This window comes from Crotalus tigris, unplaced genomic scaffold, assembly GCF_016545835.1.
Source record: "Crotalus tigris isolate CLP2741 ecotype Arizona unplaced genomic scaffold, ASM1654583v1 scf7180000017731.4096049, whole genome shotgun sequence".
Taxonomy (NCBI): domain Eukaryota; kingdom Metazoa; phylum Chordata; class Lepidosauria; order Squamata; family Viperidae; genus Crotalus; species Crotalus tigris.
Window position 1 is genome coordinate 3161304 of NW_024096599.1, and position 576716 is coordinate 3738019.

Consider the following 576716-nt stretch of genomic DNA (forward strand, 5'->3'; position numbering starts at 1 on the left):
TTTATTAAATCAGCTATAGAGGTATCAGCAGATTTCCCACAATCTTCCTGCTGAGATACTATTTTCAGCTGCACCCAATCTGCTACTTATGGCATTAACAGTAGTTTGCATTTTCACCCCTCATCTCTAAGAATAGACGTTATATTCTTCTCAGTCTCTGTATGTTCCCTTGGAGGGGCGGATGGTGGCAGGACTTTCTTGGGTGCCACCCAAGCAATTAAAAACAGACCTCTGATATCAAACCACATGATAACCAACTATTTCTGCTTTGAGTAGTAGCACTAAATAGTTTGTTGGGATAATGACATTTCAGGGACCGAGGGAATGATCCGATCTCTGTCTGACTGCAACAGCAACTCAGCCAGGTGTCCCCCAAGTAAATCTGAAGGATTTAGGTGCAGTGGAGAACGCTGGCTTCAATATAGGGAACAGAGAGGAGAGTATTAGACCACCCTGCCAAGGGCTGCTACCTCTATGCAGCTGTTTGAGAATCTGCTTCTTAGTATGAGATTAAAACTAAGAGCCACAAAAAGAGCCATTGTAAGTGTGTTCAAGTTTGTACTCTGGTAGAAACCATAATCTTATTTTTTTAGATCAGGAGTCCTCAACCTTGGCAACTTTAGACTTGTGGACTTCAAGTTTAGATGTTTTTAAAAGCAGTAAAATGTGGGCAAGGATTTTATATTTTCAGAGGTAAAGTTAAGCTTATAATCAGATATAGTAAGCCCAGTTGAATTTAGTGAATTTTATTTCTGAGAGGCTTACCGAAGATCGTTCTGCAAATAAATTTTTATCCTTGGTGGGCAACCTTGGAGTACCTCCAGATGCTTGGGCTCATGCCTTCATAATACCCATCTCTGCATTGTGTTATAAGAGATCACCAGTAATATAAACTCCAAAACAGTAGTATATAGCTGTGATTCCTATTTTTCTTCTTCTTTCCCAGTCCATAATGTGAGTATGAGGTAGTTATATAACTCTAATTTTTTTCCTCTTCAACAAAGAGCTTGTGTGGATTTTAGCTGCACTAATACATTGGAAATCTCCTTTGTTCCTCGTGGAAACTTGAAAGTTCTCTGGCAAAGACTCTATGAAGTTGGAAGGAGCTCTCCGGAACATACTTGGGAATCAAGTCTTCAAACTCTTTGTGTTAATTTGTATGATTTCCAAATGGGAATGCTGAGGGCCATATTGAGTCTTTAATAAACAGTAAGTTCATTAGGTAAGTAATTGTAAGAAAATAGTCCTTTGTAATGAAATAAAATCAGCAAGAGGGTTACTAGGCTACTTCCTTTCTTACCTTTCACATGTCCTATAGGGTAGCGGTAGGTAATACTCATTTTGCATTGAATTCTGTCTCTTTGTGAACATTCTGTCACCAGTCAAAGCTGTCCAGTATGTCAGTCATGAAGTATTGTGGTTGTGTCAGAGAAATAAACAAGAGATTAGAAGGCTACAAAGAACTGAGAATAGGGGAGTAAATAGTGTTTGGGAGGAGAAAAAAGTTAAATAAACTTATCAAAAGGTCTGTTACAGCTGGAACAAGATATTTTGAAAGAGATTGTTGGGTGTTCTCTGTAACTTAGTTAAAACTCACTAGAAATATTCATATGCTTATTTTGCATTGTAGGTACTAGATAGCTCATTCACAATATAATACAATCCTTTCAGAACATGTAAGATCTATGCCAGGAAATGTTAGGGACAGTTTTATAACACCCACAAGGGATATTTGTACTAAATGGTCCCTAAAATGCATTTTCACAAAAGTTTCCTTGGAAAAGCTATCCAAGCCTTTAATAAGAAGTATCTATTTTTTTTTTTTTTGGTTCAGATTTTTTTTTCTTCCTCCTGAATATGATTTTCTCTTGTTTGTGGGCTATGGATATTGCATAGACAGAACAAAATGATTAGAGCCTGGGCATAGAGTACAGTTCTTTTGTAGTTCAGCAGTTATCATTTACCAGAAGGAAATGCCTATTTGCTTATAGGCATTTAAAGAATGCAATCTCTCATCTTACATATTTAAATGAAAGGCAACTTAAATAAACTTTCCAATGAAAAATTCCCACAGATGTAATTAATAAAGCATTACAAAGTACTTATGCATCATTCAGATAAATTTAAACTATTTTCTCTTGGTGTGTCAATAAAAGAAACAGATTACATATTCCTTCCATACTTGCAGGAAATAATTTCCTCAGTACTCTTACTAAAATCTCTAAAGTGCATTTGAAAGATTATTTTCCGCTAAGTGGGAGCCACCTGTACCTGAATGGAGCCCAGTTGTGGAGTACTGGTAAATATTGAAGTGCAAGATGTTGCCATAACAATATACAAACCAGCAGTGCATAGCAACACTCATAAATTACTTGGATCATCCAGATCATAACCTAATATACGTACTGTAGTTATCTAGACTACACTGAAATCAGTGGGAATGCACATTCCACTTCAAATAAGAGGATATTGGATTATATTGGTATGTTTCTCCCCCAACGTCTATGGCAGTGGTTCTCAACCTGTGGGTCGGGACCCCATTTGGGGTCAAACGACCATTTCACGGGAGTCGCCAAACAACGCAGTCTGCCATTTTTTTCCCCGTTTCCTTAGCTGTGCTACTCCCTTTTATTCTATTGGCTTTTGAAAGCCAATAGAATAGACTCTTGAATAGAGTCTAATTCTATTGGCTTTCAAAAGCCAATAGGAATGGTCCAGGCTGTCTCTGCCCTGCTGAGCCCGTCAAAAGTCCCATTCTGCAAACAGTGCTGCACCAGTTGAGTAGTCCTCGACTTAACGACCGGTTGAGTAGTCCTCGACTTATGACCGGTTGGGGGTCGCGGCATTAAAAAGGTTGAGAACCACTGGTCTATGGGATATATTTACATTGAAGTAGTTCTCATACTGCTAAAATAATATTTAAATAATATACAAACTGGAATAAGATGAATCTTAATATGTGAATAAAAAATAAAATTCTATTTTTGGTAGTATGCTGACTGGGGAACTCTAGGAGTTAAAGTGCACATGTCTTAAAGTTGTCAAGTTTGAAAAATACTGAGGTAGTCCTTTGCAGCAATTTAATGTTAATTAATCTTGATTTATTTTCTCAAATTATACCTACTTCTCTGAAAGCTTTGCAAAATATGGAAGTTGAGCAGACAGACTACAGGCACTTCTCATATGTAATACTACATTTACTATATTCTGTCCAAATTACCTTCATTCTGAGTCAAACCTGTCCACAAATGGCATTTGCCAAATTTCAGTTTCATATATTTTCAGTGCAAAAGCTTCCTTTTAAAAAGTGCCTCTTGTTATTTCAAATTGTTTTATTTTATTATTACTTTTTTAGCTCCTGGTGACAAGCACCATTTGAACTTTAGAACCACCCACGCTTTCAATGCAGTAGTGTGAATAGGCTTCCAAATTCCTTTAGGTTTTCCAAGCTTTTGTACTCTGATATGGTTTAGACAAAAGACTACAGGAGTTCCATTTATCCACCTAATAGTTAAGAGACAAGGGGGGGGGGAGAGCTGGGTGGGAGACTTAAAACTGAAGTGCCCTCTTACAAGTGTATTAAAACCTATTTTGTTTACTCTCAACTTCCAAAATGCCTCAGGCAGCTTATCATGCAATCTTAGTAAATTACTCATGTTGGGCACAAGCCCTGCTCCGAAAACAATACTCTACACAAAATCTGACATTTTAATCACTCAAATCACATGTAGATAAATTATCTGTACTCTTTAGCATGTATAATGGCCTGTCAAAGCATAGCTGGTGAATATTTATCAGTGCTTTGGTGAAAGAATCTCATGATTTGAAATAGTGAACTGATTTGGGAACTAGCTGTTACTGCCTGCAATCTAATTAGAAATTCAGACAGTAATAAAAATGTTGTTGCTACTTCTGTTTTCTAGTTGATTATAAGGATAGCAATTTCAGTTTTTTTAAAGTATACTATTCAACTATCTTTTTGTAATTATTGTCTTACTTGCAGTCTATTCGGTACAAGAATAGGTTATAGTATAGTAACTATTTAAAAAAACAGTGCAGGTTATTTGGTATAACAATGTAATAAGATAAAAGACAATAAATTAGATAAGTTCATTGCACTTATAATTAACATTCCTTTGGTGTTTTTATTCTATTAATATTAAAGTTGTGTCAACATTTAACATCACCTTGATTGTGCTCACTCATTCACAGAACCTTTCTATACTCTGCTAGACTGAAAAATGATTGCATCTTCCAATTAATTGCCACATGAAAATGAGGATATAACTGCTTTTATTAAACTAAAAGCAGTAAACACATGGGACCCATCTGTCTCCCTATGTCATCTGATATGGGGAGAATCTTATTAGTGAGGAGCAGTCTTATAAGTCGAGGGGGGATTTGAAATGTGTATTATACCCCACCATGTATATAATTTTAATAGCATACCCATAGTATGCTCTTAACATTCCAAATGTTCATAACATCCTGAAAAGTTGTGTCGTTCATTTAGAAGTGCTGTACATGTAACCATTGTTTGAGTAATCGTTCTGGGAAGAATAAATTATTTATTCAATGATTTTTTTTAATCATGTAGTATAAATGGAGGATTGTGTCAATAATTAACTACAAGATATTTCCTTTATTCCTGGTGGTGAGCATTTTTATAAGAGCTCATTGAATGCAGCCAAGTTCCCAAATTCTGACCTGAGGCAGGACAATTCAAAGTTGTTTGATCTGAATCAGTCCTGAGCATCAACAAAGCCCCAGTCCTGATTGTGGAGCTCTGGGGCACTACAATAGCTAGCACCATCATAGTACCAGCGAAAAACTCAAACTTTGCAACTAATTTCTTCATATTATATTGAGGTAGAATATAACAGACATTTTTCCAATTCTTCTTCTGGATCTGAGCATCCCTATGTAATGGCACCAGTTCAAGACATTCTGACTGGACTTCCAACTAGATCAAATAATCCCTGCATGTTCCTAGCTCTGTTTGTACCTCCCAAAGCTGAAAACATTAATAACAGTTCTTAGACTGCATTTAACATATTAGGAGGATTTGTAGGATTTTTTGTTGTTGTGTGTATTATACAATGTTTTGGTAATCAGTAACCTTTCTAGCATTCAAAAAACAATGACAAGTAGAAAATAACTTAAGTCTTTTTTTTTTACGTACCGAAGAAGAGTTTTCTTAATAAAATTCAAATTCTTTATCACAGGTCAGCAACCCAGCCTAAATAAAGCTTATTAAGAACTTCGTCTACCAAGCTAAAGTCTTTGATGTCTCTACATTTCTTTAGTATAATTTACTACGAGCTGGTTTCAGTATAACCCCCGGTCTGATCACTGGATTGTGGCATGCCAGTAACTGGGCTGCACAATAGGCGAAGCCCCATCCATGGGATGCAGACAGCACATGAAACCATGCCCCCTCAGGTCCATAGAAAACCCTCTCTCCATGGAACCTGGTGCCCAAAAGATTTCGGGGCCACTGCAGTAGAGGGCAGCATCTGGCTGGTCTCAGAGACTAACCTAAGTCTGGTTAGTAAGTGAATGGATGACTTCCAGGATTTTCCAGTAGTTGACTGGAAAGTTAAACAGCATCCTAGAAGAAGGCAGTGGCAAACCATTTCTCTATTATGCATCTCATTCCTAAGAAGACTTCATTTTATTCAAGGTTGGTATCACTAATGTGTTTGGTGCTGCAATTCCTACAATGTCTGAGCAGCATAGCCAAAGGGTATGCTTGGAGGACTAATCTAAATGACAGCAATACAGGAATTCTGTAATTAGCGATATGAAGTAGAAGCCCACCTTTGAATGATTTTTTTAAAAACCTGGTTTTTCCCCTTAGCCTTAAGATGCTAGATCAGTGGTTCTCAACCTTTTTAATGCCGTGACCCCCAACTGGTCGTAAGTCGAGGACTACTCAACCGGTCGTAAGTCAAGGACTACTCAACTGGTACAGCACGTTTGCAGAATAGGACTTTTGGCGGGCTCAGCAGGGCAGAGACAGCCTGGACAATTCCTATTGGCTTTTGAAAGCCAATAGAATTAGACTCTATTCAAGAGAGTCTATTCTATTGGCTTTCAAAAGCCAATAGAATAAAAGGGAGTAGCACAGCTAAGGAAAAGGGGGAAAAAATGGCGGACTGCGTTGTTTGGCGACCCCCGTGAAATGGTCTTTCGACCCCAAATGGGGTCCCGACCCACAGGTTGAGAACCACTGTGCTAGATGGATCCGCTTTGGGTTGGAAATTATGTTGTCCCTCATTTTTTGGTGTGTTTATTGCTGATTTTTTTACCTTGCGAAGAGACCCAAAATTCTGGTCTAGGGCACATGAAGTGATGGGATTCAGCCAGTTTGCACCACTTTGGGAGAACTGGTAGCTAATTTTTTGTTGCCGAGGCCCAGAATGGACTTCCAGAAGTGGCATCCCCACAGAGAACCGGTTGTTCACATATTTGAATCCCACCACTGGGCAAATGCAATAGATTTTTTTCAGTTGCCTCCCATAAAAATGTGAGCATCAGTGGAAATAATGTTAGTTTTATTTAATAGGTAACAAATGCCGATAAGGAAGAACATTCTAAATATAGTTTATTATTTTCTAAACTAGGTGGTTTTAGTTCAAGAAGGTGAAATTAGTTTGCTGGCTTGAACAACAATTTGAAATGTACTGTTTATGGTTGTGCCAGCTGGAGATTGTGTGAACTGAAATCAAAATACACCTGAAGGATTCAGGTATGGAACATGCCTTTGTAGAAAGTTATTCTCAATGAGAGTCATCCTTAACTCTAGAAATATGCATTTGACCGGTTTATTTTGGAGCTACAAAACCTTTTTGTCTTGCGGGATGGGCAAAATCCTAAGGAGTGCCTTATTTGGTGATGTGCTATATGAGCAATTGGATGATATTCTCCATACGGTCCTTTTTTAAAATACAGCGAGGTAGGCTGGAAGCGCCGAGGGCAGCGTTCGCCAAGGAGGAGTTACCCGCACTATCGCCTCCCCAAAGTGCTCCACGGATTTTCGCGCCTTAAGCAAGAAGGTCGAAACTGAAGCGAGGCATCTCCCAGCTTTCCGTGAAGGCACTTAAAGCCGCCTCTAACGCGGAAGCTTGAAAGCTGATTTCTTCAACAAATTCCCCCCCCCCCATGTAAGAAATTCTAAACTTCCAGCCGTAGAGACTTTGAACCTGGATCCCCACCCGTGTCTTCGCTTCTGCCTCGGCTGATGCTGAGACAAACTTAAAGTGGGTTAATGATCCACGGTCAAGTCACTGTCTTCCCTTTTGACGGGATTTTTTTTTCCGGGGAGAGGAAGGAGGGCGGGGGGTGCAGCCCTAGACATTTGGAGCAAAGCTTCCCGAATAGAACAGGTCTGCAGGCTCGGTAAGCGTGCAGAGGATGTCGCACCAGGCTGGTAGAGCAGCGGGTTGCCCTCTGTCGAAAGGGGTTGCGCCGGAATGTGACCAAAGAGGGGGTCCTGCAACCGCGGAAAAACCCAGACAAGCCCCTCCGCGGGAGAAGACTTTTCTTCCCTGGCCGCTGGGCCAGTTGGTGCGCAGAGGCCGGGCCGGCTGTTTGCACATCCGACCCTGCAGGTGTCAGTAGAGGCTGCGAATAGGCGCGCGAGGGGCTGGGCAGGAAGCTCATCCTCCCTTCCCCCCCTTCCCGCAGCTCCGCTCCTTTCTTCCCGCGGCTCCGGGTGCTCGCCTGCTGTCACGAAGAGCCAGACTAGTTGCAGCCGGGCAGCAGCCGGGGAGGGAGCGGAGGAGCCGGGAGCAGCAGACGCAGCCTCCCGCGCAGGAGACAGACTGAAGGGAGGAGGAGGCGGAGGAGGTGGCGGCGGCGGCTGAGGCTGAAAGGGTCTTCAGCTGCTCTGCGAAAGGAAGCCCCCCGCCCCGGGGCGAATGGGATGGAGGGGCTTTCTGAGGGAAGGTGAGTGTCGACAGCCCGGCGGGCTTTTTTCCTCCTTCTGCAACCTTTGCCTGGCGGGATGCGGGTGTCGCTCTCCGCGAAGGGAGACAGGACTTGCTGCTCCGGTACAGACCTAGACAGCTAGCAACTAAGTGTCGGGCAAAGAGGGGGGAGGCCCAAGTTAAGGTCGGCGGCTCTTAAAGGGACCAGGCGCTGCTGGGCTTGCTCTGGGGGAAGGCATTTCCCCTTCTCCTTTGCGCCTTTGGTTGCTGCCAAGCTCCTGGCTGGGCAGGCAAAATGCGCGCGGAGCCGAGGGGATGCGCGGATGCTTGGCAGGCAGGTCTCCCGCAGCGAAAGATGCGATCGGAAAACGCCGGTTAGATCAAGGGCACTGATGTTGAGACTCTTGACAGCGGGCGTACTTCTCCAAACTGCATATGCCCGGGAAAGTTGGCCAGATTTGGACTCCTCATCTATCTTTCAGGAGACAAAACGAGGGCAGGAAGTCTAGAACGGAGTAACCCTGGGGCTTCCTTACCCGCTCGTGTCCCCGTTACCTTTTGGAGGCATGTAGCTTACAAGAAGTTAGCCCCGCGCTCTTGCTCTTTTATTTAGTTAAAATGGGTTTTTTTTTCGCTTTTGACAAGGGCTTTTGGTTTCTCCGTGCGTGACATCTGCACGCTCTTGATAAATACTGTTTTGTTGTCTCATCCTTATATGGTAAATAAAGCTAGAAAGACGAAAGGCAGAGGTTTGAATTTGTAACATGGATGGGCTGTTCTGGAGATCTAGGGGTCGTTTTAGCGTCGTGAGAGAATGGGAGCTGCATCTCGTGTAGTCTACAAGTAACTCTTTATGGCATGGGGCCGTTTCATGAGAATGAAATGCACTACAGAAAAGGCAGAATTGACAAATTATTTTTCAGATCAGTTTTTAAAGTATATGTGAATATTCTTCTCATTATTCGGAATAGTTAAGTTTTAAATCCCCCGACAGTAAAAAAGCATATCCACTTGACCGTGTATTCCAAAATGGTCTGAAGAAACTATCACAAAGAGGTCTGTGTGCTGTAAACTTATATTATGGAATCATGTATGCACCTTTCATAGGAGAGGTGACAAGTGTCCACTTAAGGCTGAATTAATGGGAAATCAATACTGGTAGCAATGTTTTTTTTATTTTTCGTACATATCTTTCTGTTTATATATGCTTACACTTTTCTTTAATTTTTCTTTAAAAATTCAGTTTTGTTATAAATGATGACAAAATTATACTATAAATTTATACATGTTTATTTTATCTTACATATGTATAATTTTGCTTCCTTAATTGTCAGAATACTTTAATGTCAAGGGTGTTTTTAAAAAGTTGTAATGAACATAGAACCAATCAGATTCCTATTTTGACCTTTTTTTTTTTTTCAAAGAAAAGCCCAGAAACTGTCTTACATAGCTTAAGTTAGGATGACAGATATGATGCCTTTAAAGTTTGGCCATGTAATTCTGCCTGAAAGATTTATATATGCATATGTATATATACATACATATATATATATGAATATATATATGTATCTAGTCATGTTTACTTAGATGTAAACCCCAGTCCGTGTAAAGAGGATATTGACTTTTAGCAAATGATTCTTAATAGCTTCTTGTTTCTAATTGTTCTTGATTAGCATTTTGAATGTCCTTGCATTTCAAAGTTACTCTTGAAGCACAAATTTATATTTGTCTAATCTGATATAAATCTTGTTTAATGAAAATTTTATGTTTAGTATTCTTCACAACTCTTTGCAGGTGATACAGTTATTCTGGAGCTACTAGGAAGCATGTAAATATTATGGCTTCCCTATTACTGGAAATAAATGAGATATGTTACTGGTAAAGACATTATGAAGGATGGCATAATTAAAACTGGTGAATGTCCCAACTTCATTGCCAGCTGAAATAGTGACAAAATGTTCTGCATATCTGTGTCTGTAAAGAACAGATATTAAGTTACTGACTTTGAATGAGCTACAAATTTGTATAGTGAAAGATCTTAACTGCAAAACATCCTATATCCTTATATATGTGTTGTTCTTTGACATATACAGCTAGTCCTTGACTTATGACCACAATTGAGCCCAGAATTTATGTTGCTAAGTGAGAAATTTGTTTAGTGAGTTTTGCCCCATTGTACATCTTTTCTTGCCACATTTTTTAAAACCTGTTTTTCCCCCTTAGCCTTAAGTTAAGATGCTAGATGTCTGCTGTTCTTAAATTAGTAACACGGTTGTTAAGTGACTCTGGTTTCCCCATTGATTTTGCTTGTCATATGACCCCGGGACACTGCAACTGTCATAAATGTGAAACAGTTGTCAAGCATCACCATGGGGATGCTGCAACCATCATAAATGTGAAAAACGGTCACAAGTCACTTTTTTCAGTGCCGTTTGTAACTTCAAACAGTCACTAAATAAACTGTTGTAAGTCAAGAACTACTTGTACTTAACCCTACCATACGCCTTACATAATTATTTCTACATATGCACAGGTGATAGACATTTCTGTTATTAAATATTAACAATGTAATGGGACAGGAGAGGAGGAATACAAAGCAGTAACTTTGAATACCAACTGACTTATTTTTATCATAATGATAATTTTTTCTAAATATTGTTTTCTTCATCCCCAATTGTGCATTGAGTCTACAGATCTTTTTCTCCACTTAAGAATGTGAGCAAAATCTGGCATGAAACTCCTTTTAGTGTACTTTTTCCACTCTCCCATTTTAATGGCAGCAGTAGCTATGTGGCTGTACTTATGAATGGAAACATTTAGTGATACAAAGATTGGGGCTATGCTGCTCTCTTGATCTGCTGAAGAAACAGTTTGGTCAAAGGTGTGAGCACCTGTGCCTTGTCCTTGTGGACAACATGTATCTTTTTTTTTCTGCGTTCCCTAAACTTTCTTTAATTAAATGTTGATAAGAGTGCAACTTATATTGTGAGACGAGCACATGAAAATGATGTGTGAGTTCTAATAGAGGCATAACACAGTTTAAGGGAAAAAAAAATCCCTAAAAGAATCCTAAGCTGTTCCACTTTCTCTGAATCATCACCTTTTTAGTGCAGCTCTGATTCCTTATGGGCATCAAAACATTGCCATATTTAAATCAATGCTCTGGTTTATATACGGTCCTAAAACATTGTTTGCTTGGACATGAAGAAAACACTATTGGTTGAGCATATTCACTCAGTAGGCCAAAAACCATAGTTTACAAACTTTCTCTGCCAAAGTCAAATGAAACACATTATAGCTTATTTAAACCCAAACAGTTTCTAAGATATATCCCCTGATAGGATCTCAGATTCTTATAGTTGTCAAGTCAAAATTATAATAATTGATAATTCATTACTAGGAAGAATAAATGAATACTTTAGTATGATCTTAGACCACTAGGCAGCTAAAATATATTCAGTATAAAATACATATTAATGGATATAAAGTAAAATATATAGTAAATATAAGGTAAGATATATAGTAAAATAATTAGAAATCAAGATATTTAAGTTTTTTTAAAAAATGGCTTAAAATTCCACATAACCTTTTCAAACCTTGAGGTATCTTGTGTGTGTTGAGTTCTCCAAATAAAATAAAATGTTGCAACTGAGTACAGTATATACCTTTAGAACATCTATCTGCCAATAGACATTGAATAGAAAATTTATCAGGATAGCCTGGGACATTTTAAAAATAAGGCTAATTTATTTTTAGAAGAGTCGGAATAAAATTTACCATATAGAACATTGTTTCAGTGTCTCTTGGTTTACCTGGACAAAGCCTCTAGAACAGGGTTCTCCAACTTTGGCAACTTTAAGACTTGTGGACTTCAACTGCCAGAATTCCTCAGCCAACGTGGCTGGTTGAGGAATTCTGGGAGTTGAAGTCCCCAAGTCCTACAGTTGCCAAGGTACAGGACTGGAATATTATGGTATCTACTCTCTAAAAATGCCAAAGAGAATGTTAATAAATATCTGTGAATAGTTGGCATAGGCAGGTGAAAATAATGGAGAATATCTCTGGATTCCCAGTGTACAGATTTTAAAAATTCAGTTTAGGTTGTTCTGTTAATCTGTCCCAGGTCTGCTGTTCCTTTTTTTGGCTATCTAGACCTACCACTAATATAATTGCTTAGGCACAGGACTGTAGGAAATAATAACCTTAGACATATAGTTGTTTGTGATGCTAGAGGGAACAGCCCATTTGGAGCCAAGTTGACCCTTACCCAAACAAATAAAATATAGTATCTAGTCAGATTTTGGCTTCATTTCTAAACAGCTTGGTTTCTAATCTCTGTGCCCCACATTAGGGATACATCTGGGGGGCAGGAAAAAGAATATTAAAAATACTGATTTTATTTTTTCAAGAGACCTGAAGTTAAAAAATAAAGGCTTAATCATAGAATAACTGTGCAACAAATTTTACCATTAATAGTTTTATGTCAGTTTGAATAAAATTCCATCTCTGCATCCAAAGAAATTTTAATATTGTTATGACACTTTTTTGGAGGCATAATTGATGGGAAGTTTTCATTCTGGAGGCTTGAAAAACTCCTAGATATTAAAGATATGTTATCTGCTCTATACCATGATCATCTAACCATCACTTGTGAATTTCAAAAAAGATCATGACTTTTGTTTCTTGATAACGAATAGCTAATTGTTCTTCTTTAGAGTGTTGGATAAGAATCTTGATTGTTCTGAGGCCAATCTGGGTTCATCACTAGAAAGAGATCCCTACTGTTTTCCATTACAACTTTTCTTCGTATGTTTTATCTTATAGTTTTCTGCTTTTTAATTTACGTTTCTCAATCTCTCATAAAGCTTTTATGAATTTAATTATTCAGTTCTTGATCTTGTGTATATACACAATGCTTACTTTAAACAGTGAGACAATTATGTTTTTTATTACCATCCACCATAATTTATTTCCTTCAAAGATTCTTGAATATTTGTGAATAAAGATCTCCTAAGTACTGTGTCCATTTATCAATGCTTTGTGGAATCCTAGTAGCACAGTTAGTTACTTGAGAGTTTTAACTATGCATTTATTATAATCATTTTTAAATAGTGTTTCAATTTCCAGGCTTATTTGCAGTTTCCTTAGCCAAATTAGCTTTCAAGACAAATGTCCAGGTTGTTTTGGAAATACTTGAGATATGTCTATATTTAGCAGAATTACCGTAAGTATTTGCATTTGTATGCCTTGAGTTGCATGCCTAATGTAGCAATACATAAACAAATTTAGAAACAACCTGGATTTCTTAGAAATACTATTATACTATTATAAATTCAGGAGACAATCATGTTTCAGAGGAAAGACATAGTTTTACTTATTGAATAATTTCTTCTTTAATAATTACCACTGAATGAATACGTCCTATACACGAACCTGCCTTTTACAATCTGTTTTGTTCCAGATGTCATAGATAACAGTTCTAATCATGTCTGTTACCACGTAGCGGTCATACTGGCTGCTAGTCATTTGAGTTACAGACCAACATATCTGGAATATCAGTCTGGAAGACAATACCTAGAAACTCAATCATTATTGGCAAAAATATTTATTTGAAAACTAATTTTGCCAGGGGCATCCATTTAGCTCAGCTTTTGTTAAAAATTTGGTACCAATATATATGGTACCATATTGCTTCCTAGTTACTGGTTCTGACATGTCATTTGATAATGAACTATGGAAATGATTGGATATAATTTACAAATGAAGATTGTTATTATGCTAGCTGTAAGAAGACATTGTTGTTTGAGACATATGAGTATATTAAACATAGCCAGAGTGAAAGAGATCTTATTTATAGTAGAAAAAAATCAAAAGGATTTTCTGTATCTTAAAGTATTTTCATCTTGATTTTTGATATTCCTTAATGATGTTCTGCTGTTCATATATGAGTAACATTTTAAAACGAAATATTTTTTAATTATAATTTTTATTAAGTAGAATTCAAATTTCATTTAAATAAATTGCGCATTGGGTAAACTGCATGGGTATATAGAAGAAACTGGTTTTGATGTACAAGTTTATTACTATGATAGATCTATTGTTTATTTGCACAAATATATTCATGAGAAATGTAATAATATTCACATGAAAACTCTACCTTTTTAGAATATAGTCATACTCATATCTCAGTTTCATTTCTTGTGAACCTATGGTATATATAATAACGTACAGTAGTTTTATTTGGAGATGTGATTTATATATGCAACTTTAGTTATACTGAATTGCTGCCCAGAGAGGATTTGAAATTATGAAGAAGTGAAGTAAAATTTCTCTGTAGAATCAATTTTTTAGATGAAATGTGATTGACTTTTCTAGAAGGAAAAAATTTTCAAAAAGTACATGAAAATTAATTTGGTGGTGTTCTTAGAATGCACTCAAACTTAGTGAGGACACAGAATGTTTGCCATATGTCTCCATAAACCCAAAATAATCATAAAAAGAGAGAATTTGTAAACTGCATATCAATAGCCAAAATTAACTTTTCATTGCTGTACTTTCCATTCGAGATGGGCAGATATCTTTTCAGTTTGATTGACTGATTATTGACTGTTATGTCCTCAATATGAGTGTGTTTTTCTTCATCTATCTTGCTTAATAATTTCTCTGTGAGGGAACAGAATTTGTGTTTATTTTGTAAGGCTGCAGTCATGCTGCATAATTTGACTTGTAGTTTTATACAATTTAACTTAATTTGGCTTACTTTTGAGAAGTCACATACAGAATTGCAAGATAAGAAAGTTAGAGATAAGTTGACTTTTAATATCCTGCCTAACTTTTTATCTATGAATGAGTGTAAAATTATGTTGCACCTGTGCCAGTTTATGTAATTTACATTATGATTACAAGATACAAAAGCCATATTTATGGAAACGGTTTTAGAAAAAAATGCTCACTTATATCACAAATTGCTTGGGAATTATGTATTATTAATGTCAGTTCTGGTTCTGCTTTCGGCTTTAAAGTAGGTCTTGGTAGTATAACTGCTTTCAATAGTTGCTTTATACAGCACTACTGTCTGTTTTTGACCTCTCATTTTTGTGTTCTGCTGTGATTCTAATTCTTGTCTGTGTTTGAGGCTTTGATATTTCTAGTCTTTTAAGGTTCCATTTTCTCTCCATTTTTATGAAACAATGGTTGTATCAACAATAGCGGCTAAAGAGAGCTTTGTGATGAAAATAAGAATAAAAATAAATGGCAGTAACTTGTTTGTTTCTTTGTCTACATACATCATTTTTTTGTTCATTTGATATAGTCTATGGGCTAAATGTCCTCCAATACTTAGCTACAGACTTAATTTATCAAGTACGATTCAAATGTGCAACTTTTCAGCCTTTCACATTACAAAAGTGAAGCCTTCCTTATTGGTGTGTTAATTGAGGGAGCAGCAGAAAGACAAACTTCCTTACTCTCTAATTTATAAAGTGGAAAAGGGGGCTTTAACAAAGAATCCAAAAAATAGTATAAAGATAATCCTCAGCTTACAACCAGAGTTTCCATTGCTAAGCAAGGCGGTTGTGAAGTTAGCCTCACCCAATTTTACAGCCTTTTTTGCTACAATTGTTAAGTGAATCACGTGGTTGTTAAGTGAATTCAGCTTTCCCCATTGATGTGCTTGTTGGGAGCCAGCTGCGAAAGTTGCAGAGGATGATCACGTGACTCTGCGGAATGCTACAACAGTAATTAGTGCAAGAAGTAGTTGTAAGTCACTTTTTTCAGTGCCATTGTAACTTTGAACAGTCGCTAAATGAATGTTGTAAGTTGAGAACTACCTATACCTAGAGTTGAAGAAATTAAACTACCTCTCCCTTTGATGTTTATGGTACTGTATGTGTAGTCTACAAAAAAACAGAAGCAGATTTTTCTCTTTGGGATTTGGAGGGGATCAGTCGAAATCTAGGTACAATGAAAGTTGGGCAGGCTAAAGCTTTATGAGGCTTCTGCCTGTCCATCTCTGATTTTAGATAGAAACTGTTAAAATGGGCATGTTATTAATTTATCATACCTCATTATATTCAGTGTTCAAAAATCATAATGACCTTAGAAAAGAAGCAGAAATGCTTTTATTGCTAGAGTGTTTTCAAGTCAGTATGAATTCTTGCTTTAAACAAAACATTTTGGTGATAGCAATAGTAAAACAGTGCTTGAAATGGATCATGTTAACCAGTGCTTTTTTTCTTTAAAAAAAAAAAAAGGTGCCAGAACTCACACACGTTATACAACCCGCCTTGCCTACCCTACAAGGTTCCATCCAAAAAAGGTGCCGGAACTCCATTCTGGGCATTCTATGAGAAAAAAAGCCCTGATGTTAACTAAAAGAGAGCATGGGATGTGTTTGCTGGGGAGAAAAGTGAAAGGATCTGGTTGAAGAAAGATTGAAGAAGCTGAGAGGGAATTTACTAGACTGGTAAAGAAATTTGAATTTAGTAGAGGGGAAAACACACATATACATTTTACAGATACCAGTACTTTTCTCAGTGGTCACTGTCAATGAACTTGGATTCTCCTGATGATAGGAACAATTACTGCTTTACAGGAAGGACATTCATATAATTACACCTATTCTGTTATTACTTATATAACGTTTCAATGACATTGTGTCCCACCTAGACTAGTTCTGAATTCTATTTGTGCTATGGCTACTCCAAGTTGAAAACAATGTTCTGTTCCATGACTAATGCTTTTGTCTAATCACAAATGTAAGTTACAAAGAATTTACTGAAATTTCTTTGGTTCACTAAAGCAGCAATGTGTTCAAGAAATGATAGATTTGTCAGACTGTTATGTGACAGTGCAAGTCTGTGCTTGCCAAAATCCAGACAGTCTGTCAACATTATATGTTGGAGATAAATAAATTACTGTGTCTTAAGACAGAAATGTCATTGCATTTGATGCAATTCTGTGATACATATGTATAGATTTCTGCAAATACTGTATATTCCAATGAGATCAGGTAACATGTTTGGCACCTGTTTGTTTATTTTGTTGACAATATGAACTTTTATAAAGTATCTTTGTTATTTGTGGACAGTATAAGCAGGCAGAACTGATTTTCTAAGATGACAATTTAACATGATAATCCACCACATATGTCCCTTCTTTAACATAACAATTACAATTTGGAAACTTCTTTTGGAAAGAATCAGGAGGACTGAAACTAATGGATTCTCAAGTTATGCATTTGGCAGTCAGAGTTCCCTTCTTGTCTGGACTGAAGTGATTTGAACTAGAATCCAAGAACTGGAATTAATAGTATTCTTTATTACAGGAAAAGTAAAAATTACAAGAATTCCAGCAAGTATTGTTTTCAAATGAGATCCCCATATATTATCTCTATATGTAGGCATATATCTATATATTACAGTTTTAAGGTACAAAACTCTTGTCCACTTTCTCCTCCTTTTTCTGTGCAGTGTTGGATGTCGTTGTCATTTTTTGAAATACTGGCAGTCTTCATCTGTTCTTTGTTGTGGTAACTGTCAATTTTCTTACTGTGTGAGAAGTAACTCTCACATCTGCTTGGGAATTGCTAGTGGCAGGCTGAAAATTATTGTAAATTATTTTTTGTTTTGAGTATTTTATCTGCCTATCAACTTGAATTCTTCAGCTGTATGCACAATTTTAGGCACCCCTGGTTAGACTGTAAATTTTAGTGAATCCGTAAGTGAACAAAAGCTGGATTACCAGACTGGGTGTTATACTATCAAGCCTATGTCTTAACATGGCTAAAAGAATGGATAATTCTCAGACATAAAGGACTGTTATATCTAGAACAGGGGTCCCCAACACCTGGTCTGTGGAACAGTACCAGGCCGCGGCATGCAAGCAACCGGTCTGCACAAACAAGAAAAGCCCCATCTGCAGGATGCAGGCAGCACACAAAACCACACCCTCTCCGGTCCGTGGAAAAACCTCTCTCCATGTAACCGGTCCCTGGTGCCCAAAAAGTTGGGGACCTCTGTTCTAGAAGGACATGGTCTGCAACTGAGATGGAATGCACTTCTATGAGAAGAATAAGACTCATAGATACTTTCAAAACCACTATGTAAGAAATTCACTACTTTCTGTGTGGGAAAATATAAAAGCTAAAATCTAATTGAAAATTCCAGGATGGCTTTCAACGATGGAAGCGTTTGTTCACCCAAACTTAGTGCAATATGAAAATTTTTTGACATATAAGGATATTTTGGCTACTGAAGGGACACTAACATCTAAACAAGAGCTTTTAGACCAGGGTATTGAATTATCATGGTGGTCTCAATTGCAAATGCAATCGAGATATAATAAAGATTCAAAAATATATGGCTTTTATAAAGAACAGACAATGTTAGATCAAATATTGTTGACCTCTGATGAAAAACTGATTAAGACACTATATAACTTTCTATTAAATTTGAAAATGGAAGATAAACAAGTGAAAAATACAGTGATACATTGGGCAAAAAACTTTGGATATAATATAGAATTAGAGAAATGGCAAAATCTTTGGGAAAGAAAATTATAAATTGACAATGGCAACTTCTTATAAAGAAAACTTATATAAAATGTTTTATAGATTGCACTTACCATCTGTTAGATTAGCAAAAATGTTTAAAAATATGTCTAGTAAATGTTGGAAATGTAACCAAAAATCTGGCACATATTATCATTTGTGGTTAAAGCAAAACAAATTTGGACAAAAATACACATTTGGTTAGAAAAGATGTTAGGAAAACATGTAGATTTTAAACCTGAACTTTTCTTACTAGGTATAATACCAGAAAAATCTGATAAGCAAAGTGTATATTTAACATTGCATGTCCTAACAGCAGCAAGGATTGTATTTGCTCAGCACTGGAAGAATGAAGAAACACCACTAGACAAAGAGATAATCAAGAAGATATTGGACTGTCCTGAAATGGACAGACTTACATTGAGGATCAAAGAGAAGGAAGATAAAGAATATTTTCTAACATGGAATTTATTTTATCAATGGTTGGAAAAAAGGGGTAGAGACTAAGAATGTAATTTGTATTATTAAGCAAACAAATTAACCCAGACAACACGATGTTTATTAAGCACTAATCAAATATAATAATAGAAAATTAATAAAAAAAATTGGAAAAAAAGCTGACACAATCTCTATATGGTAGAAAATGAAACATACTATTATAACATTGTACGATCCAATTTGAGTTGGCCACTGGGACCAAAGGTTTATTCTTCCAAGCTTTTGGGCTTGTTCTGGAGCCCATCATCCAGAACTTCTGTCTCTTCAGAATATGTGCAATGGGCTGTTCTGCACATTATATTTCTATGGATCCTGATTGTATGTAGCTTTTGGTTGTTAATTTGGATGTTGATGGCTAGCTATTAAGTCATTAATTGTTGTTTCCTTGTGCTGCAGTCCCCTCCACTCATAAGTGCCTCATAGGCTAGTAGTAAATCAGCACTCTGATTATCTGACAAGGGGCTTCAATAATTTCTCTGGCTATTTTTGTCCCTGCTCGGTCAACAATTGTAGTAGTTGCAAAATTGAACACATGTCATTGTTCATTACAGTGTGAAGCTACCAATCAGTTTGGCTCTCCTCGTTGAACTGCTCGCTCGTGTTGTCACAATCTGGTGGTTAGCTTCCTTCCCATCTGTCTCAAAAAGTGGACGGGCAATCCGTGCTGGGAATCTGATAAATTTAAATTAGACGTTTCTCTCAATCTTTGTAGTGAACTATTTAGGAGCCGAGGGAAGAACAGCAGAATGAAAAAACAATTAATGGCTTAACAGCTAACCATCAACATCCTAATTAACAACATTCAAGGGGTCAACCTTTGCCCTTTTGTGCCTATGCAAGGGCTCTAGACTAATTCCCCTCTTGATTTCTCTCCAGTCTCTCCCCAGTGCTCAGTGTTTTCTGGTTGCCCAAATACCTGTGTCATCTGTAGCTCACTTCATTCAGTTACCATCATTACTCTTTGTTTAAACTTTAGCCTTATTTTTGTAACAGAAATCCCACCTTGCCGAACTCCAAAAGATATTAGAATGTATACTCTATTTTTGGTTTCCCACCATGAAACTATTTGTGCTCTATTACCCATGGGGAAGCTCTGAAACTGAGAGACAGGAAAGCTGTTATAGAACATCTTTTGACACCTTCATTTTACCAGTGAGCCTGGACTGAAGTGTTGCAGAATGTGCATTAATTGAACAACAACAACAAATCCATTTTGACTTCTTAATGTGAGATGTTGAGAAGCTACTTAAGGTTTTCTGATACTCCAAGATTTGTATGAAGGCAGCACTTTTTATTTAAAATTCCCAATTGGAATATCTGTTTGATTAAAGAAAGTTATATCTTTTCCTAGTAATGATCCTCAAACATACAGGCTGCTCATAGTTGGAATTGAAATAATGAAATTTATAGTGGTGAATGCAAATACATTTTATTTTAAACCAAAAATAAATCATCATGTTCTGGAAGTTATGTTGAATTCTTTAAAAGCAGGCATAATTTGATAGAAACAAAACCTGGAACATTTTTATTATTCTGGATTTTGGTTGAAATAAAATAAGCTGTACAGAGAAAGGCTGATGCATATCATTCTCTTCCTTCTCTCAGCAACTCTCACTGACTTGCGTGCCTCTCTGATTTTTTTATAGTAATTCTAGACTATGACATATTTTTTTCATGTTCTTGCAAGATAGCTTTTCTCCAGGATCTGAGCAGTGAAAAGGTAATTTGCCTTTGAGCCAAACAGTTTTTTTATTTCACAGTTTAGTTAATTGCTGTTTCTGTTATTAAGTACTGTGGTTGTATGCACATTATATTTTAGGTTTTTTATCCTCTATTATCGGTAATCAAGATTTTTTGAAAGTTAAAAAGAGAGATCAAGGGCACATATTTTGTCTACCCAGTTGTTTCTCCTAAACTGAATTGAATATACACTTTGAAAGGCTGCTTCGTATGGTGGTAGTCCTTGTCCTTTTACTCAGAGAAAGAAAGGATCAACCTCATAAATTTTGTAAATGTCTCAGCACATTAACACAAACTCCATTGCTAAAAGGCTGAATAAAAAATATTAGTTAGCAATAACATCAATAGTTCTGAATGTCTAAATGTAGGGTATTTCAGTTGAAAATGCATACTTAAATGTAATTATTGGCAGCATGGGTCCTCTGAAACAATTAATTCACCCTGTAAAATGTTAAATTACCAGCCTACTTGCTGACAAAGCATACTTCTGGTTCTTTTAAAAAAAAAACAAAAACGTAATATGTTATAGGCCACACTAGTTTGCTGAACATTGGTTTTAGAGTCAAAACCTTAGGCTTCTGGATAAATAAATAATACTTTAATTGCCTATGTCTGTTTTCAGCAAGTATGTCGGAATATAAAATCAACAGATTAATTAAACTTCAATTAAAACAGCATTAGTGTATAAAGTGTAAAATTGCTGCAGTAAAAGTTTTATTCTTAGGTGGCACAAATGTATTCTTCTCATACTGTTAGACTTGTTAATAGCATGCATTCAATATGCATTTAATTGGATAGTTAATGGCACATATGGTGTTTATAAGAAATACACCTCTATATGGAGGAAAAATGGGCATACAGAGGTGTTTTTTTTAAAAGCATTGCTATGGGTCAAAGGAAAATTTTGATTGTGCAGTATATTTGAATGCTATTTAATAATAGTAATTTATTAAATTTATATGCTGCCTGACTTCCAGCGGCTCTGGGCAGTTTGCAAATTGTAAAAACATTTTAAAACGAAGAAAATTACAAAAACATAAACACAATTCAAAACAAAAGAACAGAAATGACAGAGAAAACAAATCTAAAGGTCATTCATACAAGTAGCCCACTCAAATAATTTTAGACACTGACCTTATATTTCTACCCTAGTGCTCTACTTGCCTGATTGTAAAGGAAAATGGATGATTCATAGTTGGGTTACTTACTTTTAGTTTAAAATATGGTTCGTATTTTGAGTATTGGGCTTCATTTTGATTATTGAATAGTGTCCTGCCTCAAAATCCTTTCATGATGCCATTCACTTTCATGATAAACCTAATGGGACTAGAATATTGCAGATGCAAATAGCAGGATTTATAACAGAATAACAGAGTTGAAAGGAACTTTGGAGGTCTTCTAGTCCAATCCCCTGCTCAAGCAGAAAACCACATACCATTTTAGATAAATGGTTGTCCAATCTCTTCATCACTTCATTATAAAGTGGTGGCTTGAAACATTATGAATGTGGTGGGAAATAAAACCAGTATAATCCTATCTACCTGACTGATGCTTAGCACTTTTTGAAGATGTTATATGTTATGTGAAGAAAAATGTACGGTGTATATGTGCTTTTACATTCCTATATAGAAGCTTTTCCCCCCCCTAGGCCTACTTTGAGGAACATACAGTAATTCTGAATGCTTCTGAATTTAGGAGTAAAATTGACAACTTAGGCAGTTGACTCTCCAACTTAGAAAATGCAATGCACTATTTTATTGACTTTGATTATGTTCTGTTCTGTTCTTGTTCCAAGCAAATATATTGATAATGGGGAAAGATTCTTAAAATAAAGTTGACTGTCATAAGAAATTAGTACAACTTAAATGAAAATGTCTGAATGGGAACAGTGACCTTTTAAATTCTAATTTGGGAATGAATTAACTACTGTGAAGTTTTATGAGTCACAGTGAATTATATGTATTAATTACTTGACAGTCTTACATACACTAAAAGCAGTGGTTATCCAAATGGGTCTTCAGCTGCCAGATCAAGCTGAATAATATTAAATTGCTTGATCAGGATGTCACATCTTAAATGTTGTTTCCTGCTCTATGATTGAAATATAGCATAGTTAAAACAAGAAGTGGACTATTTATTGTCTTCTTGATGGGCTGCAAAATAGGGAAAACTGCTGTTGGCAGACATTAAAATTCTGATACCTTGTAGCTAGATCCAGAAATTCTAAATTATATGTGCTTTTCATGGGTGCCTCATAGTATGAGTTTTATTATTAGAATGCAAGCACTTAGAACTCATAGAAGAACATCTATTATACACTGGTATTCTTTCTCACAATATGAACTTTGATCTAATTTCTTTAAAAATCTTCCATTTTTCATGTTCTTTGCAACTATATGCTACTGCTGTATATTGACAGCTCAAAAGGTGTTTAAAAACGAGGTGGTGCTTTTATTTTGTTTAGACTGGATTATTAACTAACCATAAAATAGATACTGAATTCGGGAACCAGCATTCTTTTATGCAAGATATAAAAATGTGTCTATGCAGATTCTCAGTCATCCAGGTCATGGTTGTCCCAAAGATGCTTTTTTCACGAGGTAACTGGACTTCTTTGTTTTTCTTTGAATATGTTTCTCTTCTCATCCAAGAAGCTTCTTCAGCTCAACATAGGAGAACAAACTCATCAGGACAAGATTCAGCAATCCATCTGCATTTAAAAGACAAAGGCCACTCTTTTGAAGATAGCAAGTCCACATTTTGGACAGAGAGGAGTCAAAGAGAAGTCAAAGAGTCCATCTATATCAAAACTGAACAGCCCTCTCTCAACAGAGAGGGAGAGATATGACATCATCTATCTCCAGTCTACATCACAGTCCTTTCAACAGTTCCAAGTCAGAGTTGAAGAAGCTTCTTGGATGAGAAGCAAACGTCTTCAAAGAAAAACAAGAAAGTCCAGTTGCCTCATGAAAAAAGCATCTTTGGAACATACAAAAATGTGGTTATCAGTTTTATTTCCCTGATCTAGAGTTCTGTTGACTTTAAGAATATCCCTAAAGGCCTGTGGGACAGGCCTCAATGCTAAGTAACTTTTCTGGCTGTGATGGAAATAAAGCCCTGCCATATTCCTCCATGGAGTTAAAATTGGACATGCTATCTCTCACCCAGGACTTAAGTGATCCAGTTTCCTTTTGTGCAGCATATAGATAAAGATTCTTCAATGCTTCAGCACCTTGAGCAATATTAAAGCCTGTTCTGCACTGGAATGTTTGCCTGCCAGACATACTCTAGGTTTTTAAATTAGGTATGTAATCATAACAAGAGCAATAATCTTCTTAAAAGTAAAAGCAACAACAATACAACCCGCCCTCCACAACTAACAGTACATTAAAGGAAGTCAGAGCACAATCAAATAATTGTTTAAAGAGAAATACCTTTGGGTGTAGCTGAGCACAGAATAGTTCCTTGAGATATAAAGTTTCATCTATAGGTTGCAAAGAAAGTCCACTGTTTCCACCAGTTTTCCTTAGAACAACATATGTTGATGTGGTGAGAAAGCAGGTATTATTTTACAACTTTAAAGATAAGGGCAGTTTTTCCTCCTAAAAATCAGTTTTGAGCATAATTTTCAATTTTATTGGAAGAAAAAAATGAAGTACAGATCATATGATTCCTTGTCAAGGAACGAACAGATTTCCAGTTTGAATCCTCACAGTGAGCATTATTATATCCTGGTACAAGCAGAGCTGTTCTCAGGCTATGTATCCTATTATCTATTATTGACTTTTCCCAATTTGTTTTATTAATTTCCATACTAGTCAGTAGCCCTTGGATTTATTAGTGATCTCCCATCCAAATACTTATCAGGCATAAACTTACTTAGTTTTTTAAAGATCAGTTAATATTTATCTAAACTTTAACACTGAAAAAATAAGGTGAAATTAGTGTTATAGCATAGCAACTTATTGACACTAATATCTTTTTGCTCCTTAATTCCCCCCTCCCCCCGCATTAGCACTTAACTTGCATTGCTGGGCAACATTGTCTGTCTGTCTTTAAACTCTCATGTCTATAGCCTTTAACCGGGTGAAGCAGTACATTCATGGGGCAAAACTTTTTCAAGAAAGGTACCTCAAATGGGCTAACTTCCAGAATGCATCCAAAATCCAGGACCCATGCCTCCCATGGAATTGAAATTTGACAAATTTTATGAAACATTTTATGATGTAAAGGTTATCTTAAAGCATTTTATGAAATAATACAAAATGTCATAAAACATTTCCTGTGGTCAACTGTTGATGTTTGACTGTGCTGTACAGTTCAACATGGGCTACTTAAAAGGCAGATTTATCTCTAAATATCTCCCTGAATTTTAAAGAACTTTTTCAGTGCATTAGAAACTCTTCCATAGTTAAAGGCACTAAGGCAGGCATGTCAAACTGCCGGCCCATGGTCCGCATGCATCATACTGAAACCGCGCTGACCCCATTGCCAGCAATGGGGAAAAAGTCGCAATATGTCACACGATATCACATTTACTGCAAGACGTTTTTTGTAACTTATTGGATGTAACTAAGTATTATTTGCTTGACAGACATGGTATAAAAATATAAATAGTTTGTGGAAACATGGGATTTTTCCTCCTTTTTCTTTGGGAATGAAACCTCAACCTACAACCTTTGTGTTGTAACACAAACGTATTCTGTAGTAAAAATATCAATTCTGTTCAGCAAAAGGGGGACTGAGCAGAGGGAGAATACAATGATTATACAATAACAAAAGCCAATTTGATGTTATGTGGAAAGAGCCATATATTTTAATCAGAAGTGAGTTGATAATTTCTCAAAAACTATGTGCTTTAAATATTTTTTCAAGGTGCCTGACTATGTCTTAATCCATCCCTGTTGTCTAAAGTTTTAAATGACTTCTGCTACTGTGTGACTCTGGAATATGCCTTGTTGCAAAAGAGAATCTAGTAGGTTTTTATATTTCAGTAGAACAAAAATGAACTAAGAGTATACTTTCTAACTCATCCCCAGTATACCCATTGGCCAGTGTTGTATTATGCATAGTTTGTTGCCACATTTTAGAATGAGCTTGGCAGCAGTTTTACTCAGAAATATAGCAAGTAGTAGCCAGGAAGACCAACTGGAATGCATTGCCTGATAGTATATTATTTTAGTTTAAGGTGGCTACAATGTGCTGCATGACATGCTTTATGAAATGACTTGATAAGAAAGCTTCCATTAATATTTTTATGTTATGAAAATGGAAGAATAGAATATTGTGAGTTGTTCGTCTTACAATATACTAATTAATTGATCTGGTATAAAAGTATTGTAAATTCAAATACAATGGATAGTTCTTCGAATTCAGAAGATGCCTACCTGAGTAAACTAGATCTTGTTGATTCAGTCAGCCATGCTTCCTTATACACATGTTATGATTACTCAGAAGAAAATTGCTTTCTATTCTTTGCCCAAATACAGAGAAAAAACTCTAAGCTCCACAATAATTCTTACTATGCAAGAAGATTATTAGCAACTTCAAAGGTAACCTCAAGCAGAGACTGTTTGATAAGAAGTCCTGGTTTGGTAAGAAATCCTCTATCTTGGGGGCACAGCATGGTAAATGTTTGACAGGAAATAATATGTAATATGGGGAAAAAAATAGACTATGGTGCCTGGAAAGGCAAAAGGAACATGCCTATTGTATGGATAGGTTATTGCCTAGTTCAAGCTAAGAAATTACTTCATAATGTCCCATCTGAAAGGAATGCTAGCTGCTCATAAACAAGAGCACAAAAATCAAATATGTAAGCCTAATTGAAAACATTCCTTTCCAGAATAATATCCACATTGAGAAAAAAGAACAGGCTAATAGAGGATAAGTACTTTTAGCCAGAAAACTGACTGGAAAAAAGGGAGGAGAAATTGCTAGAACCTCAAACAGAAGCACTCTAGATCATAGCATGTTTTTCCAGAGCTCCTCTTGTTCAGAGAACCTTTTGATTTTAAGCCAGTGAAATACACTATTGCTCATTTGTCTGCATAATTATTTAAGTGAACCGTTTATAATGACTTAATTATATTTTTTATAAAGCAGCATTTTGCTGAAGTAGGAAACGTCTTGATTACTAAAAGTTAGCTAAAAACAGAAACTAAAATTGAAAGACCAGTTTCCATAATTTAATATACATTTGTCCAGTCATGCTCTTCTCTTTAAAAACTGATTTTAACGACTTCCGTTGGATCTGCGCGCGCGATGGTGGCTACTTTGTAGCCATCCTCCTGGGTAAGTGTTTGAATCGCTATGAACAGCGGCCATCAGCTGTTCAGCGGTTCAAAATCCCCCTCCCGGGCAAAGGGGGGGGAGAGGGTTGTCTGAATAGTGGTAGAGCCACTCTCATGCATCCCCAAGGCTTTTTGGGGGGGGGGTGAGAGGAGTGCTCCCACGGAGTTCAGACTGTCTCCGCTTCCCAGCTGCTTTTGTCCCTAGGGACAAAACAAGCCGCTGCAACCACCTCCGCGATTAAAGTGATCTGGTGAGTTTTTTTTAGAGGCGGACAGAGCTGAGTAGAGGATTTAGCTTTTGCTTTCTTTGATTTTATTTGGATTTTAAGTTTAAAGATTTACTTTTACTTTTATATTCCTTCTTTTTATTTTTTTCCTTTTGTTGAAAGGGAAAGTAAAATGGCGATCGGCAAGCCTTTCGGTTTTTTTTTTTTTGGGAAGGTAGAATGGCGATCGGCAGGCTTTTTGGTGTTTTTTTAAATCCTTTTCCTTTTTTTTTTAATGATTGGAACGGAATGTGGATTTGATTTTGATGTTGGGTTTGGATTTTAGAAGCATTATTATTTTTGTTTAACTTCTTTGTTTTGCTTTTTGTACTTTTAAAAAAATGGAATGGATTTTTTCTATTTAATTATTTTTTTCTTCTTCCCTTTTCTTTTTTTAACTCCTTTCTTTTTATTATAATGATCTCCTTTTGAAGGATTTTTTGATTTTTTGGAGTTAATCTCTCTTTTTCTTTTGTTTAATTTTTGTAACTTTTAAGAAGGAGTAAAGATTTTTCTAAGATGGCTCCAAAGCGTTCAGTATTTTTTTGTTATAATGATCTCCTTTTGAAGGATTTTTTGAATTTTTTTGGACTTAATCTCTCTTTTTCTTTTGTTTAATTTTTCAAATTTTTAAGAAGGAGTAAAGATTTTTTTTAAGATGGCTCCAAAGCGTCCAGTAATTCCTACAGCTCCTAAGGTGGTTTCTTCTTCGGTGTTATCATCAGTGCAACAACCTAAATCAATAGCCTCACCCTCTTCCTTGGTACAGCCAATAATTGTGAAGGATTTGCCAGATATGATGGGAAATGTTATATCTCAAATTAGGGCAGAAATGAAAGAGATTTTAGAGGAAAATAATAAGATTTTGAGGCAAGAGATAGTTTTGGCTCTAAAAGGAGTTGCCTCTGTTCTTGAAAAGCTGAACTCTCGTGTAGAAGAGGTAGAAGAAAAAGTGGAATTGATGGAGGGAAAATTTGAAAGCATGGAAAAAGAAATGGAAAATGAGATTCTTATGCTTCAATATAGACAAATGGAATATGCCTTAAGAATCAGAGGTTTGGGAGAGTCTGTGCAAGGAGATCTGAGAGAGATGGTTGCAAAGGACTTTGCTGTGATTTTGAATAAAGAAAAAGAGGAAATACTTAGTGAAATTGAAAAATTATTTAGAGTTAACTCTGTGGTGGCAGTGCAAAAGAATTTGCCAAGAGATGTGGTAATTTACTTTGGGAAAAGATCCCTGCGCAACGAAATTATACAAGCTTTTTATAAGAAGAGATTTCAAATTGCTTCACAAGATGTTATAATTCTAAAGGAGATCCCATCTAAAATTTTAAGAAGAAGAAAGGAGTTTGCTTTTTTAGCAGATGAACTTAAAAAGAGACGAATCTTGTTCAGATGGGATGTTCCGATTGGAATGGTGGTGAATTACCTGGGGATATGTTATAGACTTAATACTGTTTCTCAAGCAAAAGACTTTTATACTTCGGTCCTGGGGGTATGTTCATCGCCATCTATTAAGTTTAAAGCTTTGGAAGAAAAGAAGGTAGAATTACAGTCTGAAGAGCCTATACTTATGAAAATTGGGAAACCAATTTGAGGGGCCTCAACAAGTTGAGATGGAGGAGCAGAGGATAACCTGTGCAACATATAACTGTAAAGAAAAGGAGCAACAGAAGAAGGTTAAGGAAGTCTCACAACTACCCACATTAAGAGAATTTATGGGGTTCTAGTTGAACTGGATTCAGAAACGGAACTAATTAAAGATTGTATGATTAGATGGGCGCAGAATTTTGGTGAGCCAGTTTCATTGGACACCTGGGAAACTATTTGGGTGAGAAATTTACGCAAGCACAGAACTTAAGGGAGAATTTTTACAAAATGTTTTATAGATGGCACCTTGATCCACAAAAAATGTCTCTTATGTACCCTGACTTAAAACCTAAATGTTGAAGATGTGGTTGTATGGAGGCTACTTATTATCATATTTGGTGGTCGTGTAGAGAGATAAAAGCATTCTGGATTAAGATATGGTGGAATATCCAGAGAATTTTTAAAAGGAGGGTAAAATTTACTCCGCAATTATTTTTGTTAGGTATAGTTACTGATTGTGATACAAAGGAGGTTATATTGATGTTAAATTTGATTACAGCTGCGAGGTTGTTAGTAGGACAATATTGGAAGAAGGAATCTTTGCCTACATTGCAGGAATGGTTTCTTAAAGTGTCTTATTTGGCGGAAATGGCAAAGATTTCGGCTTTCTTAAAGGGACAAACGCAAGAGAAATTTCTTGCTGTTTGGGATAAATGGATAAAATTTATACAATTTAAGTTGGATATAAAAAAATATTATATAGCCTTTTTATAATCTTTATTTTTATATACATATATATATCTTCTATTTTATATTTTCTTTTTCTTTATAAATATAATTTTTTAATCTTCTTTTAACTAAGCCTATATTCTGCTCTGGGAGGCTCAGGGGGGGGAAGGGGGGAGGGTGTGGGTAGGGCTTGGGGAAGGGGGGTTTTGTTGGGTAATGTTTGTTTTTTATTTGTATATGTTGTTTTTTGTTTTTGTCTGGTCTTGTATTTTCTGTAAAATTTATAAAACTTTTTAATAAAAAAAAAAAAGGAAGTCTCACAACTATTGGTTTCTGAATCTGTGGGAGAAGTAGGATTTATAAATTTTTTGGAGCAACCTTTAAGGGTAGAATTGCAGTCTGAAGAGCCTATATTAATGAAAAATGGGAAATCTCAGTTTGAGGGGCCTCAACAAGTCGAGATGAAGGAGCAGAGGACAACTCGTGCAACATATAATTGTAAAGAAAAAGAGCAACAGAAGAAGGAGTTTAAGGAAGCCTCACAAGTATTGGCTCCTGAGTCTGTGGGAGAAGCAGGATTTATAAACTTTTTGGAGCTACCTTTAAGGGCAGATTTCAAAGCACTTCTTTCGAGATTTATGGATAAGAGAGACTGACAAGGATGGAGATCGAATGAAAATTCTAGATAAGATGTTTAAGTTTAAGTACTTAGTTTAAGTATTCAAAAGAGTACTGAGTCTGTGGGAGAAGCAAGATTTACAAACTTTTTGGAGTTAGCTTTAAGGGAAGTTTTCAAAGCACTTCTTTTGAGGTTTATGGACAAGAGAGACTGATAAGGAATGTGTTTATTGTGGATGGAATTTGTTATTGGTAATGTTCAAATTTGTGTTTTGGAGGGATTTTATAAAGAATGATGGATAATAACATAAGTATGATATGAAAAGGTTCAGAGTATATTATAATGTGTTTAATGATTGGGTTTTTTAAATTATTATTATTATTATTATTATTATTATTATTATTATTAAGAGAAGATAACTTGTTTAATTAAATGTACCTAGATTTGTTTAGGATTTATATGTCTTTTAAGTTTTTTTTTGATAGGAGAGAAGATTATGGAGATTGAATGAAAATCTTAGATAAGAAGTTTAAGTTTAAGTTTAGTTTAAGTATTCAAAGAGTATTTAGTTTTAATGGTATAATGAAGGTTTATATGTTTATTTTTGTGTTCTAGGATAAAGAAAGAGGGAGAGATTAGATTTTATATTGTAGGTATAGATATTCAAAGAAAGTAATGTTTAAATTTGTGTTTTGGAGGGAGTTTATACAGAATGATGGATAATAATATAAGTATTATACTGGAAAATGTTTAGAGTATGTTATAATGTGTTTAATGATTGCAATTATTATTTTTTAGAAAAGATAACCTATTTAATTTAATGTATTTAGATTTGTTTAGGATTTATATGTGTTTTAAGTTTTTCTTTTCTTTTTCTGAAAAATTTTAATTAAGCCTGTACTCAGCTCTGGGAAGGTTGGGGGAGGGTTTGGGAGGTTTGGGGAGGTGGGGGAGGGTATGGGAGGGTGGGGGGGTTTGGGGAGGGGATTTGTTTTGTAAAATTTAAAAAACTTTCAATTAAAAAAAAAAGCTGACTTTAACAAAAAGCTCCTGTAGGTATCTGATTTCTAATTTCAAAGCAGAACTGATCAGAAGTGATACTTGCTTTCTCCAGCAGGATGGCTATAGAGTCCAATGAATGAATGGATGGATGGGTTCCATGACAGCCTTCCCACCCGACAGACTAAGTCAAAACTTTGGCCACACCCTTCCTTTGGGCGTGACTCCAGTTTTGACTTAGTCTCGAGCCTGTTAACAGCTAAAAATTCTAGCTCCTTAGACAGTCAAAAAATTGAGTCAAATCTTCCTCTCTCTGACCTCGTTAGCTGAGATACTCAGGAAGACGTTCTCTTCTTAAATTGAAGCTCCGAGCCATCCGTCAGACTCTCGAGCCCTGAAGGACTTTTCCATCTGTGTGATGAGCGTAGTGCATAGCGAGCCGATTCCTAAGTTGTTTGCGAAACTCGGAACCGTTGCAGGGCAGCAGCGGAGCTCCTTTCCCCTCAGCTGTAAAGCGCAAGCTTCCGCGGCTCCGGAACGGCCGGCAGATCCGTGGATCGCCGGTCACTAGGATACAGCGTTTTCTTTCTTTGCATAGAAGAGGCCGTTTTTTCCTTGTCAGCTGAAGCGCAAGAGCGCGGATCACCAAATAAGGGGATAGGCTGACGGCGCGATTAAGGGTAATTGCCCCTTCCCTGGGCTTCCCCACTGATTACCTCAGCCTACAATTTCAGCGTTAAGGCTGCAATCGCCATTTGAGTCTCAGGCCTTTCTAGAAACTGACGGTTGACAGTTAGGGGGCGTGGTCTCCCTCCTCAGCGCCATTTTGGGTGCACTGGCCACCTTTCTTCCATTAGGTGGATTAACTGCTGGAGGTTTCAGTCCTTCCTTTACTCCTTCTGTGAATGGTTTTGTTTTACATTTAAACAAATAGATAAATAAAATAAAATAAAAATAAAAATAATAGAATAGAGAGAGAGGAAAGAGAGAGATATATATCTTATCAGACACCCTCGGGTCTGTTTTTACAGCCCGGTTGCTGGGGGCCAACACATCTCTTCATATAATCATCCTTTATTTAACCTGATTATTGGCTGGAGGAGTGTGAGGAAATTTCCTTTTATTCCATCTGTTATCTAAGGTGATCCTTGTCACCGGCCCTACAGGACCTTTCCTATCAGAAAAGTACCTGTCCGTCCGGCCATTGTTGACTTCAGAGTCTGGCTTGCAGCCTACAAACTCTGCATCTGATCTGCGTATTTCTGGTGTCCCCCCACTCCAGGTATTGCCTACTCGGGGTACCTGGAAATAATGGCAGACAGTGTCTCGTATTCAGCTACACAGGGTCCCCAGTTACCCCCCCCCACAACAACAACAACAACAAAGGCGCAGATCCACAGAATCTGATGAGGGGAGGAAGAAGAAGGCCAAAACAAAGCACCTTACTCAAAGGGGACCCTCTAAAACAGCTGAGCGAGAGGCCTAGAGGAGACATTTGGCTCTAGAAAGACAATTCTCCAGGGACTAGAGTATCAGATCCAATGAGGCAAACATGGTTTCCCCTGCCCCATTGGTGGCCCCTATACCAGAACCTACTTCCCAGGAAGTCCTCAGATCTTGGTCTCCTCTGGGGGAAACCGAACAGATGGATTCCTCTCACTTCTCCTCACCAGCCCACTATACCTGCATCCAATGACAAAGCTCAGAAGGACATATGGTCCGCCCAATTTCAGACATTCATGCAGGATGCCTTTTCCCAGTTTATGGCCTCTAAAGGTCAGATAACCTTTCAACCATCCCTTAAGGGACGAAATAAGGCTGCGGCTACAAATATCTCTGAGACCTCCTCTCAAACAGGAGAGGGGGAAATCAATAGATCTGGACATGAATGACATGCCCCTCTCGGAGGATGAGGGGACCACTCAAATCACTCTTAATAAAGGCAGTCTCTACGGTCAATCTAACCTCAGTTCAGGAGGAAAATTCTTCCGCAAGCAAGGAGGCAAATCCCCTTTTTTGCCAAAAAAAGTAACACAGGATAAGTACATTCCTTGTCCAGAGGTTTTCCGCTCCTCTGTAGAGGAGCAATGGTTTTCCCTAGCAACTCCACCTACACCTAACAGCGTGGAGAGGAAGCTATTTAATGTGTCTCCTTCCTTTTCAGACATGCTAGAGGGTCCCACAGTAGATAGTCCTTTGATTTCATTATTCTCCACTTCTGCGATTCCAGGAGACATGGCGGAAGCCTTGAAACCAGAGGATAAGAAATTTGAGCATTCCCTCCGTCGCTTCCACATGGCCACAGCCTGGACGGCCAAGGCGGCAACTTCCTCGTCATTCTTCGCCAGGGCCTGTATTATGTGGCATCACGAGCTGCAAGCCACTGTAACTCCTGATCAGGTCAGAACTCACCAAACTTTGGCCAAAATACCGGCTGCCTCACAATTTATGGCTGACGCCTCACTTCACACAACCAAATATGCAGCAAGGTTAATTGCTGCCACGGTAGCCTCTCGCAGACTCCTGTGGCTCAAAAATTGGAAAACAGATCTAAAAGCCAAGTGGCGTCTATCAACCTCCACACACAGTGGGTCACTCTTGTTTGGATTCATCTTGGATCCACATGTAAGTGAAAGCAGGGACAAAGGAAGGACCCTAGTCCACCCATCAAAGAAGCTAGGAGGACTTCACAGGAATTCCGGAAACAAGATTTTCGTCCAGGAAACTCCGGGGACTGGAGACAGCCCTTTAGATCAGGGAAATCCTGGGACTGGTCCAGAGGCTCATGATCCTTCTATTCGAGACAGGATCGTTCCCGAGATCGCCCAAACATGGGAGCCAGAGGCCAATCCAATCCAGGTGTCCCTTCAGGGGATCGGGAGCCCGATCCTTTAAACGTTCCAAGTGACGCCAGGCAAGACACTCCCATAGGGGGTCGGTTAGGGAACTTCATCGAGGTCTGGGAACAGACCACCACCGATGCCTGGGTACTGGAAACAATCAGGCATGGCCTGACCTTAGAGTTTTACTCTCCCCCACTAAACCGATTCATCAGGTGTCCCATTTCCAGAAAGGCATCCAAGGCAAGGTTGGTAACCTCGGCCATTGCGCACCTTTTGTCAATTCAGGCCATAGAAAAGGTACCAAAGGAGGAGGAAAGGAAAGGATCCTACTCCATCCTCTTTGTGATCCCAAAGACATCAGGAGGGTGGAGGGTGGTACTGGACCTAAAGGGTCTGACTTATTATGTAACCTGCAAAGGTTCAAAATGCAGTCCCTAAAGGTCCATCTTGGCCAGTATCAGGAAGGGAGACCTCCGATCCTCAATAGATCTTATGGAGGCGTATTTGCATATCCCCATCCATCCCAAATACTGCAGGTTCCTCAGATTTGCCTACGCAAAGCGGCATTACCAGTACAGGGTTCTACCCTTTGGACTCTCCTCAGCTCCAAGGGTATTTACCAAGATTCTAGCAGTAATAGCGGCCATCTCAGGTTGATGCCGGTGCGCGTACAGTTTATCTGGACGACATTTTGATTCAATCCAGCTCACAAGAGCAAGCAAGATTAGACCTTCAGACCACAATCCGCATCCTGTAGGATCACGGATTCTCAGTCAATTTCAAAAAAAAAAAAGGCCATCTCACTCCCACAAGGAGACTTTAGCATCTGGGAGCGGTAATAGATTCATCCCAGTGCGGGGTATATCTTTCCCAGGAGAACCGAAACAACATCTCGAAGCTGGTTCGTATGCTTCAGAGAAGACAAGAGAGTGACTTTGATTCAGCTCTCGAAACTCCGGGGGAAAATGATATCTTGCATGGGCATTGTGCCATGGGCAAGACCACTCAAGGGAGTTGCAGTGGTTCCTCCTCCCTTATCAGAGAGGGAACCTCGGTACCTCCAACAGGAGGGTCTTGGTACCAAATCACTTACTGAGGCCCCTGAATTGGTGGATATCACCCATGATGCTCAGGGGAAACATATTCAGGGAGCCGACCCGGCTTACTCTCACGACAGATGCGAGTCTATTCGGATGGGGAGCCCATCTGGGAACTCAGATAGCTCAAGGCCAATGGAAACAATCGGACTCACTCACAGCATCAATTGGCTGGAGTTGAGGGCCATCTCCCTGGCTCTACATCAATCCTCTCACCTAGTAACGGGAAGACACATTCTCATTCTAAACGACAACGTGGCAGCAAAAGCCCATGTCAACAAGGAGGGAGGAACACGATCTGTGGAACTGATGCAGGAAGCATCAGCTCTAGCTCGGTGGGTGGAAGCAAATTTGAGTTCCATCAGAGCAGAACACATCTCAGAGGAGGCAAATCGCCAGGCAGACTCCCTGAGCAGAGCCAAGGTGGACCAATCGGAATGGCTTCTGGATCCGGCTCTGTTCGAGGAGATCTCCCGGAGGTTCGGGCGACCACACCGGGATCTGTTTGCCACTCCGAAGAACACGCAACTGCCCAGGTTCTTCTCCAGATTCCCGACTCAGGGATTGGAGGGAACGGACGTTCTCATGTATCGAGGACCGGCGCAACTCATGTACGCCTTTCCACCACTCCCATTAATACCGGCAACCATACGCAAGTTGATCCTGGAAGGTGCAGAAGTACTCTTGATTGCTCCACACTGGCCACGGCGTACGTGGCTTGCCAACCTTGTGGACTTATCGACATCACCCCAGTGGAAGAATTCCCCGGACCGAGTAATACATCAGTCAGGGCAAACCTTTACATCCAGTCCCTCAGTGGCTGCAACTAGTCGCTTAGCATTTGAGCGGCAAACTTTAGTCATACAATCCTATTCCTCAGGGGTGATATCGATCATTCAGGCATCAAGAAGACCTTCGGCAAACAGGATCTACGACGCTACATGGAAGGGGTTCTGCAGGTGGTACTCTCTACATCACCTAGATCCAATTTCGGTGACTATTCCCAATATCTTAGACTACCTGTTAGAAGGGCTTAATAAGGGCCTATCAGTCAACACCATTCGTAGACAGGTAGCGGCCTCTCAACTGTCCCTTCCTGTGACAATTCAACTTCTCTGTCGCGACATCCGGCGATTAGCGCCTTTTTAAGGGGAGCAGTCAATACTAAACCTCCTGTTATACACAGGTATCCTTCTTGGAACTTGCCTAAAGTGCTTCAAGCATTGACTTCAGCACCCTTTGAGCCTCTCGACTCATGCTCTCTCCATCACCTATCGTTAAAGGTAGACTTTCTAGTGGATGTCACTTCAGCGAGAAGAATCTCGGAACTAGCAGCATTGTCAGTTAGGAAGGATCTCTGTACCTTCTTCAAGGACAAGGTGGTCCTCAGACCGGACCCTGCATTCATTCTGAAGGTAAACAGTATCATCCACAGATCTCAGGAACTGATTCTTCCTGATTTCTGCCCGAATCCCAGACATAGGCTAGAACATAGATGGCACAAACTGGACGTGCGTAGAGCGCTGTGTTACTACGTAAAGCGCACTTCGTTTTTCTGTAAGACGGAAGCTCTATTTGTTTCCTTCCAACCATCAACTATGGGGAAGAAGGTTTCATCTTCTACCATAGGTAGGTGGGTCAGAGCTTGTATAGCCCAAGCCTAGGTCTCTCAGGCAATTCCAGTACCACCACATGTGACTACTCATTCAACGCGCAGTGCGGCCACATCAGCAGCGTGGTCCACACAAACTTCAGGGGAAGAGATTTGTAAGGCCGCAACTTGGTTTTCTCCCTCCATGTTTGTTAAGCATTACCGCTTAGACGCCTTTGCCGCAGCGGATGCTGCCTTCGGTAGAAGAGTGCTACAGCAGGTTGTTTCTGCTCAGGAGCCAGTAGCCTAGACACTCCCTCCCAGGGGGACATGAGGGCTTTGGTATGTCCCATCCATTGGACTCTACAGCCATCCTGCTGGAGAAGGGGCGTTGCCTTACCTGAAAGCCTTTTCTCAGCAGGATGATGTAGAGTCCAACCCCCCCCAGGTATTAGGTCTAGGCAGATATCGAACGAGGAGCTACTATAGAATTCAACGAACAACTCTCGTCTCAGTCAAAACTGGAGTCACGCCCAAAGGAAGGGTGTGGCCAAAGTTTTGACCTAGTCTGTCGGGCGGGAAGGCTGTCATGGAACCCATCCATTCATTCATTCATTGGACTCTACATCATCCTGCTGAGAAAAGGCGTTCAGGTAAGACAATGCCCCTTTTCATCTAACTAGGGAAGTACTTCATAAGACTGCTGCTGCTGTTGCATCAACATGACATGAGATTAAACCAGGTCTTTATGATATACCAGTTATAAGCATATATATTGGGTCATTGAATAATATAGGAAAACTCCAAAGATTTTTTTGGTATTATAGATACTATATAAAGCAGTGGTTCTCAACCTTTTTAATGCTGCGACCCCCAACTGGTCGTAAGTCGAGGACTACTCAACTGGTGCAGCATCGTTTGCAGAATGGGACTTTTGGCGGGCTCAGCAGGGCAGAGACAGCCTGGACAATTCCTATTGGCTTTTGAAAGCCAATAGAATTAGACTCTATTCAAGAGAGTCTATTCTATTGGCTTTCAAAAGCCAATAGAATAAAAGGGAGTAGCACAGCTAAGGAAAAGGGAAAAAAAATGGCGGACTGCTTTGTTTGGCGATCCCCGTGAAATGGTCGTTCGACCCCAAATGGGGTCCCGACCCACAGGTTGAGAACCACTGATATAAAGTGACAGTTCTCATGAAATTGTAGTAAACGTGAATATAATTATAAAAAAGTTTCCTGAGAAGCAATAATCTTTCCATAACTTTGAGATAATTTTGGAAGGCATCGTAATTCTTTTCCTATTATTTTTGTTATTATTTACAATTGCAACAATTAAGTTTCCTAGGTATATTAAAATAATTTGATTAAAAACTTACTCAGTGATGCGAATGAGGAATGTTTTTGCCTACACTGTGAGAAAAATTGATATTCAAGCAATTTAGAAAATCTCCATTGTGACCAGTATTGGAATGTTAAAGGAGAGAAAAAGAAGTCTCCATTTGAACATAAATAGGATTGTATATCCCTAGGCCAATTTGAATTCTGGGTGTAATTGGGTCTATTTAAGAATATTAAAAACTTGTGCAAGATAAATTTGGAAATAATAACAACAGCAGTGAGACAATATTGTAGCTATTCAATGCACTATAATAAAATCTTACTAAACACTGTGCAGGTGATTTGCCCCTTATTGAATCTCTTTACCAGAAATATTTGGTTTATGCTGTAATTATATTAAAACAATTCTTTCATGATCTAGCTGTAATCATTAATGAAAAATAAGTAATTCAATTTAGAATCGGCAGTATCATTTTCCTTTATGTGTTGCTTCTAAAAAGGTGAAATAAGATTATTGGATATGTGCAAATCTGATAAAGCTGACATATACCGTACTCAAGATAATAATAAAAAATTATTTCAGACTTGAATTCTTAAACCAAGCATAAGAAGGGTTTTGTCACAATATGCTGGTATCTTTAGCTACTTTTTTTTATTTTTGGAAAACAAGCTTGGTTTATCCTATGAAAGGCATAATAAGTGCCTCATCTTGTATAATCAGTACTATTCATGTGAAAAGAGAATTTTTATTCTTTTCATGTTTGTGATTCATATTTCATATATAAATCAGTATTTTTCTTCCTCATATAACTGGAAACTCCCTGTGTGTTCCATTTCCCTTAAATTTCATGAAACACAGAATGATGATGAGCTCATTCGTTACCTTTTCATTTCTGAAAAAAAAAGTTGTTTCATGTTTGTATCAGAGTCATGATTGTGCCAGATTCATTTTGAGATTTCTTCCCTTTCTTGCTCACACACGAGAGCTTATGAGATTTTGGTATTTTTCCATGAGATCATTGGGGGGGGGATTACAGAAAACCCAAAAACATTTTAGGAGATTCCTGCTTTTTTAATTTTGTGGGTTTTTGGCCCTGCTTTGGACCTGAAAAAAATTATTGGTCCAATTGGGTTCAGTGGAAACTTTTTTTTCTAAGCCTAATTACTATGAATATTCGAAAGATAGAGCTGTTGTGCTGGGTGACAACATATATTGGCATGTGTTATATTTCTGTTCATTTAATGAGGTACATTGTGACAGATGATGATGCATTCTAATCCAGCTGTTAATCTAGTTGTTTTGTACCTACAAAACAAACAACAGCTAAGCTTTATAAACAATAATTTTAAATAAAGAAGAACCAGTGATGATAAAGTATTGTGCTTCAAAAGATTAAAAGTCAAAAATGTTGTGGTCCTATAAAAACATAACTTTAGTAGAAGACCACATAACTTGTTTTAATAGGTCTTCTTGGAATTGACCTGTATATCTAGTAATTTCATGAGCTTGTTCATACATTTTTTTCTTTGGCAGCAGTATGAATAGCATCTACCACTGCCTTTTTTCAGGATGTGTTTTCAATTTCCACTCTGGCTTACAAGCCTGGAATTTCCTGGTATTCTCCATTTGTGCAACGACCAGCCCAGCCTTCCTTAATTTCTGAGTCTAGCTAAGAAAAGCCATGTGTCACTTGCTGAAACAAATTAGGCTTGTAAACTGGCTTAAAAGCCAGTAGAGATGGGCACTGACACATTTTTTTGTAAAGATTTTCCAGAGATATGGTTCAATAAAACAGGATCCTAGACTAAGTGACTAGACCATTAACTGTATTCAGTTAATTGTAATAATTTGAATACAATTGTCATTTGTCTTGGGACTTTCTGCCTAAATATATGAAAATTGGAGACTCAGATGTGAGCTTACATGCATATAAGCAGAGCAGACTGCTCATAGCAGCAATTTGAAAACAAACTAGTATCTTAAGACATTAGCTCTTTATAAAGAACATTTTAATCTATTGGCTAAAGGGCTTTGGTTATAGAATTTTGTAGGGTAAAGGATCCTGCCTAGAATAAGTAGGTTAACACTATACAAGAACCACCAAAAGCATTCTGGTCATTGGAGCTAGTTATGAAGAATAAATGATGATGATCTTGGAGGTAGGCAGGGTTGGTGGGGGTGGTCTTGCAGGTTCTTGGATTGGACTGTTTACTGTTGGCTTGTTTGGCAATTCCTCGATTGGGGTATTGTTTACTTGATTGTTGGTCTGATATTAATCTTGGAATTAATCTATGCTCATCTGGGTGCTGATTGCTGGTGGGGAAGCGTTTTGGGTTTTTTGTTCCCTTTTTGGTTGTTGATTATCTCTTTTACATATCTCAAAGGTGCAACTCAGTGGTGGGATTCAACCGGTTCGCACCATTTCGGCAGAACCGGTAGCTAATTTTTTGTTGCCCAGGCCAGAATGGACTTCCGGAAGTGGCATCCACACAGAGAACCGGTTGCTCACATATTTGAATCCTACAAGCAGTGCAATTGGACTGTTTTTTCCTTGAGGAAGATGTTTCGCTTCTCATCCAAGAAGCTTCCTCAGTTTGGACTGGATGGTGGGGTAGTAGCTTCCTGGATGAGAAGTTAAACATTTTCCTCAAGAAAAACATAGTCTAGTTGCCTTTTGAAAAAACATCTTTGAGACAACCGTAACCTGGATGATTGAGAATCTCCATGGACTCTTTTGCGTAGTATTTAGATATTGTTTATGTCTGTGTGGCTATTAATAGATACAGGTATTCCTTGACTTACGACCACAACTGAGCCCAAAATTTATGTCGCTAAGTAAAACATTTAAGTGAGTTTTGCCCCATTTTTTGACCTTTCTTGCCACAGTTGTTAAGTAATCACTGCAGTTGTTATGTTAATAACATGGTTAATAACATGAATATGGTTTCCCCATTGACTTTGCTTGTCAGAAGGTTGCAAAAGGGGATCACATGACCGCAGGACACTGCAACCGTCATAAAGATGAGTCAGTTGCCAAGCATCTGAATTTTGATTATGTGGCCAAGAGGATGCTACAGTATTTATAAGTGTCAAAAAATGGTCACAAGTCATTTTTTTAAGTGCCGTTGTAACTTTGAACGTTCACTAAATGAACTGCTGTAAGTTGAAGACTACCTATAATTTGTCAGAGTGCCAGGCTTCTAGAAATGCCCTAGCATTTTTGGACTTGGCTTGGTGTAGGATGGTCACAGTTTCCCAACTGAAACAATGGTTAAGTCTGTGTCATATGTTGTGAAATTAAAGAATATTCATCATGTCGTCTAACTGCCAGTTGGTGTTCATGGATGTGTTCTGCCAGTTTTCTGCCTGTTTGTCCTACATTGTGGCTGTTGCAGTCATCACAGTCAAAGACCACTCCCACCAACACCAACAGGACAAGCCACTAGAACATGGGTGTCAAACTCGCTGCGTCACATGATGTGTCATGACGTATCACAACTTTTTTCGCATTGCCAGGGCTTGGGTGGACGCGGCCTTCTCATGATACAACCAGCCTGTGGGCCGACAGTTTGACACATCTGCACTAGAATATAAACTAACAGCAAACCCCATTCCTTACTACGTAGTTTGGGTAATGAAATGTCTGCAAGAAAACCAAGCTCAGAGAGCACCAAGGATTCCTAAAAATCTGAGAGATATGCACTTTAAAAAAAACAAATAATGACATGAAGATAAAACTAATTTCTGTTTTGCTAGCATAGAAATTTTATGCTTGAGTCAAACTAGTGATTTTATAAATTCAGCTTTCATGAGATAATGTGAAAATATTAATTTCAGGACAGTGGACCGATAACCAAACTGATTCATATTGGATCTCCTTAGATGTATTGCAAGATGCATTCATCAGCACATAAGGATGTGAATAACCTTTTCATTCAAACAGTGTGTATGATGTACCAGTTCTGTCTGCTAACAACTTCTACATTTTTCTAGTCCTGTGAATAAATCAGGTTTATTTTTAGTCTTGTTTTGAACTACTTTACAAATACATGCCCCAGGCTTCCTTCATTCTTGATGCAATTTTATCCACTGGAGACATTCGTTATTCTTCCTTCACGTTATGAATATTGTTTTCAAGCTAATACATTCAGCAGTCTAACTTTCTTAAGAGCAAGCACGTGGTCTTCAATTCATGTGGAATTACATGACAAATTGTACAATGTTTATGTTCTGAGCTATATTCCCTTTGTGCTTGAATAGAATGCTACATAGGTACTTCTCTCTTTATCTGTATGCATTTCTGTACTTCTTTGCTGTTTCTGAGCTTCTCACTATTTTGTTCAGCACTTTGTACTTATAATACCCTAAAACAGAGGTCCCCAAACTTTTGGATACCAGGGACCGATTCAACGGAGAAACATTTTTCCATGGACTGGAGAGTGTGTGGTTTTGTGTGCTGCCTGCATCCCACAAATGGGACTTTGCTTGTTTGTGCGGACCGGTTGCTGGCATGGCGCGGACTGGGGGTTGGGGACCCCTGTCCTAAAATGAAGCACTTCAGTAGCTCATGTTGTTTTATGCTGGTATTAAATAACTGTCAATGAAGATTCTCAATCATTCAATAGAGTTGACTGATGGTTGAGTCATGGCAACTGGACTTCTTATTGATTCAAAATATTTCGCTGCTTAGAAGAAGCTACTTGGATAAACAACAAAACATTTCAAACTAATAAAAAAAGACCATTACTCAGCTTCCAGACATATTAAATAACTGGGTACTATTCATGTTACTTCGTAGTTTCCAGATATGTAGCCAAAAGAACAGGAAAAGAGATTATGGTAGAATGGAAGAGTATGCATTAAAAAGCACATATGTATAGCCCAGTGGGCTGTTGTATGGTGTTTTAAGTGAACCTTTTCAATCCTTTAAAATGAGAAGTCCCTTAAGCAGAAGCTTCTTTTATGTGGCCTTTCTCAGATCATTTTTGTAAACTTGGCTGATCTCTAAAAAAACTGAGTGTGTAATGATCATTCCAATTTGAGCTGCAATATATTTTGAATCAACTGCCTAGTTTTTTGTATGTTACCAAAAGCAATACATTGAAAAGACATGGCTCCCTATATTTTCTTCCTGACTTACTCAGACTATCACCAGTTTTTTATCAAGATTCATTCTAGCACACACCACCCCCTTAAGTGCTGTTGCAGAGTAGATAGTGCAAACTCCTCATGGCTCATCATTTCTACCCAAGGGATACAGGAGGTAGAGTTAATAAACCCTGTTAAATTGATAAATTTAATAAATAAATAAAAATAGTGCAAGTTTTATACCTAATTACATCAAGATGCTGTGGAAAGAAAAAATCTTCAGGTTCAGTCCAAGGCGGGAAAGAAAGTTGTTCTTTATTTAGTTGCCAGAAACTTCAATGCCACAATTATGTTTCTGGGGTGGCTGACAAAATGGGTGGGTTTTTATACCTTCTTTGCATTTTGTATTTGAGGTTTTTCCTGTTTCTCTGTAATGTACTTTGACCTGAGCTTGCGTGTGCCCTTTTGGTATTTTAGTGGTGGTGGGTAAATCCTATTACGTCCTAAATGTCATATTCCTGTCCTTGGAGTCTTTGTCTTTCTAATCCCATCAGCTCAAACCTACTCTGAGGCTATGGCTGAAGACATTTTGCTTATGAATAGGTGACCCCAAATCTGCATTTCTAAAAGCTGGCCTCTGCTTGGGGGAAGGAAACTGAGGGCTGGTTTCTGCCTAAGATTTTTCTCCATTATTCCTTTGAGGAAATATAATATTCTGCCTTTTTTAATATCCCCCCAAAATATTTCCTTCTCTAGGAGGGTGGATGGGTGCTGACTTCCAACAATACATAATATTGCACTGAAGCAATAAACTGGTGCTAATGTGCTAAGAGCAGTTTTTAAATTTCTTAAAATTTGTTTCTTAAAAATGACTTATTTTTAGTAGCTGGAAACTCATACAGTGAATCTACCGGTAGCTTTCTTTTCTTTGCCTTATAATATGGTGCTCTTTTTGATGCCTTTTGTGGTTCTACATGTTCCCACTTGGTCCTTTGTAGTGCACAAATCATTGTGTAATACTCAAATGATTTGAGGAATCCAAATTTAACATAAAGATTTGAGGAATATATATATATATGTAGGTCTTTGGTTATTCGGGTTTTCTCCCGCGTCAAATTGGGAGTGTCTTGGCGACGTTTCGACGAAGTCCCATTCGTCATCTTCAGGCTGGTGTTTTCGACAATCACAATGTAATTTTTTCTTAGTTATGAAGAAAAAATTGAGCTAACCTAACAAGATTATAATATGCTAAATATGATAATGTATATAAGGAGGTTATAGCCATCAGGAAATAAGTGTATGAATATGGTCTGAAGAATCTTTCCATTTTTTTCTCCTTGGTGATATCTACCTTTCTCCTCTTTTTCTTCTAATATAGTTCCTCTTTGTTATCATGTTTGGTTCTGCAAGTTTTCATTTTGTGTCCTTTATGGAGTATTTTTTAAAAACCTATCTAGAATCCTTTATCTAGAATGGAAGTTTCTATTGTTCTGTATTTAGTAGATTAAAGAAAAGCTGATTTCTCTATTTTCATTTGATAATATTTTTTTAAATTTACTATTAGTTCATAATGTAATTTCCCTAGATAGTTTAGAAGTAAAAATTAGACAATAAAAAGCATTAAATCAGAAATATATATGGAAAGTAGAAAGAATAATTTGGCATGACACTTTTAAAGTAAAATGTTAATAATAAATTATGCTATTAGAAAGGAGCTAATGAGAATCTCAGTGAATGCAAATAATTATTTGAATGGTGCTGTACATTATGCTCTCAGGTTTATGAAATGCTAAACCAGTATTTTTCAATACTGGCAATTTTAAGATGTGTGGACTTCAGCTTGAAGAATTCCCCAACTATCTTAAAGTTGCCAAGATTGAAAAACATTGTATTAGACCATAGGTTATTTCTAAACCCAATCTTATATTAGACCATAGATGATTTCTAAACCCAATCTTTCATATTACCTTTGCTGTGATTTGAAGCATGGTTTCTTCAGTGCTTTGAATTTTGCATATTTTGTTTTTACAAACTTCTCTCTCTCTCTCTCTCTCTCTCTCTCTCTCTCTCTCTCTATCCCTCTGAACGTTGAAGTCTATCATACATCATTTGTGAAGCTTGGGACACATTTCACATAGCTATGTTGTTCCTTCTGTATGCAAATGTCTACTCAAATGTTTCTCTATAGTCTACTCTAGTCTTTCAGTTTGGGATGTGCAAGAGCTACATGATTTCCAAGTTTGATTCTTTAGTTTTGTTCTCGACTGTACTTTGACCCTTTCAATTTTCATTTGCTAGTCCATTGTCCAAAGTTATTTTCTACCATAGCAGTATAGGTGGAATCCTCCCTCTACTTAGTTTGTTCTGAAGATCTTTTTATTATAGATAAATAGGTTTTCTAGTCTTGATCCTTGGGGTTTGGAAAATAGCAGGAACAGTTGTGACACTTTGGACAGATTGATTCTCTAACCAATTCCAAGACTGTGTTATTACACTAATTGGCAGTAGCAATAAGATACTTAAGCATACAATGTAGCAATTGTTTAGGAAGATCTAAATTCAAATGCCTATTTGATTGACCAGACTTTGTATTTCAGCCTAACTCGTCACATAGGAAGGAAGGTCCTATGAACTGATGTGACAATGCATCACTTTAAAATAGGGTCCTTAGAACAATTGTGACTGTATGTGTCACAGTATATGGAATTGTATTCATGTTCCAAGCATAGTAGAAAATAAGAGCCTATACTGGATTTCAACAGCTCAGATACATATCAGTTATTGTATATTGATGTTTAAAGAAAAGTGATTAGTATGAAGAATAAATTGGAGGGAAAGGATCAATATGTAAAAAGTACACACCAGAACTTCTTTCGGGGGTAATTGAAACTTATTCATAGCATCTGTTATGTGCAAATATTGGCATTATTACACTGAAATAGTAATCTCACTGAAGGTGCTATGTCCTGGATAACATGTATACACTTAAAGCTGTGACTTAACATCTGACTTAAGCAAAAGATTTCTCTGTCAGGATGATGGGAAAATTGTACATGTAGGAATTATCTCAATGAACATTTTCTGACAGTAGTGCGTGCAGAGTACTTTGCTAAACATATTGACATGCAAGTTTAGTTCTTTAAGAAATTGTGATAAAGAATATTTGGGATGATCTGAAGAGCAGCACTACTGGCTAATATAGAAGCTTATTTCAATGGGCAACCATGAAGTCATGACTAGAAGCTCATTGGAAGGTTTCAATTTTAGCTTTTTTAACATTGCACATTTTTGAGTGTATAATGAGCCTGTATAATGAGAGCATATATTCTCTAATAATGACAGGTGTTGGAAGGCACAAAGATTTAATGTACATTTCAATGAAGTTGAAACCTGTAAAGAATTTGGTTCATGCATTTGTAGTGTGGATTTTTTTATATAAATAGGTACTTTGAGAGTGTACCATTATTGCTTATTACTTTTAATGTTTACCTCTTTTGATTTTCTAAATTAGAGTAACATCTAGCAGCTGGAAGGTATGCTAGAGGTGTTTTGGTTACCATACTAGGCAATTCTTAATGGCAATGTCCTTAGAAGATGACCTATGATTACAACCCACAGTTTTGCTGTCATTTAGCTAGAGGGGACATGTGTTACTGTCGCAATCAATTGATGAGATTGGATGGATAACCGAATGATGAGAATGCGGGCTGGGTGTTTAGCCTGACATCTTGTCTGTGACAAGATAACATCATGGATGCTTGGGCAGTATTTCTTCCATCATCATCCTTATGCCTCAAGATAGAGTTATCTGTGTGCTTTGACATTCTATAATCCTAACTGAGATTAACAAAAGCCACATGTATAACCACATTTTCATATTAATAAAGGCAACACACGTTATAGTACATCTCATTTCTTGGGTACAGTTTTTCCTCTGTTCTGCTGTGACAAAAGTAAATATATTTGATGTGCTTTTTTGAAAATTCAAGAATGTATTTTGTCAATAAATGTTTAACAAGACATTTTCAAAATGATGGTAAACCAAATATTTCGGTTATAAAGCAATGATTGGTAGCCTCTTTGCCCTCAAATATCTGTTGAAACAAATAGCTCTGTCGAAAACTAATAAGAAGCTTGCCTAGTGCCTAGCAGTCAGGCGTTCCAAAGCAAAGGGTCTGCTTTAGACAAGCCATGCCTTCACATTCATTGACCTTTCATTGCCCATAGAAGTGTGATCCTAAAAAAAACCCTGCCCACATTGACTGGGAAGATTCCATCTGGAGGAGAAAATTAAATATAATCCAGAACTATATATATAAGGCTTAGTTTTCTACTTCCTTTCTTTTTGACGCATTCATTATTCCTTTAATCTTTTTATATGACCAACTGATCTCAGTGCACTACTTTTATACTGGTTATTCTTTTTATCCCATTAATTCAGCACTAATTAATTCTTGAGGTTAATTTTCTTTGTTTGTTGTATTGTTTCCACTCACTAAACTTTTTTATGTATCTCTTAACATATCCAATTCTTGCATCCTTATAAAAAAGGAGACAGAAGCATATTCTTACATGCAACCATTTCCACTTCTTTTGACAAACTTTTATTCTTCACAATTAATCTTATATTAGCTACATGTTTTTATGCCAGCATTCGCAAAACTTAAAATGTCTTCATTTTCCCATCACACACACAAACATATGTAAATCTATCAATCATATATGTATATGTATATGTGTATGTGTGTATAAATATAATATCTAACTCATATATATATATATATATATATATATATATATATATATATATATATATATATGTCTTTGGTTGTTCGGGTTTTCTCCCGCGTAAAATTGGAAGTGTCTTGGCGACGTTTCGACGAAGTCCCATTCGTCATCTTCAGGCTGGTGTTTTCAGCTTCGTGCTTCGAGCAGCAATGTGTGGTCTTAGCTGTTTCTTCCTTTTAACTGCCAGTGGGGGTATGAACTGATTGGGTGGGAGCTTGGCTGTGTTCTGATTGGGTGGAGGTGTGTTCTGAGCACAGCCAAGCCCCTAACCATTCAGAACACACCTCCACCCAATCAGAACACAGCCAAGCTCCCACCCAATCAGTTCATACCCCCACTGGCAGTTAAAAGGAAGAAACAGCTAAGACCACACATTGCTGCTCGAAGCACGAAGCTGAAAGCACCAGCCTGAAGATGACGAATGGGACTTCGTCGAAACGTCGCCAAGACACTTCCAATTTTACGCGGGAGAAAACCCGAACAACCAAAGACCTACATACAAATACCCGCGAAAACCTCAGAAAACAAATATATATATATATATATATACACATACACACACATTATTATATATATAAAATATATAAAATATATCTATCTAATCATTCACTACCATTGAAATTCACCTTGGTCTTTAACAGATCCATACTCTTCATTGCATCATAAAACCTAACACCAACTACAGATAATTCATGTTCTAAGGCAACAGCACTTTATCTATGTACAATAATATTTATCTCCAACCAACACAGTTCTAAGGATACTCTAAGCACTGATATAAGAGCTGGTTCCCAGACTGATAAAGATACAACAGCTATGATATAAAAAACCAGCTTCGAACTTCTTCACTATCAGCAAAGAGATCAGTTTTTTTTTACAAGTTCAGAAAAAGGCTTTGCGAAAGAAAACAGAGAAACTCCACCTAATGTGCATCATGATATTTTGGATTTAAATTGAAAATAACTCACTTGCTGAAATCCCTGTGTCCCTTTTCCTTTCATCTCAACAAATATTGCCAAACAGATCTTTGTGAATATTATATTTGGAAAAAAAATCATTTTTTGTTTAGGCAGCTGCCAAAGAGCTTGTCATTTCCTTCCTCGTGTATCCATCAAACAAGGATGGGGTTATCAGACATGCTTATCCTAATTCCTGTTCAATGTTGAAAATTTGCTAAGCATTCCATTTATTTTCACACAAGCTTTACTTCTAAATATATATCGCTATTACACATTCAGCAACCAACCTTCAATTCATGCAAAACACTCCATTAATTTAAGCTTATTCACTTTATCATATGCTTTTAGTATATCAACAAATATGTATTTTTTTTCTCACTTTCATACATTTCCCAATGGCTTGCTGACAAGCTAAAATGTAGCCTGCATGTCTCTTCCTAGCATAAAGCCATATTGTGGTTCCCCGATTTTGCTCATTGTCACCTGTTGTATTTTTTGATCAGAATTCTGCTAAATACCTTTCCAGGAACATTTAACAAACTAATATAGGTTTTTTCCCATTAATTCTATCTTTGCCTTTATACAGGGGAACAATCATGGCATTCTTCTAGTTGCTGGTATCAAATTAATTAACACTGTAATTAATTATGTGTTTAACTTAGTTTTTATATACAAGCACTCATAACCTGTCAACTAAAGAACAGAGCCCCTGGGTCATAGTCAAGATCACTCCTCCCCTCCCAGACCTTGATATTATGGATGCTATAGGATTTGAGACCTTAATCTCTAATAGGATAGTATCCGTTCCCACAGCTCAGCAGGTTTGGTAATGCATGCCAGATTGCTCAGTCACCTCTCACCAAGTCGTGGATAAATATGACTTTAATATAAATGGATTTGACCTTTACCGGCAATAGCTGGAGACCACTATCATGGATGGCTAGGCCACGGGGGTCAAACTCTCCACGTCATGTGACATGTTGCGACATATCGCAACTCTTTTTGCATTGTCGGCAATGGGGTGGGCGTGACTTCGGAATGATGAAACCGGTCTGCGGGCTGGCAGTTTGACACCCCTGGTCTAGGCTTTCAACCAAGCATGCAGCAAATTGTTCCTCCATTAAAGCCTTCCCTAAAGCCTCCTACAGTGCTTCTCTCATCTGGTCATGTCCAAAATAAATTGGTCCTTCCTCCCAATGTTAGGTATCTTATATGTCCAGCCCAACTTTTGGCTGCAAACCAGCAGGACCACAGTTGCCCTAGATCATCCCAGATTCAAATGCAATTAATTAGCAACCATGTTTACCATAAGAATAGAACTATGTTCTTTGAAACTCTTTCAGACAGTTCATATTCCATGGAAATAAAACATTTAAACCAAATAATCTACCAGTTTGTCTGGCTAAATTGTAAAATGTGATGTAAAATACTGATTCAGTAAGTTTGGGAAAGAGGTTGGAGAACATTTCACAAAGCTTCTAACTACTGTCATATGGAAGCAGTGTTCCTGCTTGTTGGAAAGATCAAAAGTTTAAACTGCTCTCCTGCACTGTAACATGTTGTATTAACAGCAGATTCATTTATTTCCTAATTAACAAAAAGTGTTCTTTTTATTTAAACCATCTGGCCACAGAGCATGTTGTTTAACTGCTTGCTGTTACAATTTGGAGCCACAGGGATGGTGGAGGGGGGGATGTTTTGGCTCTTATTTTGGCTAGCAACTAAATCAATGCTGTAGGTGTATTAACACACATGCTTGTCATTGCAGCATTTATTCCTTATTGATCATGCATATACACACAGAGACTAAGATTTCTTTTTACAGACAAAACACTTTTAACATTGACAGTTGGTTCATGCTACTCAGGCAGTTGCAACAGAGTGTTACCATTCTCTTTCCATATCAAGAATACTATCTACAGCAAATATTTTTCAATGACCTTTTGCTGTAGGTACTTGGGCACTTTACAGTAGCTCAATAATGCGCTTTTGGCATGTTTTCATTTGTGATGTGGTATAAAAAATTATACATACTTATTTAGTTATTTGCTAATTCTGAAAGATCTGCAGCTTTCTACGGATCCTCTTTTGATTGCTTGGTATATACAGCAGCTATGCTTACTTATCTTGCATTGCATTGATAAAAGGAATTCTGGCTGGCATCTGAATTTTAAACTACAGACATATCCCAGTCCTCAGCTTATGACCATAATGGAGCCTGGAATTTCTGTCATGGGACATGATGGTCATTATTCAAGGCACATATGTGACATTTTATGACCTGTTTTACAGCAGTTGTTAAGCAAATGATGTGGTTGTTAAGTACATGCATGTATCTCTATGGATGGTTTTTTTGCCAGAAACTGGCCCAAAAAGCTAAATACCAGAAAAAACTAGTAAACCACAGTTATATGACAGTTGAAATGCTTGAAATGCTGCTTGAAATGCTGTTTTGTGACCAGGGAAATGTGTGCAACTATTGGATATCCAGAGCTGGTTCATAAGTAGCTTTTGCAGAGGTTCATTGTAACTTATTGGTTTTAAGTCAAGGACTACATAAGTATGATTATGAGACTATAAATAATTATATTTTACAATTGATGTATTTTGCTTTCCTTAACTTTCCAAAGAGCCAATCTGTTGTGGTAGTTAAGACATCAGACTAGAAACTGGGGGGGGGGGGACTGTGAGTTCTAGTCACTGAGCAGTTGATAAACTATTCAGTCCGTAGCGTTAAAAGCTCAGATGTGATTTTATTGACTTCTTGTATTACTTAATCCTCTTTAAGCATATATTGCCTCAACAATTGTCTGGGTTCTGTAACCAGATTCCTGATTCCAAAATGATGAGCAGTTTTCCTAGGAAGCATTGAAAGCAAAATACCTGTTGCCTGTATAATATGCAAAGACTGAAGTGTTTGCCCATATAGATTTTCTCAGAAGCCCAACATTTTTCCATAACGTGACATCTACCTCAATAAGCTAGAAAACTGACATTATCTATTTACAGTGTTGCTGTTCATAGTTATCTTGCAGTTCCTGTTGAAATGCAGTGCCCATTGCATTTCTCTTATCTTCCATCTTTTTCCTCTTTGATTCTACATTTAGTAGCTATTGCATGTGCTCTGTTGCTTTGTTCTTCTGAAATAATTTTGATGAATGAGTCTATCCTATATTATTTTTATTGTAAGTCTTCTTTAGAAATATTTATAGAAAGTTGTCTGTGATTGTTGTTAATTGCGAAGTCGTGTCCAACCCATTGCGACCCCATGGACAATGTTCCTCCAGGTCTTCCTGTCCTCTACCATCTTCTGGAGTCCATTTAAATTCACACCTACTGCTTCAGTGACTCCATCCAGCCATCTCATTCTCTGTCGTCCCCTTCTTCTATTGCCCTCAATCTTTCCCAGCATTAGGCTCTTCTCCAGTGAATCCTTCCTTCTCATTAGGTGGCCAAAGTACTTGAGTTTCAACTTCAGGATCTGGCCTTCTAAAGAGCAGTCGGGGTTGATCTCTTCTAGGACTGACCGGTTTGAACGCCTTGCAGTCCAAGGGACTCGCAGGAGTCTTCTCCAGCACCATAGTTCAAAGGCCTCAATTCTTTTGCGCTCAGCCTTTCTTATGGTCCAACTTTCACAGCCATACATTGCAACTGGGAAAACCATGGCCTGGACTATACGCACTTTTGTTGGCAGGGTGATGTCTCTGCTTTTTAGAATGCTGTCTAGATTTGCCATAGCTTTCCTCCCCAGGAGCAAGCGTCTTTTAATTTCTTGGCTGCAGTCCCCATCTGAGGTGATCTTGGAGCCCAGAAAAATAAAATCTGTCACTACCTCCATTTCTTCCCCATCTATTTGCCAGGAATTGAGAGGGCCGGATGCCATGATTTTGGTTTTCTTAATGTTGAGTTTCAAGCCAACTTTTGCACTCTCCTTCTTCACCCGCATCAAGAGGCTCTTTAGTTCCTCTTCACTTTCTGCCATTAGAGTGGTATCATCTGCATATCTTAGGTTGTTGATATTTCTCCCGGCAATCTTAATTCCAACTTTTGATTCATCTAGCCCTGCCTTTCTCATGATGTGCTCTGTATATAAGTTAAATAGGCAGGGCGACAGTATACAGCCTTGCCGGACTCCTTTTCCAATTTTGAACCAATCAGTGGTTCCGTGTCCAGTTCTCACTGTTGCTTCTTGACCCGCATATAAGTTTCTCAAGAGACAAATGAGATGGTCTGGTACTCCATCTCTTTAAGAACTTGCCACAATTTGTTGTGATCCACACAATCAAAGGCTTTAGCATAGTCAATGAAGCAGAAGTAGATGTTTTTCTGGAACTCCCTAGCTTTCTCCATGATCCAGCGTATTTTGGCAATTTGATCTCTAGTTCCTCTGCCTCTTCGAAATCCTGCCTGTACTTCTGGTAGTTCTCGATCCACATACTGCTGGAGTCTAGCTTGTAGGATTTTAAGCATAACTTTACTAGAATGTGAAATGAGTGCAATGGTGCGATAGTTTGAACATTCTTTGGCATTGCCTTTCTTTGGAATTGGAATGTAAACTGACCTTTTCCAATCCTGTGGCCACTGTTGAGTTTTCCAAATTTGCTGGCAAATTGAGTGTACTGCATCGTCTTTTAAGATTTTGAATAGCTCAGCTGGAATACTGTCACCTCCACTAGCTTTGTTGTTGCTCAGATTTTCTAAGGCCCATTTCACTTCACATTCTAGGATGTCTGGTTCGAGGTCAGTGACCATCTCATTGTGGTTATCTGGGATGTTAAGCTCATTCTTGTATAGTTCTTCTGTGTAGTTTTGCCATCTCTTCTTAATCTCTTCTGCCTCTGTTAGGTCTCTGCCATTTTGGTCCTTTATCATGCCCATCTTTGCATGAAACGTTCCCTTCATATCTCCAATTTTCTTGAAGAGATCTCTGGTCCTCCCTATTCTGTTGTTTTCTTCTATTTCTTTGCACTGTTCATTTAAGAAGGTATTCTTATCTCTTCTAGCTATTCTCTGGAATTCTGCATTCAATTGGGTGTATCTTTCTCTTTCTCCTTTGCCTTTCGCTTCCCTTCTTTCCTCAGCTATTTGCAAAGCTTCCTCAGACAGCCATTTTGCTTTCTTGCATTTCTTTTTCTTTGGGATGGTTTTAGTTGCTACCTCTTGTACAATGTTGCGAACTTCCATCCATAGTTCTTCAGGCACTCTGTCTATCAGATCTAATTCCTTAAATCTATTTGTCACCTCTACTGTATATTCATCAGGAATATGATTTAGTTCATACCTGAGTGGCCTAGTGCTTTTCCCTACTTTTTTCAATTTAAGCCTAAATTTTGCAACGAGAAGCTCATGATCTGAGCCACAGTCAGCTCCTGGTCTTGTTTTTACTGACTGTATAGAGCTTCTCCATCTTTGGCTGCAGAGCACATAGTCAATCTGATTTCTATGTTGACCGTCTGGTGATGTCCATGTGTAGAGCCGTCTCTTGGGTTGTTGGAAAAGAGTGTTTGTTATGACCATCGTATTCTCTTGACAAAATTCTATTAGCCTGTGCCCTGCTTCATTTTGTACTCCAAGGCCAAACTTGCCTGTTATTCCGGTTATCTTTTGGCTTCCTACCTTAGCATTCCAATCCCCCATGATGATAAGGACATCATTTTTTGGTGTTAATTCTATAAGGTGCTGTAGGGCTTCATAGAACCGGTCAATTTCATCCTCTTCAGCACCAGTGGTTGGGGCATAGATTTGGACTACTGTGATATTGAATGGTTTGCCTTGGATTCGAATTGAGATCATTCTGTCGTTTTGGGGATTGTATCCCAGTATTGCTTTTCCTATTCTTTTATTGACTATGAAGGCTACTCCATTTCTTCTGAGGGATTCTTGCCCACAGTAGTATACCTGATGGTCATCTGAGTTAAATTCACCCATTCCTGTCCATTTTAGTTCGCTGATTCCTAAGATGTCGATGTTCAGTCTTGTCATCTCTTTTTTGACTACGTCTAGCTTGCCTTGATTCATGGATCTTACATTCCAGGTTCCTATGGAGAAAAAATCTTTACAGCATCGGACTTTCCTTTCACCACCAGATATATCCACAGCTGAGCGTCCTTTCGGCTTTGGCCCAGTCGCTTCATTCTTTCTGGCGCTACTAGTACTAGCCCTCTGCTCTTCCCCAGTAGCATATTGGACACCTTCCGACCTGAGGGGCTCATCTTCCAGCGTCATATCTTTTTTCCTTTTAGTACTGTCCATGGGGTTTTCATGGCAAAGATACTGGAGTGGTTTGCCATTTCCTTCTCCAGTGGATCACATTTTGTCAAAACTCTCTGCTATAACCTGTCCGTCTTGGGTGGCCCTGCACGGCATAGCTTATAGCTTCATTGAGTTACGCAAGCCCCTTTGCCACGACAAGGCAGTAATCCATAAAGGGGTGTCTGTGATTAGCATCATCTATTTTCCTTTTAAATGAACTTGGCATTTCCAAAATTTGGGAAATCATATACTTGAATTTTCCTGTTTGAAAAGATAAAACTAAAGCAGCAGGAGAGGAGAGCAAACATGATAGTGGTTTGGCTCTAGGCTGATTATTTTCTTTTGATCTAAAGGAATGGCATCATTCCTGCAGTCTAATGTGGAAGGAGCAATCAAAAAGTAGGAGTACCTTTGTTTAATTTGAAGGTCTGGCTTACAAATCCTAAATGGTTTGTCTTCACACTCTCTCTCCCCTTTAGTATAAATTTCCATGTAGTGTTGGTGTTTGAGTCATGGTATGTGGGTGTACTTTTAATGTACTATCATTTATACTAATTTTTCTGGTCTTTTCTGCCTTAGATAATTGAATTGCCAAACTATACAGTGAGTCTTATCTTATAATATAGTAAGAAACAGTTACATTCTATAAAGAACTTGCAATATATTCTCAGCAACAAGTGATCTAGTTTTCATCTGTAATTTAAAATTTGATCTGACCATGAAATATATAGTAGCAATTAAACAGTTATGAATGTTATCTCTCTCTGTGTTATATGATAAGGTCAATACACATAAACACACACACACCCCTGTCAATTAACTTTTGTGATATCTTGAAATAAGAAAACAAGAAGAGCCCTACTGGATAAGACTATAGTATAGATCCAACTAGATGCTAAAAACATTCTATCCATATTTACTGACTGAAAGCAATAACGAAGCAACCTGGCTTATATAATTTTAAATGTTTGGAGAAAAAATATTTCTAATTTGCTATGTAATAAAATTAATAAAGATTTACTGCATAGGAATCTTCTAGGTTTGTAAGGGCTTAAAATTGATTTGTATGATTTATGTTAATATGCTAGTTAGAATGAGAAATGTAGCAACCTGAACTAGATGAGATTTGTCTATAGTAGTTCATGCCTTTTAAAATGATAGACTTCTGTGAATTTTAGTTAGGAAATGGTATATAGAATGCCGTTTTTATTACATGACTTACCTCTAAAGTTCCTGGCACATGACAATAACAGGATATGACAAACACAGCCTAGAGAATTTCCTCTAGAATTCTAGAGAGGGTTTTCCAGTAGATTTGCTCATTTTTTTCTCAAATGTCTGGCTGATCACTTGAGGGTGACATATGGTAGAAACATGCTTTGAGGGACAAGCCTCCTGTATGGCAAACAGTACCATGCAAAACAGACAGATGGTGGCTTCTTCAACCTTGGAAAGTTGTTTAATCCTACATACTGGCAAAGCCTAAGTGTAGAGAGAGACAGAGAGAAAGCTATACAACCTTAATGGCATCTGAAGCAAAGATGCAATGAAACTGCTCAGATAGCTTTATACTTTCAATGTAACAATGTTGATCTGATATAATCAAATAGAACAATCCTGGTTGTTTCAATATATATATATATACAGTAAATAACAAATAGAATCTCTTTTTTGAAATTCATATAAAAAGAGTACGCTTGAAAAGATATTCATCTGAATTGTTCAATTGCTCAGGAGAGAGATACATTTTTTTAAAGTCTATTTTGAAGTTTATTTACATGTTTGTTAATTATATTTTTCCTGTCTCCCAATCTTCAGTATTTATTATATTTTTCTTTGTATGATTGATTGATTAATTATGTACTATCACATGTTAACTCTTAGCAACTGCATAGGTGGATTTTCTCCATGACAATTTGCCCCTAACTTGGTTTTTCCATCCTTAATGATACACCCATCACCATTGCAACAGAGTCCGTACTGATGGGCATCTTCTTCTCTTTTCTTCTATCTTTACCAGCATTATCACCTTTTTTAGAGAACTAGCTCTTTACATACAGGTAATCTTTAACTTACAACCACAATTCCTTATCTTCTTATGACTATAACTTTGTTATTTGTATCTTACGATTCATATTAATAGTTTTATTTAGTATCCTAAATGAAAGCCGTGGTGGCGCAGTGACACAGTGGTTAGAATGCAGTACTGCAGGCTATTTCTGCTGATCGCTGGCTGCCAGCAGTTCGGCAGTTCAATTCTCACCAGTTTAAGGTTGACTCAGCTTTCCATCCTTCCAAAGTTGGTAAAATAAGGACCCAGATTGTTGGGGGCAATATGCTGACTCTGTAAACCGCTTAGAGAGGGTTGTAAAGTGGTATATAAGTTTAAGTACTATTGCTATCCTAGTATGATTTATTTTGATTGCTTATTTAGTATCCTATGACCATCACTGAGTGTTGTATCTTACGATTTATCACTTGTTGCTTATATCTACACTGCGAGGTTATGCATTGGAAAGAAATTCCTTGTGTATCCAATCACACTTGGCCAATAAAGAATTCTAATTCTAATTCTAAAATTAGGACCAGAATACTAAGTGATATGATTGCTAAGGGAGTTACACCTGATTTTATGAGTTTGTTTTGCCACGGTCGTTAAGTGAATCCAGCGTTCCCCATCGACTTTGCTTGTTGGAAGCCCCCTGGGAAGATTGCAAATGGCAAATCTTGTGACCCTGAGACTTTGCAACCATAGTAAATACATGCCGGTTTGCCAAATGTCTGAATCACAGTCATGTGACCCGATGGGGATACTGTGACAATCATGAGTTGAAGGACTGGTTGTAAGTCTATAGAGATTCTCAGTCATCCAGGCCACGGTTGTCCCAAAGGTATTTTTTCAGGCAGCAACTGGACTTTCTTGTTTTTCTTTGAAGGCATTTCGCTTATCATCCAAGAAGCTTCTTCAGCTCTAACTGGATGGTGGAGAATGAAAGGATTTATATTGCAGACCAGCTGTCTGCAAGGAATATAAATCCTTCCATTCCCGCCATCAGTCAGAGCTGAAGAAGCTTCTTGGATGAGAAGAGAAATGCCTTCAAAGAAAAACAAGAAAGTCCAGTTGCCACCTGAAAAAGCACCCTTGGTACTGGTTGTAAGTAACTTTTTTCATTGCCATTGTAATTTCAAATAGTTATTAAGTGAATGGCTGTAAGTTGAAAACTGCTTGTAACACGTACAACGTAGGTTAATTTGAGCCTGTTCATTTGTACCTTGAGTGAGAATTCTAGATTAATTTACTCAATAATTAATTTGTTTGGTTTCTTGGCTGTCCATGGTATTCTCAGGAGTCTTCTCTAATGCCAAAGTTCAAAAGCATCAATATCCTTCCTATCCTGCCTCTTCATTCCTTGTATAATATGTAATAAGAAACTACTGTATGTAGAGTAGCATAAAAATTTGGAATGTATGTACAAACAGTAAAAAACACTAGTAAGATTGTTTAATTTTTTCTAATTATTTTTTAAATATTTAAAAATATGGGTAGTGAAAACAATTACTTCTTAGCAAGTATGACATAAGTATAATAAATGAGAATAATAATTAGTGAAATAGAGTCAAATAGATCTTTATTCTCCTGTGTAGAAAAACACATTATTTTTTCCTCTAAGCAGTTGATAATTTGTCTTGAAAGTCCATCTTTCAACTGAGATCACAACAGAGGTTCATCAAGGTCTTCCTGGAGAAGAAGTTTTGGAAATTTAAAACATTTTTTTGTCTGTTTTTCCCCACAGAATAACTGGTATTACTGGATGAACAGGACAATGGTTATAAACTAAATAGAATTCTAAGCTCCCTGAATCAATCTTGGTGAGTAACATGATTTGCATATTTTTTATATAATACTTCCTACTGGAAAAAAATTATACTTTTTATTGTAAGTGGCTGTATTACTGTCAATCACAGTTATCCCTCCATCATCAACAGTGTCTCTTCTCCTAAGCACTTCCAAATCATACATTAGAAATGCTGTGTTAAGATTTTAAAATATGGCTGTTTTAATGGAAATAATATGCAACTTTTCAATAGTTAAAATGAAAATTTTAATAATAAATATCTTATGTGTGTTTTGATAAAATCAGAATATATACTTGCAATAGATTTAAAGAAATGATAGCTAACCTGCTATAATTATCTGAATGAGTGTAAATGACTGAAATTAATAATTACCAATACAATATAGCAAAGATATAATAAAAACTGTTAATTGCTATAAGCTTGGCCTTGGTTTTTCATAGCTAAACTGAACTAGACAACTCATGATCCTTTGGGTCATTGTTTCAGAGATATTTCCTTATCAGATTCCTTATCTTTAGCAATGATAGACTTTCTAATGTTTTTGAAAAGTTTTTAAAAATTTAGGGAATATTCAGAGATATATCTACTTGAAAATAGCCCATATTGAACTATAGCTCAGTCAAACATCAGCACAGGAAGTGTTTTATCCCATTTTGTATTATGCTATAAACTGTCTTATGATTAATTTTATTCCATAATATATTTTATAACATATGGCAGATTGTGATTTTGGATATATTCTGGAGTTAGTCCCTTTGATGTACTTGGTTTAAAATATTTTTGCTCCACTTTCCCCAATTAAAGGTTACAGAAAAGAGAGTTTTAATAGTATATGGATCACTAAGTAGATGCAAGGTGTTATATGCTACCATCAGGTAATCAATTTTTTTAGATATAGAAATTATTAACTGGCTGTAGTTCAACTCCCCCCCCCCCAAAAAAAATCTTCATTTTCTGTGAAATCACCCTGCCTACAATGAAGACAGTATTACTTTCTCCATACCCTTAACAAAGAAACAAAAAATCTCCAATTATGAATAACATTACAAAATGCACTGAAAGTCAACGTAGTGTAGAAGTTAAGGTATTGGTTTACAAAGACTACAAAGACCTCCTCTTTGACCACAGATCTTACTGGTCACTTTTTAATCTCTTCTATATCCAGTGCATCCCACAGGACTATAATGCCAATGAGATAACTATATTGCATGATAAGATTAACATCAGACCACAACCATTCTCAGTTGGATACTAGTTAACTTTAAAAGATCTAGAAGATGCCCAAAGAAATGCTGGGGAGATGATATAATTCAAATACAGGATTAACTGAAAATGATTTGTGTATTGAACCAGTTGGAAACTAGCTGAAGTTGTCTTTATCCTGTGATAGATTGTTTTGGGCTGATTTTAATTTTATCTCTACAGTATTTACTGTATAGGTCAGTGATGGTGAACCTTTTAGAGACTAGTGCCCAAAAACTGGCCCTGCCCCACTCCCACTCTGCCCCCACCCTGCCTGCCTGCCTGGCCACTCACCGCCTCCAGGGCCTGCCGCAGATCGTCCAGGCAGCCCAACAGCAACATGGCGGCCATGCCCTCTGCCTGCGCCCTGCAGCATCAACTGTGCGCGATGGGGTGTGAGGGCAGAGTCTTGTCCATGCTGTCTGGCTGCCATGTCCTTGGCTGTGCTGCTCCACGTGGGCCACGCTCGGGGTGACTCTCCTCCAGGGGGGCTTCTGGAGAGGAAGGGGTCGCAGGGGAGGCGAGGCTGGGGCAACAGCACGTGTGCCCACAGAGAGGGCTTCGAGTGCCACCTCTGGCATGCATGCCATAGGTTCGCCACCACTGGTATAGCTATAGCTTATACTTTTTACTTATATTAAACTACCATAATAATAACAAGAGATTGAAATGTTGTGAGATCAATCATGAAAGTGATTTCAGTAATCTTACATAAGTAAGTTTAGTAATATTTTGTCCTTCAGGCCAACATGGAAAAATATGTAATCAAAGCTGAGTAGCATTTATTGCTACTGGCCCGTTTGGTGAATATGGCTCACCTTATTTAAACTTGATTTACTTTGTGGACTACTGCTGGTTTACTTATATCCAGTGTGTGTGTGTGTGTGTGTGTGTGTGCATGTGTGCATTTACGTACATACATTGGAATGATTGGCTGCTTTGTCATTCACATTTGCAAAGTGATCTGCTTAGTTTTTCACAATACCTATTCAAGATCAAAGTAACATTATTCAAATAAGGTTTTCAATTAGTTGCCCATAGTATATACTGTCAACTATTTTTAATTTGTCTGTGGCAAAAGCCAATGATACAAAACTCAAAACATTTCCTTTCCAGTTATAGTTTTAAATAAAACTAAATTAAGAAATGCGATTAAAAGATGGCATTGCAGCAACTTCCTAATTGCTTCGCCCAACCTTTTGTCTCTGAAGAGTTTGGGGACAAAATTAGGGCCTTCCACATTGCTGCAAATAGGGGAGGAACAATATAGAAGGAAACAAAACCACCAACTATGGAAAGTAGTGGAGCTCTGTCTCCAAGGAACATTTCAAGGCGTCATCTTCAGATGCAGACCTGGTAACTCTGTTATATTTCAAATTGCTTTTCAAGGAAACAAATATAACAAAAATGGAAACTTGTTTCTGGCTTGGTACCGAGTCTATAGGCTAGGCTGCCTCTTTCACTTTGTAGGCTATAAAAAAAATGTCCATCAAATTGATTTGCTGCACATGTTGGTGACCACAAACTTCTCTTAAACAGTTGATTCAAAATGACATATATTTCGATGTCTGCAGTCTACTAGATGAAATGTGTGACACATATAGCACTTAGGATACAAGCCCACTGTTTGTGAAAATAGCTTGTCTGCCTAAAAATAGACAAAAGGTTTCAAACTTTTTTTTCATCCCTTCAGTGTCAGAGAAAGACCATATGAACATAAATCAAAGCTGACAAATTGATTTGCAAATGTGTATATAGTTAATGTTCATACAGGTGCAGTACGTAATGCAGGTGAATATTTTAACTCTTCTATTGCCTGTATAAAATATTATCATACAATATCTTTTTTGTTGTTTTTGTCCTATATTTAATGCAGTATAATGTCTTATGGCTGATTTCTCACTTGATCAGTTGTCAAAAAGTAGATCAAAAGAGTTGATTGAGATTTATATCAATTAAGAGTCAACAATAAATAAAGTTTTCCTGATATCTGGGAATTTCTTCTTCACTTTGGAATCTGATAGGAACTGCATTGCTTGCTTAAATATTGCTTTTTATTCACTTTATTTATTTGCTTTTTTTATTCTGCTTGCTCTGTGAGTAGAACAAATATTTTAACTATGAGAGAGCTAATGCACTATTATTTGTGTATATACCATATCTGGTATTAGACATATCATTAAGAAACCTGAGAAAGAAAGAATCACCAAAGAAGACAGAAGACTAAAATAATGTAATTCAGGTTGTGTGCCATATTGTTGATTACCAGTAGAAACAATAAATGACACATTGCTACTCTAGTACTTCCATACTTAATTTCAATACTAACTCTTGATAGTTTAGGGAAAGAAATGCTTGGAACAAAGCCACAAAAATTTTCTGGCATGTTAATGCTATTATTGGCTGGAATTCTAAGCAATAATCTAATCAGGCAAAGGAAGCAATTTCTATCACTTCAGATTTTAACTTTTCTCACAGGATTCAATTTTGTTCCCAGATTCCTCAAATCTGTAATACTACTGTATGTTTTCAGGTGCAAGGGGAAGAGAGGCTCCATTCCATGGTAATAAAAATTATTCTGACTGGAAAAGAAACCAGGATCCAAATAATGGTGTAATTGAAAATTATTTGGGAGAGGACAATCCAATAGTGTTTGTCATCCAAACTGTATTATACACAGAGGTTTAGAATGGGTAGTACTGTATATGCTGAAAGATATTAAGAAAGAGGAGGATGGACCCAAGCTAAAACTGCTTTTGACAGAGCTCACAATTGAGTTAAACCATATTGTGATGTCTTTGATTTTGACTTGACATCGTGTGCAAATCCAATCTTTATGGATGAGAATCATGCTTTATGTGTGAATCCAGGTTTTGAAACTTGTTTAAATATACAGTTAACACAGTAATAGCAAGATTTTGGGGATTTCAGTTTGCTGGGAAAATAGTTACCTCTGGCCTAATTAGTAACGTTAAGATATACTTTTTCTTTTAGAGTTTTCTTAAATTTCCAATGTCCCAAAAACCTTTTAGTAAAAATTTTCTATATCTGGTTGCTCTGATGAAGTAGCCTGCAAAGAGACCATCCTCCCCCCCCCAAAAAAAAAAAATTGAAGGGAATTTTAAAGAATTCAAACTGTCATTTCTGGAAAATGTAGTTTATGCCTTTTTGTTGTTACTTGGTGTTTAATGCAGGTTACATTCTGCTTCAGTATTTTCCTCTCAATATTAAGAGAAACAGAAAAATGATGGCTTTAAAAAGAAATTGTAAATAATATCTGCATCTTTTCCACTTAATCCTATTCTGATAAAGGTAGAAAAACACAGTAATCATGGGTAGTCAAGAGACATTACGTAGTTCCCATCTTGATTACACTATTTTTATCAGCTTGGAAAGAGTTTTGCTATACACTAAGAGTACAAGTAATGATACGAGGTTGGAAGGAAGACAGTTTCATAGGTTAGAGCTTCTTAAAGTGTGGTCCTAGGTCAATGGTTCTCAACCTTTTTAATGCCGCGACCCCCAACCGGTCGTAAGTCGAAGACTACTCAACCGGTCGTAAGTCAAGGACTACTCAACTGGTGCAGCACCGTTTGCAGAATGGGACTTTTGGCGGGCTCAGCAGGGCAGAGACAGCCTGGACAATTCCTATTGGCTTTTGAAAGCCAATAGAATTAGACTCTATTCAAGAGAGTCTATTCTATTGGCTTTCAAAAGCCAATAGAATAAAAGGGAGTAGCACAGCTAAGGAAAAGGGGAAAAAAATGGCGGACTGTTTGGCGACCCCCATGAAATGGTCGTTCGACCCCAAATGGGGTCCTGACCCACAGGTTGAGAACCACTGTCCTGGATCTCCTGGGACACCTCAAACTCAGAAGTATTTGGCAGATATTTATAAAAATTTTAAACAACCCATTCTCACTATTTTCTCATTTGTTAAAAATAAAGTTTTTTTCATGAAAGATATTTATGTTATATTGAATGGGTTTTGATTATGTTATACATGATTTATTTAATAATAATATTTAATGAATTCATCAGTTTAATGTGTGGCAAATATTGATAAATGTAACCCACATACATAAAAGCTCTTTTGGTGTCCTCCATGATTTTGAGAGCAAAGGTTTAAGAAACACTGTCATTTGAAACAGTGCTCTAAGGGAGCTTTTAGTGGTAAGAATCTTTGTATTTCACTATGAATGAATCCAACAATTGCATCAACATTTTATAAGCACTATTTAATAATAATGATTATATTATAACTTTCTAAGCCTAACCAAACTGTATAAACATATTTTAAAGTTAGGAAATATATCTTTAAGTTATATGGTGTAAAAAGCCCCATTGTCTGAGGTAAAAAGTAAATTCTGCTGGAGGTAAGCAGGGATGTCATTAATGGAAGTTCCTTTTCCAGTGGCCTCTAACTTCTCAGAAAGGGGTTAAGAGTCCCTTTCCCTTGCATTTGGCACCATGGAAGTAATTTTTTAAAATGGCAAAACTCCTTCAATTTTCTCTCTCTGTATGTGCCTTTGAATCGGTGTTGATTCCTGGCAACCGCTTTGAAATTTGCTCCTGCAAATTTCTTGGCAAGATTTTTCAGAAGTGTTTTGCCATTGCCTTCTTCCTAGGACTGAGAGAGTGGATGGCCCAAGGTCATTCAGCTGGCTTTGTGCCTAAGGCAGGACTGGAACTCACAGTCTTCTAGCCTGATGCTTTAATCACAACACCAAACTGGTTTGATTCAATTATAGATATTTAATGATTATAAATATGTTTATTTTAAAATAATAACAGCCTCCTATGGACACGTTGAGTCCAATAAGAAACGTTCCAAAAGTTAACTGGCCTTTTTCACATGTTTCTTGAGAATGTATATATTATCTCCTCTTGCTTCTTAAATCCAAAATACATTCTAAAAGCCTGGGCATTTTATCCTTTCAGGCAGCTCCTCCTAGAGACTACTCTGTTGCACTTAGTTTTCTTAGCAAATCCTGTCTTTATTACAGGCTTGGTTCTGAAGCTGCCTTGCCTATAATTCTTTTTGAAGTTCAAACAGCTTCCAACATGGAGTGGACTGCAGACTTTGCCTCTGTGTGTTTTGGTTATGTAATAGATTAGATCATCAGGAGAACTGTGAAATGATCTCAGCTGAGTGGAAATGAGAAACTTGAGCAGGAAAGAGGGAGAAAATTTTTAGGTATATATAAAAAGTAGTTGTTACTTCCATAGCAGATATCTTGGAATACCAAGGAAGTACAGTAGAATGGTACTATGTTTTGTTTCCCCTTCCAATTGGCAAATCATAGATGAAGGATCAGTCAAAGCAACTACTGTAGTCACATTCCTAGATTGTCTTTGATTAGCACTTCATTTTCTCACATACCTTTGATTCTTCATGCAATTTGGATGCAAGTGTATAGTATAAAACAAGCATCCTCAGAATGGTTTACTGTGAGATTTTAGTTGAAGTAGTACATGATCTGTTTTGTAGAAATGTGACTAATTTTCTTATTGATAGGCTTATTGGCAGCCTCATATGTTAAAGCAGTGTTTCCCAAACTTGACAATTTTAAGTCCACATGCCTTAAAATTGTCAAGTTTGGGAAACACTGTGTTAAAGCTGCTGAATATCTCAGTAGATGGCAGCATCTGCCTGACCTTGTTTGAACTGGATGGGGGCTCAAGTCTCTGTATTTGGATGAGAGACCACAAGGGAATACTAGACTATAGGTTAGATCAGAAAATCAGAACACGGAAGAAGGCAATGATAATTCACTTCCAAAAGGTTTCAAAGAAAACTGCACATATGTGTTGATAAAATCACTGCAAATTGACCGCAAGTCAAAGTGGCCTTGACCTTGATCTTTACTGAGAGGGTCATAACGGCCTAGTTATACCAAACACTAAGCCGTTGGCACACCATACTTAATTAAAACTATGAGTTAATAAGTTTAATAAGCTGCAAACATACATAACAAGCCAGGTTGTAGAATATGTGTCTTTATCCTGTCTTCTTGTTTCACCAGTATGAATGTATAGGAGAGCTTGAATACATAAAACAGCATACACATTTTAAATGTTATAATTATCATTTTTATACATGGTCTAAAAACGTTGTGGTGTTTCGTATGCAGTAAGAGGTTATAATGATAGTCGTATTATCTTTGTAACATATTTATACCCCATCTACAGATACTATTTTGTAGTTTAGAAAAAAAATCTTTTATGAATGGCTTGTTTCTTCTAAATTACAGTTAAAATTAATTATAGTTTTGGATTCAAACATATCAGTACATTTCAGTAAATTAAAGATAGAAGGAATTCTATAATAAATATGCTTCTAAATCTTCTCTTGGTTCTACAGGAAGAGAGAAAAAATGCAGAAGCTGAAGCCATAGCATACTCTAAATCTGAATTGGATCTCACTGTGACCTGAAATTAAATATAAGACTAATCAATTGATTATGTTGCATCAGTTATTAAAATCTGAGTTTATACTACATGCTGTGCCAGAATAAGGAGTTGGAAAGCATAGGCAGTACATTAAAGTGACCTACATATCTGAACACAGTTTAGAACAGGATTGCACTATATTTCTTGGCAGCTACAACTGTGCTGGCATAGACATCTCAGCAATTTATTCCTTGTAGCTGCTTTTGCCTTGGCTCTTTCTCAGAGGAACTTCATTTCCAGTTATAAGAAGCAAACTTTTGGGTGCATAATAATTGAGAAGTCAGATAAATGAAACTGAAAAATGACAGCATGCCATGCATATGTGGGACAAGCAATTCACTTTCTAACCTTTGATAATGTTCAAATGAATGTTCAAATGAAATATCAATTTTCATGATATATTAATGAAAACTGAAGTGTTGCCTTATTGCAGATGAGTGAGCCGTTCTTCAAGTCATGAAAAGAAAAAGGAAAAATAATAATTAGAAATCATGCTTGAAAGAACTATCTGTTGTGTTTTTAATGGCAGGTTGGCATTTTTCTCCCACCCCTCAAATCATGCTAGAAGAAAATTACCAGTGAGTCATGATATGCTGTAAGTGCTCCGGCAAGGAGCATTTAAGAGTATGATTCATAAATAACTGCTTTAGGAGATTAAAAAAAAATACCTTACAAAAGCGTCATTTACAGGATGAGTGTAATCAGTTTAAGTTTGTAACATGTATTAATTCTAGGGTTTTTTAAAAAGCAATTTACTGGAAATTCACTATTAGTCTCACCCTCTACAATTTTCTTGGGTAAAATGATAGGTCTCAGATGTTTTAGGAATACACCACACTAGCTTATTTCTGGAGTTTATCATGGACAACTAGATCTAGATAGTAATAGGCACATTTTCTTAATGATATCTATGTTGAGTGTTAAACATTTATTTCTAGCATAATTATAGCAAATCTGTATTCAAAAGAAATTTATTTTTAAACAATCTTGTCTTCGAATTCTTGTGTGTGAAAAAGGACCTGGATAAATAATGGGATCTTGGTTGATCATATGATTGAAATACGTTGAAAAATTTTAAAAACTCAATGGGATGTATTTATTTCTTCACATGACCAGATATATGTAGACTATTTGGTTATTAATTTAGCACAGTGGTTCTCAACCTGTGGGTCGGGACCCCATTTGGGGTCGAACGACCATTTCATGGGGGTCGCCAAACAAGGCTGTCCGCCATTTTTTCCCCCTTTTCTTTGGCCACGCCCCTGGCACCCGGTGATGTATAAGTGGTTGGGGGTCACCACAACATGGGGAACTGTATTATGGGGTCGCGGCATTAGAAAGGTTGAGAACCACTGATTTAGCATAACACGTACCTTTTGTGTTATCTGCAGTTTCTATGCAGGAAGGACACTTCTTATATACCAACTGGAAACTTGTTAAGTAGACATATTTCAAGTTGTGATATAGCTACAACAAGTGTGCTGTAATTCAACAGCATTGCAGAAAACCTAGTATCAGTGGCTGTAACCTACTAGATGTCCTCTAAAGAAACACCAAAGTGACTTTGTGGACTGCTGAGACTCAGTCTGTTGCAATTGGCATCAGTTGCTCCAGGCAAGTAATCACAAGAAACTGACCTTGGCAAAAAGCACATTTTACACTTCAGTGCTATTCAATTGTCTGTGAGAGAGAGAGAGAAAAAAAAACAAGCAAGCAATAGGGAAAGAGCTGGCACTGTCCACACGTCTAAAAATTAAACTTTCTGAGATGAAGTATTAAAAGTACTGTATATGAACAACTTTGGAAATACTGTATTTCTGAAAATGATATTTTATATCCCCCTTCCCTCTCCTCAAATAAAATGACAAAAGCAGCTATTAGAAAAATATCTTTGTTCCAATGTGCATAACTCTCAATTATAAACTATTTTAGTTCCTAGTGTTGCTAAACATACTATATTTCAAAGTAAAATTTGTTTGAAAATTACATAATTTCCAGTTTGGTTTGCACTGACTCCACTCTGAGTCAATGCAACTCATTGCAGATAGCAAAAATAAATATGGCTTGATGCTTATTTATTGAACCTCAGCAAACATCAGAGCAGTTAACTGACAGAAACAGGATAAAGGCAGACAAAAATAGACAGAACCCCCCCCCCCAAAACAAGCATGAATTTAGATGATCAGTGTATTTGTATTAGCATATATATCAGAAGAACACAAAATTATTCTGCACAGTTGAAAACAAAATTGTTGGTAGTTAGCATGAATAATCCCAAAGAGAATAGTCTGGTTATTCCAGTTTTAATTCTTTAATGTATATAACAGCAGAATAGAGATGAAAAACAAGGCACCGGGTGATCCTCTATTGCATTAAAGGCACAGTTTGGTGGATGGGGATAATTATCAAATAAAATTTAGGATTTCTTTTTAAAGCACTTTTAGAATTATTGGAAAATCAAGCCTTAACATGAGTTGTGACTACAGGTCGAGCTTTTTGCAAATATGCTGTAATTGCTGGATACGTCTTCAAGTTACAATTTTGCTGTTGAAATGTACCATTAGGAACAGAATGCTGGGCTAAAGTTCTGCAGTTCAGGGCATGTTCAGTGTAATGTGCATCTTGGGGAAGAAACTTGCAGTCTTGCACTCTCTCTCATTTTATTCTCTTTCCACCCTTTCCCACTTACCTGCATAGCTTCCATTACAAAGCCCTGCCACCTTTGCTTTCTTTACTTTTTAAAATTATTTTTGTGGTCTGCAGTGTGAAGGTACAACTCTATGTGGCATTCGGAGAGCCTTTATGTGATCTCACTTGATCCCACTTGGAGAAACAAATATGCTAATTGCAAGTGATAGTGAGTTCACTCTGCAGCACAGCCAGATTCTTTAGAAGTGAAATGTAGCCAAGTGTAAGTAGGTATTTTAAAACTTTCTCGGGCTATGGAACCTGTTTAAAAAACTCCAGGACCTCTGATCAAGTGAGCAAAGCCTCAAGTGATAGAAAATTTGCTATTAGCCTTTCATGGAAGCCCATCGAATTGTCTTACAATCCTAAGTTGTGCAGAACACAGTTTGAAATACCCCTGCGCATAGTATCTAGGTCAGAAGAAGTCATTGATAACATCTCAAGTTATTGTGCCCAGTTCTGGATATCAAATTTTAAGATGATTATTGTTCTTTGGTGGTCATCCTTCAGATTGTCAATCAAAATGATAAGGAGCCTGGAAGGAAAAACTTGCAAGGAATGGTTTGAGGTGATGAAAATGTTTACTTTTGAGAAAATTGTGGGGATATATGTTAGCTATTTTTAGGTATTTGACAGATTATTTTGCAAAAGATAATGGGTCAGGATTGATTAGCTTTGATCCAGGAAACAGAACAAGAAACAATTGGTTTAAATAACTTATACTTTGTTCACAAAACCTGTCCAGAGTGGAACCTGAGTAACTTGGATGGATGGATGGATGGATGGATGGATGGATGGACGGAGGAAGGAAGGAAGGAAGGAAGGAAGGAAGGAAGGAAGGAAGGAAGGAAGGAAGGAAGGAAGGAAGGAAGGAAACATGCCCTACTGGTAGAAGCTGTTCAAAGAAATTTCTTTCTTTGGAGATACTTAAACTGAACTTGCTCAGTCATCTGTCAGGGATGTATAATTGTAGACTGCTGCAGAGTGTTGGATTAGAATTAGATTATCTCCAAGATCCGTTTCAACCCTTACATCCTATGACTTTCTAAAAAAAATACAGAGAAAAAAAAAGAATATGTGATAGCAGTGGGAAAAGACTAAAACACTGAGAAAGTTCTAAGAAGGGATGGAGAGCAGAATGTTAAAATGTATAACCAAAATTGAATGAAGTAGGGAGAAAGCCCAGAATTACATTACTATAGTTGTAAAAAATTATAACATATAATGCATATTATAGTACATAACATGGAAGTAATCTTCCAGTTTGGAGCCCCGGAATGCATAAGAACCAAGTTTTATTTAAAGAAGTCCCCAAGAAGTCTTATTTAAGATTAGATTTAGATTTTATTCTGCAATGTCACAGTTGAAGGTTCAGGGTACCATACAAATTGCTGATTATATATTTTTACTTGTGTGTTTATGTGTACATGATGCAATATATGAGAGTGTGTGTATGTCTTTGTCTCTAGTATAAGGAATTTATAAACTTGCATAGAATATTTAAACAAATAGGGTTTTTTATGAAGATGACAGTATACCATTTGTAAAATTGACTTATTAGTTTTTTGACAGAATCTGTCTTTACACAAAGGGAAAAAACAGACCAACCTATCAAAAATAGTGCCATAAAAAACAAAACAGAAACACAAGTTAAGATAGGCAAGAAAATGGTTAGGGAGCACCTGTCCAGCCTAGATGAGTTCAAATCACCAGGACCAGATGGATTACACCCCAGAGTTCTCAAGGAACTGGCAGATGTGATATCGGAGCCACTGAACTATATTTTTCAAAGATCCTGGAACACAGGGGAACTACCAGAGGACTGGAAAAGAGCTGATGTAGTTCCCATCCTCAAAAAAGGAAAAAAAATGGATCCAGGAAATTACAGACCTATCAGCCTGACCTCAATACCTGGGAAGATCCTGGAAAAGATAATCAAACAACGAATCAACGAACACCTAGAGGCAAACAAAGTCATTACTAAAAGCCAACATGGGTTTGTCAAAAATAGATCATGCCAGACAAATCTTATTGCATTCTTTGACCAAGTGACAAAATTAGTGGATCAGAGGAATGCTGTGGACATAATTTACTTGGACTTCAGTAAGGCATTTGATAAAGTAGATCACAACCTACTACTTGACAAGATAGAAAAATGTGGGGTAGACAGAACCACCACCAGATGGATCCGTAGCTGGCTGACCGGCCGTACTCAGCGAGTGGTCCTCAATGGAACTGCATCTATATGGAGGGAAGTGTGTAGTGGGGTGCCCCAGGGCTCTGTTCTGGGCCCAGTACTCTTCAACATCTTCATCAACGATTTGGATGAAGGGATAGATGGGGAACTCATCAAATTTGCAGATGACACCAAGCTGGCAGGAATAGCCAACACTCCAGAAGACAGGCTTCAGGTACAGAAGGATCTGGACAGACTTGAACACTGGGCACTAACTAACAAAATGAAATTCAATGGTGAAAAAAGCAAGGTTCTACATTTAGGCAAGAAAAACCAAATGCACAAGTACAGCATAGGTGGCACCATGCTCAATAGTAGTAACTGTGAGAGGGACCTCGGAGTCCTAGTAGACAATCAGTTAAATATGAGCCAGCAGTGTGCGGCAGCTGCCAAAAAGGCCAACACAGTACTAGGCTGCATTAACAGAGGGATAGAATCAAGATCACGCGAAGTATTAATACCACTCTTCAATGCCTTGGTAAGGCCACACTTGGAATACTGCATCCAGTTTTGGTCACCACGATGTAAAAAAGATGTTGAGACTCTAGAAAGAGTACAGAGAAGAGCAACAAAGATGATTAGGGGACTGGAGGCTAAAACATATAAGGAACGGTTGCTAGAATTGGGTATGTCTAGTTTAACGAAGAGAAGGACAAGGGGGGACATGATAGCAGTATTCCAATATCTCAGGGGCTGCCATAAAGAAGAGGGAATTAAGCTATTTTCCAAAGCACCTGAAGGCAGGACAAGAAGCAACGGGTGGAAACTAATCAAGGAGAGAAGCAACCTAGAACTAAGGAGAAACTTCCTGACAGTGAGAACAATTAATCAGTGGAACAGCTTGCCTCCAGAAGCAGTAAATGCTCCAACACTGGAAGTTTTTAAGAAGAGACTGGACAGCCATTTGTCCGAAATGGTGTAGGGTTTCCTGCCCGAGCAGGGGGTTGGACTAGATGACCTCCAAGGTCCCTTCCAACTTTACTACTATTATTATTATTATTATTATTATTATTATTATTATTATTATTATTATTATTATTATTATTATTATTATTAAATCTCATTCTCTTTCTAAATACCCTGATCAGAAAAATACAGATCAGGATGGTATTTTGAGAACCCTAAAGTTGAATGGATGGTTTTTCTTAAAAAAATTAGAAAAATGTCTGAAATTTCAAAAGACTTCTTTGTACTTTGTAGGGTTTGTGTGAGATCATGGAGTGGGAGTTTTGAAATCTAGTTGTATTTTGGACAATGGAAAAAAAACTTTTTGGTATAAGTTGCACAGTTGTGCTTAGTACCTGGAATGATGCTTCTAGCTGTCTCCTGATGCAACTTGATGCCCAGCCTCTTAAGATCTTAAGAAATCTCTAGTTGAAAATAAAAGATTGCAAATCGATCTTTTGTTTAATCTAAAAATACCCAAATGTCAACAGGCAAATCCAAACCAATACAAAAAAAGTAGATAAGAAGTTGAAGTAGTGACAGACTTCTTTTTAGTCTCAGAAAGTTCACAAATATGATGATGGTAGCTATGATATAAAGTGAAGTGTCAGTTTCATTGACAACAAAGGTATGTGTTTTCAAGCCCAAGGTTTGATATATGGCTGTGAAAGCTGGGCTGTCTGGAAGACTGCACACAATAAATTGGTACCTTTGAACTGTGTTGTAAAAATTGTTGAGAATATTTTGAATTGCAACAAGAACAATTGACAGAATACAATTAGACTGCTCACTGGAAATTTAATAATGAAACGAAAGTGTAAATATTTTGGACATATAATGCGAAGTCAAGAGTCACTGGAAAAGAAACCTGATACTTGGAAAAATGTAAGGCCATTGAAAAAGAAGCTGACAGAAGACAGGTGGCTCAGTATTATCACTGACGACAGAAGCTTGAGCTTGTAAGAATTCAAAGAGGCAGTTGTTGACAGATAGTCTTGACAAAGAGATGTCCCTAGGGTCACGAAGAGTTAGAAGTGATGGAATAACTAATACCATCGCTGCTGCCTCCACCTAAAATTGCGTACTGAAACCAATAACAACATGCTTTTGTAGAACTTATAGAACATGCAAGTGTCCCATATTAGTTGTTGGAATTGTAAAGAAAAATGAATTTTAGATTTTTAATGAAACAACCAAAGTTGTTATAGTATTTTGGGAATTGAGAATTATTGTTAGCAACATGGTTTAATAATGAATAATTTTTCAAAACATCCTTAAGTTTGATTTGTAATTAACATTTCCTGCCTAGTATTCTTGGTTTTTGTTTTCTTTTTTAAAAAATATTTAGTGGCTTATTTAAGTTAATGATGTTATCAGAGTTGCTACAAGGACAAATTTTAATTAGTGTTTTATAAAGCACTGGTTTATATAAATGAGATTTTCAGAACAATTGTAATGTATTGAATTGACTGTTTGCAGAAAAATAAAATAGGAACAAATGATGATACCTAGCTGTAAATTTGAACAAATTGGAGTAGCACAATTGACCATTGAGACAATTGAACAGACTTGGTTATTTCAACAAGTCAGGAGAGGGGCACTCTAAATTAGGGGGGCTATAATATATATAATATAAATTCTTCCACTGTATTGCATTATTGATTGAAAGAAATGGAAATAATGGCTTGGATATGTAACTATTATTCTTTTGTTTAGACTGCTTATCACTTAAATTCCTGAATGATATATCAGTGACAAAAATAATAATTTCATACATATAAAATTGTGAAATCTTATATTAAAATAGAATCAAATCAAATTGATGAAAGATTTAAAAAATCAAAACAATTAAAGATTGAAAAGTGTTTTTTAGCTGGCCAAAAACTGGCTAAAATAAAGGCAGTCCCACTATTATGTTCAGAAGTAAGTTCTGCAGAGTAGCACAACTGGCTAATGTTTAATTAATTTTCTTAACTTCAGATTTCTGGTAAGAGTAGTAGTTTTTAATTTCCAAAATGCAATGAACTTAATTTCACGGGGCTAATGTTTAGAAGGCCATTATTTTACTCATATATTATACAATAGAGTTCATTATATACTACTTTTCTACATGATTATTATGATAGTCCAATGTAATGAGCATGAGGAAACTTCATGAAAAATATTGGATTAGATTTAAAAAGATAAAGTGTTTTCTTAAAGCGTGTGGTCCAGTGCCAAATCATACAATCATTGTCTCATGTATTTTCAAAGTAGTGTACCATATATCACCATTGTGAAGGTCTGCTATTTTAGAAACATAGTTTCGGAGTTTCTTTAGCCATAATGAAATATCTTTTTTTGGTTCTGGGTCTATGAAACTGGTGCATGGACTGAATTACATGCAACATATATATTCTATATATTCCTCTATATACAGTAGCCCAAATGCATTCCAACAGTTAATTTGTGAATGAGAATTCCTGCAAGTTGTTCCAGTATGTTTCTGCTAGGTCATTTTAATAGGTATCGGGGATATTTTTTATACGTTTGCCTTTCATCAAATTGTATAGGTAACACATCAGGACAACATATTTTCATTTGTGTGGGCTCCAGGTAATAGTTCCAAAAGCTAGCCTCCAGATGCAATATGTTTCATTGGATCTGAACCATATACGCTTTAACTGGGCATGGAGACAGATAGTATAGATGGGTTGACTTCTGTGTTTGATATTTATTCTGATTTTGAAAAATATTGGAAGATGCTGGGAAAATTAGGTGACGTATTCATAATTTATAGTTACAGACACTAGTAATATTATAATTTTGTTAATATTGAACTATTCAATCCATTGATTCCATTTTTACTTTCATGGACATTTAACATAATGCTGCGCAAATGAAGTAAACCAAAATAAAGCTGCTACATTCAGCTATTCCTGAACAATGCTCATAATTACGGTAATACCCCATTGGTAATTCCCTGCTGTTTCAAGCACCATGTTTTCTTCCTTATTCAAATGTAGAGTATTGGATGATGAAATTTATTTTATTTGGAAGTGTGGCTTTGTCAAAACCTGCAAAATGTCACTGTGAGATTAATCAGACTCCCAGAAAAAGTTCAACAGACCTGGTATTTCTTTTGCAATTGTTGGTATTATTTGCTTCTTGGAGCAGGACTTGATGTTTAATGATGCTTCATTTACAAGAGGGGCATGATAGAGCTGGAGCAATTGATATGACATTGGGAAGAAGATGATTGGGAAGCAAAATTATTGTTTCATTAAATGATCTTGCTCTTTTCTGAATCATTTCTAGCTTTAGTTTCTCTTTTTTGCATCTGTTATCAGATGTTCCAGTTAATAAATTTGCTTCCGGAAGTTAGTTTTTTTATAAAACAAACAAACAAACAAATAATCCTAGTGGCATTTCTGTTAGCTGCAAGTATTTCCTCTTTGTTATAAGGGACTGAAAGTATTGTGAGGCAAATATGTAGATTTCCATGTTCTAAACTAGGGGTGTCAAACTGCTGGCCTGCGGGCCAGATGCATCATGTGGAAGCAACAGACCTGGTATTTCTTTTGCAATTGTTGGTATTATTTGCTTCTTGGAGCAGGACTTGATGGCAATGGCAAAACCAGCCCGATACATTGCACGATGTCATGTGACATCGTGAGTTTGACATGCCTGTTCTAGACCATCATTCATTCATTGAGCTATTCAAAATGGAAATTGCTTTTAATCCCAGTTTATGACTTCTAGTAAATAAACTATTTTTTTCATTAGATATTATGAATGTGTGGAGCTTCAATTTGAAGAAGGTTTGTACAACACAATTTTTTGGGTTTGCTTTCCAAACAAAATAGTCCCTTCTTAAGAGTGAAGCAAAGTGCTATGTTGCTTTGCCTTCCATTTATTCTAGAGTTTGCACTATGTGAGAAGTGTTCCAAAGTGCTGGCTGAAATGCTTCCAGTTGGGCAGCTTTGGGAAATGATGCTGATTGCCTTCAATCTACACCCAATCTTCACTGGATGATCCTAAGCATTAATTTACTAGCATGTGAAATTAAGGATATTGTTTGCACACTCTGTTATGTCTCCTTTCTTTAATATTGGTGTATAGATTGATACCTCTATCAATCAGTTGGTCACTGTGTTGTTTTTCATATTTGCTTGCATTGTTTGATTAGAACCTTTACAGATTTTTTTATTGCTTAACCTATTTCTGTAAATATTCCATTAATTCCTGTAGTTTTCCAACCAGGAATATCCAGAGTGCTGATCTGACTTCATCTTCCAGGGTTCTTAGAAGCCCCTGTAAATAGAACTAAATTTTACGATATCTTAGATATTGCCAGCTCTACAATGCAGAATTTCAGGATACTCCTCTCATCTTTGTATGATCTTCTTTGAATCAGTTATTCTCTGTCCATTAGTATTCCTTAGCATACCAATTCAAAATTGGAACATCCTTCCAAGTTAAGAAATCTTTTGGAAGATTTTCCTTGTTTTTCTATGTCTATTTCCATTTTTAATGTCTGTACAGATGTTGTTGTATATTGTTTCTTGTTTCTTTTAACAGCTGTCTGAAATGCTTTGTTAAATTCCTTCCTGAGATCTTTGTCTTTCTTGGCTTTGGTTTCTCTTCTCTTCTTGGCAATTTTCACTGTCTGTACTGACATCCAATTTAATTTCTTCTGTTCCTTGGTCTTTGGCAGTCTCTTTTCACAGTCATCCTTAACAATTTCTTTTATTTCAGTCCACAATTCCTCTGGTTTCCTATCATGAGACTCAGAATCACAAAGCAATTTTTTATATACTCCTTGAAAACATTAAGATCACATCAAGAAACCAGTTGGCTTTGTTTGTTTTTTTCCTGCTTTAGCTTAACTTGGAACCTAATCTCTTCCATAATCAGTCATCTCTTTTCTGTTATAACTGACCCCTGCCCACCATAGAACAGAGATTGGAGAGGAAGGGATTTCAAGAGAGGGGGCATTGTCTTACCTGAACGCCTTTTCTCAGCATGATGATGGAGAATTCACTTAGACTTAGTCTTATTGGAGCAGGAAGATTAAGACAACCCATTCGTGGATTCTCCATCCAATCATGCTGGAGAATAATCTGTTCTACACATCAAAAACAGTGTTGTCACACTGGGGTCAGGCAAAGAGGAGATCAGTCGAATAAGAGATTGCTTACAGAAATCCCTTGTTTTTTCCCCAAGGTATTTGTGTAGGGTTCCCACAGCTACCAGCCTCAGGCTGCTGGTGTGATTTTATTGCTTCAAATGTGTAGAAAAACAAAAAGCTTATCCTCTTGCAATTCCTTCCTCTCCAACTGCTCAGATCTGTGGGAGGAGTAATGCAGAAAGTCAGTCTAAGGCAGTGGTTCTCAACCTTTTTAATGCCGTGACCCCAACCGTTCGTAAGTTGAGGACTACTCAACCGGTCGTAAGTCGAGGACTATTCAACTGGTGCAGCACCGTTTGCAGAATGGGACTTTTGGCGGGCTCAGCAGGGCAGAGACAGCCTGGACAATTCCTATTGGCTTTTGAAAGCCAATAGAATTAGACTCTGTTCAAGAGAGTCTATTCTATTGGCTTTCAAAAGCGAATAGAATAAAAGGGAGTAGCACAGCTAAGGAAAAGGGGAAAAAAATGGCGGACTGCGTTGTTTGGCGACCCCCGTGAAATGATTGTTTGACCCCAAATGGGGTCCCGACCCACAGGTTGAGAACCACTGGTCTAAGGAAAGATTGCCTACAGAAATCACTTGCTTTTTTTACCTGTCTCCTCTTCGCCTGCAGAGCCCAGAGATTGAAAAGAAAGGGATTTCAAGAGAGTAAGCTGTTTGTGTAACATACCCCCAGCCTCAAGTTGTCAGCATGTTCACATTGCTTTTCATGTATACAAGACAGTAAGCAGGCACTTGCACATTCTGTGGTTCTGCAGAGAGTGGTTAGGAGACAAGAAAAAACCCCAAAGGTGTGAAACTGAGTAGTCTTGTTTCTTTCCAGCTGGAAAGCAGTCTCAGTTATTTGATTTAAAACTTAGTGACTATTTGGATTAGTGACAGAGTTGCTGGTCCCAGTTAGGGTTGCTATGTAAGCAGTGCTTGTAGTCAATTTGATTTCTGTTCATTCTTTCTGGTATTGTTCATGTACAGAGATGTCATTTTGGTTTTTTTGAAAAATGTTTTGGCAATGAAGAAATCAGTGGATTGACTGAAACTGATGAGTTGTTCTCCTGTTTTATTTCTGTTTTCTGGGCCATACAGTTCAACCGCTGTATGTTTTTTTTCCTTACTATTTTAATTTTGGCATTGCACTTTCTAATCAATTGCAGCATATGTTTTGCCAAATTCAGATTCAGCTTGACTATAACACGTATCAATCTCCTTCACTTCTGTATCAATGAGTAGAGCACAAACTTTGGTAACCGTCACGTTAAAGGGTTGTCTATGAAGTTTAACTAGTATTTTTCAATTTTTGACTACACTGTACCTTATCTTATATTCCCATATTGTTCCTAACAATGAATGCAACACCATTCCTTCTTTTTTTTTCATGATTGATAGCAATCAGTTCCAATCCAGTTTCATTTCTGATACCTAAGATGTCAAACTGTATTTGATTCATTTAATCTTTCACTATGCTTCTAATGTTCCATGATTCTTATTGCCATTTTTTTTCTTTTCAATTTTGAATTAGTATCTTCAGCAGCTAGACACCCAGCAGGCCATAACTCCATTAATACTCCAAGCAATCCTCTGCTGCTCATCAGTAGCAGGTTATTTGAAGAACCACCTACATTGATCCCGGCAGGAGGGGCATATTACAGGCTTTGTCTACTAAGGACAGATGGACCCAGAAAATGAGCCTTTCCGGCCATAGCACCCGCCATTTGGAACATCATTCTCCCCGAGATGAAACTAGCTCCAATCCTACTGACCCTCTGGAACCCTTAAAACAGAATTTTCTCAGCAGGCTTGGGGACTCCGTAGTAATGTGGATCCTCTGAGATGGTTGCATTTTAAGTTCACTTTCCAGTGATCTTATTTATGTTTAATTGTTTTATTACTTATTTAAGATTTGTTTTTAATTGTTTAACACAATTTAAATACCGCCCAGAGTCATATTAATGAGAAGGGTGATTATATAAATTTGATATTAAAATTAAACAAACAAACAACAATAAATACATTTTGAGTACTATACAATCTGGGGGATCCAGTTCTTCTGCGATTATCAGACATTCTATTTTGTCCATTCATGTAGTTTTCTTAGTAAAATAATACAGGATTGGTTTACACTCTCCTCTCCCACACAATGTATGATGGTGCATTTGCCATTGTTGCTAATGTAATCATCCACTTACAGCATCGTCCTATAGTACTGTTGTCTGATATACATGCCTACTAGCTTTGTCTGAACAGCTGTGATGACCTTCATACATTGGATGACCCTGCTGGGAGAATATGTACTTGAGATACATGCCAGCATTCTCTGCTCCACCCTCTCAGGAACAACTTCCCATATCAATGAGTCAGTGAAGAGGGCAGAAAGTGGATCCAAATAATCAGAGTTCCCAATCATAGCCCAACACCCTAGTCAATATAACAAAACAATTTATTATACCAGAGTAATGTGGTTGTTGTTTTGAAGTCAACAGAGGATATAGAGTACAGTAGTCCTTGGTTAATGATTACCTATTCAGTGACTCTCTGAAGTTATGAACAGTTCCTTGAAACCCCCTTGGTCATGTAATCATGATCTGGATGTTTGGCAACTAGTGCACACTTATGATGGTTGCAGCATCCTATGGTCACATGATTATAATTTGCCAGTTTCCATAAGCAAAATTACTCCAGTAGCCACTCTTGCACAACCTCAGTGACCCTTATTGCGTTTGTGCCATGCCTGTCTGGACACTTACATACCCTCCCTCAGCTGGCAGCCACTATCCTGAGGCCCTCCATGCTTGTGCTGTGCTTTTCCTGCCACCCACCCAGTCTCCCCGAGCATCACTGTGCTAAACCATGCCTACTCTGATACTCATGCACTCTTCTTAGCCACTTGTGCTCTATGGCACTTGTATACCACTGAGCTTCTGCTGTACTGGTCACTTGTGCATCCTTCCTGGCTCTTCATATACCCTCTGTAAGCATTGTTGAGCACACATTACACCTCCCTGGCCAGTCATGCATCCTCCCTTATCTGGCAGCAGCCACCCCTTCCCTCTTGTGCTATTCTTCTTTATCCACCCCTGCATCTCTTCATGCCTCCCTGGCCACTCAATGCACCCTTCCCAGCTGCTTAGGCATTTCCTCCGGCAGCCGCAATCTCAAGCCCCTTTGTGGCCACCTACGCATTCTTCACTCCCTCCCCCACCCAGCACCAGCCACTTACCTGCCCACTTGCCTGCTTGTGAGACACCTGGGACTTGCAACTTCCTGCCAGCTTCCTACCACTGATTTTGTTGGAAGCTGGCAGGAAGTTGAACTTACGGTCTCACAATGACAGCAATGATGACTGCAGGAATTGCGGTCACTAAATGATGTGATCACATAACATTGCGCTTTACCTAGCAATGGAAATTGTAGTCCCAGTTGCTATCATATCTTGAGGACTACCTGTATATCCTTAACAGCATGAGATGTTGTGTTTAGAAATAAAGCATTTTGAGTGTATTTTATTTTAAAGTGAAGATCAATAATGTTCTACAATAATTCACATATTTTAGAAATTTATTGTTTAGCTATTTTGTTCAATTGTAATATTCCAATATTCCATTTTGCATCTAGTGACTTCCGATTTGTACAATAGAATATATAAAATTACATAACTTGGTTATGTAAAGTTTTCATGTAAGCTGTAATGTGTCCAGACATCAGTAGAAGAAGCCCTAATACGGGTACTGTTGTAAGTATTATGATAGTTAGAGTTTGTTTATACATTGTGCACTGTCTGGGGTCCAAAATGATCTCTAATGCCGTTTTGCAGTGAAATTAAAATTTAAATATCTTTCACACAACTTGCTACTTTATTCTTTTAGCTGGAGCTGCCGGCAACAAAATTGCACCATTTGATATGTTTGTGTACCTATATAGATTTTTTTTGTGGTAACAGAGGCATATGCTATGCAGCTTTATTTCTCTGCTTCATTACACTGTGCATGACCAAATTACGTACAATATATGAGTGGGGAAGAATAGCAGCCTGTGTTCACTATTTAGAACTCTGAAGATAGCATCAAACAAGATATAAATTGCATAGTACGAATAGCAGACTACAAAATCTGTATCCTATGATGGCGAGGATTTCTTTATTCCTGATTCTTGTAGTCTATATTGTGAGGATTCCCCTCACAATTATATGTTCATCCTTTCTGCTTCTGCATTTATTGTATTCCATTTTTTAAACTAAACAAACTCCAGATAATTTAGAAACGGAGAAAATAAAGTTGTGTGTTTGTTTAACAGTGATCTGATCTTGAATTGTGAGTTGGTAAGAAATATTCATGAATATCTGGCACAACTCGTTCTCCTTCTACTTTAAGGTCACTTCAACATTCAAAACCTCTTCTAGTCTGGAGCATTCTTTCTCTAGATATATGCTAATGCACTGTGAAAGTGTTCATCATGCCTGGATGGACCCTGCTGATAAACTACTGCCTGGAGATCTTTCCAAGTGCTAATGTGTCAAAGTGCCTCCAAGCACAGAATGAACATTATTAGTGCTTTCTAAAGGTCGTATCTGCTGAAGTTAGCTTGCACAGTCTGGGGTAGAGAATGATATTCTTTTTGAAGGATTTGGAGAGGATTTTTGGAACCAGGCATTAATGAAAGAAAATCTGAATTGTGTGTGTGTTTGGGGGAGAGGTTGTAAAAGTTGCTTAATTGGTAATATATTTTTTAAGAAGTAGCATTATTAATTTATTTTAAGATTTGATGTTCTTGGATCTTTTGAAATTTTGCAAAGTTGAATTATTCTTAAAGCTGTTTAGATGATAATGATATAAAAATATAACAGGTGAGATCCAAGTTCTAGTATTAGTAAAATTATAGTGCTATAATTGGCAAAACTAAATCCAAGCCATTTTTTTTAAAAAGATAGTGGAATGGAGTATGTTACTGTGAAAAGAATTAAGATTTAGACTTTACACTGATCAGAAAAGCAACCTCTTCTGGGTTAGCATTGGATGAGGAGATTAAATGTTATTAAATAAAATGGAAAACTGATCTGATAGCAACATGAGCAGTTACATCAATGAATAATAACTAATGTACTGAGATGAAAATTAGCTAAAATAATCAAACACAATGAACAGCCATCTTGGCAAATGAATCCAATATTTCATTTTGGAAATACAAAGCAAAACATTACGTGACAGTTTTGAATCTAGAAATAAATGTCCATATGCCATCTGTAAAACATTTTATATAAGTTTTCTTTATATGCCACTGCTTTAGTTAATTTTACAAAAATGTTTCAAAATACTTCAAACAAGTGTTGGAAATGCAAACAAAGATCAGGTACTTACTATCATATCTGATGGACATGCCCCAAAGCAAAAAGATTTTGGGTAAAAATACATTTATGGTTGGAGAAAATGACTAAAGAACAAATAGACTTTAAACCAGAATTATTTTTGTTAGGAATAATAGGAGCAAGTTATGAGAAAGATTGTATATATTTAATTTTCCATGTACTAACTGCAGCAAGAATTGTATTTGCCAAACATTGCAAAAATAAAAATTTACCAAGTGAAGAAGTATTAATTAAGAAAATTTTAGAGTGTGCAGAAATGGACAGATTGACTTTAAAGATAAAAGAAAAAGAAGACTCACTGTATTTTAGAACATGGGATAATTTCTATCAATGGCTAGAAACCCGAGTTAGAGAGAAAGGAATATGATATGTAACGTTAAATATATATTAGTAAGAAGAAGACTATCGAGCGATTAATTAACATATTGTTTATGATAATTAACTATTATCTATTCTTTCTTGTTAAATACAAGAACCCAGACATTATGCTGTTTGCTAAACATTGAGAATGTTATTTGGAAAAACCCTAACACCAATCCCAACCCTAATCCTAACCCAAACCCAAATCCCAATCCCGATCCCACCTCATCCCTAACCCTATAAAAATTAATAAAATTTATACAAAAATATATAAAAAATAAACTACATTTATGGGTTAACAATCTTTCTTTCGTGTTTTCCTATTAATTGATAAATATCAATCAAGTTTTTAACAGTATTGTAACCTTATGATTTTAAAGTACAGGATTCCAAAGGATTGCAGTGTCTAATCTGTTATCTAAATTTACCATATAGCAGTGGTGGCGACCCTATGGTGCAGGTGCCAGAGGCGGCACTCGGAGTCCTATCTGTGGGCACACGTGCTGTTGCCCCAATCTTGCCTCCCCCCGCAACCCCCTCCTCACCAGCAACCCCCCTGGAGGAGAGTCACCCCCGAGCGTGGCCCACGCAGAGCAGTGCAGCCATGGATATGGCAATCAGGCAGCATAGACAAGACTCTGCCCTCATGCCCCATCACGCACAGTTGATACTGCGGGGTGCGGGCAGAGGGCGTGGCCACTATGGCACTGCTGGGCGATCTGCAATGGGCCCCGGAGGTGGTGAGTGGCCCTGTGGGCAGGTGGGGGGCAGGGGATGGAGCAGGGGCAAGACCAACTTTTGGGCACTCGGTCTCTAAAAGGTTCGCCATCACTGCTATATAGTTTAATACAAGTGATGAATTTTTTATAGCAATATTAATTATTTTATAGCATTTTATATGTTTAATGTTCTTTTCCATTTAATCAGCATACTTAGTACTCTTACACTGATTTTATCATCCTGCATTTTTACATTAATTTTGTTCTTATGTTTTATTTTCTAGTTTACTAAAAATGAAATGTATTTATTTAGTCCTCCAAGAAAGTGAATAGTTACTCAATCTTTGATGCGTGTTTTCTTGTTCCTTTTTTCAGACAACGGTAATATAACTACTTCTGTTATTACAAATACTGTGCTTTAGTAATTTTATGTGCTAGATATTGTAGCAGTAAGATATAATAATTTTGAATATATATTGTATCTTCACTGGTAAGAAATCTAGGTATATTAAATTATTTTGCTTTCTATGCTAAAACAATTTTAACAGTATCCTATTTTTCTACTAAGCACTTTGTTCATTTTTAAACATATATTTCATTTTAAAACTTTAGCTAAAATCACCTTTTCATTTTTAAAATTAATTTAATTTGTAAAAGTTTGTTTTAACTGTAGTTATTCTGAAAATGCAATCTTATTAAATAATACAATCTAATAAAGGCAATATAAAATAAATAGATGTCTAGTAATAAGTCATAGGTCTTCCTGTAATTTCTTTGACTCTCTTCATTTACCTTATATATTATCTTCTTCTTACTTCTCTTAGCCTTAATTAAAGCATTATTAATTTTTGAAAATATCCACTTTATTTTTAAAAAGAATTATGTCTTAATATTTGTGTAATATAAATAAGAAAAAGGAAATAAAGTAGATATTTTATTTACTCCCCAAAGTTATAAATACAACAGAACAGTGGTAGATTTCATTTATGCTAGAAATAGATTTAAATTTAAGGATTTTTTTTTTTGCTATTTTATACTTATTAAAAAGACTGATACAATTGGGCTATTTGATCTAGATATAGGAGATTTGTTCAATATGAAGGTTTTGGATGTTAAGAGTAACTTACCTTATCCAATTAATACTTTTAAAAAATAGGATACCACTTATAGGGAACTTCTAAAACAAAAAGTCACTCGAAATGATTGGGTTTTTTTTTCTAAAAAAAGAAAGGTGCAAGCCTCTTAATAAGTGAGAACAAAGACACACACACACACACACACAAACACACACACAAACACACAAAGTTGGAGAATGAAAGTGCATCTAGGCATAACAATCCAGAAAGTGTAATCATTTTACCTCAGGTAGCTGGAAAGTTAAAAAAAAAAAAAAGGTGTATTCCTGGACTTGCTTAAAAAAAGAGGGGGGGGGGGTAATTACCTCAGGGAAAGGAAATAGTAATTTAAAAAGTTCTGCCAGAATCTATTTTAAGGCAAGAATAATATCAATTGTGTTATTGCAGAATTTTAAGGGAGCATGGAGGACACTGGCTCTGTTGAAGGATCATTCCCTCTTCTGCAAAGAAGTCAATGAACTCCTGGAATTAGCCTGCAACAAACATTTGGACAGGACAGGAGTGAAAAGTGGATTTCAGAAATGGAGCAGAAAAATACTTCCAGTAATGATTGCCTGACAGTTCTGGTAGTGGGACCACTGGGTAGCACAGCTTAATGCAGTCTGGGTCTGTATCACTTATTCATTGCTGCCTTAAATACAGATAAAGATTGGGATATTTTCACTTCTCTGTTTCTGGAATGCTTTGAAATTGTAACCAGCCAGGCAAATTCTCAGATTACTTCATGGAATTATTTCCAGGTTAAGGTTTCATAGTAATCTTGCCCACTGGGTGAAATTTTAAAGTACAGTTTCTGCCACTGTTTTGTATGCTTCAGCAGAATTTGGAAATATAAAGCTTGTTTTTATCATCTGTTTGTTTAGTTTGTAAAGATAAGGCTTCAGAGGAAATGAACTGATCAGTTTGAAACGTGATGTTACTACCATTTCATGGAGTGTATTGATTAGTTCTAGAGAACATAAGAGATTGGCTTCCCTTCTTTTATGCTTATATTTTTTATTAGATTCAATATAATTTCTTGTTGCATTTCAAACATTTTTTTGCAAAGGCATTTCAGTTAATGCCTTTGAAAAACTACATTACGGCATTTATCTTGGCACTCTATTATGAAAGTGATGTGAAAGAAATTCACATTATTAGTAGTTTAATGATGAAAATGTGTTGTGCCTTCAAGCTGATACAAAGACACATTGGTTCTCATTTTTTAAATATATATTGAACACTGCAAAGCTTTTACATTTTATAGCTAGGGTGTGTAATAGTACTAGTCAATAATAATATGTAATCAGTAGTATAAAGAAATACTTTTTTTTAAAGTGAAGCAAGCTCAGGGTTAGATCTGGATCTTGTTACAAAAGTCTTAAAAAGAAAAGTCTTTTAATGTTACAGGTAAGCAGGGGTGGGATTGATGTTCAAGAGGAAAGGGAATTTGAATGGCAGCGCCCTTAGTTTCTGTTTGTGAGATTAACTAAAACTGGGTTTCTTTATTGGCTTCTGAATGTAGCTGGCAATATGAAAATGTGATAGGGTGATATTTACCTGAATATAATATATTCCTGAATTTAAGAAGACTCTACTCCCTGTATATACTTTATCAACCTAAGTGTGCAATATTTGGATCCAAAACACACCAAAATGGCTTATTGCCTATATCAGTGTTTTTCAAACTTTGCAATTTTAAGATGTGTAGACTTTAATTTCCAGAATTCCCCTACCAGTATGACCCATATCTTTGCTGTACTTGTTGAAAGGAATGTAAAGGAATTGTGTCCTTTTTTGGACTCACATGATAGCAGATTGAACTAACAAAATGCCTGTTCAAATTAAGAAGGCCTTGAGATCTGTGGTTGTACGCCATATTACTGTTTCTGGTATGCCCTCTGAAGTTCTGGGATTTTCCAGAGCCCCTATAGCTACTGTGAGAGCTTCGGAAAAGGTATACAGCTCCTTTAAAGGGTTGCCACAAGTACAGCAAGGGTACCCATGAAATACATGAAGCATCTTTCCTGCTTCAAATTCAAATCCTGCACATCTCTATTTCCTAGGTTTGTTGACTGTAACTTAAACTAATTCTGGAGATTACATGTTCCTTTTCTTATATATGGTAACAATTTTGCTAATATCCTGCAAAGTGGCCAGCATTTGTTGTTAGTTATTATTGCTTCCCTTTGCTGAATAAATTAAACTGGTATGATTTATTAACACCCCCCACCTCTTTATTCCCTCTTTGTTGTTAGTTCCTTTTATTCCCATGAGTAGAAATAAAATGAAGCCTGTTACCAATTTACAGATTATTTAGGAGGAAGAAACCTTATCTCTCTGATGGGTAAATATGGCATTATTTTTAGATTTGTTATTGGAGTTCTTAATTTATAAGATCTAGTCTTCTTGACCATTTAATATACTTGAATGCCAGTGTAGATGATTGACAGCTGAAGAGCTATATTTAAAATCCACTCCATATATACTTTATATTCATTGTCCCACTAAAGAGATTTGGTATGAAGCTGTAATTGGTTTTGTATTCTCATTTGCATTGCATACCTGCATGGTGAGAAATCTGTCTGAAGCTATGAGATTTCTTCATTAGACATTAATCATTCCAATCAGTATCAGACCTCTACATACTTTTGAGTATGTAAGTATGGAAGAAATTTTTTATGCTACAGAACTAGTGTGACAGGGAGTTAGTCCTAGATCCAAAATGTATTAAACATCAAAACTAATGAAGCTTACTGTTCTTAGGGAAATATATTTAACAAAAGTTTTTTTAACTTTAGTGGCATAATATGTGAATGGGGAGAGTTATTGCAATGTTGCTGTACAATTAATACTGCAGCCACAGAAAGAGTCCATAATTCCATTCAAGCAGGGTCACTAGTATGAATGTCCAAAGGTTGACATTATTGAATGGATTTTATTGGCCAGTTTCTTATATTTATTTTTCTATTGATGTTTGCCTACTATTATGAATGACAAGATGTAGAAATACTGTACACAAGTGTGTATTTAATTTTATTTTGACGTTAAAGCACCATGTTTGTTGGACTTTGACTGGTTTTTTTTTTTTTTTTTTTTGTCCCAATGCGTCCAAGAACAAAATACAGGGATTGCTTCAGGTTTTCAGATGTTTGTATGTTTTGTTTAGCTTTTCACTAACTTCCTGATAGCAAATTGTAGTTAAAGTTCAAAGCCTTGGGGAGATGATTGCAGCTACAAGGGATATAGAAAATACTGTTTGAATTCACAGAAAAAACACATTGCTTAACTTTTAAATGATAGAACCTGATTATTATTTATGAACTTGAGACTTGGTATTTTAATGATGAGTTGTTAGTTGAGGGAAGGTTGACAGAGATCTGATTAATTGGTCTGCTACTTCTGCTCTTCTGGCTTTCAGAAATTATGGTGTTTTTCTCATTGTCAGCTCTCTTTTGTATTCACTGCCAAAATAAAGTGATTTTATTTCTTTAAGTTGGTAGCACTAGTGGAATTGAATTAACCTCCTATGAGGTAAAAAGAGACTTCACAGAGCTTTTGTTGATTGGTGAGCTGATAACAATTGGTATTTATTACTCTTATTGGTTTATACTTTTCTGCCTACATTAGTTATTGGTTTATTTTATCTTTTCTTCACCATACCCTGAAAGTTGTGTGCAATAATATTATTGTATATAGATACTGCAGCTTTAAAGATTCTGCCTTTTAAAGGAAGGAAGTAATTATAATGTGTATAATTAAAAAACTCTCGACTACAGATCCCTCATGGCTACAGGTTTGATTATCAAGAACTCTTGTATACTTTCCATTTCCTTTTTCACTCTTTCCAAGTCAGTGCAATATTGGAAAGAAATTATATATAGGGTGCCAGATTCTTTCTATGTGTGAGGAAGAAAACCGAACAGAACAACTGCATTGTTCAGTTACTAGCAATAGCACTTAAACTTATATACCGCTTCATAGTGCTTTACAGCACTCTCTAAGCAGTTTACTGAATGAGCATATCGCCTCCAACAATCTGGGTCCTCATTTTACCAACCTCAGAAGGATGGAAGGCTCAGTCAACCTTGAGCCAGTGAGAATTGAACTGATGACAGTCACCAGATTTAGCCTGCAATACTGCATTCTAACCACTGTGCCACCATAATAGTGTGATAGGAGAAACTGAATTTGAAAAAGGCGAAAAATTGGTCAATACTTCTAGTGTATTTTTATGGAAAAACAGAGGGCAGGAGTCCAAGTGGTAGAACTGCCACTATAGAGGGATCCTTTTTACATCTAGAATACTCGTACTATAAACTCAAAATAAGATAAGACAAGGGCTCAGGCCAGCTGGAGTTCAGTTTCTCTGAAATCTAAATGCTTTTATCTGCTAAATGCTGAGAAAATTAATTATAGTGACTTCTCAGATAGGCTTGGCAAGCATTGTTTTTTACTACAGGTACACAAAAAAGTGTATTGATTCATGGATGAGGACATATATGCTCCTTTTCATATCTACCTGGATTCTTCTGGCTTAGTTGATTAAAAAAAGTCTACCTATTAGTGCTGCATCATGTCTTGTTACATGCTACTTGCTTTGAACTTCTATTAGATTCTATCCCTCCAAAATTTTTGATTTGTGTCATAACTAATGAGGGATGAAATGAGGGATGAAAACAAATCTAAAGTCCCCTTGGCTCATGGAAGTAATTACATAGTTCTTTCAATCTATGGATTTTTTCTTCTTTGGGTGTGCTATTCCTGATGTTGATTGGATGCAAAAAGAAAGAAAACAGCAGAACAATACCTGTGTCATGGTTCCGACAGACAGAGACGAATAAAGAAGAACTCTGAGGCTTGCAAATTCCTCAAAGAACATGTTTATTAGTTACAAAGTATCGGCACAGTCAAGAGTGAAACCAAGTCTAGATACACAAGTAACAATTTTCCAATACAGAGTTGAAAGTCCCACCCATAAAACTATGCAAGCAACTATGTTCCCCAATATGATTATTTGGCAGGCTTTTTATGCAATGCCCAGTGCTTAGTCTCAAGAGCAGTGGATGATCTTGGTTCCCATGGGGCAAAAGGTTATTTTGACTAACAAAGCACCTGGACAACCCCCCCTCCCTCCGATCTATGTGGCAACCTAGAATGAGAAGGAAAATGGCTGCAGCCATATGCTCATCTGTAGAGTTCACAGCTTGTTGATTTCTGAGTTGTGCTGTATAAAGACATCTTAGTTTTCTTGCCTCATTTTGTCTCAACTATGTACAAAATAAAATTCATGAAAGGGTCTTCAGGAAAGTTTATTAGGCATTCTGACACGAATGATTCAGTGAAGTCCTTTTCCATGGAGAGAAATGTACTCCTTGTACTTCAAATGCCAAAAGATTTGTGATAGCCTTGACTCTAGACCCTTACTGTGACTATTTGAAAAATGTAACCCCTGCCAGAGTTTGATAAGACTTGTTATCTAATTCACTAAACTTTGCTAAATACTATAATAATAATAATAATAGTAAAGTTGGAAGGGACCTTGGAGGTCATCTAGTCCAACCCCCTGCTCGGGCAGGAAACCCTACACCATTTCGGACAAATGGCTGTCCAGTCTCTTCTTAAAAACTTCCAGTGTTGGAGCATTTACTGCTTCTGGAGGCAAGCTGTTCCACTGATTAATTGTTCTCACTGTCAGGAAGTTTCTCCTTAGTTCTAGGTTGCTTCTCTCCTTGATTAGTTTCCACCCGTTGCTTCTTGTCCTGCCTTCAGGTGCTTTGGAAAATAGCTTAATTCCCTCTTCTTTATGGCAGCCCCTGAGATATTGGAATACTGCTATCATGTCCCCCCTTGTCCTTCTCTTCGTTAAACTAGACATACCCAATTCTCGCAACCGTTCCTTATATGTTTTAGCCTCCAGTCCCCTAATCATCTTTGTTGCTCTTCTCTGTACTCTTTCTAGAGTCTCAACATCTTTTTTACATCGTGGTGACCAAAACTGGATGCAGTATTCCAAGTGTGGCCTTACCAAGGCATTGAAGAGTGGTATTAATACTTCACGTGATCTTGATTCTATCCCTCTGTTAATGCAGCCTAGCACTGTGTTGGCCTTTTTGGCAGCTGCAGCACACTGCTGGCTCATATTTAGGTGATTGTCTACTAGGACTCCGAGGTCCCTCTCACAGTTACTACTATTGAGCATGGTGCCACCTATGCTGTATTTGTGCATTTGGTTTTTCTTGCCTAAATGTAGAACCTTGCTTTTTTCACCATTGAATTTCATTTTGTTAGTTAGTGCCCAGTGTTCAAGTCTGTCCAGATCCTTCTGTATGAAGCCTGTCTTCTGGAGTGTTGGCTATTCCTGCCAGCTTGGTGTCATCTGCAAATTTGATGAGTTCCCCATCTATCCCTTCATCCAAATCGTTGATGAAGATGTTGAAGAGTACTGGGCCCAGAACAGAGCCCTGGGGCACCCCACTACACACTTCCCTCCATATAGATGCAGTTCCATTGAGGACCACTCGCTGAGTACGGCCGGTCAGCCAGCTACGGATCCATCTGGTGGTGGTTCTGTCTACCCCACATTTTTCTATCTTGTCAAGTAGTAGGTTGTGATCTACTTTATCAAATGCCTTACTGAAGTCCAAGTAAATTATGTCCACAGCATTCCTCTGATCCACTAATTTTGTCACTTGGTCAAAGAATGCAATAAGATTTGTCTGGCATGATCTATTTTTGACAAACCCATGTTGGCTTTTAGTAATGACTTTGTTTGCCTCTAGGTGTTCGTTGATTCGTTGTTTGATTATCTTTTCCAGGATCTTCCCAGGTATTGAGGTCAGGCTGATAGGTCTGTAATTTCCTGGATCCATTTTTTTTCCTTTTTTGAGGATGGGAACTACATCAGCTCTTTTCCAGTCCTCTGGTAGTTCCCCTTTGTGCCTTGAATATTTTTCTGATCTTGATCATGATTTTTTTTTTCAATCAGTCCTGCTGCAAATACCAGAGACCTCTGTTTAGAAAATCTGACAATGCCAATTGTACTGCTGTATGAGACATGGGACTGGTCTTCATTAAATGAGAAATTTAGACAAACTATAAGGTTTTATGTCTATGTGTGTACACACACACCCACACCCACACACAAAATGTATTTGTTTGAAAGATATGTTTTGGTTTTAATCTACTGTTGTCCTCTTTAGAATAGAGCAGAGCTGGAAGGGACCTTGGAGGTCTTCTAGTCCAGCCCCCTGCTCAAGCAGGAGAATCTATACCATCCCAGACAAGCGACTTCTAGTCTCTTCTTAAAAGTCTCCACTGATGGAGCCCCCACGATTTCTGGAGACAAGCTGTTCCACTGGTTAATTGACTTCACTGTCAGGAAGTTTCTCCTTAATTTCAGGTTGCTTGTCTCTTTGATCAGTTTCCAACCATTGTTTCTCATTCTTCCCTCCGCAGCCGCTCTTCATATGTTTTAGTCTCCAGGCCTTTGATCATCTTGGTTGCTCTTCTCTGAATTTTTTCCAAACTCTCAACATCTTTTTTGTGATATGGTGACCAAAATTGGCTGTAGTATTCCAGGTGGGGTCTTACCAGGGTTTTATGAAGCGGTACTAATACTTCGCATGATCTTGATTTAATAGAAAGTGAAAGAAAAATACAGATTTAAGAAACTAAATTATATAATTGAAGAGCAACAGACGGTGAAAACTGTCTGGAACCTAGTTTTTTTTTTTTCATTTCTGAATTTGCAAAGTTCGATGAAAAAAACTAAAAAATGATGTATGCCTGTTATGCATGTGTATTTAAACCTTTAAAGAAAGTGGAAAATGTACTCCATTATTTCTCTCTCTACCATGTTAAGCACCCATTTCATCAATGTAGGAATCTAAATTAAAATATTCCTGATAGTTTACCTCTGGCCCCTGGTTAAACACATGCAACCAAGTGAGTTCGCCTACTCTCCAGATAATTGTTATCACAATTATGCAGATTTCTTTTAATATTGTTTTCTTCACATTGACATTAAATCTGTCTTTCTGCAGCATAAATCCTGAACTTTTGAGAGAAAAACATTGTCCCATGATATCCTGTCAGCTTTACCAGGTAGACTAAACAGGAAACATGACTCGATAACTAATTCTACTTTAACAGACTATTAACAGACTATTTCAAGTCCGAAAATCCAATTCTCCCACTTTATGGTCTGAGAAACTAAGGAGAGACCCGTTTAAACCTCTTATCCTGCCTACTATTCAGCTGCAGCTATGATGTCTCTTATCTAAGCATTCCCATCTCTTTGTCCCACAAAGCTTTATACATTTTTTTCAAATACTTGGAAGAATGCTGTCATACACAACCTCACTCCCAGTTCTTTCAGTCTCTCTTCGTTAGATTTAAATTTAAATTTCCAATTTCTTGATCTATTTCTCCAAACCTTGCCCAGAACTAAACATAATACTGAATGTTGGTCTGACCAATGCAGAATAAAATGGAACAATTACTCCCTTTCATTATAAACTATGTTTCTGTCATGTAGCCTAAAACTGTCTTTACCTTTATTGATAGACACTGAGCATAGAAACTGAGGGCTGGATAGCAAGACTGCTTTCAAGTAGCAGGTCTGGCATCCCTGAGGTCAGCTCACCCTTGAATTTCTGCCATATCTCCCTCTGGAGTCCTGAGTGCTCTCCGAGTTTGGTTGTTCGCTTGCAAACATTTCATTACCCAATAAGTTAACATCAATGCAAGTGAGTGTAGGATTTGTTTCCTGTTTCCTGTATATACAATAGTTTGTCCTGCCAATGTTGCTGGGGATATGGCTTTGTCCTTGGTAATTCCTTGATTAGGATGTTGTTTTCTACGTGATTGTTTGTCTGGTATTAATCCCTGCTTAAGGACTGCTAAAGAGGATGTGTTTTATTTGTTACATAAATATGGTTTATTTATGTGTCAGTTGGTGGCTGATTTGTCTCAACGCAAAGCTTCCAGGAATTACCTAATATTTTTTTATTTAGCTTAGTGTAGGATGCTCACAATTTCCCAGTTGAAACTATGATTGAAGACAATCTGTATTGATCTTTCCAAATGTATAGGTTATTCATTCTTTCTTCATTTTTAAATTTGTATATAATTTTATGCTATCCAAAACCCCTAGTGCAGTAACTTTGTTTCAAGCAAAATGCATATTTTGGAATTCTAATTTATACTTTATTACTATATAAATGGAATGAATAAAGCGCATTCACTAGGAGAGTTTAAAGTTAAAATACTTTAATTAAAGTATTTTACTATATTAAAAGGTTGCTAAGCTTTCGTTGGGAAAACTCCCCAACATCTTCAGGGCTGAGAGACTGTTTCTAACAAGGTGGTTTAAACGGGTTCCATAGACGTCTGCGCTTGGTTCCTAGACCGTGCCAGCATTCCCCGCTGAACAGCTGATAGGTGGGAGGGGGAATCGGAGTAAAGATTTCTTCCGTTGTTCTCTCGAGCACTTGTGTTCACATCTCCGTCGATCTCAGGGGGTACGAAGCTGAAAGCACCAGCCTGAAGATGACGAATGGGACTTCATCGAAACGCCACAAGACACTTCCAATTTTACGCGGGAGAAAACCCGAACAACCAAAGACATATATATATGTCTTGACAGCTATCCAAAACAAATATAACCCCCCCAAACACATCTTAGATCTGACCAACCACTGCCTATCCAACACATACTTCATCTATAATGGACAAAAATACAAACAGAAGGAGCACCCATGGGATCACCCCTCTCACCTGTCATTGCCAACCTCTACATGGAACACTTTGAAACCCAAGCTCTAGAAAAATCTGATCACAAACCCAAACTCTGGCTCAGATACGTAGACGACACCTTCATAATCTGGCCACATGGGAAAGAAAAACTGGACAACTTCCTCACACACCTCAACAGCCTACACCCCAAAATACAGTTCACCATGGAAACAGAAACTAACAACCAACTTCCCTTCCTGGATGTCTTAGTCTACAAGAAATCCAATGGCTCCCTAGGACACACCATCTACCAGAAGAAAACACACACAAACCGCTATCTGCACGCTCTCTCACACCACCACCCAGCACAGATCAACTCTGTAGCCAAGACACTCATCTCCAGAACAAAACGCTTAGCTGACGAACAACACCTAAAACCCGAACTACACACTCTCACCAATGTACTAACATCCAATGGATTCCATAGAAATAAGATTACAAACCTAATCCAAAAAGAAACCCCCACTAAAATCCAAGACAAAGAACAAGAAAACGGCAAAGCCCTCCTCCCATACATAAAAGGCACCACAGACAGAATCAGTAAGATCCTCCATAAACACAACATCAAAACAGCATTCTGCACAAACAGAAAAATATCCACCATCCTTAGAAACCCCAAAGATAAAATTGAATTAGAAAATCAAGGAGTATACGAAATCCCATGCACCACTTGTCCCACCACATACATCGGACAAACCAACAGAAGAATAAGTGCACGCATTGAAGAACATAAGAACTCAGTCAAAAAAGAGGAACCAACATCTTCCCTGGTCCAACACCTTAAAGCCACAGGACATGAAATTGACTTTAAAAATACCAGAACCATTGCCAAAAGTGAACATTTTAATAACAGAATAATCAGAGAAGCCATTGAGATAGAAAAACGCCCACACAGCATGAACAAGCGAGATGATACCTCCCGCCTACCAGCCATTTGGAAACCCGCCCTCATTGACAAACGACTCCCTAACACAAAAAATGATACCAGACCCACACTCACAAAAACCACACAGGATGTCACCACCAAACATCCACGCAAAAAACAAACCCAAAGCCACCACACTGACTATGAGGCACGACCACAAACCAGAAGCCAGACCACAGCTGCATCATTAGCCACTTTAAACCCCCCCAATCCATACATGAAGCAAACTGACACCCTCCATGAAGAGGAAGCACGACCACGAACACTAAGCCAAGGAATGGCAGGGCAGCCCAAAATCTTGAATCCCTCTGCAACTCAGACTAACCTGAGCACAACCAAACAGAACACTCCCCCAGCCAATCAGAGCACAGCCAACCCCCCAGCCAATCAGAGCACAGCCAACCCCCCAGCCAATCAGAGCACAGCCAAGCCCCTAACCAATCAGAACACACCTCCACCCAATCAGAACACAGCCAAGCTCCCACCCAATCAGTTCATACCTCCACTGGCAGTTAAAGGAAGAAACAGCCAAGACCACACACTGCTGCTCGAGGCACGAAGCTGAAAGCACCAGCCTGAAGATGACGAATGGGACTTCGTCGAAACGTCGCCAAGACACTTCCAATTTTACGTGGGAGAAAACCCGAACAACCAAAGACCTACATACAGATACCCGCGAAAACCTCAGAAAACATATATATATATATATATATATATATATATATATATATATATATATATATATATATATAAATAAATATATATATATATATACAACCAAAGACCTATATATATGTGTGTGTGTGTGTGTGTGTGTGTGTGTGTGTGACATTTAATATATGTGTGATTAATTTAATTTAACAACTCTATATTATAGATGAGTGTCTTATTCTGTAATATGATTTAACCTGGGGAGGTAATTGAAACTAGATTTCTTTGTGAAAAAACAACAACAGGAATACAGTTCATTCAGTCACTATTATTCATTTGAATGATTATTGATTTTCTTTTAAGAACATTATAGTGGCATTGTACAGTGTGTCAGGATTTTTGGAGTAGGACTTGATTCTTTCATTGTGAGGATTTGTTGTGTGAGGTATTTGCCAAAATGAAGTAATATATGTACGTGTGAGTGTGTGTGTGTGTGTGTATACACATATATCAGTAGATATAGACAATGGCTAAAATGATGATGATGATGATATACTCATACTCAGTATGTGTGTGTGTGTGTGTGTGTGTGTGTGTGTAGAAAGCTGAACTTAAGGTATCTTTTATGTTTAACAGAAAATATTTCCTGTTGCAGTCTAACAACCACAAATGTATTATTTGACTTTCTTTGCAGGGGAAGTTATCAGATTAGTAATTCTGCCAAACATGTTTGGGGAATGTTCCTTTGTCAGAATGCATAAAGTAGCAAATCAAGACATTTTATTGAAACATGACTTTCCTTGATCCTAATAAAAAGTTGCTAGAAGTAATGGATGACTACTATAGATAATCCTCACTTACTTATGACAGTTGGCAGCTGGCGCTCCATGGTTAAGTGATGCAGTGGCAAGGTGTGATGTCACGTGACTGTGCCAATTTATGACAGCAGTTTGGTAATCCCAGTTGTTGTTGTTAAGCAAATCCCATGTGGCTGCAGTGTCATGGCTTTGCCATTCCCCTGCAGAGTTCCCCATAGATTTTGCTGGTCAGAAGCTGGCAGTAAAGTTCCCCATAGATTTTGCTGGTCAGAAGCTGGCAGTAAAGTTTCCAAAAGGCAATCATATGACCGTGGAACGCTGCAGTGTCATAATTGTGAACTGGTTGACACGTGCATGAATTGTGATCATGTGACTGTGGGAATACTGCAACAACTTAAAGAAGTCACTGAACAAGTGGTCATTAAATGAGGATTAGTTGTATATTTAGCACGCTTAAAGAACATCTAAAGTACCTAATAAAATATTTTTTGCCTTTAAGAAGTCGTGAGATACGTGGTTCTAGCTGTCTTGATCTAATTCAGCAGTTTATTTATAAATGACGTCATCCAAACATAGACATATTCAGTTTAAAATTATATAAAACTCTAGTGTGCAGTGATAGGTAAGTGAAACCATTTTCAAAAACATATTAGTTATCTCTTTTCTTCAGATATGGAAAATTGCTAAGAATGAGAGCACTGTTTTATAATTAAATTTCAGTAGGAGCACAGTGGATCGCATGGTTAGGATGCTGGGTTGGAGATTAGCAAGCCTGCATTCGAGACCCCGTGTGCTGCCATGGGGTGAACTCTCGTCCTTTGCTCCAGCTCCTGACAGGAACATGAAAGGACATGGCAGACAGCTCCGCTCTGTGCATCGAAGGGAAAATGGGCTGGAGAAAAGACACTTCTTTTCGACAGCTCCGTGTTGCAGTTCCCCTCCCTTCCATGGGCAGAAAGGAACTCCCTCCTCAACTGCTGGTAGGATTTTGGCATGGAATATTTGCAGCATTGAGCATTTGGAAACTAGCAGAAAACCTCTTGCTTCTTGGGGCTGGCTGCAAATGCCCCATCCTGCAAATGGCCTGGGCCAGTATCCTGCTTGGATTTTGGGACTGACTTTTTCATCCAGCCTCCTTGAAAATGAATGCATGCTTTGGCAGAAAAACTCTATCCTGCGGAATGAAGTCAACCCAACAAGCAGTGCTTTTGCTCTCAAGGAGGCTGGATGAAAATGTCCTTTCCTTTTTAACAAAGTCTTCTTGGGAGCAAAAACACTTCTTAATAGATTGATCTGTTAAGTGGTGGGATTTCTGTGCTAAACAGTGTTTTTTCCCTCAAGGAAGCTGAGTGAAAAAGTTCCTTCCAAAACCCAAGTAGGATTTCCTGTTTGGTTTTCATGATGGACTTTTTTCAACTAGCTTCCAGGGAGTCATCTGGGCAGGCAGCAGCTACCTTCCCTGCCAACTTCCCCATTGACTTTTTGGGGAAGCTGGCAGAGAAGATTGCATATGGTGATCACATACAATGGTTGTAAATTTGGGCACCAGTTATAAATTCCTTTGTCCAGTGCTGTCATAATTTCAACAGTTGCTGAACAAATAATCTTTAAGTGATAATTACCTGTAGACAGATTCTCCTTTCTTACATCAGGGGTAGCAAATAATGAGGTTGAGGAAAGGATAGCTGTAGTAAGAAGAGAAAACAAAAGAGCAAGAGTGATAAAGATGAAAGGCAAAAATAAATGAGGAGCAATGTTTGATAAAGTTTAAGGAAAGAAAAAAGAAAAAAAAACATTGTTTTTGAAAAATTAAACCTTTCTTTTGTTGCAGAATTCATTCATTCAAAATTTTATTTTATTTATTTTTTTATCCCAGTGCACTAGGGTTGTGTACAGGAAAAACTGCAAGCAGACTGAGAAGTGTTCTCATTCCTACCTGACAACCCTTCATATCAGCTATTGAAAAAAGTATTTTCCGATGACAAAATGTTACTTTAAAAAGTGACACAATCCCAAATCTTCCCATTACAACTATTCAGTATCTTTTTTCATCTTAAGGGGTCAAAAAAAGTATTTTGTTATAGAAAAATACAGTTTTGTAACTGTTCTCAGTCAGCAGCTCCAAGAGCATTGCCAAAAACAAACAAACCTCTTTGCAGAAACTATTTGACCTTCTGTGAGAGCAAATAGGAACAAAACATGCTGTTGAGACCATTGATTTGGGTTATCTGAGGCAACAAAATCATTTTTTGACCAATCATAGGTCAACCTACCATACAAGACATATTTCATAAAATATGAATTTATTTTTGTTTTGATATTATCATCTATTCTTCCACCTTCCATCTTCTCTGAGAGCACTTCTTCAATAAAAAATAAATATGAAAAAAATCTGAGAAGAGCAATAGAAATAAACAATTAATTCACATTGAAAAGAAATGATTGAAGAGGAAGGTTTTTCATGCAGGAAGAACACAGGAAAGTACAACTCCTGAGGAAGTCTTTTACATTGGCTTTAATATCCAGACATTAGAAGCTTCTTTAGGAGAGCTTCTCCTATTGCTTTTAATGTCTGGTCATGGTCATATGAAGTCTCTCTCAGCCAGGACTCAAGCTTTTTAAGCCCTTAATGCTCACAATCAATATCTTAAACTATGCTTGAAAAATAATTCTCTATCAGTGAGGGTCTTTCAGCACAGAAGTAATATAGACCTAATGTTGTACGTTAGTAAGCAGCCTCTTTGCTGCATTTTATATAATTAAACATTCCAGACATTTATTCTGGACAGCCCACATAGAGTCTATTGCAGTAGTTAAGTAACATAGATAATTTTATAAATCTTGACCATTTGTGGAATGATTGCAGCTGATGCACAAATCATAATTATGCAAATTGCTTATGTGCTGCTATTGCCAACTGTGAATCTATGAATTACTCTGAATCTAGGGAACCGTGAAACAACCTTCATTTCTTTTTCTGCAATGGTGTCTGTCCTTTGAGGTAGTCCTGAAAAGAAGCAACAGCCATGAGTTTTAACACTACTTTTATTGTAATGTTACGATACCAGAATATTACAAATCTGAGCTCCCTCCTCCCTTACTTTTATTCTTCTGAAAACTAGGGACTTTTTGAGACACCTTTTCCAATTCAACCCCTCCTTGGACTTAGGTTTTGTTTATCAGACCGTTGTCTAGGCTATGACTGTTCCTCCTATCTCCTAAGATCATTCCCACATGCTGCTACATCTGGCTATGGAAGTTTTGAGCCATACTGATAATTTTCTCAGTGACCCTTCCCAAGACGTTGCCTGTCTTCCTAGATCCATTGTTCAACAGCAGGGCCTTCCTTTTCCCTAAGGAAAGTTGACCTCTTCTCTGTGCACATTTTACATTTTTCTCTAATAATTTAGCGTGAGTAAATTTATATGGATTGGGAAAGACCCAGAGTTAAATTTAATGTTTTTACAAAATTTTAAGTTTTCTAAATATCAATGTCAATGCTGTATAAATACTAGTGCACCCAAATAATATAACATACTATTTGGGTTTTATGGTGATCAAATAAAGAAATATTTTAAAAAGATGGTGTTATGGTAACTATGCCCCTCCCCCCCAACAGACAAAGTTTATTGGTTTCAAGACAACAGTGATCCAGTGATTAGATTAGTAGAAATAGCCCTGACTCAGATTGGGAAGCTCAAGTATTGAAAATTAATGAACAGTCAAGGATTCCAGGATCTGATCTACTTTAATGAAAAGGCATCCAGTAGGCAAATGACTGACTCACTGGCTCACCCATCAAATTTTCATCTAAGCAAGTGACAACCTTCTCTTTCTGAGACTGCTGCAAACTGTTGCTAGCTGAACACATTTTATTTTGAGGGGTCCTTGCTACTCTGGCAGCAATGATGTTATCTAGTTTGGGTAATGAAATGTCTGCACAAAAACCACCAAGCCCAGAGAGCACCGAGGACCCCTCATTTCAACCTTGAGTTACAAATATTCTCCTCTATTGGTACACTTTATTTTGAATTGTGTCTGAGTTAATAATAATAGAATTAGTGTGGACATGCATTGTAGGGTAGCAAATAAATGTTATAAATGCTTGTTGCGTTTAGAACGTGAAAGATGCACATATCTGTACCATTTTACTAAGAGTATGTGGACTTTGGAAATATTACAAACTAGAACATAATTTCAGCCATTCTCAACAAACGTAATTGATTTATTACTTCCTTTGTTTAACTTCATATGTTGCATATATTATTACCACAATGACTGAAAAGTTACTTTCAGCTCTCAGTATGGTAACTATTTGGTAGTATAAGATTAGTGCATTTTTTGATCTGTGTTATACAATTGAGTAAAATGGAGGGAGCACAGAATTATCTGGGGAGCTGGTAGAAATGTACAGTATGTATACTCTACAGTTTTTGTTCTTAAAATATTATTTCTATACACAGTGTCACATGCAGATATAACCTATGGTAATATATTCCATGTTAATTTCTTTTGACAAGTATCTGAATTGTTTATATTTTTAATGCCTGTTTTCTTATAATTCACAGCATCTTGGAGGGAAAGATAAAAATCTTTCAGAATTTTGTGTTCTTCAGGAGATTTGGAGTTAAGATAAATATGGGCCAAGCTGAGGCTAATTTTCCAGTTACCAGTGTACAGTATTAGTTTTAATGAAATGCATATATTATTAAAATTGAACAGTTACTATCATTTTTCTTTTATCAGATAAATATAGCATGTGATTGGACATGAAGAGTCTTCATGTATCAATTTTGTTCCTCAAAGCTGCCAATACTCAGTTATTAAAGGAAAAAGAAAGTATAATCTAGCTCAGTTTTGTAAACATTAGTGTTATGAGCACCCTGCAGCTGATTGTGTCTACAGTTTTTTAAGACACTGTTTGCTTGTCTGGGTAATGTTTCATGTGCACTTCTTTATTTAGCAGCCAGACAGAAGATGTTGACTAGTAAAACATTGTAAATAAATCAGACTCATTTGTGCTGCATGGTTTGGTTTAGATAAGCAGACCGTTCTACTTTTCCTAGTAACATATATAAGAGTCTTGGGGTTTGTTTGTTTGGGTTTTTTTCCTCTATATTCGACTCTTGAATAGCTTATGATTATGGCATGGACAGACACAATTTGAACATTACTGACTGATTCATTTTTCCAAGGTGACAGATTTCTACAGGATTTTTTTTTAAAAAAAAGTGGGACCAATATCAATTCCAAAGATCACCAGTTTCTGTAGTAAAACTACCTTTACCAAATTAGGTAGTTAATTCATCTATTGAATATTTCCTGCCCCACCTTGGAAATATCAAACATTGAAATTGGAACTTGTTGCAAATGAAGTTTATGATTAAAATAGGTAAAAAGGATGTCTACGCGTACCACCTGTGGTACTTTGCCACGTGGCAGGTGGGATGCAATCGTCCTAGACGAGTGTAGCAGGGAAGGGGAATGAGCACAAGCGAGCCAAGCCTGAAGGAGATGCAGCTGCAGGACTGTCTGGGCTTGGCAGAAGCCCCAGGAGCCAGCAGGGCTCCAGCTGATTGGCTCCAGCTGATTGGAGCTTCCAGAAGCAGTGCAGAGCTGGAGGTGAACTTAAGAAAAAGGTGGGGAGGAAGAGGAGAGGTTATAAAAGGAAGTGGTTTGGGCAGGAAAGGGGAAAAAAGACAACAGGGAAAGGTTTAATCCCTTTAAACAAATGTAATTAGTTTGACCCCTTTAATTGAGTCTGTCTATGGCTTTTAGAAAGTTTTCTTTGAAGGTAAACAGGCTTAATTTAAAGTTAAAGCTTTTCGCAATTGCATTTTAGTTCGAGTTGCAACATTGTGACACGTGACACGCCTGAGGCATCTTAAAGGAAAAAAAAACCAGGAGTTTATATGTTTCTTTATTTTGTGAGCCTTTCTTGCTTTGCACTTGATTCCTGTGTCTTTAAGGGTACAGGGAAGGGATTGGGGGGAGGTGCATTCTTACTACACTGTGGAAAGAACTCAGAAGGGAGAAAGGAAGAAAGGCTGACCAGCTAGCTCAGGGGTTTACAAACTTTAAAGCTGTGGATTTCAACTCCCAGAATTCCTCAACCAGCCATGATGACTGAGGAATTTTGGGCGTTTAAGTCCACAAGTCTTAAAATTGCCAAGTTTGAAGACCCCTGAGCTAGCTGGTAGTGGTGCATATTAATAAACGTGGATAAATTCATCATACATTTGTCAGTGCAAAGGGAAAGTGATTCAGCAAAGGAACAGCCACCAAAGAAACTAAAACTGGTACTTTTCTCCTTTTTTTCTACAGTTTGTAATATTTTATTAGATTATAGAATAAAATACAAAAATGCAAAAGCAAATAGTAGGACACAGTGGGGAGGAAAAGGGGGGAAAAGTGAGGGGGAGAAGGGAAAAAGAACAGACTTCCTCTATTGCAATAGAAGGAAGCATTAACATTGAACCTCAACTTTTTACTTTTTCATAATATTATAAACTAGCCATTTCTATAACAACAAATGAATCTAATCAGTGAAACCCAAAATCCCCCTTTATTTAGTCATCAAGTTTTTGACACCTTGCTAAGCACTGGTGGTACTCGAATATTGTAATGTCCTAAAAGTGATACAATCTGTGAAAAAGTTGAAAAGCCCTGGTCTACGCATATGCTTTCTCTCTCTCTCTCTCTCTTACACCACACACACACACACACACACACACACACACCCCTAAGGCTTCTCTAGCCCCTGGTTTCAAGGTTTGAATGCTATTTTGTTTTCAGACAAACAGCCTTCCCAATTGTGTTCAAATGATACAGCCATCCTTCTCCAACCCTCATATAATAAAACAGTAGTTTTACTGAATCTTTACATGTGGGCTGGTAGCGACAGAAATTAGTGTAATTGTGTGTTTGGGATTTCTCTGACAGTTTATCATCAATAAATGTTTTAAATATCAAGGGCCTTTAATCTTTTTCTGTCTGTCTGTCTGTCTGTGTCTTCTTCCTGCCTCAGCCTGGAATGAGGATCTGCTTTGCATTTTTCTGTGTTCTGAATTTAGCAAATTCATTATAGTTGAGCCCCTGGGGATTAAAATATTGTTTTACCTGCTATTAAAATGTTACAGAACCTCATACTGTATAAAGTTCAATTTCTCCAGCAGGAAACAAAATTTTGTACTTTACTTTTCTCTCAACACTTTCAAGTTAAGATTCTGACTGAAGTCAGAATCTGAAGAAAAGGCTGGAGGAAAATTACTTGTTTACACTTGGTTTCAGGCTAAAGATGGTTAGAAGAGAAGAGGCAGAATCTTTCTCTTTCAACAATCAGCAATTTTTGCTAGGTTGGATCACATAGTGGCATATCAGCATTCTTGAATATGGGCAGTGTTTGTTGTTTTTGATAGTGACACTGTTTCAGTCTAGAGGTTCTTTTGACTCTGTCAGTTTTTTTTTTAAATAAAAGGCATTCCTGGGTGTTGTTGGCTGAGGATTACTTATATCTTGGTCAGTGTTTATAAAACCAAAGACTGCTTCCAAGCTTTGATTCCTAAAATGTTCTAAAGCATCTTGGCAGTACATCTGCAAATCAATACACTTTGCACAGCAGTTATAATAGCAAGTGAATTTACTGTTGAGAGGAAGACTTTTATTTTCTCACATTCAAGCCATTATGTTTATAAGTGCTGAGGAAATGTGATATACTTACAATAAAAATAGTAGCTCAGGAGAAAAATTGCATGTCACATGGAACGTACGCTTATATTTACTGTGTAGATTGTCCAGAAAAACATCAAAATATTCAGAGCTGTCCAAAAAATTGATCTTCTCAAGCCAGGTTAGGAATTCTGAGAATGTTAGACCTTAGATACCACCAGTGCAGAAGTTTGGGGAAACTTAGATAACCACCACTGTTTTACCGGTCATATGAAATAGAGCTATGCAAATCCTTATGTTTTGGAATGTACAAAGTGTGCACAGTGGATCTTTTCTCTAGACAGACATGATTACAGCTACTTCTGTTTCGTTGCAATTGTGATGCCTGGCCACTTTATTTCATTTTTCCTTTATTTTGCTCTTGCCCATTGCTCTTGCTTTCTGTGTTGAATCCAGACAGGTTTGACCAAACGATTCACCACATATATTGCTTGTTTATTGTTATTGGATATTAGTAACCTAGTTATAACATTATATAATTTAAAAAAATAATATTTAACTTGTTTAATTTAGGCATAGCCTGACTCCAACCGAGTTTGGGTAGTGCACAATAAAACCAACAACAAAAAACCAGGAAATAATAACTATGAAAGAGTAAAAGAATATACCGGTACAACAAAAATCAATAGCGTAACTGGTTAACCGCACCCATGCACAACCTAGCAAGGACCCCAGCTACCGCAATCCATAGCTTAAGAACAGTCAGGTCTTTTAAGGTTTTCTGAAATGTCAGAAAGGTGAAAGTGGTATATATTTTGGGGAAATCTCATTCCATATGACAGGGCTGTTACAGAGAAGACATGCTTTTGGGGTTCCGATAGGTGACGATATATGAAAGAGTGGCATCTTTCTTGGATTGAACCAATTGGGCTGCAATGGTGTATGGCAGTGTTTCCCAAACTTGACCATTTTAAGGCATGAGGACTTCAACTCCCAGAATTCCACAGCCAGCAATGCTGGCTGTGGAATTCTGGGAGTTGAAGTCCACATGCCTTAAAATGGTCAAGTTTGGGAAACACTGGTATATGGTAATGAACTTGGGAGACAAGGGGAACAGTCAAGAGGCAGCTTAGCCCTCAGAAGGAATGTGAGTGTGGCAAACGTCTCAGAAGGAATCCTTCCTGGTTTCTTGGGCTGTAAAGGCGATGGGGGAGAAATGTACTTTCACATTTATTCTGTTAATATAATCTTATAATAAAGTATAATTAGTTCACCTGGACCTGCAACCTGTCTGGACTACCTCTCAGTACTAAGGGGCTATTACAAAGAAGAGGTTATTCTCCAAAGCACCTGAGGGCAGGAGAAGAAGCAATGGATAGAAATTAATCAAGAAGACAACCAGCCTAGAACTAAGGAGAAATTTCCTGACACTTAGAATGATTAATCAGTGGAATGCCTCCAGAAGTTATTAATGCTCCAATACTGGAGGTTTTTAAGAAGAGATTGGATAATAATAATAATAATAATAATAATAATAATAATAATAATAATAATAATAATAGTAAAGTTGGAAGGGACCTTGGAGGTCATCTAGTCCAACCCCCTGCTCAGGCAAGAAACCCTATACCATTTCAGACAAATGGCTGCCCAGTCTCTTCTTGAAAACTTCCAACACTGGAAGATAAAGTGTCCCTCCAATGAACAGGCACAATGCCTTGCAAAGGTGTCCTATAGGACTACCAAGATATGCCCATCATTGTCCATGCCATTAAATTCTGGAGCAGTTGAAGCTTTTGAGTGTTCTTGAAGGACAGCCCATATAGAGTACATTGCAGTTTAAGCTGAGATGTACTATAAAATAGTAAATATTATTATAGCACAAGATGATGATGATGATGATGCTATCCGTTCTGTTGGGTTCTTAAAAAAATTGATTGGAAAAAAAATATTCATATCTTTACTAATATTGTTTTTAATAGTTGGCTTTGAATTGATTTTTTAGGAAAATATTTGAATTCTTAGCTATGTTATATGTGCATATTCTGAGGTTTTATCTCAAAAGATAAATGTTGAAAGCACAATGTCATATCCAACTTCCTGTTTTATAATGCTTTCATAAAGTAAGAATAAGATCTGATAAAATGATAATTACATCTTAGAACTGAGGGTCTTGATTTTTTTACTTTTTCCTATTAACTGCAATTTTGTTATTGTGCAGCTGCCCCATTTTACTAAATGCAGCTTTTGAAATGTAAATCATATCATGTTCTAAAATGCATTATTGACATCATTCAAGACTGTCTTTGCATTTCAAAGGCATATGCAATCATACTTAGATCTCAAAATTCTAACAAATCCCCTTTAATGTGTATAATCAGTTCCTACTAAATAGGGCTTTGTGTGTGTGCTTGTATGTGCATGCAAGTGCTTTTATTCCTTGAATGTTGTAGTTCTTACCATAAATCATCTTAAAACATCTTTCTTTTCAATTTCGTAGCCTGCACAAGCGAACGGTGAAGCTCAAAGTGATCACAGAAAAGGAGTGAAGAATACCTCTGGCTGACTCTAAGCAAAATGAGCACAGAAACAAGCGACAGAACCCTATGATGTTTTCCAAGCAGAGACTTAGACTAAATGTCGAACTTCTTTTTATGCATGGAATGGCTGCTATCTTCTTCACAAATACAATGGCTATAATTCTTTGTCAGGACGGTTGAGGCACTTCACCTGAACTGGCCATCTGAATTTGAGACACATCCCATTTTCCCTAGGTCTTAAAGGACCTGAGAACAAGTTGGAACTAAGGGATGTTAAATGCTGGATTGGGATGAAAAAATGGACACTCAGAAGTGAAGATGGAAGTAACTTGATCCCTACTACTGCATAAACTGCCTCTGGAAAGGAAAGGTTAAGATTGGAGTCACAAGCTTTAGTGGGAGAGCAGTATGCAGGAAGCTGGTTTTCAGGCTACAAATGCTTTCACAGGTAAGGATTTTGTTGCACTGAACTATAATCTTCTATTGCTTTTTTGCATCAGATGTAAGGATTTGAGATATGCAAATCAAAGCCTTGCACTCTTAAGGTTTATTACAGTTGTGTATCAACAGCTGCTTTTATTGAAATCCTTCTGATGAGGAAAGTCAGATTAATATCCAACTGGAGAAGTATTATTAAATATTTCAGTTAGTTTTCACTCAATGCTAGGCATGAAGCATGATAAAGGATACAAAGTTTTATATATATTTCCAGAATATTACGTGGTAAATCTGTTTTTCAAATATCATATGCTAGATGACTTTGTATGTAAAATATATTATACGTATGTAAAATATATAATTCATAAACTTTATATTGATCTTGTTAAATTCAATATGCCTGCTATTGAAAAACTGGAATAATGCAGTTTCATCAAGGAGCTTCTCAAACTTTGTCAGTTAAAGCTTTTAAGCTTTGTATTTTGGATTTGGTCAGAAAAGCCTGGGAAATCATGAGCAACAGTAAGTGGTGACTCTTTGGACTCCAACAGAGGTTATTTGGAAAAACATAGTGGTCATGCAATGTAACTCTAGTCAGACAGTTTTTTTTCATATGTGGGTGAACTTGGCAATTTAAATCAGCAAGAGATGCTGGATGTGGTTTGTTTCTATTTTTTCAGTTCAAGGTTCTTGGGAACCCTACAATAAAATGAAATAAATATCAGGGTTACATTCATTTTTTTCACAGCTTGATTTAGTGAAATTCTAGTAGATACCATAATAAACTATCAAAGGAAATTTAGACACATTCTTCTAGCACTGTTATATATTTTAATGGTTTAGTTGTTTCTGTTGGCAGAGATTAGAGATAGTGAGGTGGGTTGATTTTGTCATCTTGCAGAGTTAACTGACTGATCTGATTTTCTAAGAGTCCAATCCAGACTATTGGATTACTGTGTTAAATTCCACTGAAGCTGATGAGACACTGATTTCAATACAGACTAGAGCTACTTACACGAATCTGAATCGTAGCAATTAAAAATAAAGAAGTGGATATAATCCAACTTATTCTAAACTGCCCACTGAAATTTTGGAATGTCTGTCATAATGCTCATGTCAAGAATTGTTTATAAGAAGATCTCAGCTGCAAATGTCTTCTCTATAATAGGACTTTGTCCTAAGACATTTCCAATCTTTATATGCTTCCTTCAAGGCTGCAATCTGTTTCTGACCTAGGTGATTAGGAAAAGAAAACCTTCTGAAATGTGTACAGAGAGCTATATAGAACAGAACAGAACAGAACAGAACAATAACTTTATTGTCACTCTGAATGTACACTAATCGGCATACATTAAAATGAAATTTCGTTGCATTCAGCTCTCAAAGGTCACCACCATATAGAGCTTATATATGGCATATATGTGTATGCCGGTAATTTGCAACAAGTCAACATTATCAATGGAAGTTGATATAGCTAAAATTATACCATGTCAGATAAAAACCATGTGAAATGGTTCTTAAAGAAAATTGCTGAATAGATCAAAATACTTTTTTTCCATATTCATAATCTGTAAAGCGATGTGTATTATCAGAGACACTGGTGACTGTTAAGCAAAAATATATATTCCCCAAAGTCTAGTTTCAATTTATTGTGGCATAGATAGTCCTTGACTTACGACCACAATTGAACCCAAAACGTTGATTGCCAAACAAGACAGTTAAGTGAGTTTTGCCACTTTTTCCAAATTTTCTTGCCACAGTTGTTAAGTGAATGACTGCAGTTATTAAGTGACTTGGTTGTTAAGTGAACCTGGCTTCCCCATTGACTCTGCTTGTTAGAAGGTCGCCAAAGGTGACAACATAACCCTGGGACACTGCAGCCGCCATAAATATGAGCCAGTTGCAAATTGTCTGAGTTTTGTTCACGTGACCGTGGGGATGCTGCAACGGTTGTAAGTGTAAAAAGTGGTGATGTCAATTTTTCAGTGCCATTGTAACTTTGAATGGTGGCCAAAAAATACTTCTAAGTTGAGGACTAGCTCTACTGTCCTTCTTACGAAAAATAAAACAGCCTAGAAATGGAATGACAAATGAGTTGGAACATGTACGAAGATAGAAGATAAAGATGTCCTTGAGTCAAGTTCTTGAAAAAATGCAGTTGAAACCACATCCAGGAAGTTTCCTTGGCAGGGCTAAGGAAGTGATTTGCCATTGACCTTTCAGCCTAGCCAGCTGTCTTAGAATTTTTAAGCAGTCCCACTTTCCATGTACTATCTGTATTCATGTCAGAAGCACCTCCAAAGCTAACTGAAGGGTGCTTCTCAATTGAAAGGATTAGCCGGTGACAACACCGTTGCCCAGGAGACCCCTGACTACCAAAAGTAATGCAATCTTTGGGGAGGCTCCTTTCATATCCCCCTTTCCAGGTACTAAACCCAATTGACCCTGCTTAGCTTCGAAAAATAAGTCAAGGTCAGTTAGATGAGGCCATGTTAAGAAGCAATATAATGTAATTTGCTTTTATATGCTTCGTGGATATACTGTAGGATGATATTATAATTAGGATGATTCTTAAGCTCTGTAAATTGTAATGATGTCTCTTTAAAACAAGTAAAATTATAGCCTTTGTTATGTCATACATTAAAATTATTTCTGCCATAAGTTACTTCTATTTTGTGTAACATAAGGTTATGTAATGTTTTGTGCTGAAAGTTATTACTAGATATTCTGAACTTCATTTCATACACATAGAGAAAATTTCAAAATAAATAGAATTACAAATATAACCCTTTAACTAGTGAAGTTGTGGTCTTCAGAAGTATATTTTAAAACTACATTAGAGTATTTTTATGAACTTTAATATTGCTTGACTATGAAGACTGCTACAATAGTTTGTGTTCTTATTTTAGATGCACAATATTTTTAAAGCTTTATTTAGAAGGCCAAACAGAAAGAATAATGAAATAATTGGTCACCCTGATCTAAATAGCTTGCGGGAGGTAGCATAATGCTCACCAGGCAGTTTGGATTGTAACTCTAACCAGCTCTATCCAGCATGGCTAATGATCAGAAATAACAGGTGTTGTAAATAAAAAAGGTCTATTGCAGTTTTGCATGGTTTAATTTTCAAAAAAGATTAATAAATGATTGATCACTGACAATGTTTAATTATAGTAGAATATTTAAATAGTCTTTTTATATTAGACTATATGTAAAGTGTATGTAAGTTTATGAATATTACATGATTAATTCAAAATCAGTTTTCTGTATGTATCCCAACATGGAAAATTACAAAGAAAGATTATAATACGAGTAAGCTTTCCCACAATTGTTTCTCAACATACTGTGTGATTCTGTTGGAAAGTTTATGGTTAAAAAGCAGAGTCCCTGGGTTCTTGATACCTGGATACTTTCAGTTAAACCTTGTTCAAGTATCCCGTTCATTAATTAACAGAGATGGCTAAACTTTAGAATTACAAGCAGTTCTCACTTAAATTGCAAAGAGTTGAGAATTTTGTGACATTTGATAGAAGATCAGTATTCTTTCCCAAAAGAAATTTCATTGTTCACAAATTGTGACAATACAAGTTCTACACAGAAAAGAGATTGTATCTCAGTGGTAGTTCATGCTTTGTATGTCAAAGGTCCCAAGTTTAATCTTTAACATCTTCTGGTTAGTCTAGAAATGTTTCCTGCCTGAGTGGGGGAAAGCTACTGTTTGTCAGTACTGACAATACTAAGCTAGGCAGACTGACGGTATGACTCAATAGATTGGAACATCCTGTGTTCCTTTCACAACTTTGTATAAGTGCAAATCCAGCTGGCAATGCTTTAAAGCATCCAAAGATACTGTTGAGGGAACTATAATTATGAGGAGGCAATGACAGAGTGAAAAAAAATGGCAGCAAATGATATAGCATAGTCTGCAAATCCCCAAAAGCTCTGCTATTATGGACCAGTCTAAATAAGGAAAGAGAGAGAGAGAGAGAGAGAGAGAGAGAACAGATTGGCTGTTTGTGAATAAAAGAGCGATAGATTGCTAGAAAATTTCCAAATGTTTATGAGTTAACAGGGTAATTGTTTCAAACTGTCTGCTTTTGGTATCTTTTATAAACTCATTCAGTTTCAGTTCCTGTCAGATGCAAAATGACAGTTCAAGTGTCAGCTCCTCTGCTGATCACTGAACAAAATGTTGTGAAAGTTTCCTTTTGCTTACGATAAATCCTACTGGCTTTGGATGACTTACAAAAATATGCTCAGATAATATAATAATGAAACTCTAGAAGCTCTGTCAGAAAACTCTGATATAGAGGGTGCTTACTTCAATTCCAGAAGCTGTTTGTTCCTTAATGTTGGCTCAGCTTGTATAATTGACAATAATTGCTGATTCAGACAACTTTAAATTTCTTAGAATAATTTTTCCAGAGTGTATTTCCTAAACCGGTGCTCTCCAGATGTGTCTATTGGCTGATGAGAGTTGCTAGTCCTAAACAAATTTGAGACAATTGTTCTGGAACTTCAGAAGGCTTAGGATATTATGTTCAGATGTTAAAAAGTCCTTAAACTATTATTTAAAAGCACACGTATCTGCTTTTAAATGATATTGCTTAAATGTGTGGTCTCAAAGACACAAAGCTAAACTTTCTGAGATAACTTATGAAGAAACTGCTGATAGAAATTCTATCACATTTTGTGGCAAACATTTTGGAATATTTTTTTCCACCACAAAAGAAAATTTTAACTGCTCATATTTCCCAATGTAAGTTTTTCTCATAAGAAATACATGAGCATCATGACATCATCATCATCATTATTATTATTATTATTATTATTATTTACTCCACAGTATTCTTGAGTTTTCTGTTTACTCTGATTGTCAAATTAATTTCATTAGAGATTTGAAAAACATAATGTTTGAAACTGACATTCTCAGAAAAGTTTGTACGCAAATTTAACAGAATTATTAAAATGTAATATCATGATGTGCAGATCTAGTAATTGTATTGATATGTTATGGTTTATGCTTTAATGTAATATATGAGTGAAACCAATGTTGGTTTATCAAACTAACTGTAGTATAATAAAATGTGACCCTACATAGTGTATGAATCCAGAAAAAAATATGCCTTCCAGAGAAGCTCTCAATTCTGGTTTATTTGACATTAAGCCATACTGAGCTTGGTAAAAAAAAATTATGAATAAACATTTATGAAAACCTGAAGCGACTGTAAAAGGATCCCTTTCTTGGCAGAGAGATGGACATGTTAAACTCTTTTATACTATTAAAAACAGGCACTACTTTTTAATAAAAGAAAATGGCAACAATAATTCGCTGGGTCTGGATTTATGTGAACAGATGGTATACAGGAAAGAACAGAGAAACTCCAGGGAAGTGTGAGCTGTCCACTGAGCCTTTTCTGGTGTTCTGGTTCTGACACTGTCCCAATGCTGCATTATCTAATTCTGCAGTATTATGAGTTTTTTTTTAAAAAAAAACACCTAAGAGATGGCCAATTTTCTGGTTGCTCTAACATTTGTTTTCTCTCTCAAGTTCCTCCCATGTGATTTAAGGAGCATTCATATAAGGAATTAGCTAGCATAAATGCAGAACTCAGTATTACCTTTCATTTAAAAAGATGAGCATAGCCACAAAAAATCTGTCTTTGCAATAAACATCTGTGCACAACTGGTGCTTCTGAGATTGACATTGGTAAAACTGCTTAGAACACAGTCAGTGGAACCCGGATACACTGTTTGTTAGTTATGCGAGGGGGACATGGAACTTTGTAAACAGGGTAGATAGGGACTCAGAAAAGCATGAAATATTTGTTTAGGATATGAGCGATTCAGAAATTGTATGTTTATCCTGGAAGCTTAGACTATACAAACCCGTAATTTATATTGGCGGAAGATGAATATGCAGCCTGGATGTGTATTCAATCAGTGCAGAGTTAAATGGAAAAACTTGAAATTGCAAATGACGCACTGTTTCCCCCCTTCTGCATCTTATTATATTTGAGTTGTTTATCTTGAAAGAAATGCTCTGTATATTTTGTTAAAAATATTGTTTCAGTTGTCCCAGGCAAGACATTGGACAGACATGGGACCGGCCAGTAAAATTTAAAAAAAAAAAAAAAGTTCGGTGCAATCTCTACTGCAGCTTATTTTAAAGAATCAGTTCTGTCAAACAATGAATATTTTCCTTGTTAAAGAAAACTATTTTCTCATACACACACACACAATTAATTAATTAATTAATTTTTATAAAATAACATTATTATTTAGCAAACAGCATGTTGTCTAGATTCATGTGTTTTAAAAAAATCAATAATAATTAGTTTCTATGTTTTCATAATCAATATGTTAGTTAATAATATGTTTCTTACATCTTCACTTCAGCTGATGATCTTCTTCTTACTAATATCTATTTAATATTACATAGTATATATCACTTTCCTTTCTCTCTAACATGTTTTTCTAGCCATTGATAGAAATTGTCCCATGTTCTAAAGTATACTGAATCTTCTTTCTCCTTTATCTTCAATGTCATAAAGTATACTGAATCTTCTTTCTCCTTTATCTTCAATGTCAATCTGTCCATTTCTGCACAATGTAAGGTTTTCATTTTCCCAATATTGAGCATATACTATTCTTGCTGCAGTTAATACATGTAAAATTAAGTATATACATTCTTTCTCATAATTCTCTACTATTATGTCTAACAAAAACAATTCTGGCTTAAAGTCTATATGTTTATTAATCATTTTCTCTAATCATATAATAGTAGTAGTAGTAGTAGTAGTAGTAAAGTTGGAAGGGACCTTGGAGGTCATCTAGTCCAACCCCCTGCTCAGGCAGGAAACCCTATACCAGTGATGGTGAACCTTTTAGAGACTGAGTGCCCAAACTGCAACCCAAAACCCACTTATGCATCGTCGAGCGCCGGGTGGGTGTGGCCCATTGGGTGGGTATGGCCCATTGGGTGGGTGTGGCCATTGGGTGGGCATGGCTGCAGTGGTAACGGCAGACTGGGTGGGACTAAAAAGTTCAATCAATCAATTCCAACTTTGCAAGATCTTTTTTTTCCCATGAGAAGTTGAAATTGACTGATTGAACCTTTTTTTTTTTTTTTTACACACAGCGGCAGAAGCCTAAAGTGAAAAGGTTTTATAAAACCCAGGTGAAAGACTGGGGTGACGGTGTGCGTACCCACAGAGAGGGCTCTGAGTGCCGCCTCTGGCACCCGTGCCATAGATTCGCCACCACTGCCCTATACCATTTCGGACAAATGGCTGTCCAGTCTCTTCTTAAAAACTTCCAGTTCCGTGCCCCTGAGCATTCACAGCTTCTGGAGGCAGGTTGTTCCACTGGTTGATTGTTCTAACTGTCAGGAAGTTTCTCTTTAGTTCTAGGTTGCTTATGTGTATTCTTGACCAAAATCTTTTAGCTTTAGGGCATGTCCACCAGATACGATAGTAAGTACCTCCATAGTAAGTATTTCCAACACTTATTAGATATATTTTTAAACATTTTTGCTAATCTCACCAGTGTTAAATGCCATCTATAAAACATTTTGTATAAGTTTTCTTTATACGTTGCCGCTTTCGTTGTTTTAGAGTTTCTTTCCCATAAGCTTTGCCAGTTTTCTAATTCTTTATTGTATCCAAAGTTCTTTGCCCGTATTATAATTGTTTCTTTTACTTGTTCCTCTTCCATCTTCAAGCTTAGCAAATATTTGTAAATTTTTTAATCAGTTTTTTCATCTGTTTTCAGCAGTATCTGGTCAAATTCTGTCAGTTCTTTGTAAAATCCTGTTGTTTTAACATCTTTTTCATATCTCCTTTGAATTTGCAAATATGGCCACCATGATAAATCAATATCCTGCTCTTCTAAATCTTGTCTATACTTCATTTTCCCTTCATTGTCCAAAATATCTTTATAGGTCACAACTTAATCAAGTTTGGGTAAGCAAACGCTTCCATTGTTGAAAGCCATCCAGGTATTTTAATATAAATTTTTGCTTTTATTTTTTCCCATTCTAAGAAAAGTGCATTTCTAATATAATGATTTTGAAAATATCGCTGTATTTTATTCTTTCCATACCACAGAAAGGCATGCCATCCCAATTGTAGGTCATGCCCCTCTAGGTATAGTAAACTTTTGTCTCTAAGCATTATCCACTCTTTTATCCATGTTAATATAGTTGCTCGGTAATATAACGTCCAGTCCGGCAGTCCAAGTCCTCCATTTTCTTTCGCTTCTTGTAGCATTTTCAGTCTAATTCTGGCTTTTTTTCCTTGCCAAATAAATTTCAATATGCTTGTGCTTAGTTCATCAAAAAAGGTTTTTCCCAATCTTATAGGTATTGTTTGAAATAAAAAAAGTATTTTTGGTAAGATATTCTTTTCTCTATTGCTATTCTTCCCAGCATCGAAAGTTGTAAATTTTTCTACTTTTCCAGATCTGATTTTATTTGTTTTAATACCTTACGTAGTTATCTTCTTTAATTGTTGCACATCTTGCTGTTATATGAATTCCCAATATTTAACTTTTTAAAACTATTTAGAGGTTTGGGTTTTTTGCTAGTTGATTTTTTTGTTTTTCTGTAAGATTTTTAGTTAACACTTTAGTCTTTTCTCTATTTTCAACCCCCATTTCTCCAAATTCTTCTATTTTCTCCATAAGCCGTTCTTCTAGTATAAAGACCAAGTCGTCTGTAAATGCTTGTAGTTTATATTTTTCATCTTTTATCTCCAGTCCTTTAATTTTTATATCTTGCCTGGCTGAGAAATTCTGGGAGTTGAAGTCCACAAGTCATAAAAGGGCCAAGTTTGAAGACCCCTGGTTTATAGAGATAGATTAAAATTGGGGTGACAGTTTAATTTTACAAAAGGCTCAGTCTTGTGCCTTAGCAGAGAATATGGAACACACTTGCAGCATATCTAACATTCTGGCACAAGAATGTCTGAATATACATAATTCATGTTCACAATGGAACAACAGTGAATTTGTGTAATAATGATAATAAGGAACCATCCTGTTTGAATTGGATGGCTATGTATACAGTATGTTCTAAATAAATAAATTCAGGTCAGTTAAGAATTTTAACCTGTTCAAGTAAATTAGTAATCTTTAAAGTTTTATTTTATTTTGTTTCTATCTTGTTCCTTAGGAGTTACTAATAAACATTTGAAACATTATGTAGTGCTCCTAATTATCTGTAGCATATTATTTATTTGTTTATAATTATTTGCAGCATATTGTAATCTGGATTCCTTTGGTAAATTTAACTGATTCTATTGTTATACAGTTCAATAAATTGTTAAAGCATAGGTGGTAGTTTTTCATATGGTAATATATTTGATGATCCTAGGATACTTTAAAGATTTTTTCCCAGTCTTTTAGTTCTATGTCTGAAAATGAAAAAGCTTCCATTAGATACTACCAAATTTTAACCTGCCATTTGACTACAAGCATCCTCTTATTTTCTATACCAAAGTTATCAAAGTAACCATGCTGCCATTACATATCGTTTAACCCTTAGAACCCATGAAATTGGCCTGGTCACTCAAGAATCATACTTAGAAATCAATATTTAGAATTAAAGCAGATAACCCATGACCCAATGAGTCTTTGTTTCAGAGATATTCCCTTACCTAAACAAAGACACAGAATGACCATGGATGAGAAAAAAAAAATAATCAGTGGATGCAGAAGTGTCTTCCCATGTCCATATAGGTCAAGGAAGAGATGTGAGGATGTAGCACAAGTTGGTGAGGGAATGATGTGGCACAGATTGGGAAGGGTGCATGGGAGTGCATGAGTGGCTGATGTGTCACAAGTGCAAAGAGGCTGGGGAGATTGCATGGGTGAGCAGATTTACCCAAGCAACTTGTGATTTTCCCTCTTGGTATCCCCATTGTTGTCATTCCCTGCAAGCTTCCCACAAACACAAGGGAGCATAGGCAGTCACGGTTGAGTTTTTACTTCCTGCTGGCTTCCCCATTTCCCTTTTATGTTTGGTCCCATGTGACAGTCTGATAAATGCCATTGTAGATTAGTATATGTGACATAAACATCATCATGCATTTTGGATATCTGGTTTGTAATGTCTTTATTCAAATTGTATGATAGTTAAATTGTTAAAATGTTATACTTTTCAACTTTACTTTTTGGATCTGTCTTATGACAGATGCTGTGAAAGTAAGGGGGTGGTATTTGATTATTATTGAAAAGATAGAAGGAGAATAAGATAAAATGAGGTACTGAGTACATTCAGAGAAATGAGAAGAGTGAACAAAAAATAGGAAAATATATTCTTAGGGGATGACATTTTCCCAGTACTTCTTGGAGTTGCTTGGAAACTAGAAATCATTAGGTTATGAATTGTATGATACTTATGTATTTCATTATAATATACCTTTTGAGAAAAAATTGTACAGTGTCTCTTTATATAGAAAGATAGAAAACTGCTCTCATTTGGTTAAAACTCATTTCAGGCTGCATATTATTTTTCTGTAATGATTACAAAGTTGTGGAAACTTGAGAGCAAAGGGTGCTAAGAGTGGCATGACACTAGTAAAAGGGTGCACAAGTACTTGAAATGGTTGATAGTAAGCAACATTAATATTGTATCATCAGGTGGGTTTCAAATAATTTAACACTTGGTTCTCTGCCTCGCTTTCCCTCCACCTTGGTTGGGGTGAGCTGCTCAGGGGGTTGGCTGGGATGGGGGTAGGAAGTCCCAGCAGGGGGGTAGGAGCTCTCAGTTATGGAATTGCTGGAGGTCCCAGCTGGGGAGGGCAGGAGGGTACAGTAGGAGGGGCTGCAGGAGTCTCAGAATGGGATGTGTGCAGGAGGGTGGGGGAGTCAGCAGGTCCCGGCTGGGGGAAGGTGAGGGGATCTGGCTAGGGAGGGCTGGAGGTCTGGGATGCCTCCACCAGGGAAAGCCATGCCCCCACTGGCTGAGCTTGTCATCCACACCATGGTCAGGTAGGATTGAATAGAAGGGGCACCAGAGCTGGAAAGCATTTCTCTGCCGCCACAGAGTTGGAGCTCTTGCCCTACCCATCACTGCCCAGATGCCCTCGCTTCCCAAACCATTTCTTTTCTAACCTTCTTTCCAGTTCCTCCTCTGCCAGCATATGCAATCCCAGAAACAAAAGTTTGTGGGACTAAAAAAAAAATTTCAATCAATCAAATCCAACTTATCGTGAAAAAAAAAATCTTGCGAAGTTGGAATTGATTGTTTGAACTTTTTTTTTAGTCCTATAAACTTCTTTTATTTGTGAGATTGCTCACAGTGGTGGAGGAAGTGATGGAGGACCACGTCGGAGCTGGAAAGAAGGTGTCGCATGGGTCTGAGGGGTGGCGTTTCTGCCACATGTCAACTGGTTCTCTGAACTCAAAAGAAATTAGCTACTGGTTCTACCGAACTGGTCCGAACCAGCTGAATCCCACCACTGTGTATCATAAAGCATTGGCTTAATCTGGAATCTAAGTCATACCTGACTGCCATTTTTTCTTTGCTCAGGGATGCTGAAATTTTGAGAGATTTCTGTTCTAGCTGTGCCACATCTGCTCATGATCAACAGCTGGAAGTAGTGGAAGAAGTAAAGTTCACAAGATTGGAGCCCAGCAACTGACACGAACAGGTGCACAGTTGTATGGGATATCCTGAAATTATTTTGGCTTAAAACAAATATAAGCATACCCAATATTTAATAAAATAGTGTTCTAATCATATAACTTGACGCTTAAAGTAAATACTAACTTTGTGTGCTGAAATGACTTGGACTTATGGAACGCTGAGCATATGATGAAAATAATTATAGTATGTTAAATATGTGGTTTGCTTTATAAACATATTCTTTGTGAAAATGTTGCTTTTCCATTTTTTAAATTATTTGGGACGCATTTAAAAGTTGAACTTTGATATTATCTGCTGATATGGAAGATACATAAACTGTACCAGCTGTTCATATAACATTATTTCATTGTAAAAAGGATGATGTCAGTCTTGTACCTTCATAACACACGCACACATGAACATGTAAAGTTTGCCTTCTCTATATCCCCTATTTAATAAATGCTAAAGAAACATCTGTCTTAAAATGATGATAAAACTTTTTTTAGTTCCTGACAAAATGTTAATTTAATTCCAGTATTTTGTTGCCAATAAATGTTATACCACAGAGATCTTACGTGGAAATTCTGGTACAATATTTCAGTAAAAACCTAATGATAATGTAAAAGGAGGGTTCTTGTTTGTCTTTAAAATTTTCTTGAGAGAATCTCATAAAAATAAAAGAGAGTTTTGGTGACACAGGACAGAAGAGAAGCAAAGGGAAAATTGAGTATAAAAAAGGGGAAGTCTGGATATCCCCAGCTATCTTTGCCTCATTCTCCACTAATCACTTAGTGGAGAATGATAAGGTGACCAACTTTTTTACAATGAAAAGGAGGACACAAATAAATTGAAGAAAAAAATATTGTAAATAAAATAAACATTTTATTCATTGCAACAATAATACAGACAACTTGCATGTGCAAAGTTTGCCAGCTGGGTGTTTTGGTGCGCTCAGCAGCAATTCCTATTGGCTTTCGAAAGCCAATAGTGGGAGTAGCACAGCTCATGTAAAAGTTGAAAAAAAAACCCATCAAAAAAAGGTGCCAGAAAGCCGTTCTGAGCGTTCTATGAGGGGGAAAAAAGGCCTGCAGATTAGTCTTCAAATATCAAAAAGAAGGACATGAAGGAGGACACTTTTTGAGGGAGGACAGAACTTACAAAAGGAGGACTGTCCTCCTTAAAGGAGGACGGTTGGTCACCTTAAGAATGAGGCAAAGCTGCTTGATTTAGCCCCACCTTTTTAATTAATTATTGAGAAAACGTGGTCCTCAAAGCAGAAATATTTATTATTTCTACTATGAAGAGACACAATGCAGGCTCTTCAAGTTGAAAATTCTTAATGTTACACCCGTGACATATTTGGGAAAATGGGAAATGTTTTGGGTAAGATGATGCTAAGTTGTTTTGGCATGAGTTTTAAATATTACAACTATTTCCTTGCTGTTTGAAGAATGCTGATAAATCAAGAAAAGACCATTCTTTCTCATTTACCCCTTCGGTGACAATTTACCATCATTAAGGATTTTGTTTACTGGGGAAGATGCTCTTTTTCAAGATTCAATTTGCAAGCTCAGTAAATCCAATATAGGCTTAATGATCATACTCATGTTCTGGACTGGAGACCTGAAGAGAGGCACCTGGATCCTTCACGCTCCACAAACATCTCTGAAATTTATTGTGGTCCTTGGAACCAGGCCACTCTCTCCACTTCCTGTACTTAAAGGTTTAATTGGAATTCTGGGAATATTAGAGGGAGCAGGACTCCACTAGTAACAGCAGCAGTGCTTAAATATATAGTGGATCACTTTCTAATGTGAACTGACCCTGAACAAATATTGTTAATGGAGTGTTGGGAACTGATGGCAGAAAGCTGAGAGAAAGTGGATTTGAACCTTTGCCCTTTTGATGCAATAGAGGAAATTGGTAATGCAATAAAATGACCGTTCATTTATTAATGACAGCTTAAGCTGACCTACTGTAATCCACTGCCCTCTTTCCTCTCCTAAATTCTCTCAAATTTATCTTTGTTCATAGACATGGCCTAGAAAAATAAATAAAAGGCAGTCTTTGAAAGCAAATCCTTTTGCTTGTTAATGTATTTTATTAATGATATTCTGAAAGTTTGTAGAAGATGGCCATTGTTTGAATGTATAAGGATATGAGCATTTTTTTTGATCAGTAAAACATGTTTGAAATAAAATTATTTTATTTCCATGTGTCTTTACACGGATAGCAATTTTATTATCCATGTAAATGTTTGCAAAGTGTAAGATAGGAAATGCAGCAAGACTTGGAGGAATTTTGACACTGAAGAAAATATTTTATAGTTGATTAACATTAATAAGTCTGAAATTTTATTTTCCTGAACGTTTTAATTTTTTGTTCATTTATTCTAACCTTGCTTAATCCAGATTTGAGTTAAATTCAGTTTTTTAATATAGATGAGCCAGTTCTTTAATTCTAAAATCAAAATCCCTTTTGAAAGTAGATAGCAGTTGCAGTTAGACAGTCTTCCAATGCTTACCAGTTTTCTCCTCCACCTGGTTTAATTTTTTTCATTATTCTAAGGAAGAATAGTTTGCTCTTACTTTCTAGCTGTCAAGCTGCCGTTTGATTATGTCACCTCTTCATGGTAGGTTATGTCAGGAAATAACTACTGCAAGGATTACAGTATAGGAATGCCATACTTGTAGGATATAATAAAAGAATCTTCAAAGCCTGCCTCAATTTGCTACATCTAAAAGCGAATAGAGTCCTTTGGGATTGGGCGGCATATAAATATTTGAAAATAAATAATAAATAAATAAGGTGGGGATATTCTGAGGTTTTTTTTGCCCCTCAAGTTTTCTGGTTTCTGCTTTTTCCTTCTTAGGATTAACCTGTTTTTGCTCCCTTAGTGGCTTTTAAATTCGTTCATCAAATTATCTTCACATTCCTCTATGCATTAAGAAAATATACACTCTGAGGGGAGAAGAAAAGGAGGTACCTGTTTATATATTTTCAAATATATCAGGGAATTGACTGAATTAAGACATTGTATGATAGAGATGTGCAACGTTTTGTATTATTGCTCTTTCGTATTGGCAACAATTTTTTGCGAGCTTAAAATATACTTTTACTGCAGTGCAGGAAAATAGCCAGTGCAGGATGCACTGGCACAGAGTTTTTGATGCCCTATGATTTTCTCATGATACATCATTGTTCTATGAGCTGTACTGGCTTCCAATTACATGTACAATTCATGGTACTGTTCACCATATTTAAAAATCCGAATGGCATGGGAATAGTTTATTTGCACCTAGACAGTGCACCTTCTCAGTACCAAATCCAGCCTTTTGGAACATTCTTCCCCATGAAATCTAAATGGTCCCCAACCTCCTGGCCTTCTAAAAAACCTTGAAGAACTGGCTTTTCTCATACGTGTTGGGGAAGAATGGGGCTGAATCCCAAGAAAGTTGTCTGTTGGATGAGAGGGGTGTATGGTGTGGAGGAGGTGCTGGGAATCATTTATGTTGGTTTTATGCTTTTATTATTGTTGTAATTGGAGTAAAGGTAGTTCTAGACTTATGAACACAATTGAGCCCAAAATTTCTGTTGCTAAGCAAAACAAGTGTGTTTTGCTCCATTTTATAACCTTTCTTACCACAGTTGTTAAGTGACTCATTGCAGTAATATAGTTGTTAATGAATCTGGCTTCCCCATTGACTTTGCTTGTCAGAAGGTTGCAAAAAGTGATCACATGACCTTGGGACACTGCAACTGTCATAAATATGAGTCAGTTACTAAGTGTCTGAACTTTGATCACATGATGATGGTGGGGATGCTACAACGATTGTTAAGTTAGAAAAATGATCATAAATCACTCATAAGTTACAATGCTATTGTAACTTCGATGGTCACTAAATAAATGGCTGTAAGTCAAGGACTACTTGTATCTCCAAGATCATGAGTGTCAAATCCGTCATGTCATGTGATGTGTCGCAACGTATCACGACTCTTTTTGCATTGCCGGCAATGGGGTGGGCGCAGCTTCGGTATGATGAAACTGGCCTGTGGGCTGGCAGTTTGACACCCCTGTCCAAGATTATGATACATAAGATGGATTGCTATATAAATAGAACAGAATATTTGTAGCTCAGGGCTGAATCCCAAAGCTATATAAATCCATTTATATTTAAATACATACATGTATGCATACATACATACTTTCACAGTGATTGAAACGAGTGTTTTGAATGCAATACTTGTTATGTCCCGAGCCTTGCAAACGGCTCGGGCGTTTGCAGGCAGTCCCGGGCAGGTGCAAAGCTGCCCGGGACCAGACAGGCTGTCGCCAGCGCCGTGCGCATGCGCGGGTGCTGGCGCGGGAAAAGTAACCCATTTACCCGGGAGTTGCCTATATAAGAGGCTGCGAGGCGTTTGGGCGAGGCTGAAGCCATCTTCCTGTAAGCTGAACGCTGAATAAATGAAACTGAGAACTCCAGCTGCTTCTCGTGTCTGTTTTCCCGCCACGGACTCAACACTGGCGACGAAGGTGGGATGCCTTGCACTACCTGGAAAGGAAGAAGTGTAAGCTTACCCAAGGAGTCCTGAGCGGCGAAAGAGGAACGGCGTCGACTCGGCAGCTGCCCGCCAATCCGGTGCGCATTCGGGGGTAGGCTGGCTGATAGACCCGTCTCCTGAAGATCCGAAGATGGCGAAAATCGGAAGGCTTTCGGAATTCGACGTCTCACATCCAGAGCGGTGGGAGTCCTACGTATCCAGAATGGAGAACTACTTCAAGGCAAACCAAGTGAGGGAAGATAGCTTGAAGGCGGCCACCCTGCTTTGCGTTTGCGGCCAAGACGCCTTCGAAATCGCAGAAAACCTTGCAGCACCTGTCCCAGTAGAGTCTGTAAGCTACGCAGACCTGAAGAAGCTGCTGAAGGAGCACTTCCACCCCAAGGTGTCCGTTATCTCATGGCGCCACACCTTCGAACAAAGGGATCAACGGTCCGGTGAGTCAGCCAAGGAATACATCGCCGCGTTACGGAAGGCCGCCAAGCCCTGCGAGTTCAAGGACCTCGAGGAACGACTGAGGGACCGATTCGTGTGCGGGTTAAGGCATCGCGAGCTACAACAGAGACTTTTCGCAAAGGAAGAATTATCCTTCCAAGACGCCTTAAGGGAAGTCACCGCAGAAGAAGCAGCAGGCGGCGCCGTCAAAAACATGCGGCCGATCAGAAACAGTGCAGAGGGTGCGTCCGTGCACCAGGAAGACGTCCGACGAAACTCCGAGGAGGATCCGGACGAGGAAGTCGACCGTCTACACCCCGCGAAGGAAGAGAACCAGAAGGGAAGCTCTTCGGCTCCGCTCAAGTGCATCGGCTGTGGAGGTCGCCACAGGAGAACCGACTGCAAGTTCCGCTCCGCTACCTGCCGGGCATGCGGTAAACAAGGGCACATTGCAGCTGTGTGCCTGGGCCAACGAAAGGCACAACCCCAAGAAGAACGCCTGAAGGGTACCAGATTCCCCAGCCAGAATAGGGTAGGTTTTTGCGCTTCGCGAAGAAGCATCTGTAGAACAGGCACACACAAGCCCATGAAGAAAAAGCTGTCACTCAACGTGAAGCTACAAGGGGTTCCATTATCTATGGAACTAGACACAGGGTCTGCCCTGTCCATCATTTCATTGCATACATTTAGGAAGATTTGTTCCAGAAGTGGGTCTAAGGCCAAGTTAAGGCCTTCTGATATTGTATTAACAGATTTTCAGAACTCAAGAGTGTGTGTTAAGGGGGAGGCCACCCTTAACGTGCAATACAAGAGTTTTGAAGGTCCACTAGACTTATTAGTAGTAGGGGGTGAACGAACGAGTCTCATAGGACTCGATTGGTTTGAGGCCCTGGGGATACACGTCACAGGACTCAATAGCTTACAAACACTCGACCTACAGGAAGTCTGCAAAGAATTTGCAGATGTTTTCAGCCCCCAGCTGGGCACATTCAAAGGACCACCTGTGTCCTTAAAGCTAGACCCCACTGTCACTCCCATTAGGATTAAAGCAAGAAGGGTCCCTTTTGCTTTAAAAAGTAAGATTGACACTGAACTAGACAAACTAATCCAACAGGGAATCCTAGAACCTGTTGATTCCAGCCCGTGGGAGACCCCCATTGTCACGCCTCTAAAGGCAAATGGGGACATTCGCATTTGTGCTGATTACAAATGCACACTCAATAAGGCATTGCAGCAACATGCCTATCCTGTTCCTGTGGTCAGTCACATCCTGGCCTCTCTCAAGGGGGGGCGTGTTTTTGCAAAGCTTGACCTAGCTCAAGCATATCAACAGCTGCCTGTTGATGATGATGCTGCCATAGCTCAGACCATTGTGACCCAGAGGGGAGCCTTTAAGGTAAAAAGGCTACAGTTTGGAGTGAATGTCGCTCCTGGGATTTTCCAAAGCGTTATGGAAAACACACTACGAGGTATACCAGGGGTCTGCCCCTACTTTGACGATGTCTTGATTGCAGGAGACTCCACACACATTCTAGCTGAAAGGCTTAGGGCTGTCCTGTTAAGATTCAGGAAATCAGGCCTCAAGCTCAGAAAAGACAAATGCCAGATTGGGGTGCCTTCTACTGAATTTCTGGGATTCAAAATTGATGCTGCTGGGATTCATCCTGCTGAATCCAAACTAACTGCTATTTTAGATGCACCCAGGCCAAAGTCTAAGGCCGAACTTCAGGCCTTCCTAGGCCTCCTGAATTTCTACAATTCTTTTCTTCCACATAAAGCTAGTGTAGCTGAGCCTCTTCACAGGCTACTAGACAAACAGGCTGTGTGGCTGTGGTCACAAGCGCATGAGGCTTGCTTTAAAGAAGTCAAGGCCTTGCTCACTTCTAACAGTGTTCTTGCACATTTCAACGAGTCTCTCCCTGTGTGCATCGCTTGTGATGCGTCCCCCTACGGGGTTGGAGCTGTCCTGAGTCACCTCAGGTCTGATGGAACTCAGGTTCCTATTGCATACTACTCCAGAACACTGTCTTCTGCCGAGCGCAACTACGCTCAGATAGACAGGGAGGCTCTGGCTGTTGTTGCTGGAATTAAAAAATTCCACGATTTTCTATATGGCAGGCATTTCACGGTCTTCACTGACCATAAGCCTCTGCTGGGACTGTTTACCACACGTAAGCAGACTCCCCACATCATTTCCCCTAGAATGCTTAGGTGGTCTATTTTTTGTCTGCATATGATTTTTCATTACTCCACAAGCCTGGGAAAGAAATGGGCCATGCTGATGGCCTCAGTAGATTGCCTCTGCCAGTAGTAGAAGCTGACCCCGCGCCAGCTGTCAACATTCTATCAATCCAAGCCTTGCCCGAGCTCCCTCTTAGTGCCAGGGATGTTACCGCTGAAACAGGTACAGATCACACACTTTCACGTGTCCGCTCCTGGGTCCTGTCCGGGTGGCCTGAGCACTGCCCTAGTCCTGAGTTTCAGAGTTTCTGGTCCAAAAGAAACGAACTGTCCCTTTCTCAGGGTTGTCTGCTTTGGGGAAACAGAGTTGTCATTCCCACCTCAATGAGGACTAGGGTCTTAGAATCCCTCCACGAGGGTCATCCTGGCATTGTTCGTATGAAGGCTCTTGCACGCAGCCACTTGTGGTGGCCTGCTTTAGATAAAGATATTGAGGCTAAGGTACACGCATGCCACCTGTGCCAACGATCTCGCCCAGAGATGCCCCAAGCTCCTGTGCATAGATGGGAGGAAACACAGTCCCCATGGTCTAGGGTGCACATTGACTACGCTGGGCCCTTTCAGGGCCAGTTCTTCTTGGTCCTTGTTGACAGCCATTCAAAATGGCTTGAGGTTGTGCCTGTCTCATCCACCACCACTGCAAAGACTATTCAGGTACTGAGGGGGATTTTTGCTGCACACGGGCTGCCAGATGTCATTGTGTCCGACAACGGCCCTCAATTCACCTCCTCCGAATTCCAAGCTTTCTTACAGGCAAACCTGATTCGTCATGCCACGTCTGCGCCTTTTCACCCGTCCACCAACGGTATGGCTGAACGCATGGTGCGCATCGCAAAGGACGCCTTGAAGAGACTCACCTACGGGGACTGGCATCACAGGTTGGCTGACTTTCTCCTTTCTTATCGCACCACACCGTCCACTTCTACAGGGAGAAGTCCAGCTGAACTTCGTTGGGGGCGCCAACTTACTACTAGACTTGACCGGTTGCATCCGGACAGACTGCCTTCATCTACCTCACATCCTAGGGCACCTAGACAACTACTTGTGGGTGCCCCGGTTTGGGCTCGCAATTACGGGCCTGGTCATACATGGGTCCCCGCTTCTGTGTCCAGGATCACAGGTCCTCTCTCCTACGAGGTTGCCCTGGACAACGGTCGTGTCCTGCGTCGGCACATCGACCAACTTCGCTCTAGGCAAGACTTTTCTGCTGAGACTCCTGGGTCTTTTCCAGGGGGGGAGGGGGACCCTTTGGAGCAAAGGGAAGGGCAAGAGCTACTGCCCATCTCCACTGAGGGAGCCACAAACGGCTCGTCCCAAGGTTCTGCAATTGCTCCGAAAAGAAAGTCATGGAGCTTACCCACACAACAGGCACTCACGCCTACTCCAGCCAGGGAGTCACCCCGGGGGCATACTCATTTCCACACACATCACACAGCACTCCAGCAACGGAGGATACCCGGGGGCATCCCAACAAATCATTCCCCGCAAGAGAGCTGGCACACAATTCCCAAGGTTGGCCTGACCTTACCCCAAATCCTACAGGGGGTCAAACATACACAGAGTAGTCGAGGAACCAAGTCCCGACTACAACAACCCTAGCACAAATCAGGGAACACCTGAGTTTTGGGAAAGTACAGAAACCCACACGAGCCCGAGCACAGAATGGGGTTCAGGGAATGGACAGCCTCCTGACAGGTCTTGGACTGACCTAGGAGGTTCTACAGAGACGCCCAGCAGCGGCTATCACTTCAAGGGGCCTGAGGGTCTACAGCTAGGTAGGTCAACCAGGTCACAAAGCAACAGAAGCCCTGGCCTGACGAGCCCGGTGGGCAAGCAAGCAGGCCAGGCATCGGGGCACAGTCCTTGGAAGACACCAGGGCACAATAGAGAGAACAGGCTCACGCCTCCCTCCAGTCAGGGGACTTATGCCAGTAACCCAGAGCTAAGAAGGTCACAGAGAGCAAAGAAATCTCCTAAGTATCTAGAAGATTACATAACACTGCTGGCAAGGCAAAAGCCAGTAATCAGTGGGAGCACTGGGGAGCAAAATGTCATATAAAATAAATGTTATATGTTGGTAGTAGTTTTAGCCCGGGGGAAAGGGGTGTTATGTCCCGAGCCTTGCAAACGGCTCGGGCGTTTGCAGGCAGTCCCGGGCAGGTGCAAAGCTGCCCGGGACCAGACAGGCTGTCGCCAGCGCCGTGCGCATGCGCGGGTGCTGGCGCGGGAAAAGTAACCCATTTACCCGGAAGTTGCCTATATAAGAGGCTGCGAGGCGTTTGGGCGAGGCTGAAGCCATCTTCCTGTAAGCTGAACGCTGAATAAATGAAACTGAGAACTCCAGCTGCTTCTCGTGTCTGTTTTCCCGCCACAGACTCAACAATACTTTTTCTCAGATTTAAAATTGAAACATTTTTGTAATATCGGTTTTGCAATTTTTCCATCCTACTCTATGTATTCTACTCTATAGAAAGAGAGCAAATGGGAGCTGATGCAGATGGCAGAACATTTAATTTGTAAGCATTTGGCTAATGAGGAATATAGACTAGGGCTAGCGTCTCTCACAGTAATGATTTTACAATGAGTGATGTGCCTTTGCAAATTATTTTTTAAAAATAAATGCAAGCTGTGTGTGCAAGCTGGACTATAACTATGGCATGAAAAAGTTTTGTTTGAAATTCTTCTCCCTGGGCCCACTTGGCTCTTGCTTTGTGCAAAAGGTGGACATCTCCCAGGGATGCTAATGAGGCTTTTTTTTTTTTAGCTATTACAAATATTAAACACGGGGAGACAGCAGTTGTGATTGAGACTGTTGTATAGCTAAAGAATTTTTCTTAGCTTTCCTTTAGTTACCCCTCTAATTATATTAGAGTGATAGTTCAACATGCCTCCTCCATTTATCTTATTTTTTTCTTTTAAATAGTCCCTTCCAAAGTTTATCTTGAAACAATGACTATACATAATTTACTACTCTGTAATGTGAAAGTGTTCACTAAACACACATACAGCCCCCCCCCCATTATTACTGGTAATGTTATTGTTGCTATTGTTAGTTTTGGGGAGGTACTGAAAGTACTTTTTGTACTTAAACTATAAAACATAAAGTACTCCATATCCTCATAGTAAATAGCGGGAAAGGGTTGGTTTGTGTGGTTTAGGTCAAGGCTTTTCAAACTGTTAAAAAAATGTCCTGGAACTCTTAATAAAGAGACAAAGCTCTAGTGATAGAAAATCCGTATATTCAAGTGAACTTTTTTTTTTTTTTTTTGGCTATTAGTGTCATGGAACTCCATCAAGTTCTTGAGGAACTGTAGTAATCTGGAATGGAATTTGAGAACTCTGGTTTAGGTAATAGCAGGAAGTTTATCACCATTTTTTTGGCAGATTGCTATCAGATTTCAATTCATTTATGTCATTTTTGTTGCCTTCCTCTGAATTTCTAGATAGGATTTAACAGTAGTCAAAAAACCTTATGTTTGGTATTTTTTTAAAGGGGAGATATTAAAAATATGGCACAGGAGATATATGTTAAGAATCTCTCCTCACATTGCACAGTGCTGACCTTACCTGGTGGCACCTATGAAGCGAAGTTGTAAAGTGGTGGCATTTTGTGTAGTCCCACAATAGCTGGCATGCCATGCTCTTCGCCCTCACTCCTTCCCTGTCCTTATAATGGTGAATCAGTGGTGTCATGGTGGCTATGCTGATACCTTATAACAAAGAAATGAAGAGAGAATTGCCAAGCATCCAGTGTTACGGCTCAAATTGAAGTGTGGGTTTCCTCAAACAGGGAAGCTGCTGTTCTGCCAAGATCTGCCTGCAATATATATATATATATATATACACACACACATATATACACATACATACACACACACACACACACACACACACACACACTTCAGCTAAGGGATACTTGAAATGTGCTTGACTCAGTGTGGGTTTCAGTCAGTTCGCACCACTTCGGAAGAACCGGTAGCTAATTTTTTGTTGCCCAACCCCAGAATGGACTTCCGGAAGCAACATCCACACAGAGAACCAGTTGTTCCCATATTTGAATCCCACCACTGGCTTGACTCAACTTTTCCTCCCCAGCGTTTGGAAAATGATAATAAATTAAAGTTTTAATCCTGCTTGCTTGCTTGCTTATATGCCATCAAATCATTTTTGATCATAGAAACCACATAGATAGATTTTCTCCATGATGAACATTTTATATTTTCTGTCCATGTGTTTCTTTTGGTAAAAATTCAGGAGTTGTTTACCATTGCCTTTTCCTGCACAGCATGAATTGATATCTTTGCCATTGTCACTAAAATTATCATCTGTCTCTGGCATCTTCTTATATCAGTGCTGCCCAGTATAGATACCAGCTGGGATGATCTTCACACTTTAAGTGACCTGCTGGGAATATATGCTGTTGGCATACATTCCCAACATTCTTCACTCATGCCTCCCAGAACATTTCACTGCCACAATGAGGCAACACAGCAGGACTTGGGAGGGTTTAGTTCTGACCACATTATAAGCAATGACTTGTTGTTCAATCATTATTAACTTCTTCTGTAAGAAATGATGTTGACATCATTTGTATGCAATCAATACTGCAAAATCTGAGGTAAAATTTAAACCTATGGAGTAGCTCCATTCTAATTCAGTGATTGGGTTCATACATTTTGGTAATCGAAGATGTAGTTTGTTTGGTTTTAGATTAGTGCACTATGAGAATGCAGCTATTGTGATTTATTAAAAATGTGTTTATCTGTTTATTCAATTTCTATGGCCCCCAATCTCAATCAATCACTCTGGGCCTCTTGTAGTTTAGAATATATATTATCATTTAAAAAAATTAAAACAATAAAAACTATAAAGGCAGTAAAAATAATTAAAAATTTTAAAACATTTAGAACAATTAATCCAGTATCTGTAAATCATATAGGTCAGTGCTTCTCAACGTTTGTGTGACGGCGACCCCCGTCACACAAACGTGCCACGCATGCGTGGCACTGCCCCCATGCACGGTGGGCGCCACATGCATGCGCAGCGGTGCCCCCATGCATGGCGCGCATGCGCGGCAGCGCCCCCATGCGTGGTGCGCATGCGCGGCGCTGCCCCCCGAGGGGGGGAATGGCGGATCGCCTTGTTTGGCGACCTCTGAGAAATGGTCGATCGACCCCAAATGGGGTCGCGACCCATAGGTTGAGAACCGCTGATATAGATAAAGATTTTTGTAATGCTTACATCATTGCTTGTAATTTTGATTCCAAAGAATATGTGTGCATTGTGTGAATATTATTTTGTGAATTATGAACAAAATAGGATTTTTGAAATTCAGAAATTAAATTTTCTTCATTTTATAAATTGTAGGAGGATCCATATGGCTTTTCTCCTGTATGCTACCACATCACTATTTTTGAACAAGAATCTAATGCAACCTACAAAGTATTTTTTAAAGTTTTTGGCTGGTCCTGTCAATTCTTTGAAGATTTTGTTTTTATTTTTTTCCAAAGGAACTGTGGGGTTGCAATTCTATTTATAAATAGACCATGCTTTGTTTTTCTGTTAAATTTCAGAATCATGAGTTTCTTTCTCCAAGGTTGATTTTCTAACAAGTTCTCACTTGATAGACAAAATAACTAGGTGTCTTTTGCTTCCTATCCCTTTAACCCCCTTTCATGTTTCTCTGCTTCATTAGCATTTATAGAGACAGACATAGCAGCCTAATATGCGAGCAACTTAGAATTTACTCACTTATATTTGGACCTGTAAATTGCCACACAAGCACCTGCAGTTCCTGGTATCAGTATACATCATTTTATTTACTTCTTCCAGCATTATTCTTCCATCCAATACATACATACATACATACATACATACATACATACATAAACATCAAGAAAATTTGAGTTGGTTGGAGCACTAATAATATTAGTATGATTAGCTTCCAAATTCATAAGAAAATTTAAGGGAAAACATTTATTTATTAACTTGATATCCCAATCATCCTACTGTTATGTAATTCTGGGCATTCTACAGCAACAGAAAGCAATTATGTTAAAAAATATTAAAAACATTAGAAGTTAAAACTTAAAATATTAAAAGTTAACAAAAACTAAATAAAAAAGGGACCAGTATATAAATGGGGTGGCAGTGAGATCTTCTACTAATCACCTCTAGAGTGGGACGCCCCCATCAGGACACCAAGCCAGTAGGCAGAGCTAGATTTTCAAGTTCTTTTGGAAGGCCAAGAAGGTGGGGGCAGATATCCGGTCAAGAGGTACGATGTTCCAGAGGGCAGGAGCCACAGCAGAAAAGGCTCTTCTTCTGGACCCATCAGTCAAAATTCCTTTGCCAGTGGAGTCCACAGCATGTATATATGTGTGTGTGTATTTAATTTATATATACATAAATTTATATTATGACTTTGCACTTATCTAAATATTTTAATGTAAATTTTATGTCTTTTTGAAATCAGCTTCTTATATATAATGCAGTGGTTTACTTTTTCAGAAGGCTATTCATTGAAGAAATGCTAAGACAAAATATGCATGTTTTCTGAGAAAAGGTAATGGTGCCATTTTTAGCCTATAAAGTCTTGTTTGATTGTATTGCAATTTAGTATTAAATGAGACACCTAATTGCATTGAAGTCCAGTTGAATAAACTAACCTAACAATATAATTGTGACCTTGCCAACACTTCCCACCAAAGATAGCAACCTAATTTTGTAGCAGATTTGGTATTCTTTGTATTCTTAGAAGGCACATCAGAATTGATAAAAATTATGTTTTGCTTATATCAGGGATAGTGAAATTTGAAATCAGAACATTCTTCTTCATTGAGATTTAATCTGCTCAGAATTAAGGGTGATTTAAAGTGGTCCATAACTACGCATGAACATTGAGTGTACTCACACTTCAAAGGGGTTGATGGGCAAGTGGAGGTTGCAGATGGCTGCAGACAGGCTGATGCACACACCTCCCAAATCCCAACTGTGCATTGTGTGGAGGTGCACATCCCGCATGTTGATTGGTTGATTTTACTTCCTACAAAATCAAGCGCATTTAAGCGCCCCCCCCAGCCATAATGTTTAAATTTGGTAACATATAAAAAGAACAGCTGTGCAACTGTTTCCGAACAACAGCCATATATGTGCTGTTCTGTGCAGTGCAGCAGAAGTCTGCTCCAGCCTTTCCACAGCCAATTTTCCTCTAAATAAATATGGTTGATTCTTGGGGTAGAGTATTGAAGGTAGTGGTACTGGTAGTGGTGCAGGAACAGGGGTAAGATTTTAATCATTTAATATACAGGTTACTTAACTAGTTTGATATGAGTAGCATCTTCATTAATGAACTGTTATTTAAGGAAATGGATTAGAGGATTTTACATTTATGATGACCACCTACAATATCCTGAAACTAATCTCCTTCATCAACTAGACAAATTCTACTTATCACTATATCTATAGCTATCTATCTATCTATCTATCTATCTATCTATCTATCTATCTACCTATCTGTAGTGAGAATTACATGGTAATGATATGCAGTACATAACACACTGCGCTGAATTGGTGCAGTAGTTAGAATGCAGTACTCCAGGCTGATTCTGCCCATTGCTAGGAGTTCAATCCTGACTGGCTCAAGGTTGACTCAGCCTTCCATCCTTCTGAGGTCAGTAGAATGAGGACCCAGATTGTTGGGGGACAATATGCTGACTCTGTAAACCGCTGTTAAGCACAATGAAATGGTATATAAGTCTAAGTCCTATTGCTATTGCTAAATCAATTGAAACTTCAAGAAATGTGAAATAACTATGATCCCCATTCAAAATATCCCAAATTGATGGTAATATAATCATCATGATAAGACTGTTTTATAGTGGCTGGAAACCACCTTTATCCAAAGAATTAAATAAAAAAATTATTATGTTTCCCTTTGAGTTTCCTTTGTTCAGAAGTTAATTGACAAGAGTTGAAAAGTGTTTCATTTTTTTTCTAGATGCTTCCCTTCTAATATCAGGTTTGTGTACTGTTTTGCCTACAAACTGCCACAATTGTTCTATGTAAAGTAGATAGCATATCATGCCAGAAGTCTGACAAATGCAAGTGCTCCTTCTGCCATGACTGATGTGATCAGACCTTGTGATAGTCTTGATCAATGTGAAGACAGAGTTGGCCTCTGAGTTAATTGTAGCATCTATTTGTATATAAAATTACAAATGAAATAAGTGATTTTACAAAGGAACACATATAGAACAGTGGATAAAAGGGTATTGAATTACATTACATAAACTATACTGAATTAACTGATGTATAAAAGTACAACGAATGAATACAAAAATATTATTTACCCATAACTGATATAAATTCTTTTCTCTTCCCACCTCTTTATGAAAAATTCCACAAAAAGAGAGGAAGCCTTTAAAAAATCACTAGACATTTCAGCTTCAACTGCTAATGCTTTCTATCATCTGGGTTAGAGATTGTTCTGTAACTGACCACTGAGGATTATAATTATGGCTTGAAACTGAAGAAGGAAGAAAAATAGCTTTGAAAGTTATTTATAAACCACAGTCCTGCTGACTTATCTTTAAAAATGGAATCACTCAATTCTTCCCCCACCTTCTCCTGTCTAGACTAGCAGTGTAATAACTCAATTTATGAAGATCTCTCTGGTGTGTCATTAGGTTCAATTGCTAGTTAACTTTAGTTTCCTCGTCAGTGTAATTCAAGGTCACTGGCTGTTCCTGACAGCATTGTTAGCATACCAGATGATAGGATTGTTTCTATATCCTCAGGTATAATAGTCTGGACATGCTACTTTCAGCTGTTAATCTGGGTCTACATGCTGGACTTTTTGTATTTTAACTTTGTTTTTCTTCTCATTTATGACTGTATTTTCTTTAAAAAAACACATAAACCTTGCTCTCTGTTATGGTCCCCATCCTGACTGGAGTCCTCACAGCTGCAGTTTATATTGTTGGAAGTAATTCATTTGATGAGCAGGACAAAAAAGAAAATGATAATATATTTTCAGGACATTTACAGGTGCTCAATCATTCAAATATATCAAAAAAAAATCCATCTAAAACCATTATGGATAATAAGGCATGTATAAAAAAGGAAGAGGCAAATTTAAATGGGAAGAATTGCTTTGAATAAATTATTTCTCAGTGACTGCTTTAAGGATAAGCATTATTATAATTTGCTTTCTGCCAAATTGGAAAAAAATTCCTGAAATAACAATTCCCAATGGTTTAAAAAATGCATGCAAAAGAAAAATATTATACTGTATACAAAAGACACCTTTTAGCTTAATTTTGATATAAATTGCTGAAACATGACACACAAAGCAATATTTTTATTCATTCCCAAAGTCAGCACATATCCAGAATGATTTTTCCTAATGTTTAATAATTGTCTTCTTTAAAGACAATATAATGATAATTCAGTATATAATGATAGAATCCATATTTGGATATACAGTTAATATAATGTCTGTAGCCTTAAAGAATGATGGTTATAAACCAATATTTATTAAGAATTGGAACATCAATTAAAAATATCAGATTTTATGACAAGTATTTTTTCATCCAAATTCCACTTCCCACTGCTAAAAAGTCTCTTTGAAACTTATCTGTGGAATCTAAAAACAAGGAAAAGTTTATAATGAAATAATGAAAATGAGATTTGGAATATATAATCAATAATCCTGCTGAAGAAGTCGTCTTTCTTCAATCTACATGGACATGTCCCTATGTTTTCTTGGTAACATTTTGGAAGTAGTTTGCTATTCATAATTTCTGAGATTTTTTTTCTTTCAATGTCTCAATCTAGCTACATTGTAAGGTTTCCTAATTTCCCCCCCCCCATCCGTCTACCAATCAGATTCAGTCATACTTTTTCAAGATCAGCAATTCTGATTAAGTGCTGTCACCTGCTATGGCTAAATTATTGCACAGCATATTGCCTAATGTAGAGTTAGACTTAAAGAAGTATCTCTAGAATAAAATATTTTCTTAATTACTTTTTAAATATTTATTAAGATAAATAAAAATGGGTGATTTTTGGATTTTTTTTAAATTGGCTATTCCTTTGTTTTTATAGCATTTTTTTTTTAAAAAAATACAACATAAAATAATTTAAGGGATCTTTATTTTTGGAGGAATAAAACCACCATTTAATTGTTCGGCCATTACCTCTAGAACAGTGTTCTCAACCTGTGGGTCGGGACCCCATTTGGGGTCGAACGACCATTTCATGGGGGTCGCCAAGCAACGCAGTCTGCCATTTTTCCCCCTTTTCCTTAGTTGTGCTACTCCCTTTTATTCTATTGGCTTTTGAAAGCCAATAGAATAGACTCTCTTGAATAGAGTCTAATTCTATTGGCTTTCAAAAGCCAATAGGAATTGTCCAGGCTGTCTCTGCCCTGCTGAGCCCTCCAAAACTCCCATTCTGCAAACGGTGCTGCACCAGTTGAGTAATCCTCGACTTACAACCGGTTGAGTAGTCCTCGACTTATGACCGGTTGGGGGTTGTGACATTAAAAAGGTTGAGAACCACTGCTCTAGAAAATGTTAAATATGGAAAGCTAAACCTTCTAGATCAGTGCATCCATATGTTTTCTGTTGAATCGAAATCCCCTATTTGTATACAATATAGGAAGCTGTCTGCCCAGGAAGAGACATGCCTGCGAGGACAATGAACGAACCGTGGCCTTTCCTGGATTCTTGGACTGGATAGTAGTTTTTTTTGTTTGTTTTTTTAGTGCAGTGGGGAAAAAGGTTTTCAACTGTACAGACATTATTTTACAGTACTTATGAACTTTCAAGTTGCGAACTTTTGTCAATATGAACAAACTTGACTGCAACTTCAACTAAAGGGCTCTGGAAGTCAGGAGAAGGTGGGGAAGGATTAGAACTGACTTTATCTTGCATATTTTTTTATGCTTGTTTGCATTTGTGAATAAACTGGATTTACAAACAACCTCTCAGAATCTAACCTGTTTGTAAGTAGAGTATTGTCTGTATTGTGATTCCCCAGTTTATTGCCATCTGGCTTTTTAAAAAAGTGGGTAAATATACAGATTCATAGGCTTGGATAGATTATTGCAGATTACATATAAAAGTTGAAACATTTTGTGGCTTAAAAAAAAGATTAGCACAGCCACTAATAATTATATTTTTTCAAAGTGGGGTATGTTCCAAACAGATACACTAGACATGGCTTATGCTGGGTCAGTTCAAATATAATATACATTATATACTAGCATTTCTAACACAAAGCTTTCAAAATGATTTAAAAGCAGCCACATTTTTAAAAATTGAGGTTTGTTTTTATGTGCATTTACAGCATATATTTATGATGAACATTTTCTGTTCTAGATAAATTCTACCATTCATCTTTTGATTTTACTGTCTTTCAGGTGTGGAAAGAGTTATAATAAAGAAAAATCCTAAAACACAAATTTAATAATATTGAGAATGGTTAGCAGAAATTGTAAAACAATTGAGAACACCATATGAATGAGAAGCTTACTTACTAGGCATGGAATGAGAAGACCTTTGCATGCTTACTGAATTTCATATACTGTATGAAACAACAGAAGTTGTGGGGTCTGTCCATCATTTAAATTGGCTTTCCTTGAAAGCTCTTTCCATTGAGCCATAAAAAAAGGGTAGACACGAATAGGGAAATGATTCCTATTTGATCTTCTTCTGCAACTTCCAGTATCATTTCTCTGAAGTGCCTCCCCTAATTTATTTATTTTCCTAATTGATATTGCTGCCCCTCAGTGGTGGGATTCAAATATGTGAACAACTGGTTCTCCGTGTGGATGCCATTCTGGCCCTGGGCAACAAAAAATTAGCTATCAGTTCTGCAGAAGTGGTGCGAACTGGCTGAATCCCACCACTGCTGCCCATCTCTTGAGCAAGTGACTCTGGACGGTATACAATTAAGCCTTCAGTGCAAAAGGAACAGAAGAACAAGGGCGAAAAAAAAAGAATTGAAAATGTAGGTTCCTGTCTCCCTTCTTTCAGAGTGCAATTTTGTGAAGCCTGGATCTAAGCCTTTGTTTATAAATAGAGCACTTTTTTGGCCAGGAAAGAAATGGGAAACTATCTCATGAGCCCCTCCCGTTCTCTCCACAGGGAGCCCTGCTTTGACTGAAACTTGCTCTCAGTGCAAAGGAAATGGGTAGTTCTGGACACAGACTGTGAACTATAATTTTACCCATATGCTTGCAATTTCCTGTGAGAATGATAAACAAATATGTGTTTTGTAGTAATTGACAGCAAATACAAAACAAGCACCACAAATAGTCCTTGACGTATGACCACAACTGAGCTTGGAATTTTAGTGGTTAAGTTGTAATGGTTATTAAGTGAGGCACCTTGCTCAATGATCATGATCTTGGTGATGTCTTGCTCAATGATCACGATCTTGGATCTCCTAGCTGTGGTTGTTAAATGGAGCATTGGATGCCTCAGAGTGTGGTGGAGTGCCTGCGAAGTGTGGTGCAGGCCTGGCATGCACTCTATTTCAGGTCCAGGCCTGCACTAAACTCTCATGTAGCCTGCATTGGGCCTTGCAATATTGAATGGCTGCTGAATGAACAGTCCAAGGATTGCCTGTAATAAATGTGAGCAGGAGATTTAAACAAATCTTGAATGCGTTGGGAGAAGCTGACCAACAAGCCAGGAAAATAAGTGGTATTCCTGTATGGATATCAGACCATTGTTGACTGTAAATGTCTACGTTATTTGTGATGAATACGGTTCTGTTGACCTTCCTTCTGCCATTTAAATTATTATTAAATTGTATTGTAGTTTAACATTCATGTTCAAGGATCAAATGAGTAGAAAAGCCCTTTACTCTCATAACTTACATGTGTATTGAATATGTTGTATTACAGACTACCGATCTGATATATAATGAAACAGAAAATGGATTGTATTCATTTGTGGTTTTCTTTTATTGTGTACCTTTTCAGAGTGCAAATTCACCTGCACCAGTGGCAAATGCTTATATCGTGCCTCACTGCTCTGTAATGAACAGAATGATTGTGGGGATAATAGCGATGAAGAGAACTGCTTACTTGTAACTGAACATCCACCTCCAAGTATCTTTAGCTGTGAGTACTTGCCAATTATATAATTTGCTGTGAATTTTGTTATATTTCTTTTGTTATTGCTGGTGTTGTTGGGGGATGTTGGAATCGAAGTAGAAACTGGTCATTGTATGTAATTATCACAACAGAGAATAAAAAGTATAGCCATAGTTGTGATTTATCATTTTCCTTCTTTTCAGTTGGTATGCTTTACTAGTACAAGAAATTTTCAGCAAAAAAGAAGGCACTAGGAATTTAATTGCTTACAACTAATTTCTCACACTCACTGATAGAACTCCATACAGCATGCTAATATGCCCAATATCCGAAAAACAGAAGGCTCAAACTGTTTGTCAGTGATGGAGCTTTCAGGATTATCTAGGTTGAGTAGGAGTATCCATGTGGCATGCAGCCAAATATTAGCAGTCATTGACAGAGGGACCGAGTAAAACTAGATTGGTCTTCATATTGTCTGCCATTAGATATGTGTAGATTTCGACCTTTTAAAACAGAAAGCAATTTGTTTCAGACTCTTAAAGAAGGTCTTTTGGATTTTAATCAGTTTTAAATTTACTGAAAATCTAAGTATTTACAGGATGGCATATAGTATCTAAAACATGGTGTACATTTTAATGCTTTTTTCTGTCCAGTTCTGTCCAATTACTATTAAAAATTATTTTGATATAATTACAAACCATATTTTCACATTATGTTTTAAATGCAGAGAAATTCTAATATTGTGTATATTCCATGATAATATAGCCTTTCTGATAGCATCAAAGTAAGCTTTCCTTCATATTATTCAAAAAGATTATATAAGATAGTGACTTTCTTTTTAATTATGCTTTAAATAATCAAGGTTAATATTTTATAAGGCATTTAATAACAGGCAAACAAATAAGAGTAGACTATAACCCTGTTATATTCTAAATAGAATCTCTGTTTAGATTCTATTTAGAATATAACAGGGTTATAGTCTACTCTTATTTGTTTGCCTGTTATTAAATGCCTTATAAGAGTAGAATATAACCCTGTTGAATTCAGTAGCTGAATTGAAGAGAAATCATATGTTTTTGTTCAAGGATTCTGAAAAAGTTGTTCAGAATAATATACCATATATATTTTCAGATAAGGCAAAAAATTTAGGTGCAAAAACATACTCCCAAAATTGGGAAGATTATCTACAGAGAGGTTCATCAGTGAATATATGCAGCAACAAAGTACTTTTTAAATGTATCCACATATCCTGGAAATATTTGTGTATAAACCCATCCATTGCTAGGCTGACCTTCAAATTTTTAACCAAATTACAATGAAAAAATGTACCACCAACAGATAAACCAATTGTGAAAATTAAAACATGGAAATTTTGGGGGTTGATTTATTAGCAGGTGGTTCATTTTTCATGATATTTTGGTTAAAATTTCAAGGGTTGGCCTGTCCGCTGATAGGCTTATATATGAGTATGTATAATATGTTTAAAAATGAATTAATTGGCACATCTTAACAAGCTCTAGTGTCACAGCCATCACATTAACATTAAGAGCTGTGGTGGTGCAGTAGTTAGAATGCAGTATTGCAAGCTAATTCTGCTAACTGCCGAGTGCCAGCAGTTTGGCCGTTCAGGTCTCACCGGCTCAGACTTCCATCCTTCTGAGATCAGTAAAATGAGGACCCAGATTGTTGGGGGCAATATGCTGACTCTGTAAAACGCTCAGAGAGGACTGTAAAATACTGTGAAGTCTAAGTGCTATTGCTATTAACAATCAGAATTTGTTTATACATTGTCTGATCTACAAATTTTTCCTTTTGTTGTAAATTAAGTGTTTGGCTTTAATGTGATGACATTAGTGTGGAATCATGAGTTTCTATAATGTACCAGAGATGAGAAACGCCTAAAAGACTGGAAGGTAACTTAGAAAGCATGTGGTTTCCTTGAAGAAGAAACTTTGAATACATTTCTGAAGCACACAAGCTGTGATTGAGTTTTTACAAAATGAAAATGGCAAGTTTGAGTTTTTCACAGGATGCCAGTATTAGCTAAGAAGTTTTCTGAACACTGTGTTTATATGGTGGCTGAGAGAATTTCCAGATTCCATCACTGAAAAGTGGTTGAATCTGTCCCAATTAGTATTTGCTTGTTGCAAATCTGAATTTCTACAAATGGATTTTACCTTAGTGCATAGGTATCAAACTCACCACTTCACGTGACATATCGCGAGGTTTTTTACATTACTGGAGCTGGGGTGGGCGCGGTCTCCGTATAATGCAACTGGCCCAGGGCCGGCAGTTTGATACCCCTGCCTTAGTGTATCTGACTGCAAATGCTCTCTGATATATTTCCACTATCTTTGTGCTTCCTAATTTTTTTTATTCTAAGTTTTACAGTTACAGGAATCCTTTTAACAAACAGTTGCAATTGTCTTATGACCGAAACTGTAGATGTATCTAAAGCATTTAAAGATTTGAACACAGGTAGTTCTCAACTTACAACCACAATTGGGACTTGAAAATTTGTTTTGGTGGTTGTTAATTGGGGCATTACATGATTGCACCTAATTTTATTATCTTTTTTGTCATAATCATTAAGCAAATTAAACCATTGCCATTAAGCAAGACATCACATGTTTGTGATTTGTGATCTTTCCTGCTAGTTTCCTTTTTGACTTTGCTTGTTGGAAGTCCGCTAGGAAGGTTGCAAATGACAACTGCACAATTCTGGAATGCTGCAATAATTGTAAATACATACTGGTTACCAAGTGCTGAAATTGTGATCACATGACTACAGAGACACTATGATAGTCATAAGTGTGAGAAACAGACATCACTATTTCACTGCTGTCATAACTTTGAACAATTGCTAAACGAATGGTTGTAAATCAAGGACTCCCTATATCAGATTTGTAGAATCTCATGCATTGCATGAGAAAAGCACATCTTCCTTCCACTGTCCTTACCACTTTCTACAGAGGGACGATTGAGAGCATCCTGTCATATTGCATTACAGTCTGGTTTGGAAGCATTACTGCATCAGACAGGAAGGCAGTGCAGAGAGTGGTGAGGATGACAGAAAAGATTATTGGCAGTTCCCTCCCTTCTGTCCAGGACATAGCATATAAAGGTTGCTTGAGCAGCGTCCGCAAGATTATCTGGGACGCTACACATCCTCTTCATGATCTGTTGTTATCTTTTGGGAGGAGGCTTCTTGGTATCTGAAGCAGAACATCCAGATTCAGTCACAGTTTTGTTCCATACAGTATCAACCTTGTGAATTCTCAAGCTTTCTCTTTCCGCAATGTATTCAAGATGGACTGTGATTAATATTTATATGCATTTATATGTAATGGTGTAGATACATACATATGTATGTATATAGCAGTGATGGGGAAACTTTTAGAGACCGAGTGCCCAAACTGCAACCCAAAACCCACTTATGCATCGTTGGGTGCCAGGTGGGTGTGGCCTATTGGGTGGGTGTGCCCATTGGGTAGGTGTGGCTGTGGTGGTAACGGCAGACTGGGTGGGACTAAAAAGTTCAATTAATCAATTCCAGCTTTGCAAGATCTTTTTGAAATTGACTGATTGATTGAACCTGTTTTTTTTGTACACGGTGGTGGAGGCCTAAAGCGAAAAGGTTTTATAAAACCCAGCTGAGGGCCTAGGATTGGGGCGACGGTGCACGTGCCCACAGGGAGGGCTCTGAGTGCCGCCTCTGGCACCCGTGCCATAGGTTTGCCACCACTGGTATATAGCATATAGTATGTGTGTTATGTATGTGTACACTTTTGAAAGCAGGCAATTTCATTTTTAATGTGTGCCAGTGTGCCCACAGTAAAAAATGACAATAAAGGTTATTTTATCTTATCTAGAATACCTTTTAAATTCGAAGTGATTTCATTTGCCTCTAAATAAAATGTATATTAATAATTCTACTTTGTAAACTAATTTTTGTATACAGCTTTTTAAAACATTTTTACACAATAGCAGAATTCCTCAAATGGCTATAGATTCCTAGACACAGATTTAATTCTCCATTCTTATCCATTGCAAAGTGCAATTGGATGCATATAATTGAGTATTGGTTGCGTTTCCATCACCCAACCATTCTTATAGAGCTCTTCTTGAAAAGGCTTATCTTGCTGATCAGCTGTTGAGCAATGTGTTTCTTTGCTGCACCTCCTTTCCCACCAAACAGAACATTGTGAATTTTCAGCTTCTTTTCATGAAGGCTTTCTTGGCATGAAGCCAAATTGGGGAGGATGCTAGATTTTATGCATTAATAGATTCCAGATGTTTTTAAGCATTCCACATGTTGATAGCATTGGACCAGGTGCAGTGATAGAACAACTTGCCCAGCAGTTTAAAATTACTAGGGAGGTGAAATACTGCTCATTCAGCAGCACAATTAATTAATACATTGTTACAGTTACTTTAATTATAGCATTCTGTACTTTTGCATTAGATATATCCTTTGTGAGGAGTACTTAGCAACCAAATATACTGATGACAGAAGTGGTAAGGATTTATCATCATGGTTTTGGCCACATTTGGTGCTTTGTGCTTTAATGGTTGTAAAACTTGACATTTCAAAATGATTACCAAAATGATATTATTAAGGCCATAGAAAATTAGGGACAAAGAGATATAGTCAATATTCTTTGCAGCTTGGATGCAAGGAAAGCAAATATGTCAATATGGTTTTATAGCTTCTTTTCATATTGCCCACTGTAGGGGAATATAAATTTACTTTCTATTCTAGGTCAGAGCACGTAGACTCTGAGAATACTGAGGAATAGCTGTACAGAAGAAATGATTGAAGTGCAGATTTGTAAATTCAAAACATTGATTGATAATTCTGTCTTATTCAATTTACTGTCTAATTGCATGTTTTCTCTTCCATGCCCTTGCACCTTTATTGTATCGGCATTGTTCACTGTACAGAATTAATTTGTGTGCTTGGAGTAGAGGAACATCATCACTTCCTTGCTGATTTACAGAACAAATGCTTTGATGAGTAAGACTTCTCTTTATATGTCAATAAAAATTTGGCCATACTGTGTGTTGTATGACTTCATACTGAATACTTGTATTCTGCATCCAGTTGAAATAGTTTATATCAGTGGTGGCGAACCTATGGCACGGGTGCCAGAGGCAGCACTCAGAGCCCTCTCTGTGGGCACGCGCGCCGTTGCCCCAGTCCTAGGCCTTCAGATGGGTTTTATAAAACCTTTTCGCTTTAGGCCTCTGCCGCCGTGTACAAAAAAAAAAAAGGTTCAATCAATCAGTCAATTTCAATTTCTCACGGGGAAAAAAAAGATCATGCAAAGTTGGAATTGATTGATTGAACTTTTTAGTCCCATCCAGTCTGCCGTTATCACCGCAGCTACACACAGCCAATGGGCCAAGCCCAGCCAATAGGCCATGCCTGGCCAATGGGCCATACCCACCCGACACCCGACAATGCATAAGTGGGTTTTGGGTTGCAGTTTGGGCACTCTGTCTCTAAAAGTTTCGCCATCACTGGTTTATATTAATGTTTTATAAAACGCAAATGAATACGAAGTTACTTATTTCGACCAAGGATAAATGGGAAGTGGATAGATAGATTGTAGTGTATTTGGTCAAGCAAATAAAGAAATAGTAGATAATCAGATAATAATAATTTTTTTGCAAGGATTATCAAGTTTCAAGTGAAAGGGCAAACATTTAATGACAATGTTAAATAATTTAAAATAGTTTATTAATTTGCTAAACAGATTGGAGAAAAAGAAAAAATCTGGCCAAGAGATTTGTTATACTGTACTTATTAATAATGAAACCCTATATATTGTTAATAGTATTCTTGTAAAAACAGTGATGCTGTTATGCCAACATTATTTTCTTTTGCCTGTGTTTCACGACATTGCTCCAGGAGATACAATGGATTTCACAGATATGAGGTCTATAATTGTAACATGATTTCTTGCTAATAATTCATGGTTCAGAAATGTAGCCAAGATGTATAAATAGGAATGAAAATCTTAGATTATAAAATTATGGTTCCATTCAAATATTCAAATGTTAAACAGCAAGTGTAAAACAATCTTGTTGTTATTATCACTGTGTGGGATGTATTTGAAAACTATACCATATACCACTTCCTAAATTTTGTGAATCCTTTTCATTATGTCATATGTAGGCATTAATAGGGTTTTGTTGAAACGTGTGTGTGTTTTATAAATTTTGTGGGTTAAGCAACATTTAAACATTCCAGGTAAATATTCTTATAACACATTCCAAAGGATTTAGAACATGTTTATAATACAGTAAAGAGATTATCTGCATGTAATTCACACAGGGAGTTTTTGAAAGGTACTGTTTACCTACATCAGATAGATGGCTCCCCCTCCCTCCCTCCCTCCCTCCCTCCCTCCCTCCCTCCCTCTCTCTCTCTCTCTCTCTCTCTCTCTCTCTCTCTCTCTCTCTCTCTCTCTCTCCAGGAGTGCTGCATGAAGGGCTGACCCTCATCTGGGTTATTCTTCCATTTATTTAAATATGTAGCCGTCTGGTATAGATGTTAATGAAAGTCTGACACTGCCTTTTTAAGAACTGCAACAATGATAGTAATTTTTAGTGTCAGATTATGCTTCATAGAGAAAAAAAATATTGGGGGAGGAATGAGAGAGAAAGAGTGAAAAAAAAAATCCAGTTCTAATAGAGTTTGCCATCAGCCTAGCTGTGCCAGACAGATGGATCATGAATACTGTCTAGACACTCTCTGCCTGAGTGAAGCTGTGGTCTCTAAGGAGGAACAGTGAGATGCTGGTTTAAGTAATGGGGGGGGGGGGGGAAGCCAAACTGCATTCTCTTCTAATCAGATAACAATCAATGCAGATTACGCTTCATCAGGCCTGAGAAATGGCCCTCTGTTACTGATAGCAGGTCAAAACCCATTTCAGTTGAAACGTATCTATGACTAGATGTTAGGGAGAAAGAATAGGCAGTTATAAATCTTGATTTCAATGATTTGTTGCTGAAATATTCAGAATAATTGTAGGTTGGAATAATGGAGACCAGAAAAGCAATCTGATATTACTACAAAATGTGTCCACAGCACTTTTTGGTTACCTTTTTAACCTACACGTGATAAGTTAACTGAGAAATAATTTATTGAATTATTTTCTTCTTAGGAGACACTGGTATAATTAGACTCTACCATTCCTGATAGTCATTCTAGGTCATCTGCCTTTATTAATTGTTTACCTAACAGGTATCATGTTATGATAAATGTGTCTGGGAAGTCATAATAAAATGCTCGATAGATTTTGCTGGTTTTGCTGGTTTTGAGCATCCCCACTGCCTACCTGCCAAACAAGAAAAAAATTTAAACGCAAATATCTCAGACATGTAAGATTATATTATATTATATTATATTATCCCATGCCCCCAAAAGACAAATAAGGGATGGTTTTCTTCCCATCCCCCCCAAAAGACAAATAGGAGCTAGGAATGGGATGCAAGCATAATTGGAAAAAAAAATGGTCTTTAGTTTGGTTTGGTTTTAATCTCAGCTAATAGCTGCATTAGTTTTGCATTTATTTTATTATGAAGACTATTGATTGTATTTTTAGTATTTTATAATTTATATTTCTAATTTGACTGATAATGGAGTAGGAAATGTATACTCAGGAAAAAAATATACCAGAGTATTTGTAACATTAAAAGTGGAATAATAAAGTAGAAATCTTAATAATTCTTGTTCATTTACCTGTGCAATTAGATTTACCAGGAGCCATTTCTGTAGTTATTGCCTAGTTACACTGAGGCCAAAACAGGATTCTGCACGCTTTTGTACAAAGCAGATTGTACAAAAAATAAAATTAAGCCTTAGCTACTTACTACACTAACAAAATAACTACTTTATTTGCTAATGCTTCAGAAGTGGGAAGAAATAGGAAAAGTTCCATATATAGATTTTTGGCAATTTCTGCATACTTTTCTAGTTGTATTGATGTGGACTGGATCATAATATAAATTAATAGTGTTGAGTGTTCCTACTACTTCTTTGTCCTTACCAGAAATTCAAAATATGGCACACACCCCTTTGAATTTTTATGTATGTTGTAACAAGTGATGGAGGAAAGCATCATTTTGGAATTCCTGCTAGAAACTGAAAAGCAGTTTTGTTCTTGGTATAATAATGCTGTTAAAAGGCATTTTTTCTTCATTCTTTTTCCTCTTGCATGTTTAACTATATAGAGAACCTGAATTCTCTGATGCAAAATATGTTTCTCTGTTTATCCTTTGTCAGGGGTTTAACTAGCAAATTGTGTCATGAGAGGACCTCTGGGACTTGACCTAGATTCCTTGAAGAAGTATGTCTTGGAAGAGATTTGACAGAATCTGACTGAAAAAAAGATAGGACTGCAGGATATGGGTCTAGGACTGAGGCAACACTAGACTATACCTAGAAAAGAGTTAACTATGGTAAAGTTAGGAGAAATGAAGTATAAAATATCAGAATAAGAAGCAGATATGCACAGTATATCCACTGGGGAAATATATCTGCAATATCTTTTAATTATTGAGACAAATTCCTTGTGTGTCTAATAACATTTGGCCAAATAACTCTTCTCTAGTGCCCCCTTACTGAATACAATCGATACTCTAACCGCTGACTTTGGTTCTTCTTCCTTTTTATTATTAAGACCATCTTGGTAATGTGTCTTAACCTTGTACTCAAGAAATGGACACTGAACGTTGCCTGCATTTTTCTCCTGAAAATAAAATACTTTATTCATTAGCAATGATGTATGGCATTGTAATTTATGTAGGGCTGAAGTGCAGAAAAGAACAAGTTATGGTCTCCTTTTATTCCCAAACCTGTTTCGAGTCCTTTTTACTGAACCACCCAAAGTTTGTTGGACCACCCAAACTTGTAGTTACAGCTAAATGGAAAATCCCACTATTCAGAAACTGTGAAATATTAATAGCATCCCATTTTGAGAAAGAAAAAGACTGAGATAGCCTAGTGTCATGTACCACTGCAATTTTTAAAGAAAAGAACAGTGATCAGCCTGTTTTTTATTCTACATATATAACTTTAGGATTTTTAGGATTCTACAAATAATTGAACAAAAGAATATATAAAAATGTATAGTTCATCTTTTTAATGACTCGGTGATATCAGGCCAGGAGATAATACAACTCTCAAAAGTCTTTTAGACTTACATTGAACTTGGTGTATTACTTTCTTCAAAGAATGACTATTTTAAAAAATGTAGCAAGAAGCTGTAGGATATTAATACAGCATGTGATTTACATTGGGAAGAACAAGATAATCATTTTGCAGAAAGGAAACATATTGTGACCTTTTTAATGACGGCAAGTTGGCAAGTCGAGGGCAGTTATATGGTAATCACTTTGAGACTTGATTGGCCCTCTGAATCAGAACTAAGACTGGTGTTTAAAGAATTTCAAGACAAGATTGGGAGAAACTTGAAATTGTAGCACTTATTCAGAAGTCTATAAGTAGAGAAGAGTAGTCATTCATTACCTCTTTCCTGATCCCACAAAATTTTCTCTGTATCCTTTTTAGGGCTAGAACTCAAATAGGATACTTCCTTTTCCTAAGGACCACTCAAGGAAACATTGTTTTAAAATCACATAGCAGATGCTAGAACATAATGTGTTCTTGTGTTAAACATCTTTTTTTAAATGACATTTTGAAAGTGGGACATGCAGAAACAGGAAAGCTAGCAAAGTTGGTGTACTATGCATAACTTATCAAACAATTTTTTTCAGATTTTTCCATGTTCTTTATTTCAGATCAACACAAAATTGAAATATAAGATAAGCAAATATAATTCATTCTTCTAAATTTATTTTACTATTTATTTTTTATTTGTTAAATGCATATGCTTCCCATCTCATGTCATGCGACTCTGGATGGCTTAGAGGAAATTTCTGTTGGTGCCTCCCATTGAAAACATTAAGTAATATTATAATGAGCCACTTTAAATCCTGATGGGATGAAGATATTTTTATTGTGCTCTCTTCCAAGCGTTTCTTTTGCAGCCTCTTAGCTCTGCAGGTAGTCCTCAACGTACAGCCACAATCATGACTGGAATCTTCAGTTGTTGAGTAAAAACGTTGTTAAACAAGACATCATATGACTGATTTGCTCAATGACCACAGTCAGAAGTCACAATTCTTAGTTGTGGTCATTAAGCGATCTCCCAGCTTCTTAAGCTGATGGAGTGAAAGAGCTGCCTGCCATAGGGATTCTGTTCTGTGTGAGTCCAAATCTTCTAGGGGTAGTTCTTTTGCATTCAAAGAACTGCCCTATGGACTATGCCTCATGCAGGGTCAAAATCTTCTGACAGGCACCTCTTTCACCCTCAGAGCTGCCTACCAGAACAACTATGCCCCACATGGGGTTGAATGTCTTTGGTGGACAGCCCTTTTGCTCTCAAAGAGTATAACTGAAAAAGGGTTGTCATGAAATCCAGGCAGGATTTTGGTAGGGAGTGTTTGCAGCATAGGATAGAAATGAGAGATAGTCCTGTTGTCTCTGGGGGCTGGCTGGTAAATGCCCCAGGCTGCAAAAACTTTGTGCCAAAATCCTGTTTGGATTTCAAGACAAATCTTTTTCAGCCAGCCTCCAGAGACAACAGCAGGCAGAAGCAGCTTGTAACCTTCCTGCCAGCTCCCCCATTGACTTTCTGGGGAAGTCAGTAGGAAAGACTGTAAATGAAAATCACATGATCATAGAATGCTTGGCAACCAGTTGTGTTATGTACCATGGAGGTGTTGCAATGGACATAACTTCAAAGCATGTTTTATAAGTACATTCAGCACATCATAATTTCAAACAAATGGTCATTAAGTGAGGACTATCTATATTCGAACTGATGTATTGCATAATGAAATATATTTGTTATGATTCTAAAACAGAGTCATATTGGGCTTGAATATACATAAGTATTATAATTTTGTATTTTTGTCCCTTTTTTTCCATACCTTTTCTGTATCTCTTTTACTTTCTTTCCCACATTAAAACAAAAAAGTAAAATGAAGTTTAAGTAGGGGCTGGAATTGTTATTCCTTAAACTAGACTCAATAACTATCTAATTATCACTTTGTATTTGTTTTCCCAAATTACTTATAATGAATTGGCTGCTGATAGCCTAATTTAAGTTTATTTTACACAATATAACTGTGCATCAATAGGGCAGCCCAAGACATTTTGTTGTTCTCTCTAATTCTATTCCTTCAATCTAAATGAGATACCATATGAGCCAGTTGGGTATTGCGATTAAGGTATTGGCATAGAAACTAGGAAAGTGTGAATTTTAGGCATCTCTTAGACCCAAAGCTGGCTGAGTGATTTGGGGGCAGTTGCTATCTCTTAGCCCAACCCACCTTTCAAGGTTGCTGCTGTAGGAAAATAGGAGGCAAGATATTAATTGTTGGTGCATTCTGTTGACCACATATATAAATAAATTCCCTTATCCCCCCACCACCCATGAGTGGTATGGGCAACTTCTACCAGAAATCTGTTCAGTAACTTAGTTGTTCCTGGCACTACACTCTTCTAGATAGAGAGCTCTGATGTTGTTCTTGGGATCTGTTGGAGCCACTGTCCCAGCTTAGGGATCACAGTTCCCAAATATTCCTACCACCACTAGCCACTTGCACCGTCAGCAAGATTTTTAGACTGGATTTGGCATTTTTGTCTGCCTGTTGAGTCCTTTCCAAGGACCTGGAATAGGCAGACATGGATGTTTGCTGATGTTACGGATATCGTCACAGGATATGAGCTGTTCCAAATAAAAGTTCCTTTTGCAATTGACTAATAGTGAATTCGTCAATGTCGATGGTGTTCAAGTGGTGCTCCAGGTGTTTTGGGATTGCATCTATTATTATTGGTATTACCTTTGCTTTCTTTTGCCACAGTTGTTCTATTTCTGTTTACAGGTCTTTGTATTTTTCTTGCATTTTTTAAATGGTTGGTGAATAATTTCAAGGTATGCACATTCTATTTCTGTTCAGGAGTTACATAAATCATTCTTGGCCATTCCAGATGATCCCTTCTTTTCATGATATTACCTCCAATTTTATCAACCCCCAAGAGATATCTTAGCATTTAGCGGGAATGTCTGAAGCTTATGTTTCTTGGCTTCTACATGAATTAAAACTCAAGGCATATTAATATATGGTATGCTGATTTTGCTAGTTCTAGCATTATTATTTTTGCTTTCTTAAGTTTCTGAGGTCTACAATAGAAATTAGTTCCTCCTTTAAATTTATCCTACTTGACTGAGCTACCATAACTGCTTCTCCAGTTTTTTTTTCTACTTGCTATGCAGAGAATATAACACATGACTTTTGATTAGGTTAGGAATTAGAAAAAGAGGATGCAATAAATGGAAATAAGCATTCATGGTATATTAATTTGATGTCATGGAATTCTAAATAGACAGATACTGTTTGTCAAAAAATAAATACTTTCATAGATCCTCTGAAGAAATTAACTTATACATGTTTGTGTACTTCTAAGATACATCTACTTTTAAAGCTTATACAAAATCTTTGTTGCAAAATCTTCTGTAACATGAACGAATAGCTAATTTGGAAAACTTGATTAATCTCAGTATTCATTTTGGACATGACAAAGAATTTTAGGAACAGGAAAAATGGAACACTTTCTTTTCCCTCACATATGTTATATGTTTGAAGATCCTCTTAATATCAGGTGGAGGTATATTTTTCGATTCACCCTTCCCTTTTGATCTTGTCAAATACAGAATAGAAGGACACAGGATAGTATTAGTAAAGTTTGTGAATACAGAGTCTGACACCTAGTAACACCTTGATGGAAATAGAAAGCTGTGAAGACAGTATTAAAATATGCTAACAAGCTGCAGGAACTAATGGACTGAATTTTACACTGCAGATGTTCATTTCGGCACTTGTGCTGAGAATGCGGTAACAAATGTGTAGGGTGGCTGTCAGCAATATTCTTGGCATTACCAGTTTCTGAAATATTCACTTTTTGCTACAGTTTATATAGAATGCTTTTCTGCAATAAATAGAAGACATCTAATAATACAACTCAAACAAACAAACAAAATTTGAAGCCAAAGAAAAAAGTCTGTCCTTTAGCTAGATTTAGTTCTTTGATGATTAAATCACATATATTGAATTGTAAGTAGTTTTGCTGAGATTAAACATGCATTAAATATAAAGTATATGATTTGAGTAGCTTGCTTGAGTCAGATGACTCTGCTGACAATTTTCTTTAATGGAAATATGTGCTGCAAGATGCTGCATAAAAAGATTTTATGTAGTACTTGGATGAGAAGATGGATGGATGTGTGTGTGTGTGTGTGTGTGTGTAAAGCCATATTCTTCTGCCTATATTCAATATATGTGTATTATAATTTTCTCTGAGTTTAAGAAAAGTTCCAAATGTAAAGAGAAAGACGAAGAGAAATCAATTAAAAATGTGGTGATATTTCTGAGTATATAGGAGACTTTGTGGAATTAAGCTTCAGGATGTTCCTGTTTGTTAAATTCAAAAATCCAATTTGGTTCTTCTTCCATTACAGTAAACGCTAACTTTTTGCCTGCTGTTTTATTGATTATTTATTTTTTTTTTTATTGAAAGTTTTATAAATTTTACAAAAAAGGAAAAATAATACAAAACAAGAGGCAACATATACAGAAAAATAAAACTAAACAATACATATATTAAATAAAAAAAAAAAAACCCCATCCCCCAACCCTCCCAAAAAAAAAAAAAAACCCTCCCTTCCCCCCCCCTGAGCTTCCCATATTATAGATAATTTTTTTATATATATAAATATAAAGTTTTTAATTTAATTTTTATTTTTATTTTTTAAGCCTATATTCTGCTCTGTTTTATTGATTATTATCCTTTTCCTAAATTTCTATGTCAGTATGATAGAATGAATAAAAACAAGAGAAAACAAAACAAAAAAACACTTTAAGCTATACCTCCTAAAGTTCTTATTTGTAATGCAAATTCTAAATATATGCTTCAGAACAAAGAGATGGTTTTGAAACCTGACCAGCTGCCATTACCTTTGTTCAACTTCCAAACCTGGAAGGAGAGGAGAAGAAAAAATATCAGATGAGAGAACTGGTACTCAGTTGTGCCAGAAATTCAGAAATTTATTGAATGAGCTTGGCTCGCATGCATCAAATTTCAGAGTCTGCCACTGATCAATTTCTTCATAATTTCATAATTTCATTTCAGAATTTTTGTTTGACAGCCATCACTACATAATTGGAACCTAAAAAATAGGCATATGTGGGAAAAGTGGTTAAGATATGAAATGCTTTTTGTCAGTTTGGTTGATACTAATATAAACAGCATTTATTTACAACACTCTATCCTAAACATCAAATCTGTCAAAGCAAATGTAAAGTAGATATAGATACTTAGTTTTCCATGGAGAGTAAATGCCCCCTTAGTATGCATTGGTCTAAATGCATTGAATAGTAAGATGATAGCAGATTCTTTGTACCTCTACTAAATAGTTGGTCCCATGTGGTGGATTACATCTATTGTTGACCATAATTGTGGAAGGACAGTGTACCTTGTCTCAGTTTGTAGTCTCAGGGTGGTGTAGTGATTGAGGTATGTTTTATGTTTTAGAAGGCCCAAATTTAAGTCCACCCTCAGTAATGAACCCTACTGGGTGATTTTGAACCAATAGTTCTAGTCCATCCTATTTCATTGATTTGGTGTAAGACTAGAAGAGACAGTGCTATGCTGCCTTGAGTTTTAAAATAATCAGGATAAAATCTAATGAATAAAGTAAGTCAATAAATAAATAAATGCTTTTCCTAATGGCATTAAACATAATCTTTATCAATTTCCCTGACAAACCCCATGATAGTCATCAAGTCAAATGATGTGTAGACAAAACCACATGTTTATGATTTGTCCTTTTCATTTAGCCTGGATATTGTTGACCAGCTCACAGAGAGCATGGCCTTGCTTTCAAGGTAGTTGTGTAAGTTTGCCACTCATTTTGATGTACCATGGTGGAAGCTAAATGGCAAACCTATCTGGGAACAATTGTATAGTTTGCATTTACCCATATTAGGTACTATTCTTCAAAGAAGATATTTCCTAGAAGATATAATTATGGAGTTCCTGAGCAATGACTGAATAAATTATAGTAACTGAGTTCACACAACATGTTTCTCTAAAAACGAATAAACCACATTATGGTTTAGCACAGTGCAAGAACCTAGCCAATATTAGAGGTAAATAAGTCACATCCCATAATTACTCTTTGTGCTATCTGTTCTGTTAATAAATTAGCATGCCTCATGCAGAACAACATTTTTGACAGTTTTATAGTTGAACAAAATTTCCAGGAAGGGTAACCACTTCCATGATTCTATCGACAATCTAGACTAGAGTTTCTCTGTATTAATAACAGCACTTCTCTCTGGTGTTCTTCAAACTGTTGAAACAATTTTGACTTGTTTCTAGCAGGCCCCAGCATTCCTTGCCAAATTTGCATCAGTGCCAGTGAAATATTTGCCAGATGCTTCTTGGAATAATTTTATCTTTACAGACTTTTATACTGATCCCACCTTTAACAATAAGTGCCTATGAACTGCAGAGTTTAGTATTTGCTTTTGTCATTCTTCATATCTTTTTTATACTGAACACCTGTTGTTTGCACTGAGATATCTGCAGTACTTTTGGTCAGTCAACTGCCTTTTGACGTTTATAGTAAACTGCTAGACAAAAATGCTATAATTTTATACAGTATATTCTTACTGTTAAAGAGAATAATAATGCATTTTATAAAATGCATTATTTCATACCCTGAACATTTGTTAGAAAATGAAAGCAGGGTAGGCATCTAAAATTCTGAACAGCAGACATAGTTTCTGAGTGAGAACATGGATGATGAACCTCAGATATTATTGATTTTTTTATTAAATTTATATGCTGCCCAACTCACTGTCAAACATCACTTTTTTTGGGGGGGACTGTCTATTTCTCATAGTTTTTGCCTATTTTATATGATCATACAGAGTTGGCAGGTCCCATTAATTAAACAATTTCACTTAAGAGGACCCAATGGGTTGCAGCACCTGCCCTCTAGAAAAATATATTCCAAACATCCATACAGTCCCTACCTTTGCCTCATTTAAATGTTTGTTAAAACAAAGGGTTTTATCCAGCCTTGAAGAAGGATGAGTGCTAAGGCTCTTACGGGACTATGTATTTTAGGATGAATGTTCTCATTTTCTTCCAGCTACATGCCATTCTTCTCTTTGATTTTTAATTTTTTTTATTGTAATAAGCTGCACAGTATCATTATAAAGCTTGGCAGCATCCTACAATTCAGTGTAATTTTTTATTGTTTGTGTTTTGATTGTTTTCCATCAATGGGCTGAAATCTAATCAATGCATTTAGGATTGCTCTTTAAAGAGTTCATAGTCTATGAAGGGTAGGCTTTTATCTTTTGTGCTGGGAGGAAGATAGTTGCAAAGAACTGAAATAATTTCTGTGAGAAATAGCTCCTAGTGCTATTGAAGAAAAAATAACTTTGAAATTATGCCAGTAGTTAATTTTACAGCCATGAAGGACTTTTTAAGTAAGCATGTTGGCTCAGTTTGAATATCCTGCACCTGGTCATGAAACAATAGTAGACAATAGCACTGGAACTATATATTGAAGTATGTTATAAATAACTTGCTTGCAAGCCAAATTGTGAGGATTAATGCATTTTCTCCATTAAAATCTTTCACAAAAAGTTTTCTGACTAGAAATGTTTCAGAAATGAAATAGTAGTTCACCACTCTTTAATAAAAGATGAAGTGATGTTTTATTACCAGGATCAAAAGACAAATGGGTATTAGTCTTTAAACAGTTTTATGTACAATTTAAAAACACTTTTAAATTCTTCCCTACTTTGTGATTATTTTAATGATGAAAAATGGATAAAATACGTTATAAATAATAAATAAACAAATATTCTGGCATAAATATTGGAGACAAAACGTGCACCCTTGCTGAGAAAGTATACTATTTAAAAAATAAAACAAAACCAGGTGTATGTATGCTAAGAGAAGAGGAAGTAGGTGTAATTGTATGCATATAGTAGATAGAATGATTTTTTCTCTCTCCTGATGACCCCCTGCAGTGTAGATTGATCTTGTTCCCTGATTGTAATTGAACTATTGACACAGATTCTTTTTCAAACATACAGCTTGTAATTTGCTGTTGTTGTTTCAAGTAATGTTTATCTATTGAGTGCTGCAATGGAGTTTCTGAAGGTTAGTTCTCATCTTTTGATGCTTTTGAGCCATATATAAGGAGATTATTTCAAGTGCCATGTAGGGTACTTATTTTAGAAATAAAACAGTTTGCTTCAAATATGAAACCAACACTCTCTCTCTCTTTTTCTTTCTTAGTGTGTGTTTGTGTGTGTGTGTGTGTATTCCAGTTTTTTTAAATATGTGTCAGCAGTGGTAGACATCTGCTTATTTAGATTATATTGAGGGATAAGAACACATTTACAGATATTATGGGGGGGTGTTGCATTAACATATGCATATTCAGACACAAAATACAGTTGCTGCATGGCAAATAGTGTACCAAAGTACTTTTAGCTCCATTTCTTATTATGCCACTCATGGTGAGTGCTTGCCACTCATGCACACTGTGAAAACATGCAGCATTAAAGTAATTTGTCTTCAGTTTCTGCTACTATTGTTTTTTAATATTTCTAAAGAAAATAGGAAATACATCACATAAAGAAATGTAAAACATAAAAAAAATCCATCTTTATTACATAATGTTATCAGATCTTCAGTGGAGGCCTCTGTTGATATCTACAGGCCAACTAAGCAAACAAAGTACACAAGAGTTCAATTCTTGTTTCCCTTATTTCTTAAATAAAGACATCCAGCATCCAATATATTTCTACCAGACAGTAATCATCCCCTACCTTTATGCCCTTTGGGGACTTGACCCTGCTTCAAATAAAAGGGAGATCAATTAGAAGTTTATCCTCTGAAATGCATGATACATGGCCACCTTAGTACTAGCCAGAATGCTTCTGTTTTCTGTTTCAGTGGAAAATATAACCTAGGAGAGCAAGAGTCACACACATGTTGTCATATATTATGGCATTCACAACAATTCAGCCATCTATTTCTGTAACATTGTGATTTTTCTGAAGACTTGGTTTTTCAAATAAGATGTCTTTCAGGATGCTTTGTATAGCAAAATGGCAAGGCACTTTTTCAGTGTAACAAACAATGAAATGTACACCTGAACCATCCTACTATACTTTGCTGAGTGCAAGGATTATAAACATTTCCATAAGGTCCCGATTCTATCCCCCAATCCCTTCAGATCATTTCAGTTGTATGTGGTGCTATTAATTACTGCAGGGACAAAAAGCAGAAAAAACCACTGGCCAATTAGCACGCTAACCAATAGGAGAGTACACAATGCTATTCATATAGTGATCTGCTCCACTCTATTGCAGATCCCAAATCAATAAAATCCTCTTGCCTTCATTACATGTAAATAAGAAATAAAATAAATTAGGAAATAAAATAAAATGAACTATCTCTGCCCTCTTTCTAAAACATAATAGTAATTGTCATAAAGGGGGAAAGTATGAAACTACTATCCTCCTTCTGCATTTATATTTCTATCTGTACTGCTGAAAGGATAGCTTGCTGGCAGTACTGCAACCAGGTTCTTTTCCCACTAGCTGTATTTATGGTTGCATGTTGCTGGGGGCGGATGGGAGGGAAAGTAAATTCTAAATAACCCCTTGATATAGGCATCATGTCTTTGTCTTTGGGGAAGAAAGAGAGAGAGACATGGTTGTGGAATAAAAAAAAAATTCTCTTATTCTATACCTCCCACAAAAAATGGGGGAAGAAAAAGCTTCCTCCCATTCACAAAGCAAATTTAAAAAAAAAAACCTTGTTTCCCTGAAAATAAGACCTAATCCAGAAAATAAGCCTTAGCATGATTTTTCAGGATGCTCCTAATATAAGCCCCACCCCCAAAATAAGCCCCAGTTAAGATCATCAGCTAGACCAGTGGTTCTCAACCTTTTTAATGCTGCGACCCCCAACCGAGGACTACTCAACTGGTTGTAAGTCGAGGACTACTCAACTGGTGCAGCACCGTTTGCAGAATGGGACTTTTGGCGGGCTCAGCAGGGCAGAGACAGCCTGGACAATTCCTATTGGCTTTTGAAAGCCAATAGAATTAGACTCTATTCAAGAGAGTCTATTCTATTGGCTTTCAAAAGCCAATAGAATAAAAGGGAGTAGCACAGCTAAGGAAAAGGGGAAAAAATGGCGGACTGCGTTGTTTGGCGACCCCCGGGAAATGGTCGTTCGACCCCAAATGGGGTCCCGACCCACAGGTTGAGAACCACTGAGCTAGACAGACACATTTAGTACTGTATTTCCCCGAAAATAAGAGCTAACCAGAAAATAAGCCCTAATGCATCTTTTGGAGCAAAAATTAATAAAGACTCGGTCTTATTTTAGGGAAAACACGTGTACTAGGGGAAGCAATCTAGTGTTTTACAACTAACAGGCCAGAAATAAGTAGGAAATCTAAAGATACTTGTCAGTTTCACCCCAGTTCCCTGGGCTTATTTGTGACTATCTGAAGAAGTCACAATCATTCCTGGCTGTACTTCACAGTGGAATCAGTTAAGACGGTGTATATTTGTCTGCATATATTAAAAAGGTAAGCAAATGCAAGGAAACAGAAATAGAGAATAGAAGCAGACTAGGGCTTGTGGATAGATCTACAAAGGATTAATGAAGATTAATTTGATTAATAATTAATGTATATCTGGGGTTGCTGCTCCTAAAATGTTTTGAAAAGCTCAGGAAGATAGCTTTTATACAAGGCCAGTTAAAAAGGAGATTCATTGTATTTTGAATTCAGCTCTTGGAAACAGCAAATACAACTTACTATTAAATTAGCTGTTTAGTGTGATGTGCCAAATGTAAAATTCCTTCAGCACTTACCTCCAATTTTAGTTTGAAAGTATGCTACATACTCCCATTAATCCCTGATTTGAGCTGTATGTTGGAGGACTATATTTTCCTGTGTCTGATGCACTACATAATGAAGATAGGTTTGACCATTTGTGATGTGATTTTCAAACCTCCTCATACTAATATTGGGATAAAGCTTAAGTGAAGTTGCTTTTCCCTATACTTCATTCAGATAACATAGCAGGAGTTACATAGTAATTTAGCATAAAAATGAAATATTGATGCATTGGTTTCACCTTATAAGAAGAAAAAAAATAGTAAAATTTTTGCATACATAGCATACTTTATTATATGATACAGTATCATATCTTCATGTTATACATGTCTCTCAGGTCAATTATGTGTACATTGTTTCCATTTATGTTGAAAGTTGGGGAAGTAAATAGAATAGAATATATTTGTAAGCCTTCCAGAATTATTTTGAGCTAAGATGGGCAGCCTATAAATTTTATAAATGTATAAATAAAAGTAGACTTGGCAAGAATTAAAGGCCCACTACTTATAATTCCAAGATTTAAGTTGAAATATATGTAGACATACCCAACTTTGCTTGATATGAATATAAAAAAACACTTTCCCCCCTATTCTATCGTATACAACTCTGTGTACAGTATTGTGAAACTTTCTTCCTCCAATAGCTTTCTTTTTCACTTCTGATCTTTTAGATCAGATGAGCTGTGCACACGGATGTAATGGAAAGAATAGCTATTTGAGCTGGGCACTACAAGCCTTTCTTAAATAATGGGAAAGACAGGGTAGGACATTCCAGTTATTTCTGGAAAACCATCCAAGCTTATACATCTGGCATTAGAGATTAACATATATAAAACATCATTAGTCATTCAGTAAATAATGGCCTTGAAAATATAATGCAGTAATAATTGCACTTAGACTATCATAACAGAAATTTAACTACCGGTAATCCCCAAGTTACGAGCATTCATTTAACGCTTGTTCAAAGTTATGTGATGAGCGCCCCCTAGTGCTTATGAGCAACTCCCAAAGTTACAAGTATTGCAGCACCACAGCAGTCGTTTGTCCTTACGAGCGACTACAGTGGCTCTGCAACACTCACCTGGGTTATTCCCTCGCTCCCTGCCCCTGCCGCGGGTCTCCCTAAGCACTAGGCCTTCAGTACTCACCCTACGAAGATGAAGAATCTTCGCTTTCGTGGCTGCTCCAGGCCTTCGGTTTGTTTGCAGAGAATGGAAGCATAAAATAACATGACGCGAGATCAGTGGAGTGAGATCTCACACTACTGATCTTGCGTGATCTCATGGTTCTTTAGGCCTTTGTTCTCTGCAACAGAGAACTAAACCGAAGCTGGGGGACGCTTCGACGTGCCTGCAGAAGCTTGATCCGAGCTCCAGAGACCTGGAAAAGACCTCTGCTGCCTGGATCCATGGCAACGGAATGATTTTGTGCCCCCCGGCAGCCCAATCCAGGCTCCGGAGGCCTTTTCCAAGCCTCCGGAGCCCAGATCCATGGCTGCGGAGCTATTTTGCAGCCCTCAGTGGCCTGATCTGGGCTTCGGAGGCCTGGAAAAGACCTCCAGAGCCCGGATTTATGGCCATAGAGTGATTTTGCAGCCCCTGCAGCCCGATCTGGGCTCCAGAGGCCTTTTCCAAGCCTCTGAAGACTGGATCCATGGCCGTGGGGGGTGCTAAATCGCTCCGCGGCCATGGATCCGGGCTCCAGAGGTCTTTTCCAGGCCTCTGGAGCCCGGATCGTGCCGCGGGGGGTTGTGGACACATCCCCTGGCCTCAGATCGGAATGGGAGCAGGAACCACGGCAGAGAGGAGACAGACCTTTTCCAGGTGAGTCCACGCTGCAGGAAGGGAGGGAGAAGCATGAGGTACCTTAGTTCCATCACTAGGCCCTCCATGGCCTTCCCCACCCTGAGATACCTCATGTTTACTTAACGAGCCGCATGCATTTAATGAGGAAGAGAGTGATTTCGCTAAAGAAACAAGATTCACTCTATGAGTTTTTGATTTACAAGTGGAATGGGCAGACTCCATTACACTCGTAACTCGAGGACTACCTGTATAAAATATTCTGCATCCAAAAATCTGGAAAAAACATTCAGGAAAATAAAAGTGATATATTGATTGTACAATATATATACTTACTTAGTTCAGTAAGCCATGATATAATTTGCTTGTTTGTGCTTTTATGTAGATCTAGACACACATTTATTCAATGAAGGATGAGTATATAAGCACATCTTAGTGGAGTTTAGTAGTTTCCCCTTGATCAAAAGGTGGAATTTGCCTGCACACCCAATCAATTGTTCCTGTGTATTATCTACTGTATCTATTTAGAAGATGTATATAGCTGCCCAACTTGCATGATCATGACTTTCGGCAACATATGTCCCTTTTATGACTTTCTCTCATAAAATGGTGGGTGTGCAGGCATCTGAATAAACCGAAGTTAGGGCATTGTTCTTCTTTAACTGCAGAAAATACTTGTTAGAATATTTACTTTCTTTTGCTATTCTTTTACTTGTGGAATTCTGTAATAGATCACAGTTATACCATTTGGTTTCCATTTTGTACCATGAAATATACATTCTTCTGCTGTTATAGGCCTTATTTGGAGCTGTAGCAGCAGTATTGGGAACAGCTCAGTCTCTGTTATACGATCGCCAGTAAACCACCTGGAATTCATATTTGGGGCAAGTGTTTTCAGATGCATGTCTCCACATATTTCTGACCTAGTTCACAAAATACCCTGAGTGATATATAAGAATTTGATGGTTTTGAATTACAATGTTGTATGAATTATGTGTTGTGGAGTTTTCAGTAAATCATTTCATTAAATCATTTGTTAAATCATTTCATTAAATCATCTTTACACAAACCATAGTACAATGTAATTTACTGGAATGGTAAGCTTAGCAATAGGAGAGTCAGATGACAGAATTCAGTAGGCAGATACTGATTGCTGACAAATAGCTTAGGATAGCAAGTGCCAATAAGAACTGGACTGAAATAAAAAGGATCCCAGTATTTAATGAATATTATGAATGGTATTATTGTATAATTCTAATTTAGTATGCTATTCCAGTTTAATATATTATTCTACTTTGTCCTTCAGTTTTAGTTCTTCTGTTGCTTTTGTTTCCCAGCGCATCAGCTAGATCAGCTTTTCTTTATGTTTTCCCTTGATAATTCAATTCTACAAAGTTGGATTTTTGTCTTTTCGACTATACCCACGCGCGCGCGCGCGCGCACACACACACACACACACACACACAGTGTTAAAAAGAAATGATTTATGCTGCTGCATATCTGCTGGGTTAATTGTGCAAAGAAATAATAAAATTTGGACTTAAAACTGACCTGAAAGGTTGCTGATATTTTTTGGCAAACGTGTGGACAGTATACAGACAATAAAAGACAAGGAAGAGGAAGAAGTGTTTCAAAAAACACTGTATTGCTGATCATATCTTCCAAATCACAGCGAAATTGGGGCCCTTTACAATAATACTCTCCTGGCTTTGTAATAATGCATGTATATTGTTTCACAGCAATTGGTTTTCTTAAAGCAGTTGGGAAAGCTTTCAGAAAAGCAGTTTGCCATTTTCAGAGATTTTTGTTTGGTAACGTCAACCATTTAAGGCTTGTCTGGGCTGCTGCCAATATGCTCAGCAAACACTCCAAGGGTGAGACTGAAATGGATTTTTTTTTTAGAAGAAAAAGGAAAATTTAAATCATTTTCTTAATACATACTTCCAAGATCTGCTTCAGAATTGAAATTTAAGTTTTTCTTCCTATCTGGAATTATATTTTATTTTTAAAAAAAATACTTATATTCCAGTCAGAGGCCTTTCTTATTAAAAACACTGTTTTATTTTTTAAAAACCTACTGTTCCAGTATGCCCAGGGAGAAATTCAAGCCATAGTTTTGTGAAATTATATTTGGTTCCTCATATTCTGCAAAAAGCAAAGGATTTATAATCTCAAAAAAAGGAAAGAAAAATATACAGACTTCGTTAAAAGAAGAGGAATATAAGTATTGTCAAGCACAGAACAAATGCAGAGAACCAAGCAAAATAAGGGGAAAACGCCCTCCCTACCTTGGGTTCATATAGTAAGTAATAGAAGAATGAGCAACAACTAGGTTTTCAGTTTGGAGATTTGTGTAACTGCGGTACAATTTGTCATTTGGTTTGAAAGACAGATTCAGCAAACTGATTCACAAAATGCCTCTGAATGGAAAAACAGAGAGAGGGGGGGGGGATTTGAAAAGAGCAAATTAATAAATAAAATTTTGAACATGTAATATGTATGGTGCATTGATGAAAATATATCCTATTTCTGATCCACATGCTTTGCTTTAGAGTAAAGAAAAACATTAAAGAATAGAACTGATTACTTTCTTAGTATTACAGGTAGTTTGATATTTAATCATTTGTTTGAGAAGCAGTGCCTGCACATATGAGAAAGAAAGCATGTCCTTGAAGACTTTTTTCCCCTCTCTGCCACCTCCTCTGTGCTGCGACAGCAGATACCCAAACTAAAAATGCTTGTCATAAGTCAGAGTACTTTTGATCCGAGAATAGATGAGACTGAATGTGGCCTTCAGTATTCATAACATAAACAAAGTTATGATTATGTCATAGCAACAAGCCCTGTGATTACACGTAAAGTTTGATTGAGGACTCCAGGAGTGGAGAGCATCCCAAAATATCACAGGTACTTATGTCTTGGTGCAGATGCCCTAAATAATTTCAGAAATCGGAGAGGCCACTAATATTATAGTATATCATCATATGAGGCCTTCTTTGGTTTGTGGTCAAATTAGAGATTTCCTAGTTAGGTGAAAACAATTAATCACAAGGTTTTAAATCTTGACAACATAAATCATGTAGAGAAGACAAATTAATCAAGTGAATGCCTTCAAGAACCTCTTATATAATGTATAGTGATTGGGTGCGTATTGTGAGGTGTTGAACAGCAACCTTTAAAGTCATTGTTCATTTGCATAGACAACACTAAATTTTAAGTTTCATGAATACTATAATTGAGTTCCACAAATAATTTTCAAATAATTTAATATTATGTTGTTATTAATGCTTTTATCATTAAATGATACATTGGGTTAACTCATCTGTATAATTCAGCAAGATAGAATAATTGGGAAGTATAAAATGTTTAAGAAAGTGGCAGCTAAGATTTACAGGAAGTCTTTGGGTTATGACAGCAATTGAGATTGGGATTGCTATCACTAAGCAATGTGATCATAAAGTGTGACATCACACGACCACCTTGTTTATGGACAACAGTCTGAGTAGTTGCAATAGCTGTCGTAACCTGAAGACATTTGGGTCTTTAAATTGAAAGCGATAGAAGTCCCTGGTAAAGTTGCAGGGGGATGAGGGTGCTGCAGGACATGGGGGATGCCTGGGAAGGCTGGCAGAGGCTGGAAATGGCCTGAGGAGGCCTGGTGCAGGCTGTGTGTGAGTGTAGGAAGGCCAGAGGGTGGATGGTACAGCATGCTGTGAGTGCAGGCAGATGGGGTTGCATGGTACAGCACAAGCACAGGAAGGCCAGGATAATGAATGGTATAGCATAAGCTGATGAAGGCCAAGGGATAGACAGTGTGATGTGAGTGCAGGACATTCAGGGATGGATATAGGATGGATGGGGATAGACGGCATGGCAGGATGTGAGTGGAAGGGTGAGGAGTGAGGATGAAAGGTAAAGAGTAGGCAGCGTGGCACAAGTACAGAAAGGCTGGGTGGGGGGGGATTGACGGTGCAGCATAGCACAGGAAGGATGGACTGACTTATCAGACCTTCCCTGCTGGCTTCTCCTTTGGCTTTGTTTATGAGAATCCAGCAGAGAAGGTCGCAAATGGTGATCACATGACTGTGGAACTTTGAAAATTGTTCATAAATGCTACTGGTTGAGCACTGCATTTTCAAACCCACAGAAAACCCCCCACACAAAGGCTATCCCTTTTTTGAACAGGATGCATATATTCATCCTTTTTTGAAGAATTTCCCACAAACTGAAATGCTATTTGTATTCCTAGGAAATATTACTGTAATTCCTTCTTTTGCTCCTTTCCATATTTGTATACTGAATACCAAAAATCATGTTGTCAGATTATTATAGAATAGACATAAATAATGGTCCACAGAAAACTGAAATTTCTAACAGTCATTCCCTGGTGTTTTAGTGAAGAAGCAGTTTATTTGTTCAGTTCTGTTTGAGTATTCTGTTTTGATGGCAATCTGGTGTTCAGCTCCATGGAATGACATTCAGTTCTAGTGAACATGATTGGTATCAAACCATGGCTGGTATATGGATGAACTATTGTGCTGTATTTTTTTTTTAGAGGTGATGTTCTAATAGTTAAAAACTTTTGTTAACTTGAGAGGGAACAGATTCTGATCCCAATTGTGGTTGTAAGTCAAGAACTACCTATATGATATGGTGATAAAGAGTTCCAAAAATCTCAAGGGAGTGTTCTCACAGTCACTGATATATAGATATTGAAATTATTTTTAGACAGGAATGTGTAGCAGAGAAATTAGGGCTCTATGTTTCCCTTGGGCTCTCCAACTCTCTCTTTTCTCTGTCTGAAAAGGGGGTTCTGATGAACATTTAATTAAATCTTCCCAAGATTTGGGAGCTCTGCTGTAATTGAAGTTACCATCACATGAGGAAGTTTGTAAGTGTTAGGTGAGTGCACATAAGTCCTTTCTAAGACTTTCCATCCAAAGCAATGCAAAGACACAGAAAGAATGTCATCATAAACCTATCTCTACTGCACATCAACAAGAGATTGGTCTGTATTGCTGCCTGCACATAGCATAATATCGCAGCATCATTTCAGGGTATTGGTTGGTTGATTTCCTATTTTCCGTTCTCTTCCCACCCAATGGGAAGACCAACCAACTGTTCCTCTAAATGTGTATAGGGTGGGGTTAGCTGACAACTCTGCCTTTTGTTGGAATGGCTGTTTTTATTATTTATTGTCTGTTTCCTGTGCTGGTTGTTGCTGATTTACTGTTTTCTAATAAATACAAATATATGCTAGATAGTCGATCTATTTTTTTGTAAATCATTTTGCAAAGATCCAAATTCATATATCAGTTATAAACTTGCATTTTCATATCTCATAATGTTATCTATGTTTTGTAGGAGAGCTCCCTTGCAAATATTACCTAGCAACAAAAATAGTTTGGTTTATTTATGATTGAAAAATAGAGAGGAAAAGGCAAAATTTAAATATCAACATTTAGTATTCTTGTAGCTTTTACTTTATCTCAGGGGTGTCAAACTGTCGTCCCAGAGGCTGGATGCATCACGCGCAGACCACGGCCACCCCAGCTGTGCAAAGGCAAAAAACGTTGTGATATGTCACAATATGTCACGTGACGCGATCGAGTTTGACACCCGTGCTTTATCTGATCTAGAGTAAGGTCCTCGGTGAACTCAGGAAATAGTCATTGTCTTAAATTGCCTTTAAAAACCTGAAGATGGCAGATTGCCACAGATGACTGGCCTTTTCTGGGTTTGGGAGCTAATTAGATCTAAATAAATTAAGATATTGTCTCACCACTGTTAGAAACAGAAAGTCTAAGACACATATTCTTAGAGACCAGTTGATACACCAGTGCTAGTATATTATACCATTTTTTAAAACATTAGGTTTTTGTCTCGCAGGACTTTGGGCAGGGGGTAAGCTGTGTGTTGTCAAAAAAATCATGTTACACATAAAAAACAAATGGAGCTTCAACTGCACTATTGTGGCCACAATCTTGACTTTTTTTTCCCATCATGCCTGTAGATAGCTATGGCTTTGTAAATACAGATGTTTTCATTCAGTGACTGTTTGAAGTTACGATGGCACCAAGCCAGGGGATTCATGACTGTTCCTCCTAATTGTGGCCATTGCAGTGTCCTTGCAATCATGTGATAGCATATCCAGGACTTAGCAGCCATGACTGCACAGCCACGTCATTGTTATTTCTGACGTTTTGCACTGTCAGCTTCCAACAAGCAAAGTCAATGGGAAAGTCAGTAGATCACAAATAGTGGTCACATGACTACAGGATGTTGAACCATGTGGGGTTTGCCAAACAAACTGCCACAACTGCTGTGGTAAGATGGCATGGTCAGGTGACATTGCACTTTACAGTTGCGTTGTTTAGTGACAGAGTTGCTGGTCCCAATTACTATCATTAAACAAGGACCATTTGTAGATTAAGACTCTATCATAATCCTTTTACAGCTCAAATAATAAGTCTAAAGGGGGGGGGTGGGACAATTTTGATGTTTTTTATGGAACAATTGAACTACTGAGTTTGTTATCAAAAGGCTGTTTGATTATTCTTTGTCACTAGGTTCACAGAATGATGTGTATGAGTTTTCAACTAGAATTTGATTTACCGTACTCGGGTATATCTACATTTATCATACTACAAATTTGCTATTTTAGTTAGAATGTAGGAATATAGTCTGTAAGAATTGAGAGGGACTTTGGAAATTGTCAGATCTAACCAAACCTGGACTAAATTCTTTTGGCCTCAGTACAGAATAATATCCATTTCCTACCAGATTGATTATTTCACCTCCCTCCCAACATTGAATGTATACTCTTTTTTTTTTTTATTTTGGCCACTAGCCAAAAAATAGTTGGGTTTCTTTTCCTTTCTGCATAGACTGACTAATAACAACAGTTAATTTAGCCTTTGTCTTGCAAGAAAGAAAGGGGACACCAAATATGCAGCCCTTATTGAAAATATATTACCAGAGTCAGCAGAGGTCAGCAGCCTTAATGGCCCATTGAAAAACAGTCCCAGTTATCACAGGTACTCCTCAGTTCATTCAACAAACATTCGAAATTACTGCAATGTTGAAAAAATGGGCATAAGACCAGTCTTCAAAATTCTGGCTGTCACAACAGCTCCACAGTCGGGTGATTGGCATTGCAGCGAGCCACAGTCACATGACCAGAATTCATGACCTTCCCTGCTGGCTTCATCCAAGCAAAGTCAATGGGGAACCCAGTAAGGAAGATGGCAAATAGCTTTGGTAAGCCACACCTGCCCCTTTTTCTCCCCTGCAACACCCGTTTCCCTGAGGCCCTCACTGAGCCTGCCTGAGCCCACACAGCCTGCACTGGCCTTCTCAAGGCCTTCCTGACCAGTGCAGGCTTCCCCCCCCCCCCTCAGTGTAATGGAATGTCTGAATGACTTTGGGGAAAGAAGGGAAGAGATGCTGCCTAGGAAACAATGAGGCAAGAGTCTCCAATGGATTAACAGTCAGAGAAAGAGATTTAGGAAGGACCCGCCCACATGGATCAATTAAAAGGGAAGTTTGTGCCTTTAGACTTGAATGATTCTGTTAATGTAGCTTTACCATAAAGTAGAATTAGTCTATATTGTCATGTTTTCTGCCTGGGACGGCTGACATCAGTCTTGTAAGTCTGAAGGTGGGAACTTCCCGCTTCCATTTTTAACTGAGCCATTTAGACAGGTCCTTCTTAAGTTTCTTTCTCTGACCGTTAAGCGCTGGTGGGCTGCAGCACTCCCCCACCTTCCCGTGGCCCCACCCTGGTCCTTACCTGGACCTTTGGCCTCTTTCCACTTATCAAACTGGGTGTCCTGAGGTTATGATGGCAACCAGGACTGCTGCGATTGTGATTGCTATGTCACATGATGGTGCACTTTACAATTGCATCTCTTAGCAGTGGCGATCTTGGTCCCAATTCCTGTTGTAACCCGAGGATTACCTATTTTCATTACAGGATCCACACTACTCCTTTTTCTTGGGAAAACATTTAAACGAATATTCGCAACTTATAGTAAAACCATAAATAAGAAATTTAGGGGGAGCCCTTATGGTTTCTGGTAATATGCCATGTCTAATCTTTTTTCACTACTAATAAGAATAGGTGAATTTGTGATCCAAAATATGGATTACTCCTACTGATGTGACTCGGGCTGCTATTGTTTTCACAGTTATCTAAAAAAAATCCTATGGAGCATAAAGACACTTACCTCTGAATATTCATAGCTGGATTCCATTGCAGATGCAAACAGTTTAAAAAAGGTCAATCCTACTGAGTTCAAGGAGAAGTCTGTCTAAGATATTCAGATTTAGTGTGTGAGAATATTTTATAACAAAGGGCCCATGGATTAACACAATTGAGAAACTGCAGTTCGGCAACTATGTTTTAGAATTAAATGTTAATCATAACAACAGTGAGTTTAACTTGCTTGAAACATTATCTACGGTTTAGGATATTGGAAAGCAAGCCCATAGTTATCTGAACTGTGAGGAAAGCAGATATATATTTAACAGGTACTTTCCCTGCATTTGCAGTGATTTACAGCAGTTAAGAGTTGTGAAAAATATTTATTTGTATTTAGAACAGTGTAGTGAGAGACTATAATTTGACTCTCTTGCCTTCTTAAATTTAACATTCTTGGTAACACGTTTTCCCAATCTGAATTCCCTAGTGTGAGAAACAGGGGATGATAATGATAATGATAGCATGACCTAGCACTGGAAACAAAAATAGCCAGGGAATGTGTGAGAGAGGCTTGGGTTAAAAGATGTGGAGAAATTGAGGTGGTGTTTTGCTGTAATTACTTCACCATTAATAAGATAGATTCCTGAAAGTCAGTGATTTTTTGGCCCTTGTATCATAAACTATGTCTTTTTAAAGTTTCCCCATCACATCTGACTGACATCAGCCCATTTGCTTGTCTTAATTGTAAGTGTGGTTATTAGGAGTGCATTGCTCAATCATGTAGCAATCAAGTTGTCCCAGCTGCCTCAGTGCAGTTTATTTAATAAGCCTTGGTTTAATAAACCATGGTTTTATTATGGTACATTAAATTTCAACTTTAAATGGTAACTTTCCTTTCAGTTTGATAAACAACATTGTAGGACGGTGACTGTAAGCAGAGAATTAGTTTGCTTCTCTATTCCCTGCATGGCTGAATGAAGAACATGTGTTCATATATGCTATAGCACTCCATATGTCCTTGGAATTCTGGCTATGCCAGCAACTCTGCAGTCATGTGATTGCAATCTGGGTGCTTGACAACACATTTGCATTTACAACTGGTTGCCAAGAGCCTGTGATTACATGATCATCATTTGCAACTTTTCCTGCCAGCTTCCTCAGAAAACCAATGGAAAGCCATCAGGGAAGGTCTCAAGTCCTGGGATAAGCCTCCATCACCCACACACTCTCTCTCAGCCTCTCTGCCCTCATGCTGTGCTGGCCACTTGCTGCCCCTCACTATCCATGCTGCTCCTTGTGCATCTTCCCTGCCCCATGTGGTGCCTCTCATGTTCCCTTGCACACTCAACCCACAGCATGCCTCTTGCATACCCTCCCCAAGCTGTGCCATGCCTCTTGTGCACTCTTACATACCCTTCCCAATTGGGGCTGTGTCTCCCACTTAACCCATTGCACCCTCACTTATTCTCCTTGACTCTCCTCTGTTCCCCCCCCCAAACCCATTACTTTTTCCCCCACCTGGCAGCAGCCATACTTACCTGCAGGCCTGACACTTGCAATTTCTTGCTGGCTCCTCCGGTGACTTTGGTTGTGGGAAGCCAGCAGGAAGTTGCTTTGCCTAATGATCATGGGATTCAATTAAGGACAGACACCAAGATGTAGGTATTGCCGTTGCTAAGCAGTGTGGTCATGCTTAATGATTGCATCACTTAGCAATGGAAATTTAGGTCCTCTTTGCTAATGTAAGTTGAGGAGCATCTGCAGGTATAAACTATGCATATAAGTGGGCTGTTTGAGGGCCATTCCATATTATCTGAGCTTATGTCAGCAGCAGTTCACTTATCATCTGTGTAAACATGCTGTGGGCCCCAACAGCTAATGGTATACTGCTGGTGGGGTCCAGGAGAAAAGCCTACTCTGCTATTGCTCCTGCCCTTTGGAACATCTTGTCCCCCAGGGTGAGGTCAGCTCCTATTGTCCTGACCTTCTGCAAGAGCTTAAAGACCTGGCTCTGCCAGTTGGCTTGGGGCTGCAATAGGAGGGGTGTGTGTGAATATTGGGGTGAGTGATAGATTAATAATAGATCTCATCTCCCAACCCACTCAACCTACTCCTCCCTGCCTGTCTTTTAGTTAGCTTGAGTATTTATGTTTCATTTTTACAGTATTTTATTTGTATTGTTTATAGATGTATCTTTTTAATATTGTAAGAGTTACCTTGTGGTAAGATGGGTGACCAATAAGTTTAATAAACAAACAAATAAATAAAATACATGAACATGCAGAGATAATTTGAGGATACAACTGCAGAGTTTAAGCTGCAAATGATATTCAGGATCCTTTTATCTTCCAAGCCAACATATAATATAGATAAAAAATAGCTATTTATATGTATTGTGGCTGTGCCATACTTCTGATTCAATTCCTATGCTCAAATTATGAATATGCGAACATAACGCCTATCTGGAACTCTGTAAAGCAACTGTATCTTTTCCTGAGATTACAAAGCAGCTGCAGAAAGTAACTGAGCAATCCTGAGAAAGGATGCAGGTGCTCTAAAGAGTTGCAAAGTAGGTATAATGTTCACACTACCATGTGCTCTGAAGCACCATTTTCATTTTATTTCTGAAGACTGCATTGCATCTCTCACTATCTTCCAACAGGGGAGACTCTATATGCCTCGAATTTATTCAGTTAAATCTATTAAATATTTGAACTCAATCTTATCTCAGAGGCTTAGTGAATGCAAATTGGATGCTCCTACAGTCAAGAGTCTGATTTTTAATATCTGGTTTCTAGGAGATTCAATTGAAAATATATGCTACTTCATCATTTGAATTCATATTTTAGAAATAGATATCTGTTCAATACTGGGATCATTCCTGGTGAAAGAACAAAACATTTCTTCACCGTTTATTTTATCAATTCAAGTGAAACAAATAACTTAAACTTTTTCTTTAAAATCCTATTACAGATAAAAAATAACACATCCCTAGGTTGATAATCGAATGACAAAAATAGATCCTTACTGCAGTTTCCCTTTCTTGACACATTTAGATTCAGATATCCACCTTTTTTTTTCATTAAAGAAGGGTTGCAAGTGATATCTCCAATGAGTTAGCTTACCTGTACTTTGAGCACAAGATAAACCCATAGATATATGCATGTGTTCAAACTACATAGACATTTAAAGTTGAAATATCTGCTTTCACCCTGAAAAATAATGCTCATTTCCTGTCCTCTTTGTGTGTCAGGGAAAAACAGTACCTTACTGTCCTTCAGCCTTCAGCATTATTGGTTTTCAGAAAAATCTTTTTAAGTTAAATTGTATGTACAGAATTCTCAAACAGTACCAAGTTAAAAGAAAGCAGTTCTACATTGTAGGCTCCTGGATTCACTTCTATGAATGTATCCCTCCATTTGTACACTTGCTGCTGAAAAGTATTATTGACATTATAGGGCACTAATGTTTCTGTCTAGCAGTGGACAATCCAACTCTGCTCCTGTTGGATGTGACTTGATTGTCAAGAGTAGCTGCGGCTGAAAGTATTCTTATAAGCCACTATGCATGAAAAGGAGCTGTCATAGCTATCTCCCATTTGTCCTAATTAGCATAATTACTGAAATGCAATATTAGCTAGGAATTAAAGTCCAGGGCATCTAAAGGACACCAGGATAGCAAAAGCTGAAGATACTCTATGCTTCAGAGTTCCATAATTCTTAGATTACTGATAATCTTGAACTTAATTATTTGGAGTGTTGTTTTTATGTTTAATTACTATGCGGCAGAATGTGTTTAAAAGAAAACGGAGAAAAAAATAAATAAATATAATTCCTTATGAAAAATATACCAATAGTTTCTTTTCTTCTATGCTCAACAATATTTCTATTTGTTGCATTAAGATCACAGAAGGAAACAATGACTTTATTTTATTTAGTTATACTGAATTCTTAACTTGTTTGGTCTGTGTATCACCAAGGTATTTTATTTATTACACTTGGTGACTCATTAGTTTTTGGATCCTATATTTTATTCCTTGGGCCATTTTTATCAATTTCTTTTTGATCTCTAATAATGATCAGTATACTATTTTTAAAACTTAAAACTAGCCAAAGACTATTAGACATTTATTTGCAAGTAGGGTGGGGTGAACTTTTCCCTTTGTAAGTTATTTGTCAGAAAATATTTTCAGATGCAGATTTAATATACATTTACAGTGTTGCTTAAAAGTTTGTGAATGCTTTTGGATTTTCAACATTTCTGCATAAATGTGCCATAAAATATGATCTATTCTCCACACAAGTCCTAAAACTAAAGAGAACTCAGTTAAATAAATGAATCGAAGCATTATACTTACTCATTTATTTATACTTAGATAGACAACAAACACCTTGTTTAAACCAGCATTTTTATTTGATATTGTCTGAATCTATGTAGCTGGTATTTCAGAGGAATTGGTAAGAATAGTAAGTAGCATCCTCTATTGACTCTCCCCTTATTATCATGAAAAAGGACTTTAGACCAACCTTTCTTAACCTTGGGACATTTTCCATAGTCTCCAGATGCAATGGAATTGAAATTCTTAGATTTCCCTTGGCTGAGAACTTTTATGTTGCTATCCTAACGGATTTAGAGGGTGCCCGGATGAGAAAGGCTACTCTAATATTAAAGCCTTTACTTTTAGTCATCTAATAATTTCAACTATTCTTTGACATGATGCAATCTCCTAGAGCAGTGGTTCTCAACCTATGGCTCGTGGACCTCTGGGGGGCCGTGATGTTGTCACAGGGGGTCACAAAGTTTTGAAGAAATATTATGATTTAAATCTTGAGTTAATCTTGACGGTCCATGGTCACAAAAGGTATTTAAAAGGAGTCCGTGGTGAAGAAAAGGTCGAGAACCATTCTCCTAGAGGTATTGAATGTCTTCTCTATTCTTCACAACCAATGTTCAGTAAATGCATTTATTTCTTCCAATTATTAGCACTGCATGAAACTCAATATTGATTGATCATGTTCCATTAATTTGGTGCCATTTGTTGGCAATCGCATGGATAGATTCTCTCTACGATGGCCCCGGGTTCTAACTAACTCATAGTGATTGAATTTCTACCTTGATGCTGGTTGTCCACTTTTCTTTTCCAAGCATTATAGATTTTTTCAGAGAGCAAGATCTTTGCATAGTATGTCCAAAATATAATGATTTGAGCCTGGTCACTGGTGCTTCAAGTGAATTGATTTGTTCTATGATCAATTTGTTGGTTTTCTTGGCCGTCCATGGCATTCTCCAAAACCAGCATTCAAAGTCATCAATAATCTTTCTATTCTGCGTCTTCCAAATACAGTTTTCACTTCCATAGAATGTTACAGGTATAATCATGGTCTGCATAATTCTAATTTTTGTAGTTGTAGCAGAAGCTATCTATTCTTTCAATATTTTTATTATCATTTCTAAGCTGTTTTTTTAAAATCACATTACAATTGGCATTCCTGAAATATCCTTTCTGTGAAGGATCCTTTTGGATGCTGTTATGCCAAAAGCAGGCTATTGCCTGATGACTACTTAGTAAAAGTATTTAAATTACAGTAGATTGAAACAGAACATTTAGACTGAAACCAAACGGGTCCTTTAAATCTGTCTATTTGGTTAGGTGTATCTATTATAAACAAACTGCATTTGGTTTATGTGGGTAAAATGGTATAAATCAGTTCCTTTGGAATCGTCTACACTGTGGTTGCCATTTCTACATACAAAGTTGTATGAGTCATTATGTGCCCACTGGATATGTTGTCTTATCCTTTTTCCCTTTTTTATCTTTTTGCACGGAACAAAAGTGCAGTGTGGTTTATTATCAACATCTTATGATAGAGATTGCAAATAAGTGGATTAACAGAGATATTTACAAGTCATGAGTAAACACTACCAGGTGGAAAGAATTTTTTTTTTATGTCTGTACCAAACTGTTCTTGGCTGAACACAGTGTAACTAGTACTTTGCTTTTAATTAGCATGAAATTATCACAGAATTTTTAAAAAGGTAAAATGAAAATCTGGATGGTAAATAAGCATGCAGTAATATGTGTTGGTTTTCTTTCTAATCCTAGATCTAAGTAAAATAAATTAGACTGACTGAGAATAGTGAGAAAAAGATCATTGTTTTAGGTTTCAATTGTGCACATACTGATCTGGACTCTGGAGTAAGGTCCATTGAAGATTAGTGTGACATTTGAAATATGTTTCTCATTTTTTCTTCCTAAAGCTCCTGTCTTATGTACTAAAAGGAAGTTCAACAGGCAGAGTTTTTCACCCAACAGAAAAAAAAAGATTATTAATGAACTGTTACGTAACCAATTGCTAAATATATAGAACATCATCCTTGATAAAGCCTGTATGTGTGTATATATGTAATGTATGTGTGTATATGTATGTATATATACACACATACAGTATATACATCCACCCACATTACGTACATATACAGACACAGATGTGTATACATACAGATGTGCATACATACATGCATACATTCATACACACAACTATCTGGTTTTCTTTTGTATAATGTTGAGCCAAGTTAGGGTTATACAAGGTAGTCTCATTTAGTGACTATAATTACAACTGGAAATTTAGTCATTAAGCAAAGTGGTCTCCAAGTAAAACCACAACTGTGCTTATTATCTTACTTCATCTTTCTTTTGCTTTATGTTCTTCAAAGATCCTAAGTACAAGATTGGTTGCAATGTTATTTTTTCATCATTATTATAACTGCGAATGATTGTGGTACAAGGCAGTTGTCATGGTTCCGATAGATGAAACCAGTAAAAGAACTTCAAGCCAAGAATTCTTCCGTAAAGAACATTTTATTAGGAAACAAAGTATCGGCACTTACATAGTTGAATCCAAAACTGAGATTTCCTCCCCCCAGATACAAAGTAACAAGTTGCAATTCCCACCCCACAAACAGTGTCATAAATCACATTCCCCAATTAATGCAAGCTGCCGGCTTTTCTCACTGGCCCCTCAGCCCGGCCAAACCTTATCAGATCATGTCCTTGAGTTCCCACACTTTTACATTGTTATGGCTAGCTAAACCCTCAAGCATTTACCCCATCCCTAGAAAAGGCACATTAGAAGCAAAAGTAAAAATGGCTGCTGATTCTCAGTTGTCAAAGCGACGACATCCATTGTCACAGCATTGACAACAGTCTTTAAATGAGGACTACATGTAATTGCTTTGGAGTTGTGCATCTTGAGGAGAAGAATTGAACAGCAAGCATGCCTATGATAAGAAGATTAAATTGTTGTGGAAATAGTTTTTATGAAGATTTTTGAAGGAAGAATAGAAAACAGTAGGTAGATTATTTCTGTGGAAGGAGAGCAATCATATATGTATTTTTAGTTGTAATGTACTAGTGTTGGGTTTGGTATTCTATATTTTAAATGGTAAGGAGATATTAATCTGGATGAGATTTGTTGCTCTGTTAATCTGGTTTCTTAATTTAACATACATGGAAGATGGATATCTGCAAAGTTATGAGGAAATGTGCACAGTCAGATGCATTGTCTTCATTGTGATCATATGGCTTGAACTCATGGATTAAACCTTGTTTCCTTATTTATTGATGTATTCTAGTATTTTTCAGTTGTGATGTAGTATCTGTGCCCTCTATATCAAGAGGAGAAGACTGCAATAACAAAAACTTTTCACTATAAATTGGACTGTTGAAAAAATCTGTGAATCCAGTTCTGTTACTGGGGGAAAAAAATCCTGAGGTGATCAAGGAACTCTTTCTTTTATAGACAGATAGATAACCTTTATTGTCATTTTTTACTGTGGGCACAATGGCACAGATTAAAAATGAAATTTAGTTGCTTGCTCTCAAAATGTACACATACATAACACACATTTAAACATACTATATACAACATATGTATAGACCTACACCCTTACATATACAGTAAGTAACATATAAATATTAATCACTGTCCATTTTGAATACATAATGGAAGGAGGAAGCTTTAGAGTTCACAAGGTTAATACTATATAGAACAAAACCTCTTATATACCTCTTCCCATTTTATACCTGGCTCCAGCTGGTGGAGAGAGGGGGAAAAAACTGGTATACAATGTCCTTAATCCTGCTCTAAATACTGCTAATATATATGGAGGGTTTATATGGTGAACAGGCTTAGACTCAACCCTGACAAGATAGAGTGGCTCTGGGTCTTGCCTCCCAAAGGCCAATTGGATGGTCCATCTTTAGTCCTGGGGGGGGGGCAAATTTACCTCCCTCAGTGCAGGCACGCAACTTGGGTGTCCTCCTGGACTCACAGCTAAATTTGGAACAACATCTATTGGCTGTGGCCAGGGGGACCTTTGCACAGGTTCGCCTAGTGCACCAGTTGCGGCCTTATTTGGACCGGGAGGCTTTACTCACAGTCACTCATGCCCTTGTCACCTCAAGACTGGATTACTGTAACGCGCTCTACATGGGGCTACCCTTGAAGGGCGTTCGGAGGCTGCAGTTGGTTCAGAACGCAGCCGCAAGAGCGATTGTGGGCGCGCCAAGGTACGCCCACGTGTCACCTATCCTCCGCGAGCTGCACTGGCTTCCTGTGGGTCTCCGGACGCAATTCAAGGTGTTGGTTATCACCTTCAAAGCCCTTCATGGCATAGGGCCAGGTTACTTACAGGACCGCATTCTGCCGCACAGCTCCCAGAGACCGGTGAGGTCCCATAGATTGGGCCTCCTTCAGGTCCCGTCGGCCAGACAATGTCAGCTGGCGGGCCCTCGGGGAAGGGCCTTTTCTGTGGTGGCTCTGACCTGGTGGAATCAACTTCCCCCCGAGGTTCGAACTACTCCCACCCTGCCGGCCTTTAAGAAAGCCGTTAAAACTCTCCTGTTCCGGCAGGCCTGGGGCTGATGTCCCCGGGGGGCCGGGATATGATCGGACTCGCGGTATGACTGGATTATTTTATTGTTTTACGACTGTTTTTAACTTTGTACGCCGCCCTGAGTCCTTTGGGATTGGGCGGCATATAAATATTTGTAAATAAATAAATAAATAAAATATATATTGCATTAAGCCAAAATGTGATTTGTTAGTTTTTATTTATTTATGAATAAGATTTATATCCCACTTTTGTAGAGGAGCCCAAGGGGGCATACATGTTGCTTCCTTTTCCTATTTTTTCTCATAACAACCCTGCCAGGTAAATGGACTGAGAGACTATGACTAGCCCAAAGTCATCCAGTGAACTTCTGTGACTATTCATGTGAGGATACACTGCACCACACTGGTTGTATATGACCCAACCATTGTAGTTTTTAAGTCATGGTTTATGGTTCTGGACTTATGTAATTCAAGTGAACTGTGATTTATTCAATAAATCTGTTTAAACAACCAAACAAATTTTGCTCTGTGGAGATATGTGCTTTTATTTTTTCTTATGAAATGTCTGAGACTATTTTATTGGTCTCATCCTTGGTCTCCAGGCCTTGTTGCTGACTTCTGCTTCTAGCACACCCTCACACACAAACAATTGTATGTGGGAATGACCTTGAGGGAAAAGGGGAAGAGATGCTGTCTAGGGAATGATCAGATAAGAGAGGGAGAAGCCCGCAGTTCCTTAACTATCAAAGAAAAAAAAAATTAGGAAGAACATGCCCTAATTGATCAGGTTGTAATAAGAATTGGCAGGGATTTCTACTTACAAGATTCTGTTAATGTAGCCTTACAATAAAGTAGAATTGGTCTTGTTTCCTGTCTGGTTTACCCAGGCAGGCTGACACACACATAGAAAAATAGTCCCATATTTATCTGTAAAATGTTGGAATATGTGGATGTGATGTTCTGTGAGATAGCTGTTCTCTCCAGGAATGTATTTCCTTCAAAGCCATCTTTAACTCTCACCCTGAGCCCTATTAAACTGAACTACAGAAAATTGTCAGTTGTTAGAAGAAACATTGCCTTTCAAATTCCTAATAGCAGTTTGTATACTATACAGCAGATGTATAAAAAGCAGACCCTGGAAAAAAGTTGGCTGTTGTTAAGCTTTTATTTGGAGGGCGAAAAGCACTGCTTGTCACTAAAAATCTGTATATTTTCATGCAATATGGCTCAACAGCAATTTTACTTTTTGAAAACTTTCTATAGCTTCTTTCTCATATAAGAAACTTTAGCTTATATTTTTCTATTATATTCAATATTAAACATAGTCTTATGCTCTAGAACAGATTAAAAAAAAACTAAAGACAACTGAATGTAATTTACATGTAGCCCTCAACTTACAGCCGTAATTAAGCCCAGAATTGCTATCATAAGTCTTTGCAGTTATTAAGCGGGTCACCCATATGAACATGCCTGATTTTATTATCGTTTTTGCAATCATTAAGTGAATCCATTTTATCCAATTGGCATTCTTTGTCAGAAACTGAATGCAAACTGTCAAAAAATTATGGCCATATGATTGCAGGGCATATAAAGGTCAGCCTGTTGCCAAGTGTCCAAAATACGATCTTGTGACTGCAGAGTGTATGTGCTGCTATTGTAATTTTAAAATTGAATTTTAAAATCAGATCATAATCAACCTGCAGCAGCTTAAAACAATGTAATAGATTGACGTCTCCTATTTAAAAAACATCATGACATTATGCCAAGTCTGTTAATTTCTCTGTTAAGGTTTTCAGATTTTTTTTTCAAATAGGAAAGTCCATTTCATAATGACTATCATCGCAGAAGCAATAGCATATGGTATCAATACCTCTAGCTGATGGGCTGCCTGTTCTGAGATTGGTGGAGACCCTTGCACATTTTACCTCTTGTCGAAATGTGATCCAGTTAGGATGGGACAACAGAAAGTCTTGTCAAAGGCCCCGAATGCTGTGCATACTTTTCATGCCAGCGTAATGATAAAGAACGCCACCGTAGAGACCAGAGATGAGCAATTTAATTTTTTCTACTTGTTTTACAAGAGAGAAAGGATGTGTGTTTTATTGTGAAACACAGTGGGTGGGAGAAGGTTCTTGTTACTGTGTGGCAACCAAACAGTGATTGGCTGAGAGTTCTCTGTTTCCAACCACTGAGGAGCAAAGTCGAATGATACTTGCCTCCCAGTATTTAGTGAACTGTACCAATTCTCAAGCATGTACGGTATACACGGCCATTTGCATAGTATTCTCATGTCACAATACTTGTGAAATGAGTTAGGCAGTCTATGCAACCCTGGCTGTACTTAAATATGGAATGAGAGGAGTTTGATGAAAGAAAGGTTGACCGTCGGGAAGTGCTTGTGGTTTGGCAATAACTAGAGGTCCATAGGGTACCCATTCCTTATATAAGATTTAAAGTTATTGAAATGTAAAAATCATTTTCACACAGAGGAATGTATATTACGCTGGCCTTCGGTAAGCAAACCTTTAGCTTACTGGATCTCTTTTATTTGATGCAGGAGAGGTCAACTAATACTAAATTATATAATGCCTAAAATGAATGTTCTGTTGCCAAATTTGTTTGCAGGGCAGAGAAAGCCTAATCTAATCCCCTAGACTCTTTTCTGGGAAAAATTCAAATTCCTTTCTCCAACAACCCCCCCCCCCCTTTATATGTGAAACAGGATATCATCAACAACTCATTTAAAGAATTCTGAACCCGGGAATTTGTTTATGTTCCAAAAATGAGCTGAGTTCACCATCTTGCCACATATAAAGTAGTTTAAAACAGCAGAGAAACCATCCCATTGCTGCTATTATTAAACTACATTAAACTACTGATAATCAACTTCCTTGCTGATCTGCTGCAAATCATCCAGAGATTTACTAGCAGATCTCAATCTAACCCATAACACATGTGGCAATATGATAGCCTTCTACCTTCCGTGCCTTTGGCCTTTACAGATATACCGATTAAATATGATAACACTTCAGAAGGTATGCATTGTTATGTATTGATATTGATGACAGTCTAGCAATAATCAGATTGGTAGCAGAATCAAATTAATGTGGTCTCCCGCAGCAGAAATATTTACCCTGCCAGTTAGAAAGATTGGCATTAAAGCTAGACATTACCTCATTTTCCTGGGCAGACAGCCTATTTCTATGCTAAGCAAGTCTGCAGGAGTGAAGAACTGAATACCTGCCTGATTAGCTCTGCAGCGGCAGGTCTTGGTTGGAAGTGATTTCTCTTAGTGTGTTCCTTCTTTTGCTTGTTCTCCATCTCTGCGAGCTTTGTCACTATGCATTATCAAGCCACGTTTTTCATCTTGAAGGGTGCATTGCAGAGATTTGCCAGACAGGAAGGCAAGGATGAATACTGATCCAGATTGGAAAAGTCACCGTGAACAGAAGGAAGAAGAGTAAACGTGTCTCTGTGTTAGTGTGTGTGTATCAGGAGTGTGTGATTCACCCCCTCTCTCCACTTTCTGCTTACATATATCTGTGCCAGGTAGGAGAAAGTGGATTAAAGAAGAAAGTTAGATGAAAGGATTTTGCTTTAAAAAAAAAATTCTCTTCTGAGTGCGGGAGATAGTTTTAGTCTGGAGGTGAGTGGGACTTGGTTGACAGCAGTATCTTCTGAAAAAGTTATTTGGATGCAAATCCTTCTTTCTTGGAAATACAAATGCTTAAAATCTTTTCCACCTGGCAATTGCATTGTTGTCATTGTTTATGAATCTCAACATCCTTTACAGCCTCAGTAGTCTGGGATTTCCCTTGCTGTTCACCCAAGGAATCTTGTATCCTGGGTTTGGACACCACCCCAGCATCCTTTCCCAAAGTTCATGGCATACCTCTCTCTAATTGGCAGCCATAGATTTTTTTTTTTTAATCCTTACTGTGATTCATAAAAGGCAGTGACGTGGTATTAAACTGTACACAAGAACACCTTGGGTTAACAACTTTTGGGGAAAAGATGCATTTATAACAAGAATCCTTTCACTGAACTGTTTAAGTTCATTAGACCTGTATTGCTCTATGTCCTGTTTAAAAGCTGCTCTATATTGAAAAATATACAGTGAAATATTATTTGAAAACATATCATAGTATTACTACATTGGCTGGTTTATTAGTGTTTCCATACCAATAAAATGCTTCTGGTCCTAGAAGAAATAATGTTTCAAAGCTTCTAGAATTCTGGCAGGGCTTCAGTGGCTCTTCTTAGATCTTTTACGTTCTGGTGCTCTAGAAAAGAGTCAGAGTCACTTTTGCAACACAGGCAGCTTTCTTTGTCCTTTTGTGCATATTTGTGATCTTAGTGATATTTAGTATGTTCAGTTTAGTTACTCCATTTAATGGTAGTACTTAGACTGCTTTCCATAAGAGAATGTAACAGTACTCTACTCTCTAGAACAGTAAACAAATTCTAAAAGTACCAGGCACATGAATTATTTGATGATAAAGAGGGAAGGGTGCTTAATTTTATGAACAGTTGCAAACTTGTCACAAACTTACTAAAGAAAACCTTCAGACAATGTTCTCTCATTTAGTAAATATGTGCAGTGGGACCCACTTACTAATAAGCAGTTCTGTATAGATCCCTGTTTAAATGTCTCAATTATTCACTTACTACATGGATGGGTCTCATGAACATTGCAGCCCAATAGTTGCAGTTGAAAACCCCATAAAATTGGAGCAATCCTTATAATTTAGTTATTTAGCTGAAATTTTCAATTGGTTGATATCTGCTCACAAATAAATGGTTCTTTATAAATAAATGCCTGGTTGCTTCTAAAACTGAGGAAAGGAGAAAAGAAGCAGTTGGGATCTGATTGTTGGGTTTCACATAATTTATTTTTAACTGATTGATTTATTTGTAGAGTTTCTATCCTGCCTTCCTACAGAAGCTCAGGGTGGTATAGGTACAGTACAGGTAATTCTCGACTAATTACCACAAGTGACCCAAAATTTTCTTTAATAAACAAGAGAGTTGTTAAGTGACTTTTGCCTTATTTTAGCACCTTTCTTGCTACAGTTGTTAAGTTAATAGCATGGCTGTTAAGTGAACCTGGCTTCCCTTTGACTTTGCTTGTTAGAAGGTTGCAAAAAGTGAACCCATGAGCCCAGGACAATGCAACGGTCATAAATAGGAGTCAGTTGCCAAGTGTCCGAATTTTGAGCACATGACCATAGGGATGCTGCAATGATTGTAACAGTGAAAAACGGTCATAAGTCACTCTTGTAATTTTGAACAATCACTAAATGGTTGTAAGTCAAGTACTAGCTAGCAACTAAATATAATATGTCTGCCTAGGTAGGACCTTGCTAATTAAAGTTGCGTAGTGGTTTCAGACAGATTTGTTTCCTTTCTATACCATGCATAATTATATGCATCTTGTCATTTTTCTAAAAGCCAGATGCTCAATTTTTAAACTTTGGAGTTTTGTTCCAAAAGGTTCTGTATGTTTTTTATTTCTACAGTGTTCTTTTAGAGATTTGGCACCCTGGTTGCGGTTATACATTGCATACATTTTATGGAGTGGTTTGTTTGTTTGAATTTGTACTGATCTAGCACAAATTGTTGCAGAGTTTCTTTCCCCCCCATTTCTTCTTACCCCTGAAAATTTGATCCATCTCCCTCCTAGAGCAGTGAGCAAAGAAACTGCAAGACGAGTGAGAAGCTGTTTTTCACTGGTTGGAGAAGACTGATAGCAGAGTTCTATTTCTGGAAATTCAAGGTCTAATAATATATTATATCTACTATGTACCTCACAGCTGCCCTCCTAATTTTCTTTTAATCCAGGAAAATATTGCCCACCCCCCATCAGGTCCTATAGCCTCTCACTCTATCATCCACTTTGGTTTAGAATTCTCTCTAAATTGTTCTATTTTAATAATCAAAGTGGTCAGATAAAAAAATGCAGACAGAATGTGACTCCCTGACTTTAATTAATTTTCCGCAATCTTGTCTCAAAAAACCCAGTGAATTAATGAAGTTAGTGGGTAATAAACCTACATAGGATTGTTTGGTTAAATTTTAAAGTACATAAATAATTACAACTTTGCACGTGACACAGAATAGTTGGCTATCCTGAAAGAACATCCCTTTGAGCCTTGACTTCTACTTACTGGCTTATGACTGGAAGCAGCTCTTCCGTCTGATAAAAAAGATGCTCTTTGTTCCCACTAGTTCTCAGTGAACTAAGTAGCCAACTAGAAGATCTTTCATTCAGCTTTTAAGAAATGGTTTCTGTGTATGTTTCTTTCTTTCCATTCCTGCTTTATGTGTTTTAGAACAGAAGTTTCTAGATAAACACTTCCTGTTTTGTATAGATTTAAAAAAAAAAAATATTGGGGGAGCTTTTTCCCCCAACTGATAGGCAAGGTGTAAAATGGTTCAAATAAATAAAACAATAAGCAATTTACATAAATCTTATAATAGACTAATCAGAAGTGTGCTCCACTGAGCTTATCAGGGCTTTTCCTGGAGATTATTAAGTATAAGATTGCAGTTTTACAATCTGTTATGTCATGAGTAAAAAGCTCAAATGGCTTGATGGTGCAGAAAAATAATCTGTCTTTAAATGAAGGAAAATCAGACATTTCTGTTTCTCTAACACCTCTCCCCCCTCAAATTTAGGAACAATGTTCTCTTTGTTTTTAAAGATTAAAAAGATACTTGGGGGAGTATGGTATAATAATGTGAAATCAGCATAAGACTAAGAAAAAATATATTATTTTAATTCAAAAATTCTATTTATTTGTATAGAAGAAAGGGTATATTCAAATGGAAAGTCTGTATTTAAAAGGTGAACTGACCTCATATGTAAGTTGGAATACCCAATACAATCAAAATATTCCTTCCGATTATTTTTTTACAATACTTTTAAATCCACATTGGACTATTGAAGAAGGAATGGTTTTTAGAGGACATTTTAGTAACATGCTTCTTTAGCACAAAAATCTTTTTGGTTTATTACCCAGAATGTCTCAGTTTGGAATGTAAATATCCCAGCTGCCTGATGCATGGAAATTTATAAGCGTCCCATGATAAATTGTTTCCCTTTCCTCCAGAGGGCAATTAGAGCTGCTTAGAGAATGACCTGTTTTTAGTAACTTCAGAAATATTTGCAGAGACTGCTTTCGTGCAATTGGGTTCAAAAGGCCATGCACAAGTCAGAGAGACTTTGGCTATAAGTTACTCTGATCACTGGAAAATAATTACTTTGTGTTTAAAATAAATACATGAAAAGGCAGTTACTACTACATACAAACAAATTACTTTGCAAGTAAACAAAGTCTGAATTCATGCATTATATTAGATGGTGGCAGTACTTATAGGAAGCAATTTTATTTAATATTTTCTTATTTAAAGTAACAGAAGGAAGAATAAACAAAAGACATTTTTTCTCCCCTTCCATTCATCTCTGATTCTCGGAGAGAAGTCCCTGGAGTTTTCTCGGCAAGGCTTTTCAGAAGAAGTTTTGCCAACGCTTCCTTCCTAGGACTGAGAGAAAGCGACTGGCCCATGGGTCATCCAGCTGGCTTTGTGGAGAATTTCTGGTCTCTCAGTTTCTAGATATAACACAAATCATTTTAGGGTAAGGAACTTTCCTTCCTTTATATATGAAATGGACCCATGTAGTTACAGGGAAGCAGGACACGGATATGTTTTCCCATATACGCATATGCTTTTCCATGTGAGGATAGTGTATTTGGCTTTGATCCAGATATTTGAGTGGCACCTGAGAATGGATCCCCTAAACACAGTGAAGTGGAATTCCTGTGAGGGCAGTCATTTGCTAAAACAAAATAATTCTCTAATGTTAAAGCAAAATTTTCCAATAAACTGCATATTGTTACCTTTAGTTTCATTGGTATTATTTATAAAAGTCAGAAAGATACCTGCCACTGTTGCTGCTTCCTTCTTTTTCTCTTCTTTCTCTTCTTTCTCCTCTCTCTTCTCTTTCTCCCGTCTTCTTTTTCTTTTTTTCTTTCTTCTCTTTCTCTTCTTCCTTTGCATTGTGGCATTAGATTTATAACTGGTGCCCAAATATACAATTATTGTATGTGATCACAATTCATGCACTTGTCAACCAGTTTCCTCTCTCTGTTTCATAATCACAGCCGCTTTTTTTCAGTCCGCTACAAGTTAGCATTCAAATGGCAAGTACAATTATTCTAAAGGGTAAGATTTTTCTTTTCTGTTTTCAAGTTTTATATTAATGCTTTTCTGGGCATCCTTTATCAAGTACAAGAGAGTTGAGAAGGCAAACTGAAAGAATATTTTGCCCTAACATAAGGTCTAACGAAACCCAGGTTTCCTACATTAAGCAGTTGTAAAGTTTGACAGTAAGTATATATGCATTTTTAAATTCTCTTGTTTGTATAATCCCAAATTCAGAGAAGTTAAGTGTATCTTTACCTCCTTCATTTGATGTTTTTAAACTTAGATTTCCCTATATTTAGGATTTTTTTTCCTTGTATCTGACTGTATATTTCTGTCCATCATGAAAAGGTGCTCCTAGAAGTTTGAAAGATCTGGATACTTCCACAAGGTTGCAACATTAGGTGTTTTCTGAACCAGGAATATGAATAAATTGCAGACAAGTTGCTATTAGAAAGAAAGCCTCTATCAAATCGAAGCCTTTACGTCCATTTTTTTGTCTTTCCTCCATCCTATTTGTCTGATGTATTTGAAAATATTATAAAGCAATTGCAACTATTGTATTGTGAGATCCTATACTGGACTACACTGATCAGAGGAATGCTGTGGATATAATTTACTTGGACTTCAGTAAGGCATTTGATAAAGTAGATCACAACCTAGTACTCGATAAGATAGAAAAATGTGGGTTAGACAGCATCACCAACAGATGGATTCGTAGTTGGCTGACTGGCTGTACTCAGCGTGTGGTCCTCAATGGAACTGCATCTACATGGAAGGAAGTGTATCTTGGGATGCCTCAGGGCTCTGTTCTAGGCCCAGTGCTCTTCAACATCTTCATCAACAATTTGGACAAGGGGATAGATGGGGAACTCATCAAATCTGTGGATGACACCAAGCTGGCAGGAATAGCCAACACTCCAGAAGACAGGCTTAAGATACAGGAGGACCTGGACAGACTTGAACACTGGGCGCTATCTAGCAAAATGAAATTCAATGGTGAAAAAAATAAGGTTCTACATTTAGGCAAGAAAAACTAAATGTATAGGTATAGTATAGCGGGTACCTTGCTCAATAGTAGTAACTGTGAGAGGGATCTTGGAGTCCTAGTGGACAATCACTTAAATATGAGCCAGCAGTGTGCTGCAGCTGCCAAAAAAGCCAACACAGTACTGGGCTGCATTAATAGAGGGATAGAATCAAGATCATGTGAAGTATTAATACCACTTTACAATGCCTTGGTAAGGCCACACTTGGAATACTGCATCCAGTTTTGGTCACCACGATGTAAAAAAGATGCTGAGACTCTAGAAAGAGTACAGAGAAGAGCAACAAAGATGATTAGGGGACTGGAGGCTAAACATATAAGGAACGGTTGCTGGAATTGGGTATGTCTAGTTTAATGAAGAGAAGGATGAGGGGGGCATGATAGCAGTGTTCCAATATCTCAGGGGCTGCCACAAAAAAGAGGGAGTCAAGCTATTCTCCAGGGCACCTGAAGGCAGGACAAGAAGCAACTGATGGAAACTAATCAAGGAGAGAAGCAACCTAGAACTAAGGAGAAACTTCCTGACAGTTAGAACAATTAATCAGTGGAACAACCTGGCTCTAGAAGCTGTGAAAGCTCCAACACTGGAGGTTTTTAAGAAGAGACTGGACAGCCATTTGTCCGAAATGGTGTAGGATTTCCTGCCTGAGCAGGGGGTTGGACCCGATGACCTCCAAGGTCTCTTCCAACTTTATTATTATTATTATTATTATTATTATTATTATTATTATTATCGATCATCGCACAGTCAGCCAGATGTTCAGACTGGATTTGGCATTTTGTCTACCTATCGAGTCCTTACCCAGGACCTGGGATAGGCAGATGTGGATGTTTGATGGTATTACAGATATCGTCGCAGGATGGAAGCAGTTCCTAATAAGGCCGCCTTTTGCAATTGACTAATAGCGAATTTGTCAATGCCAATTGTGTTCAAGTGGTGCTCCAGTTGTTTTGGGATTGCACCCAAGGAGCCTATGACTATTGGTACTACCCTTGCTTGCTTTTGCCACAGTCTTTCTATTTCTATTTGTAGGTCTTTGTATTTTGTTATCTTCTCCAGTTCTTTCTCTTCTATTCTGCTGTCTCCAGGCACTGCCACGTCCACTATCCAGACTTTTTTGTCTTTCTTATCGACAATTGTTAAGTCTGGGGTGTTATGTTGCAGGTGCTTGTCTGTTTGAATTCTGAAGTCCCAGAGCAGTTTAATTTTATCATTTTCTATGACTTTCTCTATTTTATGATCCCACCAGTTTTTGCTTACAGGCAAATGATATTTTTTGCAGATCTTCCAATGCACCATTGTTGCTACTTTGTCATGCCGCTGCTTGTAATCAGTTTGTGCAATCTTCTTGCAACAGCTTACCAAGTGGTCCACTGTTTCTTCAGCTTCTTTGCATAGGCGGCACTTACTGTCTGTTGCTGTCTTCTCAATTTTGACTTTGTATGCATTTGTCCTTAAGGCTTGGTCTTGTGCAGCCAGAATTAGTCCCTCGGTCTCTTTCTTCAATTTTCCTGCTCTTAGCCATTGCCAGGTTTTATTATTATCTGCTTTCCCAGCTATTTTTTTCATGTATTGGCCATGTAGTGCTTTGTCTTCCCATGCCTCTATTCTGTTCTTCATTTGGTCTTTCTTGTAGGCCAGTTTGGTCTCTCCAGTAGTTAGTAAGCCTTCCTGATATACTAATTTCAGTGCATCTTCATCATTGTTCTTCAGATATTCTTCCAAAGCCATTTTTTCTTCTTCAACCATCTGATGTACTTGTAGCATTCCACGCCCACCTATTTGCCTTGGTAGATAAAGTCTATCAATGTCACTGCGTGGATGAAGGGCATGATTCATTGTCATTATTTTTCTGGTCTGCCTATCCATTGCTTTTAGTTCTGCTTGAGTCCAGTCCACTATTCCAGCTGTGTACCTAATGACTGGGATTGCCCAGGTGTTGATTGCCTTTATGGTATTTCCTCCATTGAGTTTGGACTTTAAGATCTTCTTCACTCTCTTGATGTATTCACCTCTAATCTTTTTCTTGACTTCAGTGTGCTTGATGTTGTCAGCTTGAAGGATACCCAAGTATTTGTAGTACTCTTCCTCATCCAGACTCTTAATGTTATTTTCGTGGGGCATCTTGATTCCTTCAGTTTTCATTATTTTTCCTTGTTTGATAGTAAGTGTGGCACATTTGTCCAAGCCAAACTCCATTACAATATCTTGGCTATATATACGGACAGTGTTGAGCAGCGATTCTATTTCAGATGATGTTTTTCCATACAGCTTCAGATCATCCATATAAAGGAGGTGGGATAGTCTGGCAGATGTTTTTGATGTTTGATAGCCATGTCCTGAGTTATTCAGTATTGTTGACAGAGGAAACAGTGCAATAACAAATAGTAATGGTGATAATGAATCTCCTTGAAATATTCCTCTCTTGATATTAACCTCTCCCAGCCTCTCACCATTGATCTGCAACTGTGTCTTCCATTGTGCCATCGATCTTTGCACAAATTTTCTGATGTTTCTACTATTATTATTATTATTATTATTATTATTATTATTATTATTATTGATCATCGCACAGTCAGCCAGATGTTCAGACTGGATTTGGCATTTTGTCTACCTGTCGAGTCCTTACCCAGGACCTGGGATGGGCAGATGTGGATGTTTGATGGTATTACAGATATCGTTGCAGGATGGAAGCAGTTCCTAGTAAGGCCGCCTTTTGCAATTGACTAATAGTGAATTTGTCAATGCCAATTGTGTTCAAGTGGTGCTCCAGTTGTTTTGGGATTGCACCCAAGGAGCTTATGACTATTGGTACTATCCTTGTTTGCTTTTGCCACAATCTTACTATTTCTATTTGTAGGTCTTTGTATTTTGTTATCTTCTCCAGTTCTTTCTCTTCTATTCTGCTATCTCCAGGCACTGCCACGTCCACTATCCAGACTTTTTTGTCTTTCTTATTGACAATTGTTAAGTCTGGAGTGTTATGTTGCAGGTGCTTGTCTGTTTGAATTCTGAAGTCTCAGAGCACTTTAATTTTATCATTTTCTATGACTTTCTCTATTTTATGATCCCACCAGTTTTTGCTTATAGGCAAATGATATTTTTTGCAGATCTTCCAATGCACCATTGTTGCTACTTTGTCATGCCGCTGCTTGTAGTCAGTCTGTGCAATCTTCTTGCAACAGCTTACCAGGTGGTCCACTGTTTCTTCAGCTTCTTTGCATAGGCGGCACTTACTCTCTGTTGCTGTCTTCTCAATTTTGACTTTATATGCATTTGTCCTTAAGGCTTGGTCTTGTGCAGCCAGAATTAGTCCCTCGGTCTCTTTCTTCAATTTTCCTGCTCTTAGCCATTGCCAGGTCTTGTTATTATCTGCTTTCCCAGCTATTTTTTTTAATGTATTGGCCATGTGGTGCTTTGTCTTCCCATGCCTCTATTCTGTTCTTCATTTGGTCTTTCTTGTAGGCCAGTTTGGTCTCTCCAGTAGATGATGATGATGATGATGATTAAAGTAATGATTTCTCAAAAGCAAATAACTTTAAGCATTTTTGAACTACTGTCAAAACCTGGCTTAAAAACAGTAATTGTGAGAGGGACCTTGGAGTCCTAGTGGACGATCACTTAACATGAGCCAGCAGTGTGCAGTAGCAACCAAAAAAGGTAATATAATCCTGGGTTGTATAAACAGAGACATAGAATTAAGTTGATGCGAAGCATTAGTACCATTTTATAAAACCCTAGTAAGACCACACCTTGAATACTGCAGCCAATTTTGGTCACCATACTACAAAAAAGATGTTGAGGGTTTGGTAAAATTCAGAGAAGAGCAACTAAGATGATCAAAGGCCTGGAGACTAAAACATATGAAGAATGGCTGCAGGACATGGGTTTGGCTAGTCTAAAGAAAAGAAGAAATAGGGGAGACATGATAGCAGTATTCCAGTATTTGAGGGGCTGCCACAAAGAAGAGGGGGTCATGATATTCACCAAAGTACCAGAGGGAAGGACGAGAAACAATGGTTGGGAACTAATCAAAGAGAGACACAACCTGGAATTAAGGAGAAACTTCCTGACAGTGAGGACAATTAACCAGTGGAACAGCTTGGGCACTCCATCACTGGAGCTTTTAAAGAAGAGACTAGACAGTCACTTGTCTGAGATGGTATAGGTTCTCCTGTTTGAGCAGTGGGCTGGACTAGAAGACCTCCAAGGTCCCTTCCTATTCTGTTCTGTTCTGTTCTAGTTCTGAGCCTGCTGCCTACACTGCCATGCTGGTGATCTGTCAGGAAAATTGCCTGCAATATTTCTTGTTCATATGCCGTACAAAATTCTGCTTTACCAAAACCGGATGAGTTTGCTGTTGATGATGTTTTTACTAATGATGAGTTAAAGCGTATCTGATTGTTATGTTATTTATAGTTTTAAGAGACTGTCCAATCAGATCATAAAAATGATACCACTGCACTTTGTAAAATTAAAAGTCTAAAGTACAAATTGGAGGGTACATATGCTTCCTATATATAAGATTCTATAAGAACTCTTGTAGAAACTAGATTTTTATCAAGCCATTATTTTATTTTATTATTTTATTTTATTAATTTTATTTTATTAGTAACTCAGTCAGCGAGCATACATCATACTCTCTCCTCTATTTTCCTGCTTTTTGAAGAACAATTCTGTTTATTAAATGTCCTAACTCAGGAAATGGATTTTAGAAATATAAATGCTCCTGAAATATAGGAGCATTCTTGGTAAGCTGCCCAAAGTCTTTTGATTGCAGTGTTATTTAATAAATAGAGTGAAAAGTTTCAGTTATTAGATAAATTGCAATTGGCTGGGATCTTTCACAGAACTAGAATTTCAAGTCATCCAACAAAATGGTTTAGGGAAGTCAAAAGAATGTACTTTGTACATTTGTGAAAATTAAAGAATATGTTGTTGCTACAGGGTGCCCTTTGGGAAGTTGGCTATGATGACTTTCAAAAGGTACTAACAACATAATAAAAACTATATTGGATCAGATCAAAGACCTGTCCAGTCCAGTATTCTATTCTTCCAGTAGTTAACTACAGGGCTATGTGGATCTCATCAAGAATGGGCATAATAACATTACTTCTGTACAAAAAGAATAGGCAAGTGCCGAGAATCATTATTCTTCTGTTCTAATTACAGCTGATTTTCACAAATTTTCTATTTGTGCATCTCTATTAGTCATGCACATGGGTACATATGTATTTATCTGCTGTAAATGGAGCATTTTGAAGCTCAACAGATATTCAGTATATCTCTTGTGGTGAATACATTTTTTATCCCATTTAATTTCTAAGACCAATCCTTGAAATCAGTAATGCTCTCCTGGCTATTTTTTTAAGAGATAAAAGAGAAGCAAATTGCTAACATCATAAAGCCATACATCTATTATTTTACTATTGGATGATAGTGTAATAGTAAAATTGTTGGGTTGTTAGTGCTTTTTGAACATAATAATAATAATAATGATGATGATGATGATGTTGGAAGGGATCATGGAGGTCATCTAATCCAACCCCCAGCTTGGGCAGGAAACCCTATACAAATGGCTGTCCAGTCTCTTCTTAAAAACTTCCAGTGTTGGAGCATTCACAGCTTCTGGAGGCAGGTTAATCCACAGGTTAATTGTTCTGTCAGGAAGTTTCTCCTTAGTTCTCGGTTGCTTCTCTCCTTGATTAATTTCCATCAATTGCTTCTTGTCCTGCCTTCAGGTGCCCTGGAGAATAGCTTGACTCCCTCTTCTTTGTGACAGCCCCTGAGATATTGGAACACTGCTATCATGTCACCCCTCGTCCTTCTCTTCATTAAATTAGACATACCCAATTCCAGCAACCATTTCTTATATGTTTTAGCCACCAGTCTCCTAATCATCTTTGTTGCTCTTCTCTGTACTCTTTCTAGCATCTCAACATCTTTTTTACATTGTGGTGACCAAAACTGGATGCAATATTCCAAGTGTGGCCTTACCAAGGCATTGTAAAGTGGTATTAATACTTCGCATGATCTTGATTCTATCCCTCCGTTAATGCAGCCCAGCACTGTGTTGGCTTTTTTGGCAGCTGCAGCACACTGCTGGCTCATATTTAAGTGATTGTCCACTAGGACTCCGAGGTCCCTCTCACAATTACTACATTGAGCAAGGTACCCGCTATACTATACCTGTACATTTGGTTTTTCTTGCCTAAATGTAGAACCTTTTTTCACCATTGAATTTCATTTTGTTAGATAGCGCCAGTGTTCAAGTCTGTCTAGATCCTCCTGGTTCTCTTCCTTCTGTTACCAGGCTAGATAATGTCTTCAGGGCATGAGGGATTGGAGTCTAATACTGTTTGCATATGGTAACTGGTCAAACTTATCTTGAACTAGGGTATTGTTCTTTATTTCTTCTGGGTGGGACATTGCTTTGTTCTTCTATTTCTGGTGCTTATTCCTGCTTGTCTGGGTACTGCAAATAAAGCTAGCATTGGGTCTGTGGGATTCAAAGTTGATTTCTTCTTTTGGTGGTGAAGCAGGTCATTGTTTCCAGTTGGGTACCAGTTTTATTTTTAGTAGAACAGTAGCAGCAGTTATATATTCTTGTGTGACACCAAGTAGAGAAAGGTACACCATTGGTAACACTCTATGGTTCAGGATAGGTGTTTTTCACAGCCTTTTTCCATAGTCCTTGCCTGTATTGTTTGGGATCTCTTGCCTGTGAAACATTTACTCTGTCATTACTCTCCTACTTTACTGCACATATGTGAATCCAATCTTTTATTTTGTTTCCAAGCTTAAAGCAATATTTTAAGAAATTCAGTAATTATCCTAAAATATGGCCACACAAAATTTGTCAGTTTAATATTAGTTACAGCTCTGGCAACTCTGGGTGTTTTTTTCAATCCAATGGTTAGAATGAGCTTTAGTAACATTGGAATCTCAGTGGTGTTGCACTTAAGAGTTTCTGTGTCATGAGGTTTTGTACATGCTTGATTTTAGTTTAAAGAAAATGGATATTGTTCTGTTTGATACCAGAGTCTTCTAAATGAGGTCTAAATCTGAAAGTTATAACTGTTATTGTGAAATTAATGGCCGCTTTAATAGCTGCTTTATACATTTACTATAGATGGTGAGGTTTGGTTTTTATGTTTCATGGAAAATGAATGACAGCCCTGACAGCTTTCTATTTTGTATGAAATCTGCTGTCTATTATTCATACTGAGAGGTCAATCAAGTATCAGTCATTAATTTTTCTTTGCTCATATTTCATTTCATACTGTGTTTAGCAAGATATTATTTAAATGTTTGAATGATTTGCATTTTTCCTTCCTACTCACCTCCCACTCTCAACACTTTAATTTCTTTAACCAAGCAAATCTTTATTCAGTGAGTTTGCAATACATAACTTCAAAAGAGAATTCACACAATTCATACAAAATGGCTTCCATTTCTCAAACTCAGACTTGCATGTAACTTACATTCTCTCTCTCTCTCTCCCTCCCTTCCTCCCTCCCTCCCCCCCTCTCTCTGCCTCCCTCCCTCCCTCTCTTGCTTTCTAACCAATTTCTGCTCTAGCATGTATCTAGTTGTTTTACCTGTGCTTGTTGGCGGTAATGAACTGCTATCAAGATAAATCTTACATTAATATTCTGTTCCTAAAGATGATTTCAAAACAAAGTTAAAAATGTCTATGTGCACATTTTAAAAAAAGATAGCTACCATTTTTTTCCAGGATCAGAACTATGGCGCATGGAGAGAGAGATTTTAAGTTTTTGTCTAGATATGGTTCAAGTGAAAGTTACCCAATCGAACTGCTGCTATTTTCATAAGGGAAAGCCCCATTGGAAATATTGGCTTTCCCAGTTGATTGGACATCTTGAAAAAATAGGAAGGTTGAAACATGCCACTGAAGTTTTTTTTTAAATACTGCATTATAATGAATCCAGACTTGAATAAATCTTCATATGTTATACAGCGGGCATGTCAATCTGCTGGCCTGTGGGCCGGATGTGTCATGCTGAAATTGCACCCACGCCATTGCGGCAATGGAGGAAAAAGTTGTGATACATCACATGACGTCACGAGTTTGACATGCTTGTTATACAGGAATAACTAGTGATAGATGACAAAACTGGGTCTATCTATCTAAGTTACATAAATTTGGACAACCAGTAGAGGGGAGCAAAGAGGAGGGGGTATTTATAACTCTGCCACTTAGCAGTTGCCAAGATTTTTTTCAGGTCATATGTGTAGGTCTAACAAAACCAACTTCAATTAAATTCTAGCTCAGTGATAGAATGCATAGGGATGGTTTTACTGCTTAGTGCTAGTCAAAACTTTAATTTAAGACTCTGGAAACTGCATGTAACAGAATAAATGGATGTTGGTTCTTGTCTGATCCAAGCACAAAGACAATACCGTGAAATCCAGTTGAATCCAATCCTTCATTTGCTAATAGACAGAATCTTGCCAAACTAAAGATATAATTCTCTATCCTAATAAATATATCAGGCAAGATGGGTGGCATATTAATTAATTAATTAATTAATTCTGAGATATTCTAGCATATGGATACTCTGAACCTCTTACCCCCTTCCCCATCTAGCTCGGGACTTTGCAGTCTCTTAATTTAGGTTTCTCTCTGAAATATATTGCCTCCTCCCTGAGTAAGTTCTGTGCTGCCAAGATTCCCCTCCACTGCTTCTCCAGGTGCACATTCCATCACAATTCTCCTTTCTCTGTGGTCTTGTTAGTGTTGACAGGGGAAAGATTGACCTCTCTGGGCTGGGAACGTTTCATCTTGTCTTCCATATGGGGTTAAATTTCTCTCTTTGTGACTGGTGTAATGTAGGGATCTTATCAATCTCTCCGCTCCTGGAAAAAGTACAAGTGGCAGCTGTAGCTAAGAAAGCCTTTACACAAATCTGTTTTGTGCCTCAACTGTACCCTTACTTGCACCCTTAAAGTTAGTCACTCTTTTGTCACCTTGACATTATTACTTTTATACACTCTATAGGGAACTGCTTTTAAAACTATTTGGATTAAGATTTACAATGTGTTAAAAATTAGCAGCTGGAAATATTCTAATGGAACAGAAAGTTACATATGAAAACATTAAGAGTAATTAAAAAATATCCAATCTCATGACTAAGAGGCAATTGCAATACTCCAGCCTTCCTATATTGAAGGATCAGCTGAGATTATCCAAACTTCCTAAAATGCAGAAGGAAAGGGCTGATTATACAATTTCCGTTTACATCAAAGAAGATTAGAAAAAGAAAGAAAATAAATGTTGCTATTCAGGAGAGAAGTATCAGTGTAGGAAACCTTGGTTCACTGCCTGACTTCTTAAATGTAAAGTAGATTGATTTAACAGAACAAAATGGAAATTATGAGTCATGTACATATACATTTCTTTGCACATAAAAATATCTCCTTTTTGGACCTGTGGTGCTAACAGATTGAAGAAATGTAGCAAACACATGCACATTAGTGTGGTATAATGGTTAAGATTCAGATGCAAGCTCATCTTTGGCCATGGAAGCTCACTGGGTGACTTGCCAGTCACTCTGTCCCAGCCCAGCCTACCTTGTATGTTTGATATTGTGGAGGAAAATGATAGGAGGCAGTTGTATGGAGACCTGAGTTGAGGTCCTGAAGGAAAATCGGGATATCAATGTTACAAGCAAGCAAGCAAACAAAGAAATAAAATACACTATGGGTGGTATTAACACGATCCCAAAGTGCCTAAGTATCTAAACATAGCAAACCAATCAGTACTGGATCCTTTCTCATTGCCCTCCCACTCAAGACCTATTTAACTGATTTAATTCCCAGCTATTGTGTATTAGTAGTGTTTTATTGGAGAGATTTTGTTTGGTGAACGTATCTTGTACTAAACTGGAAGGTGGGGGTAGTGAACACCCTGAGAAGAAAGGCTTAAAAAATACCCACAAACATAAAAAGGGCTCTGATGTACGTGTCTGTATCTCTAGTAAACAGCTGTCAGGGCCAGAACATCCACCCATCAATTAATTGGAAGAATTAATTCCCCCAAATTAGCAAGCAAACGCTTTTTGATGGGACATTTTAAAAAAAAAAAATCAGAAGGAGATTGATTTGAAAAGCAGGGGGTGGGTGGAATGAATGGTCTCTCTTTCGCTCTCTTTTTCTTTCCATTTAAACATAATTACTTCACTACACTAAATCAAAAGTCTAACTAAACCTCCCAAAAAATCTATTCTAAAATGGGAATCCAAGCTGTTACAGTTGCCTGAGATGCAGGTGGGCAAATAGTTACTTCCAGTCACCAACACTCTAGCAGAAGCACCTGCCCAGTGGGGAATCCAGTAGATTGCTCACCATGCCATCTGCTTCTTAAATGCCTGTTGTTTTGCTCCAAAATGCCACCAAACTAAGCCGGTAGTACTAGGGACATGACTGGTCTGTTTTGGCTTAGGTAGAAGACTTCCAGACATAACATCCCAATCTTTTGTTATGGGAGCAAGACAGCTTCCAATAACAGCACCTATAGTGGCATGGAACACCTCAAACAATTTCTACCAAAATAAATCCAAGCCAAAAGAACTGGAACATTCACATTTTGTATTATGTACAAGCTGCTCAAAACAGCTGTCCCATGAATGAGATGGTTGTGTCAGAACTATTTTGCACAGCTCTGCATCTACAATCCAGACCAAAGGAAGCAACTGTTTTAAAATTGAGTGTTTTCACGTTGGTTATAGTCATGCCAAATTTTATAGGATATTTATTTAAAAATAAATGAGCATAACATGAATCAGACCCACTAATCTTTTCTCTTAAAGAAAAATTAGTTAGTTAAGTGGTTTTATTTGAAGAAAACAAAATTGATATGTGATATCATGAAACAAAATTGATATGTGATATCATGAGCAACGCACCTATTTTTTCCCCCAGATGGAAGTAGGCAATCAAATGCATTTTCTGAATCCCCTTCCTCTCCTTTCTGACATAACTAACACATTTTCTGAAAGACATCAGTCCTAGTTGAAAGCTAGTTATGTTTATGCAGCAGGTTGCTAAATATATTTACAATCCTTTCCAGAAGTTCAATAGGGGATTCGAGTATGATAATTTATTAGCCTGCTTCGAAAAAGCTGCTGTTTGAAATTTAAGTAAATCATTCTGTGCTATTTGTAGAAATGCTAGAAATATTCTTACTTCAACGATAGAAAAGGAAATTTAATCTCTTGGACATACAGTGTCATTAGTGTAGTTTGTATAGTTTTAATGACATGTGAAGCAAGACTGGTCTGAAAGGAAAAATTATTTTGTTGATCTCTAAATTACTGAGACATTTAAGAACAGAGTCTCTTTAACTTTGATGAAACCTGTTTTTAAATAAAAATATTAAGACACATCTAAAATGCTAGATAAATTAATATCGATTAATCAGTTAATTGAACCTCCTTTTAAATATTGTTATTTAAAATTGAAAACCTGAAAGTAAGGGTGAGAACGGGAGTGTCAAGTGTTCTTATTCCTCCTGATAACCCACTCAGCCCCCCTCCTTTGATGTCACTACATCCCTGGGAAGCTTCTTCAACCGTTTCAGCACTTGTGGACTCCAGCCCTGAGAATGTTGCCAATTCCCATTTAAAGGATTCACATGAGAAATGAGGCAGATAGTAGGAAGCTTGTCCCTTTCAGCCTAATTTCAGAACTGAGTATTCGACTCTTTTCACACTTTCTCTTTAGAGTAAATATGCAATTTGTAGATATGCATCTGGGTTCATTTGACTAAATAAGGAGCTCACATTGGGAATAGCCTGAAATGAAATGTGGTGCATGGGAACAGCAGTTTTATTTCTGCTTTTCTCTGCATAGTTGGGATAACATCTATCTATACTTACAGTCATGACAATAATACTACTTCCTTCCAATTAAGCTGAAAGAAAATGAGAAGCATAAAACAAAATAAATGAAAGGCAAAAGATATGAAAAAGAAAAGGAAACCAAAATAGAATTAATCTAGTTTATACTGGTAGCATTAATTGTAGCTCTCCTTACTTTTCTATGCTTGAAAATCAATCTTAATTCTGTCATATAATACCATCAATTCATACCGTACATTTTTTCATGTTCTTTAAATTTCTCACTTCTCTCCTTTTGGGGATTGCTTCAATTCCCTCTAATCCCAACTTTTTTTGCTTCATTGGGAAGCTTCTTGGATGAGAAGCAAAACGGCTTTGAGAAAAAGTAAGTCCAGTTTCTTGCTGATTTTTCCCTTCCTCTGGAGTAATTTATTCTTCCTTCATATATTTATTATTTTTATTTGATCCTCATTTGGTCACTATATGACTAAACTATCTCAACATACTTTTTTGTAATGTTCCCTTATTTTTAAATTCAGTATACATTTGTTTACCTCCTGTCAATTCATTCCTGATTCTATTGCTTGAAGAGTATCTTGAATACCTCATGCAGCTTATTATTTTTTTCTAAAATACCCAACTCTCATTTCCATTAAACAAAGTGGGCAGAAGCACTTTATACACAGTTATTTTTGATACTTTTGACAAACAGTCAAACACAAAAGAATTAAGAGATATAAGACATCCTTGCACTGTACCCTGCTTAATCTAAAAACATCAACTCCATATTCATATAAAATGTTTCATAATTCAAACCTACTCAATTTGTCATGTTTTTTCCCTAAATCAATGCACTTCCTCATGTCCATATATTTCTCAGTGATCTGCCACAAAGCAAAAACCTGGTCTGCACATATTTGACCTAGCATAAGGATTCCCTAATGGGCATGTCCTAATTTGTTCATTATCACCTGTCAATCAGAACATCACAAAACACCTTCCCCAGGCATGTGAAACACCCTATAATTTTTACTTTTATTCTTGTAAAAGAAAACAATAACAGCATTCTTCTAATCATCAAGCATGTATGTACATTAAACAAGTCAGTCATTCCATAAACAATTCACATCAATATTTTAACATTTCTTCAGGTACACTATTTCCCCGTATTTATAGTCTTGCCATTTTTCAAAGTATTACTTCCGTTTCATCAGTTTTTTTTTCTTAGATACTAACATTTATAGCATACATTTCAATTCTACTCTTCAGCATATCACTTTTATGTTCATACCAATCTCCAAATTATGCCTTCCAGCATTCCCTCATTTTGATTTCATTTCAAATGATTGTATTGCTTTTATTCTTTATATAACTAACTCTGCTGGAGGCTCCTTTTCATCTGCTTCCAAAACTTTTTATTTTTTCATCAAAACTGTTCTATACAGTGGTACAAACCTTTCTATTTTCTGGGGGTTGGGAACAGGTTGTATTCAAGTAATATGTGTACAAAAGCCTTTCATGTAGCAGGTAAAAATACAAAAAAAAAAGGAAATGCAGTAATTTTTGGTTTAGTATGGAGCGTTATGGTTCTGACTGATCAAATGTAATCCAAATTATCTCAACTGCACCAAAAAGCATTGTTGAATTGGTGCTTATGGGAACCTGATGGCATTTGTGGCCCAGCTTGAGAGCTTGGCCCCATTTGGGGAACTTTGGGGAAGACAAGTTCAATTCCCCCCCCTCAAGTGACACCCTGATTTTCTTTGCCCTTTAATCTTAATTATTTCTTGTTCTTTTTGGCTACGTTCTTTCCAGTTGTCTTTTTCTCTCTGTATACATTATCCAATATCTTTGTCTTGTCTTCATTTTTTTTGCAGTATTTTCTGATATATATCTTTTCTCTCCATAACTTTTTTCAATTCATTATTTCATCAAGCACGTTTCCTTTAGTGAAATTCTGTAACACTTTATTAAAATAACTTTTTTCAAAGCTGCTTTCAAGCAATCTTTCCTTAAAATCACTCTTCATTTATGTTGTTGTGAGATGAATTTATTTTCTAATACCTTTTTTAAAAAATGATTGCTTAGGATTTTACTTTACTGCAGTCTTTCTTCTTTTACTCTTATTATCTTCATGTATTTTTCTTCTGTGTATAATATGATTTTTTCAAAATCCTTTGTTAACACTAATAAAAATGTTCCATATTTAGAATCTGTAATTATTGTTATATTTTTGCTATTTTTTATTTTTTCATCATAAACAATCCAGTTAATTATGTTTTTCTATTCATTCCTTTTCCATGTATATGCACAAATAGACTTATATTTAAACCATAAGACTATTATTAACTTTATTTGTTCTCAGGACTCTCAATAAGCCAGTCACTATTCATCTCTTTCCTATCCATCTGTTAATGTAATGGTTTTTTTAAAAAATCAGCATTCCCACTGATGCATGTAAGACACACACACACACACACACACACCCTATTTGTTTGAAAGGAATTTGAAACGGCGTATCTCCCCGCCCCACTTGTAGTTTATTTAGTGCTAGTGTTCTCTCCAGAAACATAAATAATAAACCATGTATGATCTTTCAAATAATTTTTACTTCTTTCTTGCAATTAAAAAACACAATAAATGAATAAATTAATTTATGATATGGTGTGGATGTCAGCTGACTTAAATTTAGAAGTAGAGGAGATTATGATTGATACAAATACCTGGGCTGATCACAATCCGATTAGAATTAAATGGAAGGGGCAAAAAAACACGAGGAGATGGACTCTAAAAAGGGCAATCTTAAATCATAAAGAATTCAAATCAAAATTAGAAGAACAATTGGATCTGTTTTTTAAGTCAAACAAAAAGGAGGATACAAACTGCCAAAATTTATGGGATACAACCAAAGCCTACATGAGAGGCGTTGTAATTTCTTATATGGCTAGGCAACACAAAATCAAAACACAACGCCAAAGACAACTGGAAGAAGAACTACGTAAAGTTGAGGATAACCTGCAAAATGAACCACAAAGATGTGATTTGAAACAACAGATTGATTTAATTAAACATAAGATGGATATTATTACGAAGGAAGATCTAGGACAGCAGATAAAACGTACTAAACAAAATTTCTTTGAAAATGCTAATAAACCAGGGAGATGGTTGGCTTATAAAATCAAAAAACACAATAATAAGCAGAGAGTTACCAACCTTTATAACGCCAAAGGTGATATGGTGTGCCAGAACGAAGGAAAAAAGCTAGTGGCATATGAGTTTTACAAGAATTTATATAAGGACGACGAAAAGAGAAATAACCATGACATAGTACAGTATTTACAACTAGTCGATTTACCCAAGGTGCCAGAAGAATTTAAAACTCTCCTAAATAAAGAGATAACACATTTAGAGCTCTCGGTTGCAATTAAGAAACAGAAAAATAATAAAACACCTGGACCAGATGGTATACCTGCAGAAATGTATAAAATTGCACAAGAATCTTTAAGCCCAATGCTGTTGGACTTATTTAACGAGGTTTTAACCCAAGCTAAAATACCAGCTTCATGGGAAGAAGCCTTCCTCACGTTGATTCCTAAAGAAAACACCAACCTGACACAAATTAAGAACTATAGACCCATTTCTCTTTTGAATTCAGATTACAAAATCTTCATGGCAATAATGGCACAAAGATTGGAAAGGTTCTTAGTGGATTTTATACATATTGATCAAAACGGCTTTCTATCTAAAAGATATATAAGAAACAATATTAGGACTGTTTTGGACATATTGGAATATTATGAAGTACATAATGAAAAGCAAATGTGTTTAATTTTTCTTGATGCCCAAAAAGCATTCGACAATGTAAAATGGGATTTTATGTTTAATCAATTATTGTATATGGACTTTGGGGAAAATTTCTTAAATATGTTTAAATCAGTTTACTCTAAGCAGGTGGCCAAAGTAATAATCAATGGAGAACTGACTGAGAGTTTCCAAATGCAAAAAGGCACAAGGCAAGGCTGCCCACTATCACCATTGTTATTTATATTATCTCTCGAGGTATTAACTAGAGCAATCCGGCAAGATGAACAGATCCAAGGTCTAGAAATCAAGAAAGAGACATTTAAAATACAAGCCTTTGCAGATGATTTAGTTTTTATTATTGAAGAACCACTACAATCAGGGATTAGGCTGATGGAAACATTGAATAGATACGGGGAAATAGCAGGTTTAAAAATAAATAAAGAAAAAACTAAAATGCTTGTCAAAAATATGACTAAAATACAGAAAAGTGAATTGGTTGATAGAATTGGTGTTCAAATTACAAATAAAATTAGACATTTAGGGATACAACTGACTGCCAAATGCGCTACGCTTAAAAGGGATAACTATGATAAGTTAATAGAACAGATTCAAAAAGACTTTGATATTTGGACTAACCTACAGCTCTCTCTTACGGGCAGAATCGCGGTGATTAAAATGAATGTGTTGCCAAAAATTTTATTTTTGTTCCAATGTATACCTATAAAATTAGACAAGAAATTTTTTCAAAATTTGAACAAAATGATGTGTAAATTCATCTGGCAAGGAAAAAGAGCAAGGATTAAATTAAAATTACTACAGGACTCAAAGGAAAGGGGGGGATTTGGTCTTCCAGACTTGGAGAAATATTACCAGGCCGCAGCATTAGTATGGGTAAGAGATTGGATATTACTAAAAAATAGGAGACTATTGTGTCTGGAGGGCCATGACCTACAAATAGGATGGCATGCCATATTATGGGATCATAAATATAAAGTACATAAATATTTTCGAAGTCACTATATTAGGCAAGCTCTTATTGATGTATGGACAAAAATTTGGCAACCAAATTATACCCAAGTACCTAGTTGGATCTCACCGTTAGAAATATATGTACACCCAAAATTTACTCAATTAGACAAGATCATAACATATAAAAATATTTTAGATGAAAGAGGGGAATTGAAATCCAGGAAAACCATCCACGATGAAGGGATAGAATTAGAATGGTGGGCATACCTGCAACTGCAGGCAAGATATCGGAAAGACAAAAAAGAGTTAGGTATTAAATTAGAACCAATAGAATTGGATAAAATAATTTTGGGGTCGGAGGATAAAATGATTAAAAAACTATACTATTATTTGCTAGATCAGGCAACGTACGAGGAACAAGTAAAAGTGACTATGTTGAATTGGAGTAAGGATTTTGTCTTAATTTTGATCTGCATATATGGCAAGAACTATGGGCAAGAAACAAGAAGCTTACTTTGGCCACCTCTTACAAAGAGAACCTTTACAAAATGTTTTATAGATGGCATCTCCCACCCACAAGATTGTCTAAAATGTATACCAATGTCTCCCCTAAATGTTGGAAATGCAATTTGAAAAGTGGAACTTACTATCATATGTGGTGGGAATGCACGCGAGCTCGTGATTTTTGGAACAGGATTAAAATTTGGTTGGAAGAAATATTAGAGCAAGCGGTAGAACCAAAACCAGAACTCTTTCTATTAGGTTTAACTACGCAAAAACATGACAAAGGCGTATTTTATTTAATGCTACACATTTTAACGGCCTCCAGGCTGGTTTTTGCTCAAAATTGGAGGAACAAGGAAACCCCAACGGAAGAAGAGATCCTGCATAAAATTTTAATATGTGCTGAGATGGACAGGCTTACAATGATTATGAAAGACAAAACGGAACACGAATACTTCGAAATCTGGGGCAAATTTTACCGCTGGTATGAATTAAGAACTGCTCGGACTTCAAACTAATGGTAGAACTAAAAGATATACATAACTGTACATATAATTGTATATATAATTGTATTGTATAAAAGATGAGGTTTATATAGAGGTTAAGAACAAAAAATTATAAAATTATAAAATTTTTGTACTATGATAGGAACTGATAGAAAAATTCACTCTGGAATGTCATGTTTGTCCATTGTTGTTTTAATTGTATTAATGAATAATAAAAAAAAAATGAATAAATTAATTTAAATAAACCTATGTATTATCATACATAAATATGATACTTAATTTTGCTCAAAATACAGATAATATTGCATTCTGTTTAATAACCTGGTGAGCACTTAATGCCAATTGTAGACTCAGGGAGAAAAAACAGGTTTATGTGGAAGTTTTCCCCATTCTTAGCCCCTCCTAGAATCTGAGTTGCATCTCACAAGATTTCCCAAACAGCATACCTATTGCTGAGCATTTGGAGTATTGAATCCCCACTTGAGAGAGGTTCAGATTGGGTGAGACTCAATATACAGTATGGTAATTAGTTAAGAACAGAAAAGACTGCTTCTACTCTTCTTTTTAGAAGCTGATGCTGAGCCTGAGTTTCTCTGCTACTTGTTTCCTGAATTATAAATTATAAAGGATATTTTGTTGTTACTTTAAAAATGGACCGCTTTCTTGTCCATCTTAATACATTTTTACATTATTTCCCATAAACTTGCTTTTGAAATATTTGGTGAATTTGAGATAAAGGTAGTGTAAAAATTATGCACTTTGTAAAAATCTTTCTGAAATTCTTTCTTTACGTCTGACAAAATGTTTATTATCAGGAATTTGACATTTTCTGGGGGGAAAAATCCTTTATATTTCAGGTTTTGTCTTGGCAGTGTTTATTAATATTTTTGTAAGTTGTTTCTTTCAATGAGCTAATAAATACAGATTTATAAAGACAAAACTTTTAGGATCTGTCATATACTATATGTTAAAATTTTCATTTAAAAATTAATCATTACTTACACATTTTGTTTGAATTTACACTGTTAGTGTCTATTAAAATGAAGGTGAATTCATAAGGGTGCTATATTCAATAGGCATTAATGTTTTATGAATCTATTAGTTTCCACTGTATTAAACCATTGGATCATGGGTTCAAACCCTATTCCATTAAATTTTTTATTCGATATTACATTGTAGTATCCTTATGATGCTGTTCTGCTGTCCAAATTGCCCTAAGAGCCCACAACAAATTGTTATTCACCACATTGAGCATTACAACTTTATAACCTTTGTCAGTATATTTATAGGAGGGGAAAAAAACTAAACCAAGTTGTAAATGATGGGCAATGATGGGCAAGAATGTACATTTTCACATAAGCTAGAAGTGTCAAGCCTTAAAGCTAAAATGGAACTGAAGGCACATTTCAAGCAAGGATGTCATATCTTTAGAGAAGTTTAAGTTAGGACTGAGCAATACAAAGGTGGATTAAACACATTAGAGGTGGAACTAATTACATTTCCAACAAATTCTTTGTATACAACAGAATCCTCAATAGTTATTGGGGAAAATATCAATAATTATTGGTTGAATTGTGAAACTTGCCATGTTAGTGAAACATTAAAAATTATACAGATCCTTATTAATAATGTTTGAACAATTTGGTAATTGTTCATGTTGTTTCTCATTTTATGAAAACATAGAGCAAATTCTGAGTTGGCTTATTTTAATTTATTTTGTTGGAAAGTAATAATCTAAATACAATTTTTCAGTTATTCTATGTTACTTGAGCTAATTACCTTTGTTTTTACTGGACTTTTTAATTTAAAAAAGCTATAATATAACAGAATGCCCATATGGTATAAAATGAGGTGTAAAATCCACATTGCGAATGTGTTTATTTTTTCCCACAGGAGCTCTAGAAAGTATAATTAGTACTCCTTATGAGATACAAAGTTATAAATAAATGTATCATGGTATTAGGTAAGAACAATTTGCTGTACTTGTTCAAATTTTTGTTATCTTTCTCTTCTATATAGCCTATTTGAAATTAAATGTAGTCCTTTAGACTGACTGATTTATAAATAATTTATAAACAATTAAGCTACACTTAATTCAAGTTATGGTTATCTAGTTTTCAACTATCACAAACTAGTTGCTATGATTTTGAATGGCCTAAATATCTAAAAATGTGGAATTTTATCTGATGGGAGCTTATATAACCAGTCTGTTCTTACCATTATTTTTTAAGCAATAGTATACATAAATAGGTGATTACAAATTAACAGTGAGATTCTGTTTTTTTCTTCTTTTTTGGCCTGGAATTATTTGTGATTGTCTTTAGGTATAAATTATAAAATCTCATTTAAAACATTGTTGCAGAATTTATCATGCTATATTAAAGACTTGCATAGATAAGCCTTACAGATTAGATTATTACTTTACAGGGATTCTCAACCTTGGCAACTTTAAGACTTGTGGACTTCAACTCCCAGAATTCCTCAGCCAGCAAAGCTGGGAGTTGAAGTCCACAAGTCTTAAAGTTGCCAAAGTTGAGAACCCCTGCTAGAAAAAGGCTTGAGAAGTAATGCTCAAACTTGAGGAAAAGGAGAGAGGTGTGCAAGCTGAGTGTAAACTGGTGGTGCCAAATCATCATTTAACAAGAAAACAGGCCACCCAAAGTTAATCAAAGCCTAGGGTTACATAAGAGGCATACATAGAAAGAAAGGGTTATTTTTTATTATTATTTTGTGATTATTATAGATAATAATATTTTGTTATTATGTACTTATTTGAAATGCCTGCTTTGGCATAAAATATAAGCAGTACTATAGGACAGCCATAGAAAAGCCATAATTTTATTTATTTTGTACAGGCAGAAACATTACACAGATGCAGTACAGATAAGGAAACCAAAACAACAGGTTTCGTTATTGAAACCCTGATATTTTCTAAAGTATAAGACTTTCTCTGCATTCCTAGTAAGTCTATAAGGTCATGTCTATCTATAAACTTATCATAAGATCTTTTGGTGCATCAGCACATTATTAGAACAGATTACTATCACTATGCAATACTGTTTTATACTAGCATTGCAGATGTGTTGTGGCAGCAACAGTATGATTGCATTATACTTAGATTTGATAGGTAAATATAAGCAGTCCAATTTTGTAAAACAGTTTGTATATATTAAGTTTCTGCAATATGACATATATATTCTTTCTAGAGATGGTGGATGTATCTTGCATGCAGTTATTTATTACTTGTATATATATATATGTGTGTGTGTATCTTGTGTTATTGCCACTGAAGAAAAGGGTGTATTTTGTTATCATATAGTATAAAATTTACCATTATATGCCTTGGGCTTTTCCAGTTGTTTCAGTTGCTTGTTAGGATGGGATTAACTATTGCAAAAATAAACTTTGTTTTGTTACAGTATATTGCCACCAGCAATATCATCCTGTATAGAGAGTAACATTTTTTCATTGGGCGAAAAGTTAAAAATGATGAATCTTTTAAAAATTGAAGGAATAAGAAAATATGAAATTGGCAGAGTTATAGCGAAAAGTCCTGAGATTATAGGAAACTCATGCATATATAATAATGCAATAGCTTTTAGACTTATATACTGCTCCATTTGTACTGCTCCATAGTACTTTACAGCACTCACTAAGCTATGCAATGTTAGTTTATATAACAATATAACAAACTCAGCTATATATAACAATGCCCATTTTTTTTTCTCCTATAGCAATAATCTTGTGAGCTACATTGGGCTGAAAGAGAATAATTGGCTCAAAGTTATTCAGTGACTTTCATGGCTGACAGTGATCTTGAATTCTAGATCCCCCTTAAACCTAATCCAAAGTTTCACCAATATCACAGTGGCTTTAAGTCTCACATTATTTTGTGGTCGGTTTACCCCAGTAGGGGGAGAACCTAACTAACCTTCAGCATTTAGAACAAGAACATTTCACATTTATTCTGGCACTATTCCTATTTTTAATAACTAAGCCACTGTTTTCACTGTGGTTCTTCTTTTCTTCAGTGCCATACTCCAGATAGAGGCAGTCCTCAATTAACAGTCATTTGCTCAGCAATTGTACGAAGTTATGATGGTGCTGAATGAATAAATTTAAGACCTGTGCACAAAGTTATGACCATTGCAGCACCCCCAAGATCACATGACTGTGATCTGGGTGTTTGGCAATCCATTCACACTTGGCAACCCATTCAGCCCAAGCCCTCCCCCTCAAGAAAGAAGTTTCCCTGTGCACAAAGAGCTAAGGAGCTGTCTACCCTCACTGTGGCAGGCAGCTTTTTGCTCCGTCCACTTAACAACCATTGCTGTCATTGAGTGAAGTAGTCACATGCGCATCTCCCTTAATAATTATAATGACTTGTGCCTAAAATTCCAGGCTCAGTTGTAGTTATTAGCTAGGGCAGGGGTAAGCAACCTTGGCTCTTTTATGACTCATGGACTTCAACTGCCAGAATTCCTGAGCCAGCCATGCTTGAGGGGAAAGGGAGAAGTTTCCATGCTGAGCCATGCTGGATCAGGAATTCTGGGAGTTGAAGTTCTCGAGTCATAAAAGAGCCAAGGTTGCCTACCCTGAGCTAGGGCTATCTGTTTTTGTAAATTTTTCATAAATATGCTCTGATATAAAGCTGAGTATGACATTTACATATGAAGCTTAGTACAATGATTTTTTCCCATAATTTCCCATTCACTTCAGCACTGGAAACTGTTTTGCTAGACACTGGCACTGCACAAGCTGAATTTTCATTGGTATGTGCTATATGAACTGACCTATTATAAACTACCTGATACATCAGAATTTTTTAGAACCTATATCCTTTCCTTTGCCGATACGATGATCAAATTGTTTCATCTTTTCAGGAAGTGTCTTAATGTTAATATTAATATTTTAAATAAAAATTGAGAACCAGCTTGAAGGCCCAGCTGGTCACAGGAATACTTTTATAGCAAATAACACAGATTTATATTGCTTGGGCAGCTGTTCCCTTGTCACAAGACAGGAGAGTTGTTGTCATATTTCTAGACATTTAAGACAATGCACAATGGTATTAATGTGACAGGCATGAACTGTAGAATACTCTATGTATCACAGTGAATTAGACGAACATGGACTGAATTAGGCTATAATTTGTTTCGTTTTATTTGCAATCACCGCCCTCTTGTTTTAAGCTTTGCAAATGGACTGTAGACTACAAGCAAAAGTATATCGTTTTAGAACAGCTTCATAATTGGACTTTTTAACGATCTCTCTGGCCATAACTGCAGAAGGATGTAATGTTGTACTTAGTGAAGTATGACTATCCCTGTGTCTTCCTGAGAACTGAGCAGTAACTGTACTTCCAGGATAGAAACCCTGCATTTCTGTGTATCTTAGGTATCTTCAAAGTGTTGTATATTTTATACAATGGATTATAATTGACAAATAGTTCCTGATTCTTAATTCGAACTACATTACATTGTAAAGTCCCATAAATATTAAATTGTTTTTTTATTGAATTATGATTGCATTTAGAACAACTTTTGGAATCCTCCTAAAAAAATCCCTGCTCCATCTGAAGTGTTAGAAGTAAAGTCTTCATCCTAGTTCATCCAAGCCGGGAATAAATAAGCAAACATGGCGACTGCTTTGGGAAGAAGGTTACAGTTTATTGAAGAAGCAGAAAGATGGTTCTTCAGGAAAGAACAGAGGAGAGAAGGGGAGAGCACATGGGGTAGTTGGTTTTTATACTCCCTCTAGCCTTTTGTTTGGAATAGTTTCCTGTTCCTGTGGCATGAACCTTGAGGCTGTTTCTGAGTGTTTGTCTAGGCCTTGATATCTGTAGTTTAATTCTATTATCATATCCTGCTTCCCAGGTGATGAGGCTGACTCCTAGAGTTTGGGTGGGGTATGCAGACCTTCTCTTTTGTCTTTTTGATTGCTCTGGCTCCAACTTTCTGATGGTTTTACATCTGCATTTGTATGGGGCTAAAGTCTTGCTTGGGGCAGAGAGATAGATTTGGGGCCAGGTTTGGTTTTAAAAAGTCCTTTTGAGAAAAAATATATTTTTCTGCCCTTTTTAATATTTCTTTCTCTGGGCTAACTTCCCTCAGAAGTAAATGAGATGGCATGAAGAATTGATTGGAAAAATAGCCCAAGACATCCTGGCTTATATTTGCAGTTTATCAAATTATTTTTCTAAACTCCCATAGCATCTTAATCTGCATATTTTCCACATAACATAAAGATCTTTGAATGTTCTCAGGCCTTTTAATATTTTGTAATTTTAATTCTGTTATTTATCTATTTAATTATCTATTTAATTATTTCGCTGCTTTTTATAAAGATACTATTCTATATATTATTATAAGCCAATCTGATAGACTTTAATTGAAGGATAGCATAAACATCTCTAAAATATCAGATAAATACAATAGTTATCTTAGGATCAACTCGTAAGTTAAAAATACAAAAGAAATAGCATTTTGAGTTGGTAGATCTGGATATGACTCCTACCTAGTACATGTTGGCTACAAAGCTACAAAACGTTCCCCCCCTCAGTTTGTTTATATTGGTATTGTAATAAATTATGATGTTAAATAGAAAAGACTGGATATTCCTCACTATTCTTCAACTCTTTGGCATTGTTTATGTGAAGGAGATGAGACAAATAAACAAATAAATAAATACAAAGACGTTCTGTTAGCAACTGACTGCATATCACTTAGCAACATCAATATTTTTGTGCACAAATAAATGTCTCCAGCTCCATGCAGGTTAGATGAGTGTATGCACTGTATGTCTATGTGATACTGACCTTGTATGCAGAAAGGTCAGCTTAACCAGTTGATTATTGGCTAGTTCTTAATTTGGTTGTCTAGACATTTTGTTCATTGAGAATGAAAGGCAGGCTTTTAAAGATATGAGGATGAAGATTAAGATAAACCAAGAACAGAAAATAACAAACTTGTACAATTTTTTTCTCTTTTAAAAAAACCACAGATGTTATCATGGTTACTGTGTGTGTGTGTGTGTGTGTGTGTGTGTGTGTGTGTGTGTGTAAAGAAATAAAAGTAAATATAAAATTTCAAATGAATTAAATTCTTTAAAATCAAAAGGGGTCTGGTAGCACCTTTTCCAGCTAACACATTTATTGAAAGGCATACATTTTTATGAGCTACAGCTCACTTCATCACATATAAAGTGGCTAAATTGAAGTAGGGTTTCAATTGGTATGAATTGTTTTTGTGTAGGAAGGAAGATAGGTTGGTTATGCAGATGCAAAGTTATATATGAGAACGCTTGAAAGTACCTAATCAATTAACAATTGAAATATATTAAAAACACAATGTGCTTGTTGAGATCTTGAGATAGTCTGAAACCTTTGGTTGTATGTAAATTCAACAATCTCTTGGTTAATCATGCTATTATAGCCTTTTTCTCCCAAAATGCTCACTTTCAGGTCTCCAGCTCTCTTGGGAAGTTGAAATGCTCTAATACTAATTAGTCCTTTTTTGAATCCAGAGGTCTAATGTATGTCCTTTATTTTTTTAGCTGAAAGTTTGTCTCCTTTGCTTGATGTAGAATTCAATAAGGCTCTGCTGGCAAATGGTAGCAGATATCACATTTAAGATATAAGATAAACATGTGAAAGCCCCTTTTATCTTATTTGTGTACGTACATGTAGGGGCCTGTGATGGTACATTTGTAGCAGGATCTGATTCCCATGTTAGTATTATTGTCCTGTTGTTTCCTGTTGCTTTTGAGAATCTGCTTCAGATGGCATGGTTGTCTGTAAATAAATATGGTCTTCCATTCAGTGCCTGAAAAGTGCACTGTCATTATCCACTATGCTCCATTGCTTATTAATAGTGGGATTGAGTGGTTTAATTTGTGAGCTGAAAGTGGCAACCAGTAGTATTTTCTTACTCTGTTTTTGTAGTCTGTCTTTTAATAAGTTCTCTTTGGGAATTGATTTGACTCTGTTGATTTGTTTACAGTATTGATCTAGTTGAGTAAATAGTTCAGTTTCATGAATACTTGGTTTAATTGCATCAGTTGAACATTTCTATTAAGGGGGTCAGAACAAATGACTACAAAGTCACCAGTCTGTGGCTATAGACAAGGTGTGTTTTGTTGGCATCAGTGATAATGTTTTTGATGGCTAGATGTATGTTTTTGGAGGACACTGTTGTATAGTGCTCCAGTATTCTTATTGGTTAAAATGGTGTTATTATGGAGATTGCCCATGAAGTTCAGTTGCCTTAGAAAATCTATGATATCTCTTATGTAACTGGGAGTGCTGGTACAAAACTGAATATGGAACCTGATATTCCAGGTTTATCTATTTCTAAATGTTATAAAACACAGCAGCATACATTTATCTGATATTTGCACATTTTAAAAATATATGTATGAACTGTCTTGCAGATATGCTCTATTTAAAATATTCTGTTGATTACAGTGGAAAGTAGAATTTTGAATTTATTTGATATTTATCTGTAGAATTTAATTCAAATTATTAAAGTATTCAAAAGATTCTCTTAAGGTGATCTAATTTTATTGTGAGATATGTTACTTTTGTCTATTTCCATTTTACAGCAACATCTTAATTACATTTGTCTTTTAAAACATCTTCCTATTATTTATTTTACAAGGATTATATTTTAGTAGTTCCTCATTTCTTCTGATTACTTCAAAGTTGTGTTTCCTTTTCAGCTTTTTGATAAGAATTTCTCTTCAATGAACTTAATGAAAGTTAGCCCAGAAGGAAATATTAAAAAGGGCAGAAAAGTATATTTTTCCTCAAAAGGACTTTTTAAAACCAAACTTGGTCCCAAATCTATCTCTCTGCCCCAAGCAAGACTTTAGCCCTATACAAATGCAAATGTAAAACCATCAGAAAGTTGGAGCTAGAGCAATCAAGAAGACAAAAGAGAAGATCTGCATACCCCCCCCAAACTCTAGGAGTCAGCCCCATCACCTGGGAAGCAGGATATGATAACAGAATTAAACCACAGATATCAAGGCCTAGACAAACACTCAGAAACAGCCTCAAGGTTCATGCCACAGGAACAGGAAACTATTCCAAACAAGGCTAGAGGGGGTATAAAAGCCTACTGCCCCATGTGCTCTCTCTCTGTGCTCTCTGCCCTTCTCTCTCCTCTGCACTTTCCTGAAGAACCATCTTTCTGCAATAAACTGTAACCTTCTTCCCAAAGCAATCACCATGTTTGCTTATTTATTCCCGGCTTGGATGAACCAGGATGAAGACTTTACTTCTAACAAACTCCAAAGAACAATTTATTTCTTTTTCTATTTGTTTTATTTCTTCTTTGTTTAGTTTTCCCAAACGTGCTATAATGAGGATTTGATTTCTAACTGAAACAATTCTTACATCTTTTCTTTCTACATCTCCATAGGGAAGTTTGGGGAGGATTAGCTGCAGACTGATCTAGACTTGATTTGGCATTTAATGAAAATGCAATTTTTGTTGGAATGATGTTGCCCATATGATATATATATATGTTTATTCACTCACTGAAGTACTATCCATTCAAAAAAAAAAAATCATGTTTTTTCCAGGAACTGAGTAAAGTGTTTTCAACACATAATAACAATTTTTATATTATGTTAGTATGTTAAATTATAAATTATGCTATATTAGAAACTTAAAACTGGAAGCTGAAACTTATGCAAATACAGATTTTAATTCCTGTATTTTCCCTCCTCACCAAGATTTCTCCAATCTGTACATATTCAAAGTTGGTAGCCTTTTACTCATCATAGGTTTCAGTTTATTATTATGGCAAAGATAACAGAGAAAATGGCTAGTTCTGCAAGGAGCAGGAAGTGGGCTTTTTTGTCCTTTCCAGGATACAGTGAAAAGTGACATTCTAGTATTAAGAGGGAGCTGGGTCTTTTCTCTTCATTTTTCAGAAAAATGACAAAAAAGATCTGGTTCAGATGGCAACTATAAATCCATATGTTGGCTTGTTAGTCTTGCATTTTCCCTTAAATGACAAAGGGATAGTCAGAATTATGAGGAGCCTATAAGCATGATCAAATCTCTTTGAATATTCACTCTCTTGGGGGATGGGGAAACTTCTGTTTGGGACTTTACCTGGATTAATCTCAGAAAGTTCACATAAAATTTGATTGATTTATATTTATTTTAGGGGTTCCAACATTTAGGATTTATTCCTTTTCTAGATGGCTCCTGTAGAAACATTTTTTTCAAATAACTAAACTAACTAAAACTGAATTGAATTTTATCTCAGTCTTTTAATCACAAAATATCTCAGTTACTGCAAAGCCCTATTTGCTTAACATTTTAGCCTTCCCTATCTCCCAAAGGCTAAAAATAAATGCCTGTCATTTATTATAATAAGCTTCTGAACTATAGCTGCCCCAAATAGTCTAACTCTAACCTGTTGGCCATCTATATATTGATTGCTGACATAATGTTGGTGCTGCGGATGTTATAAGTGGGTCTGTTGATTGTACTGTTTGTTCCTCTCTTAACAACCATTACTCAGTTTTGATACTGTTTCAAAAAGTTCCTATCTTTATTCAGACTAGATGTAAGTTTACAAAAAAAAAGAAACAGCATAAACAAGGACAATCCAGATTTTTTACTGCATGCCTCGTGTCATTGGATTTACATTTTCTTTCTCCATTAGGTATCATTATGGGGGAAACCTTCAGATACGATAAAGATTTAAAGAAGTTGGGTAATGTGATTAACTGCATGAAGGTCTAACACAGTGGTTCTCAACCTGTGGGTCGGGACCCCATTTGGGGTCGAACGACCATTTCATGGGGGTCGCCAAACAACGCAGTCCGCCAATTTTTTCTCCCTTTTCCTTAGCTGTGCTACTCCCTTTTATTCTATTGGCTTTTGAAAGCCAATAGAATAGACTCTCTTGAATAGAAGCTAATTCTATTGGCTTTCAAAAGCCAATAGGAATTGTCCAGGCTGTCTCTGCCCTGCTGAGCCCGCCAAAAGTCCCATTCTGCAAACGGTGCTGCACCAGTTGAGTAATCCTCAACTTACGACCGGTTGAGTAGTCCTTGACTTACGACCGGTTGGGGGTCGCGGCATTAAAAAGGTTGAGAACCACTGCTCTAACATATGGGTCATGGCGTATCTACTATCTTAGCTATTTTTCTGCCGGCCTATTTCTTTCACTTCACAATATGGGCCTAAGTGATAATAATGATTTAAAATTAATCTTTGTTGTTTCCCTAAAAGTTACAAGCTTTCCCGAAAGGCAGACTCTGCTATACAGTAATATAAAGACTTTCTCCTTGTAAGTATGTATTACAGATAAATTACAGTAAGAAAAGATAGAAATGTTGTCAGAATTGCAAGTAGTATTGCAGATCTACTGCATACAGCAAAGGCCATTCTATGGAAATGATATCTTTATTACATTTTATCCACACAATAACATTCCTGCAAGATGAGCTGTGAGAGATGGATAAGCTCAAAACTTTTCAATATGTATTAAACATTTTTCTTAATGAGGATTTTGTTTGTGAAGGGTTGATTATCTGCTGTGGAATAGATTCAATACATGTAATACATATTTACTTACAAGGAGAAAGATACAATTACAACTACACTCAGAGATCTAATTCCAATATTACTGTAAGAGTTAGATCTCTGAGTGTAATTGTAATTGTAAACTCATTTATTGTGTTTATATCCCATCTTTTCTCCACAAGTTCATCATAATGCTTCCTCCTCCTCTTGGCCCTAGTATTACTTCACCAATATTTCATTCTTCTTCTTCTTCTTCTTCTTCTTCTTCTTCTTCTTCTTCTTCTTCTTCTTCTTCTTCTTCTTCTTCTTCTTCTTCTTCTTCTTCTTCTTCTTCTTCTTCTTCTTCTTCTTCTTCTTCTTCTTCTTCTTCTTCTTATTCTTCTTCTTCTTCTTCTTCTTCTTCTTCTTCTTCTTCTTCTTCTTCTTCTTCTTCTTCTTCTTCTTCTTCTTCTTCTTCTCCTCCTCCTCCTCCTCCTCCTCCTCCTCCTCCTCCTCCTCCTCCTCCTCCTCCTCCTCCTCCTCCTCCTCTTCCCAAAATTATCTAGTGAAATTCATGACTGAATAGGGATTTGAAATAAGATATTTCAGGCCATAGAGCAATATTCTAGTTGGAATTTTTATTGTAATCATTCCACCTAAAGGGAGTTACTTAAACCTGGGCACATGAACCCATGAATTGTGTTTCAGGATGTACTACATTGATTCACAGATGCAAATGTTCATGTACAGTATGTACAATGTTGGGCCAGATACCACACCGACTTCATTAAAATATACGATTTAGATAGCAAAATAAAAAAAAGTTGCCTTTTTCTGAAAATATATTCTAATCTATAAATAATATATTCTCAAATATTCATATTCACAAACAATGAAGAATCTATTAGTTCAAATTAATTTTGCATTCACATTTCAGAAATTTATAATTTTCATTCTACAAATAAACAAATACAGAAAGACTATATGCTATAAAAGAGAAACATGATTTGGGTAGCCCACATTCCTGCCCATATTAATGTGAACAGACATGTTAATTCATTTTCCTAATTTAGAAATAGAAAAGGCAACAACATATGTATAATAGACCATACAAATTATGGAACAGGCAAAGAGACAAGAGTAATAATACAAGTAGTCCTTGACTTACAACCCAAATTGAGCCCAACATTTCTGTTGTTAAGTGAGATATTTGTTAAGTGAATTTTGCCCCATTTTATGACCTTTCTTGCCTCCGTTATTGAGTGAATCACTGCAGCTGATAAGTTAGTAACCTGGTTGTTAAGCGACTCAGGCTTCCCCACTGACTTTGCTTATTGGAAGATTGCAAAAGGTGATTATACAATTTTGGTATGAACCAGTTGCCAAACATCTGAATTTTAATCACATGATCATGGGGATGCTGCAATGATTGTAACTGTGAAAAACAGTCATAAGTCACGTTTTTCAGTGCCATTGTAATTTTGAATGGTCACTAAACAAACTGTTGTGAATTAAGGACTATCCTGTATTTACAAAATATGGAATAGGAGGTGGTAAAGAAATAATAAAGTAGGGATGTTAATAAACCTTGGAAAGAATCAAGATCATGTGAAGTGTTAATACCACTTTACAGTGCCTTGGTAAGGCCACACTTGGAATACTGCATACAGGTTTGGTCACTATGATATAAAAAAAAATGTTAAGATTCTAGAAGAGTATAGAGAAGAGCAACAAAGATGATTAGGGGACTGGAGGCTAAAACGGTTGCTGGAATTAGGTATGTCTAGTTTAATGAAGAGAAGGACTAGGGCAGGCATAGGCAACCTTGGCTCTTTTATGACTCATGGACTTCAACTCCCAGAATTCCTGAGCCAGGAGTTGAAGTCCACGAGTCATAAAAGAGCCAAGGCTGCCTACCCCTGGATTAGGGGGTGACATGATAGCAGTGTTCCAATATCTCAGGGGCTGCCACAAAGAAGAGTGAGTCAAGCTATTCTCCAAAGCACCTGAAGGCAGGACAAGAAGCAACGGGTGGAAACTAACCAAAGAGAGAAGCAACCTAGAACTAAGGAGAAACTTCCTGACAGTTAGAACAATTAATCAGTGGAACAACCTGCCTCCAGAAGTTGTGAATGCTCCAACACTGGAAGTTTTTAAGAAGAGACTGGACAATCATTTGTCCGAAATGGTATAGGGTTTGCTGCCTGAGCAGGGGATTGGACTAGATGACCTCCAAGGTCCCTTCCAACATCATAATCATCATCATCATCATTATTATTATTATTTAGGTAATAATGAACATGGATTAAAACTGGGCAATTTAGGGACTTAGCAGATATCATTTTTAGTCCTCCTCACCTACTGGCAAATTTTATGATGCAGAAACTTTTCCGGAAACAAGCCATTGTTTCTGTTAGAGGGAATTCTCACTGTGCTATGACCATAGAAGAGTTATCCCAATCATTGGTGGGGGGGGGCATAAAATACCTAGAAAGATTCTAGGTGACTTTATTGTTTTGAAATCTGGCTCCTGGAGATAAAAAAAGGTCACAATAATCATATTTTAATCTCACTATGAACTTCCTGACATGTTAGGAAGTCCCCCTCCCCAGACACACACTTAGGGATTCATATTGGTTAATTCAAACACTAAGAAGCAGGGTGCAGGCTTGTAATAAAACAGGCATGTAAGATACTTATCTCTCTTTGGGGAATCTAATAAACAGTGGAAACATGTGCCTCTCCTTAATTTAAAAGCAGAAGCACATGAACAGTAACAATTACAGCCTTTGTTCCTGGCGGTTCTACAAGCTTCCTATTTTGGCTGCCTTTTCCGGAACTGAAATGGAAACCTTGAGCCAAGGGGTCTGGCGAAAGTCTAACAAGCATTCAAAATACAGCAAACATGTGGAAAGAGAGCCAGCATATTTCAACTCCTTTGTAACAGGTGTTTCTCATAGTAACCCACAATAACCCATCAATTGTGGCTTATTTATGAATAAGTTCATTAAATTCAGCTCATGTTGATTTTTTTAAGATTCCAAACTGATTGTTCTTTTCTTTACATTTTAAAACGGACAACAGACCCATTAGAAGCAGTACTCAAACTTTTTCAATAGTAACAACATGCTATGGGTTATATGTTATATGCTTTTCCTTCCCTTGGGCTGCAGCTTAAATTTAAACATGTAATATTTGTCATATTGAAGAACATTTTGGCACCGGTTAGAAATCTCAGTAATGGTTTGAAAGAAAATGCTGCTACATCTGAAACTAATGTGTACTTTGCATGCCTGAACCCATCAAAATGGTAAAGTTTGTCTGTCATCCCTAAGGCAATATTTTTCAAGGAACTGGCTAAACAATATAGAAACTTTTCCAACTGCACAGTCAAGATGGATGGATGTTTGCAGCCATAGGAAGGTAAGTACAGGTAGTCCTCAATTTATGACAACTAAGACTGGAATTTTCATCATGAGTCAGTACGGTCATAAAATAAATCATCATGTGACTGGACTGAATTTTATGACTATTTTTACTGCAGTCATTGAGCAAGTTATGTGGTCATTAAGTAAATCCAGTTTCCCCAATTTATGTTTTTGTCAGAGACCAGTTTGGAAGGTTGCAAACTGTAATCACATGACAGTAAGACACTGCAACTGGTAAATGCAAGTCAGTTGTCAAATGCCTAGATTGGGATCATGTGACCATGGAGGTCATGATCATGTTAAACAGTTGTAAGTCAACAACTACCTGTAGTTGACTCCCTAGTAATTCCATGGACATTACTTCAAACTAGTAAGTCTTGGAGCAAAGAACATGGATATTCATATGCAAGTGAGATAAAGGAAATTGTTGAAGTAAGATTCAATTATACATGAGTGGGAGCAGTGTGTGTGTTTTTTAAATCTCAGACAGCAAAACAGCTAGGGCCAGCCATACATCTAAATGACAAACCATCCCAGTATTCTTCTCATTTTGCAATAGACTTGTTTAACAAAATATTTCCAAAGCAATATTTTGTCACTGGAGTCAGGGCTACAGCTAGATTCCTTACTCTTTTGGTAAGTGCTATGGGAGGACCTGCCTCAGTTTCACACATAACTGTAGGCTGAAAATTCTGCTGACTAATGTCTACCTTATGGAAATCTAGTCTGTTCTACGCAAGCAATATTCATCAGGAGTGGAAATGGATGGAACTATGATGTGTATAGTAAAAAATATTATTATCTACAATGTAACATAAAGAAAGCAAAAAGCTGGTCAAATACGGTATGCAATTGTTATTACTTCTGCATTGCTAGGGGCTTTACCTCAGAGTCCTCACTAGACATAGTCATTTTTACAGTTTTAAATATTTACAAATAGTTATTGGAATCAGGAACTTCCTTTACCAAAGAACTACTATTTTTAACTACTTGAGTATGTGGCTAGGGGAGGATATTGATGCAAGGGTGTTAATTCTTTGACTGGAATTAAAGTTTGAGGGCTAAGCATAAATTCACACAAAATACTTGTCCAAGGTTAACATTGGCTTACTCAAACCTGTTTTCTGAATTTACATGCTGCTCTAGACCAGGAGTGTCAAATTCTCAATGTCATGATGTGTCGCGATGTATCATGACTTTTTCCCCATTGCCAGAGCTGGGGTGGGCGTGGTTTCGGCATGACGCATCCGGTCCGCAGGCCAGCAGTTTGACACCCCTGCCCTAGACCATAAACTAGCCCTGTGGGTTGGGTTTGCATCTTAAGCAAATGATGTTAATTGAAGGTCAGTTGCATGTGTCTTGCATGTAGAGTTATGATCTTGTCATAAACATTTTCACGACAGCTTTACAATGTGACTGATTCTTAATGTACAAAAGTGTTAGTTTACCTTAACAAGTAGAAAGTAAGGTGATCTAGTGAAGATATTGCCCTTCTATTTAATACTTTTAATGGAAATAAGGTAGGTTCATCCCAATTCTTACATTGCCTCTGAAAAATTATGAAATAATCTTTGATCCTTCAAAATGATTATTACTATGAGTGTGTACCCTTAAGAACCATTTGAATTTGTGGAAGTGACAGGGGCGACTTTCAAAAATATTTGCTGCCAAGTTTCCTGTACTGTGATCTTAAAATAGAGCAGACTGGGAAAAGTAGGGAGGTTCTTTAAGCACTTGATGTTTGGGGTTTTTACTTGATCTATATCACTAGTCAAGTTCTTTGTAAGTAGAAAGGAACTCACCCCACCCGCTTCCTCTTTTCAGTCTATTTTGGGACTGCTGTGAAGTTCAGAGTGTACTTTCTCATCCAGAGTAGGACTTTTTTTTTATAATTGTAATCTTTTTCTGGTAAATTACATTTTAATCTTTGTGGGAGGCAACAATAAGAATATGATTAAACCTCTGCTATTGATGTGAGTTTAGCACTGCACTTGCAAATGATTTTTCTTGGGTGGTATATTTTTATTTACTATGTGCTGTTCTTAATATTCCAGCACTTGATAGATTTCAGCTGAGGTTTGGGCCAAGATTCACAGAGTGAGGAAGTCCAATTTAAAAAACTCAAGAAATAAATGTGAAAAGGACAAACTCAGCTGTGCCTTTCTTTAGATCAGATTCTGCATCACATTCACCCAGGTACAATATCATATGGTCCAATTGACACGCCAGCTCACTATTCTACAGGTGAGCAATGCTACATGGCAGGCTTGATAGTCTGTTAGTCTTTTTCAATCTAAAAGTTTAGAAGGGACTGGTGAGGCTAAAGTATCCTACTGATATGGGACTAGGATTCCCCCCTATGATTCCATTTCTCAAATAGGGTACTTAATTCTTGATGTTAAAAAGTAAGAATTGTCTGAGAAAATTCCCTCCGTACTGCACAGCTAGTCATTCTGTGTTTGACTAATCAAGTAGTAAGAGAAATAGGAATTTGGGAAAGGGGTATTATCCAAAAAGCCAAGATAGTTATTGTGATTACATAACAGAAGCCCTGTTCTTTTAGGTGCATGGGATGCATGAAAGGGGCATAGTCTCAAATGTGCAGTTGTAACCACCCTCTTTTTTACCTACCTGTGATGCCCCTGAGCAGATGCATGTCTGAGTTAATCCCAGCTTTGGTATCTGTTTTTTAACGTGTTAAAACATTTAATGAAACAAGCTATATGTTAGGTAGAAGCACAGGGGCCAAAAGAAAATGGTGGGAACAATTAACACTCTACTTTGTATCTTTAGCTTTTCATTCTCCAAAATTGTCTCTTCCCTCCCCCCTTTTAAAATAAATATGTAGTACAAGTGGCTCTTGATTCTTTGTTCTATTCTCTCAATCTTTCACTGCCCATGTTTGAATATTTCAAACACATGAGAATAGGTTGCAGCTGTAGTGCCTTGGAATCTCTCCTGATATCACATTCATCACATCTGTGTCCTTCTGGTACGTTTATCTAATCACTGCTCCCTCTCTTTCCAGTGCAGAGGCAGGCTGCCTAGAACATCTTATTACTTTCATCGGAGTGGCAGATCTCCAAATCTCTCTGCAGTCATCCTGAAACAGGAGGGGAAAGCTGACATAGCTCTGGTTTTCTTTTATAGTATCTTAGCTTGGTTTACCACATTGAATACAGTCCCTTCCCTTTAAAGAGAGTGGAGAGGTTAATGCAGGGGCTAAATTAAATGGTAGAGAGCCAAAAACCATGCTGATTGGCTGAAACTTCACATTCCCCTGTTTATCTTGATTATCTGAGCAGTGAAAATTTTGGAACAAAGTCAAAGAAATTGAGCTGTATTTAGCTAGCTTGAAAGAAAACATTACAGTTTTGATGCATGCCCTGAGGTTTTGTTCACCTTTCCAAAAGATAGCTAGATCTAATTTCCTATCTGGTTGCTATGTGGTATAAGTTCCTCCAGCATAGAAGAATCTAATTCAGCCACCTACGTTTTTGAAATTCTGGTAGGGCAAGGCAGTTTCCAAATCCACTGTCCCCAAAGAGCCCAATTATTATAAAATTGAATTTTCTGTCGCTGTGCCTGGTTCATTGTTGAGATCATTCTTGTCAGTCAGCCAGTGAGCATTGAAACCTCATTCAGTCAACAGGTTTGGGAAATTACCAAAAACACAAATCTGGAGGGGTTTCTTTTGTTTTTGTTTTTAAACAAACAAGGATGTTCAGCTTTTTTTTTCCCCCCGACTGGAAAGGCTCTTGAAGAAAGAATCATAAGGATTGGAGGAGGGAGAAGAACAAAGAAAGCTTCAACTACTTTCTTCTTGCTACAGATATTGTAGCTAAATGTTTGGGAGGCATTTAGTCCTGAAGCTTCATTTTAATGTCAACATGCCTCTATCCTGAAATGTAAGCCATTTAAACATGTACAAAATATATTTATTCATTCAATTTATATAGCCCCCCCATCCCAATCAAGTGACTCTGGGCAGCATACCATTCTAAAGCTATAAAACAGTAAAAACAATTCAAAAGAAATAAAACAGTAAAAACATCCAAAGAATAAATACATATAGGAGGCAAGATAGTTAACCAAATAACAGTTAAGCCAAGAAATGGGTAAAATTAGCACAGGGAGCTGAGGGTAAGGGTGATTTTATTCCAATAAAATGAAGTGTTGTAACCATTGAACAATAAATTCTTGGAAAGTTTAACTTAGTTAAGATCTTGGAAAAGATAATAAAAAAACAGATCTGTGAACAACTAGAAGCAAACAAAGTTATAACCAGTAGCCAGCATGGGTTTATCAAAAACAGATCATGCCAAACCAATCTTATTTCATTCTTTGATAAAGTGACTAAATTAGTAGACCAGCGAAACGCTGTGGACATAGTATACTTAGACTTCAGTAAGGCATTTGACAAAGTAGACCACAACCTGCTGCTTAGTAAGCTAGAAAAATGTGGAATAGACAACAACACCATCAGATGGATTGGTAGCTGGCTGACAAACCAAACCAGCGAATAGTCCTCAATGGTACTACATCCACATGGAGAGAAATAGTGGGGTGCCACAAAGCTCCATCTTAGGCTCAGTATTCTTCAATACCTTCATTAATGACTTAGATGAGGGAATATAAGGGGAACGCATCAGATTTGCGAATAATACCAAACTGGCAGGAATAGCCAACACTCCAGAAGACAAGCTCAGAATCCAAAAAGATCTTGACAAATTTGAACAATGGGCCCTATCCAACAAAATGAGCTTTAATGTGGAGAAAAGAAAAGTTTTACATTTAGGCAGGAAAAATCAAAGGTTCAAGTACAGATTAGGTGAGACTGGCTCAAAAACAGCAAGTGTGAGAGGCACCTTGGAGTTCTAGTGGATGATCACTTGACTATGAGCCAACAATGTGCAGCAGCAGCCAAAAAAGCTAATATAATCCTGGGTTGTATAAACAGAGGCATAGAATCAAGATCACACAAAGTATTAGTACCACTTTATAAAACCCTAGTAAGACCACACCTGGAATATTGCAACCAATTTTGGTCACCATACTACAAAAAAGATGTTGAGACCTTGGAAAAAGTTCAGAGAAGAGCAACTAAAATGATCAAAGGCCTGGAGACTAAAACATATGAAGAACGGCGGCAGGACTTGGTTTTGGCTAGTCTAAAGAAAAGAAGAAATAGGGGTGAAATGATAGCAGTATTCCAATATCTGAGGGGCTGCCACAAAGAAGAGGGGGTCAAATTATTCTCCAAAGCACCAGAGGGCAGGACAAGAAACAATGGTTGGAAACTGACCAAAACAAGAAGCAACCTGGAATTAAGGTGAAACTTCCTAACAGTGAGGACAATTAACCAGTGGAACAGCTTGCCTCCAGAAATCATGGGTGCTCCATCACTGGAGATTTTTAAGAAGAGACTGGACAGTCACTTGTCTGAAATGGTATAGGTTCTCCTGCTTGAGCAGGGGCTGGACTAGAAGACCTCCAAGGTCCCTTCCAACACTATTCTATTCTAGTAAGATAATATTTATTCAGCTATGTTTTAAAGTTAAGTTTGTAAAGTTGTGTTACACCTAAGATTGGTATAGTTTGTTAGAGCATTTGGTTTGGTTGTTTTGTTGTTAGCAGAAAATTATTGTGTGCTAGGAGACATCTGTGTTGTAAGTTAGGTTGGTATCAAAAATGTTACATCCCTGTGTTGGAAGTGGGAATATTTAACTGGGTACAGCAAAAAAAAATCTAGTTTGTCATAGGAAAGAGCTTTCCCTAAAATAAAACAAAAGATCCTGCAGGTTGAGCTTTGGCAAATTGCAAATACAAAAGATGTAAAGATTGCATGGAATAACAATGGCAGAGAGGGTGGAGGCGTGCACCCCATTTCAGTCTGGATTATGAAATATTTCAGATTATCTGAGGATCAGAAAACAGGACAATTCCATTGGTGTGAAACTTTTTCTTTCTCCAAATGCAGAAATGAACTAGAATTTGTTGACCATTTATTAAAGGAAGATGGAATGAAGTGGACGAGGAGGTCAATAGCAACTGTACTCCTGAAAGGAGAATGTATTTTTTTGTGAGTGGAATACATCAGCTGCAATGATCTCAGTCCCAGACAGTTCATCTCATGTGATGTCCTTTCTGAGAGAGGTTATTGTAAGCAGCTGAAGCTTAAACAGTCATAAATTCTAGGAGGCATCAGTCATTCGGCTTGTGCCAGCCTGAGAGCAGAACTCTTCTCATTCCTGGCCTTATCCAGGTGGTGCAGTGCAAAGACAGATTGCTCATTTGCTATCACAACAGCCTGTTGCTACAATTTTCTTGGTCCAGGGAAATAATTCCTTGCTTGTAATAGCTTGGTCATAAAGTTGGCACAGGGGCCTGAGGGTGGGGTGTTTTAATTTGCTTTGAGTTTGGCACACAGCTGGGCAACAAGCAGCCATGCCTGATATTGATCTCATAATACAGGTTGCCCTAACGACACTAAGACCTACCATTTCTATCTCATTAATAGAACCAAGTGGACTTGCAGCTTCTCTTCCTCTTTTTTAAATCCTTCTCTTCTCCCCTCACCCCAATCACATTAAACTAACTTCCAAGTATCAAAGTCTCTCAAGAAAAAAAAAAAGCCACATCCGCTTGCATTGTTCCCATTCCTAAAAGGGAGAAAAAAATATCAGTTCATAAGAAAAAACCCTAAAGAGTTCTTATTAAACACCTGCACTTGCCAAAACTGCACATTTCATGGTTCTCTAGGGAGGAGTGAAAAACAGTAACAGAGCCTTTCAATGTTTTCCATTTCAATTCCTCTCCCTGGCAAGAATCCTTTTGTGAATTGGGATCTTGAAAATTGAATGCTTTTCCACCGGGTATCATTTTGTTTTAGTTGGAAACATTGAAAATGTACGTATTAGAGAGGTCAGCAAATGGAATGTTATTACGTATTTGCCTTTGAAATTCCAGCATGGAAATGTCAGCAGTTCAGTTTTCTTTGAAATCTAAAATTTGCTGTAAATATGGAACATAGTTCCTGCATCATATACATTTTCTCATGTAATGATTTGCAAAGTTTGGAAGTTTTTTTTTGTTTTTTTTTTTGTTTTTTTTTTAGAAAACTACAGCTTCTGGTTAGTATGTTCTTAATTGATTACCAATTTGGTCTTTATCTGATTTCTTTACAATAGATTTTATTTTTATATCTGCATGGTTTAATTCTGTGAGAAACTCAACAGCATGTAAAAAAAATAACTGCAAAACAAAAATATTTTGAGTAAAGTTATACTAATGCTAGAAAATGGTTACAGAACAGAATAGAATGCATAATGATGTGCATTGTGATGGATAAGAATACATTTGAAAAAAAAATGTTCTAGAACACAGTTGCTATGATTTGTGCTGTACCCTATGTTGAAAAATGAATTAATATTTAATGATATTGCCACAAGCTTATAAATAAATTAGCAACACTTAATAACATCTGATATTAGTAAATTAATAATCCATATCATAAAGCCTATAATAATAAATTATACTACAATACATCAGTGCTTAGTTTATCTTGACCTTGCCACTGTTTGAGAAAACATTATCCAGAGTGTGGTAGACTTTTGAGTTTGTTATCTATTTTATACTGCATTTTGAATATATATTTTCCCCTCTCTGAAACTTTTATATTTTGTTTCAAATATTCAGCAGAACCTCAGCAGTTGTACGGGACTCTAGGTATTTTACCTACTATAGTAAAAACAAAAGCCATAGTTACAATTTTGTTTTTTTATGTGCAAAAAGCCATCAGTTTATGATGTAGTTAGCTGTCTCATGCTGTGAATGCTTGGTCATCTGGAATAATTAATATACGATTAATATTTTCTTTGCTATTGGTTATATTGCATATTAAATATCAACTTGTCAGATGAATAATATGGTTCCATTTCTTTTTCCATCTGGTTATTTCCTTTTTTGCGCTGATTACCAGTAAATTGAGATTCTTGTTATTGCTGCTTTACACTTACTCATTTAATAACATTGACTCTGTATTGACTGTTTGCTTTCATATTAATTTTAAAGATTTTCCAGTCACACAGAAGTTGATATATGTGCAAAGTATAATTCTTGACTGAGTTCACATTTCAAAGGTATTTGAAAAGGTGAGGAGCTTCATTCTTGGCTTTCTGCTATCTTATGTAAGGAAAATACCCAACCAAAACAAAAACACAGGGCACTTGCAGATAATTTATCTTTGTGTGTGTATTTAATCATTAATTATTCAATACCACTTATGGGCTACCTATCTCTCTGTGAGTCTAAATGGCTTACAATTTAAAGTAATAAATATTACTATTTATCTATAGTAACCTAAAATGGAATCACAGTCATTTGAAAATCGGCTTCCTGTTTCAGAGATGGATTTGTTTTACTCTTTACTCTTCAGATTAATAGGCTGCTTTGTTTTTTAAGGTTACCAATATAAAACATATATAATAAGCCATATATTGAAAGAAGTAATATCCCCACTCTCTGCCAGGCTCTTTGGCTGATTTGATTCAATACTGTAGTTAACTTGCAGCATTTTGTTAGCTGCACCATATACAAAAGATAATGATTGCTCCCTCCTCCTCCTCCATGTTGACTCCTACCTGGTCTAGTCCCTTAAGTTTTTTTGTGAGATTTTTTTTTTTTGGAAGTAGTTTGCAAGGGCTGAGAAAAAGTGACAGGCCCAAGGTCATCAACTGGCTTTGTTTCTGTGGTGGGACTAGGACTCACAGTTTCTTCTGATGTATTAACCACTATATCAAACTGACTTTCTACCTGAATCTAAATGGCAGATTTTTGATGTGTTGATTCAACATTATGTGCTACTGAAGAACATTATGAGCACCAATTTCATGCAGTGAGAGCACAGGGTTTGCAAACAGAAGATTACACAGACTGAAAAAAGCCCTCTGAGGTTTTTTTCCCCCCTCCTTGCTCATACTGCATCCATATACATGAATTCACACATGAGACACTAGGGAAAATACTGTAGAAAGTGTCTATATGAGTCATATATTTCCATCCAGATTCCATCAACAATAAGAGCACAAATAGTGCAGGTACAATTTTTTATATTTATATGGATTCTGTACTCCCATCCTATTGAGCATCATATTTGTGTGAATTAGGATAAATGTGGTTTATAAATCATGGTGTATGGCGTAGTATTTGTGGCAAGACTTCAAATGGATTCCTTATTTCCAGCAGTGTTTAAAATTGGGAGTTCTAAATGGTTTTGCATAGCCCATTAGAGCTTTTTTTCCAGCATTAGTCTATACTGAAACAAGTGTTTCAGAAGCAATGCTGACATTTTAAATTACCAACCAAGATTATCATTAATACAACCATTTTCTGTCTTCTTCTGAGGAAAAATATGGATTTGTGCAGAAAACATGACAAAACCCAGCCAATAACTTCTTTCTCTGCTCTTTCTTTGATATAATAGTATCATACTAATAATAATCTTTAGGTAGAATATATAAGCCACAAAATACCTTTCACCTTGTATAAAGTACAATGCAAACCGTGTTTCCATTTTACCGATATTTCAAATAAATCTCTTTTTAGTATCTCTAATAAATACTAATTTAAGTGTCATAAATCAAAATGTTAGTTTTTCTTTTTTGTCTGATTTACCTTTAAAATGTTTAGTACATTATGTATTCAGTGAAAGCTTATCTTGAAGACAAATCAGAGTATTTCTTTTCTTTTATCTAAACAGAATCTAAACAATTCCTAATCACTGGATTCATTCTCTGCTTCCTGAGATACCTGCTCTTTTGACTTGTATAATTTATATTGCAGACCTGAACTTAGTTCCTTTACTCCAGTTGTGTCCAAGGGTGGTTTCCAAAGAACCTTTGGATGATCCTTGCTGCCAGGATTATGACTATATTCCAGTACTTTAGATAAGATATGCTCCACTATATGTTACTGTTCCATGTATAAACCTGTATACTATCCTCTAGTACAGTGGTTCTCAACCTTTTTAATGCCGCGACCCCCAACCGGTCGTAAGTCGAGGACTACTCAACCGGTTGTAATCGAGGACTACTCAACTGGTGCAGCACCGTTTGCAGAATGGGACTTTTGGCGGGCTCAGCAGGGCAGAGACAGCCTGGACAATTCCTATTGGCTTTTGAAAGCCAATAGAATTAGACTCTATTCAAGAGAGTCTATTCTATTGGCTTTCAAAGCCAATAGAATAAAAGGGAGTAGCACAGCTAAGGAAAAGGGGGAAAAAATGGCGGACTGCGTTGTTTGGCGACCCCTGTGAAATGGTCGTTCGACCTCAAATGGGGTCCCGACCCACAGGTTGAGAACCACTGCTCTAGTACTAAATTATTGCATTTTGGCATCTAGCAGAAACAGCTGTACAGGCCAGAATAAGAGCTGGTGTGTTGACCATGGGGTCACAGGAAAAATGTTTATAACCATAAAAATGAAATGAAATGAAAAGACACCTGTAGAACAAAAATATAATCTGAATTCTTACACTGCAGTTCTTTCATTTGCAGTTCCTTATGTGTGTTAAATCTGAAATGGGAAGCTAGTGTGTGTAGGTAGACCAGTCAACTAATTTGTTCATTAATGCAAAAAAGAAAAGTAGCCTGGAGAACTATAAGTCTGGTTGATTTCACAGCCAAAGAAGGATTGTTGGGGTGGAGAGGGAGGATGAGAAAACTTCAGACCTAGATAGGGGGAGATGGCCTCACATGGTTTGGGACCAGTGGATAGGTCATCACAGCTCATGGCAAGACAAGGAGATGGTATGGAAATGACCATAGAAGCATGTGTTAAGGAGTTTCAGACCTCCTTTTTCTCCGTTCTCCATTAGTTGAGGTAGATTGTGAATTAATAAAAATAAAAGATAGGTAGGTAGGTAGGTAGGTAGGTAGACAGACAGACAGACAGATGAAATTTGATGCAATGTTCTCAATGGGCCACAAGATGGTGTTGGTGTTGGTCTATTATAATGAAAGGTATGATCTCTACTTCCAAATTAGATTTCAGCTCACACACAAGAAGCTACAGTAATAAACCAAAATAAATATTCCTTGCATCAGCCAGATATTATATAGAATGCCCTTCTTATGCAGAGATCAGGAGACAATAAGCAGCTCTCACTAATAAAAATCAAAATTCAGTGTGCTGGCTAAACTTGATTACCTCTTTTTTCCTAGTAGAATTCTCACCAAGCAATAGTCTTCTGCTTCTTGTCTCTGGAACTTCCCTGGCTTCTTAGGATAATTCCCACCATTTATCAGAGCTATCGGGGAGATAAAATAATTGTTTTTCTAGCTTAAGCACAGAAACTTGTTTCTCTGTTTTCCTGCATTTCTGCTTTTGGTTTTTAAAAGTACAAAGCTTTTTCCTATTTAGGAAAAGAGGGGTGAGGCATTTGGCTGTGAGAGAGGCATTATACTCTTCTGTACGACAAAGGACATTTTTCTCTGTTGAATATTGATTGAAACTAAGATGCTTTCTGACTGATGGAAGTCTGGCTGTCAGTGAATGTAAGGTGTGAGCTTACAATTTGCATATGCACTACGGTAACTTTTTTTAGAAGGACAATTTCTGCAAATACCTGGGTGTTCATATCATTTTCATTAAAGCACCTACCATCATGTAGCAGAAGACAGAAATAGAATAGTGTGTGTGTGTGTGTGTGTGTGTCTGTGTGTGTGTGTATACATATATATATATATATATATATATATATATATATATATATTTGTTTTCTGAGGTTTTCACGGGTATATATGTAGGTCTTTGGTTGTTCAGGTTTTCTCGGGTCTTTGGTTATTCGGGTTTTCTCCTGGGTAAAATTGGAAGTGTCTTGGCGACGTTTCGACAAAGTCCCATTCGTCATCTTCAGGCTGGTGTTTTCAGCTTTGTGCTTCGAGGAGCAATGTGGAATACGTATACATATACATATATATATATATATATATATATTGTCTTTAATCACATTAAAAATACGAATCCTGGGTGTGTGCATGTTAGAAAAACAAAGAAAGAATCGAACACCAGGATGAAAATACAAACAAGACCAGTGGTTCTCAACCTGTGAGTCGGGACCCCATTTGGGGTCGAACAACCATTTCACGGGGGTCGCCAAACAACGCACTCCACCATTTTTTCCCTTTTTCCTTAGCTGTGCTACTCCCTTTTATTCTATTGGCTTTTGAAAGCCAATAGAATAGACTCTCTTGAATAGAGTCTAATTCTATTGGCTTTCAAAAGCCAATAGGAATTGTCCAGGCTGTCTCTGCCCTGCTGAGCCCGCCAAAAGTCCCATTCTGCAAATGGTGCTGCACCAGTTGAGTAGTCCTCGACTTACGACCGGTTGAGTAGTCGACTTACGACCGGTTGGGGGTCGCGGCATTAAAAAGGTTGAGAACTACTGAACAAGACTGTTTAATATAAAAACCACTTAGCTTTCGTCGGCCAAACTGCCGATGTCGTCACAGTGAAAGTAGAAGATCCGGGAGTTTACTTATATAGCCAGCTGCTTCTGCGCCCTGCTCCTTGAGCGAGTCACCGGTCTCCTTGCTTCAATTGGCCGTAGTGCTCTTAGTTGTCCCGCATCTATCAGCATATTACCGGGTTCAAAAGCTGTTCCCCCGCTCACAGTCGCTACCCTGGCGCGTGTACAGATGCCCACAGGCTGGTTATCTGGTCGCTTTCACTCTTTGCCCCCTCCCCCCTCTCTTCTAGCCAAGCCTGAGCATCCATCTCAGAATTAAATTCAGGATGCGCTGCAGATTCATTGTCCTCCCTGGGGGTTGCGATTATTTCACCTACAGCCATGCCGTTCCGATCTTGCAAAGAGCAGGCTGGTTGCATTTGTCGTGAGTCACGGCGCTGTCCCTCCCACCCCCTAAGTGTCTGATAAGCAGGTAAGAGGTCTATATGACGATTGATCAAATTCTCGTTGGATAGCCAGGCCTCCTTGAGCAATCGGCCACCCTTGGTGACATCTTGGGATATCTCCTCAATGTTGGCAAGTTCAAACACATGGCCATAACTGGCCATATGAGCCCATACCTGTGAGCCCTGCTCTTGCCTTCTGATCGCCAACTCATGCTCATGGACCCTGGTCTTGAGCCTTTTGGTTGTTTCCCCAATGTAATTGAATGGGCAATTCTTGCACTTGATTCTGTATATGACAGAAGATCTTTCATCATTGGGGAGAGGATCTTTAGGGTGCATGATCATAGCACGCAGAGTCTGATCTGATCTATGGGCAACATTTACGTTAAAGGGAGCTAGCAGCCGTGCCATTGCCTCGGACACATCATTGATATACGGAAGGATCGTTCATGTGGTCAGTGTTGTTGTTATGTTGACATGTGGGCTGCCACGAGGTTCGTATAGCCTGCTATACCACCTAACAAACTCAACAGGATAGCCATTACGCCTACAGATATGGTAAAGGCGGTTCCTCTCCTCAAATTTGTCTCTAGCTGTATTGCAGTGCAAGCTGACACGCTTGAACAATGTCCTGATGCAACTGATCTTGTGCGCCATGGGATGGTTACTCCTGTAATGTAATGTTCTGTTGGTGTGGGTCGGCTTACGGTAAACAGTCGTATGCAGAGTGCAATTGGATTGACGGCTGACCAGTACATCTAAAAAAGCAAAAGTGCCTTGGGTCTCCTTTTGCACTGTGAAACGGATGTCAGGATACACTGAATTCAGCTCATCCATGAAACTAGCACTATCCTGTTTTTTAATGACTACAAACGTATTGTCCACATATCAAGCCCAGAACATGAGGCAGTACTTGGACATCACCACAGCCTCCAACTGTTGCAGGACTGCCTCCGCAATGACACCTGGGATGGGAGACCCCATCGGTGTCCCTTTAATTTGCTCATATATAACGCCCTGGAAGATAAAATACGTTTTGAGGCACAAGGTTACAAGTTGTACAAGATCTTCAGTATGGAGAGAGTCCTAGTATTGTCCTTGCTCCTCTTGTAGGTGGTTCCTTATCACAGCGACCACCAAATCTTGTGGGAGAGGTGAAGAATGAGGTAACATCAATGGTATCATGATGATAATGGTATCATATGATACTGAAGACACAAACTCCCCATTAGAAATATAGTTTATAATGAATGATATGTAATTAATTATCACTTATTTAAAAAAACAATTATTAACAACATTGGTAGATAGTTTTATTACTTATGAGAGAGACCCAGGAAAAAAGAATTAGTTGATAATATATTGTGTCTAAAAGGGACAACTCATATTCCACCAGTAAGCCTAGCTAAAGTTGCTTATGAAACAGATTGAAAAGTCATATGCAGAGACAGAAAAAAAGCAAAAATAACTTTATGTCCTTGGGAGCAATTGTGGGATCAGTGGTTTTCATGGGACCATAGCACATTATCCATTTACATTCCAGAATAGTGGACCTAGTCTAAAAAAATCTATTACATCCCATCTTTAATTATACAATCGAGGCACTGTACATAAGACTCCCTAATGTTTGTCAATTGACTGTGAGAAGTAAAATATCACACCAGAATGACATGGTAGGTATGTCATCTAAGAAATATGAGATGGGGTTATGGAATATTTCAGTCATCTTTTGACTCAGCTGCCTTACTTATAAGCCTAAATAATACTGTTAATTGCTGTATTGGCAAAGTTGTACAGCTTATGTTAGCCATATGCTATTATTTTTACTTAGCCACAGTCTTTGTTGCGTTTTATTTAAATAATATACTCCTTTCTATAATCCTCATGTGCTATCAGAACTTCTTGTCTTCTCAAGTTGATTTTAAAGTCATATAAATAGTTTAAATTGATTTCTGAATTAGAAAGATTATTTTGGGGCTGATCTTTAGCCTCTTTCTCTTCATATCTGCTGTTTCCACCTGTGCTTCATTTTAATGAGATTAGAGCAATTAACGTATTACGGTGTTTAGGGCATTAACTTCTAATGGGTCAGTTTAGTCTGTCTGAGTTGCTCACCTCCCATAAAGGTTAGAGGGTTTGAAAATGCCTGTCTTGCACAAGTGAAGTCTAGACATATCTGAGTAAGCTTTAATGTTTCAGGGTTTGCCTGATATTTGTCTATCAGCAGGAGAGTAATGATGAAGAAACATGATTGTAGAGGTGATCTGCACTTGTAACTAAATGTGAGACTAAAAAATACTTGGGTGCTTAAATTATGATACAAAAATATTATGATGTATTACCAATGAGTTATTTTTAATGTGTTTTGGGGGATTAATACATGTCTTTAAGGGAATCGTTAGAGGAATGACCTATTCTGAATGGTCGATTAAATCCCCCAAAATATAAAGTTTCAGAGAGTAGGCTCTAACATGACTTTGAGACACAGTTCATATGAGTAGTCCTTGACTTACAACCATTAATTTAGTGACTGAAGTTACAATGGCACTGAAAAAAAAATGACTATTTTTCACACTTATGACTGTTGTGGCATCTCCATGGCCATGTGATCAAAATTCAGGTGCTTGGCAACTGGTTCATATTTATGACAGTTGCAGGGTCCTGGGATCATGTGATCATCTTTTACAAACCTCTGACAAGCAAAGTCAATGGAAAAGACAGATTCACTTAACAACTGTATTACTATCTTAACCACTGCAGTGATTCACTTAACAACTGTGGCAAGAAAGGTCGTAAAATGAGCAAAACTCACTTAACAATTGTCTCACTTAACAACAGAAGTTTTCTTTACAATTGCGGTCATAATCTTTTACCTCATTTTCCTGTAAGCGGTACTTGAAGGGCTGTCATAAGGAACAGGTTGTGAATTTATTCTCCATATTGCATGAGGGTAAAATAATTAAAAATGTGATAACGAAAACCATTAAACTATTAAAAGTATAAAAACATAATTTGCATGAGAGTTTAATCAGTTTCTCTAATATCCACATTAAGATTCCATACCCATGTTACTAGGCCCTCAGGCCAGATTGCAAGGCCCTGTTTTCAAGCCTTTCCAGAAGGCCAATAAAGTAGGGTCAATCTGTTCTCAGAAGGAATGATTTTCAAAGGGCAGATGCCCTGGCGGAGAAGCTCTCCTCCTGTCTCCCATTGGATGACAGCCTTTTATGAACAGGACCTGCAATATGACCTTCCTGCTGGACCTAATGGGATGTAGATGTATTTCTTCAACTTGCCCCATGTAATGTAGGGCTTTTTAAAAAACCTGTTCTCCAATTCACAATTTTGAGTAAGAATTCTCTATTTGGAACTGAACTCCTGAATCATAAAATTTCTAAGGAATTAACCTTCTAGGATTCATTTAGTTTTATCTGAAAAATATACAAATGGCAGTTAATGTTTCCTTCATGACGTTGCTTAACTTGGAGTGTGCTTTCTTTTTTGTTAACGGTTTGTCACTGGGGTTATAATACTTCACCTTGTGTTCAAAGACACTGCAAACATTTTAATTAGTTATATTAAAAGAATCTTTTGTTTAAATGATTAACTGAACTATTTTTAATGAATACACATTCTAAGACTTTATTAGTCATATCCGGTGAATATTACCCATGCAAACACAATTAAATATTTCTGCAAGGAAGGTGAGCCAACCAATTAACTGTTGGGTCATAATCTTCTACTAATTAGTAAGTCAGACAAATGAAATGAAGGGAAAAAAGGTAACATGTTGTAATATTTGCCCTCCTTTTCCCATTGGTAAGAATTTCCATAGGTGTGCCTCTTACCCCATTTGGTTTCTCTTTGAAAGAAGGTCATAACATGAATTTATGTACAACTAAGAAGGCTAACTAATGCTTCCAACTAGGCTTAATCAATACAAGACCCACCAAATCCATATCTCCTACCCCTGTAGTCTTGGTTTACAGTTAAATTAAAATCAGTCTCTCTGTGTCTTCTCTCTCTCTCTCTCTCTCTCTCTCTCTCTCTCTCTCTGTAATTTTATTGAAGATTTTTACATAGATAAAAGAAAATATGCAAAGAAAGCTAGAAAGAAGAAAAAAGATGAGTGCAAACAGCAATACAGACAGGGAAAAAAGGAAAAAGATGATTAAAGAAGTGACCTCTGATCTTCTTTGCAGCAGCTAAAAACAAAATATTTATTCATCCTCCCTTTTTAAGGTTATGTTAAAGATTCCTTCTATCCCATAGTTAGCCCTTTCTTCAATCAGCAAATCCAGAAATCACCATTTACTTTTTTACACTTTCAGCAAAAAGTCCATGGAAAGTTACTAATCTTTTATAATTATTGTTTTATTCCAGACCAGACAAGTCATTTGCCATTTCTGCTCATTCTGCCATGTTTACAGTCCATTAGTCCATTGTCAGTATTTCAGTAGTTCTCCATTGTTGTGCATCTTGCTGCAGTTGCCTATCTTCTATCTTTTCTAACTTATTATGTCCTATAGAAATACTCTGATTTTATTTTAATATAATTTAACTTTGTTTGTATCATATGTATTTGATTCCTTTTGGATTTTTTGTTTTGTTTTTTTGTTTTTCTCAAGTTCCTAGTGTATGGTAAAATGTCCATGTTTCCCACATTTTCATGTGATATACTTGTATGTATCTTAGTTTCTCTTGTGTCATATACAGTACATCATTTTATAATTTTTTAAAATTATAACATAATGTGAATTGTGTTATACCCTTTTATGCACAGTCCTTCCCGCTGATCCATCTATAAGCTGTAACTCAAGTTCTTAGTCCATTTTATCATGCAAACTTTAATTTGTTCTTCTATTTCAAATCTCAACAAAAAGTTATACAGTCAGTTTGGCAAAGTTTTGCAGTCTCATATTTTCATTTGTACATAGTTCCATTTCAAATTCCATCTATTGTGCAATTCCAGTTTCTTTTTAAAACTTATATTAAATCTTTCTCTTCATTGTGCATAAGGAAACCATTAAAAACTATATCCTTTTGCAGTCAATTATTCCCTTGACTTCATTTTAAGTTCTCCACATTCTGTACTAACAGATCTTGAAACATTGCCATAGAACTAATCTCTTGTCTTCTTGAAACAGTGCATAAGTAAATCTCTTAGTACTTTTCTTAATTTTGCATATCTTGTATTCTGTACATTTGTCCATGTTTGCATCCATACGTTCATCCGATTCCAGTGTTTCCCAAACTTGACAATTTTAAGGCATGTGGACTTCAACTCCCAGAATTCCACAGCCAGCGTTGCTGGCTGTGGAATTCTGAGAGTTGAAGTCCTCATGCCTTAAAATTGTCAAGTTTGGGAAACACTGTAACCTATTCCAAAAACTTTGTTAGAGAATGAGCAACTCTGTCTCTCTGATATCTTCACCAAGTTCCTCTGGAACTGTTCTCAGTCTTAAATAAAATTATTTCTCTCTTAATTCCAGTAGTACACACTGTCTAATTTTTTTTTACATCTCTTGATTTATTATTTCTGCCTTATTTTCCAAAGTTGCATTTTTTTCTTGGATTTGTTTAACCTCTCCCGTCATCTGTATTACAGATTCTTCAAACCATCTTTCCTTTCTGTGTAGCCAAATCTCTTCTAACTGAATTAGGTTCTGGAAAAATGTACAAGTTAGAAAACAAAATATAGACTATTATGGTGCGAATGCTGTGATGGTGATGGTGATACATAAATACTATTACCTTTTCTACTATTAATATTTAGGTGTCTTCCCCACCAATCAAAACTTTATAAGATCCTTGATATTTAAGCTGTTATTGAATTAAGTTATTGATTCTATCTCTTTTATTTTGGAAAAATAGCATAAGCATAATTCAGTAATTTAGATGTCAAATCTGGGCTTTTGATTGCATTCATATCATTTCCTGAAGTTTCCTATATTTTGCTAATTCTTGGACTCTTTCACTGTTTTCTCCTGAAATGCACATTGATTCTAAATTGTGAAATTGCATTCTTTGGGTGAAACAGTTTGCAAGCTGAAAGCTATCACAATATATGGATATTGTATAGATTAGAGGAGAAAGGTTTGCAAGTCAGTGTACAACAGAATTCATAACATTCTGGGGAGATGGGTTTTTTATTATGTTTTTGTTTACATTATTTTTTATAATCCACAAGTTGCAACATGAATACATGTCCAAACATTATCAGTATTACTCATTGTTTTTCAACCTAATTATATTTGCAATAGACACAAATGGGCCAATACAATTGATTCAATGGCTTTGTTTAAGTTTGCCTATAGAAAACAAAGTAACTATGTAAGCCAGGCTTTATTTTTTAGCTGAAATATATTTAACTGCTTGGGATAGGGTTCGTTATATTTTTTTACTGCTTTGATTCACTTGCTTTTCATTGATAGGCAATTAAAAATGTAAAAGAGCAAAAATTTCATTTTGCTCTTTTTCATTTATAATTGAGTAGTACCTATGATCAGGTGGAGAATGCATGCAAAGCCCAAGTAAAAACTTTTACATATTTGTCTTCTGGTTTACTGTATAACTATTTGCTCTGATCTCTAGAAATTTTTCTTCCCTGAGTAATTGAACATTTTCCTTAGGAATGAACAAAATGTCTGCTGTGAACTTCTGTTCCAAGCATTTTGAGCTTTTATGCAGAGCTTGACAGCATTCAAGATTTTCTGCCCATATGGGTTATTAGGTGCTGCTTATCCTTTAGTTCTACTGCCTGGTAAAATATTAGATAACAGAGCAAGAGCTTATCAGAACGTATGTCTGAACTGACAAATATGGCAGCCTTTCACCAAAAAGGCTAATGCACACAAGGTCCCCTTTCATTCTTAGAATAAGAATGAGCTCCATGCACATCTTGTTCCATTGACAATGGTCAAATGCATACAGTGTGATTTCCATACTATCCAGACAGCCTCAGCACCTAATATGTACCTGTCTAGCCAGTTTTCCTGGAACAGAGAGCTGGAGATCGTTATTAAGACTAATTTCTAATACATTGCAAACACATCTTTTACTGACATGCTTTATCCTACAGCATACAATGTAAGCTGCATAAATTTGTTTACCTTTGGTGACAAATAACTGCCACCAACCTTTGTTTTGTATTTTAAATAAGACAGCCTTCTAAAATGCTTTTAAGATTAAATTTTAATTGCTTCAGACAGAAGAAAAAGGAATGCTGACTAGGCAGGTTTATAAGTTACTGACTGAACTCTACATTTTTTCTTTTTTTCCCCTCATTTCTTTTGCTGCCCATTACAATTAGAGGAGCTCAATTTTGATAGTAGGCAACATTTAGCTCAGCACAACTTGCATTGTTATTGATTGGGTGTTTTTTTTTTTAAATGAGCAAATCAGAATGGATGGCTAAATTCACCAACTATGGGATGAAACAGTTGATAAAGAGGGAATCTTATTAAAAAAATATTTGGAAAACCATATAGGTTAAGAACTTGATTACAGTATACTATATTTTAATCTGATGAAGTTATCTGAAATCTTAACAGTTTATGATGCTTGATTATGAATTGCCGAGTGCCCCCTGAAGTGTTAGGCTATAATTTCCTTATCCAATGGAAATGTCATTTTTAATTTAGGCATACCATATTTAGATAGCAATCTCTCCATTTACTAAATGGGAGCAAAATGATAGGCTTTTGGGTATAGTAATTGTCTGTAGTTTTGCAGCCCAAATATGGCATATCTTATGTAAACTATCACAAAACACATGGCTTTAGGATATCAAATGAATTGTCTCTGGTGGGATATGAATTTCTTTACCACATCATTTATATAAGGAATACATATTTATAATGTTATGAAGGAGAATTTTTCTGTTTAATAGGGATATTGTGTTGTTTGTTGCGGTTTTTCTCTTTAGCAGGGCAATACTTTAAAGCTATCTGTTTAGAACAAATCTTCAGTTTGTCTTGGATACACAAAATATGATGCAAATGACATATTTCCAGGCAGAAAAGCATACATAATGTTTATCATTGGCTTAATACTAGTATTGTACTACCAAGTGATGTATTGAAAACAGAAGTTATTGGGACCCATTTCTGTTTTTGAAATAAATAATAGTCTGTTAAATATAGTAGTAAAATAGTGTACTTGTGCCACAACAATTAAGAAACCGCTAACAATAAGGTTGACATTAACTATGTTAATACCTGAAAACTTTGCTCCTCATCAAATCCAAACAATTCATTCAATTCCTCTCAAACCAGATGCAGATTTAGGTGGATAGAAGCATTATCATCTCCGAGTTTGGGGAAGTCCGAGTTTTAAGACAGATTAATTTTTACTAGGAAACTTACTGAGGTGACATTAATTAAACTTTCTCTTTTTCATGTCATTAAATTGTTTAAACATTCAAGCTAAGTTTTCTTTTTCCAATGTATTAGGGAAAGGTTGAGGTGGAAGCCAGAGAAGGCAGGTATTTAAAACACTGCAAGGCCACACCAAGGACTTGCTAAGGAAAAGCAGATGATAGGAACAAGTTTAAAGCATGGCAGGCATAAGAGTCTGATGCCTCACCTCACTTTGGCAGTGGGGATTAGCTATTTTGTATGACTTCATTCATCTCTGCAGTAAAGATTGTACTGTAGGTATAGTGCATAGGTAGGCAACCTGTGGCTCTGGAGCTGCATGCGGCTCTTTGAGCCTTCTCCTGCAGCTCCCAGCCTCTTCTGCCATTTGCAGAGAGAGACAGAGACAGGCACTAGCGCTTCTCTCTCTCTCTCTCTCTCTCTCTCTCTCTCTCTCTCTCTCTCTCTCTCTCTCTCTCTCTCTCTCTCTCTGTGTGTGTGTGTGTGTGTCTGTGTCTGTGTGTCTGTGTATGTGTGTGTGTGTTTGTATGTAAAAAAGAGAGTGGCATCACCCTGTTCCACGAGCTGTCAAGCTTATTGGTCAGGGCTCCTCCCTTTGCTGCGTCTCTGCAGGAAGCAGGAAGGGCAGGAGAGAGCCAGCCTGTTGGAGAACAGCTTGAAGCCAGCTTGCCAGATTAGCAGAAGATCGGAGAGAGGGAAAGAGAGAGGGGGAAAGAAAGAGAGAGAGAGAGGGAGAGAAAGAGGGAGAGAAAGAGAGGGGGGGGAGAAGAAAGAGACAGACAGAAAGAGAGAGGGGGGAAAGAGAAAGAGAGAGGGGGGAGAGGAAAGAGAGAGGAAAGAGAGAGAGAAGGAGAGGAAAGAGAAAGAGAGAGGGGGGAGAGAGAGGAAAGAGAGAGAGAGAAAGAGATAGGGGGAAGTGCAAGTGCCTCTCTCTCTCTCTCTCTCTCTCTCTCTCACACACACACACACACACACACACTGAGTGGGGGAAGAGGACTGGCAGACCAAGGGCAGAAAGAGAGAGAGGGAGAGGGAGGGAGAGAGAGAGAGAGACACCCTTTTGACATCTAAAATGAAGATAACACTGCATATATCCTTTTTTACCTTTATGATATATATATCATATATGGTATACACACACACACACACACACACACACACACACACACACACACGTATAATAAAGGAAAAAAAGGATATATGCAGTGTTATCTTCATTTTAGATATCAAAAGGGTTTTGCGGCTCCCAGTGTTTTGTTGTCGGTGGGAAATGGGTGCAAGTGGCTCTTTAAGTGTTTTGGGTTGCCTACCCCTGATATAGTGCTATAGCTCAGGGATGGGCAACTATGGTGACTTTATGACCTGTGGACTTCGACTCCCAGAATTCCTGAGATAGACATGCTGGCTCAGAAATACTGGGAATTGAAGTCCACAGATCGTAAAGTTGCCATAGTTGCCCACCCCTGCTATTGATATAGATAGCTGAGCTATTATATATGAGGGAGGCTTCTGCCTAGTTCATCCAAGGAGGCTTCTGCCTAGTTCATCCAAGGAGCATCAATTAGCATTTAAAATTCCTATTTTTATATAAATAATATGTAGTTGAATATCACGCTGTCTGTCTGATTGCAATTAAAAGAATAGGAATCATCCCCACAATAAAAATGTTCAAGAAAATAATTTGCTATATTGCACAGGTTTCATTGAGAGTGATTTAGATTGGGCATTGTTTCATTTTTCTCATCATGCCATGTTTATAGTCTGATAGGAAAAACTTCTACAAGTAATGTCTGCTTCCCAAGGCAAATACCTTCAGGTTAATTTGCTGGCAGAAAATTTAGGCATACTATGCTTGAAGGTACAGTCAGAAGACCTATGCGAAAAATTGATTTAATTTTAATTTTAATTTAATTCATATAAGAAACAGATACATAGATATCAATATTGTAAAAAAAACTCACAAGGAACTTCATCTTCCCTTCCTCCCCTTTTTCAGAGTCTACAATATAATCAGGATATTCTAGAAATGTTTGCTGTTTTCTGCAAACCTATTGGTAAATTTTATCTTTTTAGCAAAAGTAGACAAAGGATCGGAACTGTGGGTGTCTAGTGTTCCATAGACAGTTTTTGTTAAAGAGGAATAGAGTGCTATTGTTGAATGTAGGGCGGGGGGTTTACCCTGTGCTGTGTTTGGCCTATGCCAACTGCTGAAATTAAGAACTTAAAACTTTTTTTCTTGAAGATTTATTAAACCTGGCACAAAATCCTTCTTCTTACTAAGGATTAGGAGCTCGCCAGGTTTAAATTCTTTTAACTTTAGTCATGTGATTAGAATAGATTGTTCTAAACAGGAGATGGAATTTTTATTCTTACCAGTAAGTGAAACCAGTGGAAAATGTTTCTCATAAAGTCTTCAGAAATATTTTTACATAGAAGCCAGATTTAAGTATACTCTTAAATGTTATGAGTGTTAAGAATAGGTTATTAATGAGATCTGATTCTAACCTTATCAAGTTGTTATTTCAGAAGGTTATTGGACTAATATTGCTCATTGAGTAGGCCCCAAAAGATCCAGAGCAACACTAGAAGAAGAATTTGTCATATCAAAGTTCCAGCTATCCAGTTTTAATAAACATATGCTTTCAATTCCCATCATATTTGGTGGAGGTTCAAAGAGGATTTTATTCTTGCTTTCGAAACACAGAATGGCAGTGTGTTATAGTGTTCTGGGGTTTCCTCTTTTTTAAAAACACAGATGTAGCTTGCCATCAACTGTAAGTGGCAACAAGATCTGGCCATTAATAGCTTATTTCTTCACCTTGGCTATTTACAACCTCCACAGTTCATCTTCTCCCTGCAGGCTTTCTGAAATGCAGACTGTTAACAGAGCATAGTCTTGCTTCAATCCTCTTTACATAGTCCTTGACTTACAACCATTCATCTAGCAACCATTTAAAGTTACAGTGCCATTGAAAAAAAAGTGACTTATGACCAGGTCTCACACTAATGACCCTTATAGCAGCCCCATGGTCACATGATTACAATCTGCGATCTTCCCAGCCAGCTTCTGATAAGTTAGTTGGATTCACTTAATTGTTCTATCCCAGCCTATTGCCGTCTTTGTTAAAGGCACAAGGACCAAACCCCTGTTGATACAATAGGCTGGAGACTTTAAAACAAAACAAACCCCTTTTAATATGGGTGACAAACCTGTCAAATAGTCCAAAACACAAACAACAAAACTCAAGTCCAAAGGAAGGAAATAATCCATAGGAAACACGATGCAAACAGAAGAGTAGTCACAAGGAAGACAAACAGACCAGGATTCCAAGAAGCACTTTGCAAACGGTTGCCTTCAGCAACCAGTACCGCCCACACCTCCTCTTTTTATACAGCAGTCCCAAGGCGTTGCCTCTCATTGCCTTCTCCTTTTACTCTGGAGTTGACGTATTGACTGCTGCTGATTTACTCTCGCTAATTGACGACGTGTGTGAGCATCAATTAGCAAGTCCATTAGGTGTGGGTCCTCCGAGTCTGACTCATTCTCCTCACACAGCTGAGCTTCATCAGGAACCCAACTGGAGGGCCAGGCTCTGCATCAAACCGTGAGTCCTGTCATTCATCAGAGCCTCCCTCTGCCCCCGATGGCCCTTCAGATGCCTCCTCCACCTCCTCCTCAGATTCCTCAGACTCAGCTGTTGGGAGCACAGGCTGGCACGGAATCACAACATTAACAATCTTGAGATTCACTTAACAACCATGGCAGAAAAGGTCATAAAATCAGACGTGACTCACTTGACAACCATCTTGTTGAATAACAGAAATTCTGCTCCCAGTTGTGATCGTAAGTTGAGGATTTATTTGTATTACAAGATCCAATTTATGCTTATTTTTATGTCTAGCTTTTCACTCATTGCAGATTTTTTTTTCTTCCTTGGGCAACTTACTTGTTTCTATCCTATGCTCAAGGCCATTTAATTTTATACTGTTTATATATATTCCAGTAATTAGGTTATTTCTATTTCATCCATCAAAAAATAATTCAGTTTTTCCCAATCTGTACATAAAGATGTAGAGAATTAACAAAACTTTCTGATGTCACAGGAATTTTAGAAAATATATTCTGCTAAATGAATAGCATATTTATCGCTTCTCATGCCCACATTTTCACTGAGATTTCAAGATTGCATATATGAAAATATTTCATAATATTTCATAACAACAACTCTATGAAGTAGGTTGGGATGAGGGACATTGTAAGTAACACAAAGTTACCCTCCATGAAAATTTGGGCATTCCTGATTCAAGTCTAAAACCAAGTTTAAAATCAATACAGTACTGGGCTGTATAAAGTAAATAATGACTGTAAATAAATAAACTTTATTTCAATTACTCTAAGCTGGGAAGGCTGTTTAATATTTGAGTAATATTTATGCATGCCATATTTAATTAATTACATTCATAATTTTTAATACTTTGAAGCTTTTGTTAACAGCAGTGGAACTGGCAGAAAAATGTTTGTCTCTCTCAGCCAGACACACTATGAAACCCAAAGCAAGATTATGAAGTATTGCACAGACAGACATATGTCATTCTTGCTTCTCCTTTGTGGTTGGAATCAACACTCAAGGGTGGCTCAGAGCTGTCTGCAATAACTGTGCATACTTTCTGCATCTGAGTGAGTCAGGAAGTGTCTGTTGTTGTGTGGTTTTAGCTGGCTCACGATACCATGAAATGTCTAGTTTCTAACTGTGGCAAAGTTCAGCAGAGTTTTAAAAACAGCAGGTGTTTTCCACTTTCCTATCAAGACAAGGTAGCTTCAATAGAAGGTGGTTTGAAATGAGTGAGTCAATTTGGTTTTTAAAAAAACAGTAATAAAAACCCTAAAAGCCCCTTTAACCCTGCCTTTAGAAGCAATGTTGACATAGTTAATATACTGAGTCTAGACACAAGGATCCTTCTAAAATACTTGTTTGTTGCAGTAAGTGGACTTGGCAAATCGTTGTTATGGAAGCAACTTCTGATCTAATAAATGTCACTGGTAAGAAAACTGATAGCACTGCATTACTATCTAGCGCAGAGATTTTTTGTTTTTAAATATTCAATTACTTAGATATAAAAGACACATGTGCAGCTAAGACCTGTTTTGGCCTTTTCTGAATTCTGTTTAAGGTTAAATTAGGGGATTTTTTTTTAACAAATAATGATGCGACAGAGAACATTAAAATTAATCATTTTATCATGAGCAAAGATAGGTGTTAGCATCAAATGACTACTGTTTGAGGAAAAATACAGAATCTGATATTCCGATCTTACAGTGTCATTATGATATTTCTATTTAGAACAAGTCATCTTAGAAGCACACACTATCTATAGTTCCTTAGTACTCTACATTCTGTTTCTCTTTCACCATCTCTGTCAGATGACTTGCTAACAATTCCGTTTAGGCAAATGAATATTTTACCTCTTATGAGCTACAGCACTAACCCCAAAGGGACTAATTTTAGAAGAAAAGTGAATACTCCTTTTGTAAGTAAAATGCTGTTAATGGTTTGTTTAGTGACATATATTTCAACAACATGGCTTTTAGTTTTTTTGAATAAAATACTTGCATTGCAGAGATGCTGGAATGGTGGCACCCCTGCCAATTCTGTCTTTGTTATTCATTTTTAGCTGTGATATTTCTATGGAAAGATAATAAATGAGGTGCTGTCTCAGATTTTTAATGCAGATCTCTAATACATCTTTTTGTTACTGCTTGAATGAAAAGAAAAGAATGAGGATGGAGTCTTCTTTTGGTTATTAATGGAAGTAAATCCTAAACCCTGTCATTTCTTAAATAGGAATAGAGGATTCATGCTTGATATTCAGTCATGATCAACTGTGCTGTACATCAAATAAAGTACAAAAATGCTTGCATAAAATACATTGCCAATATCTTGAAATGCTTCTTTACTAAGTCTAGTTTTTATTTAAATGGTAAAGTCTGTGTGCTGAATACGCAAATAAACATTGCTGATGGGTTTGTATGAATTAATATTTTTCTGTAAATTAAACGATAACACAGTGAAAACTGTGTCAGATTGAATGATATTATTAGAGTCCTTAAAAGTTGCTGCACAGACAACCACATGATCTATATACAGATATCACCAGGAAAATTCTGAAAGATAGAAGCATCATTTTGATAAATCTCAGCAGCCCTTGAGAATTCCAATGAAGTTTTGCAGAACTAATTACAACCACAGTGTTTTATAAAGATTGTCACCCTAGTAGAGTGTGAGTTATAATTCTCCTTTAAGCATGACTTTGGCCAGTCACTCTCTCTCACCTCCAAGGGCTGCTGTTTTGGAAGAAAACAGAGGCAGGACCATTATTGTACAAAATGAGGGTGAGCTATAAATCTTATTTTTATCTGTGTGACACATATAGTAAAATTGTGGGTTGGCATTTTCCCTCCTTCTTGTTCTTTGCATTATGGAATAGTTCAGAGTATCCTCTCACTTATATTTTAACGTGCTATAGTTCAGACATAGGCTTAATACTATAGAAGAACTGGCTAGAGATCAAAGAGCTATTATAAGGCACACCTGGCTGTTCAGTTCCTCTGTCTTAAGGCATGCTGCTCCACAAGTTGACACACATCCATACTCCAGATGAACCCACATCACAGAAATATAAAAAGGAGTGCTATGTACTAAAGGCACCTGCTCAATTAACAGTTTTATTTCCAGTCTTTTTTGTTGACTGGCTTGGCATGTGTGGTTTTTCCTATTACTTCATAAGGAAGTCTGGCATAGCCAAAGATATTAGCTCATCTCACCAAGTAGCCATAATGCAAAGAAATGTGATTCCTGTAAAAGGAGGAAATCATTTGGGCCATTCTGGTTAAGGATTATAAAGAAATCAAATGGATGACTGAATTAGCCAGTAATTGAACTGAATGAAAGTAACTCTAAATTAATGTTTAACATTACATTTGCCCACACAGAATTTTGATTCTTGCCCAATCTGGCATTTAGGGATTGTCTCACATGAAAAAATTTGAATCAATTATCACAAGCCAGGCTACACATTCCCTTTTTTTTCTCTACATTATGCTGTATTAATCTGCAATGATAAATGCCTTAGTCATATTTTAATCTGTTTATTACATTTCTGTCCCACCCTTCCTCTGAGGAAATCAAAAACATATGGAGAGGTGATCCCTAGTGTGAGAAACAATTACTGTACAAATCAACATGTCTCAGGCCTTAGGTACTATATTAAGGGCACTAAAATAAACGCAAAAGGCATTTATTTAAAATAAAAAGTATACATGTATTATTTTATATTCCAGAAATGGAGTATGAAACTATAACAAACTTTAAAACATAATACATTTACTATTATATATACCCATGGAATTGTCTGCATCCCATTACATCAGTCCTTCCTATCCAATCAGGCAGGGAAGTCATGTTATAGACCCCTTCAGCTAGCAGGGGTTCTCAACCTTGGCAACTTTAAGACTTGTGGACTTCAACTCCCAGAATTCCTCAGCCAGCAAAGCTGGGAGTTGAAGTCCACAAGTCTTAAAGTTGCCAAGGTTGAGAACCCCTTCAGCTAAAGGATTCTGACTGGAAGGGTCCAGGAAAAGAGCCTTCTCTACCCTTGTCTTCACCCTGTGGAACATTCACCCGCTGGAGGTGAGGTGGGCCCTCCACTCTCCTGGCCTTCTGGAAAAGTGTAAAAACTCTGCGGTCTTGCTCATAGAAACACAGAGCCATGGGGTGGTTAGCACCCTCTCCCTACTTTTTAAATCAGCTTTCCCTCTGATTGTTAATTCATCCTTGCCTTTTAAATTTTATATACTGTTTTTATGGTTTGATATTTTATCTGCCCAGAATCCCTCTGCCAGGGAGATAAACAGTTTTAAAATTTGAACAATAAATAAAATAAATCAAAGACAAGTTTTGTTTAAAGAAATAAGGTGATATTCTACACTTGTACAGGAAACATTTACAAAACACAATTCCCTAAACATGCCAACTTTAATCTTATTTGCCATCTAATCTTGATGGGAAAAGTCTACTTGTTTGGTGGGTGAAATATGTGCCTCTCACATATTTATTCTAGATAAATCTTGCTTATCAGAAACTTTGCTTTCTTTGAATTATACAGTATATAGCTTCCTTGACTTGTATTGCTTACATAAATCTAAACTGGGTTTCAGTTGTTTTAACTATGATGCCTGAAGGAGACTTTGGAATCTTGTTTTTGTATTTATTTATGCTCTTTTCTCATTTGTGGGGGGAAGAAAAGAAATCAAAAGGAAGAAAAAAAGAATTTATTTATTTTCTGTTAAAATGAAATCCTGATTGTAGTCATAAATTGAAGATTAAAAAGTTAATACTTCGTCAAATCAACTTTGAAAAAGTAGATCAGCTTGACTCTAATGATTGCATCCATGCAGTTTTTCTTGGTTGTATTATGGAAATGCTGTTTGCCATTGTCTTCTTCTGCTACCTTGTTTTAACTTCCCATCCATCCAGTAGCCCTAGAATTTCCCATCCAACTATTAACCAATCTTTCTATGTTTCTGAAATCAACCAAGTCCACTAAGTGCTATCCCTATGGAAGGCATCATAGGTAAAAGACAGATTGCTAAATTAATCACAAAAAGCAAAAAGACACTTTGATCCATGACATTAGGTTAATGGTAGGCATTTACCTTCCCATTTCAATTCTTGTGAATTAAGCTTCAGGGTCCATTTTATATTTTAAAAATAGGTCTCTCTCATTCCTCCTTTAGCTTGTTCTGCAGTCTAGAATTTAAGATCTGATATTTTTTCTAGGAAATAGCCCTCTAATGTTTGATATTGTGTAATTCTTCTTCTGTTCTTTCACTGATACTGTGTTTTCTTCATGAAAAATGTAGGTATGTATATGCAGTGATGTAGCATCTAAGGCCACACATTTGTCGTTGACTTTTTTCTGTTAAATTGATAATTTTTTAATTAATGAGGGTATAAAGAAATGTTTTTTTAAAATAATCACATATTGAGATTTTAGCTTCAAAATTGAATTTTTCCCATTATGAAGTAAGTAGGTGGCCCTTTGTTATCTTGGGGAGCACACAGAAGACTGACAAATGAACACTAGATTTATAGAGCAAGGGCTTTTCCACAAGAAAATATATTCTATGTTGCAGTCTTGTTTCAAAAGCACTGAAATCTCTATTTTTTTATTTGGAGAGTTGGATGTTTTGGCATGTTATCTAGGGAGATAGTTGTGTGGCAATTATCTAATACAGGGCTTTTCAACCTTTTCACCCATTGTACCGTTTTTAGGATATGGCAATATCCGAGTACCACCAGTTGCCTAGCAAGGTGTCAAAAACTTGATGACCTCCCCCCAAAAGGAAAAAAGTGATAAAGTACAGGTAGTCCTCAACTTACAACAGTTCACTTAGTGACTGTTCAAAGTTACAATGGCACTGAAAAAAGTGCCCCCCCAAGCCACAGCCAAACCTCCTGTCCGACGTTTTCATTGTTGTGAGCATTTCTGTGGAGGATTGGCAGCGGGGTGTTTGGTTTTTATTCCCCCCATCTGCTGGGTGGTTGCAGCAGGTTTTGGTCACTTCACATGACCCTGGGACACTGTGACCGTCATAAATATGAATCCGTTGCCAAGCATCTAAATGTAAATCACAAGATCCTGGAGATGTTGCAACATTCCAGCTGATCGACGCTTCTTCTGGGCTCAGCAGAAGCGCCAGGATCAATGCCGAGCTCCAGCTGGAGCCTGGCGCTGATCCTGGCACTTCCACTGAGCCCTGACAGCCCTGCAGCTCCAGCCATCTCTTGCTCAGGCTTGTGCAATGCTGCCATCGGTTCAGCTCATTCTCCTCCCCTGCTACTTTTTCTAGGATGGTTGCGTACCACCTGCCAGATGCCAATGTACCACAGGTGATACCTGTACCACTGGCTGAAAAGCCCTGATCTAATAGATGTGTGATCACTTTTCCTCATCTATCTAAAAATGTTTTAGTTAGAAAGGAGAATTCAAGCTAGGAAAATCATGCTTTGTAATAAGTATTTTTAAAATACAATATACCAGTGATGGCGAACCTTTTAGAGACTGAGTGCACAAAAACCGGCCCGCCCCCCGGCCTGGCCCCACTCTGCCCCTGCTCTGCCTGCCCACAGGGCCACTCACCACAGATCGCCCAGGCAGCCTTGCAGCACCATGGCGGCCACGCCCTCCGCCCGCACCCCGCAGCATCATCTGCATGTGATGGGGCGTGAGGGCGGAGTCTTGCTCCTCTGTTCGGCTGCCACGTGCTTGGCTGCGCTGTGCTGCTCTGCATGGGCTGTGCTTGGGAGAGCCTCTCCTCTGGGCAGGCTGCTGGTGAGGAGGGGGTTGCGGGGAGAGGCGGGGCTGGGGCAACAGCGCGCGTGCCCACAGAGAGGGCTCCGAGTGCCACTTCTGGCACGCGTGCCACAGGTTCGCCACCACTGGTATATACTGTTTCTTCAGTACAAGTAGTCCTTGACTTACAACCACAATTGAGCCCAAAATTTCTGTTGTTGAGACATTTGTTAAGTGAGTTTTGCCTCATTTTACAAACTTGCTAGAGTTGTTAAGTGAATCACTGCAGTTGTTAACTTAGTAACATGGTTGTTAATTGAATTTGGCTTCCCCATTGACTTTGCTTGTCAGGAGATCGCAAAGGTTAATCACATGACACTGCAACCATCATAAATATGAACCAGTTGCCAAGCATCTGAATTTTGATCATATGACCATTTCAATGTCGTTATAACTTTAAGCAGTCACTAAACAAACTATTGTAAGTAGAGGACTGTACAATAGTACAAAATATTCAAGTTGGGGAGGCAAGACTTCTCTTAACAAACAGTGAATAGAAAATGTATAATTGTGTTGTAGCTTCAGGCCATGACACAAATCTAAAATATTCTCAGTATGTTTTCACAATTCTAATAGCATATTTAGATGTAGGCTGTTTGTATTTCTTTATTTTAGACAAATGTTTTATGTAAATATTTAATATGTACTGCCTTTGAGATTGCACACTAACACTTCTCAGATGGATTGCTTCTCCATCTGTCTTTGACTGTTTGTGTCCAGTCTCTTGGTTTTGTTGTTCCAAGGACATAGGCTGCCATATATAACCTTCCAAGGAAATCAGGCTGACAAAATGTGTTGTACAGATTTTCTTTTTTCTGAGTAATTCCAATCCACATATATATCATCATGACTGTGAAGTTTGAAAATAGATAAGGTGTGTATGCTTACTATTCTCATTTGTACAGTTAGAATTTCAGTACAAATTTACAAATTAAATTTTACCAAAACTTAATCTTCCGTGTCCATGTGGATACATCTCAATCTTAATCTTAAAATAGCTTTTGAAAGGGTGGGGTTCATTCTTTCTGCAAAGCATAATGGTCTCAGCCAGATGAGGCATTTCATGGAAGTATGTAGCTGTGGGTGGATCCATGTGGATGGTGTGGATCAAGTACAGCTGTGTTTATCTATGAAATGAGATTTTAAGTCAAGCCTTGGAAAGATTTTTTTTAAAAAAATATGTTAGTTTTCAAAGTAGGTATTAATAATATCATTTTTAAAGAGGCTTTAATGCTGAATTAATATAGATGCCTAAACACTTGACTTTCATTTTAAATCCTCCCTCCAAACTTATTTCTAATCTTCAAGCTGGTGCCATCTGTTTACTTGCTCACACCTAATCACATTAAAACTAAAATATTATTTGAAATGATAAAAAGAGGAACAGTCACATTTCTTTTTGTTACTTTTTAAAATGTTCCCTCAACTTTAATGTGTTTGCAAGACACATGACCCCTTGAGACATTCCTTGGCACCTGCCTAGGCCTCTTACTACACCCCGTTAAAAATTATAAATTTTGAAAAGTAAAAAATATTCTTATAACCTCATCTGTCTTCCATTTCCCCTGGCTATGAGAAAGAAGAGAAAAGACAAGATAAGACACTGGTAGAATGAGTTCTGTTTCCCTACAACTTCCAAAACCTTTTCTCATGTGATGTCTACAGAATTTAAAGACCAGTTGATGGAAATTAATGCCCAGAATGATCAAGTGGAAAGTAGGACTAATGTGTATATAGTAGATAGGAGTGTGTGTGTGTGTGTGTCAGACAGACAGAAGACAGAATAAGAGAAAGTTGTTCTTTCAGGGCTCACCTTGGCTCAGATGCATGGATGAGTACGGGACATGAGTATGGGACATGAGCCAGTGTGATTGGAGTCACACATCACTCGGTCTTCATATCCTGGATTTCTTTCCTGCCATGGGGTAATTCCTTGGTAGTTCCTGATGACATCACTTATAGTATTTTCCAGAGAGCACCTCATCTGACATCTTCCTTCTAACCCTAAATGTTAGCTCTTTGAGGAAAGCCCAATCAGGAAAGAGACAGTGCAAGGATTATAGGAATTCTACCCTAACAGAACCTTGAAAGCCTGCCCATTTCCCTGGGCCCTGTTCCAACAAGCAGCATCAAGGCAGGGATTATGCTGAGTCCCTTTCTTGTGCCTTTTCCATTTCTATCTCATTTCACTTTATGTTTCCATACTTGATCCTGCATTGCTTTTTCAAGATTGTATTCTCTTTCCTCTAGTGCAGGGGTCTTCAAACTTGTCCTTTTATGACTTGTGGACTTCAACTCCCAGAATTCCTCAGCCAGCATGCCTGGCTCAGGAATTCTGGGAGTTGAAGTCCACGAGTCATAAAAGAGCCAAGGTTGCCTACCCCTGGGCTAGCCTATAGGGGTTTGGCCCCATATAATGTATGCCAGTTTTCTGATGATTAAAAGGTAATATAATGAAGAAAAAAATGAAATGATTTCAATAATGCTACTTCCTGTTTGAATACTTGAAAGGTCTGTGATTTGAAGATTCTTTCTACTCAACTCTCTCCCCCTCTCCCCAACTTTATAGAGATCAATCTCACAAGGCTAAATAAACAAACAATGATTTATTTTTTTTAAAAAAAGATGAATATGATGCTGTGGTAGTCTGTTACAAATCTCTCAGACCCTCCTGTAGGATAATTTTTCCACTTTTCCTCTCTTGTAAAAGAAAGTTTGTTATTTTAATTCCACCTGTGCTTATTCAAAACTATTCTCGTAGACATTGTAGGAGAAAACCTGTTAGTCTATGGTGCCAAACCCAAGTCTGAAAAAGAGGAGTATTATATAGCTATGCTGCTTCTTTTCCTTAAGAACTTGGCACAAATTGTGTTAGATTATACTAAGTAAAATGACAGCTGGGTGTCTTGATTAGGTCTTTTGAATCCAAATCATTTCTTTATCTACTGTTAAATGGAGTTTAAATTAGACTGTTCACAGAGATCCACTTTTAATGGCTTAGGTTATAATTACATATGAGTCCAAGATACAGAGAGGACTATATATAATTACATACAGACAGGGCTTTTTTTGTCATAGAAGGCCCAGAACGGAGTTCCGGCACCTTTTTTGGATGGAACCTTGTAGGGTAGGCAAGGCGAGTTCTATGACATGGGTGAGTTCCGGCACTTTTTTTTTTTTAACAAAAAAAGCACTGCATACAGAAGTCGTGACTATTTGTTCCAAATTGGAGAGTGGAATAGGTGGGTCGTAGTCTCATACGTTTTATTTCCAGCTAGAGTGGGGAAACAAACCTGGCCAGGAAAATGAAAAAGGCTCATCAAATGAAACACTGACAGTGACTTGTCAATGAACCCAATTCCACCGAAACACGCTTACATCTATCACCCCTCTCTCCTCTTTTTTTTTTTTTTGAAAAGCCGGAAAGGCAAACGAATGCCTCAAAGCTTGGCAGGCAGCCAAACTATCCTTTTAAATTCCCTAAGCCTAAGCGCTTCGTACAGAAATCGGCCGGCGACGGCCGGGCGACGGGACGGGAGGCTACAGCGATCTTTGCACTGGCAACGCGGGGCAGCTGTTCGAAGCAACCGGCTTCAGCCGCGCGCCGCCCAGCCGCCGGCGGTGGACACGTGCAAGCATTTCCCAATAGCCAGAGAGCGGGGAGGCAGCCCTGCCAAGGCTCTTCCTAGAGCGGCTCCTTCGATCCCCGCGCCCGGGGCTCGGAGTGACGCACGTCGCGTTGGAGCAGAAAGGCGGAAGGTAAGAGAAGCTTCGCAAAGTCTCCGCTGGGCTTGGCTGAAAGTGCGAAGTGGGCAGCCGAGGGCAGTTGCGTGCGGGAAGTTGGTAAGAGCGGTTGTCGCCTTCGGCTTGCTTTCTTCTCGCTCCTTGCCCAACTTTCTCTCCCTCCCTTCTCCAGCCTTTAAAAATAAACGGCGCTCTGTTTGAGCGGGTGGCTCTTGTCCCTCCCTTGAAGTCGGAGAGCGCGCGGTTTATTCCCCGGGGAGCTCGTTGATGCAAAACGGCACCTCAGTCCGCGTTGCCTTGCCTTGCCGCGGAGACTTTGGCACCGCGGCCGGTGACTTTAGGGCGGTCGGGAGGCGTCTTGAGGGCTCCGCCTCCGTCCGGGAAGAATGAAAGGCCCCGGAGAAGCAGTTCTTCCTTCCCGGACTTCCCTGCCGCCCCCGGTTCCCCATTCGCGGCCTTGATTCTCCAGCAACTCTCGGGAACCATGCCGTTTGGACCAGCTCGGCCGAGTAACGTCTAAGGCTGGGTCCCGTCGTCGACCTGGCGAGGCGGGCGAGACGCAGCTGCTTAGGCGAGCAAAGGGAGTCCGGGCGAGCGTTGCTCGACTGCCGCGCGCGGAGCCCGAAGCTATGCTCCGCTCACAGCAGGGCTCTTACTCGAGCGGAGGAAGCGCCCGAGGATGCCCGCCGAGGAGCTTAACGCTACCACTTTGAAAGATGCTCGGTTGAAAGACCTGCTTTTTCACAGAGGTATTCTAGCAAACTCCCCCCCCCCCCCCGCCGCCGCCACCGCTCTTTAGCCCTTGGCTTTGTCATTTCTTCTGAAGGCTCCCTTTAATTGTACGGGTGACTCGGTGCTACATTTCGTCAAGTCGGTTATTTCTCTCTGTGGTTCTAGACGTGTGGGTCACACGGCACCCCCTCTGGACCCCCTAATTCAGAAGTGGGTAGTGTGGCATCTCCTTATGCTCTGGATCTAACTGCGCATTAGGCCAGACTATGGCCAACGGCAGGGGAGGCTTCCCAGACTGTCTGGAGGGAAGGCTACTTTCCTCCGGCCTAATGAGTCATTTTAGTTGGCCCTGTTTACAATCAGGGCAGCTGAATAATAATTAAAAAAATGTCTGCTTCCACTTTAATGCAGGCCTCTTGGTGACAATGTCTATGTATAGCAGAGATTTGTATTTATTATAGACCAACGAGCAAATGTATTAGAATAACGTCAAAAATGAAGATTTAGAAAAATTATCTTGATTTGTATCTTTGGGCTTTAATATATTTTTTTGTTTTATTTTCAGCTTCACTTTTTTCTGTTTTCCCAAAAGCTACGAGATATTTTAGCAAATCTTTGTAAGATGCAAGTCTCTTCTAACATTATTGTCTTAATGAGAAATTATTCACTATCAATAGATTTTTACACTTACACATACCCTCTAATCATGTTTTCTTACTGAGTTTGATAAAAAAAGGGGGAGAAAGGACTAAGCCATCTCTTTATAATTTGTAAAATAGAATTTGCAAAACCAATTATTTTGTAATCCAAATTTCCTGGCTAGAGATTGTCTCCCTCCATTCTTGCACTTGCAATTAAATAAGTTTTGTGTGTCATGGTGATGTTCAGACAAAAAGAGGAAATGCTTCTTTGTAAAAAGAGGAAATGCTCCTCTGTAAAAATATTCAGAGCTCTTGATTTAGTTTAGAAAGCTACATTTTTGGCAGATGCAGAAGTAATGGTATTCCATCTATCCCTGTATTCTAGGAAAGCTAAATCAACAATATTAAAGTTACTCATGTCTGTTTCATAATAATGCAGTTGGCTCAACTGTTGGGTTATGGGCCTTTAAATTAGGTAATATTCAGAAATCCTTTATTCAAAGATAGTTGCTTTTAAAACTGAAACTTGTCTTCTAGGAGAGAGAGTGACAGGATACAGAATCAAAGAGAACATTTTGTAGCTTCCTGTCACTAATCAAAAGTATAAGGGCCTGGAAAAAAAAATGTACAGTTGCATATAGAGTTCTTGAGGAAAGCAATAGAGATCTGTAATTGGCTGGATTAAAATTGTATCTAGCTAATACAAATTATTGTGAGAAAGTAGCTTGTAAATCAGAAAAGGATAAATGATTTATTATATTTCTTCAAATCATATATATGTTTTAAGAGTGTAAATAACTTACAATATGTAGGGAAATATGATCTCCTGCACTGTGTTGTCTATTCAGGAAATGTGACTTAGAACATGTGCCCTTATTGAAAATGTTGATAGGTTCAACATTTTCAACATTTCAGTCCTAACCATTTATACCTTTCACTATTAATAGGGAGGAAGTTGACCAATACTCTTTTTAAAGTTGTTAATTCTTATTCTTTCCCAAATTATTAGAAGCAATTCTTAATGCCAGAAAAATAATTCACTGTGTTTTACATTTACTAACCCCAAGTTACAAGAAAAGAAATGCGGATACACTCTTCTATATGCTTTCGTATAATTATTTTTAGAATTAATTTTAAAAGTAGACATTCCTTTTGTGAAACTGAAGATATTTGTGAATTACAGAATTTATTGCAAGAATTATAATATTTAACTTGTTAGCAAAATTATGTATTTTGCCTTTGATTCACCATTTCCATTACAAAGTACATATTGGCAATGGTCAAAGGCATGTTTTGGTTGAACAATGGCTGAACTCTAGTTTATATGTGGGCAAATGAAGGCTTGAATTTTGCAGAGTTCTTACACATAGGAACAAGTACATTATCAGTCGTTGATGTGCTTTTTTCTGTTAATTTTAACAACTAAAGGTGTGATTCTTCAAAATTAATGATGCGACTGGTTTGTCCCAAAGTGCCATAGTTTTAATTGATGCTGTAATTGAATCCAAGCAGTGTAAAGCAATTATGATTTCCAAAAGGAAAACATTTATAATGCCCAGGGGCGTTTTTTTTTTTTTTTTAATCTTAAAGACTTTTTAGGGGCATTGTGACTTTGAAAAAACACAGTGACTTTCTAGGTTAATCTCTCATCACCATGGTTTCACTGAAATACAAAAACAAAAAAACAGCGATCCAAGCAAAAGCAATCCTTGATCATTTTGGTTGTTATTGCCTTTAATATAGCATTGCCTATTAAGGATTTGTTTTTCTTAAACTGAATCCTTCTGGTTATTAATCTCCACTATAAAATAATAGTAGGAATAGGTGGTTGCACATATGAGTATAATAGCAGTAATAGTAATAGAGTGTTAGGATGGTTTTCTTCTGTGATCTGTTCTTTTTACTAATATGTAATACTTAGCATATTTTTACATAGCCGGAGGAGAATCCTTAGAACTATTTGTGGAAACATTTGTGTGAAGACTGTGTTTCTTTAAAAATGTACAACTTTACAAAATAGCATATCAATTTTGGCCATTTTTGTTATCTTCTTATAGAATGAGGTATGTGACCTGTTGCAATAATAAATAGTATTTTTAATATCTGTCTTTTTCTGCCTTGAAGGATATGTTTTCACACAGTCCTATTATTGCTTACTTTGAGTATGCTTGCTATATACTTTCTAAATGTAATAAGAATTGTATAACCAAATGTTATAACAATTATCCCATTGCAGTTAAGCTTTTTTATATTTTATTATATGCTTGATCTAGGTCTGTTTCATTAATTACCCTGAGGGCTAAACTTGATGAAATAATTTCTAAAAGAAATCATGATTACATTGAATTGTGAGATGTGTACTATTACAGATCAAAACTCAAAACATGGTGAACTGACTTTTGGAGAGGAGCAAATCCCAATACTGAAGACATAAACAATTCATCTCTACTATTTCAGTGCTATTTAGTACCTAACTATCCATAAACAATTTATTTGTCTTCTGCATCTTGGGAATATTTTCATTACTGCACAGAATATACATTTTTCTTTGACACATTGTGCAGTTTATATGTATCAGAAAATCTATTGGGGTTTTGTACCTCCTATTTTGTTAAGTGCTGTTTCTTGTTTGTTCTGGATTTAAATGATACCATTTTTCTTTTCCCTACAGCGGAACTAGAGTTTATTCAGATTATCATCATCATAGTGGTGATAACTGTTATGATAGTAGTGATCATCTGCTTGCTGAATCATTATAAAGGGTCAACAAGGTCCTTCATCAGTCGGCAGAGCCAAAGCAGGAGGCAAGAGGACTCTTTACAACCAGTGAGTTTAAATTTTTGCATATCACTTTCCTTAGGTACAAGAAGCAATTCTTTTGTAGCAGTTTGCTTAATCATTTTCACTTGAGACATTCCACATGTATTAGGACTTCATCTCCTGCTGAAATAGAGGACTTCAGTACAGCTAGAGGACACCTGGTGGCAATTTTCTTGCTTGTAGGCAGTTCAATGCTAAGCGAAGGAAATAATAGCAATAGTCTCTGATGGATCTCCATATTATTTAATCAAGTTGGTTTTTCACTTTATGCTGATTGATATAGCAAAATATGTTATTCAGGACGTAGGTTGTCTTCCTGGAGCTGATACCTAGACTGAAACATGGACGGTGTTTATATATTGGTTATGCTTTGAAGGTAAAGATGGTCAGCAATCGGATGACTTCATGGACATATTGATACTGTTTTCTTGACAGCTATATGGCAATGGTTTTGCCAATGCCTTCTTACATGTTCTTTTTAACTTTACAGTTTAGCCTACACCCTGATCTTGTACTAACCAGATTAAACTTTATTTAACTTTCCAAGAGTCTCAAAGACCAGCTAATACTTTTGTTGTTTTTGAAATTACTTGTACAGCTTTGAAATCTCATACTCTGCCCCAAGAGAGTTGGGACAGTCATTCTGTTAGGTTCCTATAGGTGAATTAATTGGAGAGAAACCAAGTTTTATGCATAATCGAGGCTTTATTTTTTTAATCTCGGTCCCAAGTGAGATTTGTCTTCTGTGAATAGAGGCTGTGTGCCTATTGAACAAAGAAAGATGTCAACTGTTGCTAAAAGCAGAAATAGAAATGACACTATGTGAGGTAGAAGAAACTTTGCCTTTTTGTTTTACTGACTTCTGCTTTGTTTTTTTTAAAACAAGGCAGAAGTAGATAAAACAAAAAGGCAAAATATATTGTTTTGACTGCTCTTTCAATTAATTAAGAAACTCTTGCAAAGGTTAAAGAAAGGATAGTTTATTCCCCTCTGGAAAACCTCTTGATGCAGGAAAAGTAGGTTTGACCAGACATAATTGTTTCCTTAAAAAACAAACCTTTAAAAAAATAATCTACTTTCATTTTAATGATTGGGTGTGGTTTCATGTGCTGTGTGGGTATTTATTTTAGGTCATTACAGCAATCTAGTTTCATAGGGGAAAAGAATAATTGGGACACAGACGGCTCTTAGTGCCTATCAGCTAGTCCTTAAAGAACCTGCATCTTGCACAGAAGGAAATTACATGTTTGGTTTAGGGTGGTCACCATGTGTGCACCCATGCACACTTCCCAAAATCTGTTTCCTTTCTAATCCAAATTTCTGCATAGGCCTTTTAATCTTATTGACTGCCCATCTTCAAGGGAAATGGGCAGTTAAGAAGTATCAAATATAAATAATGGAGGTGCAGATTGTAGTATTAAATTTAGAAAATTTGCAGATTAATAATGCTTAAGGCTACTCAAACTTCTCAGCTGTGAAAAAACTTATATGCAAACCTTTTTTTATTTTTTAATGGATTCATATTTGAAATAAAGGTGTTCCCTTAGATTCTGCTAGGGCACGACATTAATTTTTTAAAAGAAAATCTGTCTTACATCATTGCAGGTTTATGAATAGATAAAATGTCTATCTCTTCCTCCTACTCCTTAAATTCATAATTATTGTTACAAGCACTAGCTATACTGTGAAAGGCTTACAGCAGACCACCTTGAATAATCATCATGTGAAGAAGCTGCCCTGTGGTTGCAAACTATTAATCCATTTGGATCCATTGTCAGCTTTGTACAGCAGTAATTTCAGTAATTTGCATCTCACGGTGTTAGATAAGAGTTTCTCAACTTTGGCAACTTTAAGAAGTTTGGACTTCAACCCCCAGAATTCCCCAATCAACATGCTGACTAGGGAAATTCTGGGTTTTGAGGTCCACTCTTCTTACGTTTATCACGGTTGAGAAATACTCTATTAGATTGTGGGATAAAGAGGAGGGGTAGTTCTGCAATAGAATGGTAAAACAACTATTTTCAGTAGGAAGGTAAAAAATAGGAACAGACATTTCCTCATAGCAGTTGCTGAGAATTGGACAGATTTCAGCTGATAGAGGAAATAGGGAGGACAGGATTGTCAAATTGCGCTCTCATCAGTCCTTTCATTTTCTTTAGAATTACTTTCAGACATTTGTGCATTGAATCAGCCTATGAGTAAGGGCATGAGTGTTCTGACCTCATCCTTCCTCCTAACACTACTTACTAGTTTGGACTACTGCTGGACGTTTGTTTATATGGATGTCTGCCTGGCAGAAGCCTTCGTATACAATTATAAGCCTTGAAGTTTGGGAAGGGCATATTATTGATCCTGCCCAGGTATCAGAATCAACCACCAACTTCACATTTGAAAAATAGATTTTTAGGTAATATAATAGACTAAAAGGAAAGCAGTAATAAATGAGTAGCAATAATGTATATTCCCCTTGTTACAACTTTAGCCATTATATAGCACTATATGAGACCCAGTTTGATGTGACAGGTAAGGTATCAGGCTAGAAACCAGGAGACTGTGAGTTCTAGTCCCACCTTATGCACGAAGCCAGCTGGATGACCTAGGACCAATCACTTTGAGCCCTAGCAAGGAGGCAATGGTAAACCACTTCTGAAAACCTTGCTGAGAAAATTGCAAGAACTTGTTCAACATCTTTAAAAAACACACATGATTGAGCAGAAGAAAAAAAAAGCATATATAGCCTCATTGTTTAAGAAAACAGACAACATAAAATTACAATCTTGTGAAAATATTTTCCCAGAATTTTTTCAGGTTTTCAACAAATTTCACTTTCATTTCTAATTTATTTCTGTTTATGTGATTCTATATTTTTTCTTGAATTTGTCAAATACAACTTTTCTCAAACTATGTGCTTAGAATGCCTTGTCCATTTTAATGCATTATGAACACATACTTCAAAGAAATATTTTTAAAGAAATAAAATGGGTCTCTTCTCTGCCCCAAGGGAGAGTTAGACAGTATCTAGGACAAAAGGCTTTGGTATGCAGCAGTGATATTCAGTATTTAAGACCTCTTGCTGCCATCTAGAGTTAACATTAAAAATAACACTCTACCCCATTTATTGATGAAGGCAACAAAACTTTATACATATATTAATTACAGTGAATATTTTTTGTGACACGCACACTTTTAAGACTGCTGAAAGAATCTAGTATTTACAAATATTTAAAAATGCATGAATGTTAGACAAAGATATATGTGCTTCATTGTTGCAAAACATCTTTATGATAGGATGTATAAAAATTTCCATCAATGAGCCATGCCCACTTTTGTTTGTGATTCAGAAGCTTTAACCTATAATCATATCATCTCTATTTTAGTCCAAGGTACAGATCATATGTATGTTTAACAGATGAATTGTTGAATGAATATAATCCTGTAAAGTGGAGTGGAAGAAATAGTGGAGGAGAAAACTCTTATTTGATCCCAGATTATTTGTTTGGCCATGGCAAGTTGCACCCAGCAGCTGCATTCTGGCATGTTCTATATATCAACACTTAATTATAATGGACAATTAATTGGTGGAAGTCTGTTCCCACCTATTTTTATTTCTGTACTCTATAAAATCTTGTTTATTTGAATATTTTCAGTTGCCACTGTGTTTCTCTATTAAATAAATACTTGTCAGCAAATGTGTTTGTTTTAGTGAACATCTTAAATCAATTTCCAAATCTCATATTAGTGATTTTGGTGGCCAAATCGTGCTTTTCAATTTTATTCATGAATGACTTACTTTATATAGTGGTTTAGGCAGAATTAGTAATATTTTACAAATCATAATACAATACAGGCACCATTAACATTTTTTTGTTTGTAGAATGTGGCAACACTAAATTTACTTAAATTTAAAAATGCATTGGCTCCAAATTCCTAAATTCTTTTATATTATCCATGCTCGCCCTTTATTAAAACTCACACTGATACACTTAATGATCTTTGCTGCCTGCTGCTTTGATTGACATGACAGTAGCTTCCTGCTGTTTTCAGGAGGGCTTGTACTTGTGTATGCACATTGGGTTTCATATGAGACAGAATTCTGCACAGAATCTTAACTAATAAGGAAAACAAGGCATGCTTACTTCTACAGGCAATTACATTGATGTTAGGAAGAAAGTGGACATCACTAGAACAATTTCCAGCATTTATCTAGAACAAACATATAATGTGCACTTTGAATTTGTAAGAGGACTATGCTTTGTCTTCAAAGAGAAAAATAGTGTGCTGGATTGTGCATGATTGTATACGTAGCACCAATAAGAATATGACTTTTCCCAAGATTAGACTATTCAGTGGAGAGTGGTCTGATGTTGGATAATGAAATGTCTGCAAAAAAACAACCAACCTCGGAGAGCACGAAGGATCCATCATTTCAACCTTGAGCTACAAATATTCTTCATATAAGTTTGAATTCACTTTCACATTATTTATTTATATTTATTTATAACATTAATTTGCCGCCCATCTCATATCCATGGATACGAGATGTAGACATTCATGGCATTTTTAGTATAAGCACAATAACTGAACAACCATTGCATTTCTAATAATTAAGCCATAATTTTATTCCCACTGATTATATTTAAAAATTGGATCCAGATCCTAGACGAAAAGAGTACATTGACAAAGTGCTATGTATATGGAAGCAAACTCTTATTTGTACAGATTTTTTGTGAGGGTAATTTTGTTAATTGTGTCCCATGGCTTCAGGAAATGGGGTCTTAACTCAAAGATTCTTCAAATAAACATTAAGTGAAGATGCTGAGTTAGGGTATTCAGTGGAATGAAGCACTTGCTTCAGTGCTTTCTTGGTGGTGGGTGAAAAGATTAAAGGTCCTTTATTTAAAATTATGTCATCTTTTAAACATGTAAATAGATTAAAACCTTTGCTATTTCATGTCTGCATGGTAGTTATAAAGAAATATGAGACATAGACATAAGAGATGAAAGCATATAATACTATGAGCTCTTTATAATAACTTTTTATTTGTATAGATTTGTATAGATTTGTATAGAGTTTCCACAGTAACTAGGTCAGAAATGTTGCATGATGATTAGGATTTTGCATATGAAATGCTTGTTATTGCTGACACCACCTACCCCTCCTTGTTACTGTTTTCTATAGGTTTTTTTTAAGTTGTATAACTTTTAGAAAAGCAAAATTCTAGAAACATTTTCATATTCTAAGATGCAAGGGCCAACTTCACTTAGATTTAATAATGTAACAAACATGACCTGCCAATACGTTTTTAATGCCATCCCCATGACATTATTTCCATCTGTTTTTATCTCATGAGACAGATTAGCAGTACAAGTTTTAAAGTAATATATTTTGCTATATTCTGCATCAATCAAGGGCAGCCACAAAATGCAAAAAAAAAAAAATTGTTAGGCTTAGTTCAGTGACAGTTAGATGACAGTACTGACTTGAGACAATGCTGATAGGTGCAGGATAGGAATCAGGAGTGGGGACTGCTAATTGTAGATTGATTTATTTAGAGTTGAGAGCACTTCAGCTCAGCAGTGGAGAATGATCTATAGCAGCGGTTCTCAACCTATGGGTCGCGACCCCATTTGGGGTCGATCGACCTCTTTTGTGGGGTCGCCAAACGCGGCGATCCGCCATTTTGTCGCCTCCGGGGGCGCGCCGCGCGCGTGGGGGGCGGCACGCCTCCGGGGGGCGGTGCCACGCATGCGTGCCGCGCATCAGCGGCGGCGCGCCTCCGGGGGCGCCGCCGTGCATGCGCGCCGCGCGTAAGGGGGCGCCGCCGCGCATGTGCGCCGCGTGCGGGGCCCCGCCCCCATGCGCGCATGCCCATAACGTTTGTGTGACGGGGGTCGCCGTCACACAAACGTTGAGAACCGCTGATCTATAGCCTTGTTAGAAGAACAAGTGTGTTTTGTTCGTGTATATGTATATTTGAGGGTAAGTTGCAAAAGTAGTGTAATTTAAGTATATGATGTTAAACTAGATGATATCAAAAGTATATGCAAAGTAGGTAGGTAGAACTAAACACAGCATACAGTATAGTGAATATCACCTTGTCTCTGTAATCATGCTACACACCTTATTGAACAGGCAGTTCTTAGGATCTTCAGTGAAGTTTTGGAATAACAACAACAACAACAAAAACTTTATTGTCACTTTGAATCAGCATACATCAAAATGAAATTTTGTTGCATACAGCTCTCAAAGGGCCACCACCTCCGATATACACTCCTTGTTCGTGGCCAGCTCAAGTTTCAGAACATCCATTTTAGTCTCTAGGGAGCGAACGATGGCAAAAACGGAACTCCATGTGGATTAGCCCTCAAATTAGCTTGTATTCCTACACGACAACCTTGCTCCTTTTCTTTTTCTGATCTTGTCCTTAAAGGGGCCTCTCTCCTTTTCACCCCTGGAGCACGCTATTGCCCCCATCTCCAACTCCTCCAAAAGCCTCTCTCCCTTCCTCTGGGCCTGCCGATAGCCTCATCCAATTCCTTTGCTCCATAAGCCCCGGGACCTTTCCTCCTCTGCCTCCTTCGAAAACAGCCCTGATTTGCAGTAGAATCCATTACTGTGCCAGCAATCAGATCTTATTGCCGGCAGAACAATTTCAAACAGTGCAAACGACTTTTAATGGTCTCACCATTAAACAGCTAAAAACTTGCCATACCAGCAAAGATTGTCGGTCGTATGTTAGCTTAGTCCCACTGTGTTGCTCAAACACATTAAAACCTTCCCGATCATCCGGCCTATATCCCTTATATCCCTCCCAAAACTTTTCACCTTCGCGAGCCAATGCACCTGCAGCTGATCCAGGCGCCGACATCTTAGTTTGCAGAAGATCTTATTCTCTTGATCTTTATGACTTAATACTCTGCCCAAGCCTCTATTACAGTGTAGGTTCCACCTTACAGTACATGGAAAAATTCATATATGGAGGAATTGTGCTTGCTGCAGACAATTTCCTGAAACCTGTCATACTCATTCATTAATTATTGTTTAATAAAGTTATTGCACAGCAGAATTTCCAGTCCAATCATATTGGAAGGGAGGGATCGCTGTTCTAAAATAGTGTTATAATCCAGGGTTATGAACTTGAAGGAAGCTTTTTCTCACCGGAAAGTCATTGAGATCCAGCTATTCTAGGAGATATTTAGGAACTAGTTAGAAAAATGAAATCAAGTGCTCGTGCATGTACACACACACACACACACACACACACACACACACCCCACACAAATTAAATGATACTTTATCTTAGTGCTTGGTTAAATTATGTTATACTTTCTGTTTTGTTACCCTATTTGGGAATGTGCAATGCTTATAGTCAGTTGCAACTGAATTATGTTATGAGCTTGAGTAAGAAATAAAAATGAAGTCTATAGATTTAGCATCATAGGCCTTAGAGAAAAACACACTCACTACAAAATCAGCCCCAAGCTATTATGGCACAAAGTAAGAAAAAAGTCCAAAATGTGTATGCTTCAGTAGAGATACACTAAGGTTGAAGTTTAGGTAATCCTCAAGTTATGACAGTAACTGACCCTGGCAATTACAGTCATAATTCATGATGGTTATAAAGCAGGTCACCATGCCACCAGACATGGTTTTAAGACCTTTTCCACAGTAGTCTTTAAGTGAATGTGATGGTAATTGAGCAAATCCATTGATAATTATAGGGCTTTTTTTTCCTGAAAACCAGAATTAAACATCATTTTCCAGAAAATCTGTCATAAATTATGGTGACATGACCACAGGGTTCTCCATATGGCCGTAAATGTAGACAAGATGCTGAGCATCCAAAATGTGGTCATGTGGCCATAAAGAGGGGCTGACATCAGAACTCCAAAACCAAGTTTAAGTAGCTTTTTGGAGGTCTGTCAGGACTTCAAATAATCATTAAGTGACTGGTGATAAATTGAGGACTACCTGTAAAACACATAAGTGGCATGTAGCTCTTAAATCCTGAAGCTTTTTTTCCCTTTGTGTCCTAGGAGGGGTGTCTGTGGCCTTCTGACAGTTCATCTTCTCGACAGGGACCTTCAGAGGTAAGTCTCAGAGGGAGCACAAGAGATTTCTTCTTATTTTGAAATTTCAATTATTTGATTTTCTAATGGGGGGGACGGAAACAATGTAGTATGGAAGTCACATGTGGCATTGTGGCAATTATGTTGCTGCTCTTGACTGTAAATATATAGATTTCAGAAAGCATTATGGAAGGAAGAGAAAGTTGATTGCTGTGGTGGCACATTTACCTGAGCTTCAGTTTCCCTGTGATACTGTATTGACAAATACTGTGAAACGTACATGGAACATTGCATAGGAATATGCTTTCTTAAGGAATTGTTCTGATTTTAGGTAATTTTGTAAAGCAATATAATACGGTCTCCTCAGGAATCTTTTTCCCTCTGAAATTGTTTCAACACCAAATTGGATGTTTGTGTGTGTGTGTGCATGTGTGCGTGCCCAAAATATTGCATGCCTTTCTGAATATTTTTTAGGTTTTGACTATACTGATTGCTTTACATTGCAGATTATGTATGCCCCACGTTCCAGGGACAGATTTACTGCTCCATCTTTTCTGCAGAGGGAACATTTCAGTCGCTTCCAGCCAACGTATCCATATGTGCAGCATGAGATTGATCTGCCTCCTACAATCTCTCTTTCTGATGGTGAAGAGCCACCACCGTACCAGGGGCCATGCACTCTGCAGCTTCGGGATCCAGAACAACAGATGGAACTTAACAGAGAATCCGTGAGGGCACCTCCAAACAGAACTGTATTTGACAGCGATTTGATAGATGTTTCGGTATACAATGCGGGCCCTTGCCCACCAAGCAGCAATTCGGGAATAAGTGCAACCAATTATAGCAGTAATGGAAGGATGGAAGGACCACCCCCAACTTACAGTGAGGTCATGGGGCATTATCCGGGTTCCTCTTTTTTCCATCACCAGCAAAGCAACGCGCCTTCTTCATCACAGAGGGGGAGCAGACTTCAGTTTCAGCAGAACAATTCAGAGAGCACAATAGTCCCTATTGAAAGCAAAGACAGGAAACCAGGAAACTTTGTCTAGTTTCTTTTTCCATGTGCACTTGAAGAGAGACGGGAGAATCAAACAGGAGCATAAGGGAAGCTTCTATGCCCCTGTGCACAATGTTGTTAAAAGTTTCACGTGACACAATTTAGTAAAACCAAACGTACAAAGCTGTTCTTTATTTCCAATTCCTTTAAGGGGAATTGCATGAAAATTGTTTTGAAATAATTGCAACCTTCCATTCAGTTTGGCCATGAGCAGTGTTTTTTAAAAATATATTATTTTTTTAATAACGTATTTGAATTATTTAATTTTAAGAAATAACTTAGGCACAGAGATATGCCTCGATTGGCCTGTTTTATAGTAAGTTAAAGGCTAAAACAGGAGAATAAGAAAGATTACTAGCTAAATGGGGGCAAAATTGGCCAGTTTGCTTTCCCTCCCTTCTCCCAGAATATATAATTTCTTTTTTCCTGTTTCCACATTTATGTTGTGTGCCAAGTTTTTTTTTTTAAAAAAAACTAAATGAATACAAGGAGTTAATTTGTGTTGTGATACTAGTGTGTTAAATTTGCACTATCTTTCATGTTTTAAATATCTACGAGGGAACTGTTTTACCTTAGGTTCTTCTATAAGGTGTCTTTTCACCTGTGCAAAGATTATTAGCCCCCAGGCCTCTATTTGCCCAGGCCTCTATTGATGATCCCCATTTTGGGGGATACAGATTTAAGTAGGTTTCTTATCATTTTACATAACTGAGAATAAATGATAGAAGACATTTTAACATGTTACTGTTGCAATAATTTTGCATTTAAATAGGGTATCAGCAAATTGTCTTAGAAATTTATAGGTGGAAGAAAGCAAATGTGAAAATACAGCAGCACCTTCTTTAGGTGGTTTTAGCTATAAGCCATTTGTTTCACTAGAACAGATTAAATGCCACATTTACTTTTTTTTTGTAACTACAGCTATATCTTAACTGCTTGTCACCCTTCTTTTTACACAATTCAGTGTCAGCAGTACTTAAAGCTTTTGCAAATTTTTATCTTCAGTGTAGTCCATAATATATTCAGTCATATAGCCTTACATCATACAATAAATGATTTTAAAAGTACAACATGGATTCTGCTGTTAAATTATAATTTTGTTGTTTAATATTAGTTTTTGTGTTTTACTTTCTAAAGACAATGATCTGTTCTCAGTCTGTATTTCTTAGCTGATAATGTGGGAATAATTGATTGCAGAATGCTACCAGAAATTGCTTCAGAGTATTAATCGGTTTTACAATTGGTTAATGTTATTCTTCTGCATCAAGCTGGTTTATATCTATTGTGCAAGCAATCATATAATGTTTTAGATCTTCTTTTCTTAATTGACATTTCTTATCCTCTTGAATGCTACATTAGGACTGCTCCAGTTTTTAGACTTGGACTCAAATATTCCAGCAACTTTGATCTGTTTTGGAATCCTAGGTTATTGGCTTTTATGCTTGGTCATATGTTTTTAGTAAATTGAAAGAGTTTTGAAGGAAATGGTTTTCAATTCAAAAGCACAGCTAAAGCACAACAGGCACTTCAAATATGGTTAGCAAATGAACTTTAAAAGAAAACAAAAAAAATCTAGAGTACTAATATTCTGGGCAAAATTGCAATTGCACACAAGTTTCCTTCAAATTTCCCTTTTCTATGGTTTTTATAGGCAACATTTTCCTAATTGAAATAGTGTAACAAGTACATCAACTGCACTCTAGTAATGTACTGTATTGATACCTTTGTTCTGTTTACAGAATTTTTTCTCTTTCTGGAGGACTTCTATAAACTGAAGTAAGTTAGACTAAAATCTGGAATCTGAACTTAGTTTCTGATCTATGCAGAGTTTTTATGCCAAAATAGCATGTGTGATGGATGTGTGTTTTAATTCCATATCTGGAAGCATTCATGAATCTTAAAATGGCTTCTGAACTTGATGATCGAAAAAATCCTTAAATAACAATTCTTTTCTAAAAATAGAATCCTGTTTTTGTAATTGGCTAGAATGTCCTTATTATGTAGCCATGGATTAGAAACTATTTTTTTGATCCTTGTAATCTCTGGTGATTCATATATCTGTCATGTGATAAGTGTAAGCACTCTCTGAAACAGCCGTTACAAGTTGGCATCTTCAAAGTTCTCATATTTGGTGAACATTTTTCTTTCAATGGATGTGAATACCAATATTACTTGGTATTGCCCCTTTAAACATGTAAGACTGATGTTCAGTGAATCTATTTTTTGAAACCTTGATTTCCAAATGAAAATTCTCTGAACTAAAACTCAGAATGATATAGTCATATATATGACATATTTTAAATTATAACATGGGTTTAGCTGAGAGAGCAAAAGAGCAAAACTCATGGTTAATACAGTTTATAGTTATTAAAAATTCATTGTATGAATGGATAATTAATCAGCCCTACTTTTTGACTTTGGAAGTTGTCAGTCTTAACTGGAAACTCTTGAATATGTGGGTGGGAAGTGGGTGTAGTGATTAAACTGCTTGAAATTGAATTTTATGTACTTTTTATTCAAAATGCTATTTCATAAAAAGTAATTTTATTTGATGTTAAGCCCAATTTTAATTTAAGCACTCTTAACTTTAAGATTATTACTAAAAAACTCCCTCAAACTGCTAAACTCTATTTCTTTTATTTTCCCCCAAAAATGTTTTATTATTTTGGTCCTGTTATTGCTGAAAGCTCTGGGTAGTTCTTGTATTAGGATTCAGAACGTACTAAGAATGTACTACAATGTGTAGGAACAGATACTTACCTTAGAAATGACCTCTCCTTATGCAATGTAATTTCTGGAGCTTGCTTTAAATAATGCCATCTTAGAAAAGTGCCATAACAATCTCAGAAGGTTGATTTGATGTTTATTTTATTCGCTTTTTCCTTCCAACTCTTTTTCGAACCTGCACCTTTGTATTATCTTCTACTTCTACTATCATATTTATATTTCCCAGAAATGTTGTTTGAAAGCTTTATCTCAAATTCATATGAAAGCAGTTTGCTTGAGAGTTAGAATGAGAATTAATGGAGAGCTTAGAAATACATTAATTCTAAAGTGCTGCTTCAGAAATGATATTTCATATGGCAAATATTTTTAATGAGAAGTTCATAAGAATGGAGTATTGAGGTTTTTTAAAGGTCAAAATTAATTGTTCCTCTTTTAATGGTGAAAATGCTATCAGTTTAAACCTGAAACTGAATTACTGCTTTGGGATCCAGATTAAATGTTATGGAAGTATCAGTTGTAGTGATTGTAGTGATAAGTCTTATGAAAATACTTTGTAAGGTGGAGCATCAAATGGCAGCCTCCCTACATCAATATTCATCTTATTAAAAGCTGATACATTATTGCAGTAGGAAATGCCATACTTTTCTGCAACCTAGCAGTCAAAATAGAGTAGTATTGTCCTTTTTAATGACCCTTTCAAAATTGATTGTCTAATAATAGGTTGGCCTTGTCAGGGGCTAGCAGTGCCTAACATGCAAGCCACATATACATGATAAAATTATTGTATAAAAGTTAATTTCATGTTTTGCATTTTTTCAAGAAGGAGAAACTTTTATACACAAACCAGCCTATGAGAAAAAGACCAGCAGCTTATTTAAAATTGTATATATTAGTAATTTTTATAACCTTTATATGCAAGGCAGAATTAATCCCAATTTTTTAAAAATGCAGTCCCTGAAAATTTTCTTTTGATGCCTAATTACAATTGTATGCAGCTCTGAACCGTCTAAATATTAAAGGTTATAAATAAGTTATGTATGTAATGCACAAACGTATACACAAACACTCTTTTTTTTTTACTTAGGCCATCTTTTAATTAAGATAGATGGTCTTGCTTAACCCAGGATTAATTGCTGTTTATTTTCAGGTTAGAATCCAGTTAGATATTCTTAACAATTTTTTTTGATCAAATAAAAAAATTCTTAGTATAACTTCTCTGTATTCAAAGACTATGCACATGCAGGGATTAGTAACAGAATTAACATAAATGCTTTCTTAACAAAGTTTATTATTTCATCTGTTCTGAAACCTTTGTTTCCTTAAGAATGTCCTCATCGTGTACAGCATATTTGGTTAGGATCTCAGAAATCTAGCTGTAACCTCAAAAATTCTCCACTTGCTAAAAAAGTTATACAGAAATAAATGGCTTTAATCTAAATTTAAATCACACAATTAAAGCCCATCTCCTCTTCCTTTTTTTTCCTTTTTCAATGGGGATTACTTGTAGCAATCTGTGTATGGCTATGCAGCAATAAGTCCTGTGGTTTAGTCTGATGTATTGTAACCACATACAGACCTAAATGTTCTAAATTAAGTCTCATTAACTTAATTTGTCATCCTATATGCACATTTCCAAGAATCAGTCCACATGTTTGTTGTGCATTATACCTTTAGCTTCTAGCTTTTAGTATCCTTGTGCAACACAGGTATAGATACTGGATTCTTTCTCTGCATCCTTTATGTTCAGCTACTTAGCATAGGACCTCTCGGGATCATAACGTTGAGGAAGTAAGAAGAGAAATAATTTTATATGCAAGGTTTAAGGTATTTGTGAAGTAAGTTTGGTTAGATTTCACTGATCAAATATATTTTCCAAAGGCATGTGGCATCCTTCTAAACATTGTAGGGGAAATGGTTATTAAACTCAAGAAAACAAATATGAATCTCAGTTACAGGCAATTTCTCTGAGATTGTGATATTAAAGGACAATTAAATGGACAATTTGTACTTATAAGCTAACACATTTGATCAAACCCTTTAATCTCTTTAATATCAAAAACTACATTGTCGTGAAAGCATGCTTGATTATACTTATGCCCAAAGGTTTGGGAGTTACTGCTGATATAGGAATGAAATCAACTTGTTAATGATACTCAAAGACAAAAAAATTATCTGTTGTGTATTTAAATGCATAAGTACTTAAGGGACTAATTTAACCTCATGGAAGCAGAGAGATTGCAAGGACAAACGACTTATAAACATTTCCAAGAATTACTGGAGATGAGATTTATTTGTATGTAACAGAACACAACAGTGTTAACATATTGGTCTACATTTCTAAAGCAAAAACCAAAACTATCTTGCAATTTTCTACATTGAAACCTTGATTGTATTGAAAAGTCAGTCCAGTAAGTCCTAAGTATATAACAATAAACACTATGCCCTGAGATCATTTTTGGGGAAAGAAGAGACAATTTATCAAAATTCCAAAGATAGATTTTTCAGGACCGTTATCCCTAATTTTTGCAAAGTGAGAGTTTGAAATTTCTGTATTAGGAACAGATATATTTTAATTCTGAAATATGTTTGTGACTATATAAGGGCAAAATTGCATGTTTCTTTAACTGGGTAATTTTTATTTAGTAGACTTAGTCTAATTAAACACAGTAAATGGATATTTTGTAGTATTACTTGGGTTGGGGAAAGAGAGGCATGAATTTATAAGATAGTAAGGAATTGTATTAATTCTGTGTTAAATCGACAAAGGTGAGAAATTCTAAATGAATGGCTTGGGGCCTAATGTGTTGTTTCTGAAGTGGGGATGGTACATACTCCACCTCTTCATACCACCTCATATATGTGGCAATCACAGCCCAGGCATATAATCTCTTAAACTGTGAGATGATTCTGTATCAGTTACATTTTTTACTTTTTTCAAAATTACGATGTGGTGTTCTTGGGATTTTTCTGCCAAGCCTCTAAATCCTGCCTATTCAACATAAAACTCTGCAGAGTTTGTTCTATATACTGTTTTGTAAATTAATGAATACTCTTATTTAAATACTCATATTACTCTTTATATGAAGAACTTAAAAAGGATATTACTCTGTTCATACTTCAATTCAATGAACAAATAATGTAAAAATTTTATAAGTAAATTCCCTTGAAACTTTATTATTCGGGGGGCATTTTTCATTACAAAAATAACAAATGATATACTCTTCAACAACCTTTCAATTTTTTATTATTACTACTTTTTTAGAAGGATCACGTTAGGATAGTACAATGCTATTTCATATTATAAATCTTCTGTACCTTTTGATGCAGGATGTGTTCTACCATCTGAGATGTCTAGAAAGCACCAAGCCTTCATCTTGGAGGGAGGGAGGAACGAATGAAGGTTGGGGAGATCCCTAATATTTTGAGCATTGGAGTATATATGCTGTATGAATGCTCTAGTTACCCCGCTACCTTTCCATACAACATTGGCCCTTTAGACCAATGTTTGTGACCCCTTCAGCTTGAATGCTTGAAGAACATTACTAATAGCTGCCAGAGTTGCCTCAAACTACAAGATAGATGGCATATAAATTTAATAAATAAAATTATTGGCAAGGGAGGAGAGGGGTGTTGGCAGCTTAGCATATAAATATCATACATATATTCTCCTTTATTAGTTTAGCATATATTTTGGAACGGGCAGTATGGTCACAGGAAAGTATGGATTTTCTGAGCTGTCAAGCTGTAAGTCCTACTTTAATTGCATTGCTTGTTCCTAGCAGCAACAGATCCTTGTTTTGAATGTTGTTTTGTTTTAGCATTTCCTCACTTTCTCCTACATCTCAGAAAAACTGAACAAACAATATAGGTAGGGTCAATTATGTTCCCCTATGTAATCTTAAATATAATTAATTTGGTCTGGTTTTGTTTTTTCCTTAGTAATACTAAAGAAGTTGCATTTCTGGGTTTGCTAAATAAAGTGAATATTTCCCTGTATTTGGATCCTAATTATGGCATTGTGTCTATCATCTTTTTGTTAATTCCATTCTCCATTCTTCTTTCAGCTCTGGTGAATGCTGTTCTCATAATACAATTTCAACCGTTTACTAAGTCCAATCTGGGCAGCTCCATTGTACTATTCAGACATTTTTGATATAGAAACTACTCATTTTTATGACATTTTGTAGGAAATATATCTATAGTTAAGCCCTGGAAAATCCTTGTGCTATCTTGAAACAAATCAATCACCACACCATCAATTCTCTTTCTATGGCTAAATGGAATATGTGGCGTGAAAACTTGCAATACTGATGCAGTATTAAATTTGTTTGATAGAAGCAATTGAATTTCTGTTTAAAATAATAGGGATGGAGGAGGGGAAATAAGGTGCATAGAAATTGCTCTGCAATATTCTTCTGAAATATATGAAACACTTATTCAATAATACTTGTATTTAAAATTAAATGCCCCCCTCCCTTTGTGGGGTAGCCAAATGTACTTGTTCCACAAGATGTTGCAGTAAAATCAATAGATTTTTAATACTTTGTTTATGCAGCTAGTTTTCATGCTTGGTCAATTCAAACATAGGTTTATAATGTTCTCCAAGAGATGACTCGTGGATTTAATTAGTCAAGCCAGTTAAGAATGCCTGTTTATTCTTGACAACTTCAGCTTTTCACTGCAGAAGAATTTTTGAATATGCCTGAATTATTTCACTGAAGTCAAATTCTCATTATTTCATCTTTGCTATACATTTTCTCTTCTTATCTAACTTCTTTTCTTTGGTTAGTAGCAGATTTTTCTCACTGTCCAGGGACTCTTTTATACATTAGAATAGGTTGAATTGTTTTGTTTCGGGTCTTTTCATTTGGGATTTTTTCTTCTCTTTTATATAATTCAACCTATGTATGCTTGTAATCTTTATTTCTTAGTTCATTGTACAGATGTGAAAATAATTTGGTAAAATTAGTGTCCTTTAACTGATAAAGAAATCGGATTACTGTTACTTGAAAAAACTTCTAATTTTATGAGTGACATTTTGAAAAGTGTACTTTCTCTATTACTTAAAAGGAGTATGATTTAGGTGCAATGCTCAATGGTTTGAACAGGAAGACTATAAATATGCATTTCCTCTTCTGGATAGATTTGAGGGGAATCCATGACACTTGGCTAGGATAAGCCATGACCCATATTCTGAATGAAAACCTTCTTCTGAAATATTCTCAACCTTTTTTCTGAATTATTGTTCCTCTATATATTCCAGAGAAGAGAAACAAGGCTCATTCATAAAATCATTGTTTGACTTTGAATGTGTGATATCCCTATTAATTTGACTTGAATGTGTGATATAATGCACACTGAGGTGCTTAATGTCTCACATTTGAGTGGTTTGTACGATAAACCATAAAACAGTATTTAAGTTCATTTTGCTCCTTTTCATTTGTGAATTTGTCAAAACAGATACCGTAGTTAATCCACAAATAAAGTATTCCTGTTTTAAAGGAAAATTCTCCATTCCCAACCTATGTGAACTTCAGTCTTACCAAATACTATAAAATTGCACACTAAGTATTCTGGAGACATGACCTATGAAAACATCCTAAAGATACCAAGATACCAGATTTCCTAATTTGCTCCCTCAGTATCTAACATCTAAAGGAAAATCAGGTTTCATCTCTGAACAGCCTTTCTAGCTTCTGCTAAGCTCTGAAATATGCTGTTTGTTACTTGGTTCAATGACCTTTAAATATACTAATTTTACAGGTTAGTGGTTTACCTGCTTCTGACATTGTCTTCCTACAGTACTCAATGAACAGTAACAACAAATAGAAAACATGAATTGGAGAATGGGCTAATGCTGATTTTCTCAACCATGCTGTATTCCAGAAATCCTGCATTGCAACTTCCATCTTTCCATTTAGAAAGGAAAAAAAAGAAAATGGCCACCAAATTTTTTTTTTTAAAAAAAACTTTTTAAAAAATGGTCTTAATTGCCACTAAGGCAAAAAATAAATGGAACAAATAATTATAAAATTATAAATATAAATGAAATAAATAAATGGAAAAATAAATGAAATAAATGGAACAAGACCCTTATCAAAGGTGTTACAAATTTTTTTTACACAATTTAATCCATGTTAAAGCCATTCACTTGTAGATAAAGACCCTTTTTTGACAGCATATTGTTTGGAATTTTCAGCAGAAGAAACACTTTTTAAAACTTTTTAAAATTAGTTTTCTTTCACTTTAAAGCTAAAGCCAAAATAACAAAGTCAATATAACAAAAAGTCTATTAAAAAGAAATTCCATTAAAAGAATGGAAGATCTGTAGCTTTGGAGAGGGCAATAACTTCACAAATTTAATTCATATTTGAAATTATTTTTGTTCATCTTTTGTCCCTTTTTAATGTTTTACATTTTAATAAAATACCGTAGAGCCAGTTTCTCCATTAGGTCACTGAAAATAGGTAATTTTTGCTATTTTTCTGATTATTAACAATGTTGTTTTGACTTATATTTCTTTGGGAGAAAAAAGACATGAGGAATAATCTACAAAGAAGTATTTTGCATATTTATCTTAACTCTGCTTATCAGTTAAATCATTTCAATGAAAATGCTGTCAGAATAGCTTGAAGGGGAGCACTAGTTTAATTTAGATGTTTCTGTTTAAAAAGACTTGGTATGTCTAACTGAAAAAAAGTTATAAGGCTGGAAATTAATGAATACATCATTTTGTTGTGCAAGAAAAATATTTTAGGCATATACTTTGGAGAGAAAGAAAAATGGAAGGCAAGGGGAATGAAAAGTGCAGTATCTGAAGATCAAATCAATAGTAAATATTGTCCTCATTTTGTCCCCTGAAGATTAAACTATTTCAGAGTAATTTGTTTTGTTTTCTTAATAAAGTTTTTATTACTACTTTTACGTTGTTCTATGATCCAGAAACACATTTCTAAAATTTGATGTCTTTATTTCCATTAAATTCTTCGCTAAATTTACCTTATGATTTTTATATTCCTTAAATAACCTGCAATCCTTCATTTGAGAGTTCTTATTTTTTTACCTACATAAATTTTGAGACATGAGCTTTGCATTATATGTATGGCATTTATATTATAACACATTGTGAACCTTGTAAATGATGTCTGCCTATCTGCCTATCTACTAGATTATTAATTATTTTGTAGTAGACTGGCATACCCATAAGGGAAATGGCCTTCTGTTTGGGAAGTCTTGTGGCAATCTTGTATTGTGATAAAATGTTCCTTATGCTAAAATCACTGCCAACTAGAAGTATTGGATGTAGGGAAAATGGAAGTAAATTTCTTTTCATTAAGGAGGCCACCAAGTTGAAAAAGGCTACAGATGGAAAGTTAAGGGGGAATATTGAAGGAAGGTAAAACTAAGTACTCATGAACTTCAGAATGTCTGTGGAGATTCTCAGTTATCCAGGTCATGGTTGTCCCAAAAGTGCTTTTCCAAAAGGCAACTGAACATTGTTTTTTCCTTGAAGACATTTTGCTTCTCATCCAAGAAGCTTCTTCAATTCAGACGAAGCTAAATGTCTTCAAGGAAAAAACTAAGCCCAGTTGTCTTTTTGAAAAAGTACCTTTGGGATGAACTTCAGAACTTTATGATTAAGAAATACTTATTTAGGAATTGTCATTGTATCCCTCAGTGTTGGAAACCTCCATCTGAGAGCTTAGGGCAGAAAGTGCATCTAGTAACTCTTCCAAAGCCTTCAGTGACTGGGATGGGTGTTGCAATTGCTGCAACCCTAAACTTTCTTACTTGGAAGTGAATCCTATAAAAATGGAGGGGATTTACCTCCAGAGAATTGGATGGGAGAGGTGATTTGTTGCTATTTTGATGCTGCTTTGAATAGTTTGTGAGATTGTGTGGAGACAATGTGGCATGTGCTAAAACCTTATAGACATTCCTGTGCCTCTTCCTTACCCCCTCCCCTTCCCCTTTCGGTGAATTGGCCTCTTATGTTCCTCTGGGGATATTCTACATATTAATGCATGTATGTAGATGAGGATATAATTTGAAAGATTCTGCATGTTTATAGTTTCTAAAGTAACTTAGGGGCCTCCTGTTCTGCAGACAGCCCCTCCCCCCACCGTCTGAATCATCAATACCCATTGAAGTCAATGCAAAGATTCCAAGGGGTCAAATGAATCTTCTCAACCAGCTATTATGCTCCCTTTTTGTTGTGCCTCATTTAAAGTGGTGCTTTTTTTTGCTCCTTATTTCCTCTGCTTTTAATTTTTTTAGGTACTGTATATAACATGAATCTATTATGCACATATCCTACCCAATGGGTAGAACAAAATGAAATCCATTTTTAGTATTGCAAAATATTCTGATAACTGTTTGAGTACAAAAGGACTTACAACTTGATAACTGCTTACGCCTCTTGTTTTGTTTTGTAAGAGAATTTGCAATGGAATGCATACAGAAAGTGAGAAATCCAAATATTTTTATTTTATTATAAAATAACCAAATGATGTAAAGGAAAAAGAAAGCCTAGAACAAACCACTTTCACCTAATCTATGGACAGTAATTTGATACATGAATCTTTATAAGGCAGTGGTTCTCAACCTTTTTAATGCCGCGACCCCCAACCGGTCGTAAGTCGAGTACTACTCAACTGGTCGTAAGTCGAGGACTACTCAACTGGTGCAGCACCGTTTGCAGAATGGGACTTTTGGTGGGCTCAGCAGGGCAGAGACAGCCTGGACAATTCCTATTGGCTTTTGAAAGCCAATAGAATTAGACTCTATTCAAGAGAGTCTATTCTATTGGCTTTCAAAAGCCAATAGAATAAAAGTGAGTAGCACAGCTAAGGAAAGGGAAAAAATGGTGGACTGCGTTGTTTGGCAACCCCCGTGAAATGGTCGTTCGACCCCAAATGGGGTCCCGACCCACAGGTTGAGAACCACTGTTCTAAGGAGACTTTTGTGTATGTTTATATTTGACACTTTTTTAAAAAGCCAATTTTAATTGTGGGTAGCTGCTATTCCCCCCCCCCTAAAATTGGACAGTATTCAACCCATTATTTATTATTCCCTATCAATCTCACTATGGACCAGATCTCATGAGCCATTGTTTTTTAAATACCAATATTTTTAAAAACTATATTATGAACCTGGCTTCAAATCATCCCTGAAAAATATAAGGTGTATAATTTTACAAAATGAAATTTTTTAAAGATGTCATTTCTACTTTGAAATTTTCAAAGTGGTGTTTTAAGGGGAACATATTTGTACTTAGTGTACATATTTTATATATATATATATTGTATGTTCACAATACATGCAAAAGTGTACTCCGAGATGATCTGAAACAGCATTCAGCATTCATAGCATCCCCAAAACAATATATCTACATATCTCCATTTTCTAGGTTGCCCACTCCACGTACTTGCTGTATTTTTAGTTTGATACCCAACATTGTCATATTTGTGTCTTTCCCTATATTTATGTGTGATATTTTTTTTAAAAAAAAGGTTTGCCTGAATCTTACATGTTGATATTTGAAATACTTTAAATTACAATGACTTCTGAAGAATATGGATTACAATTTTTTTGTGTTTCCCTCTTCAGGTTCTCTCATTTCCTGGTTGATGACTTAAATATTAGAAACATTATCCTGAATCTAAGTAGTAATATAATATAATAATAATAAAGTTGGAAGGGACTTTGGAGGCCATCTAGTCTAACCCCTGCTCAGACAGGAAACCCTACACCATTTACAAATGGCTGTCCAGTCTCTTCTTAAAAACTTCCAGAGTTGGAGCATTCACAGCTTCTGGAGGCAGGTTGTTCTGCTGGTTAATTGTTCTGTCAGGAACAATTTAGTACATTTTGGATGCTTCAGTTTTCATTTGGAGAATGAGATGAGTTTTAGTTTCTGGATTACACCAGAAAAAAAACACGCTTCTGGCTGGCAGATACTGATCTCAATGTGATTGCCTTGGCAAGGCAAGTTTGCCATCTGTCCATGCCAAGGTCTGCTTTGAGGGCTTGTCTTGATGGGCAAAATATATTTCAGAAGAATAAATCAGATTTTAACACTGAAAACAACTGAATGTCTTTTTCCCCGTTAAGAAGTTCATTCATCCTATGATCCAGCAATGGGAGGCCATTTCATTGAAATAGTGCCTATTGATTTGCTGGGTTTCTAATTTTGAATGGTATTTTAAACATAGAGAACTCCAAGTTTAACACAGTAGAACTGTCCCACTCTGCTCATATTTTAAAATTAGTCCCTAGCTGCTACAAATTAATGGCTCATGCCACACACACTCTACTGTTGTCATTATAGGTTGGCTACCTCCCCCCCCCATACCTATTAGTAGTTTGGCCATCTTCTAGCTACAAGCAGAACAGTCTCAAGTACATGTGTTAAGAGTAGTAATAATGACTGCCATGAACTGAAGTTATCACTGAACTATTTGTGGGAAGGATTGAGCTGAAAATGAAATATTAAATGGTCTTCACAGGGCAAGTATAGTCAAAAGAAGTTTAGAAATATGTTCTTGTCCTATTCTTACTAGATTATTGATTAGAACTCCGGGTGTTTCAGTGGATTATACATCTGGAAGAGATCAGGCTGGGAAAGTTACATTGGTTTACCTTAATCTTTATATGTACTTTCACTAGAGTTTTGCTAATATCATCATAGATACAGACAATACTTATGTCCTATACTAGGTTACTAACTGATATACAACCCTCCTGTAGTGAGAAGTTTTCATCTACAAATGGACTGTTCTGTTCCTTTTCTTTCCACAAGTGATGCAATTAGGTTCACACAAAAAAAATCAAATATGCCTAATCAATTGGTATTAACTGAATAGGGACAGGAAATTCTAACTTTTATTGGTTTGAGGTATCAGTTTTGTGTTTACCCTGCATTATGGCAACGCTTTGCACAGTACAGAAAGCTTGCATCTATGTGAATGTTATGCCAGGTGCAAGTTGCGAATTGCAATGACATTTGCAGGACCAAACAAGATGCTGCTCTTTTCAGAATTGCCAGCCTGTGAAGCTGCAGTGGTGGAAGGTATGACAGAATGGATTGTTAGAAGTCATTCATATTTTAGGGCAAGCGAAAAGACATATGTACATCTTTCAGTGGAAATGGCATCGAAGGCCTATTACCCAACAAGCAAAAAGATATTTCATTTCAACAGAGTAACCATTGCTTTCTAGTACAGAAGCAATTTGCACATTGCCAGCAAATGATCTTTAGGTTAGTTGATAAATAACTTTCGTACAGAAAATGTAATTCTGTATTTACAGAAACCTGTATATTAACTATTGGTTTCCAGTAACAGAAGGGAGGAACATTTCCGTAGGAAGGTGGTGGTCACTCTCTACTTTATTCCCCTCCTGCAAGGCTTGTATTGCCTCTCCATAAAGTCTCTAAGGGCATTTTAGATGGCCTAGAGCAGTGGTTCTCAACCTTTCTAATGCCGCGACCCCATAATATAGTTCCCCATGTTGTGGTGACCCCCAACCACTTATACATCACTGGGTGCCAGGAGCGTGGCCAAAGAAAAGGGGGGAAAATGGCGGACAGCCTTGTTTGGGGACCCCCGTGAAATGGTCGTTCGACACCAAATGAGGTCCCGACCCACAGGTTGAGAACCACTGGCCTAGAGGCTGCTAAGGAAAGGCAGGATCACAAGTATTTTTCTGCTTCATGTCTGCTTTCAGCACACTGTTTAGTTGCATAGTAATGCTAATTTCCACATCTAATATGTATAGCCCAGTAAAGCTGCTGCTTTTCCCCAATGGGTCATATTTTTCATTTTTATCTGCCCTGGTTGCTTGGTTATGTATTCAGTTTGTTTCAAGAGTGTTTTTTAATGACAATAAAATACAGCACTATTCTTGATATTTAGCCTTTCACTTCAAGTTTGCTTTTTAAATGTTTTAAAAAGGGAAAATATGTTGTGGCTTTTATTGCAACTTTTCAACAGCTGTTCATGTGAAGTTCCATGAATCTTACTTTGTTTTAAGAGACTTTCCTTTTAACCCAACTTAATCCCAACCTGGAAACTTCCTACCTTTTTTCGCCTAGAGCTCCCAGCTTTCCGATCAGCATGGATAATAGGATCTATAGTTGAACATAACTTCAAGGCACAAGATTGGGAAAGCTCCTTTTATACTAATCAGATTGCTATTTAATTTTAATGTAACTTGTGGTTATATGCAGAAAAAGACTTTTAACAGTTGTGTACCTGCCTCCTCCTAACTGAGTAAATGGTGATGTTTTAATTTTTAGACCTAAGGTCTGTTCTTGCAATACTTTTAAGGGAAAATGTTGCTTTAAGTGCTATTGTTAGTTTTAAATACAAATTTTATGCTTGTTCTTAAGAAGCTATGGTCAAACTGCAGAACAAAACTATTAAAAAATGCAGCATTAATTGGTCTTTTGTTTTTTTTCCCCCCTTCTTTGCTCAGATAGATTATATTCTAAACCAGGAAAAACCTAAGAGTGTTGCTCATAAGCACTCCTATTTCTTGGCTGAGAAATGCCATTGCATTAGGAATAAGAGCTAGGAAAAATAATTGTTTATTTGTAATTTTAGATATGTATCCCTTCTATTTTCTAGGAATAAAATAGAATTTTCTCCTCTAACTTCTACATACAAGGTCTCTGTCTGGTAGTTTGGATCCAGACCCCAAGACTGTCCTGAAGTCATCCAGTGAATTTGCATGGTTGAGAATGGGCTTACAACCAGAGTTTCCCAATCCTAATCCAGGCTCTTAACCATTATACCACATTGCTGTCTGGATAAATGATAAAGATGGGTTAGGATTATACATTGTATGGAGTACTGCACCACAATATTTAGTATGAGTTATGATGGTCCCTGGTCATATCCATCAAATAAGATTATAGACAGGTGTAGTCTGTTAAATGCTCTTGTCCTTATCTATGGCATAATACAGTGGTGGCGAACCTATGGCACGGGTGCCAGAGGCACTCAGAGCCTTCTATGTGGGCACACGCGCCATCGCCCCAGTCGTAGGCCTTTATCTGGGTTTTATAAAACCTTTTTGCTTTAGGCCTCCGCCACCATGTGCAAAAAAAAAAAAAAGGTTCAATCAATCAAGTTCAACTTCATGTGGGAAAAAAAGATCTTGCAAAGTTGAAATTGATTGATTTAATTTTTTAGTCCCACCCAGTCTGCCATTACCACTGCAGCCACACCCACCCAATTAGCAACACCCGGCCAATGGGCCACACCCACCCAGCACTCGACGATGCATAAGTGGGTTTTGGGTTGCAGTTTGGGCACTCAGTCTCTAAAAGGTTCACCATCACTGGCATAATAGATAGATGTGCATGTTCAACTACACAGAGGCATCCACCAAAACCATGTGTTAAAAAGAATCTGGACCCTTTCATTACTTCTGCATTGTCAATTAACTTAATTAGCAGTTTCCCTTAATTTAAAGTGTATTGCTTTGACTTTACCACTGTTTTTTTTAAAATGACAATTGTTTGTATATGAGCCAAGCCAGGTTAATAGTTGAGATCCCCACGTCGGTCATTTTATGCATAGGAAAGTAAATGCATCAAGGACCACCTTTCCTTGAAAGGAAAATTTCAAAGATAATTTGTAAGGCCATGCAGCACTTATGGAGACACTGTTGGCAGCTCCTTAAAACCAGAATTCTCAAAGTTCCTCAGTCCATGGAATTCTTAGACTTTTGGGGTTCCCAAACTGCACCCTGGGACATTGCAACACATGCTTTGGGAACTGTGAACTTGAGAAACAGCTGTCTCACAGGGCTGCTACAGATCAGTTTAAATTGGGGGGGGGGGACCGAGCAAAGTTAGTCTAGCAGTTTGTGTGGTTTTCAACAGATGATGTCCATTGCTGTGTTTCCCTCAACAATGTAAACATCCATGGGGTCCCTGAAGTTTAATTGTGACACTCTAAGGTGCTATGGTGCACACTTTGAGAACTTCATCCTTAAACCAAATGTGGCTTTAGCCAGGTTCACACTGTGGCTGTGGAGGCAAGCCATGTGACTCCAACGCTGCTGACAAGTGCCCACCCAAAACCCCTTGTTCCTAAATCAACAGCACAATAATGCAGGGATTGGGATCCTGTCTGTTTGTCCACCATGAGGGAGAGTGCAACAAAATTTGGTCCAGTGGGATAAGATGGCAAAGGAATGGGGCACATTCATCAGGCAGGCCAAGAACAAAATCCCTAATTCTCTCATTGACTTCCAGTGGAACAGGCAGCTGGTCCAAACTAAGTTGTCTTCCTGCTTCCTTCCTGATCACGAGACTCAGAAGATCCACTTTGAAATGGTTAGAAAGAAGTGCAGAAGCCATTTGCTGCATTTCTTTCTCCATCTTGCTCCTCTAGGATCTGAGGTGCTGCATAGCCCTAGTGATTTGTATTGCATAGTATTGCTGGTGTAGAAATAGCAAAAACATAATATATTATGAACCAGTTTTTAATTACTACATCACCCAAGTCTCTTGGGTGTTTCTCACTTTCTCCTCCCCTTCTCTCCATTCAAGTCATGGGTGCCATAAAGATTAAAGCTAATCTAAGGGTTAAAAACTAGCCAACTTAATCCCAAATCCTAGATGCACAAGTGGATCTAAAGCTTAATTTCTGAAAATGATATGATCACTTCTCTCATCCGCTTCTGACAGTAATTATTGTTTGTTTGAAAATACACATTAAAGGTTTGGGATGCTTAATACTATAGGAATTACTAATGATGGCAGACATGTTGCTACAGATAATCTCAAACCACATATTTAGGTGGACTAATCATGTAAATTTTAATACATTAATAGAAACAATGTTAATCGCCTTTTTTTCTTTCTGCATCCTTCCTGCTCAGGCTGCTGGGCAAAATGCCAGAACGTGAGAGCTTCTTAGTGACAGACGCACTAGTTTCCCTCCTCCTCAATTATAAGCCTCAGCAACATTCAAGACCTCAAGAAATCCTTGTGAACCAGTTTCATCTCACTCCCAATTAATTTAACCTTGCAGATATTGACAGTTAAGTTATAAGCAAAACATACACAGCAGACACAGCTTCAGACAGCTTGACCCACATTTAACCTCCTGCGCTTCAAATCTCTTTGTCAAGCTTAGGTAAAATAAACTGTGTTCATTCATTGTTGGATTTTTCTGAAGCTTGTTAAGGGAGAGACATTCCCCCCCCCCCAATGATTTTTCTGTTTCTCCTTTTACAAATCATGCATTTATGACATTCTGTTTTCAAGACATCTTGTAAATTAAGATTTACAAGATTGTTTGCACAAAATAAGAATAACTGCATCATTCTCCCAGGTGTTGTGTACATGTTCTAGTTTGAACACTTTTAATAGGATAATTCTGTTTAGCTTTGCCTGAGATTTTGCTGTAACAAAATGTGTATTTATGTAAATGTATATATTTTGTGTATACTTTTTAGATGCAGACTGCATTACAAAATGAAGAAAATTACATATTTTGATATGCAAGGGAGTTCTAATATGAGTTTAAATTATATTAAACCAATTCATGGACATTACGAATGGAATAATCTAACAGAAAAATAGTTTTAACATATTTATTTTATTCACCTACATCACGGGTGTCAAACTTGATCACATCACATGACGTATCGTGACATTTTTGCCTTTGTGGAACTGGGGTAGGCGTGGCCTGCCTCTGATGCATCTGGCCTGTGGGCCACCATTTTGACACACCTGACCTACATTATAGTGAATGTGATTTATTGATTTATTCAAGTCATACAGCTGCCCATTTCTAACCAGTGACTCTGGGTAATGAACAATCATAAAAAACAATTAAAGCATTTAAATAATACTAAAAAGAAATTAAATACAAATAGTAGCCAAGAGATATTATAAGCCTTCAGTGTCAACATAACAGGAAATGGGATCCTTCACATACTTGGGGGACCCCAGACATGGGCACATAGCCACTCAAGGCTTTCCAAAAGGCCAGCTGGGTTGGGGCCATCCCAATTTCTGGAGGGAGAATGTTCCAGAGGGCAGGGGTATGGCAGAGAAGGCACTTGAATTGCACCTGAAATATATTGGCAACCCCTGAAGAAGTTGCATTATATGTGCTGAATAGTAGACACCTTTTACAACCTGCACAGCTGCATTGTGCATCAGCTAAAGCTTCCAAATGCTCTTCAAGGCTAGATCCTCATAGAGCGCATTGCAGTAGTCCAAACAGGAAATCATGAGACTATGAGTGGCAGTGAGCAAAGCCTCCAGGTTTAAACTGGCACACATCCTGAAGGTGTACAAAGGTTCTCTCCGCACAGTTACCGTCTTTTTTTCCAGCAAGAGACATGAGTCCAAGAAGACCTCCAGATTGAGTACCAGGTCCATATCAGGCATTGCCACCCCCTATAGGACCAGAGGTGAAAAAACCTTGATACTGGAAGACTCAAGCACCCACAGCCACTCAGTCGTGCTTGGGTTGAGCCTAAGTCCATTGTGCCCCAATGAGGTCCCTGCAGTTTCCAGACTATTGGATCACCTCACCCAGTGGCTTTATGTGGATGTTAAATACTGTAAGTGGGGAGGGAGGATGGGCCCTACAGCATTCCACAAAATAAGGGCCATGGGATAGACTTTTCCTGTCCTGTCAACACTGACTGGAACTTAACCCAGAGGAAGAAGGATAACTAGCACAACACCATGCTCCTCACCCCTAACTCTTGAAGCTAGTCAAGAAGGATTCCATGATCAATGGTATCAAAGACTGCAGAGATATCAAGAAGAGCAAGAATGGATGCACTACCTCCTGCCAAAGGTCATCCAAAAGCACAATCAATGCCACATCTATTCCATATCCTGACCTGAATACTGATTGAAAGGGGTACAGATAATCTGCCTCATACAGAGCCCTCTGAAGCTGTTGTGCAACCACTTTCTCTTTCCAAAAAAGAGATTTGAGATTGCATAAAAGCTGTCCAGATTAGTTGACGGCCCCACGAGGAGGGGTGCACTACTACCTACTTAAGAGTTAGTGGGACCACCCCTCCATCAAAGAAGAATTTACCACTGCTCAGACCCAATCACATGTCCTGCCTTCGGGCAGCCTTGACCAGCCAGGAAATGCATGGATCTAATATAGAAATGGCTTGAACGAACTCCATTATTAAAGAAATGGGACAATTGGGGTATTCAGGGATTATCCTATTTACTGAAGTTCAACAGGCTTGAACTCCTCCAGATAATCATGCAAGACTCAACCCCTATATCCCTATTATCCTTGCATGAAGGCTGAAGTGCAATGCAGAGTGAATCGAAGTGACTTTATCCACCAAATGTTCAATATATTCCTCACAGCATCTTGAATATAGATTGCAGAATTACTCTTCCTAGGAAGGACTAAGTCACCCAAAATAGGTGGATATCTGCAGATACAAGAAGGCGGAGAAATAATTTATGCTTTGTGGCCCTTACTGCCATGAAGTAGGCTCTAGCTCAACCATCTTAGCTCTTTATAGATTGCCAGCAGTGGTCTGGATGTCTCAGTCTACTTGTCCCTCTAAGATGTTGGATGCTGAACTATTTTGGGGTCACATAAGTAATTAGCATGCCAGAGCCTTGTTGGTTATTGGAATTAACTAGACAAATCACTCCACCAACTAAAAACAACCATGCATCACCGGCACAGAATCAAAAAACAGCTATTGATCTGTCAATCATTTCCATGCCCGGGGCTGATTGAGGTTTCCTGTGTTGATACTCCCTCTCCCTCCCCCCATTAGTTAGCATTAACTATTTTTTAAAAAGAATTTTATCATATCAAAGGATCCTGGAAATGATTGTTCTATTGTTTGCCCATTGCATAAAGGAAAAGCAAGTGAATGGATGGCTTGTGGTACCCAGCCTAACTCTAAGTATTTGCAGTTAAAACCATTTAATAGTCCCTACAGTTAGCAAAGTATTTAGATTTAGCCTGATTTCAGATTCATTAGCATAAACAGGATTATATAATTATGCAGGTAAACCTTTAGCTTAACTGGGTTGAACACCATGTGTCATGTTCTCAAAATCAAAATCTTACTAGACTGTTTTACCAACTGAAAAATAAGTCTCACTTATTGTGCCAGCTTAATGCTTTCTACCATCACAATATGGCATTATTTGCATCACAAGAGAAAAGCAATAGCAGCACATTTAATCTACCTAGCCCTCATATAGTCCAGCTATAATAGCTTTCTCTAATCTGTATTAATTTATAGACTGAATTCTTACCTTCCTCCTCCCCCTCCCAATCTATTTTTAAATCACATTTTACTGATGGGATCCAGGAAATACTTTTAATATAGAATCCCAGAGTCAGTCTGCTAATTCTATAGGGATATAGAGGCTGGTAATTCAGCTTTCTTTAACATGTGGATTAATTCTTGCAGCCTGTTACATATCAGTAACTTCTTGTATGAAGTTGGATGACTTCCCCATTATCTATTTATTTTATTTAAATATGTTCCATCTTTGTATACAAGCACTTTTTGCCCCTTTAACCACACTCAGTCTACCACTAATTTGTGTCTTTTTAATAAATGATTAATTACAAATCCCCCTACAACTTTGAGAAAAGAAAAAGACATCCAATCTCATACTAACACACACAATCTTTTTTATTTGTCTGAGTTATTAATTAGTCTGGGAAACAAATGCAAAGTTCCTCTTGTGGCTTATACAATCAAGATGTGTTATTTCTACTTAAAGAAACAGCTTTATCAAAACTGTCGGATAACTGCTAAAAGTAATTAAGTTTGTGCAATTGTTATTATAGCTGATAGGAAAAATATATGAGAAAGAATGGAGATTTTTTTTTAGTAATTAGTGGAGTTGCAAAAGGGGGCCAGAATATTAAACAAATGTGATTCTCCATCCTCCGTCACGAGAAGAAAAATATACCAGTCTGAAAATGGACAGGGTATGTGATGGGAAGAACCTGGGCAGTTTTTAAGAAGAGATTGGACAGCCATTTGTCTGAAATGGTATAGTGTTTCCTGCCTGAGCAGGGGGTTGGACTAGATGACCTCCAAGTCTCTTCCAACTTTATTATTATTATTATTATTATTAATAATAATAATAATAATAATTATTATTATATTAGGGAGTATCTTATTACACATGGGATCAGTGAAACATAATAAAAATTTAACTTTGAGAAGAAAGTCATTAGATGTAGTGCCAAACTAAAATAGAATTAGATCCATTTCCTTTATTGATCTTATTCAGAATTCAAGATAAAGACATTTCAAATCTTATTGGATCCCCCCCCCCCTCAAAAGGTAATTCTTTGACTCAAAACTTTCCAATAACTATTCACCAATCTCTAATATTCCTTTTGGGGGAAAGCTGATGACAAGATTAACATTCTGCAGCTGAGAACCTTGAAGGAAATAGAATTAGCTATACCTGTTTGACTGGTTCCTGGCTGGGATACTTTTGATTGTGGCAGAGTTGGGATGGACATGGTAGAATTATCCTTGTGCTCTTTTATCTCTCAGTTTTTGATGTCATGGTATCCTGAGATGGATCTGTGGGTCGAGGATTGGGGCATTGTTTTGTGGTGGTTCTCTTCCTTTCCCCAGGGCTGATTCCAATTGGTGTTGGTTGGACAGGGGAGAAATAGTTCTACAGGCCTCAGGATTCTACTCTTTCTCCCTTCTTTATCAGCTTCGGTATGAAATTGCTGGGTGCAGTCATTGCCAGTTTGGAGATTAGCAACATAAATATTCTGATGATATCCAATTATATTTCAACCCGACTGGCCAAGTAAGGCTGTTGAGATTCTGTCCAGTGCCTAGAGGCTATACAGGTTTGATGGGAAGGAACCATCTCCAACTCAGTCCTATAAGACTGGTTGTAGGTATTCAGGCCACCCATATCTGGAGATATTCAGATATTGGATGGCATTGCACTTCCTCATTCAAGGGTGATATGAAAGCTGTGAGTCTTCTTGGACTCATAGTTCCTGCTTAATTAGCAGAGAGCAGCTGTGGCCAGGAAGGACTTTCCCTGGCTTCACCAGATGTGCTAGTTGTGTTCTTTCCTTGATTCAGTCACTCATGCCCTGATCATATCATGGCTTGATTATGCAATGTGCTCCACCAGCCTTAAAGACCACTTAAAAGCTTCAACAGATGCAGAATGCAGCAGCAATCAGCCATGATGGACGTACCATGTTTGTTACATAAGCTGCAGTGGTTGCCAATTTGCTTTTGTGTGTAATTCAAGATGCTGCTTGTTACTATAAAGCTTTACATGACATAAGGACTGATTATCTGAAGGACTGCCTGTCTCCCATAGTAACAAATTTGGCAGGGTTGAGTTCCTTTAATTAAACAGGACCCCAGAAATGCATTTTCTCTGCAGCAGCACAGCCCTCTGGAATGAGGTCCCCCCCACCCCAAGATTTGGCCAAGCCTTGTGAAGTCCCATTTGGATTATGCAAGTTTTGTTTCTTTTTTGTCATCCTTGCTATCTTTACTCTTCATGTTTGTCTGTCATATTTTTCCTTGTTTAGAATGTTTTTTTTTATTTGTAACTGCCCAGAATAATTGAGAATTGGACAGCGTATAAATTTAGTAAATTATTTTTGAGAATTCATTACAAAACATTTTAACCATTTAGTCAAGCTAGTGATGAACCTCCAGTTCTACATAGGCATTGCTTTTCAAACGATGGTATATGTTTAAATTATATGAAACAGTTTTGTATACCTCCACCCTCCTTTTAAATATTAATTGGATTTAAATACTGGAAATACTGTATCAAAACAGCAGTGGACTGCACTATGCAGGGATAATTCCGTCCACTTATAAAACACAGGAATTTTGTTTAACTCTTAAAGATAATACACTTTCATCTTTTACTATGTATTGGTAAATGATGAGATTTGTGCAACATTTAATGTTGGCAATATATATTAGTTCTATAGACTTAACATGCAGAATATGTACAAACTGCTAGCATTTAGCCACAGCACTTAGACTAAAGCTTCAGGGTGCTTTACAGCCCTCTCTAAGCTTTTTGCAGAGTCAGCATATTGCTCCCAACAATCTGGCTCCTCATTTTACAGACCTCAGAACGATGGAAAGCTGAGTTCGGGAGCGCCTGGGAGCGCCGCACATGCGTGGTGCCGCCACCTGCGCCGGCCGAGGTGTAGCTGGCAAGTGGCAGAGACGGCGCAGGCCGACCACTGGCTGGGCTACCAGCTGGCCCAGCTCAAGGAGGTAAGGCACCCGCCGGGCCCCATGCGCGCCAGCAACCCTCCCTGTGCCCGCCGGCCTCCCACCTCCCACCCCTGGCCCTCTTTTACTTACATTTTTAGTAGTTGCTCAGCAGGGAGGGGTGGAAGCTTCCAGACAGCTCGCCTTCGCTGCAGACAACTTGCAGCACCGTTTGCAGAATGGGATTTTGGCGGGCTCAGCAGTGCAGAGACAGCCTGGACAATTCCTATTGGCTTTGGAAAGCCAATAGAATTAGACTCTATTCAAGAGAGTTTATTCTATTGGCTTTCAAAAGCCAATAGAATAAAAGGGAGTAGCACAGCTAAGGAAAAGGGGGAAAAAATGGCGGACTGCGTTGTTTGGTGACCCCCGTGAAATGGTCGTTCGACCCCAAATGGGGTCCCGACCCACAGGTTAAGAACCACTGCCTTAGTGAATTAAGGGCCTGAGGAAGAAATTTAGGATGCCCCGCTCCACCTTAATTGTTCAGATGGTTAATATGGTGGTGGAAAATTGTACCTTCAAATTTGGAAGATTCTGTTAATGTAGCCTTATAAGAAGGCAGAATTAGCTCATCTAGTTGCGTTTTCTGCTTAAAATATAGTCAGGGATTATTGGACAAGTAGAAAGATATAGCTAATTTAAACTATTCAAGCTGCACATTCACTATATGTGACATTGCATGTCAATTTGAATATTAATTTGTAACATTTTAAAAAGGAGAACCATGTACTGCTCTGCCCAAAGAGTGATGGAATTCAAGCTTCCCTTTTACCCTTGGAACTCCTGCCAGAAGTTCTTCAGCATCCCTTCCCCATATGCTCCAGGAGTCTTTCCCAGCTGCAAAGAGCAGATTTGGTGGGTCAAGACCAGGGTCTTGCCAACTTTTAAGACTTGTGCCTTTCAACTCTCAGAATTCCTTAGTCAGCTGGTCAAGAAAGACAATCCAGCTTTTTGTTGATAAAGCTAGTCCCCTCAGCAAAAGAGCAATCCTGAAGCAAGCCCAGCATTGTTGAAGTTCAATATGACTAAGCAAACTTCCACAGTAATCATATTAACTCTACTTTCAAGTTTGGGAAATATAAATAAATACCTGTGTAAAGTGTGTGTATGTGGTTTGTAGCAGTTGGTTTGGAGAATGGTAAAATAGTGTTAGAACTAATAGGTACCCTAAGCCAATTATACAAAAAGAACAGACAATGCAGTACAGCCGCAGTACTTTAATTCAATTAATGTTATCTGCGCTATTATTTTAAGAACAATTCCTCTGCAGTGAATATAATCAAAACAAATTTATGAAAGAACTGAGCAGTGCTTTGATGAATATTATTAAATCCTGCTTAGCCTGTTCCATAGCAACCGGGCCAATACTGCTTCCATTTATATCAGTCTGGAACTATTATTTGAAATTCCTGATACTTTTACCAGAATCAAATTGAAATACTGAAAGAGACATATTTTCATTCTGAATACACTGGCATTAAATAAGAATCTGTTCATTAAAAATTACTTAAAAGTACAGAAAATACAAGAAATATTTTATTCACTTTTTGCTAGGGGAGAGCTCCCATACCATTTCCTGTTATGTAATTTGATCATATCTGTTAATGTTAGAATTTAATATCCATGGAATTATGGACGAAAAAGTTTCCAAAATGCTGCTTCTATAAAAATGGAATATGTTTAAGTCCAATGATCTTGTAGGCAAAGTATATATTTTCTGTTTTGTGTCCTTTTCTTTCGATGGTGTTTGCTAGTTGCCAAATCATTTAATTCTAAACTTCAAATTAGCATTTCTCTTTCTGCATGTTTACAAAGGTTGCTCTGAATCTACTAAAGGAGAAATAGCTGAAGCTTGCAAATCACAAAGATGGTAAGTTACCTTTAATAAATGAATAGCAATCTATTTTACATACCACTGCTTTTAGAAGCAAATCATGGATGTAATATTGGCCAAAATAATGTCCTACTTTTATCAAGCAATTCTTTGATAGATCAAAAAAGATAATTCTGCCAAGCTTTTGTGAGTATCTTCTCGCAATGCTAGGATAGCAATTGGCAGTAAGAATATTTGGTGAGTACAATATTCATTAGGTTTACAAGAAAGCATACTGTACATATTTTAAACTTGCCTGCATATTAAAAATATGAAACAAGTATTTTATAGGGGTAAAACCATGCTTGAAAACAACTGTAGGATTTCTCTCATTAGAAGAACTAGTACGTAAATATAGCAAGGTTTTGTTTCACACAGAATTGACTTCATGGGACACAACTTTCCACTGTAAGCTTAAGATAGTGTTCAGCAATGCTATCATAAGAGTATATAATCTCATAACCAATTCTCAAAAACCATTATTTTGCTTTTACATAAGTATTGTTTAGTAGTATAGTGCTTTTATGAAATTATCAAACTTTACCAATTAAGAAAATACATTTTCTAAACCACTCCTGCTTTATAGGTAGGCAAGGTTGATTTTGGTAACTGGCTCCTAGTTGTCTCCTGGGTCTCTTATCACCTCAATAACCACTTTTTTATTGCTTTTTGGACAAAGAGCTTCTAAGACTAACTAGTATCAGATGTTTTAATTTAACAGAATTGAAAGAAGCAAATTGGATTTTTTTAAAAAAAATATATACAGTTCCCAAGTAGTTGAATTGTAAACCAACAAAGTGCTTGATTTACATTAAGGTAAAGCACTTTGCAAGTATTCCTTTAAGTCACAACAGAGATAGTGATATAAACCATGGATTTTAACACAGATGTGACAGTTATTTCAAAGGTTCTTCTCACCCTAATGCTTCAATCCCTTATATCAGGGGTCTCCAAACGTGGCAATTGTAAGACTTGTGGATTTCAACTCCAAGAATTCTCCAGCCAATAGGAGAATTCTGACACTTGAAATGCATGAATCTTAAAGTTGCCAAGTTTTGAGATCCTTGACTTATTCTATTACCTGCCCATGACCTTTTCTCATCACAGGGAAAGTACCTGCAATATCAATGTTCAGGGCTGTGATCACCAAAACAATAAATGGAAATCATAATGTCTTGATCTCAGCCATCTCTCCCCAAAAATCCAAAACCCTACCTGAGATGAATATATAGCATTTAATAGTACAATAATGTTGTTTTAGCCTTTAATAACAATATTGGAGGATTTTCTACAAAAATGGTAGCAGTGTTTCTTTTTCTTCACTAAGCTAAAAGGATGTAAACATTTATTCCATGAATAAAGATAGATCTTTGTTTTTAAAGCTTTATCGGTGATATGAAATGTAATACTTATTTTAGCCTAAAGAAGAATCAAAGTCCATTTTACAATATAAATATGAAATTACATTTAGTACCATTTCACTGAGCCTCACGCATCATTTTAAGTCAAGTTTTTATAAAAGGAATATGGAACATAACCTAGCTTTCTAATTACCTGATCTTTTTAGAGATAGTAAGATTAATTAATATACAAATTTTGTCACAATTTCTAATATTCAAGATTGTTTACATGACTGAGCCATTTTAATACTTTGTTTTACAACAAGGTGAGTGATGCCAGGTAAGAATATCAGCTCCATTCAACTGTGCAGAGATTCATTCAAGTCACTGATGGGACAACCACAGAATATTCTCCAGGAACTAAGTTGTGGAGAAAACTGTTGCATTTACTACATCATACATTGGAAAACGTTGGATCATTTTTATTAAGGCCAGTGTACGTCTTAAGCGTTATCTTTTTAGCTTTCAAATGTCTAGTCAGCCTATAACAAAATGGACAGGAACAGTAGCAAGAACATACATTTCAGATATTCTAAAGGATTAAAAATATCACCTTTCACACCAATTTTCCTATTCTTTCTTCTTTATAAATGAAACTTTATCTTTGGTTTCTTGTATCTTTTCGGTTATCCTCTCTTTTGTTTCTTCCATTTTCTCAGTTAATTTTTCTTTTGTTTCTTCCATTTTTCCACTAATCATGTCTCTTGTTTCCTCCATTTTTCCCGAGATTCGTTCTTTTGTTTCTTCCATTCGGTCTTGAATATATTCCTTCACGGGAGGTGGTGTGGACATATGTCCTTGCTTGCGAAGATACTTCACAGTGATAGATGTTCCTCCTAAAGTCACTGTGTATCTGGCTGGAGTTGCAATCTTGCCAATAAAAAAAAAAAACATATAGAAACATTAAGGACTTAAGGGACTTTAAATTCTTTTGCTCAATAGCATTCACAGGCTTGGCTACAGCTCTTTAGACACCATGTTAGTGCAGTTAAAGTACTGATATAGCCTAGCAAGGAAATTCTCCAAGGTATCCAGAGCATTTCCTAAAGAGATATTGGTAGATCTATGCATTTTAATAAGTCATTCAGTCACCAAAAGAACAAGCTGGTCTCATCAGCAACATCTGTGCCGCCCAAAATCTACTCTGAAATGCAGAATGCATCATCTGCAAAGTACTTTACAGAACAGATCACTGTTGAAGTTGAAAGAGAAAGCTAAATTTAGTCTCATGGTTTGCCTGAATTATTTTATTGCTCTTAAAGCTTTGATAGATGAGTTGTGCAGTTTCATTTGAATAAAGTTAAAAATAAAATGTAGCTACTGAAAGACAACTATATTTTCTATGGAGATACAATGAAAATTTTGTCTAAAAGAATAATTCCTAGACAGAGTTGAAAACTTTCAAAATATTTAAAAAAGGAAAAAAATATCTCTGTATGAATTAAATAGGATTTTTATGCAGTTTTGATTGTCCTTTCCAATTTTGAACCTAGTATGCCATTCCTGGTTTATGGTTTGGTGTTTTGTATTCATTTAAATATTCTACTTTAAAAATTAAAATTAAAAGTAGTTTTTTAAAAATACCCTCCCACTTTATTTAATAGTATCTTATTGGCAACTGAAGTATTTAACAAATACTTCAGCAAGGATGGAAGAGATTCAGCTCAAAGTACGTGGCATTAAGCAGAGAAAAAGAGATCTGAGAAAAATAAAAAAGCATTCAGTGTGCATGGGTATTTAAAATCCTAAATGCTATTGAGACAAGAAAGTAATTCTTTGTCATGTAATAAAAGAAAACTTTTGTCTTTAAAGTATTGAGATGCAGAGATTAAAAAAAAATAAAATTGTGCTTTTTGTACAAAAATATATATTATTTTCCGAAGTTGTTCTTTAAGGCTGAAAACCAGAAAATTCATGCATTAAGTGATTATTTTAAACTATTGCCAGAAAAGATATTTAAACCTAAATTTTAGAGTATACAAAGATTAACAATATCTGTAAAGTCTGGGCATTTTTGTAATATTTTTAAGAGATAAATTTTAAATTATTAATAATTCTGCAGAGCCAGCACTTTTAATGTTGTCACGTAGTACTGATAATGATAGTTTAAGCCACAGAGTCCTAAGCTCACAGGCACATAAGCAAATTAAACAGTATTGCTTTGCAATGAATTTTGCCCTTTTTTATTTATAAAGAAAGGTCAGGATGCTTTGCAGAGCAACACTATTAACATTCCATTATTATTCCACTAATAAGAGGGCCAGGGTAGTAATGGAGACACTGATGGGAAAGCAAGCATTGTCGTGCCAAAGGCTATAGAGGGAATTGCAAATGAGGTTCCTGGAGCAACTAATCAAATCTTACATCACTTGTTAAGTCCTTTGAACGTTTAAAAACAGAGAAACATTTAACTAAGTTTGTGACAAACTAGATTTTGCAAAAAAGTCACATTTTACTGAACAAGATGGTATATTATAAAAGTTGTGAAATACAGAACATTTAACTGGAACATTTTCCCACAAGAAATGTTTTACAGATAGTGATACAAAAAGAGGCCTCGGCGAATTTGCTGTAGAAGGGCGCTTGGGCAATATGATTTTCCTCTCCCTGTGTTGCCAATTGCACCCCAAATCTCCTCTAGAAGATTACATGCAATTTGATGAGCAGAATGATGTTACTGAATACAACCCAGCGTCTTCTTAGTTTCTAAATAGACATTGCTTTTCATTATTCACCTTCTTCCTTTTTCATTCCTCCAACACTGTTTTTCTACTTTCTTACAAACTGCTTTTTAACTATGTTTGCATTCCACTAAATATTTTTCCTCATAAACGTCAAATTATGTAAATGAATTTTTAACATCTTTCTTTTTATCACCATATAGAATTTATCTTATTAATTATAGCATTATTGTATTTATTCAGAGCTCTCGTGACAGAATCTATTCCTCAGTAATTATACACACACACAATTGCATACTTTGAATGTAGAATCCCAGAGGCTCAGTGGTAATTCTGTAGGGAATAGTCCGAGGTTGATTGATTCAGTTTTCCTTAACCCACCTCTGTCCACAAATTCCAGCAGTCTGCCCCAAATTAAGGAAGCCTATTTACCTAATGTAATTCTTGATGCTGTTTGAGCTTTTATTATCCAACTAGTGGGTGCAGAATTTGCTCTCTGTTCTCCCTGCTAATATTAGTGGGGTGGTGGTGGTTTTCTCCCTGGCAGTTCCTTGATTAGGGTATTGTTTTCTGCTTATTTGTCTGGTACTAATCCCAGGGTGTTGCTGCTGGAGTGGATGTGTTCTGGCTTTTTGTTTCCTTCTTAGCTTTAAACTGTTTCTTTTGAATGGTGTCTAAATGTGTAAATGTGGTTTATCTCTATGTGTCTGTTGATAGCTGATTTATCTAATGCCAAACTTCCAGGAATTTGCTAGTGTTTTTGGATTTAGTTTTCTCTAGGATGCTCAGTTTTCCAGTTGAAATTATGGTTGAATCTGTCCATGTATGGTGATATTAAAGAGTTTTCACTGTGTCTTCTGCTAGTTGTGTTCATGGATGCATACAAATCCCACAATCACTAGAACTGACAATGTTACCTTGTCAGACAATGAAACAATGGTGAGTAAACAACCAAGCTCAGAGAGCACCAGGGACTCCACAGTTCAGCTCTGAGCTATGGATATTCTCTTCTATTGTAACCGTATGTTCAAATATTCCTGTGGGTAGGGTTAAGAAATCCATGCATCTACTTACCTTATACAATGCATAGGCAGTTAATGCATTTCCACTTTGAGAATGCTTTAGGATGTTTACAATGCTTTCAGGCAACCCTATGAATTCAAGAAACGGGACGACATTTACTCCCCTGTAAAATGAAGACATATTAAAATAAATTACAACATTCCTATTTTGGTAAACTTTTTTGTAGAATTATAATAAAGAAGGATTTTTATATTTGATAACAAATCATTTGTTTTTTTTTTCCCTCAACTGATACAGAGTAATGAATGAATGGTCAATAGGACAATTGTCAAGAAGGAAAAAATGAAGTATATCCATTACAGAAGATTTCCAGTTTTGAAATTTAATTCCAATATTTTAAAACTATGATTTATAACATGTGTTCCATGCCCTAGGGATCTGGGAGGGTACTTTACATGATCTACTATACAGCTTCCAAATTAAATTTGTATGTATATCTGTGTATGCATATAGAATAATAAACATATCTAAATTGCAAAAATATCACCAGATTGTCAATTTAATATTTCAGGTGGGAAAACCAGCAGCTTGGAAGATGTAATGATTTTGTATGGCTCTGATTATTTTTACCTAAATTGTGAATCCTAAGAGCATCAAATGGAAGAGATCAAGTATAACATAGTACCTGCAGGTGCCAGGTTGATGATCTTTGACTAATATAGGGGTCTTCAAAACTAATGATGTAGTGCTATGCATGAAAATGTTAGGAATCACCTATCTAGGCTATTCAGACATAACTGATTCTTGGAGTTATTTCACCATTGTCTTTACTGTGGTAACTCAAGGCCAAGATGAATAAAAGTATTAGTCCTCAGGGGCAGGCTATATGACTTTCATTAAAAGAATTTTGGAATGTCTGCTTCAACCATAAAAGCTAATATTGCAAAATTCTATCTGGCATATATCAACTTCTTGTCTAAACACGTTACACAATTAATTAATATGTCTTAAGAGAAAAATATAGCCAGTTCTTCTGAAAATATGAATTAAACATTATTCTGAACATGTAGTCTCCATTACATTAAAACTGAGTATCAAATGTTAAGCCAGATCCATTTGAACCAATGAACTTTAGCTAAATTCAAACAATACCTTAACCTGTGCCTTGGAGAGTTAATATTGTTGGAAACTTTACTGGATATAACTCACAATACGAAAAAATCAAGTGTTACAACCGTACATGTTTCTCTGAGAACAAATTCAATTATATCTTTAAGGCTTGGTTAAAAGACACTGGTTGACTGGAAGGTGGGCAGTTCGAAACCTAACTACTGCGTGATAGGGTGAGCTTCTGTTCTTACCCCAGTTCCTTCCAACTTAGCAGTTTGAAAGCATGCAAATGCAAGTAGATAAATAGATATCACTTCGGTAGGAAGGTAATAGCATTCCATGTGAGCCAAGGTGGCGCAGCAGTTAGAGTGTAGTACTGCAGGCCGCTTTAGCTGATTGTGTTCAGCAGGTCAGCAGTTCAAATCTCACCGGCTCAAGGTTGACTCAGCCTTCCATCCTTCCGGGGTAGGTAAAATGAGGACCCAGATTCTTGGGGGCAATGTAAATATATATATATATATATATACATTGCTTACTGGTGTACACTGCTTAGAGAGTGCTTGCACTTAAAAGCGGTATATAAGCCTCATAAAATAAATAAATAAATAAATAAATAAATGTGCCCTGGCATATAGACATGCCGGTCACATGACCAAAGAAGTGTCTTCAGACATGCTGGCTTCCTTAGCTAGGAAACATCACCCCCCCTAGAGTTGGACACAACTGGACAGGGGAAACCTTTACCTTTTTATAATGTAACCATGCTTTTCTTTTCAGCTCATCTTTATGAATTCTATCACTTTTGATTGGCAGAAAGTTTTCAAGGTCTTGAAACATGATTTGTTAGGATAGAAACTTAACTGTTGTTTTCTTTGGAAAAGGATAGTCATTACCCCTAGATAACAGTAAACAAACATCTACTGAGTCAATTACTGGCAACGCCGAAGTGAAGATTTGTTAGTTTTAAGTAGGTTACAATTTTTGGCTTCTCATAGAAGAGGTAGAACAATGATAATTAGTGAGCAGAAGCACAAGTGTCTCTGAGATCAGAAGGTATCATAACTATTTTAGTTATTCTAACCAGATGGCATTAAATGCCCTTTCTAAAAGCAATGGGTCTAAATGTCATTCTAAATTTATCCCTTCTCAGGGTAATAAACATCCAAGCTGTTTAAAATTTTGTTTCCAGATACATACTTATCTTTAGGTATTAAGAAAAAATAAATAGCTGGTTTTATTAGATATTACAGACATTAATTACATTTACTTCTTGATCATGTAGCTTGATACAGATTTAAACAAATTTAAGGATCTAAATTGGGAAGCTAGAATATTAATGTTTGGGACCACTGTTTTAGTTTTCAACAAGATATCATATTTTAAATATACAAAGGAATTCACATATATTTAGGATCCTTCTTATAGAACTACTGAATTCATACAGCACAGACCCTTTAAAACTCCTTTAAGGTGCTAGTCTATTCATATATACATGGGATTAATCCCACGGAACTTTGTCACACTTTTGTGTATATGGCAGGGGTTCCAAGTCTGTAACTTAAGCCAGGGATATTTTAAATATTCCTTAGTAAGTTTTAGAGCATGCATGCAAGCATGCAGCAAAATTACTGAGCAGAGATCCTATATTATACATTTGAAGTTCATAGCTTTAGCAGATATTGTCTTAAGTACTAATTAAACCTGTACTACTTATTCTAGCTTCCTCATTAGCATTTTTTACATATTACACAATACAAGAAACTGCTCACCTTTTGAAATAAAGCTAGGATTGAAACAGAAAATAAAACATTAGAACTGCTATAAATACAAGTATAGCTTCCTATTTAATAGACTCCTTCACGCTACTATTTTTTCATTAAGATGGCATCTTATGGTCTTATTTTTACAGGTAGTTCTCGATTTATGATTACAATTGAGCCCAACATTTCGGTTGCTAAGCAAGATGGTTGTTAAGTGAGTTTTGTCCCATTTTACAACCTTTCTTGCCATACTTGTTCAGTAAATCACCGCAGTTGCTAAGTTAGCAATACAGTTATTAAGTGAATCTGGCTTTCCCACTGACTGTTTGTTTGTCAGAACGTTGTAAAAGGTGATTACATGACCCCGAGATACTGCAACTGTTATAAATACATGCCAGTTGCTAAGCATCTGAATTTTGATCATGTGATCACAGGGATGCTGCAATGGGTGTCACAAGCCACTTTTTTCAGAGCTATTGCTTTGAGCTATCACTAAACAAATGGTTCTAAGTTGAAAACACAACTTATAACAAACATCAGTTTTAAAAATGTTATATTTTATTGCACAAAGCAAAAAAATACTTAATGTGGACTTTGTAATTTTATTTTGAAGTGAAATAGAGATAACCATTGATTTAAAAATTGCTGTTTTTTCTTAACTGATAGGCCAGGAATTAAATTAGGAGCTTTCTAAAACCTAACAGAAGTTGCTGGCATGTGAATACATGGAAATAAATGAAGGATGGCCTTTAACACAGATTTTTTTCACTATCCACAAACTTCACTTTCCACTAATCAATAAATTGGCACAGAACAAGAGTGAGGGAAGGAAACCTCCAAAAGAAAGTTGATAGATTTAGGTAAGAAAATCACAGTGCAATTTTATAGAATTGTATTAAAATTCCCACTGAGTTCAAGGGGCTATTAGTATAAACTTACTTTAGTTAATCTATTAAAATCAATTTTATTTTAGAATATGCATAGGCACTTTATGTGCATTTGGGCTTCCTACTCAGAAAAGTTACAAGTCCTTTAAGTGTTTCATTGCTTCTCTTGTACATCTAAATGCATTCCTCTTCTCATACAAAATCAAGTATTTTCATAGCAATTGTTCAAGTATGAGATTCTTGATAACGTTCTAAGATTTTTCTAATTTCAAATATGATAAGCTCCAGGCTCTTTAATTCTACTATTCTTGGGAATAGCTAAAGCTTTCAATAAGCAAAACAGTGTTTGTTAAATTCTCAGCTTTTAAAAACTATCCTGTGCTAATCTGCTCACTCGATCTTTCGCTGAATGCTTGGCCAATTAAGATAATACACACTGTTATTTTGAAATGAAACACAGGGTACCAATGATTCTTTCCCATCTTTTCCTTTTTTCAGGTCCAGCCTCCCCAAATTTATGTACAGCTTTTTTTTTTTTTTTTAAAAAAGGACACAACAGGAATTATAACAGAGAAATTATCATCGGTGTTTCAGCTAATACCTCTGCACTTACTTTAAAGCTGCATAGTAAAAAGTTCCAAACCATATGCTGGAGGTCAAAAGATGCACAGGAATCAGAACTTTGCCATACTGTTTAAAAGTTTTCTTGAATCTCTGCACAAGACTAATTGATTTATCTTGCAAAGGGTCAAGTTCTACAGAATTAGGCTGTATAGGTGTTTCCCTGGCAAAATTACCAGCTGATGTGGTAAGATTTTCTCTCTTCAGTTCTTTATTTTGAGGGTCTTCAGGTTGGGAAGATGTCTTGCCCACAAAGCTCCCTTCCTTGGAATCCCAAAAAGGAGCAGACGAATGCAGGTATTGACATTGGCAGCTCGGCACCAAGGATGTTGTTTTCTGCCTAATTGGGTGTAAGGATGTTTTTCCTTGGATGCATGGAAAGATACAGGAACGATAGGATAGCAAACAGGTCCTAAATGCCAGCTGAAACGGTTTCTGCATTTTGGTCGATCGTAGCAGCATTGTGCTGATTGTATTGTATACAGTTCCTAAGAAATATTAATAGTTAAATTGTTAAATTAAGCGAAGAATTATCCCTGGCATCATAATTACCTAGTAAAAGCAAGAAAAATTGGCTCGCCATCTTAATCAAATTGTAAGTTACCGTAGTATAATCAAATCCTGACTTAAACAAAATCCACATATAGTGATTTAGACGCTGAACAGTCCCTTTCTCCAAGAATTCAGTTTTCCTGCTCTGTGTTGCTTACCAGTTATAATTTAATGTAATGTAATAGTACTCATCCTTCATATTGTCCATAATACAAAAACATAGTACAGTAGATCAGAATCCATCCAAGTTTTGTACTGAGAATTAAATCCAGCACATTTATTAAAACATTTTTGTATATCAAAATATTTCACTTCTTTCAGCTATATGTTCCTTGAACTTTACAAGGGATCAAAGAAGCCCAAATATTCATAAAAAACCAAAAATGTTAATTACATTCTATTGATGAATGCTTATGCTGCACATGTATTAGCTGCAAATTTTTACAATGCATTAGATATAGAAATCTGAAGTTATAGTCTGCCCTCTAATGTATCATTTTAGCACTACAACAAGTATTGCGAATGACTGGTATAACAAACTTTTCCCATGCAAAGATTTTACAGCGGTCAATTTACAGTACAATTGTGGTTTTGTTTTCTCTTTCCTAGGTAACAACTGCATAACATTTTCAGTGAGTTGTTAACTCCATACATAACGAAATACACTAAACATTCTGATCAGTTTTTTTTAAATTTACTTTCAAATTTAAATGATTCCATTTTCATAAGTGTGACCAAATTTTGTCATGTAATAAATACATAAGAAACATGTGTGGCAGTTTGTTTTATCTATTTATCTAATTGGTTAACCAATATCAGTTTATATATGCAATCATCCACAATGATTCTTTTTTACCTAAAATACTCTCTATTTATAAAATGTGCATAAGAAAGAGGGATAGTTTCTTGATTGACATAATTTTATTCCAATATAGGTTATGTGAAGAATAATGCCAGCAACAATAATTTATTAAATATACCAAAGCAACATTTGAACTCCCAGTTTGAACTTGCATTCAGATCAAAGTTACTTCTCAACCTGGGTTTAATTTGCTTTATAGACTTGAGTAACAGAGTAACAGAATTTGAGAAGTAAACATATTATGAATGAAAGTTCTATGGAGAGTTAAGTTATACATAGTCAAAACATATAAAAAATTAAAATTAAAATCTTACTACTTAAATAGTGCATAATGGATAATTTCCTGCTGTTAAATAAAAACTCCAAGGTCTCAATATATTACAATGATGCTTTTCATTGACTATCAATTAAACCATAAAAGTTACTGTACTCATAGCATTGTGAAACTCCACAATGCTATCAATACACTATAGCACTTATTATAAAGATTATAGATATTACAAAGACAATTTACAATGTTTACAACAGATAAAAGTCAAATGATTTTTCCGTAATAAATTAACAGTACAACAATATCATCATTAATGTAGTGGTGTACAAAACAGGCGTCTGAACTTCAGAAATATTGCACTATTTCAATCCATTATTATTAGCTATACGCAATTCCAGCAGGGTCAAATCATTCACTTTTAAACTTAATGCTTACGGTCCCTTGTTGAATTCAAATATATGATGATATTTAAGGGCTCATTGCCACTACATGCTAATCTTGCTGCCAATACAAAAAAAATAAAAATAAAAATAAAAAAATAAAAAAAATCCTGTCTTCAATTAGATGCCCATAATTCTCTCTTTAAAAAGGACAGCAATAGAACTACAGAACCTAAACAGAATTTGTTAATCAGCAGCAGCATCCAGAATTAAGATTACGTTTGGAGCAAAAATACTGTAATTTGATTATTTGAAAATCTTATGCTCCTGCAAGTGACATTTAACTGTGAAAAGATTACTGGAAAGCACACGCTTTCTCAATTGAAAGAGAGAATATGTTATGTTGCCTGTATGTCCAAATAACTCATTGATATAAATATATATCAAATGAGTATCTAATTTGACAATAGTTGCACAAAGACAGCTATAGTATTAAGGAGAAAAAATTCCTCACCAGTTTACAGCACTCTTGGAACCAAAAATTTGCCACTAGGACAAAACATTACAGATGTATTATACCATTGGAAGAGAGTCATAATCAAGTCATTGTCTTCAGGTATGTCATAAAACCTCACAACGAATAGATCTAAATATTCCTTCCACCAAAAGGACCTTCAGCTTCCAGTAAGAGCAAAACCTAGGGAAAAAAAATAGACATTTTCAAAATTGAGACAATAAAGGTAACCCCAGAGTTATGAGTGTTAGCGAACGTCCAACGTTACATGATAAGTGTAAAGGGAAGCTCTCAGAACATGGTCAGTCTGCGGGGCAAAACAGTCACCCGGGACACCAGGCCACGTGTGCTCACTGCGGCCTGTACGTGCGCCCAGGTAGGTTCAGCTTCTCGCTGGTTCGCCTTGCCTGGCACAGCCTCTCCAAGTGATGAGGAGAGCAGGCCGCTGCCTGCCGAAACCGGGCAGGCTGGGGTGTGTGTGTGTGTGGACCCACTCTGCTCGCAGCATCCCCTTCCCTGGAGTCCTTGGATGGGTGAAGTGGGTGAGGGGCATTTGCTGGTCTCCTTTAGGGGATGCTGCTTTTCTTCATTCCTCCCAGAGGGCGACCCTTCCCCAACTGCGTTTCTTGCCTGATTTTTGCTGCCACCTGTGTGTGCGCCCGGTACAGATGGCTGCCACAGAAGCTTTAGATTGGCTGCCAGCCGGCCTGCTTTTTTTATCCTCTCCTCTCTCGGCCCTCCTCCTCTTCCTTCTTTTCTCTTCGGTGCAGCGCCAACTGTCTCTTCCTCCTCCTCCCAAGGTTGTATTTTTTTTTCTGTCCCTCTCCCACCCAAACTGCCTCCTTTTAAATCCCTTCCTGTCTCTGCCCCCGCCTCTTCCTTTCTCTTCCGGGTGTGCCGGAAGTGCTGATCCTGGGGACTTTGCCTCACCCCAGCAGCTCCTTACACAAGTCCTGCGCTGTGCCACTTTGGCTCATTCCCTCCCCCGCTACACTTGGCTAGGTTGGACATGGCCGCGTACCACGTGCCAATGTACCACTGGTGGTACATATACCACCGGTTGAAAAGCCCTGCCTCAGTGTTTACGAAAAAGTTCTGAAATTACAAATGTTGCTGCATCATGGCATTTGTTCACCTTTACGAATGACCACAGTGGCATTGCAACATTCAACCTGGCTATTCCCTTCTCCCCCCCCTGGATCTCCCTAGGCACTAGGCCTATGGATACTCCCCTTGAGAAGATCGAGAGATCCTTCACTTTTGGCTGTTTTGCTGCTTCCTTCAGTGCGTTCGCAGAGAATGGAGGCCTAAAGTAATACAAGATCAGTGGCAGAAAAGACCTCAGATGCTTGGATCAGACCTTCGTAGCCACACTGAAGCGTCCCCTGGCGTCATTTCCGGACGCTGGAGGCCTTTTCTGGGCTGCTGCCGCCTGGAAAGGATGCTGGGGACGCTTCAGTGGGGCTCCAAAGGGACATTCTGGGCCTTGGAGGCCCAGGCTATGGGTGGTGGCCATGTGCTTCCAGAGGTCCGTTCAGGGTCTCAGATGCCTCCCTCTGCTCTTGTTGGGAGCAGAGAAAGAAACAGAGAGGCTGGAGAGGAGACAAATCTTCATAAAGTAAGTGACCCTGCGCGGCAGGATGGGAAGGGAGCAATTGTGGGCCCCCAGAAGAGGGAGCATGAGGTATTTCAGTGGATCAGGGAAGGCCTTGGGTGGTCTGAAGATGGCCTGTTCCATAGGCCCCCCATGGTCTTCCCCACCCTGAGATACCTGATGTTCACTTAACAAGCTACGCATTCGCCCATGCATTAAAGCTGGGAGTGAATCGCATTCAAGGTATGAGATTCACTCCTACGAATCCTCAAGTTACGAATGGAATGGGCAGGCTCCATTACATTCGTAATTCCAGGACTACCTGTAATATCCACAAACACAATAAATTAGCCTTTAAAACAAGCTTTCTACTACTTGGAAAGCATAAGGACTCAATATATCTTTTTAGCAGTACAACTCTCCCTATTGTTGCTTTCAGTTAAGTGCAAATAGAAGTTCCTCATGACTGCAGATTCTGTTTTCTTAAGAACCCTTTTTAAACTAATTCTGCTGTGGGGGATGGAACTGCCATAAGTGATGTACAGATAGTTCTCGATTTACAACCATAATTGAGCTCAAAATTGTTAAGTGAGTTTTGCCTCATTTTACAACTTTTCTTGCCACAGCTGTTAAGTGAATCACTGCAGTTGTTAAGCTAGTAACACAATTGTTAAGTGAATCTGGTTTCCCCATTGACTTTGTTTGTCAGATGGTCACAGAAGCTGATCACATGACCCCCAGGCATTGCAACCATCATAAATATAAGTCAGTTGCCAAGCATCTGGATTTTGATCACGTGACCACGTCGATGCTTCCATGGTCGTAAATGTGAAAAGTCATAAGTCACTTTTTTCAGTGCTGTTGTAACTTCAAACATTAAATGAACTGTTGTAAGTTGAGGACTGCCTATATCTCCCATCCTCTCTGAGTACTCATGTGTACTCAGGAACAGACGCTTGATAGACTACCGGTATATGAAGCACTGGGAACCAACCCAAAGACACCAGAGATTCTGGTACAGAGCTAACTAATCAACTTGCATTACCCACAAGGTTTCCTGGACAAACCATATTGAAATTTCCATATTTAAAGATGGAAAATTTCCATATACTCAACAGAACTATATTGAGACTTTGTAATCTGCTATCTGAAATTGATTCTGAACTAATCTAATTACACTGCACAGACAACCAGTATGAAAGCAGATTGAGAAGAAATGGGTTCTTTGCCATATTTATCTGAAAAGAAAACACTGATTTTAAGCTGAAAGAATCTTCCCTAAAAGGATCTCCATTGCCATGCTTTCCAAAACATCACAAATCAAAATTATTCAAGTGAAAAACTAAGTTCCCTTTCAAGTATTTGTGGTTCTCTGAGAAGGCAGGGTACTTAACTGCCTCTGATCTATGGATTTTGGTTTCTCATTCAGTTTGAGCACAGGAATATTCCTCTGAAATCTGTTTATTTATTTCTCATTGATAGTTGGCAGACTCCAATACCCCCCCCCCCGCTCTCCACCCATGCCTCTTTTTGTTATCATATTGATGTATTTTCATTGTTTTCTTTTTTGTTGTTTATTTTATTGTTCTATTATTTTACTTCTGTTTTGTTTACTCTCTTTCCATATCTTCCTTTTTATTGTTGTAAGCCACCTAGTTTGATTCCTGATAACTATCTGGATTAGTCCCTGCACTCTTTTGGCAAGACTTTCAGAAGTGGGTTACCATTTCCTTCTTTCTAGGGCTGAGACAGAATGACTGGCACAAGATGGCTTAGCCTTAGTGCCTAAGGTTGTACTAGAATTCAGTTTCATGGTTTCTAGCCTGGTGCCTTAACAACTATAATGGACTGTCTCTTAAAACTGTCAAATCTCAACTGTACCTTCATGGTCAGAGACTAGTGGCCCAACTTACCTAGGAAACTTAGCAGGTTAGCTTTGTTGGCATCGGCTGCATTATTCACCAATTAACTCTGACTGTGAGGCATCATCTTGGCCAGGAAAGAATCATGTTGAATTTGAAAAACTGATTCCTCATGATGTCTCCTGAGGGACCCCACATATTTATTCAAAACAACTTGCTTGAACAACATGTATTTATGAAAACCATGGGTTAGCATTCAGCCTCTGCCTCTAACTCTCATGGATGGATGCTCCTAACCACGGCAGCTTCTGCACTTCAACCATTCTTTTTCATGGTGAACCAGCTGAGCACACTGAATTAGTTTCTGCTCTTGGGTTCCAAAGATATCAATCTTAGCAGCCGGGCTTACATCGGAATTGTGCAGTGGGTGTGGCTGATGTCTGAATCAAAATTCATGTTTGCCTTTCTATGTGACCCAAGGATGACTGTCAGCACTGATAGTCTAGCCCACCTAGAGATGGTTCCTGGTTGTGGAAAGGCCGAAGTGGAGAAGATTAAGTCACAGTTAGGAGTTCAGATAGGTAATTGGGACATCAACATGTGTTTCTCCTGTAGTAATAGCAGTAGGAAAGTTTATCTCTTGTCCACCAAGCAATGCCTATATGGTTTACTTTTGTTTGGAACTTCAAAACGGACTTTTGTGTCATTATCTTCTTGCACTATGCACACTGCATTCTCCCTTCTTTTTAATGAGATTCCAAAGTGTACCTAAACATGCAAAAAGATTCTGTACTGTACTATTCAGCCTGTTATATGTAACATCCAAACTAGACTGTGTTGTTTCTCTGAGTCATATAAGTGTATGTATGTAGGTATATCTGTAATTTTTGGGGGATCATGTTTATGGAGTGTATGAGCCGAGGTGGCACAGCAGTTAGAGTGCAGTACTGCAGGCCACTTTAGCTGACTGTGTTCAGCAGGTCAGCGGTTCAAATCTCACCGGCTCACGGTTGACTCAGCCTTCCATCCTTCTGGGTAGGTAAAATGAGGACCCAGATTGTTGGGGGCAATGTAAATATATATATATATATATATATATATATATATATATATATATATATATATACATTGCTTACTGATGTACACAGCTTAGAGAGTGCTTACACTTAAAGCGGTATATAAGTCTCATAAATAAATAAATAATAAATAAATAAATATATTGGAGGTGGTTACCCTTTGAGAGTTGTATGCAACGAAATGTCATTTTAATGTATGCTGATTAATATACATTTAAAGTGACCATGAAGTTATTCTAAGTCTAAGTCTATGTTTGGGTGTCTGCACATTTTGTGTGTGTTCTTAGTTCTTCTGGATATTTGGATTCAGGACACTAGTATAATGATTATGTCATCATCAGAAGCACTGCAAAAGCTCAAAAATCACTAGGATTAAAAAGTAGAGTAGGCATTTGTACCTAAGCTCATCAACATTTTCTTTTTTCCCCAAATTTTGTATGGTTTGTTTTAATTTGGTCAACTCTTTTGGAATTTTTGATTGTGATGTTGTAGGAAATAATTGATTTATCTAAGTTACACACTTTTGTTTGTGACAATGCCAAAGTGTACTTACAAGTTCTAAAGACTCTATGCAGACTGACCTACTGAGATAAGGTATGCATACATGTACAGTCTGTATGGAAATCTGAAATGTAGCCTATGGTGTATTTTGCTGAAAAGACATGTTTGGATCTTCTGGTTTCAATTGTTTGCCTGTTTTTTTAGTACTTCAGATGTAAAACTTTTCCTGGAGTGTGTATTTATATGTAGGAAGCAAATAATGGTAGCCAAGTAGGGAGATTTTTAGTATTCTCGCTAACCCTGTCTTGGAGAGTAATCTTTGCTCATGCTATCAGACAGAAACTAGTTCTGGCAGGAAGCTAGGGAATGAGGGATAAACTTTGCAGATAAACCTTTAAATAACGTAAAGAAGCAGTTAGCAGATCACGTTTCTGTGAATACCTGCAATGTTATAGTTTTTTTCTTATGCCACTGAATCCGTTTTGACTTCTGACAACCATGTGGACCGTACCTGCAGTTTTCTTGACAAGACTTCTAAAGTGGGTGACACCTGCTTCCTTCCTAGGGCTGAGAGAGAGTGACTGAACTAGAGTCATCCAAGTGGCTTCATGCCTAAGGCAAGATTTTTAGTCTGATGCCTTAACCATTACACCAGACTGGCTCTTAATTATATCTTAGAAGATAAGATTTATTTTAAATAATTTTAAAGTAACATCTCAACTGATGATTTAATATATAATACTAGGATGTCTTCCCGCCCTGGAAAGAGGCAATTGCTTAAAAGGATTGTGTCTAGGGTGACAGATCAAGAAAATGTAGTCTGCCAATCTATCTCTCTTCACATTTCTTTCAGTTAGACTACCTCTTATATTCATGGCAAATGGTTGCTCTAAGTCAGTGGCTCCCAACCTTTTCTATAACCTGCACCCCTAGAACACTTCTGATATATTCTTGCACCCCTTACAAAAGTTTGAAATAACGGCAACGAATTATGCATTATAATTTTGAAAATCCAAGTTTTCGCACCCCCTGGAATATCGTCTCGCACCCACAATTGGGAACCCCTGCTCTAAGTTCAAGATTAGGGCCAATTCTGACCTGAAAAAATTTAACAATCACTAGAAGGCAGCAGCTCTGTTTAATTTATTTGATGCCTTCTAATAATTACCCAGATTTCTGCAGCCCAAGAGGCTTCTTCTAAACCTTACTGTTTCATGCCTAAAAGTGTTCTGAAGTTTTGTCTGGGTTGATGCCCAGAATGGGCAAATTGCCACACCTCAATTACTTGTTCTCTTTCATGCACCTCCCTGAAACATGGTTTTTTTTTTCTAAATACTCCGAACAGATATTAGTTAGTGCAACCACTTTGAAACAAACAAAACAGCCATTCTAAAAAATAAAACACATGCAATAAGCTAATGATTATGATATCAGAACTGCAAAAAAGGTTTTGTTGAATTTCTCATCTTACTTGATTTGCTAGGAAGGGGATAATTCCCACAATTGATGTGCAATGAATACTTCCAAATAGATATATAAAAACCCTTTAGTGCTCTCACACTACACCAGTTACCAGACAGCGAGAAAAACACCAACCCAAGCTATGCCAAACCTTTCAATAAGGCATTTACAAACCCATGCTGGAGAAAGCTTGTTGGCCCATCTCTTTCACACATTCCAAATAAATACAGATAGTCCTTGACTTATAACCACAATTGAGCCCAACATTCCTGTTGTTAAGTGAGACATTTGTTAAGTGAGTTTTGCCTCATTTTACATCCTTTTCCCCCAGTTGTTAAGTGAATCACTGCAGATGTTAAGTTAGTAACACTGTTGTTAAGTAAATCTGACTTCCCCATTGACTTTTCTTGTCTGGAGGTCACAAAAGAGGATCACATTACCCCAGGACACTGCAACTGTCATAAATATGAGTCAGTTGCCAAGCATCTGAATTTTGATCACATGACCATGGGGATGCTGCAACAGTCATCCAAGTGTGAAAAATGGTCACAAGTCACTTTTTTCAGTGATGTTGTAACTTCAAATGACCACTAAATGAACTGTTGTAAGTCGAGGACTACTTGTAAGGGAGCTCTGTCATTAAGAAAAAAAAACTGTCTCCAACTTCAGGCACTGAAATACATCCTGCAGTTACCGCTAAGGGGCGTTTTTAATGCGGCCTTTTCGGAGCTGAAGCTCTGCAGGTGCGGGCGGACTGCAAGTCCCAAAACGTGCACATTCTAGCTGGGTATTATGGGGACTGTAGTCTCAGCATCCTTGATGCGCTTCAGACGGGAAAGGCTGACGTAATGCTGCATCAATGCCGGCCAGCAGCATTGGCGGAGTTAAGGCGACCCCCTCCCCACAGCTTTCCCAACAGGGGCTTTCCGATAAGCAACTCAGGCCGCGAAAGGCACCCCTCCCCGAGTGGCAACCCCGGGCTCGTCGTCTGCTCTGTCCGGACCGTTTGCTACCTTTTGAAGAAATCGCCTTCGCTGCAAGTGCAGGACGGCCGCCAGGCTCGACGGGCCCAACTTTTCTCCCGGCTGCTGCCACTAACTCAGGGCGACCCACGTGCCCTCGGACGTCCCGACCCTCCGCGCACATTCCCCGCAGGAGCCTTCTAGGATCTTTTCCGCTTCCCGCCCTGCCGCCCCGCCCACTTCTCCTGACCTTTCCGAAGAGGAAGTGGCGAGGGCGACCCCGGATGGAAAGCGGGGAACGGCGGCACCCCCATTTCCTGAGAGCGGGACGCGAGCGGCGCCATTTCGGTGAAGGAGGAGGAAGAGGGTGAGCTGCGTTGGGCTGCAGCGCGCGCGGAAGGCGCCATTGTGGCCTGGCCCCAATTGTAACATCTTTCCTCCAGCTCGCGAGCGGGGCCTGCTTCTTCTCGGAAGGTTTTTAAAGTTTCGTGCCAGGGAAAGCGGGGACGGGCTATTTAGTTTTTTCCCCTCCTGTCGCGTCTCCTGGAGGTCTCGGAGATGACGCTTCTGGGGTCAATCAAGGAACCGAGGCGCGATAAGAATCGCTGGCAGTGAATCCACTGACGCCAGGATCTCCCACGGTTGGGGATTATAGGTAGTCCTCAACTTACAACAGTTCGTTTAGTACGGTTCAAAGTTACAATGGCACTGAAAAACGCGACTTATGATCGTTTTTTCACCGTTACGACCTTTGCAGCATCCCCATGATTATCAGTTCAAAATCCAGATGCTTGGCAACTGGTTCATATTTATGACCATTGCTCTATCCCAAGGTCATGTGATCACCTTTTGCGACCTTCTGACAAACAAAGTCTATGGGGGAGCCAGATTCATTTAACAACTGGATTGCTAACTTATCAACTGCAGTGATTCACTTAACAACTGTGGCAAGAAAGGTCGTAAAATGGGGCAAAACTAAACAAATGCCTCACTTAATTTTGGGCCCAATTGTAAATCGAGGACTACCTGTATTACGTGCTTCTTCCCCTTTTTTAATACATAAGGCCACAAAGATATCTAATATCCATGCCTCTTATTTTCCTCAAAACAACAACCTGTGAAATTGCCTGGGCTGACAAGAAAAACCACCCAGCCGGGTTTCATGCATAAGGGAAGCCAAGGACTCCTAGTCTCCATACCTTAACCCTCATTAGGATCTTGGCACCTTAACCATTACACCAAACTGGCTGTCAAGATCTCTTTCATAGCCCAAATAGCCAGGGACAATCTCTCAAGATCCTTCTAGATAAAGTAAGTCATGGGAGTTTTTCCTATGTAGTTTTTATTCTGTGTGGCTACTGGAGAGAGCAGTGCCAGTTTGTTGTACATGGTTAAGGCATCAAGCCAGAATGTGGGAAATTGTGAGCTCTACTCCACCTTAAGGCACAAAGCCAGCTGGGTGACCTTAGGCCAGTCACTGTCTCAGCCTAGGAATGAGACAATGGCAAACCACTTCCAAAACCTTGTCAAGAAAACTGCAACCACTTAAGCAAGCAGATTTCAGAAGATAAATCTGATTTGAAGGCAATAAAAAAAAAACCTGAGATGATTGAGCATGCCCTTGGTGTGATGGCTGAATAAAGCATACGCAGAGAATATCTTTGATGAGTGCAAAACAAGCGGAAGACCAGGCTTTAGGCTGAGCTTGCCGTTCCAGTTATTCAGTCCTCTGATCATATTTAAGATGTACTTCTTTCCTAGTTCTTATTGTATTTGTGAAAACTAGTTCCCCAAAAGTAAAGTAATTCATTAAAGATTCAATGTAGCTTAAATCCTTTTGATAGGGCGATTGTGATGAGGCCTATTACTGGGTTTATTCTTTTCCTGACTTGTGCCATTGCATTATAAGCTTTAATTCTTTTCCACTCTCCAAGAATTAATTACCATGAAGGAAAAGTGGTCAGGCTAAGGCACTTTTTCCCCTTCCATCTGCCTGCCTACTGATATGAAGAAAATGAAATGAAAGACAGCTTAGGATATTAAAAGCTAGTAAAAATAGGACTAAGAATATAAATCTTGTATCCCAATAACCAAGTGTGGGCTAAGGTGCTTAGAGAGGATGCATGTGAGAAGAAAACTTGGTTGGAATGAATTGTACTTTAATAGGATATCATGGAAAGATACAGGAATAAGTTTAATGTGCATGATTTGTTTGACAAAGCAGAGTCTGACATTGCCTTTACTTACCAGAATAAGCAAAACTCATTGCAGTAGTAGTTGAGTATGGACATAAATGAATTGATGCAGCTTTATGATTATATCACTATGTGTTGCTTTAAGTACACTTTAGTATCAATTGTTTTGGTTTGTTTATATTTAAAATAGTAAGAGATACAAGGGTGACTATTTGAAAAGTATAAATCTGGTGACTCAAAGCAGTTTGAATATGAACTTGTTTTAAAATTTAATTCAAAATGCAAATTCAAATTTAACAATTCTTTAACAGCACTATTAATATGCAATCCTAAAGCTAAGTTCAAGATTTGTTATTTTCCAGTTGTTTGGAATTCTCTTGTCCCAATAGACATCAGTTTATCAAATGGTTTGTCAACAAAATCTTGTTTAATAATAGAAAATATTTTTTGTTTGCAGCTGTAACAAATTCTTCAGCTAATATGGCTGAAGTAGAAGAGAGTGGAAAGCAAAAGAGAAAGTTGGTTGAAGAAGCTGATAGTAGACGTAAACGTCCACGTAGGGATTCTCTTGTTGAAAAAGATGATAAAACTGCAAATAAGTATGATGAAGGTCAAACAGGAGATGGAAACACTCTTCATCATGAAACAGAATCTGAAGAGGTTCCTAAAAAGAAAACAGTGAGTGTTTCAAATATTAATTTTTTAAAAAATCAAATTCTTCCAGGCACTTTTCCCCCATGTTTTAAATTAATTAAAATGTAAGCTACTATTTGGAAAGAGCACTAGAAACACATACAACATATATTCTAGCTTTTGTTAAACTTTGTTGATCTTTTAGGTATACTTGCATAGGATTCTGCTGTTACGGGTAAAATCAAAACTTAGATATATTCACCCATAGATGAACATTGGGAGCTCATACTATTTGATAGCCGTATCTGGGAAGGTTTTATAAAACAGCACAAAACTGTGTACTAGTAATAATTCCTTGAAATCAGTATGGGTTTGACAAGGATAGATTTGCAAGACTAATATTACCATATTTTTTGTTTATATAAATTTCTTAATAGATTTGGAAATGCAACGGGCATAATATATTTATATTTCAGTAAAACATTTAACAAACTATTTTATGTTATCTGATAGGTATGTCTGTTTGGTAGATTCATAGCTTATTTGGAAACTATAATCAAAGAGTGCTTAGTTCTCATTGAACTGGAATGGAATATTAAGTGGGAATGGTACAGAATTCCAAATACTCTTCAACATTTTCATTGATGTTTTGGATGAAGAAGTAATGCTTAGAGGAATGCTGTGGATATAATTTACTTGGACTTCAGTAAGGCATTTGATAAAGTAGATCACAACCTACTACTCGATTAGTTAGAAAAAAGTGGGTTAGACAGCATCACCACCAGATGGATTCGTAGCTGGCTGACTGGCCGTACTCAGTGTGTGATCCTCAATGGAACTGCATCTACATGGAGGGAAGTATGTAGTGGGGTGTCCCAGGGATCTGTTCTAGCCCTAGTGCTCTTCAACATCTTCATCAACGATTTGGACGAGGGGATAGATGGAGAACTCATCAAATTTGCAGATGACACCAAGCTGGCAGGAATAGCCAACACTCCAGAAGACAGGCTTAAGATACAGAAGGGCCTGGACAGACTTGAACACTGGGTGCTATCTAACAAAATGAAATTCAATGGTGAAAAAAGGTTCTACATTTAGGCAAGAAAAACCAAATGTACAGGTATAGTATAGGGGGTACCTTGCTCAATAGTAGTAGCTGTGAGAGAGATCTCAGAGTCCTAGTGGACAATCACTTAAATATGAGCCAGCAGTGTGCTGCAGCTGCCCAAAAAGTCAACTCAGTGCTGGGCTGCATTAACAGAGGGATAGAATCAAGATCACGTGAAGTATTAATACCATTTTACAATGCCTTGGTAAGGCCACACTTGGAATACTGCATCCAGCTTTAGTCACCACGATGTAAAAAAGATGCTGAGATTCTAGAAAGAGTACAGAGAAGAGCAACAAAGATGATTAGGGGACTTGAGGCTAAAACATGAGGAACGGTTGCTGGAATTGGCTATGTCTAGTTTAAAGAAGAGGATGAGGGGGGACATGATATCTCCCAATATGTTCCAATATCTCAGGGGCTGTCACAAAGAAGAGGGAGTCAAGTTATTCTCCAAAGCGCCTGAGGGCAGGACAAGAAGCAACGGATGGAAACTAATCAAGGAGAGAAGCAACCTAGAAATAAAGAGAAACTTCAGGACAGTTAGAACAATTAACCAATGGAACAACCTGCCTCCAGAAGTGGTGAATGCTCCAACACTGGAAGTTTTTAAGAAGAGACTGGACAGCCATCTGTCTGAAATGGTGTAGGGTTTCCTGCCTGAGCAGGGGGTTGGACTTGATGACCTCCAAGGTCCCTTCCAACATTACTACTACTACTACTACTACAACTACTACTACTACTACTATTATTATTATTATTATTAAAACTGGGTAAGATAGGAGCAAGAACAAGTTTTAAGTTGAATGGGATTTCCATATTAATGAGTGTATAAAAATGAGCAGAAGGTTTGCTTTTAACTAATAATATGATGAACCATAACATAAATAAAATACCTGGAAGAGAAACCATCTGCAAGCAAGTATTTGTGAGGCCACAACTCAAGCAGACAAGCACCTGCCATATAACATCCCAAACTTAATTATTGTTGATAAGAGAAACAAAAAAGTCTGGATAGTGGACAGGGCAGTAAAGACAGAAGAAAATGAACTGGAGAAAAATCACAAAATACAGACTAAAAGTAGAACTGTGGCAAAAGGAAGCAAAAATTGTACTAATAGTACAAATAGTCCAATCCCAAAATAACTGGAACACTAGTTGAACACCATTGGCATTAACAAAATCACCATTAGTCAGTTGCAGTAGGCTGTTTTACTTGGAATAGCTTATATCCTATGTTATACCTTTAGCACTATCAGACAATATCTGCCTAGCCCAGGTCCTTTGGAAGAACTCGATAGGTGGATAAAAATGCCAAATCTGGCTCACTGTGCAATCAACCATAATAAAATATTCATTTTGTATGCTGTCTCATTCTCATTGACTCTGGGCATCTCACAACAATCAAAGAAATGAGTCAATAAAAGGTAAAAATAAAAGATGGCAAGTGTAGTGAAGGGTCTCTCTCTCTCTCCCTCACCAAAGCTCTGGGTAAAGTAGCGCATATATATATATATATATATATATATATATATATATATATATATATATATATATATATAAAGCCTTTGCCATTGTAAAGTATCAACTTTATGTTCTCCTTTTATATGTAATATATCAGGAGGAGAAAGAATAACTTATACATCTTATTTATACTATTGAATTATTATAATGTATTTTATCAAAGGTAACTTGTGAAGAATATATTGAACTTTACCTCATTCAAAATGCAGTAGTAAAAGGCATTGAATAGGTTTGCTTAATGTTCATGTTTCAACATTTAATGTGATTTTTTTTTCATGTTTCCTCTACTTAATAGATTTATACTAGTCCTGCTGTCTTTTTTTCTGGTACTCTTATTTGTTTTGTTTCTTTAGTAGGTTGGAAAGAATTTGTCAGGAAATATACACTCCACATGTAAAGATATAATTTTTTGGTATAAACTCTATTGCTGTAAAAAAAGAATGCACCAAATAAAGAAAAATATTGGGATTTAGATATCACCTAAATGCATATAAACATTTATATGCTATACTTAATCATTTATTTTATGTAGCATGCAGAAGCTGTAGCAGCACATTATAATAAGCTTGAAGAGGTTGGATTGGAACAACGTAGCAAGAGTCGCATCTTCTATCTCCGAAACTTTAACAATTGGATAAAGAGCGTGCTAATTGGTATGTCTGTGTATTAAAAACACAGTTCAAAATATCTGTAATTCACACATCTACCTTTTGGGAAAAAAAGTAGTACAGCTGGCTATGAGAGACAAACAAATATCAAAATTAATTTCTAAATTCCAAATATTAGATTATATATTGGAAAAATAATATTTTGATTGCATAAAAACCAGGACTCTACTCTTCACTGTTGGTCTATAATGCAAGCATTGCACGTATTTGTAAGAGCATTTTTCTGTTTATCGTTTTGGTCTAAAAAAAAGTGAGATTATAATCATGAATATATTGTGAGATAAAAATGATACTTTTTGTCAAAAATACATCTTAGTCCAGACTAGTCATCCTTGGATATTACTAAAATTAATCAATGAAATTCTGAGAATTCATGATGAAATTAACTTTTCTAAAGTTTAGCACACAAAATAGAAACATTTTTAAGTGAATTAAGTTTTCTTTTTTTAAATAATATTATTATTAATCTAATTATACATTTAGGTATTTAAAAAGCAATGTGGTGGCTGGGTTAATCAGTAGTTCAATAACATACAAAAATCTGTAGTACAAATCCCATGTTATAACATCAAATATTTCCTCTCTTTTTCCCTTAATATCTACTATTGCATATTTAAGCTAGTACAGTTCTTATTATATCAACTAAGTAAAAACATCATTATTACATTTATCAATAAATTTTTAGCTTATATATATCTTAATTACTTTTACATTAAATCTTTATAGACAATCAATGTCCTGTTAATTTTTTTTCCCAATTTTTAGTTTTCCATCAATATTCAGATTTAACATTTGATATTTATAATTTCCAGGCTTTAAGTAACCAAAGTTTCCCTTATCTCAATTCATAACAGAATCTAATATTCAAAATACACATCTTACCTATTAGAGTATAGTCTTGTTCTGTTTTCTAAAAGTTATCTATTTCCCACCATATTAAATCATCTAATTAATAATACAGAATCCTCTTTAATGAACCAAAACCATTATATATATTGTCTGGGTTAATCAATAAATCAAACATATTCATAATTTTTTTCTTTTGGGTCTAATTTTTAAATATTAAACAAATAGAATCCTTATGTTCAACTAATTTCCAAATATTTTAAATTTAATGACCAAAATTCCCCTTATTTCAACTTCTCCCTTTAACCCTCAGTTAGTAATATGAAATCCCCTTTAATAAATCAAAACCCCAATTTTCTTCAGCCTTATTCTGGCTTTCCTCCTTTGCCAACTAGCCTTCCATGTCAGTGCTTTTAAATCATCAAACAGATCTTCCTCTATTATTATATATATTTGAAATAAGAGAGACCATTTAGTTGCCATTTTTTTGGAAGGATTAACCCGTTTGTATTCATTAGATCATCTCCCTGTTCCAATTCCCCATGATTGTCCTGATACGTTTATCTTCCATTCAATCTGTTCTTTCTTCTGATTTATATAGAAGGTCTTTTCCATTTTCAGTGTTGTCACTCTCTTTTCTGGATTTTCTATTAACTGTATTTGTTAGTCAATTGAGTCCTCTGTCTTAGTATTTGATTGTTCCAGTTCTTCTGTTATCTTCTGCGTTGTTAGTTCTTTGTTTGTAGTTAAAATTTGAGTTTGTATATCTAAGCTGACATCTTGTTCTTTGATGTTGCATCTTATTTTGTCACAAGCTGAAAGAATGGTTTCATGTATTGCTTTCAACATAGAAAGGATCTTTTCCTGGTCTTCATCCATATTCTCTTAATAGTGTGTTAAGTTGAGGACTTTAAAATCAGACGTTAAAAATAATTTTATAACTAGGTATGGGACCTCTATTTCATGTGTTTATAGGTAGTCTTTATAGTAGAAGTTGTTTGTCAAGTAAGATTTTATAGTCCAAGGTATTTCATCATCTCATATAATAACCAGTGTTCCTCAGATAAAGAAATAGGAAAGCAATTCCCCAAATATAGCTCTAAAAGTCAGTAAAGGTTTACATTCATAGTTCAAGCAGGTCAGTTATGCCGCCCAGAAGTTCTCTTTACAGCTGAGTTTCTCATAGGTGGTATCTATCAAGGTCGAAAGAGTTTTATCTGAAGTCTGGGCTTCCAGCCAAGTCTCTTTTAGGCAATAACAAGTAGTAATACAAAACTTTGCCATAAGATGTCACCAATGCCATTTAAAGTTTTTTAAGTCCAAAATTTTTATAATCCTTTTTCCAGTTTTATTTCTTTTTTTGTAGATCAAAACAAAAGTCTCCAGTAAAAATAAGAAAACTTTTGGTCCCCAAGTTTCAGAAACATATACATCCAATTAGATTAAAATTGTTCTTTTAGTGCTTTAATTCCCCTGGGTAGTCAGTCGCCGCTATTCTTAGAGGGTGGGGTAGAAATTCCCTTTCCTCTCTCCTCACAGGGGGAAAAGATACTTTGGGCAGCTTTTACAGGAAAAGAAAATACTTAGGATCTTAAAGAGAAGATCAGATCTCACCCAGTTTCATGCGCGTTGCTTTAGAAGTACTTGATGGTAAGTTTGACTTTGGCTGTCTGCAGCTTAGTGACGAGCCATATTGCTATGGCTGGTCTTTCCTCTGCCAGTTTGGCGGGCTGTCCCGGATCGAGCGGAAGGGCTGCTGCCCTCCCGCAATCAAGTGGGGGGCCCTTCCTTGATCGTCGCTCCTACAGGGCAACTTTCGACCCTTTCCAGGGTCCCCCAGCGAAACGAAATCGAACGTGGAAGACGGAGCTTGCCTTCCAGCGGCCGGGCAGCCACAATGGCAAACTGGAAGTTGTAAATTAAGTTTTCTTGTGAGGCAGTCCTATACACTTAACTACAAATAAATTCCATTGAACACAGTGAAACTAACATCTGAGATGAAAACTCAGGATCCATGCAAGTGCGTGATGATTTTCTTTTTATCTCATACATCTCAAAGATAGGAACAATATGCCGGAGCTCTAAAGTTCTCAAAATAATCAGGAAGCTATGCTCTAATACAGCAAGAACATTTCATTTTCTCACGATTATTATTTTTTTCTCTTAGGTGAATTCCTTGATAAGGTGCGACAAAGAAAACAAAACATTACAGTGTTAGACTTGGGATGTGGTAAAGGTGGGGACTTGCTGAAATGGAAAAAAGGCCGAATAAGTAAACTTGTATGCACAGGTAAGAAAGTAAATTAATTTGATGTAGGAATTATGTTAAATTGTAGATAAAATAGAAAAGAAAGTTTCACAATTTTCACAATTCTGTGTAACAATTTTTCTATATAGTGTTACATCACAAAAAGGAAGCTATGCGTGCAATAAATAATATGTATTGTATTCATGTAAATATGTTCTGACCAAAATGCTTAAGAATTGTTCTTTAACTGGATCTCTTCGATGCACATTCTCCATTGGCAATTAAAACAGCTAACTGCACTATCCTATACTATGCTCACTGCAAATAATTGGGCTAAACGTTGCCATAAGTATTACTCTTAGGTTTGCTTTAATATTTGTTCTGAATAAACACTACTGAACACTGACACACATTTAATGTACTATAAATAAGAACCATTTAGTTTTAAATAGAATTGTATTTGTTTGAATTAAGCCTCCATTTTTGCTAAATCTCAGCAAATGAGTGATATTCCAGATTTTTATTGTGTTTTTTTTTAAATAGATATTGCTGATATATCTGTACAACAGTGTGAACAGCGTTACCAAGATATGAGAAACCGTGGTCGCCAGAATGATAGATTTTTCAGTGCAGAATTTATAACTGCGGATAGCACGAAGGTATAGTTCTTTCATGCTCTTATTTTCTTTTTATTCCTTTGAGATTTGTTATTCTTTTGGTAAAATGTGGAAAGTAATTACATTATGACTGAAGGAAAATTTTTTAAAAATTCTATTTTAATAGAATAGTTTCATATTTTACAGACTGAATAATTAATCTAATCTTATTGGCAAGGGGAGTTAGGAACCTACAAGGAATTAGTCTTAAATATTCAAGATGTGTGGTATTGTATATCAATGAGACAAGTACACACTTGTAATTTATACCATATGAAATCATATGTTCAGATATTCACAATTTTATGTAACAATTTTTCTATATACTATTACATCATAAATCAACATACGGGTTGCCTAAAATTGCTCTCTTCATTGTTGTTTTTTTTAACCTGGAAAAAACCCCCTCCAAATATTTTTTTCTTAGAATTCAGTTCATATAGATACAGTAGATACAGAAGGTAATTTTAGTTAGGTTTTCAAAAAACTTTGTGTTAGGATGCTGGAATAATGCACATGTGTTTTTACTTTCATTTTTGTTTGTTTCAGGAACTTCTGTCTAAAAAGTACAGGGATAGCAATATGTATTTTGACATTTGCAGCTGTCAGTTTGTGTATCATTATTCATTTGAGACCTATGAGCAAGCGGATATGATGCTTAAAAATGCTTGTGAGCAACTTTCCCCTGGTGGATACTTCATTGGTACAACTCCAGATAGTTATGAACTTGTGTAAGTTGGTGAGAATGGGTTATGTGAGAGCAAACAAAGGAAATACTTTTTAAGTCAGATATTTTCAAATGTCAGTTTTTTGGAATTGATTGGACAAATTATTACTGCCATAACAATGATGAAAATGCGCAGATGCTCATATTATTTGCCTTGACTGTTTAATTTGTTTGCCTGCCTGCAGCTTTTCTGTTATATTTTTTTACGATGACTATGTATTACATAAAATTGGAACAGCAATTTTTCTCCATAACAAAAAAGAACACATGATAACATTAATTTCTGTCAATTATTAAACAAGTACAACAACATATCTCTTCTTCAACCATGCCACATTATAAAGCTTGAATAAGAGAAGCTTGATAGATACTTTTCTATGGAAGGACTGAGTTCCATTCTATTCTGGTGTTCCAGAATCACTTGCAGGACTTGGAATTATGCTTCATAAATATTGATCCCATCTAGCTATGAAGTCACTAGTATTCAAAAATGGACTTGATGGCACATCATCCATCCATCCATCTCTGGTTTGTGGATCTTGGGCTATATAATCTCAGGTGCCAAACTCGATCGTGTCATGTGACGTATGATGTTTTTTGCCTTTGTGAAGCTGGGGTGGGCGGGGCCTGCATGTGACGCATTTGGCCTGCAGGCAGCCAGTTTGACATCCCTGATCTAAAGTAAATGCTTTAATGTGAAATATAAATATCATGTAAATGAGAAATACTGTATGTCTGGTTTGATTCTGTATTTTATTAGCCCGCAGGAGTCCTAACACTTTGAAATTTTTAGACTTCCTTTTAAAGAAACAGTTTATGATACAGAAAAGCATTTTCTCCTCATTAAACACCCGATTTCACTGTTCCAAACACTGAATATGAACATGAGATAATGGACAGTTGTAGCCATAGATAGAAAATACAATTAATAAGTAGGGCTGTGTGGAACTTCAGATTTGAAAGCAAGAATATGGCAGCTGATCCTAGGAAGACACAAGTTCTTTGGTTTAAGAAAACGCTATTTTTGCATGTTCCCAAGTTCTGAAGCACCATTTGCTTCTAATTTGAAGCCCTCCATAGTCATTAGACTTCTGTTAATTAACTTACTTAGGATATCCAAAGACATGCAGCCACCACATTTCTGAGTGTGCCTGTTGAAAAATCATTTCTGTCAGCATATTGGAATAAATCAGATGCTCCTTACTGAAGCGCCAAGTGTTGTATTTTCCACAGCTGCTTCACTATGCCATCAGTCTTGGCAGGAGTGATTTCCACATGTACAAATGTGCAGACAATCTTCAAAAAGTCCTCTGAGCAGTTGCATTAAGTTTTTTGTAAGGTGTGGGTGCCTCACTGCTTTAAAATAGTTTGTTCTGTCCAATAGGATTTTATGTCATTGTTTTATTTGGCTTCTTAGTGCTCTTTGAATTGGCTATAACCTCTTAAGCTTAACCAAATGTAATTATCTTTTTTTAATGTTCTGCAATAGAAAACGCCTTGAATCTTCAGAAACAAATTCATTTGGGAATGAAATATATAATGTAATGTTCCAGACAAAGGGAGATTATCCTCTGTTTGGTTGCAAATATGACTTTCACTTGGAAGAAGTGGTTGATGTTCCAGAGTTCCTGGTTTATTTTCCATTGCTAGTAGAGTAAGTTCTTACCTACTCTTATTTTTTGCATGTTAGTTTAGTTTTATTTCTCTTCAGCCTCTTTGCTTTATATTTTAAATATTGTCAGCTACTTTGAGTAATTGACAGAGAAAGATAGGTTATAAAACAATAACAAAAATACTGCATTTTATTTAAATATTTGTTAGAATTGTCCATAAGTTGGCTTTGGCTATTTTAAGTTTCTCTGTCGAGTAATTTAAGTTTAAGTTTCTGTGAGGAGTAACATAGCCAGTGATAGCTTATGAATTTGAATAAACAGACTTTTTGTTCACTGTTTAGAATTATATAAGTAGACCTCAGATTACGCCTGTACGTTCAATGACTGTACAAAGATATGATGGTGCTGAAAAATGGGCAAGATTAGGCCGAACATTCTCCTGCCTGTACTTCGTAGTGCCCGTCTGTGGCATTCACCTCCCTGCCACAGTACCCATCCTCCACCTGTAGTTTTCATCTGCAGTTGTTGCCAAAAATTTCTGACTCTTCTCATGCCATGGTCATATGAGGTCTTCACTTAATCCACATCCTTCTGGAGTTATGATGGCAACTGTGATTGCCATTGTTAAGTGATGCAGTCATATGATGTGGCACTTTATAACTACATTGTTTAATGATGGCAATTCCAGATAACCTGAGGGCTATTTGTAGCTTACTTCTTCATTCCTTCCTCTTCTTTACATCTTCTCATACGGGCAGAAGTAATACTGATTAAAATGAGTGTACCTGGTCCTATAGTCTTAATATTGCATTCCAACTTACTTTTCCAGTAGAATCAGCAGGATGATGTGTCTGGAAAAAAGGCAAATGTAATTTAAGGCTGTTTGAATAAAAGTGCAGTTTCCAAAATCATGGAAAGTAATTGTTCCTCTGCATTAGTTGTACTTCATATCAAGTATTGCCTCCAGCACTGGATACAGTATTTTAAAAAGATGGAGGCAATTTAAAACAAGTGTAAAATGGCAATTAAGTCTTTCTAGAAACAGGACAAGTGGAAATTTTAATCTTGAGAAAATATGCCTTTTCAAGTACCAGAATAAGTGACACACAAAAGAATGTCACCACATTGTCCCAAAGGTGATTTTTCAAAAGGCAACTGGACTTTTCTTTGTTTTTTTCTTGAAGAAGTTTTGCTTCCACATCCTGATTCATGTGACCCTGAAGAGACAGTTAAACCCCAAATAACCTCAGCCACTCTCAGAGAGAGTGCAAATGACCAGTTGACTGCAAGGAATATAAATCTTTCAATTCCTTCCCCCCACCATTCAGAATTGAGGAAGCTTCTTAGATGAGAAATGAAACATTTTCAAGGAAAAAACCAAGAAAAGTTCAGTTGCCTTTTGAAAAAGCACCTTTGGAGCAGCTGTGACTTGGATGACTGAGAATCTTCATAGACAATGCCACAACATGTTATTTGTTGTCTCAGACTCAGAAAATAGAATAAAGGTATTATATGAAAGTAGATTCTAATTAAATGCTGGATAGGTTTCTTTACAGTTAAGTCAGTTTATTTATGAAACTTATTACTCAAGGAGATAGTGGGCTGGATGCCTTCAAACAAAATTTAGACAGACATTTTTAACAGATACTTTAACTTTGATTTCCACATTGAGTACAGCATTAGGCTTGGTGATTTAAATACTTCTTTCTGGTCCTGTAATGTATGTTGCTGCAATTTTGAAGCAGATCACATGGTAGCTCCGGATACAGAAGTACTATTTGAAAACTTAATATTTTGAGAATAATTTCATGATACGTTACTCAATTTACTTTGCAGCATGGCAAAGAAGTATAGAATGAAACTAGTCTACAAAAAAACATTTTGGGAATTTTATGAAGAAAAAGTGAAGAATGTGGAACATAAAATACTTCTGCAACAAATGATGGCATTGGAGGTAACTGCTTGCTATATTGTAGATATAAGTATGATCTTAAATTGTTAGACAGGTCGAGTGTTAGGTAATTTTCAAATAATATACTGTCATTAGATTAAAAGGGAATTTTGTAATAGTTTCCATGTTTATTTGCATTTGAATCAAGTGTATGTAAGTTTTTGACTTGTGCTATTGGCTACCCACCTCTGCGATAAACATTAAAATGGGTTATTTAAAATCTAATTGATGGTATATGGATAAATCATAGGACTAACCTACAGTAAGTTGTTTTAAGTTTGTTATTAATAATTATTGACTTTCCCCATTTGGATGTCATTAGCCATGCTCACTGGAAATTACAAGAAATGCAGTTCCAATACATTTGGACAGCATTTAATTGCAGAAGATTATTCCGAGATATGGGCTGTGGACCCAAAGTATAGTATCGTTCCAAAGCTAAATAGGCCTTACTCTGTAAAGAGTTTGAATACAAACCACTTCTACCTCCTTTATTTCTGTAATGGGTAGAAGGAGGTATATAATTATAGGGTGGAAGAGACAGGTGTTGGGTACAGCAAGTACATTTTGTTGTGGAGATTATTACCTGTTCATATAATTTTTAGTTTGCTGTCCAAAGTTATATTTACATTAATTCTACCTAAGCTATTTTTCAGAAATACCCCGCTGATGAAGGTTCCAGATTGGTCTCACATCTAAAAGAGGATTATGAACATGCAGAAATGTCTAAGAAGGATGGAAAAGCAAAACTACCTTTTGTAAGTATTTACGGAATTCTATTTTGCTGCCTGAAGTGTTAAGTTCAAAGGCACCATAGCCACCTAAGTCAATATGAACACTGCAATGTCTTGTTTTTCAACTAGATCAGTTTGGTTGAAGTCTTGCAATTTAAGATATCTTTCTTCTTCCCTCTGTTGGATAGGCTCAGATTTCTATATTAGATCCCCTATAATGCACATTCTCTTCTCTCCTGATGCCACTGTGAAGGAAGAACATTTTCTCAGGTTCCTCACTTGATGTAGATTGTGAAGCCAGTCTGTCTCTTTTCCCAAATGTCAGGGATAGATTCCCCCCCCCCTTTAATTTCTGTAAAATGATGTACCTATTGATGTTTTATTATTGGTTTCTGTTTGCAGAACAGGTAAGAAAGTACTGAAGCTTATTTTGTGTCTTGTTAGGTACACAGTGTTAATGTTAGGTTTGCTTGTGTAGCAAATAGCTTTTTTAAACAATTATTATTTGAAACTTCTGAGCCTTAGAAGGAGATACAGTGTAGGTACAGTGTTTTGTTTTAAGATCTGGCATATAATAACTTACAAAGGTGTCTTTATGTATAAGCAGGCTTGTTCAAAATAAAACATCAGTCTTGTCGATACATTTATGAAAATTGTTAGTTTAATTAACATTACTTGTCTACCTGCTCAGAACATAGTAATTTAAGAGAGTTCAGCTACTGTTTCAAGACAAATGTAGAAATGAATTGACAAAATCCTTTGTATCTTTATTCTTGAAAATGTGTTTTGCTCCAAGTAACAAATAGTTGTATTCAAGTAAATTGCTATCCTTGTTTGCCTGAGTATGCTTTATTATGTGTGGAAAGTTACAGACAGTATTTTTCTAAGGGAATACAGGTAGTCATTATTTAGTGATTGTTCAAAATTATAGTGAAGATGAAGAAGTAACTTTATATCCTATTATTACATTTATAACCTTCACAAGAATAAAGCAAAGGAAAGCTGAAGTAAGACAATAAATACAGATGGGGCTTCACTTAGTGACTGCTTTACTAAACAACTGAATTACTGTTCCCAATTGTAGTTGCAATAACGACTACGTGTAGTAATATTAAGAAATTAGGAAATATTGTTATTTCCTATGTTAAAAGAAGATAACTTGGGAGTTCTAATATTAAGCAATTGTTCCAGGTAGATAAATAGTTAGATCCAAGTTAGTTGTTATCTTTGTTTGCTACAGTATCCTTTAATACATGTGAAGAGTTGCAGAGAAGCTTCTGAATATTAAAATTAAGGAAATAACCAGCACAGTGGCTCAAGCAGTTTGTGTGTGTGTGTGTGTGTGTGTGTGTGTGTGTGTGTGTATGTGTATGTATATATTTATATATGTGTATACACACACACACACACACATACACACAAACACACAGGTTTATATTCATTTATTTGTTAACTGGTTTATTCATGTTTGAAAACCAGAGAGAAAACAGAGAATAAGATTAGGGTAAACCTAAAGATATCCTTAAGACCTTAACTTCTGGTAATTACATTAAATCTTTCATATAAAGTTTTTTGGGAGGCAGAATATGGAATGTATGAAAGTGGTTTACCATGGGTGTCTTATAGAATTTTTTTAGCTTTTAAGATTATTTTCCTGTTTTGGGGGTCATGTAAAAAATTTTTTTAATTTCAGGGAGATGGAATTTCTTGGATATCTATAATTGGATGTTGTTATTTATTTTCCTCGCATCTTCTTTGTGAGGCTCTTGCCAGGGTGTATATGTAATAACGAAAGATCTGTAGATCAAATCATTTTACAAAATAATAAAGAATAATTAAACAAGGCAATTAATAATACATGTAAATTGTAAATTCTATCACCAGAGTCATTAAGAAGGAATTGATAGATGAGTAAAAATGCCAGTCTAAACATCTGGCTGATTGTGTGTTAAGCCATGATAATGTTATTAAGTAATAGAAAATGAAGAAGCTAAAGTGCTCTGGGACTTTAGATTTCAGATAGACAAGCACCTGCCACATAACAGTTCAGACTTCATGACTGTCAATAATAAAGGCAAAGTCTGGAAAGTTGACATTGCAGTATCTGGAGATAGAAAACAGTGGTTCTCAACCTTTTTAATGCCGCGACCCCCAACCGGTCGTAAGTCGAGGACTACTCAACCGGTCGTAAGTCGAGGACTACTCAACTGGTGCAGCACCGTTTGCAGAATGGGACTTTTGGTGGCTCAGCAGGGCAGAGACAGCCTGGACAATTCCTATTGGCTTTTGAAAGCCAATAGAATTAGACTCTATTCAAGAGAGTCTATTCTATTGGCTTTCAAAAGCCAATAGAATAAAAGGGAGTAGCACAGCTAAGGAAAAGGGGAAAAAAATGGTGGACTGCATTGTTTGGCGACCTCCGTGAAATGGTCGTTCGACCCCAAATGGGGTCCTGACCCACAGGTTGAGAACCCCTGGAATAGAAAATAAAGAACTTGAGAAAATCATAAAAGACCTCTGACTAGAAATAGAACAACTACAGCAAAAGAAAACAACAATTGCGCCAAAGTAATAATCATTTTGGAATTCCAAAGCATCTGGAGCACCACTTAAACACCACTGGCATTGACAAAATCACCATCAATCAGTTGTAAAAGGCAGCTTTACTTTGAACAATTTTCATCCTGTGACGATACCTGTAACACCATAAAACAACATCTGGCTATCCCAGATTCAGAGGAAGAACTTGATAGGTGGACAAAAATGTAAAATCCAGTCTAAACATCTAACTAACTGAGTGACCGATGCTATTAACAAAATCACTAGTCCATTGCCAAAAGCAGTTTTATTTAGAACAGCTTATATTTGTGTCGATACTTTTAATATTATTAATCAACAACCCCAGCTTATTCCAGGTCCTTTGAAAGGACTTGATAGATCGACATAATTGGCAAATCCTGTCCAAACATCTTGCTGACTGTGGAACTAATCATAATAATAGCTGTTTTTATTAATTTCTTGAAGCTTAGGAAAGTAAGATCAAATTTAAAAGGGGAAAGAATAACTTTGCCCCCACCACAGAAAGCGATATTTGCATCCTTCCATCCCTCTAGTTTCACAGAAATGGGAGGCTGCCATAGATTCTCCTGGGAGCTTATCTTCAGATGAGTTGAAATTGAAAACTGGCAGGAAGTTTTTAGATATTTTAAAAGTACGAGATCTATGTATTAATCCAATGTTCAGCTTATAAATATGCTTAAGTTCAAAGAAAATGCTTAAGTATTATAGTATTATAATATGATAGAACTCGGTTTAGCTTTCTGAAGTACGTAGAACTTCAGAAAAAAACAATCTTGTAAATTTCTTTCTCTTTCCTTTTAGGGAACAATGAGTAAATCTGAATGGGAAGCAACAAGTATGTATTGCAAACAAGTGTTTGAAAATTCCTGGAATAGTTATCAAATATCTATCAAATATACATGCGTTTGCTTAGCAGTATTTCTGCATTTGTCTTGCTATTGTGCCATTACGATGAATTTCTTGACTGGAAATATTTCATAAATAAATTACAAAGTGAATTTTTACACAAAAGGACTGGCTATTCACCATAGTATGTGCAAATTCATCAAAGCCTTTTTCAGTGTAGGTACTGAGATTAAATTCAGTCATTTAACTATGCATAGTTATACTGACTTGGAAGTAAAACTACCCAAGAGCATGGAAATGAAAATCACTTTTGCATTGTCAAGAAAACATTGTGAGTGCATCCTTGCAGTCAGTCAGTATTGAATGTTTTGGAAGAAGTCTTTACCTTTCAAATTTATAATCGGTAATTTATATAAATAGGCATAAAAATTTCAGTTCAGGTTATTTACTTACTTACTTATATTCTGCCTTTATGATAATTTAGAAATAACACAAATTAATTTCCCTAATGTTTTGGATGATGTTTATTGAAATGTATTCCTTAACGCCAATTCCACTGTCAAACATCAGTGGAAATGACGTAAGAAATAAATGTCAATAAAGAAATATCCTTATGTTTTCTAAAAAAGTGAAATGACTAAAACTCAGTTACTATGCAATTATTAGTTTTAAAATGTTTGAAAATTATGAGACATGCTTGATTATGCTTTCCTCTTAAAGTAATACAGGAACTATGAGCCAGTAAGATAGCCAATATAGTTGTTAAGGGTGATCAACTTAGTATCTGTATATTTTGTTATATATTACTTTAGCCTTCATGACATGAACCATGTATTTTAAGTGCAACCATATACATTATTGTTTGTACCATTAATAGATTTATAGAAAAGATCACCATCAGTTTAGATATTATAGTTATAGCAAAAGAAAAAAATGTAGAGTCGAGACAAACTGATTTTGATTTTATTTAATTTTAAAAAAACCAATGCAATTATTTTCTAGGTATGCAATATCTTTTTGTAATCTGTATCGTTATAAATTAAAATTCATTAGCAATTCTTAGAGAAATCCTAGGGATGTAACCAAGACTTGGGTGAAGGGTGCTGCAGGTGCTTTGCTTCTGTATTAAGTGAGTACATGGATTTAGAATAGTTTAATAATAATAATAATAAAGTTGGAAGGGACCTTGGAGGTTATCTAGTCCAACCCCCTGCTCAGGTAGCAAACCCTATACCATTTCGGAACAAATAGCTGTCCAGTCTCTTCTGTGGTCGTATATATAAGCTGATTATCTTTCAAATACTAATATGTGGTACAGGTAGCCCTTGACTGACAACAGGTTGTTTAGTGACTGTTCAAAGTTACAGTGGCACTGAAAAAAGTGACATGACAATTTTTCACACTTACGACCGTTGCAGCATCCCCATGGTCAGAATTTGGGTGCTTGGCAACTGGTTCATATTTAGGATGGTTGCAGTGTCCTGGGGTCATGCGAGAAGGAGTAAGCCAGTTTCACTTAACAGCTGTTATTAACAACTGCAGTGATTCCCTAAAACAACTGTGGCTAGAAAGGATATAAAATGGGGCAAAACTCACTTAACAAATGTATAAATAATGTAAATTTTGGGCTCATTTGTGGTTGTAAGCCGAGGACTACCTGTATTTCAAAAAATAATGATCTTTTCTTAAAATATACCACCAAGTACACATGCTTCCTGTATACACACATTACTGTAAGTAATTCTGCCTGGGTATATTATGAATAATAATAATAATAATAATAATAATAATAATAATAATAATAATAATAATAATAATAATAATAATAATATAGTAAATATGAATAGGGCTTGCATAATTTCAGATTTGTATATGTACAAAAAGAAATGAGTATTAGGAAAATCTTAATTGTGAGAAAATTTTTGAAATGAGATCAGGCTATTAATATTTTCCCTTTTTCCCTTTCAGGTCTGTACTTGATTTTTGTATTTGAAAAACTTTAAAAGGAAAAAGAAAACAATGAAATACAGATGATGTGATCAAGCATCCAAACTGACAGCTATTTTATATTTTTATGTTTAAGTGTGTGCAGGAAACGACCAAGATCGGGCATGCTTATGTTTGAGTCATGGCTGCCTGTCTGTGACAGATGGATTTTTTTTTTGTTGTTTGTATGTGGTGTATATACAGCGTATGTGTTATACATTTTACTTTTTGTGTGGTATGGCTGGGTTCCTACTTTTAGCGAAAGACGAGTTTTCTGGAATACTCAGGGTGTTTTCAGGTACAGAGTTGCCACATTGACTCTTTGAAGCTGTATCGTGACAGTTGTCACAGTACTGTATGAAGATCTGATCATAATGTAGTAATATGATAATGTAACTGCTGCCAACTAAAACACTTAAGGAATAAAGGATTTGGTAATTATATTGCCAAGGACTACAAATTACATTGCCTAGGACTACAACTCTACTTACTGTTACACTTGCTGCAAAATAAATTTCCAAGTGATTATCACTTGAGATCTTCTGCTTCAAGATGCTGTTGGGTTGCATAAAGTTGTAGGCTAGTAAATTTGTAAGCACTGAAATGTGAGTCTGGATCCAGTATTCGCTGCAATCAGTAAAAATGTTACCCTGTTTTGAAACCTGTACTAGTGGGCATTTTCTTTAGACAACCTTGTAAAGAGCTTACATGCTTCAACAGCTCGTTTATGTGTACGAGTTCTATGTGTGTTGGGATACCAGAACTTCATTATTATTGGATTTTCTATTTCACAGTGGAGTATTTTCACTGCTAAATTAATTGTGATTGGTATATAGGGTGGGTAATATTTGCAGAAATACTACTGTGCTGTTTGTATTCCTCAGACTGTAATTTCTTTTCAAACTGATAATGAAAATTAAAAATATTTCTCTTCTTATCATTTATGTATATCTGAGAAATCAGAATTCCTAACTGTATGGTTGTTCATATATATTCTTTGAAAATTTGTGATAAATAAGTAGCAAAAGTCATTGCCAGAATAATTTTTTACCAATACTATGTTTACCAGCTAGAACAGTGGTTCTCAACCTTTTTAATGCCGCGACCCCCAACCAGTCGTAAGTCAAGGACTACTCAACCGGTCGTAAGTCGAGGACTACTCAACCGGTCGTAAGTCGAGGACTACTCAACTGGTGCAGTACCGTTTACAGAATGGGACTTTTGGCAGGCTCAGCAGGGCAGAGACAGCCTGGACAATTCCTATTGGCTTTTGAAAGCCAATAGAATTAGACTCTATTCAAGAGAGTCTATTCTATTGGCTTTCAAAAGCCAATAGAATAAAAAGGAGTAGCACAGCTAAGGAAAAGGGGAGAAAAATGGCAGACTGTGTTGTTTGGCGACCCCCGTGAAATGGTCGTTCAACCCCAAATGGGGTCCCGACCCACAGGTTGAGAACCACTGAGCTAAAATTATCCTACAAATCATGATTTTTCTGAGTTGGATTTAATTAGATACGCACTTTTAAATGAGAAATGTATGGGTCGACGCTATAGTGAATGTACACATTAAATGATGGTAGGTGCTTGCAGGAATGTGGATTGTCTGGCCATGGTGTTCTGAATGAAACAGGCCAATTTTATACCATGACAAACACTACATTCTGTTTTTGATTTGAAGGTTTAACTTCTGGAAAACTGGGACAATGGTTTAGATAAGCATGGTCTGGAGAATTGGAATCTTGTGAAGCTCATGGAATCATAAGTTTTGCACTTATCTACATGATTGCAGATATAAAAAGTGTGTGATTTGTGGCATACTTTTCCAATATGTGAGGGATATACTATATATGAAGAGATGAGACTTATTTTTTTGAAATTAAAAGATTTTTGCCTAGAATTTCCCACTAAATTCTTCATACATAGATTTTTATTGTAACCGTAGCTTTAAATTGTAGTCTTAAAAATGAGTTCACCACTCAGCTGCTACACGATATATTGATATGAGACAACATCATGTGGCTTAAACTGTATAACCTTAAATGAACAACTTCTCATCTTAAATGAACAACTGCTCAGTCACACCTTGCATATTTGTTCTTGGTCCCTTGTTCATTCTCCATATTTTGCCAACTGGTCAGTTCTCATAATAAAGCTATTTACAGCTGGTGGAAAGGTGGATTATGTTATGTGAGTGAATGAAAATCGTGTAGAGATGTTTTGGAACAAGAAGGAACCTATACAAAACACTTATTTGGGGCACTTTCTGGCTCTTTCCACATGCATGTTTAGCTAGTTTTCTTCCCTGACAAATATTTTGTGTATTATTGCCTAATTTCTTAAGCACCCAGTAACTTTTTTCTTGATAAGATCTGTTCTAAATTTGCATATTCAAGATAAAAACCACTTCCTTGTCTTTAATTAAAAGAAAGCTAAGCAATAATAATTAAAGATCAGTCACATTTTGTCCCCTTTCCTATTCATTTTATACATTTGTCCAGATTTCATTGTATCTGTCTCCCAGACAAAATTTAATGTTAGTTGCCAGGATGACCCCTTTTTGGACCCTAATATTAACAATTGGTGTAGCTAGGAAAAAAGTCCTGCTTTTTTAAAAAAAATTTGCTCTAAGGAGAGGAATGAGGCATATTTCAAAACTGTACAATAATGAAAGCCTTGAAGGTATCTGATATTTGCATGGGTTAATATCTTCTACCATTCCTATTATTATTTTATCTTTACCAAAAAATGAATTAGCATCTCCTGCAGTTTAAAAATCTTTTTTTTTCATTTTTTAAAAAATAAGTATAATATTAGACCAAAATAGATATCTCTCAGATCATATGTTCAAATGATATAATCTTGAATCTTTTCAGATCTTGAATTGAATTCGAATCAGAGCTGTACCTAAAAATGAGGTAGTTGTAAATGTTTATTTCACAATAAAAGTGAAATTTAGTGTGTGTATGTAGCCCTTAGTTCTTGGGCCTGATGGATACTGATAGGATTTTTCCCACCTTTCCTAAGAAGGGGAGGTGGAAGATTGAATGAAAATTGTCCAGACAGGTTGGATCCAATGAAAGTTTCTTGAAAAGAGGGCAGACCAATCCTTGAATGGTGCTGGGAACATCCCCTCCTACAGCAATGTATTAATCACTGCCTGGATCCACAGGCAGGTCACGATCCTGGAGGTTTTTACCAACCACAAGGGACAAGAATCTAATAAGGAAGTCAATTTCCTCATGTCCAACAGGCTCAAACTGTTCCTAGATAATTGGGTAAGTTTATTCCATGGGCATCTCTAATGGTCTTGCCTCATGCTTGATCTACTGAGAACAGATCTGAGTGATTTTATCCAGCAGATGTTTGACAAATTCTTCTGCATGGTCTTATAAATGATCATCTGAGCCCCCCTTCTTGAGAAAGAACCAGGTGACCTTGAACAGGGTTGTTGGCTGACACTGCAGATGAAATAAGACCAGAGAAATAGTGAAGTTTTGGTGCTCTTTCTGAAATTAGGTAGGCCTCAATAGCAACTCTAACCTGTGTCCAGTTGGATTTGTTCTTTGTTTTCCTCCAGCAGCTCTAGCTATCTTTTGGCCCTTTTCATTGCTCTCATCTTAATTCATGGGATTTCAGGAGCAATGAGCCAGGAGATATCAAGTGCCAGGGAAATCAGGAGATTCAGGCAGTTCAAATGAGTATAAAAATTTATTGCAAGCTTAAGCCTTCTACAAGAATCTGAGTTACTAACAGTCAAGGGAAATGAATGGGAATTAAGGCATTCAAAGGGGGCTGGACTTAAATCTCTTGTGGGCGTGCAGGGACTCGTGAGGCATTTGCCCTGCCGTCGCCTCGGCCTCAGCCTAGTCATGTCCTACAGGAGATGGTGTATAAATGTGATCTGCCAAAGGCCTCAGCTGCTTTCAGATTTCGGGTTGCAGCTAAAGCTGCCACAGGTCCATGCAGAGGAGCCTCCCAGATATCCCCAATCCCTGGAAGCCAAGAGGATCCATTAGTTGCTGAGGGTGGACTATTTGAATAGGTCCTGCCTCCCTACAGAAGGGGGCAGCAAATCTCAAGGCCACCAGGGCAGGGTCTGACCATGACAGATCCCTGACAGGTCACATTGCTGCTGCTCAAATAAATCACACCAGAGTGTGACCGATGTCTTGCATTGGGCCATAGATAATTTGGATAGGTCCATGGCTGCCATAGTGGCCATGAACTAAAGCTGCTTCCAAGGCTGATCCCAGGGATGGCAGATTAAAATCTCCCAAGACCATAAGCCCGGGGGACTCCACTGCCAATCCTGAGATAGCCTCCAGCAGCTTATGCAGCAGGGAGAGTGGTACAGCAGCAACACTGCCAACTAATCCCCCAAGCCCCGCTTCAGGAACTGGTACTTTGTAGAATGGGTACTAGCATTTCAGCCTTGTTCTTACGCAAAAAGAAGAAAGGACAACTCAAAGAAGCACATTATATTCCCATTCTTATTCTGTGCTAGGTTTCTCTTGGCAATTATTTTTTTAAAACTAAATCTGATGTACTTGAAGCTATTCTAATATGCTGCCATCTCACGCTTAGCAGCAGGTGTATATTTATGGTTTTAACCCTTAACAGAGTTATAGAGATTGACAGAAGGCATGTGGGCAATAAAGGGACCAGATGTCACTACTGTGCCACAGATATAAAGCAAAGTCTAAATCTACTGCATATTTTCCATGACAAAAATAATGAAGTAAGTAAATATGAGATACTGTTTTATGGCAAGTTCCATGGCTTACTTTGTTTTTCTTTAGAATGTCAACTTTAAATCTTAATTGAATTCAATATTAAATGATGTGGAACTTCTAACTACAAAAAGTGATAGTTACATATTGTTTTGATTATTGTAGTCAACACTGGACTACCTTTGAGTTTGCAGAAACTTAATGCGAAATGCAGCAGCCAAGAAGCTTCTTATGGACTTTCTGCTAAACATGGAAAAAGATGTATTGATGATGTATGGATTTGCTGTTTCAAAAGGATTGAATATGGAAAGAAGAGAATCATGTAATGTAATATTAAAGAGGAAAAGAGATAATAAGTTTGAAACTGCTGTAAAAAGATGAGAAGTCACGTCTTTATATATAAAGAAATCACTTTGTTATATATCCTTTTCCTTTTGCTAGTTCTATTTTTAACAATTTTTAATGTATTTTCATGTTCATATTTAACTTTTATAAGTTTCTGCTCCCCTCTCTCAAAATAAAAATGAAATATGGCAATAGGCTGTTAACTGGTTCAGAGATTAGGAGCACATTAACCTACACTGGTGGAATATTTATTGCACAAGTTTTACAGATACAATTTAAGATAGCATGTAATCTATGAAACTTTAAATAGCTTGGGATTGACTATCTCAGGGACCATCCATCTCAGTATGATAATAGACTATGCTTCAATTATCAAAAAGCTTTCTGCTAGCAAAAATTCATCATTAATGGTTTAGGAGAGTGAAACAATAATTTTGTAGAGATGCAACAGTTACATGTAAAAAACCAAGGCTAGGAAAAGGTCAACCAATTTAACTATGGAATAGATTAAATGTACTTCTTTGAGTACATTTTGTTGTTTTGCACACATGAATTACGAAGTCTAATCACTAGCTGAAAACTAGGGAAATATGTAATAAAGTGACTAATGAAATATAGTCTTCATATATTCCTGGAAATATAGCTTGTAAAAAACAGTCAATCATAAATTTTGATTTGGGCGTGTAGAGAGGCAAGCCTTTAATTTTCTTTTTTAAAAAGTTATATCCACCGCTAGATAACTTTTCTAGATCAGATAGCACTCTCTCCAGACTTGCAGCTGTTAATGGGCCCTTTTCTTTCCTCCTGAAAATCCACGGAGAACTACCTGATTTTTTGAAAATATTTTTGTGATCATATTTAAGTTATCATATTCTATCTAAAAAGTACTAAATTGCTCTAATTCAAGGACTATTTTTCAAGTTTCACTTAAAAGAATTTACTAACTAGATTCTTACATTTTATTATTACATATTGGTATTTCTGACTTAAGAGGTAAACTTTTCTATTATTAAACTCTGTTCCATAACTTGTTCCTTTTTTCTGCAAAAATCGAAGTTTCATTGTTCTATACTTGGCCACTGAATCTGTAATCCTTCAAAGAACACAATGAGAATAAATCCTATTGATTACAGGGCTGCTGTTGAATAGAGAGTAATTGAATTTCATTGTTAAGATAAAATACACAAAAATAGAATAAAAGGAATGAAATAATAACAATACATGTTAAGACAAAGAATAACATTAAACCTAACTATAGCAATAACTTATAGTTCTGGATAGGAAAATTATCCGTAATAGTTTTGTTTGATTTCCTGTTCCTCCAACAGCATTGTAGAGAAATATTGAATGTAGCAGTAATAGTAATAGTAATAGTAGTAAAGTTGGAAGGGACCTTAGAGGTCATCTAGTCCAACCCCCTGCTCGGGCAGGAAACCCTACACCATTTCGGACAAATGGCTGTCCAGTCTCTTCTTAAAAACTTCCAGTGTTGGAGCATTTACTGCTTCTGGAGGCAAGCTGTTCCACTGATTAATTGTTCTCACTGTCAGGAAGTTTCTCCTTAGTTCTAGGTTGCTTCTCTCCTTGATTAGTTTCCACCCGTTGCTTCTTGTCCTGCCTTCAGGTGCTTTGGAAAATAGCTTAATTCCCTCTTCTTTATGGCAGCCCCTGAGATATTGGAATACTGCTATCATGTCCCCCCTTGTCCTTCTCTTCGTTAAACTAGACATACCCAATTCTCGCAACCGTTCCTTATATGTTTTAGCCTCCAGTCCCCTAATCATCTTTGTTGCTCTTCTCTGTACTCTTTCTAGAGTCTCAACATCTTTTTTACATCGTGGTGACCAAAACTGGATGCAGTATTCCAAGTGTGGCCTTACCAAGGCATTGAAGAGTGGTGCTGCTGTCAACATTAGAGGGGTTTTCTATGAATGAAGGCAAACATACCGTACATGTCCCAGGATAGTGTTGTAAAAATCCAATGAAAGCGGATAGTCACAATGTGACTTTGAAGCACATTTGGCGAAAACAAAATTTATAGTATTCAAGTTGAGCTTTTTAGAGCCATTGTGGTATTGTGGTTGATATTCTGACCTAGAAACCCAGAGACTGTGAATTCTAGTCCTGCCTTAGGCATGAAAGTTAACTGGGTAACCTTGGGCCAGTCATTTCCCAATCCGATTCACCTCACAGGATTGTTGTTATGAGGAAAATAGGAGGAACAAGGAGTATTATATATGCTCACTGCCTTAAGTTGTTTATTAAAAAAAATAAAGTGGGATAAAAGTTGAATAAATCAATATTCCCATACCTTTTTACATTATGTAATTATACAATGCAAAACACTCTGAAAGACAGATTATAGGTGTCAAATATATTTTTCTGATCTTTCCAATTCAGTGAGGTATTTTAGGATAGATATAATCTAATTTATGCATAGTTACACTTTAAGGACATTCTAAAATAATTTCCTGGGTTTATGTATCTGCCTACAGTACACTGAAATAACTAAAAATAAATAATAAATTAAGTAGCTATGAGATTCGCAGGAAGCTCATCATAAGTGCTGTAGGGGATTTGCAAAACACAGCTTAGGAGTTTTATTGGCTTTACTACATTGGACGATAATTCCACTTGTCTAAAGCAGATACAATGCTTGTCATACATATTTTAGAACTGTGTTTACAGAAGAATCAACAATTGCAGGGGTCCATCCCATCTTTTAGTTCTTTCTCGTTTTAGACACTACTTAATACAACTGCAGTTTTTTCTAGTTCCTCCAGAGAAGCTAATTGTCATAACAGTATTATAGTTTCACATTCTAAACATGATAGCTATTATCTGATCATTATACTATGAAACTTAAATGCATTTAACAATTTCTGAATCTTTTTCAAAAGAACAGATAAAATATGTTGAAATATAATACTTTTAGTATACACATATGCAATATCTAAATGTGTACTTTGTCATCTTCTCTATTAAGATATATCTTACTATTTCTTGAGGATTGGGCAAGAAATGTCCGTCAAGATGGCTAAAACACCATTGTGGCATTTGTATTAATTATTATTGTGTTTCGATGAATCCATATAAAGTAAAATACTATAGTTTCTTTGGAACAAGAAAATGCTGATTAAAGCTTTTTGTTAAAAGAAAAACCCACCTGAATTATAGTAGAATACAAATTAAGGAAAAATTGTTATAAGAGGAACATTAGAAGTTAAATCTGAACAAACTATAAAAAAGTAGGAATTACTATGACTAATCCTTAAAAGAGCACAGGGCTGAAATATGTTGTCCAAATGGAAATGGTACTGCTTTTAGAGGATGTGGGTGTACAGAATTAACAATAATAGAGAAACACAAAACAAAACAAAAAATATGGAAGAAAATGGCCAGTAGAACATTTGATTCATACAATTTAAAGTGAATTAATTTAAAGTAAATTTAAATGGAAAATGCTGCCCTGCAAAATACAGTTATGCTTTCAAAACGTCTTGGTATACCATCATGGAGTAGCACTGTATCTGTAAAACCAAGATAATGGTACTCAAGAATAGCTTTTAATTTGGTTGCAGTCAAGAAGACTTAAAAGCTCAGCTGTTTTAATTGCTCCCCCTGCATTTTTAATGAGATCAACCTTGGGAGTAGATAAATAAGGCATTTCATTTATTAATACATCCTAATCAGGAAGATGGACTTCTCTGTCTCAAATTATTTCATAGGATAGGGTCATTCTAAACCAGTGGTTCTCAACCTGTGGTTCGGGACCCCATTTGGGGTCGAACGACCATTTCACAGGGGTCACCAAACAAGGCTGTCCGCCATTTTTTCCCTTTTTCTTTGGCCACACCCCTGGCACCCAGTGATGTATAAGTGGTCGGGGGTCACCACAACATAGGGAACTGTATTATGGGGTCACGGCATTAGAAAGGTTGAGAACCACTGCTCTAAACCATGGGTCACGATCAGTGGTGGGATTCAAATATGTGAACAACCAGTTCTCTGTATGGATGCCACTTCTGGAAGTCCATTCTGGGCCCAGGCAACAAAAAATTAGCTACCAGTTCTGCCGAAGTGCAAACTGGCTGAATCCCACCACTGGTCACGAGGGAGGAGATTGACAGAGTAAAGAGAACAGATATGCTGTTTTGGGAAAGAAGACCCTCTCCTAGGAAAGTATTAAAAGGACATAAGAAAAGTAGGAACTGAAGATTATAAAGGAATAATTGAAGATCCAGTGTGGTTTAGTGACTAATGGGAAAGGGATAGAGTCAAATTCCGGTGTATTCTTAGCCATGGAAGTTATTGTTTCTTAATCCAACCTATCTAACAGGTTGTTTGGGGAGAAAAAGGCCCCCGTGACGCACTTTGATATAAGCTTGCTTATTCATTTATTTTTATCTCTTTGCATCACTTTTGACTCATGGTGACTACCTGGAAAAGTATATGCAAATACCTTGCTAGCATGTTCGGAAGTGACTTGCCATTGCCTCCTTCCTAGGGTTGAGAGAAAGAATAACTGAGCCAAAGTTACCAAGCTGATTTTGTGCCTAATGTACAGCTCAGACTCACAGTAGTCTGCTGTATAGCTTGTGGTCTTAAACTGCTACACTAAATAGGTGCTGTATATGCATTTATTAAATCCAAACAACAATAATAAGAACAAAACTATAAACAAATCTCCAAAGTAAAACTATTACTCAAAAATAAGTTGACCAGTGTTAAAAGAGGTTGTTTTTTTTTTTACCAACAATATTAGTATGAAACATTTCCTGTGATAGTAGACGGGTTCTTCTGTGGGATACTTTTGGCTATGTGTGGATTGGGATCCATTATCTGCCTGGCTGGTGGAAGCTGCCATGGAGATTACCAGAGACTGGATTCATTCTTGAAGGAAAGACATTCATATCCTATTCTGAAATAAGTGGTGGTACACCCGTTTCTCAAGAAGCCATCGCTCCATCTGGCTATTTTAAACCATCATGGTCCTGTAGCCTACCTTTAGTTTGAAATTAAAGTTGCTGAGAAGGTAGTTAACATACAACTGTAGTCAGTGGTGGAATTCAAATACCTGAACAATAGGTCCTCTTATTCGATGCAGGCCTGGGCCTCCGAGGCCTAGAACGGACTTCCGGAAGTGGCATCCATGCACTTCCGGCAGGCTGTTCTAGACCTGAGAGGCTTCCTCCAGGCCTAGACTGGACTTCTGGAAGTCAGCCATTTTCCAAATACAGCAAAATTTAGCTACCGGTTCTGCTGAACCACTGCGAACTGGCTGAATCCCACCACTGACTGTAGTGGATTATTTGGATTTCTATCAGTCAGGATTCTGGAGTATGGAATGGAAACTGAGGTGGTTGCTTGTTTGGATGACCTTTGACCAGATTGGGATAGGATGAATACAGTCCTTCTGGATCTGCTGGGTCCCTCAGAGTCTTTCAATACCAATTCATTTCAAAAGTTATGACATCCTTCTAGATTGACAGTGACAACTGGGAGTGGGACACTATATTGCTATGACTCTTTTTCTTCTTGAAGGTCCAGTTCCTGCTGGTGATTTGGGGGAGCTCAATTCACTGTTGGCTGCCACGTCCTTTCTGCTCTGCTGTTTAACATCTAGATAAATAATACCTGGAGGCTAACAGGGACTGGATAAGCAAAAAAAAGAAGCTCAATAATAGCAAGATAATATGGGTTGTGAATTTAAAGACCAACTGATTCTGGGGTTAGCTCATCCTTACCTCCAAATGGGGCTTGCTTCCCATCAAAAAGAGCTGGCTTGCAATTTGGGGGTCTTCTTGGATTCATGGCTTCTCACAGCATGTGGAAGCTGTAGCCAAGAGAGCATAATTATGTCTAGTGTACCTAATGTGACCTTGCCTGCAGTAGAAGATACTGAGAAGTTACTGGACATGTTGTAGCTGGGCCATGTATTTTGATCCACATGGGGCTGTGTTTGAAGATAATCTGGAAATTTCCACTGACACAGTGTGTGATAGTTCAGGTAAGTATGGGGTATACCTAAAATTTAAGCCTAAATTTTGCGATGAGAAGCTCATGATCTGAGCCACAGTTAACTTCTGGTCTTGTTTTTACTGACTGTATAGAGCTTCTCCATCTTTGGCTGCAGAGCACATATCAATCTGATTTCTGTGTTGACCGTCTGGTGATGTCCATGTGTAGAGCCGTCTCTTGGGTTGTTGGAAAAAAGTGTTTGTTATGACCATCATATTCTCTTGACAAAATTCTATCAGCTTGTGCCCTGCTTCATTTTGTACTCCAAGGCCAAACTTGCCTGTTATTCCGGTTATCTTTTGGCTTCCTACTTTAGCATTCCAATCCCCCATGATGATAAAGACATCATTTTTTGGTAATTCTATAAAGTGCTGTAGGGCTTCATAGAACCGGTCAGTTTCATCTTCTTCAGCACCAGTGGTTGGGACATAGATTAGGACTACTGTGATATTGAATGGTTTGCCTTGGAGTCAAACTGAGATCATTCTGTCATTTGGGGATTGTATCCCAGTATTGCTTTTCCTACTCTTTTATTGACTATGAAGGCTACTCCATTTCTTCTGAGGGATTCTTGCCCGCAGTAGTATATCTGATGGTCATCTGAGTTAAATTCACCCATTCCTGTCCATTTTAGTTTGCCGATTCCTAGGATGTTGATGTTCAGTCTTGTCATCTCTTGTTTGACCACGTCATGGATCTTACATTCCAGGATCCTATAGAGAAAAGATCTTCACAGCATCGGACTTTCCTTTCACCACCAGATGCATCCTTTCGGATTTGGCCCAGTCGCTTCATTCTTTCTGGCGCTACTAGCCCTCTGCTCTTCCCCAGTAGCATATTGGACACCTTCCGACCTGAGGGGTTCATCTTCCAGTGTCATATCTTTTTGCCTTTTGGTACTGTCCCTGGGGTTTTCATGACAAAGATACTGGAGTGGTTTGCCATTTCCTTCTCCAATGGATCACATTTTGTCAGAACTCTCTGCTATGACCTGTCTCTCTTGGGTGGCCCTGCATGGCATAGCTCATAGCTTCATTGAGTTATGCAAGCCCTTTCACCATGACAAGGCAGTAATCCATGAAGAAGATGAAGCCTTTTAAAGCCAGGTTTTTTGTTAACAGATTTACTGTGGTAAATTTTAGAAATTTATTTCGTCTTTATTTTAGCCACTATCTGTAACCTTTGTCACAGAGAACGTATTCAGAGAGTATGCTGTGGAAGAGAATGCAATTCTCATCCATCTCCATTCAGGTTAGACTGACATTTTTTTGTAAATGGTCCACTCCAATGCACCATCAGATCAGTATAGTCATTTTGGAGCACTCTTGCTTAGTCATTAATAGATGCTAAATTCCAGGGCTTATTAAAGTCAACAAACAAAGTCAGCCTGCACTGAGGTTGAGCAGGAGACATTTTGCGTATGCTCAAAAGCTAGCACACTATTTATTGTGTGATGTTAGGAAAGAGCCTGGATGTTGCAAACATGCTGGGGGTAAGGGCTTGAGAACTGTGATTCAGATTAAACCTTGCAGTGTATATATGAGAAAGGCTGTTTTAAAAACAGAAAGCCCAGTTTATTTAAAAAAAATGTTTACAGTTTGGGATAGGAAAAAAGGGAATAATACTATATTACAGAGATCGTTTCTAATAACAGCAGGCAAGGGAGAAGAAGGGGGTGCACTACCAGTAGCAGCCATGAGGTGGCACTAAGCATTCAAGTCTGCATCTTTGGGAAGTCTGAGAAGTTAGATGAAAGGAGGGTATAGGAGGAGCTGATGCATTGAAATCATTTTACTCTTGAGACTATAAAAAGGCAGGACCTCAGTAAATAATTTATAACAGCAGCAGCCCTGTCTTTTTGGATGTGAATTATGCATTTCTCTTGACATGGCACCTACACCTGCAAATAACCCAAGATGATGTAAGATCAGGGCAAGAGAAACTTCTGACATCCTGATGAAAACATACAAGGTCTGAAGAGAAATAGGATCAGAACAAATAACAAGACTTGGTAAATAGCTAAAATTCTTCTTTACTTGCAAATTAAGTCTTTGGGAAATATTGGGATTCTTTGAATACTATTGCTTAGACTAAGAATCTAAATATGAATGGTCTTGCACTGTTTTTGATAATATTCCTGCTGTGTCAAAGAAATCTGAAGTCAAGCACCCATAGTCAGGCTAAAATTCTGATCAAACTGATGAATTTTGCTAAAGAACAACAAAAGCTATATAATGCACCTTTAAATATCAATATATATTAGAAGGTTTGAGATTTGCAGCAAGGAAGCTGACATGCATCATTCTTTCATAGACTGAAAGATCAAGGAAAATTTTTAAATTTGTTGCTTCACGGGTGTAGTAGACAATTGAAAAGAAAATCACCCTTATGTATACTTTAGAAAAGAGGAGGTTGATTCAATTATGCAGTATTATTTGCTAATCTAGAAATGTTAGCATATTAACATTCTCTCAGATCCATTAAAAAACGATCCATCGGGTGAAAGTAGCTGGATGGAGGGGGAAAGAAGGAAATCTTTTGGGAGGTAGACAAGTGGGAGATACACTGACCTTCATCATTGCCTTTGGATTCTTGTATTCTGTATTTATTCCTTTCTTCCTAGCTTTATAAGCTCAGAAACAATGTCTTGAGATTCCATTTCTTTTCTTGGTATCAGATTACTTTTGGTCCTTCTCTTTGCAGGAACTTCCACATTAATGGAAATTGCCTTTCCAAAATTATGTTCTGACAAGCCTCTCAGACTGAAAAGACCATCTTAAAAGGATATAATTGTTAGCAGAGATGAATTTGTCTATCCGTCCCAACATTTTAGACTCTAACATCACTGCTCTTGGGAGCAACGTGACCATCCCCACAACAAGGACCAATCCATCAACATGTGACCAGGTGGTTATAGCAGCTGAAGTGTTTCTCACGCTTGGCATTGTTAGCCTTCTTGAAAACATTCTTGTCATCTGTGCCATATTTAAGAACAAGAACTTGCACTCTCCTATGTATTTCTTTGTATGTAGCTTAGCAGTTGCTGACATGTTGGTCAGTGTGTCAAATGCCTGGGAAACTATAACTATATATTTGTTAAACAATAGGCATCTTATTATTGAAGATGTTTTTGTACGTCATATAGATAATGTTTTTGATTCAATGATCTGCATATCTGTGGTGGCTTCCATGTGCAGTTTGCTAGCTATCGCTGTTGACAGGTACATCACCATCTTTTACGCCCTCCGTTATCATAATATCATGACTGTGAGAAGATCGGGACTCATCATTGCATTCATATGGACTTTCTGCACTGGCTGTGGAATCATCTTCATCCTTTATTATGAATCAAAGTATGTAATCATGTGTCTCATCATAATGTTTTTCATCATGTTGTTTCTCATGGTTTCTCTCTACATACACATGTTTCTTTTGGCTCGTACTCATGTTAAAAGGATAGCAGCTTTGCCAGGATATAATTCTGTCCATCAAAGGACTAGCATGAAAGGAGCTATCACTTTGACAATCCTACTGGGCATCTTCATTATATGCTGGGCTCCCTTTTTCCTCCACCTCATCCTGATGATCTCCTGCCCTCAGAACCTGTACTGTGTTTGCTTCATGTCTCATTTCAACATGTACCTCATTCTTATAATGTGCAATTCAGTTATTGACCCCTTGATCTATGCCTTTCGGAGCCAGGAAATGTGGAAGACTTTTAAGGAGATCATATGCTGCTATAGCATAAACCTGATCTGTGGACTACCCAACAAGTATTAGAAAACAGATCCCATACTATAAGAACTTTTAAGAAAAAAACGCTTAGCCTAAATGCAGTTACCTGAAAGCTCATTTGGTGGTGCTTATTTGTGAGTAAACATGCATAGGATTGTTTGTTAGTTTACAAACTAAATTATTGGTTTTATCTTCTTGTTCATTATGAACTGCTACACTTTTAACTTGTGATCCTTGTTGACAGTCTATATGGGAAACAAGCATTTTTCTGTTTGTATTGCCATTTTTGGATGATTTTATGTTCCTTGAGCAAGCATGAATATGATATGTGTTAATTATTTATAGAGATACAAACACTTTGGCTTTATAATAGTGGGCATATATAGTAAATTTCTTTATACTGCCCATAAATCTAGATAAGTCTTTTAAACAACCAATACTTAAGAATCGTATTGTTCCCTAAAAAGTGTTTTTGATGAATTCTACAGTATACATGAATGCAATTTGTAATTAATTTATAAAGAACTCAGTTCTTCATGGGAAAAGAAGCCAAAGTATAATAAAAACACAATAGATTACTCAATATGAGTACAATATTTTCATATTTATTTGTTTACAATTGTATAAAGACATCCAACTCTATGATTATGGCTCACATGAATTATTTGATATTTACCGATATCTCTTCTATCGTGTCCTTTTCTTTTTCTTTGAAAAAATAACTAAGAATAATTTGCCCTCAAATATATATAGGATATGAAAAAAGTGGGTAGACAAATAGGGGCCAAGCGTTAACATGTACATACAGCAAGTCTCCAGTTGCAAAAACTATAACTTTTATTGGAGATGATGGCAAAGTCTGAATGATGATGAGATCCAAGCATGATTTATATTGTTTCCCCTAAACCCCCCCTTTTTAAAAAAAGTCACTTAGAATACCTAAGTTATGATTAAAGAGAAGCATTTTAATAGTTCTACTGATTTCAGTAATAAAATTAAATACATAATGATATCTGTAAAAATTGATCGGATTTAATGTTGGCTGGATTAATATTCCAAATTTTTAATTGCTCAAGGAAGACTATTTTAAAATCCATTTTTCTATCAATAAGCATGTATTTCAGAATCAGCTTAATTGACTAGCATGTTGTTAGATTTGCAGTTTTTCTAAGGTCAATGTTCAGAAATAATAAATAATGTTTTCTTCTAAGAAATGTACAGCAAGGTCACAGCCTTGAAAATCATTTCAGAAAAATGTGGATCAACAACTTGTAGAATTAATACTTATAATGAATAAGTGCCAAATGTTTTCCCTTAAAAACAATGTAATAATTGCCAGATATTAGCATGGCAAATAAGTCTTATTTAAGAATTGCTTAGTAGGTTGTGGGAATGTGTAGATATGACATATGTTGGTTATAGTATTCCAAGACACTAATTAGCAAGCTAATTAAGTATGGGATAATATGACAATAAATGGATGCCTTCACTGGACATGTTCAAACAGCAGCTAGACAATAATATATTGGTCTACTTTAATTCTGGTTCCTATTCTGAGCAGAGGGCAATATACGTTAGAGCACAGGTGTCAAACTCGCCATGTCACATGACATGTCACGACGTATCGCGACTCTTTTTGTATTGCCGGCAATGGAGTGGGTGTGGCTTCGGTATGATGAAACCGGCCCGCGGGCTGCCAGTTTGACACCCCTGGGTTAGAGGGTTATTTAAGTGTATGATTCTCCACTTTCTGCTGAAAATACATCAAATCTTTTAGGAAATCTACTATATCAGCAAAATATTTTTCTGATTATAGATTTTAAAGTAACAATTACCTATTTCATAATTTGTATTTGAAATATTCTTTTAATTTTAATGAAGTAGGGTAAGGTAAGTTTAGAAGAAAGTTTTGCAGCTCTACTGAAGTTCTTATTTGAAACTGTTTTATTCAAATCTCCTTTCAGTGAAACTTTTGGTTGAAAACCATACGACAGAAATATTACCAAAAAGACTACTCAGAGCAAAGAAATCCAATGTCTTTTAAAGAGAGTTCCAAATCTTGTATATATAGGGTAGATTCACTCAGATTCATAACTTTTTATGTACTGTATATTTCCTAATATTCTTGTGATAGTGAAATGCCATGGAAGCAGATGAATTACAGTCTATTCATATTTTCAGCCTCTATGGCCATATGTAATACTATTAATTTTTTTCTGATGGTACCCTAAGGTTACAAATGAAATAAAAACAGAATGATCCTACAATTTAATGTTCAGCATGGCTGGAAATTTGGGACATAGCAGTTCCAACTTATCTGGTTAGCAAAAGCTGCTATACATGATTCTTCAGATTCAATTTGCTTTTAAACAGATTACCATATCAAAATTACTAACTTAATGGAGGATTTTGAATAATCTTCTTTTGTTGAAATGTAACTCTTATTGCAATGTCTGCATTATCACAAGCCCTACCCTGAAAAGGAAATTACATACTGCTATACAAATAAATACTTTGTGTTGTAGTAAATTTCATTATAGGATGAAGATTGAAGAATTTATAATAATATTGTCTCAAGCAGAAGGCAGTGTTAGAGTTGTTGTAAAAGGAAACCATGCATACTCAAAGACTATTTGATTTCCATGTGGTATAGACTATGTTGTAAATAGGAAATGTGAAGCTGTGTAAACTTGCTGAATATATGTTGGTTAATTTTTCTGGAATTTTACTTGAAATAAACATGCAGGCATTTGAGCTAATAATTAAAATTGTTGGAGTGGAATTACTTACAATTTGCATTATAAATAACAGTGCCTTCTAAAGTCACTGGTAAACAAGTTTTTAAAATTTCAATTTCAAATTTTATTAAAATGTCTGCGAGGAGTAAAATTTCAAACTTCTTTGGTTCAATTTAAATACACGCGCTAAATGGATACATTGATTTTGGGTTTCATTCTTGAATGCAAAGAAAGAATCTATCAAAAATCACACAACAAATTAGAAGCCAGAAAGTCTAAATTGACCAAAGATTAGCTAACAATAACAATAAAACTTAAACATATGCAAATGTAGCTATTCCTGATCAAACTGTATGCTTCATTGAATCCCTAAGTGAACAGAACACTTCGCCTCCCTACCTAAATCTTAAATGCATAATTTTCTTGCAGATATGAATGCAGATTTATTGTTTATGTGCACTTGACTTCTTAACAAATTCACAATAAAAATGCAGGTATAGAAAGCAGAATCTAGGATACTTTTTTAAACTTATGGGTAATGATTAATGATTGCAGTTGGGACCAGAATTACCACTGCTACTTGATGTGATTATAAAAACAATGTCATGTGACAACACTAGTTAGCAATGGCACTTTCAGCACTTTCAGTTGCTGTTAAGTGAATCACTGTGGGTTGTTAAGTGACAATGTCATATGGTTGCCATTTACAACCTGCTGCTGTTTTCACCATTGACTTTGCTTGTGGGAAGGGGTTCCAAATGGTGATCATGAGATCCTTTAACCATTGTTAGTGTGAGCCAATTGCCAAATGGCCACGTTATAATCATGTGACTGCAGGGGTACTGCAATAAGCCGAACTCTCAAGGACTGGTCATAAGTATCACACATTCTGCACATTGCAAGTTCAAATGGCTACTGGATGAGTGATCAGTAAGCAAGGAGCATCTGTAGTACAAGTAATCCTCGCCTGATGAACACAATTAAGTGAATTTTGCCCCATTTGATGACCTTTCCTGCCCCAGTTGTTAAGTGAATTATTGCAGTTGCTAAGTTAGTAACAGGGTTGTTAAGTGAATCTGTTTGTCAAAAGGTCACAAAAGGGGATCACATGACCTGGGTACACGGCAACCTTCATAAATATGAACCAGTTGCCAGCATCCAAATTTTGATCACACGACCATGGTCATAACTGGCTCAGGAATTCTGGGAGTTGAAGTCCACGAGTCATAAAAGAGCCAAGGTTGTTTACCCCTGACCCTGGGGATGCTGCAATGGCCGTAGGTGTGAAAAGTTGTCATAAATCACTTTTTTTCAATGACATCATAATGTTGAACGGTCTCTAAATGAACTGTTGTAAGTTGAGGCCTACCTATACTTTCTAAAAGCTTCACTGTTTAAGATTTCCTCACAAATTTTCTGTGTGATTTGCAACTGGGGTCTACAAAGGCCATTTCCAAACCTCTCCTTTTCTCCCTGTATTTCAAGGCTGTTTTGGAAGTAGGTTTTAGACTGTGTATTGCTGAACTATTTAGCCTCTTTCCAGCTTCAATTAGATTAGCTTTGAGGATATGTTGGTATTTAGTTGAATCCATGTATTTTTTACACCTGTACACAATGCTTTTTATGTTATTGACTGCAGCATAACCACCAAGCATAAGAGAGCCTCCACCAAAGTTTAAAAGTATTCTATTTGAATGTTACTTTCTTTTGGTCTCCAAATGTTATCTTCTGTAGTTGGGAATCAAAGAATTCGATTTTTGCTTCAGAAGTATAAAATACTTTATTCCAAAATTTTTCTTGCTTATCAACTTATCAAAACTTATTATTTGGGGGATTTAAATGATGATTTGTGATGAGGTTGTTGCAAAGTTTGTTCCTGAAACTCTCTTGTGTAGTTTATTGCTGGATGTGCAGTGCTGCCCTTTAGCTCTGTGACCAGCTACCCTAATCTCAGCTAATTTTTTCAGTAGGGGGTATTGGAAGAAAACTATTGATTTTGAGCTAACCAGGTTTTCATGAGCTCTAGTAGATATTTTTCTTAATGGTCCAGATCGTGCTTTCACTTAAACCATTCAGAGCAAGTTCAGTTTTTAAGAATGCTTATCAAACTTAAATGACTAACTGGGAGCAATTAGAGATTTTTTTATAGCCTTCCCTTTGTGTGTGAAAGTTAATTAACTTCATTTGAAAATGAAGTTGACAGCTGCGTAGAAGAGTCCATAGTGGTTGAAAGCAGACAGAATAATAATCACAACCTGCGAGATTAGAAGGGTCAGAGAAGTTGTTCACCTGTGAAATTATCTTCATCTGACTAATTATAGGCCTAACAAGTTAATTACCATTTTGGGTCTTATTAAAAAGTTACATATGCCAAAATATTACTACACCAACTGGAAGCATGTTCAAACTTCTACACCTATCATATTCACCCTTTTCTTATTTTGAATTAATAAACAGATACCCATACATAAAGGATGCATTCACATTTGCAGAAAAATGTCACATGTAGCTTTTTATCATGCAATAGTTATATCAGCTTTTATTTACTTATGTATTCATTGAAACTTAGATTTTGATCAGGGACTTTTATATTTTTGCAGGAAATTCAAGATTCTAAGGAAAAATAAAAAAAATCTAAACACAAACAGATTTTGAGTATTGGAAATAAACTAAAGATAAAGAGACCACTTGATATTTCTGGTTAATACTCAGAATCAGAAATAAGGATGTGATTATTTCAACACATTTCCTTTTTGCTTCTTCCTCCCTGCATTTGTGCAAATTCCCACTTCTCAAACACTACACTATGTTGACACAGACCCAACAAAATGAATGATACAATGAATGCTTTTATTATATTTACATCAAGAGAGGAAGTAACTTTTAAAACTCAATTCTTGGAAAAGTATTGAGGACCACTTTATCACCACTCAGAGCTCTTCCTTGATGGAGATGGGTGATTTAGAAATATGAAATATAAATAAAGTGGATATAGAAAAACTAAACAAACAAACAAAGAGAACATCACTTACATACTCTTGTTTTGAACATCAGCTATACGCTTCTCCCTACATGATTACTTAGAAGCAAGATCATCAGGTGAAAAAGCTACAGTTCTGCTTTTTTAGCCTTTAAAGTAGAGATAATTATGTGAACAAGTCATGCATCTTTCTAGACAGCATTTTGGAAGTGGTATACAGCCTTCTTTCCAGGGCTGAGAAACAATGAGTAGCTCAGGGTGACCACAGCCTTCTTTCCAGGACTGAGAAACAATGAGTAGCTCAAGGTAACCACATGGGACTAAAATCGGGTTTTAAATTTTAGAAGAAAGGGTGACAGCTGGACTGGGCATATTTTCCTTCCCCAAGGAAGCAGTTTGTAAGGAGCTGGAGCCATATCTTAATAAATGATGGAGATGTGATTTTCTATCTTTTTTCTTATTTTATTTTAAAAAGAGAGGTATCCATATTGTTTTAGGGTTTTTTCTTCAATGGCAGGAAGTTATGCTACCAATTTAGGCAAGTATGCTATTGAAATTTTGGAATGCAGCTGTATGTCTCTCTTGAGGTTGCAAAGAAGGAGTTGTGAGATCACAGAACAGCTATTCAGAATTCTCTGTGGAGTTGTTTTTAAGATTATTCTATTATTGTTGGTGGCCAACTTTTATTCTGGTTGTTTTTTCTGGCCTCTTTTGCAATCTACAATCTTTCTGAGAAAAGGCCTATTAGAAGAAACAGAATTCTAAAATGAAAAATATTGACATACCCATACAGTATAGTTTAATTAAAGTAAATACAGAAGCATCACAACCCATCCCTAAAAATGTAATAGCTCAGAAAACTATAAATTTCTTAATCTCAACCCTGCTTGGAGGAGAGTTCTCCATCCCATTCTTAAGAATGGATTCTTTTTGTGTTGCACACCTGATAATGGAGAATGGATTCTTTTGTGTCTCACATTTGATCATAAAAACGCAGTAAGATTGAACCCTTTTTTTATAAATTACAGTAAATATAAGATTTTTTCTTATATATTATATAATACATATATATTATATTATATATTTTTTCTTACAATCTTATTTTAATTCTGTATTTATTCATGATCAATATGTAGAACATAATGTTGGGTGCAGAAGAAAGCACTAACTCATGCTCTGTTGTTTAAAAGTTGACTCAGATCCCTTGTTTTAGCCTGGTATCCTGATGAACAATTTCAAAGAGAACCTTAAGACTTGCTACATTGTTTACTGATCATTCTGCTTTCCCCCCTTCTTCTTCCCCTGAAGAACATAATTTGCACAAGGGGTTCAGGAGAATGAGTGGAGTTACAAGAAAACTAGCTTGGAGGAAACAAATTAAACTTAGAAATGTAGCTGAACTGAGAAGCTGGCCAGACTAAAAATGGGTTGCATAAATATGAAGTCTGGAAAGAGGAAAATTAGAAAAAAAAATGGCTGCCTTTTGTCAGTCATTTAGTAAACTTCAATTTGAATGGCAACAGTACACATGTGCCCCTTTCAGGCATTTTACTTGATATATAAGAGCTATAAGCTATGTAGGAGAACTTTCCTCTCCACCCGTGTGGACTTTGACTCTGAGAATTTCAGCATAGTCATGTTGACTGGGGAATTCTGGCAATGGATGTCCATATATCAGGAAAAGGGTGATGTGGGCCAGAAGGTCTCGTAACCTGGCTCCATCCTTTCATCATCCTTGTGTATTTATTTATTTATTTGATTTTTATAGCTGCCCATCTCAATCAGTCTCTAGGCAAGACTCTAGGATTACAATATATATATTCATGAAAATCTACGAATATATATATTTCTGAGGTTTTCGCGGGTGTTTGTATGTAGGTCTTTGGTTGTTCGGGTTTTCTCCCGCGTAAAATTGGAAGTGTCTTGGCGACGTTTTGACGAAGTCCCATTCGTCATCTTCAGGCTGGTGCTTTCAGCTTCGTGCTTCGAGGAGCAATGTGTGGTCTTAGCTGTTTCTTCCTTTTAACTGCCAGTGGAGGTATGAACTGATTGGGTGGGAGCTTGGCTGTGTTCTGATTGGGTGGAGGTGTGTTCTGATTGGTTAGGGGCGTGGCTGTGCTCTGATTGGCTGGGGGTTTGGCTGTGCTCTGATTGGCTGGGGGTTTGGCTGTGCTCTGATTGGCTGGGGGAGTATTCTGTTTGGTTGTGCTCAGGTTAGTCTGAGTTGCAGGGAGGTTTAAGATTTTGGGCTGCCTTGCTATTTTTTGGCTTCGCGCTCGTGGTCCTGCTTCCTCTTCATGGAGGGTGTCAGTTTCCTTCATGTATGGATTGGAGGGGTTTAAAGTGGCTAATGATGCAGCTGTAGTCTGGCTTCTGGTTTGTGGTCGTGCCTCATCATCGGTGTGGCTTTGGGTTTGCTTTTTGCGTGGATGTGTGGTGGTGACATCCTGTGTGGTTTTGATAGAACATTGTGGACACTCTGAGAAAAAAAGCATCTTGTTTGATATGGTCTTTCACAAAACATCCATTTTCTAATAGGCAAACTGGTGATGTTTTACTGTATCACTTTTTCTCTTGTAGAGAGACAGGATGATCTCTACAATCCACATTGGTTCCTGCCATTTTTCTGGAATAGATGGCTTGAAAACATGTTGATTTTCTAAGAAATCTTGCAGTACACAGAAACCTAAAGCTGGCATGCAGCATTCCCCATTTTTAAAAAAGTTAAAGTACAAAAAGAAAAAAATAGAATATGGAACAAAGCAGATGCTAGCAAAAATGTCATTAGTGCATTGATCTATAAATGTTAGGTCCTTCCAATTACTGAAAATCTCATTCTGCACTATTTTATGTAATTATTATTATAGAAGTCAAATCTGTGAAAAAATAGTACTGTACTTCTCTGTTGATGGTTTACAGGGAATAGGACAATCATGTAAATTTAAAAAAGTACTGCTGTCATACTAATTGCTAATATTGACATAGTTTATTCTCAATCGATGACATACTGTGTTTGAATACTGTTCAGAGTTTTGAAAGAAAAATATAGTGATGATTTCCATGAAATATCTTGGTAAGATTAATTGGAAGAGTTTAAGGAGGTTTCACAGGTTTCATTCATTTATAGCTTGATGACGTGATTAAATACATATTTTTTAAAATAACATACCCAAATCAATCCAAGCAGAAAGGAAGGGAAGAAAAGTGCTAAAGATAACTTCATTGTAGGAATATTGACCCGATGATTTCAGATAATGTTAGTTCAGCGATTACCTACAATTTGAAACATAATTTTCAGGACGCTATAATAGAAAGTAAATCTCATTCAGCTAAAATTGTCCCTAGAAAGTGTCATCACAGTAAAGCTTATCAGGACATTTGACATTAATGGTTCAATGAAACTCAAGAGAACTAGCTCTTTTGGCATTAAAAAACCTCACTCCAGTAGGATCCACCAGCTTTAACATCTAGGCCATCATTTGAAGGAAAGACAAGAAAAGGGACTGCTTGTTTAATTGGTTTGGAGAAAAACTTTTGAGCCATATGAACTCAACAAAACTATTCAAATTGGAAATTGTTAGCCTATCAGCTTGAAAAAATTCTTTGCTCAAAACCTTCAAAATCTCAATATTACTCATGTATGTATAATTTCTCAGTTAGGAGCCATTACCTCATTATACTTTGTACATTTATGTAACAGAACTCTTGGAATTAAAATAAAATTTGGTCTCACAAAGAAGTGTATTTTCTTGTGGTGGAAAGTTGTCTTTTGATAAAGGTGTGTTTATTTAATACAGAATATTTTTTGAATAAAAAATTCCTAAAACTATTAGGAATGGATTTTCATTGAGTGTAGACAGTAATTTATTCTAAATTTAATTTTTACTTCCAAATCAATACAATAGATTTTGAATTACTACTTGTTGTATACTTCGTTCGCGTGCGAATGATGAAGACACATGGCGATGCTAAACAAACACTTTATTCTCCTTCTACAACAACCAAGCAAAAGCAAAAGGCACGCAGGCCTTTTATATGGCCAGAAGCCCGGACAGTGTCAACCAATAGGAACAGAGCATTTTTGCGCCTTGCGCATGTGCACAAGGCCGGCGCCGCTCTGTCTGGTCCCGGACAACTTTTGGAATGCCTGGGACCAATGCAACGTCCCGAGCCTGCTTTTGCAGGCTCAGGACACAACACTACTCACAATTGGATAAACTATTTTTTATTAGATGAGTATAATAAAAGATTAATGACCTTTTACTTTGGGGAGGGAAATTCTAAATAGATTGAAAATACCAATTCCTAAAACTCAACCAATAGCATTCCTTTCCAGTCTCAGTACTCTCACTTTTCCCAAAAAGCTGTATAAGAGCTTTCTCTTATACAGTGCGCTTTATCTTACATGTACAGTACTCGTCTTTTTACAAGATTCTGCTCTCTTTCCTGTTTTTACATTTCTTTTTGGCTCAGCCAATATACATCTTTCATTTTGTCCCCAGGTGAACCCAGGCAAGAGCAACTAAAAGATTATATTTATCACAAGAGAGCGATATAGAGTAGTAGTCCATTGTACATAAGCATTTGGATGCATACACCTCTACCAAATCCAGCAGATGTTTTCCCACAATGGGTGCTTACATTTAACTAATTGAAATGTTTGCCAATTGATTAATTACTTTGATTGGTGTACTTCTGCTTCAAAGCAGACAGAGGTTAATTACTTTCAATAGTACATAATGAGAATTTCCAGAACTCTGTGTAGAGACAATTTAATTATGCAGTCTATGAGGCACAGTCTTGCTGAAGAACTTCACAAATGATGGTCATGGTACATAAAGGAATAATGCCTGAATTTTGAGGTACAAACTGGATGTTGTCATAATGAATTGCTGTCCATGTTCTGTGAAAATTTATACTCTATGGTGCTAGAAAAGTAATTTCTGAGGTGCACTGTAATAAATGGTCTGATAGCAATTTAGTAAATACTTTCATAGCCCATAATCTGCAAGAAAGTCAATAGCAATTTCGTGACCTTTCTGTTATTGTACTTTTTCATCTTCAGATACAGTTATCTGAAGATGAAAAAGTACAATAACAGAAAGGTCACGAAAGTTACAGTTAAGAGAATTTTATTCATCATTGTGAGGAATATAATAGAATAGAACTTACAGCTGTTTGATTTTATTTCTGCTGCATCTGGTCTCACCTTCAAGTAACAGTTAGATACATATGTATTGCTAAAATATAGTAATAATAATAATAATAATAATAGTAATAATAGTAATAATAGTAATAATAATAAAGTTGGAAGGGACCTTGGAGGTCATCTAGTCCAACCTCCTGCTCAAGCAGGAAACCCTACACCATTTTGGACAAATAGCTGTCCAGTCTCTTCTTAAAAACCTCCAGTATTGAAGCATTCACGGCTTCTGGAGGCAGGTTGTTCCATTGGTTAATTGTTCTAACTATCAGGAAGTTTCTCCTTAGTTCTAGGTTGCTTCTCTCCTTGATTAGTTTCCATCTATTGCTTCTTGTCCTGCCTTCAGGTGCTTTGGAGAATAGCTTTGGCGAATATGATGGACAATAGATTTTTTTAAATGAACACTTTTCTATTGCCCCTTGCCAACAGCTTCAGCCTCTAGATGCTGATTATAAGAAATCAACTCAAGGGTTATGTTATCCATGGATGAAAGAGTAGCTACTGCTGAGAAACAGAAGGCTTTTGGAGTTAGAAGGATATGACCTGAGATTTGGGTAGCATGGATAATTATGGTATGATAAAGTCAAGGTTAAGGTGGATTTTAAAAATCATTATGTTAGATGTATCATATTGAGAATATGGAATAGATACCAACTCAGGTTGCGCCTGAAAACACCTTTGTGGATCTCAGCACAAGAAGCAGTTTGGATGAGAAATATTAAGTTAACCTAAAATAACCAAGAACATTTTTATCTGGACACATTTTTTTGGCTTCTGCTTGGATTCTTTTGTTCCAGATATCTAAGATGAATATAGTAAGTAATTTGTAAAATATTTTGTGATACTTACAGTTCATCTAAGAAGTAACAAATATTATAGAAAGTGTGAAATTTGTTTTATTAATTGATAACAGTTCTATTGATGTTATTTATTGACCATTTTGTCTATTGTAACATTCCTCTTATCAAAGCTGTGATATTTTAAATAAGAGATAACACAAATAGTGTGATAAGGGTGATGACAATAATGAGATAAAATGATAACGATGACGACAACAACAACAACAACATTTGGGACAGAGTCAGATAATAATTAAGGTGTTAATTTCTTTAAAAAAAACCCCACAGCACAGATAATGTATGTCTCCTTATAGCCACCTCTTTATGGAAAAGCATTATTATGTGGGATAACAAATTTATTTAGTCCATTGACTTGTTTCCTTAATGACCTCTCAGGTATCTATGGCATATCACCCAGGACATGACTGTAGTAACATATCCCAATGTGTTCCCCAGAAATTGTACAGAGGGAGGGGATGCCTTTGTACATGGGGGTTAAATATATTAGTCATGACTGTTGGTCAGTATGTTTTGGAGATATTTCTTATGTTTCCTGAATGTTGATCCTAGATTATAACATGCTCTATGGGTCTGAAACCTGGCTATTCTTTAGCAGTATTGAAGCTATTTTCTTTGATTCTGCAAATCATTAATACACATTGTTTTTATAAGAGGAAGATGGAACCTAAAGCAAAGGGGAACAAAAACATATTTTACAATCTGATTCTTGTTTAACAGCTGCAGCATATAGTGCAATATACGGATTTGAGCAAAATCCTATTACTAGGTGGAAAGAATAAAGGATAAATATGTGCATTAGCTCAAAGAATGTCTTAATTGGTTACAGAAAACATATGCATTGATCAGCAGTAAATAATATAGCAACTTCAGTTGTAATGCCCTAATACTGCAGATTCCTTTGGCAAATTCTAAGGAATTTCATTATCTATGTACAAAGATCTGAGTGAGGCCTATATCTGATGGCAGTCTAATTACTGATGTTAAGCTTGGGGGAGCAGCATTGATAATTGACATGTTTAGATCCTTTAGAATAGGGGTCTCCAACCTTGGCAATTTTAAGACTTGTGGACTTCAACTCCCAGAATTCCCCAGCCAGCGTATGTATATTCTGGGAGTTTAAGTCCACAAGTCTTAAAGTTGCCAAGGTTGGAGACTCCTGCTTTAGAATCCTTGAGATCCTACATGATAACTTGCTCACTGGAGTTTTGAATTTCTAGTAGCTAAGCCCAGCTTGGCTGCCAGCAGCAGAACAATCTTTTAAAAGTACTTCTCAGTTCTGGACTTCGAAATGCATAAATCATGGGATCAATGACAGCATTGAACATGATTAACATACCATTGACATGGAAGATGGACAAATAGCAAACACAGTAAGGGTTTTCGGGGCAAAACCGTATGAGAAGCATGTGAAGAACAAAGGGAGCCCAGCAGCAGAGAAAAACACCAAGTAACACTGTTAACGTAATGGCTCCTTTCATGTTAGCTCTCTGGTGGACAGAACTTGCAGGCATCAAGGCAATCTTTATGGCATGGGAACGGGCAAGCAGAAACATATGGATGTAAAGGCAGAGGATAAAAATGAGCATGAAATAAAACAGAGCTGAGAAAGATACAATAGTTGCAGTCTCATGGGAGAAAATCACCATTGCTATGCCACTCCCTGCACAGAAAGTCCAAATCACCAGCAAAATCAGCAAAGCCCGCCTTTGAGTCATGATGTTATGGTAACGCAGTGCATAGAATATCGTTATATATCGGTCAGCGGCAATGGCTGAAAGGCTGAAAATTGATCCCAGTAAAGATGAAATAAACATGAAATCTATAATATCATCCACAGTTGTTGCCATCTTTCCACGACATGGAAGGTATCTCATTTTGCAAAATATGATATAGAAGATATTCTCCAGAGTCTTGGACAAACTTCCTAACATGTCTGAAACAGCTAAGCTGCAAATGAAAATGTACATGGGGGAATGCAGATTCTTATTCCTCCCTACTGCAATGAGCACCAGCAGGTTCTCCAGGATTCCTACTGTAGCAATGGTGAAGAAGACTTCCTCTGGCACAACAATTGTCATGCAGTCGGAGATGTTCAGTGATGGCTCACTGTGGTTTTCAAAGACATGAATACTTCTCTCCTCCAGAAGTCTTATTATTTCAGAAGCCGTGTTGGTCTTCATCTCCTTAACCTTTTTGATTTGAGGGTGTGGGAGAGGATAAGGGTGGGTGGGTAGAGAGAAATGCATGACAGTTACTCTGACCTGATTAGGCAACTGCAAATAGATCAAGCTGAACATCTGATTCAGCTAGATATGGGAGAATTGCTATGAACTGATTGATCAGTAATAAATAGGCCTTTTCATATATTATCCTTGAATAGAGAATGGCAAGATATGCCAGTTTATGGAATGCCTGCATTAGTTTCATCCCCAAGAGCGGCATGGGATGCACACACAGTTGCAGGATTTTGCCTGCTTTGCCCACTTTCCTATATAAATAAAAGGTTTGAGTGGGATTGTTTTATCTGGATTCCAAGTTCCCTGGATTCTTTAACAAACTTTCAAATGAATGCTCATATGAACCCCTTTCAGATTTTCCTGTGCTATCTAGAAAGATCAAAGCAGAATATAAGACTTTCTAGTTACAATTGATCCACTCTACTCATATTTAGTCAGACTTATTCGACTAAGTATATTTAGGATGAAATGGCAAGGGAATGATGCTTAATGTATTGCCTAACATCATTTTTCTGGGCAAAACCATCACGTGTATTATTATTTATTTATTTTAAAGATGTACATAGCTGCCCGTATTGTAACGCCATCTCTGAGCAGTGCATAAAACAATAAAAACAATAGAGGCCCCATAAAATGAAAACCATGAAATGTGCTATTAGCCTCCTGGATGGGAGTGGAGGAGGAAGAGAAGGAATTGCAATGAAAAATAATGAAAATATTCATTCCTTCCCACTCCAGAGGCCTACTGTAGAGCCCAACAAGTTATATCAAGCCCCACACCACAACAATATCACTCTACAAGCTCTCCCCTTACATCCTTGCATGGTGATACCACCACTCTGGGGAGCTTGGGTTTTGTTGTACAGCACCTGCTCAGACATGGGAAAATCATATTGTATTAATTGCTTGTTGACAAAAAACAGGCCTGATAGTCTTCTCCCTGCATTCATGTAACAGTTGCTTTATAGGCTTTTTCCATGAACAGGTCAAGGATGTGTACATAATGGTGCAAATTGAACAACAAGCCTATTTGGAAATCAGATTGACTGACTTAGGTGTAATAAAGCTGCTTTCAGTAAACAAACAGTGAACAATAAAACTTAATCCCAGTAGAAGACTATGATCCAATGGGCCACCCATTGTGATCCATCAGAAATGTAGTTGCTTGATAACACCAGAGCCTCCAGGCAACTGAGCAACTTGCCAGGGATGGATCACAGAGTAGAAGGGAGGAAAGAAAAGTGGAACATTTTTCCCACCCAGCATTTTTATGGGGATGAATTGCAACAGGAAAATATTTTTTCTCATCTGGGTTGGGGAAAGGAGAGAAAGGAAAGGAAAGAAGTAGTGATTATCTTTTGCCTTTTCTGATCTGCCCAGGTTTTGCTTCTCTATTCATGTTTGTCAACTTCAGGATAGAAAAGTCTGCAAAAATAATGGCTTTGTAGGAATTGAGTGGGAAACATAGAGCTATAAGTTCAAGAAATCATAACATACAAAAATAGAAATATTTTTGGTTGAGGGAGAGAAAATCTTGAAAGACAATATTTATCTGTCTGAAAATGAAAAGGGCCTTTTCTTTGAGGCCAGGTCAGCTGGTGACTCAGAAAAGCTTTTTGATGAAAAGCCAGCAGACTTCAGGCCAAATTATTCAACAGCTGCTGCTTGTTGGAATAAAGCTAGGCAAAGCTGCAGTTCATCTGGATTTGAAGAGGGTGATTCTGTCAGGCAAGAGGTTAATTACACATTTGTTTTTCCTGCATAGGGATTCTTTTCCATAAATGCCACAGATATTTTTGTGTTCAATGCAAATTAATGAGAAAAAAACTTGAATTACAGAAAACAAATAGATATCAAAAAGCAGAGGATGGTGATTGTATGGCTGACAACTAGAAATATACACATTTATTTACCATTATAAAGATTTTCATATATCAAAGGACTGTTTTTTTCAAGAAGAAGAAGGAGGAGGAGGAGGAGGAGGAGGAGGAGAAGAAGAAGAAGAAGAGATTTCGTTTCTCATCCAAGAAGCTTCATGGAAATATAAGTACTGACAGTTGAGACTGGATGGTGGGGGCTCTCAGAGAGGGCTAATGACCAGATGACTGCAAAGAAATACAATCAGTGATGGGATTCAAATATGTGAACAACCAATTCTCTGTGTGGATGCCACTTCCGGAAGACCATTCTGGGCCTGGGCAACAAAATATTACCTACCAGTTCTGCCGAAATGGTGTGAACCAGCTGAATCCCACTACTGAATACAATCCTTCCACCCCCATATCCTATCAGTAACTATCCTTCCATCCCTCCCATCAGAATTGATTAGAATTCTTGGATGAGAAATGAAATGTTTTCGTCTTCTTCCTCAAGGAAAAAAAAACAATCTAGTTGTCTTTTGAAGAAGTAAGCACCTTTGAGATTCTACTTTTCATGTTTCTACATTAGTGCAAAAACTAATTTAATATTCCAGGAACATGAAAACCAGGAAAATTTGTGACATCGTCTTAAGAGACTTAAGCAACGTTGGGCCTGCTTAATATTTATACAGGAAATACTAGGAAATAGGAAGCCAGAAAGGTAGATTGTGGTATCAAACAGCTTTCTGGAAAAAGGCAATGGCAGAACACTTGCATATGGCTACCAGGAAAACTTAATGGACATGTGTGTAGAGTCCCTAGGAATTCAGCTGTCCTTAAGGGAATCCTTGCTCTTATCTTGGAAACTATCCACATATTTGTTTGTCATGGTTTTTTTTCTGACAGGATTTTATGCATGTATTCATGAACTATGTTTATATCTCATAATTCATATGGCTGGCTTGATTTTATGTATGTACTATAACTCATGTTCTCTGAAATTTAGTATCCTGTCCAAATAATCAACATGCTCTTTCTCCAATAAGATGATTTAAGATTAAAGTAAAATCTTATGAAATGAAGACTGCTTAGAAAGAATGGTGTTTGGTAGCCATGACAACTAGCAGATGGCTCTGTTTGCTCCTTTGCCTGTAACACATTTGTCCAGTCACCTAGCACCTAGTTTCTCCAATGATTTTCTAGTTCTTCTCTCAGAGAAGCTCTCAAACTCTTGATTCTCACTGTGCTACAAATCTTATTGGTAACCCACCTCCACTTTTCTGAAAGGAAAAGTATATTTTTAGTACTGAGAAGCAGATTAATTTTTAAAACAGTTAATCAATTATACATAATCCTTATTGTAATTATTAACTTGTAAATAGATCCCAGGGGATTTTGGTAAAACTTTTTCCAGACAGATTTTAGTGATCTTATTAAGTGGAAGAAAGGGAAGAGAATCAAAAATATTCCATTCTTCCTGAAGGAAGCGCACATTTAGGGGACAGTACAAGAGCTTTTCAATCCAGAGAAATAGAGAAGCAAAAAGAAATCTCTTAGTTTCTTTCCTCTCTGTGAATACTGGGCTAAAGTACATTTTACTCTTTGGATCTCTGTTTACAACTTCCTCAACAATTTGCTTCTTGGTAGGAACACTTTTAGTTCACCTGTCCTACATGACCAGAATTCCTAATGTTACTAGTGATATTATATAACTTATATACTATGACTACATTATGCAGCTATGACTAATGTATTAAAAAAATGTTTGCTTCCTGAGGAGCTCCATTCTAGTCACCTTGCCATTGATGCGGTGATATACAATTTACAGTATGTGGGTAGATGTGAACATACGATAAGTTTATATATTAATTAGTCTAGTGTGTATAATGCACTCCCTACGTTTTTTTTTCAGGCAGTACAGAATTGCAAGGATGAAATTTGCGTATGAAGCCTTTTTTTTTCTACTAGCAACCAAGAATTGCAAAAATGCTCCATCTCCCATATCTCTGTTTCTTCCCTCCAAGGACACTGGATGAGTAGCACTTTTGTTTGTTTGTTTTCAGAGCATCATTGGAAATTCTTTCCCTAATTGACATTGGAATAAATTCATCAGCATTGCAGTTTTGTTCCTTTATCCATTTCTCCCAAAGCTCTGCAAATCCCACTATCTTTGGCATTAGATTTCTGTGAAATTTTGATAACTGCAGATATTGTTATTGAAGAAACAGATTCAAGATTATAATTAAATTACAAGTTGGATTGTGCAAGCCTATTTTATTTTTGCTCTTATAGAATTGCTGAATGAAGACCTTAATTTTTTGAAGATCGTAGTTCAACTTCCTTTGTCCAAGATCCTAGGTTTGATTGCAGAAAAAATACATATCTATAAAATTTTAATTTTATTTTTTCTCGGTGATGGCAAATTAAAATTTTAGCACATCAGATGTAAGTCATACATCATATAGCTTTAGTCTATAATTTAAATAGGAAGAATGTATATATGTAACAAGGCTGTACTTCTATTTTAGCCTTATAAAAATAATCACTTAATTGACATGAGCATGAAAACAAGAACAAGACAAAATGTATATGGTCCTTCTAACCTTTTAATGGTCATTTTTGTATTATTTCATGAGTACTTCAGTACTTGCCTACTGAAAAATTTTATTGAAATGGAAAATGAATAAGAGAAAGTATTGGCAATTTACCTTACATAATTAAGCTTTCTGAGCTTTATTTAGTTTAAAATTATTTGTACTGCCTTGGTAGTAATAGTTTTTCAATCTAGAGACTGAATCATAATAATTTATCCATCTTCTTTCAGAGGGACTATTAACTAAAATAGGGACAAGATTACCCTTTTTATACACAATGCTATCAATCTGTTGTATGCTAAATTCTGCATAGGGCTTTATGTATTAAAATACATTATGTTCAGTAATGAGCCCTGTTCCTGGATTAGGAACATGCTGTTAAAATGGACAATAAGAAACAGCTAGCAATCTTTCTATTGCATATGAAAATCTTGAGTGGACTCTTAACAATCAACTTGAATTTTATGGAAGATCTTGGATTAAGAACAGCTTGTAAGTCCATGATGAGGACTACATTAGCTTAAAGACTCAATTCTTTAAGTATAGAGCTTAAAGAATATATTTGGGCTTGTCAATACATAATATGCTATGATATTCCAGTGCTTCATGAAAGGGATTCAGCCTAAGTTTCCACAGTTGTTTGGGATTTGAAGGTCCTGCAATATATGCTTGTTAACCCACTAGACTATGTTTTACTGGACTGTTACAGGACTATACAGTATTGTTTTCTCAGTACTGAACTTAAAGGACATTTTCCCATTGCTAAGTTGAAGTATTATCCACTTATCCTTGATCTGGGAGAAAAATTCACCAAGACAATTACTTTTTTCTGTTGCTGATTTTTGTCTTGCCTCTACTGCCAGTCATCTCTCCAACATAGTGGTGACAAAATCCAGCAGAAATAATTTACAAAGCCTGACCTTGGAGGTTCTTGAAACAAAAGGGAAAATTCTAGTATTAGGAGCTGGGGATATAGTAAGATGAGACAAGTAGGATAAAGATGCTAGCCTTTTTGTGCTGAGCTTAGAGGCAAGCAGTGAAAGATGCTATGCCCCATTGATATTTAGTTTTATACAAATTATACTGTAAGGTTTCCTTATTTTTTATGAGCACTGTGCAAATAAAAAGGAAGGCAAAGTTTGGATACAATGCCTTTTATCAAACAGCTTCCCAATATTACTACTGTTGGTCCCAACCAGAAAGCAGTGAATAACAAGGTTGTGTAGTGCATTTGATTTGATTTGAAAAATCTGATCTAGAGCATATGGAAGTGCTAAAATACCACTGTCTGCAACTTTAAGCAGCCATATCTTAGTATCCAAGGGCAGCTGTCATATTTAAGAAAAAGATGCTTGCTACTTTACAGAATTTGCACATCCATTGTTTCAAAATCCTTTTTAGAACTGAATCTGGAACACAGATTCTAGTTCTAGTTATTAATAAACAGATTGCTCTCATTTAAACTTAGAAATATTTAAATTCTTAGTTATAGTTCTTGCTTTATATTGTTTAATCTTTTTTCTAATATGCTTGCTTTTTAAAAAATATTTCATTTTATTGTTTCATTTTATTGTATTTTATGATATGTAATAAGTGATAAGCAATGGTTACAGCAACAAACTTACCGTACTAACTTTAATGGGTATAGAATTTTAGAAATAGGACAGCTATTTTGATTACTCTTAATTATGACTGCCTACAATGTTTTTCATCTTCACTGCAAAGGCAGCCACATCTTTCCCCTGTGGTCATTTTTTACCTGAGAACAGTACTAAGTAAACTACAGGCATTCGTGTTCACATAGCTACAAAACTTTTCAATTACATAAAATTCACCAAACATTTTCATATTCTTAACTGAAACCATGTGTTCTCAGTACTCACAGAATTTGTATGAAGCATCATCTCCAACTCAATGATATTTGTATGTCTGGTCCTTTGTTTTGGCCTTCGTATCTTGTCTATTGAGCATTCTGCTGTCCTCTTGGAATATACCTTATTAATGGCATAACAAACATTATTCTTGTGGCTGATTAGCTTGAAACTAACTAGTTACAGCGATTTCTTAATTTAGTTAACTTCTGATTCCTGCAAAGAAAGAAACAGGAAAAAGAATATATTTATGATCATTGATAATATATTCCATTTAATATACAGTTTACATTTGTCTGAAGAATATGGCTTCTTTTATCAAGATTATTCTACAAATATTAAAAATTTACTGAGGAAGATCAATTCTTTTTATATCTTGATTATAAAAAAACATTGTGAATAAATGAGGGTACAAATAGAAAAGTAATTTCTTAAGACCACAACCTCTTGTGATGTAAGCATAATACCATATGCCTTTCTAAATGTGACATACTCATGCAAACACTATACAAATGGATATTTCCTAAAAATAAAAATGTCTTATTACTGGTTTATTTGACTCCAGAAGTGACTGAACTACAAGTTATTGCTCTTTAAAGCCTTTATAATTCCTTTTAATAATATAATTTGATAGTAGAAGAGCACATTAACATTTCCCACCAAGGATATTTGAATCAGATGCACAAAATTTTAATATTTACTCTGAAAATTATACATTGAATAAAAAAAATAAAGAGTAAATTACATCCCGTCCATATCAGAAGTTTTTCTGAATATAATTATCTGCTTCCAGACAGAAGAGAAAGATTCATTTCATGAAAGTAGATCCATAAAGAAGAAAAAGTTGGTGACTTAGAGTTTTTTCATTGACTGTACCAGAATTAATTCTATGAGCTCAAACATTCCTGAAGTCTTAGCAAGTGCAATTCTGCACCCAACTTTTGTTGAAATTGACCAAAAGTATGGGTGAGAAGTTACTAGAAAAAAAATGAAAGCTATGATCACTGAATAGATTTCCTGTTATGATAGGAAATTTTGCGTGGTATCCTAGATCCTTAATCAGATCAAATCCCTATGTAAAAAAGACTCACTTGCACTTATAGGGTTTCAAAAAATGTGCCCATAACAAACTTTTTTTCAAGACAGACTTTCTCTCCAAGATTTGCAAAATGTTGATGTTATGAAGTGTCAGTTATTCCCAGCACAAATCTGTTCATCAGAGAATGTTTCTGTCTGATATTTATCTGTAGAACCTATGAACTTAAGATCTGCTTTGACATTTGAATTTAACTATTGTGCAAGAGAGAAGAAAAACAGCTTCAGTGTGGTTAGTACAAAGAGTCTCCTAAAGTTCACCAAAGAGATAAATCAGAAATCCTTCAGCTGCCAGATTTATTTGAGGAATATTTGCTCTATTCCACTACAAATGGTCTTTAACTAAATAGGAAAGAAGCTGACAGGAATCAGCTCTATTTCTAGCCTTAAGTGCAAAGAATGTTGCCAGTGAATTGTCTGCAAGAGTTAAAAATCTTGGTTTCTCCGAACATTTTTTTTACTTCTTAGAGAATTAACCAGCTGCTGGTCATATCTGTAAGAATATAACACAAAATGGAAATAATGGAAATATTAAAACCATTTTAATGTTCTTTCTACATAGAATGTCAGGGAAGTAATTTAGCATTGTACTACCATCATGAAACATTTCCTAAAGTTACTTTTATATGCTGTGCCAAAAATAGTTAATGTTTGAACTGAGATCTTCTACATTTCTTACAATGTATGTTTTATTCATATTTGATATTTCTATATATCTGAGTATAAATATAGTGAATATGAGAAGTAAGCCTCATGCACAGAATTATTTAAGGGTGCATTATAGAGAGGATAATTAACATAAACACAGAATTTAATATTTTGGAAACGGATTCACGCAAGTACTAATGCCTATGTCCCTTCCTTTAAATTATTCATATGTGCAATGAGGGGAGTACAGAGACTCACTGTGTCTTCCTTTGCTAGTGTGCTTTCCTCCTTTACTATCTTCCTTTTCTCCTCCAGAGGCAGAAATCCAATAGTATGACAGGCAACCTCCACCATGAGATCTGGATTCACCCAGGATATGGAGATGAACTCTGGAGGTCAGATCCTTTATCTGTGATGTGCTCAAATCATCCCCTGGCATTGAGTAGGAAGCTTACCAAAAACCTTTGTTTATTGATCTTCATAGTGCTTCGTCTTTTTGAGTTATTGTTCTTATTTTTTACTGTTGCTTTTGGACATTTACATTTAAAAATGTAAACTATATTTTTAAATAGAAAGAAATATATTCAAGGGCACCTTAAATGTTGTGTTCTTTTCTTTGTAATATGAATAATTCATTGGGATTTTTATTTTTCAAAAATGAACTAAAGTTATTTTGTTTTCAAATCAGTCCCTTACAATTCATTTGTACTGCATTTTAAAATTCATACTACTTCCAATTCTTAGCGTATTTTTTAAGGAATATCCTGTCATGTGTAGACATCACACTAGATTTATTTATTAATTCAGTGTATATAGCTATTTAAAAAGGAAGCATATTTTAAAGCTAAATGACAATTCATTTTTATAATTAAATAAATAGTTAAATAGACTTTATTTAACTATTTAAATAGAATGGTCTAGTTGTTAAGGTGCCAGGCTAGAAAGAAGGAGATCATTAGTTCAAGTTCTGCCTTAGCCATGAAAGCCATCTTGGTGACTTTGCACCACTGTTTTTCAGTTCAATTCACCTCACGGGTCTGTTGTTGTGAGGAAAAGGTGTGTTGGATATATTAACCACCTTGAGTTATTTGTAAAAATAATAAAGGTGGGACACAAACAAACAAATTATCTAGCGGGTCAAAATGGGTGTGGGGGAGGGGAGATAAAACACATCCTCAATATGAGTATTAAAAAAACCAACAACAATTAATGAATTCAGTGTTGTCTATTCCCAGGTTACAGGACTGTTGCTTCACTGCTTTTTCCATCCTAGCTCATTACTGCAGACAACACATTCAATGAACATCACACTGTGGATGTGTATTGCTCCTTTAACCTCATGTAAATCATATCCTCAAGATAATATGACAACATGCTACTCATGCTCTACTCCCTGTCTTCTAGGTAGTTTCTTTTGACCAGAAAAAAATCTGAAAGATAATTTCTGTTAAAAAGGAACCCCTGTGGATTTTACTCTGCTAGTTGTTGCACATTATAGTATAGGCCAGGGGTCTTCAAACTTGGCCCTTTTATGACTTATGGACTTCAACTCCCAGAATTCCTCAGCCAGGCATGCTGGCTGAGGAATTCTGGGAGTTGAAATCCACAAGTCATAAAAGGGCCAAGTTTGAAGATCCTTGGTATAAGCCATTTAGCCAGTGCTGTCTGAAGACATTTCCGTGGTCATGGAATGCTGTTACCTTCCCACCGAAGTGGTACCTATTTATCTACAATGAATACAATTTCAGTAAAACCAAGAGTAAAACTGCAGATTGTACAACTGAAACTAATAGTGTGGGAAATGGATTTATCTCCAAATCCTTTGTAGAAATAATAACCATTGCTAAACAAACACAAAGAAATGTTAGAGTAGGAAGAAAGCATTCCTTGGTGGGATTTTGCACATTAAATTACTATTTGCAAGGATGGTCAAATATAAATCTGTCAAAAATAGACTTTAGTCCATATAAGTCTCATTTCTACTTGTGTGATGTTGCAACAGAGCAACACAGCTATCTTAGAGTGAATGAATAACTGAAGAAGTAATCCAACATACTGTACATAAAAACTTCCAGCTGCAGACTTAGTACACAATGCATGGGGTGTGAAAAGCATTTAATTCATTGACTGGCCTTAGAAACAGAGCCAGAAAAGAAAGGATTGGTATACACCTTCAGGAGGAAAGATTATCTGGAGTTTCCCTAGCGAAACAGTATATCACATAATTTCATACAAGGCTGGAAAAATTATTCAATCCCAAAGGGAGATTTCATTGTTGTGAGTGATTCAAACATCTTGCTGTGTCAAAGCGGAAATAAAAGTACTACGTTTGCTATTGAATAGACTTTCCCATTTCTTCCCATCATTTATTTACCTTCACACAATAGTTACCACTCATTTCCAGTCTCTTCCTTCAGTCTCTCAAACTAACGTGAATGTCTTAGGTAGGAAGATTTGAAAATGAGATAAGAAACACTCCTCAGCTTCCCATTTGAAGATTCTGGCTTCAAAGACTTTTTCGCAGGGATGCAAAATGTTCAGCCCAGAAATTACACATAACCTCACTTAGACAAAAGTTGAGTTCTTTTATTTTGCATATTTGGAGATTTTAGTGGAAAACAGATCCGTTAAGCAACTGTTTCTCACAACTCTAAACTGCAAAACATCTTTTCCTTTGAAAGTCTTTTTGACATAAAAAGATAAAAGAAACAGATACATCTGTATTCCTCTCAGTTGGAGAGCTACCATAGCTCTCTTGCACCAGAACAAAAATAATAGATTAATTCCATGGGAAGGAATTGCTATACCAACTAGACCCAGATCCTAAAAAAGATCATACAACCAGTCCTTTGCTCCAATTTTACATTCAGAAAGATAACTGACCAGCTATAAACATTGAAAAAAAGGGAACAAATGATAGCTGTAACCATAGATATATAAAGAAAATAGATATGGAGGTACTTAACAATCAAAAGAGTTTGAAGAAAGAAATTTGAAATACATTTCTAATGATATACATATATACATACATACATACATATATGCCATGCCAGGTCACAGATGCTCTTATTAAACCTTCTTTGGAAAAAAAAATTCTTTCCAACTTTTCCTTCTATAGGTTATTATTTTTTTACTGTTTTCCATACAAAAGAAATAATAGATCAGGTTGGTATGATGGCAAAGCCGGATGGACTCTGCTTTTAAAGCAATGAACAAAGCCATTGCGCAAGAAGCAGACAAAAATACACCAGAGACAAAAAAAAAAAAAACAAAAACAAAAAACCCACCCCAGCAAAAAATCCCCACAACCAGCACTGATGTTATTACAGCCTTGAAGGACATCACTTTGAAATGAATCTGTTTTGTGTTAGAGGGAATAAAAAAACCTCCATGGAAATTTTTCTGTCTCTCAGCATTGTGATAAATAATGAGAGAAAATCCATTCAATTTTTGTATATATCTCGAATTAGAAAAATAGAAAAGGTGAGAACCTGACATTACATTGCAATCTTTATAGCAGACAAAAGGTAGACAAGTGGAATGAAAAAAAAAACTTAGCAGCAATCGGTATTTCTTGTAAAGAAGCAATTTCAACGTTTGGATTATAGTATTTTCTCTCCAAATCTTTTACAGTTTTTATAACAAACTGGGAATGCTGAGCGGCCCCTCTGCTCCACAGTAGCAACCAAGCTGCTGGATCATGCTGCGTGATTTGCAATAATCATATTCAGTGACACTAATTTCCTTTCTCCAGGGCATGTCCAAGATCATCAGGGGTCCAACTCATATAGGAAGAGATATATTAGATCTAGTTTTCATCTTGGAGCCTTTATCCTTTATCTTACTTGGATTACTATGGAATTGATTGGCAGCACCAATCTGCATAGGAAAGTGAACCTATGTAGAACTTTTTGGTTTCCATAGGGCACGTAGGGATTTTCCTGTGGCCAGTATTTCTATGGTTTTAGGCATGTCTTGGAATACAGAGGCAGCAGTGGCCTTGGACAGGACTGTTAACTAAGTGGCCTGTCCCTATTCATCAGTCCAATGAGCTTGTTGATTCCAGGGGATGAAGCCACAAAAGAGACTCTCCTCTCTTTCTGGTAAAAGAGAAAGAATGAGTTTGGCTGAACACAAGGCAGAAGCCAGATTCAGGTCTATACTATGATGATAAGATCTCCATGGATCATTGTTACCAGAAGTGCTTGATATGCCAGTAAGGGAAAAACCATTTTCTGTCTTGCTCTCATAGCATCCAACAATTAGGATGGGACCCTATAGTACAATTTTATTTTATTTTTATTCAATTCACATAACATATTTGATTAACTCTTAATTATTAGACTTTGGAGAGAGAAAGAGAGAGAGAGAGAGAGAGAGAGAGAGAGAGAGAGAGAGACAGAGAGACAGAGAGACAGAGAGAGAGAGAGAGACAGAGAGAGACAGAGAGAAAGAGAGACAGACAGACAGACAGAGACAAAGACACACACACACACACACACACACACACAGAATACATTTTCTGATATAATTATACCATTCTGTAGAAATTCTACAGGAGAGATAAGGAGAGTGGTGGGATTCAGCTTATTGCAAAATGTGTCAACCTACAAGCTGCATAACTTCAACTTGCAGGAGTTTTATTGGGTACTAGTGTTTTATTTCAGAATAGACTAAATCATAATTACATCCAGTGGTGAGATTCAGCCAGTTCGTACCAGTTCGACAGAACCGGTAGCTAATTTTTTATTGCCCAGGCCCAGAACGAACTTCCGGAAATGGCATCCACACAGAGAACTGGTTGTTCACATATTTGAATCTCGCCACTGGATAAAGGAATCATGTAATATATTTGAAGAAAAATGGCCTGATATTGGGAGTGGAGCTAATGAAGACATGCAGAGAAATGAAGTAGATTTAATTAGGAATGAAAAGATTAAAATATAAACCAGAAGCTGCGAATTAGTGTCAATTGTTTTGTTGTGTGAATGAAAGTAGGACAGTTAGTGATGCTGTGCTCCAGTGTTTGATAATAATGAAAGAACCAAATGTGAATTTTGGAAAAAATGTGCAACATTCTGCATAAATGTGACTCAGGGAAAAAAATATTTGGGTAGGTAATGTCAATGGACTAATGAAAAGAAAATAAGAGGGTATAGCAAATTTGACTGGTCCGTTTGGAAATCCAAGAATAAATGAGAATGGTAAGTGATTGGTGAGCAGTTGTTAAGGAAAAAACTTCCTGACGGTGAGGACAATCAACAGTGGAACAGCTTACCCCCAGAAATCGTGGGCGCTCCATCACTGGAGATTTTAAAGAAGAGACTAGACATTCACCTGTCTGAGACGGTATAGGTTCTCCTGCTTGAGTAGGGGGCTGGACTAGAAAACCTCCAAGGTCCCTTCCAGCTCTATTCTATTCTATTCTATTCTATTCTATTCTATTCTATTCTATTCTATTCTATTCTATTCTGTTCTGTTCTGTTCTGTTCTGTTCTGTTCTGTTCTGTTCTGTTCTGTTCTGATCCATTCCGTTCCGTTCTACTCTACTGTACTCTACTGTAGTCTACTGTAGTCTACTCTACTCTACTCTATTCTATTCTATTCTGTTCTGTTCTGTTCTATTCTATTCTAAAATATCTGTTTCAAATATCTGCTTTAAACATAAAGGGAAAAGGGAAACAACTTTCCAGTTGTGTCTGACTCTAGAGGGCAGAGTTCATCTCTGTTTCTTAGCTGAGGAAGCCAGCATTGTCTGAAGACATTTCTGTGGTCATGTAGTCAGCATGACTATATGCAAAGGAGCATGGAATACTGTTTGTTAATTTCTCACTGAAGTGATACCTATTTACCTACTTGCATTTGCATATTTTCAAACTGCTAGGTGGGCAGGAGGTTTCGAACCTGGGCTGTCAGCTTTCCAGCTGAAAAGCTCAGCATCTTTAACCACTGAGCCATCGCGCCTCCCCTTTAAACATACGTCTCTATAAAGGGAGAATATTCATGTCCTGTAAATATGGTTTGTTCAATGACTGCATTCATCAGTCTGATGGATCATAAGTTCCTTTGACTTGTTTTATGAATCTCTTCCACATAATTAAACCTTCTGTTTTTCTATATGAATTTCATAGTTTGTAGTTCATATTTATATTTTCAGCTCTTTATTATACTTTAGGAGAAAAGAAATGGAAATGGGACCCATTTCATCTAAAATTATGGTTAGCTCTCATTCCTGCCATATCTAAAAATGTATCTGCAAAACAGATGAGCCTAGAGCTTAATCATCTGTGATTACTTGTAATTAAGATTCCATTTAGCAAACTTTCTTATACTGCCAATACTCATTTCATAACTCATTCATCAATACTGACAAGTGAGTTGTGTACTAGTCTTTAATTTGGAAGAGGGCACCTGTGACTTCAGAATTCTATTTAACTTCCAGGCCCCCTTAATCTTTAATGTGAAAGAACTTTTAAATGACTTAAATTGGATTTAATTAATTGAAATTATATTTAAAATTCAGATATATTCTTTTTATACTGGATAAAATTATTATTTAATAGTAGCCTTTTCTTTATATACATCTCCTGCTTTATACATTTACAAGTATAAGAATGAAGTAAGGTGTACATGCTGTTGAACTACAGCTTTTAACAGCTTCATCATTAGCTATGCTTGAAGGTGTACTGAATTACAGCTTGGCAACAATTGAGGGGTGCAGATTGCCTATTCGACAGTCAACGTTTACAGTGCTAGGTATGTACCAGAGCATTTTCTGACTTTAGATGAATGCAGTGATTATATTTCATAGTTTTACTCTTCTTAAAAGGAAATTTACACTTTTTATAATTCTAGGTATGTTTATGACTTTTCTGCTTCCAAATAAGTTAGATTGACATTGTCATCATATAATAACAGTTGGAAAGAAAGCATAGGGCTGAAAAAGATGAATTTCCAAATAATCCAATTTAAAACAAATATTTCAAATGTTCTTTTATTTCATAGAAATGTAATCATTTCAGTCAATGTTTAAGTTGCCTTGATTTATAGCAGACATGTCAAACCCAAGCCCCGGGGGCCATATGCGGCCCGTGAAGTGGTTTCATGCAGCCCGCAAAGCCATCCTGGAAACAGTGAGGGAATGGCCCCTGCTGCCTTGGCCCTGGCCAGCTGGGAGCCAATGTACAATTTTGTGGTGGCCATCTTGGCACTTGCCCAGGTGGACCATGCCTTGGCACTTGCCCTGGTCCCACCCCCTTCTGCCAGAGACCCTCAGATCTCTCCCACTCCTGCCCAGGCCCCCACAGGCACCCTTGACGCAAATGATGTAGAACTGGCCACACCCACCCAGTAGGCCACACCCACTCCATCCACCCCCATCCAGTAGGCTGCACCCACTCTGGCCACACACCCCCCAGGGCAACCGCAATGCTGATGCGGCCCTCAGTGAAATTGAGTTTGACACCCCTGATTTATAGTAAAGAATATTCACAAGCACCTTTTGCAATTAACATGGCCATTTAAAAGTTGAGTTTTGAAAGCAGCTTGGGAAGAGAAATTTTAAGAGGCAGCACTAGTACAACTGGTAATCAAGTATGAAGCTTTATATCAATGTTCATCATTATTAATTGTCAGAAGGTTATTTTGCTTCAAATGCTTGGAAAATTATACACTTGGTATTTGACAGAAGACATAATCTATGAGTCATACTGGATGTGGGTTTCCTAATTATCTTGAATGTTCTTAGATAACACTTCTCAAGTGATTTCTGGAATAAAATGCCCCATGGTATTTTTGGGCCTATAATTATATTAATTACCCCTGTTGTGCAATTATGATGCTAGTAGCCCTTATTGCTAAAATGTCTGATACATGAGTATGTCTGAAATTAGAGAAGAATTGTATATTCTGTTGTATCACAATGGCTACACTTATATTACCCCTTGAGATACAAAATTAATCAACTACATTTTAGACCAGCATGTGGTAGAAGCTGCCTATATGATCAGTGTGGTGTAGCATGTGAATTCAGAAAAGTTGTTTAACTAAGTGAAAAGTAATTAGGTTAGCCATTGTTAGATGTGTGAAGTTAGCATAGCCACTATGCATTTAATTTACAGTTATAACCAATTTACTCCTCAAAACAAATTTTGTGGTAGGTTAGAGCTAGGAGACAACACACTTATAACAAAGGCAATTGTCAAGATCAATTTGCAATCTCTGATTGTAAAATCCATCAGAAAGTCTGGGTGAAGAAATACTGACTCTTGAGAACATGTTGGACTTCAACAAGAACAAATAATTCAGTGATATATTCCACTCCTCACTGGGAACATTAATAATGAAGCTATAACTTAACTATTTTGGAGACATAATATAAACACAAGAGTCTTGGCGAAGACCTTGGTGCTTGGAAAAAATGAAGTAAGTATAATAACTGATTACACAACCATGAGCTTAAAATAATGCTAAGAAGCAGTTACCACAGACAATCTGAGCAAAATTGTCAGTCAAGATAGGGAGAATTGAAAGTGTCTGAACAACTGAAAAACAACAGGTGCTGGTAACAGATGGATCAAGGAGGGAAGGATTAAAAACTCTACTGTATGAATAGAAGTTGACCACTGAAATATTGGTATCAAGAATTAGGAAATTAGCAAAGAGATGAGAGTAAAAAGTGAAGTATACTATGTTGTGCCTACTTAAAACCATGTTATTTTTTGCAAATATAGGATATTGTTGCACTGAGAAATGATTTCTTTAAAAAAAGCACCCTTTGCTACTGAATTTTCTATTCAAAATCATTGCATTGTTCTCTAGATATTATCTACTGTGGAAAATTATAGTTCATAGTTAAATGTGCAGGTTAGTCTGATCTGAACTCATCAAATTTGCAGGCAACACCAAGCTGGCAGGAATAACCAACACTCCGGAAGATAGGCTTAAGATACAGGAGGATCTTGACAGACTTGAATGACTTCTGAAGGGAAAGTAGCCCACTTCAGTTTATTGTTTATAGTTTATTGTTCTCACTGTCAGGTAATTTCTCCTTAGTTCTAGGTTACTTCTCTCTTGATTAGTTTTCATTCATTGCTTCTTGTCTTGCCTTCTGGTACTTTGGAGAATAGGTTGACCCCCTCTAGAAAAGATAATCAAGCAACGAATCAGCAAACACCTAGAGGCAAACAAAGTCATTACCAAAAGTCAACATGGGTTTGTCAAAAACAAATCATGACAGACAAATTTTATTGCATTCTTTGACCAAGTGACAAAATTAGTGGACCATAGGAATGCTGTGGATATAATTTACTTGGATATCAGTAAGACATTTGTTAAAGTAGACCACAACTTACTACTTGATAAGATAAAAAAATGTGGGCTAGACAGTATCATCACCACATGGATTTGTAGCTGGCTGACAGGCCGTACTCAGCATGTGGTCCTCAATGGAATGCATCTACATGGAGGGAAGTATGTAGTGGGTGCCCCAGGGCTCTGTTCTGGGCCCAGTGCTGTTCAACATCTTCATCAATGATTAGGATGAAGGGATAGATGAGGAACTCATCAAATTTTCAGATGACACCAAGGTGGCAGGAATAGCCAGCACTCCAGAAGATAGGCTTAAGATACAGAAGGACCTGGACAGACTTGAACATTGGGCACTATCTAACAAAATGAAATTCAATGGTAAAAAAAGTAAGATTCTACACTTAGGCAGGAAAAACCAAATGCACAGGCATAGTATAGGTGGTACCTTGCTCAATAGTAGTAACTGTGAGAGGGATCTCGGAATCCTAGTGGACAATCACTTAAATATAAGCCAGCAGTGTGCTGCAGCTGCCAAAAAAGCCAACACAGTGCAACCAATGTATTGACTGCCAGACAAGAAGAATTAAAAGAGAAAATTATAGCATATACAAATTACTAATAGAAAGATAGACTGCCAGCATTGAAAGTAGTGCCCAAGAAAGACTAGGCACCTATAATGAAAGATATAAATAAGGCACTTACAAGGATTAAAATACCATCTATCAAACATACTGATCAGTTTGCCTACAATATAGTAATGGTGGTAACAGAAGAACTGGTATCAAAATTAGGCAGAAAGAAAACAAACAAACAAAAAACAAAAGCAAAGTCATATTCAATCACAAAGTGGAAGTTCAGGCTGGAGGCCAAAATAAAGAAATTAAGATCAGATTTAAAGAACATGAAAGAGTAAAAATTGAAGAAAGTTAGAATCAAGATATGACTAATTTAAAAAAATATTGGCTTGGGACCAAAAAATTGAAAATGCATTGGAAATTATAAAGCAACAAATAACAGCAATAGCTGGAAAATTAAATGCTGTGAGGCATGAATCATCCAATTTAAGCAAAATCAGCTATTTGAAATAGACCAAAGGCAATTCAAAATTAATAGCTAGCAATAGAACAAACCATGTGGTGACATTTCAGTAATAACAGGTTTTTTTTTGAGTGATCAGTAAAAAGAAAAAGGCTGTTCAGAATAGTGATTAAGGCATCAGGCTAGAAACTTTAAACTGTTCGTCAATATTTTTATCTTTCAAAATTAACTAAAATTATTTAGTTTTCAAATCATTCCCTTATAGTCCACTTGTACTGTATTTTAAAATCATTTGTTCATAGTTCATCCTTCATTTCTTCCATTAAGGCCACCAACACCCCAATTAACAACTAAAAGCCACACACAATGAGAGAGAGGGAGAGGGAGAGGGAGAGGGAGAGGGAGAGGGAGGGAGGGAGGGAGGGAGAGAGAGAGAGAGAGAGAGAGAGAGAGAGAGAGAGAGAGAGAGAGAGAGAGAGAGAGAGACGGAGTCCAGTACAAACCTGAAAGCTTGGAAGAATAAACTTTTGGTTCCGGTGATTGACTCAGATTAGATCCTGCAACATTACCCTGGACATGTATATTTGTCTTCATTCACAGGACACAAGTTTTTGTAGGTAAAACTTAAAGAAGGCTCTTACAAGTTAGATATTAAAAAGTCAAGCATTGCCTATTCATAAAAATCTGATGCTGTAGTTCACTATAAACACTTTGGATCTATGTACCATCAGTCACATGTCATACATGCCTTGCCCACCCTACAAGGTTTCATCCAGAAAAGGTGCCGGAACTCTGTTCTGGGCGTTCTATGAGAAAAAAAGCCCTGTGTACCATGATAGTCTTCTTTCATCTTGGAATGTAATAGAAGTTTTCCACACTGGGTTTCTCTGTAACTTTTCAAAACTTTTGCTTTATTCTTGACATTCCATCCACATTACTACTGCATTTTCGTAAGTATAAATTGTTTTCATTTCTATTGCAACTAGATTTGATCCAGGTTCTTAATTACTTTCATGGAAAAATTGACTGAACTGACAGATGTACCAAAGTTGTAATTACCTTTTCAATGATAAATGAATCACTGTACAGATATTACAGGGTAGACCCTTCTTTCTTAGTGTAACTGACATTAAGTAGTAGTTAATATCTCTAGTTTGAGCTACTCTGTCATTTCCTTGCATATTGTTTGCTTAAAGATTGACTTTGAATTCAGTGCTATTTATTTTAAAGTCTCTTGAGTATGTGTCGTGTCTATTGATTGTACTTCTCATATAGCTTCAATGGCAGGTCTGGTGTTGAGATGTGGGTATTTATAGGACAAAAAGCTAGTCATACTATTACATAAATATTTTCATAATTGTTCCATATAAGTTGTTGATTATAAAAATTCAAAGTAATTAGCACAGAATATTCACTACAAGTAATTGTGTATATGTGTATACGAGCCAGCACGTCGCTTCTCACTGGTTCGAGGTTGATTCAGCCTTCCATCCTTCCGAGGTCGCTAAAATGAGGACCCAGATTGTTGGAGGCAATACGCTCATTCTGTAAACCGCTTAGAGAGGGCTGTAAAAACACTGTGAAGTGGTATATAAGTTTAAGTGTTAAGTGCTATATCCCTATGAAATTATGTTCATATTGATGGATTGATGCACATGTGGTTACAAACAGGTTAGTTAATTTCTAAATGTATAACACTAACTGAAAGTAATAAATGTAAAAAGGGCTAAATGTCTTTTCATTTAAATTTCTATAGCACTAATTAAAATTTTCTCTTCTAAGGCAAGTGAAAAGAAAGATTCATTTTGATGTACAAATATCCATGAAAAATAAAAAATGTCAATTTGGAAATTGTACTTTATTAATTTTAACACATGAAAAATACTGGAAAAGAAAAAAAACATTTTGAAAAAGTGCTTTTTATACTTCTTCATTTTAAAAGAACCAATTTAATAAAATTATTTGTGATATTCTAAAAAAGATCTATATGCACATATAATAAATATAGTTGATCCATTCAACTGCTGACTACCCTAGGATGTAAATACCAGAGAAGCACGCTGGGTTCCTTCTCCGTCATCTTTTCTTTGTGAGGAAAATAAGTTGGACTGAGAAGCAGCAGTTGCAAAATAACCCTCCCTTCCTCCCAAAATATATTGCACTTCAATTACTGTATATTCCAAAGCTGAACAAAGACTACAGTTGGTCCAGAATGCAGCCGCGCGAGTGATAGTGGGTGCTCCTCGATACACCCACGTTACACCTATCCTCCGTGAGCTGCATTGGTTGCCTATTGGTCTCCGGGTCCAATTCAAGGTGTTGGTTATTATCTTTAAAGCCCTATATGGCTCAGGGCCTGGCTATTTGCGAGACCACCTACTACCTCATAGTTCCCTTCGTCCGGTTAGATCCCACAGGCTGGGCCTCCTTCAGGTCCCGTTGGCCAAGCAGTGCCATTTGGCGGGGCTGCGGAGGAGGGCTTTCTCTGTGATGGGGCCCACGTCTTGGAACCAGCTCTCCCCGGAGATTAGGACCGCTCCCACCCTGTTGGTTTTCCGCAAGCTGCTTAAGACCTGGCTTTTCCAGCAGGCCTGGGGTTTATAAAATCTGACCCCTGGATAACTGTTCTTGTACTGTTTGTTTTGTTATGTTTTATGTGTTTTTATTGTTAGCCGCCCAGAGTCCTCCGGGAGTGGGGCGGCTTATAAATTTTAAAAATAAAATAAAATAAAATGCTATACATATCTTTTTTCCAAGCTCAGAGAAACTGCTTCACAAACTGCTTTAACTGTCTCTGCTTGAGGGTGAAAGGCTCCCCCCCCTCTTCCAGTGAAGCATATCAGCTGTGCAGTTTGAAGCAGCTTTACAAACAGCTGTCTAAGTCTGGGGAAAAAAATGGGAAACTACTTTTGCAAAGCACCTTTTCCAAAGGATTTTGCATGGTGCTATTCTGTACATAATGCTTAAATGGGAGTGTAGATATGCGGGAAGACTTCCTGTAGACCGTATGGATGGAAGGCTTAATTTATGTTTACACCATTGCAGGATTCTCCTTCCATGCACTGAATTACTCATGCAAAAGGCTCGTTTGTTGGGTTCTTATAACATTAAACATTAAGCTAAACTTTGGGTTGTTTTGTTTTGGTTTGTAATCTGTGAACCAAGCTTTATAGTTTGGAATCTAAAGATCACCATTCAGTAAATATACCTACCTTGGAGGTCAGTTTATGGCACCCCATCATGCATTCATTTAATTCATTGTGAAAAATATGGTTATTACCTGGGAATACCAGACTAAAATAATTCAATAAATTATTACTAAGTAGTGTTAACAAGCATCCCCACTCTTTCAAAAAGTAAAAAAAAAAAAAAAAAGGATCAGGGCTAAAGAGTTTAATGTTCTCCTGTAATTATGATACTAATAATTTCAGGCAAAGATGAATAGAACAGAACTGGCAAGAAATAGATATTCTTTGGAAATAAAAGCTCACACAGAAAGGAGGATCTTTGGCAGCTTCCCAAACTGTCAGGCCAGACATAATTAAGTATAAATCAGTATCTTTCATAAGCTCAACCTTGTGTTCGGGAACTTGATTGCCTTCAGAAGTTGGGGGTGCTCCAACACTGGAAGCTTTTAAGAAAAGACTAGACAGCCATTTGTCTAGAATGCTATAAGGTCTCCTGCTTGAGCAGAGGGTTGGACTAGATGACCTCCAGGGTCCCTTCCAAATCGGTTAGACTGTTAGGCAGGTTGCTTTATTGCAGATAATAATGAATAATGTAACGCTGGGAAAAAGAATGGCCAAGAATCCATTGATATGAAATGGTGAAAGAAAAAGAGCTTACATTTAAGTCCCAGATCATATAAGTATGATTTGATGACTGTGTTGCAGGTTTTCTACTAGTAGTCAAAAATAGACCCCAAAACTGGTAATTTAAAACTCATAATTATGCCAATATTGTAAGCTGCTGGCTTTTAAGAATTCAGTTGCAGGATTGCCAAGAAAAGTCCACAACAGTCAGCGGGTTAAATACCAGTTATTCTACAGAAGCTGACCCAAAGTCAGACTAAATCACAGAGCCTTAGAGGAAGAGATTACAGGAGCACAGTTCGGAAAGCAGGAGAATTTTTCTAACAAGGAGAAGAAGTCTGAAGCATGCTCTTAAATAGCCAGAGTTCCTTGCTGTGCTTCATAAAAGGAATTATCAACTCTTCCTCTTGAGATGCCAAATTGACCTCTGCTGCTCAATTCTGCAGTCTGATTTAGGACTTTGTATTCTTGGTCAAGCTCAGACTTTGAACCAGCATCTACTTGAACAAAATCACCCTCATCAATCAGAGGTGACTGAAAGCTTTCTGCCTCCTGAACTATAGACTGAAAGTCTATATAAGCTTTGAAATCAAAGGAGTCTAGAATAACTTTAACAACTGGTAAATTGGTATAGTTAACATTTGTAAAGTTTTTAAAATGAGTCATGTAATTTACATCCAAAAGCCTTGATTCTGAGAAATATTATAAAAACGATGATAAACCTGTTCTATTAAGCTTCTATTTTCTTGTAAAGTGAAAGAAATCCTCTTTCTGAACTTTTTATTTCACAATGTTCCTTCTTCAAATTGTTTTCAGTACAGGAAAATCTATAAGCTAAATAAACACAAAATAGGCTGTAAGACCCAAAAAGTCTATTCTTCCTTTAGAGCAGGGGTGTCAAACTGCCGGCCCGTGGGCTGGTTTCATCATACCGGAGCCGTGCCCACCCCATTGCCGGCAATGGCGAAAAAGCTCTGATATGTCGCGTGACGTCACGTGCGATGATCCAGGGCCCTGAATGGAGGCAAAGCAATCAGTTGGCCAGAGCAATAGTCTTTTTAATCACTGCCAATGTTCACCCAACAGCCCCCACATATGCTGGCACGAGTTCAAACAAATCAGCCAGGGAAGTTTACACTGTTCTTAAAGCAAGACAGATAACAAGCAAACGTATAATCCTTTTAATTCCCAGCTTGCCTGTGAACTGCAAACTGCAGACTGCAGACTGCAAGGAGAGATCAACAGGAAGCAAACTGGTCCAGAATACAAAGTGTTCAGGTTACAAGAGCACACTATCTCAAGATTTCATGTTTGTTCCCGGCAAATGCCCCACCCCACAGCGTCTCCTTAAATCCTACTCCCCAGGTGTGCCTTGTGGAGTGGGGTGGGATGCTCTCCTCCCGAGCAAGTGAGCCTGCCTCCGTTGTTCCCTCCTCCTCTCTGCTCTCCTTGCTCTAGGATCAGGTGGGGAGGGGCCTTGCTCCTCGCCTGAACTCTGCCTTCCCTATTCCAAACCTGAAAGGCCCTGGCCTGCCTCAGCCTGCTCCTCCCCACAGTCCTCCAAAGCCATAGACACCACCTCCTGGGCCTCAACAGGGAACTCCATTTCTTCCTCAGAGTGAGGCTCAGACAGAGGCATGACATCACGTGACGTCGCGAGTTTGACATGCTTGCTATAGAGCATAATGCCATGCTTTATGGACAAATGGTGTTTTGATGTTTGTCGTTAAATAAATAAAATTAAAATAAAATTATTTTTTGGCCAATGAAATTAATTAAAACAAAAAATAAGTGCATACAAATGAAAAACTGCAAACAAGAAGGGACTTTCATCAGCCAGGACTTCTCAGCATATTTATTTCTATTTCAACTTACGACGGACTTTTAATGAACGTGAAAGAGGTGTTTATCGGTGCTACCTGCATTTGCCTCCATGTTATCTTATATGAAAGTGGATTGAGGAAATAATTGCATCTATGTAGTTGTTTGTGTGAATATTGCTCAAAAACCGTTAAAGTCATCTACTGTATGAATGAATGATGAGCAGCATTTTTCTCTAAGGAGACAGCTTAACAGGTATTTCAGCTGGGTTCCCAATAGCAGCTGTCATTCCAATGTCAGCTTTATTTTTCACGGATCAACTGCCTGATTCAGGTATTCTTTCACTGAATTGCAGGAAAGGAAAAAAAAAGATAAAAGAGAATTGTTCTCCACATGTTTAAATGTGCTGCTGAACTGTTCCATGATTTCTTCAGTTTCCGAATTTTGGCAGTCTGGTACTTATCTGTAAGACAGGAGCGCATATCAAAATGATATCATCTTTACATAGTCCTTAAATATTCAAGGACATAATAATAAAAACATACTGAAATAACCCAATAAAAATTCCTAGCAGTAGCTTCCAGGACACATAAATATGGAGAACAATTGAATCAGAGACAATCTGGTGGCACTTTTAAAGTCTACCAAATTTACTATCCAGTTAACAAATGAAGTTAACTAACTTCATCAGATATACATAGTGAAGTCTAGAGTGAGCCCTAATTTCTTGTTTAACTCCTCAGATTCTGAGGAAATAAACCAATAGTTGTATGTATTCACACTTGTAGGTAGTCCTTGCTTAATGACCAGCCTAGCAAAGTTCCATTAACTGACCCTCTCTGTGGTCACAGCTTGCATTTATGGCCATTTGCAGCATCCCTTGATCATACAATTGCAATTTTTGACTTTTTTGCAGGTTTCCAGTATTTACTTCTTGTTTCCAGCCAAAACGCCCATTGAATAAAATGGATTTGCTTAACAACTGCAGTTTTGACTTAATGACCTCTGAAAAAAAGGTTATAAAATCAGGCATGGTCACATAGTGACCCAGTTAATAACCACAATGAATCATGATTGTAAATTGAGGCTCAAGTACGGTCATAAACTGAACACTACCTATTCACCTGCAAAAACGTCTTCAGTTTAATTCCATTAGATTTTTTTTTCCTCCTAAAGCAGCCATGCATTTTTGTCAGCTGCCTAATTAATAGACAATTCCAGGAAAAGACATAGTTTTTAAAAGTGTTATTGATAGGTGTTAAACTTTGTGCTCCTATAGTCTGGGGAGTGTTTTTTTGAAAAATGAATCAGAAATACGGCATAACCTTCATGCATATGCAGCAAATAAAACAGTACTGCAGTTCTTGTTTGCTTTTGACTCTGAATCCACTTAAAAAGATTCAGGCTTCATTTAATCTCCCCCCCCCCATGGATGAACTGTCATTTTTAGTGAAAGAAGTTTTCCCCTTCTGCTATAATAACATTACTTTTTCTCTTTTCACATTCTCTAGAAATAATCTCTTTGACATTAAGCAAGTGTTCAGTTTTGTATGCTGGAAGAAGAATGGGAAAGCATAACAAGTTAAAATGTATTTCTCATCACTGGAAAGGATATACAAACACAGGGACTCTTATACACATGTGCATTGAAATCTAAGAGTCTGATCTGGACTTAGATTGCCCAAGAAATAAGTTATAGGTCATTGCTGTAGTAATAGTTTAATCCAAGAGGATCTGTGGGCCCAAATCATCAAAGCAAGCACACAAATAAATAACAAAACAAAGACAGACCCTAGATTCACTATTTTTACAGCACAGTTACTATTTTCAAGCTTTAGATGTAAAAATAGTGTCTGCCTTTTCATTACTTTGAACTAGTAACTATGTCAGGAAGATGCCACCAATAAAAGCTTGTTTGTCCAGCTCGAATGGATTTTAGATAAAGTGTTTGCTTGTTAAATGGAATATCTTCAACTGAGCTGACCAAGCAATGCCTGGAAGATCTGACCTAATCTCTGAAGGCTATGGAGGTCTGCATAGGAAAGAACAGGCATCAGCTTAAACCAGTGGTGGGATTCAAATGTATGAATAACTGGTTCTCTGTGTAGATGCCGCTTATGGAAATCCATTCTGAGCTTGGGCAACAAAAAATTAGCTACCAGTTCTGCCAAAGTGGTGTGAACTGGCTGAATCCCACCACTGGCTTAAACCCTGATTAGCTGTAGGTTTTAGGGCCATCTTACCCAAAGAGAACTGATATGTAATTTGGGAGGTCCTCTTGGGCTCATGGCTCCTGTTCAAAGAGCAGATGGCACCAGTGCCATCTTTATGCAACTTCATATTGTTTGTTGACTGCACATTTTTCTGGACTGGGAGGCAATATGGATAGTCACTCATGTTTGAGCCATCTCCTATATAATTACTGCCTGTGAATTGAGCCTGAGAAATTTGTTAAGTATATTTGAAGGACTTATTCTTGGTTACTATCTATTGATTTCTTTGGTTACATGTTTTGTGGTTCTTTCGTAACTTGTCACTTATACTGATCTTTTAAAAACATGTTTGTTATCCAGAGTTACTTTACAACTATTTAAACTCTAGTCAATAAATAAGTTTGGCTAATGGTAGCAAGTGCTGGAATTATATTTCAGCAGGATTTGGTTGGCAACACTTGTCCATTTCCAACATTTTGATGAAAACTAAGAGAAATACTGGATTACCACATTAACTGAATTTGTCGAAATATTGAAGTTGATCACTTTGGTTAGGGAAAAATCATAAAGTAGTCATATTGTGCCTATCAATAGTTAACTCTGAAGCAGCTGTGGCAACAGATTAGTGTAGCACAGTATCTTCTGGACCCAAAGCTTTTGGTTTTCTGATCTTTTAATTAAAGGACTTGACATCTTTTTAAAAAGATGTAGAAGCACCAAGCCACAGGAGAATTTTCACAAACCATTAGAATGGATTGCATTGTTTCATATCTGACTGGTAGTCTTGCATATAAAATATGATACTAGCAGTGAAATTACAATGAACCGTGTGAAAGAATAGATCTAGGTCATCAGTCACAATACAGTCTAACATAAAATGTATGTAGATACTTAACCTTATATTATTATAGAAGCATAGTCAAATAACAAAACAAAGTTAAAAACAATAATTTGAAACAATAGAAGAAAAACACAGGAAAAGAAGAGAAACAGATTTTAATAACTGCACTTGTCTATAAAGATCAAAAGATATGAAGCACTTTATGGCAACCTGCCTTTATGAAGGGCAATAAATCCAATCATGACCATGTCTTAAAAGATAATTGAGTCTGAAAGGCAATGATTTGATCAAGTTCAACATATTTGTTCATGGTTGCTTTGCAATTTTTGCAATTCTTTAATAATACACTGCTTCATGAACTAGACCATACTAAATGGTTTGATTCAATATTACTTCAATTTCTAAGTTGTTACATAAGAATATCTCATTAGAGATTTTGCACCCATCGGTGGATGCTTCTATTTTTTCTTTGCATGTTTGACTGAATATAAGCTATTTTTTACTTCCAACATATTGTGATATTGCTCTCTGGATATCAGTTATCTAGCTCCTGATCATGGAAAAGCATATATTCTTCACTATTGTGTACCGATTCCTCTTTGTTTCATTTTCTTTATCAAAATTTATTAAATTTCTCTGGTGAACTTTTAAAATATACTTTTAGAGATAAATGTCACTTTTCTCATCCAGCTATGTTTTGTATACCTTAATAAATAATAATTATACTGATCTGAAACACAACTTATAGATATTTAAGGTTTTACTAAGCACTGGTCTTTAATCGCTGTGAAGGCTGACTCTAATTTTATTGCTTACATTTCAGGATTTGGGATTGTAACCTACATTTGTTTTCAAGTTCTATTAAACTCAATAAGATATATATTAAACAAATACATTTAAGCTTTGGTTTGTAAGAATGCTCATGTACTTAAGAAAATGCTATTTTTGGTATTATAGAGTTCTACATTGGTTAGAACATACTAGTGACATCTTAGACTTTTGGGAAAACTTGATTCATATGAAGGCCAACTAAAAAACTGGAAGCTATGATTTCACACTTGTGTATATAATAATAGTTGTGTATATAATAATAATGGTGAACTTTCACAGTACTAGAGAGTAAGTGCCCTAAAAAATTATTTTCACCATTCTATAGTTAAGATCAGTTTTTAACTCTTTAACTTCAATCATTACACTTTATAATTTTAAATGTATTTGTATCTTATTTTAGTGTTGCTTTATTTTACTTTAGTTTCCTGATCATTTTTCCTTTTCTGTGTAGCCCTGTTTGCTAGGATCTGTATTTCCTATTTGTTTTATGTCTGTAAATACAATTAGTCTACAATGATAAATGCATTAACGAAAATAGCATAAAATGCATACTTGTTTCAGCTGATAGCTATAAAGATTACTTGCATGAAGAAGGTTTAATTTTGTGAATCAAAGCAAGATATAGCTCTATGTATCTATTTGTCTGAAAGGAGAAAATAGATATTGTTGAAGTTCTTTAATAATATTCAGTATAGTTATCCACTTGACTGATAGCTTTTTGGGATTGGATTTGTCCTTTATGAATGCTATTAGCATTAGTGTTTTCTATTAACAAGCATATCTCTTAATAATGTCTGTAGATGGCTGTTTTCCTAATGAGAAAGCAGTACTGACAGCTGTCCTCTGTCACATACCTAAAGATAATGAAGGAATTGTTCTACAGAAATGAAACATATGCTTCTGTTAATTAGACTTTGGAAGAGAATACTGATTATACCTAATTTCTGACAAAGATTTCAATGGGGCTTATATTTCTTCACTGACAGCTGAATATCATCTGAAGGTCTCCTGCATAGCCAGTCTCCAGAAGAAAAACTGACCTTTGAGGAACCTCAGTGGATGATGGGCAATGAAGAAGACTCAGGAGAAACAGCTGCTTGAAGCTGCTTTGCATTTTTACATATTTCTGCATGTGAAACAAAGTGGCTGTCTTGATTTCTTTCATCTGCTTTGACTGGCAGTAATAATACTTGGAAGATGTTTCTGTACATGTATGCAAGAAGACTCCTCCATTTTTGTAAGTGGTGATCAGAGTAGGTGAAGTGCTGCCAAGCACTGTTATGGACTGTTAGAATAACCTTGGGAAACAGGAAAAAGAGCTGCACCAGTCTGATAACAGAAATCCAATCTAAAGGAATAGAGAAGAAGAATCAACCTTCCCTAGTTTTCTAGAATGCAAAGGTGGTGGTGAAAGCACTTTCAGACTTACAAGATTCTGTTACTGTAACCTTATAATACAATCGGTATTATTAGTTATGATTTTTTGTTCCTTGGCCTGGACTACCTTGAAGGGCCAACACGCACCTTGCTGAAGCAAATTATACTACTTCTTTGACACGCTGAGGAAGATATGCATTCATGTATTTATTTACAAGTAGTCATTAACTTATGAACACAACTGGAACCAGAATCTCAGTCACTGAGTGAATCAGTCATTAAGTTAAATGGCGTGTGACAGCTTCACTCACCAACCACAATCATGGCTCTCACAGGTTGTTAATAGAGTGCTGGGGAGAGAACCCTCAATTGTGCCCAGGCCGCCTAGGGCCAGGAGGCCCTGGCCCCCTTCCCATCCCACCATTTACCTTTGCCTTTTGCTACAGGGGCCCCATTCTCATGATCTTTGGAAGGTTCCTTTTCCAAATTGTGCAATTTGGAGAAAGGGAATTCCAAACTACTGCAAGAATGATGGTGTTCATTAGACTTCCTAGCCTAGGAGGATGCAGCCTGGCAGAGAGGCTGACTTTTCCTCTGTGCACAAAAAAGAATGGCACCCACTGGGTTGCAGAAAAGGAGGTTAGTTCTTTAGGATCTGAGCCCTTTTTGCAGCTTGGCAGAAGGAATGTACGTCCTCCAAGTATAGAAGAGGAGGCCTCTGCTGGGCTACAGAAATGGGGATTGGATCTTCAAGATCTGCAGTCCAGCAGAGGGGCTGAGCTGCATTTGACAGGCAGCTCTTTCAGCCAGTCCCCAGAGAAGAGAGGGAATCCTCTTGGTAGGCAGCAGCAGCTTAAAACTCCTTCCAGCATCCCCACTGACTTTCTGGAGAAGCCTGCAGAGTAGATTGCAAACAATGGTCATATTACTGGGGGATATTTGGCAACTGATTGTGAGTACAAATAGGTTGTTAAGTATCCAAAATGCAGCCTTGTGGTTGTGAGGGGCCTGGTGTGACATTTTATGATGGTTGGAAGTACTTTATAGGCTATAAAGTGCCCTTTTTGAGACCATTGTAACATTGAACGGTTATTAAACAACTGGTAATAAGTCAATGTCTACCTGTAATGGATTTTTAGGATGACCAATAAAACAATGTGACTCTGAGCTGTGTACAGAAAAAATAAAAATAAATCATAAATAAATAAATGACCAAAGACACAACATTAAAAAAACTTTAAACTTCAATTATTAAAAATATATAAAACAAAATAGCAACTAAAATATCTATGTCTTAATACCTGAATGGCACAAAGCTCTTCATTTAGGCAAATCTAAGTTGCTTCAGACAGATCAGTTTCACAGGCAGTGTTATAAATGTGACTAGTTTATGGTCTCAAGTCTATGAAAGATGGATCTCTAAATATTAGATCAAAGTGCTTGTCAAATGAAAATGGACACTGTTATGTCTTGGGCCTGCTGAATGACTCAGCAGGCTCAGGAGGCTGCAGAAAGCCCAGGCAGACCATGTGGTTGCTTAGGACCAGATAGGCTGTCTCCAGCCTTATGAGCAGGTGCAAGGTGGGAGACCAGCCTTGCATTGATAGGCTGATGCTGTCCCTGCAAAGGGAGTATAAAAGGGCCAGCACCATTTTGTTTGCTGTTCTGTTCTGTTTGTGATCTTAATAAAGAAGTTGTGTTTTGTTACTCCTGCCTCGCTTCGATGTCTCTGATTATAAAACAGAACATTGGCGACAAAGGTGGGATTGGCTGCAAGAAGAACAACAGGAGAAGCTAGGCTGACTTACTAGAAGAGGCCTGAAGCGCTGGGAAGTTCGGCGTCCAGAGGAAGCGATTGCCTGCCAGTATGACAACACTGGAGGTGAGCTCGGCTTCGTAGGATCCCTTCTCATACCTTGCAGCAAGAGGCATCGAAGAGGCTTCAGGCTGTAACGATGTCAAAGGTAGGCCGTCTATCGGAATTTGATACTTCTCATCCTGAGCACTGGAGCTCCTACGTGGCTCGATTAGAGAATTACTTTCGAGTAAACAAGATCCAAGAAGATGGCCTTAAAGCTGCTACATTGCTGTGTGTCTGTGGGCAAGAGACTTTTGATATTGCAGAGAATCTTGTAGCCCCAGCACCACTGGAATAAATTGTGTATGCTGACTTAAAGAGGATGCTGTGAGACCACTTCAAACCCAAGCTCTCAGTAATTGCATGGAAGCATGCCTTCAAGCAGAGGGATCAGAGGCCTGGTGAGTCTGTTGCTCCCTTAAGACAAGCAGCTAGGCCTTGTGCATTCAAGGATCTAGAAGAGAGGCTCCGGGATTGTTTAGTTTGTGGGCTTCAGAGTCGTGAGCTGCAACAGAAACTTTTTGCAAAAGAAGACGTGTCAATCCAAGATGCGTTAAGAGAAATTGCAGCTGAAGAAGCAGCAGGCGGAGCAGTGAAGGCCTTGAGGCTTGCCAAGAACCCCCCAATGCCTACTACCGTTCATCAAGAGGTCACTTGGGAGGATTCCGAAGAGGAGCCAGAGATGGAGATAGACAGGCTTCAGCAGCAAGCAGGAAGAAGGCCTCAGGAAGGTAGACAGCAGACAACCTCAGTCCCTCAGTGTTTCGGGTGTGGAGATTGCCACAAGCGCTCTGACTGCCGGTTACACTCTGCTATCTGCCGGGCATGTGGCAGGCAAGGCCACATTGCCTCCATCTGTTTGGGTTGCCAGAAGGAACAGTCTCCAGAAGAATTGCCTCTGAAAGGTACCAAGATCCCCAGCCAAAACAGGGTGGGCTTCTGCGCGTCCCATAGGGCCGTTTTCAAAACCGGGGTTCACAGGCCACTTAAAAAGAAGCTTCACATTGATGTGAAGTTGCAAGGGGTTCCCTTGTCAATGGAGTTGGACACAGGGTCCGCTCTATCTATCATTTCCTTAGACACATTTAATAAGGGTTGCAGCAGAAATGGCCTACGAGTTAAACTCAGGCCTTCAAATTTAATCCTTACTGACTTCCAGAATTCCAGAGTCAGCGTGAAGGGGGAGGCCATGCTCAAGGTGCAGCGTAGGAGTTTTGAAGGGCTGCTAGATGTGGTGGTAGTTAGGAGTGATCGTACGAGTCTTATTGGACTTGATTGGTTCAAGGCCCTTGGGATTCAAGTGACTGGACTTCACAATCTGCAAACGTCAGGCCTTGCAGAAGTTTGCTGATGTGTTCAGTTGAGAGCTTGGCTCGTACAAGGGGCCTCCCATTGCTTTATGTTTAGACCCAGCCATCACACCCATCAGGGTCAAGCCCTGAAGGGTACCTTTTGCCCTAAAGAACAAAATAGATGCAGAGCTGGACAAGATGCTCCAGCAGGGCATCTTAGAACCTGTGGACTCTGGTCCATGGGAAACCCCTATAGTCACGCCACTGAAGGCCAATGGAGAAGTCTGAATTTGTGCGGACTATAAATGTATGCCTACCCGGTGCCTGTGGTAAGCCACATTCTGGCCTCACTCAAGGGGGGCAAATCTTTGCAAAGCTTGCTTTGGCTCAGGCCTATCAACAGCTACCTGTTGATGAGGCAACGGCTGAGGCCTAAACAATTGTGATGCACCGGGGAGCCTTTAAGGTAAAAAGGCTGCAGTTTGGGGTTAATGTGGCCCATGGAATATTCCAGAGTGTGATGGAGCGAACGCTCCATGGTATTCCTGGGGTCTGTCTCTACTTCGATGATGTCCTCATTGCTGGGGAGTCATCTGTGAACTTAGCTGAAAGGCTGAGGGCTGTCTTGCTGCATTTCCACCAAGCAGGGTTGAAGCTGAAGCGAGACAAATGTAAGATTGGAGTTACCTCCACTGAATTTCTGGGGTTCCATATTGATGCTGAAGGCATCCATCCTGCTGAATCCAAGCTCAAAGCAATTCAGCAGGCCCCAAGTCCCAAGTCCAAAAGCAAACTTCAGGCTTTTCTGGGGCTGTTAAACTTTTACCATGAATTTCTACCTCACAAGGCTGCATGGCTGAGCCGTTACACCGGCTCTTGGATAAACAGGCTCCTTGGCAGTGGATACAAGTCCATGAAAAGAGCTTTTCAGAGGTCAAGGCCTTGCTTTCCTCAAATGCTGTGTTAGCTCATTTCAATGAGCAATTGTCTGTATGCATAGCCTGTGATGCATCCCCTTATGGGGTGATGGGACACAAGTCCCTGTGACCTACTACTCCAGAACTCTCTCATCTACAGAGCGTAATTACACGCAGATTGACAGAGAAGCCTTGGCAATAGTGGCTGGCATAAAGAAATTCCATGATTTTTTATATGGCCGCCATTTCACGGTCTACACAAACCATAAACCTCTGCTGGGTTTGTTTACAACAAACAAACAAACCCCTCATATAATATCTCCTAGAATGCTGAGATGGTCAATTTTCCTGTCAGCATATGAGTATACTCTGGTCCACAAAACAGGTAAAGAAATGGGCCATGCAGATGGCCTCAGCAGATTACCTCTACCGCAGGTAGAGGCAGATCCTGCTCCTGCTCTTTGCATTCTCTCTATTCAGGAATTGCCTGAATCTCCTCTCAATGCTAGGGACGTGGCTGCAGAAACTGCCACTGATCACACGCTTACATGCTTGCTGACATGGGTGTTGTCAGGGTGGCCTGACATGTGTCCAGGCTCAGAATTCCAGAGTTTCTGGCAGAGGAAACACAAACTTTCCACTTTCAAGGGGCGTGTCCTGTGGGGAAGCAGGGTAGTCATCCCAGCCTCATTGAGGACTAGAGTCTTGCAATCTTTACATGAAGGTCATCACGGAATTGTCCGAATGAAGGCGCTTGCACGTAGCCATCTATGGTGGCCTGGGCTTGATAAAGAGATCAAGACCCAGGTTCATGGATGCCAAGTGTGCCAACAGTCAAGGCCTGAAATGCCTTAGGCCTCTGTACATAGGTGGGAGGAGACACATACTCCATGGTCGAGGGTACACATCGACTACGCTGGGCCCTTTCAGGGGCAATTCTTCCTTTGCCTCGTGGACAGCCATTCCAAGTGGCTAGAGGTTGTTCCTGTCTCCTCCACTACTACTGCTAGGACCATCCAGGTGCTGAGAGGAATCTTCGCCTCACATGGTCTTCCAGACATCCTTGTCTCCAACAACAGACCCCAATTCACGTCTTCTGAGTTTCAGGCTTTTCTTCAAGTCAACATGATCCGGCATGCCACATCTGCACCATTCCATCCAGCTTCCAACGGCCAGGCTGAGCGTATGGTGCGTATTACCAAAGATGCTTTAAAGAGAATCACTCACAGTAACAGGCACCACAGGTTAGCTGACTTTCTTCTTTGCCACTGCACCACACCTTGTACTGCCACTGGGAAGAGCCCAGCTGAACTCCACTGGGATCACAGACTCATTACCAAACTGGACAGGTTGCACCCAGACCGGGTGGCTTCATAGGTGTCACAGCCACGGGCACCTAGGAGAGTACAGGTGTGCAATCCGGTCTGGGCAAGGAACTATGGACCTGGACATCTCTGGGTGACTGCAGTGGTATGCAAAATCTCTGGGTCACTGTCATACGAAGTGGCCTTGGACGATGGTCATGTGTTAAGGCACAACATCGATCAACTACACTGGAGGCTTCCCAGCAACACTTCCGTTCCTGGCTCTGCTCTTGGGGGGGAGGAAGACCATGATTACGATCGTGGACCACAGTCTCTCCATGAAAGTGGGGATACACTGGCTCCAGAAGGGGGTTCTGCTTACGAGGTGGCTCCTGACTCAGGCACTGGGTCTATGGATTTGGCCAGTCAACCAGCACTACAGGCTTCTCCATCTGCTGGTCTTGGGCTCACAGGACAGTGCTCCCAAGAGGGGTCCATTGTGGACTCGGGGAATTCCACCCCACCAAGGAACTCTGGTCTGGGGTTACGATGGAGGGTCGCCGGATTCAAGGGGGCATCTACGTCCTGGTTTGCCAAGCCTGGCAGGCAAGCTTGCAGGCCAGGTGCCCACAACAGCTCTAAGAAGATCAGAGCAAGCAAGGGGTCCCCCCAAGCATTTACAAGACTATGTAAGGTTCTTGTCAATTCCAGGACAGGCCTAATAGTCTTGTGAAAAAATAGAATGTATGTAAGGTAGGCATAATAGTTCTCTTGTACTAAGGGCACACTCAGATTTGGGGTGTTTTGTTTGATAGTATTAAACAATATGTGGTATTCTTGTAAATATGAAAAATGTCATGACTGGGTCTGTCTGCGTGCAGGCATCACTGTGTTAGAAATAACAACATGCTTAATTGAACATATGTATATGTATGCTGTTATAAAAACAAACAGAACAGTATTCACTTATTGTTTTATCCAAGGGGGGAGGGGTGTTATGTCCTGGGCCTGCTGAATGACTCAGCAGGCTCAGGAGGCTGCAGAAGGCCCGGGCAGATCATGTGGTTGCCTGGGACCAGACAGGCTGTCTCCAGCCTTATGAGCAGGTGCAAGGTGGGAGACCAGCCTTGCATTGATAGGCTGATGCTGTCCCTGCAAAGGGAGTATAAAAGAGCCAGCACCATTTTGTTTGCTGTTCTGTTCTTTTGTGATCTTAATAAAGAAGTTGTGTTTTGTTACTCCTGCCTCGCTTCGATGTCTCTGATTCTAAAACAGAACAGACACATATTAATATTTGGTCTTTCCTCAGTTATTTCTCCTTGCGCTGTTTATAGGAAGTAATCAACAGTGGGCCTTGAATCTTTAATAAAATACTTCTGTTAGAGATGGTGATGGGGAAGAAATCTGGGTTACAATGCCTCACATTTGGCTGGGTCATCAGATGAGGAGAGAGCAAAAATGGCTTATTAGTGCTCAAGTCTGAAATTAGATTTTGTTAAAAAGGCAGGTAAAACTCTTGTTTCTTTGTTCCACCAAATTATAAAACACAGAATTGGTATAGGTTTTGAATATACAGAGAAGCATAGTTGATAACCTGTTTTTTTGGGGGGGGAGGAGGCAAAATTCAGGCTTGATGGAACAAAATGTATTGGACACTACTCTTATGACTTCTGCTCTTATCGTAAGATAAAACTAGGCTTGTTTACTTTACAGAGGTTTGCTTTTTCAATGTAAATGTACCCATTGTGCAAAACAACCTGGTGCAATTTTTCTACAGAAAAATTACTATTATTATACTGAATGGAGAAAAAGAGATCAGAATTTAAGGAATTTTGGGGAAGAAAACGTTGAATGATTTTGTACTTTCTACAGAGAAAAAGCACACTTATGTTTACATATGCATTAGATCCCAGCCTAAGTGCCGTTTTGTTATTTTTACTACAGAAATGAAAACAAGGAATCTATGGAAGAAAATAAAAGACACCATATTACTATGCAGGAAATCTCTCTCTCTCTCTCTCTCTCTTTCTCCCCCCCACCTCTCTCGCAAACAGTGACGAAAGCAGAATTAATATTTTTTTAGGCAAAATGAAGTTACATTTTTGCAGATTCATTCTCTCCCTCTCTCTCTTTAGAAAGGTCTGACTCAGTTATGTCATCAAACGTTCTCTTTGATTTTGCCATCTAGTAAATCTGAATTTGATTCAGAAGAACTGAAGCAAACTTTCTACCAAGCACTCTCTTAATCTTATTTTCTCCATTGTTACTTTGCTGAGCAGGGCATTTGCTTTGGTAAATTCTTAAATTTGAAAGCAATGAATGCAGTTCAACTGAAACTGATTCTAGTTTGATGTATGTTTTAAGCCTCAGATTGATAACTTCCTTTTAGGCTATCTAAATATTTTAATTTTAGTTTTATTATTCAACATGTACACATTTTAACTGGATTATTTTATCTTTTGGCATTGATATGAATTTTATTGTGCTACTCAGTTTATAATTTAGCTTTTTAATTATGTTGTTTTAATTATTTTTCTTTTCATTATTTATAAATTACTACTTTCCAAGCAGAAAAATTGCTTTAAACAAAAAGTAGAACAAGCGTATGCCAATTCTACATTAATAAATCAATTAATGTAAATAGGAAAATATATTTACTAGCCCTTGACATTGGAAACAAAAGTTAAGTAACATAACCAAAAAGATAAATTTCAGAAGCAGAAATCATTAAATGGAATGAATCCAAAGGAAACTGCACAATAGAAAATTAACAGAAATCCACTATGGTTTGACAGTCTAACAGTTATCAAATGCTCCTCAAAATCTGTTTTCCTTAAAACAGACACTGCTTCATTATGGAATATCAAGTGCATTTAGTAGGAATTCAATTGCAAAACATTTCTTTGGTGCTATTTAGTATTATCTTAATAGGGTCTAAGATAATAACAAGGTACTCCAAGAAAGACAAGCTGTGGAGAGGAGCTCTCTAGCATTCAAAATAATTTGCTGAAGGACTGGCTTTGATTCTCATCTATTGTCATGGTAACAATGATTCTATAATGTACTCTACAATGCATATTAATACCTGAATTTAAGTGTCGATACAGTATTGCCTACCAAGAGCACCTCTGTGTGTGCTCAGAAATGGAAGTTGAGCCTATGGCACATTTTGCTAAGTTGCTTTCTGCATGGTATCTGGCATTTCAACTTATTGAACCACTCAGTAGGCTTTCCTATCCACATTAGTTAATGATTTATAAGTCATTTACCTTGAGAGCAATTTACTGAGGCATCAAAGAAGGCTTTGCAAGACCATCAGAAGCTGGAAATGTTGTGCTCTAAAAATTAATTAATTAAACAAAATTATATAGCTACCATGTATCAAAAGGAACTGTGGTAATGAATAAAACAGAAACACAATACACTAAAAAGTCCATTTGGAACAATAAACAATATTGAGGCCCCACTAATCATCCCGCCCCAGCTCCATCAACATCCTGGCCTCAGTATATGGGGGAAAAGCCAGGTCTTTACCACTTTCCTGAAGGTTAACTGGGTCAGGACTATCTATATTTCTGAGGGAAAGTTGTTCCATAAGGTAGCTGCCGTAATAGAGAAGGCATATTTTGAACCACCTCCCATTGTTTCCCTGGGAGAATGCAGAACATGTGTCCCCCACCATTTATTAGATGGGCAGAAAGTATCAAGAATAAGTAGTCTTATAGGAAACCAGGCTTCATGCCATGTAGGCCTTTAAAGAAGAAAACCAGCACCTTGAATTGCATCCTGAAGTCTAGTGGGAACCAAGGTAGCTCATGCAGTAATATTGTTACATGGATATTGTTGAGTCCGTGGTGGGAAGCAGACACGAGAAGCAGTTGAAGTTCTCAGTTTTCTTTATTCTGCGTTCAGCTTACAAGTAGATGGCTTCAGCAGCTCCCAAAACCTCCCAACTTCTTATATAGACATTTCCTGGGTAAATGCGATACTTTTCCCGCGCCAGCACCCGCGCATGCGCACGGCGCTGGCGACAGCCTGTCTGGTCCCGGGCAGCTTTGCACCTGCCCGGGACTGCCTGCAAACGCCCGAGCCGTTTGCAAGGCTCGGACATAACACCCCTTTTCCCCGGGCTAAAACTACTACCAACATATAAACATTTATTTTATGCAGTGTTAGTGCTCCTGGCTTTTGTTTAGCCATCAATGTTATGTAATCCTCTAAGTATTTAGGAGACTTCTTTGCTCTCTGTGACCTTCTCAGCTCTGGGTTACTAGCATGAGTTCCCTGACTGGAGGGAGATGTGAGCCTGTTCTCCTTATTTTGCCTTGGTGCCTTCCAAGGACTGTGCCCCGCTGCCTGGCCTGCTTGCTCGCCCACCGGGCTCGTCAGGCCAGGGCTTCTGTCACTTTGTGACCTGGTTGACCTGCCTAGCTGTAGACCCTCGGGCCCCTTGAAGTGATAGCCACTGCTGGGCGTCTCTGTTGAACCTCCTAGGTCCGTCCAAGACCTGTCAGGAGGCTGTCCATTCCCTGAACCCCGTTCTGTGTCCGGGCTTGTGTGGGTTTCTGTACTTTCCCAAAACTCAGTTACTCCCTGATTTGGGCTAGAGGTGTTGTAGTCGGGACTTGGTTCCTCGACCACCTCCCTGTATGTTTGACCCCCTGTAGGATTTGGGGTAAGGTCAGGCCAACCTTGGGAATTGTGTGCCAGCTCTCTTGCGGGGAATGATTTGTTGGGATGCCCCCGGGTATCCTCCGTGACTGGAGTGCTGTGTGATGTGTGTGGAAAGTGAGTATGCCCCCGGGGTGACTCCCTGGCTGGAGTAGGCGTGGATGCCTGGTAATTAGGTAGGCTCATAGAATTCTTGTTCGGAGCTCTCGCGGAACCCTGGGATGGGCCGTTTGTGGCTCCATCAGTGGAGATGGGCAGCAGCTCGTGCCCTTCCCTTTGCTCCAAAGGGTCCCCCTCCCCCCCTGGAAAAGACCCAGGAGTCTCATCTGAAAAGTCCCGCCTAGGGCGGAGTTGGTCGATGTGCCGACGCAGGACACGACCGTTGTCCAGGGCAACCTTGTAGGAGAGAGGACCTGTGACCCGGAAATAGAAGCGGGGACCCAGGTATGACCAGGCCCGTAATTGCGAGCCCAAACCGGGGCACCCACAAGTAGTTGTCTAGGTGCCCTAGGATGTGAGGTAGATGAAGGCAGTCTGTCCGGATGCAACCGGTCAAGTTTAGTAGTAAGTTGACGCCCCCAGCGAAGTTCAGCTGGGCTTCTCCCTGTAGAAGTGGATGGTGTGGTGCGATAAGAAAGGAGAAAGTCAGCCAACCTGTGATGCCAGTCCCCGTAGGTGAGTCTTTTCAATGCGTCCTTTGTGATGCGCACCATACGTTCAGCCATACCGTTGGTGGACGGGTGGAAGGGTGCAGACGTGGCATGACGAATCATGTTTGCCTGTAAGAAAGCTTGGAATTCGGAGGAAGTGAATTGAGGGCCGTTGTCGGACACAATGACATCTGCAGCCCGTGTGCAGCAAAAATCCCCCTCAGTACCTGAATAGTCTTTGCAGTGGTGGTGGATGAGACAGGTACAACCTCAAGCCATTTCGAATGGCTGTCAACAAGGACCAAGAAGAACTGGCCCTGAAAGGGTCCAGCATAGTCAATGTGCACCCTAGACCATGGGGACTGTGTTTCCTCCCATCTATGCATGGGAGCTTGGGGCATCTCTGGGCGAGATCGTTGGCACAGGTGGCATGCATGCACCTTAGCCTCAATATCTTTATCTAAACCAGGCCACCACAAGTGGCTGCGCGCAAGAGCCTTCATACGAACAATGCCAGGATGACCCTCGTGGAGGGATTCTAAGACCCTAGTCCTCATTGAGGTGGGAATGACAACTCTGTTTCCCCAAAGCAGACAACCCTGAGAAAGGGACAGCTCGTTCCTTTTGGACCAGAAACTCTGAAACTAAGGACTAGGGCAGTGCTCAGGCCAACCAGACAAAACCCAGGAACGGACACGTGAAAGTGTGTGATCTGTACCTGTTTCAGCGGCAACATCCCTGGCACTCAGAGGGAGCTCGGGCAAGGCTTGGATTGATAGAATGTTGACAGCTGGCGCAGGGTCAGCTTCTACTACTGGCAGGGGCAATCTACTGAGGCCATCAGCATGGCCCATTTCTTTCCCAGGCTTGTGGAGTAAGGAAAAATCATATGCAGACAGAAAAATAGACCACCTAAGCATTCGAGGGGAAATGATTTGGGGAGTTTGTTTACGTGTGGTAAACAGTCCCAGCAGAGGCTTATGGTCAGTGAAGACCGTGAAATGCCTGCCATATAGAAAGTCATGGAATTTTTTAATTCCAGCAACAACAGCCAGAGCCTCCCTGTCTATCTGAGTGTAGTTGCGCTCAGCAGAAGACAATGTTCTGGAGTAATATGCAACAGGAACCTGAGTTCCATCAGACCTGAGGTGGCTCAGGACAGCTCCAACCCCGTAAGGGGACGCATCACAAGCGATGCACACAGGAAGAGACTCGTTGAAATGTGCACGTACACTGTTAGAAGTGAGCAAAGCCTTGACTTTGTTAAAACAACCCTCATGCGTTTGTGACCACTGCCACACTGCTTGCTTGTCTAGTAGCCTGTGAAAAGGCTCAGCTACACTAGCTTTTTGTGGAAGAAAAGAATTGTAGAAATTCAGGAGGCCCAGGAAGGCCTGAAGTTCGGCCTTGGACTTTGGCCTAGGTGCTTCTAAAATAGCAGTCAGTTTGGATTCAGCAGGGTGAATCCCAGCAGCATCAATTTTGAACCCCAGAAATTCAGTAGAAGGCACCCCAATCATGCATTTGTCTTTTTTGAGCTTGAGGCCTGATTTCCTGAATCTTAACAGAACAGCTCTTAGCCTTTCAGCTAGAATGTGTGTGGAGTCTCCTGCAATTAAGACATCATCAAAGTAGGGGCAAACCCCTGGTATACCCCGTAGTGTGTTTTCCATTACGCTTTGGAAAATCCCAGGAGCGACATTCACTCCAAACTGCAGCCTTTTTACCTTAAAGGCTCCCCTGTGGGTCACAATAGTCTGAGCTATAGCAGCATCATCATCAACAGGCAGCTGTTGATACGCTTGAGCTAGGTCAAGCTTTGCAAAAACGCGCCCCCCCTTGAGGGAGGCCAGAATATGACTGACCACAGGAACAGGATAGGCATGTTGCTGCAATGCCTTATTCAGAGTGCATTTGTAGTCAGCACAAATGCAAATGTCCCCATTTGCCTTTAGAGGCGTGACAATGGGGGTCTCCCAAGGACTGGAATCAACAGGTTCTAGGATTCCCTGTTGAATCAGTTTGTCTAACTCAGTGTCAATTTTACTCTTTAAAGCAAAAGGGACCCTTCTTGCTTTAATTCTAATGGGAGTGACAGTGGGGTCTAGCTTTAAGGACACAGGGGGTCCTTTGAATGTGCCCAGCTGGGGGCTGAAAACATCTGCAAATTCTTTGCAGACTTCCTGTAGGTCGAGTGTTTGTAAACTGTTGAGTCCTGTGACGTGTATCCCCAGGGCCTCAAACCAATCGAGTCCTATGAGACTCGTTCGTTCACCCCCTACTACTAATAAGTCTAGTGGACCTTCAAAACTCTTGTATTGCACGTTAAGGGTGGCCTCCCCCTTAACACACACTCTTGAATTTTGAAAATCTGTTAACACAATGTCAGAAGGCCTTAACTTGGCCTGAGTTCCACTACCGGAACAAATCTTCCTAAATGTATGCAAGGAGATAATTGAAAAGGCAGACCCTGTGTCTAGTTCCATAGATAATGGAACCCCTTGTAGCTTCACCTTGAGTGACAGCTTTTTCTTAATGGGCTTGTGTGTGCCTGTCCTAAGGATGCTTCTTCGCGAAGCGCAAAACCCTACCCTATTCTGGCTGGGGAATCTGGTACCTTTCAGGCGCAGTTCTTCCTGAGGTTGTACCTTTCGTCGGCCCAGACACACAGCTGCAATGTGTCCTTGTTTGCCGCATGCCCGGCAGGTAGCGGAGCGGAACTTGCAGTCGGTTCTCCTGTGGCGACCTCCACAGCCGATGCACTTGAGCGGAGCTGAAGAGCTTCCCTTCTGTTTTTCTTCCTTCGTGGGGTGGAGACGGTCGACTTCCTCGTCCGGATCCTCCTCGGAGTTTCTTTGGACGTCTTCCTGGTGCACGGATGCAACCTCTGGACTGTTTCTGATCGGCCGCATGTTCTTGACAGCGCCGCCTGCTGCTTCTTCTGTGGTGACTTCCCTTAAGGCATCTTGGTAGGACAATTCTTCTTTAGCGAAAAGTCTCTGTTGTAGATCTCGATGCCTTAACCCGCACACGAATCGGTCCCTCAGTCGTTCTTCGAGGTCTTTGAACTCGCAGTGCTTGGCGGCCTTCCGTAATGCGGCGATGAATTCTTTGGCCGACTCACCGGGCCGTTGATCCCTCTGCTCGAAGGTGTGGCGCCATGCGATGACGGACATCTTGGGGTGGAAGTGCTCCTTCAGTAGCTTCTTCAGATCTGCGTAGCTTACAGACTCTACTGGAACAGGTGCTGCAAGTTTTTCTGCGATGTCGAAGGCGTCTTGGCCGCAAACACAAAGCAGGGTGGCAGCCTTCAAGCTCTCTTCCCTCACTTGGTTTGCTTTGAAGTAGTTCTCCACCCTGGCTACGTATGACTCCCACCGCTCTGGATGTGAGACGTCGAACTCCGAAAGCCTTCCGATTTTTGCCATCTTCAGGAGACGGGTCTATCAGCCAGCCTACCCCCGAATGCGCACTGGATTGGCGGGTAGCTGCCGAGTCGACGCCGTTCCGCCGCTCAGGACTCACTTGGGTAAGCTTACACTTCTTCCTTTCCAGGCGGTGTAAGGCAATCCCACCTTCATCGCCAGTGTTGAGTCCGTGGCGGGAAGCAGACACGAGAAGCAGTTGAAGTTCTCAGTTTTCTTTATTCTGCGTTCAGCTTACAAGTAGATGGCTTCAGCAGCTCCCAAAACCTCCCAACTTCTTATATAGACATTTCCCGGGTAAATGCGATACTTTTCCCGTGCCAGCACCCGCGCATGCGCACGGCGCTGGCGACAGCCTGTCTGGTCCCAGGCAGCTTTGCACCTGCCCGGGACTGCCTGCAAACGCCCGAGCCGTTTGCAAGGCTCGGGACATAACAGATATACTGACGTGTTGCCTGTACTGTCTTCCTCATTGTGTTCTGGACCAGCTGCATGTTCTGAATAATCTTCAAGGGCAGCCTCCATGTAGACTACATTGCAATAGTCCAGTTGGGAGGTAACTAAAGCAATAAACTAATTCTGGATTCTGTTTTCCATTTACTAGTATTAGCTCAACAGTTTTGTTTCTACCTTTTCTATTAATCTCTCGACAAACATCTGATTCTCACAGCACTGCCTATTAGCTGATGCTTTTAATTTTTATATAGCATGCCTATGCCCTGGTATATTTGCCAGGTATAGAACTCAGTGGCTTACATGACTTTCTTTCTTCAAATCCATTTTATAGTTTCTGTTCTTTTTTAAAAATGTATTTCTGATTTACAGCCATTCTGAAAATGAGCAAACAAACTTCACTTTATTTTCAGAGAAAAAGGCTGTTAAAACCTTACTGTTTTCATTCAAACTCTATGCTGAAAGGAGGGTCCAACTTTAGATGCCTTTTTTAAAAAAAACCACAGTAAACAATTCAAAAAATGTTTTACTTTTGGTGTCTTATTTTGCATGTATGTGTTGCCATCTTTTAGTTTCAATTAGAGCAGTGTTTCCCAAACTTGACAATTTTAAGGCCTGTGGACTTCAACTCCCAGAATTCCACAGCCAGCGTTGCTGGTGTGGAATTCTGGGAGTTGAAGTCCTCATGCCTTAAAATTGTCAAGTTTGGGAAACACTGAATTAGAGCATCAAAAACTGGAGATGGCACAGGTTCTCTGATTCACTTATTTGGAAAACAGCCCAATATACTTTGGCTTGCTTGAGAGCTTCCAGTTAGACAAGTGCTGCAAATATGTAGAAAAATGCCAAATATATTGGAAGATTTTAGAAAAACAGGTGGACATGAGAGAGATAGCTAAGGTAAAATGGATTATGGAGAGAACAAGAGAATATAGGAAGGACACTTTGATGTAGGTCATGCCAGAATGTGGAGAAGATAAAGTCTGTGGGCATTCCTCAGCACTTGATTATTCTTTTGAGGAACTTATAACATTAACAGGAAGCCACTGTAAAATCTGAATTTGGAGAAACAAGATGGTTCATGACTGAGAAGAGAGCCAGGCAAGGATGCATATTATCCCATATTTGTTTATATGTTTAACATGTATTAGAAGAATATCAGAAGAGATGACATGTGGAATCAAAGCTGGAGGAAAAAGCATAAATACATTGAGATTTGCAAATGATACTTGTTAAGTGAAAGTATGGGAGATTAGCAGATGTTATTATGAAAGGAACGATAGAAAATGAAAAAAAACAGAGTTGCTAGACATTAAGAAGACATACATAGCACCACTAGTGTATTTAGTAAATTTACAGAGCACTATGAAGAAGTGAAGTTTTCTTGGTTTGTGGGGGGCATTAACTGTAAATAAAAACAGATGGTGTATTAAGGCAGTCAGAAGAATCCTAGGAAGTAAGGAAATTACAAATGTAATTAAGTTTATGAAAGATACAGATATTTCAGTGATAAAAAGTATTCAAGTAATTAAAGCAATTATCATTTCAATCATATGAATGGCTATGAAAGCTAAATAAGAAGAAAGAATAATTGGAATTGTGATTTGGAAATAGTTAATAAAAGTGTCCTTGACTGCAAGAAGAACTAATAAATCAGTGCTAGGCTAAAGAGACAGCCTAGACTGCTAAAATTCTAGCTGTTCCCTTGCGGTGATAATCAGCAAGCGGAAACTTTCATACTTTGATCATGTGATGCCAGTAAATGCTGAAACAGAAAAAAAAATAGTGATACTTGGCAAGATTGAAATACTATAAGAAAACGAAATGGAAAACAATAAATAAGATGGGATCAAAGACATTAGTGGAATGTATGTGGAAAAGCTACAAGATATTGCTAAAGACATATTGGGATGATTAGCATTTGCCTATGCCAGTGTTTCTCAACCTTGGCAAGACACATGGATTTCAACTCCCAGAATTCCCATTTTATGTACATAAATGGATTTATTTATTTATTTATATGTCATTCCATTTAATAAGATAAATATTAAAAAAACATTGAGGGACAGCCATAATCCTTATATGATTTCAACCTTCAGGAGGGATAGAAACAATCTCCCAAACTCTGAATGTTCATCAAAAAAAACCTGCCCTTACTGATTTATGACAACTAATAGAGTTGAAGTCCATATGATATTGGGGGGATGCTGGAGAATGGAAGCATTAAGTGAGAATAATATAACCAGGGCTTTTTTTTGTCATAGAACGCCCAGAACGGAGTTCCGGCACCTTTTCTTTTTACAAAAAAGCACTGAATATAGCTGATGGCTGTGTGATGGTTCCTAGATAAATAACCTACAATACTTCAAGTAGTTAATGAAGGAACCAGGAAGATATGATGAATGAGAAAGCAATGAAGACTGTTTTTAATGTGCTGCTTGATAGGTACTCAAAACATAGAGAGTCTGATAGAAATAACTGAAAGTTATGGAGAAACAGCAACAGAATCAGAAATATTTAATATTTTCTATAAGAAAGCTGATACTGCTTCACAGACTTCAACAGCATTTCCAAACACAATTTCCCCAGGTCTCTTGCTCTGTGTGAACTCCATGTAACACCCACAGTTGTCTGAACAATTACTCATCAGTCCAAATTATACAATGCTGCAAGATAGCAAGGTCAGTAAAGAAGCCAAATAATAAAAAAGAGCTATTAAATCAGGGATTACCCAAACCAAAATCAGTTTTCCACAAATGGTTGCAATGTTCTTGCCCAAATATTCCTTTGCATCAGATACAATGACATACATAAAAGGAGAGAGCTTGCTAGGAATTATAAAATGTTTCTTTAAATCACCACTCCACCGCCGAATATATCAGGTCCATTTAAAAGATACTTAAAGGTTCTCAAAGTGAAAAGCAAAGTTTTACTGAAAATTTATAAACAGAATTATTCTACTAATTCCTGGCTTCGTTTTAATGTAGCCTAAAGGGTCTTTTAAGAGGCAACTGCTAAACCTCCACTAATGAAGAGAAAATCTTGAGAAAAGAGACTTTATTTCTATTGGTGTGCCAGATAGAGTGCTCTTGAGGAACAGCAGTAATGAGGAAAAGAATAGGATGTCTTTCCCAAGACAATCACAGCATCATTTTACTAGATATTTACAATTCAAAACTTAAAAAAAATGGATTTCGAATTTCATGTTCCTTACGTGATATTCAACTCTACTAAACATCACATATAAAATTATATATAATTATTATATTATTACATTATATTGTATTATGTTACATTACATTATATATAAAATTAAAATTATATGAACATTATTATAGTCTTCTATCCTTCCGAGTTCGGTAAAATGAGGACCCAGATTGTTGGGGGCAATATACTGACTCTGTAAACTGCTTAGAGAGAGGGCTGTAAAGCACCATGGGGCAGTATATGAGTCTAAGTGCTGTTACTATAATGAAGGTGAGTCCATTAAACATGTGTTTAAGACAATTCCTCTTATGAAGCTTCAATCTGCCCTTTAGAAGCAGTTATGGACTCAGCATCATCAGACTGTTTACGAAGAAGCCAACCAGACATTGTTGATCTCCTGGAACTTTGCCAAATAAAACAAATAAAGACAAAAAGATGGCAAAATCAGGCAACCAGGAAAAACATATGCACACTATTTAGAAGGTGCTTACCTAGCCAAAGCCTGGGCAAAAAGTCACATCTTCTGAAATTCCACTAGAGTGGGATTCTCATTGCAGAAGGTGGGCTCTGTGACAGAAAGCATGCTTCCAGAGCCCTGTTAGACAGTATTATTTAACTAAAGGAATCTGGACAGCATTAAACCTGTTGGAACAAAGCAGCCATATAGTTCCTATGGAATAATCCTAATCTTAAATGGTACCCCTGAAGAAATTCATTAGTGAAACCAGACCAACTTCTGTAAGCATCAAGAGTACCTTTTAGTATTATCAATGTATCACAAAATGCAAACCATTCTTTTAAACATTTTGTTAATGTCTTCAAGTCAGTATTAACTCTTGGCAACTGTCTGAACAAGTTCCTGCAGTTTTTTGGCAACATTTTCACCAGTGGCTTGTTGTTGCCCTCTTCCTAGGACTGAGACTGGCTCAAGGTCACCCAGATAGCTTTGTATTTAAAGAATGACTAGAACTTGTAGACTCCAAGTTTCTAGCCTGATTCCTTATTCTCTCACTAAACTGGTTCTTCTAATCAATAGCTGCCCTCATTGCAACATCCTACCTGTAATAATTAAACGTATAAGATACTTTTCTACATGCTACCCAAAATATGTGTCCTGGCTAATCATGTAGAAAATAACAAAACATTAGGGGATAGGGCAGATATTTCAAACTCGCGACGTCATGTGACATTGCGCAACATATCGGAACTTTTTTTCCATTGCCGGCAACAGAGTGGGTACGCCTTCTGGATGACGCATCCGGCCTGCGGGCTGGCAGTTTGACACCCCTGGGATAGAGGAAGCCTTCACTCTGCTATAACTTGGACCAAACTTCCTGGCTTAGTCATTCCACCTGCAATGAATACTTAGCCAGGATTGGCCAGTGACTTCCAAATATTTACATCCAGCACTCAAGGCATCTTGATTAAAGCACTAGTAGAGATATTAATTCAAACATGTTTTTCTGAAGTTTGTGAAGAGACAGTGATACTGAAAAAAGTTTGCATTTTTTTCTCTTTCACTTCAACATGGATAAAACTTTTGTTCCAGGGAATTCATGTTGTGTTCATGTCTGTTTTTCTTTCAGGAATTGCCTGCCATACCCTTCACTCATCTCCCAGTTCCTACATATCATTTCAACTAGTTCAGACAAAAGCTATCAAATACAGTTCAAATACAGTTTTGCTGTCATGCTAAAAAGTTCATTACCACACAGCACTCTTAGGATTTGTTGTGATAATACATTTCACAGGGCTCACTAGAATGCTGCCTTTGCTCTACAATGCTAGCCTGGCACTATGATAAATAGAAGGCTTTTGTGGTTTCTAAGGTTATATTTTCAGTCTTTTCTTAGACTTGCCCCCGCAGTAAGGATTTTTTAAAAAAGTTTTTTTCTTTTAGATTTTATCTTTTCTTAAGGAACTCAAGATATCATGCTTCTGTTCTCACATTTGCTACAAAAGATATCCATATGGGAAGGGACCAATAATATCAAAAAGGTGGGCATGTCTGTGTGATCAAAGCCCCATCCCTTTTAAATGCATATTACACGCAAAAAGGGTTGGAGATTCATTTGTCCAGTTGCACCTGCCATTTTGATGATGCTGACTTCCTCTGTGGATCCTTGTGGTTTCTACACAAGCTTGCCTCTTGTCACGATATGCAAAGTTTAAACTTCAATCTAATCAGTCTGTTCACTGATGACTTACTTGTAGAAGGCAGGAAATTAGGAATGAACGACAAGGAAGAGAAAATAAGTGCCCAAAGTTTCAGTGTTGATCTTAATTTCCGTTTAAAATTAGTAGTGTTTGCAATAGTGGCAAACTTTAATAGAAGCGAACTCAGTTCTTTTTTTAACCAGTCTCAACTAAAAGGAAATGTAGCGTCTTAACAAGGGACCATAAAAGCTAAATTATAAGCTTTTGAACAATATTACCACTGATCCTTTAATTTAGTCTATTTTGGTCAAATAAGCTTTTCTGTTAATGGAGGAAAATGGATGCTATATAAGGCAGCCGTCGATTATAGTTTGGAAACCATTTTTTTCAGACTTTGCTAAGAGGTGACTGCTGAGATATGAACAATAAAGAACTTTAAAGTCTTTATAGTGTTTTCAGAGCTCTGTGTGGGTTTCAGCTTATGTCATCATCTCTTAGTGAAGTAATTTCATTTAGGTTATAGCTAAATTTTTCTACAGCTGAATTTATGAAAAGAAACATAACCACCATTATCACATGTTCCATACATTGTACATTTTTATTGAATGGCATGATGGGGACGATATTCAAAAAGTGACTATTTCCTTATTGCATATTTAGCCTCCAGTCACATTTTCCTAATGCAGCTTGAAAATAGTATTTTCTTCTTATGTTGTGTCTTGATTATTTTATTTCCTTACAGGCTAGTTTCAGCAATTCATGGGCTACTTCTCAGAGGAAAGAGCACTTCTTCAGCTGAAGCTATGCTTTCCATTCACTCTCTTTTAGACCTTTTATCAGTGTAAGTCTTGTTTTGTAAATCAAAGTTTGCTGGTTTGGAGCAGCACAGAATGTTTTTAATTATTGTTATTCTTTCTGGGTTTTCTTTTATTTTTTTCTGTGGGTGATTGTTTTTCAGCAACTTCAGTTTCATAGTACTTTCCAGTCACCTAAGATAAAAAAAATCCCAAAGATGCTTTTTCAAGAGGCAACTGGACTTTCTTGTCATTCTTTGAAGACGTTTCACTTCTCAACATGACGTTTCTCATTTGCCTCTTGAAAAAGCACCTTTGGGACTAAGATAGAAAGTTTTCACTCTCAGCACTCAGTCCTTATTTTGCATCTTCTGGGATACTCAGTAAACACGGATATGCTTAATTCATTTAATTAATCCCATTTTAAAATCATAGGATACTGATGGAACATTGTTTAAAATTCTAGCCTACTGATTTGTCAAAATAGGATATTCCACATTATTTGAATATTATCATCAAGTATATTAGTTTTCTTTTCTTTTCTTTTTTATCAATGCTTTGGATTTCCTTGGCTTTTCTGTATTCTGTATGATTTTGCTTAACATGAAATAAAGTATGTGTTTATGCAAGTTTATATATTCTAATAAATCTGCAATACTTTATTTCTTAATCCAATTAAAAGACAAATTTAAACATGGCTACATCTTAAAAAGTTAAATGAATTAAAAAGTGCAAATGATTAATTTTTTTACAATTATTACATGCTATTTGTAGATTTGCAGGCAATGAAACCTTTTCAGAAGTTGAAATGCAATTTCTATAGCAACAGGTTGCAATATCTGTCATAAAATTTCTCCATAGTGATCATGAATTCTGATCTCAAGTGTATGAAAGAACTGTAACAATTAATATAAAAGAAAAATCAAAACGCCAGATTTATAAGAGTTTTTATTAGATAATCTATCTTTACAATTCATTAGTTAAGACTTAAAACTTCAGTAATATTATCTCAAAGGATAGTATAATCTGTGTTGCTCTAATAGAGAAAACAAATTTTAAGAGATCCATTTAATAGGATACGTTATTGCAGGGTCCAATTTATTGTAACACATGAACAATGTTTCAGTAAACTAAAATGAATATAATTTATCTTCAAAAAATAAATTCTGCCAGTCTGAAATCTGTTAATGTAAATGTTATTATAGCATCTGCCAGTAAATGCAATATTTGTTTCAATTTGATTTAAAACTGAGCTAAGGCAAGAATTTTGAACAAATGGTTTTGAACAAAACCTAATGCAGATTTTGTTTCTATTTGGATTTAACTGTATAAAGACATACTTTATAAAGTTCAGTTTAAGTGAAGTTGATGTATTGCTTTGTATATCACTTTAATAAACCACATTTAAGAATATGTAGCATAAACAGATTTGGTTCTTACCTTTTTTTCCAATTGTGCTGAAGAAATAATGAATTAGTTAACATTTGTTTCCATTATCCTTATTTACATATTTTCAGCCAATGGAAAAAAAAAAAACCCACAAGAAACTAATACTATAGGCCAGGGCAGTTAAGAGACTTCATTGCATAGCCCTCCATTTTCAACAGGAAAGTAATAATGGGAATAGAAAGCAAAATAAATGTAATCTGAATGGTGGAGGGTTTTAAAGAGAGGAAAAAGTTGTTTACTTCTGAGTTCTCATTTGTTTCCTTAAAACCATTCAAAAGGCACATGAAATAAAACATCAGCTTTTCCCATTCTGCTGTTGTCACTTCATCATTGAAACCACTCTCTGGCCTTGTGAAAGGCTGTGAACCTTAACCCAAAATAAGTTGTTTATCCATGTGTAGGCATTGGTCTTTTGATGGGCTAAAGAACAAATGAAATGACAGGTTAGGAGAGTTGAGCCTAAAGGTTATCTCATTAATCAGCTGAGGGCTAATTTGTAAGTAGAATGGAAAAAGGGCATAATTGTTGAAATGAGAAAAATTAGTTTATTAGTAGAAAAAACGGATTTACACAATTTATATGCTAAAATATGACAGGCTATTTTGTATTTTAATATGGTCATGTCAATGTGATTTCAGAATCACAATGTCTTTACTTATTCAACTTCATTATTTAGAAGAAGCTTAGATGTAAGGACATCACTTTGTTTTTGGCAGAGACTTAGTTGTTATTTCCAATTCCCAAACTGCTTCTCTTGGGCCGATAAACACTAATACAGGAAATGATTTTATTATATTTAAATTGTAATTTTTATGTTAGCTAGGGGCACTGAGGAGACCATCTCTTCAGTGGCTACTTGCTGCTCCCTTCACTAAGAGTCATGGACATCTGAGAAGAGAACCATCTGTTTAAGAAAGAGACTTAAGCCACAAGAAGCAAGTGGCAATTGTGTAAAATGAATGTTTTGCTTGCTTCTCTCTTTTCTGAGAGTTTAAGGCAAGGTGGAATGTATATACCATTCTGATACATATCTGGAAAGCCAAGGCAACTTCTACTATAGTAGTGAATTGTTTCCTAGGTGAAATTGGAGGAAAAGCAGGTAAATATTAATTTTATGTTCACGGGGCCAGGCACATTATAAGAACGGGGCCAGGCACGTACATCTTGTGAATCAGAAAATAGAGAAGTTTGAAGGACAAAGCCTGTTTGTCAGAATGCCATGTGCTCAGAGAAGGCTTCTCTTTCTAGAATACTCCAAAGAAAAAGCATTCTAGTGTATAAAAGTCCCAATATTACAGAGAAGAAAGTTTTATGTCAAAATTGTGCAGTGAAAAGAAGAGAAGAAATTACATGTCCTCCAGATTATTGACCCTATTCTTGTTTAAGCTTGAAGATACAAAGAACAATATGCATTGCAACAAAATTAGACAAATTTGGCTTCTTTGGAGGTGTTTTTTTTTTTTTTTACTAAAGATGAAAAACCAGGTGAGACAAATATTTTAGAATTGCTGATTGAACATAGTGTTTAGCATGTGATTTGTAGCGAGGAGAGAATGTTGATTTACTTATATTTTGCCTTTATTATTTTTAAAATTAATAATTAAAGGTGGCAACCATACCTAGTGCTCCTTCCTTCTCCTACTTTCCCCACAGCAATCACCCTGTTGAAACGTTGAAACTGAAAACATTGAAATGTTGAAAGAACTGAAGGATTATCAAAAGAAGCAAAAATGGCAGTGTGCTTCTCTCCATTTGGTTATATGGAAATGAGTTAGCTATGTCAGGGAAAATATAAACGTTAAGTTGAATGCAATGGGAATAGGATTCTTGTATGAGAGATAGGGTAAAAAAATTCATGGGCTGTGAACCAATGTAGATTAAATACACAAGTGAATGCCCACTATGTATGTTGAATGAGAATGAGTGAGGATCAAACTGCAAAACAAATATAGAACCCCTTTGATGTAATGGTTAAGGCATTATACTAGAAACCAGGAAACAGAATTCTAGTTCTCCCTTGGGCTATTAGTTGGGTGATTTTGAATGAATCACTTTCTTTCAGTCCAACCTATTGCACAGAATTGTTGCTGTGAAGAATTAAGAAATGGGAGCATTTGGAAACTGCATAATATACATAATACAGGCAAAATAGAAATATAATAAATACAGTTTATGAAGGGAAGACTAAACAAGTCAAGAAAAGAGAATAAAATCTCTCTTCTGCTTGAATAGAGTTGATGAGGTCCTAAAAAAAACCTTAAAGAATAAAAAAAAAAATCCATGAATTGGTATAAGAACAACATGGTTTGTTAGGGCAGGAAGATTTTAGAAGGTATAATAAATAATGTTGGCAAAATGTAGGATTATTAAGATTTCCTTTCCTTTTCTCTTATTCCTCACCTTTGTACTTTGTTCATTACTTCTCACTTTTTTATGCAGTTCGACTTCCGATCAAGTTCAGTAGTGTGATGGGTATGTATATATGTATCATAGTTCTTTTTCAGTCATAAACTCTGCTAATGTAAGCTTTGATTCAGGTATTATTTTTAATATGACAAAAATAGGTAGACCAGACCAAGAAATCAACTCCTCAAGAAGGCTAAAACTGCTTTTATTGAGACTGTCTTTATTGATAGTACCTTGCAAGTTTGATTGTATTGTACCTCTTCAACCTTGTAGTTTAGAGAATTAAAGAATGTTGGTCCAGAAAGACCAACATACAGAAAGGAAAGCGATTGGCCATTATTTTTCTGGAAAAAAGTGGGGAGGGCACAGCACCCAGGAAATTATCCAATGGAAGCATGTGATGGCTTGCTATTTGGATTGAATGGCTTGTAAGCTGTTGTTAGAGTGTCTCACTCCTATCAGGTTTTTCTTAAACTGATTTAAAATAAGCACAGGAGAGGAGCTGCTTAAGTGTAACTATGGATATGTCCTGAAATGAGTGTCTCTTGAACACATTTAGGACAGGGGTCTGCAACCTTTTCTTAAAGTTGTCAAGGTTGCAGACCCCTGATCTAGGAGAACCACTATTCTCATTTAAGAAGATCTCAGAAAGTCTCAAATGCAAACTTTTAACAGATTGGAGAGATTGAAAATGTACTAAAATTGACATAGGTTTGAGCTTCATTTTGAATAGTTTCAGATCTGCAATAGTCTTTGCTAGTGTTTTTGACACGTATTTCTAATTTGTTCCAATTGGTATTTTGGTATATGAATCACTGTTCTAGAATTTAATGATTACCAACTTGGGGTGTGCTGAGGCAGTGAAATTGATTTGCAATAATGGGTTATTTTGCTTAGCAACTTAGAAATAAGAATAAACTAGGAGAATTTGGAACAAGGCTTTGCTTTATGAGCTTTAGGAAGCTCAAATATATTTTTTTAGAAGTTTATGTAGCTAGTGTAATTTATAATAGCTAATGTAATTTATATTAATAATTATGTGGCCAGCAATAGAGGTTGTAACTTGTAGGTCCTCATAATTTTGTGGCACACCTATAATGTGAAGACCATGAATGCCCCCTTGTGGAAGGCAAACTGTATTTATGTTAGCACAATTCTGTAATATTGTTAAGAAAAAATCACTATATTTCTGGTGAGTCTTAGATAACATAAAAAAAACAAGTTTCCAAAATTACAGGCCCCCTGAAGCACTATAATTCTGTTTCTTTGGATTAGCAAAAGCTAATGAGTATCAAATTTCTGAACTTGCACCATTGTATATATTCACAATAGGGGAGGAGGAGTCCCTGCAGATTTTACTCCGCTAACCATTGCCAGCTATAGGGGGTGGTGTTCATCTCTGTTTCAAGGCCATTGAGCCAGCACTGTTCAAAGAAATTTCCATGGTTATGTGGACAGCATGAAGTCACGGAGTGCTGTTACCTTTCCACTGAAGTGGTACCTATTTATCTACTTGCATTTGCATGCTTTCAAACTGAAGGGGGGGGGCGGTGGCTCAGTGGTTAAGACATTGGCTTGTTGGCTGGGAAGCTAGCAGCCCAGGTTTGAGACCTGAGTGCCACGTAATGGGGGTGAGATCCCATCCTCGCCTCAGCTCCTGCCAACCTAGCATATATTCACAATGGCTGAGGGCAATTTATTTGTCACTTGATCCTTCTCAATGGAAAAATATTCTACCAACCAGATAAAGTTGGTTTCAAGGGAGAATTGATAAAATGAGCTGACGTCTGTTATTAATGGAATCCAAGCTAGCAATTTTTCCTATTCTTTCTTGACCTGATGTAGACATTTCTTTGGAGGGTGGACTGTCAGTGTGGACCAAAACTGAATGATTTGATGGATTCAGAATAATGTCACCTGTCAAAGATTTTTTTCTACATGATGAAATTGGGTAGAAAAGAGCTGTTCTTAACATTTGGTTTGTTATGAGCTGTTTAACTGTGATAATCCCAAATGCAGGTAGAGTTATTATCTTGCACGTAAAGCTATCAATTACATAGAAATATGTCAATCTATTATTAATCAAATTTATATAGCTGACCATCTCACAAAAATGACTCTGGGCAACATACAACAATCTGTTGCAGACTATATAGACTGAAGGTCACCTTGCTCCATTTCTTTTTGGTTTTGGTCCTTATTTACACTTACAAAACCTTTAGAATGTTAAAGTCAAAAAGGTTAGGACTTTTTCCATGTATAGTTACACATTCAAATGACATATTTTTGTTGGAAGCTTTATTGGCTATCAGTTGACTTCTGGTGCTGTTCAAGGTGCTGATTATTACCTTTAATGCTAATGCTTGGGGCCTGGATATTTGTGGGACTGCTTAAGTGATTTCAGTTTATCCAATGATAAATTATATAAAAGAGATGTTATAGACATCCGGTCCTCACTCCAAAGAGTGGAGGAAACTTTTACAGGTGCATCCCCCAGGTGGGTATGAAGAGATTAATCTTCTTAGTGATGAATCTCATCCTTTGGAGCAACTTATCCCAGTGATTAGGATAGCCCTGACAGTATTTGGGAGAACTGCTGTATGCTGGGTCTTCTGTATATTCACTGGGAATTCAACAAATATTTTGCATTGTTGTTCCTGAAGTAGATGAGAATGCCAGGTCTTAATATTTACTGTGTTTTCATATTTTCAACATTTGTGTTCTGCGGAATTGTTAGTTCCTTGGAGGCTAAAGATTGATGTAGCCTATAAAATACAAATAAGTACGCAGGCAAGCAGGAATTACATTTCTCTAACTCATTGTAGGTATTCTGATCTTTAAAACAGTAGAGATCTATTTGAAGACAGTGAAGCCAATCACACTTAAAGTGCATAAACAATGATATCATATTCCATTTCCTTCAATCTGTCCTAATCCTTAGTTTTCAGCTTTCAGAAAAGCATAACTGACTTTTGTTTTCAAGGTAACTATGGATTCACCTTATAGACATACCAAGTGTAACTCAGAAAATTATTGCTTATTTTATCAAATGTTTTGCTGACATGAATATGCCTACCTATAATCTAGAGAGCATTTACAGCAGGGGCCCCCAACCTGTGGGTCACAGCCCGGTAGTGGTCTGTGGTCTGCTGGCCACTAGGCCATGGGACAGGCTGGCCAGTGTGCATGCATGTGCATGCACATCTCCTCACTTGTGCTAGCGCTGTGGCTACAGGGTACAAAAACAGGATGCTGTACCACAGGGTGTACAAACAGGCTGCCATTGTACCTCGGGGTGTGAAAATGGGCTGCCGCTGTGCTGCAAGGCACAAAAACAGACGCCATCGCACCACGGGACATGGAAACGGCCACCACTGTGTCACGGGGTGCAAAAATGGGCACCGCTGTGCCATGGGGCACAAAAATGGGCTGCCACTGCCCTACAAGGTGCAAAAACACCCACTGCCATGCCACGGGGTACAGAAACATGGCGCTGCACCATGCAAGAATGGGGCAGGGCTAGTGAGTATCACATGGGTGCTAGCCCACCCTGTTTGCAGCACATGCATGCTCATGGCCCTGTGTGCACGTGTGTGCATGCATGCATGAAAAATGCTTCCCCCTTCCTTCTCCACTGGTCCGCCAACCGACAAAAGTTGGTGACTTCTGATTTACAGTACATAATCTAGGGAGCCGCTCTGGTGTAGTGATTAAGGCATCACGTTAGAAATCAGGAAGTTGTGCGTTTTAGTCTTGCCTTCAAGTATTAAGTCATTTGGGTGACTTGGGCCAGTCACACATTCTCAGTCCTAGGAAGCAAGCAATGGCAAATCGTTTTCAAAATCTTGGCAATAAAAGTGCAAGGGCTTGTCAAGGCAGTTTTCAGAAGTCAAGACTGACTCAAAGACACAAACATACAGACAATAACATTTTAATAGTATTTGGGGAATAAGCTTTTGTGAACTGTAGCTCACATTATCAGATGCCATGCCAAGCATTTGATGCAGTGAGTTGTGTTTCACAAAAGCTTAAACATATGCCTTTTAATAAAACGTGTTAGCCTGAAAAACTATACCAGACTTGCAGTCAAAGCCCTGTGGAACCTCAAGAAGTGTTGAGACTACAATTTCCAGAAATTTCACCCAGAATGCTCATTACCAATTGAAAGGGCTTCTGAAGAATATGTTTCCTCTTTATTCCTGCTGTCTGGAGTAGCATGGTTCCAGAAATTTGAAGGGTCCAATGTTGATTTCCTTTAAATATGCCTTGAAGACCTGGGTCTTTCTCAGGACTCTGGACTAAGATGGGATGTGGGCTAGCCATGTTAGGAGTAATATATGCTGTTAGTGGAAGCTTTGTTCTACTGATATGGCCATCTTTCTTGTTTGGGTTTGTTGAATTATACCTTTGTTTTTTAATTACCCAGAGTTGTGGATGAGGTGAATGATAAATGAATTATAAGTATAAATACATCAAATTCTACACATCAAATATTGTACAAGGTATATACTGAAATGTCAGTAGAGATATAATGAACCAGGATTTAAGAAAGATAAAACTAACTTCAAAAAGATACATGGCTTTTAGTAAAAAAAAACTTTTAATTGACATAAATGACAAGATTTTCTAGGAAAGAAATGTGGATGCGGAGATCTTCAGCTTTAAAAGAATGGGACGACTTTTAAAAGAATGGTGACAACTTGAAAAAAATGAGGAAGGGGCATATGGGCTACTGGGTGGAGGTGAAAAAAATACAGATCATGACCATGACTGCATGATCAAAGCCCCACTGCTTCTTGACACAACTAAAACAGGGACAGGGCTTTGTTTTTGACCATCTCATAGATGTGCCTAAGGAGCAATGTTTAATTTGAGAATGGTATAAAATGTAGGAAACATTGAACAGAGCTAGCACAATTCCTATTGGGATAGATTTTGGTCTGATTTGTCCTCCAGCAAGAAAATAAAATAGGTCTTAAGAGTTCTATGAGAGAGGGGGAAAAATAGTTATACTACTTTGAAGAATAGGCAGCTATTCTGAAATAATCTGACTAACCACTTGGTGTCACTCTTGTTCAATACTTTGCTGGCAACTCTTAAAAATTCGGGAAAATTAAGCAAGTTACCTTTTTTTTGTAAGTCCCATTTTGGAAAGGAGTACATGAAATGTCGTAAACATTTCTCTTGCTCTGTGGGTATTGACTGAAAGCTCTCTTGTAAGCCCCTAATCACCTAAAGCCAAGGAGAGCAATCTTTTGCAAACAGCACAATTTCTTCACTGATTGTAAAAATCTGGCTGTGTGGGGAATGGGGGAAGAAAAGATTGCATACAAAGTTTATCCATTAATTAGTGATAAATTCTAGAGTACAAATGAACATCTCTTTAAAAAAAAGAATGTAAAATACCCTTGAGGAATAAATAATTTTAAGGTCAGTAGTTATGGCTGCAATTCCCATAATAAAATACTTAAATTTAAGAAATAACTACATCGGTGATCTATCTTTCCTTTTGTGCAAGCGAAGATGGAAATTCTATAGAATTTATTAGAGAACTTTACCTTAAAAATGGAGTTCATGCAGTTATATGGGCCACTATTAATAGATGACAATGTATTTACCATGATTTATTATAGGAAGCTCACATTTGTTTTCCATGTGAAAGGAAAGAGGCTCTGCTATTCCCAAGACCATATCAATTATTGCCAATTTAAAAGAGCTTGTTTACCAATTGATCGCTTACAACAGAAAAAAGCTGGAATCATCTATCTTTTCAAAAGCATGTGCACAAGCTTAATACACATATGAAAAAATCTAAATGTGCACTACTGTTGCATGAAATATATTTCCATTTAAGCAGTTATGGGATTCCCCTGATCAGCTGCCTCTTCTCTGGGTCAGGATTGAGGGCATAGTATCTGTTCTATTGCACTCTGCCCTGAAGGAGTATTCAGGCTGCTGCTCCCTTTTCTGTCCTTTAGAGTAGATTATGTGTGTAAGCCCTGGGTCCTGGAACAGAAATATTACTCCCTCAAAAGTAGCCATTAGCTCCTCAAATGATGGCTATTGTTGACATGCTGCATTATGAATATAATAAAGATTTGATTTGATTGATTGGACTAAAGTTCAACCATATCTGAAGGTTTGCCTTGATGCCCAAAGAGTTCTACTTCATCCTTGCTTTTCAACCATTTTATTTATTTTCCTTATTCTCTAAAAACATGTCCATACAATTCCTTCTGCCTGTAACCTAGTAATAATCAATCTGCAAAAGAAGATACAAGATCAAAGTTCTTCTTGGTACATAATATCTGGGAACATTCTTCAATCTCAGTCAGTAGCAGGAGAGATTTATTACTGCTGCTGAAATTTTGACCATGATCTCCACAAAATCTTAGTGTAAAGATTTAAATTCACTTCAGTCAAGTCCACCCCCTAAATCATGTTTTTAAAATTCATTGTTTAGAGATCAGTACAGGCTGTTGAATTGTTATAATAGCTCATTAGACAAGAAAAATATATTTAGTTTTAAAAATGCAATTAGAGAAAGATAATATTAACACAGATTTTATTTTCCAATTCATTATAGGTGTTTATTTAATTATATAAAATAAATATTTACTTATTTATTCAATTTGGATGTTATCTGACTCCAACCAGCTTTGGACAGCTCATAACAATAGTATAACATAAATAACAAAATACATAAAATATCCAGAACAGTTAAAAACTACAAAATAACTGATGGATTGATTAAATACGTGCCATCATGTAGTTTTCAAGTCCTAGTAGCCACACAGATTGATTTTTCCCAAGGCAATACTAATGTCCAAAAGTATTAATATTCTTCTTATCATTCTTTAAAGTCCAACTTTTGCTTCCATACAGTGTTTCAAGAAATATCATGGCTTGAACAGTTCTGATATTTGAAGATATAGACATATCACAGGATTAGAATATCTTTTGCAAAGTCTTCATGGCTGCTTTACTGAGTGCTAGCTTGTAGCATATTAACATAACAATGTTAGGTATGGAAAAATTGCTGGAGTAGCAGAAATGGATAAGTCAGTCTCCTATTCCATTTTGGTTCTGTAAGCAATAGCAATAGCACTTAGACTTATAGACCGCTCCTTAGTCCTTTACAGCCCTCTCTAAGCAGTGTCAGTATGTTGCCCCCAACAATCTGGGTCCTCATTTTACCAACCTCAGAAGGGTGGAAGCCTGAGCCAATCTTGAGCTGGTCAGGATTGAACTTCTGGCAGTCAGGAGAATTAGCCTGCAGTACTGCATTCTAAGCACTGCACCACCACTGCTCTTACAGCCTTAGAGTCCAACTACATTTTCCTTTTTCATGTTTTCAACTTTGGCATTCCAGTGTCCAATCACAAGCAGCACATTTTACTTGCATATTCTGACAGTTTCTTCTTTGTTTTTCATGTCCTGACTAATAAACAATGTAATCTTGTGACTGAAAGTGTCTGATCCCAGGCCATCACAATTTGATGAGACTTAAGATATCAATTTGTACTCATTTAATTTCGTCTTTCACTGTGTTGAGCTTTCTTGTGTTCATTTTCTTATGTTCCCTGTTCTTACTGTAATTCTATTTTTACAACCCTGGATTTTCTTTTCCTGTATGACAACAATTAAAGCTATCAAAAGTTTTAATCTATTCATGCCATAAACACCATCAGTACTCCCAAATGTTCCTCAGCTTTTGTTCAATAGTATAATGTATCTGACCAGAATGATTTTATATTTTCTATCCATATGGCTTTCTTGATAAAAATGCAGAAGTAGTTTACCATTACCTTCACCAGTGCAATATGAATTTATGGTGTCATTCTTGTCACTAAAGAGATCATTCTGCCTCTGGCATCTTCCTATAATGCCGCTGCACAATACATCTGGATGAGCTTTACTCCTTGAGTGACCATACTAGGAATGAATGAATGAACGAACAAATGAATGAATGAATGAATGAACATACACACATATTCTTGGCATACACTCCTGATATTTTACATTAATTCCTCCCAGGCATACATCCCATCACAATGAAGCCACACAGGAGGACTTGGGGGGGGAGACAAAATAATTATGAGAGGACAATGCAAATAACAAAACAAAGATAAAAGTTCACAAAGAGTGGAGTCCTATCCATTCACCCTTAAGGCTTGGATAAATAGGTTTTCAAGACCTTCAGTAATTCATCAGGGTTGAAACTATATGAATCTCAGGGAGACCTCATTTAAAGAGTAGGCACCACCTACAGAAAAGGTGTAGTTCCTTTTGCCACCTGCACTTCAAGAGGAACTGTGAGTCCAACAAAAAAAACCCAAGTTGGACACTATCTCCTGATTAGGGAAGTCCAACCTCATCCAAGAGGGATGAATAATCCCTAGATCTGGGTGGTCCGAACAGTCACAGCAATAGCTACTAAGTCTTGCTAAGATTGAGCCAGAATTGGTTTTTCCCCATCCAAACCTGCACAGCCTCCATGGATTAGGGCAGATGTTTGACAGTGTCACTTAGCTAACTCAGGACTGAAAGATACAATTGGATATCATGATATTACCAATGATACCGAACTCCAAATCAGTGAATGATCTTATTCACCTTATCCATCATGCAAGATGTTAACTGCAATTGTTTAGTAAGAAAATGGGACTATGGACTGAAGCTGCATACTTTCCCCCATTTTTCCTTTGAATATAGTCTTTAGTGACATTCAGCACCGCCTGACTAGAGGCTTATCCAGAGGGATGGTCGAATTGTTTGTGCTCTTGAGTTGATTTGGTCAACAATTTCCCATATTTTATTTCCTACAAGTGTGTCTCTCCTTGATGTCATGCAGATAAATTGGCACAATTAGCTTAGAAATTCCCAGACAGCATGGATTTCTTGGCATCGTAATCTGAACACATCTGGAGAAAGGCTGTTTGATGCTTTCTGTGTGGATCTACTTAAAAGTGACTGAAAGGAAAGATTAGAGAAATGTAAGGTGATAGTTAATCCCCATGGAAATTCCTCTTTTAATTAAAATCTCTCATATGAGTCAAAGAGGAGTTGATGCTGGAAAGAGACCATTTATTTTTTGGTGTGCTGGAAAACAGAACCGAACAAAAATATTGCCCAAAGCATTATTATTATTATTTTTAAATAAAAGAAGGTCAGGGCTGATCTTTAGCTTCTTGAAGAGTTGAAGTTCTGATGAGGCCAGTAATTAACTGCATTTCTTGAGTCTATAATATTAGCTGGATCTATTTGACAAAAATAAAATATATTTTTTTTAAAATTAAACTCAGCTAAGAAGCACAATCTGAGGAGCTCATTATAGCAAAAATGCCAGAGGGGTTATAGAATGAAGGCAAGCACAATATTATCTTTTGCAATACATGGATCTGGCTGCAATTTGTCCTTTTGATTCTTTGGAAAGCCATCATTTTTGGAAGAAACTGGATCAATTACTCCAAAATGAAGACAATCTACTATACGTAAAATACCCCATTTTGGAGTCATGGCATCAGAAATCCAATTAATCTTTTTCCTATGCTGGCATCAGCCTAGAACTAAGGAGAAACTTCCTGACAGTTAGAACAATTAACTAATGGAACAACCTGCCTCCAGAAGTGGTGAATGCTCCAACATTGGGAATTTTTAAGAAGAGACTGGACAGCCATTTGTCTGAAGTGGTATAGGGTTTCCTGCCTGAGCAGGGGGTTGGACTCAATGACCTCCAAGGTTCCTTCCAACTTTATTATTATTATTATTATTATTATTATTATTATTATTATTATTATTATTATTATTATTATTATTATTATTATTATTATTATTTGTTTTCCTGTAAAACTTTATTCTTTTTTCCTCTTTTCTTGTTTTTTTTAAAAAATCAATTGTGTCTATATATCAATAATTACTTCCCAAAATTCTTTCTGTAAAAACCAAACAAGATAAGCATCTGAAGGAATAAGATGATATTTTTGATGGATACTTTTTTTCCACAGCTGGCACATGGGAAGTTTAGTCATCAACCTATATCAATATATATCTCAACACACTTTCTGAGGCCATCATTTTTTTCCCTATGCTTTTAAATCTATTTTCTTTGTGAGGGGAGCAAGACTTAGGAACAACAGATAAATTTAAACAGACCTTAGAAATACATAAATATGTTGTATTAATTGAAAGCTATATCAAAAGAAAGAAGTGGTATGAGGAAGAGGAATAACATTGAGCTGCTGAACCCAAGTGAGCTAGAGAAAAAATTTTTTCCCCTTAAATCTACTGGGTTATTTAAATTAAAGCATAAGAAAAAGACAGGTATCTTAAGGAAAAACAAGCATGTAGCCCATATGAAAGTTAAATAACATAAACTAGGGTATTTAGAAAGTAATGCCTTCTTTTTTCATTTTGATGAAGCCCGAAAAGAGCTTTATTTGGGTAATAAGCATGTCCTTGATTTTCAGAATGTATAAGCATAAAAATATCCATATTGACAAAATGGAAATTCAGAAACAAAATTTTGATAACAGCAATCTGGACAGATATTTTGGGAGCATTATTGTTCAGCCATATGAAAATTGAGCGCTATCATATTATTTCATTTCATTTTCATAAGTTATAGTATGATGAAGCAAGACCATTGAAATCTACTTGTATCGAACTAAGTACAAAAAAGGTAAATGGTAAAATTGGTGCATCAACCAAATTTTTTAGAATCTGTAGATATCAAACAGTACCTAATTTCTTGTCCTATACTTTACCTTTATGGGTTCATGAAATTGCTAATCAACTTGAGTTGTGCTTCATGGGAGATTAAGTTGAAAATAACTTCACACCCAAAGATAAAGTCCCATTTGCATGAAATTCGTTTTTGCAAAGTGGTCACAAACAGATATTCTATCATAAAATAAATGCCTGTATTTGTGGAAGTAACAGTGTCTGTGCTACAGTCTAGCAAGTGACTTTCATTTTATTAACAATTCTTTGCTGTAGATGTTAAAGATTCTGTGTTTAGTATTCCATAATGTCTGAAAATTCTGGAAAAGTCTGATTGAGCTAAGTCAATATACAGTTAAACTGCATTGGTTCTATTAAGAGCTAATACAAAATATCTATGATATCAGGTAAAAGAAATACATTGGTTTCAGTGAAAATGTATTGTCTGTTTTTGTGACAAGAAACATTAGAAAACTGTGTATTTGTTTCGGTAACAATGTATTCTTTCCAGTGTAGTCATTGTGCCTTTCAGCAAGAATGTATTCATTTTATAAAAATCTGCTGCTTGAGATCAACAAACATTCAGGTAGCGCTCACTGGTTTCTGTTAAAGTTCACTGACTGATGTTAATAGCATTGTGCTATGCCATTGGTTGCTATGGGCTTTTAAAACAATGAATAGAAAAAAAACTTGTTGTGCAAATTGTTAAAAATAATGTGAGTGAGTTCTCTCATAGTCAGAACTAAACAGCCTAATACCGAATCTGTCAGATACCAAAACAAAGATAAGTCTGACAGTGTGGATCTATTGTTGCATGATGAAAACCACCACCAACATCTGCTACCCTATTTTCCATATCACCTATAATTAAGAATCCTTGCTATATTTATCTGCTGTCAGAATTGGGTTTCCATTTCATCATGCAACAAACTCATCATCTCCCTCCACCTTTTTTTGGTCACTTTTTGTCACTTTATAACTGAGCTAAGCAAGCATACAAAAATTGTTGTTTATCTTCAGACCATTTAGAATAATGGCTGAATTATCCTGATCATTTCTGACTGACTTTCATTCCTCCTCTTGACTTCTCTTGTTTCTACTGATTCTCTGAAGAGATGCAGGTTGACATCCTGCCTTGAGTCATAGTGATGACATACTACGTTGCATGATGTCATTTTGAGGAATCTGAGATTTGAGTCCTCCCATGGCTCTGGTTAATAGACAACTTATGGAAATATGTCTCAGAGACTTTAGGGGATGGTCATGGTTATTATCTTCTCTTTAAGATTGTGTTGTCTTCTAATTGTTTACACTGCCATTATTCCACCGAGAAAAGGGATATATGACAGCAGCTCTCTCTATATCATAACCATATTTTTAATCTGTTGCTACACAGCAATATTGACTGGTTATCATGTACACAGAGAGTGCATAGGAAGAGTTGCTCTTCTTCCTTCTTATTGTAATTTTTTTGTTATTGTTTATTTATTTTGTATTGTGTTTTTCCTTGAAAAGCTCAAGACAATTTAAATGCTGATTTTTATTCATTTTTTTCTTCAGTGCCTAGGATTCCAACCCATACAGCCTTTAGTCCAGGGGTGTCAAACTCAGTTTCATTGAGGGCCACATCAGCACTGGGGTTGCCCTCGGGAGGGTGGGGGTGTGTGGCCAGGGTGTGTGCAGCCTACTGGGTGGGCGTGGATGGAGTGGGTGTGGCCTACTGGGTGGGCATGGCCAGCTCTACATTGTTCACGTCAAGGGTGCCTATGGGGCCTGGGCAGGAGTGGGACAGATCTGAGAGTCTCTGGCAGAAGGGGGTGGGACCAGGGCAAGTGCCAAGGCATGGTCCATTTCTTCATTCCTCACAAAGGGTAACATCTCCCCAGCATGTACCCAGGGGGCGGGGCAGACACAGCAGGAGCTGGTTCCTCGCTGTTTCCGGACGGCCTTGTGGGGGTAAGACTGAATGCGTTTCAGCATAGATGGCCACCACAAAATTGTACATTGGTTCCTGGCCAGCCTGAGTCAGGGCCAAGGCAGCAGGGGCCGTTCCCTCACTGTTTCCAGGATGGCTTCATGGGCTACATGAAACCACTTCGCGGGCCGCATCCAGCCCCTGGGCCTTGTGTTTGACATGTCTGCTTTAGTCCATCCACCATGTGCACTCAATTTTCTGATATCACTTATTTAATCTGTGTTACCTTTTCTTAGTGAGTTGCATTACTAACATCCTAAACACTTGACTAATAAGTGAAGATGGTCTTTTTACTCGTGATCTGGTCCATCACTGATTTTATATATCTTTTAATTTTGTGAGATGCTTTAATGTTTTATGGAATATATAGCTGCCTATAGGAAAATAGACAAGATCAGGGTAATTGTTCTGCTTATAGGAAAATAGACCACTTCAGGGTAATTGTTATTTATACATCTATCCCAGCATTTACATTTGCTGGCCCTGTGTGTTCTATCAGCAGCCTTGTGCAGACATTTTGTAATTAATATTTAAAAAGCCATACTACTTAGAAAATTGTGGGTAATTTAAGACTATTTCTCCCAGAAATATATCCAACTGCTTGATTTGCTCCATAGAGTTCTGCTCCTACTATTGCAGATGACTTCTGATTTGATTTTCATATCAAATCTTCCATCTTCAGACAAAATAAAATGTATTCTCTACTCATTCAAAGAAATATATCTCATTTTGATTAAATCTAATTTACTCTGTGATGCACAATCTGGAACAACTTAAATTCCATCAATTACATTTTTAAAAAAATCATTTTCTGGGAATGCTGCTAATTTTATAACTAATCATATTAATACAAATCTCTTGACATCTAGAGCGTACTTTGCTACTCCATGTATCCAAAGGATATATATATACTTGCAGCTGCAATATTCCAGAGGTTGAGAACAGAGTAGGTGAAGCAGTTCTGTCTTATAGGGAAAAGTCCATAAACAGGTTGAAAAAATGTCACAGCCAGTGACCCAGTAATAATGTGCATCAGTGTCAAACGAATATGTTCAAAAATTATCGAGTTCTGAAAATTAGACCTTTAAAGAGAATTTAAAGAGTTATAGGGACAAATCAACAAATTGCTTGCCATAATCTTCCTTTCATATGCAAATGTGCTTCAGAGGGGCTTCATAGAGAGCAGTTGGTCCAAAACAGATTCCACTTGATTTCCATTATTATGTACACCCTCATAACAGTGATCAAAATAGCATAAGACAATTGGGAGAGATGGTGCTTCTCTTCCCTGAAGCTTTGGTCTGACAAATATGTAGTGAAAACAATCCAGCCATAATGTCAGATTCAGTTTTCAAGCTCACTTCTAAGATTATACTTGTTTTAATACAAAACATTAACAAAATGTTCCTATTAGTTACAAATAGAGAGACATCTAAATCATTATAACATATACACTCTCTGAGTTCCTATTCAAGCAGTATTTGCTTTAGGTATTAAAGTTTAAAATATGCTTTTTATTTACCATACTACAGAAAATAAGCTGGCTTCAAACTACAGATCTTTTCAGAGATCTTTTTTTCCCTTCCCCATTTTAAATTAGGGGAAAAGGACATGTTTTTCATCCAAACAATTTTTCTGAAAGAATAATGGCTTTGTGGGATAAAGTATAGTTACTAGTCCCAAAGGTACCAGGCAGGACAGAATCAGGTTAAGAGTGCCAAGCAGTATTTACTGAACAGTAAACTTTGGTTGCTTATTTTAAAGTCTAAGAGCAAAACAGCCCTCTCTTTTCTAAGAAGCAGTTTACTGATAGATGAGAATATTTATAGCTCAGGGTTGAAATGGGGGATCCTTAATGCTCTCTCAGCTTGGTTGTTTCCTTGCAGATGTTTCATTACCCAAACTAGGCAACATCATCAGTGTTAATAAGGAGTTGGGTTTGCTCTCAATTTACTGTATATTCTAGCGGCTTGCCCTGTCCGTTTTGGTGGGAGTGGTCTTAGTGGTTCTTTGGTTGGGCTGTTTACTATTAGCTTGTTTAACAGTTCCTTGATTGTGGTATTGTTTACTTCTTGATTATAGCTCTGATGTTATTCTTGATACTAATCTATGCTCATCTGGGTGTTACTTGCTGGTGGGTCTTTCTGGTCTTTTTCTTCTCTTTTTGGCTTGTTGATTGTCTCTTTTGCATGGTATGTATATGTTATTCATGTCTATGTGCCTATTGATGGCTGATATGACAGAGTGCCAGGCTTCCAGGAATTCTCTAGTGTTTTTGGACTTGGTTTGGTCTAGGATGGTAACAATTTTTTTCAATCAGAATAGAGCTGGAAGGGACCTTGGAGGTCTTCTAGTACAAGCCCCTGCTCTAGCAGGAGACCCCATACCATTTCAGACAGGTGGCTGTCCAGCCTTTTCTTAAAAACCTCCACTGATGAAGCACCTACAAGTTGTTGATGATTGTTCTCACTGTTAGGAAATTTCTCCTTAATTCCAGGTTGTTTCTCTCCTTGGTTAGTTTCTATTTGTTTTCTTGATTTCTGGTGCTTTGGAAAATAAGTTGACCCCTCTTCTTTGTGGCAGCCCCTCAAATACTGAAATACTGCTACTGTGTCCTTCTTTTCTATATACTAGCCATAACCAATTCCTGCAACTATTCTTCATATGTTTTTGTCTCCAAAAACATTTCCATTTCCCAACTGAAACTATGGCTAAGTCTGTCCATGTGTTAGCCAGTTAAGGAATTTTCATCATATCTTTTCACTATGCCAGATGTGTTCTGCTAGTCTTCTGCCTGTTTGTCCTATATAGTGGCTGCTGTAGTTTTTACAGTATATTGTAGATGACTCCTGTTTTTTTTTTTCTGGGGCTGCTGGGTCCCTCACAGCCTTCAGCACTGCGAAAGAATGTGCACAGCATCACTATATATCTGATGGAGATATATAGTGGAGCATCATCAGCATACTGATATAAGGTGGCTGAAATAAAATAATTAAACATTTCTGATAATTCTCAATTCATTACTGTCATTTTCCAGATTAGCTGTTATGTTTGCAGTCCCTTTTGTTAGGGCTTATTTTTCTTACACAGAGTTATCCCAGATGATGATGATGATGATAGGACATTCTGATGTTATTGATGGCAAACCTGAACTAAAATGAAGGCAATATTTGTTTTGTTTTTCAAAAGGAAGTCCTTTTCAGTGGTATTACTTTAATTTTCCAAGAAAAGCTTACCTAGTATTGACATTATGGGGCCAGATGAAGATATTTCTTTTCCCAAGTGATGAGGTTTTCCAAAACACACATTAATGTTTTTTAGATTGTTGCATTGTTGAGTTTCATCTGCTGTACTTTACTTTGGTTTTATATAGAATATATATTTTAAGTTTTAAAATACTTTTACATGTTTAAATTACTGAAGCCTCTACTTTATGAACAATTGCTTTGATTATATATATGTGTCTGTGTGTATGTGTGTGTGTGTGATAGAGAGAGAGAGAGAAAGAGAAAGAGAGAGACCCAGTGGCTATAAGATACACTAATCATCAAGGTGACCTAAATTCATATCAGATTTCATAATATAAGGTAACATTTTTTTGGTAGAGAAACTAGCCTTGTTTTGTATCCTGGCTTATAGTTAGTGGTTGAGTGTTGAATGTAATCAGGGTGTGCAGCATCTCTTGCTTTCTCATCTACTGTACTTCAACTAGTTTAAACGATAAAACAGCATGAAAAGTAAACATCTAAGGAATATTAATTATAGATCTTCAACAGTTACTACAACATTGTTTCTAAACCTTTTCATTAAAAGTAGGTGACTAAATTCAGCAGGAGTTATTCACACATCACATTTTTAGTGCACTTAAGCAACTCACATAGTTAATTCACTTATTAGCATAGAGTATTGTACTGATTAAATAAATAGAAAGGAACTTAAAATTCTACAATGAGATTGTTGTTAGAATAGGAAAGGAAAAAAAGGAAAGAAAGCCAAAGAAAACAAACCTTTAATATGCATGTGGTTTGTTTTTAGACCCACTCATTCATTAAAATATTAATGTGGGATTACATACTACTAATAGCAGACTATGTTAAAAGAAAATGACACAACAGAGCAAGATTTAAGGCTCTAGAAACTAAACACAATGAGCCTTGGACTATTTAAATGTGAAGTAGCTATGAATTTTGACAACAGCTATTATAGTAGAATGCTGAAGGTAGAAACCTGATTCAGAGTCCCCCAAAAAGTGTTGAAAGAGAGAAAGTGGAAATAGCTGGAATAAGCAGCATTTTCAAACTTTGAAGGCAAAAGGTAAAAATCAAATAGGGCAGTAGCTGAAGAAAGAGAATAGCGTGAATGTTGTCCTTGAGAAGCCATACTTACAAAAAGCAACACTCTGTTCATTGATTGGTTTGTGTGACATGCAGCATTCTCTGGCAGCCATTTTAGATTCAGAACTGAGATTAGCTAATTAAGAAGCACCCCCATAAGTATAAAGAGCTCTAATCATAGGTAAACATTTAACAGCATCTTATAAGATTTTTTTTGACGTGAGAGAGTAATGTATTCAGAAAAGGACAGGAGAGGAAGAAAGTTGCAGTAAAAAAGAAGATTTCAGATCAAGCCTATATTGTAGAAGAGAAATGCTATATAAAAATCTATTTTTTTTTAAAAAAAACCATTGTCTTCTATATACATTATGCAGAGTAAGTTCAATTTTGTTTGTTTATTTATTTATTGTATATCTGAACCACCCATCTCCCTCAAAGAGGCAATCTGAGTGACGTAAAATAAAATGTTAAAATGTAAAAACAGTATGTAAAAATTACATTATTAAAATTAAATATTTAGAAATAGAATTTTAGACTGAGGCAAGGATAAATAAATCCTATTAAAAGTTAAAAAGGGTTCTCAGGACACCAACCAGACCAATGGCTGTGTGCTTTTTTGGGCTCCTCATGCAAGGCTGCAAGATGGGGGCTTGCCTCACCTCTGAGGGGGACTATTACACTGGGGGGCAATAGCAGAGAAGCTCTCTTCCTGGACCCTGCCAGTTAGAGTTTTTAACTGACAGGATCTACAACATACCTTTCTGCCTGACCAGGTGGAATGGGCTGATGTAATGGGACGAAGCTGGTTCAATCCTTTGTATATAGCCTATATTACTGTTGCTAAACCTAGATTTGCCGGTGCATGCATAGTTGATTGGAATGATTTGCATCATAGGTTGTATAAATATAATTAAGAAGTAACTGTTATTGAACTTAATTCAGGGAACACGTTAATAGTATGTTAGAGAACTAATGTTAAAGAATTGCTTATATGTGTACAAATAAATACTGTTCATATTATTACCCCATATGGAATAACATTATGAAGAAATTAAGCTGATAGGGTTTGTTAACATTGCATCTGACTTCATAGAGAGCTGCAAACTGTCCCCAGTACTAGAACATTATCATTCATGAACCAGAAATACAGTTAGGATAGATGTGTCTATAATAATATAATTCATTGATTCTTTAAACCTTATTTTCTATGACTGATCAAGGAATGAATATTATTGAAATCTCAAAATTATACTTTATTGCCACTTGTATATAGTCTTTGTTCCATACTGTGACTGTAAAAACAGTTCTGTGCCTGTTTTTCCTAAGTGCTTTTAAGTGTCAGCCCAGGTTTTCAGAGATGTAACTTTAACTTATTGACTTAGCCTTCAGTATGTATCTCCATTATACTGCCTATACTTTTTGGCATCATTACGAAGTATTTTGTGAGAAATGTAGTTCAACTACATTGACTGTTTTGGGTTAAATCAAAAGGGGTGCTCCTTGACCCAAATAATCAGATTCTATTCTATTCTGTTCTGTTCTGTTCTATTCTATTCCCACCTCTTTTTCTCTTTGCTTTGTCTGCTGAGATGAATGCATAAGTTTCAATGATCCCAAGAAGTCAATAGCAGATGGTATGTCATATATTGGTATTTGGCTTGTATTTAGGGAATAAATATATCTTAATCCTTCTAGGTGTGTATTATATATAGGTATACAGTGACATTTAACAGCAAACTGTTTCCAATTCAGGGCTATAGTATACATTCTAATTTCACACAACCAAGTTCGCAATTTTTTACTAAAGCAATTTTGATTATTAAAATTCAGAAGTACAGGCTTTGTTCTCTGCCTGATGCATGTGATTATATGCATGAAGGAAAGGAAAACAGATCATTCATGTGCTGTGTAATTATGGACATGTAGAATGACTTCAAGTTTGGATTCTGATTCTGATTCTTTTTATTAGAAAGTGTGATTTTGTGACTTCTGACTAGAGGTATGTTTTATACATACCCCAGCACATATTTGGGAAAAATTGATGCCTAGTAATCCAATAAATTGTAATTTTGGCAACAAATTGCATTACCCATGACAATATACTTCTTACACTTAGCTAAAATTTAAGCGTCTGCTAAAAACGGCAACTTTCTGCAGTAATTTTCTTTCCTCAAGCAAAAAGCAGAATATACAGGTCGCTGGAATGGCATATCCTAGCAGAGTGGCTAGCTTGTATTCATAAATAATTTCATGCAAGTTTCAGTTGGAAGAATTTGTCAGCATGTTAGCTTAATAGTGCTCAGTCCTTTGATTCTGCAGATTTCAAGCCATTTTTGGTTGCTTTGGCTGTGTGATGTTGTACACCAAATGAGAGGTGACTTCTAATCTATGTGGAAAAGCCACCCAACAAATCACAAAGATGAATAATTTATATGGCGTCAGCAGAGAAAACAACAAATCACATTCTCCCTTCCCCAAATCATGTAAAATGTCACTTGGTCCAATTCTAAATGGACCAAACCAAAACTCACTTGAGAGCATAGCATTTATAGTTAAAAAGACAGGCAATGGAGGCTGAGCAGAAGAAAGGAGAAGCAGAAATTGACAATGATGTGACCTTTCCTTTTGTCATTGGTTACAGAAACAAGTTACTGAAGCTGTCATAATTGAAGAGAAAATAAGGCACAATGTACATCCTTCTGGAGTTATTATTGGCTTTATTAATTATATACAGTACTGGTTGATGAAAGTATAAAACCTTACCAAAAGTAATAGGATTTCTCCATAGAATAAATCTAACAGTTTCTCTGAGCTGAACAAGGGAATTTGCTGTGATATTTAAGACTCACAATACAACAAATCGGTTGTTTGGAATAACAGGATCTGAGTAACTAAAATGTAAAACTAACTCATATATGGTATATTTCACTCCCTACAATTGAACAAGAGAAAAATAAAAACAAACCAGTCAGCTTCCCAGATGGATTGTAGAATATAACTTACTGTTATCGTGTTCTCTAGCTGCATAAGGTAAATTGTATCAGATTATCACTACAGTGGCAAACATAGCTGATATTTGCATAAATAGGGTCTTGTAATAGAATATAATTAGAGTATTTTGGAAAGTCGAGAGAATTGTGATGAGGGGCAGATCCCAATGTGAATACCTCCCTCTGCAAAGTTGGTATATATGGCAGGGGTAGCAACAATGTAATCTATAGTAAGTAATGCCGCTGTTATTCCCTACAATGCCACAAAACTCTGCAGCATGGGCTGGAGTTAGCAATATAGCTGTGATTTCTTTATGATATATGTGGAGCCTTAAAAATTAATAAAAACAAAAAAATGGAGATCTAGTTTGGTTAAGGCACTAGGTTAAAAGCTGAGAGACCATGAGTTCTAGTCCTGCCTAGGTGCAAAGCCAGCTGGGTAACCTGGGCTAAGATACTCTTTCAGCCTTAGGAGAAAGGCAATGGCAAACTACTTCCAAAAATCCTTGTGAAAACACTGCATAGACCTGAAGGCCAAACAACAACACGCCAAACAAAACACCCTTTCCCCCAAAATAATATAAAAATAGAACAAATCGAACAATGTTTAGTGATCATACATAAGATCTCATAAAAGTATGCCAAAATTCCACTAATTAAAAGCAGCACTGGGCTAGTAATGCTGATTAACCCTGATGTTAATCAATCATGATTGTCTGAGTCATGCATTCTTTTAATCTGCAAAAGAGACAGAAAAGTTAAGACTAAAAGAATATCATATACACTTAATGTATAATTGCCTATGCAGTAGTTTTATCTTTTAGTTCTGTCTAGTTCAACATACTGTATATTCTCATGCTTTGTAGAGAAATTTGGCAGAATTGCATTACAGCACAAATGCCCTGCTATCCTCCCCTTGAGCCCCCTCAGTTTCTGTAGTATTACTCAAGTAGAAGAATATTTTGGACTATAGACCTCCATAATCTGCCATCCCAGGTCATAGTAGCAATATGATTATACAATCATTTGATTGCATAAGTTGGTTTCTATTTTGAAATTTTGATATGTAAAGGGTGTCAAGTTGGAGCTGTAATTTGATGTCAAGACTTATTTAATCTGGAAATACACATTTCTACTTAGGAGCACATAGTGCAAGGAGACTGTCAGTAAGTTCATTTCATTGAAACCAGAACAGGCTGTTAATCACATATTTCCAACACTTCAATTGCACGTACCCGAAAGGGCAGAAACACATAAGATGAAATGTAATAGAAAAAAAAATGATCTACATCCCTTCCATCCTCCCCCTTCAAATTCAGTCTCACTTTCTTTGAAGTCTGGGTGAAAGGTTAGATTTATACTTAACATTATAAAAATAAATTTACACATTCAGAGGAAGTGAGTAAAGTGTACAAAAAAGGAGCAATCTTATGTTTTACGGTAGAGGGCACTTTAAGACAAGATTAGCAAATGAGCTGTTCTGAAGACCAAGTCTAATTAAAAGTATGCAGAGATTGATAATAACACATACTGGATAAGACTGCTTTTGTTTTCAAAAATAAAGTCAAAGACTGATAAGGCCACAAAGTTTATTCTAAATAAAGATAACTGAAATGTTTTGTTAATAATATTGTAGACATGGTGATTATTATGAATTTGAAAGCATAACCCACTAATTCACCTAGCACCATAGATAAAACTTGTACATGAATACCAGCTGAAAAGACCTATTGTATTCAATGAAGCTGTAGGCTTATATAATATCAAAATATCCTTGGAAGTTTAATAAGTCCAACTATAATTAAATAGATGGCAAACAACACTAAATTTCAGCACAAAACGGATATAGAAAATATTGCTAAAAGTGGCAGGGGTGAGGGTAGAAGAGAAGAATGTTCAACGTTAATGTGAGCCTAACAGCTCTTTGAAATTTAAGTGATAATTGGTCATTCACCTGAGTTCATGTAGGATATATATAAATATATACTTTTACAAGGAATTGTATTTATAAACATATAAAAATATCCATCACACTTCTTTCCTCACAGGAATAAAAAGTGCAAAGCACAAAAATGAAGTAGAAAGCTCAGAAATTAAAGGTATGAGACAAGAAAAGGAGACATACCATATATATTTGTGGATATCCTGACAATTTTACATTAACAATATACCCCCCAAATTAGGTTCAGTTCCTCTGAGAACCAGAGCTCAGATTTTTAAAAGTCCATCACTTCCTTAAAATCATGCGGTTTTATAAATGATTAGGCAACAGTTTGTTCTTTCTCATCTCTTAGTGCAATTAAAAATTTGAGGGGTAGCTTAGCTGCGAGTAGCACATTTTTCATAGATTTTTAGGGCTGAGCTTATCCGCAGATGGATTTATCCATGTTTATATATAGTAGTTAAACTAGATTACATTAACATTGTTCACTATATCTTTCCATATCTTTTTATTCTTGGAAAGTATTCTGTTTTCTGGGCTGGAGGCTAAAACATATGAAGAATGGTTGCAGGAATTGGGTAAGGCCAATCTAGTGAAAAGAAGCAGTAAGGGTGACATGATAGCAGTTTTCCAATATTTGGGGGGCTGCCACAAAGATGAGGGGGTCCACTTATTTTCCAAAGCATCAGAAGACAAGACAAGAAACAATGGATGAAAACTAATCAAGGAGAAAAGCAACCTAGAAATAAGGAGAAATTTCCTGACAGTGAGGACAATCAGGGATAGTGGGTGCCTTCAGAGATTGTGGGTGCTCCATCATTGGAAGCTTTTAAGAAGAGACTCAACATTCATTTGAAATGCTACAGGATGTTCTGCTTAAGCAAAGGGTTGGACTAGAAGACTTTCAAGGTACCTGTTCTATCCCAGCCTATGGCCGTCCTTGTTAAAGGCACAAGGACCAAACCCCTGTTGAGAAAATAGGCTGGAGACTCAAAACAAAACAAACCCCTTTTAATATGAGTAACAAACCTGCCAAATAGTCCAGAAACAAAAGCAGCAAAACACAATCCAAATGGAAGAAATTGTCCACATGAAACACGATGCAAACAGAAAAGTAGTCACCGGCAATACTAACAGAACATGATCCCATGAAGTACTTTGCAACGGTTGCCTTCAGCAACAAGCACCGCCCACACCTTCCCTTTTCATAAGGCAGTCCCAACGCATTGCCTCTCAGTGCCTTCTCCTCCTCCCCTGGAGTTGTCGTATTGACTGCTGCTGATCTGCTCTTGCCTGCATCTACGAGCATCAATCATCATGTCCATCAGGTGTGAATCCTCCAAGTCTGACTCATTCTCCCCACATCAGGAACATGACTGGAGGGCCCAGGCTCTTCATCAAACCGTGAGTCTTGTAATTCATCAGAGTCTCCCTCTGACCCTGATGGCCCTTCAAATGCCTCCTCCACCTCCTCCTCAGATTCCCCAGACTCAGCTGTTGGGAACACAGGCTGGCCCAGAATCATGACAGTACCTTCGAACTCTGAAGATAATGATGATATCTGTACAACACTTCATATATTGACTTTTATTGGTTAAACATTCTGTCTCTCTCTTTTTGAGGTTCTCATCACTCCATCCAGTAACAACTTGACTCTTTGCTCAACACCATTATTTTCCTTTAATGCATTTGCTTTACAACTCAATTGTCATCCTTTCTAGATAATCAATTCAATTTAATCTATTGCTTTCATACTGGTCACTCAGGGTGGTATTGAATATACATTTAGCACCCATTCTTTCTTGACCCTACACTAAATACATTTGTTTGGTTCTGTTGTTTTAATTGGTTGAGTTTTAGTTTTAAAATGATTTTACATGTCTTTTAATGATTGACTTGTAGCCATCCAGAGGTGGCTAAATAAATGTAATGAATGAATGAATGAATGAATGAATTCTTGATCCACCTCTCATTTCTACATAACAAGGCAGGCAAAAGCATGCTCCTAAGTTCAGCCTTATTTGAACTTTCCACAAATATTCAGTCTTTGTAGCAAACCACATAATATCCACACTCTTTCAAGATCGGCACATTTTAAAATTTCTCTATTCTTGTTCTCATCTTTAGCAAACATTTTATCAAGATATGCAGGTTCATCTACTTATTCTATTTTTTTTTCTATTGACATACAATATAGCTTATTATCATTCACTCCTTTTCCTTCTATAATACAGCTATTATATTATATTTCTTGTTGCATTATATAATCTATTTGCTGCAAATCACTCAAGTTCTGAGCTCAGGTTCATGGCATCATCTGCAAAGGAAACTACATATATGTGTCTCCCGTTAACAAATTTATAGCATAATTGGAAAGGTTACTTTCCCTGTACATATATATGCATTAAACATCCAAAGAGATTTCACATATCTTTTTTATTTTCTGGTCAATGTTAAACTACTGATTAAGAAATTAACCCACATACTTTCACATACTTTATTTCTGTTATATTCTTATTAAATTCAGCAGTCAACTTCATTTCCACTTTTGTACAAAACTTCGTTAAGCTTATACACTTTATCATGCACATTCTCTATTATCAACCTATGTGCAATAAACTTCTTTTCTCACATTTATCTGTTTCTGAATGACCTGTTAAAAAATTAAAATCTCATCTGCTCATCTCCTGTCCAGCATAAAGCCACACAACACTTTCCAAATTTGGCTCATTAACACTTCACATGTACCGTCATATGACACATGTACCATTTTGATTAGAACTCTGTCAAACATCTTATAATTTAGTAGAAGAATTTATAATGAATTTAAATTGGTCTGGACTAATTTAAAGTATCTAAGTCTTATCATTAATTATAACACTGTGGATTTAACATTTCCTATACCCCTAGCTTGATCTGTGCTTAGCTATAAGAGATCTTGGTCTACAGTAGATGCTTACATTGCAGAAACAACTGTCTACCCATCTTGAGCAACTTTTCCAGTCTGCCCAGAGACAAGAAGCAATCTCTAAGGAAATTTAACAGTATATTCTTTCAAAGTTAGCACTGCCTAGCCCAACAGAAATACAATTGCAAGTAATAATGAAACACTAAATCTTTAGCTTGATTTTAAAAAAACAACAACCAGGTACTTGAAAATAAATTCTAGTGAAGTTAATGCAAACTCAACTTCATTTGTACCTCTCAATTAGCATTTCAATCATGTAACTGAAGTTGATTGCTGAATTTAATAAGGGCAATATATGATCATGTGAGAAAATGAATTAAATTCTTAATGAATGGTTTAGCATCGATCAGGGAATAAAAAGGACGTGTGAAGTCCCCTTGGTTGTTTAATGCATATTAATGCTTGGGTGGGGGGAGCAACAAGCCGTGTATCATGGCATTACAACATGAAACACATGACTTACAAATTTGCATTGGATTTTAACAAGACCTCAACTTGGTTTGCTGTAGGTATCTAGTACTTGTATGACACATTAATTACACCACCCTATGCACATTTAGTTGAAAGTAAGTCCATCTCCACTCTATTTAGAAAGCTATTATGCACAAGGACAATGGCCTCAACTAAATATACTTGCGTGTAAATGAAATGGGCATATGGCCTCTTCTTTCTACACATTATCTCCATATTACAGGTTAAGGTTTCGGTCCCTGATATCTTTGCCATGCCAAAAGTTATTTTTCCTGGCAATACCAAGGGATTTTGTCTTCTCAACTGTTTCCATAGTGGCACTATTTCCAATGTGAAGCAACATTTAATTGTGTTTTTCATGAATGACTGCTAATGAGTTTCACAGCTTGCATACTGCTAGCACCTTTTATAACAGAGCCTATATCTTTTAAATTGCAGTAAATGGAAATAATTTTTTAAGCCAAATCCTAAACAATTCCATCCATTCCATATAATTTTAGAGGCCTTCTTCTTATTTCTGCCCTTAACCTTAATTAAAAATTAAAAACATGTTTGCGTTCTCTCTATTAAGTTCCTGTTTTTAATTTCTACCAGCTCATTTAAAAGACCGATGATTCTTTTTTTGGCCTTCACCCTGAACAATGCTACCTATGAAAAGTGATAGCCACTTCTGCTTCTAGGGCATCTTCAGACTCTTGACCTTCCAGATGTTCAATTTGGTTCTGAAAGAAGGATTTGTATTCATCATTAATATTCAGTTTTTGAACTTAGTTATGTGCAGATATTTCATTCAATGAACTCAGTGGGTGTTCAAAGCAGCTACCAAGGGCTGAAGTTGACCCCACATTCCATTTGTATGTATCTAATACAACTGTGATGAATGCAAGGACTGAATTAAGCAGACTTAACATATGGCTGGTACATTAAGTCAGTACTCTGCAACAAACAATGGTTTTTACATCTCAGAAGCCTAACATGGCTTTCAAAGACATAATTTTCAGAGAGTGTGCACAATATACTTCCTGTATTGCTCACAGAGTTTTGTCTTTAAATGGATATTTTAAAAAGCCTTTTACAATTATCCTGACCTTAAATAACCTCTTTAAATAGACAGCCGCTTTGTCTATTTGGAAAATTGGAATTTGTCTATTTTGTCTAAGTGGAAAATATGGTCTTTGTAATGTGTGAGAGGAAATAGTTTGACATAAGGGGAACAGGAATATAGTGTGGGAGCGATTCATTAAAGCACAAATTTATCAAATGCATCTGTGTAAAAGAGGCTGTCAAAGACCATCTTTATATGTTGTAATATGACCAGGCTGAAACAGGTTTGGAATGATCTCTATTAATTCCTATTTTTTTTTTTTTAAAATCAAGGTTAAGGCTAATATCTTTAGGGAAAGAAAGACACATTAGAGTTTCTTTATGCACTAAAGTTAAAGTATATTTATATTTTAATTTTTGAAATAATTTTGTATTTAATTTTAGTTCAACAGCGTTTCTTCCCATCCTTTGTACACTTGCATGACAACACACACACAAACACATAATTTAAAAGACTTACATGGCCACCCTTCTTATATACAATAAACTGCTTCACAATATAACAATAAAACATAAAAAGCCCTCAGTAATACTAAGAACAAAACTATGAAGACAACACTCCATATCTTTGTTGGGCTTCAGTCTCACCCTAGCTCAGTGATGGCAGACCTTTTAGAGACTGAGTGCCCCCAAACTGCCCCTGCCCCCATTCTGCCTCCCGCCCTGCCTGTTCCGACCCCGCCTGCCTGCCCCCTGCCCTGCCTGCCCACAGGGCTACGCACTGCCTCCATGGCCTGTCGCAGATCACCCAGGCAGCCCTGCAGCACCATGGCAGCCACGCCCTCCACCCACACCCCGCAGCATCATCTGCATGCTATCGGATGTGAGGGCAGATTCTTGTCCCTGCTGCCCGGCTATGTCCTTGGCTGCGCTGCTCCGTGCAGGCTGTGCCCGGGGGCTCCTCCAGGGTGGCTGCTGGTGAGGGGCCACAAGGGGAGGTGGGGCTGGGGCAACGGCACGTGTGCCCACAGAGAGGGCTCAGAGTGCCGCCTCTGGCATGCATGCCATAGGTTCTCCACCACTGCCCTAGCTGATACTTGAGATAAAAACCAGACCTTCATGATTTTCTGAAAGGCAAAGGGGTGAAAGTCTGTTGGATCTAAGAAAGGAGGGTGTTTCATCAGGCAGGGGCTATTACAAAGTGTGTCTCCTAAGTGACAACATTCAAAGGAGGAGACCTGATATGGACTCACCCTGTCTGAACCAGGCCAAGTACCCTCAAAAAGAGCCAATCCTGTGGATAACCTGGTCATGTGCCATTTTGGACTTTGAAGGTGATAACCAGCATCTGAACTTGCACCTGAAAAAAACATAAAAAGCCAGTGCATCTCATGCAGCAATGGTGTAATATGGGCAAATGGTAAGATGCATAGAATCACGGGTACCACTGCAGTCTGAACCAATTGCAATTTCCAAATAATCTTCAATGATAGCCGCAAGTAGAAAGTTTTGCAATAATCCAACCAGGAAGTGGTCCAAGGTATGACTGACTGAGCATGGCTTTGTAGTCCAGGAATTAGTATAATAAATGAATCTGTGCAAAAGCCATCCCCCTGCCAATATGGTTGCTCCCTGCTCCTTGAGCAGAAGCCACAAGTCCAGGAAGGACTCCAGATTGAACACCAACTCTGTTCAGAGGAGAGCTACACATTTGAGAATTGAAAATCATGCATTTCCATAAGTACAGTACTTGGGTCACAAGCCAAACCCATTTCATTTTGCTAATGTTGAGTGAGAGTCAATTCTTCCCCATCTAGATCCTCACACCCTTCAGACACTGGGTAATGTCTGGGTAATATGTTGCTCTTTGTGTAAAACACGCACACACACACATACCGCTTAGAGAGGGCTGTAAACCACTGTGAAGCGGTATGTAAGTCTAAATGCTATTGCTAATGCTATTGCTATTATTCATGGATTATTGTGTTTTGGCATGCTTACAGATTTGGGAGGTATGAATTTCAATATATAACTTTGCACGACAATTCAAACTGAAGAAATCTCACTTCCTGATTGAAATTATCTATTTCCCTGACCTTGCCTTTCTTCATTTATTTTTCTCTCACAGAGTTTTCAGACTTTTTGCTTTTCCTGGCAGACAGCCTTGCCATTTTTAATGCCAGAATGTCCTTCAACACAATCCTACCATATGTTATAATCTGCCACTGTTTCTTTGAAACACTGATTTTCTTTCAGATCTGTTCATTTTTTCCCTTTGCATCTGTATTGCTTTATATTCATCAACATATATATGTTTGTTAGTTTGCCTCTAACAAACTGGCAAATATTTTCCAGAGGGTGGCATGATTAATGTCGTGCACATATTGTATATATTCAGTAATAATATATTACTTACATTATATTTTTGTAGAATTTAACCATAGCACCCCTGCTATGTATTTTCATACTGTATTGCTCATTTGTGTCTCAGGAGCTTCAGTCCTTGTAAACTATTTTGCATAGGTTTATTGCTTCATCCATATGTTGCCCCTGGGCAAATGATCTCCATTATTTGCCTATTCTTCTTTGGCAAACACATTCATTGATACTCCATAGAGAATCCATGGTTTCTCTCTGCCCAAGGAAGAGGATCCCCCAAGACTTATTGTTGAATTATATCTTCATGAACCAAATCTGCCTGGTTCAAATTCTCTCTTTTTGTGAACCATTTGGAAGTTTTTAAGAAGGCACTGGACAACAGTATAGGGTTTCCTGCCTAAGCAGGGAGTTGTATTAGGAGACCTCCAAGGTCCCTCCCAACTATCATCATCATCATCATCATCATCATTATTGTTCCTCGCATAGCCTGGGATAGGCAGATGTGGATGTTTGATGGTATTACTGATATCGTCGCAGGTTGGAAGCAGTTCCTAGTAAGGCCGCCTTTTGTAATTGACTAATGGCGAATGGTGTTCAAGTGGTGCTCCAGTTGTTTTGAGATTGCACCCAAGCCGCCTGTTACTATTGGTACCACCCTTGCTTGCCTTTGCCACAGACATTCTATTTCTATTTGTAGGTCTTTGTATTTTGTTATCTTCTCCAGTTCTTTCTTGTCTATTCTTGTCTCCAGGCACTGCCATGTCCACTATCCAGACTTTTTTGTCTTTCTTATTGACAGTTCTTAAGTCCAGGGTGTTATGTGGCAGGTGCTTGTCTGTTTGAATTCTAAAGCCCCAGAGCAATTTAACATTTTCATTTTTTATGACTTTATCTATTTTATGGTCCCACCAGTTCTTGCTAACAGGCAAACGATATTTCTTGCAGATCTTCCAATGCACCATTGTTGCTACTTTGTCATGCTGCTGCTTGTAGTCAGTCTATGCTATCTTTTTGCAGCAGTTTACCAGGTGGTCCACTGTTTCTTCAGCTTCTTTGCATGGGCGGCACTTACTGTCTGTTGCTGTCTTCCCAATTTTGACTTTGTATGCATTTGTCCTTAAGGCTTGGTCTTGTGCAGCCAGAATTAGTCCCTCGGTCTCTTTCTTCAATTTTCCTGCTCTTAGCCATTGCCAGGTCTTGTTATTATCTGCTTTCCCAGCTATTTTTTTTCATGTATTGGCCATGTAGTGTTTTGTCTTCCCATGCCTCCATTCTGTTCTTCATTTGGTCTTTCTTGCAGGTCAGTTTCGTCTCTCCAGTAGTCAATAAGCTTTCCTGATATACTAACTAAGATATACTATCTTCATCATTGTCCTTCAGATATTTTTCCAAAGCCATTTCTTCTTTTTCAACCATCTAATGTACTTGCAACATTCCATGCCCACCTATTTGCCTTGGTAGATAGAGTCTGTCAATGTCACTGCATGGATGAAGAGCATGATTCATTGTCATCGTCATCATCATCATCATCATCATCATCATCATCATCTATCGTGTGAGATTGACTTGGTTTAGATTTTTTAAATGCAGGAGAGATTCTGAATCTCTCAGGTAGATGGACATTGCATATTTTAAAGGTGCTATGTTTTCTTTTGTGAAAATAGTTGTTCATGTTGCATCTGAAAAAACTATTTGTGAAAATAGTTGTTTAAGTTGCATCAGTGTAAAGAAATTATTTTACTTCAAATGTTTGTCATGTGCATCAATCTGTTTCAATCTGTTTCCAATGTTTTGCTCTCCAGATGTTTTTGGGCCTCAATTCCCAGAATTTGCCGGATATTGTACCAAATTAGGAGACAACAATGCACTTGGAAATATATACAGAAGACTTTTAAAAATATTACAGTAAAACATAGAAATACAGTATATGTAGAATTTACTCATTTTATTCAAGAACTATACAATCATTCCTTACATTATGAAGGTTAGGCTTATAATATTCAAATAGCAAACTTGACATTTACAAGTGCATTCTTAAAGAATGCTCTGTGTACACTGTTATGAACTGAGTCTCTTACACTCCTTGCTTGTAACTCTCTGCTTGTCTATCGCTTTTCTCTTATCTGTCAGAAGAAAGGATAAATCTGCTTGATTTCTTTTATTGAATTTAATATCTGGAAAATTTGTTGCAATGAAAAGTTTCATATTAATAACCACCCCATGCAGATAAGATAGTGAATCAATTGTCCATAATCACCTTATCTGACAATATAAAAATGAAGTACTGATTTTCAGAGTTGCTCAAGTGTCTTTAGAAATGAAGTGGGTGATTTGATTTTTTTTTTGTGATACTAAGCTTCATTGATTGGTAAATTTGATAATAAACGGATATACACTATTATATTTGACATTGATCTGCTTTTAGAATTGCAAAATGTTAACTTGGCATTTAACTGATTATGATTCTCTTTATTCTTTTCTCTTTATATCTTAGCTGCTAGTTAAAGGTGACTGTGAACAGAAGGTTCTTTTCAGGATCCGATCTGAGTTGGTCACCAGGACCAAAGGTTTATTCTTCCAGCTTTCAGGCTTGTTCTGGAGTCTATCCTCAGTGAACTTCTCTCTCTTGAGAATGTGTGGAGAGAGAGAAGTTCCCCGAGGATAGGCTCTAGCATGCGCCCAAATGCTTGGAAGAATAAATCTGTGGATCCTGGGACCGACTCAGATCACATCCTGCAGCATTGTGCTGGAACATGTATATTTGCCTTCATTCACAAGAAGGTTCTTTATGTGTGGGAGTGCTTTTGGGTAAATGTTGACTCCTGGGGACTGCCTTGATTAGTCCATGCAGTTTTGTTTGCAACTTTTTCAGAAGTGGTTTGTCATTACCTTATTGCTAGGGTTAAGAGGGAGTGACTGGTTCAAGGTCATCCAGCTGGCTTGTGCCTAATGTGAGATTACAAGTCATGTTTTCAGTTTTGGGCCCAATTCCCTAACCATTATACCAGACTGGCTCTCGATACCAGACTTTTTCTATTCAAGTTTCATACCTGCCTTGTTTATTTTTTGTCCTTCATTAACATAAAGGTGATCTAGCTAATCTCCAAAGCACCTGAAGGCAGAACAAGAAGCAATGGAGGAAAACCAATCAAAGAGAGACCCAACCTAGTAATAAGGAGAAATTTCCTGATAGAACAAGTAATCAGTGGAACCACTTGATTACCTCCAAGATCCCTTCCAACTCTGCTTTCCTGTTATTCAGTTGGGCTTCTGCTAACTGATTTCTGATTTTGTATTCTAGTTGGAGAAGATATAGACAGAATACAAGAAGTGCGGCTGTCCTATAATAAGCAGTGCTCAATGAAATGCTACTGGAAATTCCTATAATATTCATTAATTTCTTAAAATGGATTTATAATTTGTAGTGTCTGTAGCCAATGTCTCTACCCCAAAAAAATAAATAACAAAAAATATGTTATGTTGATATTTTGCTATAGTTCTTCCTGTTTTATATTATACTGCTTTTTCAGACTTTTCTATATTGTAGCAGTAGAGACAAACCAATACTGGAAAATAGGCTTTTGTCTGGCATCTGCGTTGAATTATGTTTTGATGGAATAGAATTTGGCAGGCAGGGTAGAACAATACAGGTTAGTTGGGAATGCAGCTTTTTTCAGGTACGATATCTTCTTAATACTGTCTTATTTTGAGATGCACAATTGGATTAGTGTATGTTTTTCACAAGGTTTATCACAGCTTTTCATTCTTTCCGGTTATTTGCATTTCTAACCATTGGGACTAGCAACACATGTTGCTTGCTTGCAGCAATGCAGTTAAAGGAGGAAAATGAAAATGAAATTAAGGTGCAGAAAGTTGTCACAAGCGAACATGAACAGATTCTGGAGGCAATTTTTTCAATTAACTTGAAAGATAGTAAACTCAACACTTGATACACTTTATTCTGACTTCATTATCATGTATCACAAACTTTCAGAGTTTTCAGGATGTATTTCTTCTTTAAAATAAGGTATGGAAATAAAGTACCCTCATCTATACATATCATTCTTAGAGAGAGGTATTTTACATTATCAATCAATCTTTCATGAAAATTAAATAAAGTCCTGCAAGTTTTTAAAAAATGGTTATAAGCATAGTTCAGGTAGATTGAGTTTTTAGTAGAGTGGTAGAAATAAGAGTTGCACTGTAGATTTATTTTTAATTACCTTATTAGTCATATTAATTTAACATAAGATATTTTTATATCATTTGTCATAAACATTTAATTATATTTTGTTTACTCTCAGGACACTTGACTGAAATACACCAGTAAATAAATCCATTTATCTGCTTTTCAATGGCATAATTATTTAGTAGCTTAAAACTGGAATAAAAGTACTAAGCTAAAATAAAAACTATGAAAGTTGGATCTATGTAGAATAAAAAACTGCATGTCAGAAAATAAAGTCAGTCTGAGAAAATTCTCCAGGAATACATATAATTTTTAAATTCCTCAACTAACATGACAGGAAAAATGCTTTCCATGATGCCTAATTTTCTAGTTGTAGAGAATTATTATTTTGAAGAGGATTCAGCAGTTATGCATGAATAGAGTTATATACATATAATAGAATTATATTTTCCCACAAAATCAAAGTTGGGGAAACTTATATTTTGAGAGGAGGCATGTGGTGGAGTAGAAGATGAAGTAGGAACAAACTGTTTGCTTTGCAGTCAACTGAAACAATAGGGATTGTTGTCTGTTCATGATCTAGGGGTTCCAATAAGAATCTTCTACGGATACTCAGTGAAAGATGCAGGAGAGGATTTTAGTTCTATGTATCTTTTTAAAGCTTGCTAATTGGGAGGGTCCACAGAAATGATTTATCAAAATTCTCTTAATCCTGCCCTTTTGAACATCTTGCTCCCAGGAGTGAGGTTGGTTCCAACCCTCCTGATCCTCCACAACACTCTGTCAGGAGACTTCACATTGGGGGGGGGGTGTTTGATAAATTAATGATCCTGCCTCTCCACCCTGCTTAGAGTTGAGTATTTGTACAGTTATAGTATTTTATTTATATTGTGTATAGGTTTTGTATAGTTTTATCCTTTTAACATTGTAAGCTGCCCAGAGTTACCCTTTTGTAAGATGGACAACCAATAAATTTAATAAATAAAAATAAAGTTAAATTAATCTTAACTTTTCAAATATGTTTTCCTATTATGGCTGCATCTGTCTCAAGTATGCACATGTTCTGATGTATAGAATTGTCTGAAGTCTATAGCACCTTCTTTTTGTTCTTTTTAGTACATGTTGCACTCCTTTTCCTGAAGGAAAACAAATTCCAAAGTGAAATTTCCAATTATGACAAGTCTTATTCACCCGATACCATTGTTTCTATTACAATTTAATCAGAAAAAGCTGAAAATAATCTTCTCTACCCAGTTCCTTCATACTATTTCCATCACTGGATTGCAATTTCATTTCTAATTAGTTTCTTGGCATGTAGAAATGCAAAGCTTATTTAATTTTATCCAAGGTTTGTGTGTATACTTTTTTTTCCTGGCAAACTGCTGTTCCCTCCACATTTGTGTTGATTTTTACCTAATGTGTTTCCTTAACTAAGTAGCTAAAAGAAATCTTCCTTGAAGTTTGTCAACTTTCAGTGCTTTCACTGTATAATGTTATTCTCACTAGCAGTTAGCTTGATTCAGCTGTGACAGCCTCCAAAACGAGTATGGATGTGTGTGTGTGTGTATCTGTATGTATATTCTATATGTGAATGTGGGAATATATGTATATATAGTAAATTAAAACAGAGCCTAATTTCTCAAACCATGTTTTTCTGTGTGTATGTGTAATGGCTGACTCTATGTGTGTGTGTGTGTGTATGAATACATATATTTATATTTATTTTAATTTAATGAAAACCCAGAATATATTATAGAGAAACAGATGGACAAATAGAAATAACAGAATAACAGAATAGCAGAGTTAGAAGGGACCTTGGAGGTCTTCTAGTCCAATCCCCTGCTCAGGCAGGAAACTGTATATAAAGGATTTCAACTAGTGGTATGCGTACCACCAATGGTACTTTAACACCTGGCAGGTGGTATGCGACCCATAGTCAAGTGTAGCAGGGGAGGGAACCAGCTAAAGCAGCGCTGCACAGACCTGGAGGAGATCAGCTGGAGCTGCAAAGCTTGGCAGAAGCCCCAGGATCGGCGCACATGGCGACATGGTAATTGGAGCTTCCGGAGCACCCAGAAGAGAAAAGGAAGAGGACGGAGAGAAGAGAAGTATAAAAGGGGCAGGTTTTGGTGGGAGAGGGAGAGAAAAAGTGAGAAGAGAAGAGGCTTTTCTTACCAAAGCAGTGATGAGAGACAGAGCGAGTGGCCTATTTTCGGAGGAAGGGTGAGTGAGCGAATGGCCTGTTTAGCAAGTAGACTGTTTTGGGGGGAAGGGCATCACGAATGAGCGGCCTGTTTAGTAAGCAGCGTGTTTTCGGGTGAAGGGTGAATGAGTGAGCGGCCTGTTTAGTGAGTGGCATGTTTTAGGGGGAAAGATGCATGAGCGAACAATGGTTTAGCGAATGGCCTGTTTTTGGGGGAAGGGCGCAAGAGCAAGCAGCATGTTTAGCGAGCAGCGTATTTTCAGGGGAAGGCCATATGAGTGAGCGACGTGTTTAGTGAACAGCGTGTTTTCGGGGGAAGGGCAGGTGAACAATCGGCCTGTTTTTAGGGGAAGGGTGAGTGAGTCAGCTGGGCAGGAGCCCCAGGATCGGCGTGTGCTTCTGCAGGGCTATGGGGGCTCAGCAGGAGCCCAGGATTAGTGCATGCATCTGCAGCTGATCAGTGCTTCTGCTGAGTCCCCCAGAAGCACTGATCAGCTGGAGCCCGGCCCTGATCCTTGCGCTTCTGCTGAGCTGCCCAGAAGCACTGATCAGCTGGACCCCAGTACTGATTCTGGTGCTTCTGTTGAGCCCCAAAGAAGTGTCAATCAGCTGGACCCTGGCGCTGATCCTGGTGCTTCTGCTGAGCCCTGACAGCCCTGCAGAAGCGTTGATTAGCTGTCAGGGCTCGGCAGAAGCGCCAAGATCAGTGCCTGAAGGAAGGAAGGAAGGAAGGAAGGAAGGAAGGAAGGAAGGAAGGAAGGAAGGAGAGAAGGAAGGAGATGGGAATGCAAAGGAGGGAAAGAAGGAGGGCAGGAAAGAAGGAAGGGAGGAAAGATGAGAATGAGAAGGAGGGAAAGAAGGAGGGAAGGAAGGGAGGAAGGAAGGAAATGGGAATGAGAAGGAGGGAAGCAGGGAGGCAGGGGAAAAGGAAGGAACACCCCCCCCCCACGGTAACCACAATGCTAATGCAGCCCTCAATGAAATTGAGTTTGACACCCCTGATATAAAAGGTTGTTAAGTGAATCTGGTTTTCCCATTGACTTTGCTTGTCAAACGATTACAAAAGGGGATCACATGACCTTGAGATACTGCAGCCATCATAAATATGACTCAGTTGCAAACCATCTGAATGTAAATCATATGACCCTGGGAATGCTGAAATGGTCATAAGTGTAAAAAAGATCATCAGTCACTTTTTTTCAGTGCCGTTGTAACTTCAAACAGTCACTAAGCAAACTGTTGTAAGTCGAGGACTACCTGTAGTTTATCACTTTTTTCTGTTTTTTTTTTTTGTCATCAAGTTTTTGGTAGGCGACTGGTGGTACTCGGATAGTGCCATATTCTAAAAGGGGTACAATGGGTAAAAAAGTTGAAAAGCCCCGCAGCGCATTAGATATTGGAATACTGCTATCATGTCACCCCCCCTAGTCCTTCTTTTCATAAACGAAACATACCCAATTCTCATATCCATAGCCATGAAAGAAGATGACCTAATTTTAATTTTTTTAAATATTTCAACATATCTGTCATATTTGTGATGGCTATTTATTATTTATAGAGTTCTCATACACTATAGTGTAATCTTATAGTGAAATCAAAGCCCACTTTGCATAATCTTTCTCAGTACAGATTTGGAAAGTTGCCTGAGCTGAACAGTTTGATTGCTAGAAAAAACAGTATTTTTGCCATTTAATCCCACATAAGAAAAACTGTATAAGATGAAAAAAAAGAGATGAACATAGGCTATTGTTTTTCACATTTCTTTAGTTGTTGGCCATGGAAGTCTTGGCATTTCATTGTTGAGATGATTCTGTCTATTCATTGATTTACTTCCATTTGCTCAGAGGTTTGCAAAATGATAGACTCATAAGAGGTAAAGTTAGATGAGGTGGTGTGCAGTTTATTTATATACATATATTCTGTTCACTCTCTTAACAATCCAAAGTACCTATTACCTTAATAATTCATTGAGTGGGAATGATTTCAGGAAACGGATCAGGAATTGTTACTTGGAAGCTGATTTTTAAAAATTTACTACCATATAAAGGAAGTTTATATTTTTATCAGTAAACATCTGTATCACGTCAGAGGCAGGGGTCTGATTAATTTGGGGCATTTAGCAAATTCTGCAAATGTCATAAACTAAAATAAAGAAAATGAGAGTATGTGCTGAAGAGCAAATTTTGAATTAGTCTGAATTGCCCTGAAAAAACTGGAAGCATTATGTCACAATTAAACAATTTTTTTTACAAAAATGAGGTTCTTGGCATAAAAAATAATTATTTAGCTAGATACACAAAGATTTCATCTCTCTATTTTGTTTTCCCTCTTCAAATAACGTGAGAATAACAATATCACTTTAAACAAAAATACAGTAGAGAACTCATCTTGTTTGACTTGTTTTAATTGCCAAAATGATACCATGTAAATTAAGAGGCAGCAACAGTGTCCTCAGCACCCTATGATTAATACCAAAATCATAACACACGTGTGACATTATCATCTAAATGCCACCTTTACATATCCTCTCATTCAAGTTTGTAAATTGCTATCTTTCTTCCTGGTAGATGCCCAGGAGAAAGAATAATAATTGGGAGGTTCAAGAGAACCCAAGAGTCACATCAGAGAATTTAAAAGAAAAAGGGAGGAGGACCTACTGAGCAATCATGAAGCTGAATGGCTGTTCTGAAAGGGGAGGGTTAGAAAACCCAATTACAAGGAGAGGTGGGATGGAATGTCATGGAAGAAGAAATGGTCTAGAACTATGAATAGAAACATTCTACAGAGCAACCTCTATTTAAATTTATAACGATCTTAACAGAGATAGATAAAATCAAAACACCAAACCAGGGCACTGGCATTTAATGAGAGGCAATATGAACTTCTTCAGCAAGACGTTCTGTAGTCCAAGCATGGAGATACAAATGGATTCCTTGCATCCACAGCAGCCTACTTACATCTGGGATATTATAAAAGAATAGAATGGTTTTCCTACTTTGGATTCAAGTTTGCCACCAACAATTTTGGGTAGTATCCTGAACTTTGGGTTATATTCCGTAATAAGCTAAAACCCAATGCAGCTAGTAAACACTCAGTGGCATAGTTTACATATTTCACATAACGTCTGGGTATTAAATGCTAAGTATTTGTTCATCCCTTAGCAGTAATAATATCAGTAAAAAGTGCTACTTATCACTAACTGAATATTTTACTTGCATGTTTTTCAGATCCAACAAAACAATGATTGGTTTTGCTTTATTTTTTATTAAATATTGCACAAGGCTGGTTAAATGTGAGTGCTAAATATCAATAGGTCTTGGAATCTGAGATTGATACATTGAGAATTTTATTTATCTATTTATCTCTCTAGCTGTATGCCATTTCAATCACTGGAGTAATTCTAGGTGGCAAATGTAGGGCTTATAATACCATTGCCTACCATGTTAAAGAAGTTGCTAGTTCCTTGTTCTTTTGTTCCGGATCTCTTCATTGTTTTATTTTTCATGTAACCACTATATGACTGTTTTGTTTTTCAAGCTTAATGAGAGCAGAAACGTTTCTTTGAAAAGCAATGCTATCTGCTCCATTTATCACTCTCACTTCAGTTATTGTAATTACTATATTTCCATATCCATTTATTTGACAGCCATAGCTTTTTAATAAAGGTTTTTCACAATCTATCTTAAAACTGGTTAGAGAGAATGAGTTAGGGCTGGGTAATCATGATGTTTAAATCTGCTTCTTGCAGCCTTTGCATACCCAACCTCTGTAATAGTTCTGTTACTTGATCTTTCTTATACACTTCTTATTTTTATGTGGATAGAATTTAAGTGCAGAGGCCACTTAAGTGCAAAGCTACTCACTTTATGTTTCCAAGAAGCATGGACTGTGTATGTGTGTATTTTATTTTGAGGAGCACTCAAAACTCACCTTTCTTTGGAAAAGCAATGTATGATTAAGGCATTCCTCAAACATACAGAAACACCCATGGAATTTTTAACAGAATTTCAAGACTCACTTAAGAAGGGCTCAGGAGTTTTGTAAAAGTGGTATCAATGGCTAAGTGTCAACAAGATGTAAATTCTAATTTTAACGGAATAACAGAATTGGAAGGGACCATGGAGGTCTTCTTGTATAGCCCGCTGCTCAAGCAGGAGACTCTATACCATTCCAGACAAATGGCCATCCAGTCTCTTCTTAAAAGCCTCCAGTGATGGAGCACCCACAACTTCTAGAGGCAAGCCTTTCCACTAATTGTTTTCACTGTTAGTAAATTTTGCTCCTTAAATCTACTAAAATTTTCAAATTCAGTGGTGAGTATTTTTACTTCCTGTTCTATGAAACAACTTGGTTTATAACTAGAAATAGTTATAAATCTTGCCTTTTGGAAAAGATCTCATAGTTGACCATTGACATGCAGTTAAATTTCATTTAGTGATAAGTAGAGCACTTCTTCCAAAATGGAAAGAAGCTGTTGTAATAGTTTGTTACAAATATATTTCTTTTTCTTTTTCCCTTTGTCAGGAAAAAAAGAGTATCAGCACCTTGGCACTCAGAATTGATAACTTGATAATTGCATGAACATAATGCATAAAAGTGGATAGCTTTTGTTATTTCACCCTGTAATTTCCTAATGGAAGGAACTCTGAAGGATTTTTTTAAAAAATATATGTCATAATACATTGTTTTTATGTCGAGGGGATGTTTTGAAATTGAAGTTTCTTGTATTGGATTATTCAGAGATCTGTCTAAACAGTGGTCTGTTTCTCTCTCTGTATGTGTGTGTCTGTCTGTCAGTGCACAATTTAACTGCAGAGATAAAGATTCTATTTTGCTAATCCATTAGCTCTCTCTTCTCTTATTTAATGAAAAGGTTACAATATTTGTAATTATCTGATTACTTCTCTATGGCGAGATGGGTGGCAAATTTAATAAACAAATAAAAAATAAACAAATACATAAAGACTATAAATATATTTGAAACCTGAGAGGAAGATTAATTATTAATTTGGTTTCCATCCTGGAAGAGGCATTACCTATCAGACTGAATATAACCAAAAACCAACTGGTTCTGTATGCAAGAGTAAAATAAGGTTATGAAATGAGGTGCATAATAATTTAATTAACTTGTTTTGGTGGAGACAGTGGTATATAAACAGAGATCCAAATATTCTCAAGATTGACCTAGTAGCTGGCCAAAAAGGTTTATGGTAAGAACTCCAGTGATGTTCCACTTAATTGTGTTTGTCAATTGGTATGCTTCATTAAGTCCTGTTGAAGTTTTTGTGGATTACATCCATTAGATATGGGTAGGATTTACCTATTCTATTAATACTTTCTGTCCAACTCAAAAAGAAATTTCAAATACAGTTTGAGCCACGACGGACAATGTATAGCCTTTACAAGGTTGAGCCCTTTGAACTTCAATTTAGAGTTCTTTATAAACACAAGATAAAATTCAGTTCACTCCATAATGGATATACTCAGCTACACTCATAGAAAAGACACAGTAAATAAACCCATAGAAAGACAATAATGGTGGGAAAAAAGAAAGAAAGAGAAAAAGGTGACCAGCATCAAGGTAGATGTATTTAATTACAGTAATGATGGATGCACTGTTGGGAGATAAGAAGGATCATGTTGGGAGAGATTGTCTTGGTCCCTAGGAGTGAACAGCAAATATGAATAGATATGTATACATGTATGTACAGTATATGTATATGCATATATGTATGAGGGAGTGAGACAGCAGGCCTGATGTACTAGTTAAGGTATCAAGTTAGAAACTGGGAGACCATGAATTCTACTTCCATTGTAGGTACAAGGCTTTCTGGGTGACCTTGGGCCAGTCAGTCTCTCTCAGTTATAGGAAAGAGGCTACAGTAGCTTATTTCTAAAATCTTGCCAAGAAAACTGCATAGACTTGTCCAGACAGTTGCCAGGAATAAGCACTGACATGAATGAACATACATATCCCACCAACATGTATATACACTCCCCCAACCACAGCAGTGTGGTCTAATGCTTAAGTACTTGATTAAAAGTAAAGAGACCTCGCTTAGGCATGGAAACTAGCATAATTTTGGGGCAGACCCAATGTAATTATGTTTCTCTAGGCTTTACTTTCAGCTATGTAATTTTGATATGTGTGTGTTTGTAACATATGCACATATACATACATACACACATAATGCACACATATACATACATAAAGAAAACACAACAATAAACTTCTGTGAATGTTAATCTGGGTGTTTAAAAATTAATGTATTAAAATATGTCTGTGTTGAATAAAACAAAATATTTTTAATAGAAATCTGCGTAACAATGTAGGGAATTTCCAAATTAGAAGGAGCAGTTCCTGTTCATACAGAAGAGAATTTTTCTGAGGATGCTTGCTAAGATCTACAGAAGTGTCAGTAATATCAGAGAAATGGTTTTTTTTCCTTTGCAGCTATTGTATGCAGAAGATTGCAAAGTTCAAAATTTAATGAGTTACCTGATTGAAACTTGTAACATTGTGTTGAATCACAGCACTCTTATTTTATTTAATATCAGTTTAAGGTGATTTTGACACAGGGTGGCTTTTCTATCAAAAAGTACGTGGAGTTGCATGGAAACCAAAAGGAAACAGTGCTGTAGAAGTAAAAACCAACCTGACTGTAATGCATGATAACAGTTCCTTTAGAAAAGTCACAAAACTATTTCAAATGCATTTATCATGGAGAATAATATATAATGAAACAAATGATATGAAGATGAATATTGAAATGATGTTACATACCACACTGGAAACAAGATTCTGTTGGGTGATTTGAGTTTCTGATATATTCCTTAGATTCTTAGACTATGAATGAGCCCTTTTAATTAATTTACTTTGAAGGGACAATATACAATGTTGTCTGTGGAAATGTAATAAAATAAACAAATGCTTTGGATTGATTTGAAAGCTTTTACTGTTTCTTTAAAAGACAGTCATGTTTTCTGAACTGTAGAATGAACAGGAAAAATAAACCATAGTAGTTAAGGCTAGAAACCAGAGACTGTAAACACTACTTCTTTCATTAGGCATAGAAGCAGGCTGTGAGATGTTGGGCCAGTCACTTTCTTTCAGTGCAACCCACTTCATAGAATTGTTATTGTGGGATAAATGGGAGGAGGAATGAGTTTTATGTATGTTCTCCAGCTTGAGTTATTTATAAAAATAATAAAGGTGAGATAAAAATCAAATGAATAAATATTGTTGTTATATGTTTATAATCGCCAATGTCTGATAACAGATATGGCAGAAGAAGAAGAAGAAGAAGAAGAAGGAGGAGAAGAAGAAGAAGAAGAAGAAGAAGAAGAAGAAGAAGAAGAAGAAGAAGAAGAAGAAGAAGAAGAAGAAGAAGAAATGTTTATTTTTAAAGGGTTAGAATAGAATAGAATAGAATAGAATAGAACAGAATAGAATGGAATAGAATAGAATAGAATAGAATAGCATAAGAGTTGGAAACGACCTTGTAGGTCATCTAGTCCAACCCCCTGCCCGAGCAGGAGACTCTACAACATTTCTGACAGATGGCAGTCCAGTCTCTTGTTGAAAGCTTCCAGTGATGAAGTTCCCACAACTTCTGAAGGCAATCTGTTCCATTGACTGTTCTCACTGTCAGAAAATCTCTCCTTGTTTCTAGGTTGAATCTTTCCTTGATCAGTTTCCATTCATTATTCCTTGTCTGGCTTTCAGGTGCTTTGGAAAATAGGTTGGCCTCCTTCTCTCTGTGACAGCCCCTCAAATATTGGAACACTGCTATTATGTCTCCCCTGGTTCTTCTCTTCACTAGACTTAGCTATGCCCAGTTTCTGTAACCATTCTTCATATGTTTTAGCTTCCAGTCTGCTAATCGTCTTTGTTGCTCTTCTCTGCACTTTTTCTAGAGTCTCAATCTCTTTTTTATAGTGTGGTGACCAAAACTGGTTGCAGTATTCTAGGTCTGGTCTTACTAAGGCTTTATAGAGTGGTATTAGTACTTCATGTTAAAAATGATAAAATTAAGACTCATAAAATTAAAGCATGGATCCAGAAATGTGTCTTTGGGACAAAATACATGTGTCTCGGCAACATCTTTTGTATGTTTGCAGAGCTCCACTGAATTGTTCAGACTATAACCTTCAGCTTGACCATATTCCTTTTAAGTACTGGGTGACTTTTGGAGGCCAAATGAATGAGTTTTCACCCATGAAAACCTTGACTCTTTTAAACATGGATCCTTAGCCTGCCCATTTGCTTCAGCTGTTTATTTATCAATTGTTAACAAAAAGAAAGAGAAAGAAAGAAAGTAAGTAAGAATATACTAGTACAATGAGATATCGATAAATATTAATCCTGCAAGTTTCTGTAGGCTGAAAAGCATAGTACTGAGCACCTGGATTTCCATGGCAGTGCATCCTTCAAAAATCTGAGTGACACTCCTTGCCTCTGAGAGAAAAAGAAAACCTCTGCATGGAAATTTGATTTTTCAATTGTCTTTGTTTTATTAAAGTTTCCATTCTCTCAAATAAATTATATAGCTCATGCTAATTTTTGTAATACCAGGTATATATTCCATTTTATGAAATACCATTAAAAGGTGTTGTATAGTAATTAGATATTTGGTACAATATGTTAACTAAATATAAACTGAATATTAAACTATTCACTGCAACAATAGTGGTTAATCCTCCTGGATAATTTTTAATGATACACCTGTAGTAATGTGCAATGAGCATCTTATCAAATGCAAATTTATGGTATTTTGTATTTTTATATGTTTGGCTTTAATTTCTTAGTACTAATGGGATTCAAATGGTATTGAGTTCCATTAATATGTGCAATCCTCAAATAATTTATTTGGCTTTTTTCTTGTTATTTCATTGGCTTTCATTAGATTAAGAATCTTTCATGAGAATAAATTTACTAAAAGTGTTATGTGCTATAACAGATCATGGGTAGAGATTCTTTTCTGAAAGGTATTCTTATATATCCAGTAAATGTACAGTATATATAATGCACATAACAAGATGGAGAATTCTGTTCTGAATACTGAAACTATCATGACATTGTAGGAACTTAAAGTGCGTTGCTTAGCACTGATCTATTTATAGGTAATATGCCATTTTCTCCTTTGAGAAGATATTTTGAAATTTAGGTAATAAGGATAGTCAGAATATTTTCCTAAAAACTGAAGATTTATAATTATATAAATTATAAATTATATGAAGATTTTTTAAAAAAGAATATGATTTTTCACATAAAAGTCTTACCAACTTTCATTATATACTACTTATATTGACAGAGCATTTGATCTATATGCTGAATGCCCTAGATTCAGTCCTTTAGTATCAACTATTAAAAGGATCTAAACTCTTATTTATTTTTCTGAAGAGCATAATTTTTATTGGTCTTTATTATCAATGTTTTCTGCCTTGCCTTGCCTTTACTCTCATAATCCTGTTAGATAGTATGTAAATCTGTTTTTAATAGTTTTAGAAATTTCTAATTAATTTTGCAACCAGTTTTTTCTTGTAAAGTGTTGATGTGAACATAAATTTGCATGTCAGTCATCTATCTCAATCTATCATCTATCCACCCACCCCTTCTTTTATGCCTAGTGTTTATTTTTCTCTTCACATTTAGAACTATGAACATATGTATTGTATGTTTACTATTTTTTTAAAAAAACAACACTTTTTGAACAGTGAATGTTCTTCATGTGATATTACAAAATGATAACATAGCTTGTAATGTGATTCTTGGGATTGTCTGATTAAAATTTCTTTCTTGTACTGTTCACCTTTACTTTTCCTAGCAATGAATGTATTTCCCTTTAATTTGTTGGAAGTTCTTCTTGCATTTATATTTATTCATTTTCAAGATCTTTCAACCCTGCATGTGCAAAACATGACAATTGTCATCACTACTTCCTTCTCCCTCCCCCCAACCCATAATTTCCATACAAATTTATAGATCCCAATTTCTTCCCTATTTCTTAATTCTGTTTTAGTAATTGTGGCCAATATGCCTGCAAGCAGAACACATATTATTCATGAGATTTTGCTCCTTCTGAAGGAATAGATAGTATGATTTTACCTGCATTTTGTTGCTGTTAAAAACCCGGTTGTTTCTGTGAATGACAATTGGTTTTCTTTCAAAGAATATTGTGAAGGGAGATTTAATCACTGTTTGCACAACTCTTCAAGAATAGAAGGCTTTTTTTTACTATGACTTTCTTCACATGTTCTGTCATTCTACCATACATGATGGTAATAGAGGTATCCAATAGACTGCAATTAAAATGGTGACCTGTGCAACAGCTCTTTGATACATAAACAGTTCTGGCATTTTTCAGTTTAATTACCTAGGGTTGTTCTCTCCCTCTGCCCTTTTTATATATTTTAGAACAAAGGATGGCTTTCCTGCCTGATAAAGTTAGCTTTTATAAACTAATTTTTATTATTAATGTACAATTGCCTGTTGTTCACTAAAATATATTCTCTTGCCTAGGAAGACAAATGGAAGCTAAACTATCCTATCTAATCCACTCCTCTTCATGGCTGGCTATCTCATGTCTTTTACATTGCTTGCTGGACTTTCTCTCAAATTCAACCTCTTCTTTATTCTTACAACTGATTGCTTGTTCAAGCTTTCAATGGTTAACATAAAAATACACTTATGAGTTTGTACTTGGGGCTGCTGTTATATTCCCCCATACCCTTTGGCCATACCCTTTCATAGTATTTGGAATTTCTTACCATATATTAGTTATTAATTTCCAAACAGATACAGTACCTTTATTGTACTACTTAGCATACATGGACATACACCACAAGTAACAAATGATTGTTACTAAAAACAAACTCCTTACTTCCTGTCCAATAAATCACAAAACACTTCTGGAATGTATCTTATTGTTAAGGCCTTCCATAACTTTTAATATCATCTTGGATGTTTTTCAATTGCAGTTTGTCACAGATTTTAACCCCACTTATGTTAGATTTAGAGATATCATTTTTCCAATACCTTGCTGCCTAAAGTCATCATAAATTTCCAGTGAAAAATTAGAATGGGATCTGGATGAATTTAAGAGCTAATAAATTGGATTGTACAGAATTCCTGAGTTTCCCAGTCCTGTCATAAAGAAAGTATGCCATAAACTGTTTTTCCTCAATAGTGAAGATTTGACAGTGTGGGAAAAAGGAATTATTGTAGTGGGAATATAGACTATCAAGAATAATTACTGATATACATAAAAGGAAGAACACTGACTTCCAGCTACACTGTTATCACATAATTCAGTCTACTTAAAAACAAATAAGAGCTTTTATACATTGATATAAGAGAAAAAAAAATCTCTCTGGCTTTTGCTCCTTTAATCTCTTCTGGAGTATTAACAAAGCTGTGAGTTTTTAAAATAACACAAGCCATAAAGCTAATGATTATTACTTAACTGATTGTTTAAATGTGCAAACATCTTTCTAAAGTAAAAAAAGACTTTATGAAATATAAAATATGAAGTAGATAAGAGCAAAGCTAATGAAATAGTAATCTTCTCATAAGTTGTTTAACAACCGTGAAGTAAAAAAATGCAATGCAATTGGTTTAAAATATAAATGTAAATAATGGGGTGTGTATGGTGATTGACAGCACAGCTGTATGTCTACAAAGATTCAATTTTATAGTATTTTTTAAATAAAGTGTAATTTAACACGCAGGCTATGTAAAAAAAATGGAATAGTTCTGAAGACTGATTACTATATTATATATATTATGTCTGCAGATAGGGAAGTTCAGGAAGAGCTCATTCCATATCTTCTAAAAATTTAATAATATAAAATTTTGTATTTTAAATCTTTTATGTATAATGCTTTAAAATATTTACAGGAAAAGTCTGATAACGTGGAGGAGGTATCATAGGGCGATGAGACTTAAAGTAAAGTAAAAATATTTCCATTGATGAATTCTCTGGAAAATGCTTTCTCAATTTTCTTGCATCCTGAAACCCATACTAATTCTGTTGCTGAACTGCTTCCATTCTTCAAATTGTTAGAAGGGATTTATTGGGACACCACACTAGTAGGCATGATAGAGTTAGACCTCCTCAAATAATACTATCCTAGAAAATGGGGCATTTCTACCAAATTAAGCACATTCAATTTTTCTGCTACTCCAAGACAGCAATCAACTATTGTTAATCTAAATTATGTTTTAAGAAGAAAAATATGCAAATACTATATGCAAAATACTACCAGCTTAATGGTGGATGGGATGGATACTTCTCTGATCCATTCCCTTTAATTTAAGCTTGCTCTCTAATTGGCATAATTGATCTGATAGTAAATCTTTAAGCCACAGTGGGCCAATAGTTGTAAGAGAAATACATCTTTTATGTCATTTTTCTGAATGAAACATGTAACTAAATTGTATCCTTTGCTGACATATATCCACTTGCCTATAACTCCAGCAGGGAGATTAAGGGGGAAAGAAAAAAAAGATAGCAAGAGAAAAAGAAATTTGTTAGATTAATTATAAGTCAGAAGGATAGCTAGACCAACACTTGATACTAGTGCTAGCAATTCCATCCATTAGTTTCTTTGACTTTATTATCATTTCCCACATGACCTAGTTTAATCCACTGGAAGTTTAATGGCTTCGAATTGTCAAAAAGAATTCAACAAGCTACTGTGCACTAAGCCCTAATCACCAAGGATCTGATAATTTCAAGCCTTAAAGCTAAAGGGCTTAACATCCTTACAGAAGACTAGGTTTAAGAATTTAGTACTAAAAGAATTTAAAAGTACTGACTTAGAAAATATATATCAGTGCAAGATATGTGAAAAAGGTCATATTTGATTACTCCATGTATAGAATAGCTTGGTTATGATTCCTAAACAAATTAATACATAAATAAATATTTCTTTAATGATGAAAGCCATATAAGATCAAGGATTTGATATGTGTTACAAACTGTGTAAGACTGTGGGACACAAACCACAAGATAATAAGAACAAGTAAATAAAATCTGTTTATGCCACCTGAAATGATAAAATACAACATGTAATTTATCACCATTGTCAATTGTCAGAAACAAGGGAAGCTAGTTTTTTAATTTTTAACATATTGAAACTTTATATGGAACAAAAGCAACCCTTTCTGTGTATTTATATGCACATATATTTGAAACTCATAATGGAATGTTACAAGAAATTGGGAGAGAAATATAAATTTATATATTTTTGTTAAAGAGTATTATACTGCTGAGACAGAAAAAAATGCAAGCAACAAGAATATGAAACATGGAATAGGAGGATGTTGTGTAAGTCTGGATTCTCCTGAATAAATAATTCTATCTTTTTTGTGGTATCTTTACCAGATGTACTTTGCATTCCCCTACTTGATAAAGTTCTATTGCCCTTAATCATTGTTTCCCTTTGGAAGACCAGAACATAGATATGACTGAATTCAAAATAGATCTATAGAATTGCTTAATGAAGATGGATCCTGGGAGATGTGATTCAACACTATGTAGAGGGTTCCCAGTCTCTTTTTTTGGCAAATTTGCTGCCTGTATTTGTATTTACAGTTCCTGTAATTTCCCATTTATTTAATTTTTCAACTTGCTACTTGGAAATTCTGAGAGCCACTACTCAATCAGAACTAGAGATGGAAGGGACTTTGGAGATCTTCTAGTCCAGCCCCCTGCTCAAGCAGGAAACCCTATACCACTTCAGACAAGTGGCTGTCCAGTCTTTTCTTAAAAACTTCCAGTGATGAAGCACCTACAACTTCTGTAGGCAAGCTGTTCCACTGGTTAATTGTTCTCACTGGTAGGAAGTTTCTCCTTAATTCTAGGTTGCTTCTCTCCTTGATTAGTTTCCATCCATTGTTTCTTGTCTTGCTTTCTAGTGCTTTGGAAAATAAGTTGACCCCCTCTTCTTTGTGGCAGCCCCTCAAATACCGTAATGCTGCTGTCATGTCATCCCCTAGTCCCGTAGTGGTGAACCTATGGCACATGTGCCTCTCTGTGGGCATGTGCACCATCGCCCCAGTCCTAGGCTTTCAGTTGGGTTTTATAAAACCTTTTCGCTTTAGGCCTCCGCTGCTGTGTGCAAAAAAAAAAAAAAGGTTCAATCAATCAATTTCATCTTCTTGTGGGAAAAAAAAAGACCTTTCAAAGTTGGAATTGATTGAGCTTTTTAGTCCCATCCAGTCTGCCATTACCACCGAAGCCACGTCCACCCGGAACCTGACGATACATAAGTGGGTTTTGGGTTGCTGTTTGGGCACTCGGTCTCTAAAAGTTTCACCATCACTGCCCTAGTCCTTCCTTTCTCTAGACTAGCCTTACCCATTCCCTGCAACTGTTCTTCATATATTTTTGTCTCTAGGCCTTTAATCAGCTTAGCCTATCAGGAAGGCACTAAACTGGAAAGAGTCCATAAATATGACACCACAGGATTAGTCCAGATTTGATGCTTGAACCTAAAATAGTAATGGAGGATAATACAAATGCATAAATACTGTACATTTCATTCATTTGAATACTATGTGGTGATTGATTGCAGTTTCATTTCAAGTGTATTCAGAGGGGTAAGATTTGTTGTCACATAACGTGTGAAGGGTCCCACTTCCTATTTTTGAATGATGCTTTCACTGGAAAATTTGCTTGAATAGGTAGTCAAAGTAATTGACAGTTTCTCAAACTCACATGAACAAAGAAGTGGCTTTCATTGTTTTGTAGGGATCTGCCATGCAGATACACAGATATTTCATTAATAGGCTTTTAGAGCTAACACTGAAATAACAGTCAGCAGCTGATTAGCTTTCCTGTGAGTCAATGATTGTATTTTTAAAGCAGCAAGGATATCTACCTGTGGAGGACAATCACTGTTAAGGTTTTTTTTTAATCAATTTTCAAGGGTAATCAAGTGACAGTTATCAACTACTGTAGTTGCTGACTTCAATGTATTTTAATTAGGTTACAATCCCACTAGTATCTTAGGGTATCAAAGAATAAATGAAAAAGAGCCTTCTTCAATGCTGAATTCTTTTTCTTCTTTCTCCTCCTCCTCTTTTCCCTCTTTCCTCTATGGTTTAATGGCTTCACTATTCAATCAAAAGAAGAGCTACCATATTTGGGCTGCAAACATCTGGATGATGCCTAGATGGCCAATTTTCTAATTTCTTTGTTACTATCTAGTGATCGGCCCAGATAAGGTAGCCAAAACTCCATTTCGTCTTTAGACACACCAGTTTTATTCAAACTTTTGTTATGATGGAAGACCAACCTAAGTCATACCAATTAGGGAATCCAAACAAACTTTGTAGTGTACAATCTTATCATTCACTCAACTCTTTGAACAAATCCAAATTGACTATTTGCTTTGATTTTAAATTTAGCAAGATTTTCTCATACATATATAATACATATAAGGTCCACTGAATTTCAAAATACTTAATTCCAAATCATGTGCCTAGATTTGTAATATAAGACAATTCAAGATACTGGAGTAATTGAAAGTGGGAGGACAGATCCCCAAAGTGGAATGTTATCTACGGAAGTGGGAGGATATGTACTTTGACTCTTAAAAATACACACTTTTTAGAGGTAGTTATCATAAAATATATTTCATTTAATGCTTCTGTGATAACTTTAGAAATCCAAGTTGTGAAATAGATGATAGATAGATAGACAGACAGACAGACAGAAAGACAGACAGACAGACATAGAATCTTTCTGATAAATGTAGGCAATCAATGGGTCATGCCACTCTTGGTTTGCTGACCTGATACTTCCATTGGATTCATGTTTTTAGCCCTGTTATCTTCAGTATATCGGGGAAATGAAGGCAGGATATTAATGAAAACTTGCTCTAAATGTGTGAGTTATTTAGACAGTTGCCTGACTCATAGAGCTATCCATGTAGGTAATGCATATGTGACTTTTTCCAATCAGGAAATTTGTAGTTCAAGGGTTTTAAGAATCCAGCAGAGAAGTTGGGTGTCAGTGACTGCAATGTTGCTGGGACTCTCATATAGTTAGAATTTACAAATGCTAAAGATAAAATAAGACAGATATTTTTATTTGTGTTATAGCAGACCAATAGATATTTTCAAAGATTCACTTGCTACTGGATATTTCTTTACAGTACCTTAGTAGATAATATGTTACCTACTGTTTAGTAATTTTTGAAGTTACATATACATAGAAGTGGAATTTTTGGTGCTAGTATATTGGGGGTAGCTCACAGTTACTCTGGAAATGGTTAAGATTTTTCATTTTCGTGGTTGTTTTTTGGCATTAGTTTATACACATGACCTTAATTTCATCCTAATAAATTTAATTCAATTTTTATTATTCTAGTACATAAAGTCAATGACTTTTCTCTTCAAAATTCAATATACTTTAGGAAAAATAAATTCTGCTTTGGAAATTTAAAGTAAAAATTTGGTAATACATTATGCTGTAGAAATTGCTCTGCCTTTTCTACATTGGTTTGATTGAGAATGAAAACTTTCCCAGTAAACATATAAGTAAGATCTCTGGTATGACATTTCTATGAAATGCTAAATGCTTAACATCACACCTTGATTTTCAGTCTCATAGCAAATAATAAGAAAAGGTCTTTTAGAATTGCAACGCGATGCAGTCATTGCTTAGAAGTTAGTGCTTCAATAAATGGGATTTGCTTCTGAAGAGATATCTATAAGGCTGAGCCAGTGTATATATTAACTTACTTTGCAAATGAGGTCATTTTTCATGTATAGGTAAACAAGTATTTAATCATATTAAAAAAATCAATGGGAAATCAAAATTTGGAGCTTTGAATTAATTATGGAAAACTTTGAACATTTGCCAAATTCCTAACAGAACAATTTTTCATATAACTGTGGGCAAATGAGTACATTACTCAGGAGAAACAGGGAAGGGATTGTTCGTTATATTGGAAAGTGAATTAATGGAAGGACTGGTTTTTTTTTAAAATAGAGTTTGGGATGAATACATCAGCAATAGGGCTTTTATAGGAAAGAAGATAATTTTCTAGGATCATTTTGTGTTGACCATACTTGCCCATTTATTCTTGGTTTATCTTCCACTTTTTCTAATGCATTTTAAATAATGATATGAAAAATACTAAAGCTCTTTTTTTTCCCTCCCTTACCCCTTATTACTTGAAGAACGATTGTTTCCTTAAGCAGTAGGATTTTTCAAGAAAGACCCAGTTTAGGAGTGCAGCCCTTTGGAAGAAAACACATGGAAATATATTGCAGTTCTGTAGTTTTAGGCAAAGATGATTTAACTCTTTCCTTCTGTATTTACACTTTTGTAGAAGTTTATTCTGAATTAATAATCAGTTGAAAGGAAAAGATAATGTTCAGATGTATAATGAATAAGGAGGAATCAAGAACCAAAACAGTGCACACATATTTTTTGTAACGCACATCAGAATTGGAGATTCCCCCAAACCTCAGAGCCCTCTATCTTCCCATGTTGCATATTGAATTTAACTCAGCTACAGAAATGAAAAAATATTAAATAAAATATGGGTCCTGCATTTTTTAAAATTTGTGGTCTGATACAGTTTTTGGCCTAAAGAAGGTTTCACATTATTAGTATAAAAGAATGTGAGTAAATTTGATTTCTATTGCATATTGTTGGTGACTTAAATAGCAATCAGATTTTCCATTTCTATTTCTTAACATGACCCATCTTTTACACGTGGTCGGCTCGGCAGCCCGGGGACGGCCCAGGGAGCGATGCCACCATCGCCCCAGCCAGGACTGCTGCCCAGCCTGGCCCGCGGAGACACATGGCCATTGGCTGCCCGGGAAATGGCCCGGGGATGGCCCAGGAAGTGATGTCCCCGGCCCAGCCTGGGGAGACATGTGGCCGGCTTGGCGACCTGGAGACGGCCCAGGAAACGATGCCACCGCTGGCCCAGCTGGGACTGCTGCTCAGCCGGACCTGCGGAGATGCATTGCCGGCTCAGCTGCCTGGGGACGGCCCAGGAAGCGATGCCCTCCTGCCACCAGGACTGCCACCTGGCCCAGCCTGGGGAGACACACAGCTGGCTCGGCGGCCCGGGGACGGCCCAGGGAGCGATGCCCCCACCCCCCAGCTGGGACTGCTGCTCAGCCCGGCCCATGGAGATGCGTGGCCGGCTCAGCTGCCCGGGGATGACCCAGGAAGCGATGCCCTCCTGCCGCCACCCCAGCCTGGACTGCCGCCTGGCCCGGCCTGGAAAGATGCATAGACAGCCCAGGGATGGCCCAGGGAGCGATGCCACCGCTGCGACCGCCGCCGCCCCAGCCGGGACTGAAGCCTGGGGGGGCAGCAGGAGGAAGAAGGGCGGAGGGGGAGGGGGAGGGGGAGGCTCCAGAGCCGCAGGAGATGGCACAAAGAGCCGCATGCGGCTCCAGAGCCGTGGGTTGCCAACCCATGCCCTATACGATACCTGTACATTTGGTTTTTCTTGCCTAAATTTAGAACCTTACTTTTTTCACCATTGAATATCATTTTGTTAGATTGCGCCCAGTGCTCAAGTCTGTCCAGATCTTCCTGTATCCTAAGCCTTTCTTCTGGAGTGTTGACAATTCCTGCCAGCTTGGTGTCATCTGCAAATTTTATGATTTCCCCATCTATCCCCTTGTCCAAATCATTGATGAAGATGTTGAACAGCACTGGGCCCAGAACAGAGCCCTGGGGCACCCCACTACACACTTCCCTCCATGTAGATGCGGTTCCATTGAGGTTCACACACTGAGTACGGCTGGTCAGCCAGCTACGGATTCATCTGGTGGTGGTGCTGTCTACCCCACATTTTTCTATCTTATCAAGTAGTAGGTTGTGATCTACTTTATCAAATGCCTTACTAAAGTCCAAGTAAATTATATCCATAGCATTCCTCTCATCCACTAATTTTGTCACTTGGTTAAAGAATGCAATAAGATTTGTCTGGCATGATCTGTTTTTGACAAACCCATGTTGGCTTTTAGTAATGACTTTGTTTGCCTCTAGGTGTTTGCTGATTCGTTGTTTGATTATCTTTTCCAGAATCGTCCCAGGTATTGAGGTCAGGCTGATAGGTCTGTAATTTTCTGGGTCCATTTTTTTTCCTTTTTTGAAGATGGGAACTACATCAGCTCTTTTCCAGTTCTCTGGTAGTTCCCAGTGCTCCAGGATCTTTGAAAAATATAGTTAAATGGTTCTGAGATCACATCTGCCAGTTCCTTGAGAACCCTGGGATGTAATCCATCTGGTCCTGGTGATTTGAACTCATCTAGGCTGGACAGGTGCTCACTTACCATTTTCTTGCCTATCTTAACTTGCGTTTCTATTCTGTTTTTTATGGCACTATTTTTGGTAGGTCGGTCTGTTTTTTCCCTTTGTGTAAAGACAGATGCAAAAATGGAGTTAAATAGTTCTGCTTTCTGCCTGTTGCTTGTCACCTTCTTGTCACTTTCCCCCACTAATGGACCAATCATTTCCTTCACTTTCTTCTTGTTTTTTACATGTTGAAAGAAGCTTTTTTTTGTTATTTTTGACTTTGGTCGCAAGCCTTAGTTCATTTTGAGCCTTAGCTTTCCTCACTTCATCTTTGCAGGCTCGGGCTATTTGTTGATATTCTGTCTTAGTTATGTGCCCCTCTTTCCACTTTCTATACTTGTCCTTTTTATCTTTCAATTTATCAGAGAGTTCTTTCTGCAACCATGCAGAGAGCTGTTTGAGAGCTGTTATTTTGAGAGCTGTTATTTTCCCTCTTTGTTTATATCTATATAAACTAAAAGATATACTGTATATACCTTCAAACAATATGGAAATAAAAGATTGGAGCAAGCACTAAACAAGATGCATTGCAATAATTTTAAATGATTCCAATTTTATACTTTATTTGGAGTCTTTTTGGATGCAACCAATTTATGGCAAAATCCGTGGTGCCCTAGGGAAGATCTTGGTTCTGATAGATTCCTTTTTATTTTTATACATGCCAGAATTATATCTACATAGAGGAGGCAAAATTATCTCAACAAGCCATGATTTCTTACTGTGATCTGAAAGGAAAACATCTCAGGACAGCCATAAAATCATGTCTTTTCCTTGAAGTGAAATCATCCAAGTTTATATAAACCTTTTGTTGTTTCTTCTGTTTGTGTACATTTGTTTATAATGTGCATTCAATAAATTAAATTAAATTAAATAGCAACCATTGCTGTAACTCTCTTCAGTCTTTAGTATAATAAGGTGAGGAAATTGGACACTTTGAATTACACCTTCCAGCAGTCACAGCCAGCATGGCCAATTGTGGGAAAGGTTGCAAGCTGGAGTTCAGCAAGAGCGTGAAACTCACATATTTCAACAGAACTTATCTAAGAAAGCTACATATGCATTGGTTTCACACATAACACATATTGTTGGCATTAGTCTTTACATGTATGGAATAAGCATAGACAGATTTGGTGGGGGAGACAATTACAATCAATGCATTAATAGGTACTCTCCAGATGAAGTCAATTGCGTGTCATTTGGGTCTGTGACTAATATGTATATCAGCTCCTAGAGATTGCTTAGCCACACTTGCTCATGACACCCTTCCTCACACTGGATATCAAACAGCCAAAAAGCCATGGGTAATTTAGAATTACACACAGTGCATGTAATTTAGAATTAGAACAAAATATTTCTAATAAAACACAAGCTAATAAATTGCCAGGGTGCCAGGGTAAATCAATACTGCAATAACAAATTACTAAGTTCATAGTAAATAAAAACATAGTTGTGGAAATAAAGATAAAATTAAATGAAATAATTGATTAGAGCCATCTAGATGTTTTTTTTTAATGTGCTGAAGATCTTAATTACATTTATTTCTCTTAAATTGAATGACTGGCTTTAACATGCTGCTAATGAACTGCAAGAGGCTGCCATGCCCCAAATAGCCTCAAATAAAGTCTTAATTAAAATTGAATTACTCTTTGGGGCCATTTTTATGTGAAATAACTAAGAGTCTTGCCCCACAAGCAAGTTCAAGAAAATGATTCATGATTTGTTCTGGTACAAAAGACTTAACTGCATGCTGTGCCAGTCATCAATACAACTTCCCACCAATCAAATTGTCTCTGTATCTCTGTTGCAAAAAAGGGAAATTTAAAAAGAACTTGACAGAAGTTTTTATGATGAGGTTATGGATCTGGCACAATGGGCAATTACAGTCTGACAAAGTAGTACATTTTGGGGACCAGTAATGTAACTATGAACATTAGTAAAAAATAATAAGTTCTAACTGCAAGTCAGATTTCTTTCTCTCATACTGGCCAGTTATAAGATTTGCTTATTAAACAACCATGGATTTTTATATGTTGTACGGCCTTTTACTTACAGAGCAAAAGACCTTGACTTGTGACCATTTGTTTAATGACCATTTGAAGTTGCAAAGGCACTGAAAAACTGTGACTTACAACTGGTCGTTGTACTTATGATGTCACTGCATCCATGTGATCAAAATTTAGATACTCGGCAACCAGCATATATTTACAACATGCTGGGATTTATGTGATTATGATTTGTGACCTTCCCAGGGTTCTTCTGACAACAAAGTCAATAGGGGAAGCTGGATTTGTTTAACAACCGTGGCAAAAATGTCATACAGTCAGGGGCGACTCAGCAATTGCATCACTTAGCAACCAAAGCTCCAGTGCCAATTTTACAGAATACAGAATAACAGAGTTGGAATGGACCTTGGAAGTCTTCTAGTCCAACCCCTCTCAAGCAGGAGATCCTATACCAATTTAAACAAATGGCTATCAAGTCTGTTCTTAAAAGACTCCAGTGTCAGAGCACCCACAACTTCCTCAACTTGAGGACTATCCATGTAATCTTTTGAAAAGAAGAAGACTGAGTTGGCAGAGCCAGATGTTAAACATTTACCAGCACATCACTGGCTTGGTTATATCTACTGAAGAATTTCTTAATAGTGAAGCTGGAAGAAATGAAGCAGGTAGGCTGTTACTGATTTCACATTAACCATTGAACTATTGTAGCTGCTTACCGGGCACAATTTAATAGCTTGGTGTTGACTGATAACATTCATTATTTCCGAATCCATTCACTATTTCCGAGATAACATTCACTATTTCCGAGAGCTAAGAAATATATCTGTTCATCAACATCTTCAGAAAAAAATCCTTTTGAAGATTGTCTGCTGGGGTCCATTAATCCAGTAGGCCAGTAAAAACTTTTTTTCTGGGTTATTTCCAGGATAAGAAATGTAATCCTTGCATTTGGTGGCACTTTTGCTGATACCTTTCAGGTTTCCAGCCCCATCTAATTTATCTGAAGGCTCACTTAGTCTGAGGATATCTGCCTGTCCCAATAGATCAGAAATGGTGGCCATGCTCCAGATCCTTTCTATTAAACAATGTCACCTGGTGGGACCAGAAAGTGGACTTTCTCTATAGTAGAGTCTGCCCTATAGAATAGCCTTTCCCCATGATCTGGAAGGTATCTGAGCCTTCTGGAAAAATGTTAAGACCTAGAACTTTTCCCAGGCATTGGGCTGGGATCATAGTTGAGTACAGCACATGGTTGTGTAAAATTATTTTGGGTGTATATATGAGCTGTTAGAATAATGTTGTACAAGATGGGTGGCTAAATAAATCTGTTAAATGAATAAACAAGTATATTTTATTTTAAAAATTGAAAAGTTAGCATGTTCCAAAACAAATTACTAACCTTAAAAATATTCTTTATTTGTAAAGTTGTCTTTGGGCCCCACATAAATCTCAGATACATTCTTAGAAAATAAAATAATAGATATCTACAGCCTAATATTTTGTTCATAACTTTTCCTAGTTAGTCTGGGGAAAAAATGGTTAAGTGGAATGGTGGCATAAATCCTGGGAAGCTTTAGTGGGAGAATAGATGCAATTTTATCAAATTGCCTTCTGGAGAATGGGTGTTTTGTAATTAGCCATACCTACCATGGGTGCCATTTTCTAATTCTCAAAATTCCAAATAAGCTCATAAGTTATTAGCCCTCCAGTTCCTGCCCCTCTCTAAATATATGACCCTAGTGGCTATATGAGAAAGGGCCTTTTCAAGTAGATGTGCCCATTTAATTGATTCATATTTCTAGGTTTTTCCCTACTTTTAGCAATAGCAATAGCACTTAGACTTATATGCCACTTCATAATGCTTTGCAGCATATTTCCCCCAACAATCTGGGTCCTCATTTTACCAACCCCTGGAAGGATGGAAGGCTGATTCAGCCTTGAGCTGGTAATAATTGGAATGTTGGCAGTTGGCAGAATTAACTTGCAATACTGCATTCTAACCACTGCGCCATCACAGTTCTTTTAGCATTCTGTTTGATCGGAGCATCTATATTTTAGTTTAATAATTGAAAATAATGTCTTACCTTCAGGTTTATTCTTGTTGTGATCTTCAACAAATTGAATTTGGAGTAGAAATATAGGAAGCTGTCATATTCCTTGTAAATTGTAATTAATTTTTTTTTTTAGAAAACCATGCAGCCTACTGTACAAACCTTTTTGTTTGAATTGCAGAATGGTGCTGAATTTTGTCTCAAATTTTGTCAGTCAGAATAGAGCTGGAAGGGACCTTTGGAGGACTTCTAGCCCAACTCTCTGCTCAAGCAGGAGACTATTTCAGACAAGTGGCTATCCAGTCTCTTCTTAAAAACCTCTAGTGATGAAGCACCCACAACTTCTGAAGGGTTCCACTGGTTAATTGTCCTCAGTTAGGAAGTTTCTCCTTAATTCCAGGTTCCTTCTTTCCTTGATTAGTTTCCATTCATTGTTTTTTATCTTGCCTTCTGGTGCTTTGGAAAATAACTTGACCTCTTCTTTGTGGTAACCTCTCAAATACTGGAATACTGCTATCATGTTCCCCGCTAGTCCTTCTTTTCTCTAGACAAACCAAATCCTGCAATCGTTCTTCATATATTTTAATCTCCAGGCCTTTAATCATTTTAGTTGCTCTTTTTAGCTTTTTCCAAAGTCTCAACATCTTTTTTGTAATGTGGTGACCAAAACTGTATGCAGTATTCCAAGTGTGACTTTACTAAGGCTTTATAAAATGGTACTAATACTTCACGTGAAATACTTCATGTTTTCTTTGATAGTTGACATTATTTGATATGGGGTAAAGACTATAAATGAAAATTCTGAGAAAACAAAAGGAAAATGGTTTGATTTGTAGAGGTGAGCTGGCCAATAATTTTAACAAACAGTTTGAAATTGCATTTCTGATTTCTGTATTGTGGCATGTATTTCAAAATCTAATCAATAGCAGATCTTGTCTCACTTGTTAAATAACTAATTAGACTTTTTTTTTTTAAAAGTAATTGGATCTACTAAAGTGCATTTCCATATCTTGTTCTGAAAGCTCATTAGAGTACAGTTATCTTGCTCCCTAATTTTTAATTTATTAGCTTTTCACACAAATGTAATCATCGGTGCACTCAAATTAAACATCTGCTTTTTAAAATAATTCCAGGCATGATATTGCAGACAAGAGAAACACATATGTTTTCTCTCAGAATGAAAATGTTTTACTGAGATATGATTTCAATCAAGCTTTTCTGCATTGTGAATTAGATTATTTCAGAGATGAGATTGGAGAAAGTCAATTAGCATATATTTTCTCAGCCCGATTGTTAAGTTTGTTATGCTTCACTTCCTTGGTATTAATTCTTCTTGTACTAATTGACCTTCATGCAAACTACTTGAGACCTATAAGCCTTCCAGCTAATGGCTCACCTGGTGTTCAAGTTTTCTGAGGCATGTATTGTACATGATAGCAGTTTCAAACTCTTTGAAAACACTCATAACTGCTTCATCATTAATAAATTGGTCCTTCTGGGGTGTTTCACTTCTGCCTTGTATTTGAAGGGCATCTAAATTAGAAGGGCTTAAGGTAACTACAATAACTTAATGACTCCTATTAGACTAAAAAAAGTAAGAATAAGTATTTTTTTTCATAAAAATCTATACCAATCTATACATTAGGAAAAATTGCATATAAGAAAAATGTCTAAATATTTGGGAAATCTGTGAAGAATGCATTTTTTTTTCTTTTAACAACATCTATTAAAAAGAATCAGTGGACAAATTATTAATTTATTAGAATATTTAGATAAAAACAACCAAGTTCCTGCAGGGCTGATATTTTTAGATGCTGAAAAAGCTTTTGATCAATTGAATTGGCATTTTATGTTAAGAGTAATGGAAGAGATGAATTTTGGTGAAAAGATATTGCAAGCTCTTATGGTAATATATCAAAAACAAACGGCACAACTTATCGTTAATGGAGGTTTGTCAGAGGTTTTTACAATAGAGAAAGGTACTAGACAGGGTTGCCCATTATCACCGTTGCTGTTTGTCTTAACACTGGAAATACTGTTGATCAAAATTCGAGAGTCGCAGGAAATTAAAGGAATAGAAGTTAATAAAAAAGAGTATAAGTTAAGAGCTTTTGCGGATGACTTGGTTATCACTTTGTCGCAACCTACTTATTCTGTAGTAAAATTATTACAGCTGATTCATAATTATGGTTTGGTTTCGGGTTTTAAGATTAATGTTAATAAGACAAAAATTTTACCTAAAAATATGACTAGTCGGGAGAAGCAGACTTTGGTTAACTTGACGGGTTTTGAAATTGTTAATAAGGTAAAATATTTGGGGGTGATGCTATCTGTTTCTAATGCAAAATTATTTAAAAATAATTATGAAAGGTTGTGGGTTAGGGTACAGAGAGACTTGAAGAATTGGGAAAAGTTGCAATTATCCCTCATGGGAAGAATTGCAGTGATAAAAATGAATATTCTACCCAAGTTTCTCTTTTTGTTCCAAATGATACCGATTTTGAAGAATGAGATCAATTTAACTGAGTGGCAGAAAGGCCTTAATAAATTTATTTGGGCAGGGAAAAAGCCAAGGGTTAAATTTAAAATTATGCAAGATTTCCGTGAGAGGGGAGGACTCAAGGTGCCGAATTTGAAATTATATTATGATGCGGTGGTTTTAACATTAGTTAGTGACTGGGTAAATTTGACAAATTCTGATATACTTCACTTAGAGGGATGGAATTTACTTTTTGGGTGGCATGCCTATTTAATATTTAATAAAAAAATGGATTGGGCTTTTAAATCTCATATCTTAAGAATTTCTTTACTTAGGGTTTGGAGAAAATATTACAAAAGTGATTTTAAAGTACCATTATGGGCCGTACCTTGGCATGCAATAGAAGGAATAAAAAGAGGGGTTAAAATGGATATGGTGTCCTATAGACAGTTACTTAAATGGGATGGACAAAACTGGCAGTTAAAATTACGGGAAGAGTTAGCACAAGAAAATATTATTTATTCTTGGTTCCAATATAGGCAATTATTAGATAGATGGAAGATAGACTGTAAGGTGGGTTTTCACAGAGAAGATGAAAATCTTATTAAGCAAGTGAAGGATCAAAGACAAACCCACATTAAGAGGATCTATGGGGTTTTAGTTGAATTGGATTCAGAAACGGAACTAATTAAAGATTGTATGATTAGATGGGCGCAGAATTTTGGTGAGCCAGTTCCATTGGACACCTGGGAAATTATTTGGGTGAGAAATGTCAAATTTACACAAGCACAGAACTTAAGGGAGAATTTTTATAAAATGTTTTATAGATGGCACCTTGATCCACAAAAAATGTCTTTTATGTACCCTGACTTACAACCTAAATGTTGGAGATGTGGTTGTATGGATGCTACTTATTATCATATTTGGTGGTCGTGCAGAGAGATAAAAGCATTCTGGATTAAGATATGGTGGAATATCCAGAGAATTTTTAAAAGGAGGGTAAAATTTACTCCACAATTATTTTTGTTAGGTATAGTTACTGATTGTGACACAAAGGAGGTTATATTGATGTTAAACTTGATAACAGCTGCGAGGCTGTTAGTAGGACAATATTGGAAGAAGGAATCTTTGCCTACATTGCAGGAATGGTTTCTTAAAGTGTCTCATTTGGCGGAAATGGCAAAGATTTCGGCTTTCTTAAAGGGACAAACGCAAGAGAAATTTCTTGCTGTTTGGGATAAATGGATAAAATTCATACAATTTAAATTTGATATAAAAATATTATATAGTTTTTTCATAATTTTTAACTTTATATATATATATATTTTCTATTTTATATTCTTTTTTTTATAATTTTTTTTAACTTTTTCTTTAATTAAGCCTATATTCTGCTCTGGGAGGTCCTGGGGGGGGGAAGGGGGGGTTTGGGTAGGGGTGGGGGAAGGGGGGTTTTGTTGGGTAATGTTTGTTTTTTATTTGTATATGTTGTTTTTTGTTTTTGTATTGTTTCTTATTTTTTGTAAAATTTATAAAACTCTTTAATAAAAAAAAAAAAAAAAAAAGAATCAGTGGAAAACTATAACACCAATTTAGACCAGAATTGTACTGGTCTATACCTACTGAATTGGAATTCTGGTATTTTCTAAAAATATATGAAATTCTATCTGATCTGACATTTATTAAGGGTTTCTTCTTGTCTTCCAGTAGATTTTAAATCAACACCTGCTTGGTTAATCTAAAGACTTATTTTTTTCCACTTTTCTATTTTCACAGATGAATAATTGCACTAGATGATTTTATATTTCCAAAAAGCAAAGATTGACAATTCATTGCTTATTTCTACTTTCAACAACCTTTCGGACAATTCTGGTATAACTTCAACTAACTATTTCATCTTAAAAAAACTTTATTTGCTGCTGACCTGTTTAAAATACTAACCACATTTTAACTACAGAATCCTTTGAATTAATAACCATCTTGCTTGATCAGTTCTTGGAAAGTCAACAGACCATTTTGCAAGTTTTCATTTGGAATAATAAGGATAATGAATTCTGAATTTATTTATTATGGTGTTACATTCTGATTAGCATTTTACTTGATTTTTCATTTTTTTAAACCATATTTTAAAACAATTAACTATCTAATGTCATCCTGTATAAAGAAATATAGGGAATGAAATATAATTACTTCCATCAGCATCTGAAGGAGAGTTTGAAATGGTGACAATACGGGATCACATCCCAGCATCACCTGTTTTAGCCATATTGATTGCACAACTGGTTACTTATCCTATTTTTTTTGTCAATTTCCAGTTGCAGCTGCTTCAAAAACTGTTAGAGGACAAATATCTTTGTGGCAGTTGGTTGTAGTGGCCAAATCCAAACAAGGAGAGTGTACTCACATTTGCTTAAAGATTAGTAGAGCCCAGAGGAGAGGGGCCTATGCTTTTATATTTCTCTTGAAAAGTAAAGGAGAAGACAAAAGTGCTGTGCTGTGCTGGAAGAGAAAAATTGGCAATAATGGCTTTCCAGACCATTCAGCAATGCCTATAGTTCTTTCTGCTACCCTGGGGCCACCTCTGGTTCCAGCTTAATACTGTCTTTTGCTGATCTTATTGTTCTGGTTTTTTTTTTTGCCTCCAAAAGAGTCACCAGGTCTTATTTTTAGGGTGTATCTTTTCCTCTCTCCTTGCGGTGGTGGCAAACAACAACCCCGCCCAGCAGGCCCACTTCTGCGGCTGAAGGGGCAGCTTCATTTCGCAGCTGAGAATGGAGCTCCAGCCTGCCTTTCACAGTCAGAAGCCTTTCCAGAAGGCCTCTGCAGCCAAGAAGCAAGCACCGGATTTAATCGAGGTGCTCTTTTAGCCACAGAAGAAGAGGGCCAGCAAGGCAAGTGTTGATCCATGGGAGGCCTGGCTACAATAGTAAGCTCTACCCCCCCTAACCAAGCTTGATTTTTAGGCATGCACCTGCTCCAACACTAGGGCTTATTTTTGGGATAGGGCTTATATATAAGGTCCATCCCCAAAATCAAGCTAGGGTTTATTTTTGGGGTAGGTCTTACTTTTGGGGAAACATGGTATTATATTATTTGTAGTATTATTCAATAAAAATGAGTGAGCTTCCCTTGTTCAATCCATAGCACCTGCCTACCCAGCAGTTTGAAAGTATGCAGTATTGTGAGTAGATAAATGGGTACCACCTTGGTGGGAAAAAAGCTAGCTGTGTTCTTGTGTGTGGAGAGCGGAAACTGGTGTGGCACCTGGCTGGATGCAAGGCATTGTGACACGAGGCGAGGCAAGGCAAACCCGGTGGAGGAGCCCAGAAGAGCCAACAGACTGAGCACTGCTAGGTAGCTGGTATAAAGCTAGTTTGCCCTCTGTGATGCACCAAGGATAGGTGCATAAGTGCTGAACATAATGAACTAGCATTCTAGGCTGTCAGAATTGCATTGTGTGTCTAGCATGTGAAGATTTCCCTGACTTGTATGCCATGCACAAAATACATTCTTAGGATCATTGGTGCAGTAATATCAGCAGGATCTATCTATGTTTATCATAATATTGACTGTGTTCAATAAACTATAACATTGCTGAACAAAGCTGGTTAATAATTAACAGGCATTACTTTAAGCAAATGCTATTTCACTTGCTGAAAATATTGATGGAATAATGAGGCAGCAGAATTGTTCTCCAAGTTCATATACTATATTATGTCACGATATAAAATATGAGACTTTCTAGAGTATCACTGAAACATGATTATAAAAGTTAACATTAAAAAACTCCAACAACTATAACAGATATACTGAAGTACATTACATTTTCTTTATTATTTCGTTATTATTTCATAAACTGAATTAAGATCAAGTTAGAAGCATATTTATTTATTTACAATAAATATAATGATAATATGGAATTGTTTACCTTCAAATGCAGGTATGACTGTATTTTAAACTATAGCCAAAAAGTCACTCTTTTTTTACTGCATAGAAACAAACAAATGAGCAAACAAAATAGAGGGAAACTTTATATTCTCTAGTGTAAGAAATGTATTAAAAGTCCAGAATAATTAAATTCTATTTTTCCAAGTAGAAAAAAGTACACTATTGGAGTGGTTTGAAAAAGAATTCCTATCTTCTTAGGCTTTTTCCTATATGCCAGTGCCAAAGCCATTTGGATTAAATTCATTATGCATGTGATTAAAAAGTCAATGCATAAAAAGAAAATCTGTATAGATTTCTGCTGTCCCCCCCCATTTACACGGGGTTCTTTCCTCCATTCTTGCTTTTGAGTAGAATTCTCCATTTCAGATCTGTCACTCTCTGCAACTATACAGAATAGAAAAAAATAGTTAAAAATAAATGTGATCAATAGTGTAGACTGACAATTACTATCAGTATTTGAGCAGAGATAACTCCGGCAGACTGCATAACTTCCCTTTGGTCTTCTACTGTTGTGTTCCTGCTCCAAACAGGACTGCATATTTGCATAACTCAGGCAGACTGCATAACTTCCCTTTGGTCTTCTACTGATATTTTCCTGATCCAAACAGGAAACAGTATAAGAGACCACTGTACTGTATTTAAATTTGTGCTAATAGAGTGTGCATGTTTGTGCATTTTTCCTTAAAGTATATATTACTTTTATAGATGGACGATGGTCAGTGGCTTAATGACTCTGGAGAAGGTCTGTACTCCAGCAGTTCGAGTCCTAGTATCCTAGCACTGAGTAATGGAGTGAGCTCCCATCACTTGCTTCTGCCTCTGCCAACCTAGCAGTTTGAAAGTATGCTATGTGTAAGTAGATAAATAGGTACCATTTTGGTGGGAAAAATGGCTCTTCAAGCAGAAGTATGAATTTGACTGTTGTTGGATCTGCCTGAATGCGATGCCTGAATGCCAGGTGACATTAGTGGTGAAAAAAGCCCAGATGCTGCTGCAGAATATCCTCAAATCTTATAAGTGTGGAGCTAGGTGGCCACTTGCGGTACACTCCAGATAACATGCAAGCATGAACAAAATGGACTAGCTATTGTTGGCAACCAAATAACTATTTTGTAATACCACTGTAGTCTCCTGGCTAATGTAACACCACCATATGCTAAATAAATAGCTATAACAACAACAACAACAACAACAATGTTGGAAGGGACCTTGGAGGTCATCCTGTCCAATTCCCTGCTCAGGCAGGAAACCTCATACCATTTCAGACAAATGGCTGCCCAGTCTCTTCTTAAAAACTTCCAATGTTGGAGCATTCACAGCTTCTGGAGGCAAGTTGTTCCACTGATTAATTGTTCTAACTGTCAGAAAATTTCTCCTTAGTTCTAGGTTGCTTCTCTCTTTGGTTAGTTTCCATCCGTTGCTTCTTGTCCTGCCTTCAAGTGCTTGGGAGAACAGCTTGACTCCCTCTTCTTTGTGACAGCCCCTGAGATATTGGAACACTGCTGTCATGTCCCCCCTTGTCCTTCTTTTCATTAAACTAGACATACCCAATTCCAGCAACCATTACTTATATGTTTTAGCCTCCAGTCCCCTTATCATCTTTGTTGTTCTTCTCTGTACTCTTTCTAGAGTCTCAACATCTTTTGTACATCATAGTTACCAAAACTGGATGCAGTATTCCAAGTTTGGCCTTACCAAGGCATTGCAAAGTGGTATTAACACTTCATGTGATCTTGATTCTACTCTCTGTTAATGCAACCTAGTACTGTATTGGCTTTTTTGGCACCTGCAGCACACCGCTGGCTGATATTTAAGTGATTGTCCACTAGGACTGCAAGATCCCTCTTACAGTTGCTACTACTGAGCAAGGTATCACATATACTAAGGCGATCAAACCGGTCAGTCCTAGAGGAGATCAACCCTGACTGCTCTTTAGAAGGCCAGATCCTGAAGTTGAAACTCAAGTACTTTGGCCACCTAATGAGAATGAAGGACTCACTACAGAAAAGCCTAATGCTGGGGAAGATTGAGGGCAATAGAAGAATGGGACGACAGAGAATGAGGTGGCTGGATGGAGTCACTGAAGCAGTAGACGTGAGCTTAAATGGACTCCAGAAGATGGTAGAAGACAGAAAGGCCTGTAGGAATGTTGTCCATGGGGTCGCAATGGGTCGGACACGACTTCAGAACTAACAACAACAACAACAAACCACCTATACTATACCTGTGCATTTGGTTTTTCTTGCCTAAATGTAGAGCCTTGAATAAATATACTCCTTTTTAAATAATTTACTTTTTTAAAAAAAAATATATAAAAATATAGGAATAATACAAAACAGAACATGGAAAAGAATATGTTATAGCTAAATACAGCTAAATAAATCAGGGATATAAAATGTTATGGAGACCATAGCTTTCTAATATAACAGCAATATAAGTTTAATATTATGTCACACTAAAATCTTTCCAGTAACAAGCATTTCGGAAGCCTTGCAGCAGTTGTCATATATAATGTTAATTTAGTATACTTTGAGGGGATGTATGATTTGGTAAAGTTTATTTAAATAAGAATTCAGCTTTTGAGATTTATTTCATTCTAGTATGAATTGTTTTCCCTAACTGTGGAGCTTTACAGCATTGCCACTAGATGTAAAAATGATCTGACCTACTCATTAGGTTTCCAGCATTTTTTTTAAAAAATAATTGCCTATTTTGCAATTAAAACTGGAATAGTATACTAGTGATAAAACAAACCAATTTTCTCTCAGCATTCAGAATGTATTAATTTACTTCTTTCACTGAAATCCCCATTGTCACATCTCTATTAATGCAACCAAATTCTGCATCCATTTATTCATTCATTCTCAGATTCTGAGTCATACTTTACCTGTAGTTGATAAAGCCCAACAAATGTTCTGAGAAATATAAGATTTTTTTAATTTTAATCAGATATTTCAGTATTCCCTTTAGTTTCAGCAATACATACAGCAATACATACAGCCCTATGTATTTGAAGATACTAAAATCAATATGCTAAACTGAACTACTATGGAAATATGTGTTTCAAAAACAGTTGTCTAGATAGTTATGCAGACTGTCAGGGAGCCCTCTGTCCTTTTCATAGATGGGATTAAAAGGAGTTATAAAGCAATACAATCCACTCTAAAATCCATGTTAAGTATCTAGCATTATAATACAATTTAAAGTTTGGAATTGCTGATCACCTGGTCTTTTGAATCCTTTAATTAGGTCTTTTATTGGACTAAATGTCATTTTGAGGGTCTCCAAAGCCAGCAAAAGTTATTGTGCCCATGATGTTTAATCTATATAAATTATATTACAACCTACACATCCCTTGAAAATAATTCAGAGAGAGTTTTTGGAGAGCTTTGGAATTTGAATCTTAAACATCTCTTAAGAACACAGCAGCATTTTTTCAGGTTGAAATTGAAGCCTAAACAAATCATAAACTACAAGTTGCTTTAAAGAGGTACTGTGTATTTCTTCCAAATATGTTTTGAAGCATGACAGCCCAAACCTATTTTTTATTTATCCATTTTTATGTTGATTTGATGAAAGTTTGCTCAAACGACATGCATAAAAATATATAGATCTCTGTACAGTAAGTTTGCTAAAGCCCTCGGAATATTATTACATTATGTCCTATACATGTATAAATATTCTTTCTTTGTTTGATTCTCAGTTTTAATATTGTTATGCATTAAAGTATTTTGAAAGACCATTTCACAAATTACTGAAACCAGCTTGTTTGCAAACTGTTTTCTAAGCCATTCCACTTAGAAGCAAGAAAACATACCATTCTCAATAATTGTTTCGAATGTTTACAGTCATCATTCTCTCTGTCTGTTTCCATCTGTCTCTGAAATATAATAAAAATTGTAATGGTAAACTGTAATGGTCTTACCCCAAGGGTAGGTGTGCAGAGTAAATCACGAAACAGATCAAATACTGTGTTTTGCTTTGCATAAAAAGGAAACTGAAACATCTTAAATTAGTTCAACTTTAATGAATGAAAGAAAGCTGAAATTAGTCGAGTTGATTTCACTCCATGTTTATGTTAATAGGGTATTTGACTTCTGAATGCTTCATAAACCTTGCTATGTTCAGTGCTATTTGAGGTAGTAAAACAGTTGGAACTCTGTCAGGAGCTTTAATTGGAATCAGCTTAGTTGGGCCTGACAAGGTTTTCCAGTGTTTTGTTTCACACTTATTGTAAAAATGCAAAACTATGTGCTATTTATTTCCTGTGCTTCTTTTTGAAGATGTCCGTAGAGGTAAAACTAAATTCCAGAAGAGGAAATTATTCTGCCTTCTTCACATAGACCCAAACCATTGTCTTGACAATGGCAACCTGGGCATGGTTTCTCTTAATTTGGTGAAGATTTATTGTCTTGAAAATGCTGCAATGTTAATGAAGGGGTTCTGGTGGACTCATTCACTTCTTTATCAGTGACTTTTAAAGCTCATTTCAGGCAGGGGCTAGCAAAACTGTCTGTTGGCAAAGGAGCCCATAAAAATCTATTCCTGACTCTTAAGCTATGTGGAAGCAAATTAATATGCCTAAAGGGAAACAGTTACTACAGATCTAAGCACTTAAAACAAGGAGTAATTGTCTCATGTGTCTGAAAAAGTAAAATCAAGTTGGGTTGCTGTTGATTTTTTTTCATTATAATGAGGAGACCTTTGTACTTTTAAAAAAATACCATACAAAGATTCAACTTTTTGTATTATGATATGAAGTTTTTACGTGAATCATCATCTCTATCACCATTTTGTCCCCAAAAGCTCTATTTAGTCTTACATGGATCTATCTGATATCTTCCAGGTGTGTTGGACTTAAATTTCAGTCTACCCACTGGGAAATACTTTCAGAAGATGCCAAGTTGAGAAAGGTTTATTTCACTTAATTTCTTTCCCTGAAATTGCATGTTCAAAACAACATTTTAGAGAGCTAGAACAATGGTTTTAAAGGGTCATGTAATGGCATGTGCCTGATTTTATTTTATTTTATTTACTTTTGACAAGATGAATATACACAGACACACACAAAGACACATCAATCTATGTGCAGGAATAATTTCCTTTAAGTATGGAATGGACTAATCTAAAAATAGCTTGCAATCTTCTTCTACAATTTCATTTCAAGTGTTCTTTTTCCAGCAGAATATATTGATAAGGAAATATTTAGAACAATTCACAAGAGTGGATTAGAATTTTTCGTCTTTGAAAGCTAATTACATCAAATGAGCACTGTTATGGGAGAATGGAAGAATATAATTTCTATATTTAAATATTCTGTGGTGTCATTTGTTTTTGGATAAGCAGATAGCTGGTATCTGGGAAGGTATCTAAAAGATATTTGAGGTTCTGCACACTTATGGCAATTTCCAAAAATTACTATCTTCCACTGTTCCGTGTCCTTGCTAAGAAATATTGTTCATGTGAAATAATACTTTCATAACCATGTCTATAGCAAAATATCCTGATATTTTTTTTTACACTGGTGGCAAAGAATTAAAGATTTTAAACAATCCCAAATTAGGGAAATTTAATATTAGGGCAGTGTTTCCCAACCTTTGCAACTTGAAGATGAGTGGACTTCAAATCCTAGAATGCTGGCTGGGAGTTCTGGGAGTTGAAGTGCATACATCTTCAGGTTGTCAAGGTTGAGAAACATTGTCTTAGGGCATTACAGCACATCAGAATCCATGTGGAAAAAGATGCTTCAGAGTGCACAGGAGCCCTGTTGGAATGTCTTGAAAATGGTGGCGTTTTCCCCAGGTTGGCATGCTGCAACTGCCATGTGTCCCTGGAAAAAGATACTGCTACTTTAAATTTATATAAAAATGAGTTATGTGACATGTTTTCACAAGTGCATCTAAGAAGCTCTTCAAACTTTGTTCTCAGCTCCCCCCATTTAAGCTAGTCCCAACGTTTTCAGGTAAAAATAAATTCTCTTGAAGTATATTGGGCAATGTGCCTAAAACAGGTTAGATGAAAAAAAGGGATAAAGCAAGCTGTTGAGTGACAGACACAGATGCATCCTTATCCCCAATAATTCACAAATCCTGTCAAAGAGACTGAAATAGGACAGAAAGCCTACATATTAGGTTGTCATCAGCTTTTGAATTATTGTATTTATGCTGCTGAGATCGTGCATTTATGGACTAGAGAATAAACTGCACTGAGCACAGTGGAAATTATTACTTCTGAATAACCTTGTATATGGGATTGTATAGCAAAAGTTGCAAGAATAAAGAACTGTGCCTCTGCTATCTTCCTCGGCTGTTGCAGCATAGGGACCAGGGTATCTGAAGGTGAAAGTATCCATGATAGAGATAAAAATAGTGTTAGACATCAGTTGAAATAAACTGATTTGAAGCAATGCACCAATTTTTGGCTTCAAACATCTAATTGCTATTTCCTTTCTAGGAATTTTATTGTTCAGAATTTAGATAAGATCAATCCAGAATATGATGTCCCTTTAAAAAACAAATTTTTAGGCAGGTTATTTAGGCAACAATGAATCCCAGGCCAATGCCCCATCATTAAGAGATCCAGGATGAAAAAAAAAAATCCCATAATGAACTGAAATTGTTGAAAAGGTAACAGAAAAGAATTGGCCCTGGGAGACTCCTGTTTCTTGAAAGTACAAATAGCCCTCACTTAGCAACCGCAATTAGGAACAGCAAGTCCATTGAGAAGCACTGAAGTCATTAAGTGGAAAAGTACATATCCATGATGGGCCTACAAGCCCAGTTCCCATTTGATCATTAAGCAAATCACAAAGATCATTAAATGAGACATCACATGATTGCAGCTTATGACTTTAAGTCTGCATTGTCCATTAATTCTGCTCATCACAAGCCAGTTGAGAAGCACACAAATGATTGCAAGAGCATGGAACAGTGGTAAACATGAAAATTGATCCTGAAGTTACCACTGTAACTTCTAATGGTTGCTAAACCTGGCAGTCAGTAAATGAGTACCACCCATATTGCTCATCCTAGAAAATTATTTCGGTGGAATACTTAATTTTATTTTTTAGTTATTTGTTAGATTTTTATCCCACCTTATTAGTTTATAAGTAACTCAAGGTGGTGAACATATCTAATAGTCCTTCCTCCTATTTTCCTCACAACAACAACCACAACAACAACCCTGTGAAGTAGGTTGGGCTGAGAGAGAGTGGCTGGTCCAAAGTCACCTACTTGGTTTTTCATGCATAAGGCAGGACTAAGAGTCACAGTATCCTGGTTACAAATTACCTGTGGTTTCCTTTATAAGCAAGCTGCACTACAATAAACTTTACTGAGTAGCTTGCTATTAGTGAAAGCGGGTATGGCTTGTCATATGGCAACTGGGTTATAGATAAAACTCAGCATTTTTGTTGGTTGGTAACAATTTTGACAATATTGGTTCTCAGACACTGAAAGCAGATTTTTAAAAACAATACGTGTGCTTTAATATTTCTAAGAACCACATCATATCGGTTCTTTTCATACCTATCCATGATATCTTAGAAGTCTTCTCCAAAATCAAAGTTCAAAAGCATCAATACTCTTCCTATCCTGCTTCTTCTCAACATCTATAGATACTACATTGCTTGTACAATTCTGATATTTTAAAGGCACTTCCTGGCATCTGAATATTGTTTCCAAGGCTTTCATGGCTATTAGGTCAAAGACTAGATTATAGAATGTTTCTTGACCATTTGGCTCCTTTATTGTACATACAGCTATCTTATCTTTATATAATGATGGACAGTTGTTTTAAAGTAGCTATAATGGTGGTGCAGTGGTTAAAATACAGTATTGCAGGTTAACTCTACCCACAGCCAGGAGTTTGATCTTGACCGGCTCAAGGTTGATTCAGCTACCATCCTTCCAAGGTTGATAAAATAAAGACTCAGATTGTTGGCGGCAATATGCTGACATTTATAAACCACTCTGAGAGTACTATGAAGCACTATAAAGCAATATAAAGTGCTATTGCTAAAGTATATTGCAAATAACATAATACAATAATAATATTTAATAATATATTGACAGGACTATTTTTATATGTTTACATTATATGAATTTTAAAGCAAAGTACTGAAATTTCTAGTTAAACCCAACACCACGTAGTTTAATGATTTATCTTTTGAAAAAAAGAGAGATGTCATATCTAGGCATCATATAGAAATTTACATAGCACTTATTGGGAGAGATGATCTGAGAAACTAAAATACTGAACTGGTAAGAAAATGGATAAAGGAACAATAGTAATTTATTAAGACTCAGTCTCACACACAAGGCTAGTAAGTTTTCTACTGTGCCCTTTTTAAACCAGATCTTTTGAAAGGGTAAAGATAATGTTACAGAATGTCTAGAAACTGGATTACTTTCATTGCAGAATCCAACTGATTTTTCAACTAATTAAAGTGAAGACTACTTTGACTTCTTCCTGTAATTCTAACCATGATGAATCCAAATGATGAAATGTACAAACTCTGCTCTTTCACATCTCAATTGTGCCATAGTATATAAAGATGTTAAAAGGCAGAATTTATGCTTTGTCTTTATTTCATTATTTGTATTCCATGGATGCTCTTGACAGTTGCATACTACATTATGTTCTGAGTCAGAGGCAGCCCGTTAGAAATATTAGCTGTAGAGTAACAGTGAAAAAAAAATCTATGTCCACTTTTCCCATGCCTGTTAGCCTTCTAAAGGCATCTAGATAACTACAGATTAACACAAAATGCTGGACTAGATGTTTTGATGTAATCTGGATTCCAATTTTAACTTCCAGAATGTCCTAAAATAATAATGAAGAACCAAATGAATATTAATTTGTATACTGTGAAATATTGAACAGCAGTTATCCAAAAGGTGCTAATGACATCTACAAATCACATTTTGGCTACCATTAATAATTATTTATTTCCACCATAAAAAGACATCTAAGTGTAGGGAAAATGAGATGTTTCTGCAATAGAAACACTGAGTGAAGTAATGATATTTGGACACCTTGAAAAAATTAAGTAATAAGCACTTAACCACTGTGTGAAAAATCACCATCTGGAGAGGTCCTTTTTTTTGCCTTAGTTACAGAACTGAGAAAAACATCTGCGATGAATTCCAAATTAATGCTTCCCAATTAAAATTTTACAGATATGACTGCTTCTGAAATAATCTGCTCTGAGGCTACTTATCTGTGATTATTGTGATCTGGTACTAATTTCTGCATGCTGCAAAGCTGATTTTAATGACTTATGTGTTCTATGTTACAATATATTGCTTTCAACGCCGCTTTTAACAGTTTTCTAAAAATGACATGAATCAGAAGCAAGTTCATTTCAATTTCTTTTTAAAAGATTTTTAAAGTTTTTTATGAGAAAATAACTAATCATATTCTAAGGCACATTGTTTCCTAATTCAGCTGTACAGTTTGCTGTACTTTATTTATAATTATTATATATTCCTTAGTTTTGAGAAAATGGCTTAAGTAAAATTGATAACGTTAAAAACTATAGAAATCACGGGTTCTCTTTTTCTTCTTCTATTCAGTTGTGTCCGGTGGTGGGATTCAAATATGTGAACAACCTGTTCTCTGCGTGGATGCTGCTTCTGGAGGTGTATTCTGGGCCTGGGCAACAAAAAATTTCCAAAGTGGTGCAAACTGGTTGAATCCCACCACTGGTTCTGTCTGATTCTCGGAGATTGTCTGGACAAGTCCTTGCAGTTTTATTGGCAAGGTTTTTCAGAGGTGGTTTGTTATTGTCTCCTTCCCTGAGAAATAATGACTGGTCACCCAGTCACCCAGCTGGTTTCATGCCAATATTTCCTGGTTTCTAACCTGATGTCTTAAGCCAGACATGTCAAACACAAGGCCCGGGGCCCAGATGTGGCCTGCGAAGTGGTTTCATGTGGCCCGCGAAGCCATCCTGGAAACAGTGAAGGAATGGCCCCCGCTGCCTTGGCCCTGGCCCAGGCCGGGAGCCAATGTATAATTTTGTGGTGGCCATCTATGCTGAAACGCATTCAGTCTTAGCTCCACTAGGCCATCCGGAAACAGCGAGGAACCAGCCCCTGCCACGTTGGCCTCGCCCCCTGGATGCATGATGGGGAGGTGTGACCCTTTGTGAGGAATGAAGAAATGGATCATGCCTTGGCGCTTGCCCCGGTCCCACCCCCTTCGGCCAGAGACCCTCAGATCTGTCCCACTCCTGCCCAGGCCCCACAGGCACCCTTGACGCGAATGATGTAGAGCTGACTACACCCACCCAGTAGGCCACACCTACTCCATCCATGCCCACCCAGTAGGCCGCACCTACCCTTGCCACACCCACCCGGCCCCCCAAGGGCAACTGCAATGCTGATGCGGCCCTCAATGAAATTGAGTTTGACACCCCGTCTTAAGCACTACACCAAATTGGCAATATGAGTTCCATGCCAACATACAAACTGGATTTCTGGTCTCTCTTATACAAAAGTTAAATCAAGAAAGGCCTATTTTACAGTTTTTTAATTATTCACCTCACTCAACTCCATCCCTTTTAATCAATTGTTTTATTTTTATTATGAAACATTGCTTTATGATAATTAAACTACTTTATAATTGGTAGTCTAAATTAAGTATGATTGTATCTAGGCAACCTGTATCCCATTGGATCATCATTTCAAAGATATTTCCTTACCAAAGCAGAAACAGAATGGATAGCCAAAAAAGCAGTATCAATTTGTTTGATACCACAACCTCAAAAGAAGAATAAACTAGCCTGATTTCCCCATTCATATCATTCTCAACTGATGCCATTTGCAATCCACATGTTAGCATTAAGGAAGCAAAAAAAAAAAAGCAAAAAGAACAAAAACAAAAACAAAGGGTGAAGATGCATAAGTAAATGCACACTTCACCCAAAGGAAATTCATGGCAATTGCAAGAGGGAGGGATGGGGTTGGGAGCGGGAGTCGGGATGAGGAGCCTGACCCACTTTTATGTTATTTGCAGAGTTGTCATTGATTTTGGGGGTGGTGGTAATGGTGCTATTTCAAGAGCAGCATTATTCAATTGTAAGCGAGAGAACTCTAGAACTATCTCTAAGAACAAAAAATCAAACTTTCCCCTCCATATTACAGTCTTTTCAATCAGAACTGGAAGGAGACAAAGTCAGTAGGCACACCTCCTTCCCAGTTGAAATAACTGGAGATGCTACTCTATTACAGTATATCACAGCATTTCAAGAACACCCCCGCAGATTGTTATGACAGAAATTTTACCATGCAGCAGGTGCATGGAAATAACTGTGAAGGAAAAGTTTGAAAAACAAAAACAAAAAATCTTTAAAAGCTTGATTTGTTCACTGATCTTGATGTATTCCCCCTTAAATTCTTCGGGGCACAGCATTTTTTTTTTTTTTTTTGCAATCTATTTCAGCAAGCCAACAGAAATGAAAATAATTGGTAGGTATTACGTGCTGTTAAAATTGCATTATATATATTTCAATTCTTCACAGTTGTTGTTGATAGGTTATAAACATGTGGTTGGAATTTGGTTGTAATTCCTCAACAGTCGGTAGAATTAAACTTTTTATTTTATTGATTTTGTTATTCAACATATATATTGCCACAATCACAATGTTTGGCAGCTCATCAAAATAAGCAAACACAGTAACCTCATGTAAAAACATGCATTTCAAATTCCCAATCAATATATGACATTTTCTACTTTTTTTCAGAAAGTAAATAGAATTGAAGGCAAACTAATATATAATGGGAATCCATTCTCTCTAAGGAAAAAAAATGCTCCTGAGCTTCAGCTTCTCCCATCGTGACTGAGTACCTGAGCTCATTCCAATGGACAGATATGGCCCTGTAGAAAACTGGGCATTAATCCATAAAGGAAGCTAACAGATTGTGACAGGTATAATATGTATCTACAAGAAAACACCTATTAGTACATGAGCTAAGGCATTTTACATCAAATGTAACTTCTAGTTGGTCTTTAAAGGCAACCCCATGCAGAATGTGTTGCAGTATTCTAGTTGTATATTATAATCCGGTCCTCCCACTCCAGGTAAGGCTACAGATGGCTAGGGTTCAGTTTAAGCCTGTGTATTTCCCATCCAGGTTTGCCCAGCTTCCAAGCACCATGTTAAATAAATAGTATCTCCATCCTGCCCTGGAGTTGTAATATACTATTGGGATCATCACCCATTAATGGTATCTGCCAGGACATTATGTAGATCGTTCCAGGAAATCATCTACATAGAAGGCTAAAACTACTTTTACTGAGACTGTATTATATTAATAGACATATAGACAACATAGATCAGATTAGGAAACAAAATCATGTCAATGCTATTCTTATGGTAAAGATATAGTAACAGACTCTTGAAAGCCTGAATGCACTTTTGCCTCCCTCCTTTTATCTTTGTGAGAACATGCATATTTGTACACATTTTCCTGTTCCTTTTAAAAAAGACAGTCATGAATTGATTGTAGAAACAATCAATATGATTTGGGAAAAAGTAGGAACTGAATAAAATTGAATTGGATAGATTCATCCCTTCCTATATCACGAAGAGCCAAATTTTCCCAGCAGTGTCTTTTTCAACCTTGAGCAATGGCTACTGTAAGTCCTGCCTTCATACTGAAGAGAACTATATTTAGAGCCAGCTTTTAAAATTACTCTGTGAGAAACAGAATCAGACAAAGAACCATCAGAATCACTCAATCAAATGCAATTCCTTGTTAAATCAGCATCAACTCCAGAATACACAGCTGGAGTGGAAGAGCAAGGAGAAACAGCATTCTTGTTTTCATGCAAATGTTTGTTGCAAGAAAGAACAAATAAAGGATATATTAAGAAGATGGTTTCTAACTAGCAGCACATTTTGCAAAGTTTCCCTAGGATGCCAAAAGCTTTTTACTCATGCTTAAGCATCATGCAGCAAAATGAAATCTTTTCACATGTGATTATTTTTGTGATTATTTTTCTCTTTTTGAGCTCCTTCCCTACACCCCTCCCTTGGTACTTTCTGGTGGCATACAAAATATGATATACTAGAAAATGTATAACTTTTTGTTAATTTTAGATATGGAAAGTGAACAAGTGAAAGAAACAATGACAAGATGGGCAAAAAAAATGGCTATAATATAGAATTAGAAAAATGGCAAATGTTATGGGAGAAAAACTATAAATTAACAATGTCAACTTTGTACAAAGAAAATATGTATAAAATGTTTTATAGATGGCACCTACTGCCAGTAAGATTAGCAAAAATGTTTAAAAATATGTCAGATAGATGTTGGAAATGTAAACATAACATAGACACATATTATCACATTTGGTGGACATGAGGTAATGCAAAGGCCTATTGGAGAAAGATACATATGTGGCTAGAAAAAATATCTGGTGAACAAGTGGATTTTAAACCTGAACTTTTTTTACTAGGTATTATGCCTGAAAAGACTAATAAGCAGAAATTATATTTAATCTTACACATCACTACAGCAGGGAGAATATTTTTTGCACAATACTGGAAGAATGAAGGACTGCCATCGGAGGAAGAAATAATCAGGAAAATATTGGAATGCGCAGAGATGGACAGATTAACTATGAGGTTGAAAGATAAAGAAGATACAGACTACTATCAAATTTGGAACTTATTTTATTCTTGGCTAAAGGAAAGAATGAAGGATTAGGAATTAAACATGTATTAGCACAGCAAACTCCAGACAACTTGTTGATTGGAAAAATTAACATATGTTGATGAAAAAAACCCAATAAAATCTTTATTAAAAAAACAAAAAACAAAAGATGATATACTGCATCAGGACTAAATCACTATTATTGTGCTAAAATATTTTGATGCAAGAAACAGGAGGGGTAGGGGTGGAAAGAAGCAAAAGGATACATCAAAAGAGAATCCGAAGAAGAAAAGGGTTATAGACTGAACTGCTTTAAATTATTGCTAGCGACAGCTATGATATTGTAAAACACAGGATGTATAGCAATCTGGTAGTACAGGTGGAGATTTAAACTTCACTGAACATACCCTCCCACTGCTTGCTAGAAAAGCTCACTCCCTGCTGTTTGCCAATTAGTTTCAGAAGGAAGACTACACAGGTCGACAACAGCTTGTACGTATTATTTGAATTATTTACAATGATGTAAAGCCAGGCATTAAAGGTGCAGCATATAGAGAATACAAGTTAAAATCAAGAACCTGAATGTTGTTTGTAGGATAAAATTGCTTTCAGTCAAAGTTTACCCCCTGGATTATAACAGAAGTTAAGCATCCCTTTGAAATTCATGGAATTTAAAAGGATTTCATTTGATTTACATTTTTCCTTGTATTTATTTCCATTAGTGCAGCATTGCATAGCACAATGAGACATGAAATACCTTAGGTTATCTTAAGATATTTTAAATAATGTTATTCACTGGAAAATTGAATTGGGGTAACATTATTTACTTCAGTGAGGTTGCATTTTGCCTGGAATGTGGACTCCTCTTTCTTGCCAAGCATTCAATTACTTTTAATTTTAGAAGGAGAAATATTTAAACAGTCTGGTCTGTATTACTGTTTTTTTATGATAGCATATCAAGCCTTGGTTTGTAGTGCTATGCAGATGTAAGAGACAAACTCTTGAATTAAAAATATAATCAGTTTGTATCAAAATGATCATGAATAAGAACCTACTTTTCAGATATAATCTTTCATGCACCTTATTGGGAATAGTTTAATGGAATACAGTTGAAAAGATTTTCAAATAATAATTTCTGGGATAGTTTTACAGATGATAGCATGGAGTTGACCTGAGCAAGATGGCCTTTTTGGTATGGAATGGGATAATTAACCAGGGGTCGAGCCGAAAAGGGACTGCATCCAATGAGAAGGCAGAGCAGAGATGCAAAGTTACATGTCCTGTGCTGTGGATTGGCTGGGGACAAGTATCATTTAGCAAATTGCTTGGGAGGAGGATGCATTGGACAGGTGGAACACTGGCAGAGGACCAGCCATTGATAGATGCCCCAATGGGTCAGCTGCGGTGGGGGCTCCGCAGTGGAGTGGGCAGAGCCATGTGCTCATGGTTAATTGTCCATAACTTTTTGGTAGATAATTTCTTCAAATTTCTCCAAAGAAAGATAATTTTCACAATTTTTCAGGGGCAGAACCCATAGAGATAAAAATAGGGCCACTACCTTAAAAATGGTAATTTTTTAAAAGCAAATTCTCTTTCATCTTTTTAGATAAGAACTGAATGGGAGGAAAATGCAGGTGAAATTCTATGCTCAGAATCAAATTGCTTTTTCATTTACATAAAGAAGTGTGTTTGTTTGTGAGCTGTTTTTATAGATGTTGGTTTTTTATTATTTTTTGAATATTTTTTTATTACTGCTGCTGTGAGCTGCCCAGAGTTATGGCGCATTAAATAGGTGGTCATGTAAGTCTCTTAAATAAACAAAACATCCATTTTTAGTGGATGTGGCAATGCCTGGGGACAGAAGAACAGAAGAAGAAAAAAATGAAAAAAATCACAAAATAGAAAGATCTGCAAATAAAAATGACTGTGGCAAAAGAAAGCAAAGGTAGTACACCACTAGTTAATAGGTGTCTTGGATACAATCTGAAAGTAACTGGAGCACCATTTGAACACCATTGGCATTTACAAAATTACCATTGGTCAATTGCAAAAGACATCTTTACTCAGAAATCCTGCAATGACACATTTAACACCATAAAACATCCACATCTGCCTATCCCAGGTGCTTGGGAAGGACTGGAGAGGTGGATAAAAATGCCAAATCCAGTCTGAACAGCTGGCTGACTGTGTAACAAATCTTCCTCCTTTTCTTCCTCCTCTGAACACCATCAGCACTGATGAAAATCACCTACTAATATATTGCTAAGATACATTACTGTATATTGCTAAAAACTGAGATAACTTTAAGTGTAATAATTATATCCATTTTTATTTCATGGATTCCTCAATAAGCCATTGAGTCTCTAGATAACTGTGTTTTCTGTCTTTGTACATGCTACAGTCCTGGCTGAACTTTCAGAGAAGCATTCACCATCTATTGTGAATATCTGCCAGTGTTCTAGTTTTCTTTAAATGTGAGCAAATATGAACATTTTTAAAAATAGAGTTTGAAATGAGTATTGTTTGAAAACTGTTATGTAGAAATGTGTACTAGAGAGATTTTTCTATTAGATGGGGAATGAAGTTCCATCAGTCTTATTATATATGGCCAATATCTTTAAAAAGATAAAAACAACTATATTTTGATAATATTTTATTTTAAAAAGTTGACTGTGTAGACAATCATGCTAAGACATATACAAAACCAAGAATTTATTAATACAGAATGAAAATGTTTCTGAGTAATTAAGAGTGTAACCAGATTGTTGATTGAAGTACCATTTAAAATGTGAGATATAGGCACTTTCAGATGAAGTTTCTGATTTCAGAATTGAAATGAGGCAGGATTTGAGCAGGCTGTTCCTACCAGTTTAATTACCAGGATGTCCCAGGAACAGACGAGAGTATTATAGCAATTTGCATGATAAAGTCAATCCAGGTGTGGCATTGTTTTAGTGTCATTGCAGCTTGGTGTGGATGCCAGTGGATGTGTTTGCTTGGCTCCAACCTTCATTGGAGTATACTTTTGAAGATCTCCATGTCTTTTATGAACCTGAATGTGACTACCAATTTTGTCCAGGCCAAGACCTCCTTCCTTGAGTGTGGTCATTCTTATTAAAAAAACAAACAAACTGCCAGGCTGTCAAGATCTTCAAGAGAAGCCATTTCCTCAGCTATTTTGCTTATTGTGAGAAACGTTTTGTTCCCTTTTAAGCCATTTGGAGTTGTAAGTTCTTCTTACTGCATCTGCTTTGGGAAGGACACCAAAATGCATATTTCAATTTATTCTTTGAAAGTTGCAAGGTTCTTTTCTACTTTATAATTATTTTATTTATTTATTTATTTATTTTAAAGTTTATTGTAAGTCTAAATGGAAAGGTTTTTCTGTCAATAGTTTACCATCTTCCTTCAGGCTCTTGCCTGAATTGATTTTAAAATTTATATATTGATGAAATGTTATGTAATTATGGTTTTAATTGTGTTTTAATTAATATACTTGTCATGTATTGTCTGAGAAGGGGTTGGATTTGTTAGTTCTTGTGGAAAGATAGGATATGGATTAAATAATTAAAAAGTAAGCAATATGATCTTTGATTGTAATTAATGTTTGTTTAACGGATGATCCAGTTTACAATTGATAATTTGGCTATGTTTAATATGTCTAATAGGCCTCCTTTTCTTAGATTTTTACTCTCCTTTTCTGATGAAAAGTTCTTGAAACTCAAAAGCTTATGCGCTCATAACAAATTATGTCTTAATTTGAATTCAAACGTTAAAGTATTACAAGTTTACTCTAACATATTTTCATTTAAAGTCTAGCAATCTCTTTGAACATAATCTTATTTTTCAGATAGAAGCTGCTTATAACCAGATCCTCCTGCTGTTGATTTGGCACAGATCTTAGTAAAATGGATGAGACTTGCATTTGGGTGGCTTGATTAGGTTTACTGAGCATTAATTTGTTTTGGACTGGAGATCTGCATTTCAAGAGACCAATTGTGGAAAAGCACACATTTCACTCTGCTGCTGATTTCTGAAAGCTAATATGTTGAAGACAACTTGCTCTGTTCATAAGAAACAGCCTCTCTTTCCCAACTCCCTCCCTCATTTTAGAATCTGCTTTCATTTTGATGGAATTCCTATCTTAACATATACAGAGGTAATCTCTCCTTGATAATATGTCATTCATGGAACTCTATTACTGTCTTTGTGACAACATAATCATACTGGAGCAGCTCATTGCAAAATTTGAAGCTGAAGTTTAAAACTTTAGATCAAGAATATGAGTCATGGCAATTGAATTCTGTGGGATAGAGATTAGATTAAAATACCAGCAATCAAATTATTGAGGAAGAATGGAGGAAAATGCAACTTTTGCATGGTCCCAAATGATAGAAAATTCTGGGGAAGTACTGCTTAACTTAATGCTGTTCATGGCAAGACATTGAAGTTATAGCCCACAATCCTAAAGATCTGATCAACAAAACTTTTCAAGTGCAGTTTATTTCTTAAAAAGTCCATCAAGATAACAGGCTTAAGCTTGCTTTCTAATATTTATTTTATATATGAAACTGGATAAGTAGAGCTGGAATGAAGGCAATCAGCAGGTGCTTTGCAATTCCATTAAGGTTTAATACCTTAGCTAATTTACACTTCCTTTCTAACATGAAATGGTTCTGTCTTTAACTTATATATATTTCTCCATTATTTACTATAACTGTACATATGTATGAGTCCCTGCAGATTTTACTCCGTTAGTCATTGCTGATGCTAGGAGGCGGTGATTATCTTGATCATCTCTGTTTCAAGACCATTGAACCAGAGATATTTTTGCAGTCATGTGACCAGCATGATGTCACCGAACACTGTTACCTTCTGACAGCAGTGATACATATTTATCTACTTGCATCTGCATGCTTTCAAAATGCTAGGTTGGCAGGAGCTGGGGCTATGATGGAAGATCACTCCATCGTGTGGTACATGGTTCTCAAACCCGAGCTGCCAGCTTTTCAGCCAACAATCCCAGCATCTTAACTATTGAGCCACTCTACCGCCCAGTTCTACCCATGTGACATCCCCAAATACTGATGTCCAGCCACTTCTTACCTAGTAGTTTTGGGTTGTATCAAAATAGCCATTTTGGTTTGTTAACCCATTTGCAAAAAGAGTTTACCACAATACAGGAATTTCTACATATAAACTAAAGATTTTGCTTCAACTTTTATTTAACTGGATTCTATAGGACCAGGAATCATCCTGAAGTCAATAGTATTGATTATGTTTCAGAATACAATTCAGTGACAGTCCATACTGAGCTGGCCAAGATAATCAGCCTTCATTTTAGAATTGCATTTGTCAGCATAGCCTATTTTCAAAGTGTGTCTTTGACAAAATGGTTTTGAAGCCTCATTTACCACATATGTGCAAGATTTCAGTCAATAAGCAAAAATAACTACATTTAAGTATGTGTGTGTGTGTGTGTGTGTGTGTATGTGGGGGGTTTAAAAGGAACACTACAGTTTTGTAGTTTGCAGGTAGCATTTAGTTGATCATAAGAAGTTACTGTGACTAAAAAAACACAATTCTAGTTATTTGTAAAAGTAGTATTTGAAAAGTCTCTGATAAATATTTTTGTTTTATTGCTTCCACTCACGGACATGGACTAAATTTAGGCAATCATTTGGACTCTAGAAGACCACAGCTATTCCTTTCTTACTACAACAAAAACATTCAATGACCTCTATTTTTTCTGCTATCTGTCCTTGATGTTGATTTTATCTTGGCTCCAACCATAACTGAGACAGTCTTGAATCATCCTTAGCATGTTGTTGTTAATTGCGAAGTCGTGTCCGACCCGTCGCGACCCCATGGACAATGTTCCTCCAGGTCTTCCTGTCCTCTACCATCTTCTGGAGTCCATTTAAATTCACACCTACTGCTTCAGTGACTCCATCCAGCCATCTCATTCTCTGTCGTCCCCTTCTTCTATTGCCCTCAATCTTTCCCAGCATTAGGCTCTTCTCCAGTGAATCCTTCCTTCTCATTAGGTGGCCAAAGTAATTGAGTTTCAACTTCAGGATCTGGCCTTCTAAAGAGCAGTCGGGGTTGATCTCTTCTAGGACTGACCGGTTTGAACGCCTTGCAGTCCAAGGGACTCGCAGGAGTCTTCTCCAGCACCATAGTTCAAAGGCCTCAATTCTTTTGCGCTCAGCCTTTCTTATGGTCCAACTTTCACAGCCGTACATTGCAACTGGGAAAACCATGGCCTGGACTATACGCACTTTTGTTGGCAGGGTGATGTCTCTGCTTTTTAGAATGCTGTTTAGATTTGCCGTAGCTTTCCTCCCCAGGAGCAAGCGTCTTTTAATTTCTTGGCTGCAGTCCCCATCTGAGGTGATCTTTGAGCCCAGAAAAATAAAATCTGTCACTACCTCCATTTCTTCCCCATCTATTTGCCAGGAATTGAGAGGGCCGGATGCCATGATTTTGGTTTTCTTAATGTTGAGTTTCAAGCCAACTTTTGCACTCTCCTTCTTCACCCGCATCAAGAGGCTCTTTAGTTCCTCTTCACTTTCTGCCATTAGAGTGGTATCATCTGCATATCTTAGGTTGTTGATATTTCTCCCGGCAATCTTAATTCCAACTTTTGATTCATCTAGCCCTGCCTTTCTCATGATGTGCTCTGCATATAAGTTAAATAGGCAGGGCGACAGTATACAGCCTTGCCGGACTCCTTTTCCAATTTTGAACCAATCAGTGGTTCCGTGTCCAGTTCTCACTGTTGCTTCTTGACCCTCATATAGGTTTCTCAAGACAAATGAGATGGTCTGGTATTCCCATCTCTTTAAGAACTTGCCACAATTTGTTGTGATCCACACAATCAAAGGCTTTAGCATAGTCAATGAAGCAGAAGTAGATGTTTTTCTGGAACTCCCTAGCTTTCTCCATGATCCAGCGTATGTTGGCAATTTGATCTCTAGTTCCTCTGCCTCTTCGAAATCCTGCCTGTACTTCTGGTAGTTCTCGATCCACATACTGCTGGAGTCTAGCTTGTAGGATTTTAAGCATAACTTTACTAGCATGTGAAATGAGTGCAATGGTGCGATAGTTTGAACATTCTTTGGCATTGCCTTTCTTTGGAATTGGAATGTAAACTGACCTTTTCCAATCCTGTGGCCACTGTTGAGTTTTCCAAATTTGCTGGCAAATTGAGTGTAGCACTTTTACTGCATCGTCTTTTAAGATTTTGAATAGCTCAGCTGGGATACTGTCACCTCCACTAGCTTTGTTGTTGCTCAGATTTTCACATTTCACTTCACATTCTAGGATGTCTGGTTCGAGGTCAGTGACCATCTCATTGTGGTTATCTGGGATGTTAAGCTCATTCTTGTATAGTTCTTCTGTGTAGTTTTGCCATCTCTTCTTAATCTCTTAGCATACTACTCTTAAAGGAATATTTTTTTGCCTTTAACACTGTCCAAAGGTAGCCTCAAAACCTGTTAAACTTCATTATTCATGTCATTGAAAGAAAGTTACATGTCTGGCAATGAGTGGAAACAGATGAAAAATTCAATATAGTGGCTGGCAATGGAAATGGACAATTTCATACCAGGTACTTTTCTGCAGACTAAAGGATGGATTGATTGCATATCCCAAAATGTATTCTCTGTTAACACACACATTCACATACATAATTGATCCATGCCAAAGAAAGCTGAATTCTTTACCTTTTCTTCTATGGATGCTATTTCCAAGGGTGAAGAGGAATACGTCTGTTGAAGCAAAATTAAAATAAGCACATAATCCAAAAGAAGCAGACACTGTAACATCAATTGTCTGCTTTCCTTTGCAAGTTGCAAGAAAAATATAGAATTTTACAGCCAGACTGCAATGCAAGATTAAGAATCAAGCATAACTTCTCCATGCTGCTATGAAACTGCATGATGTATTTTTAAAATAATATGTGATTCAGAAGTATGAATTCTACAATCAAAATAAAACTGAACAAGTTGTATTATTTTTCTGAGTCTCCTGCTTTGGATATCTTTATTTTATTCTGTGAGCCTGAAGGGGTTTTCTAAGATGCTGCCCTGAAAAAAGTAAATGTTCAATATTTGCATACAATTTAGCCTAGAAGACACGTCACATATGCAGCTGTATATTAGTTACTGACTTCAGAAGGACCGGTCCACATTAAGTTGCTTTTCTAGTACAATTTAAATGCTTTTTTTCTTGCATTCTAACAGATGGCAACAATAAAAACTCAGATGGATTCCTTTCTGCATGCACTGCATTGTTTTGCGTATGATAAAGCTTAACAGCCAAATACTTTCATCTCCACTCTTATTTGATAATATTCTAATAAAAGCACTGTTCATGTCAAGCTACCTGCAGTCATACTGTAATCAACAACGTTTGTTGTATGGTTCCTAAAAGAATGTGTTGAATAATTAATACACTTTAAAATTCTTAAGATAAGAAAAATAGTAGGAAGGATGTACATTCAATATGGCAAATCCTGATTTTTTCCCCTTTGTTGTCTCTTTTGGATTTAGGAAACAATTCAGTGGGTGCTTATCAGTTTTGTACTGATATTTCCAGGGAACCAACACTATCTGAGTGCTGTCAGACTATCCCTCTAATAACTCTCCATTTGCAAATTGTTACAAAAGGAGCCATTTTACTTTCTTACAAAAGAAACTGTTAGTTTGCAAAGAGGAAGGCATTCTCACAAGTCTGGGGGCTAAGATTTGCCTTATTTGGTGAAGAGAGAGCTGCAATAGACAGAAGGGTGAGGCAAAGTACCCAGAGGTATTTTAGACCTGGGAAGGATTTTTCATTTTTCCTATTTTGGTAGGAGGAATAATCATTGGTCACCTTTGTTATGAGTTTAAGTGCAAATATTTTTTTATTTCAAGTGGTCTCACTTTTCTACCATTCCAGTCACGTGGGTTTGGAGGCCACGTGTGATCTGAGAAGCTTGCATATGTCCTAGCCCTGGCTGGTTCTGTATTTCACATTGTTTGGGAAAGAAAGATTTTGAAAGGTCATTTTTAGTCCTGTCTTTGCGTCTCTCATTCTTTTCTTTTTAATCATTTTCACTTCTGTTCATGTATGGGTACAACTGTCTTTGTACTTGTTTTGCACTTGGCCTGTAACTCACATATTTAAATCGGTAAGCCTGCAATTTAGCACCATAATCTTTCAGGAGAAAAAACTGCCTTTCGACAGTTTGCAAAATACAAACATGAAAAGACTCAGCAGATTCATTAAAACAAAGTGGTTCCTTGAAGAAAGTTTGCTTCCATCCTTTCAAATGCCAGAGAAGGGGCTGATGACTTAGAACTGCTAGAAAGGTAAATGTCAGCTAAAGGAAGCTTATATTTAGTTTTTCACAAAACCAATCAACAGCTATGTTGGTTTATTACCTCATGTTGTCATTCTTCCTTTAGGCTATATTTTCTCAGGTAATAATTCCAAATGCATGATAAAAAATTGTTTTGGCTATGTATAATGCTGTCTGAAAAGGCTTGTATTCTACTCTATTTATTTATTTATTTTTTTAAAAAATCAGTATTGGTTTCCCCCCTCTCAATTCTTATTTTGAGTTTCAAGGTTCTTTAATGCTCTCTAAGTGACACATTCCTTCCTGGGTTATTCACTGAAAAATACTGATCAAATATCTGTTTTTTTAAAAACTAAATTTTCAAAAGATAATCACACTTAAATGACTATGAACAAATCTATTGTATTCTAAGGTGGCTACTAGAGTGAAATTTGTAAAGATTTGTAAAGAAATGTATTAAAATGTGTTTATTTAAAAAAGACAAAGTTTAATTAAAAAGTATACTGGTATATACCAAGTTGAGAAGAAACAAAAGGTTTTCCTGTGAGAACAGCTACAGCTACATAAAAATCCAGATTTAGTTATCAGTGTAATGTGGTTTAGTGTGGTGGGAAATTTGTTGGAAAATTCTGTATATTTACTGTAAAGCAGAAGACAAAATGGAAGTAATATATAAATTCAGAAGATAAAGGCAACAAGAGGAAAGGACACTGAGTAATTATTCAATAAAATGTAACCAGAATTGTTGAGACTCAAGTAGCTTATAAGATTAATTATTTTATTAAAGTAAAATAAATTTTACTTGGAACTGCTTATATCCCAGAACAATACCTTTAACACCACCAAAGAACCACATCTGACTATGCTATATCCTTGAGAAAAACTCATTAGGTGGATAAAAATGCCAAATCCAGTTTAAACATCTGATTGACTGTGTGACCAAACATACTAAGTCGTGGGCATAAGCATCTGGATGAAATAAAGACAAACATAGCATAAAAAAAGTATGTTGTCCCCAATTCGGGTCTGAGCCTAGTGCCAAAACCAATGAAGAACACCAGACTTGAGATGCAAGTTTTGTTTCTTTTTATTATTCTTCAGCAAAAGGGGCCCCAGCCAGCAAAATGTCAGGACCCAGAACAAAGGATTCAGAAAGCTTTATGTTGTTGTTAATTGCGAAGTCGTGTCCGACCCATCGCGACCCCATGGACAATGTTCCTCCAGGTCTTCCTATCCTCTACCATCTTCTGGAGTCCATTTAAGTTCACACCTACTGCTTCAGTGACTCCATCCAGCCATCAAGCTTTATACAATTCCATTAAAGCAGAGGTGGGACAAGACCAGATATATAAGAAATATCTTCTAATAAACATTTTAGTAATGATCTAACAGTTTATTATGTTGGTCTCTAGCCATCCCTATTCCTAAGCCTTGGCTAATGAATGCTCCAGGAGTTATCTAATACACATTTTGTTTGCTCCAGGCTATCTTTATTGCTAACTTCTAGCTGAGCTGCAGAGGATGTCTAACTCTTTGTTATGGTTATCACTCCTCTAACCACCTAGAATTGCTACAAATGTTAGACATTCATACTCTCTGTGAATAAACATTCTTTGTTCTTGCCAGACATATTCCACAATTATTGGCATCCCAGTTTTCTTTCAAGTGCATGCCATAGCCTATCTGTGATTTAGCAGAGAGCCCATCAAGTAGATACGACTACTTAGCAATATGTTATATTATTTGGGCTATGCAACACATTAAATTAAAAAGATTTTTTTTTTAAAAAAAATACAGTTTGCAAGGTGTGAATATAGGCCCTGTCTGAAACTCCATAAATCATGGGCTTCTTTCCCTGAGATCATGAGGGGACAAGACAAGGTTCCTGAGATCCCTGTTAGGTGAGGATGTACACACAACTGACCTTTAGATTAATCACTTCTAGCTCTAATAAGGGAATGCAGGGATGGTCAGTTGGAATGTTCTTAGTTGTGGAGAAGCAAAATTTATGTTCATTCCAAATTGCAGGGTAAAATTTCCCAGAATTTAGGCATGAAACCAACATATCTAAATTCCTAGATGCTGTGTATATTCAGAATGCATTATATTCCAATTTTAGTGTGACTGTACTCAAGCCTTACCTGATCAGCAATGCTTTGTATTCTTTCTTAGATTCAATAATAATGGGCTTATCAATTGCTTCTTTGTTTACACATTTTCTCTAATCCTATCCATGTTTTCTAAGTACCATACTACTTTCACTCACTTTTTTTGGTGCCAAGTTGTGTCTTGCAGTGTGCTGGTATAATATGATAATATAACTTAGGAGGTCTAGGCATCTCTAGGTTGAGTACCTCTGAGTACTTTAAATCCTGAGTATTTGTCAAGAACAGAAAGGAGAAGCTTTATCTTTCCTTTGCTCTTGGTCCTCTAAATCTGAGAATATGCTAACAATGCTGGGGCAACAAATACCAGTTGAAGGCAATAACTGCTTCCACACACTGCCTTGGTTTGGATACCTGTGTGCCCAGGTACTCTGAAATACATTTTATCTTTGAATCCGAAGTGCTGCAAAACTCCTAAAGCTATTACCGATAAGCATCAAATCGTATTTCTGAAATATTAAAAACAACACAATTGAAGAATAATTAAAAGGGAAAAAAACTTCAGGGAAAGAAAAGTTGGAAAAGCCAAGGGAATGAATTTTAATAAATGATAGCTTCTTCCTCTGATAGTCTGGAACAGCAGATGGCCATTTGTTTTAACAGCGGATTGGTGCTCCATTAAATTTTAGTTCCCAATTTAAATATCACAAATGCCAAGAGACATAAGAAATTGTGAGGTTGTGATTTACCTGGTTGGAGAAAGGAATGATTTTGTCAGATCTGCACACTTTTTAGGTTTTCTATGCTTTTGGGCTCTCCGCTTAGGCCAAAATGCAAGGGAATAAATGTACTTTGATGCCACTGGTTTGGGAGTTTCTCATTCCAATGATAGAATTTCCAATAGTACAGATCTGCTTTCCCATGATAACATTGTCAGATGTCTTAAAGACACAGGTGATAGTATTTTATGTATTGTGCTGCATCACCTACACATCATATTTCATTTGTTTAATTTATTGAGGCATTTATGTTATTTACTGCCTAAAAGTGCTTTACCTGACAATCCCAATGTGAAGAGTTCACAGCCTTGATTCTTTATTGACCAAAATAGAATATCTCAGCATGCACATTTTTCTCCAACCAAGTCTTTGTGGGAAACTGCTACCAAACTTATATCATAATTAGCCATTTAAAATTCCTTTTGTCTTCTATGTACATTCTTTCTGCTTTGTTAAATGACAGCTTCTTTTCCAATCTGTAATTTTACCTGTGGCTCACATGTGATAGGCCAAAACATTCTTGGACATGGATAGTAAAATTGATGAATTTGATTTATAGAAGGATTTTAGTTAAGGCAAATTCGTGGAAACTTATTTACCTATAGAAGATGTTTCTTACATCCATCCCCTATTTCATTTCATTTCATTTTGGCAGAGAGCTGATGTCTTGCTTACAATTATTACATGTTTAGGTTTAATTATAAAACTAAATAACGTGAATGAACTAGAAGGCACAGTTTCTGATCAGTATTTGTGGGGGCTTGTCATCTAACAATCACATTGTGCAGGATACAGGGTCAATAAGAAATGCACAGCTAGCACATAAAGCTAATTCAACCACATAGGAGTAGCTCAGCTAAAGAGACAAAATATTCTGCCCCAAAATACAAAGGACAATAATAGCTTTATTTTGGAGGTGGGAAGGGAAATGAGGTTAAAAGCATAAACCAATAGATATATAGATTTTTAAAAAAAGTAGCAAGGAAGAGTTGATGTTTAAAATGACTGTTGTATTTTAAATACATCTGGTTTGCCAAACTTCTACACCATGGAAGCAAAGAGCATGTGAAGTGATGCTTTCAAATGGGATATTCTCTTGAAACAAAAGGATAAATAAGAAAATATTTGCATATGAAAATATTAAGTGCAATTTAGAGACTGAAATTTATCTTTTACACAACTTCTTTGCCATAGAATGTAAAATGTAGAAATTAATTTGATCCTATACTGCATATTCCAGTTTTATTTTGCATCTATAAGATAATGAGATAAGTCTGCTGATACAGAGCAAGTGGCCTACATGTACTGCCCTAATGTACTACCCTTTTAATGTAAAGATATTTTAGAGACCTGACTTTGATTAACTCTGAAATGTGCTGGTGTGACACTTGAACTTACCTATTCATTAGATTAAAGATTATATTTTTAGAATGTTACAATGCTTGTTAATCAAACTTAGAAAAACATTTCAATGTCCATTTTAAAAATGAATAGCATATGAAGGAGAAAATATGTAAAAATAGCTATTTTGAAAGGGAACTTTTTAGAAGTATTTTCTAATGTGAATATTTGTGGCTGTCATTTATTTTTACTACACTTGCAAATTAATCTATAACTTGGATAAATGAAATAGTCAAAATGTTAATATAGAAAAACTGATCACCCTTACCATTATGCTGATGCATGAACAGTAGTCAGACAATAGCAAGATATGGAACATAGTAAAAGCCATTCAAACAAACTCATAGTGGGAATGGTCAACGAAGGAGAAAAAGCTATTTATTTGGAATACATTTTTATCATGCCAATACGATTACCTTAGTGAATATTATTTTTTCTAATAGTTGGTAGTTTGGTTTATAGTGAGGTAAGCATTCTGACATGTAGCAAAGTGATATAGATTTTATTTATTTTTAATATACAACATGCTGCTATAGTTAAGCAGTAATGGGCCAAGCCCTTAGGAATGAATAGTTAAATAACAAGACAGTAAAATAAGGCACTTTATAAGACTAACCTACAGTCACCAACAACTCACAAAGTTTGTTTTCCAGAGTTCATATATTATGTGCAAATAAACATTGAATGCAGGACTTGAACCAGAGTTCAAAGTTTTTCAGATGGTGCTTCAGACAATGACAGCCATTTTTGTTATTAAAAACAGAAGTAATGCTGTAGACTAAAACAAACTAATTTAACACCAACGCTTTTCTTTACAAAGAAATCCATTACCAGTAATTAATCTTCCAGATAATTGATAAACCGTAACACTCTCTGAACAATGTTTGCCAGAAATTTGTCTCTGACTCTCATTAGTTCAATTTTTGCAGAAAGCAAGTAGGACTCTTATTTGCAAAGGAACAAATATATACCAATCTATAGGTAAGTGAGTTCAGTTGGGATTACTGCCAAATATAGGAATGCTGAATTCAGTATTATTCTTACTTCTCAACTTTCAGTGTTACCATGATTAGTTCTGAGAGTGCTGCTAAATTAAATCTGCTTAAACTGACATAGAATAATAATACAATAATAATGATTATAGTTTGTTTTTTCTAGTCAAAGGATTTCTTGTTCCTTCCTTTCAGAGTGCTATGTGAAATCATGAAATTGCACGTAACTTAAGTATCATCATAACCACTTGATACATTAACTACATATTGCAAACTATTCAGATTGTTGTTGGGGAAGAGACCAAAATCTGAAATATGAAAATTTAAGGTGAAAACTAGATTTTAAAATTAACTAGTTTACATTGATGGTATGACTATTTCTGTACTATATATTTCATGTTTTTCCCAGTGTGATATCCTCCTGAAGAATGGGATTTGAATCCTCATTATTCTCACTTTTGATGCTAAGGTTTAAAATTGATTTATACTATGGCAATCTGTATATAAGATTAACAGATTGCATTCCATTACTTGGATTAGGATTTCCTTACAATTGGCACTTGAGGGTACTTTTCAAGTACTTCATTTTATTACACAAGAAAATAATAATTTTCTTTCCAGTTTGGGAATATAGCTTACCTCTTCAGCTACAACTACCAGAGATAATAGCCCAGACAGAGAATAATATCAAAATAGAATACTCTGATCAGAACTTTCAACTAAGAATATATTATTCTGTCTGTTTCACTTTCTATAATTACAACAGGAGTTGGCAGGAGTTGTTTGTGTCATTGAATCCAACTCTATGCTCATTGCCAAAATCCAAATTAAACCATCTCAGACAGATGGTTGTCTAACTGTCATGTGAATATATCTAGTAAAGAAGAAACCCACCAACCACTGATGAACAGTTTTATCCTTTAATAGTTAGAATCTCGCTGCAATGAAAATACATTATTTCTGCACACTGAAATGTGACAGAAGAGAGCATGGCTTTCCATGTGACATCCTTTTGGGTATCCTGATGTACCAGTTCCTTTAGTCTTTGTTCATAGGACAGTTTCTAATTTCCAGATCCTCCTCCACTGTCTTTTTTTAATCTTCTCCATTTAATTCCTTTCTGAAAGTGTGATGCTCAGTACTGGATATAGTACTTTCTTTAAACCTCTTTGAAAGTGTGAAGATTTAAATGACCCTCCTCTTATAGTAAAAGTTGTGATTTAACAAATCTGTTTTATTATATGAAATGTTGAGTTTATACCAGTGGTTCTCAACCTGTGGGTTGGGACCCCATTTGGGGTCGAACGACCATTTCATGGGGGTCGCCAGACAACGCAGCCCGCCATTTTTTTCCCCTTTTCCTTAGCTGTGCTACTCCCTTTTATTCTATTGGCTTTTGAAAGCCAATAGAATATATTCTGTTGAATAGAGTCTAATTCTACTGGCTTTCAAAAGCCAATAGGAATTGTCCAGGCTGTCTCTGCCCTGCTGAGCCCACCAAAAGTCCCATTCTGCAAACGGTGCTGCACCAGTTGAGTAATCCTCGACTTACGACCAGTTGAGTAGTCTTTGACTTACGACCAGTTGGGGGTCGCGGCATTAAAAAGGTTGAGAACCACTGGTTTATACAAAATCAGATATGGTACAGAAGTTACAAGGAACCATGCCAAATAAAAAGGCACTTGAAATATTTAGCAACTTTAAGAAATACTTCACTGCTTTTAGTTTCACTGTCCCTCAAGAAAAGCAAGTGGACTTTTCTAACACATGTGCATTCAGAGAAAAATGATGTTTTTAATAAGTCTGAATTTATTATAAAAATTGTGATTGTGATGAATCATTTAGAAACAAAGTATGCGTACAGTGTATTGAACCTGTATAAAACTCAGTTTATATTAAGATTATCATGTAGACAGTCAACTTTTTTTTTAAAATAGACTTTTTTTAGGTGACTGTATCTGTTAACACACTGAGGTCATATTCAAGACATTGTACAAAATCTAATATAACCACAGAAGTAGAATTAAGAAACATTCTTATCATCTGTGACTTAAGCATATTATTTAAAAAAGAGCCATATCCAGAAGGTTGATCTAGCTGTAGATTGCTTTTGACGATGATAATATACTTCTAAAATCATGTGCAATTTCTGTACAACAGTGTACTGTGTCAGCTGAAGACAAGAGTGAATACTTAGAGACAAATATTTGGAATAAATGGAGATGTAAGATGGACACTTAAAAAAAATAAAAGAAAAGAACATGCGTAAACTTAATAATAAATAAATAAAATAAACATTTACAATAGTATGACAGCAACAAGTTGGGGAAATGTTTATATGCAGAAGAGATACTTGTGAAAAGACAGATCATTAATCATGGAAACTTCAATTATTCTGGCACTGGCTTATGAAATGAATATCAAAGATGACTGGGTGAAATAAAATAAGAGTTATTTCTTTGAAATTTGCTGAGTAATAAAAAAGACTGAAGATAGCTTTGGATTTGTTCCCAAAAAAATATCAATGATAAATGACATAAAAAGTCAGTGGATATTTGATTGTTGTGATTATGGAATAACAATTTCAAGTTTTAAAAAACAAAACAAAATACCACTCTTCATAAAATAATTATAAGATTATTAGTCTTAAAAATGACAGGTACTGAAGGAATAGAAAACATAATTTATCCAAATACTAAAAGAATTAAAACTCTTAACGTTGGGTTGGATTAGATCTAACATCTTTCATTTATGATAAGAGTATTTTAGGTTCCTATTGTGTTGCTTTCCTGTTTTCCCCATTTTCTTGATAGTCTCGTGTATTCCTTGCATCTTCTTTTTCTATGGGCTGAGGAGGTTTTTTTGGATAATTTTACATAATGATATTACATCTAAAGGTGGAAAAGAAGATACTGGAAGCCCCACTCTACTAACAATTGAGATTCCAAGATACTGGCTATAGAGTTGATGTTAAAATGCAAATTCCTATGTATTAAAAGATTCACTATGGTAACATTGACTTTGACCTATGAAACTATGGGCATGATAATTTTAATTTTATTCTTAGATTTTTCAGGAAGCAACTTTTTGCCCCAGATTGATATAGCAAATGAGTCAATTCTCATGCTAAAACTTTTTTTTTTTAGGAGAATAGTAGAGGAAAAAAACAAATCACAATGGATTTGCGCAGGAATTTGATAATTGAAAGAAAGGGTCATTTTTAGTTTAACATTGGATTATTGGGGAATAAATTCCCCCCACTTTTTTTAATAAATGATTTTACAAACATTGCAAATGTGCTCATGTACAAATAAGTAGTATAACACGATTGTATTATAACAAATGAAGGATGGATGAATGGAAGGAGGGAGAGAGAGAGAGAAAGAAAAGGAAAGGAAAGGAGAAATAACTGTAACATACTGCTTGATTCATTTTGTAAAAAAAAATCAGTTTTTGATCCACAAAGAAGGCTCACCGTATCACTAAAGGGTTTGTGAGGCTTGCTGCTATATATATAGCTAGGCATTTAATAGTCAATAATGGTTATCAGTTGGCAAGCTGACATTTTAAAGCAGGGGTGTCAAACTACCAGCCCGCGGGCTGGATGCATCATGACAAAACCATGCCCACCCCATTGCTGGCAATGGGGAAAAGTTCTTATACGTCGCGCGATGTCATGTGATGTTGTGAGTTTGACATGTCTGTTTTAAAGCACTATCTATATTTACTCAATGCAGGCTTTGTATTAGGACTAGACTAGACTAGACTAGACTAGACTAGACTAGACTAGACTAGACTAGAATAACAGAGTTGGAGGTCACTAGTCCAAGCCCCTGCTCAGGCAAGAAACCCTATACCATTGCAGACAAATGGCCGTCCAGACTCTTCTTAAAAACTTCCAGAGTTCACAACTCCTGAAGGCAAGTTGTTCCACTGATTAATTGTTATAACTGTCAGGAAATTTCTCCTTAATTCTAGGTTGCTTCTCTCTTTGATTAGTTTCCATTTGTTGCTTCTTGTCTTGCCTTCAGGTGCTTTGGAGAATAGCTTGACTCCATCTTCTTTGTGGCAACCCCTGAGATATTGGAACACTGCTATTTTGTATGTTATATGTTTTGCCAGCTCAGATAACAAGTGGGTTGAAATAAGCAAAGGGTCTCACTGCTTACAAATAAAGCATCAACAGTAGGAGGTCTTAGAACTATTTAAAGAATTTAATGGACTTTGAAAATCATTCATTGTGTCTCATGTTGTTTTTTTCCTCAAACATTCTGAAATTATTTTTTAAAGCTTGACAAGTTCAAAGATCCCACCAGAGAACCCCAGTTTTAAGTATTTCCATAATATTAAGTTGAGAAGCTAATGAAAGTTTTCTGGCCAAGCTCACACCATGATGTGGGCTATTTTAATGTGCAATCATCTATTAAAGAAAATAGATACATTTCTGTGGAGTCCTTGTGCTTTTATTCTTTTGAAGATGTTAATAATTTCATGTGTCTTCTCTAGTTGTTGCTTTTCTATTTTGATGAAATGTTGTCTATGTACCATATCCATACTTTGGTTGAATGTGTGAGAATGCTATAGTTTCTAGACACTGCATTACAGCCTCTGCTATGAGTCCTGAGAGACATGATCCTTTGGGTGTTCCTTTGATTTGTTGGTATGTTTGTCCATTAAATTGAAAGAAACTAGTGAGGTATTTTGATCTTAGTGATTTGGTTAGATGTGTTATGTACTACTACTGCCATTCTTTTGCTAATTCTGAATCTATGGGCATAAAGAGAGTTGTGACATCAGATGAAACCATAATTTCATTTTCTACACACATATCTATGTTAATGACAGTCCATTTTGAATACATAGTGGAAAAAAGAGTCTTGCGAGTTAACAAGGTTGATACTATATGGTACAAAACTATTACAGAATCTAGCTGTTCTGCTTCGGATACCATGAAGCCTCCACCCAGAAGGTAACAAAGAAAACTGGTCATGGAGAGGATGTGTAGCACCATTGACAATATTGCAGACCCTAGTCAAATAATGCTTATATGCCATTACCTGGATAGAAGGACGTGAACTTCCAATGATCTTTTTTCTGCCATCCTCAATACTCTCTGCACAGACTTCCTGTTTTAAACAATAATACTTCCAAACCAAATAGCAATACAATACCATAGGATGCTTTCAATTGTCCCTCTATAGAAAGTGGTAAGGATGGGGAAGGAAGATGTGCTGTTCTCATTCTGCACAGAAAATGCAGTAACAAGTGAAAATTAATCACCAGTGCTATCTTTACCCTGGAATTTCAACTACATCAGGATTTTGTTAGGACAGAACAATGAACCTACACTAGCTGCAGCTCCTGAAAGCTTAAGACTCTTAATAAAATTTGTTAGCCATAAAAAGTGCTATTGGACTCCATATTTTTTCACAGGCACAGTGTCTGACGTTAGTGCAGATTTATTACTAGAAAGGAAACATAGTAGCTTTGACAAGAAAGTTGAGCCAAGACCCTAATTGTTATTCTAACAGTTTGAGCCTGCATTTTTTACAACAGGTCGAGATAAAGAGTCAGGCTAACATAAATCCTTGAGTCTCTAAGGTGTGAACTCTATGATCAATTAGTCACTGGCAGGCATAGGTTGGCAGAGTAATAAAAATTCTAGTCCTAAAGATGTTACATAAGAAGTATGGGGAAAAGCATCCAGGATCTAAAAGAAACATAGCAGTACTGAAGGGAAAGCATGACCACAGTGTTGGCTCATATTCAAATTTTTACTATAACTCTCCATGCTTTTATATAGTATGATATGACAGAAAAATATTTTGTTACAATGGTACAAAAAAGGTGATGTTCTAAAACAAAGGCACACTCATGTTTTGTACATTTGATTCATAAATGCACATTTGTATTATTTTATGCATCTTCCTTTTGTATTCCATATCTTTTCAGACTTCAGAAGTGTGAAGTTAAGCAAGGGTGCCAAATATTTCATATTTACCTTGCTTTGTTTTATGTGAAACATGGAATGAAAGTTATAGTCTTGTTGTCACATTAAATAGCTTCACAAGTGTAAGAAGAGATACTTTGAATAATTTATCTTTTGTAAACAAAAATGGCACATTTTATACATCACAATGTGCATTATCAGAGAAAGCACTTTTTAGAAGGGCTGAAGATTGTTTACATAAAATGGAGGAAATATTGAAGATATGTTTTAAATTATTCATATTAGCTTTAAATATATTAGCTGTGATAAAATATTGAGAAAGAACTTTCTGCTTCTCCATCATGGACCAACAGTATTTCTCAAATTATGAAATTTTGTAATTGACCATATTATTTCCATTCCCTTGCTCCTATCCCACCAATAATTTTTATCTCATTGGGATATAATATTTTATGGAAAATGTAAATTCAGTTCAATGTAAATGCAATTCAATATTTTCTTTTTAAAACTGTAGTTGTAGATATATGCATAATACAACAATAAAAATGATAATGAGATTTAAAATTTATTTATCCCTATTATAATCAGTCAACATTAGGTTATGAGAATAGATATGGGAGCTAAACAAGGGCTCATTAGGAGCAATAATAACACATCAAGTGAGGACCTTGCTAATTATGACAAAGCCAAATATGGCTATTTTATGGAGTGTAAAGAGACCCAAAAAGAGTTTCCTAGCTCTTTTCCTATGTCAGTGATGCACACTTCAAAATAGCTCACCTTTCTTGTTCTTTATACTTCATATTGTAGCAGCATTTACATGCTTCAGAATTCCAGATGAAGATGAAATGAAAGCAAAGAGTTACAATTTACAATAATTTATTGCAGGCTACTATGGTAACTTTATTAAACTTGTTTGAAAATTGTAACTTGAGAGCTAATTTATTTATTTATTAAATTTATATACTTCTCATCTAATTGTTGAGCAACTCTGGGTGGCTTGTAATGTCATAAAACACAATATAAAACAATTAGAGTGATAAAACATTAAAATATTAAACATTAAAATTAAGACATTACAATTAACAAGAAACTGGATAGAAAGGGTTCAATACATAAATGAGGTGAAGTGGATCTTTTCCTAATTTACTAACCACTCCGGAGTGGGATGTGCCCATCATGGTTCCAAGCCAGTTGGCAGAGCCAGATTTTCAGGCTCTTTAGGAAGACTAAGAAATTGGGGGTGGATCTCACCTCAAGGGGAGTGGTGTTCATGAGGGCAGGAACCATAGCAGAAAAGGCTCTTCTTCTGCCAGCTGAAATTCCTTGGGCAACAGGGGCCTCAATATGTGTCTTCTGATTGAGCCAATGTAATTATTGAGCAAAATCAGTAACAGTGGTATAACATTGTGTGATATGAATGCTAGCTACTTGATAAAATGTGTGAACTGATAAATATTCTTGGTTCATAAATATGAATCTGGTCTCCTGCTAAGAAGCAAAAGAGAGTATTTCATAATGATGGATGGCGATTGTCAATATCCTAAATAGAAATATAATTTCTAATGTTTTGAAGGGAAAAATCTACTCATTGAAAATATAGCTCTTCAATAATAAATCTTTCAGAGTTTTTGCAAAAAAGAGCGTAGTTAAGAATCAAATATAAAAGTGCCTGAAAACACTTTTATAGTATGTAAAGGGGCAAAAAAAGGACAAAGTATTTACACTAAAGACTGAATCCATGCATGCTATTAATGAAAATTATTTGGGTTGAAATACAATATATCCTATTGATTTCACTTCTGATTTGCTTCAAAGCCTGTTGGAATTAACAATTTTTAAAAGTGACAGTAATTCTATTCTAGTAAATATGTGTGAACACATTTAATAAAGCAATTGTATGCAAATATAAAATTTTTTGCCTTTTGCCCAATATCATTGGCATGTGATATAAAATGTATTGAACTGACAAAGAAAAATCTGTCATAGCTTTAGATGTTAGCTACTTAAATGGAGGTTCGGGTGCAATCAAGTCATGCTGTGTTAAAGTATGAAAGTAGGTTCAAAAATTGTTTCATTTATTTATTTAATTTATATCCTGCCATTATTATTATTATTTTGCAAACATAAAGGGATTGCTTCTTCATGATCCATATTCATCGAGCTGATACGATATCCCCCAAGAAGTTCTTTCTTTAAGCCTGTTTGCAGTGATGAAAACTGTTTTAATTTGTATTAGGTATTAAAGATGTGGGGATGTCATCGAAGTTTGTCATAGAAGTTGGGGCTATACAAAGCATGTCCACATAGTTTAACTGCTGTAGGAATTTAATGTAATATTAAATGTACATAATAATCTATGTCCACTCTCATTCCTTTCTCATTTTGTCCTTTACTGACATGGCCCTGAAGCTATACGAAGTATCTGCTGCTAGTTTTAACTAATCTATTTGTCATTTTACTGTACTGTATTTCCTGATGTTGGCTTGTTTCTGAAAACTATATGGAAGACTGAGTTCAGATGAAATGAAAAAAGGGTTAATTGAAAACAAAAGCAGATATTTCTGCCTTCCTTTTAGGCACAGTTGGGAATAAGTGTTATACGTAATGTTGCCAATGATTAACTTTACAAGTAGTCCTCAACTTATGACTGATTGCTTACAATCGACCTCGTTAGAACTAATTATGACCCTGTTTCAAAGTTCAGACATCCTCCTCCAGTAGTTACATGAATGCATTTTGGGTGCTTGGCAACCAACTTGCATTTACAGGTATTTTGCAGGCATGTGACTGCATTTAGCATTTTTATCAGAAACTGGGGTTCCAGTTTTTGGAAAAAGTGTATATTGGCTAAAATGTGTTGGTTTAATGATATAGCATGCATTTAATGACTGTTCACAAAAAAGGTCTTAAAATCATGCACAGTCATGTGGTGACCAATTTAATAACCCTATGAGTTATAGCCATAATTCCAGGTTTAGTTATAGTTGTAACTCATGGCCTATCTTGATCAAAATAGATCAATGGGTAGCTTTAGCATTGTGGAACTTTAAACTGGGAGAACTAAGGCAAATGGTTAACTTTTTCCCTATTCAAATATTTGTGCTCAGTTATGTCTGGGATATTTTCTTCATATTTAAAATCATGTACAATTGGACAGAAATGTTTTGTTCAAGAATATTCAGACACACTTGCAGGGACATCTACAGGAAGATGGGGTTAAAAAAATCAGGTTGATGCAATTACTCTACATGATTGAAGCCCCAAACATTTTAAAAAATATAACAGGTATACGTCCTGGTCACAGGATTTTTAATTGCAGAGAAGTGTCACATTTCACCTTCAGATTGTGCCTAGAAAATTGAAGCTGTGAACTACTTCTATTTATCTCATAGTTTATCTTAAATTCCTGTAATTTTCTAATAGATACAATCTTTGCTTCCTTGATGTTCAAAGAAAGCCCATCCTGTTCAATATCATATTTTACATTTAGAATATTTCTTAGATCTTCAGTTTCTACAATCAATGTAGTATCATCTGCATATATCAGATTACTGATATTTCTTCCATTTTGACACCAGTCTTCAATTCTTTGACACCTGTGACATATATTATGTACACTTATAGATTGAACGGGTGGGAAATGTCTGACTTTGCCTCCAAAGTTAAATCAGGTTATGAAAAGCTATTGAAAATATAATTTGGGATAGAGGTCCACTAATCTTTCAAGTATATTTCACCAACCTTAGTTTTTATTGAGATAATGGAGATGGATTTTAATAGTAATATTAACAATATGTAATAAACAATTATAAGATAAGAAATGGGAAGATAGAAAATAGGCAATTGGCTATTAGCTTGCTAGATATTCTAACAGAGAACATTGAACAATGTCTTCAGTTTAAAGTAATATAAAATTGCTTATCTTCAACAGAAAAGAAAGATGCTTCTATTTTAAATTATGCTTTATTTAAATATTGAACAACATAAAGTAGTAACTGTGAATATCTTACAACAATGAAATACTGGATGAGACAGTATGGATAAAATTGAAATTGTGAGACTGGTACTGTGGCATTAATGTTACATTGCAATGGAAGTTTTTGAAAGTCCTTAGTTTAAAAGAAGTCAAATGTATTATTAATTTCCTGGCAGATTTACTTGGCAGTTTTTGATATGTAAAATTATTCTTAAATGTAAATTAATAGAAAGCTATTACATTAAGAGTATTGCTTTTGCGAAGAAAAATATGCTTTTACTGTACAAAGCTATTGTTGCAAAAGCATTACTTTAGATAGTCACACTATTTATTTTTAATGCTTTCTCTACTGGTGTTGAACTCAGCAAAAGCTACTTGAAGCATTCAGATACATTATAAAAATCATTAAAGATCAACCATTTCCAATTACAGAGTCATACTTACTAGACAATAGGTTAATACAGGAAAGGTATGGCTGGACAGTTTCATTTTTGGAATGACAATTTTCAGACAAAAATGGAGAGTCCGAATATATTAGATATTAATACTGTCAGAGGCATGCTTCCGCAGCATTGCTTGCTTTAATCTATTTGTTAATAACAACCCAATGATATACATTTGAATTCATAATATAATTAAAAGAGCTAAACCAGGCCTTAGTTTTTCTCATACAATGGCATTGGATTGAAATTAGTATAAATTTAGTTCAGCTGTAACCTTTGGAAACCAAGGCTAGACAACGCCCCCCGCCCCCAGTTCTTTGAAGAGGTCACTGTGGCTATTTTTCTACCAATGATTGATCTTTGTAGCATTGCCCCTCTATTGTTGAAGAGAGCCTGTTCTGATCACTGTTATTTTGGTTTAATGATAGATTGTTGCTAGTGTGAAATTATCTATATATTTTATTGAAAGAATTTTTTTAGTGAACCATATGACTGGAAAATCTATTTGTTCCTAGAATGACAGGGTCAATTGTCCCTTTCTACATCTCCCTTTCAGTGTCTGGACCATCTGCTTTGGAAGACATCAATAGCTGGCTGTAGTAGTAAACCAGGATAAATCAGGTTATGTATGTAGTACTAATTTCTATCCATTCATCATTGTATACTCCTATGGACACCCCAAAATACACAAGTTGTGAATAGCTGTCCATCCTATTGCATCATTATTGGGGACCTCAATGTACAAGTCTATTGCTAGAACTGACAAAAAAGCATGGATATCTCACAGAAGGAAGCAAATATTATATCAACTCCCTACTACAAAGCTTCCAAAAAAACCTGATAATAGAAAATGAGAATGTGGTTTCATTCAATGTTACAACACATCTATAGACCCAGAATTTGGAAAAGAATCTATGGCAATACTGCTACACAATACACCTAACATAATCCAATACACTAAAATCATAATACCCACTTCAACCTCTGCCTAATTAGCTTCTTTCAGTTTGTTGGACAAATATAGCAACAAATCAGAGGAACACCCATGGGGTACTTTTCTCAGGACTCATAGCAGAGACCATAATGCAATGCCTAGAAACCATAACATTCCCATGCATACAACTCAAAGAATTGATGTGGTATGTAGATTCATCATAATAAAAAAGGGACAACTAGAAAAGACACATGAAATTAACAACATCTTCAAAGGAATAAAATTCACAAAGGAAAAAGAAAACAACAACACACTATCTTTCTGGATATCCACACCAGCAGATGAGGATGGCAAATTAGAAACACAAAGCCATACTAACCAAGTGCTCCACTACCAAAGTAACAACCCTACCTCCTTCAAGAGAAGCTGTGTAGCAGCATTATTTAGATGAGCACAAACACACTGCAGTGACCCTGAACATCAGAAAAAGGAAACAATTCAGTTATACAATATCTTCCAACAAAATGGATACCCACAAAACTTTATCAAAAAGTGCCTGACCATTCAACTCACTATAACAGAACCAGCACAAGCTAACACAATCCATTATAAAAAAAAGTATTACGCTAATTATGTGGCACACAAATATATTTTATACCATATACCATTATTACATAATAACAAGGTTGCTAGTGGTATTGTTAATGGTTATTCATTATCCCAACCATTCCCTGCCTATATAGACTAGAAGAAACACTGGGAAATAATGAGAAATTCCTAGGATCCAACTCTGTATCTCTTATTTTTCTTTCCCAGCATGAAACTTAAGAAACACATCTCAAACAAGCATAAACATTAGTTAAATATTATAAAAGTGAACTTTTCATCATACTTTTAATGAGAACACATGAAATGTTGTCTAACTGAATTTGCATGAACACCTCACAGTTGCAGAGAATTTTAGTGAGATCACTGAATCCTCAGAAGTGTTGGCTTTTATCTCTAAAAATTATTAAGTTCTATAGAGATGCATTCCAGTCTTCTACTAATAGCATCAATACCTTTGCACATTTTTCATTATTATGGGTAGGCAGTTTCTACCAGCTGTTTAAAGCCAAAGTGTTTTTTCAGCTGTTATATGACACTCCATAATGGATCTTGGAATTAATCTCAGCTACTAAACAGTTTCTCTCTCTCTCTCTCTCTCTCTCTCTCTCTCCTTATGTTCAATAATTGACATGTCTTTAAATGTGTATCTTATGATGCCCTTGGCTCAAAAGCAGGTTTTCCTTTTACTGGATATGCTTGGCCTATATCTTTTAGATTGTGGTTGAAGACCAAAGATGCAGTTCTTCTTCTGCTCTACCCCTATCACCTTAGATAATATAGTTACAATAGTGCTTTGGTTACTATCTTCATCAAAAAAACTGCCACGGTTAAGCTTTTCAATTGATTACATCACTCTGCAGGAATATTGCAAAGCAATGGACCTTCTAGATTTGTACACTTGAGCTTTCTAATATTTTTATTCATCTGCTTATAAATCTTGCTCTTCTGTTTCTAGTGGATATGGTAGTTGCTGAAACTTCATAACCATATCCAAATTCTGCTGTACTTTATTTATTTGCATCCTGCCTTTATTATTTTTGCAAACAATACGTGGTGAACATATTCAATACATCTTCCTCCTCCTATTTTCCCCAGAACAACAATCCTGTGAGGTGGGTTGGGCTGAGAGAGAGTGACTAGCTCGAAGTAACCAACCTGGATTTCATGGCTAAGGAGAGGCTCCTGCTTTCTGTCGTGGTGCCTTAACCACTACGCAAAATTGGCTCTAAAATCTCAATAATCTCAAAAGCCAGATTCAATTCTCTTCTCTCTGCTTACTAATTAATCATTTCCAGGATATACCATGCAATTTACCTCCATCCATGGGGTAAAAATACAAAAATCACTAAAACATGTAGTGCCCATCTGAAGAGAGTAGAAGACTTATTATTCTTATTCTTAAGCAATTCCCTAAAAGGTTTTTGGCTAGTAGTCAATATTAATAAAATGATTATTTTTACTGCTGTCAATTTCTTTTGCTCAGTTATACAGATTTGGAAAAGGATATCCCATAGTTTATTTATTTTGATTTTTTATTGCCTTTTCTTTGTATATTTTGTTCTCAGTTTTATTTTTTTTTACTATTAACTGTTTGAGTCTTATTCTGTTTTGCTTTACTGAAAGATTTTTTTAAAAAAATTGTCATGGGTCTTTGATCATATAGTAATGAAATTGAATTACACAGAAATAATATTTTCTTTGATTATGAAAAAATAATTGACACCATTCCTTTTGTTTCACGCATTCACTGTCTGAAAAAATCAACATATGGGATTGGTTGTATCTTTCTTGAACATAGGGAATTAAGAGAGATAATATATTTTCAGCAGTATCCCCAGTGTAATTAAGATAGATAGATAGATAGATAGAGAGAGAGGGAGAGAGAGAGATGGTGTATGTATTTATTAGATTGATCAGAATATACATTTTTAAGTAATTCTGAGAAAGTATATATCATTGGGTACCTTCTGAATAATCCAAAACAAAGTGGGCCATTTTTTTAAATCTGTAATTTGGAAAACAGGGATATAACCAAATCTTGTAGTCTATGCACTCTCCTATTGAGTATTATAAATCAAGTACACAAAGAGATTCAGTGGACATATAAATATGTATTTAATTTATCTGGTTTAAAAAATGATTCAGAATGACCATTCAGAGTTTTGTCACTGTTTCCTATTTTAGTTTCCTATTTAGTTCCTATTTTTCAAGATGATCTTTGATATGTACCAGAATATGAGAATGAGAAATTAGGAAATATTTGGAGTGAAAAACATGTTTGTTTTTAATAAAAACAATAGGTGAACTACATTTATTTCTACTTTTTGTTATAATTAACAAACTTCAATGACCTGAAATATATACTGCTCAAAAAAATAAAGGGAACACAAACGTATAGGATCCTATACGTTTGTGTTCCCTTTATTATTTTGAGCAGTATATATTAATGCTTAATAAATGATTCTGAGAAAATAAGATTTTGTAGCAAATAGGTGAAGTAAATAAACAATGCTTGTTTGTAATGCTATGGAGTGTTTTATGCAAAATTCCTGCTCTATTGAAAAAACCCAGCACAATTTACAATTCTGAACATGGTGAGCAATTTCGAAACTATATTAAAACATATCTAAACTCGACCCATTTTTTAAAATAAAGTGTCATATTTTAACATATAAAAATAGGTTTTTGCATGAAATTTCTTTGCTAAATTCCGCAGTTTCAGAATAGCCATTCTATTTTGGCATGAAAGAGATAATTTAGAATTTATTAATAACTTCAATGGTGAAGATGGAGAAAGACCTAAGTGCTAATTAAAGAAACAACATATAAAACGGGTTGGAAGTTGCTAAATCAATAATGTCTGTCTAATTCATTTGTCCCATTTCCTCTTCTACTGTAATATATTTCTGGAGCATTTGTCACAACCACCTGATGGCAGTAGTGCTATGGAGGGAATCCAGTAGCTTGTTCCAGTTAATATAGGTGGTTAACCCAAAGGAGAAGGTTGGGTGTCCAATGTTGGATAATTCCCTTGTCAGGCAAGGTGACTGGTAACTGTAATGCTGTCACATCCAGCAGCCAGGCTATGCGGAATTAAAACAGTGGTAGGAATGAGAGATGGCTGACATACCAGAAAGAAAATCTATGGTATCCAATTAAATGTGGTGTATATCAGTGCATAATTCCTGCTGTTTTTTTTTTTACTGTTCTTATTATTCAGGGCATTCTTTAAATGAAAAAGAAGTAGATGACTCATAGCAATCATCTTTTAAGTTGAAAAATTATCTTTCAATTAAAAAAAAACACTTTTAGTTTATTCTTCAGCTCTTACTAGACAAAATTATTTTTATATAATAGTAAATACATGAGAAAAGCTCTGTTAACAGACAGGCCATAGTGTTATCTAATCTAACACTGAGTGTCACAGCATGACCAACCATTTGGGAAACATATTGATATAGAGGTACAGCGCCCTATTTCCTATCAAACAGGATTCATATTTCATTAAAGCAATATTAGCCTTAGAAATACCCTACATTTTGCAACCATATTTTATTACTTTGTACTTCTAAAATAGGAAATCTATATAGTTTCAAGGCTTTCATTGAAGTCCCTGTCCTACAATGTTTTTTCCATTTTTAGTGCTATCAGATCAAGCAAGCTGGCCAACAATAACAAAAATGTAACTTTTAATGTTATTTTTTGCTCATTATTTTCCATAGGAGTATTTTTAAAGCAATGAATTCTTAATTGGAAAATCCTGACAATTCTTTTAATGACATAGGCCAAAGGAAAATGTTATTAAAATTCTTTTAATGACATAGGCCAAAGGAAGTATTAGCACCACTTCATAAACTTTACTAAGACCACACTTAGAATACTGCATCCAGTTTTGGTCACCATATTATAAAAAAGAAGTTGAGATTCTGGAAAGAATGCAGAAAAGAGCAATAAAGATGATTAGGGGGCTGGAAGCTAAAACATGAAGAACGGTTGCAGGAATTCAGTATATGATAGCTGTATTCCAATATTTAAGGGATTGCCACAAAAAAGGATGGGATCAACCTATTCTCCAAACACCTGAAGGCAGGACAAGAAGCAATAGATGGAAACTAATCAAGGAGAGATGCAACCTAGAACTAAGGAGAAATTTCCTAACAATGAGAACAATTAACTAGTGAAATGGCTTGTCTTCAGAAGTTGTGGGTCCTCCATCACTGGAAGCTTTTAAGACTGGGCAGCCACTTGGTATAGGGATTCCTGCATGACCACAGGACTAGAAAACCTCCAAGGTCCCTTCCAACTCTGTTATTCTGTTAAAATGCTCTGCCCTTTTATCTCCTAATTCATCATATTTGATATGTAAGCATATTCATCATCTGAGGACATACTTCAATGAACTCTTTTGTTGTATTTCTACCAAAATGAGGAAGCTACCCATTCTCTGATCATGACCATTAATTTGACTGGAATTAGAAATGAAAATTTTTCCAGTGTATTTGTATTTAGTAGGGCTTTGTATATCACTGAAAAGGGATTGTTCATAGAGATACTATCCACATTGTGTTTCTATGGATCTGAAACTCCACTATAATTATGAGAATTGGTTAATTCCAAGCTTTAAATAAACTATTGTAGAGTACCTATTTGCAATGGCATGATGTTACCATTCAGGGAAGAAAAATATCTTTCAGTTCTAAGGCCCAATTGCACATACATTCCCATGACTGTTCACTGTTTTGTATTTAATAAAGTAAGTTCCTTTCATCTATTAAATTTTCTTTATACGGAGCAGACGTAAACAAGGGAAGTGTCATTTCAGTACCACTTCTGAATAAATCTGCCATGTGTGTAAGAGATCTCAGAGACAGAAAGAGGAGAGTTTGTTCCATCTTATTTTTCCTTCTCCATGCTTTTCAGACCTCAGATCTAGGAATCAGCTTCTGGCTACTTTTGAGGACTTCTGAGGACTCACAGATGACAACTGTGTTGGCTAACATCTGAAATGAGACTCAGGGGATCCATAGCCATTTAAACATCTGAACTTCTGCTTATTCCCTATTCAGCAAATTCTCATCTGAAGTTCCCTGTAGTCAGAACTCTGCTTGAAGCTTTCCAGTAATTCTGCTGTCTGGATGAAAGTTCACTGATACTTCACAGCCCTACTTCCTGCTCTACCTAGTACCAGCTTTGGACTTCAGCTCTCTTATCAGCAGGGTTGTTTTTATCTTTAACCTCCATTTTTTTCTGCTTTAAACAACACTCAGCTGTCATAACTGACCTTCCTCTGTCTAGCTGCTCTAAACCATCAACTTAAAGTCTGTCTCCCATAGCACTTTAAAATGTCATAACTGTTTAAATTTTTTTTAAAAAGCTTCTGATTTACTACTTGATTATATTATATTCACCCAAAGAGATAACAATCATAGAAAACATACAGGGATAAAAATGCAGTGCTGTTTTCTTGAATTATTTAACATATGTGCAATGCTTCAGCAAGCTCTAGCTCCAAAATCTGCTTCAGTGCATGGGAATGCAAACACAGCACCTGTCAGAAACACAATTGTGTCTTTTCATGGGATCATTTAGCTGCCCTGCACAGCTGCCATGAGAGCCTGACAAAAGAAGCTGCTAGTTTAAGATGCTGTACTCTCAAGCGTCTTTTGGAGTTACACCAGAAGCATCAAACAGCCCTCTAGCTTAATATGTATTGAATTATGTGAATTTCCTTTAGTGTGTAATATGGGAAGGGAGTTGGAATTGAGGGATGCTGTGTATTCATTATTTTATTTATTGAAATTATAGAAACATTAATTAATAACACATTGCTTTGACAATATAAAACCATAAATGACAATATAGAACAATACAGATAGTCTTACTTTCAGAGAGTTGAGATGCCTATCATGGTGTCCATGACCCAACTCTGATCCTTAGGTATCTGAGTGTGATTTGTGATGTAAGTATCAAATGGGCAGAATGCATTCTGCAACATTTTGATCCACACTTTGGCATCTATCTTGCTCCCATCTCTTTCCTGACTCCTATGAAGAAAGCAGCAAACATAGTCATATATCAAAGACATTTTAAAAAAAGAGATTATTTTCACTACAAATATGTCAATAACCCTCCACTGCCATGCATACATCTTGTTTTAATTTCAGGGCTTGAAGTGATAAACCACAAAAGCTCCGGGACAATTCTTCAAGTGTGCCAATTAGTGCTGATATTATGTTTGATGCTTCTTCAAACATCGTATGATAAGTGGATTCCCACTATAGAACCAGAGGAAATATAAGGGGAGAAAAAACCAAACTGACTGAATTTTGAGAAAATTACTGTCATTGCAGCAAAGGCAATCTTCATTTTAGGCTTTCTGAACACAATCTTCATACTGATAAAATTATGCCAGCAATCCCCCTAGAAAATATTATCACTTTACCTTCTGTTTAATTTGCCTTTACAATCTGAGAAAAAACCCAAATAACTTGTTGCAGAGAGCTTTTTAAAATTTTAATACTCTTACCTTCAGCAGTGTTAGCATCAAATAATTAAAACTATTTGGTTTACCAAATATAATTGACATTTGGTAATTGATTATTATTATTTGTAATTAATTATTATTACTTTACTATGTTTACCTATTTTTTTCTGACCTCACCCCAAAGATAGCTGTCTTCCTTTTTCCAGATATGCATGAAACAAGGGACACGTTTGCCAAATTCCATGCATATGCTCTTTTTTTGTCTTTGTGATGGACAACACTGTACCTTCAAAATATCCTGGAACAATTTTAACTCAAATGAAATTTAGATGCAAAATGCAACATTACCACTATTGATAAATACCAAGTTTTAAGATAAGATAAGATAAAATAAGGTAAGGTAAGGTATAGTAAGGTAAGGTAAGATAAGGTAAGATAGCCTTTATTGTCATTTCTTTCTACTGTGGGCTCAACGGCACACATCAAAAATGAAATTTAGTTGAATAACTTGTTGAAAAATGCTTCCAAAATATATTTTTCTTCAAATAATTTGGAGAATATTTAATGATACACCTGTCCAATTTTACCATCTAAAAATTTATGGACTTTTCAGATTGTTACTTGGTTTATCAAAGTTATTCTGTTTTGTAAAGATTCTGTATTTGCCTATTTGACTGCTAGAATATTGAACAAGATAAACTCCAGCTAACTTTATTTGTTTCTTAGCAAGTTTTAATGCAGCTAGTCAAGTACCTGATATATATGCAAAAATATGCAAAAATATTATTGATACATTTATTGAAACATGGCTATTGTCTCTCTTCAAGCCCTCCATGCATTTTTTCACAATTCCATCACATCTATATGAAGTTTTACTTCAGAGAGAGGGGCAAGCAAATGAGAGAAAAACATCTTTAGCCACATTGCTGGAGAATTCTAGAAACTGCAATCTGAACACATCAGCATACCATCAGATCGTGTAAACTAATAAAAAGTGTTAGCAGAGTAACTTAACTGAGAACACTGCTGGCAGATAATTATTATCAGCTGCAATGAAGCTGGGGAGAACTGGTTTTATTTCCTTCGTTATTCCTGGCAAATGTTATCAGATTTCTCATAAGGGCTATCTATGTTGTTTTTGAGGATCTGGAAATAAAATTCATTGTATTTTTAATACTGTTTTCACATTCTTTCTCTTTCCTGCATCTCTTAATGAAATCCAATATTATATTTAAAGCAGCAGCTCTTAATTTAGCAATAAACAATTATTTCACCTTTGTTGGTCCTCTAGTTTGAATGCAAACCCATTTAATCAAAGAGGCTAACCTGAAGGAAAAGGTAAAGGGGAAAATGTCTTTGGTTTAATGATCACTGCAGAAAATAATTGTTACTGCTGCATCATTAATAATTACCTTGTTAGTATAGCAATTCACAATACTGATTGAATGGCTGCAAAAGGCATAATATTTGCTGCATATTATTTATTTGCTGCAAAGTGGAATTTTCTTTTTAAATATCATGATTATGAAAGTATGTGTTTTACAACTTTACTATTATTAGAGAAGAATTGGTTATCTAAATCTCATACATGTGTTTTATGTTTCTTTAAGCATTAAACCACTGAATTGTCTGTCAGTTTGACATGGAAAGTTAGCTGACAAAATGGATTGACCAGTCCATCAAAATGGTGCTTGAAGAAAACTACAGCAGCATTTCAGGTAGAACTGTCTCTGAAAAAGAGAATAAAGGCAATAAAGAAATGACAAAATTTAGGAAATTCTAATCTCTTCTACAGGGGAAAATATCTGTTGCTAGGTGAAGCTGTTAACTATGTTATGTTGTAAAAAATAAGCATTTGGATTGTATTTACTTAGTGTGTGCCATAGTATTCTCATAAATCAAACTGTTAAATGGAAATCAATAATAAGATGAAATAAGGATCATTATCATCATTATTAAATTCTGACATACAGTATGATCAAGTTGTGGAATACTTCAACTAGAAGCTTATAAACCATCAATTCATAAGGAAATACACTGCTGTCACTTTTCATTTATTTATTTGGTTGTGGTAGACTAGTATAGCTCACATTAAAATATTAGAACATTAAAACATATGAATGGTGCACCTTCCTTTTAATTTGTTTCCACTCAGAGCTATAGATGGATTAATTTGTCTAGAGAGCTCAAGACGTTCCCTGTGGGTGCAGGATGTAAAGCTTGTGTTTAAGAGCTTGGTGGTGCAGTGGTTAGAATGCAGTATTGCAGGCTAACTCTGCCCACTGCCAGGAGTCTGATCCTGACTGGCTCAAGGTTGACGCAGCCTTCCATCCTTCTGAGATTAGTAAAGTAATAAGTCAAATTGTTGGGGGCAATATGCTGACTCTGTAAACCACTTAGAGAGGGCTGTAAAGCACTATGAAGCGGTATATAAACCTAAGTGCCACTGCTATTGCTGTGTTTATATTAACAAATTTATATAAATATGCAACCCTTTTCAAAGAGGCTAAGGCTCAGAAGCCTTAAAGTTTGATGTCTGTGACACAATGCTTTTAGGTATTAGAGCTAGCTTTGGCCTGGATATGAGTGGCTTATGGAAGATAAAAGATCGGGGTTTCTCAACCTTGGCAATTTTAAGATGTGTGGACTTCAACTCCCATCAGTTCCCAGCCAGCCATGCAAGGTTGAGAAACACTGCTATAAAAGATATTCTTTCCTTTCTTATATATTTCTACTTTCAAACTACTGAGCCACAGGTATTAATTTGTCTGTCCTCATACTAGAGACCTCTTTGCCTGACAAATTCCAACAAGAACAAAACCAAATGTATTGACTTCCTAGCAATCGGTAATGAATATAAACTTATACAACCCCTTTGTGTGAGGAGATGTTGTGTCCAAATGTAATAAAGTAGAGTATAAGTGGATGTTTTGGGAAATTTGATTTTATGTTACAGGCACTTGTGCAAAAATGGCTTTCTAACCATACATAACTCCATTTACCAGAGTGTTCAATTCCACTTCTCTAGCCCAGTTCCCATTTCCTGGACCGCTATTTTCTGTTTGTAAAAGTAGCAATAAATGTGGGACTAAAGGGGCAAGAGATTTGGATTCAAGGTATGAGTCCATGGAAGAGGCAGCATGCAATGCACATAATTGCTTCATTCTAGATCACTCTTTCCAGTGGATATTGACTATATGTACATATAACTCCCCCTTCACATTCTCTAATTGTAATTCTAGGGAGACAATAAATGATAGGGCATGATGGAAAGGATTTTTCTTTAGCTGTTAAGATACAATCATGATTCAAATCAGAGCAATTTGTAAAAGCTATTATGAAGGAAATAGAAGAGGAACAAAAAAAATCCAACAACCCATAAAGAACTTTATGTTTGCCACAAAGTTAAGAATCTTAACTTTGCTATTTTTTTAATAGCACAGTTACTTATTCCCTAATATTTTCCATAAAACAAAAGGCATTTACCTGGATCCAGGTTCAACCATCACTCTGTAGCAGACTACTGAAATCAATGGGAGAAGTTAATCAAGATTAACTTCCATTCTGTGGATTTGAATGATTTTTAAATTAAAAATGGTCTGGAGCTTGAAAAAAGATCATTATTTTCAAGTATATGTTACTTCTCCTTGAAAGAAGTATGTTTGTATTTCCCAGGTATACTTTGAGTAGATTAGTCTGAGAGACAGATTAACCCCCAAGGTCAAATTTATTTATTGAACCCCCGAGTTCAAATGGGAATATGTTTCTCCAGCCTTGCTTCAATGTTGTGATCATGGGGTAGCTCATGATGATGGGCCATGTCCTAAAACACACTGAAATTGCAATTCACAGCTCATAATTGCTAAACTTTTACAGCATATTAGATTGAAAAGTGAATTACAGGTTTGTGGCAGCCCAGAGCTCCCATGAACACAGCCAGTGTGGTTAATTTATAGTTCAGAGCATTACACAAACCTAAGGACTACTGAGTAAACCACAACCGTTAAAAGTTCATCTATACATATTTACACTTAGTGTAAATATTGCCATGAAAAGCAAATGTAACATTGTTGATAAAAGGAACATTATTTTCAGTGTAAAATTGACTCGTTATTTACTCAAATCATTTAATATCAAAGTAGCCAGATGGAAAATTCATTTTATATTTCATCTCAGTTTTGCTGATTTATAACAGCTTCATTGAAGAAAAGAAACAGGTGTTACTTCATGGAGCGAGAAAAATGTTTTATTCTATTTACTGCTTTTTTTGGGTGGTCCCTTTAATGATAACTACAGTATGTTCACAGTTTGCATTAAACAGAGTTTTAATCAGTGCTGTTTGTCCCTTAGGTTCTTTTATTTTTAGCCTGTCATAAAAGTTAGAATTTTATTTACCTCATCACGGTAAGTAAAATTTGCCAGAGTTCAAGGAACTGCTACCAGGGTTAATTGTACAGTATATCAGTGCCTTACTCTGCTGCCATGGCAATGTTTCTAAATGGCTTCACATTTCAGTTAAACAAAAACCACCCAGCTTGCTAATAAAAAGGTGTCCCAGAAAGTAATGTCTATCTAATTATTGTTCATTGTCATATTTTCTCCGTGGAAAAAGAAGGGAATGCATTAGTTTCTTATGACTTTTTTTCCCTTCCTGGCTATGAACTTTCTAGAATGTACTATACCTGCCTGACCTTGATGACTCTTAAATTAATCAATGTTTGAGACAGCCAGAAGTTGAACAAGTCAAGTCAGGATTACAAATTGCTTGCTACTTTCTCTCCACTCCCAAAGCCGTAGCACCAGCCCTCTTAATTATCAAGAGTGATCAAAGGGTAGATAATTTGCCAGAACTTAAAACTATATTATATTGTGGGCCTAACAAGGAGTACTTTAGTCCAAGAATTAGAGAAACGTAATATTCTGCCCATGGCAGCAGATTGTTATAAATCATTTTTCTAATCTGCCTCATAAACTCATGCAGCTTTTTAGGACAATTCAAGGCCCAGAATGCAAGCACTTATTTTGAATAAAAAGAAATATTTAGGTGCTATACATTAATCCAGGTTTCTCCAAAGGGTATCTTCCAGATTTGTTGGATTTCCAGCCAAAATAATTGCTGGTGGTTGGGAATTCAAAGGGTTGCAGCTGGGAATGAGATTGAGGAAGGCTGCATTAATTTAATGTTAAGGAGTTAAAATGTATGTTTTTAAATACATAACATTTGTAGAAATAGAGGCTGTTGAGTCCTTGGCGGGAAGCAGACACGAGAAGCAGTTGAAGTTCTCAGTTTCCTTTATTCAGCGTTCAACTTACAAGTAGATGGCTTCAGCAGCTCCCAAAACCTCCCAACTTCTTATATAGACGCTTCCCGGGTAAATGTGTTACTTTTCCTGTGCCAGCACCCGCGCATGCGCATGGCGCTGGCGACAGCCTGTCTGGTCCCGGGCAGCTTTGCACCTGCCCGGGACTGCCTGCAAACGCCCGAGCCGTTTGCAAGGCTCGGGACATAACACCCCTTTCCCCCGGGCTAAAACTACTACCAACATATAAACATTTATTTTATGCAGTGTTCTGCTTCTCAGTGCTCCTATCGTTACCTGGCTTTTGTTTAGCCAGCAATGTTATGTAATCCTCTAAGTATTTAGGAGACTTCTTTGCTCTCTGTGACCTTCTCAGCTCTGGGTTACTAGCATGAGTTCCCTGACTGGAGGGAGATGTGAGCCTGTTCTCCTTATTTTGCCTTGGTGCCTTCCAAGGACTGTGCCCCGATGCCTGGCCTGCTTGCTCGCCCACCGGGCTCGTCAGGCCAGGGCTTCTGTCACTTTGTGACCTGGTTGACCTGCCTAGCTGTAGACCCTCGGGCCCCTTGAAGTGATAGCCACTGCTGGGCGTCTCTGTTGAACCTCCTAGGTCCGTCCAAGACCTGTCAGGAGGCTGACCATTCCCTGAACCCCGTTCTGTGTCCGGGCTTGTGTGGGTTTCTGTACTTTCCCAAAACTCAGTTACTCCCTGATTTGGGCTAGAGGTGTTGTAGTCGGGACTTGGTTCCTCGACCACCTCCCTGTATGTTTGACCCCCTGTAGAATTTGGGGTAAGGTCAGGCCAACCTTGGGGATTGTGTGCCAGCTCTCTTGCGGGGAATGATTTGTTGGGATGCCCCCGGGTATCCTCCGTGACTGGAGTGCTGTGTGATGTGTGTGGAAGGTGAGTATGCCCCCGGGGTGACTCCCTGGCTGGAGTAGGCGTGAGTGCCTGTTGTGTGGGTAAGCTCCATGAATTCCTTTTCGGAGCAATTGCGGAACCCTGGGATGGGCCGTTTGTGGCTCCATCAGTGGAGATGGGCAGCAGCTCGTGCCCTTCCCTTTGCTCCAAAGGGTCCCCCTCCCCCCCTGGAAAAGACCCAGGAGTCTCATCTGAAAAGTCCCGCCTAGGGCGGAGTTGGTCGATGTGCCGACGCAGGACACGACCGTTGTCCAGGGCAACCTCGTAGGAGAGAGGACCTGTGACCCTGGAAATAGAAGCGGGGACCCAGGTATGACCAGGCCCGTAATTGCGAGCCCAAACCGGGGCACCCACAAGTAGTTGTCTAGGTGCCCTAGGATGTGAGGTAGATGAAGGCAGTCTGTCCGGATGCAACCGGTCAAGTTTAGTAGTAAGTTGACGCCCCCAGCGAAGTTCAGCTGGGCTTCTCCCTGTAGAAGTGGACGGTGTGGTGCGATAAGAAAGGAGAAAGTCAGCCAACCTGTGATGCCAGTCCCCGTAGGTGAGTCTTTTCAAGGCGTCCTTTGTGATGCGCACCATACGTTCAGCCATACCGTTGGTGGACGGGTGGAAGGGTGCAGACGTGGCATGACGAATCATGTTAGCCTGTAAGAAAGCTTGGAATTCGGAGGAAGTGAATTGAGGGCCGTTGTCAGACACAATGACATCTGGAAGCCCGTGTGCAGCAAAAATCCCCCTCAGTACCTGAATAGTCTTTGCAGTGGTGGTGGAAGAGACAGGTACAACCTCAAGCCATTTTGAATGGCTGTCAACAAGGACCAAGAAGAACTGGCCCTGAAAGGGTCCAGCGTAATCAATGTGCACCCTAGACCATGGGGACTGCGTTTCCTCCCATTTATGCACGGGAGCTTGGGGCATCTCTGGGCGAGATCGTTGGCACAGGTGGCATGCATGCACCTTAGCCTCAATATCCTTATCTAAAACAGGCCACCACAAGTGGCTGCGTGCAAGAGCCTTCATACGAACAATGCCAGGATGACCCTCGTGGAGGGATTCCAAGACCCTAGTCCTCATTGAGGAGGGAATGACAACTCTGTTTCCCCAAAGCAGACAACCCTGAGAAAGGGACAACTCATTTCTTTTGGACCAGAAACTCTGAAACTCAGGACTAGGGCAGTGCTCAGGCCAACCGGACAAAACCCAGGAATGGACACGTGAAAGTGTGTGATCTGTACCTGTTTCAGCGGCAACATCCCTGGCACAAAGAGGGAGCTCGGGCAAGGCTTGGATTGATAGAATGTTGACAGCTGGCGCAGGGTCAGCTTCTACTACTGGCAGAGGCAATCTACTGAGGCCATCAGCATGGCCCATTTCTTTCCCAGGCTTGTGGAGTAAAGAAAAATCATATGCAGACAGAAAAATAGACCACCTAAGCATTCTAGGGGAAATGATTTGGGGAGTCTGCTTACGTGTGGTAAACAGTCCCAGCAGAGGTTTATGGTCAGTAAAGACCGTGAAATGCCTGCCATAGAGAAAATCGTGGAATTTTTTAATTCCAGCGACAACAGCCAGAGCCTCCCTGTCTATCTGAGCGTAGTTGCGCTCAGCAGAAGACAATGTTCTGGAGTAATATGCAACAGGAACCTGAGTTCCATCAGACCTGAGGTGGCTCAGGACAGCTCCTACCCCGTAAGGGGACGCATCACATGCGATGCACACAGGAAGAGATTCGTTGAAATGTGCAAGTACACTGTTAGAAGTGAGCAAGGCCTTGACTTTGTTAAAGCAAGCCTCATGTGTATGTGACCACTGCCACACTGCTTGTTTGTCTAGTAGCCTGTGAAGAGGCTCAGCTACACTAGCTTTATGTGGAAGAAAAGAATTGTAGAAATTCAGGAGGCCCAGGAAGGCCTGAAGTTCGGCCTTGGACTTTGGCCTAGGTGCTTCTAAAATAGCTGTCAGTTTGGATTCAGCAGGGTGAATCCCAGCAGCATCAATTTTGAACCCCAGAAATTCAGTAGAAGGCACCCCAATCTTGCATTTGTCTTTTTTGAGCTTGAGGCCTGACTTCCTGAATCTTAACAGAACAGCCCTTAGCCTTTCAGCTAGAATGTGTGTGGAGTCTCCTGCAATTAAGACATCATCAAAGTAGGGGCAAACCCCTGGTATACCCCGTAGTGTGTTTTCCATTACGCTTTGGAAAATCCCAGGAGCGACATTCACTCCAAACTGCAGCCTTTTTACCTTAAAGGCTCCCCTGTGGGTCACAATACTCTGAGCTATAGCAGCAGCATCATCATCAACAGGCAGCTGTTGATACGCTTGAGCTAGGTCAAGCTTTGCAAAAACGCGCCCCCCCTTGAGGGAGGCCAGAATATGACTGACCACAGGAACAGGATAGGCATGTTGCTGCAATGCCTTATTCAGAGTGCATTTGTAGTCAGCACAAATGCGAATGTCCCCATTTGCCTTTAGAGGCGTGACAATGGGGGTCTCCCAAGGACTGGAATCAACAGGTTCTAGGATTCCCTGTTGAATCAGTTTGTCTAACTCAGTGTCAATTTTACTCTTTAAAGCAAAAGGGACCCTTCTTGCTTTAATTCTAATGGGAGTGACAGTGGGGGTCTAGCTTTAAGGACACAGGGGGTCCTTTGAATGTGCCCAGCTGGGGGCTGAAAACATCTGCAAATTCTTTGCAGACTTCCTGTAGGTCGAGTGTTTGTAAACTGTTGAGTCCTGTGACGTGTATCCCCAGGGCCTCAAACCAATCGAGTCCTATGAGACTCGTTCGTTCACCCCCTACTACTAATAAGTCTAGTGGACCTTCAAAACTCTTGTATTGCACGTTAAGGGTGGCCTCCCCCTTAACACACACTCTTGAATTTTGAAAATCTGTTAACACAATGTCAGAAGGCCTTAACTTGGCCTGAGTTCCACTACCGGAACAAATCTTCCTAAATGTATGCAAGGAGATAATTGAAAAGGCAGACCCTGTGTCTAGTTCCATAGATAATGGAACCCCTTGTAGCTTCACCTTGAGTGACAGCTTTTTCTTAATTGGCTTGTGTGTGCCTGTCCTAAGGATGCTTCTTCGCGAAGCGCAAAACCCTACCCTATTCTGGCTGGGGAATCTGGTACCTTTCAGGCGCGGTTCTTCCTGAGGTTGTACCTTTCGTCGGCCCAGACACACAGCTGCAATGTGTCCTTGTTTGCCGCATGCCCGGCAGGTAGCGGAGCGGAACTTGCAGTCGGTTCTCCTGTGGCGACCTCCACAGCCGATGCACTTGAGCGGAGCTGAAGAGCTTCCCTTCTGTTTTTCTTCCGTCGTGGGGTGGAGACGGTCGACTTCCTCGTCCGGATCCTCCTCGGAGTTCCTTTGGGCGTCTTCCTGGTGCACGGATGCAACCTCTGGACTGTTTCTGATCGGCCGCATGTTCTTGATAGCGCCGCCTGCTGCTTCTTCTGCGGTGACTTCCCTTAAGGCATCTTGGTAGGACAGTTCTTCTTTAGCGAAAAGTCTCTGTTGTAGATCTCGATGCCTTAACCCGCACACGAATCGGTCCCTCAGTCGTTCTTCGAGGTCTTTGAACTCGCAGTGCTTGGCGGCCTTCCGTAATGCGGCGATGAATTCTTTGGCCGACTCGCCGGGCCGTTGATCCCTCTGCTCGAAGGTGTGGCGCCATGCGATGACGGACATCTTGGGGTGGAAGTGCTCTTTCAGTAGCTTCTTCAGATCTGCGTAGCTGACAGACTCTACTGGAACAGGTGCTGCAAGGTTTTCTGCGATGTCGAAGGCGTCTTGACCGCAAACACAAAGCAGGGTGGCAGCCTTCAAGCTCTCTTCCCTCACTTGGTTTGCCTTGAAGTAGTTCTCCACCCTGGCTACATATGACTCCCACTGCTCTGGATGTGAGACGTCGAATTCTGAAAGCCTTCCGATTTTCGCCATCTTCAGATCTTCAGGAGACGGGTCTATCAGCCAGCCTACCCCCGAATGCGCACCAGATTGGCGGGCAGCTGCCGAGTCGACGCCGTTCCTTTCCGCCGCTCAGGACTCCTTGGGTAAGCTTACACTTCTTCCTTTCCAGGTAGTGCAAGGCATCCCATCCTCGTCGCCAGTGTTGAGTCCTTGGCGGGAAGCAGACACGAGAAGCAGTTGAAGTTCTCAGTTTCCTTTATTCAGCGTTCAACTTACAAGTAGATGGCTTCAGCAGCTCCCAAAACCTCCCAACTTCTTATATAGACGCTTCCCGGGTAAATGTGTTACTTTTCCCGCGCCAGCACCCGCGCATGCGCACGGCGCTGGCGACAGCCTGTCTGGTCCCGGGCAGCTTTGCACCTGCCCGGGACTGCCTGCAAACGCCCGAGCCATTTGCAAGGCTCGGGACATAACAGGGGCCATTGCGTTTTCAGTCCTTAACTGGGAGACTGGAGCCTACAGTACACAAAAGGTGGAAATTATTCCAGTTCAAACTTCAGGAATAGGATTCCTCATTTGACTAATCTCAACTGAGAAGAATTGCTTTGTTTTAGTCTAAATGTGCATCTAGTCTCCTGTGCTTAATTTTCAGTATGATAAAACAAAACAAGCACATTGTGTATTCTGTGTTTATGTTCTGCTTTAGAAATTAGTCTATTATCCAATTATGCTTCTGTCTACCAAACAATGATAATTCTTTACACACAAGTGGGTAAACAATAAATACAACAAAGATAGTATTCTTTATTTTTGCCAGTTTTGTATAGTATTCTCTTGATAGTGAAAAAACAGGGAGGCTGATTCCTACTATATGTTTTGATCTACCATCAGATGTTTGAAGTAGGCTATGTCAGAAAACAGACAATGCAAGGGTTATTGAAATACTACTACATTGTTATAAGACATAATAGTAATTACAGAATCTTGAACACTACTCAGAATTTCCTTGGCCCCGTTTATACCAAACAGAATCAAGGATGGCTATCTTGAGGTTCTTTCTCACTCCCTCTTTCTTTCCATGTTGATGTTTACTTAACAGTTCTTGCATTCCTTCAGCAAGGAATATAATACATACTCCTTTACATATATATATCAAACTCTAATTTCCATGTCTGGGATTTGATTTGGTTTGTTCTTTGGCTTGTACACCATATTATCAGCAAGAGAGTTGAATAAAAAACCAACTCAGAATAGCAATAAGCCATTCCAAAATGTTAATATTTGATAAATGTAATTATACAATAATATACAAAAATATTTAATTGATATTTCCATTTTTAAAATTCCAGAACAGAGTTACAAAAACAAGATTAAACAATATACTTACACAAAATAGGAACAAATTAAAACCATAATGTAGGAAAGCAAGTACAGATCAGTAGCAAATACTAACACAACTTTAAAAATTCAGCAAGAATTTAGACACTAGTTGGAACTAGTGATAATTAAGTAGAGAGAGAGTTCCAGTGTTTACATTCCTATATTGAGAGTGTCTTTTTAGCTTGCTGCATAGCAAATGCATTCATACTAGATCTTAATTACCTATTAAGAGTAATAAGGTATAGTTCAATAAACAGTTAATGTATTTTAAATATGTAATTAAAAAGCACATGATAAAAATGATTGATTAGAAGTAATAGTATCAGTGGACATAACCTAGACTTTCTCAGCATGCTTTCTGCATTGGGATTGCAATTCTCACTACAATATCTGAGTTAATGATCACAGCATAAACAAGCATTACAATTCTCTTAAGTAAAATAAGGGAATGCGCCTTTTTAAAAGCACACATAATAAACATAGCACATTTCAAAAGCTGTCTTGTCAACCATAAATATGAAGTGGAAACAGGTGTATTTTGTGGTTCTAAATGTGGATCCCCCCAATTCTGGTTTACAGAAAGGTGAAAATATATGCTAATATATAGAAAGAATTATTGTTTAACCTCTGATCTCATGAACAAATACAAAATACAAAAGACTGATTGTATTCATGCATTTATACATTTATGATATCAGTGTCAAGTCCTTGGTTTAATGGCGAATGAAGAGCATTCATTCTGTAACCATCAGCTCTTTATTTCTCTTCTGCTCACTCCAACAACAAACTCTGAGGCTCGCAGGCCTCTTATCTTATGACCGGATCCCCGGGCAACATGGTTACAGGGAATGGCGCGCTTTCGCGCCTTGTGCATGCATGCAAGGCTGGTACCGTTCAGTCTGGTCCCGGACAGCTTGCAAATGCCCGAGACCATAGCAATGTCCCGAGCCTGCTTTTGCAGGCTCAGGACACAACACCCCTTCTCCCCAGATAAAGCTTACCCTGTACACATGTGCGACCTCTCTGAAGGTACGTGGTATCTGAATCCATCATTTAAATGCATGGACTGTGGATATATATATATGTTACTCATGGATCACACCCTTGTATGATGCCATGCCATCGTTTTGGGAATTATGGTACCGGCACTCCAAAACCCAAACTACACCATTTATTTATAGCATTGCTGCCTTGTTTTTCCCCTGACTTGACAACAACGTCACAAACTCCTTAATGTGTTTGGGTGGGTGTTTAACCCGTTGCGACCTCCTTGGACCTTTGGAACACCCTTGGCTTTCTTGTTCAACTACCGGGGTTGAGGTGCCCCTCTTTGCTGCCCTGGTAGTCCCAGTGACCTTGGTTCTGTTGCCTGGCCTGCTTGCTCGCCCACCGGGCTTGGCAGACCAGGACTTCACTCCATCCTGTACCCGGTTGACCTGCCTGAGTGTAGGCTGGCTGGACTCTCTGAGTCCCACTCAGTATTTCGTGGACTTGTGGTATTCTCCAGGTCCACAAAGGACCTTCCTTGGGAACACAGTCCCTCACTCCCAAGCCCAACAGAAGGGTTGTCCGGGGTAGCTGCAGTGCCCCAATACCCTATGGTCCCCCATCTGTGCCAGAGGTACCAGAGTCAGGATTCGCCTCTCTGTCTATCCCCTTTCCCAGTGACTTTCTTCTGGGAGCAATTGGGCCAGTTTCCTTGGGTTGATGCTAGTTCTCTTGTAGTCTTTGATTTGTTTGGATACTGATTGTATTCATGCATTTATACTCCTGTCTGGAGTGCTGTAGTGTGTGTGTGTGAATAGTGTGGGTACCCCCTGTGTGACTCCCTGGCTGGAGTAATTAATGGTGTGGGCATTTTTCAATGTCCCCATTAGCCTTGAGAGGTGTGACTATGGGGGTTTCCCATGGACTTGAATCTACAGGCTCTAAAATGCCTTGCTGGATCAACTTATACAGCTCAGCATCAATTTTACCCTTTAGTGCAAAAGGTACTCTCCTAGCTTTAACCCTAATGGGTGTGATGGTAGGGTCAAGGCTCAATGAAACTGGAGGCCCCTTGTAGGACCCAAGCTGTGGACTAAACACATCTGCAAACTCCTCGCAGACTTCTGCTAGGCCCAACATTTGCAAATATTGCAGCCCAGTAACCTGGATTCCCAAGGCCTCAAACCAATCGAGTCCTATAAGGCTCATTCATTCATCCCCAACAACCAACACATCCAATGGACCTTCAAAATCCTTGTGCTGCACTGTAAGGGTGGCCTCCCCCTTTACACACACCTTGGAATTTTGAAAATCTGTTAAGATTATGTTGGATGGCCTAAGTTTGGCCTGGAACCCACTATTGTTGCAAATCTTTCCAAATGTATGAATGGAAATGATTGAAAGAGCGGACCCAGTGTCCAGCTCCATGGTTAAAAGAAGCCCTTGCAACCTCACCTTAAGTGACAACTTCTTTTTAAGGGGTTTGTATGTGCCTGTTCTGCAAATACTTCTGCACGATGCGCAGAAACCCACCCTGTTTTGGCTGGGGACCCTGGTACCTTTCAGATGTAATTCTTCTCAAGGTTGTACCTTCTGGAGACCCAAACAGATGGATGCTATATGGCCTTGCCTGCCACACTGTCTTCAAATGGCAGAACGGAACCTGCAGTTGGCTCTCTTATGGTGACCTCCACACCTGAAGCATTTGGACGCAGCTGGAGCTTTTTCTTTGCCTTCCTTCTGCTTCCTTTCCGTGGACTGGTAAAGACGATCCACCTCTTCTTCAGGATCTTCCTCTGAGCCTTCTTGGTCGCCCTCATGGTGCATGGAGACTGCTTCTGGGTTGTTCCTGATGGGCCGCATATTCTTGACCACCCCACCTGCTGCCTCCTCGGCCGTCACCTCTCTCAAAGCATCTTGGAATGAAATATCTTCTTTTGCAAAGAGTCTCTGTTGTAAGTCTCTGTTCCTTAAACTGCATACAAAATGGTCTCTCAGCCTTTCTTCCAAATCTTTGAATTCGCAGAGTTTGGCTGCTCTTCTCAAGGCTTCAATTAACTCCTTGGCTGATTCACCTGCCCTCTGGTCCCTCTGTTCAAACGTGTGTCTCCATGCAATAACAGACATCTTGGGCTGGAAATGTTCTTTCAATAACTTCTTTAAGTCGGTGTACATTACAGAGGAGCAGGGGCCGCCAAAGTTTCTGCAATTTCAAACGCATCCTGACCACAGACACACAACAGGGTTGCAGCCTTCAAGCCATCTTCTCTGACTTGGTTCACCCTAAAGTAATTTTCTACTCTAGCAACATAGGACTCCCATCTCTCTGGGTGGGCAACATCGAATTCTGACAAACGACCTATCTTTGCCATCCTTACTTCTAGGCCTGGGAAGGAGTCTATCAGCCGAGCTTACCTCCAGCGACGCTGTACTGGCAGGCCAGATGCTGAGTTTAACACCATCTTCCCTTCCTCAAGGACTCCTTGAGTAAGTCTTACAGCCTTTTCTTCTTTAAGCCTGCAAGTGATCCCATCCTCGTTGCCAGTGTTAAGTCCTTGGTTTAATGGCGAATGAAGAACATGCATTCTGTAACCAACAGCTCTTTATTTCTCTTCTGCTCACTCCAACAACAAACTCTGAGGCTCACAGGCCTCTTATCTTATGACCAGATCCCCGGGCAAAACGGTTACAGGGAATGGCGCGCTTTCACGCCTTGTGCATGCATGCAAGGCTGGCGCTGTTCAGTCTGGTCCCGGGCAGCTTGCAAACGCCTGGGACCATAGCAATGTCCTGAGCCTACTTTTGCAGGCTCAGGACACAACAATCAGGATATTTTGAATTCCTGTAGCTCAAAGAAATATGCCAGTGTGTTAATATATTAAGTCATATAGTTCTTTGCAATAGATTTTTTTCTTTTTCAAAAATCTGATTTCCTACCTAGTGCAGCAGGATTACAGTTATGATTTTTATTTAACAATCTAGTAAAGATAACTATTAAGGTGACAGAAAGTAGAGGCGTAGGAGCGTATTTTTTTTTCTTCCTTCTCAATTTTCAGCACTGTCATAATCAGTGTTCAATCATTTGCTCTGGGACTTTTCTATTACTGCTGCTTTTCTACCACTTGTTCCCATCTCTTCTAGTTTTGCTAAGCTATATTTATGTGGCTCTTGATCTTTTACCAGATTTAGTGCAAATTCTGGACATAGTGAATGGCTGGGAGTAGGGGAGAAAGGGGAGAGGATAATGTAGCTTAGTTATTAACCTAAATGGAGTTAGAGTCTGGCTTCAAAGAAAGAGGAGTAAGTGGTTTTGAAGTTAGATTAATTAATAATTATTAGCACACTTTTAGTAATATGAATGGGTTTCCATGTTCTGCATGCTATTAATCACATCCATCCATTCTTGTGACATGTGATCGGTTTTGTGAGGATGACTATGATCCCACTTTTCAAAAGTTTTGTCACATCTCTTTAAAAGAATCAAATAAGATCATAATAGAGCAGGATTCTTATATGTTTACAATAAGTAAGAAGCTTGAACATGTTTGGTTTTCAATTTGTTCTTTTCCCAATGTACTTGCTGAACTTTTAGTACTTTGTAAACTTGAATGAGAATCAATTAAACTCTACATAAATGAATGGACAGTATTGATAAATGTGCCTAATTACAATAATGTATGAAAATCAAACAAAGAAATTATTTAAAACACATTTTGTTGGAAGGGAGACTGTTAATCTTGAAGAGCAGAATTTCAGGTCTTCTTGTACATTTCTTAGGGATAGTGTATCCATACTCGTATAAAAAGCAAGAGCTAAATAAACCCCGGTATTAGTCCTGCACGGTTTTTTTTGCATTGAAGTTACTGGCAAGAGTCTACATCATGAAGTCTCTGATATCACATCCATATCTTGTGCCTACAGACAGTCAGTGTAGAAAGAAACTATTTATTAGATCCATGCAATTCATAGTACTTAAGAGTTCTGACATGGATGAGTCCTTCTGAGGTTTTGGATCAACTACTTCAAAGTCCATCCCAGGGCCTTTGAGAATATATGCCGATGCACAGAAAATGTTTCTGCAATTGGCAGCAATGCATTCCCTAAGTCCTTAGATCTTATTATTTCATTATTTCATATGGCAGGAAACTCTAAGAAAAGAAAGAATGAATGACAATAGACTACAGATCTACATTCAGTTCCTGAATTTGCTTGGAGCATCCTAGAAAGAAATGAGTTTGATGCTTGCTTGAGAGATCTGACTGATCTACTTACTGTATATCAGCAGCTTTTGCTCAGATGCTGCTAAGTATGAAACAAATCCCTGTTCTTAGATTCTTTAGCAAGAATCTTTGGGGCGGGGGAGGGTTAGGGTTAGGGAGGGGGGACGGATGTGCAATGGGATACTTATAAATGTTCTGAAGGCAGCATCTATATGTCTTCAGTGAAACCATGTCTCTATTATTACTCATTATTTTCTACAGCTTAATGTACCTAGAAGGCTATAACTTTTTTTTATTTTTTTGCCACAAAGGAAATGGAGTAAAGTATAAAAGAAAAAGAATTGTAGCTGTAACATTACAATGTCTTATGACATTGAGAGAATTGAGGGTTTCATTCTTTGCAAGTTTATTTTTAAAATAAGCTATCTGTACCTTGAGGATTATGTATCCCGCCATTCTAATGGAGTTCATGCCTTTTTTAAAAAAATATCAACACATGCAATTTATTTCTATAGAAATTAAAATCAACATTTAAATATGTTTTGAAAAGATTTGAAAAACATAATTGTAGAAAAACCATAACTGCTGTTTTAAAAGAAATGCAATAGTAATTTAAAATAAAAACAATATAAGCACAGTGGATACAAACCATGTAGAATTATGTTCTGAAAATATTTTAGGGGTTCAAAATTTTATGAAAGTTAAATTCTTATAGTGTATACAATTGGATTTAAATGTAAATCTAAAAATTGGCTTACTCAGAAACACTCCACTAACATATAATAGTGAGGGCCACTTTCTGAGATCACTTTTCTCATGCTTCACATCTGTCACAGTTGTAAATCCAAGCTCTCCAAAATGATATTCTTAACTTGCATTTATTAGGCAAAAAACTCATACAGGTACAAATTTTGGCAAGATTACTTTACTGCAGGCTAGGATGAAGTCATTTATAATGAAAATTCTGTCAATTGCAGATCACAGTCTCTATATTCATCTATGATGCAGGATTCCAAGTGTAGGCTTCCTTCAAATAATGGATATGTTTCCATTTTCTGGCCTACAGGAAGCAGCTGGGATATTTTATATTCACTCATAGTTTTCTTGAGTTTGGTAACTGGTATTTTTGACTTGCTGTTTTAATGCCTAATTCTTGCACCAAAATGAATAAAACCATGTTCAAAATAATACATTGATATTACTTGACTTTTCTGCAACTTTCTTATATATATGACTTACTCTCACCACCTTTTCCTTGCAGTATGGAAGGAGTTGAAGCAATGCTGGGTAACAGTTTCTAATGTGTTTGGAATATTCTACATACAATTTCAACAGTCTGTGATGAGATGTAGGACATGGGACATTTAGAGTTTCCAGCTCCAGCCCTTTATTCCCTGTAGTAGCTTTCTGGTGACTGAAATCCATCCTTCCGTGTTGCCAGACAATGGTCTCTACAACTGACTTTGGTGGTAGAATAAATGATATTATTCTCAGTCCTTGTTCTTTCCTTGGTGCAGGATTTCTTTGTTATTTTTAATAATAATTGCCTCCAGAAATTGGTGGGTGCTCCAACACTGGAGGTTTCTAAGAAGAGATAGGACAACTATTTGTTTGAAATGGTATAGGGTTTCCTGCCTGAGCAGGGGGTTGGATTAGAAGATCTCCAAGATCCCTTCCAACTTTGTTATTCTGTTATTGTTATTGTTTTTGGATTGTTTTTACAACTGAAGCACATTCCATTGATTTGCTCTTTTACATCACCCAACCAAATTGGAATAAAATACATGTTTGTTTTGAGGACAAAATAATTTTTCAGTTCACATTTTTAGCTTTGCATTAGCTTTGTCAGAAACTTAAGATGACTTTCCTGGGATCTAAAATATGACTTACTTCCTAAAGCATCTGGCCCTGTAGGGAATTTTTATTAGATGACGAGGGATGATGCCAATATTCCCAAGTCATCATTTACTCCGTGAATTGTCTCCTATTTGTGAAACAAACAACAGGTGCAAAGAGGAGATACTGTAAGTATATATTTAAGCACATGATTTGAACAGAGATACTGGTTTAAAAATATGTGGAGGAAAAGCTCCCATTCCACAGCTTATTCAAAAGCAGCTGTGTTTGAACATCTCTGTTTTTCCATCTGTATTTCCCAAGTGCCTCTTTGCAGAACTGCAGTGGTGCTTTCTTTATGAAACAATATTCAAAGAATTCCTTCTGTAAGAATGTCATTCAGCTTCTTTCAGCAGTCAAATATTTCAGGACCTGAAAGCAGTGGATATGGCTGCTTTAATGAGATACATTTAGAAGTTAATAGAAAAAATGGTTAGTCATACAACACCATTTTTCTTTTACACAGATTCTCCCATTAATGGATGGTAACTCATTATGCAATGGCAAAAAGCTCAGGGCATTTAATCTCTTTAAAAAAAACCCTCTTCGTTATTTATGCATCATTTGGTACTTTTGCTGAAGAAGAAATATAATTTTGTATTAGGATCAGAAATTGCACGTGTGCAGTTGGCATGCTTGTATAAGATTTAGCAAAACCAGAAAGCTTCAGATATTTAAATTGAGATATGCACGGACTAGAGTAAACCGCTGTGCTTTCATTTATATGGCACATTTCTATTTGTGTTCTATTTGTTTTTTGTTATGCATGTGGACCTGGAAGCAAATTCACCTCACTTTGGTGAGACTTCCTTTCACATTATTGGGCTTAGAATCACAACATTAGAATTTGAGAAGCAAAGTCCATATGTCTCATGATTGGGTGTACCAATTGTTTCATGGAACAGGTATGATTCTTATAGCTTATGCTAATGTGAGAACATGGGAAGATGCTATTTTAAATTTTTACTTATGTTTATTGATGTTTAAAGAAGTAAAAGACCCAATGAAGATAATAGGATAAATTATACACCTATATTATTTATTAACAGCAAGAATCAGTTTGGTGCAGTGGTTAAGCCAGGGGTCCCCAACCCTTGGTCCATGGACCAGTACCAGGCTGTAGTATGCCAGCAACCTGTCTGCACAAACAAGCAAAGCCCCATCTGCAAGATGCAGGAAGTACATGAAACCACGTACCCTCCAGTCCATGGAAAAACCTATCTCCACGGAAAGAGTCCCTAGTGCGCAAAACATTGGGAGTCCTCTGGGTTAAACCATCAGGCTATAAACTGTGAGACCATAAGTTTTAGTCCTGCCTTGCACACAAAGCAAACTGGGTGATCTTGGGCCAGTGGTAGGATTCAGCCATTTTGCACCAGTTCGGAAGAACGGGTAGCTAATTTTTTGTTGCCCAGGCCCAGAATGGACTTCCGGAAGTGGTATCCACACAGAGAAACGGTTGTTCACATATTTGAATCCCACCACTGTCTTGGGCCAGTCACTTTCCCTCAGCTTTAGGAAGGAGGCAATGGAAAAGCATTTCTGAAAAATCTTGCCAAGAAAACTGCAGAGATTTGTCCAGGAAGTCTCTAAGAAGCAGACATGGTTGAACCAAATAAAATAAAATATATTAATCCTGTATTTTAAAACAATTCATAGATTATGTGTCCAGAAAAGTGATCACAATAGATTTAAAATATAAAGCAAGGAATTGCTTACGAGGCTTTTTCATAATGAAATCTCTTACTGTTGCTCCATAAGTTCGATTCTCAGAACATACTATATCAAATTGTCTAACAGATATGGTCATGTACAATATCAAGGGCTCACAGTTGTGAGAATGAAGGAATGTTTTGCAATTATGTTTCATTTAATCCAATTCATTACAATGGAACCCTTGTTTGTAGAAGTACATAGAAAGATGTTCCACAATCAATACAATTGTGACGATAAAATGATTTAAAAGAATGGAATAATTATTGGTTGCTCTCCTTATTTATTTATTTATTTATGAGACTTATATACCGCTTTAAGTGCAAGCACTCTCTAAGCGGTGTACACCAGTAAGCAATGTATATATATATTTGCATTGCCCCCAACAATCTGGGTCCTCATTTTACCTACCCCGGAAGGATGGAAGGCTGAGTCAACCTTGAGACGGTGAGATTTGAACCGCTGACCTGCTGAACACAGTCAACTAAAGTGGCCTGCAGTACTGCACTCTAACTGCTGCGCCACCTCGGCTCATCTCACAGCAAAGCACACCCCTAAATGCACCAATATTGTTTCTAAAATTGGACTTGGTGGCATGGCTTGTGTATGAAGCAACTGTAGATATCGGCTTCAAAGGAGGAACTATTCCTGATTATATGATTATACTGCTGCATAAAACCTTTATTGCCATAGAAAAGGGGACAAAGAGAATAATTTTTTTAATAACGACTCACTGAATAGTGCTCCTTGGCTTTATCAAGCAATGGCCTGTTAGCAAAGCTGTCATCCCACTACGAAGTCTGAATATGAGGAAAACACAGCATGCAGAAGCAGAAAGGAGATCTTCGTTTATTTTAAAGTAAAGTCTACAGCCTTTTCACTTTTTGTTTTATGAGGTGTCATATTTCTTAAAGGCTCTGTTCCCCTGGTCCCTGCATGTAAACAGAGTTTATTTTGATAATAATGTGTTCCTATGGATCACAGAGTCATTCCAAGTGAAAATCTGACCAAATAGGTAATTACACCCTGGAGAAGTATTTATAAGATTCATTACAATTCTCTATCTATAATATATTGCTGAGTATGTTCCCCTGTTCTCCCTCCCTCTCTCTCTCTCTCTCTCTCTCTCTCTCTCTCTCTCTCCCCCCCCCCCCGATTCAGACATTTTTGTCTGTTTGTTGGTTTTCCCTTGACCATTTTCAGTAAGTAAAATATTGGGAAATTCAAACTATAAAGTATAAGGCTGAGGCTAAGCTTATTGTGCCTAACGGCTGCCAAAATACAAAAGCCAATAAGATGCAGTCAACATAATTCTTATGCTTTGTAAAGCCCAGCTATAGCCACAAAAAGCCTGTTCTTAGATTTTTCAGTATGTTAGTGCTGCATTTCTGTCCAATTTGTTTCTTCCCTTCCCTTTTTTTTTTTTGAAAAAAAATTGAGTTTTGTGTTCATTATTGAATTTCTGTTCGGTTGTTCCTGTTCCCAGGAAAGCAAAAGCCCAATTTTACTGGTACAATGCAAAATCACGTAAATATGTAATTAGAGTATTATGTCTAAATATTTATGCTAGTCAAGGGTATAATTTTCTTTTTGAAACTTTTTGAAACTTCAAAATCTAGTTAGCTGGCTATTAAAAGTTTATGTCTCTTGATAATAATGGTTTCCTTTCCTGTTGGCTTTCTTGATATGCCATATTTTCTTTTCCCAAGTTGTCATTATTTCTTCATTGTTTTCTTTTTCCATCGTGTCAAATATTACAGATTTGCTTTTCTCGTATGATTTACTCTAGTCTTCCCCTACCTGATTCCTGGCAAATTTGTTGGGACTACCTCCAGAATTCATAGCTGTTGGCCAAACTGGTTAGGAAATTTTTAGAACACATCTATGTCCAAAAGATACTTTTTCACGAGGCCACTGGACTTTCTAGCCTCATGAAAAAGCATTTTTGGGACAACTATGATCTGGATGACTGAGAATCTCCATAGACATTTAGAACACATCTAGCATACATCAAGTTAGAAAATACTGATTTAGATACAGTATCCTCATTTGCAGCAGCAGATGTAGCAGCAATCCAAGGTAGTGATTTTTGAGAAGGCCTTGTGTTTAGTTCTCTATTATAATAATAAAAAAGTTCTAAGAGAGGATACATGTATATATGTGTGAGAATTCAAATGAATTCTATTGTTCTGCTTTACAGTTTTTTTTTTGTGTGTATACATCCACACAAATACACAGACACTTGATGCAAGAAAATAAATACCTTTTTGTGTAATTACTATGCTAGTTGGTATTGGGGAATAAAATTAGTTGACTGTGACTCAGTGGTACATTGCTTGTCAATAAATCCTAGCTTAGTATATTTATAAAATAGCTAATGACAATTAAAATGAAGGCAGCAAAATCATATAATTTTGATTTTTCTTCTGTTGAGACATTTTTGACCAATGTTGCAAGAAAGTTAGACTATGGATTTATGAACTTTACAGAACACTCTAAAAGGAATTTTATATGTAAGAAAAGATTTGAGTTTATTTACTGAATCAGCATTCTCATTCTGAATGGGCTTTACAATTTAGCCCATTCTTCCTCCATAGCTCAGCTTAAAACAAAAACAAAAAACAGCAGAGATTTTGTCATATTTCTAACCACAAGTAAACAGTGCAGATTAGATTAGTAGCCCACTAAAACGAAGACTCTCCTGAGGAATGTGGGAGAACAGTAAGGACTGTTGGGGACCTGACATTTGGCAAAATGCTTTCTGTTTCATCAAAGTTTACTTAATAGAGTTTTAAAAGTGAAACATGAATTTAAAAGGGAAGCCTGGAAAATCTGCCAGTGCAATGGGACTTTGCAGTAATTTATCTTAAAAATTTGAATGACCAAGATGTGACCATAGCAAAATTACTTTGCATGTTTTTAGATGTTAATTATTATTATTTTACATGTTTCAAAAAGTAGCAAACCTGGTCCCTCTTCATCCTTCTGTTAAATGGGGCTCTTCTGTCCGAAACTGTGTATATAAAAGCAGAATAGATTTCATGAAATTGTTTAATAATGAACTCCCAAAGGTGCTTTTTGAAAATGCAATTGGACTTTGTTTTTCCTTGAAGAAGTTTTGTTTCTCATCAAAGAAGCTTTTTCAATTCTGCCTAACTGTCCATGGATGAGAAGCAAAAAGTCTTCAAGGGAAAACAAAATCCAGTGGCTTTTGTAAAAGTACCTTTGGGACAACCATAACCTGGTTGACTGAGAATCTCCATAGACATTAATAAAGAACTATTATTTCTAAAATAAATAAAGAACATGCAACAGAGAATAGTTCATTTATATATCTGTTCTGAAGACCCTTCTTCTGATTTTAACATATAATAACATAACATAACATAATATAACATAACATAACATAAATAATATAATAATCTTTATTTACTGTTTTAATTTTTGTAGCTTTCTGTTTAAATGATAATGCTTTGCTGTTTTTTTATAGTTGTTATATTATGGATGCTTTATTTGTTTTTTATACTTTAAGTTGCCAAGGGTTTCTGGATTGTGGCATGAAAGAAATGTGAGGAATATAATGGTAAATACAAAGAATAGTAAAAAGCAGCCTTCAAGACTAGGCTATTATGTGTGAAATACAAACATTCAAATGGGCATCCAGTGACAGAGTACAAATGCAGAAAACTCAAACTCTGCTACTATTTAATGGTTGTCAGGAAGTTTTCAACTCAGATATGATTGCTCTATTAAAACTAGAGTGAAGCATTGTTATGTTACATACTGCTAAATTGTTCAACTTGCACAGTAGTGCAGTTCAACAGCACAGGAAATAGTATTGGGAAAAATGCTGAGTTCCTGAATATGAATAAATGACTTGTTCTTGACAATGCTTGGGATGCTTCCAGTTCTGGAAAAAAAGCTACTCTGGAATAATCTATGAAATATAGAGGGATATGATAGATCTGAGATGCAACCATCTTGTCATCTTAAGGAGAACATGTTATTGAAATTATTGTTCTGGTTAACCCAACACTGGTCATTACACAAACCAAGTGACCCTATCTATTTAAGGTGCATCACAAATCACAAATTTATGACAACAAGAGAAAGCTAGAGAAGATATGATGAAGTGCCATGAGATTTATGCTGTGATGGAGAAGAATCTATTTACATTACAACAGAAGTTGCAGTGTCTATATACTGCAAATGCTAAATATACATTTAGAGTCTGGTGAACTTCTGCAAGATTAATTGTATGCTTTATTATCAACAAGTGTTTTTATTAGAGCCGTAGTGTGAAGACTACCTAACAGCATACACATTTGCAGATTCAGTTTTTAAACTATTATTAATTGATACGAACAGTCAAAAATAAATTATTAATAATATACTTGTTGCTATTACTCCTTTTCTCTCTAATTCTTACTTAAAATGCATATATTGAGTTGAAAGCTATTTATACTTCAATATATGAAAAAGGGTTCAGAATTTATTATGGAACATTCCTTGAAAAACTGAGTTGTTCTAACTTACAAGGGCTGTCTTCTGCATTTATCTACATTTAGTCAGACTGATCGTGTATGCTATGAATCTTGTAAGGAAGTCAGAATAAAGTTGTTTATTAGCTAATAAAAGGGTATTACTGTATTTCTACTCTTTTCCATGGCTTATTGTGACTACAAACTATTACTTTCCATTAACATTATAACTTTCAGCTATAGTTAAAAATTTGTACCAGGGCATCATTAATTTATTTCTCTTTTGCATTTAAAATAGGGAAGAAGCATAAACAAGGAAGCTAATTACACAGCTTGTTTTTGACCTCTATTGAGAAGGTAGGAGTACTGTTGCAATTGGGAAGTGAGGAATCAATAGAAATTATATATTAGATTATTCATGTGTGATATACATTAATTAATAAAATTTGCATATGCCTAGGGCCTCATGCCCGGATGTAAGTCTGGATATTTTCTTTCCATGCTATCATTCCCTGAAGATGTTTTGTACACAGAAAAGAATACACTGAAGTCAATTAATTCCCCATAATGCCTTTAAATTAAAATTGATTAGGAAGATCAGAATAAACCAAGATTTTAAACCAAGTTGGACAAAACTTGACATAATGCTAAATAAAGGCACTATATCTTCACTTTTGACACACCACATAAAGAGGAGGAGAGAATCTATTCTCTATATTTGAGAATAGATTGTGGAGAAAAGCCAATTTATGTGAGCAAGCCTCCTATCAAACCTTACAAATAAAGACTGCACAATTTCAGAGAAAACTATGTCTATGGAAGTAGATTTTTGTTATTAAAATTTAAAAAATGCATTTGGTAACATAACACATTTTAGCCCAATAAGGCAAGAAATATTATGGCCAGATTTTTTTTCAAATGCATTTAATAATATCCATTCAAAAAAAATAGTTGTATATAATGTAATGTTTTATATACAACTGTAGCACATATTGCATAGAGCTGATCGTCATGAAACGGTACCCAAAAGCCCAGGGCATGCAGCTCTAGGGCTGAAATCTGAACTGTATTTCCTTTTGCAGAAAAATAAAAATCTCTGTCTTATGTATGTCTCTATTTCTATGCTAGGGATTTGTAGTGTTAAAGTCCCACTCAAAAACTTGAGGGGAAGAGACATTCTATTGGGAAGACTAATATTTGAGACATATATAAGTTTCTAGGAAACTGAAAAAGTTGTGATTTTCAGAATTATAGTGAGATGCAGGCTACAAGATATCTGACATACATTTTTTTCTATCTACTTTTCAAAGAAATATTCACTGACCTAGAATGGTTAGATTATTTACAATAACTAGGAATTCTTGTAGTTCCAACTGTAATGTGAGAACAACTTTGGGAGAGAAGAAGAAAATCCACAGCCTAGGCAATAGTCTAATAAATGAAATCTGAAACCCAAAGAGATAGGAGTGGAAAAAGCATCTTAGAAGAGATCTGAACTAATTCTGAGGAAAGTAAAATTAAGGGCAAGGAAAGGCATTTCCAGATTTGCTAGATTCTGGTGCTGTAAGCTTACAATGGGAGCTTAGCTTGTTGGAGGAATAAAAAATGAATTTATGGATTGTAAATAGTAGATGCTTTTAAACCTCATGTTCATCCTGCAACATTTCTACATGGGTGCCAAGGAAGGAAATCAGATTTGAAGCAACACATGCCTGAATGTTCATTAATATTTATAAATTAATTTGTCATCATTGATTTTCTTTATTGGAAAGATTTGCCATTGTAAACATGCTCATAATTTTTTGTTTTATTATATCAATTTGATAAACAGAGTGTGTCTATTGAAAGTAGATCCTTCATCATCTCTGCTGGAAGACACTGTTGGATTAATTTCATTTTTAGAAAAAATTCTTATGCTTCAGGTTTAAACCAACTGTTTTCTTAATAGTATGCAGCAAAAAGTTATATTAGAGAAATAAATATCCTAGAATATGAGTGACAAATCTTTTAAAAATCTTTGTTCTATTCAGCATATTTCTAAATTTTATTTTTAGAATTCAATGATAAAAACATTTGTGGTGAAGTTCAAGCATTAATTAAAATTTTATTAATGGTAGCTTCTGTACAGATATAAGTTCTCTACATTAATAATCACAGTATGTATAATTATAGTTGTTTATTAGATATTGTAATATGCTAGAAAGTAAATTACAATGTTTATAAAAATATTAGAATAATTAGAAGAAAATGTAACACATACACACACAAACAACTTTCCTTCTAAATTATAATTGCCTTGTTAACAATAATACTGAAGCCAAATCAAAGGCAGAAGCTGTGCATATTCTCAACATTTCTAGATTCTGCTAGTATTATTTCTATAGAAGGCTCGTTTCTATAATAGATTTTATCTTTCCAATAGTAGCCAATAATCTTCTTTGTCTGAGCAAATTTCAGTTGTTATTTTAAATAGGTTGCATCAAATTCTATTCCTCAAGTTTCACATCTCAGTGTGACATGCACTTTTGTTACATCTACTGTACTTGAGACTACTTTTGCAGCATCTTCAGAAAATACAACTGGTTGCAGCATAAAAGCAGGAGGTGTACACTAATATCTCTTCTTCAAGGACTGCATGGTTTCTAAGCACATTCAGTACTTATTCTGTAGTCTAAAGTTGGATGAAGTGACCTCTTTTTGTGTTCTTAACTCAAATTCATCTTGTGTTGCTCTTGGCCGAAGAACACTAGCTTCCATTACTTTGGTCTTTTGGTGGAAAGTTTATTTGAGAGGCATTTGCCTTATTTTCACTAATGTGGGTGCCTTGCAATGGGATCTACATTCTTATAAACAAAGAAACTAAGTATTAGTGGTAAACTGAACCATGAGATCAGTTTGAGAAGCAGCAATACTTCTTCCCCATTTCTGAATGTCACTCTGTATAGTAAGGGGAAGCTTCTCAATCCTTCCTGAAGGTTGTAAATAAATGCCATTACACCACAGAGCATTTTTTCTGATCAAAGGTTGTGCTATAGCACTCTCAGGTCACTAGTAGGGGGTGCGATTTTAGGAACATCTGCTCTGTGACCTGATTAAGTTCATTCAGGGTCAGTAGATACCTGTCCCTCTTTCAATTAAGGCATCTCAAGGGAAACTATAATTCATGGATGCTCTAATGGACTAGGCTTTTTCAGCACTGGAAAGCTTAAAATTGTGCATACTCTGTCTATGAAGACTCTAACCTTTGCGAGTATAAAATGTTTGTGTGCTGAACCATACAGACAGTGCAAGCTGCTTGCCTACTGTGTGCACCTGACCTTTGAAAGTGGGATTATTAGATGAAGAGGAAATTAATTGTTCAGCAAAGCAAAAACAAGCCACTTTCCTTATCTTTGGAGAGAGGAAGACCGAAATGAGATCACTAAGGAACGGAATCACTTTGTATGCCTGGTAAAGGGGTAGACAAGAGCCTGGAGTTCACAAAACACTTTTGCAAGGGCCCAAAGGATGTTAAATAGCAGCTTCATGCTTTCACTAAGAAATGACAAGGAAAAAAAAATCAATTTGAGCCTTACAACCATTCCCCCCCCCCCAGTCCTATTCTGGGTTATGGTTTACCATGCAATTACCTTTTTTCTTCACAGAATTGGGGATAAATGACCTCAGTATATTTAGAAGGGGCCTTAGATACTAACATTATTTTTGGAGAGAAAATACATTCTTTTATGTAAGATATGAGAATGGTTGCTATTCAGGCAGGAGAAAGGTGGGTGAATGAACAATACATCAAATCTCTTTAAGAGCTCAGTTTTGATATTTCCACTGGAGATCAAAGATAACTGTGAGTTAAGGGGAAGCAAAAGTTTGAGTAAGCTTTCAGTATATACAATAGATATTTTGCATTCTTTACGGACTACCTTTATATTCCTGATCTTCAAACTCCTTCTTAATTCATGAAGGTGAATTGCATTCTTTCAAAGTTGTCTTGTTTCAAAGTTAATCACTGCATCTAGAGAGAGTTAAGGATAACTTTAGAAACATAATGAATGTAGCACTTTATCAGGTTTTCACATATGCAGATAGATTTTTGGTTGTCTGTTGGGAGAAATAATGTGACAGCATATTGAAATGATTAATGTCTTTGCCAGGTTTTGTAATAAAATTAAATGCTCATTTGGTATGTGTTTTTTATAATTTCCCTAACCTCAATTGTTGATATCATACTGTAATTATATGAGCCTTATTCCATTAGTGTAGCAAATTTTGCTTTCTCTAACATCAACACATTTCTTCTCTTTTCATATTCCTTGAGTCTCCTTCATTCCTTACAGTATTTATTCTGTAGTTCCTGGAGTATAAAGATATACTTCTTAGAGTATTTTCAGATTAAAGTGCTGTACAAATTTTATAAACAAACTAATACATGCATCCAAGTTTCACTATTGTTTTTGCTTTGGACATTCCCAAACCAACTTTGCTTCCATAGACTTTAACTCTAAATTAGCTCACCACTAATCCTTTTTTAAAAGTTATGGTGAGTTATAAATCTAATAAATACATGGATGGATGGATAGATGGATGGATGGATGGATCATTGTGTACCAGGAAATAAATGATGGTAAATGAGAAAATAAATGAATTTCACACCATGTCCATAGGCTATAGGATTACCCCTTGCTTTAAAGAATGACATAGCTTCTTGAGGAACCCTCGTATTATTCAATTTCTGCTGCCTTAGTGAAATAAAAAAAAAATTGTCATACTGTTTTGAGACAGTGCTTGCCCTTTTATCAATGTACACAAGCAACCAGTAAGATTAGTTATAAAGTTCTTCAGCAAATAGTATTAATCTTTTTTTGTTGAACATTCATGTAATCATATATAGCTACTCATCAAGTAATCAATCAGGATATAGAATCTCACAGGGAGATGCTGAGTAGGAACTAAATCATAGTGCACTGGAAGATACTAGCACTGATGATGTTACCTAGTTTGGGTAATGAAGACACATATATTATATGTACCTATTCATACTAATAAAGGAGAATATTTGTAGTTCAGGGTTGATATGAGGGGTCCTTGGTGTTCTCTGAGCTTGTTTGTTTTTTTTACAGACATTTCATTACCCAAACTAGGTAACATCATCAGTGCTAGTAAGGAATGATATGCTATCAATGTATATTCTGGGGGCTTGCCCTATCAGTGTTGGTGGAGGTGGTCTTAGAGATTATTTGGCTGGGCTGTTTACTGTTGGCTCTTTGGCAGTTTCTTGATTGGGGTATTGTTTACTTGATTGTTGGTCTTATTAATCCAGACCAATGATCAAGTAAACCCAAAGAGCCAACAGTAAACAGCCCAGCCAAAGAATCTCTAAGACCAGCCCTACCAACACTGACAGGGCAAGCCCCTAGAATATAAACTGACAGTAAACCCCACTCCTTACTAGCACTGATGATGTTATGATAATGAAATGTCTGCAAGAAAACAAGCAAGCTTAGAGAACACCAAGGGCCCCTCATGCTTCTTCATATAATGACCATAGATTAATAGCAGATAAGTATTCTTTTCCACAGAACTATTTTCATAAAGTTTAGATTATGGGTTTATAAAGTAAATATTTTCTCAGAGAAACAGAAAGAATAGGTTTGGAACCCATACTAATACAACTTGATATTCTCCAACAAAACTTTTCATGTGCTGTAGGGAAGAGGTTTCTGTGGTGGCTAATCTGGTGTTTCTTGGAAACACAAAAGTGATATATGAAGGCAATGTCGTCTACCATGCCAACAGTTTTTTCATTTGCTACTTAACTACAAAAAGACTTAAATTTCTCCATAGCAACCTTACTATCAGCAGTTCTCAAATATTTTCTATACACTACAGATCTGGGGTTTGCATATAGTCACCAGTCAATATGACTAGCCATAATTGGTTCAGATTTCAGCCAACAGCCACCCCCCCCCCAATTCATTAAAAGCTGGCCAACTTCTGAATTTCCAGTGCTTTGTGAATTAACAAATGTCTTATATCTTTTCCTACACCAAAGTTAAGTTTCTGGCATTCACCTTACCTTACCTACAATTCTTGCATCTGATTACCATTTGTCTATTCACATTTGTCTATTCACCTGATAAGTTGCTATGTCATTTTAAATAAGGGAAGATGGATTTTTAAAACTGTTAAGTAAATGTACTAAGAAGCCTTACAGCTTTCTGTTCTCTATGGCACGGAACTACATGGCAGAGATTATGCCCTATAGAAGCCCCAATGGCGGAAACCATACTAGTATAGTACTAAGATGGGCTGAGTGAAACACAAACTAGGATAAATCTGGGAAATTGAAAGGCATAGCAGGAAATTTATGCAACAAGAAAAAGAAATGCTGACAATGAACTCATGGGAATATGGTTTTCTACATTTAAAAAGGAATTGAGAATCACAAGATTAAAGGTTAGGGTTAGGGTTTATTGATTCTATAAATATTTTTTTAAAAAATCATATATTTGTGTTTATACAAGTGTTTTATTTTTGCTTTGTAAAATTGGACTGTATTTTTTTATCACTATTCTTATGGTGCTTGATTATACGCTTTATAGTTTACCTGGTTTATTACAGGATCACTCTTACTAAAACATTTTTACAGATGCTAAAATAATAATATATCTCCAAATATTATGATTGTGAATATGAATAAAGTAAACATTTAATTACATGGCGTAACAGTCACTCTGGAAACAATATATTTAAAAAGTATGCCGGGATTGCTTTTTTTTTTTGCATATGATCATCTGTACTTTAATTACTGGAATTGAAAGCACGTGTATGATTTTGCCATAGGTTTCTTTCTTCCTTTCTTCAAAGTGTTATTTGGTTGAGAAGCTTCCTATTCTAAGGATGTAGCATTCTCATGATTGGGTCAAGATTCCCTCTTAATAATACACACTTAATATAAATTATTATCAGAGTAGGGAAGAATAGCAATAGTGCTTAGACTTATATACCAGCCTATAGCACTTTACAGCGATTTACAATGTCAGCGTATTGCCCCCAACAATCTGGGTCATCATTTTACTGATCTCGGAAGGCTGGAAGGCTCAGCCAACCTTGAGTTCCATCAGGATTGAACTCGATGCTGTGGCAGAGTTTGCTTACAATACTGCACTTTAACCATTGCGCCACCAGGGAAGGTAGCCCTGACTTGGTTTGATTAATTCCCTTCCATCTATCCCCACAAAGTCCTGCCAATATGGATTAAATAAGTGCCAAGCAAGAGTGTCCCATAAAAACAGAAAATGATAACAAGAGATTACTTGGAATTTAGTTCTGACGTGTTTAATATCAGTCTTATAGCAAGGCTTTAAATATAAGCACAAACTTATACCATATATTTCCAGAATTACTTTTTTCTTCAAGAAATCTTTCTGAAATGTGGGGCTCCTAAAGTGTGGATAAACAAATGATCTGTAACCTGGCTGAAATGAAAGCCATATCATAATTTACCACAAACCAAACCAAAGCGACTGGGTTGAAACATCACACTAAACTAAAAGAAAGAACATTATGGCTTGGTACAGTATATGAACTAGGTCAGGAGGACACTGTGAATGATTCCTCTTCCTCAGAAAATGTGTTTAATTTACTTCTAGTAATAGTAATGATTTTCTGAAAATAAAATGTCTTCTGCTACCAGATTCTGCTACCATGATAAAACAGGTAGCCACTTAGGTGAAGATCAATGAGTCCACCAAGAGAATATAATTCAGAGATTTATATGTAGTCTCATACGAATTCATGGTACAACTGCATTATAGGAAAGCTATTCTCTAACACATCTCCAACACTTTGTTTATTGCCATTACTCTCCTTTTGGCCTAGGATTGGGATGATGAAATTCTCATGATTAATGGGTTTTTACATGAGATCAACTACCAGTTAAAATTCTCTAGGAACCACTGTTGAAAAATAGCTTGCTTCCTCTTTCTCTTTTGTACACTTGGCTACACAAAATACCTGCTCTAATTTTGGATTTTTTACTTCTAAAAATGCCAGCTTCCAATTTAAAAATGTTCTTACAATAAGGGAAGAAATAAAATAAAGAAGGAAAATACCTTTCTAAATAACTGGTATTAGGTAAAGGAAATTTGATAATGTTTGGGCAAATCATATAACCATCCCAATATTTTGTATAGACAAAAAATCAAAATAGCAATATCCCTATGTTTTATTCATTCTGAGATTTCTGTCCGAAAAAATGCTGACAGACAAAAGCCATAGGGCTCTGATCATGTTGGAAAATGGTGTACAAATGGTTTATTTGAGAAAGAGACTGTTTCTGCTTCTCCTAAACAGAAATAGTTAAGAAAATGTTTAGGGTATATAACTGATCTTTGGATCTGAAGTAAAACCTAAACTCTTGGTCAGCTAAAATGTTGTCTAAAATAGGCAGCTATTTTAGTCTTCGGTTGCTTACACATCAAAGTAGAACTGCAAATCTGGAGTAACTATATCTCTACTGTATATTCGTGTTATCCAAATGAAGCAGAAGTTAATTAGGAATACTTAAGTTTTTAAACCAACCAGATACTGAATATCAACTTTAAAGATGATAATGTATTGGCTGTTTGATTATGCCAGGCTTCCTAAATCTGTGAGTCTTAATAAATGGCAAGTTACCTAGTTGTATATCCAAACTGCATTCTGAGCATTGCTGCCCATTTCTAAAGCACTTCCATGATTATCAGAATTATGGTTGAAGATTCAAATGTGTGACCGATTCCTTAGTGATTTGTAATATTATTAGAAGAGGGAAAAGTGAGGGACAAATGCACAAAGGCTGATGCATTTAGAGTTCACCAGTGCAAAGTGATGCCTTTTCGAAATAAAATATATTTTAAAAGAAAGGAAGTATGCAACTCCTCTTCCCAAAAAACTTATTTGCATTGGAAAGGTTCTGACCCTCTCTTCACAAACATCTTAAGAATTTTCTTAAATTGGTTCATTTCATTCCAGATTCTTGATTATGAAATCCATTCATATCTCTGTACAGTCCTGAATATACGTGGAAGATGCTAAATTTCCTATTGACAAATTTCTCCAGGAACTTAAATGTAACAGGAATTTCTCCAGCAGAGTGGGGTTAGATTGCTTTTGCAGGAAATTAAAGTGTCATCTCTGATTTACAAGCACATTGAATGTTCTTTGATAGTAAGCCAAATGTTTTAAAATAGGTCAGATCAATATAATTGAGGAAAAACTTACTTGCTTATGTTATACACTTGCTTGGATTTGTAGAGATGTAAAAAAATCATAATGTACAAACTTTTTTTTAAAAGGGGTAATTCAGAGAAGGTTGCTAGAAAATAAAAAGAAATTCCCCTGGGCCGTATAAGAAGCAAGAAATCAGATGTTGTATTGGGTAAAAACTACCGGTATAACTGAAAAGACACCAGAATGCTTATGCTGCATTTCGGACAGTTGTTGAACAGGTTCAACATTGTTTGAGTCGCCATTTTCATTGTTTGGATTACAAAATGGTTTGTAAGTGCCTGGAAGTTCCCAGTTTCATTCTATTATCTGGCCACATGTGCCTGCTCTCATATGATGAACTGGAGAAGGCTCCAACTTTTTTGCTTGTAAGTACCATTTGCTGGAATCTTGGTTGAGCATAATTTGTGCACCTCACATGCTTTTCAAAAAACAGTTATTTAAATAATTATTTTAAAAACAGAGGTTGTGATTTTTTTTTTAAATGAATAATAAGTTATTTGATTGTGAGTGAAATTCAAGTGATCATGAACATTCGAAGGAGTTTTTCCCATTTGCTCTGAACCTTGTAAGGATACAATAGCTGATTGGTTTTTGGTTGTTACCCTTTTTTGTCAGGTATGGAAAAAATGGCTTTTAGAGATGCCAGTTCTATTCACTACAAGTAATCCTCATTTAACAACTACCTTGTTTAGTGACTGCAGTTATGATGTGATGAAAAAGTCACTTTACAATCAATCCTCACATCTATGATTTTTGCAAATCTGTAAAGCAAAGGAAAGCTATAGTAAGACCACAAGCACAGTGATAGTTTCTCTTAGCTACTGCTTTAACAATAGAGATTCCTGTCCCAACTGCAGTAGCTAAATGAGGATTACCTGTAATAGAAATGCTGAAGGATTACTTTCTTTGCATATTTTATTATCAAGTGACCTGTAGTAACCTCCTAGAAGAAAGGAAACACATTTCTTCTCACATCTGTCATACTGTGTGGATACACAGAATTCTCAACTCAAAGAATGCTGTCAGATATTTAAGCAAATGCTGATTGGTTTATAGGAATGGATCACAAAAAATATTCTTAAATGGGTAGTCAGCTGGATAATTTATAAGTAAAGGTTTCCCTGTCCTGTCGTGTCTGACTCTAGGGTGTGGTACTTTTCTCCGTTTCTTGACTGAGGGAGCCTGCGTTGTCCGAAGACATTTTCCATGGTAATGTGGCTAGCATGGCTATATGCCAAAGGTGCATTTGCATGCTTTTGAACTGTTTAGGTGGACAGGAGCTGGGGCAGAAATGGGAGCTCACCCTGTTGCATTGGTACTCAGGTCTCCACTATCTTTAACCACTGAGCCATCATGCCTCTCTGGATAAGTTATAGGTACACCTAAACTGTTGGTTTACTATGTTTGATTCATTCAGTTTATATTGCTCCTTCTGTAATTGTCTGCATAAGACAAATGTAAAATTCTTGTTAGCATTCTTGGACTTTTATATAACAGATATTGTCTTCTATTTCTAGCTACTTGTGCTTTCCCACTGTACACCCTTAGATGGACTAGGGATATAAGGACCCATCGAGAAGAATGTTTGGTCTTTGCCAAAGTTATAGTTGTGCCTGAGTCATTGTATCAAGTTATTTAACTTTCTAACTTTCATTTCTAGTTGATTCTCTACCATCATCTAGAAATTCAGTGAGCTTATTCTGTCCAATTAAATTTTAGCACCTTTTGATCCTGCTGTCAAGGCATGCATATGTTGTCACAGGAATAGTATTCCAACTAATAGGTGTCGCTGAAACTTTTTTGTGTGTATTCAGTGCTGATGAGCAAAATGAGTGAACTACTTTATAATATATGTAGTGGCTATTTTTATTGCAAAATGTGAAGTTCCATATACAGTATTTTAGAATAGTTATCCCCTGATAAGCTGTCAGAGTAGGGCATTAAGAGTTTAGACTGGCACATATGGTGCATATTCTATAACTAATATATTTTCAATGTATTGATCCCCGCTGGCTGGCTAATACTTGCTCTCAATACTTTAACTCAAAACTTTCTTCTTATGTTTCAGATGAGCAATTTCTTCAGTACAAATACTGACATTTGTTATAATCACCTCCAGTTTGAAAGTGTTCATTTAGCTTTCATTCAGAAAAGTGGTATCTTAGTTTTCATTTCAAAGAAGATGAAATGAAAAATATAAGAATTTCCACACTGGTCAACAGTCTTTTAACTCCATGTTCAGTTTCTACTCTTGATTGCAGAACTTAAAGTATCAGAAATGACATTTGGAACTACTTATTTGATTTTTTGTTCCCACTTTTATTACTTTATAAGTATCTAAAGATGAAAAAACATATTACTCCTTCCTCTTCCTATTTTCCCCACAACTCTATCAGGTGAGTTGAATTGGGAGAGTGAGAGCCAAAGTCACCCAGCTGCCTTTCATGCATAAGGTGGGATTAGAACTCAAAGCTTCCTGGTTTCTAGGCCAGCATTTTAACCGCTACACCAAATAGGATCTCATACTGAAAGCACTATATTCAAGGGTTAATTTCCTGTGTTCATCCAATCTTATATCATTTGATGGGGGAAAATCCTTTGTTGTAATTTGCCTTTTAATTGTTGCATGTTTAGTTATTGCTCTGTCCAATTAATTAATTAATCTATTAGCGATAGGAAGTTATCTTAATATTTGATGTTTTATGATAGCTCTCACTGGGACTTCCTAATTCTCCCCAATACATTCAAATTTGAAGAATTATGAGGTCAATGTGTCCTCGGTCTCACTTCAACAATTTTCTTCCTCTTGCTGTAAGACCTCGGTCTTCTTTTATTGAAGACTGAAGGGAAATCTGTTAATGTTGAGCTAAAGACACATAGAGTTATAGAGAATTATAAAGGAATATAGAGATGATCTTGGGAAGGAGTGAGTGACTTAAAAGGAGAATTGTAGAAGAGATCAGCCAGCACTGGAGAAAAGGAAGCATGAAAAAGAAACTCAAAATAACCCTACCTTTTATTTAGCATAAGATGAGACAGAAAAAGTTGAACAAGCCTTCAAGATTGACATCAGCCTTGGCATGACCTGAAGTCCAAGAAAGCTCTTTATAGTACTAAGGCAGAATTCCAGAATCTTAGAAGTGCCAAGTTCCTGTCTGTTTTATCTTATTCTAAACAAAATTAAGGCAAGATTATTTTGAGTTTCTTTTTCATGCTATCCTTTATCTCAGGACTATGACATTTCTTCTGAAAATCACCATTTCCCTCCCAACTTAATAGTTCATTCCTTCCTTCCCCATGGTCAGTTCTAATTCCTTCACAACAATCAAGAAGAATCCTGACTCTTTTCTTTCTGCACCCAGCCAGGGTGGATGCTACATGGTGAATGTTAAATGACCACTTTTTATTCTTCTTTTGTACACTATTCTTTTCTTTCTTGCTGTTGTTAGGGCTGAACATATGCTTTTGTTTTGTTTCATTTTGTTTGTTTGTTTTATTGTTTTGTATTTTATTCTCTATGATAAAACAATAATAATTAAATGATTAGATAGATAGATAGATAGATAGATAGATAGATAGATAGATAGATAGATAAATAGAATCCTGACTCTGCAATGTTTAATGAACCATATGGCAGAGCATGCAGCCCTCCTGCTTGAACCAATTATCCACAGTAAATCTAAGACCTTCTTGACCAGGCATGCTGGCTGAGGAATTTTGGGAGTTGAAGTCCACAAGTCATAAAAGGGCCATGTTTGAAGACCCCTGTTCTTGATTATTCACCTTTTCTTAAGAAACTGCAATCCACCAGGACTCTTTGAAATCTGTTTGGATGTTCAAGATTACAAAATAAGATATTATTGGGGAGGACCTTTTATTTGGAATTTTGGTGACTCTCCCTTGCTGACATGTTGTTATTCTTGGGGGGGGGGAGAAAGAACTGCTTAGAAAAAAATAGCAGATACATTTTGATTTGCATCCTGTTACTGTAAAGTGTTTAGCTGCTTCTTCTTGGCATCTGTGGAATTATTACATAAAGTATTTTAGCACATCAGTGAACTGCTTGGTATGCAGTTATTATGCTGTCCTAATGTAGTTTGAGCTAATTAAGGCAAACCTAAGTTACAGTATCAATTATGATGGAAGGAATACTTCACAGCTTTAACTAAATTTTATGTAGTAAAATCTGTTTACTGTGAGATCCAATTGCTGCTGAATAATATTACATTTTTCAAATTATCTAAATGTCTGATTATTGTGTGTTAGGCTAAAAATGGATTATTATCAGTTTTTATGTTTTCAATGTCACTAACCAATTCAGACAAGATAAACATGGTCCATTATTCTTTTTTAAAATAATGAAAAGATGGCTATAAGGTTTTATGAACAGTTTTTTTTAAAAAAAAATCCTTTTTTTTAAACTAGTTGAATTAAATGTCAGATTAAATCTAAACTATTAGTTTCCAGGGAATATAGTAAATATTTCCCCATGTTATGCATCTATTTATAACATGCTATGGAATGAACAAGCAACATTTCAAGTTACTTATTAAAATATTAAAATGTTATGTTTTGGTTGTTTGTATATTTATAGGAACAATTTTCATTGAACTTAATATCTCTCTCTCTCTCTCTCTCTCTCTGTGTGTGTGTGTGTGTGTGTGTGTATTTGTGTTTGTGTATATCTTTTGATAGGGTAAAAATGAATGAATTTTGATTGAATATATATACAAGTGGTCCTTGCTTAACTGACCTTTTGAACTAAAGAAAGTGCTAAAGTAGTGTACTTATGACTGATCCTCATATGTTGGTTGCAGCATCCCCATGGTCATATGATCACCATTTGAGATCTTTTTTTGCCAGCTACCAACAAATGAAGTCAATGGGGAAGCAGCAGGGGTTCACAAATGACAACCATGTGATATCCTTACTTGATCCAAGATGTTTTGCTTAACTAGGCCAATTGGAAGTGCCAGAATTTTTTTTGCTAAGTGGCGCGGTTATGTGACATTGTGTTTTATGATCATGTTGCTTAATGATGCATATTCCAGTTCCAATTACCATTGTTAAATGAGGACTATGTATAGTATGAAAGAAGCAAGTTAAGGTGAATTGGCCATGTCAAAAATATGAATGAAGATCAAATAACAAAGCAACCATATCAAGGACGAGTGAATAGTTCAAAAGGAAAGGACAGTCAAAAACTCTTAGCTGAATGAAATCAATGAGGTCCTTAAAAAGAGAGAAACTTAGAGAATAATATTTAATGTATGGATTAATGTTGAAGTGGTGGAAGCTAGAAGGATTTGCAAAGATAGAAGAGTATGGAGAAGTATAGTGAATGATGCAAGTGTTAAGTAGATTAAACTATGTTTCTTTTACTTATTGCATATCTTTAATTACTTTTGCTTATTATTTCCTAATCCTTTCCTTAGCTTTGCATAATATTTCTTATTATAAAAGGGAATAGCATAATGAGTATGCTTGTTGTGGCATTCTGCAGGCCTTGTCAAACAATTTCGTGATATGCTTATTATTATTATTTAGCATATGATGAAAACATAACAGAAGAGAAGTAAACATATACACAATCCATGTAATTAGATACAAAACTTCTATGGGGATATGGCAGTGGCCTCATAACTGGATGTCCAATGCAACTACAGGAAAATAGCATGATGAGGCAGTTGTGGCAGTCTGTAAGCCATGTTTAACAATCCCATGCTACCCTTAATATTCAATGATATTAATAACAGATCCTTAATATTAAAATCAAAGCATGACATAGGAACTGGTTATCTAAAAGACTATGTATCTTCTGTGACTTCTGTTGGTCTGTATGATTGTTTTATTGCATTTAAAGGTTGCTTTTTATGATATTTGGGTGGATTTTGTTTTCTTTTTCTTTTAATTGTATTGTATGGTTGTTTTTACACTGCTCAGAACTGTTGTAGAGTGGATGGCCTTATATATTTCTAAAATAAATAAAATAAAATAAATCACATGTTTTAAATATCATATGTAACAGGAATTTATGATGGAGTAGTAGAAATTAGGCCTGAGAAGATATGGTTTGTTGATTTCATTATTGCTCCATAGTATGACTTAATCTCATGTTTTATTCAGGTTTAAAGAATTTCTGAAATTAATTATTCTGAACTGGAATATTTTCTTTAAAGGTTACTCGTATAATGCATACTTATTTACCAATAATTTGTAAGAAGAGGAAAACACCAGGGCTTTTTTTCTCATAGAATGCCCAGAACGGAGTTCCGGCACCTTTTTTGGATGGAACCTTGTAGGGTAGGCAAGGTGGGTTGTATGACGTGTGTGAGTTCTTGCACCTTTTTTTTTTTTTTTTAGAAAAAAAAGCACCGAGAAACACATTATATATAAATACAAAATACAAGTGTTCTGTGTTTATTTCAGTGCCTACAATTAGGCACCAAATCAGAACTTTTAGCATATTTAATAAATAACTTCAAGTTAATATGTATTAAAACATCAGAACAAGATCAGATGTTTCCTAAATGTTAAGAGAGAAAATTTAATTTCCAGGTATCTAGATAACCTGATGTGTCTTATCATAAAATTTAACTTTATTTTCCTCTTGTATTAAAATGCACAAAGCAGCCCCATCACCAGTATTTATAGTGTCTCTTACAATCAATCTACTATTAATTAGGAAAGTTTTTAAAATGTTGCTTTTCAATGTGTTGTTAAACGAAAGTGCCACTTAGGAACCCTCTTCTTACTCAAGATGGCATATATAGGATTGTCACAATTGAGGAGCAGATGGCATTCTTTCCAGTGGAACTAATGCAAGCATTATTGCCTGCTTTGTTTCATATTGGTAATACACAATTAAAAAAAAACTTTTAAATTCCAAAGAAAATGACAATATAATGCTATTGTCATTGAATGTCATGGTTTAATTGTTTATGGATTTCATTAATCATTATATTGTTTATGACTTAGAGCAATCAAAATCTGAAATGAAATGTTGGTTCCTTGAACTTGCATGTAATTGTTAATATACAATAGCAATTAATTATAGAACCTAGGTTAGAATAACAATAGATTGGAATGCAATAAATAGTGCCAAATATTGAGAAATAGTTACAAGATGACAGTCATTATGCTTTTTACAATTATTTTAAATGTTCTATGAAATTATTTTTTCAATGTATTGTGATGCAACAATTATTTTACTAAGTCTGAATGGTTGCATGTTTCTGAACAGTTTGAAATTAAAATGGCTACAAATAGAGATTTTAACTATTGGTTGTTGTTCTCCAGACATCTTTGCCTGAGACTATTTCATTTTTACTGTTCCTGCTAATGTTTTTCAAAGGCTATTACTAAAATAACATTATTACTTTTTAATATTACTCTTGAATGCCTTTAGGTTCCAAAGCATTTTACTGAAGTTTGTTGGAATACTGTCATAAAACAATTTGAACCACAAGAATGGTTCAAAAAATGATGGGAGTGGTCATAACTCTGTGACTGAAAGCATGTCTCCTTTTTACATGCAAATACAAAGGGGTAGGATTTTGAACATTTGGTCATGTCTGGCATATTGAATTTTCTGAACCTCCTATTGCTGATCAGAAGTCAATGTTAATGCTTTATAAGAGGTTAAGTGAGCTGAAGAGGGAACTACACCTGTTGTAAAAGTAATATAAGCAAAATATGAGGCCATGCCATCTCCAAGTTAGATGATTTGTTTGACTAGTGCATGTATGGGACCATTCCTGTACTATCCCTCTACTCCATTCAGATTTTGCGTAGAGTTCAATTGATGTTTCTTGATTGCCCATAACCTTTAATTATTATGCAAATAGGTTTTTCCTATATACAGATCTGTGCATATTCTTTACAGTGTTTCAAACTGACAAATAAGAGATCATTGACCAATGGATTTGGACTCATGCAGATGTCAATCTATGCTGTATTATTGTAGATTAATGCTACAGTATACATGTATACATTCCATGTCAGGTCACCCAACATAGTATACAACATATTATGATGCAAATTAAGTAAATCAATTCTAAAAGCAGTTAGTTAATTTTAAACTCTGTTTAGTTTAATGCAATGGGAAGAGCAACTAAAGTTATTACTTCCGTTTTGCAATCTAAGAAGTTCTTAAGCCATATAGTGAATTTTGTCACTTCTATACAAAGAGAGTACTGCAAACAAGGTCCTTGACCAAGTAAGCTAAGCAAGAGGAGCAAATTCTGTTTTTCCCTGGGATTCAGGACATACATTAATCGCAAACACTCTGCACTCTGTTTTTCATGTGGTATCTATAAAAACAAGCAAAATAATAAAAACAGCGGCAAGATGAAAAGATAGGTCTTTGCTGGAGGAAAATCAATGAACTTAAAATCAATGTGGAAACTGTAAATGCTGTACCAAACAGCTCTTTAACATATTGCCTTTTGAAGTGCCAGGGAACATTTTAAAGCAGTGCTTTATTTTTATTTATACGGACAGATAATGGAAGGGGAATAATCATGAAAGATTCAGGGATGCTTCTTGTACTTATTTATAGCATTTTATTTTCCACATTCCAACATTCACTACCACCCAGCCAAATCTTGCTTTCACACTAAGTTCATGCCCCTGTACTCAGCGAAGATTTGCCATTGCGAATGAGCAGCAATATGAATTTTGCAAAAATGGGCATGAATACCTTGTGCCATTGCCATTTTAGCCATACTACATTAGGCCTGTCAGTATATATGAAAAACTGAGAACTTTGTCCTCTGAGCAAGTCTCAGCTGTAGCTGATCTTACCTAGCTACACCTGAGTCCTGACCATGGTGGGTAGCTTGAATATGTGAAGGCAATAAGCTGACTAGAATAACAAAATCACAGACTAGTGGACTTCCTTCCTAAGTTGTCCCTGCATGCATGCCCATTCTTCATATATTGAACTGCAAAGTCTCCCGAGAACTGTGCTATTGGTGTAACAATATCTGCATCTGGAGAAATAGGAGATGGTCGCTCCACACATTTTAAAGCGGGGGTCTTCAGACTTGGCCCTTTTATGTCTTGTGGACTTCAATTCCCAGAATTCCTCAGCCAGGCATGCTGGCTGAGGAATACTGAGGGTTGAAGTCCACAAGTCATAAAGGGGCCAAGTTTGAAGACCCCTGTTTTAAAGCCTTCTTCTGCTCAGATAAATGCCTCGTGAGGTTTTTGTATCTAATATAATCAGAAGGTTTCTGTGTTCTCCCTCTTTAAGTTCCTGTTGTATTGCAAACTTTATGCCCTTATTCACCGATCCGCTTCCAGGAAAACATAGGCTTGGGGAAAAGAAAGATTTATGATGAATGATTAAAGGAAATGAATATGTCTAGTCTAACAAAGAGAAGGACGAGTGGTGACAAGACAGGAGTTTTCCAAAATGTGAGAGGCTGTTGCAGAGAACCTATTATTGAAAGCACATGAGGACAGGCAAGAATTAATAGATGGACACTTATCACCAATAAAGCCAACCTAGAACTTAGTAAAAATTTCCTGACAATGGGAACAGCTTGGCTTTGGAAGTGGTGGAAGTTTTAAGAAGAGATTGAATACTGTTTGTCCAGAAAGCATAGGGTTGGACTAGAAGACCTCCAAGGTCCCTTCCAAATCTGTTATTCTTTATTCTGTAAACCATATTTTCCTCCCTTCTTTTGTTAAAATCATATATTTTGATATGTAAATATTTGATAGAAAATATCCCTGTATGTGTAACTTTGTAAAAGGTTATTCAAATCAGTTCAATTCAACTCAATATATGGAGCAAAAAAGAAAAGCTTTCATCATTCCATCACAAACCACAGCATCGGAAGAAGCTAATTTTATTCACAATATTAAGCTAACAGACCCCAGAGTTCATTCCCTAAGGGAAAAGCTGGCTTAAAATTACTGCTAAACAAACAGAGCAAAACAAAGCTCTGAAATGATAATATTGCATGCTGAATAATACTGAAGTTAAATATGTTTTTAAAAAGTCTTTCATTTACAGATGGTCCCCTTTGATCCAATTTAAGGGTACTTAATAAGGGAAAGAAAGACCGAGGGAGAGAAATTTCAAAGATTGTAGTTTTAGTAATTAATATTTTAACCAGTGATGGTCAAATAGAAATCTGATTCACGTTCTGAGGTTAGAAAGAGATATTGCAGCTCAGAAGGGTAAATAAAGGCCCTATGCCTAGCCATCAGTATTCAGTTTGTTAGTCTGCAAATGGATGATATCATCTGTGAAAAGTCATGCAGAATGCTTTATTTCCTCTTTTCAGACTTCTTGGAAAAAAAGCTTACTGGGTGACTTTTGGCTAACCAGTCTTTTTTCTTTTTCTTTTACTCACTTAGCTTTAGCAATTTCTGGGGAATTTTGAAAAGATAAAATATGAAAAGACCTAAGAGATTTATTTGAGTGGGTTCAATCCAATACTTGAAATGAGGAATGAATAATTATAAAATAAAGAAATGAATAATCTAGTTATTATTTGCAACTTACAGAATCATCCAATTTCCACTTGCTCAAAGTTAAAACAGGCTGGACAAAGTCCTGTGGTTAACTTCTTGCAGTGTTATCAAAGAAAAGTTGAGCCTATTAATGGTGTCTTTCATGAGATGAGACTTGTCAACTGTGGGCTGCCTGCTCTTGGCTAGTACATGCACAAAGAACAAAAGAGTGGGCCAGCGCTGTTGTGATTATTTTATTATGGGAGGCAGAGATTATATTTCTGAAGAGAGTATTGATATGGGACAAAATTGGGCCCTACCACCATGTAGTCTCCAAACTTTGTTTCTGAAAAGATTATTGAAAATGTGATGGGGTGAAACTCTGAAGTATTCTGGAGGAAGTAAATTATCTGAATCCTTTTCAGTCAGGGCTTAGATTGGACATGGGATGGAAACTTCATGGTCACACTATATGTCAGGGCCTAAATAATAGTAGTGCAATGTTCCCAATCTTGTTGGATCTCTCAGTGATATTCTAAGGGTTAAGATGGAAGGTACTGTTTTATGCTGGTTTCACTCCTCCTGAGTGAATAGATTGTATGTGTTCACAAGGATATTATAATATGGGACTCAAACATTTCCCATATCCTAATCAACATCTATGTGAAGTTCTGAAAGATATCATTCAGCCATTTGGAGTACAATATTACTTTCCTGATGATATTCAGTGATGTGTCTCTATCTGATGCCACTTGGCAGATGTGATCAAAGGCCTGGCTTAATATCTGGTTGAAGACAAATAGCTTAAGATAACCATAGCAAAACAAAATTTTAGCTCTTGATGGGGATGTACTCTCATCAAAAATGATGGTGTACAACTTGGGAGTCTTCCTGATAGAACAGCAATTATAAGTTGGGCCAGGATGATGTTTGCCATGCTGTAACTTAATTATCAGTCCTGGAAGACTTTACTTGATGACTATCTGAAAACTCAATTTATTACAAAATGTGTCAACCTACAAGCTGCATAACTTCAATTTGCAGGAGTTTCATTGGCTACTAGTGTTTTATTCCAGAATAAACAAAATCATAATTACATGATCATCTCCCTAGTTATTTTTCTTCTTAAATCAGGAACTAAATTAGATATCATAACATTTTCTATCAAATGATTTAGAAATAATTGATACCCATATTTTTCCTTTCTCATTATGAAATTTTGCCATTACTCTTGTGTAATGAAAACAGTATTATGTATTTTTATTTATTATTTCAAGTTGTACCTTAATTTGCTAATTGTAGGGAATTTTTTTACTAAAGTATTTGAAGATAATCAGACGTATCTAGTCTTAACTAAAAGCTAAACTTAGTTGAATACTGTACATGCAAATGTCACAAACAAAATGGTTTTTCTTAAAAGAAACCTGAGAAATGTATTTGGTCTTTATATTATTTTAAAATACACAGTACATGCATTCTCTGAAAGCCAGACCTGTGTGTGTGTATGAACTATATCTCTAAAGTAGTGAAGTATAATGTAATTTTTAAATGTGTGAAATTATATTGCATTTTCTTTTAATATATTTCATCCAGTTAAGTGTAGCATCAAAGAAAAGCAAACTGCTGGACAAATGTTCGGAAAAAAAAATAGTAACAGAAATGCTAGAGTTGTTAAAACCTCATTATGTGTCAAGAAATGCAAGGGTAAAAGAACAGCTCATCATTACAGCTCTTTCATTGACATGATTGTCCTCTTTAGTGCATTAAATTATAGCATCAGGATAAAACTTCAGTTCGGTCCCCCAGTACTTGCTCTTACCAAGATTACACAGCAAGGTAAAACTGATGGGAGTGTTTTTATTAGAAGAATAGAGGGCTGTGGTATAGGACTAGAAGTTGAATTTATCTGCTGTTTAATGTTTTTACTTTTTCAAATGGCATTTTTTTTTTATTTTGACATTTGTAATCCTGTGTAATGTTATTAGTTTGCATTGTTTTGGGATTACTTTTTGTTAATGAGAAGTGGATTAAGTACTTTATAAATGAACAATAATAAAAAATAACTCATTGCAGACTCAATAAAGAGAAAGTAAATATTTAATGAAGTACTTAATACAAAATTAACTTATAGGAGACTTAAGAAATCTACAGCCTATCTTCCTCTTTCCGCCCTGTGAAACCAGGTTCTGAGCTTGTCTGCTAGACACCAATATTTCAACTTTTTAAAACAGTTTTCAAGTAGAAAATATCAACCTTAT

General features: G+C 36.9%; 5 protein-coding genes and 1 long non-coding RNA gene across 16 annotated transcripts; 4 read left to right on the top strand and 2 right to left on the bottom strand.

Annotated features, from left to right (window-relative positions):
• The first annotated feature begins 7726 nt into the window (after positions 1-7726).
• LDLRAD4 (low density lipoprotein receptor class A domain containing 4) lies at positions 7727-278416 on the top strand. Of its 4 annotated transcripts, XM_039339281.1 has the most exons (7): positions 7727-7950; positions 58965-59040; positions 107673-108160; positions 140010-140150; positions 260453-260607; positions 268639-268692; positions 269178-278416. In XM_039339281.1, exons 3-7 carry the CDS (start codon positions 108121-108123, stop codon positions 269718-269720), a joined length of 933 nt encoding a protein of 310 aa, XP_039195215.1. In that variant the 5' UTR covers positions 7727-7950; positions 58965-59040; positions 107673-108120; the 3' UTR covers positions 269721-278416. The 4 variants fall into 4 exon arrangements, with proteins under 4 accessions (XP_039195215.1, XP_039195218.1, XP_039195217.1 ...); XM_039339284.1 differs by lacking the exons at positions 7727-7950; positions 58965-59040; positions 107673-108160; positions 140010-140150 and adding an exon at positions 256304-256423; XM_039339283.1 differs by lacking the exons at positions 7727-7950; positions 58965-59040; positions 107673-108160; positions 140010-140150 and adding an exon at positions 256373-256507.
• Positions 278417-294937: 16521 nt separating this feature from the next.
• FAM210A (family with sequence similarity 210 member A) lies at positions 294938-315337 on the bottom strand. Its single transcript, XM_039339290.1, has 5 exons — positions 315182-315337; positions 307675-307857; positions 305088-305583; positions 300769-300880; positions 294938-297883 (listed from the first exon to the last, which is right to left on the bottom strand). The coding sequence occupies exons 3-5, from the start codon at positions 305555-305557 to the stop codon at positions 297584-297586; spliced, it is 882 nt and encodes a 293-aa protein (XP_039195224.1). The 5' UTR covers positions 305558-305583; positions 307675-307857; positions 315182-315337; the 3' UTR covers positions 294938-297583.
• A 27-nt stretch (positions 315338-315364) lies between these two features.
• On the top strand, positions 315365-336385 carry RNMT (RNA guanine-7 methyltransferase). 4 transcript variants are annotated; one of them, XM_039339285.1, is made up of 11 exons: positions 315365-315497; positions 317783-318003; positions 321123-321243; positions 324272-324394; positions 324896-325011; positions 325558-325739; positions 327225-327389; positions 329185-329302; positions 329956-330057; positions 333415-333448; positions 335428-336385. In XM_039339285.1, exons 2-11 carry the CDS (start codon positions 317806-317808, stop codon positions 335460-335462), a joined length of 1194 nt encoding a protein of 397 aa, XP_039195219.1. In that variant the 5' UTR covers positions 315365-315497; positions 317783-317805; the 3' UTR covers positions 335463-336385. The 4 variants fall into 4 exon arrangements, with proteins under 4 accessions (XP_039195219.1, XP_039195220.1, XP_039195221.1 ...); XM_039339286.1 differs by having other exon boundaries at positions 315466-315604; XM_039339287.1 differs by lacking the exon at positions 315365-315497 and adding an exon at positions 315640-315785.
• An 11958-nt stretch (positions 336386-348343) lies between these two features.
• MC5R (melanocortin 5 receptor) lies at positions 348344-350684 on the top strand. Its single transcript, XM_039339117.1, has 2 exons — positions 348344-348551; positions 349244-350684. Exon 2 carries the CDS (start codon positions 349343-349345, stop codon positions 350318-350320), a length of 978 nt encoding a protein of 325 aa, XP_039195051.1. The 5' UTR covers positions 348344-348551; positions 349244-349342; the 3' UTR covers positions 350321-350684.
• Positions 350685-361477: 10793 nt separating this feature from the next.
• On the bottom strand, positions 361478-375543 carry MC2R (melanocortin 2 receptor). 5 transcript variants are annotated; one of them, XM_039339292.1, is made up of 3 exons: positions 375398-375543; positions 370630-370833; positions 361478-364245 (listed from the first exon to the last, which is right to left on the bottom strand). In XM_039339292.1, the coding sequence occupies exons 2-3, from the start codon at positions 370648-370650 to the stop codon at positions 363277-363279; spliced, it is 990 nt and encodes a 329-aa protein (XP_039195226.1). In that variant the 5' UTR covers positions 370651-370833; positions 375398-375543; the 3' UTR covers positions 361478-363276. The 5 variants fall into 5 exon arrangements, with proteins under 5 accessions (XP_039195226.1, XP_039195229.1, XP_039195227.1 ...); XM_039339295.1 differs by having other exon boundaries at positions 370630-370740; positions 375398-375542; XM_039339293.1 differs by having other exon boundaries at positions 375394-375533.
• Positions 375544-457561: 82018 nt separating this feature from the next.
• Positions 457562-496800, top strand: LOC120306300. Its single transcript, XR_005556234.1, has 3 exons — positions 457562-457715; positions 494970-495154; positions 496748-496800. It is a non-coding gene; the product is annotated as an uncharacterized LOC120306300 (long non-coding RNA).
• The last annotated feature ends 79916 nt before the right edge of the window (positions 496801-576716 follow it).

What these genes read in the sequence shown, in the direction of transcription:
- RNMT (XM_039339285.1), top strand. Translation starts at nt 317,806, where the DNA reads ATGGCTGAAGTAGAAGAGAGTGGAAAGCAAAAGAGAAAGTTGGTTGAA. An exon ending in AGGTTCCTAAAAAGAAAACA is followed by an intron (nt 318,004 to 321,122) that starts GTGAGTGTTTCA and finishes TATTTTATGTAG; the next exon opens with CATGCAGAAGCTGTAGCAGC. An exon ending in CCAGATAGTTATGAACTTGT is followed by an intron (nt 325,740 to 327,224) that starts GTAAGTTGGTGA and finishes GTTCTGCAATAG; the next exon opens with AAAACGCCTTGAATCTTCAG.
- FAM210A (XM_039339290.1), bottom strand. Translation starts at nt 305,557, where the DNA reads ATGCTGCTACGATCGACCAAAATGCAGAAACCGTTTCAGCTGGCATTT. An exon ending in TTTTACTATGCAGCTTTAAA is followed by an intron (nt 300,881 to 305,087) that starts GTAAGTGCAGAG and finishes TTCATTTTACAG; the next exon opens with GGGAGTAAATGTCGTCCCGT. An exon ending in CTGCCTATGCATTGTATAAG is followed by an intron (nt 297,884 to 300,768) that starts GTAAGTAGATGC and finishes TTTATTGGCAAG; the next exon opens with ATTGCAACTCCAGCCAGATA.
- MC2R (XM_039339291.1), bottom strand. An exon ending in TGATGCTTCATACAAATTCT is followed by an intron (nt 364,246 to 370,629) that starts GTGAGTACTGAG and finishes CAAATCAAAAAG; the next exon opens with GTTAAGGAGATGAAGACCAA.
- MC5R (XM_039339117.1), top strand. Translation starts at nt 349,343, where the DNA reads ATGAATTTGTCTATCCGTCCCAACATTTTAGACTCTAACATCACTGCT.
- LDLRAD4 (XM_039339281.1), top strand. Translation starts at nt 108,121, where the DNA reads ATGCAGGAAGCTGGTTTTCAGGCTACAAATGCTTTCACAG. An exon ending in AAGAGGACTCTTTACAACCA is followed by an intron (nt 260,608 to 268,638) that starts GTGAGTTTAAAT and finishes TTTGTGTCCTAG; the next exon opens with GAGGGGTGTCTGTGGCCTTC. An exon ending in CTCGACAGGGACCTTCAGAG is followed by an intron (nt 268,693 to 269,177) that starts GTAAGTCTCAGA and finishes TTTACATTGCAG; the next exon opens with ATTATGTATGCCCCACGTTC.